Here is a 576,716-nt window from a genome sequence, read left to right on the forward strand (position 1 = left end):
TGCTTGGCTTACCAAATTCATCCAGAATAAATAACTAAAGAATATTCAGTTGGGAAACTCCATCCTCAGGTATGGTTGAATGTACCAGCTGGCAGTGCTGGTTAGTATTTCAGTAAAATTAAGGTAATATTCATCCAAAAGGTGAAGAAGATCTCAAAGACTGCCACAGATAGGAAACAAAATTACCTTTGGTATCAGTGAGTCTCACCCTCTGTTGGTCTGGTGATCCACTCATGATTATTTTATTAGGGTGGACAAAAGAACTTCAGCCCGATTTCCTCATGCTCCCTTGCCCTCCCCTCCCTCAGCAGAGGTTGGACCATGCATGTTGCTGCCCAGTGGTCCTTTATTGTGCAGGGATCTTTCTCCAGCCTTGTGCTGCCTCAAGCATCTAGCTCTGGAGATAAAATGCTGCTTTATGCCATTACAGCAGTAATAGGATCTTCATTCCTCTATGGCAGCTATAGAAACACAGTGAGAACAAGCAGTCTCCTACCTGAAAGGTGTTCCTCAGGTTATATAAAGGAGATGGACACCACCTCTGAAGGTCACAATCTGTAAAGCCCAATCCTAAACTTAAGGGGATGGGAGGAGGAAACAAAAGCCATCAGGTTGTTATCAGCTTGGTAACATTAAGTTTATTTTGGGCAGAGTGTGTGGTCAAACTTAAGTAAGAAAGAGTTAGGATTCCCAGTTTGGTGGTCAGAGCTGCTGATTTTCTGTTAGAATTATTTTAAGTGAGTGTGCAGTGGGAATTAAAGATACAAAAGTAATCAGCATATGAGCTGAGTTGTTAACCCCTGCCCCAAAATTTGATGCAGCCTGGGTTGCCTAGATTGTCAAGAAGCCAAGGAATCCACTTTTCCTCAAGCATTTCAAACTGTAGAAGTGTTCATTCTCAAAATTCAAAAATGAAAAGGGGTTTCAAAGCAAGCAGTAGAGGCAAGAGATAGCTCACAGCCCAGCAAGAAACCAGACTGCATCTTACACTTCCCCTTCCCCCTGACTCCCTCTCCAGAGAGGTGCATGTGTGAACTGGCCAGCTTCCCACGTATGCTTCCCACCTGCTGCACTGATATCACTACTGGAAGAAACTACTTTTTCTCTTCCAGCTGAAGGCAAAACATGCCAATTATGTCTGCCAGCAGGCAAAAGTTAGGAAAGAGTAAGAGAAGAGGGGGAGGAATGGGAAAATAGAAACAAGGAGATCATGGAAGGAGAGGCAGGAGGAGAACATCTGAGTTCACTTTGATAATGAATGATGGGGCTTTGGAAAATGTAGTGGTCTGGAAGCATTTTGGCTGCTGGTATGTGAGCTCACTGCAGGTCAGCTGAGGAATGCAGGTCTTGGTTCAGATTTCGCATTTGGGGAGTTTGGAGCAAGAGACCTATTTGACCCAATTCTCACTCAGTCAAAAAACAAACAGAAGGCAGGAAGCAGCTACAGCTGCCTACAGTAATCATGGGTCACCTGCTGGAGCAGGATTTCCAACCACCATTTTGCATTTTTCAGACTTTTCAGATTAGATTAAAATTTTTTCTTAGGGAATGTACATTAGAAGACTTTTCTAAATTACTAGAAGAGGGGTTTCTAGGATTCTAGGAGAGGGAGACTTTTCTAGACTAATCTAGCCTCCTTGAAACTGCTACTTCTCTATGTTGTGAGAAGAAAACTTCCAAATGGCTTCTCTCATCCCTTTTATAGATTGTTTACAAGTAAGGGATTACCAATGAAATAAGAATACTAACAAGAATTTTTTAAGTACTATTATGAACAAGTGATCTGAATAAAAACATTTTGGAATAAAATGAGACATTGGAAGTTAGACTCTAGGATTAGAATCACATAGGTATAGAGCGCAAACACAAGGACCTCAACTTGTCTGGAGTTTCTTGGGCAGAAGAATCAGATGAGGGCCTTTGCTAGAACTGTACCTGTGAAAAATTGTTCCATTTGCTAATTGTGTATTCACGTTCTTAAAGTGAGATTTTTGTGATGAATTTCTATATGGGAAAGTCTCCTTTTAACCATGTACTACAATAGGCAAAACCCAGGATATGTCCAACAGGATGCTTTCTTGTTCAGTGCACAGAAGCAAAAGTTTTAGCTTAAATGATAAGCTGTAGAGTGGCATTTTCAAGCTAAGTCAAGAGAGTCAAGTTTTAACTGGCTGCATCAGTGCAGTACAACTTTAACTGATATAAGACCATAAACAGAAATAGAAACCCCTTTTAAACATGTAAGATTTTAATCATGATTTCTTCTGTCAGCAAGTAATGACCATTACAAACAATACTACCATTCTATAAGGACAGACTGATATTCCATGCATCTTTTAAGCTTTTATTTCTCTCTCTAATTTACCTTCACCTCACATAGAGCCACAAAATGTATAAACCTAACTGGCAGGCTTGTAAATTGAGTGGACTGAAAAAATGAATGTTTATAATCTTTATGATAGATAGTATGTATATGGAGCCACATTCAGAAAAAGTGTAGCATGATTGCTGTCATTTTTACAGTTTTACATTTTGTCCAATAAGTCTCATCAGTGGATAAATACAGGGAATTCCTTCAAGAACCTTCCTATGCTAATTATTTACAAGCATGATTTTTGTGGATGATCACTGTAACTGAATCCATACTTGCCCCTTTAACATTCTATCACTTTCTAACTTTTGTTTCTAACTTTTGAACCTTTTTATGACAGATAAAGATATATTAAATCACTGAACCAGCTGTTGGTGAATGCCTAGTGATCTGTGACCGTAACCAGATTCTATATGCAGGGAGAACAGCTCCACATACTATTATTTTTGGTATTTTAGTCTGAAAATTTTGAGAGTGAAAGAAAGTGACAGGGAAAATGTAGAGAGAAAACTATTAGTAGAAACTTGGAGTTCTATAAGAGGTGTTGATTAGATAATCAGATGTCCTGATTTTCCAGTTAGGAAGGAGGATAACTTTGGCTAAAAGACCATCATTTTTTAGTGGTAAGGTGAAATCAGTATAGTGACAAACGTCAAATGAAAAAAACGGTGACAGAAATTATGATGGGCAGAGCTAAGAATATTAAGAAGGAATTTGCATCTATTAGACATTAATCCTTGCAACAGGATAGCTCATTAGCAGTAAAACTGTTAATGCAGGCATGCTGATGGAGAAAAGACAGAAGCGTGACATTAATATTGCTATTCTGCATTTGGAAAGCAGTGCCATGAAAAACTCATAAGAGAAAAATAAGTTTTTTTACTACTCTGCCAAACAGTGTTTAATAAGAGAAACAGGGTAAAAATCAGCAGGCCTGAATATCTTGTACACAAAAGTCCTGAAAGTGTTTGCTGAGGGCATCTTTAGTCCAGTGGAATGAATGTCTAAAAAAACTTATAATATTAGAAAGATTCCAGAATGCTAACGTTGTGCTGAAGTCAGGGAGGGCAGGGGGGATAGCCCAGGGCACTAGAACAGGCTCCTGTTAATCCCACACAGAACAAATGGAAAAATTAATATGGTGTTGATCCAACTGCAAGTATTCAAGGACAGAAATATAATTAATACCTGTTTTTTTCTGGGAAGTATGTTCATTTAAACAAATTTGAGATCATTACTTGATGAGAAAACAAGGTAGGTTTATAAAAGTGACTGAGTAGATATAGTCTATATTAGGAATCCTGGAAGGCATTTAGCTCTAAAATCCATTCCATTCCATTTTAATACAAATGGATACTATAAGACATCAACAGAGCACTTGTCAAATGTATTAAGAACTAGATTTCTAATATACCATATTCCCATAGACTAAGATCTCAGGGCAGCAGTGATTGCCACATTAGTGGCAAAGTGAGACACACACATCTACATGTGGCAGCAAAACATTAAAGTAGCAGAGCTATAGGAGTCACTGTCCTACCCACTTTGTATGTGGCAGCTGTTCTGTTCCCTACCACATCAGATAAAGTGCTGTTGTATCCTGCAAGGAGATTGAACCATCTAATCACTGCCCCACATCCCATAACATTTTTCCCGGGCCCTTCAGGTCCGAAGAGACTGATCGCAGTTACTTGATTTTTGGCTTATTATTCAAAGCAAATGCATTATCACATTTTTTGAACTCTTCAAGGCAAGAAATATCTTTGCCTTGCTTACCTGTACAGCATCAAGCCCCATGTGGTCTTGATGCTTGTTTACAAAGATGTTTTTATGCATGCGGATCATCTGCTAGCACATCTTAAAGGTTGAGTAGGTGCAAATAGCAATATTCATTTATGCTAAATGCTAGTTACCTGTTATTTCCCAATATATCAACTTCCGAAGAAACTCAGGAAATATCAGTTAAGTGAAAGTCAATAATCATCATCTCTCTATTGCAAAAGATCAGATCAGCTGCTATGACAACAGAAACATGAAAGGCCTGTTTTGTACTCTCTAGTCTGAGCTAGACTTGTCACATTATGAGGTCACTAGTTAAGTCTTTTCTTCAGACACATATATTGTCTGCTTTCCTAAAGTTATTGTGAGCTACTCACAAACACCCCGCCAGCGAAACTGGGCATCCTGCCTGGCCCTCACCAAAATATGATCTACAGCATGAATAGAGGCACTGCCACTCACTAACTGACAGCTGTATTTCAGCTTCATAAAATCTTGCCTAGCTTGTCTCTCCCAGGTGCCCTGTGGGTAATGCCTAACCAATTTGAGATCTCCTGCTACTTGTGGAAGGTGTGACAGCAGCTTTGCTTTTCAGAAGCCATCAATCAGAAGAGTCTGTTAATCAGGGGTGCAGTATAGATGGCATGATGTCATCCATAAGTCCTGGCAGAGTTTTCAGGACCTTGTCCTAGAATGGGCTTGAATTTTTTTTTTCCATTCATTTTCGCTGTGCTGTGTGATCATCTGGGCAGTCAGTTATTTGCTCAATCAATTAATCATGGTTGTATTGTATTGAAATACAAATGGTATAAAATTGAATATTAAAACACAGAATAAAAAATAATATCAGTTGCCACTACTCCAGCTGGCAGACCAGCAGTAATCAGTCCATTATAATCTAAAAGCCATACATTTTAATTGTCAGGGATATTTTGCAATCTCATACACAAACTTTACAATTTTGGAGGTGATGGATAGAAAATACCACCATCATAAAAAAAAAAGTCTCCAAAGTCTCATGGTCTGCTTCAACTCCAATTACCCTCTGGGCATAACTATATTCATGAGGTTTATCATAGCCAGAAACTTCAGCCAAAAGTTCTTTCCGAAGCTGTGGATAGTTTCATTCCTGCCAAGCACAAGTAAAGACTTTGAAAACATATGCCACAAGGCAGCTATCCTACAACCACAGTCCTCTCAATTAAGGGACCTGAATTGGTTGGTTGCAACATTTGAAATGTTGACAGAGCTGTTCTTAAGGATCATATATTTTTTGAAAGCAATTTGCTTTAATGCTTTACTTTTTTAGCTTTTAACCAATACAAGTCAAAACATCTTCCTCAGGAAAAAATCTGTAGTGGAAAATCCACTTGGGAATGATGTAGACTTTAATGACAGTCAGAAAATTTCTGACATTGGTACACTCAGGTAGCATTCACATTTTGTAACGGGAGCAAGAAAAAGTTGCCTCTTTTCCTAGTTCCTGTAGCAAAGTCCCATTTTACATATTGAGTTATTATACATATTGACTGTATACTGAGTCATATTGAGCACCAGCATCCTTCAGTCTGATTCAGCATCAGGCTCTAGATAAGTAACCATGACTAAATGTTATATAAACATTTCTGTATCTAATGGCAATGTAGTCTACTCCAAAGCACATTTGAAGCTCCCATACACAAATTGGAAGGTGGTCTAATGTGATCCAAAGCAGAAGAAAGGAATTTTCTTCTTCAGTTTCTGCTGCATGGTCAAATTTCAACTTCAACTTCTACTCATAAAAGCATAAGAAAATCTTAGGATATCAGAATAAAGGAGTAGTAACTGAAACTCAGTTTTTATAGTCTACTTACCTGCCACATCAACAGAGCTGAGTAGAAATAATTGCTTCCATCACTTATTCAAAAGTCACACACCCACTTACCTGGTCAAAAAATGTTATGTCAGAGCAATCTGGTTTAAACTCCATTTTTCTGAGAAGGTTCTTGAACTCTTATCATGTGCATGGGTATTAGCAGTGGCACCTTATGTTCATTTTGAAGCACTGGTGTTACCTGTAGTTTTCCATATTGTATCAGTTTAAATGAAGAGATCACTCTTCATTTTCTCCCGTAAAAGTATTTGGCTGTCTTGATTTTGCTGCTGGGTTTCAAGAGCTGTAGCCCAGTGAACACAGGCATGTAAATTTGATTCTTTTTTTCTTCCAAGTGCAATTTTTTTAAGGTCTGAAATTCCCAATGAAGATATGTAAATAAGCAAAATGCCTATAATGAACAATTATTCCTTTACATGAGCAATTCACATTCCACTATGTCCTTACCTCACAATTAGCCTGCTTTTCCAATCTGTCACCTCCATAACTTGACAGAAAATGAAATTTCTGTACCATTAATACCTCTGAGGTATTAGAAGTGTTCCAGGGTCTTACGTAGGACAAAGAAAGTCAAAAACATTAAGAAAACCAATAATCTTGATTTTGATTTTTTTCCAGATTCTGTAAACTTTCTTTTATATTTGTCAGAATTTCAAAACATGCATATGTTTCAACTAAAAAAATGTAAATTTTGTTTGAAAACATAAAAATAGATTTTTAAAAAAATCTAGATTTTTTTCAGGAGAGTCACCAAAACTGACTATCTTTCACAAACAGTTCTGGTTTTGGTTTTCTCATCAAGAAATTCCTTTGCCAAAAAAAATAATGGAAACAAAAACATATGAAAATTAATAACTAGAACCTTTACAGTGACTGAACAAAATATTTCAAACGTTTTAAATACTCATCTTCAGGTAAGCCAACCACTACATACTTGGCATTAGAAACATTTCTCAAAGACTTTTTTTCTCTTCATGCTCTGACTTTGCAGGCAAACCATGCCTGAATACCATAAAGATAACAATGTTGCCAGGAGCAATATACCTTCTGCAGAACATCTTAGAGTTTCCTGTAAATTGTGATCCTTGCATGCAGAAAATATACACATATTCTGCATTGTAGTAAGCTAGCTTTCCCTCCAAAACTATGCCCTTTTCATTGCCAAGGAGAAAATTAAGCAGCTAACAACATGACTATGGAGACTACAGAGCTATTTGACTCTCATATTCCCATTTCTTCTGATCAGTTTTGGCAGTTGAAATGAATTGTGTTAAACTTAGCCTGCATCTGCTAGCCCAGACAGTTTATTAAGAGAGAATAATTTCATCAGGGAGGACAAAGAGTGACTGACAAGTGAGAAAACAATCCCAAGTTTAATCAAAGGTTCTGTGAATGGTATTTGGGAGATGCCTTACTCCAGGTGGTGACCAACAGTACGTGTCATTGAGTATTCAGTACCACAGACATAATCCTACTCTAATTTCTGCTTGCTTAGCAGAGATACACTGCACCTCAGTGGCATGGATTTGCAAAATTCTCCCACTTAAAGATTGACATACTTCCCACTAAGGAACCACAAAGCATCAAAATATTCAACCCCCCCCCCAAGCTGTCCTTGTCCTTGCCCTCATCAATTCCAGCATTGTATTGATCTTTTTAGCCATCCTAAGGATAGAAAATGTTACTTGAAGAGGCCTCAAGACACCACTTATGCTACTGCTTTATGTGAGCAAGAGGGAAGCATAAGCCTTTACCAAGGAGAACAGCAACAACCAGCCATTTCTATGCCCGCTGGTGCTTTCATGTTGAGAACAGGAGAATCAGGAGCCACAAAAATGAGCAACCATCACCCCAGCATTGTCCTGTAGGACAGGATCGGAGTACTGTAGGCTGATCCCAGAGGCTGAGGAATCCAGGCTCCTTCTGCTACAGGTGGAGGTGCAACCCCAGCTGAACCACATCTTAGCTGGTGCCCCCCAATCAGGATTTTACTGTAGTCCAATAAAAGATGACACCCTTACTGCCAAACACTGTGGTAATCTGTGATTACCTGAAGGCAGCGAGGCCCATAAGAGCTGTTGGAATGGCTCCTTTCTGTGACCCCATGCTTCATTTATGTTGCATTTATAATTTTGGTGCTCATGGGGAAGAAAAAGGGGGGAGGGGGAGATTCCCAAATTCTTTTCTTTATAGCCTACTTAAGACAAGTCCACTTAACACTCAGGAAATACATATCTCCTTTCTTATCCTTTGTCTTTGTACACACTGCCCTTCTCTTCTCATAGTTACCCAGTCACCTTTTCTAGTTTTCATATAACTTCTTAATTAATAAACAACTTCCCTAAAACTCAGCCTTTCTACCTTGCACATTCAGCCATATGTCCCCCTCCGATCCTTCAAACTTACTACTGCATCTGTACTTCACTTAATCATTTGAAGTGTTGCTGCTAAAATAATCTTTGACACTCCTTGCCGTGATTACCTTCATCTCTGTTTCTCTTCACTGGGTTCACCTATGTATCAAAAAAAAAGAAATTAAGAAAACTAAGAGCATGTAAGAAACAGGCAACTTAACATGTCAAAGGTTCTTCATCGGCTTCCTATTCTAGTGTACTAGATCTTCTGCCTCATCATTGTCTGGGGAACTTACACTCAGCCAGATGCCAAGAGCAATGAGCATTGCTACTTTCTGACACTGTAACTCTCCTTTACCAATAAATTTGCACAATTTAAGCCAATCACATAACCATCTCTTTATCTTACCAGCTTATAAAAATATGCCCAGAAACCAAAAATACAAAAGTTACTAGATTATAAAATCCACTTGCATATTCAAAAAAATCTACTTGTGACATGCCATAAGCATAAATATGCACACAGATGCACTTCATACAATTTATATAAACAGTTGCTGTGGGAGGTATTTGAAAATATATTTAGCTTTTATCTAGCATAATGCAAAGCCCAATATTACATTATCTATTTCCAAGTAATCAAAACTTTTTCAATGCCCTGATCACTTAGATTTATAACATGTTATTGAATAACAGAATATTAACACACTAATTCTATATATATCAAACAACACATTCCCACCATAGGAAAGAAAAAAAGTAGAGGTGATGTAAGTTAAGGTTGCCTGGAGGATGTAAGTTTGGACAAGGAACTGATACATCATACAAAATTGAATGGCAGGAAACTTCTTAAACCAACGGGTCTTAAGATTAGCAGCTTACTAGTTTCTAGTAATCCACCTACCACTGCTTGCCTATAATGACAAAAAGTAAAGAATTTTGTCACAATGATAGCATTTTCTACTAAAATGTTGATGATAGTATTTTTCTATGAGGAAATTTAAGAGTTGTCGTGTTCCATAATCAAAAAAAAAAAAAAAAAAAAAAAGGAAGTGACTGCTTCAGGGTGCTTTGTGTTCAGACTTTGCAGTGTTTGAGTTTCTAAGAAATTGCAGAATTTCCAGACAATATAATTTTGGATGTTAGCTGTGTTTCTTCCCATATGCTTGTAATCCGAACACATTTGAGATAATTTTTCTGGAGACAAGGATTCACTTTTGGTTTGCAGGCCATACTGTGCTATCCATACTTGACAGAGAATTCCCCAGTGAAATTTGTGAGGTTTAAAAATGATTGAATGGCTTTTTGTCAGAGAAATAATTCCATTTCTCCATCAAGTTTGACATTCTAATTGTTATCTTTGGGGGCTCGATTCAACACCACTGAAGTCAATCAGGCTCTCTCCATTGCTCACAGAGCCAATAGCATCAAATTTTCATTTGGCTTTGGTCACTACTACTCAATATTCATTATACCTTCTTTATCATTTCACTCACAGCTAGCTATGTATAGATCATTCCTGTTGACAATTTTATCATTTTAGATTCTTATTTATTAACCTGAACAGTTATTGTTCCCTATAATTAACACAGCATACTTGTGAGCTGTTCCAGACAAACCTTTGTGAAGGCAGCCTAGCTTATATTCAAATATTGATAGGTATCTTGGCATTTTGCAAGAAGAGATTTCTTTCTTTCTGGACTGTGCTATGAGGTCAATAATTTTCCGTAAGTTTATGTGGGGAAAGTTTGTTGAAACTATATCCAGGGCCTCCTTTTAACAATAATTTTCCTTTGCTATATCTTGCCAAGATTATTTAAGCCTCCCAGTGCATATTTATAGGAAGTTTGGACAAGGATGGAAGGAGGATTCATTTTTTTCTGAGCTCTCCTTCAAGAGTTTGAATATTTCATTGCTTTATTAAAAAGGAGAATTTTCATCCTGCTGTAGCTTTTGGATACCTGCACAAAATGTGTTTTCACAGTTTACTCCAAGGTTTTTAATACAAACATTTAAATCCATATGCAGTCATGACACATGTTGAATAAATTCCTGTGCCCCTGTGGCGACAGATAAACTCCAGAATCTTTTCCATCTATTGGCCCCTCACCTGAACTCTACCCAGCTCTGAATCTCCTTTCAGTGCTTCATACCAGGCAGAGGATTTCAAACCACTGCTGTTAAGTCAAAGAAGCAGAGCTCTTCAAAGACAGGCTTGGCTAGTGCCTTGAGTCAGATCCAGTGCACTAGTTACTGGATGCTGTGAAATGGCTTTGACCTCACCTTTGCATCTGTCTGTCCACTTGCATGTGCCACTGGGCTTCACTGAAATTTTCTTTTTCTTTCTAACTGCTACTTCTCTTGTATTACCTTGTGTGGATCAGATGGAGGAAAACATATAAAAATGAACACTAGTCATTTTGTGTGTTGTCTAGGTAGAGACATCTGAAATCCCACCAAGAGATGGTTATAATTGTATTTCCAAGATTATAGCGATCATTTAAAACATTTCTGGTCATCATTACAGAAATAATGGCATAGATTATTACATGTGACTGGTGCTTCTGAAAGTCCCATTTGGGACACTGGAAGGGTCTCACATTCCAAAGTGCTGGTACACAGCTGCTGTAAAATGAAATGCTCTACTGTGTTTCTCAGATAGATGCAGATAAGCAATAAAGCAAAGGCTTTTGACTCAGCTAAAGCAGTGAACCGAGAGTTTAGTGGAGAGAGAGGGGTGGGTGCTAAGGAGAAGAAAGTCTCCCCTCAACACCAGCACTGGAAAGCACTAGTCAGCAGAACACCTCTTTAGACACACGAGTCCTGCTCAAAAAAAATTCAGGAGAAGCTGGGAGCAGAGGGCCTCACTGGCACGACGCCTCACGTGGCATGTGCTCCGTTCGGGATTTCCCAGCAGAGGTCTGTCTCATAGGAGAGCTGACTAATGCAGCACAGCTGTCATTCTTTGTTTCCTGGGAAGAAATTCACAGGAGGTAAAGATTCAAGAGCAGCCCTTGCCTTTTCCAAACTGCATTCCCAGCAGAAAACTTGGAGGAGTTATAATAGGAAAAAAATGTTTTTTTTCTTCACTCGTATGTTCTCAGAGTCAAACTGTTATGAAGGGTCTATAAACCAGTGCATACAGCTGTGCAATGGATAATCTGGATACTTATTTGTTCCCTGACTACAGCCCAGAGGCTTCTCTGTGACAACATATGAGTTCCGACTGGGCACTGGGTCTGAAAAATGTATGTACGCATTGTCATTGCACATCTGGAATTCAGAATTGCTAATGGACATACTGTGATAGAAAAGTGTCTGGCCAATAAACTTGTTTTATATATTTATTTTAAAAAGCATTACCACATTTCTGGCTAGTAGCCTTTCATCCTCTAGACTTTACACCAGTGCATCTGGAATGCTAAGCAGCTCTTTCAGAGATGCAGATATATCCCAAAAGGCAAATTTTTATTTGAAATAATTTGAAAAACTATTTAGAAAGGAGGAAGGTGGTGTTTTTCCCTATGGAAGCTTACATACCTGGTAATTTATATCAGTTCCTACAGTCTCAGAAACCATAGGTGAAAATTCTCAGGCTCTCAGTTAACTTACCGTATCTTCCAGGATGCTGGTAGAAACCTGTATCTGTCTTTAAATAATGTATCTTGACATTATCATACTAAAGAGCAATTACTTTGGAGGAGCCTGTTGCAGGACTAGCACTGGAAATTTAAACACTTCAAGTTTCTGCCCATCGCTTTGAACCCCCTCCTCATCACATCCACCGAACCTGCAGGCAGAACGGATGGCAGCAGTCACTGTGCTCCTGTTCATGCTTACTGGGGTCAGAGATTTCCTTTTTGTCAACGCCTCTCCAAAGTGTTGAGAAATTGCAAAGGAGGAAGAATCAGACACCAGCAAACGGGGAAAACTGCAAGAACACTGCCTGCCTAGGCACACTCACAGGTGGCCACCAGAAAATTAAATACCATGGTGATGCCTGAAATGTATTTCAGTCAAGTTAAAAGGCATGTCTCCTTTTACTGGCCACTGTTACAGTTATGAAACACTGGCACTCATGGCAAGTATTTCACTGCTTTTTGCAGAGGCCAGCTGAAATGCTCCCCTGTGCACAGGTAGTCATTCATTGTATTTATATTTGCTTTTATAAATCTCATACCTTTAGGCAATGTTTTGTGTGCAGAGAGTATTTTTATGACAGGAACCAACTCCAAGTCATTGGCAGCAAGCAGTAACCCTTTATGTTTAGTGAGGATTTGTAGGGCTGGATTACTAAAATCTTTGAGAACCAGAGATGCATTTTCATTTACCTCACTCAGGATTATCAATTAGGTTTAAACTGTGAAACACGGGATAAAAGATCAGCTTTTTATAACCAGACCACCCAGGTGGTTTAATGGTAGCTGTTTTGTTGTCCACATAGGGGCTTCACAGGTACACAGAGGATATGAAAAAAGCAACCCATTAACCCCCTTCCCACCCATTTCTCACCAAAGCCCCCATGATTGGCTTCATCAACAAAAACAGCACCCAGCACAGTCAGCGCTTTATAAAGCTTTATTGCAAGATGTGTTTACATAATGCTGTAGAGGTGGGCTTTTAACTACTTATATCAAGAAATTCTGGACACAGGTCTGTGGCCAGTTTCCCATGTTGACCCTGCATGGCACAGAAAAAAAAATGTGATTTCATCTTTCCAGACAGTGAAGTGAGGAGAGTGGGGGGAGAAGAGGCAGAGGAGGGGTGCGTTAAAAAGCAAATCCCCCTGGTTTACACTTAACGTGACAAAGCTTCTGAAGGATGGATACAAATTGTAGGTGAGCTTTCTATGTAGTAAAACCTTAAACAGTAATTCAAGTTCTTTATGAAATAAAACTGAGAAACAAAAATGCAGTTTCATGGACAATTAAATTTAACATGAAACAAATTTACCTAAAATGAGAAAACAACAAAAACAAAAACTCAACCAAACAAAAGGACCTGTAGGTAATATCTCTGACCATGCATGGCTTATTTTTTAAATTACAATTCACAGAATAACACTGCTGGAAAGCCTATTTTACACTATGCTACACACAACACAAAAAAACATGAGTAGTGACATTTACACAATTTTACAGTATTTCTCCTTCATCTAAGAAACACGTCCTTTTCTACTTTACATTTTTTTACAATTCCCAGCTCACAAAAAAAGGACACTATTTGCGCAAAGACAGTCTTTAAAAAGGAGAAAGGCACCCAATGCTACAAACAAACTTTTTCTTTCAAAAAAGCCTCTGTGTTAGATAGTGATTAAACAAAATATATCTCTATCTGCCACTCAATGTGAAATGGACTAATTAGAAATAATTATTTTTTTGCATAAACATAAAACTATAAAACATCTCCAAAACTCCTTGAATTACTTGCTATGTAACTATTAAACTGCTTGCCAAAAGCCTCTTGGTATTCCATCTGAAATGCCAATTCAGTCAGTTGCTGCCCCAATCAAAACAAAAAAAAAGAAAAGAAAAGATAGGCCTTACGTGGTGTTCAAGTATCTGCAAATCACTTTCAATAGTGTCCAATAATCAAACATGTTCTCATATGAAAATGCTCCAGTTTATTTTTTTTCAGAGCCTCTAAGTACCTGGCAGTTTTTCCTGCAGAGAAACATCAGCAGACATAGTTGTTAGATGCTGTTTCTGGTATTCAGATGTGGAAAACCAGAGCCATCTGAACACTGCACAGTGTCAAGTGCTATGTGTACATATGCACACACAACTCACCTTGAAGATAACAGGAGGAGCTGTATATGTGTATGAGTGAAAAAGAGAGATAGGAATGGTGCTTGTGGCTCTGTGTGACTCTAAGCTTGTACATCCTTTAATTAAGGTAGGCAAAGTGTACATCTGCATACAAGTCGTAATAGGAGGATGAGGGATGTGAAACTGGTAAGCTACCATCTTTTCCCCAGGTCATCCCATTAAAATCAAAGCATTGTAAAAACAATAAAGCACAAAACACACACACATCTGAATGCAGACGAGCATCACGAGTCAAATTGGTTCTAAAGGATTTTGGATAAAGACACTTGTTTTTGTTACACGACAGGGGATACCAGTGAAAAGTGGGCACCTGACAAAAGAGTCATTTCCTGGAAGGACGCTGGCAGTGTGCCATTTCCATCTGCAGCATTTGCTGCGTTCCTGGCTTGTGACTTGTAGGTGGCTTTTAGAATTCTCCCGGGTATGTTCACAGTACAGCACCCAGGGAATTAAAGGCTCTGTCCTGCCATGCACCAAGTATCTTGAGGGAGAGCTGTCCAGTCGGATCAAGACTCTGACTCCGAATTTCTGTTAAATTAGGGCATAAACTGTTATCCAGATATTCACGTGTCTTTTTATGAAGGGAAAAGCAAAGTCTCGTCCACCTACATACCTGATTGCCTTTTTTTGCTGACAGAGTCAATTAACACAGATTTACAATAAAGGAGGGTCAAAGAGAAAAAGATATGTATTTTGAAAACTGCTTTTGATGATGTTTCAAATACTTATCAGAGAAAAAAGAGCCTCATTAAAACATCTTTTTTGTTGATTTTGGGTTATGGATAGGGGTATATCAAACAGAAGGGTCACATGTAGCAGCCAGTGGGCTATAAAACATCTGGAATCCATAAGTCTGGTGCCTGGACTTACTAGAAGTTGAAGAGTCATGAATTTAATTTTTGTGAGGTGATCTTTCATTCTAGATTGTCGCACACAGCACTCCTTGGGGGTATTTCTTCGCCACAGCCCCATAACTGCTACTGAAAGTTATCCCTCAGTTGAGAATGAGGGAATACAAAGTATTTGTGTGCAGTCTCCTTTTAAAGACCGAGGCAGAGGAAAGGAAATTAGGACAGCTTCCCTTTGGCAGCCATTTCATATGCTAAAGTTTACCTCAACATCCAAATCAGGAAGGTTTTATGGTGGTAGATAGACAGGCAAGTTATTGGCAGCAGATGGGTGCCAAAACAAACACCAGCAGTGACTCTGAGACCTTGCTGGAGAAATTCTGGGGACTAAATTTGCAGCTGACTGATACTGTGAAAAAGATGAGAGGTAGTTATTATGGCTGTATGTGTTTAAAAATAGCCTTAGTAGAACCCTAAGAGAGAAATGGGAACATATGTTATTACATCATGTTTCCAAGACCTTTATCTCTGTCACAAAAACAATCTTTATCACACACATTTTAGAACAACTGTCCCACACTTACAATGAGATCTTTTGATGAAGAAGGGGCAGGCAGCAACTCAGACCCTGAAGCTTACAACATAATTAGACAAACAAATGTTTGCAAATATAATCAACTCCTCCACTTCACCTGGAATCTACTGGTTAGATAAAAGGGAACAAAATTATTTCCACAGTCAGGACATTCTGGCAGACTCAGGAGGACATAATGTGCCTTAAATATTAGCATATTGGATCACTGGCCCTTTTTATTATGAACTGAAATGGAAATCTTTTCTGTAGCTATTGCATTCTTACTGTTTTGGACCATCTTGCTGCAGTAAACATTGAGGACAGTGGAATTAATCTTACTGTATACTAATGCATAAACAAGATGAAGTTATCCTTAAGGAAAATTAGTATCAATTTTACAGGTGTAGAGCAGGAGCTTAGGCAAAATTATAGAAAAGCAAATATAATGGAATTATGGACAAGGAAAAATAAGTTTCAGACATAATACACTTGCATCCAGAGAATCTGAATGGAATCTGCTTTTTTTTCCCTGAATGTATTCTAACCCCCTTCTCCACATTTAATTTTCTACAAAATAAGGTGTATGCTTTATGAGGTTTTATACAATTTTTGCCCAATTTCTGGAAAATACATATGCCCAACTATTAATAATTTACCAAATATGCTACTTACATACAGTAAGCACTGACATTCAGACACAGAGGATGTATTATGTCTAAATGAAACACTCTTGTTTCCTCTTAGCAAGTGGTCACCAAGAGCAAACGACTTTTCACATTCAGCATATTTAAATGAAAATATACAACTTTAAAAACATGTGATTTCTCCCTCCAATCAAACATAGGACCTCTATCAGTGTAAATGCATTTTGTTGCATTTGGGCTTCTTTTATCACTTAACAGGTATAACAGTTCAACATAACCATTACATTCAGGGTGTCTTCCTCTTGTTTCAGACCTCAAAGACCTCCACAAACCCCCATTACCTTCATCTCTTTGTTCTAAGCATCCTTAAGAAAGATTTAAAAAGTCCATAGTGGTGAGCAGCACATAAAGATTCACTTTAAAATTCAGGTGCTAGTAGGTCTTGCTTATTTTACAGTGAGATTAATTATATGCCACTTCTTTCAGTTTCCTGACCAGCTTTCTCTTTTCATAGCTTTCAAATACATGATACTTTTTATTAATTAAACAACTACTGCCTTCTGTCTGCTTATAAAATTGACTTTTTAACAAACTGAGGAGAAAAACACATCAACTCAATGCCATCTTTGCAGAGCCTGTATTCATTATAGTGACTTTTTACCCTACAGACTTGACATGTGAAGATCCAAGGCAATGGTATATAAAGAATGAAATGTTACAATCAAGAGGAGAGAGCACAGATAAAATTTTTCACCACGTATCTCATTGCAGTGTTGTCAGCTACCTGGTTTTCTAATCACTTGGTTGCTGTGTTCAATCCACTGTGATGGATGACTGAGGTTTTCTGTTTGGTGCCACTATCCTGAACAATCTTCAAAGATTATCCTGTCCATAAGGGGAGCAGAGTAACTAGGTAAGTTGTGGACATACCTGACCTAGCTTGGGTGCCAGAAACAACAGAGCTATGGCATTAGGAGCCCAGCATAGACTAATTACCCCTACTTTTCAAGAGTGTTTTGCAGCCAAAATTGAGCCTTATGTTGCCATAACTAAACTGTTGCAGTTTCCTTGTTAACCAGTTGGAAGGAAGCCTCAGCTATAACTGCTATGCAGACATACCTTTAATCTTAGAAGCTAAGGCAATGGAAAGAGTTCATCTTGTGTGTTCTTCAGAATCAATTGGTCACATACAGGCTTTGGTTTAGAAAGATCCCTTTTATGTTACTGTTAATTTGCAGTTCTCTTCAAATGCTTCAGCATTGGCTAGGATGACTGTGTTCAATTCATCTCCATGTATGTGAATGTCTTCCATTTAAAGGCAGTAAAGGGAGTTGAGTAAAGGTTCTTCAAACACATGCTGAGGACAGTTATAAGTTAGTTATAAAACAGTGAGATAAGGGCAAACACATTGGAGTGTTCACTGTGGTACCCTCTCCACTTACATCAAGGATAATCACAAAAAAGAGTAAAGAATAGCAAAACACAGCAGTTTTTTAGCAGGGTCATTTCATATTCTGATCAAATAAAAAAGTTTTTAAAATTAAAATTGAAATAAAATCACCACCACATTATCTTGCAGCAGAGAAAAACAGCATGAAGAGCACAGACAAGTGAACAAAACTTCTTGATCTTAGCATCTGAATGCATTTATCTAGTGTGTAAATTGTTGGCATAGATTTCTTTGAAACTGCACAAATGCACAGTATACCCAGAGCTCAACAAGAGGGAGGTATTCTGTGTCCTGTGCATGTGGTGCTATGTACAGTATGAGTGTGTATTAATACACATGAATTCAGGATCCTAAACTTTCCACTTGTATTGCAGGCCATCTGCTACCCCACAGGGTGAACCCCATTGACTAACATTGAGTTCCTATGAAAAGACAATTTTTCCTCCTGTCCAGGTGGAATGGTAAGGCCCCTGAGTGAAAATCACTGTCCCACTAACTTCAGCACGGTGTGATTTCACCCCATGACTATATGCGTATAAATACACGCACAAATATCCACATATTCATTCTGTACATATACAAAGGTACACATACATTTTTACATTCTTTGGTGGCAAAATAAAAAAAAAGAGAGAGTTGCACAGACTGGGCACTTTTGCTTAATGAATCTGCTTCACAAAGATTGGGGCAGCTGTAACAGGAGTTATTTTGCCTCTTTAAGGACTGTTCCTTGCACTGACAAAATGCCATACTTTTACAATGACTAAAACAGGGCACAATGAAAGCCAACATAATAAACACAGCTCACACAATGAAAGATAACTCAGAGCCCCCTCATAGCCACGTCAACACATCACAAGAGAAGAAGCCATAAGCTTTCACCTATGAGCACTCAAATGCTTTCTTTGTTACTGTCAGATGTAGTGTTGAGCTGTTACACACCCTTCTGCTCTGGTTGTGGGTTTTCTCTTTTTGTTGCTTATTAAAATTGAAATAACAGAGGATGGGATGTTGGGAGCAGCAGACGAGGCTGGCAAGACAACGCCGCACCGAATGGTTGTCAGGCTGCGTGGTACAGATGACGGCTCTTCTCGTCGCCACCTCCGGGACATCAAACCTGCATCTCAGAGGTGCTGATCAGGCCCAGTGCTTTGGCTTCTTCTGGTGTTAGTCCACTCTTTAGTGTCCTTCTTACTGTATGGTCATAAAATCCAAAGGCAGGCAAAAAAAACCCACAACAAAGAAGAACCAAACAATTAGAAGTAATAATTACACAAGGCTTTCAGCTGAAAAATGAACTCTAACATGCAAGCTGAATCAAACCAAAAGTTGCTATGTACTCAGGGTCTCAAATTAAGAAATACTGAGAAATACCCTATACCAAATCAATGGGAACATCAAGCACCTAGCAACTTCAAAGAAATCTGTCATAAAAACATTTGTCATGTGACATTAAGTCAACAAAAACTTTTAAGGAAAAATACCACAGCATTTTAAGAAAATTTTCTCTCTATGACATTGTGTCAGGTGGTTCTCAGTCCATAGAAAGAATCATCTGCCCTATTATTTTGTACAGTTTCAGAAAGAATTTTTAAAAGACCTGTTGGATCTTTATAGGGCTTTATTGGATTTTTCCCTATTAAATCCTATGAGGCCTTTCTACAAGGTGTAAAAAAACCAAAAAAGATTAAAATGTGACAACTTTGTTGTCAATTCAAATCCTTGCAAATAATGCCCTCACATTTGCTCTCCCTTCTTCTGTAATTCCTGTGTCCTAGCTCACATCTGCATTATCTTTGTCATTACTAGTCTGCAGTGTTTTAATTGAATTTAAATGGTAAAATCTAGGTCAAAACATCGTTTCTTATTTTGCTATGAAGTTGTCCAAACCCCAGCTCTGACATAAAACTTTTAAAATTTTTGTTTGCGTTTTGTTTTCAGATACAAGTGACTATGTGACTACACATGCTAAGCATCACTACCTTCCTAGTTTTTCTGTCACCCTGGTTTTCAGGTGAATGCACTTTAGTCCAAGATGCAACTGGAGAAACCCATATAGTGTCTGTTCACTCCACATTTTTGATATTCCTTCAGTACAACATCAGCATTTACAAGTTTATGCTGCATGCAAAGTGTAAACCGTGTCTTTATGTAGAACAAAATATATTCGGAGCCCCAAAACAATGAAGAAATCGAGAGCAAACCCTAGAGAAACTGCTTACAAAAAGTGGTTAAAGACTTCTTGCATTGCTCTCATGTAGTATAATTAAGACCTCTAGCTTATTAAGACATTTACTCTGTGCAACTGAAACTGGATCATGATCACATTAAAGGGTCTAGCAGCAGTGAAAGGAGCAAATGGATCAGTATGGAAAACAAGGAGATAAGAGAAAGGAAGAATATGGGGGAGTTGAACATTCTGCACCATGCAGGTAGGGTGAATGTCATCTATGTTTAACAGTCAAACCACTTTCATGAATTACTGAGGAAAATTAAGTGAGCTGGGAGTGCCACACGTGTAATTGTTCCTCCCCCGTCACACCCTTACTTGAAGGTGTTTTTTCAAGGCTTGCTCCATCCTCCCACAGTATTTACATAACTATTAAACACCACTAGGAGTCTGCTTGGCAGCCTTTTATGATATGCAGCTCTCCCCACTTTTTCATACAATCATGATCAGTAACATCTGCTAAGTTTAACAATGCTTAGCTTAAAGCAGCACAACATAAAATGCAACTGATAAAGCTAAGGTTAAGAAAAACTAAAAAAGTGCTGCTAGAAGAGGGAAATACTTCAAAGTATGCCTTAGTCTCTCCTCCACAACACCCAACACAGTGTTTTGGGCCAGTCCTTATCCTTGGTGCACTTTTAGACTCCTCAAATTTGATGTCCAAATATCCACAGTGATAAACATTCACTTCCAGCCATGACTTATGAAATACCTTAGGGTCTTATGGCCTCAGCGAATCACACACTGTTTACTTCTATATCAAAAGGAACTATATCAGGGATGAAAGAACAAACCAAAGAAAGATGCAGCAGAAACATTCCTGTCTTATCTGAAGCAAAGGTTTTCCTGAACAGATCACCTTCTGAGCTGTCTGGGCTGCCACTCTCCTGAACACGAATTTATTTCTGTACCCTCTGTAACACACAGCCAAGGAAGGTACTGCAGCTAGCTTGGCTTCGCTAGTAGAGTGGTGTTAACATGGACTAATACAAGTTGCTTTTCAGAACTAATTAGAGACCAACCAAAAGTCTCTGCTGCTGAACTCAAAGGGGGATTGGACCTTGCTCCTTAAGAGATTATTCTTCCTCTGTGGACGTGAATTATCCATAACAGCTATATTGCTGAAGCAATGAAACCGTCGTTCATAAGAAAAAATATACGAGTGTAAGACCTAACTTTCACAGGATGACTCTCCAGAGTACAGAACCTGCTCCCACCACAGGTAAAAACGAACTAGAAAACTGAACATATAACAAATTTCTGCAGTTTAGATGGTTCTTCGTTCATGATTGCTCTCATGCATATATACCCACTTCACTCAGACCACAACACCATTGTAAAACAAAACTATTTTTCATGTCAGATGGTAAGTCAGGTGGAATTTGAGAACAAGCAATTGTTATCCCTATTTGTAAATATTTAACAGGAACTGAAGTACTCTGCTAATAGTGATCATGTACTGTATAAAATAGAACACACAAAATTTGGTCTTATTTATCCCAAAGTAAATTACAGAACGGTTGAGGTCGGAAGGGACCTCTGGAGATCATCTAGTCCAAGTCCCCTGCTCAAGCAGGGTCACCTACAGCACGTTGCCCAGGACCATGTCCAGATGGCTTTTGAATATCTCCGAGGATGGAGACTTCGCAACCTCTCTGGGCAACCTGTTCCAGTGCTCAGTCACTGTCACAGTAAAAAAGTTTTTCCTTATGTTCAGATGGAACTGCCTGATCTGTGCCTGTTGCCTCTCGTCCAGTCACTGGACACCACTGAGAAGAGTCTGGCCCCATCCTCTTGACACCCTCCCTTCAGATATTTAATTCCTGGGACACATGCAGTTGTAATTAAACAAAATGGTCTCTTTTGCAACCTCTCACTATGATTGTTCTATTATCTCAGGTCTGTTCTATTATCTCAGGTCTCTCCTAAAATACAAAGAAAGACATTTCAGTGACTTGAGCTTTTAAGGTCAGCAGTTAGGAGGAAACAACTTCAAACAATGTAAGACTTTGGCAGTTGCAACGTGACTGTCAAGAAGATGATTAATAAAAAGCAAAGATGTAAAGAGTCTTTTCAGTGACAGAAAGGTTCCCATAAACACAGTCAGCCACTGACTTGTATAAACTAAGCATGTGGGGCCAAATACTGCAAAGTCCTGTGACTATCTGCAAGATTAAAACTGTCCACCATCAACAGACAACCTGAGGGATCACAGCTGACGGGATTATGGTCCAGACTCAAATGAGTGAATTCTTGCCCCTACACTGCAAAAGGCCAATCTGATACAGATGAATCCGCTTGTACTGTGCACTTTTGTACTTAGGGAAGTTCAAGTGGCCTGATAAAGGATATCTTTATATGAAAATTAGATATAATATGTGCAGATTACTAACATCTGAAGACACAGCTGAAGGATGCAGCTTTTTCAGTAGTACCACAAGAGCAAGTTCCTGCCCTGCTGTATTCTCTGCACTGGCTTTTGGATGATGAGGCCAGGAAAAAGCTGAGTTTCTCTACAGGAGGGGGGACTACTCCGGGAGGTGGGTGAATCTTGTCTTGACATGGTGCTAAACAGATGTCCTCAGACTTTTTCCTATTTCCTCATAATGCATTGGGTAGGCTTCCTTTACTTTAAAAGAGGTTATGAATGATTTCAGTCATCAAAATTGAATGCAAAGAGACATTTTCCTTTCATGTTTTTATAGGCCTTGCAAAATTAAGTTTCTCAAACTTAGATCTTTACTCTCCCCTCTTCACTGAACTCTGTCATGTCTCTAACTGGACTAGACATAATATCTTGGTCTGTAAAACTCTTGGCCTGCTGCAGATCACATTAAACTGAGTTATGGAATGTATTTTGGAGGCAGTGACAATAAAAATAAGGCTTTCAAATGACCTTTTAGGTTCTTTAAGCAATTTTTAAAACATTTGCTAAAGAAACATAACAGAGAGAGAAATAAATTTATTCTTGTCACAAACAAGGCCTGCTGAGATCCCATAACCAAGAAACCACATGTTGTTTTTAGGGGGTCGGAGGGTATGATGTTCTTTGCTAATCAGGAAATCTAGAATTTTATTTGATATCCTGGTAGAATGCAGCGTGCTTATGATGAACTCAATGAATTTGACCATGTCTGTTGCATCAAAAAACTACACAGATGCGTACCCTTCACAGAACTGGGGATGTTTTAAAAAAGAGGAATTCCCCTAAGCATAGCATTGACAAAGAATATAATTAATTTAACTAAGGGCTGGTAGGTTTTTAAAGGGCAAACAGCATCCCTGATTTTCCCTCCCCCTACTTTTTTTTTTCTTTCTTTTTTTTTTTTTAATGTAAGGGTCAGTAAAGAAAAGCCTGGCTGGTGCCATTTATTCTTGCATTTGCAATGGCTTTAGGCATGTATGTCTAAAGCACTTCTATGGACATGTCATTTGAAATGCAGAATATTGTCTGCATAGGTATGACAATTCTGCTGCTTGAGAAGTCACAGAATTTTGTGTCATTCCTATTGTAAAAAGATGTGGCATCCACAAAACTTTCTTTAGGGCCCAGCTGCAAAGGTAACACAGTTACCAGCTGCTGATTTGAAATTAAGAAAACTCTAAGTGGCTGTAAATTACACAGCAAGGACAATAGGAAAATCAGATTATAAGAGGCAACACTGGTCAGCTCCATCATCCCATTTGCTACCCTTCCACACCCAGCTCACGCACTCAGTCTATTTTCCAATATATTTACATTTAATTTATTGTCTTGGATTTTACACAGTGAGTCCTGCAATGGCAATTTGCAATGTAAAAGCTTAATCCAGATACCCTTATTCATTCCTTCTAATCTTCTTCTGCATTTGTGTATTTTTTACAATACTATCTGCTATCTTGCACTAAGCAATACTTACTCTCAAGTAAGCATGTATCGTTTAGTATGAGTAAGCCTAAATTGTCAAAGGGGTATGTGCAGAGTTTTTCTTAAGGGGATTTGTGGGTGAATTTTTGGATTTTATTAAGCACCATTCTGAAGAAGTACAGTCAACTGAAAAGTGTTCTTTGTCTGCGTCAGCCATGTAGAAAACTCTAGAAAACAAGGTATTATTGCCCTGCAGCTTTGTTTCCAGTCCCAACTGCATCTCATGGCCAGCACAGTCTCTCCCAACAAGCAACTGTATTGTTCAACCGTCTGCTGGTGTAACGCGTGACCTTCTGTGACACAAAGAGGAAGCTAGCAGTAGAAAAGGATAAGGTGGCTTTTTGTAAGAAAAGCACGACTTGTTTTTCATCTTCAGGTGGGTTATGTTTTAGGGAACAAGGAATACATTGCTGTAGAGAACCTGGGCTGTACGAAGAAGATACTGTTTTTAAAGTAATATTTAACATGCAGTTGAAACTGTTGAAGTTAAATGTTTCCAGCTACATCTTCATAGCTTTAAGCATTTTATATATCGTCATTTAGAGAGTGTCAACAGTAAAGCAGAGAAGAAGGAAATCTTTCCTTCGCTGAAAACCTTCTATGACAAAATCCCCACATTTTCAGGACTTCTGTGGAAGCCACTGTAAAAAGTTACTAAAAACAATCCTGCTGCTTCACTTCTCCCACTTAACTTCATCAATCAGAAGTGACTCCACTATTAACAGGTAAAGCACTGGGAGTATACAGCTTACCAACAATTGAGTCTAAATGTAAGTGCTACACTTCATAATATTTGCAAGACTAGACTATACTTTGACAATGCACAGAAGGACAAAAAAGGCAGGAAATGGAATACAGAAAGTAAGCCATCTAACATAACTATTGGGCGCAGAACCTTTAAATTCCATCTGAAATTTTAAAGTGACTTAAAGTCTATTTTAAAGTGATGTATTATTAGGTATTAGACTTTCACTAAGGGGATAGCTCAGGCTTATAAACGCAGAACTGTCTGTTCAAGAGGGACTTGGCAGCGAAGCATGACCATCTTTGAACACAAAGGCTCTGTGGAATGTAAATTAATTATCTCCATTAGCAATCCATGTTGGGAAATAAAACATTAAAAGGAATTATGTCTACAAGCCGATCGGATTTAAAACAACTGTGATCAAAACAGAATCTTGTAAGTATGCTAATCAGATGGTGTTCTTCTACCTAGAAAGAGCCATGTATATTTAAGTTTTTGATATCAATTGTTTGAAAAAGTAGGGTTCCCTTTCATGCCATATGCCTGGGCAAAATAAAATTCAGAGAAGCTTTATGTGAACTTGTTTTTCATCTCCTAACAGAGACTTTCCTCCAAATGCATTTGACACTCATTAAAACGTAGTCATACTCCTGCCCTCACAGATCCTTATGTTAAACAATTTCATGGCAGCAGAGGGCTCTCTCTGGCAACTGTGGTTTTGTTGCTCTTCTGGAAAGCTGCGTATGAGGCTGCTTTTGTTACTGCACTTCTTTTGTAAGGCAACTTGTAAAGCAACCTTGTACTTCCTTATCTTTTCTGGTTCTCAAATAAAGCACTTTCCGTAACAACAGTGTGATCTAGTCAGCCAGCAACTCACTGCTTCTGATTTCTTACTCAGATGCTGGAAAAAATCATCTCTGAGGAAGGAAGAATGATGTAAATAAGGAGTATACTGCTGACCCAGGGTAAACTTGAAAGGCATTTTAATATGGAAGGAAACCAAACCAAATACATATTCTACCAAATTAAGGGTAACAGTGTGCAACCCAACCATATGTTATGTTTTAATACTCAAAGTGCTATATATCCCAATTTTGGGAATGAATTCTGGGACAAGAATTCAAAGCCTTGAAATATACCTTTAAAATATGCCAACTAAAAAGAAAACAGAGGGTAATGTGAATGAATTCACAGACAGAGTGAATGGCAAAGTGGCAACAATGAAATCAGTTATTTGTATTTCTTGGAAATTAGCTTTTTCTACAGAACTACAGCTAAAAAAGTAGCAAAAGTATAAATCACAACAAAAGTATTTCTGTAGAAAATGTCAATACCAATCTTCTGTGACTTGAGAACATGAATAGCTTTATTTCCTACATATACTTGTATCTCTTACTTCTTACCATCTGCTCATGTCTTGCCAGTTTGCCTTCAGCTTGTTCTTTCTCGTAATAAGGAAAGTGCCATTTGGCCAAGAAATGGCCAGGGAAATTTGAGCACTTGAAAACCTATGTGGAGAAGCCCACAGGAAGCTGCAGAGCATTCACTCTTTTTGATTCTTCCACTGGAGAAGGATCTCCAGCAGGGAGCAACATCCAGCTGGAGGAGATATGGCACAAGGACATGGCAATGGTCTGGTTATGTTGTGGATCTTGCTGGGATGTATTATGAGGTAACAAAAAAAAATTAAAAGAAGGGCTATAGGCTTTATGTACTGCCAGGATGTACTCTTTGCTAAGAACAAACTCTGAACAGTGGCTACCTCTGCCTCCATGGAGCAGCACGTCTGCGCAGGCATTTAATCATATGCAGTGACAGTCACTCTGAAGTCACTAAGGACAACTCACTATAGCAGTAGTTTTCTCCTTGTCCCTGTATGATGTCTTCTGCATTTATAATATTACATACCAGGGCATGTGAATGTTTGTATAGTGTTCAACATCTCTCTGCTTTCTCTCTGTAAATTGAAATAAAAAATATGTGATTTTATAAAAATTGTTTATTTAATTTTGCCTTCCCCAATCAACGCAATGTCTTCTCACACTCTTTTTTTTAAAAAAGAGCTGCTTAATTTTGAACAAGTACTAGATTCCACAGTATCTCTGAATACTGGTAATGGAATCCAATGCAAAGTTAAGGAATGTACTGCAGACTGTGATGGTACAAAGTGGGTTACTTTTATATCTGATTTTCCTTATATAAAATAAAGCTGTTTCAAACAAAGTCTGAGGATATGAGCCTAAAAACAAATAATTGCATCAAAATAAATTTCATTACAGAAAGGTCGCATAGATTCCTCTGAAACAGTGACTGGAAAATTAATTCAAACCTCTTTAAAGGTAACTTTACTAGGCTTTTAAACCAGGCTTTCAAAAACCCTCTTGTTTTGAAAGATACATAATGCAGAATTGCACAGAATGATGGTTATTTCACTTGCATGGTGCTAAGACCAGGAGAACATTCTTGAACAAAACTTGAGATCCTGCAAGTTAAATGATGCACTTTGAAAAGGGCATACTCATGGAGACTACCAAGCAAATACATAGGAAGTGTATTTTTGATCAGTTAAAAAACAGAATGTCTGCCTACATTTTAATTTGTCAAGATCAGAGTTATTTTAAAAGAAATCTATAAAAATAAATCAACTACACACTGCAAAGCAGAAAGAAACTGAACATTCATACATACATACATATTTAGGAATAGCAATAATATCAGCAATTATAATTATACATAGTCAATTATAACTGATCAAAAAAAAATACAGAAACAGCTATTCAGCTCAAAATAAATACATTGATTTAAAACTAAATTAGAAATCAAGGTGAGACCTATAGGCTGGTTAAATTATTTGACCCCTGTCTAGTGTTCTCTCCCCTACAGCTGTTGATAGTGGCCTCTGGCAGGTATGAGATACAGGATTACATAGGCCTCAACCTGATCAGTTATCTCAATTTCTATTACTTACTCTGATAGCTTCATTTATTATTCATTCATTTATTATTATTAATTGTATTTATTATTTATATATGTACGTATTTATTTATTTATTTATTGTAGACCATGAAGTTATTTCTGTCATTTTCACCATGATCGTACCATCCTGTGTACGAAGCAATGTCTTAAACATCTTAAAAGGCATCCAAAAGACACTAGCTATCTTGGCATCTATTGAACATAACCTCGCAGCTGCCAACTTTTTAACTGCTTTATCTTACGATTGATTTTTCACTCAATAATTAGATTTTAATTAACTTGATATTGACTGTCTGAAGACTTGGTACTTTCTGTGAGGATAAACAGCCTTTGATACTGAATACCATCTGTGATACATTTACTTTTTCTAATTGCCAAAATTTTGTGCAAAATGTGCATCACTAACTAGATTATTCTGCCCCTCCTCTAACTCCTGATAGAATACAGTTACTCAAATCCTAAATGATTGGTTTCAAACTCTAAGTGAAATTGCTTGCCTTTAAAGCATTTTATGCAGACTTTCTTCTTGTGTAAGGTTTTTATTTTTTTAATGCATAATTTCCATTAACTCCTGCTTTTAGTCAGGCTATAAATACCAGGAAAACAGTCTCCCTCCTGGTATTTTGGCACTTCTGTATCTTTTCATAGCCAGAAAAAGTAAGTGGAGAGACATGAAAATGAAAAATAATGAAAAAAGCAAAGAAAAGAAAAACATTAACTGGAGCACCCTATGAATTCCAAACAAAAATCCCACACCTCTGGAGTCAAATATTCACAGATCCAGTGTTTTGTTTACAAATATGTTTCCAAAGTAGCACTGCATGTGTTTCTAAAACTTGTCTCCAGGCCTGGTCTTCTGGCAGAGTTCTTTTCCACATTTTTGCACCTTTTGACAGTGTGCTAACTCCTATTTCACTTCTACCCAAGGTGGAATTTAATATGAAATATCTGACCTGGGATGTTCTGTAGCTAAGTTTAATCCATTAGTCCTGAGCTTACTTGTCTAAGATTCAGATACTCTTAGTTCAATTTCTATCTCCTTCACGGTCCACTTGTAGGAGTCTGACAGATTACTTGATTTGTGTCTCAGATTAATTTCTGCAAGATTAGGACAAGAAGAATTTCTTACTCCCCACAAGACATTACACAAATAGACAAATGAATCCTTATGAGGTGTTTCCATATCTCAGAGAGGTCAGTCACAGGGTATAGTATTAGGCTAGCATCTGCTTCCAAAACCTAATAAAAGAACAGGGCCTTATCATCCTCTCCTGACTCTTTTTTTAAACAGCAAAAATAATTTGGATCAAGTCCTCTCATTCAAATATTGTATTAAATTCCTAGTCAGTTATTATCTGCTCCAAACCCATTTCTCTAACTGAAATCTACAGCAGATTTTAATTTTAAGAGTGCACACACAGATAAATGCTCTGAGATAAAACAAGGAGGAAAACAAGCCTCTTGCTATGCTGCTTCCTCATTCAGTGCCTCCATCAGTATCCAACACAACAACCACTGGAATATGTGCTACTTGCCATTGAGTATTAGAATCACACCTGGGTCCTACGTTGTGTTATACCGTTCAGACACATAAAGGGTCAGCTCAAGGTCCAGGGGGAAACAACGCTGTATAGTCAAATCATCTTTAAAGATCTAGCTCCTTGGCGCAGTTCTCTGAAACAATTTGTTGGCCAGAGCATGTTGGGATTCCCCACTTGTTGACAGCTATCTGGACTTTTAGGGAGCCAAGAAAGACGGTTTCAAGTATGAAGGCTGCTAATACTAACAATTTATAACGAAAGAGGAAGATACCAGAAGGTTCGAGTTTAATCCTCCTTCCCTTAAGCTAACTGCTAGTGAGATGCTCTGATTTTGCTATCCTGTGGCTTTAATCAATATTTGAACAAGGTAATGAATCCTGAGGACTTTCTCTTGGAACTTATTTTCTGAGCTACTCCATGGTCATTCACAGGGGTCAGAAATCAGCCCTGTTTGGCTCAATATTTCCAAGTATTGCTCTGCCTATGCTAGAATTAGTACGAGTGCCTTCTGTACAGTGATTATTAAACAGGAGTTTGATTTTCGTGACCCTCAGTCGTGGCAGTAGTATCATACTCCTGATACAGACCCATTAATTTCAATGGCACCAACACAGAGATGGCAACTGCACAAGAATGTAGTCCTGAGAATGATTTTATGTTAGGAGATGGATGTTTTAAACAAACAGCCACAACAAGAAGGAAAACAGTATTAATTTCCTATTTGTCTATCATTGAGGATTTTTTTAAATTAAAATGTACTTAAGTAAAGTTTTTATCCTATTGATGCTATTGCTAACTTTTTTTTTTCTATTGCCGCAAAGCAACTGTGGCTATAATACCTACTTCTTCTTTTCCTCCCTCAGATAAAAGCAATTGCCACAGGTTGGTTCACTGTGGTGTGAAAGTCTCATTTACTAACAGGATTTTCTAACCAGCCCCCCTCCCCTTTTTTTTTGTAATAATTTCTTCTATTACCTCACTTCTTGTTGCCTTCATAGCAAACTCTGGTTATCTACCTTACATGTACTTTTTTAAATTCAGTCCTCTTTGTGTTAAATATCCTCCTTTCTTCATTCTTGTTTTCTTGAATCTCAGTGGTGTATCATACAGAAATTTCCATTTTCATTCCCCCAAGTCCAGTGGTGCACAGTCTGTAATAATGTTCCATAAGCTGCTAAAATTAACTTTAGCAATTGTATTCATTGGAATGTGGACTATCAAATACAGGGATTCTTAAAACTTCCTTATTCCAATTTTCCTTTGCACTCATTGTTTGTTATGGCATCGTTTGTGAAGGTCATCCTAACCTTATGGGAGAACCAGATAATCCTAATTATATTATTATTTTTTTTCTTTGCTAAGTTGAATAGCTCCCCATAGTGTTATAGCAACCTTTCCGACAAAAAGCTGCCCTCAGTCTTCAAGAATGGAAACAACATATTTTCAACCCCAATTTGTATTTTATGCTTTTAAAATATGCTGAACCAATATCTCTAGAGGCTAGAGTCTGTTGTTTACACACAGAATAAAGACCTCGGAGAAAAAAACAGCACAAGCTTCCCATGGCAACTTTCCTTGAAGCTGTCTCTGAAAGACCACCTCAAGGGGTGACAGAGCATTTCAGTTTCTGTGGCTCATTCAATCTTGTGGCTTTCTGATGAGGCTTCTAATGAAACAGTACAATTGTAATATTGTTTTCTCATATATAACAGCAGCCTAGTGTGTCTGGTAGGCAGGTCACTGAACACCCATGATGAGGCAATGACTTCCAGTTGTTATTGTACTTCTACACATCTAATTTTGTCTTTAGAAATCTTCAGTGTGTAAAGGCCTAGCACAAAATAAAATTCTCTCATTGCAGATCATCACAGGAGCTCAGTCTTCATGTGCTTACTGTGTGCCTTAACCTTCTGTAGTTCCTTTCAGCTTCTGCTGAACAAATTCCTTCCTACTTGTTCTCAGTCACCTCCAGTCGTATCTGGATTTATCAGTTTTCCTTCATATTTTCAATGGCTATACCAACAGATGCAGAAGTTTCCATCTGTCTTTCGCTGGACTCCTCACTGCCGTATTCCTCCTCACAATTTATGGTTCTGCTGATTGCTTTGAGATCTCAGACTCTTCCACATCATTAATATCTACCTAAGCTCTCTGCATACCAGCTACAGTCACGCTGCTCAACAACTGCAAAAGGTAGTGATTCAACTGAACTTGTCAAAATACCTCATTTTCCTATTAAAACTATTTCTTGAATGCAACTGAACCTTTTTCTGTTTCTATTTTCCTCCTAGTTATAGATGACTTGAGTATTGCTTGCTTTTACTTCAACTTTTTCTGTCTTTATCTGTCAAATCCCTCTCCCATGAGAACCTTGCACCTGAACCACAAGAAATATTTACAGTGCAAATGGATATAAATCTTTGGGTTTCTGATTTTGCTAAAAACACAGAACTCAGTGCAGGTTCACTAAAAACTTTGCTAAATATTAAGTGAGCCTCATGATTTTCAGTTCTGTGTTAAAAGCAGTGAGACATACGCAACACAACATGCAGTGAAAGCTTTTTCTTTTAAAAGAGTTTTACTTTGATGTTCATAAATAGTGTGAATACCAAACTCGCAGCAAAAGCCAAAAGATGTGTATGGGAACCTGAAGACTGAACCAGGTGAATCAACCCACCAGATATTAGGGTCTCTTTGCTCAGCAGATAATAAATATCATAGAGTCTGCTAAACCATTCAAGTGTGCTTAAGATCTAATTTCTAATATGTTCATGCAGGACCTGTGTTATATTTCTACCAGGAAGATTTTCTCCTCATTTAACTTACAATCCTACACTTACAGGAGCTGGTCTCTGCTCTTCTCCTGGAATGCATACAGGTGCCATATTATCAGTCCAGCCGAGTGTATTTTAAAGCTAAACTACCTCATTTATTCATCATCCAGGTGTATCAACTATCACAGTGAAACAGTTTAGTTAAGATACTCTCCTTTCACACTTTCTTTCGGCACATGTCAGCTGAAAGGGACACTAAACTACTGAACTTTATGTTTGTTTTGAAACTGCCTTTTAATCCACTTAAGAGTCTCATCCAGATTTTGAAGAACAAACAAGCAAAAGAGCTGGATTCTATCATGATTAATTACAATGGAAATCAGTCCCAGCCTAAACATTTACTGACTCCCTAATCCCTGTTAATGTTTTCACTAAATTTGTATGAAAGGCAGCTTCACAGAAAAATATATAGTATTTTTATTATCATCATCCTCTTTTGCTGCAACAAGTGCTTCCTTGGGAAAAAGGTGTCTGGTAAAGAACAGAAATACAGCTTTTTGGTGTGTGTGCGTGGGGACAGTGTTGCTAACAGAGGAATAGTTCAGCATGGGGTAAACCACAGAAATAGGCAAATGTACAGGAGCTTTGTTCGATATGCACAAGCCAACTAGGGCAGTCAGCACATGTGCAGAGCACCACAACTGTGTGGGGAAGTGGGTAGTAGCAGAGGGTGATGTCGCAAAGACATATGGCATAGTGCATGATGGAAAGTGAGACGGACAATCCAGTGTCAGCTCATTTTCTTTGCTGAAAGTCTGGTTCATCTAAACAGCATGTCCACTTTGCTTTTATTCTTGCCACATGCAGAAGTTTCTTTCTTAGCATGTTTGGGGAAAGTGAATATGCTTTCAGCACATGCTAGTTCATAGCAATCGATTACTGCTTATACCAAATGCTTTTGATCACCAGCTATATTAGAACAATTCCCCCCAAAAAGGTCCGTGTGATTTTTCACTCACTGTTGTTGTCTCCTCTTTGTCCTAACTTCTCAGAAAAGCTAAAAAGATGGATGGAAAGGTAGTCAAAGAGCCACATATAGTGAATGACATTAAACATCATAATCTTACGTTCTTTAGGTACTTATCCGTGTCACAGTAACTGCCATAGTCCCTGCACATTAGGAAAAAAGCTAGAAAGACCATCACCTCTTAAACACTGTACTTACTAAACTGCAAAATCAAATTGCTCATACTCAGGTGCCCGAGTTCAGCCCTGTGGCTGTACTACACCATTGGAAGACTGTCTTATAAATGGGCTATCTTTTCTTCCCAGGGGAAGTTAACCTAGTCTATAACCACTTTGCAGCCAAACAGCACCAGAATAAATAAACATTTTGTTTTCAGGGCTGCAGAAGGAGGGTGTACAGAACAATAGAGAAAGATTTTAAAAGGTGAAAATCTCTCAAGCTACTATTTGCTTTATGAATAAATTCAGCTACAGATACAACTACTACTTTTTATGCGAGTTCATAGTACCTTATGGGATTTAAGCAGTCTCCATTTGAGGTCCTGATCTGACTTCTCTAGTTATCAATAAATACTGTCATCAGAGAAGCTCTAAAGCACCATAACACATTTTTCTTCTCTTACTGCTAAGGACAGTTCAAGTTTTCTAGAACCCAGAGTGACCCGTTGCACACAACAGCATTTAACCTATAATAAAAAGCATATATACCAATCATAAATACACACTCAAGCTACTGTGTATTGGCAATGCACGTCTCCATACTAAGAACCAAGTTCATACACCAACATAGATAAATATATGCACATATTTACTGTGAGAAGTTTAATAGCCATATACTCACATGACTTCCTGTTTGCTCGTGACCGCTTCCTCTCTCTAGGCACTGCTCGCTGGCTTGGCACTTGGGTGGCGGACTTTACAATGCGATCCATGATCTCATCTGCTGCGTCATCCGTTGCGTTAGGTGAATCATCGTTGCCAGCGTTCCATGAACCAATACGGCCTGGAAAAGGCAAGCAAACGAATTTGAGGGAAAACAGAAGTCTCTTGAGTCACTTTGGTTTTGTAATTGGCTTTTTGTAGAATTACAGTGGGCAGTTCAGTCATTGCTACTTCAAACTGGTCAAAGTAGATGACTGCCTAATGCAGAACATTTTAAAATAATACCCTAGATTCTCTGCTGTATCAGCAGAGACTGGAGAGCTCAAATGCAGTTATAACTTTCTACTCTCCTCAGCCTCAGAGTTCTAGGCTTGACCATACAACTGGCATCAGTCTGTTAGAGTCTGTCTAGGAGCTGGGGACAGCTGGAGTGATGCATGACCATGTTTCCCTTTGCTCCTATTACACAGGAACTAGAAGACATGTCAGAGAAATTGATGCAAATCTGCAAGACAGATCCTTCATACCAAAAAGAGAAATGATCCGTCTCCAAGCCTCCGTATCACAGGCTTGCAAAGAGCACAAGACAAGGGGAAAAAAGTGGTTTGACATGTCTCGTTGTCCCTTTCACAATGAAGAATTTACCCTCTCATCACAAAGTTGTATCTGTCCTGGCACAACTGCATGTGCTCTTTATAAGCAGAAAAGCAAGAGTTGTTGGCAAGCTGAAAAGCTATATAAGCAATTTTGGTTAAAACCACTAACAAACAATCAAGCCATGTCTCTGAACCAAAGCTCTGGCACTCCTTACTCCACAGAGCTCTCTGTCAGATGCATCTTTTGATTCCTCCACTGTGGACTACTGGTCGGCATGCTCTTCGTTTCTGAATTATTTGAAGGCATGTATGTAGGGAGAACACTGACAGCAAGTTTTGCAAAAGAGTGGGTGTGGTAAAATTTCAAACAGCTAAAAAAGCCCTGGCGAGACCATTCTGTATCACTTCCCTGACGTCAGTAAACAACAGCTTTGATTAGCAGCCCATTCCCCTGCTTTTTCCTGGCTCTTGTCACGAGCAGTTCTGTTATGATAGCGCTCCGAACAAGCTTCTGTCTGGCACACTCGCTCTCTGCCTCTGCTGTTCTTCAGGGGAACACAGACTGACTCCTGACACTCCAGGATTACTTCAGCTACTCGGCCTGTTGCAGAGCAGCTTGAATTATTTCATCTGTGTACTTTAGCTACTTGGTTTGCTTCTTAAATGGGGGCTGTGAAACCTCTAAACTGGGCAGGATAAGAGTTAAAGCCTTAATAAGCAGCACATGGAAAAATCCCTATGAGTGGTGGATGCTCTGGATGCGATATCAGAAGTGCTAAAACGGAATTAGGAAAGCATAAGATAGCCAGATGTGAGGGAAAAGAAATACCAGAACTGAAATGGTGCATGACCTTTACTCGAAAACCATCTTCCAGATATCATTTGTGAAACCACATACGTGGTACGAGGGAAAGGTGAAAGAAGGAAAATAAACAGGTGAGCCCAATGTCTGTAAAATGATTTAGCAACAAGGAAGTGGTTTACTGGCTGCTCTTGCAAAGAAGTATACCAGTGAATCATGTCTTGGACAAGAAACGGAGATACCTCACTGCCAAGGATGGTTGTACCAGTGAACTCTTTTGTCAGAATATCAGGTGTTGGAAACAGCAGCTTGAGTCAGGTTTTTATTTCCTCTGTGTCAGCTTTCAGAAATGACCAGTGCTGACACTTGGAAACAGCAGAGGCTGCAGGCCTCAGAGGAAGAGGTATCTGTCAGGACAGCAAGGAGATGCACGCTCCTCAGCTGCACTAATCCAGCAGCATTGCAGTTTAGCAGGGCAGTGGTTAAAAGATTCACCATCGTTTTCCTGCTCCTTTTCCACTCCCCAGTCATTCCTAAAAGACTGCAAGGCCCTTTTACTTCAATTCCAATAGCTACTTTGTACTTGTTCCTGTTGAAAATAAGAAGAAAATCAGACTGTGTAGACCCCGTTTTGATTTCACAACAAAATGAGGAATAAAAACTGGGGCATTAGAGGGCAGCCCAGTTGAGAGGTGAGGATTTCTGCAGGCTTTTATTCTTCACGCCCCCTCACACAGCCCTGGCTGCAATCAACATGTCAAACTTCAGGCAAAGGCTTCCACATCCCTATGCCTCAAATCACCGACTCCAGGATGGAAATATCACTGGTTTTTTTCCCCCTTCCCTTCTGACCCTTTGTATCATAGGCACTATGCAAGTGTTTAGCCTGCCGCGTGGCTACTGGGTTGCAACAGACGTGTCTGCAGTAGAAGCCTGGCGCTCACCTCGGCTGGCTCTGCTCCGCGTGCGAACACCCAGCGCGGTGGTGCTCTCCCCGCTGACGGAGGTCTTCAGCACTGCCTTCATGTGCTCGTGCTCGACCGCGTCCTCGGCATACTGCAGCCCCTGGGGCTGGCTCTGGGACAGTGGCGAGCTGCTGGAGAACTTGCCAGTCTGTGGGAGGAAAACCGATTTGCCGTTTAAGTTACATGGCCCAGGGTAGGTTTTAGCTCTACAGAGCACAAACAGCAAAGAGAACAGGCCAGCGTTCAGACCATGAACTGCACGGAGAGAAATGCAAGGTCCTTGTCCTCACAGACTGATTTAGAGCGTGGATACTTTCCAAAGAGTAAAAACAAACACTTGCTCCTCTCTGACACCACCTACCCTCGAGCAGAAATAAACCAGAAACAAGGTGGTTTCAAGGAGCAGATAAAATGAGAGAAAAACAGATGCATTAGCTGAAGCTTTATAATAGTTTTGACCTTCTGTCCAAGAGTATAAAGTATAAAGCAAAGACTTGCTTGGAAACCTTCGACCTGGGCAGGGCTTAGTCTGGGGTCAGATGTTACACTGAGGGGGACAGAATGAAACCTGACACAAATAAGAATTTTTTTTTTCTGTATCATCACCTTTCAGTAACAAGGCAGAGTTGGCAAAGTGGTCTATGAAACCACCTTTTCCTCCCTTATCTTTCCACACTGCTACACAGAAAACTTTCAAACTGCTCTAAAACACAAATACTTACAGTAAATTTTAAATATACTACCAAATACACACTGAAAAACCCCAATCCTACAACAACCAGCCAAATTATTCTATGGCCAAAACACAAAAATTGCAGTCAGCAGTTAGGAGAACAAAACAAAACCTTAAACAGATTTTGGAATCTGCCCTTTGCTTCCCCGGCCTCCCTGTGATTTCTTTGTCACCACGACAACATGCACAACAGTGGCTAAATTAGCTGCAAATACATAACATATCAGTGTAACAGGAGGCACCAGTTACTGAAGAAATCCATCTAAAAATGTAGCCAGGTAAATCACAGCACAAACTGACACTTTCTAAGGAGAGTTTTTGCAAAAGAATAAAAATTTATAAGACATCATTGTATTTTGAAAGTGGGAGGAGTAGGCTGTTTTTTTCCTTTATCAGCCTATACCTACAAAAGGCTATATTGATCTTCACTCCATTCTTCTTATCTACAGAAAGACTAAAACCAATTTAAAATACAGTTCTACCCTGAAAAAAGACAGGCTCTCAACAGCAAACAGACATCAGTAGTTCTATTCCTTTGATATTTTCAGTCATATCAATCCAGCATCAGAAACCGAAATACTTTTCTTTTTAACCTTTGTTATTCCTAGAGATTCAACACAGACAAAGGAAGGTGTGCTGCATTCTATCCTTCTGTTGCATGATAACATTATTTATTAATTTGATGTTATCAAGGCAGTCAGTTAAAGCATGCAAACCTTCAAAGCCTTTCTTTCAGATGATGGTAAATTGGAAGAAAAGAATCAGCCCTACTTTCAGAGCTTAGATTGAGCCCACAGGGCTGTTAGACTGCAAACTGAAAATATTTAATCTGGAAATCAATGAGAGGATGATGCTATTTTAACATAATGACTTTTCAGAATAATAGCAAGTTAACTGAATAGCAAAATAATAATCCCTACAAGGTACTGAGCTAAATATACTATATGGGATTATTTTTGATAGTGAGAGGTTTGTTTGTTTGTTTGTTTTTTATAATGTTAGCTTGCAACCTTTTGATGTGGAAAGTGTGCAAGTGCTAGAGTATCACATGTGAAATTAAAAGACAGAAAAACATTTAACTTCTATTGAAGTTCATGCAGTTTTTGCCTACAATGGGTTGTAAAGCTAACCAATATCCATCTCAGAAAATAAAAAAGGATGATGCCTTTCCATAACTATTAGTTAGAATTCACACAGGTTAGTTAAATGTTGGCATAAGAAAATTAATTTTTTAAATTTTCTTTCTGCAGCCCATACTATACAGCATAAATCATCACAGGGGGAGAAGCTCTATAGCCAGAAGTTTTACTCCACTTCTTTAATTTTCAAATGTTTGTGCAAATTAATGCGCAAATCCTAGCCTCTCAAGCAAATGTCTGCCATTATGAAACACTGAGCATTAAGCCACATTTTTTATGGTCAGACAACTGAACAAAGTGCTAATGCTGAACAAAAAATGCAATGCATAAGAGATACTCCCAAACCAATAGATTGCTTTATTGTGAATATAGATGGTGCATTATAGTTCTTACATTATTTATTCACTCATTTATTCATTTTCAATCTTCAGGAGCACTTTAGAATAAATACATGAACTACTCCATGGCTCACCTCTTTGGAGACTGACAAGTCTTTCTCACAAATCACACAGCAAAGATAGACTCATTACAATTTGCTTTGCATCCCTATAGCCTGATGCTTTTGAACACCTTATAAAATAACAATATTTGGACTTATACGGCTTCACATTGACTGTGAAATTATCATGGAAATCCTTAATGCAGAATAACTGATGATACCCATAACATTCAGATCATTGATCTTTTGGGTATTAGAGATACTTTGCAGTTTAGTAAACAGACACTGAGGAAAAGAAAAGAGGAAACTTAAAATAATTAAGGCTCAAATCAGGATATCCTTATTCGAGAGAACATTTAAGCAAATGGTTAAAGCTGACTGTAAAAATGCATTCTTACAATAGAGCCAAAAAGCTATGAGAAAAATGTCACGGTTCATAGTCCAGTTGAGCAGATGGAGTTGAGCAGTCCATACTAATTGGGTTAGAAATTAGATGTCACAGCACACAGGGCATATGGGAATGACATGCTCTTTCAAAGAAACATACCTCAGCATCCTCCTCTTCATCGGTCTGCCAAAAGAGACAAAGGACAGGGCGGAGAAGGACAAACAGCAAGATTTAGGAAGGACAGTATAGTCAAACCACGACAGAGTAAGAGATAACCATGGTATTGTTTACACAATTATAGGAGGACATATAAATACAAAGTGTATATGGAATTCATGTCTCAGACAATCAATTCGCTAATCCCTTTTAGTCAATGAACAGTAATCCCGTTGCACACAGTACAGACTGTCACTGTCAGTAGGATAAGATTTTAATTTTTTCTGATTTTTCTGAGAGAAATTATGAACCGAAACTATCCCTGACACATTCCATATCTCTCCCTTGAGTCATGCTATTGCCTGCCCATATTTTGCCCTCTGGAAACTGAGAGCACTAGAAAAGACTTTCTCTCCTTTTTCCAACTGTGTTCAGAACAGGGAGGTCCTGCTTGCTCTTTCTCCCAGTGCAGAGGTCAGCTTCTTGGCAATTCCTTTTCTCTACCCTTAGACTGCTTGTTTTCATTCTTTTTTAAGCTGGAGTTTCTCAACTTTAAGCTCCAGTTTAACAGAGCACAGAAGTCAAGTGCTGAGGAGTCTCTGAATACATGCTTGAAGTTCTTCAGTAGTTCCCTGATACCAGACCCTGGAAATTAGAGATGCAATTATCCTTTGTCATTCAGGGCTTTCACCCTCTGTGACACCACACATGTAAAACTACCTCGAGAGTCACAATACATTAAATGTAATGGGCATATCAAAATGTTACAGCATGTGGAGTGTTCTTAAATTTCAGAGTCTTAAAGGGAATTACAAACTGTTTAGAGCTGTGTTCACAAATACCTGGAAAATTCTTCATTGGGCTGTAAGATACTCCACATGAAAGGTTTCCAAAGTGAAACAGTTTCTCAAGTATCTGGGCTCCTTGTTTCCCTAATTTTCTTTATTTTTTGTTTTTAAAGTATAAACATAACCCCAAAATTCTGGTGTATCTTTTTTATTTTGGGGTTTTGTTTTGTTTTTAAAAGAAGCATTCCACTAAATCTACTCCCCTCCCTTGTGTTACTAATACATACTTTCAACCTTATCTCCTTCTCAATTATGATTTTTTTCTGGGATTGATGCATTCTGTTCCAGAAACATTCATCATTAAAAATGAAAGCCTCATTTACTTTGGCTCTCATCTTAGTTTCAGCACAATCTCCATAAGAAGATTAGCTGGGAGAGTGCTGAGCAGCACATTAACATTACTTTTTAAGGGTATGTTTTATTCTAAGAGTGAGATGCTTATTTTTCTTTGGACACAGTGGCACTGACAGAAACACAGGCAGATATTTTGCAGAGGGACTTGGGCAGGTATGTTCCCTTTGCATTATGAAAAGATCCATTCGCTTTTTCCATCCCTCAGGGTGAGGAGGGGGGAATCACACCGCAAAGCAATTCTTCTGAAAAAGGCCACCGTTCACTTTTTGGCACAAATAAGAAACAGAAAGGAGAACAGGAAGCAAGAACATATTTGTATTCTAATCCATATGTAAAACTATCTAATAAATAAAAGGCAGGAGGAGAACAAATTGAGCTAAACAATATGCAAAAGGCACTCAGGGAAAGAGGTAAGAGCAGAGTATGCACATTACATTATAATTTTAACAGGCAACGTCACAGCTGCTAGCCTTCTTCCACATTTAATCTAGGTAAAAGTAATTGGCTGTGGGCTTTTGTTAAAGGCAACGTACTACTCTGTGCTTGGCTTTTCTCATCTCTAGTGTCCAGGGCTTTTGCCCTTCTAGACCCAAAGCTACTCCAGTGCACAGGAGGGGCAGTTCACAGTCCCCTTCACATTTCCATGTCTGGAGAATCATCTACCCCCAACAAGTACTGACAGCAGGAGCCAAAGTAGTAAAATGCATGAATCAAACTTTGTTCTTTCAGGGAGGCAATCTGCTCTCACCCAAGTGTATATATTGGGCCTTTTCTTTGCTTTTTCATTTCATCATTATAAATACACTGAGAAATGTTAACAAGCTAGGAAAACATTAATAGATGTAACATTACCAAACAGCACTGGAAGAATATTCCTACGCTGAACACCTCCTGAAGGCACAAGCTGTTACTTGTAAGACAAAAACACTGCTCAATTCTTCTATCAATATTGAATGTCACAGGACAATTCCTGGAGATCCTCCAGAATGTTTTCTCCTCCCTCACCCTTCCTTTTTTCCTTTAGGCTAGCATTCGTATGTAGTGGATTTTGCCATTTAAAAATATTATTTCTATTACATAGCAATTTTGGAATTGAAACTCTCAAGTATCGTAAAAAGCAGAGCTTCATAAATCTAGGAGACAGATGCTTATATTACCTACTCTTGTTAAAAATCGTTAAAAAAACCTCAGTCTCTATCTCTACAATTGCTTTTTTTCCTCTGTTTCACTTGCTTGTTATTTTTAGTGTGCCTAAAATGAATGACTGCTATCACTGGCTAAAGCCAGATAAAAGTTTCCCCTTGAAACTGTGGCAGCTCACTGTTCCCACCACCTGATCCCGCTTTTTTCCCCCTCTCTCTTATGCAGACAACATTCTTTGAGACTTAAACTGACAGTGCCCAGTCCATTTCAGCTATTAAAAAACATATAAAGATCTCAGTGTTAAAAGAATAAATTAAACTGGAAATATTCCTCATAGTGCCCTATTCCACACGAGCAATTGTTGAAGGTGAGGAAAGTTCTCCGTGCAAAGAGCCAGCACCCTTCTGCCTCCCAAGTCTGCAGGGGGTACTGAGGATTAAGAGATAGGTGCCTTCTCATTAAGAACTGGACTGGTTGGGTTTTCTGGCTTATTCATTTCCCATTTTGTTGCAATCCCCCTTTTTCTGCCTGAAAACAGTGCACTGTAAGGTGATAAAAACGGGATCCCAAGGAGACTCTCTAAAGTAGAGAGTGAGGTAAATATCAAGTAACATCTGTTCTAGTGACCCTTGGTGGAATCTCTGCACAATCCTTTTAGGTTGCTAAAAGCAGACATTAAAATTCCATGTGATTATTTCTTATTAGAATTACTTTCTACAAAGAGTTTCTTTCCAATGACAAGACCTGAAATTTCTTAAATCAGTATTTTCTAACTAGTTCAACACCTTGTCAATGCATTACAGATATATCTTCCCTTTCCAATGCATACAAATATAAAACACTAAGAAAATCAGAAACAGATACAAACCACAGCCAGCATGATACTACAATAAAACTCCCCCTTTTCATCATCCTCCACACATAAATAGCTTCCATCCTGCTGACTTAGAATCTTGTTTTGAGGTAGATATGACTTTCAAGTTCTCAAAGGAAGCTGTGACAAATAAACTGATGCAACTTTAATTCTGTTTTACCAGGTACTGCAATCCAATGAATGGAAAACGAGGCCACATTACTGGGCTACACTTAAATAGTTTTAAGAAGCCATATGGTCTCCTTAAAGAAAATCTCTATCAAGGAAATGTCAAAGAATGTTTTTTTTTTACTCTAATAGGCCTTTTTTAGCTAATAGAACCATCACACAACTATGAATTAGTGATGGGCAAGTGTTCCCTTTCTGGAAACCTGGGACCTGGAAGATAATTTTAGGTGGAATACTAGCTGTCAGGTGGCATTTAATTCTTGTCAAATCTTAACACCATCCTGAGCTGAACAGACATCTCCTTCCTATAATACACCTTTCTGGGAAAGGCCGAACTGCCTCCTCTTATCCTCTCTTACATTTGCAGAAAATGGCCATTGTCTCCGGCTTCGCTCTTTACTGACTAGCCATCAACTCTGATCCTGTCTCTTTTTTTAAAGGGTCACTGCTCTCTATTTCCTGAACCCAGTATCTGATGATCAGATTTCCTTCTTCCTTCACATTTTGTGAAGGCACAGGATTGGAGAAGCTTTCTCAGTCCTGCCACAGTCAGTTCTCCTGGACAGATAATACAGAAACATTAGGTCATGTGCTAGGAAAACAGGAACTCCTACACATCTTAGCTAATAATAAGTATTATTTAAACTAGCAAAAGTATTGAAGCTATTTAAGGAAATGAAAATTTTAATTCACCAATCTCTTTGGTTAATGCTATCTTTTAACCTCTCTGCAATACTGCAAAAAAACTGCGCAGCAGTTGAAGAAAAAAGTCTCCGTTTCTCAGTGGTAGTTTTGAAAATTTTTATGACTATATTATACCCTTCACACAAAATCAGAGCCCCTTCCTTAACATGAGGCTAGACCAAAAGGAAAATCTTTTGAGATAATAATACAGGTTTAACATTCCCTCTAGATGAAACAGATTTCCAAATTTAAAGAGGATACTCCCAGGAAAGATCTACAAATGATTGTGAGTCAATGACTTAAATACAATCTCAATTTGGGTCTGATATATATATATATTTTGACCTAAGTTGCCTGAGCTTTTGGCCATAAAACTGTAATCAGCTTAGGACTTTTCATGCCAAAGGCAGGGGTAGCTTCATATGCGACGAACCACTCACATCTAATCGAGACTCCAGATTTGGATTTTGAGACAGCTGGAAACTTTTATTAAGTACTGGCACATCTTAAAACTTTATTTGGATTGAGTCAAACTACATCAGCTTAAAAAAAGATAAAAAAATCAAGGGTATTTTGAAGTTTACTATGCAGAGAAAACTAATCTTATTTTACCAGTATAGCAAGAATACAGTCAGCAAGGTTTGCAAGGAAACGTCTAATGTGCACATAAATTCATCAGTTTTTTCAGAACCCCAGAGCAGTCTGTTCCCATAAAGTTGGCTACTTTGTGCTTAAAAGTTAAGAAGAAAATTGGTCCGTATGTGTGTGTTGGTATGTGCATGTGTGTATATATAAATATAAAACAGTAAGATTAAAGAATGTATGTTAGAATATTCAAGAACAGAGATTAAAATTCCATTTTACATTCAGTTGTAATCACTTAAATGTATGGTTCATCATTTGAATCATGCCCTCAATTAGGAGCCTAATTTTCTAGTTTTACTTTTTTATATTCTTGACTGATTAGGTACACACAAACCCTGCTGTATTCTAGAGCTTTTGTGCACTGCCTGTGCAATGAGAGACGTTCTTTTTAGATGCTTAATCTCGGCTTGTTCACATTCTATAAATTAGTATGCAGTAAAAACATCCATAATCAATGACTTGCAGCTTTTGACTTCTAAGAGAACAGAGTTCATTACTTATAGCAAAAGAACTCCTTCAGAATAAAAATAAAGAAAAATAACACTTCATATGTGACATTCACTGAAAGAAAGTTTTACAAAGCCACACTGTGGTAGATATATTTTGCCACTTACATCTGTGATCATTTTCCCTCTGGTCTTGTTTCTTTCCCTGTGGTTAGCTCGTTTCTGTTTTTGCTGCAAAACTCGTTCCCTGGTGGTGCGGTATTCCAGAGCAAATTCACTAATAATTTTGCAGAACTTATTGATGTTGACTTCACGTATTGCATAGGGAGGATGGCCCATAAATAACAAAAATGAGTGAAACCTGGAAAACAACGAGTTCATGAAAAAATCTTTCTTAGTTTCTAGGAAAAAAAAACATTTCAGTGAATCCATTTATTATTTTATTAACTCCCATTATTTCTTTTGTGCTACAAAATTTTCGTGGATTCTTTGCATAACATTGGCATGCTTTATAATTAAAAACACGAAAGTCTAGTCTATGATAACTTCATCCCAGCTCATTTTCCCAGGCTGATGCAGGAGATAAGATGTTTATGGAACTCCATCTACTTTATATTACTAATTTGGCATGTGAATGAGCAATTTCAGTTATAGAATAAAATATCTATTAAGTTTAAATTCTATTTATTTGTATTAAGCAACTTCAAAGAGGCTGTTAGGATGTTGGGGAAAGTCTAGACAAGAAGAATGCAGATTTACAGGCTAGCAAACAGGGGAAGAAAAGAATTTCTGCTTCACAAAAATGACCATAAAATTATATTAACTCCCAAGTACTTTAATTTGGGATACTCTCTATTCACATTTTTACTACTTCTGTGGCATTCAGAGATTTTGTACTACTTGCAACTTTTACTGTTGCTTCTATATTGCATGATTTACAATAGCACACAATGTTTAAATGCATGTCAACCCCTTTTAACTACATCTATATCCTTGATGATAAAAAGTTTTTTCCAATCTCAGACAGATGCAATTACATGGATACATTTTTTGGAGAAGTCTACAGTAGTAGTTGCAGTACATAAAAGGAAAAAAGGTTATTTTTCTTATTTGTACAATGCATATGATAAACACAACAGGAATCTGGTGAATTCATCAGAAATACTGAAACTTTCTGAAGTGAGGATCTCTCTTAAATAGGTGTCTATGACAAAGTACTCACCACCTATATCCTGGTGAATATGCTTGTTGGAATATGGATTACACACTCAAAAACATAATATTTATGATGTCATAATTTATAATTTCAACAAGCCATTTATCAAGATATTGCTGTAGCTATCACCAATCTAATGCTGTACCTGTTAATTATTCTTCTATGAACAATCTTCAGGATTATAATTCTTTCTGCACAGTCCTTAAGGAACTCGGACATTTTTTGCTTTAGAGTTGGCCTCATTTCATGTTTTGCTATAGCCTTAAGGTGATCCCATGATGCTTTGCACCGTCTTTCCATCTGACACAAGTTTTCCTGGAGTTGTTCAAAGTCAACCTGGAAAAAAAAAAAAGAAAAAGAAAAAGAAAATTAAACACTTTAATCAAAAACACTGCAGTAGAATGCTTGGATATCTGAACAGCGCAGTTTATGTATAAGAAAGGGCCAATGTAGCTGCAGCAAGACATTAATACACATTATTAATAAGCTGCTAAATAATTAAGAAGTATCTCTCTGTTTGTCATACTTTATCTAGACATGAAATGCTAGTAAGAAAAAATGGAAAGAAAGAAATATATCCATATACATTTATTTATATTTTTGGTCTTGGAGGTCTACCATCTAAAGGAGGGACAATAAAATATTGTAGTTTGTTTTTTCCCTTGCTGAATAACTTCATGGCTACACCAAAAAACTGCATGGCTCAATTATTTCTGCTGGGGTAACACAAAACTTTAGCTTTTTCTTAATCCTTTTCTCTATTACTCATAGCTTTTCATACCATGCTTGCTGCTCGCTGTTGTATCCAGCCAATGCTTCTCCAGTTTAGGAAGCACTTGGATATATTCCTTACTCATACACTGACTTGTTAATAGGTGATCTACTGCTAATTAAAAATTTCACAGGCCAGAACTTTTTAAAGCTCTATTCAAAGTAAGTGTCATTTAGTGATCTCAGCACTAACTTGCATCACTTGATATACAGTATGACTTTGCTAGCTTGCAACAAGATCCTATAATGGCTTTGAAAGTCTGTCAACACAGTTAAAATAAATTATTGCATCCTACAGAAACATTCTTCAGGACAGAAGCCATTTCGTTCCACAGAAGGGGAAAGAGAGGCTCTCCTTTACTCATCGACCAAAAAAGGTGTTCAAATTGCAATGGTCTGGAGAAGTCATTTAGGATGTGTTTCTAACAACTGGACTAAGTGCATTAACTATCTAGTCACAGCACACCATATGAACACAGCAAACATAAAACTGTCCAATATGTTCTTGAATTCCAAAGACAGGAAAATTTTATTTTATAATGCCACTTCACAATACAGATGAACTCAAGCTATAAAATATAGATTTACCTCTCATTCCAAAAATGGCCCTTGTGCTTGAATGGGGTTTAATTTTCCTATGTGTCCTAAAAGCTATGGCTATTCATGGCTGAAAAAGAAATTAGTCTTGGATACAAACTAGTCCAAATTTGGAGAAGTTTGGACCTAGATCAGTTCAGGTTGATCTCTAATAGAGATAGGTCTCAATGTAAGATTTTCTCTTTTTTTTTTAAGCCTCAAATTCCTGATATTGGTTCCAGCATCACTTTGCTATATACAACACAGAATAAAATTTTCAACTGTATACAGCACCCACTGCTGAGAGCTGTACTGACTACAGCCACGAGAAATGCATTATTATTAAAAAGCTCCTGGTACTGATTTGACTCATTTTTGCCCTGATTTAAATTGGATGCCCTGATGAATTTTTCCTCTTACAAGGAAATTAAAACACCTTTTGATCCATTCTGCTATTTAGAAAAGCCCTGCAGGCGGAACAGCTGTGGGGTTTTTATTTTCATTAGAATATCAATGCATACGTTTAAATAAATAAAAAAAAAGAAGCCCTCCCCAGGTCATTGTTTTCATTGTTGATGATAAACACATTGCTGTTGTCCATAGATGGTATATCTAAAACACACATGGGAAAAAATACCAGCATTCCTATTGGGAAAAAAGATGCTGAGAGGAGGCATTTCTAAATCTTACTACAAAGAATTATCCAGCCTGGCTGGGGAACCCTCTCAGTTGCTACAGCTGAGCTTTTTAATTTTTATTTTATGACATGACAACTTTCACTGGAGACAGAATGAGTTTTAATGTATCAAAAAACTCTCAGGTTCAAGTCTCTGTGGATGAAGAGAGAAACAGAATCTACTGCATCTCTGTAAGGTAAATGCTCTAGGTCTACAGTTAAGTGAAAATTTTTCACACGTGATACACCATAAAATATCTGTTTCCTCTAACCATGTTGGTGCATGGTCTAGAAAGTGCTTCCCAACAGAACACTAACACAGCTAAGTCTCCAGATCTTTCTTAAAAATAAAATAAAATAAAATAAACAAAACAAAACAAAAAAACCAAAACCAACCAGTCTGATGACTGTATTTTTCCTACCAAATCTTACAGAAGCGAGATTTAAAAGTTCAGGCTGAATAGGCTCACAAGCAAAAATCTGAAATTAAAGATACCTAGACTCTTCCACCAGTGGTGTCAAATCATTTGGTAGTTTGAAGCACTAGAGTACTTCCCACATGACATTTGAAACCACAGAAAAAAACAGGCTCCCCCCGCCCAACAGCAATAGTACTATGTGATGCTCTCTAATAGGAAACAGTGTAATGCAAGTCACCCTCAGTGCATCTCCTCTGCTTAATTTATACACCTTGTTTTCATCTCTCCTCTGTCATCTCCTTTCTTTTTTCAGTGTTCATTTTCATCTTTCCTGAGGCTGTTACTCATACCATTTCTCTCCCACATGCTGCCCCTTCAGCCTTCCTCTCCCCCGTCCCTCATACACACACACAACCCACTCGTGACACAACAGCAGAGTTCCTCCTACCAGATTTTCACCTCGCAACATGCCAGGACCGTCAGGCAGCAGCTCCCAAGAGGTCACAAGCAGTGAAAGTACCCGTGATGAATGCGCATAGCAGACCTGTTCACCCCACAGTTAGCACCAGCTCAAGCTCGCTGTCGGCAACTTGCTCGCCTACCACAATTACACTTAAAGAAAGCTTGAAAGGCTTCAAATGCCAACAACTTGCAGTGCAAAAGGGGTTCAGATAAGCAACTAGCCATAACCTTTATAGCATGGCACAGTCAAAGATCCTCTAATCATTAATCTACTAACTGGACTTCCCTGCAATTGTATATACTTGCAAACAGGATCCAGGATGGCTGTTTTGAATAGACTAGTAGAATGTAATTATTCAGGCAACATGCTAGCAATTAGCGTATCCTAAGCTTATATATCTACCCTCACCTAGACAGGCTTTCTGTGGCCATTTTAAATAGTTGTATGCCTTTTTAATTGGCATTTAATCCTATTGAAGTAACATGCTCTTATTCTGCAAACTCTTACACTTTTTAGGCCTTGTAACGTGTTGGAATATTAACAACACAGACAGCTACTAACTCCCTTAATTATAAACAGCTGATTTCAGTGAAAAGCATGATCCTAGAGAGTTTGTCACCCTCAGATCCTCTTCTCTGTTCACAGTCTGCAACTGTGTGGCCAACAGCCTCTCCATTTTATGCACATTTGTATCATGAAACAGCAGGTCCTTGCATCAGTGAAAAATGCAAGTACAATGCAAATCCATCAGAAAAACAACAGTTTAGCCTCACTTTAATTGAGGTTACTGACTGTGAAAGATGAGCTCAGTGTTCCAAACCTAGATCAGTATTTGTACACAAAATTTTCAAAGTAATTACTGTGTTCAGCAATATCCTTGTAATCTCCTTTTTGTCATTGTTGCTATTATTGGTGTTTGGTTTTGGATGTCTTATAACACTGAAGGTGTTACAAATGTCTTATAACTCTAAAAGTGATGATAAATGATCATTGGGATGCATGCTGTAGCTCGGGGATAAGGAGAACAAGAATTTGTGTGGAGTAATAATGAGAATTATTTACTCTAATCTACATAAAGCAAACATAAAAAAGCATATGAAATATCATACTACTTTCCTGCCAGCACCACATCATTCTCAAGGGAGCGTAGATTGTACTTTTTATTTATGTGTTCATTTCCAACTTTACTAATTAATGTTGCATAATGGTAGAAAGAGATGAATCATATTTTTTTCTTTCTTTCTCTCTTGAAGGGACATATGCACTAATTCTTCCTTCCAGCTGGAACACCATACCGTGACTAAGATGGAATTTAGATGAGTTTCACATCAAATTGTGCCTCCACGAGACAACAGAAGAGGAGGTTCTCAGAGAAGAACTGCTGTGGCAGTATTTTATAATTATGCTCCACTGAACAAAGAAACAGCAATCTGAAATGGTCATTAAGACTTTCTCGCTGGATAGCAGCATATCGATGTTGTGTCCAGCCCCTGGGATTTTAAGGAAGGTGGAAATATACATTCCTCTTCCTCCTCCTTAACTCAGTACACACGTGTGCAAAGGATATGCAGCTTGCTGGTCCTGCTTACTATTATCTTATGCTACAAGTTTAAAAATAAATCTCTTTTTCTCCTTAGGCAAAAGAAACAGCAGACTTCAGCTCTTGTTATGCAAAATAAAAATGACTTTTCCTTCAGACACTCTGCAATGTTTATTTTGATTTGTAAACCAATTTAGAGAAAGCAACTTTCTAAATGCTCCTGGGATATATTTGATATCTTCCTCCCTTCTCCTGCCAGGTTCCTCTCCATTGACAACCACAGCAGCTGAAAAATATTCAGAACAATTTATTTATCCATGAAATCACTGGCTAAGCACCAGTGTTCAGTCCTCTGAGAAGTACCTATGTAGACATTGTTGTACTCCAGTTGGGTATCCAGAGATGGTTAATCCAAAAAGGATTTAAAGACTATTTAACATAACACAAGCCCTGAGAGGTCAGCCTCATTCAGGAAATCATTGCCTCACCAACGGGCAACTTACAAAAAAAGAAAACTATTTTCCAATTTAATGTACCACCAAATTTTGCACAAATAATACTCGGACCAAGAGTGATATCCTCAAACCACATGCCAGCAACTCCAGCACTCATTTCAACCCCTTTCTTTCTAATCCTCCTTTCTTTTGTCATCTACCCTTTCTTTGGTGTCAAAACCATTGGAGAAAAAGAAAAAAAAAAAGAAAAAGCATCCCATGAGGTCTCTCACTTCATTGGGTTAAGACTACAGTATCACATGATATATCTACTACCAAAATGACCTTCCATTATAACTTGTTTCCACCCAACCCATTTCTCTATAAAAATTGCCACTACCATCAAGTGGCTCAGTATTTACTTCCCTGCCTCTTCAGATTCCATGAATACTGGCCTTTAAAATGCCTGCTTTCTTCAAGATGAACTCTATGCAGTAAATCCAGTATTGCCTGCTGTATATATAAATTCAAAACTTTCTAATTCTAACCTTCTAATGCCAAATCATGTCCCAATCATTCAAGGAGGACATGTATCAGAGAGCAACAATCTTTGCGTGGGGGTATCATTTGTCTACGCACTCAGCTGTTGGCTGCAAATCTCTCATGGAAACTCAGGAGTTGGACTCATTATTTGTTCCATGGAGGAGGGAAGGAGGAGGACTACTTTCAGATGACACTGGTGATTAAATGAGTTAGCTCAAACCTTAAGTATCTTGTGCTATACTCCTTAGGGCAGCATATACAATTCTAGGTGTATGTTGCTATACACAGCAAACCACTGTAGCTGTTGTAAGAGAAAAGGTTATTTTTCTTCTGAATTCCCTCATCTGGAATGTGCTTTACACTCAAGTTTTCTCTTCCAAGTAAATCTGTATTCTCTGGGCCAAGCTCACCGCTACTGTGAGTACAAAACTGTACTCAAATCAAAGATGCTGCATCTGATTACATTAACATTTCCTGTCTCCTGCATTTACATCCAACCCTTAAATAGGGTCAGAAACCTGGCAACCGGATTGAAGAGGGGAAAAAACAAAACAAAACAAATAAATGGAGGGAAAGTGACGAAGCAAGCCCATGTTAAGCTGAGGTTTCTACTTATCAAAATCACTGCAAATTATCCAAATTTTTATTTTGAAGGCCAGTGAATAACTTATGTACCCTCAGTATCCCTTATAGCTTTTCTATTGTTTGTTACTATATTTATTGTCTATTACCAAAGATTGTTTCTTTTTGTGGTGAACATACCAAATCCAAACATTTTCTAAGCAAGACCTGGATTCTCTGTGTTTTTATTCTACCTGCAAAGTGCCATTAAATACAGGATCAATACCTTCACAAGTGATAAGCATAGTCTTAAAATTACAATAAATTCATCACATGTAACAGAAAGCTATACATAATCACAGAAAAAAATCTTTCCCTCTTCAAAGTTCAATATAGTTTCTATAGTGGACCACAGCCTAGTTTGAGCTGTTTATAATTTAGGGTCAGACTGTTCATTCTCACAAGGTATGAGTTCTGGCAGGCAACATGAATCCTCCTCTTTTCCCAAGCTGGCTCAGGGCCAAAGGAAGTTCTGAGATTTGCTCCTTGCAAATACACTGTCATTTAAGTGCAGCAACCTTCTATGGTGGACATTCAACCTCTGCTCCAGCATATCCAGACTGCCTCGCTTCACTGAGTGTCACAAGAATAATCCCAAAACCAAAGTTAGCCCAACTTCCACACTGTTGGTCACATATTAAAAGTGAAGCGGATGTCAGGTCACAAAAGCAAGTAAAAGCATAAAGGAGTTTCTGTCCATACGTTTCTAATTCTAGGGTCAGAGATGGCATCTCACCAAAACAATTTTGGAAATGAGAACACCTGTATCAATCCATTGATTAAAAATTGAAGGACAGAGCCACTTACTGGGTTACAACCAGATGAGTCCATGCAATTATTTACACATCTCCACTGCATGTTAGTTCCTCAAACAATCTAAAATAAAAATACTAATATGGGATCTCTTCACAAAGGCTTTATGAAGCTCTCATGATCTGGGATGGAAGAGGAATAATACCAGTAAGTAGCGATGTAGGTCACTTCAGTTGGTGTTATGGCATGTACAAAACTACCTGCAGTCACTTCACTTGGACTGTTACTGAAACACCATTATACTGTCAGGTATATACAGAATCACAGAACGATTGAGGTTGGAAGGGACCTCTGGAGATCAGCTACTCCAACCTCCCTGCTCAAGTAGGGTCACTTACAGCAGGTTGCCCAGGACCCTGTCCAGACAGCTTTTGAACATCTCCAAGGATGGTGACTCCACAACCTCTCGGGGCAACCTGTTCCACACATCAATTCCTGTTCCATATGCTAAATTAAATTTGTTTTCTTGCAGATAAAATACTGAAGTTTCACTTGCCACATGTCTCCCTGAAGCTCTTTTTCCCTTGTTCCAGTTTGCCACGCAATCAGCGCGCACTCTCTCTCTTATACTGTGGCTCTTTCTTCAGCTTTGCTCTTACTAACCCATGCCAGTAACTGGAACAGCTTCAGCAACTCTTGCAGCTGGCACTGTAAGGAGTGATACAACCATAACAACAATCCTTGCACCCTCCTTTCCACCGCCCACCAAGTCAACTTATTCATGGAAAATAATACTATTTTTTGCATTTGTTTTTGTGTTAAATAATGTAGGGAAAGCATGCCTGAATGACAATGATGATTGCACACAAATGCTTCCTGTCCACCAAGACAAGAGAAGGCCTGCTGAAGCAGAGTAGGGGCAGCATGATTTTCCCTGTCTTTTTCCCCCCCCCCCTCCTTCCTCTTCTTTCAGCATATGAAGCAGAAGCCACAGCATGCCAGAACAACACTTCTGCTGCAACCACCTCCTTTTTCCCCACGGATACATGCTGAGCCCTTTGGATTACCTGGGAGGCAGCTGCAGACTTCTTGCTCCCCTGTGCATGTGTTAGTGCAATCACAAGTTCCTTCCTGCCAGCAGTCCTTGCCCCCTTCCCTATGTTAACGTTTCCTCTTGCTTACTTTAAAAGCTGCCTACTTCTCCACTGCCTAGCATGTGCAGCACAAAGGTCTTGCTGCAGGGGTTAGAAAAGGTGACAAAAAAAGTAGTGGGAGAAAAGGACAGTTACCAGTTCACTCTATGGAGCTGGCCAGCTTTCTGGCATGGGGAAAATTACTTCTGGGGATTAGAGAGAAGGTGAAGATTTTTAATAAGAATACATTCTTTATTAAGTTACAGAGAAGATATTACTGCTGACACAGCCTCTCTTATGTTGTACTGGTAAGCAAACTACCAGAAACAATGCTGGGTTTTAACTGCAGAAAGCTGGGTGCCTGAAACTCTGTTTCCATGCTAGGTGCATTAGTTCTGGTACAATGTCAGTGCAAAAACAACTTAAAAATATGTACAAGAACAAAAAGCAAGTGCTTATAATCATGGAAGTCTAAACTATCGGTGGCCTTGCGTGATCTTAGCCATTTTTATACAACTATGAATATTTTTATTCATCTAGAATTCTATTTTTTGGTTCTTTTTTACATGTGTTTGCTTTTTTGGCATTTACGACTTCAGTCCTTCAACAAAAAGCTACAGGTTTTGCAATAACTTTACCATTTTGTTTCTGGTCTTTCTAACTCCTTTCTGGTGAGCCAGTAAACCCCCCCCCCCCTTCTATTTTTTTAAATGAACTGCGGCTTAGGAAATGCTTATATGATGTGCATCTCAAGGGAAGGGGCATCTCTGTTTATCTACAGGATGGAAATTGTTTAGCCTTTGTGGTTTCTGAAAGATGTTTATAGACGAAATGGAGCTCAAAACGCTGCCTAATCCACAGTGAAATATTAGTTCTCCTTTCCTGTCAGCTTTCCTAAACCAAGATTTCGCCTACTCTGTGAACATTTCCTTGAAGAGGGCAGCTTGGATGCCTTCCATGTCCTAACTCCTTGATTTGTGGCAGCTAAGATCAAGTGGGAATAGAGCTTGTTACAGTAATCCATCAGTGGTATAATATGTGTAGGAACATCCCAAGGAGGAAGACCTTGGGCGTCATGGGGAAGGTTAAGGCTATAATTTCTCCTAACGTGATTTTGTCTGGCCTTTCAGAATTCCATCCTCTTTGGGCAGGGCCACTAGAACAGCAAACCACAGACTGAAAGACCAGTGCTCAGTTTTGTATCAACTCTGACCTAAAAATTTTCTTAAAAAAACCAACAGCATTGGGTTAAGCTTTCTTCTATTTTCTAAGGCTGAAAAATAGAAGTTTCACTTGAGTGTATACAGTAAATAATGTTGTGGATTTTGAAAGATAAAGACTTTTTTTCTTTTACAGAAATTTTCATTTTAGTGATTAATTTGGTCACAGTCTAAAAAAATGAAATAACTTCTTAACAAAGAGAGGAAGCAGGAAATTAGAAACCAGTATACCTAAATGTTAAGAAATGAGGAGTCACTCAAAGCAAAAAAAAAAAAAAAAACAACAAACCCACCCCAACCCCCCCCCCCCCAAAAACAAAAAATGATCCTTCTTGAGGAATCAGTCTTAGTGAAGGGAATAAAATAGAGCCTAAACATAGGCCATACAAGAAGAAAAATAGAAGGGCAGACATGGAATCCAAAGAGCAAATATCTAAGAATATAAAACAAAACCCACAAATTCCTTTATGGTATCCGAAATAAGAAAAATATGTAGGAAGTCCTGGATCACTGGGGATGAAATAGAGAAACTGAGGAAGACAAAAGTTACAGAAGGGAAACAAAATGGCTTCTTTTCATCCAGCTTCACCACCAAGGGTGTTGGGGATAAACCTATTCTGGTACCTGCTTTTATTTTATGTTTATTTTTTTTAAAGATGTGAGCTAATAGCAAATACTCAATTGCAGAAGCAAATGTGTTGGAGGAGGAGGATAGATTACAAAGTGGTAAACAAATAGAAGCCAAGAATTCTGAAAGTAATTAAAATAAAGTAATTGAGCTGCTAGCTAAAATGAGTATGTTTTCACTACACTTAGTTACTTGGAGAACCAGATAATAGCAAAAATTTCAACTATCTTTTACAAAGACAACAAGGTTAATCAGGGAACTGTACAGCCCTAAGCTTTATTACTGTATCTGGTAACCTGGTTTAAAGGATAAATAAAAATATAATAACAAACTATCTAGAAAATCACTAGATTCTGAATATATTCATAAAATAGTAGCTAGATGAGAGCTAATAAACAAAATTAGACTTTCAAAATCTTGACAGGAAACCTCGGGGAGGATACTAATGAAGTGTGAGGTTAAGAGAGAAAAAGCAAAGAAGGAATAAATATTGATTCTCATCTGGTCACAGGGTTAACAGGAGGTGTCTCATGGTTTGTACTATGTATTTAAAAAACTATCTGGAAACAAGGAAGCACACCAGGAGGGTAAAATCTACAGAGGGCAAAAAATTATTCAGATTAGTCCTGACTGGAGAAGATTATTAGGGATTTAAGAGATAAGCAGTTGATCTATTTGAATGGGAAATACTTCAGAAGATCATGGCCATTACTTTAGATTGCAAAGAAATGCACTTTGCAGGCAGTAATTTGAACTTCTCCATATATCTTGCTGAGTTCTAAATTGTCATCACCAGCTCAGAAGAGCGCCTGGATATCCTTGTGAACAGTTCAGCAAAGACTGGTGAGAAAAGGATAGCAACAGTTTAAAAAAAAAAAAAAAAAAAAAAAAAAGCAGCCCCCCCCAAATCTTTGGATATCTAACAAAAGATATTGCAAACAGAATGGAAAAACATAGTAAGCATATAACATTTATAAGGAAAGGTTGAAATACTCTGCTTGCTATTGTTTAACCCATCTCAACTGAGAAGGAGGAGGAAAAGTGGGGAAAAGTTTTTAAAAAAAGACATGGAAGGCGGATTTGAGACACAGACATTTGAGACATGGCTATAAGCATCCCAGTTTAAGCTGGGCCTGTACTGAACAGGGTGATGGACCAGATGACCTCCAGCAGTCCCTTTCCAACCTAAATTATTCTGTGATTCCATGAAATAGAGAGATAAAAGAAGCTGAGCCAGTTCAATATATTCAGCCAATAAATTCTGAAAAGAAAGAGGAAATCAGCAAATTCAACACCAGGCAAAGTTAGACTATGGAACTCATTGTCACAAGAACTGTATTGTGAGCCAAGATAAGATTTGACTTTTACAGAGTTTTAAGAAAATATTATCTATAAAGGATTTTTATCATGATTTTCTTTCATTCATTTCTCCATTTTGATGGATATAATGAGCTTTGAGTATTAGGACTCAGGAAAAAAAAAGATTTTCTAGGAGAGATCTTCTGCCTCCTTCAAACTTCTTGTGCTTTCCTCTCCAGAAGCTGGCGTTGGCTGCTGTCAGAGTGAAGACACTGGATTAGATGGATTCTCTCTGGTAATTATTTCTATTTTCATGTGAGAAGTGACTGCCAAAAACAGTTTTCATGTTTGTTATCTGCTGATGATACTCAGTCAAGTTTACTCCATTAATGAGCAATATATTGTTTTCAAGTGTCATCCATGAAAACTCACACTGTGAGAGCTTGAAGAGTGAAGTTGCAGCATTTATATCATGCATGCTAGCAGTAGAAATAAACATTTTGCATGCCAAATGCACAACCAGGTCTGTGCATGAGCCATTGACTTATCGCTTTTTAAAAGAGGCACTGCCACAAGTTTCCTTCATTTACATTTAACTTCCCCAGTTCCTAAACATCAAAATTATTGTCATAAGGAGGACAAAAAAGAGTTACATAAAATATTCCAAGAACACTTTTCTTCTGGAGACAATTTTAGTACTAAGAAAAGTGCCTTCCTTATATTGCCTTTGAAATATAAAAAGAGAAGTATTTGCATTAAGAAAATAGATTTCCCCAAATGACAAAATAAAGCTGAAGATATTAGTCGAATAAAGTATTAACCTGAAAATTGTTCCTAATAGTTATATACATTAATGATAATAACTACCATTATAGTTGGCTATTTCCATAACTTTTATAGGTGAGGTAAGCTCCAGAAAGCAAGTACTATTGTTTGAAATTCATGGCAGATGTCATAAGATGGCTTCCTATTACTGCCTTGATGAGGAAACCACCTGACAGACAGAGATAAAGCTCAAAAGAGAGTGTACCGGTATCTTTAAAATTCCTTGAGAATGACATGACATATCTATATTCATAAAAAGTGCTGTGACCAGGGAGGAACAACATTAAAGAATAATAAAAAAGAAAAAAAACCCACAACTATTGCACTTTAAAGAGTTTATATAAAAAATACATATATATTTTCCTGCCAGACGTACCTTGGCTGACCTAGTGATGGCCCCAATCTCAGAATAAAGATCGGTGCTGTCCGGGAACTTCTCCACCACCATAGTGCAGACGTGGTGCAGAAGGGACTGCTTGTGCACCGTGTCCTTGACTTCTGGAACCTTCTCGAGGTAGCTCAACTCAAAAGCTTTGGCCTGCAGGAAGGGGAGGGGAAACAGGCAAGAAATTTAAAATAAAAATATTTACTCCTTCCCCTGCAGATTAGTAGAAGAAAATGTTTACCAAGAAGGGGCAGTGGGGGAAGAAGAAGAATCCTACAGCAAACACACTTTTATTATTATTATTATTATTTTTTTAACTTGCTGAAGAGTAGGCCTAAAATCAGTCCACCTGCAGTGAAATGATTCATGACACAGTTCTCGGTTTGAAGAGGTAGCAACAACACTGAACTCAAGGTACTTACACCAGAAAAGTGCCTGGCCCTAAATTTCTTCCAGATTATGCTGAAAGAGGCAAAGTAAACTTATGAAACAAAATTAAAAGAAATAGTAGGTTCTGTTTTCTAAACTACTTTTCTGGTAAGAAACAAATACTAGGTTGTAACTGTGCAATAACAGTTTTGACTTGTTTTCTGAAGGAGAAGCTCTTGAGGAGACACAGGGGCATGAGGCTTACATTGGTTCCATTCAGAAAGTTCCCAACGGCTAGGAGAGTAGAAAGGATAAATTCCAACGTTTTGTTATGCTCCAGCTGGTCCATTCCTTCCTTCAGGTCTAAAAGTGGCTCCGCAACTTCCTGCCATGAGAAGAGAAAGAAGAAAACAAAGGCTGTAGTTTGCTATAGTTGCTTCTAGTTTTTAGCTCTATGGTTTAGATTAATGACTGCAAAAAGTTCCTGAACTGGTGTCTTGAAGAGTGCAAACTGGCCATGTGTGCTGGCTTTCCTCCATGTTCCAGCTAATAAATCACATGCAAGGACAGCAAAGAAATACATAAAATACTTTCCTAATGTTGCTTGTTTATGTATTCAATTGCCTTACTTGTCCTGGGGATATTCTATGATTCCAAATAGAAGAGGTAGTATCAGTGAAGGGGCTCTTGGATTTGAATTAGAGGCATTAAAAACCACACACACACTGATAATGAAACTTCTTGCAACTACTCTTTTTAATCCTTGAAAAAACAACAAAAAAGTTAAAGTCCTGTCTTATTTGATGACTGCAGCCTGACCCTAACGCTCTCTCCAAGTGGTGGCCACCTCTGAGTTATTAGTCCTTGAGTGACTTTAAAACTGAAAAAAGACCGCAAATATCAAGCTTTACCAAAGTGGTCTCATTTTAATCTTTTACCTTAATGCATCTTCCATCCATACATGTTATCTAAGAATAGGTCTGTAAACTGATAGACTGGAAAATATAAATTCTGTTCCATTACCTCAGGAAGTGAACTACCCCAGAGAGTTCAAAGGAAGACAGTGAGGCAAACTGAGACAAGTGAGCTTATTTCTATGTCTCTGTGTGAGGCCCAGGGTTATTTATTTTGTATGCGCAATAAAGTACATATAGTTCACATTGTTTCTATCTCCAAATGTCATCCTAGCCATCCATGAGCAGCATTCTTTTCCCAAATTATTACACTGTTTATGATCTAAGAAGCCAAAATTAAGCTGTTATTCTAGACCAAGAAGCAAAATATTTGAGAACTTTACTGTCTAAGGGAAATACGATGGCTCATTCAACAACTGTAATGATATCTTACAATAAATAAGAGCAAGGAGATGAAGGAAATGTGCATTTCCAGTCAATACAGAACAATTCCTCTCTTGAAAAGAAAAGAGCATGGTAAATTTGGGACAAATTAAGAGATGGCATGGAGAGCAAAGTAATTTATACATCAAAAGAAAGGTGCTAAACAATCCAAGATGTTATCAAGTTAAACTAAAATCAATAAACTGCTGCACAGAATTTTTTGAACTGGTTTACAAGTCAGGGTTGCTTTCCTGCATTATGAAGATGAATCAAACTTCTATAAGTTTGCTGTAAACATAGGCTTTTGAACCCTTTCACTGGCATCAATTTGCATCATTCCTGAAAAGTTGCATTCTGAAGATGGATAAAAAGGTAGAATAAAATGCTTACCAGCAGGCCGTACGATAGCCCTTCATTCAGCTATTCACATGCAAGCTGTTCAAGCTTAGCCTTTCTTACATATAGTACATATTTATAATTATGCTTTATTTTCGGTTTTATTGCATCATTGAAAAAGAATCAAACCCAGCATACTAGACATTGTATAAATATATATGAGTGAAACTTCAGGACTTTTCCAGAATTTCTGGCTGTGAAACATCTGATAAACCCAGAGAAATGCTTAACACACACGCACAAATGGAATCAGCTATACATGTGCAGTGAATCCAATGGGCCTGGGACAGGGAGGACTTAGCGCACACATTCTGTACAGATGCTCTGGCATATACAATCTGCTGCACTGGTAACGAGTTGAGCTTACTGCACCTATACAAGTTCACCTGTGTGCTTTTCTGTGAGGGGTAAAACCTGTGATTGGGATGGGAATGTGGAGATGACCAAAATGTAATTTGCCATATTTGCATACAGTCAAGACTCACCTGCTGTAAATATCATGCAATTTTAAAAGAACAGAAAGTATCAGGACAATACTGTACAAGTTCAGAAAATTCTGATGCCATTTTTAAATTTTCAGACAGTTTAAGCATCATTCAAAAGTATAATCTTTTGAAGATTTATTTCCCTACCATACTGTCTCCAGGGAGACAAGACTCAGGATTGCAAAAAATCTTTTTGCGCAGAGAAACCAAACCAAACCCTTTTCTCTTCCAACTTAATCATTCTCATTTCTACACCAGTTTATGTCCATTTATGATCCTTTAAAGTTGTCAGCAATAAAGATTTATTTACCCAGAGTGATCATAAGAAAAAAAAAACTGATTTAGGACAACTAAACATTCTATTCCTCTTTCTAAAACTTTTAAACTCCCTTTGAAATAATGAAATTTGATGGTGTTTGCATCATAAATAATTCAGTACAAAGAACTAGCAGTAATGCAATACCATTTTGCAGGAACAGAGCAATCAAAAGTCTGAAAATGAAGATTTAAAGCTGAAACTCTGCCTCCTCTGTTTATACCTTTAAAATAAGACACCAAAAGATAGTGAGAAAAGTTATTATTCCATTGATGATCTTACAGTAGGCATACAGTACCTTTTGTCCTGTTGACATTTTAAAACATTATACACACGCAATTTTTTAAAACAGATGATTTGGAAAGAGTTTTCCTTTATTTATTTTAGATGCATAAGTTTGAATATCCAAAATAATGCATAAATTTGATCAAACTTCATACAAAATATAATACCTTCTGCTGCTCAAATGGTTTACAGTGAAAGCTGCAATTGTACCTTAACTGCCACTGGTACACAGTCTGTAAATAGCCAAGAATGAGCATTCACTCATTTAGTTCAGCTTCTCACAGACCAAAACTGCTCCCTGCAAATGTACCCTGAATTATTTTAGCTAATTAAATTGAATTCAAGAAAGAAGATTTCCTTCATTATCTCTGAAAAACTTTTCAACAAACATAAAAAATATCTCACTCTTGATAAATAACTTAATCTTTTTCTTGAAATATTTAATCTCATTTTTCCTTCAGGTCATCAGAGGTGGAGCTAAGTTCTGTTTAGATAAAATCTCGGTCTCAGTTGATCTGCAAATAAGTCTAAGAAATGGCCTGATAATCCCAGAGCCTGGCCTTATGTCAACAATTCAGGTCTCTACTTTCATGCTATTGATATCATGGACCCACTAAAACTTGCAGCCTAATGGATATAATAGCCGGGATCATTGATTTCCTACATAAAATACCAGTATTACTTGATAAATAATATAAGTGCATTTTGAATTTTTATGAATTTTCCTAATTTAAAAAAATCATGTAAATATTGGACAAAAATGGACAAAAACTGTGGAGGTGATGTGGCACCTAAGTTTCAGGAAGGGTTTGTCCATTTGCAGATGGATCTTCTGCTAGAACATAGAACAGAAGGATGTTGCCAGGTTGTGGAACTCTTCTATTATCTTAAACAGTAATATAAACTACTTTAAACTATATATAATTGGATACGCTTATGGTATCTTATTGCAGTCTAAATAAGGCTTATGTTTATTGGTTACCTGGAACTTAAGCTTAACCTTTTGTTCACAGAGAGCCCCAGCTGATCTTTTTCTTCCACCTCTGATGTCTCATCCTATATATTCCATTTCGCCCAACTAAGACCCAAGTTGGCTGTCAGAGATATTTTTGTCCGTTAAACTACTTATCATATGCTTCTCCTATTTTATCACAGTTATTGTATGTTATTTCCTGCATTATTTTATAGTAAGTATTATACTTAGGCCTGTTCCCCTATAATATGGATAAAAGTCTTGGTTCTGTCTTATGCTATTACTTCAGTGAGTAATTTAGATACTTGAGACATTTGATACCAACATTCAACTTCTCTGGATTTTAGCTGACAATTTGTTAGCCTTGTGACATAAACACTATAGGATCAACAATATGAAAATTATTAGAATTTGTTCAGCTTCTTTGGTAGTGCTTTAAATGTTAATTTTTTTCATAGAGAGGAAGATAGAAATTCTAGGTATAGACACAGACCAACAGCTACAGCTAACTTAGCTCACATAAAATGTAGGATTTAGCCTTGTGGTAACTTCCAAGAAGGCTAAGAAGCTACACCAGAGAAAAATCTGGCAAAAAATATTCACACCAGATATAGACTTTATGTTTTACAAGTCAGAAATTCACATTTTGAAATGTAATAAAATTTCATAATTAGGAAAATATATATTGAACATTAGTGTGAGAGCATTTCCTAAAATCTATGAAAATTAAGCAAAGGTTGAATAAACTTAACAGTATCATCTTCAAATCAATCTGCTGTTGTATAAATTGTTCAATATTCATGGCTAGATAAACTTAAGACACTCGCAGAGAAGCATGTGCTACTTCTCAGAATCCATAACACACAAAGTTGTACCAATTCTTAAATATGCACACAAGCACAAAGATACATGTATAAAACTAACATATACAGGAGAGAGCTGCCTGAACGACCCAGAGCAATGCATGGGGAATCACAGAATCACAGAATCGCTGAGGTCGGAAGGGACCTCTGGAGATCATCTAGTCCAACTCCCCTGCTCAAGCAGGGTCACCTAGAGCACACTGCACAGGATTGCATCCAGGCGCGTTTTGAATATCTCCAGAGAAGGAGACTCCACAACCTCTCTGGGCAACCTCTTCCAGTGCTCTGTCACCCTCACAGTGAAAAAGTTTTTCCTCATGTTCAGATGGAAGTGTCTGTGTTTCAGTTTGTGCCCGTGGCCTCGCGTCCTGTCGCTCGGCACCACTGAAAAGAGTCTGGTCCCATCCTCTCGACACCCTCCCTTCAGATACTTGTACACGTTGATAAGATCCCCTCTCAGCCTCCTCTTCTCCAAGCTAAACAGGCCCAGCTCTCTCAGCCTTTCCTCATAAGAGAGATGCTCCAGTCCCCTAACCATCTTTGTGGCCCTTCGCTGGACTTGCTCCAGTAGTGCCACATCCCTCTTGTACTGGGGAGCCCAGAACTGGACGCAGTACTCCAGATGGGGCCTCAGCAGGGCTGAGTAGAGGGGGAGAATCACCTCCCTCGACCTGCTGGCAACACTCTTCCTGATGCAGCCCAGGATACCATTGGCCTTCTTGGCCACAAGGCCACATTGCTGCCTCATGCTTAACTTGGTGTCCGCCAGCACTCCCAGGTCCTTCTCCGCAGAGCTGCTCTCCAGCAGGTCAACCCCCAACCTGTACTGGTGCAGGGGGTTATTCCTCCCCAGGTGCAGGACCCTGCACTTCCCTTTGTTGAACTTCAGGAAGTTCCTCTCTGCCCACCTCTCCAGCCTGTCCAAGTCTCTCTGAATGGCAGCACAGCCCTCTGGCGTATCAGCCACTCCTCCCAGTTTTGTATCATCAGCAAACTTGCTGAGGGTGCACTCTGTCCCTTCATCCAGGTCACTGATGAAGAAGTTGAACAAGACTGGAGCCAGTACTGACCCCTGGTGGGGCGACGCTAGCTACAGGCCTCCAACTAGACTCTGTGCCACTGATCACAACTCTCTGAGCTCTGCCATTCAGCCACTTCTCAATCCACCTCACTGTCCACTCATCTAGCCCACACTTCCTGAGCTTGTCTATGAGGATGTTCTGGGAGACAGTGTCAAAAGCCTTGCTGAAGTCAAGGGACACAACATCCACTGCTCTCCCCTCATCTACCCAGCCAGTCATTCCATCATAGAAGGCTATCAGATTGGTTAAGCATGATTTCCCCTTGGTGAAGCCATGCTGACTACTCCTGATCACCTTCTTGTCCTCCACATGCTTGGAGATGGCTTCCAGGATGAGCTGCTCCATCACCTTTCCAGGGATGGAGGTGAGGCTGACTGGCCTGTAGTTGCCTGGGTCCTCCTTCTTGCCCTTTTTGAAGACTGGGGTGACATTGGCTTTCTTCCAGTCCTCAGGCACCTCTCCTGATCACCATGATCTTTCAAAGATGTTTGCGTGGCCTTGCCATGACATCAGCCAGCTCCCTCAGCACTCGTGGGTGCATCCCATCAGGGCCCATGGATTTGTGGGTGTCAAGTTTGCTTAAATGGTCTCTAACCCACTCCTCCTCCACCAAGGGAGAGTCTTCCTCTCTCCAGACTTTCTCTCTTGCCTCCAGGATCTGGGGCTCCTGAGGGCTGGCCTGAGCAGTAAAGACTGAAGCAAAGAAGGCATTCAGTAGCTCTGCCTTCTCTGTATCCTTCGTCAACAGGGCACCCACCCCATTCAGCAAAGGGCCCACATTTTCCCTAGTCTTCCTCTTGCTGCTGATGTATTTGAAGAAGCCCTTCTTGTTGTCCTTGACATCTCTCGCCAGATTTAATTCCAAACGGGCCTTAGCCTTCCTTGTCACATCCCTGCATACTCTGACAACGTTCCTATATTCCTCCCAAGTGGCCTGTCCCCTTTTCCACTTTCTGTATACTTCCTCCTTCTGGCTGAGTTCTGCCAGGAGCTCCTTGCTCATCCACGCAGGTCTCCTGCCTCCTTTGCTTGACTTCCTACTCATAGGGATGCACCGCTCTTGAGCCTGGAGGAGGTGATGTTTGAATATTAACCAGCTCTCTTGAACACCCCTTCCTTCTAGGGCCCTAACCCATGGGATTCCTCTAAGTAGGTCCCTGAAGAGACCAAAGTTTGCTCTCCTGAAGTCCAGGGTTGCGATCCTACTTGGTGCCCTGCTGCCTCCTCGCAGGATCCTGAACTCCACCATCTCATGGTCACTGCAGCCAAGGCTGCCCCCAACCTTCACATCTTCCACCAGTCCTTCTTTGTTTGTTAGTACGAGGTCCAGCAGCACACCTCTCCTTGTTGGCTCCTCCACCACCTGTGTCAAGAAGTTGTCACCAATGCTCTGCAGGAACTTCCAGGACTGTTTGTGCCTAGCTGTGTTGTCTTTCCAGCAGATATCGGGGTGGTTGAAGTCCCCCATGAGAACCAGGGCCTGGGATCGTGAGGCTACTTCCAGCTGTCTGTAGAAGGCCTCATCGACTTCCTCTTCCTGATCAGGTGGCCTGTAGTAAACACCCACAACAGTGTCACCCATGCTAGCCTGCCCTTTCATCCTTACCCATAAGCTCTCGACTCGCTCTTCATCCACCCCTAGGCACAGCTCCATACATTCCAGTTGCTCTCTCACATAAAGAGCAACTCCACCACCTCGCTTTCCTGGCCTGTCTTTCCTAAAAAGCACGTAGCCATCCATGACAGCACTCCAGTCATGTGAGCTATCCCACCATGTCTCTGTAATGACAATAAGATCATGGCCCTGCGACCGCACACATATCTCTAGTTCTTCCTGTTTGTTCCCCATGCTGCGTGCATTGGTGTACAGGCATTTCAGGGAGGTGATCGAGCATGCAGGTTTCCCAGGAGGGGTAAAAGAGGGTCCTCCATAGCCACATCCCATGCGCACTTCCCTGGCTGCATTCACCTGTTGGAGGCAACCTGACTTGAGCAGTCTTTTGCCAACTACCCTGGCACTATAACTCTCCCCTTCCCCCATCTTTCCTAGTTTAAAGCCCTCCTTACCAGGTTGGCCAACCTGTTGGCAAAGACCCACGTGCCCCGCCTCGTGAGGTGGATCCCATCTCTTGCCATCAGTTGTCGATCTTCAAACAGGGTCCCATGGTCATAGAAACCAAAACCCTGTTGCCAACACCAGCAGCGCAGCCAGTCGTTAACCTGGAAAGTCCGTCTCCTCCTCCTCTCATCCATCCCCCTCACTGGCAGGATTGAGGAGAAGATGACCTGGGCTCCCAGACCCTTGACCACCATCCCCAGAGCTCTGAAATCCTGCTTGATGGTCTCCAGTTTGCCCTTGGTGTCATTGGCGCCCACATGGAAGAGCAGCAGTGGGTAATAGTCCGAAGAATGGACGAGCCTAGGCAGTCTTTGCATGACATCTCTCACACGAGCCCCCGGCAGGCCACAAACCTCTCTAGACAAGAGGTCAGGTCGACAGATAGGTGCCTCCGTCCCCTGTAGCAGAGAGTCCCCCACAACAATCACCCGCCGCTTTTTCCGGGCGTTCCGGCAGGGCACAGGGTCTGTTGTCCCAGGTACTTCCCTGGCAGCCATGCCCATCTCCTCCTCATCCTGGAGGGCACTAAACCTGTTCTTCAGCTTCAGGTCTTCGGGAGGAGTAGGAGCCTTTCTCCTCCCACGAGCAGTGACCAGTTTCCAGCCTTCTTCTACGATGTTATGATGTACCGTTTCACACGGCACAGAGCCCTCCAGCAACTCCACTGCTGTGGGGGGTTGGGACTCCCGAAGCTGCACAGTCTCCGAGAATACCCTGTCTATCTCTTGCTCTGCTTCTCGGATGCTGCGCAGCCTACTGACCTCCTCCCGTAACTCCCTTACCTGACCACACAGCTCGTCAACAGCAGCACACCTCCTGCAGGAGAGCTGACTGCCAGCCCAGGCCTCCCGGAGAGGCCCCAAGCACTCCCTGCAGCCTGAGACCTGTAGAGCCGCATCTACTGTCAGAGGGTCGGTCTGCATCGCAGCCTCTGACACAGCAACTCCAACAGCCACTGGGGAACGCGCTGTGCAGCGTGTCACGACCATATTTGAGGAAGCGTACACCAAGGGATCAGAAACGAAGGTACCTTCGCGCATCCCTTCGCGCGCCCTTCTGCGCAAACTGCTGCCTCTGTTAGCTGCGCTCTGGGAGCTGCGCTCTAGGCCTGGCTCTTATATAGGCCTCTCCCTAGCACTGGCTAAGAGGGTGCTTGACCACCCTAATCAAGGGCCACTGGGATCAAAGGCCCCAACTCCCTCTGGTCAGGGGCAACCCAGAGAGCTCGTTAGCAGCAGCCACTCCTAGCTAGAGCTTTTCCCACGAGAAGTCAAGGCCTCCTGCAGTTGTCCTTGCCTAGCTTCCCCTTTCCTGTTCACAGCAATCACCTTCTAGGTCCTCGGGGGTCCTCAGGAAGCCCACAACTTCCAACAAGATCCTCAAGTTCTAGTCAGAGCCCAACCACTGCTGCGCAAACTGCTGCGTCTGTTTGCTGCCTCTGTTAGCTGCGCTCTAGGCCTGGCTCTTATATAGGCCTCTCCCTAGCACTGACTCACAGGGTGCTTGACCGCCCTAATCAAGGGCCACTGGGATCAAAGGCCCCAACTCCCTCTGGTCAGGGGCAACCCAGAGAGCTCGTTAGCAGCAGCCACTCCTAGCTAGAGCTTTTCCCACGAGCTTTTCCCAGGAGAAGTCAAGGCCTCCTGCAGTTGTCCTTGCCTAGCTTCCCCTTTCCTGTTCACAGCAATCACCTTCTAGGTCCTCGGGGGTCCTCAGGAAGCCCACAACTTCCAACAAGATCCTCAAGTTCTAGTCAGAGCCCAACCACTGCTGCGCAAACTGCTGCGTCTGTTTGCTGCCTCTGTTAGCTGCGCTCTGAATGCAACAGAAGTCCAGCCAGAGGAAGATACCTTGCACTGAGATTCCTGAAAGAGCCTGCAAAAGTCAGTAAGCAACTGAAATCACCCAGACAGTTTAATTCTGCTTCACCTATCCACCAAAATTATATGCTATCGTTCTGAAATTTTTGTATGTGATTCATCATATACGACACAACTTGATTACAGTGTTCTTTGAATAAATGCCATCTATAAAAAAGGTGGTGACAATTGTCTAACTGAACTGAACACTCCTGAAGGATGCTCTTTTAACTTTCAAAGAGGTTATAAACAAAAGTAACATTCATGGATGCTGTTTTCCTTAGTCCAGATAGACTTAAGATCACTCCTCTCTTTTCATGATGTAAGGCCGAAACCTGTAGTCCTCCCTCAATCTATCCAGGGATAAATTCTTACCAATTTTAAATAATACATTTCCTGAATAACAACATCTGGAGATGTGGTAAGGATTTGGCCTTCTTCTTTGTCCAACATCATTACTGCATAATTAAAGGAAGGAAGATGTAACCTCTAATTTTCTTTTTCAGAAGGAATAGATTATGAAGGAACATTCTCGCTGTTTCCTGTTGGTCACCACAAAACATATGCTCATATAATAACAAAGACTGAGAAAGCTTTAGTAAAGACTTGAAATCGTCTCTACCTCTCCATGCCTGTCTTACCTTTTCCACTATCTCGTAGTCCATTTTGAAAGCCCAGAGCTGGAGCCTGGCGGAGAGCTCACTGATAGAGGAGAGGGTAAGGAGGAACTGCTCCGCGCTGCCCAGGGGGACGTCTGGGTTGGCCATCTGGGCCTCCTGGATTTTCTGTTTCTCCTCCTCAGTTGGGATCATGGTCAGAATTTTCTAGAAAGGAGGACAAAAGGTGTTAACGGAGAGGGACATACCTGATGGTGAGACACGTGGGACTGGAAGACCCAGAAGGGCAGGAGATGATGGTACAGAGACATTTAGGGGGTAAGTCTTCTAGCAGTGCACTTCTCCACTGAAGGCTTTGCCTTGACTTCATCTGAGCTCGTTTTACACCCTGGTGACTTCTTAGGAAAGGTAAAAGCCCTCAGTCATGGACAGGAAAGTTAGGATAGCACCTTAACCAAGCACATTCAGCACAAAGGCACTGCACAAAAAAACAAAGCAAGTCCGATTATCTTGAACATCTGCAGTTTGTTAAAATGTATATCATCTATATGTATAAAAATACATTTTTATTTATGCATACGCAGCACATATGATTAATCACAGCGTCAAACACTGAAGGAAGATAGGGAGAATGGTTAGGACTGGTTTCCTCAGCTTTCATGCCCTTAAATCAAAACTGGCCACCCTTCTGCAAATTACAGATGGACTGAGGGTGGGAGAAGGAGTGAAATTTTGTAGCCTGTGATTTACAGCAGGTCAGAATAGATATTAAGATCCCTTTCGGCCTTAACATCTATGAATCCTTCAGTGCACTCGTGGGTATACAGAAGTAACTTGAGGCCCATTTGCAGCTGGAGGGATGTTTTTTGCAGCATAACTTGACATCGTCAGTAAGCGAAGTGGCACACTGCTTTTTGGAGGGAAGCCTGGAGGAGGAGGAAACACTGGTCCCCAGAGAGGGTGGAGGGCAATAGTTATACCTACCATGTGATGCAGCAATTGCTCCTGGCCCTTGCTGTTCTCACCATTTATTGCTTTCTGTTCAGTTTGTTTTGCTTTTTTAATTAAACATGGTAACTATTTCAGCATATTTGGTCACTTCTAAATATTTCACCTGAATTGAAGACAATTTCCCAAGGAACACTCACTGAATTTAAAGCTAAGTTATGCATTGTGTAGCATATGGACTTCTTCCTCTTTTTGTTTGACAGGTTTAAAATATTGACGAAAAAGGATCTCAATATTTTCATTTTTTGCTGTCAGTATTGCTCAAAACATTTATATTTTACTTTTAATTCTTGGATTTTACATGCTTGTTTGCATGTGGCAGCTTTTCTTCTAGTTCCTCTCAAAGGAACTGCTTCTTAATGAGTTTTTAACATACTAAATTCATTTTAAAATGAAAAAGAAAACCAAAACAACATAAGTGCATCAGATAAGTTGAGATCTTTACCCTGCTGATCAATACCTCATTAAAACAAAGCATTAGATTTACAACAAAACCTATGTTTATTCATCTGAAAAACAATATGTTTTTTTTTTTTTTTGCAGCCTTTTATAATGATAGAGGCTGTTTTGGAGAGAAGGAGAGAAGAATTAAAACCCAGCCAAAGAGCTATCAGCCCTGCCAATCCAAACTAGAGTCTGTTCCAGCACTGGACACAGCCAATTCATCAAAGTAGCACAACTGCCCCCTTCCGGTACTGATAATTCATCCGGCTGGTTGTACAGTGTTGCAGCTAAGTGTGGAGAATAAGGAATTCTTCCCTGGCCACTTGGGTGGAGAACAAGGGTTAAGCAAGCAAATAATGTTTGCTTTGTTGAACTGGGACTCATCTGATTTCAGCAACAGCATTTGTCTTGCTGTCCTTTTTCATATGCAGAGTTCCATAAACATAAAGAAAGAAGCATTTCTTTCTGTTAATGCTGGTTAGGCACTACGCCTTTCAGTTTAACAGAAAAATCTCCTTGCTTGGACTGTGCATAACAATAAGATATCTTCATTTTCACCTATGACCAAAGGAAACAGTGTGGAAGTCTGTGAGCTTCTACTTTAATGAGGAACATAAGCTTACAATCTATTCATATCCTAAGAAAAAAAAGAAGAGAAGGAAAATCCCTCAATACACTTCAGTACTTTTCCTTCCCATGTTAATGGCTGTTTGGAAAATGTGGAGGGTCATGACAGGGTTAAGTTGGAGAAAAGTTGCATGCCATGGGAAAAGGGGAACTGGGGAAACTGTTGCTAGCTCAAACAAAGAAGAGTCTCAACAGGAGCAAGCATACCCAAGGACACCGGTGCAGCTGGGAATGATACATCCTGAGAAAGTACAGATAAACCAGCAAAAGCCAGTGGGAACCAAGGTTAAGAACAAGACAGCTAGGAAGCAAGTAGCAAAGTACAAGGCATGATCGCTGCGTGCGTGATCGGTGTAATGATTGGCTACCTGTGACATAATCTGCATGATGACTGGCTTAGCAAAGTGTATCTGTAAAACTGCTGAAGCGGCTAACTTCTTAGTATAAATATGCTCGGATACAAACAATAAAGGTCTCAGGACGCAAACCCTCCTGAGTCCGTGCTTTAATCCGCCACAGGAAAATATTCTGATGTACATCTACTCAGACTGGTGGCATATGTTGACTGATTTTGAGATGTGCTATCCATCCACCCACAGATGCTGAAATCTGTAACTTGGGTCATACCTAGCATCAAATTAGAGATTTTAAGTAGCTGCTTCAAAGCACTTCTCAGTGTTTAACCAAAACTCTTATTAAAAAGTTCAGCAACAAAAGAGAGGCTGAGTCATAAATCCATACGAAGAGGTATTTGGAAGAGAAACCTTAGAAGCTAGGCCTTCCAGTGCCTATTCCTCTCCTAAACAGTAACAAGAAGCCAGCACTCCTTCAAGTGAGCCAGGGCAGCTTGAAAACAGGATCATATGAACATCCATACATGGAGAGTTCAGCAGTAGCCATGTGATGGATGTGAAAATGTTTCTGATGCATTTTTGAAGGCTAACACTTTAGCAGTATTCTCAGATGCCTCCTACAAATAACTAGGGCTTTTGGCAGCTACCCAGGGATCCCACAAGTATTTTTGTGGTGGTGCAGGGCCTTTACTCTGGAGATTTTGCACTGCTTTTGTGCATTTTAAAGAGGGCAATGAAACAGTAAGCTTTACTTCCAAAGGGACTCTCCTCCTCCTTGAGCTTTATGTAAACAACACAAGCCAGATGGAGCTGACAAAAAGTATCTGAGTCCAAGTACCGCAAATCTGCTGTGCTGCTGAGCTGGGTACTATAGGATGTGAAAAGGGGAATGACAAGCCAAAGAGCCTTTACTTGCAGTGCCAGCTCTCAAAGATCACCCCTGCTGCTGAAGTGCTGCTGCCTTGATAGGATCAAGGCTGTTGCTGACATGCTGGCAGATCTCATGCCATCCAGAGTGCAACTGCCTCCCTAACAACAGCTTATTCACCAGTGCTTTTATCTGCTCGAGCAAGTCATTGTTATCCTGCTGATCATCAGGCTCTTCGTGTGCTCCTGAGCAAGTAATAAAATGCTCCTATTTTTGATTTTCACTCTATGATTAATTTGAACCATTTGTTCAGTGCTGAAAATTGATGAGTCTACCATCTGCCAGTATATTTATTATTTTATTATTTTTTTTACACATTGCTAACAGCAAAATCAGATAAAAATGCAGCAGGGCAGAAGGTAACTGGCACTTGACATGACCATTAAATCATAAATAGCTTTGAACCTAATCATTAGCTCATAATGCTGTCCACATTATGGCATTCTTCAGGTAAAGCAGAGAAGAACGGGTTATTAACAACCCCTATGCTGATATCCTCCTTGCTAATAGAGTGACACAACACCATGTGATATACATATTTCATTTCCATGTATTCTCACACAATCATTTAGGCGAGAGAATAAAATTGAAGGAAAAACAGTGCAGAAGTCTTCATGGAGAAAAATCAATTATTTTGGGTCATCTCATTTACATGTGATCATAGATCCTAAATGTTTTGCTCCTGCACTTTAAAAAATACCCCTAAATTTCTGCCTTTCCTTTGTTCCCTCTCCCTCCTTTTCTTTTTGGACACTTTGGCCACTTGCTTGAACTTTCAGTCAAGAGATACAACATCAACCTGTCACTTCCCTGGACTCAGCTATCCTGACATCTAGTTTCCAAAAATTTCTAAGAGGAATGCTTTAACAAGGTTCACAGAGCAAAATTCATAGGAAACTTGGGCTTAATTTTAGGCACACAAGCTGTCCCTGAAAGACTCAGGAAGAGGCTAGGTACCTCAGAGAGGGATTGACAGCAGCCAGCACAGGGAGAAGCAGGTACCTGCACTAACCAGCAAGGCAGATGGGTGAGCAATCACTCTCCATCTGCCAGAGGGGTCACAGGCCTAAATGTGGGATGCAAGGAAAAAACTTAACCAGAGACTATTAATAGCCTGGAACCTCTCCATAAATCAGGTACTCACACTACCTCTTTTGGGAGATAATGGGACATCTCAGTGATGATGAGCTTGCTGGGGTGGCTTTTATATTTTATTTCTGTTGGTTTTGTTGGGAGAACAGAACTTAAAGAAAAATTGGGAAACTAAATACCTGGCTGTATTGGGTCCTAAGTTTTCTGTGGCTCAAGGCCTACAAATTCATAAGCTATATATTCAAATACACATTAGTGGATACTTCATCTGATGTTTGATAGGCCTCAGCAGAAGATTCAGATCCAAAAATGGCTTTCACACTTTGGCTTCTCAGATACCCATTAATGAGACACATTGACGGTTTGTATTACCTGCAAAAACTCTAACAAAACAAAAGAATAGGAAGCTCAGGACTTCACAGTACATGAGGTCACCTGCACTAATTTTCTTTGAACTCTTCCAAAATGATCCAGTTCTGAAAAGGGACTATATTTCAAATACCTTATAATGAGCTCTGTAAATCAGAAACTGACAGCTATTGCTTCATTCAGATTGCTCCACTTCTTCAACTCTCTACCAAAATGCAAGAACATGCAACTGCTGTTCAGAGAAACCATGGATGATGTCTTGGTTTTCTGCAGGGAGTAAAAGGGTAGCTTTTTTCTTTAAATAAAGTCTGAAACTTGCTAGGACTGATACACTGACAGAAAATGTAGAGCCAACACAGCATTCATTGTTTGAGTCAATTATCTCTTCTGTCTACATTGTGAAAAAGCTGTTCTTTTCAGGCCAAGCTAGCTAGCATAATTTGAAACATCCCATCACACTTCTGCAATGTATTAGATAATCAGTTTGGAAACTACAGTTAACAGTGTACCATGGCAACCATCAGAACATAAGCTTAAATACCTTCATCATATCTGAAAATTGAATTAGGGGGTTTTGTTTATAAGTGTCACCATTGGCCTTTCTAACACCAGGCTCTCATTCCTTGTCCCTTTTTACAGCTCAGGGGTACCTAACCACTTCAAACACATAGGCTTTAAAGTACTTACCATGCTTGGCTAGCATACCTGGAGAGTTTTTTCATCTCAGATAGTCTTCCTAAAAGCTACACCCACCGATGCAATGCAATATTGTGTACCATCACAAAGCAACATCATAAAGCAAAAAGCAGCCCATCTTAATCTCCTTACAGTATTACCCCAATTTTACTCAACTAAATTAATAATACTCTTGGGTATAATTCAATTTCAATCTGCATTCCCTTACTGAGTAGCATTCTACGGAGGGATCCACTCATTTCCTTTACTGAAGACAAGCAGCAAAGACTGTTCTAGTGGACTCTATTCTGTCCATTGCCCATGATACACTTCATTAAAATTACATGCCAGGATTTTAAGCTTGGCTTTTTTGCTTAACTCACAGAAAGCCCTCATCCATGCTAAGTAAGCAGTTCTTTGTTCTACAATGAGTTCCCAGTTGTTTGAACACAGTGAATGCCAAGCTTTCAAAGAAAGGAAAATACAACCACTTTGGCAAACGCAAGGTGGCAAAAACTTCTTAGCTGGATTGATGCATGCTTGCAAACACAGATTGTGCTCTTCTTTGAAAGCATGGTTCTAACAGTGCATGTTCTGTAATCTAAACTGGCTACATCTGCCATTCTAACACCAAGCCCCCATTCATTGCCCCTTTTCACAGCTCAGGGCTACCTAACCACTCCAAACTCAAGGGCTAAAAATACTTAACATCCTTAGCTCTAGAGGACTCTAAAATACCTGGAGAGTTTTTCTCCTATCTCAGTTACATATTTTAAGTTAAAAAGCAAAGAATGAATTAGTAAGAGCCCTTCAAAGTCAAAAGCAAAGCAGCATTCAGCAGAATTTAGGACAGTAGTGTAGGGCTTACTGGGTCAACATGAACTTCATGATGAGTTGGGCTATTGCAGATGCGTAGACTACATCCCACCACATCAATGTCTTGTTATCAGTGCTACTGTCAATGCTACTTTAGTCCGCTGTCCTTAAAAGGCTCCATTTTAAGATACTGTTTGACCTGAACTTGTCCACCAAGAAGAAGAACTGAAGTCACACACATGCACTAATGTGACAGTGAAGATGTTCTTTAGCAAAGGACTCACGGACAGGGCAAAGGAAGGCTCAGGTAACTTTACACACACCCCCGTTGGTGAGCTGCTCCCTATTGGTTTCCCTAAAAGCTGAAGATGATCCAACCAGTCTTGCCTAAGTTATAACTTCTCTGAAATTTTAGCACTGAATGTAAGGTTCTCACTGCAGCATATTGCCTCTCTTCCACTGCGCTTCTCACACCTCTCTTTTCTGCTTAGTAGCCATGATATCTCTTCTAGATGATATCTCTGCAGATAGGTTTTTGAGTATGCAGTCATGCAGGTTTTTAATTAAACAAACTGTATAATTTTTTCCACACCAGTTCTGTTTCATTCAACCCACAGATTAGCTATAAAGTGTACACTATAGCAAATATTTTGCTTTATTCTCTGCAGTTTTTATATAAATGAAGCTGATGCATACACTCTTACTGCTTCTTTAATCATCACTACAATTATTTCCTATTATTTAGGAAATATAGTTACAGACCAGGAAACTTTCTAAAAATTCCAGAACAAAAAGACAGCCCCAGTCCCCTTCAACATAACCCTAAGGCTAAAGCCAACGAATACATGGATACAGTGGGGAAGAGCAAAAGCAAACAGTAAGTCTATCTATACCATAGATGAAAAGGGCAGCACAAAAAATTGCCTGAGGCAGGGCCCTGCTGAAAACAGCGGGACCCATGATGACACGATGCGGCGCCTCTTTGTGCAACTCTTGGCCAAGTCTGCATAGCCCAATCCAGCCCTCCATTAGGTGCAAAAGTCTGTCTGGCTCTGTAACAATGTGCTCTGAGAAAAATCTGTAAATTGGCACTTGGGGAAGGGAATCAGAATGCAATGCAAGGTTTAACCTGATGAGCAGTAAATAAACATGAAACTATATATTGAGAAAAAATTTGCTTTTTCTCAGTGAAAACAATCCTTCCCAACCAATGAAGGCTTCATTCCACAAGGTGCGAAGTACTTGGGCTCTGATCCATCTACCTTTTTCTCTCGTTTTTAAATACCCGAATGATCACATCAGGATTACTCACATCCTGAGCTTCAAGATGTGAACACAGAATTCAGAAATCCTATTATTGTGACCACTGGACAAGTATATCAGCAGTGTATTATTTCCTGGCTTCTGAACTCTTCAGTGTGAAAGCTTCCTGCATTTATCATATGTATACTTTAAATGAAATTATGGGGTTCTGGCAGCTAATGGAAAGGCCACCCAAAGGAGGGTTGTGGTGGTACAAGGCTCTCACAACTGTGGACACCACAGGTGGTTGGCACATGGACAGTGCAGCTACAAATGTTGGTGGCACTGGAAAGGGTAGGCTGTCCAGAGCAGCTGAACTTCTCTTCAGTGCACCAGGGAAGGCAACAATTCAAAGGAGATGATACATGCAAGATAATGAAGATGTTTCCTTCTCTATCAGTCACTGTACATTGGGCTCTCCATGGAGAGGCTGTCTACTGCACTGTGGTCTAACTGGCAGTCTGCAAGAGTTGGACTTGACGCAGGGGGTGTGCCTTTGCAACCTTTGAAAGCTTACTACGGCAACCTGCAATGGTGGCCACATAAATGCCAGCAGGAAACTCAAGGTTACCATAGTTGCCTCAAATACGGAAATCTGACCTACTGGATAGAAAAAGAGCAGCATGTGTTGATCTACAAAGTTACTTTTTCAGTCTGATGCAGAATATGTTATGTATGTATATAGCAAATAAGTAATACATCTTTGGGAAAAAAATATAATCTAGTAGGGATAAATCAGGCCTTGCCTTCTAGCTAAAACAATCTTTTGCCTTTAAGTATTTCTTTTGCATGTAACTGTTGGCAGCTCAACTGCCATACTAGCCAGCTTTTCTCATTTTCTTCTGTAGTCAGCGTAGGAAAGGTGGAGAGGGGGAAATCACGAAACACTGCGCCAAACCACTGAATCACTGAAAGGTGACTGTGAATCAATACTGGACCTATGCAGTTAAACACTGGTAGAGATTTGTAACTGTGCAGATTACACTTACTAGATGATACAGGCTTATTCAAAACTCATTTGAAATCAATACAACCACAATGAAAAAGAACAGAGGAGCAGCAGGCTTCTTTTACACTTCATAGAAGAAAAAGTTTTGATAAAAAATAGTAACAAACAGAGCTCATCTTGGATCTTGGTAAGAATATCTGCAAAGTGAAACATGTAATGGTAAAAATTACATCATCTGTAATCTTTATACTAACTGCTTTACTTCAAACAACAGTAACACCGAACTACCATTCTGAGGAGAACTAGTCACTGTATTTGTTTTCCATTAGATATACCATCAAGTTCAACAGCTAGCTGGACATAAACTTTATTAAACCCTGTACCAGTTGCGTCAGCTCTAGAAACTCCCTGCCTGTGCTTTGGTGCTGTGTGAGTATGTGGGCACAGGCAGAACTTGACCTACAGTTAGAATTTTAATAACTCTAATAAAAGTAAAAGGAAACTGCACTTTGGAGGAATACACAGTACGCTGAAAACCTCAATAGGAATTGACACCACTGCTATTCAAACTTGTATACTAACAAATTAGCACAGAAATCCACGTTTACTGAGCATTTCCAACCTCAGGTGAATGCTGCACACTGAGTGCACTGCACCGATTTGACAAGTTTCATACCTCAGCAATGATGAATACATCACCTCTTCCCTCTTCCACGAAAAGTCTGGCCCATATCATATGCAAAATTTGAAAAAAAATGAAATGCTGAAAATTCAGAGTTGAAGGCATTGACTACTCCTTCTTACCTCTATTCCTTCCTTGTTTAAGGCATATTCGTCAAAGTTCAAAATAGCAGTCTTGATAGTCCGTGGAGGGGGCAACACTGTCAAGCCAATATTAATAGCATTGCTTCGTTTTGAGTCCAATACAATGATCTCCTGCCGTTTCCCATCTGCAGCAGTTTTCTTGATAAACAAGAGAAGAACAAGAAAATTACTTCTCCAGTCTGTTTTATAAAGTTATTCCTTTCATTAAGGCCTTTCCCTACACAAGGGTGCTAACACTGAATATAAATCTAGTTCATTTACAGTTATCAAAGAAAGCAGAATTCTTCACCACAGACCCCAAACATCCTTGCTGGCGTCAACATGAGCTGCCAGGATTTAAGCAGAGAGCTGAAATTAGTCTCTGGTCATGTGCAAGGGTAAAGGATAAAGCCTGAGGATAAAGCATATCACGCATGTGTTACTGCGAGTCCTGGGAATATCGAAGTTTGGGTCAAGAGTCAGTCTGAAAAAAGCCTGGTGCTGTCACCATAGGGGCAAGAGGAGGTGTTGCATTGCCAGGCACTGCTGGAGCTAGCCACAGTGGTGTGCAGAGCACAGTCTGGCAGGGAGAACAGCAGGATGGCAGAACAGCTCCAGATCTCGGTTCCCAGTAGGCTGCACGACCCCACACAGGCCAGTTCACCTCTTTCCCTCATCACCTAGTTGGGAAATGGGCAGAGTAATTTTGACCTACCTACGAGGGCTCTCCCGTGCTGGCCACCTACCTGGGGTCGCTGGCACAGGAGCTCTGCAGACCCTCCTGGAGAGGCTGCTCTCTGGCTGCTGAAGGAAGGGTGTTCTCCTACCACTTTTTGCTCATGGTATTTTAGTCAAGCCCGTCACAGGTGCAGAATAACTTTAACCCACCTACTTTTTTTGCATTCTTTGAGACTGGACATAATCTTTAGGTCCTTCCTCCAGTAAAAACAACAGCATAAATAATAACAAAAGTGCAAAGAACTAACAACATATGCTTTAAATTTTATTCTAGAAAAGCAACAAGAAATGTCTTCCTCTCCTTCCACATTCTTAGGTGCTAAAATGCATACCAGTTAGGCAAGGTGATTTACAAAGCATTTATATGGCATATATACAGTGCTGAATGTATTTTTTACTTTTACTTTAGAGCATGCCTTTTATTCTCTCAATGCACTGTGCTAGAAGGTGTCTCTTTGGGAACTAAACATGTTATAACCCATGCAGCTGAAAGAGGACTCTGCTCTGCATATACTGGAGGGCAGAAGGAGAAGGAGAGAGAAGATGAGAGTGTACGATGGAATCCAGCTGCAAATGTGACTTTTTTCCCCCTCTCTTTCCATATATATGAACTTTAGAAACATGTTGTTTTCTTTTTTTCTCTTCTTCGTCCAACCACAGAAACAGGCGAAGGGGTGCTGACAAACATAGGGAAAAGGCCAACACACTTATACAGGCAAGCGTGTACATGGTTTGTTATCCTCAAACCTATGTTTCAGTACAGCACAGGCAGCAGGGATGTGACCGTGGCCTCCCCGCAGAGCCTGTTGCTGGGATCGGGGTTAGTGGCTCTTGCAGCAGCAGCCTCAGCACAGATGCACCTCACAGAGGTGGAGAGGGACTGAAGTGTCCCAGTTCCCACACTGCTGTGTGGCAGCCCATACAGCTGTGCAGCACACAGAATTATCCCCACTAAGGGCAGCAGCAGTGTATCTTGCATCTCTTGTGGATTTGGGGGAAGCTCAGGAGCAGACTCTCACTGCTGGAGTCTCAAACAGTGTGCGGGACTACTTCTCAGACCATGAAGCTTTGCTCTGCCACTTCCTTTGGGTCCCTGCCACAGCTACCGTTGAATCAAAAACAACCCTACTGCCAGGTCTACATACTGCTTCTATGTTGGAAGACCTATCTCGATTAATAGATATGATGGTTTTTATCAAAGTACCTCTAGCTGCGAGTCAGCCCAGAATACAAATGCAGTTATACCACTATAGAGATGCCTTCTCCTGGCATAATTCAGTTCTCTGCCTGACCAGGAATTGGCATACTGACCAGTATTAACAGGGCTGCACAGCATGTGTGGCATTGTAACACTTTCATCGCATGGATATGATTAATATCAAATGATACAACTTCTGTATGTAGATGAGACTGAAATCAAATGCAGGAGCTGGGCACTTCCACACACGCATAATCTTTGAAAGTAACAAGAAGTTTCGGGTTTTTTTTTTAATTAATTTAAAAAGAAACAACTCTTGTCTTGCAGTAAACAGGATAAATTTTAGGAGACCAAAAATGACATTCATTCTCAATTTTTATACCTCTGCTCTGTCAAAATAGCTTTCTTCTTGGCACCTTCAAAAGCATCCCTGAACCCTTCTTGAACTTTCCCTTCTCTGAGTAACAGATTCTTCTTTTTATCTGGGAGCTAACTGAAGGATCTGAGATACAGCCTTTCCTTTAAAGCAGTCATTTTTACTTCCAGGGCCATTAATCATTTTTTCAGGACCACAGTTAGTGGCCAAGACCACATAAAAACAAGCGGGGTTCACCAGAGACCACTTCCTCTTGAGTCTCTATCACACTAAGCCTTTTTTAAACCACCACTTTTTACCTTGTACTTCACAGCACAGATTTACACAGCTCCAAAGAATTTATGCAGAAGGGAAAAGGCTCAGGGAAAGGAGTTAAATTTAGGCTTCCCATATACGGTATGGCTAAGTAAGCCTCAGCTCCGTAGCTCTGTTTTTAGGTTCCTAAGTTTGACAAAAGAGACATATTCATTTGAGGGACGTACGATGCTAACCACTGGGTTGACTGCGACTACAACAGTGCTCTCTCTCCTTTGCAAGGGGTTATGAAAGACAGATGAGTTGTAGATGGGATGTAAGCACATATGTATTTTCTAGAGCTATATCTGCACATTGGGTAAAAACATTTGGGGTAACTAACTCTTTTGAAAAATGGGGTCAGAAGAGATTTTAAATCTGGGGAAGAAGGCTGAGACACAAAGAAATCCTTTCCAAATGAACAAAATGATGACGAAAAGAGAAAGATTTTACTACTTTGAACTTTATTACCCTACCATTAGGAAAATAATTCATTTTTTTCCTGCAATGAAATTGCACATGTGTAAGTGTCTGGCTATTAAAAGAAAGTACAACTATTAACTTCTATTATAATCCTAGGTGACCTCAAGCTGTTTTTTATTAGCTCATTAACAGAAAATGACTTCAGATGGTTGAAGGAAGAGTGCACTCAATTCCATATATTGATGTGTCAATATATAGCATACACTCTTATGTGCTGAATATTATATGATTAAATATGAATATAAAATTAAAATAAATTCAAAATACAAATATGTCAGGTGATATAATTTGTGGGAAACTATCATTCCTACAATGTATTAAGAATTGTGGTGTATTTAGAGCTGTATAGGACCTAACTGGCCAGATTCTGTTGCCTTTATGAAGGCTGTGTAGTCCAAATACGTTATTCAAAAACAGCATTGCAAAGAGTAAACGGTCCCACAGAAGGTGATCTCTGGTGTGATGAGCAGATAGTCTAAAACACAGCTCTTTCCTTTAATTAATTCTGGGAGCAACAAAATTTAAGTCGTTTTCCCAAAGATCATGTAAACAAATATGTTCCTTAATTTTTTACTCCTAATAGTTTTTTACACCTGTGGGCACATAATGGATCCCTATATCCACTACAGGGTAAGGATGAATCAGCAAAAAATTATTTTTAAATGACACACAGAACCTAACAGAGGGCAGAAGGGTTGAACAGTAATATTTGATACCAAAGAACATGCTTGTTTTCATTTTCCTTCACAGAAACATAAACACTTGGAAGTACTTTGCCAAAATACCTGCACTGTTTGGCAGAGGGAGAAGGAAAGAAATTCTGGACTGGCTTGGAGGGGATACTTGATCACTTTTTCTGTTCACTAATGAGTTGTCGTAGCCCTCTAATCCAGAAAATAGACTTTCTGCAATAGAAAGTGCTTGGCTAACTATAACCAATGAGTGACTTGTCCAGATTGGTGCATATTTTCCTAAAATCAAGAACCCCTTCCCCAAGACTCCCATATTGCATCCCACAATTTAAAATCCATGGCATTTTATTGCAGTCTATTGTGTTTAATGAAAAATTTCTCATGAGCCAGGAAATAGCCATTTATAGCTGTGTGTTGTGGAAATCACAGTGAAGGATTAGAAACTGGAGTAAAATTGGTTACAGCTGTATGAAAGAGCAAATGCAAAGACAGAGCCAAAAACCCCACACCCTGACTTCTCTTTTCCTCTCATCATTCTGGACTACTCCTTTTCCATGCACCTGCTTGCATCTACTGCTATGAAATCTGGAGAACTGACTTTTGATTTGTTGCTCTGTGCTCTTTATTCAGCTGAACCAACTGAGCTGTGAGTCAGACTTTACGATATTATAGAATAAACCTGTTTTGGATTGCAGCCATTGGACACAAGAAACTAGACACAACGGGGAATGTTCTCCCTGGAAAGAAACCAAGAAGTCTGGAAAAAGCAAGAGCTGTCCTAATTTGAGTGCAATCTTCATACCAAACCTCAAGTCTTTTACAGATTCAGTGGTCTGCTTAATTATTCCCATTCTTACTTGATGTAAAGACTATCTCCTGCCCTGGAAGATTTGCTGGTATTCACCAAAAACGTGCAGGAGTCTCAGAAGCCTGAGTAGACTTCCACTACAATAATTCTCAAGTCATCACTGTCTTCTGTACAGAGACAATGATATTTCTACGTCTGTGTTATGAAGAGGGTGGAAAGAAAGCCAAAAGTATAATGCCTCATGCAGAGAGCGGTATTAGTCTCCAAGAGGAAAGCAGTCACCTAAATCATTCCTCAGACTTGCACCAATTTCAGGGAAATCTGCTCACTCATCTTTCAGCCAGAAGCCAAAAGCTGTGCCAAAGCATCAGGCAGCACATGCAGGTTTAGGAAGCAAGTGTGAGGGGAAAAAAGTGGCCAAAGGTAGTTTGGGAATGTGCATGGTAAAAGATTGGAAAAATAAGTCAAAATGTAAACAATCTATCATTTTATCAAAATTTCTGGCAAGAAAAAAAGATTAGGCCAGATTGATCCATTACAATATTGGCATTTAGCACGCAGTTGAAGTTTGGAAATGGCAAATATGTCATAAACCCACATTCAATTCAAGGAATTAAGTGTTTTATGGATCTAAGAAAACTTTCTCATTCCTTCCATCTATGAACCATCTGTGGCAGATTTGTATTTATGGGGAGAGAGACGAGGAGGAGTAACATGCCACAGTGTCACCAACATTCTTTCCTCAGCAGAGAAGGAATTAGAGAGAAAGAAATTAATTTCAACATCTGCCAAACGAACTATCAGCTGAATGTGTTTTTAAAGCTGCTATGCCATACGTTTCAGATCTATATACAACCCATGTCTGAAAGCTGTTTCTGCATCTCAGAAAATCCAGCTAAGAACAGAGAGCAGTGGGAGCTACGTGGTTCATGTATTTATAGATCTATTGTTTGCTTAATGGGTGGTTAAATTGTTCAAATTGTGATGCTTCTCCTTGGTTGAGAAGATCAAGAATGACCATCAGAAAGTTTTGAGTTAATAGCCTGGACAAGTGAATAGCCTGGACAAGTGAAATGAAGAGATACCATCATGAGACATCTGAACTTCCCAGATTATGAGCAACCAACAATATATAAAATACATCATAATTTATGCCAGCAGAAGAGAAGTAGAATGCTCAAGCTACTGACTGTTTTTTATGTCACCATAAAACATATAGGCCTACATATAAAACAAACAAGAGATTTATTTATTTATTTTAAAGAAGAGTGATGTTACAGAGCATCTTTTACTAGCATTTTAATTGAAAAAGAACAGTTTCCTTGATACCAATTGTTCTGCTTACATTAGAAGAAAGATTGGCTTATGCAGCGATGAAAAACAAATGTTCTAGCTAACAACTTTTAAGCCAACTTCAAAATCCCGCTAATGTTAAGTATAAGAGAACTGACTGTTGCTGAGTCTAATGTTAAATAGTCATGTCCCCAGCGTCTGAGGATTTATTGCATAACACTGCTCCTAAGGAGTAAGGAATTCCTAGCAATAAAGATATTTCCTGTGCCAGCTTCTATCCTAAATTTTGGATAGTTCAATTGTCCAAATTAAGGATTTAAAAAATGTACGTTCACCAGTTAAAAAGAAAAAAGAAAAAAAAATCTCCTGTGGAGTGTTTAAATGTAAACTTGATCCAGCTGATAAATTGATCCTTTAGATTCAAGTACACATGTAGACTTTTTTTCAGTAGAACTAGTCTGATATTCTAACCTTTTACATAATTCCTAGAGCAATTAGGAAAATATTACCAAGTGAAGAACTGTCAAATATACAGATATGAATCATCATGCTGTAACCTTTACAGAGCAGAAAATATTTCAGATTTCAACACCTAGTTTGGCACTCAAGTTTGAGCATCCTAATGTAAAATGTTGGTATTCCCCAGTCGAAATGATATCCAAAATTGGCAGACATGAGACAAGAGGGCAGCATGGCATGTACTTAAGGCAGGTATACGCTGCTGGGCTCATCTCCTAATTTCAGGTCATGGAATATCTGCTGTCATAGACCAAGCTAGAAACACATCCAGTAATTTCCACTGTTGTCATATAAACAATATAAATCATCTAAATCTAAGTCAAAATTAATACCAATGTAACAGCAAAATAATAGGAAGCTGAATATGAGTTGTACCTTTGTGACAGGCAGTTCCTTGGATTTAGACTCAAAGAGATGCTCCAGTTTGGAAGTGTCCACCTTAATGGGTTCCAGTTTCGACCACAGGAATTCTCTGCAGCGTTTGTTGCTTTTACACTGCCACTCAAATGGCCGTACCTCATTCCAAAACAGACGGATGGTTTTCTTCTTCTTTATGAATGCTGGCTGACCCCTAGAAACCTGGGGTGACCCTAAACCCTGAGGAGTGCTGAACAGTGGAGGAGGAGCCAATAAATTAGCAGAGGGTGGAGGTGGAGGTGGACATCCAAACAGTGGGGGAGGTGGTGGAGGCAGCAAACCCAGAAAAGAAGGTGGAGGAGGAGGAGGGGGAACAAGGGAGTCCCCAGGACCCATATCCATGTCCAACACATCTACATCATCCTCCTCCCCCAAGTCTGTAAAATCCATGTCTTTGATTTTAAGTTCTCTAGGATTAGCCATCAGCTGATCCCAGATGTAGTCAGATTCCTTCTTTGGCTGTGCTGGTGTTTTCTCAGGGACCTGTTCACCAATTTCATCTTCAGATAAGGCTGTCCCCTTGGCCAGCTCACCACTGTTGAATTTTTCCGCAAAGGCTTTCACGCTGCCTTGGTTGTCCAGGTTTCCAATCTCCATCTTTTTGACACTTTCATCTTTGGCCTGCTTAGTGGCCTGAAGGATAGAGATCCTACTGGCTAGACTAGTGAGTGACTCCTCGCTTTCCTCCGTTTCCTTCTTTTCCTCCTTTGCCTCCAGCTCCTTCTCCTCTTCATCCTTGGGCTTTTTGTTATGCGCATACAACATGTCCAGCATAAACCGCTTGTTGTTAAGAATGTTGCTGCACTGCTCATTCACACCAGCATCCTGAATGGGCTGTGACCATGGACCTGTAATCACACACACACAGATGGGAACAGTCAAGGGGAGAGAGCCAGAGCATCAAGAATACTTCCCATCTCATGGGAAAAATTTCTGGGAAAACATGTGCTATTAGCCTGACACTGGGCAAGCCACAGTTTTGAGTGCTGAAATAAGTGACCGTGCTGATATCCAGCCCAATCTTGATGGGCTGGGAGTATTTCTCAAAAGTATGGGAGCAAAAAGTAATCAGTGTAGGTCAGGAGGCACTAATTAACTGTCAGGATTTGAAGGCTGAGGTTTCTTCTGAAATCTGTCAGATTTCACTTTGTATTTACAATCTCAGGTCATTTTATAGGGTGCTTAAATGCTTAGAACCTTTAATGATCCAAAATAGGGATTGTAGATCATAACAATGGCCACAAAATAGGCTACAGTGATACTCCTAACACGGCTGGAAACTGCAACTACCCCAGGAAAACTTCCTTAGGAAAAAGATTTTCCCTGCCTGATTTCAAGGTCCATACAGAACTGCTTCCTCCTTCTTCACCCACCCTGCTGGCAGCAGGAGCAGCTTTCCCCTCTGGCTGTTCTTCAAACCTCCCAGCTGAGTACTAGGGCCATCTTCACAACACTGGCCACTTGAATCACAGAGTAGACTGCATACCCAGGGCAAAACTCTCAGGACAACTCTCAGTGATTACAAGTATAAGTCAGCTTTTTAAAGTTACTTCTAGGAATACAAGCACCTAACTAAAAGAAACCTACTGATTTTTGAAAATGCTGCTCATCAACCACTGTCATCTTCCCTGGAATATATGGTGGAACTGAAAACTAATGGCCTTCTTCCCATATCATGTTCATTTAACATGTCACTATAATGAAGCCACGTTTTTCTGACTACTACTCTTTCCAATGATAATCTATAAAGAATACTGCTTTGTGAGACAGCACCATAAATAACAAACTATTGCAGCCTAACTGTAAAAATAAGTTATGCAACATTTTTAGACTACATTTCCCTGCATATTATACTACTAAAGAATGCAGGGAACATGCCAAAAAAAATCGTGCTTCTTTTTCCAATGGGCATCAAATGAAGTGATTAAACATAGAGTCTTCATCCACAGGATTGCTTTCTCACCAGGATTTGTCACCTAGCTGTCTCTGATGTAGTTTCACTAGGTAATACAAACTCCTTCCCCATGCTATGGCTTTCAACAGCTGAATTGCCCCAGAGGATTGCCTCCTCCTTGCAGCCGCTCCTTCAGAGATGTCCAAGATTGCTCCCAGAATCCCTTCCATAAATCCCACAGGACTTGCCCTCTCTGTTTTCACCAACTGGGATCCTCCAGGATTTAATCCCTTTCCCCAACTTCTCATCAAAATTCCCCCAGACATCATCTTTAATTTGGGCTCCCAAGTCTGCCTCCATCTGCCTCATAGCCAATCCAAGATGATTGCTATGAAGCCTCTCGCTACCTCAGTGCCCTCTTCCCACCCTCTCTCCACAGATAAAGCTGTGAAATGCCATCAAAGAAGAAAGAATTGCAGGAAGCAGAGTTCAGCAGGCTAAGGAAGGATGGGCATGGATCAAAGGTTTTACTCCTTTGTCCTTAATGTAGCTAGGCAGAAACACTGCGCCACCTCAGAAATGGCAAACTGCTTGTTGAGAATCTGGGAGGTGCTGGAGAAAGCACTCCTTTGCTTTCTGCATCTCCTTATCTACTAGATTGCAAACTATTCACTACATGAGACCTCCCTACATAGCAAAACTTAATAAGTCTTTGGTCTACTGGTAACGTGTGTCAATTTTAAGAAGCTGATTTTTCAATAGCTGGAGTACATTTCTAAACTATTAACAAAAAGTACATACGCAATTATTTGAATGAAAGGATAGGTTGGTGACAGACAAGATTATAGGGAAATTTTTGTACCCTTATTTGCACTTGACTACACCACTGTGTAATGACATCCTTCATCTGTCATACCCACAATGTCTTTCCTACCTATACATCCATCTACTTTACTTAACAGTACAACAATAGTGCCACATTTTAGCTCAGCTTTGGCACTGATTGAAAAGAGATAGCTCTTAACTTTAGAACAAAATTAACGCTTCCTAGAAAATAATGATAGGGTTTAAACATGAACACGACAATCTAACAATTTATTGCTAAGAGGCAATGTGATTCAGAGTCACCCCTCTTCTTTCTGGGAAGAGCAAGACTGTATGTCACATCATGAAAAGTTTTTGTTTTCTTATTTAGAATTTAGCAAACTTAAGACAATGCACTCCACTGTTTAGCCCTATGCAGACTTGGAAATCAATTGCCCTAATCACATTACAGTCCTTTACCTCTGTAAAGAAAGTGGAAAAGAGCAATTAATCAACAAAGGTCAAAATCTGCCTTTCAGTCCCTGCCTGGGCTGCGTGACAAACTCTGGTTGTCATTCTCTCTCCTTGCAGCAAACTGGTTCATAGGGTATTTATCAGGATGGGCTATACTTCACATGTTCCTGGTTGCACATCTAACCAGAACCACTGATCACTACAGGACTGTTCTTTTCCAGACCATGTATAAGTTTATTTGTTCCTTGTGCCTCCCCCACACAAGCTAAGGATGGTCACAGCCCAGATCCACATTCAGCAGCTCCTTTGTATCCCTCTGTTTTCTGAAGCCTGACCAAGACAGGAAAAATCCTGGGAAAGAAAAAACATCCCACCCTTCCTTTCTCTTCCTGTTGCTTTAATAGTAAGTTAGGAGTAAATGCATGGAAAAATATTTTTGGAATCTCATGACAATTTGTATTAGGGCCTCTCATCTTGTTGTCTGATGTGTAGAAAAGCTAAATAAATTCTCTGGGAGATGCAATTTGCTGCAATACCATGATTAAGTAGTTAACATGCTAATATTGAGTGAAGAAAATGGTCTCAATCTAAAGGAAATCTCATTTCATCAAGGCCTTACTGTCCTTCCAAACACAAAACCCTGTCAAAGACTGTGGATTTCCAAGCATGGAAGAGACAAGGATTTGGTCATGGCGAAGGAATTATTAGTGATAGGCACAAAGGATCTATTTGCTAATTAACACAACAATATAGCTGCTAATTTAATATTTTTTTTTCCATGGGAAAGCCTTCATTATTGAAAAAACTTCACTTTACCAGTTTCATTGTCACTGGTTAACTTGTCCTCTCTCTCTTCCCTCTCTAAAGTGCTGCTTGCTGAGGATATGCTGGATGCAGAGCAGTTGTCTTTTTCATTCACTTCCTCATTCTGCCTTTCTTTTTCACTGAGTATTGCACTTTCTTCTGGCTCTCTCTCTGGTCCTTGCTCCACCTCACTCTCTGGTCCCACCTGGGTAGCCTCTACTTGCTTGGGTGTCTCCGCTCCCTGCTCGGCCTCTGCCTCAGCCTCCTTTTCTGGTTCTGGTTCTTTCTCTGTCTCTGTTTCAGGCTCAGGTTCACTGGCACTCACTGGCGGAGAGAACAACGGGAGAAAGAGATTCACTTAACAACGGCGTCTTGCGAGGCTCGCCCACCTAAACGAGAATGATAGAAAATCGTACAAGTGCCTTGCGAAAAGAAAAGAGAAAGAGAGTCCATGGCATGTGTAACTTCCTGAACAAGAGGCTGGTGAACATTGGGTGACGACAGCATTACATGTAAGAGTGGCCTGGCAAACCCCCTGGCTCACGGAGGCGGCTTAGCCTCCTGGCTGGAGCCAGGCGGCTGTTTTTATATATACTTCCACAGTTGGAGTATTAGACTCGTATACGAATTTGAACCACTAGAAAATGGGCATCCAACTTGAGTATGAATTGAAAACTCAGTGCCCAGACAGAGCCAGGAAGGAAGAGATCTTTTTAAAAGCAAATAGGAGGGAGATTTTGGCTCTTAGCTGAATACTCTCTGGTTTCTGAAGGAATTTTTAGGGAGCCTTCTTTTTTCACCTGATGAGGAACACTTCAACAAAAAAATACAAATATTAGTTTTAGTAACACAGTTAAATGGCACAGTCTGGAAATGGCACTGTCACACATTTGGCTGACAAAAAACATATGTATTTTCATGCATATTTACTTCAGAACAGCCACATCAAAACTGAACAAAGTTTCCAACTGCTTGGCATATGGCACAAATTTAGTTTCCAATTGGTTGGCATATGGCATACATTTAGGGTTTTTTTAAATCAGTTGGCACACAGCAAACGCTGTTGATGGTAAACTTGTTTTTTTCTTCCCTGCTCCATCACTGATAGTGAAATTCAGTCATTCACCTTTAGAGTTTTTAGCCAAACCAGCAGATTTTCACATGCAAATATTCTCTGCATGCTGCAAGGAAACTGGAGAGCATCCACACATATTCACATCAAGCAGCTTGCAATGCTCTGAAAATTGAAATGGCCATGCAAGAGTGATGAAAATGGACATGCATATTAGTTCTGCATACTCCTGAAATCCCTTTGTATTAAATCTTGTGCAAGAAAGCTGAACTAGAATGACCAAGCCATATTAGTTTCTTTCCTTTGTTAACTGCTTTTTATTACAATATTGCAAAATATGCTTCTGGACTTGTCACGGTCATTGGATCCCATGATATATGATGAGACTTTCTTTGAGAACTAAATGAATCTTTGAAGGAAAATGCATCATGCAGGAATGCAATCTAAGCATTTTGGTCCTCTGGGAGAAGGAAAATAGATTTATCCCAAGAAAGTATAAGCCTAAACAATAAAGGTCACAATATTTTCCTAAGACTGTTTCACATTGAGTGCCTATTCCATTTCCCGAGACACACAAAGGGCAATGATTTCTAACAACGCCTGTGCTAATCTTTACAATAACATACTTAAGGTTTAAACTAGCTCTTATTAATGCACCTTCAATACTGTATCATTCCCTGCTTCATTTTATGTCATTTAAGTGCACAAAACTACAGATAATTTTTTTGCCATTGATTTCATTGGAACTAAGTACTGCACTTTCACAAAGTGATTTTAAATGTCTAGTTAAATAACTATATATGCATATATATAAATTTTCATACATGTGTATACATATATGCTTGTATATATTTATATCTATCTATATAAAATGTACATGTAATATGTATAATATATAGTCCATGCACACTCAAACCTCTTTAAGAGGTTTTAAACACTCCCAATTTAGGAACTTACCTTTCTCCCTCTTCTACACAGAGAGTATTTAAAAGTCTATGATTAGATAGGTGAGCAGTTCTGTGGCTCTTATCACCCTAAATGTATCTTACTTCTGACTGTACCCTATTTGGGTACTGCCTATGAGAGAATCAGAATTATAAAAAGCTGACAAGAAGGTGGCAGACACTCTGAATCACCGTGCTGTGTTTCTGACCACAGCTGTCAGCGTGTAGGTATAGTATGACAGCATGTTAAAGTCAAGCCAAGACTGGACCATAACTGCCACAAGCTTAGGCATCCTTCAGGAGATCCTGGAACTAATGTGGTACCGCAGCATTGGAGAGACTCTGAGCTTGCAGCACTGCAATGGTCTGCAATTACTGTACACTTAAAAACAAATGTTATCGGTTTACCCTTGAAAAATCATCATTTATTGTGAATTTCTTTTTTTTTCTCCTAAAAGCAAATGTTGCTATCCAATGATCAAAAAGATCAACAGCTCACATAGAGAAAGGAGATGACTAAAATTTGGCCAGGATTGCTAATGCTTATGACACTGTGGTCGTCATGAAGCTACACTAAAGATTCAAAAAGGATGAAGTCAGGGGAGACATAAAAAATGCTTGAGAAAATGAGAATGTAAACCTAGAAAGCAACATTCAAAAGAATTCTGAATCTGTGCACCTGAAATAGTCCATAGATACCAGAAAGATGCAGTATCTTAGCAGAATCTAAAGTATACCAGAGAGTAAATAGCAATATATATTTATACCAAAGCCTAAGCACCTCCAGAACTAACCAGGGATATGCTTACATTCACTTTGACAGTCTCTCTCACTTTTGGGATCATGTCAAACAATCCAACTATAAGCCAGATAACTACAGCGAGCTAAGCCCAGTAGCTCTTCTCTCAAAAAGTAGTTCAAAAATCAAATCTGTCAACAAACTCTACCTAGAGAATAAACCCAGCAAGCTAGCCATACGTGTATCACTTGCAGTTCCATGCTGTAATAAATTGGGCTGATATTGGTAAGAACTTCTAAAGATGTTAAAAAATAAAATTCACATTGGATGGTTGCTGATGACCTCTTTTGAAAGGTCATCAGTATTTCAGTCCAGTATTTACTGGACTGATTTTCACACCAGACAAGTGCAACCTTGCAGGTGGCAACAGAATTAGGTAACGGACCAGTCTCTGTTCCCTTTGTTCAGTCTTCCTGATGATGAAGAGTGGGAAAACTCAGGGAAGCAAGTATGGTCATATCAAAAAGCAATGGCAAAATACTGTTTGATACCTTCTGAGAAGTAATGGTGATGCCATTATGAGCAATATATACTTTTAAAAACATAATGCAATTCTCACACATATATAGTTCTCATTAAAACCTGAGCTGAGCTTGCCAGATTCAGTAATAGAGGTAATTTCTTTTTGCTTTCGTACGCTATTTTTCACACTTCTCTCAAGGCTCAATTTGATTTTTTTTCTTTTTTTGGTTAATTAAAACAGATGAGAGATACTTTCTTTAAATGAACAGAAGTTTTATTTGCAATTGGATTCATCAGGAGGAGGAAAACTGAATGTGGCTTAAAGGACTAATTTTTGAATCATACACCCACTTCTTTTTCTGCCAGAGCTTAATCTCTAAAGATGTATTATCAGAAAAAAAAAAAAAAGTGAAGACTTATTGGGAGAATGAAGTCTCTCAAAGAAGCTATGTAACCTCATCAAAGAGATGGCAACCTCTCATTGATCACCTCTCTGAAATGCCTGTATACCAATGCACGCAGCATGGGGAACAAACAGGAAGAACTAGAGATATGTGTGCGGTCGCAGGGCCATGATCTTATTGTCATTACAGAGACATGGTGGGATAGCTCACATGACTGGAGTGCTGTCATGGATGGCTACGTGCTTTTTAGGAAAGACAGGCCAGGAAAGCGAGGTGGTGGAGTTGCTCTTTATGTGAGAGAGCAACTGGAATGTATGGAGCTGTGCCTAGGGGTGGATGAAGAGCGAGTCGAGAGCTTATGGGTAAGGATGAAAGGGCAGGCTAGCATGGGTGACACTGTGGTGGGTGTTTACTGCAGGCCACCTGATCAGGATGAGGAAGTCGATGAGGCCTTCTACAGACAGCTGGAAGTAGCCTCACGATCCCAGGCCCTGGTTCTCATGGGGGACTTCAACCACCCCGATATCTGCTGGAAAGACAACACAGCTAGGCACAAACAGTCCTGGAGGTTCCTGCAGAGCATTGGTGATAACTTCTTGACACAGGTGGTGGAGGAGCCAACAAGGAGAGGTGTGCTGCTGGACCTCACACTAACAAGCAAAGAAGGACTGGTGGAAGATGTGAAGGTTGGGGGCTGCCTTGGCTGCAGTGACCACGAGATGGTGGAGTTCAGGATCCTGCGAGGAGGCAGCAGGGCACCAAGTAGGATCGCAACCCTAGACTTCAGGAGAGCAAACTTTGGCCTCTTCAGGGACCTACTTGGAGGAATCCCATGGGTTAGGGCCCTAGAAGGAAGGGGTGTTCAAGAGAGCTGGTTAATATTCAAACATCACCTCCTCCAGGCTCAAGAGCGGTGCATCCCTATGAGTAGGAAGTCAAGCAAAGGAGGTAGGAGACCTGCGTGGATGAGCAAGGAGCTCCTGGCAGAACTCAACCAGAAGGAGGAAGTATACAGAATGTGGAAAGGGGACAGGCCACTTGGGAGGAATATAGGAACATTGTCAGAGTATGCAGGGATGCGACGAGGAAGGCTAAGGCCCGTTTGGAATTAAATCTGGCTAGAGATGTCAAGGACAGCAAGAAGGGCTTCTTCAAATACATCAGCAGCAAGAGGAAGACTAGGGAAAATGTGGGCCCTTTGCTGAACGGGGTGGGTGGCCTGGTGACAAAGGATGCAGAGAAGGCAGAGTTCCTGAATGCCTTCTTTGCTTCAGTCTTCACTGCTCAGGCCAGCACTCAGGAGCCCCAGATCCTGGAGGCAAGAGAGGAAGTCTGGAGAGAGGAAGACTTTCCCTTGGTGGAGGAGGAGTGGGTTAGAGACCATTTAAGCAAACTTGACACCCACAAATCCATGGGCCCTGATGGGATGCACCCACGAGTGCTGAGGGAGCTGGCTGATGTCATGGCAAGGCCACGCAAACATCTTTGAAAGATCATGGTGATCAGGAGAGGTGCCTGAGGACTGGAAGAAAGCCAGTGTCACCCCAGTCTTCAAAAAGGGCAAGGAGGAGGACCCAGGCAACTACAGGCCAGTCAGCCTCACCTCCATCCCTGGAAAGGTGATGGAGCAGCTCATCCTGGAGGCCATCTCCAAGCACGTGGAGGACAAGAAGGTGATCAGGAGTAGTCAGCATGGCTTCACCAAGGGGAAATCATGCTTAACCAATCTGATAGCCTTCTCTGATGGAATGACTGCCTAGGTAGATGAGGGGAGAGCAGTGGATGTTGTGTCCCTTGACTTCAGCAAGGCTTTTGACACTGTCTCCCAGAACATCCTCATAGACAAGCTCAGGAAGTGTGGGTTAGATGAGTGCACAGTGAGGTGGATTGAGAAGTGGCTGAATGGCAGAGCTCAGAGAGTTGTGATCAGTGGCACAGAGTCTAGTTGGAGGCCTGTAGCTAGCGGTGTCCCCCAGGGGTCAGTACTGGCTCCAGTCTTGTTCAACTTCTTCATCAGTGACCTGGATGAAGGCACAGAGTGCACCCTCAGCAAGTTTGCTGATGATACAAAACCGGGAGGAGTGGCTGATACACCGGAGGGCTGTGCTGCCATTCAGAGGGACCTGGCCAGGCTGGAGAGGTGGGCGGAGAGGAACCTCCTGAAGTTCAACAAAGGGAAGTGCAGGGTCCTGCACCTGGGGAGGAATAACCCCATGCACCAGTACAGGTTGGGGGCTGACCTGCTGGAAAGCAGCTCTGCTGAGAAGGACCTGGGAGTGCTGGTGGACACCAAGTTAAGCATGAGGCAGCAATGTGCCCTTGTGGCCAAGAAGGCCAATGGTATCCTGGGCTGCATCAGGAAGAGTGTTGCCAGCAGGTCGAGGGAGGTGATTCTCCCCCTCTACTCAGCCCTGCTGAGGCCACATCTGGAGTACTGCGTCCAGTTCTGGGCTCCCCAGTACAAGAGGGATGTGGCACTACTGGAGCAAGTCCAGCGAAGGGCCACAAAGATGGTTAGGGGACTGGAGCATCTCTCTTATGAGGAAAGGCTGAGAGAGCTGGGCCTGTTTAGCTTGGAGAAGAGAAGGCTGAGAGGAGATCTTATCAATGTGTACAAGTATCTGAAGGGAGGGTGTCGAGAGGATGGGACCAGACTCTTTTCAGTGGTGCCCAGCGACAGGACGTGAGGCAATAGGCACAAACTGAAACACAGACACTTCCATCTGAACATGAGGAAAAACTTTTTCACTATGAGGGTGACAGAGCACTGGAAGAGGCTGCCCAGAGAGGCTGTGGAGTCTCCTTCTCTGGAGATATTCAAAACCCGCCTGGATGCAATCCTGTGCAGTGTGCTCTAGGTGACCCTGCTTGAGCAGGGGGGTTGGACTAGATGATCTCCAGAGGTCCCTTCCAACCTCAGCGATTCTGTGATCCTGTGATTCTGTGATTCTGTGTACAGATACTTTTGTTTAGAAGGTATAAAAGGACAACTAGTCTTATCTGTTTCCAAAATTTTTCCAGAAACCAGATTTCTTAACCTTAAAGTTGCTAATGAGGTTCAGGACCCTAAATTCATGGTACCTCTTCTGCACAGTTTTGAAGCATTTTTCCTCCTGATGACCACCTGATGGAGAACATTCACCACCAACCACCTCACTATAATACCCACATCTAGTGGTTCCTCAACATGATGTCCCCTCTTTTTAACACTCACTCAGTGTCATCTGTCATCTCTCCCTAACCTGCCTCCTGGGATCCTGCCACATTGCAACAGTGGCTGGTGAGAAGCTGCAGACCAGGTTCTGCTTCTATCTATGGCACAGACAGGGAGATGGGCTAACTGCACTCTGCTTAATACTGTGATGCTTATACATGCCTGGAGTTTGAAAGAGAAGACATCAATGTGTGTATGAATGGACAAGTAGGAACTTCCTTCATGGCTCTTCTAAGAGGCAAAAGATAAAACAAGTAGCAGGCTCTATTTTTATTTTCCAATAAAGTCCTAATCCTGCTATATTGCCACTGCCTGATAAATTCTGTTTTTTTCAGAATAGGCAAAGCTGACTCATTACAGTTGCCCACAGTCTACGTTTGATGAACTCTCTAATTCTGGTTTAATATTACTGGGTCTTTCTGTTGTTTATCATCTACAAAAAGTCATGGTGAGTGGGGAAAGTTGCTCCTGACTGGAGAAAGACGAACCCATCTTTAAGAAAGGAGGAGGATCTGGGGAATGACAGACTGGTCAGCCTCACCTCAGTGCCTGGAAAACTCATGAAGCACATACATCTGGAATCCATTTCCAGAATGTGAAGAACAAGAATATAGTCAGAAACAGTCAACGCAGATTTACCAAGAGCCAGTCATGCCTGACTGACCTTTTGATGTCAACTTCCATGCAATTGAAGAAGAACGTATGGGCTCGATGATCCAACTGTTAGATGGTTAAAAATTATTTGTGCCACTAGGCTCAATAATCAATGACTCAGTGTCCATGTGGTGGTTGGTAACAAGCAGAGTACCCAAGAGTTGACACTGAGGCTGATACTGTTCAATCTCTTCATTAACAATATGGATGATGAGACAAAATACACCATCAGCAAACTTGTGGTCCATTCTAAATTGGGTATGGCAGCAGACATGTTAAATGGTAGAGTTTCAATCCAGAAATGGGAAATTTGAGGATTGGGCCAAAGAAAACCTCACCAAGCTCAGCAAGGTGAAGTGCAAAGTTCTGCACCTGGGGCGGACCTGGAGGATAGGGTGGACACCAGACTAAATGACAGCCAACAGTATACTATCATTGCAGAAAAGGCAAATCACATACTGGGCTACATTAGAAGTACAACTAGCAATTCAAAAGAAGTTTACTCAGTGATAATGAGGCCACACCTGGAATACTGTGTCCTTTTTTGGTCCCTGCCTTCTTCATGAATGAGCCTGAGAAACTGGAGAGGCTCCAGCAGATGGCTACTAAGATGGTCAGGGGTCTAGAGCACATGTCCTGCAATGAGATGCTGTGGGAGCTGGCTTTGTTCAGTGTGGCTAACAGAAGGCTAAGGATCTAATAGCAGCCTAGACATGCTTAAGGGAAGTGTACAAAGACAATAGAACTCTTCTCAAGAGTGGCACGTGATATAACAGGAGCAATGGCCACAACTTTCTGTTTGGGAGGTTAAGACTGGACGTTAGGGAAAACTTACTGACTGGGAGGGTAGAGCAGCATTGGAACAGGCTGTCCACAGAGACAGTGAAATCTCAGGTTCTGAGATTTCCAAGACTTGGTCAGCTAAAGTCATATATGACCTGACCTTATGCTGGTGATAGTCCTCTTCTGAGCACGAGGTTTGACTGACAAACAAGCTAGTCCCTTCCAAACAACGTGGCTCTGATCTTTTGATGCTATATGGGGAGGTGAAGGAAATGGCCCTCAGCCCTATAAGCCCTCAGAGAGGACAAACATCCTTCCAGGTCTACACTCTAATCCTTTGTCAGGATAATAAACTAGGCAACCTCATGTTCATCTACCTTCTCTGCTCTCTGTTTGGAGCTGGGAGATGCATATTAAGCATCTCTGAGGATACATAAGATAAGTCTGAAGAAGTCCATTTCTACCCAAGCCCTCCTGGTGCAACTGTTCAGACATAGCTTGAAATGTTGTTTGGAATCTCCCTTCAGCTGTTCCAGCAGAGCACATTCCTTTTGCTGTGAAGTCAGCAAGGCTCAATCTCTGTCTCTCTCTTTCTCCCTCAACAAAGCCTTTTCTCCCCACCTGCTACAATGGTAAAGACTGGCACAGAACATAGATTACCACTAGGGAACCATCTCTTTCTTCCTCAGGTCAGAAATGATCTTACTTTGTCCTCCCTAGCTCCTCTATCTTTCTGCACAGTTCCCTTTGTCTGTATAACTGTGGCTGCAACGGTCTCATGGTTCTCCCCATTCTCTGGCGCTTCTCCATCTTGCTGAGACACTTTCAACTAGTCATACTTCAGGCAGTCTTTGAGTCTTGCTCAGCTACTGATATGTGGAGAAGGTTTCCTACTGTCTGTGATGCACACCTAAGTTGACCTGGTTACTTCCTCAAGTACTACCTAAAGCTGTTCCTCTCAGAGAAAAGTTCATCTCCAATTCCTTTGCGGATTGACTTCACAGACATCTCAGCTTATTGTTGCTCTCCTTTGCTGCACATGTGTAGTTCATAAAATATTCTCCAATGAAATTACAAAAGAGGAAGGAGGTGCTCTGAAAAAAATATTAAGTTCCATTTTGCAGTTATGGGACTACCTTCATTTCCTCTAAATGCCATATCATGAGTTTTACAAGAGTAAGTCTTACAAGACTTGATCACTTCAGTGGAACCAATTGTTTTATATGAGAAAACACTTCAGCACAGTAAGTCCAGATTTTTGTATTTTGTAGAGATACTGGGAAGTTTCACAGCATGGGACAAAGTTCCCCAGACAGAACCCATTTCTTTCTTAAGCCCAGTATATACTGGGAGCCCAAAGGATATTGGGGACAAAATATATCTGACTTCTAAAACCAGTTATTGTTTTGCTAATAAAGGAATACTCTTCCCACTTGACTTCAGGTTCAGAATACTGCAGAGAAATATATCAGTTAATGCAGTTCTTTTGGAAGATTTGGAGGGTCTTAACGAGCACAGAACCGAGCAAGTATTTTCCTTCTGCAGCTTTATCCTTGCTTGGGAAGATGATGACTCTCACATTTAAAGAAACTGTTTTGGGTTTGAGCAATCTGGGCTTTGTCTATGGTTCTATTTCTGCCTTCCTACAAATGGCTTAAGCAAGTTAGTGCCTCAGTTTCTCTATTTATTAAGCGGGAGTAAGAACATTTCCTGAGAACAGAAATTTGTTCAAAGGAGATATTAAAGGAGATATTAACTCATTATGGAGCATAAGAAACTCAGACACTAGGCTAGAGGCCATGGCACAAAATCTGCAAGTAAGTCTGCCAGCTGTTGGGTGAGATCCAACAAACTGACCACCTCCAGAGGAGGGAGCCTGCCCTGCCCACATGCCAATTATTTCTGATTTGCTTTTAGGCCTGAAGGAGCAGTCCTTACTCACGCAGAACTCCCACTGAAGCAAGATCCTCTAGTGCAGTCCTGGCCATCTGCCTGCATTTGCCCATGGCTGGACTTGCGCCTTACCCTGCCCTGTCCATATGTTCCTGCCTGCAGTTCATTTGCTGAGCTTCCAGGTGCTGCCCTCTGATTTTGCCAGTAGAAATGTCCTGCCTACCCACGTGTTGATTGCTTCACCATATTCAGACTCCCTGAAATTGCCCTGTACACCTGCTCTAAATTTATCCTCCAAATGGATTATGCTACTGCATTTCATGCAGCAATTTTTTTGAATGCTTCCAGGAGAAATATGTTAAAATAATCATCATAAAAGAGATACTTGCTCCCTACCCAGGTCTGAAACCCTAATGAAACCCAGTTTATTTGCTCTAAAAGCAATATTGCACTTGAAAAACTGGACATCTTGGTGTTTATGAAAATCAGTGTTACCGGAAAATATCCATGTTTTTTAAGTTCAAATGATTCCACTGAGACTGGCAGGGTGTCAGACAAGAAAACTGGGAATTTAATTGAGAAAACATATAAACCTAAATTAAATAAACTTCACCTATTTAATACGGTGAGGATAAACATATACAACATTCAGAATCTGTAACTTTTTCCTTAAATTGCCTTGCTTTATAGCATGCTACCAGCCATAACACTCAATAAAACCAAGCAGCGCAAGTCACAAAAGCATTAATCAGCAACAGCATGTAGCAGGAAATCAAATCAAATAAAAATGAATGATGGCAATAATTCACCCTCAACATGCACTAAAGCTCCCAATGTTAATGCAACATCATGTGGCACAAATATAAATCTGTATGGTGGTTTTTTTTTTTGGAGGACTGAAGAAGGGGTACATGATGCAAGTGGCAGAATGACGTGCACACACACAAAATATTGCTCTGTACACCAATAAATTATATGACAGCAAACCAACCGTGCAAACGCTAATTATACTTTCCTTTTTACTAATTGTCTGTGGTCTCTTTTAAGTCTTTTACTACTTGTGCTACAATTTTAAGAGTTTTTGTTGGTGTTAAAAATAACCAAAACACTCTCCCTGCCTTCAATTCAAGACCTTTTCTGTTTGTACCACTCAGCCTGTGCTATGCTGGAAGGTTATTATAATCTTGGCATTCATCTGTTGCATTTCTTTCAGAGAGTCCACATAAGCAAAATCTGCTGGCAGGAATATTGTTGGTTTAGTACTCAGTAACTCCTAATATATGAGGAACATGATGCTAAAATAAGACCCTCTGTATGCTGTATTTTCCAATTATTCTATTCTAATAGCAACAGACGATGATATAAATCAGCAATGTATTCTTTACTTGAATAGACTAGAAGACAGCCAAATCTATGTGGAAATAAAGGAAGGAAATTCAGGCAGACAGCATGGAGCAATATGACAAGACCCTTTACTTTGGCACCTCAGAGGTTATATGCATTCATTAAAAAGCACTGCTAACCTGAGAGAAACAGTCATAAAACTGTCATGCTGTTCACCCGCCTTGCTTTCACTTACCTTCTGAGGCCTGAGGAGTCCCACAGGGGGTGGAAGGGGTCTTCAGATCTTCCTGGGACTCAGTGGATGCTGGGCTGATGCACTTGGGTACAGGCGAGGATGGGGCTGAAGGAGATCTCAGGTTCAAGGACAGCTCACTTCTGCCTCGGCTTACACTCCGACTTTTCAGCTCCTTCTCATACTCCTCAGCTGCCAACCTCTCCAAGTATTTGTATCTGAAAGTTAAATTCCAAAGGGTTTCCGTAAAGAAAGAGAAGCCTGTGGTTGATGCTTGTTTATGGATGAAACACCTGCAGAGAATAAGCTGACTTCCTGACACAAGGGGTATGGTGCTAAACTGCCTGCTTGGTCAAACTGCCAAAAAACGCGCACCAAAGCAAAGACTATTCCCCTGAAAAAAGTGAAATTGCTCATGACAAAACAAAACCAAAAAATGGTAGAATTAAACAGTCCTTAGATATAGCTTTGTGTCTGCATAGTCCTTTTCCTTTTGGAAGCATTTGCCTGTCCTCCTTTACACCCTCCTCCTCTACCTCCTCCTCCTCCCAGCCCTCCCTCTCCCCAAACTAAAACTGGAGGAGGGGGGGGGCTCCAAAGCCAGAGTCCCTTAATACTGATGCAAATAGCCAAAGTCTGAGACTTGCTGCAAAGAGAGAAAAATGGTTCAGTGCAGCAGACAAAAACAGATCTCCCTGAAAATAATACCAATAATAAATGTTTGGATTGACTATCTACAGTCTCTGAACCTGCTTCTATTTGCTCTGAGAGCAATGCACTGGAATTCACTTTGTTCTCTCCAGAGTCTACAGTGGAAAGTTTTCTTTTTTTTATTCTAAAAAATCTCTCTGCCGGACTCAGACATCCAATAGCTTGGACCTGACGTCACATGTAGTTTATTCATCAAAGTCACTTTAAAAGAACAAAGATACATCTGTTTTGCATTTTAGGCAGGCAGAACTCACTAACTGTTTATTAAGACCAGCTACCAATCATATTCTTCATAGTGTGCTTTATACATTTCAACCAAAATAACTTTGAAATATGTGCCTCTTCCAGATGTCTGCTAATTTTATCCACCATCATTTGCTAAGGAATAAATTCATGAATGCAGCTGTATCAGGCTTTAGACTGTTCATCTCACCCACAAGTGAACTGTTAAACAGGTTAATTGAGACTACCGCTTATGTCCCTGAAACGCTGTGGTCATCCTACAACCTGCTGTTGTAAACACTTCATAACAGGGAACACCACTCCTCCCCCATTCTGCCTCACTGACAGCCCAAATTAGTGTACAAGTGTGCATTAAAAGCAGGAAGGGGAAAGAAGTCAGCCACATGTGGCAACAAACATGCTTAGTACATATGGTAACCACACACACATGCACATTTGCAAACATCTATACAGAGCATAGAAACATGTCTTTGAAGAGCAATTCTTGTGTTTTCAGAGGCAATTTGCTTTATTGCAAACAGCAATAATGAAGAACAAACTCATTTTCTTTTATTCCTCCAGAGGTATGCACACGCTTTGAACAAATTCTGCAAGAAAAAAGAACCCCTACAGACTCTGGATGAAAATATAAGAAGCCACATACTTGTATGGTTATAAAATAGGAACCGTTTACAGTTCTAACATGCAGCCAATTCTAAAGAATGATTTTTGCCTTTTCAATAGAAAAGAAAGCCTTTTGCCTACATTATCGTAGTGTTTTGTTACAGTTAATGAAACCAGTCCTCCTTTTAACTGTGGTCAGTTATGTATTGTGGCTTCCCTCTCCTCAAAAATAGAGCAGATGGGACTTAAGACTCATAAAGAGCCATTCAAATTGATGGCTTTGCTAAAACAGGTACAGACCAGCTGGCTGCAATGAGGATTTTTGCAGTTTGCCAACACGCTACAACAAAGATCTGGATGGATCCTTCTGTAACAGGGGGAGCTACAATGTTTTACTGTCCTCAGCTCTTTTGCAGCTGCTTTAACGTTTGAGCTTCTGTAGCTCTGTGCTGCACAGTTAACCAGCAAGCAGAGGACTAACAAGATGTGCCTTCTCAAAACATATCTTTTCATTACACTGAAAGAAAAAAAGATATCCAGAACAGCAACTTTCATGGCTGCACATGGGCATAACTTGTTATCAAATGGGCAAGCTAATAACCAGATATAGCAATTTAAAACCAGGTAAGCAAAAATGATTCTAGACTGTCATTATCCCTTCATACTTGCCAAACAACATATATTTAGGGGGTTCTCTTTTCTTTTCTTTTTTTTTCTTTTTCGGTTCAACCCAGTGTCTCAACAGTGAATGTAAAAATCATCAAAATCACGAGATCTCATGAAGACCAAAATCTGAAGGAGTGAAAAGGATGAGTAATCACTCCTCCTCTGGATTTAGTTCCTCCACTACAGGGCTGATACAGTGCCTCTGTATATATTGCAATATTCCTTTAAATCAGGGAAACCTGCTGCCATCATCATGCCTATGCTGACTCTTCCCTATAGATAAAGACCTGCAAATCTGTGGCTATCCATTTGGTATACCTTCCAAACATTACATTCCATTTATCATGGAATAAAAATACCATTACAAGTTCTCTAGGTCTCTGAGTAAGGCCCTGAAGGCTACTTAAAATATTCCTGTACCAGCAAAGCCACCAGGTATGATCCCATTTGACCTGTAAACAGCACTGAAGATTGCTTGGGAACACATCTTTGTCAGGATATTTTTAAAGTACCACTGAAAAATACTCAAGCAAAAAAAATCCAAGACCAATCAGAAAGAACAATGTGAAATGAATGTTGCTGAGTTACTCTCAAACCCATAGAAATTGCAGGGACCTCTCTCCCTCACAGAGGGCCCAACCCAAAAGCCATTGGAAAGTCGGTGCTTCTATTCTGGAGCTCAGGGGTGACAGGATAGTACGCAGCAGGCTCCAAAGATTTGACAGAATTTAGACAAAACAGTCCTTTTAATGGAGACTTTTGTGTGTATTCAATATTCTTTCCTTTTACTTTTCCTAGCTGATATAGAAGGAAAGTCTATGTTTAAAGTAGCACAAACTTAGCGTTTTGCTTGACATAAATATTTGTAGTCCATATTTTAACTAGGATTTTCACACCTTGAATATAGCATTTGCTTATGGTCCTTGCATTCTTTTAAAACAAGACAACACTCAGCTTGCTATATGAAAGTTCATTTGTGCAAAAGTGTTTGTGGGAAAAGAGAGAATTATGTAAGGTCAATGTAATAGACTACTGATGTCTGTCTTCAGTTACAGGAGTTTTCTCCAATATTTACATACAGTCAAAGCAAAGACGTATCTTTCCTCCTTATGAGAAGGAACTTAAAGTTTAATGTTCCAGTTCAAAAGAGCCTCAAGGATAAAGACACATTGCTAATGACCGGTGAAATTGGCTCAGATTGCACAGCAATGATGTCCTGCTGGCGAACATTTCCAAAAAAATACTCCAGTTTACTTAGCGTGTTCCATTACAGCTTGAAAGTACTGGAGAGCTCACTTCTAATTTGTCTCAAATTTAACTTACGAGCATGTTTGCTATGAAAGGTCTTACTCAAGTTAGATCAGTGTATGATGTTTACGTGCTCAGATGTATTTCATTTTAGAAAATGCTTTAAACTATTTGTAATTGTTTTGACTGGAAGGACAAAGGAAAGCCCATCAACCTCTGTTTACCCTTACAAATATCAAAATCATTTTTATTTCAGCCACAACAGGCATGCTGGTAGATCAGATTAAGTTTGTGGAAAATAACTGCCTTCTATACGATGGTTTTGAGAGAAAACCCAGCAACGTGACAATTTCTGAGATGGCTGCTCTCACACTTTGACATTAAAATTCTGATTCTTGACAATTCCACAAGTATTTCTGGATAACAATCTCTAGAGAACCATAAAAATAGAACTGAAGCAATCTGAATGATTTCTCATCTACTACTTATTTAGTAGCATGCACGTTTTCCAGGTGAAAACAGGAGTTCCCTCCAGAGTTTGAGTAACTAGTAGTGGAAGCAGAGATGAAGCTATTGGAAGGCAAAGGTCTCTAGTTTAGCGTTCATTGAAAAATGTGCTTTCATAAGCACTGGAAGTCCCCAGCCTAGCCCAGGGTTTCTAAACTTTTTTTTTTTCTTTTTTAATTCAATTGAAAAGTGCAGTCCACTTAAATATACTATTTAAATAAGATTAAAACAATGTTTCAATGATAAACACTGCTAACCTTATAAAATTTATTCCTTGGTGTTTAGAGAGACTGGCAAAGAATATTTGGCCCTAAAGGATAAAAAATGTGCTGGGAGTAGGTCAGGTTCCATTGGCCTGTAACTACAGTTTTCCAGTGTTTGTGACCTATATCCTCAGTTGCCTTTTTTGATCCACAGGAAAGCTTGGGACACACTGGGTGAGAAACACAGGCTTATTCTATTTATAACAATACTAAATCTGGGCAAATTTCTGAGGCAAACAGAATAGGCTTATTTCCCACACAAAGAGATAAAAGATAGATCAATCATTCTTACGCATTCCAGGCCCACTACTCTTTATTTATTGCTGTGCTTACAGCTGAACTTGATTCTCATTTTAATGAAACAACAGCTTTCTTATAGAGTTCTTTTTAAATAAAGTGTTCTGTGCATGCATAGTTAAAAATTTAAACAGCCAACAGCTACACAATAAATAATACAGAAAGTGGAAACAACCAAAGGAAAGGATGGATGCATTATATACAAACCTCTCTTCTCTTGCTTGTCTTAGTTCTTCTCTTTTGTCTAAATAATCACGGCTAAAAGGAGAGTTGCAATAAGTTGCAAAGGAAACCAGAAGAAGGTCAGTAACAGAAGTATATGTACAGTAGGAGAAACCAACAGTACAAAGAGACTAATCAGAGACAATAAAGACTGTTTTCAAAAAAAAAGTAAACTTTGTTCTCTGAAAAAAATGATGAAGAGTATGCATGTACACTTATGCCTGCCAACACCACATGTATGTACACACCGAATGTGTAGCTTGGAAGGTCATTAGAAGTAATAATAGATAAGTAAATAAAAGAGTTTGAAGCACATATTGAAACCTGATAACTGGGATTAGAGAAAATGAATTACGGATGTTGATGAAGAGCAGGCCCATTAGAGGCTATTCAAAATTATTCATTTGCCCCATCTCAAATGCTCTGAAACAGTGACTGCTGGAATCTGATAGGCTAAACCAAGGCGCAGAGCATGCTGTATCTGCCCTGGTTCTAAGGCACCTTTCCTAAATGTAATTGCCACAGTTGGAAACTGAATTGGCTGGGCCTTTAGCATTATCTAGTAGTAAAATTCTTTGTTCTTAAAATGCACATTGAGAATATACGACAGATAACATCCTTATTTATTTTTCTCCCTGAGTTTTAGATACAAACCTTCTTCTACCTCAGCTGCCCCTCCCACAGCTCCTCAAGCAACTCATATATTTAACTTCTGCCAAGTCAACTTTGCTGATTGCCTGGGCACTGTAATTTCAGGTGGGAGTGTCAAATCCACAAATGTTTTTAGTGCAAAATTACTCAGAAAGCACATTTAACTCAGAGAACAGCAAAACCCAGTGAACATCCAGTCTACCTCAAAACCACAGAAAGATAGTTCCCTGCAGAACATTTTTAGTTTTTTGCTGAATCTCATGGACAAAATCAATGAGACTTTCACCATATCTTTTAGGTTCTTCTGCAGTCTAACCAGAAGGATTTTCAGAACTCTTCCATTTATGGGTGAAGCACCACTGTTTCTCTTTATATTGTGTTTTCGAATGAATTACTTATCTATAATACCAACAGCTATCAAACATCTGCTGGTAACTGCTCTTTAAAGTTATCATTAACATGTAATACACATTATTGTTTTAGGCTATCTCCACGTACTTCAGAATCTGGTTACAGTTTCATCACATTTTAGAATATACTTTACAATTATAATAGCGATGGGAATAACCCCAGGGAAAAAAAAAATTCAGCAGGAAAATGGTAACATTATTCTTTCCCCTCTGACTACTTTCACCCTTCCCTGCAGCTGAAGAATAATGATTGTACTTTAGGACATAGTGTTCTATACATGCCATGGAGACAATAGTCCATTTACTGAGAAAAATATTCATTATAAAAAGCATTGCTTTGCTAGCAATTGCCAATAAAGCATTTTAACACCTTTCCTAAAAAACAGCTCTTTCATAACTGTTGGTGCTCTCTTTTAAATTATCTCCAATTTGTCAATAATAATGCCAGAACCTAGAGCAACATTCTTGAAGGAGAGTTGGAAAGAATGAGATAACAGATGAGTCATGATGGTAAATCCAGTATTGCTCACGAGTTTAAAGGTTGTGAATTGGAAGTGTTATTTTTAATCAAAAATACACCTTCAGAGTCTCCGGCCAAACTGATGGTTTGATAACGTAATCCCAAAAGAACTCTTATGAAACTGTCTGTGATTATTTGCTGTGGCTTTGTCCTCCTCCTGCCAGACTGTTTAATCAACTGTGGGATGCTGCCTGCCTGCAAAGATTGGCAGCTTTGGAGACTCTCTACTCAAATACAAATTATAACTTTTGGGTGAGCCAGAAACTCAGATCTTGAAGATGAAAACACTGGGCATTCAAAATTTATGGTCTCAAGTATGTATGATCACTTTTACTAGTTTCTGATTATGGAGTTATGGGATGAAGATGTATATTTTAAAAAATTTGTTTTTCTGACTTTAAGGAAGCTCTTTCAGTGACAGCACAAGTACTGTAGCCAGCTTTTAGTGAAATGTGCAGATCTGCTATTCAAACAGATCAAGCTGCCAAATGTCCTGGTGGTTTTTTGGTCTGGGAGTTTCCTTTTTGAAAGACGATGTTTGTTGTCCATGACAGCCTGCAGCAGCCTGATGATACCATTCAGAGGGAGAGTTTTTGGAAGAGGCTTGAAGACTGAGGGCTGATTGTTTCTGTTTCAGGAGAACTTGGGCAGCTGTTGGCTGCCAAAGATCCTATTATGGTGCTCTTCCACCTTCCCTCCGCCTCTCATTTTCTTCTAAACTAGCTATCTTCTGGAGCCAGGAGAATACCTCCTCCAACCAACCAACCACTAGCAAGTTACCCTCTTTCCAAATTCACTGTGACACAGATCATTTCCTCTTCTTAATAAAGAGATGATTACACTGAAAACAATCCTGCATACTAATAAACAAACTCACAGGAAACCCTGTGCCATCTTTTCCATAAATATCAACTCTCAGGCTACAAAACATTTATCTTGCTATTCTTTAGATTAGTACAGTCTTTCTTCTAACTCTTGATAATATTATTTAATTTTCACTCTCAATTATGAAAAAAGCAAAATCATTTCTTAGTGCACACTCTTCGGATCAACTAAGACAACAGACAAGCCACTTCAGCTATAGGTACCCTGTGTATCCTAAGCCCACTGCAGTCTTTGCTAATGCCTGTACTGGGATTTCCAGATCTCCAGCCATGGACTTAACAAAAAGAGAGGACTTGTCTCTTACTATCCTAGAGGCAGCACATGCTGGGGTTCCACAGCATACGACATGGCCTCAGATGAGAAAAGGAAAGTCCTATATTCACCTTCAGCCTTTGCCCCTGAGATTTGATCACTGTTTGAGCAATAATTTTGAGAATTATTTTCTATCAGTTGCTGTTTCCAGGAGGAAGAGATGCATGCTCAAAAAAGCAGAGAAAAAGTGTAGCAATTCAAACACCACCATACATTCAGAGAAGGCAAAATGCTTTGACTTGCAAAACACAAAAGCAAAAAGATGTCTCAGTGCTGTCCCTTTTTCCACTTCTTTATACCTTCCTTCTGTTGTTTCATCCTCAATACTTTATTGAGATTATACTTTGAGAGGGAGCATATTAGATGATTAATCCGGGCCTGTGCAGATATTCGGTCAGTGAAATTAGCCTGGCAAATACATAGTTGGCTAAAAAAAAATTCACTGGTTTATTAAATGCCAAAATTCAGGATTACAGGTTTAATATGCCCATCCCTAAGATACTTATATCAAGAAAGGTATCTAAAGAACTAGATAAGTAGATACACATAAACTGTTCAGCAATTGAATTATTTTGCAATTATATGTCTAAGTGATTTACAAACTTATCCCACATTAAGGCAACAGATCAATAGCAAATACAGTTCCTACTTGAATTTGTTTCTTTCTTCACGTTCTATCCTTTGCAATCTTTCTTCTCTCTCCTGACGTCGTCTTTCTCTTTCTGCTGCCAAGGACTCTTGGTGCTGCCGAAAAGATGATGTAAGGAGACCACCCAAAGCTGACCTGCAGAAACGGAAGATATTTCTCAGGGTCACTTTTATTGATCATACTGGCAAAAATTAGTAGCAATCATTTAGCAAGTAACATAATCCCAACCAATAGAATGACATGGCAAAAATCACATATGGATATGACAAAGCTCTAACTAAATATCTTCTTGCCGAATTGATTTTTGATGCTATGACGAGCTTAAGAGCTACAGATAGAGGTAGGTTTCTTTTATTGCTAAATTTCTGAAGCACAAGTAAAATACCCTTAAGAACTTGTCAGCATATTTCAACTGCAATATTGTCTAAATCATGTTTTTACTTTATAATGCTGCTAACTGAAAAGCTGAATCTTGTAATGGGATTTTGAAATTTGAAAGGAAAAAAAAAAGCTGGAATAATTTTCTAGCACTTTCCAAACATGTTATGCAACAATGTTAAAAACAGATGTGTCATAAACACCTGAGAATCCTGTAATCAGAAAAGCAAAAACTAAAAGGAGATCTCAGAACTGCACTTGGGAATTTGAATGCTCTCTTAAAGAGGGGCTTGTTTTTCCTTCATACATTACTAAATCCCATTATCGCCATTTCCTTGCTGCATGTGCTGCAAGGGCAAAATGAATCACATACAGAAACATATCCACATCATACACAGGGACAGCAGAGTTAGTTACCCTAGTCAGGCATTAAATGGGTTACCCATTTTCTTCTCCTTGCCCAAGGCAGGATTTGGTCTACTCAAACCATTCTCAAAAGCTGTTCATCTGACCAGCCTTAAAAATCCCTAATGATGGAGCTACCAAGGGCCATGTATTTCAGTGCTTAACTACCCTTACCAGCACGAAAGGCTTCTCTGATGTCTAACCTAAACCCCTTTCTGGCTCTTTAGGCCCAGTTGTTCTGGTTCTTTTAGGTGCAACAGTTTTAATCAGCAAATACACTTTAAAAAGCCACATTTATTTACACTTGCAGCTTGGCTGGGACACATTTTTTCTTTACTATAACAAATGCTTTGTCTAGGAGGACGATTCCTCTTACACATCTTTTCCCAAAAAGGGCAGCATTGGTATCACTACCTCTCATGTGACAACAGACTTACCTCAGCATAAATATGCCTTTTTTCCTGTCTGTTAGACAGAAGAAATCTATATTGTTTCAGGGCAGCTTTATACAGATGTAAAAGCATCCATATTGACTGAATTAGACTGATAAAATCAAAAAAACATAGTCCATGTAGAGTGGTTTCTTTGCATTAGTGTAACATGAGTTTTGCAAGGAAAGAAATAGATGTTCCCTTTTTAGAAAAGAAACCAGAACTTGTCTAAAGTAAGGCTCCCAAACCAGCAATACAAGCCCTGAGTAAATTTTCATTATTGTTAAGCAGCTAGATCATTTCCCATATCTTTTTACTTGCCTATGGTTGCACAATGTAGGCATTTAGTGCAATGGCACCAATTCACCAGTGAAAATAGATGAAGGAGAAGACAAAAACATTCAGGCAAAACTCTCTTCCCTGAATGTCTATGTTTATGCAAGCAGGAATCCCACAAACATAGCCATTTCAGCCCCACTGGCAGTAGGACAGGGTGAACAGAATTTCAATAATTTCAATAAATTGAATTTCAATATGTCATATCCCACCCGCATAAACATTACATAAGATGGTATAAAACTTGATATTCTGTAAGCCTCCTTTCTGGCACTCCTCCAGAGCTCCAGTATCCATGTTGGATCACACTCAAACCCATAAAAATCTCCAATATACCTCATCACTATGAAAAGAAAAAAAAAATCCCCAAAGCCTGACAGTGAAGTTTGTGTGGTGACTTTTCCCTTGAATGTATTTTAAATTCATTTTAACCTTCACCCTTTTAGTGCACCCTGCAAGAAAAAGTGGTCAGCAGAAACAGTGGCATCACTGTATTAAGATTTAAAAGATAGAGCTCCATCCTGGTAGTACTATGAAAAAACATGGCAATAAGGTCAGGTGTATCATTAGGAATTGCTCTAGAAAGTGGAAAACTGGACAGCGTCTCCACATGAAAACCTCTGGAAATGAACTGAAAGAGATGGCAAAAGGCAGGTTCCTAAAAAATCTGTACTCATCTCTGTTCTATGTATTTACTTGCATATACATAATGCATATATGCTTGCACATACTACATCCCATCCAGTGGCCCTGAAGGCTGACATCTCCATTTAGAGTCAAAGGAAGTTATGACTTAATAAAACTTGAAGGAAAATTAAAGGGGTGATACTGAGAGACTCAAAAAGGGTGAGGGCCCAGCCCATTTTTTGACTCTAATTTTGCAGGTTGGAGATCTTGAGCTCTGACTAAGCTCTTTGGGGCTCTAGGTGTAAATACAAACTCTTATCCATGGGATTACAGGGAAATCATATGGAGATATGGGATTCTAACCTGGCCCTAGTACTAAAATGTCTCCAGATGCCAAAACACCTTGTTTGGAGGTTTGCTAGATCAGCACAGTTTGGCTAGCATTTTCACTTGTTTAAAATTTGCAGCTGTATGAACGGCAGCTTCACAATTTATACAGATTTACAGCCATATAGACAGAAAAACTACTAAAACTACTACAGAAAAATACAGAAAAACTACTAAAAATTAATGCGTCCTATTAGCTTGCCACCTCTTGAAAACTGCTCAAATCAATAATAACTAACCAACTGCCACTGTATCTGAGCAGCCTTTATCAGTTAGTAAGTTCTAGCCTTAATTTTCTACATGTGCATAAACTAAAACTGAAAGAAAGAGGTGTTACTTTCAGATTGCACAAGCCTGTAAAACAGCCAGAAGGAAAAGCAAGCGGTAAGATCTATTCCTCAAATATTCTCAAGGATGATTTTTGAAAAGGAATTTGTCTACATCTGGTTTGTCTGCAATATTGGTTTTTCTCCTTACATCTTGGTCACAATAATGCTCAAAGTAAATGCTCTGTCTCAAAGAACTCACAGTTTAATTGCAAATGGGATTTGCAATTGCCAAACTAGCTGGTGGGAATGCTTGAGCTAAGCCTTTAGAAAATGTTGGTGCTTTGCCACTGTTCAAAGGGTGACAGTACCTTCAGGCCTCAAGAATGTTTGGGTCTCACTGTTGTAGGCTGCATTTTAAAAATGGACAAGTAAGGAAAAAGTTAAAAAACAAAAAAAACAAATCTGGCATGGAATCAAAGGTGCTAAGATATTTTAAAGAAAAAGAATATGGGAATACTCAATGAAAGCATAATAGAGTGATCACTCGTGAAACAGGGTTATAGCTAATATATGCCAGCATTTTAATGTTGGTATCATGCGTTACCAAATAGTAATATCAAACATTTGTTCAATTCTACAAATATAATCCAGAAGGATCCGCATTCTGACAACTATTTTTAGTCCTGTAGCAAACACAAAGTTATTAAGAATGGACTGTTAATATGAAAATATTAAGAAAATCTTTGTTCAGTCTGCTGTTAAAATCGGCAAAAGCTAAATAAGGTATGTTATTACATTCTCATTCCAGAAAGAAAACACACAACAAGAATACATTTGCAAGTCTAAGGGTTTGTGAATATAGCTCCATACCACAGCATTATGACCTGGGAACAGAGAGGCCAGTAGTTACTTATCATCTGGTTGGGAGAAGACAGGAAAGAGCAAAGAAAAAAAAAAAGAAACAAAAGGTGAAAAAAAAGGCATAGACATAGGGCTGGGGGAACAAACCAAAAACACTGTAGGCCAAAACTCTTTTGAAGGAAAACTCAGTTAAACTGACCTACTGCCTTTAACACACAAGTGAATTAGTAACCATTATTAAAAAACACAAGTTAGTGAGATACAAGATATATCACACTTTTTTGCAAGTACTTGCACTTTTCTGACAATACTCCATCACAGACTAGATAAAAGATACACTGTACGTTGTTAAAGTGAATAAGAGACTTGAGCTATGACATTCTCATTGAAAACTGAAGAAAGTATTTCTGTCTTATTCTAAGCCTTTTTATTACAGCAAAATTGCAATTATCAACCTCAAATGTTCTTCATTTATGTCAACTTTGAAATATTCTTCTTTTGGGGCTACATTTCCCCCTGCTAGCTGAACTTTTTAAACTCACTAAATGGAGCTGTGTATCTATAGCAAGAATACAAAATACAAATATATATATTAGGAGCTAAAAAAAAATGAACACATGACTTAAGAGAGGAAATCCCTTTAGGTCATAAGGTTAATATTCAGGATCTTCTTTAATATAACAAGGACCAGAGTCATTAATAATCTTAATAAGGATGCACTAATTAGCCAGTTTTCTGAAGTGCTCCTGCTCCAGCAGTCATGGGAACCTTAGAAGGAGGGAACACCAGAAGGCAGCTCTGAGTCTAAAACAGACCCTAAGCAATTCTAAATGTCTCTTGGCTTTAACAAAAGAAATCCACCATTCAGCTCAGAAAGAGACAAAAGAGGAAGCAAAGCTGCCACGAGCCATATTGCTTTTCACAGCTAAAGCCACTCTGCTTGTGTTATGTCTCTCTACATGACATGGCAAATTCAAAAGTGTGTTGATATAAGAATTTGCAAACAGACTAAACATTACTGGAGGAATCTTTACAAAACTTCTCTCAAAAATAAACAAAAAATTGAGAGATAAAACTACCGACTAATAGTTCCTTTGAGAAAGAAACTTGAGAATCGCCAAGTGGAGGAGAAGTGATTAACGTCAGACTTTTAACAGGCCCGCAAGGCTGCAGAAAAACAAAGCGATAACAAGAAGCTATCGCTGTGCAGAGCCAGGGCAGTGTGCAAGGACTTTATATGTGAACGTTATTCTTTTGCAGCCTGATGGTCACAGTTTTTACACGGTGTTTGTGTCTTGGACCAGAACGGAGGCTAAGGGGCAGCTTTGGACCTAATGTGAGTCCCAGAGCAGTTGGAGGTGGCTTGCAAAGTCCCGCTAGACACGGCAGGCACCTGCAGTGCCGTGCGTCCTCCCCACGCACAGGGTGTTCAGCCAGCAATGCGCACACCTTCGTCGCAAGGCTGCTTGCACAGCAACTGAGCCAGCGTAAGCGACCACTGCTTCCCAAATTGTAAATCACCATATAATTCCTAAGGCGGCATTTCCTAAAACAACCTCAGCAATAAAGTGGTCTGGGGCAAACTCGACCTACAACCAACAACCATCCTACTTCCCCATTATATTATTCAGAGTGAAAAACTGGCTTGGGATTCAGCACAAGAAAAAGCAGCCACTGTCTCTGTTTCCAAAGTTCCAGAGTATATAATAAAAAAGACAGAAGATGGTACAAGCAGAAAGAATATAAAGCCAAGGAAAGGGAAACTGTTCCTGGGCGAAGAGACTGTGCAATGGGTTTTGTTTCATAGGCTGCTTGCTTTTCCCTAGCATTCAACATTTGGAGTAAGATAACTCCAGGGTGCAGATTAGTGATAGATGGCTAATTTAAAAAAAGAAGAGAAAAAGTAAAGAAAAGAAAAAGGAGTTATGAGAACCTGCCAAGAAACTTTGTCCAGCAGCACGTCCCTGGTGGCGTAGACAATTACAGTTATATTGAGTTTTAGTAGAAGGTCTAAATCAAAAAGCTGTTTAACATTCTCAAGGATTTTCTTTTTTTTAAGAGACACAAGTCTGAAGAAGAACCAGACTGCCAAAAATCACTGTTTCAAGCACCCAGAAAGGGGACAAAACTCAAAGGAAAACTATTTACAGACTTTTGCTGCATTTTTTCTGTTTAGGTTTCTGGTATGATTTTTAAAGTATCTTTAAACTCAGTGAAGAAAAAATTGTGTATGATCTAGTCCTGCTAAGCTTAGTGTCTATGTGCACATTGTAGAAATACACATGAAGTTTATCCTGAAGGATAAACTGTGTGGTACATTTACCCTTAAAAGACATACAAGAAGATGGAGTTGACCACTCTGTTCAAGGCTGTGCTTCATGGGAGCTCAAGGTAATGTAGTGCCACAGGCCATAAAACAAGAAAGTCAGAAGACAGGCAGTGAGATGTGACATGTTTCTTCTTTCTTAGTCTATTTCCTAATAGTCTGAGAAAGTTGGAGGGTGCATCAAACAGGAATAATTTGAAAGTGTCATACAGGCCCTTCCCAAGCTTGGAGATTTGGAGGAACTGCAGAGGGACCAAGCAGAGGTGGAGCCTAAGCTCATACTGGTAGGGCAGGAGGACTGAGAAGTGGCGGCTTGCATGTTGAACTTTCTGGCACATGGTTTAGCAGACAGAGGCAGGGGAACTATGAATTCCTGCTATCAAGCCCAGTGGGAACTGTCTCCTGGCAAATGAATCAGAAGAAACCTACCTTGGCAAACACACCAGTGGGAAACAAAAGATATTTTTCTGGCAATGGAATGAATTAAAGCTGGTGGAGAACGAAGGAGCTCTGGCCTCAGCATTTAGACCTCCTTCAGCATCTCCTCTAACTATGGCTGTGAAAAAGACACATATACTTCAACACTAAAACACAGTGAGGGGTTGTGAAGCTTTGCAAGTAATGAGGTTGATACCCCAACTTTTCAGTGATGCACAGTTAACTGTAGATTCCAGTCTGCAGCTTTCAATTTCAGTGACCATACTAGATTGTGAATTTGAGAAGGTGATCTTTGGCTAAACAGAAATAGCCTAGATATGAGCTCAAGACAAGGAAATCTGGAGGAGTCTTGAAAAAAAAAATCTTCCCCCAAACAAGAAGGCAATTCAGAGCTCCAAAAAAAGTACTTTTCTCCCTGGTATGCTCCAGCAATGTCTTGCTATTCCCCTTTGCTAGCAAAATGTATGAGATTATGAAACTGAGATCGATAAAACTTTTTCATTTGGGAAGGCAGGGGGAGAGTTAATTGGTGATTACTCATGAAGACATGAAGAGTGGGAGCAGTATAGTTATGGAGCAAAATAGCCTTTGGCAGTCTAAAACTGGAGGGCTGGGATACCTCTCCTGTGCATTGGGAGGAAGCTTCCTGAGCACAGTGCTATGAAAGAACCAGTATCCTTTTTTCTTTCTCAATAAGGTACTGAACAGAAAGTGCCCTGTAATCTGCCCTCCTTCGGCAGGATTCCCATTGCAGCAAAATGCATTTTAGAAACATGGCTCTCCACAGGGGACCCAGAGAAATGAGAGGGAAAGAACAGTATTGCAAGAAGTTGGCAAAAGGCTGCAGCTGAATTTAGAAACCAAGAAACAGTAAAGTAAGCCTTTTCTTCTGATGTACAATCACAAATATATAACATTATGTGTATTTCAAAGAACAAAATCTAGTTACTTTTGCACTGAATTATACCACTCTTCTTGATCCCTCCTGATTTTAGCCAAAGAGGGTTTTAAAAGTATGAATGTCAACATGTCAACCGCACTGCTGCTTTCCACCTAAGTTGTAGCTCTTGTTTACCCAAGCAAAATGCAGCCAAAGTTTTGAGAGGCCTGTTGCTTCAACCCAATGGACCATGAATCACTCTGTCGGGCACTGCTCTAAATGCTCCTCCTTCCTTCCTTTTCATTTGCTAAGGTCAGAAAAACAGTACCAGGAACTGCATGTGAAGCTCTTCCCTACATGATAAAAGACAGGGATCTTTCTATGAAGTCCTTGGATAACTGTAATCATAAGCTGAAAGCAGAAAACTCACCTTGGAGCTAACCACAGATATGCATCTGCTTCTTATCAAGTGTCTTCCTCTCCCTCCTTGCCCTCCTCAGCTTTTAGCTTTTTTTTTGTCTGAATCTGTGTAGATTTTTACCATCAGGAGATAGGAAATAGTGTTTACATAATCTAAGGCAAACACCATGGAAAGAAGACTGAAAAGTTTCACAATATTTTCCACTTACTAGTTAGTGATGAATGTAACATGCATTATACAATCTACTCTATAATGAGCAAAATGCTATCCATAGATCCCTGCACGTGCATCTCTGCACTTCATATATTTCAGGACAACAAAGTAAAAGCATGCTTCTGCCCTTCTTCAAAACAGGCATGTCCTTAGAGCCGGCTGACCAATACATCTGGAACTGCAGTGCACCCAGAAATAACACGGCATGATGCAAAACAGCAGTATGAACCCTGAACCTGCAAATTTCATTATCTTTTAAGAAACAACCATGTCTATTCTGCAGGCAACACATGCATTTTTCACACCTCTTGGAGACTCAAAAACAAAACGTGTTAGTCCATAGAACCCCTCAAAGATAAGAATGTGCAAATACTAGGGAGCTCAACTGCCATGAATAGCAAGCTACAAATTTAAATAAGAGGAAAGAGATTTTACCATGTGAGGTTGAAAGCAGTAAACGCAGCCTGAAGGAAAGGCAGAGATGCAACTCCAAGCACTGCGTTCAGGCACTTAAACATGTAAAAGAGCACTGCCTGTTGAAGGCAGAGTGTTCTCCGATTTTGCAGAGAAAAGCAGAACAAAATGTAATGGCTAGAAGATGCAGCTAGACAAAAATGCCTCCAAAAAATGAATTATTTTCCTAGCAGTGATGGTGAATACTGGAATGCTTTCCAGGAGAAGTCATGCACTGTCACGTTAAAACAAGGGAAGGTACAGCGTGCTTTCATTTAGCTTCTGAGAGACACATTATGGGTCAGAATAGACGATTACAGAGCTCCCCTCTGGCCTTATTATCTATGAATCTGCAAATTTTACAGCTTCATCCTGTGGGGCCAAGGCACTTTGGCTCCCAACCAGCAACGCACTTACGCACATGCTGAAATGAAAGCTTACTTCCCTTACAGACTCCAGGCCAGTGTGATCAGCCTCCTGCAAGATAGCCCCAACTATCTTTAGCTATCTCAATATTTGACCACTTTGGGGATTCTTTTCTGCAGGAGCAATCAGAGGCTTACAAGAGCTGAGCCTTAATAAGCTATAATTTCAAAAGCAAGGGGATGGCTGTAATTCTGGCTTATCTTGCACCTATTTTTATAATGCAAAAGCAGGTGAAAATGCTCATTTTGATTTTTTTTATTCCAGTTTAGGTTGGCAATAATTTAAATCAGATCAGGAAAGACAAACCAAGCAAGGTTGCTCTAGGAAGATGAGCAATGAAAAATGATGCCTTTCGCCAAAGATAAACTTAATATAATTATTCACCTGAGAAAAAGGATGAAATCAATATTCACGGCTGGAAATACTTAGCCTAACTTGACCCACTCTGAATAGTGGACTGGAAAAGATGTGACGCAATAGGTAGTTTTAAACATATATACGTACACAAACACATATACATGTATTTCTATACCTATGTATAGATACCTAAACATCATTAATAAAAATTAATTGGAATATAGTCAAAAGAGCCTGGGAAAACAGTCCTCAGCTCAGAAGAACTGAGTGGAGATGGAATTTTTATGAATTAGAGGCCAATTTGGCAACATACAACATTGAACCCATCTGGCCAAACTAGAAATTCTTTAAAATTAAATTATCTTGATAGTAGTGTAATTTAAAACTTCTATGTTTTCTCCTTAAACTCAGCACAACATCCTTTGAAGCTGTCATTTACTTTCAAGTAGTAATGATCAGTTACCTTTTGGTGGTCCCAATCTCTTGCTAAGAAGAATTTCTTTCATGTAACCATAACATTCTTTCTATCTTCCCCTCTTCCCCCGCCATAAGCACCTTACATAATTCACCGTAGTATTTTGATTGGTCAAAGATTGCTGGCGTTTTGCTGTAGTGGTTTTTACTTTTTTTTTTTTTTTAAGTGAGATGATAGCCGATAGGTTAGTGAGAATTTCCTCTACTCGTAGCAAGAAAATTTTTGCCCTTGATTAACTATGAGGTATAAGATGTATTTTCAAGGAAGAACAAAATTATGGACTAGGAAATTCTGAGCTAAACACAGATTTCCAAGATCTTATTCTTGATTTAAGATGATATAAGCGGAAGTAAATCAGTCTAAACTGATTAAAAAAAAAAAAGAAATAAAATGTGCTTAAATTCACCTTCTAATACTTAGAACAGCATTAGTATAAGACAAGTCTGTTTTATCCATTTTAAGTGGACGCAGAGGTGGAGTGGAAATAGATCCAGCCTTTAACACTAACTCTGCAAACAGCGACTCGAGAATGAGCAGGGAAAAGAACATTTCTAGCTTTTTGTACATTCTCTTCCCAATATTAGGATTGATCTGGCTAGAAGATATTTCCAATACTCATTCAGAGCAACTTAAACGTTTCTCCTTTACCCTCTGTCCAAAGCAACTGTGTCAAAATGCTGATTAAAATACAAACCTGTCCGATTTGGTCTCCTGAGGTGGTGACAGAGTGGTCCCATAACGAGAAGTGGGTGTTGTAGGGGCACTCAATCCAGAGTAAGGTCGCGGAGAAGAGTAAGAGCTGCTGCCACAGCTATTGTACCTGAAGTGGTGAGAAGAAAAACAGCAGAAAGGGAGAGACAGAAAGAGAGACAAGGAATAGTCAGCAAGCAGACATGCGACAGCAAACCTTGTTTAAGGGGTGGGAATGCTGCCATACCCCAGAACTTTCCAGACATCCAGCTTCTGAAAATATTCCTCTAACCCCAACTTCAATGTATGTAGCCTGTCATCTCCTTTTAATATAAACCATACCATGGAAATACTTGATTTGAATACTGAGCTATTGGTATGGAGATTAATGAGAGATCAGAATGGTCCTCTTAAGTGACTGTTTGAAGTTGGAATACTTAAATCACTGTTCAATTACTCAGATTTATTCGCTGGTTTTGGAGCTGATACCTGGCCATTAAAAAAGGGACTGAAATGATACATGTCAGCAGTATTCGTTCCTAGTGAAATTAAGGGCAGCATTCCCCAGGCATCATCTGAACACGGACGCATATGACTGGCGAACGTTTGTGTTACAAATGAAAAGCATCCACATTCTTTTCAGTTAAAGCAGGCAGTATATATTTGCTTTCCCCTCCTCCAACATAAGTCATAGCTTATGTGCCATATCTTACAATGTCTGTAAAAAATCATCACCATGGTTAAAAAGACATGTCTCCGGAAGCATGGCTTTAGGAATTTCTACCAGCCATTTGCTCTATTTAAAAAAAAAACAAAACCCAAAAAACTTGACTTCAATGAGAGTTTGCTGATCAAAGAGAAATTGCTTCCAGGACTCTTGGAATGGGTCACTTCCCCAGAGTCCCTTGTAGCAATGTTTTCATCCTGGCTCTTGTAGTGAACAGAAAAGGCAATGGTATTGCTTTGCTGGGCCTTTTAACCATTGTATTTAAATGGCTTGTCAAGGAGACAGAGAGATTCCTGATCCGGAAAAATGTTAACATTTCTTTTCACAGAAAATATCATTTTCCCGCTTGGAAAGCATATGATGCTCCGCGGGTAAAGTAGTCTACATGGCCAACTCATCCAAATGACAAAAGTCAGTTCAGGAAAAAGGAAAACTTCATTTTCTTTATTATAATTCACAATGCATGATACACCCTCTTTTATCTTATCCTTTCTCTGCCTCTTCTTCTCTGACATGCGTCAGCACTAAGTAATTTCTCTTCACTCAGCAATTCTATTTGAAAATGCTTGTTGTTTTTCCTTGAGCTCCATTTAACTCACTCATTTAGTCATGCAAAATTTCATCCAGAGTTTCAGGCTTCATTCCTTAGGGTACAACAGCATTGCTGACTGCCACGGCCAGTGTTAAAATCAGAATAAATTTCAGTTAGGATTTATATATATATAATGGAAGGAATCATGCTTTATACAGAAACCTTCTTATTGATTATGTTTACTTTTCTCTTCTTCTGGCCCTTGAAAAAGCTGACACAGTGCAGAATCTTGTTTCAGAGTAGGGAATTTCAATGAGGCCAAAGTTAAGATACCCCCAATTAAAAATGGGGACAACACACCTTCTATAGGCTTAGAGCAACGAGTATTAGCAAAATCAAATTTAGAGGGACTAACATGGATGTGGCATCCCTCAAAATGAAGTTTAGACAGCAAAAGAGAAGCTGGGACAGTAGCAAGTCAAAACCTGTGCATCAGCTTAAGTCTGCATCCTATATACCATGTTTCTCTCTCTGACCTTCTTCTGGTGGTTGCTATTACTTCCATTTTCCCGTCATGTCTGATATACCAATGCAAACTGCACTGGCCTCGTCCCAGAAGCCTTCCCTCTGCAGAAACCCCAGATATTCAGGCATTTACTTCTTTTATGAACACATCCCTGCCCAACTCACACAAGCTTTTCCCTCTTTTTTCTCCAAATAAACCCAACACAATCCTCCCTTACATCACACCCTCCACCTTATATGATAAAGAGAAGCACAAGGAGAGTCAGAGGAAAAAAATTCGCTGCAGAAATACTAAATATTGCAGGAACAGGGGGTATTTAAAAATGTACTTACATATTCTCTCTAAAAAGTATAACTGTAACAGCAGCAATAATGAGAGCACAATAAAGGAGTGGGAAAGGCCTAAGGGAAAATGGCAAATATGCAGGAAAATGTAAATTTGGAGGAATCCCAGAGTTCAAGGAAAGACATCTGAACTAAGTCCTTTATCAACAGTTACTTGGATTTACAGGCTTCTCAGAGAAATGAAAAACCAGCAGAAAAACCCACCCACCTATTAGAAGAGAAAGATTGAAAATTAAAAGATCAAAGGAATCAAAATATTTGTTCATATGCAGAAATTCAGAAGGACTACTGCAGAAAGGAAGAAATAAATATGCTCATAATATATGTGTACATTTATAACATCAAACACTGATCATCGGGAAAGGAAGCTAAAAAATGTCAACTTTTAAAGGCGATTCTCTAGCATTGCTTTCTGTTTTATCTATTGTCATCTGTTTTATTGCTAAATAGATTGAGACAAAACAAAAAGCTTTACATGTTTTCAAATGGGTAGGATAGGGAGATTAAAAATTAGAATTAAAAATTAAAAGAAAGGTATGAGCCGCTGAATATGACCATACGTTATGGAGGGAAAACTGTCTATTCCAAGCACTATATGTTCTTTATAAGGTTCAATATATATCTTTGTTACAAGCACAAGCTGAAATTGCATGTGACAGAGATATGCAGCATAATCTAACAGCAAATTCAAGATTTGGCAGTTCAGCCTTTGAAGCCAGGATTTCAACCTTGAATTCCATGTGCCGATCTGATCTCTTGCAGTTCTGTATCAGAAGAGCTCCATTAATTTTCAAGAAATCATGCCTGCAAATTACACTGTTGTAAATGACAGCAAAATAATGTTCCTACACATGATCTCCCAAATCACACATTATTTATCTACTGCTGTACAGAGGAGGCCAGGTTACTTATTAACCGTAGACCTTGAAGAGGAATAAGATGAAATGAAGGCAACAAAGGCAAGGGGAGAATATCAATCAAATCAAAATATAGGCTTACATGACTAAAACTAATACAGTATGTTCTGGAAATAATACAACACAGAGAGCACGTTATTACCACTATAAAACTCTCAAAAGGTGTTATTCATTTAACTAAAAATTAATGTCAGCTGCATAAAATCTACCTGTTTTCCCTTATCACCTCTGCTTCCTTTTCTTTCACAGATGCTGGAGACTCTTCAAAGTCATAAGAGAAGAGGTGAAAAGGGGTATGTGGTACATAAGGTAATTTCTCTACCGTTGGAGATGCCTTTGGAGTAATGGATGCTGATGAATTTTGGGAAGAGTTTAGCAAAACTGTCGCAGGTGAGGATGGTGATGAATGAACAGAATTATGATGGGAGACAGATGAATCAGGCAAAGAAGAGGAGCTGCTGGAAGAGCTCTTTGCTCTAGAGCAGGGAAGAGGCCTCTCGGCTGGAGAAATTGCACTTGAGACGGTTGAAGCATCAGAGCACTGTGAAAGGTTCTCATTCGTAACCTCGTGGGCAGCTGGGACCCCACTGCAGGAGGAAAATGTTGCGAGGAAGGGAAGAGAAAGGCAGAGAGAAACAGGGAAAAGAGAGATCAATAGATCATAGTGTTTTGGGAAAAAATAAAGGCTAGGAGAGTCAAACAAACAAAAACTTCCCTAAATGTAGACAATCTCTCTCTTTCCCTCTTTTTTTTTTTTTTTTTTAAGTTAAAGATATTCAAATCTTTGTATCCTAGTAGGATTCTTCTTGGGGTCAGAAAAACTGAGAACAGGGAGGAATTCAGCTTAAAGGAATGGAAGGGATTTAATCCACAGACTTTCAGAACTCGGAGTCTGAATTTTGATTGGAATTGTATTTTCATGAACCTTTTCACAACTGTTTTCTGCACTATTTTCACATGGCCTGTTAGATTGGAAGCATCATCAGAGCGGCACAAAGCAGTCTCAACACGCTGGATGATCTGACACGTAGAGCAAAGATACATTAAGACACTGTCTGCATGAGGACTCCTGAAGCCCAGGTATCTGATTACCATCCTCCCCAGCAAATTGATATTTTTATTAAAAACCCAGAAACACTCATCCAAAGGTGAAAATGAAAAGTGCCCAATAAGCATTCCTCTGTCAAAATTAAGGTTTAAAGCTATTTTAAAAGCAACATCTTACCAAATGGTTTGCCTAGGTGTGAAGCCACTAATTTATGAGTGTCAGCATCCCATTCGATCTCTGTGCTGGTGTTAGATAAACACCATTAGAGCTACTTAGTGCAACGGAAAACACACCCACCTTGCTCTAACGTAGGTAGGTGCTGTTGAACTACAGAAGGAAAAATGGCAAGACAGGTGAAAAGCCATGGGATATGCACTCCTGGATACCTGCTACCACCACCATCTCCAGCATAAGCACTGCACAAGGGCTCTGGGCTGTGTTGCTTGGCAGGCAGTGGGTTCGATTTACCCTAGACCACCTCTGCCCTCCACCTACACAGTGTACAAACAACCGGACCTTTGCTGGAGAGTGTGTGTTTGCCACAGAGTAAGTAACAAAAATATAAGTCACATAGGATATTATGAAGTTAATCGTTCACCCGGTAATCATTCTCACAACAGAAACGCACAGGGCAGCCTGGAAACCTTCACCTATTTCACCAGCTGTGCATGAGAGCAATCACTGAAGCCAGACTACTCCTACCCTTCCTGACAGGATTTAAAATAAATGGCCAGAATATCAACCATTTCTGTTATACTTCAGTGACAGTGAAAGGAGGTATTTAGGAAAGTCATCTGAGTATCACCCCACCATCTCAAAGTGACTATTCTTTTAAAAGAATGATGTCCTATAAGCACATTATGCCCTTTATATGGCTCCTAAACTCTATGTTTTTTCACAATATTTAGTATATTCATCTGATTTACTGTCTTAGCTTTGACTATTAAGCTTTTGGATTTGAGGAAATTATCACTTAATTTTGAAATTTCAGGCAACCTTTGGCTAGATTTGCAGACTGGAAGATATTAATAACAACAGTACAGTATTTTCTTTGGAATTTGCACATTAAACAGTTTCCTTTCTTCCTTCCATGCTGTACAGTGTCTGCATGAATGTGGTTGATTAAAAAAAAAATAAAAAAAATCCAATCTCATTTGCCGAGTTGCAAAGCCAAACAATTTAACTTAAATCAAATGGCTGTCTGGAAGAGAGACCGTATTTCCTTTTTTTCCAATTTATTACAATAAAGTTGCCAGATGCCAAATCCATATATACCTCTGAAATAAGTGGAAAATTTTACATGAGAATATTGTTTTGATAGCTGGTTTGTTTATATCCATATATACACACAGATGTGCATATATGTACAAAATGATATATGTCTATCAGCTTTACCTCTGGGTAGTTCTCTCCTATTAAAAAATGAACAAAATTGAAATAAATCAAAAGCAGTATTCAAAAAATGGCAATCTTCTCCATATTGACAGATATTGCTAATGAGGTTATAGCACAAAAATAGGGATAACAATAAAAACCTAAGAAACCAAGCAGTAGCCTAACTCAATAAAGCATTGTAATATTTCAGCATTGCTCTAACAAAAAGGATAGGCCTAAGCCATGCTTCAAAAAAAGTTATGCTCTCTGCTAAATGTTTTTATGATGTGTGACTGTTACTCATTTTGTACCAAAGTAATCAAGAGTGAGTGAGTGCAAACGGTTCTTCCAGCATTGAGCAGATATAATTAAATGTGTTGCCATTAGCACGCACAACAGCAAAGCTTTTAGACTCAAAAAAATTTCCTGGAGGGTGGCTTTAAAAGGAAATCTGGGAATGTGAGTTAAAAGGGGTGGTGAGTTAATGCCAGGATCTGCAGAGCCGAGGAAAGGTGCAGGGACGACACTGAGTCCTGGTACCTGGCTTCGACCTGCCTACTGGCCTCTTTCTCCCCCTCATCCTCAGTATTGGGCTCTGTAACTGGCTGTTCTTCTTCCTCTTCTTCAGACTCTTCCTCCTCTCTGAGGTCAAATCAAGGAAAGAGGCACACAGTGGGACAAAAAGAGAGAAGGTGAAAGCGAAAATGATGTAAGTCACTGGAAAAAGAAACTCAGTGAAGCTAGAAATGGAGGGCAACAAGGAGGGGGGAGCTGTGGCAGTAGGCAAACAGCCCTCTACATCTTCCCAGTAGGTATGTGTTGGCACAAGGGTGGCTAGCAATACATGAATTTTACCATCTCCCTATTTACTTTTTTTTATTAGTAATTCTTAAGACACCAAGATTTGTTACACCATTTTTTTCTGGAGCTCAGCTCTACTTCTGCTGCTCCACTACCTGCACAGACATTAATGGAAAGCATTCATGACAATATCAACGTTCAATTTATAAGGTATTAAGCTGTATCAGTTTGGCTTAAAGCACAGTACAAGCTGAATCAAACTGGCACTGGACATCACACTTTCAAATTAACACAAATAAAACATTTCTGTTAAGCAGCTGAACCAGAAAATAGAATGGGATGAAACATTAAGATAGAATGAAACATTAAGTTAGAAATAACAGAAAGTTAACAGAAAGTCCAGTTCAGGACTATTTGCAAATAGCATTATTTTAGTTATCGGATGCCAGTACGTGAATTATTTAAGTAAAGAATCATTAGCTGCTTGTCAAAGCAGGCTTTGGTTCAGCGGTCAGTCCAGCAGAAAAAAATTATAACGCATAAAGCCTCCATAACCTACAAACCACATAAGTAAAAAGAAAACTATATTAAACAAAAAAAGAAGGCTACATTGTCTGCCTCCACTCCCTCCCATTTATGCCTCTTCCTCCCCAAATCAACGGACTCATGGAGAATTTAGAAAATTTTTTTTTTTTTGGACTTCTTTTTCAGTTGCATTTGATCCAGTTCTCAACTTGATTTAATGATGAATAAGAGTAGGTATGTTCCATGCAAAAAAATAAAATAAAGCATACAAACAGTAACAAAGTTTTATAGCACACTCATATTCCATCCATTTTCCTGAAAACTGGTTTTCTTTTCTGTAATTCTAATGGGATGTTCTGTGCATTTTTTTCCATTTAAAATTAGCATGCTTCCACGTCATAAGAAAAGAGAATATTGATAATGTGAGATCATGACATCATTGAGCATTATGCAAAGGGTCGATCCAAAGTTTCTTGCATTTGCATGAAGTTATGTAAGTTTAAACTATTAATAATCAGGAAGATGGCAGCACCTGGAACTTTTTCCAACAGCCTAACAAATATCTAAAAAGTGTTAACCATTCCTAAGGTAACATTGTGACGGAGCCATGTTAGTTGTAGCAGATCATCTCTCCATCCCCCTTCCTTTCCCCACAAACATAACCTTTCCCTACAGACACATCTCCTGACTTCCACACATGTATACACAAGCATAAAAAAAACAAAAACAAACAAACAAAAAAACCCCTGCCATTCCTATAACAATCACATTTGGGCAATAAAACAGGAAGCTCTGGGAGATGCTGTTTCTCTGATAAGAGCACAGTGCATCCTATAATGCTGATAGCACGGCTACTGCTAATATGAATTGCCCAGTGGCCACCCTGTTTTCAGCTGTCACCAGGAGGCTTCCAGATCCATATCATCAAATTCCTTGCCCCCCTCAAATGTCTCCAAATGCCCAGAATTGTAAGTGAAATACTCATTGGATATGATGGATATTACAAATCTGAAAGGATTCTCTAAGTATGTATTTTCGTTCACCTAAGCGAACAGCAGTAAGGACGGGAGTTTAAAGTGAATGCATTGCAACTTTATATGGTAGGAGTTGAGCTGGGAACTATCAGCATTATATTTGTACTGAATGGCAAGGGAAGCTGGGGAGAGAGAAAAAGCATTCAAAACCAGAGAGGATGAGCTCACGACAAGGATCACCACAGAACACAGCACCATCAGCTCCCTAAGCTAGCGCTGAGGGACGTATTGAGGGATGTTTGCCTTGAGATCTTGTCATCCGCTTTTAAATCTTGCAATTATAACCCTGAATCTACAGTCTTTAGGTCTTGATGCTGAGGCTTTCATTTACCAGAAAGGAAAGCTGTTCTCTTCCCCAAGTTTCAAAGCTTTTGTATTCATTATTTATTAGACTAGGTTATTTAATTGGTACCTAAAGCCCTGAATCTACTCTTACCCAACAGTCAATTTGCCTAGAAAAAAATCTAAAACGTTTGGAACTCAATATATACTTAGTAGTCTAACTTTAGACATTCATTCAGAAAATGCTGACCTTCTGTGTAAAAAGCATATAACGAGTGAAGAATACATTACCGGTGAGCTATAATCAACTAAAATACAGTACTCTGATTTTTACTGCTTTGCAAAGCATTGCTCTAATCCATTATTGGGAAAATCTGATTCCCATACAACTAGCTTAATTAGAAATAAGAAAACTTCCTAAATTAAGCCTATATATGATCAGCTTTATAAAATTAGGATATATGAACAGTCCCGCACCAAAAAACCCCCAAACTACATCTCACTTACTCTGGAAGGCCTAGTTTTCTTCAAAGACAAATGGAAAACCAAGCAGCCTTTAGAACTGTAATAAAAATGCTCAGATTAAGGCCAGTTCCTTGGATTATCAGTTCAAAAACAAACCAGAAAACTGAGCTGTGATATCTCAGTTTCCAGGGCCATCAATAAAACATTTTGTATAGGCACTAGCATTTCCTTAAAAACATGATTAAAGCAGAGATCACTCTACAGAATGTACTGTCATACAAGACGGCTAGGCTTCTCCTATGCTTAAAGCAATTTAGCTTTTTTAATACATCCTTCTTTCAGGTAAACTGTACAAAACATCTGTGTGTTGAAGGCTTAGCAATAAGACAGGGACTTAATTTCACCTTGGAGTCAATCACCGGAACCGAAAACCATTTCCATGTAAGGACTACTTGGGGACCTGTAAGCTTTGGTTCCAGTCCTGTGGGTAGAGATATGCTCCATGAGAAATGCTCCAAACCTACCCCGAGAAACAGGGCTAAGACTGGGAGACGATGTGACCTACATGGAGCTGAAGGAAATGTTTAGCCCCATCCTCCTTCCTGATGGGTCAGGACTATTCAGTGTCACGTGAAGGGAGTACTTCTGCATGCCATGATGTTTATCTGCAATTTCATCTTGGGAAGCAAAACAGTCAAGAGCCCGGCTTCTCAGGGGTTATGACTTGCTGGACTCTGAAGGAGCAGATCATTTAAAAATCCAACGACTGGCTGAGGCCATAAAATACCACTCCCTGTATTGAAAGAGGCTGTGGTTCTAGCAACAAATCCAATCATAGCACAGATTCTGACTGGAATATGAGCGATAACCCCTGCCTTTGTATATTATTTGAGTATATCATATTTCAAATGAACTAGGCATGTAGAGCAATCCTATGCGGCACAGTTGTACGGTGTATAATCAGACATTAACATATTCATAATGGGTACTGTTTCAGAGTTGAATATTTCGGAGGAAGACCATTTATTCTTGATTATCGCACATATTTTTGAACTGCAAAAATAAAAGAAAACTGAATCAACTGGGTGGACATTAAGAAGCGAGCATAGGTACTCATGCATACATCCACAGAGCTCGTAAGTACAAAATGGAGGTGCTGCATGGGTATTAGAGCATCGGGTGCTGCATGGGTATTAGAGCATCTGACTTGGCAGACAGGCAGCTCCAAGGCTGCTGATAGGTGACAGCTGTGCCTGTTGCGCCAGAGACAGATGCTGAGATTCGAGATGGACAGTCACGAAAACGAGTTTTTTTTAACTCTCACCAGAAAAGCTAATCTATATAGTCACATGACTGACCTACTGCTGTGACAGAGGGTGGAAGCTAACTGAAGTCTTCACTTCCCTACAGATATCTAGTAGCAGCACACTGGCTCTACAGACCACCTTCAAACTCTAACTGGAAGCTTAAATTTAGAGATTCCAGATAATTCTCATATTAGGCCAAGGACTCTTTCCTCAAATCTCCTTGATTTCCAAATCACAAGGCTAGAAGAAGCTTTTCTTTGATTGCAAAGCTCTCTTCCTCTGTTAATCTTAACCCTAGGAAGACAGTACGCACCCAGCACGGAGTTGGGAAGGGCCAGAGGAAGGAGCTGGTTCTTTGTGGGTTCGTTGTGGAGATGCCTGTGCGGCGCAGAGGCCAGCATGCTCCCCAGCCTGTGGGAGCCATCCTTGGTCATGGGCAACTCGCATAGTGGAAACAAATGACATGCTTCGGAGAGATCCTTGAGGTTTGGAAAAGGTCTTTTCAGCAACTAAACTCGCAGTTTCAGACTTCCGGACTATCCACTGAAAGCAGATCAGATTCAGATCAGAGAAGATAGGTAAGCTCAAGGTCAGGAGAGCTGTTGAACTCAGTGGGCTACTTTTTCAACAAAAGCAGTAACGGTGGCTGTCTGTCCGTACTGTTAGAAAATAGATATTCTACTCATGGAAAAAAAAAATTGCTAGATAAATCTTTCTCAAATGTAGAAAAAGAAAATTTTTACTTAAAGATTTACTAAAACAAGAAAACACCAACTAAAACAGATGCCATTATAATAAATTTAAGACTGTCAGTCAGATGCTCAAACAGAACAGCAGACACATTTGGGAATTCATCTGGATCCTTCAGTAGTATGTTTATTTTTGTGTGAAATGAAGAAGGGATGACATGGCAAAACTCATTTTCTCTCCCACATATACATAGACATTTGGTGCCAAAGCAATAGTAGCATTAGATTAAGAAAAATGATTCACAGAGAGCTTTTCAATTAAACTAGGTTGCAGAAGTCAGCATGTTTTTCAGTAGCACTGAGAAACTTATCTTGTTTAATAAAAGGCAAATATTTATCCTGGGGTGGGGAGGGAGGGCTTCAGCTAATGCTGAAGGACCTGCTATATTCAACTAACACTAAAGCCACCACTGGGTTACATCAGTTCTATGATGAAAGCAGCAGATTAGAAAGATTTAAACAAAAGCTTTAAAACAGTGAAAACAGATTTTAGAACAACCATTGTGTTTATTTTCATCTTTAAAATGGATTTCCACTACCTACATAAAAAACAAAACCAAAACCAAACACCCAAACCTTTAAAAAGTGCATCATCAGTAATGGGAGCTGAACAAACATATAAGGTACAGTTGCTGCTCATTTGTTTCAATGGGAAGAAACCAAAGCTTGACACGGAAGCATTTATAGCCCTTTAAAATATGTGCATGTTTAAAAGGACTATAAAAGTGCAGTTTATGGATAGAGAATCGTCAGGGCATCAAAATGAAATCTAGGCTAAGGTTTTATAACTGAAGGATTATCTTTTCTCCTTTTGTAATTAAAAAATACCAAGAACACCTGTCAAACCTGCTCTGTTGATACTAAATAACTGCTCTAGATCACAGAGACATAAACAACAGATTTCCAGATTAACGAAAGCAAATAATCATCAAGGGATGCATCTACAAGTTTATTTGAACGCAGGAGCAAGGTTCATAAGATGCTAAGGCTCATACCTAACACACATAGACATATAGCCATCCTAACATTTACTACTTTTTCACAAAAGTAAAAATCAGTATCTTCCCTTTGTGAAAAACAATTTATACAGTCAGTGAGCCCTCTCCAACCAATCTCTGAGAATTAGAAGCCACATCTGCTAAAAACACCCAGCACGGGTAAATGCAGTCACAGCTAGAAGAGATGATTTTAAAAACAGGGCATTACACCGCTTGGAGGACAGTGACTCTCGACTACGCAAGAAACCAGAGCACCACAAAGTGCGACCCATCTTGGCAGTCCCTAGAGCTGAACAGCGCATACAGGGTTATTGAGTTACTGTTAACTGTTTACTCCCCCCAAATTATTCCCTGGACAGTGTTTCACTGAATGTGGTTTGAAAAAACTCAAACTCTCTTTGTACTAATTTGCAGCCAGAAACACAAGGATTTCTCTCTTCCCTCACTCCCTCACCCCCAAAACAAAGATACATCTAATAGAAAAATCAAAGGCTGTACTGAAGGAAAAGAAACAAAGTCAGAAAATAAGCATGAGTACAGAACCAGATTTTACTCTACTTGGTATCAGTGGAACTTTTTAAAGTGCAAGATATGCTTTAAATCATTTTAATTCAGAATAGCTACTAACGTCTAATACTAATAGCTCCTAACAGCTATTCAGAAGAGTACTAATGTCTGAATATAAAGCAGCTGAAAAGGGACGGTCTTGCCACAACTTCACTACAAACATTTTGGTTTGCACATGCAGTGCACATACAACTTAATGAGACAAGAGCGAATTAAATGATCTCCCTTTGATATCTGATTCTGTAGGGCTCATCTAACCTTTATTAAAGTCTTACTAAATATTTCTTTTTTAATTTTGCAGGTTATTAGACAAGGCCCAAAGTTTACTTCTGAGTCTTTCTAGATCACCCACCGAGTGAAATATATTGCAATTGCCAAGAAAAGGGAACACTGGACTCCCTTGACAAAAGGGACTTTAAAGCTATGAAGCGACCTCGAAAACAAATAACCAGGAAACTGCAAAGCTATAGAGCATTATTCCCTCTCCCTCTGAAAACCAACATATGTGCAGTTAATTACTGATGAGGAAAATTTTTTTCTCGCTCTCTTTCTAATTAAGACAAGTGCTTTTCAATATAGTTTCTTTAAATTATTTCTTTAAATTACTTTCATTTAAACTTTGACTGCCTTCCAGAGGAGCAGCTACTGACTAGGACTTCAGGCCACATTCAGTGAAGTAAGATGACCATTAGCTATTCCTACAATATTATTTTGACTGAAATAGTACAGTTGATTTCAAGACATTTACATTACTTTCAAAGCTTTTTTTTTTTTTTTTCCATTCAAACATCTGATCTGTTTTCCCTCTTGCACAGCACTTGGAAAGCTGCTTCTCTGAACTCCTTACAGGTGAACAAATAGAAAATGAAAAATGTTCCATCAAGGAGAGGTCTTTATAAGTCATGGTGGACATAATTTTACTTTCTTTTGCAATGGCTTGCCATAGTCCTCAATTTATGAGTGAAATTCCACTTTCATAGGTTGGATAGCACAATTCATAGCTGAATTCTTAAGCCCCTGTAAAACAAACAAATGCCTCTTCTGCTGCTTTTTCCTTTCCCTTCTGCTGCTGCTTCCCTTCTTCTATCCTACACTGGCAGAACACGTTCAACTAGTCTTTCAGGCAGGAGTAAACACCAAAAACCACAAGTTGAAAGAAGATGAAAACACAAGAAATGATATGGATAGTAACTGATTTACAAAGCCTCAACACGTGGCCTTCTGCATAGAAAGGAGACTAAGATACCTAATCAAGAAATAAAATATCCTGCTAATTGGCCTACATAAAGAAAACTTTGTTCAGAAAAAAGTTGAGAAAATTACAAATAAGGGAAAGCATGTTTTCTGTGCTTGCATATTATGTTGCTTGTTATCTTCAGGTTACTATTATTTTCTTATCCATAAAACATGATCAGTAAAAACTCTTCATACCTAAATAATACCTAGGTAATACTGCCACACTTTTTCATTGCTGCAGCTGTTTTACACAGGACACACCAGGGCAGAGGAGAGAAGGCAGAGGCTTGCTTAAGATACTGGCAGGGCCGCGCAAGGACTTCAGGAGTCCCAGCTCTCTGATCACTCAACAGCATTGCTGCCTTTACATCTGTATGAGCAGAGGAGGTAAAGAAACAGAATCATGATGTGCAGAGACTTTAGGAGTAATAAATACTGGAAACAAATACAGAAAGAGAGAACAAATGGTGATTTTAGAGCTTGGAACTGCATATTGGTTGACACTTTAAGGTCACTCTTATTGCCCCCTACTTCAAAGGGAGGGTTCTGCTAATGGCAACCTGCCAAAATGTTGTCTTTTTTCCTCCCGTCACATCATACGTGTGAAAATCTTTCTGGGCTTTGGAGGAACATGTTTACAAATGCTGGAAACACATCGTGGAGGTAAAGTCTCTAAGACCCATAGTCCAGTGGATAAGATACTAGCCTGGGCCTCAGGAGATAAGGATTCGAATCCTGCTTCAGTGTTACATTTTCTCAGGTAGTTCAGCAAAGCTAAATATACAGTGAAAAAATAATTAAGCTAAATCACACTGTGTTTTCATTTGCCATGCAGCTATAACCTTGGTTTAAAATCATCATTCAAGCAGGGAAAATCTACACATAGCTTTCACAGCAAAGTCCAGCGCTGACGACTGGACTCTGCACATTTTCTGAGTATAAAACATTTCCTTTCAGCAAGTCCACAGTGAACAGTACTCCTACTACAAAAACAGAGGTTTCTAGTGAAGTATTATAATTCACATAAAAACTACTGGTATAAAACTCAAACAGTAATAGGACCAGTACATGAGACAATCATCAAATTGTAACTTTTTTTTTTTAATAATTACCAAGGTATTAATGGTCAGTACCTATCTATGCATGAATGCAATCTTCTGTTTATGGTATGGAGACGTGAAAGAAAACATCTCTTAACCTGTTTCACATCATCTTCTCCACTGTATTCCTTCCACGTCATCCCAAGATTTTCTTACAAGCTGTTAAGATCACATAATATTTTATTTTTATTCACCCTCCTTCTAAATCTGTTTGACTTCATGCTTCAGATCAACCCTACCTTCAATACGGCAAATGAGAGAAACAAATGCATCTACTCTGCCCAAACCTAAAACAGCAGAACCTGAACAGGTCAGGTCTCCCTACTTTGCTGTTTCATACCTATCTGCATTCATATTACAGACGATAACTCTAAGAGATGCAAAACGTACCCGTCCTAAACTTTAAAAAAAAAAAAATCTACCACTGTAACTAGCTTTTCAATTTATAGCTGTAAATTTTTACAGAATCAAAACATTTCCCACACTGCAGTGGAAAGCCATCAGAACTTCAGACATCATGACAAGAACTAGAATTTTGCCTTGCTAAATGCTGGAGAAAATCAAAGATTAGTTATGGTTCAGGATGTCTGAAAACATGGAAATCATAAAAAAAAAAAAACAAATTTAGAAGTCTCAGCTGTATTTTGGACAAACTACCTGGCTCTACATGAAGCAAATTCAATTATCAGTTGATGGGGCACAATAGCCAAACCAAGGTCTGTGCAGTTGGACAGAAATGCAACAAGAATCCCAAGCTAAGCAGAAAAAAATTCTTAGCATCAGAGGCTCAGCTATGTTCATTGCTTTCTGGTAAAACCAAAATATATTTGGTCATGATATCTTCCTGAATCTTAGCAGTCCTCAAGCATCAGAAGCATGTCTTTTCTAACAAACAGTTCCTTATGACTTCTCAGCACAGCTTAGCCTTTATTTAGACAACAATTTTCCAAAATTTTTTAGAACTTTAAAGGATGCTAAAGCCCTCGGCCTCAGTGCACTTAGCCCAACTGTGCTCTGTCCAATTAGCCAGAGACTTGCAGGAAACTTGGGAATTCCTGCTGCTACTCTTCACTCAGAGGAAAAGTCATAAGAGCCTTCCAGATAGGACCCTAAAAAAAGTGCAATTCAGTACTTCTAGTGAGTTTTTAACTCCACAATTCCTTTGTAATAATTTAGCATTCCGCTGAAGACTTTATGGGGCAAAAGGCACTTTGTTTCCTAGGCCTGCCCTTAGGACCTAGTATAAAAACAATGTATACTTCATCGTAGGTACATAATTCCCTGCTTGGTCTTCAGCATCTCCTGTTCCATCTTAAAAGATACTTCTCCTGAAGGCCGAGTTCTTCAGAACAAAAAATCTGGAAGCCTCAGGTGAACCTCAGCAGTCACTCTTCCTTATGCTTTTTTATCCTTACAGTCTAAAGATACTTTGTTAAATCCACCTTCTGTCGCTAAATGAAGATGCAGACTTCACTCTGAGAGGCCTCTTCAATGTCTGTTAGCTTTTCTGCATGCTAGGCTTCAAATATATCAATACCAACAAGAATGTCCTAATGAAGGCTTGCTTATCTCCAGGTGAACATGTATAGTGACTAACCCTAGCAATTATTTTGTGTGTTTTTTGATGACGTAAAGCAAATTAGAGCTAGGAAAAATAGTAAAAATGAAGACTAAAAAAGGGAGTCTGGTAAAGTGCGGTAAATATCTATTCCTGGTCATACACAACTCTATAAATCTCAGATTATGTGAATACAATTAATATGCAAATCCCTCTACAAAACTTGGACAGACCTCTTCACTCAAAATGGTGATAAAAGCTGTCAAGGTAAATCTATTAGATGCTTCCCTGGGTTCATTTGCTAAGTCCAGCTGGTGCAATTCAGGTGGGACACTATGGTAGAGAAAAGGGGAATGTTCTTGGTGCAATATTGATCAAAGGATAACGCACAGCCAAATGGGAAACAGATTCACTTGAAAAGCTGGGAGAAGTAGATATTTCTGGTTCACTGCTGTGTATGCGCAGGGCCCTTGCAGAGCACCTGTTCCATTAAGACAGAACCAGGAGTTTCCCAACTCCTTGCCTTCTGCTCACTCCAACTAGACATAATGAGGACCAAAAGAATGACAACAATTTATTTGTACAACCAGAAATCACTGCATACAATGAAAACATCAATGTAGTGTTAGTTCCACTCTTCACATTTTTCCCTGATTCTATCCATTGTGTGACTGGAAAAAAGCTAGCTTTAAAAAAAAAAGAAAAAAAAAGTTTAAAAGTCTACCATTTAAGAAACAGAATGCTGAACCACAGATTGAGAGCACCGAATTTAGACCAGCACAGAAAATCTTATGAGGTGTCCACAGCAAAGCATTTAAAATGCCATAGGTTAACAGAACTGAAGTGCCCCCAGGTTTTATGGTACTTAACGTCATTATGGTAAAGAAAGAAATTTTCAGCAAAGCAAACCTGGTGGTGGTCAGGAATGGCAAGGCATATCATTTAGAAGTATGCTGCAGCAGCTACATATCCTTAAACCAACCTTCAGCCGTCCTTATTTAGTAGTCATTATTTATTTATTTATTTATTTATTCTGTAACAGACACATTAGCCTGGGCTTCAATCTCCATGAAAACTATTTTAACACCAAGCAGATTTTGGTCTTTATTTGTTTTGAGCCACATGCAAAAAAGCAATACATTTACTTTGGAGGAAAGTTGCCAAACAGATGAAAAAGGCCTGCAAGTTTTCCTTTTGGTTGCCCTTAGCATTTACGGTCAGCTTTTCCCAGCTCAAAAGCCAAAATCTGCTCTGAATTAGCCTGGCGTAAATCAGAGCAACTCCATTGACTTCAGACAGCTTTTCTGGATATAGGGCATTGTGAGACAGAACAGAATTTGGCCAATATTGTCTTTTTTTGCTTTACCGGCATCAAGGATTTTTTCTTTTTGGAAGACTTATCAGTTGACACAAAGCAGATGACTGTGGACAACCTGTTTGATGCGGTAAACAAAAGCAAAGTAACTGCCAAACCAGCTGACGGAGTTAGAAAGAAAAGAAACATGAACACTGTGGGAAGGAGAATGCTGAGGAAGAACTTGAACCTTCCACTGATTTTGGTAGCAAAGTTCAAAAATAACCAAGAATATTGCCTAAAAGAAAATTCAGCACAGTGTAAGAATGTGATTTTAATCTCTAATCACGTCCATCTGAAGTAATTCCACTGACCTTGATGGCATTAATCCACTGTAAAACAAGACAGAAATTTGCAACCACACACAAAGTGAAGAGATACCAGCAGGAGCAACACAGTAAAATTAGCATGAATACTGTTACATGTTTCCCATTGGTAAAGAATATGTAGTGAAGGAGTCTCCAATTAAAGAAACTGGTGCTCCTTTGTTCAGAATATTTTCCAACTCAGTACAGCACAGCAAAAACTTACTGCAGACTTGCAGACTTCATCCCTTCCTTGGAAAGGACCAGAGTTACAACTCAAAAGAAAGTCAATAGCGAAAGACATCTGTCTTTCTTGGAAGAACAAAAGATACTTTCAGTTTATGGACACAATAATTAGCTTTGATCCATTTTTACGGATTCTGCACTACAACAGTAGTGAGGGAAGCAGAGGTGATGTAACAAGCATATAATTTGACAAAAGCAGATGATATCTGCATCATATTTTAACATAGGGTTTTAAAATGGAATTTTAGAATTTCATTCTAAACTGCAGTAAGGCCTAAACTTACAATGCTGTATTAAAATCCTTTAAATCAAAAAATACTGCGTCAGTGATCATGTACTCAAATTTGTAAACTTAACAAGTAGATCCAGTAGATACAATGCATATAAAACATTTTTCTGCTTAATTCAAACTTTATAAATGTGCAACAACATCACATGAATCACTCGACATTGCTATTGTCCTGTGTTTAAATTTGAATGAATAGAAGCCATGAAGCTTTCCCTTTAATTGCTTTTGCTCCCAGTTTAATTATCAAGTGTAGAGCTATGGCAATATTGAAAATTTCATTCAGCATATGACATGCATCTTTGGGCACCAAAACATATTTTGTGGTCCCTAATGACTGGTGGGAAAAAAAATCACTGATTCGCTAGCTACAAGTAATACTTCCCATCCTCAGTTGGTGGGGGTGGGGGAGAGGGGAGAAGGATTTTTATTTACCTAACACTCTCCTTAAACGCCAGTCTTTTATACATTCAAAATCAGTGCCTCTTTCCTTAAAGAGGCAGGTGAATAAAATAGAGGTTCCAAATGTAGTTTTAAAACAATACATATGAACATGAATAAAAGAGAATTTAATTACTTTCCTAGAAGAGATTCCAAGCACAACTGCAATATGAAATTAAAATTATTAAATTTCTTTCTTAACTTAAATTCTGCTTCACATTAAGTCAACTGCAAGGGAGATGTAGAGTAAGACTGCCTATTTTTTTCAGAAAAGGAGGATACTTACTGAAATTATGATATGCTGGTGAAAAAATATTTCAAAGAACTTACAAAGCTCTTCTGCCACATTTCTATGATCCCATTACTAAAAATCAGCTGAAACAAATTCATTAAAAATTACTGAAGAATTTCTGCAAAATAAATCTAATAAGCAAACATTAATAATGAGAAAATGCACTGGTAAAAACTGGTGTCCCACATGACTTTTATTTGTTTGCAACAATAGAATCAACAATGTTTGTGGAGTTGAAGCATTCCCCCATTTCTAATTCAAACTCATCACTTCAACACACCAATGGTGTTTGCTACATATCCACCGATACAGACTCCCAGTCCCATTAGTAAGTCAGGAAAAGGAGGCCAAAATCATGCAAGAGGCACTCCATGCAGAGCAGCTGAAGCCCCAGTTGTACTCACACCAAAGCCGCCTCAAACTCAGCCTCAAATGCACTGTCATCCTCGTCACCAGCCTGCAAGACCATGGGGCGCTCTGCCGCCAGCTCACTACAGACCCGGCCAACAGAAGGTGATGGAAAACAAGCATGAATGTGTTGCCAAATGCAAAAATAAGCCTTTATGTCATTTATATACAACACTCACCTACTGTTTAAATTATTCAGAGTCTTATATTTTCATATTGCCTGAAGCCATTCAACTTTAGTCAATTTGGTTTGCTTTGCAAGATGGGCTGCTTTACACTAAAATGTGGGATTTTAAGGCTCTTAGCTTACACCCAGTGCTACCCAACAGAAATCCTCAAAAAACTTCCCTAATACTATGATCAATACAGGAAGTGTTTTTCACAGAGCATGCTTTGGTTTTGCAAATTGCACATCTGTCATCCAGTGGCTCAGAGATCTGGTCAGCTTTAGGTACCTGGAGCATACATATCTACATCTGAGCTAATCAGCCAGACTCCCTTTATGGTCACTAGAGAGAAAGAGCCAGTTTCAGAGCATGATTCATCTTAGATGAAATTTCAGGCATGTAGAATATGTTAGATAACTGAAGGTCTAGAAGTGCTTTCTACTCTGCACTGACTTCAAAGGGAGGCAAGATGATCAGACGTTTAATTTGGGCAAAATTAATTCCAGCCCTCTTGTGTGGTATTCAGACATGCTAAGGATCTGCAGCTCCCATTTTTTTCTAATCACGCACAGTCCAAGCCAGCTGTAATGGTATTGGCAATGCAGTGTTGCAGACTCCTCCTCAACTAGTCATTACTGTCTTTCTTCCATTAATTATAAAACACCAGATACATTCACTACTACAGTGTAGCCTCAAAGGAAAATATTCATTCTGGAATGATAATTCCAGAGAAAAAAGAAAAAAAGAAAAGAATTAACTGTAACATATACAGGACAAATAAATCTGCATTAATGTGACTATAGTCTTGTTACAATCTTATATTAGGCTGATATTTTGAATATAAAATCTGTCAATAGATGAAATTAACCTTGGTTAGTTCCCACACTGAATGCTCTACCTCATGTGGTTTGGGTCCATTTACTCGGGATAGATGGTGCCAAAGAACCTAGATATATAGATAAATCAAGTCACCTACAAAGTTTTCTTTTAACCTTTAAATATTTTTTTTTCATTTTTAATGCAATGGAAAGAGGAAGAAAAGGAAACAAACAGCTGGCAGATTAGTAAAGTGCAGTGAACATAATGGAAAGAAATAGAGGAAAAGGAAGGAGTATTCCTTAGCTCATGAACTTACTTCTCAGTAAGGTCTTCAATGCGCTGTCCGTGGCCTAGCATGAAGGTAGGGTTTGACTGACTGCACGGACTCGCAGGGGCTGATAAAGTGCTTTTGACATTCTGTACCGAGTGTCTGCGGCTCCGTCTGCGCTCCAGTCCCCTTCGCTCACTAGCACCGAGACTGGCCCTTCTTCTGTCTTTACGCCCGCTGGGAGGAGGGTCAGCAGTCTCATCTCCATCCTCATGTCTCAGTGTCATCTGAGAAGGAAAGAGAGGCAAGACTTCTTATGCAGTTCCTTTAGACATCACAGGTCTTCACACGTACACTTTAAAAGTTAACTGGTCACAACACAACTCCTATGAGAGTCACCACTTCTATAGCCATCCAAGTTGCTAGCTATCCATTAGTGCAATGTAGCAGCTCTAATAATGGAATTATATACTAACATCCTTTATAGAAAACTACAGGACCTGTAATAACAGATTTCCTAGATCTCCTATATTTTTTCTTTTTATTTAGGACTTAATTTTCAAAGCAGCTGAATAGTGTTAGACACCTAGCTGCCTTTACTTCCTTTCAAAATACTTAGGTGAAGTCTTAGCTCTACTGAAATCAACAGAAGAAACTCCCACACGTTGGCTGACTAAAGATTCAACATGTAGTCAATAACAGATTTGGGAACACAAGTGGAAATTAATGTCTATTACTTCAGAACTTATGTTAGAACAGTGCCATAATTTCTTCTCAGCCAAGAAAGAATCAACAGTTTTATACATAACTGAATCCCACTTAATATCTCTGTTTTCACAGGTCTCTCTGCAAAGTAAACAAAGAAAAAAAAAACAAAAAATCCCAAAACAAGCCTATTTCTGTGAACTGGTACCACAATGGATTAAAAAAACCCAGACCACACATCTCCTCCAAGCCACCTAGTTTTTAGGTTAGCATAACTGTTTTCACATGTGCCATTCAGCGGAAAATTCAGTATTTCCTGCCAGTTCAGAAGCACTATCAATACTGAGAAGCATATGTACAATACAAGACAAGAACGATGTTGAGAATAGGATGACTACTATGGCATTTGACAGAAACTTCTGACATAGATTGGGAGCTCATCAGTTGGAAACAGCACAGGAGTAGAATGTGGAGGTAGAACCTAGCATCTTGATTACGGCATGCCTACGGCTGTCAGTGTGACACAGGTCTAACAAAAAGCCCACAAGTGCAATCTTAGGGTACATGACAAAAGATGTTTCCAGAAGAAACAATGAAGTTATTGTGTAAAAAGTACTGTTGGATCTCATATGAAACACAGCATAAAATTTAAGTCATCATTATTTGAGAAAGACCCATTCAAATAGGAACAGTTATAGAAAAGGGCTATGTGGGTGAACAGAAGAGTGGATATTTTCCTCCTGTTTCTATTAGTCTTATTATTCTGATGATTCTTACCCGAAAAGACTTTGGCACAACGAAGGCAGGGGGATGTGTGATATTTCTGCTTAAGGGGTAAAATCTATTTAAGTGGAGAGAAAAAGGGTTATTTAGATAAAGAACAACATTAGCAGAAAAAGAAGGAATTTACACTGGTATGTCTAAATTTAGTCTGGTTGTCAAGGGAAAGCTGGTAGCCATTAAGCAATCTGATAATTTTGCCATTAGCCCTTTCAAGAGGCACAGCGGGAGCAAAAAAACAACTTTTAAGTTTGATGATCATTTTTGGAAAAGGATGTTATGAGCTGATGCCTCTGACAATAAAAATAAAAAGGAATATGGAGCCCTCTGTCATTCTCAGGTTCCTATTTTGGCTTGACTCTTCCTGCAAATTGTTGCACACATGGAATAAGTCTACTGAAGTTAATGAAGTGACATGGGTGTAGAGCTGATGAAGAAAATGGAGAATCAAATCGACCAAATTCTTTGCTGGACTTAGATGGAGAGAAAGTCATTTCACTTCATCACACCAGAACATGAATTCACATTTACGTTATATTAACTTCAGCCTAAACTTCCCCCCTCCAACACTTCCTGAAGTCTGAGAAATGGTTTAATTATTAAGAAACTGGATATCCTATCTTTGCATATAAATATTCCAGAAGTGGTTATTTTATACCTATGTGGTGTACGTGGAGTCATTCACTACTCCATTGATGCAAACTGTATAGGAACTGGTCCAGTGTAAACTCGTAAACAAGGACTTGCTGGGTATTCAACTGTGAAGTGAGCAGTATTTGTGAAGCTGTGCTCAGCTGAACCTTTTTCATGAGCTGAATACTTTTGCATGTGGTAAGAACTTGTACTTAATTCAGGATGTGTAACTAGCAGTCTGAGAAAGTTTTAATTGCAGGTAGAACTGCCTCTAAAGATGCTAGTAAATGTTCTATTTTGCCTTGAAGTATGCCCCAGGTCTAGTATGAAATGCATTTGTATTAAACATAGTCAGGTACTGTAGCAGGTCACATATATGAATGTGTATAATATGTCTAGCAACCAGATGTTTTTCTTTTAAAATAAAATAGATAACCAAATTTCACCAAGGTTACATTCCCCCCTCCTCCCAGCTTTGAAGTTTGCACAAGCTGTAAGATGCATAAAACAGGGCATGTTATGTTACCTCATAAATGTTAAATTGCTCAGCTAAGTCCAAGTCTGTTCCTTTCTTGTTCAAGTGTCTCTGTGAAATAGCTTCAATGCCTAGCTCTTCCAGACAGTCCACCACGTCATAGAAAGAGTCTTGATCTGGCAACCCCAACAGCGTCTAAGAATCAAAGGAAAAACATTTAAATCTGTTTTGAAAAGAATTAAACAAAGGTTTTTAAAAGCGGGTGGCAAGTGGTGCTATGTATGATTTCAATAAAGCACAAACCATGATGTGGGATTAGAGACACCACTAGAAAATAGAAAACAAGTGGCACAGCTTTTAACAAACAACTCTGTACACTGTGTAAAAACCCAAATAATTGGCAAAACAAATCAATGTTATTATTTCATACAAAAAAGTATGGAAAATGTGGGTCTTTAAAACACACAGTTGGATTCTTCTTGGCTTCACTGAACTACAGATTTAAAGAACAGAGAATGTTAAAGCATCAAACACAGTGATAAAAGCAAAGAGAGAGAAAAAATGGTTTAGCTAAGAACAGTGAAGCTGATTTCCTACTGATTCCTGTAACTTTGGCCTGAAGAAGAAAAAGTGCAATGCACAGCTGTGTGATGTGAGGACAGCAGGAAATATCCTGCACCATGTGCCTGCTGTCCTCCACACCTGCAGCAGAGCTGATTCTCCTAACGCACAAGCTGTGCTATGATATGGAGATATTGACTCCTTTCCTCCTTTTCAGCTTCAAAAGTCTTACAAAAGGTATGCTGACTCCTTAACTCCAGTAAAATATTAAAAGAGTTACAAATTCCTAATTATGGGGTAAGTTCTCACCAACAACATTAAAGAGGAGTTTTTGCACACTGGAAAATAACTGATGCCAATAAGTAAAAGTTATTGAACATGAACTTCTTGAATCTAGAGCTTTATACGGCACCTGATCTATGTTTGAGAGAAAACACTTTTCTCACCATAGTCTAGTTTCCCATTTTTTTGATGGATTCAGAAAACCCAGAAGAAACTGAAAGTGGTCTTCTGCAGTATACCATGTACTTCAAATATTCCATGGCAGGGTAGGAAGCAGGGGTGGAATCAACCCACTACCACAACTGTACTGCAGAGGTATGTATGGGAAGAGGACATGGGCATCAGACAGCTTTGTACATTTACAAAGTGAACAGAGACCACTACTGTCTTGATTTGCTATTGTTTTCTACTCAACTTGTGCTGAATTTATACTGTTCTTTATGGATGATTCAGGAATTTGAGTCTAATTCTGCTCTGCATTGATGTTAAGCCAAAATTACTGAATGTATAGGGCAAACTACTTGCGGAGTAGCATGTGTGTCACTGCAAGAGTCAGTCGGTACAGAGCCACTTCTGTAAAATAAGGGAGAGTGCATACTTGAAGCTCAGCAGTTATTCTGGGTTAGCTCACCAAGGAGACACCCATTCTGTGGCAGGCTCCTCTCTCCTAACTTTAACTATTCAGTCATCTAGCATAGGCTACTTATCTGTATTTCCAACTGAGGAGAGAAAGAGCAAGACAAAGAGAGAGCGCATGCAAGAGCCAAGCACTCTCCAGAAAGATTTCATCCCCTTCGCGAATGAGATTGAATGAATTATGCTCCCAGAGTGCTGCTTTTTGAGGCATGGCATTTCCAAAGTTACTCAGAGCAACACAATGCAGAACACAAGAGCTATTCTGGGCTACTTCCATACACATAGAAGCTTTACTTTCAGAAGGATTGGTCTGACTTATGTGAGTAGCAAGTGATAGGACCAGATAAATGAAATGCCCTGTACTGTTTAAGCACCTCTTTCCAGTGAAATGAGGCACTGGAAAAACATGCATCAGCAAGGGTTTTGTTTTGTTTTGTTTTGTGTTTTTAAATAAAACACGACACAGCAATATCTTCTTCAGTCATTGCGGGACTACAATCAGATCTGGTGAGGTTCAGTCAGGGAGCACTGTAGCATGAATGCTCAGCAACAACACAAATGAAGTGTTAGGGTTATAAGTTCAGGCTCTAATTAAGAAGTCACCTCTGTCCAGAACACTATTTAAGCATATGGTTAAAAACTACTGAACACAAGGCAACTAAATCTTACCTTAACAGTGCTAAAAATAGGTATGAGGTATGCTTTGTTCTTTCCTGAATTGGCACCTAGCACTGAGCAGAAACTTGAGGATTCAGCAAATTAAGCTGTTACACTGTAAATTCAATGTGGAATGCAAATTCAATGAAATGTAAATTCAAATTCTCATGTAAGAAGTAGACAGCAACTATGCTGACCTGAGTGTCTTCAAGCAAAATAAAATGTGATGTTTCATGTGCCAAAGGGTAGACAAACAACCATGTCTCTGTTTCTGTGCATGTACTTGCTAAAAATTCAGGAAATGGCCTTGAGGTTTATGTTATGGTACCACTAGCTTAGACCAAAAGTGGGATTTTGAATCTGAAACCCTTCAGAATTCAGGTGTATGAAGGAAACACGATTCTGAATGTCAAGATTTATTCCTACGCCTCTGTCCAATTGCAGTTCCAGAAAACATCCTTGAATTAAGGAGAGCTTGTTATAGGATTTTTGTTTGTTTGTTTTGCGATTTTACAAGTTGCTCTCAAATCCTTACAGGAATGTCTGCTCAGCTGTGAGCTCTGTCGTTAGCATCTGCTTTTGCAATGGTGAGCTAAATTAGAACCAAAACCCCAGCCTGAGAGTTATGAGCTTGATGTATCTTCTTAACCACATTTTGACCAAAACCAACAACAGATTTTACCTACCACCAACAGTAACAGTCTCAAAGAAAAGAAAGGCAAAAAACCTGTGGTGAGGTAGTAGGGGCAGGGGGGGAGCGGGGAGTTCAATAGGAATATAACCATCAAATGTTTTCCTAGATGATCAAGCCTATTAGCATACACAACCAGTAATAGCATAGTATTCTTCTGAATATTCAATATTCAGAAACCAGACTTAAATTAGCTCTAGACTATGCCTAGCTGCAAACTGAAGGGCTCTCTCTATTTGCCATTTTTAAAATGTGTAGTCCTGGATGGCACTCGGCAATAAAATTAATAAGTATGGTGTCTTTTGTCATTACAAAGCAGTAATAGTATAAAGCAATGATGCAGACCACAGAGTCTGGATAAGTATGTTAACTGCATGTGAAGAGGTCCAAGTCATAGAAGAAAATTGCTCTGGTTACTAAACATCCAAAAGATTGAGCTCCACTGGAGGGCTCACACACTAAATAGAGATATTATCTAAATTTTACATGATATGATGAAATGCATTACATAGTAAACAAGCGTGCTTAAGGATATTAGTCAAATTTTCAATTGCTTTCGGATAGGAAGAAGCATCTCTCATGTGCATGTTTTCCCGGGAACTACAACTTCTTCTGAAACATCTGGTGCTGGTCCCTGCCAGACACAGGACACTGACCTAAAAAGATCCTTGTTCCAGTGTGGCAGTTCTGATGCACTTAAGACAGGCCACAGAAAAATGAGGTGCCAGGTGCTGTATTAACACCACACTGGCCTGAAACAGGACTTTTTCAGCTACAGCTAAGGGACCACTGGTAGTACCCTACATTCCTCCTAGTAACCATTGGCCTGGAAGCTGGTACTAAACTTCCAGTCTTACATTGGATCTGATAAAATACATTAAGTGCTATCTGAATATACATGTATTAAAAAAGTATTGATTTTGACACATCTAGTAATAATTTTATCTACCTATTCATTTACTTTTCAAACAACTTCACCATAGTAATTTGTATTGCATGATACCAGTGAACAAATGCAATACAACATACAGGTGAAAAGAACAACAGTAAGCTTACAGCTACAAAGCTATCAGTGTAATTTCAATTATAAAGAGTTTTTATAGCAAATTTGAAAAAAAAACAGTAATCAAAGTATAGAAGCAAATGGTCAAATGAATTAAATACAACATGGAATTTTCTTTCTATATTTGAAGACTGGTTTCGTTTATATAAAGGAAACACAAAAGGTTTAATCTATCTGGACCACAGTAAAACTTCTGTGGAAGTGCCACATAGGAAACTAGTTGTTAAAAGGAAGAAAGTAGGGATTAGTATAACAGCTAACAGACCGCAGGAACCAAAGGGAGATAACAAGGGTTATACTGGAACTATAAATAACCTGAAGTATCTGTACTGGGACCAGTCTCATTTAAGAGATTCATTAATGCCTAAATCCCCCGAAATTAAGAGTAGATTAATGACATCAGTTAGCATGAATAACTTGGTTAAGCATCAGCAGAAGAGAGGGAGATGATAAAAGGACTGGAGCAATGGCTGTTCAGGTGGGTTTTGTACTCATGAGCAGTCTGTAAATCTGTACTTGGAGAAAGAGAAAGGAGTAGGATTATGTTTCCTTAAAACAAATTCCTCATGAAGATTTTGTCTGCAGTGAAAAGTCTGACAATTCCTTGCCTAAAGAAGCTGAAACCATCTGAGCCTTCTTTGTATTCTCCGTGGGGGAAAAAAATTGCAACTGTGACATGCTGCTTGCTGTTTTCTCTATAATCATGAAAAAAAATCCCATTAAAAACATCATGAAGCTGTCCATAAGCCAGATCATAATTACAAGCACGGCATTGTGGGATTCCTCTCTTCCTTGATCTTTGTAACTGCTTTGCTCCTTTGCCTGTGAGATGCTTTTTCTTTTGTTTGCTTTTAAAGAACTACCTCCTCCTAAAAAGAGCTTTAAATGTAGTGAAAAAAATCAAACTAAAGGAATCAACTGTCGGATGACAGAGTCAGTATAGAACAAAATATTTTAAAAAGTCAGCCACCAGGCAAATGACAGTGGTAAGAAAAATTAAGAGAATTCTCGTAGAAAAAGGATCCAGCATATAAAACAATGAGGCAAAAATGGAAATGTTAAAAAACTAGTAAGTTTACAGCTGCTTCAACTTTAACAGCAGTTACAGTCAAAAGCATGAAAAGGAGATGGTGCCTTTCAGAAAGAGTGCAGCAACAGGTAATAAGGTCTTTTAAAGTCAAGAGGAACTTTACTAGCATGTTAGCAGGAGGAAAGGCAGCTCTAAACAAAAGTACCATGACATCAGTGATGCTACTGGAGGAGGATAGGTCCTCTCAGACAGCTTTATTGGACAATACTAACCATTAAGAAAGTATTTTATCAAAAAGAAAAGAAAACAAAAGACCCCTCAAAACCATGTAGCCATGGGTAGAGTAAGCTGGCATCCCGATTTGTGAACTACACTGCCAAACTCAGGATCTTTAAAAGAGCATAATGAATAATAATAATGTTCTGTAATACTCTGATCTATTAACTACAATCATAAAACAAAAAGTTATTATGATTTCCTAGGATTATCCTGTTTTTGTGTGTTCTTTAAAAGATCCATTTTCAAATTGCATCCATCTGAAGATTTGTTTAGAATTTGAAGACTAGACACTAATTTTTAAGGACTTCAGGCTAATTAATCTCAGCTTTTACAGGCCTTTCACTTTCTCCCTCCCCTTAGCACATGCCAGTACTTTAAACAATGTTTGATTTTACTGTGAAACAACTACTTTTAAAGGCCTCCAAAAACTACAGAGAAAGAAGCAAAAAAATAAAAACACGTTTTCCCTCTTTATTTTTAAGCAGAAACACTCTTACTAGCACTCAGAGCTGTTAAATTCATCATATTTGGTTCACAGTGAAAAGAAATTTAAATGAGCTGAAACTGTAAGATTGTGCACAATGCAAACCTTTGTGAACATGTGATCTCTTCACCAGTACCTGCTTTCTTTCCCTCCTTGGATAATTTGTTGGGCTAGCCTGCTGAGTTTTGTTTTATGCTCTATTGCCAGCTTTGGGAGGGGAACCGTGTCATGATAAGCTTGTGTGCAACATCTAGCAAAACAGCAGTTCTGCTCCCAGCTACAGCCTCTGAGTGACAGGTCTTTTTTGTCATATATTCTCAATAGGGCAGAGCATCATGCAATTGAAAATACCAGTATTACCACTACCAGTCATACTAAAAAAAGAACACAAACCTTATTAACCAAGGTCATTGCATAAACCAGAAGCTCAGTATCAATGCCATCCTTCTCCTCCAGGATCTCCATGATATTGGACCATGGCTTGGCTCCTAGAGGTAAAGCAGAAACGATTGCTGAAGGTGTTCAAAATGGAAAGGTGTTGCTTCAACATTTATCGAAGAGGTAGTTCAAGTTAGATTCACACAGTCAAGTGCAAGACCAAGGGGAAAAGCTAGTTATCTCTACCTTCCTCTACAGTTAATGGAGAGTTAAGTCAATACGGTCAGTGACAGCTATGAGGCATCCTAAAAGAGAGATCTAAAATATGTCAGGTGGACTTTCCCCAAAAGAACCAATTTCTCTGCCTTGATGATGAAGGAAGCTCTGTTAACTCATTTGGATGGACTTCTAAAATCAGGTGAGATTAATTTTACTCCTTGTATCATAGGTTCACAAGAAAAAACAGATAAATCCAAAACAAAAATCCACATACTATTTTTTCCAGTGCATTTGTTGCTTACATTCCTAGCAGTATTACCAAGTTATAGGGCATCAAGATAAGCTACTCTAACAAAAAAGAATCACAGAGAAAAACAATTTCCCAGAACTACAGGTTGGTTGTGCGTCTCAGATAAAAAATATCAATGAAGGAAAAAAAAAATTGCTGTGATTCTTACTCAAATTTAATAAAAATCCCCTCTGCAGATCTTTCAAATACATTTGCCTCACTTTTGCACTAAGTAAAGTCAAAATCTGTGCTTCTAATATTGACACGGTTACCTTAGATTACCCGATGCCAACACCGAAGTGGCTTGGTTGGCTTATTGTGCCAAAAAAGTCAGGCAGGAAAATGCCAGTCAGATTCAGGATAATGTCTTGTGTGCAAGGTACCTTGTAAAAACATCCACTTTTATTTGGCTAAAAGGCAAAGGGACACATTTGCTAAAGAAAAACCCATAAATATTTTATTGAGGAAATTAAAGTAAATTGTGAAAGTCTGTAATTCAGTGTTTTGTTTGGAGTAAAGCTAATGGTCAGGAGGACAAATCAGAAAGCTAACCCTAACTTAAAGCTACTCAATGCAATTGCAGAAATACTTTGTGTTTCAGAGAGAAAAATGAAGATTATTCTAACAGAGGTCATGACCTCAAGATGACAAATCTTTGAGAATAATCAGGCAGTAAAACGCACATGTGTCATCACAACAACCTGTTTTTGGCTGATCAGTGACCCTGAGGTTAAAATCTTGCTTTACGGTCATTATAATGATAGCCATTGCTTATTCATGCTGATACAGTGCAAGTGTGCATGCATGCATATACATCCTGCTGTATAGGCATCAAATCTCTGCTAACTGAAGACCTCTGTTTTCAAAGTGCTGGCTGTGTGTTGTGTTAAAAGCTTCCTATTAACGAAAACACAGCAATATTTCTCCTTTTTTATTTTCCTCCCTTTTTATGGAGACATTTTCTGATCTTTGCTATTGAAAAATATTAATACTGAATTTTTATTATTATTATTAACACTGAAAAAGCTTCCTTATCTCAAGCAAAATCAAAGCAGGGGGGATTCATTCTCACGTCTCAAAATATATTCATGTGCATTACTGATCAAACACTAATTCAAGCACATTGTTGTAATGAGAATACACTTGGCACCTCTTCACCAGACTCTATATTACCAGACATTTTGTGCAGCACATGTTCAAAAGACATGTGGAACAAATTCACTCAGCTCACAAATGATATATGATCAACGGGAATGATATCCTCGCTACAAAAATGTCTTCCTGTGGTTTCTAGTGAAAAATAAAAATGGAAGAAAATAAGAAAGAGAAACAAAATGGGGAAACTATGTGAGTCTGACCTACAAGAATGTCATTCGAAAAAAAGGGAGTTGCCAATAACATGAAAAATTAATTACTAAGTCCAAACTGCATTATTCAGTGAAAGTCCTTCTAGGGAAGTATGCCTTTATTTTGCAGACAGTTTTTATTCTTATTGGCATCCTGTTTTGTTTTTTAAAGACGGTATCCTGGTGTTTTGGTTCTTTTTCCTGGATGTCTCTATACTTCCCCATTATCTTAACAGACAATTTTCAGGATCTCCTTGCTCTTTCCATGCAAAGATGACATATATTTTGCTCTACCCATGACACTTCTCTGTTTCAGAACACATTGTTAAATAATTGCTTATCAGGCAGACCTACTAGTGACACAGCCCCATAATAGCTCATCCACCTTTCAAAGGCTTTAATTAGGATGCTGCTACTTACCTTAGCCATTTCCAAAATCCAGCCTTAAATCTGAAATTCTTCATCCATTCCTCAACTGGTGTCAATAGGAAGTAATACAATGACTTTGATGGAGCTACTCCAGTTTGTACTGGATGAAGTCCTTCTTTGGAAATGCTATTTTCCTTATCGTGATTTCAAGCTGAATAGCCAGGGAATGAGCATGAAATTAGACATAAGGCTGTCTACTCATCCCAGGGATGAGGCAGTTCTGGTCTGGAAGTGGCCCCATGAAGTTATCACACTACTATGCTTGGGTTAATATTCCTTGCTTCTCACACTAAAGAAAATCTGTAGTTTCCAACCTGTGGTCTGGACAGCATGGAGTATGGGCAGATCAAGATTGAGTGCCTACCCTCATCCACTCTCATGCCCTGAGGCTTGGTTTTCCAAATATGTCTGTTCCTGGAGAATTGCAACTTCAAGGTGGGACCACAGGCTGGAGTCTACCTGAGAAAGCTAATTTCCAATGCCGCACTTCTTGTGTAAGAGGATGGCACAGTTAAAAAGCTCCTTTCAGGCTGCACAGGAAAGCTTTGTGAAAGATACCTTGGGAAATCATACACTAAAAAGTTAATGACTTTTCTAAACTCATAGGTTGCTGTAGTAAAACAAGGATGCTCACATAAGGGATATGAAAAACATGATGCGTTTTTTCCCCTTTTCCCTTAAAAGGATATTTGTATTGTGGAAAATATTAAAAGCTCTCCAATTATAGATAGGTTTCAAACCTCTGAGGAAACTGTTTTCCAGAGCTAAAAGCTCCAGCTCATCATTATCTTTGTAATAGTCAGAATATTACAAATTTTGAAAAACCTGAACTTAAATCTAATTTTTGAAATGCACATGTATTTCTAGTAAAAACACAAATCCATTTAATGTTCCTATATGATAGAGTTTGTTTCTAAAAATAAGTCTAATAACTTATGCATGCCAGTTCTCAAAAACTTCACCCTCCAGCCTGTCGCCTCCTCCTGACCACATCGCAAAAACCTGCTGGTGTGGAACGCCAGCTCTTTTTCCGAGAGCAGACTGTGATTTTCACATAAGGTTATGATTGGAGGTAAAATCAACAAGAGTGATGAAATAGGCTCACTGTAGGAAAGCACTAAAGGCTGTTTTTTGTGCGTGTTCTCCTGCCTTCTACTGGATAAAAGGAGAATTGCTCAACTGTGTTTCACAGGCTTCTTACTGGTGACAGCTATTATTCTGAGTACTTTGATAGGAAGGCTGGAGCCTTGTCCATGATGCTACTACAACACCCTTTGTAGCTACAGATGGCGTGTAAGCACATGGAGAACTATCAGGTTGCAATGTATATTAAATATAGTCTATTTAATGCTGCAGCTCATTGCTTTGAGACTCATTCTTTTCTCAGTCTCCCCTTAAAATGGTTTTACATATGAATCTCAAAAAAACCCCACCCCACAATTGACATTAGTTTAATGCTGTCATTCATGTCTTACGCAAAATCTTGACATCGCAACTACACAGGATGCACACAAAATATATAAACCATGGAAAAGCTAGGACCAGACTACAACCACACAGGAGGACTGACAGGACTGACAGACAGAGAAATTGGCTCTGTTTGTACTCACTAACTTATAGAGCGCCTGTCTCTAGTTGTCATAGGATGCTAAGATATTAATACTCACTTTTGGAAAGACCTGTGCATCTTGTATTCCTGGCTATTTAAACATGTGTGAACATAAAGCCTTCTACCACGCCTACAGGATCAGCCTGGCTATCTAACCATGTGTGAAAAGGAAGAAAAAGTGGACAACTGATAACGCAGGCCCTTTACAAATAGTACAACCACCACCGAGGCAGCAGAAATGTAATTCATAAACTGAATGTTACAGTGTTCAATTCAGTCACAGGGCTTTAATCTGGATACTCAAAAATGCTTGTGATAAAATAGGCCCGGAGGGCCCAGTGGAAAGCTAACCCCGCTGCCCAGACCCCCAAGCTCAGTCCCAGAGCACTTCCACCGAAAATACATCAAATTCCTCTGTGGCTGTGCAACAAGAAAAGCTAGGGAGTGGGGGGGAAAGAAAACCCTACATGGAAATATAACTAGAAGCTACTTCCTATTTGATGAGAACCATACAGTTATTCACTTATGAGCCGCCTGTATCAGAGAGCAGAGCAGGTGCTTCTACGGATCTTTGTACTTCAGTTTACATATGGATGTGCTCTTGCATGGAAACCACAGATGAGATCACTTTGAAACTGGGCTGAGTTATTAGGGGGATCTTTATGTTAATCATGTGTGGTACACATGTTGAGGAATTATGTCATATCTCATCACCTTGTATGTACATGAAATATTGGACTTTTTTCAAAGCAGCACTAAACTTAATTATATACCTGGGAGATTTATGACAACATTTCAAGAAAAGGCACATCACTCGTCTTCCTCTTTATTTCTAGTACATTAAATCAGTCATTAAGGGCAGGTACTCCTCAATTATAAGCCACTAATTTCTAAATGTAATTCAAAAAAATAGCTCTTCCACAGCTAAAAGGGCTGTTCTGCTGATGACCTACAAAAAGAACTGAAGATAGAACAAGAAAAAAATCTCATTTGTAGCTAAGCATAATTGCTTATAAAAAAAAAATTGGGTATTTGGGGACAACTTCTTTGGGAGAGTTCATGAGACACTCTGCCAACTCCTAGTATGAGAAGTCCCATAAACCTTCCCTTCCTACTCTTAGGAATCATCCATCCAGCTAAAAGCATCATTTTTTTTCCATTTTTTTTGTTGATACTGAAATTGTTTTATTACTTTAGGGCACTGTAATGTTTGCTTGAGGCTGTTCTACAGCTACAGGAAGGAGCACACAGCACATGGTCATGTGTTCAGGGTCCTACTTTCTCTTTTTTTCCTTAATGAGGTTTAGTAGCATGCAAACAGATGGTAACTTGAACAAGTTGAGAATACAAGCGAGTTCAGAGGGCTGTGGAAATACTAAGACTGGCTGTAAAAATAAATTATAGAACTCAATTATGTGAAAATTGTAACTACATTTCTGCTTATGGCATTGCAAAGCTTAGGGGTTTTAATTCAAAACAGAAAGCCAACCCAAGGAGTCCACCATTTTGAAGTGTTATACTGTTTTTGAATTCCCCGTCTGTTACCCTCCATAGGAGATACATATATTTTTTCCCCTTTAGTCTTTTCAGTACACCCATTCTGATAGTTGAAATCAAAAGCTGGCCACTTTCTCCTATTCCTGGCACCACCTTTCGTCCCATTCCCCCAATTTTTATTTTTTTCTTCACTTTTCCCATATCAAGTCGCCCAAACAAGTTTAGCATGGAGGCCATTGCTCTGCAGGGGAGGGGATCTTGCTTTTAACCCGCATGTGCTGGAGACCACAACAACGGCTCTCACAACCTCAAAACCTCTTCTCGAGGCAAAGGAATGGTTCACATCAAGAGAGAGTGCCCCGGGAGCTTAGCAAGAGCTTTGTGGGAAGAACAAGAAAGGGCCACTTTTGTTTCATTTATTTGTAAAAAAACACAGTATACATATTCAAGTATTTTGCACGAGCCTGAAGGGTAACAGATTTCACAGTATAATATCTGCTCAAGGGCTTTATTTTAATGTAACAACAGATGGTTTTGTTTTTACTATAAAGCCTGTACTATTACTGACCTCATCTTTCTCTTCAAAGGGATTACACTGATTAGATATCATTTTCTCTTCTAAGTCAGACTGCTGCTTTTCAGAAGGCAGGGGAAAGATGGCCTGGCCCATGGGAGCCTCCAAGGTGGGAATACGTTGCTTGGGGGTGCAGGGAAAGAGAGACAGTCGCTACAGTGTAGAGGGAGGCAGCAGGGTCCTTCAAGTTTTCACTCTGCACTATTCCACTACAGTTAATTCTCAAAACTATCTTAACTTACATGAATACTCAAAACAAGCTTTTAATTAAGAAATCTAGGGTATGACACACAAAACAGGCATCATGACAGCAACCCTAGGATCACTGAAATCAATGACTAAACTCCTCCCTGACCTCAGAGGTGCTGGGATTTTCACCCCCCCCTCCCCCCCAAATAAGGCTACTCACCACTCTTTTCATCCACCGTAGAAACTGCCTGGATTAAAAGGGGTGCGTTGGATTCAGTGTACTCCACAAACACGAGCAGCAGCTTCAGCGCCGTCTTTACCACCAGGCGGAACTGGAAGAGAAGAGAGCACCTGGTTAATCAGCACACCACAGTGCTGCCAGATGTGCGACATGGCACAGCGTGAGATGCGAGGGCATCAGATTAAGAGCTTGTAGTAGCACACAGACAGAACAGATGAAGCTGTGGAAGGGCCAAAAAAACCAAAAGGTAGCCAGCTGGCTGAAAAATTCATTCACTGGGCGGTACTCTCCTAGGTAAGCATCAGAAGTCAAGGAATACAAAAGAAAGCTTGACATTGTCGCACGTAATAAGATGTCCAACGTGCCACCTATGCATACCTCCAACATCTTTGGACAAAGCCTGAGGTACACCAAATCTGTTGAACAAAGAACACACATAGTCCTCTGTTCCTCAACACAACATTCATTTCCCATTTTCACTGTGAGCATTTAATACCCTCACATTCCTGTAGGACAGGATGATTTTTTCCTCATGCTTTCTTCTTTTCTTACAATGTCTTACTGCTTAATGGTTAAATGACTAAGTAGAATCGATATTCACTAGGTATGGAACTTTGGAGAAAGTGTATTTAATCTCTGGCTGTCCCACCTTGTCACAAAATGTGCGACTTAATGGAACTGAGCATTCAGCCTCTAAGTTCTCAAACTCATTTTTTCATTCATTTCAAACTCATTCCTGGGAGCATGAGTTCAGTAAAGACTCAATATTGGTATAACTGACCTACTGAAAATCAATAGCCAAATTCTGCCAGTTTTACTACATATCTCCCATTTCCAGAGAGGACCATTTTACTATTAGATAGTTTTTGAAGTGCTGACTAAGAATTTTCAGGTCATGCTCAGCATGATTAGATGTGTGAAAAAAACCTCTTAATGGGATTTTTGGAGTTTTAAATAAAAGGAAGTGTGAAAGAGGATGACTTTTTAATAGATAGGGATCTTCGTGCCCAGTTAAGAAGAATTTTATGGGAGAACTGATTCTTGGTTAAACCTGTTATATTCTCAATCTAAATCAAGGATTTAAAGCCAAATAAAAGGCGATACATCACTGGTCTCAGAAACACAATTTCCAATCTCCTGGCACTGAATCAGGCTCTAGAAAAAACAGATATTTGTAAGTTTATCAGATGTTTCTGCTATCTTGTTCTACAACAAAGCTATCCAACAGCTTTTTGGATTTTTAATGAGACAGTTATAATAATGTGGTCATTACTCTTCCCTTTGCCAGTAACAGATTTTTAAATCTAATTTAGGACACATTCAGGCAGAGATGAGCCACCCTCCAGAAAATCCCTGCCTTTGTCTCATCACATTAAGTTGGTAGGTAGCTTGAAGCAGAACCACCTGCTCATTAAAATGTCTCACTCAGAGGAAGGGGGGAAAAATACATTATCCTGTATTGCTATATTGCTTCAGGGATCTATATAGTGTCTGTCAGTATTAGCTCATTCCCATTCCCTCAGTTTCTCAGTTCCTCGACACAACTCTCCTATGAGACAAGGAAACACTACCATTTTATAGATGCACTCAAAGACAGCAACTACATCTGTATTTTAATAAAGAATGCAAACGCAGCAAGCATAGGCTCGAGCTAGTGTGTTCACATTGCAGCTCACAGAGATACACCTGAACTCACTTTAACGAACTAAAATGCAGCTTGCACCTTATTGCTAAACACGGAGTTTACTGTGAACAAATGAGCCAGGTATTTCCCTAGCTTCTTAGGTTGCACCCACTTGTGCTGAATAGAGCTTAATGCACTGCGATGATACTACTAGCAATATGAGATCTTCCATTGTTAAATTTAGATTGTTTCAGACCAGATGCATCATCGAATCAGCTGCTTTGGGGGCTGACAGCCGGGAAATGCCAGTGACATACCTGACCAGGTCCCCAAAGACACTTAGCCTATTCTGCAGTTGTACTGCTGCAGTAATACTGCATTGATATACAAACTAGTCACATTAAAGGAAATTTCAGTATGATGAAACAAGGCATATGCAGCGCTGATACGTCAACAAATCACTTTCCCATGATTGCACAGGATGCATTTGCCTGGCCTCCCAATACGACACGATTTCTGCTCTATAGCAACACTTCCCTTAACAGTCAAGGTCAGCTGCTTAATACAAGATATTCTAAGAATGTCCAGCAAGTCTCCACTTGTTTTGTAAAGTCACAAAGTTATCAGATTACCCTAAACAATTCTAATATTAAAATCCTGCCCAGATAACCATCTGTGTTATGTACCACCTACAAATCTAACCAGGATACTTCCCCTAGAAAGGAAATCTTACTACTGCATATCACTTTTGATGGTCCTTAAAACCTCAAGGCATGGCCACATGGTGACAACGAGATGTATTTACATATAAGCAGTCAATAGCAAAGTTCCATATTTTTCCATTTGAAAGCAATCAGTGAGAGGTACTGGGCTCATATATGTTTTTGCTAGTCTTTTTTTGTTTTGTTTTGTTTTCCCCCCAAGAAAGGAAGAAGGACTTTCTCTAACACCGGTGCTCTAATGGTTGTTTGTGGCCATTCCAGCTGCCCTAGGAATCAGCTAGTCCCCTGTTCAGCTTGCAACTGTTACACTGCAAAGCTTGTAAAGCCTCAGGATGGCCCACTGCAGTTGCATTCGACCAAGGCTCAAGCTGGCTGATGAATATTTGAGATAGCTTTCTGAAGCATTTTCAAGGGAGACTCACAGTTTTAAAATCCACAGGGCAACTACACCTCTAGTTTAAACAGAACTTGATGTTGTAAGGGATAGAAATATACTACGCTATCTCAAAAAAACCTAGTATCATCACTTTGCAAACCTTTGTTGTTGTGATTAATTCCAAATTTCCATCATAAATATTAGTACTTGGTTAAAAAAAAAAAAAGGAAAAGGCTTACTGATGCAATATATACATCCACTGGCTCAGGAAAGTGATGTTTTAACAGTTCTAAGATTAAATCAGGATTCTTAAATTTCTTAATGCTAAGTACAAAAGCTTTTGTTAAGAAAGTTAGGAGGGTCATTATATTATGTTTTTGTATCACTTGTAGGTCAATTTAGAGAGAGGAAATGATGTTAGCATCTTCTGGCTAAAGATGAAACATAGACATCAATGTAAAAGGAAGGAGAAAAATTATAAATATTTTCCCTCTGATTTGTTTTACTTGTAACACAGTGGAGTTTGGCAGCCCCTTCCCATTTTATCTCTTTATATTTAGACAATCAGAAATGTGTTACAGACTCAGCCAAACAGACTACACAACGGACGGCAAAATTAATGTCCCAAGGAAGGGTTTGTCCCAACTGTTAATCATTTGCTAGGAAAAGCTTAAGCCTTTATAAGGAATATTGTCAAAAGGTTCATTAGCTTAGAGTCCACAGCAACATTTTTTAAGTTCAGATTTTAAAACTTAGGAATATTAAAAAAAAAGAAAACAAATAAAGAAAAATTATGTAAAACTCAATTTTTCACTCAGGGTGATGTAGTTGCTTTGGATTTGCGGTATTCAAATTTAAAGGGGAAAAGGGCACTGAATTTTTAGCTAAAGACTTACTAGGACCAAATCATCTGAGGTCTAATCCAAATGTGGATTCTGTCTACTAGGCCAGGTACTCAGCATGCTGATCTGATACACCTAGGCAGAACTGAAGATAAAGAAATGTGACCAGTTTGTGACAGGTGACCAGAAAAGCTGAAAACCCATCTTGCTTGTGGGACATGAAGATTCACATGACTTTAAATCTAGTACTGTCTAAATTGCATCTGAGTGTCCTGAGAGAATCTGCAATTTTGCTTGGTTTCATGTTTTATGATGGGATAAAACCACTGCTTATTCATAAAAGGAGAAAAGATCTTTTTGGAATGAAAGAAAATTGCTGGTTGTGAAGTCAAACTCTAAAGGATCTTGTCCTTACCAAAATGGGCTAGTACTTGGCTAAACTCTACCATCTTTATTCAGGTAAATCCCCTACTCATACACAGAGAAGATTTAAGACAGCCCTTCAGAACCAGGCTCCAGGATGACTGGGGATAACCTCCCCTCAACCTTTGCATGAAGGGGAAGCAAAAGACAACTAGTTTTAAGCTGACAAAGCCTCACATGGAAATATTCTGGAAAAAGTAAACAGTTAATCAAGAAAGGTTAAGACAGTATGAAATTTATATTCCCAATCTTTTACATCTGCCTGCAAAATACTCCTTATAACATTTAAAATAACACCATTATTCTTAAGTGCCACAGTCTTTTCTAATACAGGTGTGCAAACATACCCACACATATACTACAAAACGCAGTATTGAAGAGAATGTCAGTAGTAAACAGGTCTACTAATCTTACTCTGTATTACAACTCAAGGTTACTATCACTAGACACGAATGCAAATTTTCCACTTTTACATATATGACATAAAGAGATAGAAAAAAAAGCTTATTTTAGGCCCGGAATTTTCCATGATAAATAGCAACCTAGAATAGACCATTACCATACAACTAGAAATTACCACACAAAATTAGAGTTGTATTCCTTACATGATCTATTTTCCTGCCAGTGAAAACAACACAACTGCAAATTCTAGTTACTCTAGTAACAAGAGGACCTATAAATTAATTTCATTTTAAAATAAGCCTAAAGCTATAACAGAAAGCATATTATTTATTAAAATGGACAGATAGAGCAATTCTGGATTGCACTGCACTCAGAGACCAAACTATTCAAAATACTTTTTCTGATGCAATTTATACTGAAGTCTAATAAGTGCATGAAATTAAAGTTTTTGGGGTTTGGTTTTTTTTTCATTTTTTTTTAAAACTACTATAGCTTCTAGGGAGCTCCCTTCCCATGCACATGCATAACAAAGAGGTGGCTCCTGCCACCTTGACAAGCTCAGTGCCTGAATAGAAGTCAAAGCACAACTGGTAGATAAAACAAGGGGGATATCAACAAGCACAAGGCATCAAAGAAATAGTACTGATCGGCCTAAATTCTGTCATTCTCACTTATGTGTCTTTGAGTACAAATCTATTTTGCCTGGTCTCTGACATGCAAAGTTTTTGTGGTTACATATTCATTCTATCAGCAGTTACTATTAATTGTACTTCTTAAAATGCACTAAGAGCATCTGCCCTGAGCTTAGAATATAAACTCCATGACCAGAAGGGAGATCCTCCTTTAAAAAGTTGTATACGGAAGAAAACAGCTGTCCCTCCGACCACAACTTTTCCCAGCAATGCTGCAGCCACGCTATCTTCTGAGTCTTGGACATGTGGCAAAATACCATGCCTGGAGTTCCAAATCCACTTTTTGAAAATCCCACTGTAATTCCCAAAACACTTCTTAGTCCTTACACTGAATCAATTGTCCAGCTTGAAGTTTTGAGATACAAATGTATCACATCTTTTGATCAAAACTCTTCAAACAAACACATTACAGACCAGAGGCCTTTTAAATTTCATGCGATAGGAAACTCGAGTTTGAAAGAAACCAACCAGCCCCCAAAACCCCAAAGTAAAACTAGACTAACAGAGAAACCTGGACACGTGTCCAGATCCAAAGTTGGAGGAAGAGGGTATTCTTTTCCAATTTTCTTCTCCTATAAGCAAGGAAAAGGAAAGAAAAATATTGAGCTTGAGAAAATCATAGAATAATTTAAGTTGGAAGGAACCGAACCTAACACACTCACACACCCAAGCCATCTCTTCCTAGGGGTGAACAAACCCAGGTCCCTCTCCTCATATATTGCGTGCTCCAGCTCCCTAACCATCTTGGTGGGCTTCCACTAGGCTCGCTCCAGTATGTGAATGTCCCTCTTGTTCTGAGGGGCCCAAAACAGGACTCTCAAAGTCCAGATGAGATTTTTCGCTACGCTCTCACTAGTCCAGCCCTGGATGCAGTTGGCCTTCTTTGACACAAGGGCACACTGCTGACTCATGTTAACTTAACATGCTCTTATTCAGAATGAATAGACAGAATTAAATGGAACTTGCATAATTTTCACTGAGTTTTAAAGAGAGTTACTGGGACTCAAAACCCTTGAAGGATATACTTCAAGGAAGAATCCCAGGCAAATGAAGACAAGAGACAGAACAGGAAGAAGTGCAAAAAGCATCAGTTAAAACCTGTCATGAGAATATGTAGCCCTAACAATATTCATCTTGGGCTTGCAGTATTACTGCCAAGGCCCTCAAAAATAAGTATGAGGACATGTTTAGGTTATCTATCAAAAAGTTAGATATGCCTAAACAAAAAAGCACTGAGATTCTCCTAGAATTTCTTACAATGTGATATGTTCCATGTATTTCTGAATTTGCTGTTCTCAATCCATCTTGCTGCTCAGATAGGGGAGTCAGATCAAACCACAGTTTTTGGTTACATGCCTCTGGATAAAACACATCAGATCATCAAAATAAAAGTTGAAAAAAATTTAAAAGCTCTACAGTGGAGCAGTGATGAAAAGCATCTTTGAACATTTCCAAATTCTATGTTGGGATCCAATCAGTGTTTGTATCCAGCTCTTTGGTTTCCTGTCATATTTATTGTTGCTCAAAAAGCTCCTTGAGCAGCTGGTAAAACTACATATATGCATACATGTCTTCCCATGTCTACAAAAAGACCAGTGCATACACCAGAGAAGTTTACCTGGTCACCCTGTTTTACTCGGCTGTTTTCAGTCAAATGTGTATTTTATGGGGTTTTTTTGCCTCTTCCCTCTCTGGGAGCACATATTATTTTTCTTGGAATGAGGGTAGAGCAAGCTTGTTATCTGCCTGCAAAATATCATGCAGATGCACGCTTTGTGTCTCTCTGGCTCTGTTGTTTCTCAAGAACTAGCATTTCTGTTTACCCATCTGGAGATTTTTGCATTCTTTGAGCTTTGGCAGAGAAGATGGAGAAAATTCATTTACCCTTAGATGTGAGCCTTTTCTTTATATGAAAACGTGCCCTGAAAATGCAAGAGAAACATCTCAAAGAGTGATTATGAATAATATTTTGGGGCAGGGAGAAGTTGTAACATGGGATCACATTCTGATAAAATTGTTTTAGTAAACGTGGAACACTTCAGCTCTACAAAAGCGCAAAAGGTACAGAGAACAATATTTGTTTCCCTTTGGCATGATTCATCTCAAACTCTTTTTGCAGACAAGCAGATCCGTAAGTTCTACCAAATGTGCACTTAACTGGCCATCGGTAACATTTGCAACACTACAGTTTGAATTGGGAAACTTCCAGGATCAAAACCTACTCACGTTGGATGAGTGGCAATAATTCTCACTGCTGTCACAGGAAGGGTTACCATTTCTGAGGATCACGCAGTGGCAGGGCTGCCTTGCAGGAGCCTCTCAGAGTTTGCAAGAATTTGAACATTGACATTACTTTCCAAGTATATTTTGACTTTGTAGTTGTAAAAGCAACAGACTTTAAAACAAATGTTATTTAACATTATATAAAATGCTTGCATTTCTCAAGAATTCTTCTAGCACTTTCCCCATTCCTGATATTACAAGAGAAGATCTGAAGAAGTGGCACTTAAACATTGTTTTCATGATCTGCCTGTTTGCTATCAGCTTACTATTTGCTATTGGTTTACATAGTACTAGAGGCCTTAGGGTTGTGCTTCAACTTCAGCATTACTGGATATGGGAAATAAGAGCTGTCTGTTATGTATTAAAGAAGGTTTGCCTCTAATGACCTACAATGCAATCTTATCTTACTAATAGTCTGGCATCAGGTGCCTATATTTTGTGGCAGTTCTCAGAGCTGTGCCAATTTCTTTGTTTGCCTTTTTACCCTGGAAGATAAAAATGTACCTGGAACACTTCTGTCTTTGTTCTCAAATATCTAATCTTGAAATCCTCTGTACAGAGGAGGGGGAGAAAGAGCAACTGGGTAATATTATGTTGGCATCCCTTTGCATAGCATAGCTTAGTTAGAAATTATGGTATTTATTGCCCACAAACCAGGACGTGTACAGAGCAGAAGAAGACTCATTTTGCAATCAGGTGGTCAGTGCCAGGTGCATGTAGGCAAGTCACATGAATGCCCTTTGCCAAGGATGCCAATCTGTAGCCAAAGCGTTTTAGAAACATAATTTAACATAACATTCTACTATTTTCTGATAAATATAATTTTTCTGACTCTCTGTAACTATTTAATTTCATTATTTCACAAGTGGCTCACCCATATTTAAGCAGCAAGCGCGTGTCTCCATTGCAGCTAACATCTTACCGGTGCTTTTTCACGTCCATCTGACAGAGAGGCAACTTGTCCGATTCTGGCTAGCCAGGAACTCCAGAACTGTGTGTGCAAGTAGGAAGTGCCATCTCTGGGATGAGGACTAGAGCTCATCTATTTCAGAAAGTGTGTAGGCTTGGCTATACATGGTAAAGAACTGTAACTTCTATAGCAAGAGCAAATAGTTTTGTAAATACTTCGTATAGTGCTTATATAACCCAGAGAAAAATACACCAGAATATGGGAGGAAAAAAAATTCAAACTGGAGAAAGCCATCAGGAAGACAAACAAAAACACACTATTACTCGGGTTTGCAAATGGCTTAAAGAACAAACAAACAAACCATGCCCTTTCTCTTTTCTCACTCTCTTCTCCAAAACAGACATTTCGGGTCAATTACTTCACTCAAAAAAAAGGGTGACAACTCTATTTAGTAAACCCATTCTTTTCTATTCATAGCACATAAATGCAAGAGTGATCAGAAGAATGAGGTCCTTGTGGGTCACCTGAACCAAGTGCTTCTACTCAGCTTAATTTTCCCTCTAAACTTTAAAGAAGTCTTTTTTAAGGAGAACGATGAAAAATGTAGACGTCTAAGCAACCTAGAGAATGCCACAAAACTTCTCAAATTCACGTTAAAGACCCTTCCGTGGAAGGGACAGAAGGGTTCATATGTGCTGGCCATAAAAGCCGATTTCTGTGCTGCTATGAAGATGTGCCAACCCTTCCATTTTGTCATCTGAAAGGCACCACCTGCACAATTCACCAGGTGCGCAGGGCACATCAGGTATTATAGACAGAGCTGAGATGCATGGGAAGCAACAGTTAAATATATGCATAAAGTATGTGAACAACCCCATTCTAGATACTGAATACTGTGTACGTTTAAGCTTTTTTTTTTCATTAGGACTCTAATCATTAAATGATCCACGTGACATATCAGTAATACTTCAGTAAGAATGTGTGGGAAGCCATGTCTGTATTTTAAGCATTGGGATTTTTATTAGTTGAAATATGTTAAAAATGACACTAGACCCTATTTTAATATTCAGCTATTTTCTCTCAAATCTTCAAAGAGTGATGCTTAAAAAAAGCAAAGTAACTGTTCAGTGCTTTGCAGGTACAGAAATGGTAAAAAGGGCATGTCGATTCTAAGTGCTGGCAGTGATTTGCTATTTGACCATTTGGTCAAGACACTTTCTCTAACTGTGCCACATCTCTCCCAGGATATATAACATTACTTGTCTTGCTGCTATTGTACTCAATTCCACTGAGATTGAAAACCCTATGACGCAAGATGCTCCAAAATCGTCAGTTAAGCCACAGCCTTTTTAATTCGGGATGTTCCTTTAAGCTTTACTCTGAATATACCATATAATGGTAGGGATGACAGAGAAATGCATGCATTTACTATTCTTAAAATGAAATTTCTCTGAACTTTGCAAATGGTCTGGATAATGATTATAAGGTCTGCACACTGTTATATATGTGGTGTGTATCTGCCATTTATCTGTGGTGAAATTTCTGACATCCAGAGAAAGAAGGGCATTAAATTCATCTGGCTTACTAACAAAACACAGAATGAGCAAGCAGTGATTAGCGACTGGTCAACAAGGGGGGTGGGGGGAGGAAGCTCATGCCTGGAAATGATTATTTACATCATCAATCATGGTCCAGGGGCAGAGGGGAAAAAAATGAAAAAAAATCTGTACACAGAAGCAGGCAATTTATACAACAAATTCAAACAGATTATAGGCCAATTTGGCCCTCAGATGAATACATGCAATTCTAATGGGAGATTTAAAAGAATATTTTGGGGCAGAAATTGGCCCTGTATTAGGCCATTTTTACTGAACTAACAGGGTAGCTATATTTCTCATGCAGCAATCATCATGTCATACAGACACAACTTGACAAACTAAAGGCTGCAGAGCCTTCAAGGAGATGGCAAATGCTATAGGGATTTTCAGGTGTTTCCTTCTCCTCTCCTTTGAAATACCAATGATGATCTTGGGAAGTGATTTTCTTGTCCCATTAAATTGTCTAAAATATGACTTTTTTCTTATTTTACAGCAGGATGGATCTAAGATCTGTCACAGCTTTACAGGACAAAGCACAAAGCGAGAGAATTCTTTCTCTCTCCCTACCTTCCAAACAAAAAAATTATCAGTTTGTCCTGTGAGAACTGTTCTTTTTATGGAAAATTGCATACAATTATTCAGCCAGAAAAAGAGGACCTGAAGGTTACTGGAAATTAAAAGATCAAAGTCCCCTTCAGTCTTGGGTGACTCAAGGAAAAAAGAGTCTTGAGATGGTGCCATCACATCCTTGTCATGGGCCCTAACCATAGAGCTAGTAAGTATTCCCCAGTTTTGAATGTCTTTTTCTTTTGTTCTTTCGGAAGTTGCTGAAACAGAAGAGTTTGGTTTCAATTAAGATTTTAGTTTTTTTCCATTGCAAAATACAAAATAAAAATACTTCATCGGAAATTTGCCACCAGTCTGTTTCCAGACCAGGCATTATACTTCAGTTGTAAAGATTTACACTAGGATTTTTCACTTTTTTCCTCTCCTCAAATTGTACAACTTCAATGTATGCAATCTATTTATGTTTTTATTAACCCTTCCAAAATGCAGCTTTTTTCTAGGGCTCCAGGCATATGAACATCCTCAGTACATGCAGACCTGTCTTCTGTATCTGAGTAAGGACAGTGACTATATTATCTTAGATAAAGTATAAAACACTTGGCTTGAGGGGAATTGCAGCAACATGAGAAGCAATTTCTGCTAAGACTCATGCTAGCATGTAACGTGCTATCAAACAGCTTTTGATAAGGAACAGACTTTTCTCTTCTCTTTTTTCTTGTAAAAACATGCACCTCTATTTATATACAGCAAGGGTTTTTTTAGCATTTTCACATTATGGATCACAGAGTAAGATTGTCTAGTGAAGTCTGCTCCTTTCACTTGATAACATAACCTTCCTTTGGCTCATATGAGCCTTTTGCAAAGAGAGTGCCATGAAATATTTAAAGTCATTCTAATGCAACTCAGCATCTGGAAGCGTACCATCTGACTAGTTGATTTTTCGATAGTTACTACAAGTGCATGGCATAGCCCTATTGACCACAGCTACAATAGCTGAAGAGTATGTCCCACTATTAAACAAGTGTCATACTTGCATATGCATTTCTGATGAGCAGAATGAATGAAAACTAGTCTTGCCTCTCTTGAACTCTATCCTGATGACACCTTCTGCAACAGACACCTGACAACAGTGACATTTCTTGTTTTGATATTAAGTAGATAATTAGATAATAAGAAACAAGATATGAAACCATTGGTAACTACAATTCCATATAATGGATGAAGTTGCAAACTAAAATTTAACCATTAAGTACCGTTATACTGATTACAAGGAAGAACTGGGTGTGTGCCAAAATATGAGAAATATGATTAATTTTGCCTTTTTTTTTTTTTTAAGAAGCGTTTCAGGCAGAGCTTTCCCACCATCCCTTTACATTGATGTATGAGGTTAGCCTTGAACTATGCTGTCCCAAGCAGGTGTTCACTGGGCTGAACCTTTGGCAACAGGAAAGGTTGGGAGAATGGCAGTTTCAGCAACTTCTTTTCCTTGGGCAGGGCCAAGTTGATATTTCCTTAGCTGCATTCCAAAAAACTGGGAGAGAAAAAGAGGTTTTATGAGCTTAATCTGCAGACAGGCTTTCTCTTGACTCCCCTCTCTGAAATGCTCTTCACTGCACATTACTCTAGCTTTTATTATGCTACTGTCAGTTTGGGTTGTGAAGGCGTCCAGTGTAATACAATGTCACTTAATACATTCAAGACAAAAGATTATCAATTTTAAAGAGATTATATAACCTGTTAAAAGTTCAAAATATTAAGATTATTACTGATGTGTTACTTATCTCACACTTTTGATTTAAGGATCTGAAAATCATTTTCAGTTAATGAAGTCATGCAGTAGTTCTATGAGACAGGCAGTGATTCACCGCATTTTACATATGGGAAAGCTGAAGTTCTGTGAGCTTAAAAGGGCAAATGTAAGATGAGAATTAAAATGAAAGATCTTAAAGCTGCATCTTGATCCCTTTGTTTTAAGCCTCCAAGTAAATATTTGTCTAGTGTGCTTTCAGAAATATTTCAAATTCCAAGTGCAGGCTTTAGATTTAAGATTAAACCACTATTGGTTCATTTTTATAAGTGACTACAATCTGTTCAGAACAAACTCCACTTGCTCCACATCAATTTTCTATACCAAACCACTTTCCTCTGTGATGCATCTCCTATCATAGCTGGACCTCTAATTTGTATAGACTGACCTGTAAGTGATGCAAAAGCAGTTTCATCATGACACTGGCAGGTGGTGCTCCAGAAGCTTAGGACCTGCGGTATTTTTGACACGGAAACTACGTACAAAGAAGTACCTCTTGTGGACCCGAAGTCTTCCTTCTGGCCAATGCACAGAATGGTTCAGGTGGGCCTCAGCTGTGACCATGTCCCTGTCTGTGAAAGCTGTCACTGTTATGGTGTGAGGCTTCACTGAATTATGAGCGAAGCAAGAGGAAAACAGAAATAAGAAAACTATCACAGTACCTTCCTTCGCAGCCTCCTTACAAAATTTAACCCACTCAAACATGTGACAGCCATGAAGAACACTTCATTCTCACCCTTGTTCCCTCAGATGGCTGTGTTGTCCCACTGCCCATTTGCTGAAATAACTGAGACCTGCTCTCTGATTTCAGACGCATTTGACAACAACGGTAACCTAAATTCCTACTCAAATTGAAAACTGCACACAAAAAAAAAAAGAGACCCAAGCTGGTGCTCCTCTCAGTGAAAAGGACTTTTCTAGCCATTACAAAGGGGAGCCAGCTAGAAAATTAATCCACCTATAGCTTTGAACCAATCACACCATATTCTGCTATTTGTATGCAGCCGGACAGGCATGGGACACAGTATAGTACTGACGATACCAAGAACATGGAGGATAGGAGGGAGAAACCAAGAAAGGAGGAGAAATAGGATAGCAAAGTCCTTCATTACTTCTGTTACAGCTCGTTAGAGCTAGCAGCCTTGACTATGTCCTGTTTAAATAATATAAAGGTTGAGTTCAAGGGCTCTAGGGGAAAAAACTATTTGAGCCTGTAAGTATAGTGGAAAACTACTGTTATTATTCTGTGGTTTTATGCATGTGAAATTTGTTCTTTCAACAGTTCTCTTAAAAAGTACTCCTATTAAATACCAAAATTATGGCTGGGTTTAAATAACTTCACCTGAAAACTCCTGTAAAATTAATGCTATGGTTGGCAGTCCTTTCCTGACACTGTAGAATCTCACAGACAACATATTTCAAAAATAAAAAGCAAAAACACAAAACCAGAACAACCTATGTATAAAGTGTATAGAAGAGGTTAAAGAAAAGGTATTAACAAAGATTCCAAACTATAACACATTCACTATTGCCAACTCTTTTTACAATAAATAATTATTAATATGTTATCCTTTTTATGTACCCTAAAAAGCAAAATACTAGTGGTTTGAACTACTGAAATAATAAAATTGTTGAAAGAACAGATATCATACATGTAAAACCACGGAAGAAAAACACCACAAACCCTTCTTCAAAGAATAACTAATAAAGTGAAACTAGAGAAAGGATATATATTCCACTTACTACTGGAGCCATAAGACCACTTGTACTTCACTGTACGTATGGACTGAAGATTTCCTCCACTCTTAAACTTCTGAATATTATCAGGCACCAAAAAGGAACCTTGAAGCAATGGTTTGACTGCAAAACCAGACCCGCTTATTTACCCTTGGACTACTTGCCAAACAAAGTTAATGAATAAAGCTGCTTTGTGAGGACCATATATACACACTGAAAGTGGTCACATTTTTCCAGCAATCAACCATGTGTCACAGCTTTCCCAGCCTTAATGCTAAGGTTCATAACGTCTTTTCTTTAGGCCATATCCAAGCGTTCTATTTTTCATACCCTCATAAAAAGACTTTACAGTCAGGAGAGTGCTCACTTTCTAGTATGACAAAACTACACATCAAAAAGAAAAAAATATATATATATAGGTATATGTGTGTGTATATATATATATGTTTGCAAACTGATTAAGGAAAAGTATCTCATTATAACTTTTTAGCTGTGTTTCAGTACAGTTTGTATTTATCCAGAGTGACTGACCTGAGAAATACTTTGTTCATATTGCATACATACTAGGAGGCTTTTAAACCACTCATAGATAATTCACTAAGCAAATCTTATATCACTTTTGAAAAAAATAAAAATATCATTAGGATCAGTTAACAAAAAGACAAAGAGGTAAGGAGGTTTCCACACAAGCCAATAATAAACTGCAAAACCGAATACAAGAGCTCTGAATGCAGTAGCTAAAACTTTTTCACTTAAAATCCTTGAACTTGATTCTTAGCAGGCAAACATATGAGAGAGAGAGAGGCATTGGCTCATATTGCATGTACAAAGAATTTAAAAAATCTATAGGCTGACTTAAGAGTGGAATTAAATTTACATTCATCCTGCTAGAAAATTCTCATGCTCACCGAATATATATTTACTTACATAATAACTCTGTTTACTGAAAAAGTAATTTAGACAGGTTTCTAAGCATCTTATGCTACATACAAAATCTCTAGCAAGGAAAGATATTATTCCATTCCTCTAACCATCACTATATGTAAGATTCAAGATGAAAAGCACTTAGCACCTAAAGAAAAAGGTAGAATGATCACTTTTAAAAACTTTGTTGGGAGTGTTATCTTTTCTGAATTAATTCATATGCACACAAGACATTTATTGAAGTAAAATAACCAGAAAGAAAATGTGTGCTGAATCAGCACATGAACATTCAAACAGTTAACTTGTGCTGAACATCTAAAAGCAAAACTGAAGTTTTGAGATACAATCTTGAGATCATTAATGCAATGGTAAAGAATTACACTAATTTCTGAGAGCTGTATTGATAATATGGTCATATAACCATCACCATATGTAGTTTTTAGGTTCACTAATTTGCCATAAAACATGTAAACGTGAGCAGACAGTAGCTAGTGCAACATTAAGTACCAAAAATGTTTAAGCAAAGAGAAAAATTTCTACTAGCCATCGCACAGAGAAGATGAATGGACAGGCAGATCATGATTTTATTTAGCCCATCACCTATATCCATCGCCGTAATATCAGGGAGTTTTCCAGCAATATTGATTACTCTGACATGCCTGTAATGTGGACTTCAGTTTAGGTCTTGTGCCCTTTCTGAACGCTATGTTTCTTTCCTTGTTCTTCAAGGTTGATGCCTAGTTAACTGTGCAATCCAGAAGAACATTAAGGCATCACAGGATAATTTAGGTTGAAAAGGACCTCCAGAGGTCTGTAGCCCAACCACTGGCTCAAAGCAGGGTCAGCTCTGAGGTCAGAGCAGGCTTCTCGGGGCTTTGTCCAGTCCAGTCTTGAAAACCTTCAAGGACAAAGCCTGCACAACCTCTCTGGGCAACTTGGTCCCCTGCTCGACAGTCCTAATTGTGAAAAAGTTCCTCCTTCTATCCAGTCAGACCCTCTCTCCTTTCAGTTGTGTTCATTGTTACTTGTCCTCCTGCCATGCGCCACTGTGAAGAGCCTGGCTCCGTCTCGTTGATGCCCTCCCAATAGGAACGGGGGGCTGCTGCTGGGTCCCCCCAAAGCTGTGTCTCTGCCATGCTGACAAGCTCCAGTGCCTCTGCCTCTCCTCACAGGACAAGTGCTCCAGCCCTGAATGTCCTGGTGGCTTTTCGCTGAACTTGCTCAAGTTTATCAACATCTTCCAGGTATTGGGGTCCAAAACTAGATGCAATACTCTAGAGGTGTTCTAACACATAATCACTTCCCTCAGTCTATGGGCTGTGCTCCTGTTAATACAGGCCAGGATGCTGTTGGCCATCTTTGCTGCCAGGGCACGCTGCTGGCTCATGTTCAGCTTGCTGTCTACCAACACCCCCAGGGTCTTTACAGCAGAGCTGCTCTCCAGCCTGGGGCCATTCCTTCCCAGGTGCAGGTCTTTAAGGAATTACCATATTAATGATATTTAGGAAAGATCTGCCTCTGAACTCTGTGAACTCCTTAGTTCACGGTCTTCCCATACTGAGCGGAAACCAGATGAATGGTAATCCTTCCAATGACCCTGTCTTTTTATTTCCAATTTCCCTCTTTCTCCTCCCCAGCTTTTTTCTTTGAAAAGAAAAAATGGTATCAACAAGAAAATCACAGACTAAGGAGCCAGGCAAAAGATGCAAAAAGAACCTGTGGACTGACACAGAGTCAACCATGGGACATTCTGAGGAGGGGAGAGCTATGGGAGGAGATAACACAGGAAGGTCCAAGGAGTAGAAGTGAAAAACATTTTGGTTGGTGCTTACTGCACAGTGTTGGCCTCATTAAGCTTTCCTTCCCCCACAGAAGTAGCAACATTAAACCTTTTCCAACTAAAGGAGGCAACATAGGAAATCCTTGACATTCCCATGAAAATAAAAATACAATGGCTTGCAGGGTTGCTATCCGCAAATCTAATTCACATCAGTATAGTCTAGACATTTGTGTCTACATCCCAAGGTCTCCATGATGAAAACAAAATGTACCAGAGCCCAAACATGTTTCCATTTGGTGGGTTTCTGAGCTAAGTGGTGACATCTTTCACATCACTAGTGTTTAGAAACTTCATTTAAGGAGGTGCAAGCACATCTCAGCTAAGGTACTGCTGAAATATGTAGCACCAGCAATTCCAAATTATTCTAATTCTTCTCCTTTTAATCTCTGCAGGACTGTAGTGTCCTTTACTGAGCATCTATGGGGATTTATGTCTCCTCCATTTAAACAGGACAGAGATGAAGATATTTTAATTTCTGGTTTTCATAAATGCTAGCAGGTATGCAACTTCTGGATACAGCTGGAAAATAGCAAAATTATATTATGTTATTACAGTGGGCAACAGTACTCTCTTAGCATACTGAAAATTAAGTATTCTGGAAAACTTTCAGTAATTCAGCTTAAAATGAAAGAAGAAGTTCTGTGTTCAAAGAGAAAATGTAATTCCTCTATCCCAAGCTACCTCCTTCCTCTAACGTGCATCACCCAAAACTGCAACATCCACTCTCACTCTGCAACATCACTCTACAGCAAACCAAACAAGCATACAAACAGAAAAGATGGGTGTTTGGTTTAGAATCACAGGAAGGAGAAAGAAGTGTAAAGCGCACTCATGACCTCCTGTTTGGATGATAAAAACGAAAATTTTTCTGTAAGGCAAACGCTTCCCAAACCTGAATTGGGAGTTAATTCACACTAAGGTTCACTTGTGTTGCAAAGGCTTGCAGATTAGATGATATCAACTTCAGCTTCATCAGCTTCCTTAAGAGGACTCTAATACCCAGTTTCATTACTGTGTTTAGCTCCCAAATCTAGTTTGATTAAAGCATATTTGTAGTACTTTGTTACAACTCATACAGAAGATTTGTCTTTTAACAGCTTTCTTCTGAACTATGAGGTGCATATATATGTGTATCACTACAGCAGAAAAAGGACAAAGAGCCTGTGGGTGAATAAACGTGGTTAAATGATAATAGCTACATAAAGAGCATAAGGAAAAAACAAGAAGACCCCCCCCCGCCCTGATTTTTTTTTAAACACACTTCCTTTTACAAAGTCTGGCATCTGCAACTTATTTTCTCTCCCTCTCTCCTGCCCTTTCTCTACCTCCCTCCCCCCCACACCCCACATGTATATATCGAAAGATCAGGGTGCAAAAAGGTTCACAATGCTTTTTATTTTCACCACATAACAATGATCACCTAACTTTGGTATAACAGAGCAATACTACATGCATTAAGATTCAGATGCCCATACAGATGCCCCAAATGTACTTTTCAGTTCACAAATCACATGAAGATAAGACCCTTCACGCAATACAATTTTAGTAGTTCTCTACACATCAGCTCTAGTCTGGGATAATGGTACACACCTGTGATACTGTTGTTTAAGTGACTTAATTATCCCAAGCATTTAAAAAATAGCGAGGGGTTTGCAGAATTACTGGTGACATCAGAAGTCAGACAGTAAGGGCAACATTGTATGTGAGGTTTCAGGCTGAGCTGGATTCAATATCTAACCGCACACTGCTTCCGATTTGGACATTCAACACCATGCTTTCTGAGCAGCTGCCTATCTGCAACTCCTATTAACAGGAATGTCAGATATCTTTGGAAAATCAGGCCGCTAACCTTTTTAACCTTTTAGTCTGATCAAAAAGGGCTCATTCACAACAGATTAGATTCTTACCTTACCCCAGGTTTTACTCCTAACGCTCATTTGAAGCGCTGCATACACAAGTCACTGTGTGACTATATAACCTTCTTACCTGTAAGCCTTACATTTACAATCTCACTGCATTCCCTGCATGTAAATGTAAGCCAGTATAGCTCACATTCACTGAGATACAAGCTACTGCTCATTTGCTGTATATGGAAATGCTCATATAGATTAGCTACGGCAGAATAAAGCACTGTGATCCAGCCCCCCATCTTTCTTACTTGGTGGTAATGTGTTCACGCAGCCGCCTTGCTGGTTATAGAAACCCGATGGAAAGCAAAAGGAGAGGAAAGGGGTAGGCAATCTTCAAGCTCGACCACAGAAAAGCACTTTAATCCCCAACACCGCTAATGAACCTCCGACGACGCCAACTCACAAAATCTGGGTTTCAGGTTCTCTGGGTTTCAGTACAACAGTGACAGCAATCCTAAATTTTGGTCTAGTTTGGCAACGGACTGGAAGGGTTAGAAACATGTTTTCTATATAGTAGACCTGGAACATGCCTATGCTAAATACTCAAGGCTCAGAAACTCATTTTCTGAGCTGATGGACCCAGCAAGACTTCTGAGCTTACACATTTGTGCATGTGCAAGGCTCTCTACAGCCTGCTTTCCTGGAAATCTGGATGCGCAGCTCCAGAATGAGCCCAGCCAGTCCCTCACCTACACACCGAGATAACACAGCACAGGGAGGACCACAGAGCATCCTCTCAGCTCACTTGAAATGTGGCCATTTTTGCCAAATACGCACGTCTTTAAAAGTACCCGGCAGCAACACAACAAGATAACTGAAATCAAACTGGCACATTCTCTCATGACAAAAACACTCGCCTATTCCTGGAAGTACAAGCAAAGCTACAGCAGGGTTTCCAAAGAACTGTGGAAGTTCACCGCCTAGCAGCTGTGCCGAGGGCAGGGGGCAGCCAGCAGCGTGGCGCAGGGGAGCCCAGATCTCTCCTCATTTGCTCCTTCTCAGTGGCCTTCTCCGACCCTGAGAACAAAACACATCTGACCAGGCCACTGAATAGTCAAACATGCCTTTATTGGGGCATTAATGTGCATTTCAGTTTCGTTATCGTCAGAATTATTCTGCATCTGGGACTTGCATAATTTTTAGCCAAGTAATCGCCACGGTCATTCAAAAAGCTGAAGCCGTGGAAGCATGAGATCCTAATCAGCAGTGATTTGACTTGCATCATAGCTCACTCTAGGGCTGTTTTTTCAGTTTGCTGGGACTGACACAGAAGGAAAGTGGGAGAGAGAAGAAAAAGAAGAAAAAAGACAACCCTAAAACCCTTTCCTGTTCCTGAAGTAACCACAACAGATTACCACCTATGCTTCCACTTTCTTCTCAAGTCCAGAGTTAACTGCAGGAAAAATCAATAAATACAATGATGCCCTAATGAGGGGCAGCAGTTCATGAAAGCAGTAAAATAAACTGCTGCATAAAATGATCCTTTGTATCACAGAAAGCCAAACTGAAATATGCTGTGGTAGCTGTGTAATGTAGATGGGAATGGTTCCTATACATTTAGCCAAAAAGCAAACGTATTTGAGATTTGACCCTTTCAACTCAGTATAGTATCATTTTTGAAGAGGTAAGTTTATTAGAGTATTAAAATCACAGAGAACTCTTGGTGTTACTTTCTTTTTCCTGCTTTTACAAAACATTTCATGGTAGGCTCTCACAGCACTTGACAAAGAACTTTTACTTAAACATCATTACAATTCCATAAGAGAGATCGGAAGTACAGTGTAGAAACTGTGGATTGAAAGATACTGCCACAGTGATTGTGGAAATATCAGACAAAAGTGGTTCTCTACTTTCCAAGGTACTGCATATGCACATTTCCAAAAAAAAAAAAAAAAAAAGTCTCATGACAGACATAACAACATACCTGAAAATCAGAATATTTCAGGTGCCCACATATGGGTTTAGTTGTATAGTTCTTTGCTATGAAGAATAATTTAAAAAATAATAATAAAGGTTTTTCCCAATGCTACAGAGCAAATTGAGAGTCTTGATAGACAGTCCTCTGCTTTAACCAGGAAAATAAGATCTCAGAACCTGGAAGGGAACAGATTTCAGTTCTGCTGCCAGAGATTTCTCTGTACTACCTCTGAGCAGAAAAGCAGATCTGCCCACATGCAGAATGCCAAACTAAAAATCTTTGTAAGCAGAGAAAGTCCTAAAACTCCTTCCCATTACAGTCACGTTTTTTCTAACCTGTTCCCACAATACAATTCACAGGAAAACCAGTGCTGCTGTAGTTCAGCATAACTAATTACAAGTCACACTCCAAAAATGCCTCTTTAATTGTATCCCTGAATATATCCTTCCAGAATCTAGACAGCTTCCCACAAGACTGCATATTTCTAGAGCTTTTTATATCCACCTGCTTAGGATAGCAAGCTAAAGGTCGAAAGGCAGTATAAAATCTGGAGAGGAACAAGAGTAATGCCCCTAGGAAAGCAGGTGGGTACAAAAGCTACTTTTGAAATCAGAAGCAGCCAGCAGCTGCAGCGAGACTCTCTTCTGGCACTTCTTCTCCCAGCTGTGCCCTCAGGGCTCTGGCAATCCTCTTCAGCAGGCACGGGCATTTTGGGCCCTAGCAGCTTGGGCTAATACAAGTAAGAGCGTAAATAAATTGCAACGCAATTGAAAATGCACTTGCTCTGATTAGGCAGGTGCATTAAAAGCTGTAACATGGAGCCAAAGACCACAATTCCACAATACAAAAACACAAAAACTGAAGATCAGTTTCATCACATATGCAGAGATCAATTAGCTGCATCAGGCTACAAGTATGACATGAAAGGGCAAGCGCTGTACAAGGAATGGACAGCACACCCCAGCTTGTATCAATGATCCATGCTATAGACATTAACTGGAACAGCTGGCAAACGGCACACAGTCCTGCTCAGCATTATATTCAGCCCAGTAACATTTTGGTCTAGTCTGTCATTAGGCTTAGTTTATTCATATCCATCTGAGCCTAATAATGTCTGCTAGGTGGTGCTGTGGGATGGCTTTTCTAGAGGTAGAGAAAGCATTTTTTCCCCTTCTCCTCACTGCTCACTGATTTTTCTTCCTCATGAGAACAGCTACAGCATTTTCTGCGTCTTGGTAGCACAAGACATGTGCTGTGCCTGGTCGCTGTTTGCTGTAAAGTGTATGCTGGCTCCCCAGAAGAGTCAGAGAAAATGTTTGTGCCTGAAGTGTTCATCTGCACATGTCCATATCCATGCAGGGATGGAAACAACCTCGGATGAAGGCAGGAGGTATTAATATCTATTCTGAAGATTTTCAAATTTGCATTCTCCTTTGGTTCTGGAGGTACAGGATATTCAAGCAAACTAATTTTTATTGACCAAACAGGATTTAAAATGAAAACAGACACACACTCGCAAATTAGCAGCATGGCTTCAAAGGAGAGGGAAAATCTAAAATCTTCTGAAATTCCAACAATAAGCGAAATATTGACCTTTTTCCCCATCCAGCTGTAACTCATTTCCTTAGGGAAAGGCAAAAGCTTTAGAGGACAACCCCCTGAAAGGGAAGAAAGTCAGAAGGATGCCTTTTTAGGCTTTTTTTTTTTCCTGGTACTAAGAAATAACTGGCATAGCAGGATGCTATCAGGGCCGTAATATCCACAGTATCATAACCGCTACAGACCAGGGTTGTACTACTCAGACCTGTCAAAACATGCTGAGCTAACGACCTGGAGGTAAACGCAAGGCCATGACCCTTATTTGTCTGTCTAGGGATGTCCATCTGTTCCACATAACATTGTGTCAGTTTAGCCAAAAGATGATGAATAACCCTAACCCACCCTTCTGAGCAGAAGGGATTAAAAAAAAAAAAAAGCTAAACACAACCACCCCCAAAATGAATAAATGCAGTATTACTACATCAGGTGATGATGTCAGGTACATCTTGCATTCAGTTTGCAGATCTTGTCTGGTGGCCCACAAACATCAAATCTGAGGAGAGTGTGCCTGTGGGCAAGCTAGACCATAATGGGGGGGACAGAAAGGAGAAGTAATATGTGCACAGAGCACTGCAAACCACTGAGGGCTCCACCAAAGTTACACTACTGGAGACACAGAGGGGAAAAAATATGACGAAGCAGAACTCTGTTCACTCTTTCGAAAGGAAAATAGGGTGAGCAGAAACTCAACCCACATGGGAGTAATCATTTTGGAGCAATCTCATACATTAATACTTGCTGGGGTCTCTTGTCTCAGCTGACTCTTTCCCTCTAGATTTTGCAAGTAAGCCTGTAATTTGGAAAGCTCTGCCAGGGAAGTGTTCGAACTGTGAGCTGGGGAGCAGTTGCCATTGCCCCACAAAATCTGAACAACGATGTATTTTGACAACCTCACATTGAAATCTAAAGTGCAGTGGACCAAAAATAGCTTCTGAAGGGGATGCTTTAGTATGCTATTACTAAACTAAAGAAGCAAGTAACTACTTGATGCTGAAAATAAAACAAACAAACAATTGCCACAGTCTTTTAATGAGAAGAGGAAATTCAAAAAATTTAAGGAACCAATCTATAAAAATTCCACATTGGCTGAGGTATTGGACAGTACTTTTGTATTGAACAATATTTTTTGTATTGAACTATTTTTTTTAATGGGGTCTTCAAGAAGAAAAATAATAAATAGCGAGGGGCAATACCTGAACCCCTTGTTCAGTAGCTATGATCAGAGAAGCCTGGAAGATGGAAGGACAGTACACAATGGGTCCAGATGAGATGCATTTCAGTGTATCATGGAACCAGTTAATGAACCTGCTGGTATGCTGGAAATCATTTTGAAGCAGCTTTATGATCTAAACTATCTAAACTAGAGGACTGGGGGGGGGGGGGGAAGAAAACATAGTAGAGAGCTTTTCTTTTGATCTTGATACTGATCTCATGAAAAATAATCACAGTCCACACGTTTTACTAGACAGCTTCCTTCCTAAGGACTAAATCAGGTAGCCAAAGAGACCAGTGTAAAACCTAAGAGGTAACCTTGATGAGTCCCTAGGACAACAACCTCGTGAAGTAAGTTTAGGGACCCATGCTGGTAGCGATTCAGAGGTTTCTTGGCATGTGCTACATGCTTAATGTAAAGCCATCACATGGTTTCCATTTTTGACACAGCATATTTTTAAGTCTTGTCCAAATATCTTCAGCTAGTAACTGTTGCTTTAAAGAATGACTATATCTAAATAAAGGAATGACAAGCATTTGTGAGAGATGCCAGAAAGAAAGACATGGTAACAATTAGTATTAGGCTCAACTTTCACCTATGCATCTGCCTTTAACACATATAATCTGTCCCTCCACTCCTTCACGTTCTTCCCCTAGGGCTGTAAAATCCAAATACCAGTTTTCCAGACGATGCACCGAGGTGCAAGGGGATTCAGAGACTGGTTCAAGAATGTGCTTGGAGTCCGGATTCAACCTGGGTCTCCCAATGTAGGGGACTCCCTCCCTAGTTGGGTCATTCTTCCAGCCTAAGCTAAAAGCAAAACACTGACATATTAATGGCTGTGCAGGCTGAACTGTCCCAAGTCTGGTTTACACGATGCTGGAAAAATGGTGGATACCAGCTTCTTTCCTGTAGGCAGGATTCTACTACTGCACATATATTGGCAATCAGAATAGCAATTAATTTAAGAGGAAAAAAAAAAGACAGTGCTGTATTGACTAACACTGTTGCTGTCTGAAGGAATTTCCTAGCTCCAGAAAGCTAGGATGTTTAGAAAAAAAGTAAGAGAAGATTAAGCAGCAGAGCTCTACAGAAAAAGGAGGATCCTATAAGCTTCACATCCGCAGACACAGAGTACACAGTGGGTTCATTTCATACTTTTAAAGGAGTCTGAGATCTTTGTACATCCAAAAATTTGAACCAAGTTTGTGTGAAATTTCTGCTGCTGTTTCCTCACAAACTGTAATTGCATTTCTGCAAAACACATGCTCTCTTAGAAAAAGGATCAACCCCAACAGTGAGGTTCTTCTCAGAAATCTTTAATAACAATTCAATAATCATCAAAATAGTGTGGAGAGGAAGAAGCAACTTGGTAACAAAGGTCTAGGTCTCCAGAAGGTTATTATAAACAGTGAGAAAAATGAAGCGATTAACAAGAGCACTTTACCCATATCTTATAAATTAATTACACCACACGTCACAGAATGAATTCTCTTGGGGTATTATGATAAATACATAAGGTAAATCCAAAGCTCTGTTAATATAAGGAGAGACTACCTACATTCTTCAAACCTGAGGGAATACATCAAAATTGACTGTAATGCCCTCTAACAGCCATAAAAAGCCAGAACATTAATACATACAAAAGAATGCAAAAGGATGACCCCCTCCTTTCTTCCTGCAAATTGCAGGAGTCATCTCAGCACACACACCTGCACAGAACTACCAAAAACGCTGTCTAAAACTCAGGGCACTTAACTAAGCTTCAGGAGTCTGTTTCTTATATTAGACTCACTATGTGCAGGGGAGAACGAAAGGTGACATCTCCATAACAATTTGGCAATAAATACCAATGAGGTACTTGTACTTAGCACTTTCTGGAAACATACTCATTCAACATGGTCCATTTTCTCATCTTTTATGTTGATTTATCTTGTACACTTCTCTCCTGCCACACTTGATGCAGACATAAACCCCAATCCCCCCACGCACCATGATTAAAGGCCTCCTTCTATGAAAGTGCATCTACTAATCGCACCTATGATGGTTAGAGCAATCAGCGCTTACCCACTGGCTCGCTGAAATGAGCTATATGAGATTGTGGGGATACAGGGATAGGGTACAAAGGACACTTGCTACTGACGTGCCTAAAACTTTGATTTTCAATGATGAGTATAATTACATAAACCAGAATCAGTCATCCTGCAGTCTTGCAGAAGAGCTGCTCTAAAGTACAGCCATATTTGATAATGCCCTAGGTCATTTTAGACTGAAAATGCCTGATGATCTGCTCGCACACTTCTTTAATGCTCTTCTTCCAGTATCAGTAGCTGTCAGGTTTGCCAGTACAAAGTATTAGTCTTGGAGAAAAGGACTCAGGGGAATGAGGAAGGATTGCTAAGTGACTTCCTACCAGGACATCTACATTTCTACTCAGGCCACATGCAAGCATGTGCACAAAGAGGCACTTACCTGTGCAGTTCACATCCTTGTTCTGCAACACTAGTGAAACTGTACAATGTCATATAGCTGGACAGTGACATTACTGGGTGGACCAGACAAAAGGAAAATGATTATGACAACAAAAGATGGGAAGAAAATAGATCAAGTACTGCACTGGGAAGCATGAGCTGGACTTTTTGCATATACTTATTTCAACTACTAAATGAGCTAAAAGGAACTATATCACTTCACCTTAGCTGAAGGTCCAAGCTAACAAATTTGCATTTGGTGGCATTTCAAAAACTGACTATGCACTGAAAGAGCTGTTTCCCCCTGACTTTTCATCAAGGCTTTCCAACAGTCCACCTGCCCTCTGACAAGCATCATAGCTGCTACCAAAAAAGATATATCCCTGCATCACCTAAGAATGACAGAGACCAGAAAACAGATAACCTTGCACACTGAAGCATTGTGCACCTGAGTTCATGAAACAGCAGTTCAAGCAGAGATTCAGTCACAGCTGCATATTTTAATTTTAAAACATGTTCTTAAAATGCAGCTTATTAAACTCCTTACTTAGGACTAACACTATTTCTACCATACAAAATGATAATTTAGTTATCTCAAAAGGTCTGGCATAATGTCAGCAATGTGTTTTATATCGGTCAAGTTGATTTCTGTGTTTAGATATGTGTAAATATCTCAGGGAAGCACAATTTTTGCATTTCATGGTCTGCATTATAAATTTGGATTATAACCATCTGCTTTTTATCCTCAGAGCAACTTTCTTGTAGTTCTTCACTCTTTCCTATCTGACCACGAATGCTTGCAAGTTTGCTATTCTTCTCATTCAAGCAATTGGTTTTATAGCAAAAGACTCTCCAAACTGGTGGCTTAGGCATGCTGGAAAGACAAGTAGGCTCCATTTGCTTTACTCACATGCTGCCATGATACAGACAAACTTCCATCTCCACCTTCCCCTTTTACAGGAAGCCTGGACTGAACACCTGTTAGAAAATCCTAATAGCTAGGACAGGTTGCAGAGCAACTTGCTCACAAATGTGAATGATAACATATCCATGACTCTGAATTTCTTTAGTCAGAGACCAACACAATTCTAAAAGCTAGCACTGATTTCATATTGTTTTTCCTTTTGTTTCACTAATACTCATACTAACTCTAGTGTAACACTTACTTGATTTTTCTTTCTTCATGCCTTTCTTGTACAACACATCTGTATATCTGTAAAAATGTGTGGCATTTTCTGGATATACTTGGACATATTTCACTCATTATTACCAGGACATTGTCTCATACACATTTGAATAGGTGAGTCTGAGTGAAAACTTGAGCCTGAACACTTGCCACACTGTTGGTGGTTAAACATTACATTTTCTCATTCTCCACTTCAAATGAGTTGAAATTAGATCTCTGTCATGATGTGGGGGAGCTGTGTGTTTTCTAGCATGGTCTTAACCTACAAGTGTTCACTTTGAACACTACTAGAAAAATGGGTATAAATGCCTTCAAAATACTCAGCGAATGCAACAGATTGATCTACAGAGATACGTATTGCTGCAGGACTGGACTACTGCAAATGGTTACGTTTGATGGAATGACTTTGAACCTCACCTGTAAATATGGTAAAAAAAAGAGCAGCAAACTGCTTATCTGCTATGTAAGACAGACCAAAGTGAGTATGTAATGTAGCCTGCACTGGTTGGCTTATCCTATTCCAAGTTTATTGCAACATCCTGTTCCTTATCTTCAAAGCACTAATTAAACACAATTCAAAATAAATTATGTTCATGCAACAGTGCAGCTACAGATTCTGACTGAGACACCTAGGGAAGCTTTCCATTGGCTTCAGTAAGCGTTGGCTCAAGCTCTTAAAAGGCAGGAAGTAAGAAAGTTAAGTTCCTATAAACCCTGGGTTTTGTTTCTCCCTCACACAACCATTTTTATAATAATGGCTAAATGCATCTCAGACTGAATTTAAGAGCCAGTTCCTAAGCTGATATGACGTTCACAATTTTGCTGAACTCAAAACAGTTGCACCTATTCCCCACAGCTCAAGATCCTGAGCACAGTACGGGCAACGGCTGAGACCACGTTGCTTTGGGGGTTCTAGGTAAGATTCTCTGCTCTTCTCCAAACCCTCCCGGCAAGCAAAGGAGCCTGAGAACCTGAAAGACTGGCACCTCACTGATATTTCTGCCTATGGCAGACCTGGAAACAAAATGAAAATACTGATTTATCCAAGTTTCAGCTGGATACAAGAGCATCAGTGTCATGTATGTAGCTTGTGCATTAGCTGTATATGGAGTCTCATTTGTCAGGGGCTGCAAAGGAGTTCATTAACCACCGAGGCAGCACATCAGGAAGGAGACAGCACGTGAAAATAATTAAAGTAGGTCTCCGAGGTGCGTGATCTGTCCTGAATGCCTAACACTTTTAGCAGGCAAGCTTCTCTAGATCACCTTCCACGTGCATTAAGAATAAAGCACAAGAGAATGCTGCAGTATAATTGCTATGTATGTGCCATTTCACCAAACAGGCAATGTTAACCCAGGATAGGCCATCCATACACACAATGATTTACAAAATATTTATCAGAAAAATTAATGAGATGCAAATACATCACATTTCCAAGAATCTCATCAAGAGGTTTTCCTGTCCAATCTCTGGTGGTGATTTAACATGTTTCGGGCTTCAGTGCTACTCAAGATCCTATTTTTAGGCCTATTCATATCTTTTAATTCCCTTTCATCCATACCTTTCTCCATGACTATAAATCACTTGCTGCTATATATTTGCAGATCCACTTTAACATCCATTTGCATAAGTTTTGATGAGAAATGTCTTGAGAAAAAGAAAAGCCCAAGTTCAAGTCATAAGCAGAGCAGAGAATACCGTATGACTTCAGTTGAGCACGTGTGTAAGTGATCTGTGGAACAGAAACCAATTTAATCAAGTGCTTAAATTGAGTATTTATCTCTCCATACCTTAACTGGTTCACCTGTAAAAATAAGTTTAGTGCTGTGTGTGACTAAGAATATTGTTTTTCTCAAAATTCTTCTGAAATGAACTAAAAGCAGTGCTAATGTAGTAACACATCACTAAAACTGTATAGAAAAAAGTTCTACTGAATTGTTTTCTTTTGGAAACATAATTTTTGTTTTGGAACAAACAAATTCTCACACTACAGCTATGTCCTATTTGAACTTTTTTTAAAAAAAGTGGTTTGTTGTTTCTTTTGCTTTGAGATTGTTGTTTTTCTTCTTTTGGCTTGGATTATATTTAAAATATTGAAAAAGTCCTCACTTAATGGCAAAGGAAGCAAAAGATTCACACGGGGCACAGGGACAGCTTGCTAGTTAAAATTCATATTTAACCTTGCAATATAGGACCCAGACAGAAGCAAAGTAGAAAAAAAATTAAAACAATATGTGAGATAGGAATCTTTAATCAACCTTGTTGTATCAGCCAAGGCCTAGCATTCCACCCAGTCTTCTGGGGTTACCCAGCACCACTTTGAAAATGGATTACTTTCCATCGAAAACAGTGCCAAAAAGGGGCTTTAGTTCTCCTGAGGGAAATTAGAACAGCCTGGATCATCAAATGGGAAAAAATAATCATTATCAGTAGCACTCAGAAAGGGAGGATGGGGGGGAAGGTGAAACCAGGCTGCAGTTTTGGAACAGTTCATGCCTTACACATGCATTTGAAGATCAGTGCGAAGCGGCAAAAGCTTGCGGGTTTGCGATGCCGAAGAGCTTTTGCTTCCCCTAGTGGACAACGTAAACACCTGGTTTTGCTCAAGAGGTTTTGCTCAGAAATGTACCTTGTTGTAAACACTCAGTAACTAGTCCTGGGGAGGGTAAGGCACTGCAATCAGGTAGGGCGTTGTGTACTTTCTATTAACAATTTGGAGTGAATACAGATGCATGTGGAAGTTCACATATATTAACCTGTACACACTAACAGATGAAAAAATACATTAAAAGGACTCAGTATCACTGCGTACATATCTGTCTTTAACCTTGGGTCCCTTGTTTTAGGTAAGAGAAATTTTCCAACGCTCCCTGCCGTCACCATCACCCAGGGACTCTACTGGGGAGTGACCCACCACGGAGCTCTGTGGTGCCAGTTGCTGGCACGAACGCAAGCCTCAGGCCCCTTTACAACCAGGCTAAATATAACTTGCAATTTGACGCAAAAACTTAATTCTAACCTCAGCAGCAGCAATGTACAGCTGGCAGGAGCCCTGAGAAAGTTGTAGAGTATCATTTCCCAGATGCTATGAAGTTGAACCAAGATTTACATTACGGCAGCTACAGCAAGATGCTTGATAAGTTAGTTTCTCCACTTTTCTTTCTTTCTTTTTTTTTTTTAAGTAGCATTTTTGGGGAGGTAAGAAATTCTGAAAGCAGTGTTAGCTAGAATTCATTGACTCAGGTTTTTTTTGTTGGGGGGGGGAGGGGTTAGAGCAAAATATCTTGAATCAATGTTCCAAGCTACCAAGGAATGCCAAAGGAAAATTTGGTTGACATAGATATTTCCTATATACATAACTTCCAGCCTATATAATATGATCAGATCCTTGGCCCTGCTATAGCCCTCTTCTGTACTATTTCAGCAGTACACTGCTGACTTCAGTTATCTATTAAAGATCCCTTGAAGCCAACAGAACATAATCATACACCTACAATTAAGTACATACTTGAATGCTTTGTTCAACAGGGAGAGACTGCTGAATTGCTACCTCTATAATTAATGATGAAATAGTAGTAATACGCATTTAAATTGGGATTATGCACGAAGTGTTTTATGCCAGGGATCTATGAGCTGATGATGATTGGAAAGGGATCTACAGCCTGTCTGTGGAAAGGAAATCACATTGCCATGGTCACATGGTAGCTGGACATGTCTTGCAAAGGTCTGGCAGTGGCCCTGTGAGTTTGAGATTTGCTGCTAGATGCTCTTCCCTTTAGAAAGGATGGCAGAGGAAGGGCGCTGTTAACTTCTTATTTCCAATTTAACACCTATATAATACCACGTTGAAACAGGAGGCTTTTTCCCCCACTAGCAAATGTGAGTCATCTAAGATTAACCTTCTCCCCTCTTTTCAGTTCCTCACCCTGACACTACAGGTACATCTTACCTAGTAAAAGGGCAGTAGTATTAGTGTAGACACGCCGCTGGAATTTTAACCATCTCCCCAATAACTGAGTTCAGAGCAAGTTTTGACAACGCATTGTTAAAATTACCAGCAACTTCTGGCAATCCATCTATATCAGCATCTATTGATGCTTTAAGGGCTAAAACCACAGTAGAATTAGCAAGAATGAAGAATATAATGGCAACAATCGAGACAGGCTTTCCATAAATCATTTATGCTCCTTCTTTCTGGCTAATTTCCACTTTTAATGATCTCCCCTGTTCCCGTCTCCATGTAGAAGTATCACTAGGTCCCTAGAGTGAACCTGGAGGCAGATGCCAAAAGAATAGCTGTTGCATGGCTGAGTGTGACAAACCCTAAGGTCCTCTGCTGAATGTGTGTCCTGATGTGGAAAAGTACATGCAGTAATATACTATTCTAAGTGAGCAATGGAGAAAGAGCCAGCAGCCCTATACAAATTGAGCAGAGCAAGTAACAGTAAAGGGTCAGAATCATTATAAAATTTGACAGAAAGAATCTGCAGCGGAACAGATTCAACCATCTCTATCGCTGAGTTTATTAAACCTCTTCAGAGTTTTTGAGAAGACGAGAAACAACATGTCCAGCCACAGCTGCGGCAGCTGAATGACTGTATTCCTTCTGTTTCCTCTTAAAGGGATTTGTCCTGATACTTAATTGGCAATTTTACTATTCCTTTTCGTTCAGCAGTGTTAACAGATTTTTCCCCTTCATGGCTGCAGAGAAAGAACCAGCATAGCAGGGCTGCAAATTAGACTGTAGGTATGTTGCAAATTCCACGGATTCAATTTTCACAGAAAGTCAAATTCACCTTTAAGTGCATAAAGCAGCTGTCACACCACGCATTCTGATAGTAAGCTTGTCATACTTTCGATTAAGTTTTGGCACGCAGATGGGGACTTAGCTCTCTTCCAACACAGTCAAATAATAACGAAAAAGTGACTTTGATGCTACCTGAAGCCCAACTATTCAAAGCACATTGCCTGCATTCCTTAGCTGCAAACACGGAGCCAGGATATGGAGATAATCATTTGGGCTGACTATGGGGGAGGGAGACGGGAACTTAAGGAGCATTAAAGTACTTTGGTCAAGAAAACCTAGACAGAATTTAATGTGCAAGGTAGCAATACAGCCATGTTTCTCTCACTCCCATTAGGTGCATTAGAGAAGTAAAATAATCATGGACATTGTGGTAAATTTTTCCTTTTTTTGCTTGCCTCTCATCTATTCCATAGAAAATGAGGGTCCATACCAAGCAAACCACTTCTCTCTCTTTAGGCATGTTTTTTCCAATTGTGGCTAACTTTCCGTGTTTCAAGAGGGCAAAGTGCCCAGTGTAACACCCGGCCAACAGTGGAACACTTTACGTGGGGGACAATTTTCTCCTAATCTTCTCTCAAACATGCATTGTTCATTTAACCATGCCCTGTATGCCTGAGATTTGATAACCATAATTATCACTTTATTTTTACATATCTACCAATATCGCTAGCCAACCCAGAATAAATCAGTTCTTGTAAGACTGTGGCATCTGTTTTTTGGCTTGATTTTCTTGATCTTCTGCAGTGGTGAAATTTGCACATTGTAGCAAAAATTCTGTAGTGGCTAAAAAAGGCCCCCGGGACACTGAGCTCTTTTTCTGTTATGAAAGGTATTTTAAATAGGAAAGGAAAAGAAAAGAAAAAGCAGCAGTATCTCTATGATTTTATGTCACTACAATATCCAGCAACAACTATCGTGGCTCAGCCACTTCAGAAAAAGTCTCCGGAAATCTCCTGGTATTTCTAACTATGGATTCAGCTCCACCAATTATGGAAGAGCTTTCAAAGTTGTTAATAGTAGCCAACGTACACTCTTCAAACTACTCTATCATTCAGGTCTGTCCCAAGCAGGTCTAAATGACAAGAGCAGGAGCACTCCCCACAGACCTTAATGAAAGTCCCCAGATTTGAGAGCAAACACATGCTAGAATAGCATAATTGTGGCTCTACCTACCTATAACCCTTTGGGGTTTTAGCCCTACCTATAACCCTTTGGGGTAGAGCATTAGCAAAATTTATGTTCTGCTTCCTTCTCAACCTCCAGGATAGATGTCCTTAAAAAGTGGGTTGTGCACTATATAACTTACTGCTCCCCTGGGTCAGACAACCGAGTAGCATATATTTTGATACAGGTCTTCAGTTGTTGCCTCCTTGAATGCAGGGTTCAGTGAAGTACCCCCTGCAGACAGTCTTTTAAGGCCCTTTAGGCACAAGCAGAAAGTCACTATAAACTCTTCTCCCCCTATCCCGAGCACAGTCGAGTAGTATGGAAAAGACAAACTGTAGAAACTTTGCGTTCATAGAACTGAAAGGGGGAGAAAAAAGCAAGACAAAATACACAACAAATCCCACTGCCAAATAGCATCCTGGGAACTACAAGTGCAAGAAAAAGTAATATTCTCCATCATCAATAACATACAATAGACAATAACATGGGCTACTCTTTGCTTTTGAAAATGAAGTATGTGCCAACAGCATAAAATACTATAAAAGAAATAACAGTACAGTGTGCCTAGGTTTCTGCGCAGAGCTGTGTAATCATTTAGAGCCTAAGACACAGTGCGTTTAAACCCTAAATGTATACATAATACAAATAAAATGCATTTAAAAAACACTGCAAACATATAAAACAAGAATACGGGAGCATGTCTTACCTTCGACCCAATAAGAGTGTACAGCCATTGGATAGTTTCATTATGATTTATTACTCCGTTCATACCATCGACATACAGCATGATTTGGCCCAAAGCTATTGTAAAGAAAAGAGAGAAAGAAAATATAATCAGACCTGGTGAATATTTCTTACAATGCTAATCAGTGGTGGCAATTTACTGTAAGCAGCATTTTCCAGAGACATGGGGAGCTGAACCAACACAAGATTTTGGGCAAGATTCTGCTGGGTGACATCCCTGGGTAACTGCAGTAACCTTTCCGATTTCTTCAGGATGAAATAAGTGTGGATTTCATCCAATAGCAAGCAAAGGTACTTGTTCTTTTCTAAAAGATGTTACATTGTATTTTCCCCAAACTCTGCAAATAGCCTGCTGCACAGAGCTCACTATTATTACTATCAAAATGGTTCCAACATCTACAACTCATACATTCTGTGAGCCAATACTTTTACCTTTTGTTTCAGCACTATGTAATGTTTGGAATCAGTATATTTGGATTAAGTTGACTGTTTCACTGCATTTCAGTAATTTGAAATTAAAATAAAGCAATTAACACAAACAAGTATAGCAAATATTCACCAGTGCACAGTGGTCTCTTGCAAATGACTAACTTTTGCACTTTAGTGAGAAAATACAACAAAACATGAATAATAAAACATCTTCCTTTATTCTAAAGCACTTACAACAACATTTCAAAACATGCTAGTAAAATATTTCATAACAATTCTATAGTTTGCAATCCTGCTAATATGAGACTTTCAAAAGACAACAGCTATCAAATCTTTTTTGACTGATACGGAAAGACATTTTTCATATGGATTATGAAAAGTGGATTAGCAAAATTCATCTCTTGTCTTCAGAACTTTCCCCTGTTAGAACTTCCACTTTATAGCAGGAGATTAAAGCATAGTAGGGTGAAAAAGACATCACTGATGTAACACTTTTCTGTACAGCCTGTTGGTGTAACAACTCAATTATATAACACACAACCTGACAAGTCACAAGTACACCGCTCTATGGGGGGGGACACACACACCCACAGGGTGAGGAAAATTATGATGCTATTAATCTTCCAAACACATCCCAAACATTTGCTAACTTTTAGATAGGTTGTGCAAAGTGCAGTTGTGCTTTTTTCTCAAGGGGATTTTTTCAAAGAAATGAATGCTAGGCAAGCACTTATGTACAGCCCTATAGCCAGACAGCTAACTTCCACTTTTAACTTCAGTTAAGTCTCCTTCTTTTCTCTTTGCTCTAGGTGGTCTCCTTACAGTTAAAAAAAATACCTAATATTAGTTATTTATATTCCCCTCATCTACTCTACTGCACCAAGCTAGAAGCAAAGTCACCCTATATTGTCAATGAAGACAGAGAAAAAGAGAGCAAGTGCTATATCAAGGAGATAACTAGTATCTTAGGAAGGCTGCGCTGCCTTTCAGATATGCCCACGGCTCTCCCCTACTACACAGGAAGCAATCATTCACCACGCTCCTAAAGGTACATGGCTCAGCTGAATCAAATTAGGCAGGAGGGACACAGGCCCAAGTGTTAAGGTAAAATTAGAGACACAGACAGTCAGTAAGAAGAGATAAGAATTACCCTGACTGCATAAATGGCTTCTTTGTAGCGTTTCCTTACAAGTACAAGAAAGAGGAGAACACTGCTCTCCATCAGTAATCAGAGAAAGTTTTTAATTCTTGGTTTTACTTCCTTTCAATACCAAAAAGATTTGGCCTTTGATCAGGATGAGATCAAGCCATGATAAAGTCACCAAGCCTTTTTTTTTTTTCCTGCAAACTCTTTGGTTGGGGGTGAAGGGATTTAATTTGAATTTGAAACAAATGTGAAACAAATTTTACTCTTGGCACATGCTTTCCAAATTAATATAGAAATCAAAGACAGCAAGAAGTCTGCTTTTAAAGGAAAAACATGCACACAATAGAAAATTACTCCTTCTGCTGAAGACCAGCTAGCCTGGATGCTTATGTGAGATCTGGGCTGCATTACTTTTCAGCTTCTTAAATGTGACTCTTCAGAACAACAATAGGTAAAGGCAAAATAGTAGACCTTAGAAAGAAACCACAACAAAATTTAGGAGGTTCCTGACAATTTTTGTCGGATATCACTAATCTCGTCCCCCTCTCCCGATCCTTCCCACTTTTTCTGTCATTATCAGATGCTATCCCAAGTATCTGATATTATCTACATCTTTACAGCAACATGATCATTCTTTTGGAACTAGGTGGAGAATTACTAACGCGTGAAAGAAACTACTGCTGCCATTTAAACTAGCAGCCAATAACAACAAGTTTCACAGGACCAAGAATTAAAAAGAACGACATGAAACAGCTTAGACAAAAGACACATTTGCCACGGAGCCACGCTGTCCACATACAAGTCACAACTTCAGTAATTTTCTGCCACACATGGAGTTACCAGCTGCTGCCAGACCTTGGAACAGAGCTTCATATTGTTATTTCCTGTCTTCATGGTCAGAAAAATGAAAGCAAGACATGATGGGGTTGAGGGGAAATCAGCTTTCATTAGAAGGAAGAATAAGCTATGGAGAATCTGTATGTACTTAACAGGTGCCCTTTGCAGAAAGCTGTTGCCTTATAAACTCTTAGCAAAGGAAAAGAATCAAATTCCATGAGAAGAGTTCAAGGAAAGCATTATTTTTTCATATCATGTCCAATGTCTGGGCTGAAGAAGAAGAGGTACCATCTAGCAACCACACAACATAGAAGTGGAGTGAAAGAGACCACAAAAACGCTAGCGTAGGGGCCAGGCCAATGGAGCTGATGGGCTCTCAGGTCCTCCTGGGGCATGAGTCTGACTGAGTGGGGCACACCACTGTTGTACTAGATGGAGATGGATGGCAGACTGGCCACAGGGCACTCCACACCGTTTTATATTCTCTGCAGCTTTTCTATGTAACTATAGCCTATGTCTTGGCCCATGACCGTAGTCTGCTAAAAAGGCTATAGTTACAGTGCAAACTTTGTGTACACACCAACATGTGCATGTCTACATGAACATGTGCACACAAACACCATGCAGATCCTCGTTAAGAAAGAGCAGGCTAATTTGCGACACAATCTGAGGTTGTTCAGAAGGCCAATCTCTTTCAAAATCATTTAAGTACCCATTTGTACGTGCCTTCAACCAAACTCCTTTTCTCACTGAAAAATGAGGAGGCTATTTAATCCATTTAATCCCATCTCTTGGCTAACTGGAATTCTTGTTGGAAGTATATCAACAGCCTACTTGCATTAGGAAAGTTTGCTATTGTGCAACAGAGGGGTGGGAGAGGGGGGTTAAATATGGAGCAGACTTAATTTGGAATTCCTTTGTTCCCAGTACCCTTGTCAAACCCTTAATCTTATGTGAAAGTAGTTTGCGACTTTACCCATAGCTGTTTTCAAGTGGAATATTGCTGGATTTCTTAGGAAAGGCTTAGGTTAGAAAAAGGCAGATCTGCCAAAAACTTCATAGATTGCTGTGGTTTTAAGAAAACCTCTAAAAATTTGCCAGTCTTGGCACTGGCATGCTCTTGGGCTCTTTTTTTATGTAGAATTAACAGGACCAAAAGAGGAAAAACACTAGCATAAAACATCATCATCCTGAACATAATTTTAAGCAAAAGTCTTCTATTTTTCCCACCCAGAGCTTCAAACTTTTCCAAGCTATTTCCTGTCCACACACCTGCTTCTCTCATCTTCTCTATCTGCTTCATATTTGTACCACAAGACTTAGACAAAACAGCAGCACTAAATCAGCAGAAACACTATTTTCTTTCAGTTTCCTAAGAATCAAACCCCATTCATCACGAGTTACGGCAGTGATGCATCTTGTGATTACATTTGTTTAAATAAGAATAAACAAACATGCACAATAAAGTGGGCCCAAGTCAGCCCCTGTCGCAGCAGATTTCAGCTCCCAGGGAAGCTTCTGGCCCAAATTCAGCAGGCACTTCATAAGTAGCAGTGGGGGTGCATACTACAGGTTGTATAACAATAGGTGAGCCTACGTGCTATACGGAGATGCAACAACAGTAATTTGGAAGCCACTGGTGCTGCCTCCCAGACATGCTCTTACCTACCCTTCTTCCAGCTGGTGGCAAGTTCCATCTTCTCTGCTGCCTACGCAGTGACTTACATTTGGTTAAAACATGATGCTAAAGTGTAATGAGAATCCTTCATATCACAGCTTTCTCCTAGGACGTCCTCTCCCTTTTCCCCTAATACCTCACCTATAAGCTATAAACAATTTGCACATTTCATGAGTGTCAAATAAATGGAAGCAACAGTATTTTGTACTTTACCGCGTGAACAGTTGGCCAGATTTTCACCTTATTGTCACCAGTGTAAAAATCTAGTCTCCTTGAGGCATGGCAAACACTTCTAGGAGAAAACACCTTTCTACCTCGTTTAATGAGACATGAAGGGTCTGTGTGATTGCCTTCACTCCATTTGGAACAGTCCATACAAATTACTGGCTTATTTACACTATATGGGACACTGAAAAGGCATACTCCAACAAAGACATCCTGATCAAGGATAAAATTTCAGCATCTGTCTAATGAAGGATAACATGCGGGAGATAATACTGTTATGTACTGTTATATTAGGAAGGTGATTATTTTGAAGGAAAAACTACCTCAGAATTTCTTTCTCCACGTTTCTGCACTAGAGAGAGGCAAGAGCGCAGCTCTGAAGTGGGACAAACTTGAACATACACGAAATCTACAGCTCAGCCCTGGCAGGTTCTAGTTTTGCTTGTAACACATTTCACAGCCAGTGCTTGCATACTACACCATCAAGCAAGAGGTTATTGTCTCCATAGCATTCCAGGATATTAAACTACAGAGTACACTAAAAAGTACACTGAAGCACGAATTACAAGCTCGACATGGATTTCAAGTTAATCAGTCACTTCTGCCTGATTGGCACACAATTTATCATCATTAATGGTTACTGAAGCCAACCAGTAACATTCAGACAGTATTATGAAATACCATTAAAAAAAAAAGTCCAAAAAAATTTGCAAAGGCCCAGGCCTGAAAGAATTATCACCACCAATTTACATCTTTTGCTATAAAAGACCTTTTTTCCCTGATGGTGATGAGAAATCACTACTAATAAAACTTTTGTACCATCCAGCTACTTGAAAATTAACAGAAATGCACTAAGAGTCCCTGCTTCTAAGACGTATGTCAGATAAAATAGATGACCTGGTCTCTTCACTCCTTCTGAAAACAATCTTATTAAGCAGCACAGTGCCAATCCCAAGGAGTAACACTCATTCCACAAGGCTAGAACCGACTACAATTTTTAGGATTTTTCTTTTCTTTTTTCTTTTTTTTATTAGTGATATGCTTAGTTTTAGTTTCAGTGCAAAATCTGCTATTTATACACCTAACTCCCATCTCTTTACTCCTGCCAAAGATAGCAGTAATGTCATCCAGGAAGTTAGAAAACAGTTTTATTTTTGGCCACCAGTGCATGGATATTTTGCTTCTTATCAAAGTTTCTTTAAACCCCAACTCTTTGCTTAATCCTTCCTTTTAGCTCCTGTTCATTTATTCTTTCCTTTATCACAGACATCACGGTTGAAAGATTCTAAGAAACTCATTTTCAGAACTCCAATAATCAATTATTTGACTAAGACCTGAACTTCTTCACAAAAAAGACAACAAGACTAAAGTTGTAAACTGAAACTGCAAAGACAGTTTTGTACAGATGTAAATATCTTGCACAGTTAATGTAGAGCAGAAAGTTTTACACCAGCTGACACTGCTTAAAGTGCAGTTTTTAGTCTTACACAGTAAGGCTCAAAAGGATGTGGAAACTGCAGCCCACTAGTTTCAGACCCAATATATTATTCAAAGTTCAGATGTTTTCACAGCTTTGTGGTTTCCAGGTATCGTTTATAGGCTTTTAAGCATAATCTTCATTTTTTCTTCCATTTTGATGGCAAAATGTACAAAGATAAAATTTCTTTATTTTTGGGCTGCAAATGAGTGACAAAAGCGACAACCAGAACTTCCCCCTGGATTAGAGGCTCAAGTGATGCTGCTTGCCAGAGGCCACCTCTGCACAAAGCTGGACCAAAGGGGAGGCCTGACCACGTGCTTCTCTGGCGCAATCGGTGCACCTCTGTGCAACACGTGCCAGCCCGGCAGCTTACACTGCTCGCTGGGCACACCAACGGCATGCTGCAACCTGCCATTAAAAGCACATTTTATTTAAAAATCAGGGTCAAGCTCACAAAGAAACAAAAATCTTTTTTTTTTTTTTAACTCGGTGGCTCAAAATGTGCCTTCATCATTATTTTAACTCCAAAGTGACAGCACATTTATATTCGGAGACTTAAAATTTCAATCAGCCTGTTAAAGCTCCCTGCTTTAAAGCTCCTATGTGCTTAAATAGCACAGGCTAGCAATAGTTTCCATTGTCCACCATAACCCACAGGAAATACTGAGGGAGATTTATAATGTTGCCATTCCCAGTGCAACAGCAAGACCTCTAGCGTCATGTTGTTATTATTCCCTTCCACCTAACTGTCCGTCTTTATCAATGCCCTTAGCAGCGGTGATCACCAGGGACCCCCAGCAAAGAGCTGCCCCTTCACTGCCGATTGCTGCATGAAACCTGAGGGCTGCAGGCTGCCAGTGGCAGGCTCCGAGCGGGGCTTCCAGCCACGCAGAGGCTGGGGAAACCTGTCTGAGGCTCCAAGCCTCGAGGACATTTCCAATTGTCTGTCACACAAGGACACAAGAGTCAGCCACAAAGAACACAGGCGAGCATTTTTCGGTCCCAAGAAACTGATTGTTGGTAAAAACCTTGGCAATAAATCAGGCCCAGGGAGCACAGCTCATTTCCAAGCCTAATTATTCACTTTGGAAGCAGGTGGCAACTGTGGTTTGGCAGCGGGGGGAGAAGTGGCTCCCCTCCCCTCTCCTCTTTTTGGGAAAGATACCTGAGTAGCCAGCTGCCTTTATAACTCATTTCTAAGGTCCCTTAATTAGAAGGGCTCTAATTACCATTTCAACCTTACACAAAAAAAAACAAAAAAGCAAAAAAACCCCTACACTCCTCTCCCCAAAGCCTCCTTTCCCATGGCTCTCAGTGCCCTTAACTTCCAAATCAGCACAGAGTGTGCCCTTCCCCAAGACACAGCCAGCCCGCCGCAGCTCCAGGAAAGCTCCTACAGAGTAATCTTCTCTGCTTCATGTTCCTCCCACCACCCTTTTCCCCTAGTATTTCACCCTTTAAAAAAGGGCGTGCAGCAAGTTCAAAGAACACGAGGCAGCTAATTTAAGAAACCCAAGTATTTCAGCACAAGCTGGTCCTTTATGCAGAACAGGCAACACGTGGGGCAGCGCGCAGGCCCCGCCCGTGCCCCAGGAGCACAGCAGACCCGCACCCAGCCCAGCGTTCCCTTGGGAGGAACGCTGCTCGCCATCTACCTGATGCCAGTGGAAACAATAGGGAAGAGATTCGCAGCTGGCTTGGGCAACAGTTAACTTTTACATGAGCGGAATAAGACTTCTGTATATGCATTATAAAAACTTTGCATGATTAATCATATTGTATATATATATCATATTGTATATATAGTGTTTGGGCTCTGACTAGAACTTGAGGATCTTGTTGGAAGTTGTGGGCTTCCTGAGGACCCCCGAGGACCTAGAAGGTGATTGCTGTGAACAGGAAAGGGGAAGCTAGGCAAGGACAACTGCAGGAGGCCTTGACTTCTCCTGGGAAAAGCTTGTGGGAAAAGCTCTAGCTAGGAGTGGCTGCTGCTAATGAGCTCTCTTGGTTGCCCCTGACCAGAGGGAGTTGGGGCCTTTGATCCCAGTGGCCCTTGATTAGGGCGGGTCAAGCACCCTCTTAGCCAGTGCTAGGGAGAGGCCTATATAAGAGCCAGGCCTAGAGCGCAGCTAACAGAGGCAGTGTACAGATGCAGCAGTTCGTGCAGAAGGATGTGCGAAGGGCCCTTCGTTTCTGTTCCCTGTGGTGTAGGTTTCCTCAAGTATGGTCGTGACACACCGCAGAGCACGTTTCCCAGTGGCTGTTGGAGTTGCTGTGTCAGAGGCTGCGATGCAGACCGACCCTCTGACAGCAGATGCGGCTCTCCAGGTCTCAGGCTGCAGGGAGTGCTTGGGGCCTCTCCGGGAGGCCTGGGCTGGCAGTCAGCTCTCCTGCAGGAGGTGTGCTGCTGTTGACGAGCTGTGTGGTCAGGTAAGGGAGTTACAGGAGAAGGTCAGAAGGCTGCGCAGCATCCGAGAAGCAGAGCAAGAGATAGACAGGGTATTCTTGGAGACTGTGCAGCTTCGGGAGTCCCAACCCCCCACAGCAGTGGAGTTGCTGGAGGGCTCTGTGCCGTGTGAAACGGTACATCATAACATCGTAGAAGAAGGCTGGAAACTGGTCACTGCTCGTGGGAGGAGAAAGGCTCCTACTCCTCCCGAAGACCTGAAGCTGAAGAACAGGTTTAGTGCCCTCCAGGATGAGGAGGAGATGGGCATGGCTGCCAGGGAAGTACCTGGGACAACAGACCCTGTGCCCTGCCGGAACGCCTGGAAAAAGCGGCGGGTGATTGTTGTGGGGGACTCCCTGCTGCAGGGGATGGAGGCATCTATCTGCTGACCTGACCTCATGTCTAGAGAGGTTTGTGGCCTGCCGGGGGCTCGTGTGAGAGATGTCATGCAAAGACTGCCTAGGCTCGTCCATTCTTCGGACTATTACCCACTGCTGCTCTTCCATGTGGGCGCCAATGACACCAAGGGCAAACTGGAGACCATCAAGCAGGATTTCAGAGCTCTGGGGATGGTGGTCAAGGGTCTGGGAGCCCAGGTCATCTTCTCCTCAATCCTGCCAGTGAGGGGGATGGATGAGAGGAGGAGGAGACGGACTTTCCAGGTTAACGACTGGCTGCGCTGCTGGTGTTGGCAACAGGGTTTTGGTTTCTATGACCATGGGACCCTGTTTGAAGATCGACAACTGATGGCAAGAGATGGGATCCACCTCACGAGGCGGGGCACGTGGGTCTTTGCCAACAGGTTGGCCAACCTGGTAAGGAGGGCTTTAAACTAGGAAAGATGGGGGAAGGGGAGAGTTATAGTGCCAGGGTAGTTGGCAAAAGACTGCTCAAGTCAGGTTGCCTCCAACAGGTGAATGCAGCCAGGGAAGTGCGCATGGGATGTGGCTATGGAGGACCCTCTTTTACCCCTCCTGGGAAACCTGCATGCTCGATCACCTCTGAAATGCCTGTACACCAATGCACGCAGCTTGGGGAACAAACAGGAAGAACTAGAGATCTGTGTGCGGTCGCAGGGCCATGATCTCATTGCCATTACAGAGACATGGTGGGATAGCTCGCATGGCTGGAGTGCTGTCATGGATGGCTACGTGCTTTTTAGGAAAGACAGGCCAGGAAAGCGAGGTGGTGGAGTTGCTCTTTATGTGAGAGAGCAACTGGAATGTATGGAGCTGTGCCTAGGGGTGGATGAAGAGCGAGTCGAGAGCTTATGGGTAAGGATGAAAGGACAGGCTAGCATGGGTGACACTGTGGTGGGTGTTTACTGCAGGCCACCTGATCAGGATGAGGAAGTCGATGAGGCCTTCTACAGACAGCTGGAAGTAGCCTCACGATCCCAGGCCCTGGTTCTCATGGGGGACTTCAACCACCCCGATATCTGCTGGAAAGACAACACAGCTAGGCACAAACAGTCCTGGAAGTTCCTGCAGAGCATTGGTGACAACTTCTTGACACAGGTGGTGGAGGAGCCAACAAGGAGAGGTATGCTGCTGGACCTCGTACTAACAAACAAAGAAGGACTGGTGGAAGATGTGAAGGTTGGGGGCAGCCTTGGCTGCAGTGACCACGAGATGGTGGAGTTCAGGATCCTGCGAGGAGGCAGCAGGGCACCAAGTAGGATTGCAACCCTAGACTTCAGGAGAGCAAACTTTGGCCTCTTCAGGGACCTACTTGGAGGAATCCCATGGGTTAGGGCCCTAGAAGGAAGGGGTGTTCAAGAGAGCTGGTTAATATTCAAACATCACCTCCTCCAGGCTCAAGAGCAGTGCATCCCTATGAGTAGGAAGTCAAGCAAAGGAGGCAGGAGACCTGCATGGATGAGCAAGGAGCTCCTGGCAGAACTCAACCAGAAGAAGGAAGTATACAGAAAGTGGAAAGGGGGACAGGTCACTTGGGAGGAATATAGGAATGTTGTCAGAGTATGCAGGGATGTGACAAGGAAGGCTAAGGCCCGTTTGGAATTAAATCTGGCGAGAGATGTCAAGGACAGCAAGAAGGGCTTCTTCAAATACATCAGCAGCAAGAGGAAGACTAGGGAAAATGTGGGGCCTTTGCTGAATGGGGTGGGTGCCCTGGTGACAAAGGATGCAGAGAAGGCAGAGCTACTGAATGCCTTCTTTGCTTCAGTCTTCACTGCTCAGGCCAGCACTCAGGAACCCCAGACCCTGGAGGCAAGAGAGAAAGTCTGGAGAAAGGAAGACTTTCCCTTGGTGGAGAAGGAGTGGGTTAGAGATCATTTAAGCAAAATTGACACCCACAAATCCATGGGCCCCGATGGGATGCACCCACGAGTGCTGAGGGAGCTGGCAGACGTTGTTGCTAAGCCACTCTCCATCATCTTTGAAAGGTCATGGAGAACAGGAGAGGTGCCTGAGGACTGGAAGAAAGCCAATGTCACCCCAGTCTTCAAAAAGGGCAAGGAGGAGGACCCAGGCAACTACAGGCCAGTCAGCCTCACCTCCATCCCTGGAAAGGTGATGGAGCAGCTCATCCTGGAGGCCATCTCCAAGCATGTGGAGGACAAGAAGGTGATCAGGAGTAGTCAGCATGGCTTCACCAAGGGGAAATCATGCCTAACCAATCTGATAGCCTTCTATGATGGAATGACTGGCTGGGTAGATGAGGGGAGAGCAGTGGATGTTGTCTACCTAGACTTCAGCAAGGCTTTTGACACTGTCTCCCAGAACATCCTCATAGACAAGCTCAGGAAGTGTGGGCTAGATGAGTGCACAGTGAGGTGGATTGAGAAGTGGCTGAATGGCAGAGCTCAGAGAGTTGTGATCAGTGGCACAGAGTCTAGGTGGAGGCCTGTAGCTAGCGGTGTCCCCCAGGGGTCAGTACTGGCTCCAGTCTTGTTCAGCTTCTTCATCAGTGACCTGGATGAAGGGACAGAGTGCACCCTCAGCAAGTTTGCTGATGATACAAAACTGGGAGGAGTGGCCAATACCCCAGAGGGGAGGGCTGCCATTCAGAGGGACCTGGCCAGGCTGGAGAGGTGGGCAGAGAGGAACCTCATGAAGTTCAACAAAGGGAAGTGCAGGGTCCTGCACCTGGGGAGGAATAACCCCCTGCACCAGTACAGGTTGGGGGCTGACCTGCTGGAAAGCAGCTCTGCGGAGAAGGACCTGGGAGTGCTGGTGGACACCAAGTTAAGCATGAGCCAGCAGCAATGTGCCCTTGTGGCCAAGAAGGCCAATGGTATCCTGGGGTGCATCAGGAAGAGTGTTGCCAGCAGGTCGAGGGAGGTGATTCTCCCCCTCTACTCAGCCCTGCTGAGGACACATCTGGAGTACTGCGTCCAGTTCTGGGCTCCCCAGTACAAGAGGGATGTGGCACTGCTGGAGCAAGTCCAGCGAAGGGCTACAAAGATGATTAGGGGACTGGAGCATCTCTCCTATGAGGAAAGACTGAGAGAGCTGGGCCTGTTTAGCCTCGAGAAGAGAAGGCTGAGAGGAGATCTTATCAACGTGTACAAGTATCTGAAGGGAGGGTGTCGAGAGGATGGGACCAGACTCTTTTCAGTGGTGCCCAGCGACAGGACACGAGGCAACGGGCACAAACTGAAACACAGACACTTCCATCTGAACATGAGGAAAAACTTTTTCACTGTGAGGGTGACAGAGCACTGGAACAGGTTGCCCCGAGAGGTGGTGGAGTCTCCTTCTCTGGAGATATTCAAAACCCGCCTGGATGCAATCCTGTGCAGTGAGCTCTAGGTGACCCTGTTTGAGCAGGGGGGTTGGACTAGATGATCTCCAGAGGTCCCTTCCAACCTCAGCGATTCTGTGATTCTGTAATTGTTTTAATCTTTATTTTATGGTATATTAAATGTACAATATTCCAACAGGCTTTACAAGATTAATAATACTTAACAAAGTACTCTAATCTGGTTAAATATAGCAGAAGGTAAAAACATTGCCCCATTAAAAAGAAATCAATAATTAAAACCCTTATTAATAAATGAACAAGCCCATTCCAGCATTAGACCACTGTTCTACAGGATGACTACAATCACTGAAGTAGTAAATTCTCACATAGCTTTTCTAACAAAATCTCAAGCAAAGGTATAAAATCCTCAGGTCTGGGAACGCAGGTAATTTCAACCAGAGACAAGTTTACATGCACAGCAAACCAAAATGTTCACATTTTTCACTGATTGATACAGACACAGATGAAAAACAAAAGCTTACACCAGTCATTATCTTTTTTTTTTTTTCTTCCAAAGATCTAGGAATGCCAACTCATATTGACAAGTTTTTCAGAAAAGATATAAGCAAAGTTTGATGGAACTTTATTTATAAATACAGACTCCTGCTGATAAATCCAAAAGAATACATTTTAATTGATTTTTTTAAATCTTTATTTCTCCAGATGCAGGTGTGTTATTAAAGTAAGTGTAGCATCATTAATTAATAATGAATGCCACAGAAAGGCCATGAGAAAAAGTCATTTTGCCTTCAGGATAGAGTTTGAGTAGTGTGTAATAAATGAGGTCTTGGGCTATGTATGAAAAAAAGAAAAAGAAAAAAAAAGAGGTTGACTAGATGTACATTAAAATATGACTATTCATCCTGGTTCCTTCATAAAGCAAAAGTCCCGTGGAGAAAGAGAATGTGTTGTAACTCCGAAAAAAGATGATACTGTAACATATGAGGGTTATACAGAGGGCTGAATTAAGTCCTAACTGAATCAACATAGCCTGTGACATTAAATAAAGGTTCTTCCAGCAAGTGTATAAAGTTATGTATTTTTCTTACGGACTTAATTTTCTGGTGGGTTTAAAATACTGTCTGTGGAGACACTGGTCCACAGAACCTCGTTTCTCAAGAAGCAATAAGTGATGGTGCGTTTCCAAGAGCGAGTTTCTTGCGAGGTGAGGTATTCTGCAAAAGCATCAGGCAAGTGCAGGACACTATCCATATAAACACTTCAGGATTTACTCCAGCTAGCTGACACCCGAGAGGCTAAGCTGTGGCTTCTTGCACTAAGTATTCTTTCTGATGCTGAAGCATAAGAGGAAGTGGTTTGGTGTAGGGCTAAAATTAAGCTCTGTTTTAAGCTCTGCTAAAACAGTTCACACATCAGTAGAATTCTACAAGTAGCAGACTCATCTTTAATTTCATGTTTAAATGTTTTATAAAGGACTTACGCTGAGGCATCCAAGTGCTTTACAATACCACTAAAATTGAACCACAGATACGCTGTGACTGGAAGGGACCTCTGGAGGTTGTCCAGCTCAACAACTCTACTCAAAGCGCAGTCAGACAGAGCACATTGCTCCGGATCATGTCCCGTTGGGTATTGAATACCTCCAAGAATGGCAGCTCCACAACCTCGCTGGGCAACCTGCTCCTGTACAGTAAATTTTCTTTTTCTTCTGTTTAAACAGTATTTCCTGTATTTCTGTTTGTGCCCATTGCCTCTTGTCTTTTCACTGGTCACCATTCAGTTTGGTTTCATCTTCTTTACTCCCTCCAGTCATGTATTTAGTCCCTTCCATTAGATTTAAATCAAATTAAATCAAACTGAATTTAAATTTAAGAGTAATCCATAGCCCAGAGATAAGTAAACTGAGCTAGAAGCCAGAAAAGAATGTTTTTTCTTAAGTTTAGGGTTAAGCTAGGGAAATTCAGCTAGACTCCCAAGCAAGCATGTCATAGTTAAACAAGCAGTGACCCTAAGTAACATAGTTCAGTAGGTAGGATGCAAAGAAAATGACCTTAGCAATTCTATTTGGCAGCCAATTGAGTAATCTAGTCTGGCAATGCGCTAGATGTGATGGATTTCAAGGCCTTCCCCTCCCCATTAATCATCATGAATGTAAGCCTTCTGTCTGTGTAAACAATACTAATCCTGACTTTGAAGGTACAAAGAGAGAAACACAAATCAACCTTTGCAGAATGAAAAAAATAATTTCTGCAGCTCCCTTTCTTGAACTCCTCAGGAGCCTATTTGCCCTGCACAAAGAGAGGCCCTGCAGGTGCTAGCTGTCTTTTATCAATCATTATCAATTACATACAGCACAGCGGTCTGGAATTCCAGTATCCCCTCCAAATGCCAAAAAGCTGTGCCTGGAGAATGGATGCAGCATTCAGACCAAAAAAACATAGGAGAGTCAGGTATGGGTTTGGAAAACAAAATGCAATAAAGATACAGTTACAGCAACAACTGCTTATTTTGACCATCAGACTCTGTGAGCCTTTGCACCTGGGGCACAGAAAATCCCAAGGGAACACATGAAACTTTTTTTTTCTCTATTATATGCAAGTAGCAACTTAAATGACTGCAGTCAGGTATTTTTGCAATGATTACTGAAAAAAGCACACTGTCATGGGCTTCCTGCCCTATGTGAAACAAAAAAAATGAAGGGGTAACACAGCTGGACTGTTTAACAAATGGACTAGCACGTATAGAAGTATAAAACCATTCACATACTGAACATTTTTAGTTCTCAACAGCACTTCTTGTTAGGACAACAGTAAACCTTCCAGAACACAACCTGTCACTTCTGAAGTGAACAAATGATGAATTCTCCTTGATTGCTTTTCTATTTTTCCACATTTTCTAATATTTACATTTTCCACATTTCCAAGTATTTACATTTTCCTAAACAAAAAGGAAGATTCGCTGGAAGCTGAAAGAGGCCCAGCACTATTGGCTAATAACAGAAATAAGACAAAAAGAGACGTTCCTGGGCAAGTTGAAATCTTGAGCATTGCTCTACCCAAATAGTAGATAGTATAGCATAAATCATGATCAATGATGTCATGTTGTCATATAGCAACATGCTGTTGCCATCACAAGCACTAATATTTCCAAAAATGGCAGTATTTTTTGGTTTGGGTTTTTTTTGTTGTTTTTTTAAAGCTCAACTTCTTTCTCAAAGGTGCTATTCTGGGCAGTTAAAAATGGGCCAGTTTAGCACCCTGAAATAAGAGTATTGCAATTGGATAAGAAAGCTAAATACATTTCAAATAACTAGAACTTTGGCAGGGAGGCTTACATAGAGTCAAAATGATTTCAACGGGTGTGTAAACTTATTACCGTAAAGATCAAAAGCTGGTCTCCAGAAATCAAACACTATGGCATTGTCTCAACAACCATGGGCCTTAAAAACAATACATGCTATATTCTTGAAGAACAGAGACGCACCAAAGGAAAGATGAGTGAAGAAAACAGAATCACTGAAAACAGTAATCCTACTGCTGGTATTTCACAGCACTTCCCACAGGGGGTTTTGCAGGAAGCAAAGTTAGCAAGCGTGCTGCCAAAAGTTACACCTAGGTAGCTTTCCAGTTTTCAGTCAAATTCAAACACTGTTTATTCTAACTGGTCATGTAAAGTGTGCTTGGGGAATACCATGGAAGAGCTATGCAGAGAACAAAAAACACATTTTTCCAGCTATATTCTTTCTGTATTTAAGCTGTTTTAATCCTCCCATTGTTTCTTTATACGACAATGCATTTCCCAAAATGCATTGTCACATAAAGAAAATAAGGGATTGCGTGTGAAAGAAAGTTTCACAATAGAAGAAAGGTTATTTCAAGAAACACTACGTAACACCTCAAGTAGGTTTAATTTTTAGACTTTCTCAAATAGTTGTTGCTAAAGTGATACGAGCTACAACATACTGAGTCAGAAAGTTCCTATGAACAGATGCACCTGCCTTCTTCATCTCCATAGAGAGAAATGCAGTAAGTAAACAAACAGCACAAAAATATTAAGGTCGTTTTGGGGACATTTGAGTAGTGTTTGAAACATTAGTGATAAAAAGGTAGAGAAAGTTTGCTTTATATAATTATCATTTTCAACATACATTAAAGATTTCCTTGATGCTTTTGTCACTTTGAAGCCAACTGAACCAAATTAAAATAATTCTTAAGCAAAGCGGGGCAAAGCGGCATGTCTGTTTAGATGCTCCAGTCACTGCTATTAAGCCATAGTAAATTCATACTCTGGGATTTCAAAGCAAACAAAAGGCCAGAAGTAAGGCTTTCTTACACTGTTCTAAGGACCTCATCACAATATGTGGGCTACAAAAGATTCAAACGAAATGGCATGAAAATAAAGCCTGGTTGAATCAAGGTCTCTACATCTTTGTCTACTGAGGGACGTAAAATAATTTTAGGAAAAAGTGCATCTCTCACTTTTTATTCATTGAGCTGCCTTAAAAAAACAGTAATGAGTATATTCTAATTTGGCTACACCACTTCTTTTCAGCTTAATCGTACTATGACAGATAGCAAAACTGAATTCCTGATATATGTATACTTTTCAGGTATTTATCATTCTTACACTCAGCTTGTATCTAACATTTTGTACAGACTCCACCCTGCAGTAATGTGCATGCCATTAAAGAATTCACTTTCATCTCCCGGATTCATGCTTGTTAGGGCAAATCAATGAAAGGCTCTATTATTTAAGTACTGGTTAAACAAAGCCAAAGTCAGCACTAGAAAGCAAACTGATATAACACTTCATTAAATGTGCTTTTTATTCTTTTTGCTTCAATCATGTCTGCTATGTGAAATTTAGGGTTGAGGCTCATTTCCAATCTCACAGCAAAGAATGTGCTCAAGTCACAAGTTTCTATCGCCCATTTGAAGTGGACTTCTTGTGAGAAAAAGGTGCAGGGAAGAGACATCATTACAAATCCCTTTTAAGTACAGAGACTGCACTCTTCCAAAATATTGATTGAAAATGTTGTTTTGTGTCTCTACTCATTCATCTCAGATAATGAGCAAAAATTCCTCCCAAATTAACTGTAATTCTCTTCTAATCCCTCTATTCTTGTTTCCTTCACCACCCTGACACCGAGAACTCCTTTCAATACTGAATCCCACCTTCTTATAGGGACTCTTAAAGCTATTGTTCTAAAGGAGAAATGCAGCCAAATCATTTTCAGCAGTGTCATGTTCAGACTTCTTTTCTCCTCTCTAACCAAATTTAGATAGGTTAATATCCAAGCGGAACGCATACCAATTACATATTTTGTTGGAGTTTTTTGCCTTCTCAAAATTCACAAAGATCCACTTACAAAGATGTAATAAATCCTAAATTTCAAGTGATTATCAAAAAAGTAGTTTACAAAATCTCCGCTTTTTATTTTATTTTCTTACTAGCTAAAAAGTTAATAAAATATATTCAGAATGAAAGAAAAATATTTGGGGCCACAAGCTTCATTGGACCTAAAAATGTGAGTTGTGTCATTGGTGACTAGTTTTCATCCATTTGGAGGCAGATGGGAGACAACAGTGTACTAGCTAAGCATGAAGACGAAGCTGGTGCATTTATCAAAGTTTGAAAGTCTAAATTTTGTATTTGCCACAAGCTACATAAATGAGAAATGCAGTTGAACAATCAATTTTACCTCCAAAAACATTCTTTGGTGATTTTATTCCATGATGCTGACAATATTATGCTTCAGTGGCCACAACAGTATTGACAGTCATCTGCATGAACAAAAGCATGTTTCTATGACTATACTATGGTCAACGCTTCATTATCTGGAATAATATAGGACTGGGATCCCTGGATAACACTAACCCTGAAGAAGATGGTGAATAGGCAGTTTGGAGAGAGCAGAGTTTAATATCTTTTGCTATTAAACATGTCACAACACTGTAATTCAGTAAGTAAAGTGGACTGAACCCAAAACACCTGTGCATAACCAGTGTAGAATACTGCATCTGTAGCATAGTTAATCCACAATCAATACAAATCCATCATGGGTAATTAACAGTTTCTGAAGGTATTTACTTAAAAAGTTAAAAGAACACCAGACGTACAAAAATCAAGCACTCAAAATTTCAGAAATGACAGAACTAAAATCACTGTGCAAACCTTCATTCAGCCTACCTTGTGCACAAACTTAACTGTGCCAAAATCAATTTCAAGAAACATCTTTTTTTTTTTTTTGTAGCTTTGAGCACTACCTCATTCAAAGTAAGGGCTGGAAAATATTGTCTAAAAAGCACATTCCCAATGGGTGGTCCTAGGAATTTCTTAGTGCAAACCTCCTCTGAAGACAGAATATTTCCATTTCCTGCAGGGTTTTCTATGATGCACACAATCTACTGAGTGCTTCAGAGATCTGAATACATTTTCCACATAGCACACCTATGACATAAAGAAATTATTCTAGTCTATAAAAATGAACTTTCACTGGCTTCGGATGCTACATTTGAGACACCTGATCTGATTTTTCGAGGATGTGTTTTGTTATTGCAGTACCTTGATACCTCAGTTGATAAGAATACTATGGCAGAGCTTCAGACACAATCTGTCTCTCCATGCCTCTCTCAAAATTAATCATAAGGCCATCATTTTACTTCCTGCACTTCAAGGACTCATTTGCCTTCTCACTGCTGCAGCAAAAGAGACGGGTCACTACAGGCATGAGTTTCCTTCCCAGGATGGCCGCGATTCCTCCTCGACACAAGTCCACCTATGTGGTGGAAAAAAGATTGTTTTGTAAATCAAAGTGAAGCAGCTGAACTAAGAGTGACTGCCAACCTTATTTCCAGTGCCTGGAACATCTGGGTTTACAAACCTTATCCTCCCTAATTTCATACTTTTTTTTTGGTCCTGTCTTTCACTGAAAGAATCCATGCTCTTCACAGAAGGATCACTAGGTCTAGGGCTGTTAATTTTGGCTCACAGTTGTAACTGGGAATTATTTTTCATTAATCTTATCCCTTTTGATTTCTCAAGACAAAAAAGCATCCTCTTTCACAGTTCATAAAGCATAAATGATGAAAAACTAAAGAATTAAATACCTGAGTTGCTTTGTTTTATCAGTGAAGAAAATAGAGTGGAACTGAAACATACTCATTGTGTTCCACAGCTGGATCCAAAGAAATTTATGTTAACATAAAGTACAAATGAAACAGAAGAGCCTGAAAGCCAGTAATTCACATTTTGCGGTCAAATAGCAGAAAAAATAAATGTAAACAGTAGTTATCAGTTAAATAAGGACAGCTGCTTGCTACTGCGCAAGAAAAATCTTGAAGAGCTTTACAAAACCAACACTGCTGTAATAGAGCTGATTTAAATTTGTAAAAAAAGTTATTTCACAATCCACTGCATGATAAATGTTACTAAATGGTTTTACATCTTCCCGGAGTGTGTTGAGATGCCAAAATATTGCTCTCTGTGAACCTCTGAGAGCTCAATTTTTGCATATTCACTTGTGAGAGAGCTTCTAAGTTAGTTACATAAATTAAGTGCCTAAAATCCATTCAATCCAAATGACTTTACAAAAAGAAATAAAGCATGAAGTGCTGAAGAAAAGAATGAGCATTACTGGTACAAGCATTAAAAAATAAAATCTGTTCTTTCCCATCTTCCGTAATCTCATTTTGAGTCTAACATAGAGAAAGGCTCACAGCCAGGACTGTTATCCAAACCACATAAATCTCTAGAGAAACTCTCCAGGCTGTATAACCCTGTCCCTACAAAACCTTCCCATTTTTTCCTAATGTTGCTTTTCAGCTGGAAAAGACTAGTAGATAGCTATCTTTTCCTATCAAACATTCCTACAGAGGAATGACTGTTCTTCCTTGCAACGTGTTTATGGAATGAAGCTCAGAAAAGGAAATTAGTTCCCAATCTGAAACGAGCCCCAGTGATCACAGCAACACAGTACTCCATATGGCTGCTGCTGCCTTGGAAAGAGAGGCAATTCCCTTATACCCATCTCAAATTCCTGAGCCAGGTCAGAGGCAGGGAACTGCGTTTACCACCGTGCAACCTATTTCAGGCAGCTGGGGTAGCTTATAAAGTAAACATGTTAACACTTTGGGAAGGTCACTTTGAGGAATGGGAGCATTAGTAAGGCAATCAATTTGAAGATTTTTTCTCCCCTGGGTTGACCACATGCGTAACGCTCTTTTGCCTTAGTTTCCTCCCTTCCTTTCTCCACCTTACAGAACACAACACAAAGAAGAGTTTTTGCTGATGTTCTGAACTGAAGTTTTCAGAAGGTGAGAGATGGATTTTATGGAGCTCTGAGAATGTCGTCTTTTTTTCAGGATTACTTCCAGCATGATATTTTATTTATACATTGCCAAAAGAAATACTTTAGAGTTTTCTCATTAGTCAAAGGGATTTAAGAACATGCTTAAAGGAAATGAACCAACTAGCAAAACAAGCAAAACCTTTCCATGCACTTCACATGCTCCATGAAAAGTGGCCGGTTGGTGGAAATGGCACCTGTAAAGCTAACTGTTCAACCCGAGGTGTGTTTGCCTTCTCCTTAAAAATCCTTATTCAAAAATTCCACATGGAAAAGTGGCAGATCCTCTATGTCTTTCCTTCCTCTGAACACTAAAAAATGAAATTCAAAGGAAAAGGGAAAAAATGTGTAAACCTGTGAGATTCAACAATCACCTTTCATTTCTTTGAGAGTTTAATTACACAATGTTTCATAGAGGAGAAAGTAAAATTTAAAACAGAGACACAGTGAGGTACTAGAGTCCCACGGGGATGTCCAAGGGTCACATTCTCCATATGCTACAATTGCTCCCACCAGAACTTTTGATGACTACAAAGCTGAAATCAGATACAACTGCACTTACCTCCTCTGTCTTCCTGCATTATGTTTTTTCTTAAACCTAGACTGCCAACTTTTAAGAAGCCTTCTGTGTACAGCATACACAGCACACATTCCTCATCTAAGTTGCATTAAGAATATTAAGTTTGTATAAGTAAGAACTCAAAAGCTACCTATGTTTTAGTCTTGGCATTAAGGGATATCATAGTGCTTTACTCTTGCACTTTTTTTTTTTTTTAACCGCATCTTTCCCTGCACGACCAGTCACAAGCACTCTAGAGTTAGAGATGCCAGTCAAGATCTATGTGGAGAATTTTGCCTTCCAGTTATGAAAATATTTTCCTTTCGTTTTCCAAACCCATCTTCCTTAGCATGTGCAATTTTGCTTAAGCAAATTAAATTCAGATAGTTAGAAGAACAGGAAAATCCCAAATGGAGATTAAATCCATTACCGTGGTGCAACTCGCTGCTTCTAGGTCATTTCTACAGTCCAGCAACTGTTTCTTCTCCCGACATCTTGCAGTAATGCATATTTGCATGTGTCTGTACATGCATTTGTTTAAAGAGACAAACAGTATATATGGATACACATGTGTGCGCATGAACATATCTATACCTACTTATACATATATATCTCCCCCTCTCAAATTTTGAAGTCTTACAACATCATAATAAAACCATGGCCATTTCACGATAAATGCTTTCATGCAAGCATAAATGGTTTAAAGGAGGACTGCAGCTTTTTTTGTATAAGACCTTTCAAATCATGTTTTCAAAGCCCCCATCTTCACAGTGGTTTCATAAAGCTATTTTTACAACAAAATGCATGCTACAAACAACAGATGACATAGCCTTGTTTAGGGACCAAGGCAACATGATATGTTTGGACAGAAAAGTTTAGGTTTCACAACACCTTCACCACTCATTCTTACTAGAACATCATTCCAGTTCTGCTGAGGGAGATCCCAGAAAGGTCAACATACTATTATTTCTCAACCTAGCATTTCACCATCAACTTATAAATATTTCCCGCCCCCCCCCCCCCGAGTTAAACTTTAAATCACTGGTTTTATGGCAACTTTACACAGTGTTCAGTGAAAGAACAATGGTTCTGCTGCTTCCATTTTCAGACTTTCAATATAAGGCATTTTTAACCTGTATTTTTAAGAGTAAAAAGTCAATCCAAAGTCATGATGGATGTTTTCACTTAGAAAATAAACAATAGAGAAACTGCCACAAGTTTCTGAAACAAAGTGAAGGAATCTGAAAACACGCAAGCCCCACCTGTGATTTTTCTACATTAGATAAGCCTACATGATGCAATTCACAATAAAAGTCGTCTCCTAAACAAGAAGCATACACTGTTTGCAATGATTTGACAAGAAGCCGAAGGAATGACATGAGTACTTTAAGAGCAGCAACAACAAACAACAACAACAGAGATGCTGGAAACCTGGGTATTGCCACTGATAATAGCTACACACATCCAGAAAGAGGAAGGAGTTTAAACAAAAGGAAACCACTTTAGGAGCATGTTTGAGGTCACTGGTTAATGCAAACATCTGATTAATGGATTAATCATTACAGGAACACCAATGAGCAGAAACCTGCAGCAATGCACATCATGTCCCCATTCCTGACCTTGACTTACAGAATCGCTATAAAAAGCCATAAAGGCGTAAACAGTATGAGTCTACTGCTTCCTAGTAAGTTAAAATACCTTCTCTTTATGTTTTATTTTCAAGAGAGAGAATTATAGTAGCAGTTTTATGCAGACAGCCCACTTACTTAAATTATGCCAGTCTCTCTAATACATCAGAAAATAGATTTCCTCCTGAAGAGGGACAGGCCTTTCCTTTGGACAATTTCCAGTAATTATTAGCTTATGAACACTTCTCCTTCTGACTTTCACACGTTTCAAGGAAGCAAGTTCTTCCACAGAAAATCACTGCACTGCACTGACTTTCCCCTCCCACGAGACAGGAGCTGTTATTCAAGGCCACAGTCTGATGAGCACAACAGAAGAGGCAGTGGTTACAAAGCCCAAGACACCTTGCCAGAGTGCATGCAAATAATTTTCACTGAAAGCACTGACAAAAAGGACACCGTCGCACAATCAGAGACCTCGTAAGGATGCCCCAGGGTTTGGTGATCAAGGCTATAATGAAAATCCTGACTTAGCGATCTTAATTTCAGAAAACAGCTTTGCAAAGACCAGATCCCTTCTACTTGTCGGTTTAGCTAATGGAAGGGACAACACTCTCGCTAATTAACGCTGATTTTTCCCTTAAGTATTCTTGATGTTGTCATACCACCCAAATCAGTTATTAATCCCACAATATGAGATATCAAATGATGATTGCTTATTGAAGCCTTATTGAAACAGGATTTATTAATGCTTGACTTACAAATGCTTGAAAGCAAGATTTCATATATATGACATCTTACTAGAAGTAGGACACCTAGCAAAATTGTGCATGACATGAATAAGGTACTAATGGATGCAGTTTTCATTTTGAGGTGCTCTGGGGCTTTTGTTTTTAAGTGCAATAAAAAACCAAAAAAGTATGGAGCACAGAGTCAGTTGTCATTTTTACAAGTCATCTTTTGCTTGAGAAAAAAAGATTGCTAAATAAGAACTTTAGTGCGACTCTGAAGAGATTTAAAATACAGTCATTCTGACATAGGGAACATTTTCCTGCATGTCTATTACCCACATGGCCTTGGAGAAATATTCCACTCCTCTCCAGGCAGCACTGTGCCAGCTGCATCATGCTCTGAAAAAACTGCACTGAAAAAAGGACTGATGGACAGCCTCTCTGCCCCCTTAATAATTCACATGAGAGAACACAAATTCTCATTCTTATGAGGCAAACTGAACACGGGTGGAACCTGCCTGAAAGGACAGGATAGGCTAAGCATGATAATCAAAACGGCAGGAAGAGAATTACAACTAGAAATCCCAAAGTAAAAATGGATTCAAAGAAAGGGTGTTAATTTTCCCTTCTCTTTGGCACTAAGATTCAAACATCATTACTCCTGAATAAATTACACAGAAAAGAGTTAAATGGCAAATAAAATGAAACCTCATTCTAATCTGTGTCTCATAATACATACTAATAACTTCTAGACTGTTACATTTTAATTTTATACATAAAAGCAATCCTATAATATAACAACCTTAATTTTGTTTCATATCTAAGTACTTAAAAAAGTATATGAATTCCTGTGAGTATCCACCCAATTCTAACTATATCTCTGACACACTCCAATAAAAATATTATGCTTATTATGCATTGTACCACTATTTCAAAAACATTAATGGGTTCTTTTGACATGCTTTAGCAGAATGCCACACTTAGTTCCCAGCACTTGTCTCTTCAGGTATTATCTGGCTTTAGGTACCTGAGTGATTATCAAGCTAGTCTGCTAAAATAAATGTATAAAAACTGGGGTTTGCTTGAGAAGTCTGTCTTTATCAGCTACCCAGAGATCCTGAGAAGTCTAGCTTCTCCATTTAGCCAGGTTAGGTGCCTAATGTTGAATAGCACAAATACCTCATATTTCCTCCTTTCCCCACAGAAGAGAAGAAAAACATAACTTGGGATAGATTTTCTCCCACCTTGCCTTTCTCCACTCAGTCTTTAATAGAACCAGTGGCATCTTCTGATAAATAATTTGAGCAACATCATGATGATGCATACACCTGCGTGCATGAGCACTTGCCAAAGGCAGCAAACAGCCAGCGCTTGCTTCCCTATGCTAAAAAAGCCAGGTGGGTTCACTTAAGGTTGAAGGGGTGGCAGTTCCTGTTGGAGATTTATTCAAGCAGTAGCATCCAGCTGCCAACCCCTTCCATCTCTCTTGGAGCAATAAGCGTGACTTTAATTAATAAGCAAACACAGCTCTCCAGGTCACTTCCCAGGTCTCTCCAACTCGGCCCTCCCGTTCTACCCATGGCTGCCTCCTCCTCCTCTACTGACAGCAGCAAGGACTCGGGTGCTTCTGCCATCAACTACCATAATTCAGCACTGGTCATAACTCTGATCATTCTCCAGCAAGAAGCCTTAAGTCATTTCCATGGGCTTTCATGAAAATGTCGTATGTAATTTTATCCACAAACTTCAAAAGATCATATTCATAAGACAGTAAATATCATAGCACAAGATTTTACAGATGGTGAAATTGAAACAGTTGGAGTAGAAACTGCCTTGCATAAGATCGTCCCATGGGTCTGTAACAGCAAGAATAGGGTTAAAAAAAAAAAAAAAAAAAAAGGTGTTTCAGTCCAGTCACCAAAGCAAGAATTTCACACACACTTTGCAACAGAGTAAGTCAATATCAGCGCTGAAAGAAGCAGTTCAGCCCTCTCCTACTCAGGGGAGCTCCTTACCTTATGCTGTTACAATAATTTATACATGCCCATTATAGACTGGGTCAAGAATTGAAAAGGCTCAAACTGATCCACCGAAAATAAGTATCACAGAATCACAGAATGGTTGAGGTTGGAAGGGACCTCTGGAGATCATCTAGTCCAACCCCACTGCTCAAGCAGGGTCACCTAGAGCACATTGCTCAGCACTGTGTCCAGACAGCTTTTGAACATTTCCAAGGAAGGAGACTCCACCACCTCTCTGGGCAACCTGTTCCAGTGTTCTGTCACCCTCACAGTGAAGAAGTGTTTTCTCATGCTCAGATGGAACTGCCTGTGTTTCAGTTTGTGCCCGTTGCCTCATGTCTTGTCGCTGGGCACCAGTTAACTTCAACCCAGAACAATTCCACATTCTGGACGAATGGAAGAGATGGTGCAGATATGGGAACAAACAGCCATAGTGCAGGAGAACTATCGATTTACTGCACTTTTTTGGGACAGAGAAATGATGTTTTCCCTAAATTCTTCCAACTAGAACAGAGGCAGCAGAAGCCATCTCCTTCACTGGCACACATACATAATCGTGTACTGGTGCAAAGTGAAACCAACCGAAAGCCTAAAGCCAGTTAGTGAGACCAGTGTTTTGTAAAAATAAAGCTGCTTCACAATTTTGATTTGCTGGATGCTTTTCTGCTGGTAGTAATGACAGTGTAAAGAAAATCTGAAACACCAAGGGGAAGAAATTTAAAAAACGAAATTTTCTTTGACTGAAAGCTCTCTGAATTTCATTTGATTCAAAAAAAAAAAAAAAAGAAAAGACAAAAAAGAATCCACTTTCAAAAATGTAGTATGCAACATTCTTCACTAGCTACAAGAAGAATATAGATTCAAAATACTTTCGAGCTATTAGAACATATGCAATGTGGTTCAGATGCAATGTGGTTCTTGTTGGAAACACAACAGTTGGGGGGAAGAGCAGAAACGCCAAAAATAATCACTGTATTTAGAGAAACCACAGTCCTATGTATTCTACATGAAGTATATATTAAGGTATGTACTGGCATTTCATGATGTGCAGTAACATGTTTGTGGTTCTCACAGCACAGCCCAGTAAGCAGGGCTTTTAAAAGATTTTTTTCCTCTTTAAAATTATAAACAAACACAAAGGAACATTACTGAAAAATGAGTCAGCTAAAGCAACACTGCATTACCCTGATTATTTTTAACAAAAGTTTCCAAATTTTTCAGAGCATATACAAAAAAGTTCTTGTGTTTTGAGGGAATGATCATGATGCCTTTGAAATGAAAAACAGCCAATGAATGTCAATACAAGCAAGACAAATCTTTCAGTGCTGTAGGAAAGGCAACAAAGATTACTTTTCCAATTATTAACATAGTATTTCTGTATTACTGTGTTTTTGTTTGCTGGACTATTGCAACATGACAGGCAAATAACTATGTAAAAGACTCCTATTTTTTTTGTTGTTTAAGGGTTCTTGACCCAATTTGCGTGCATCTCTCACACATGTCAAGAGTAACTACTATTCATGTCAGCAGTGTAACAAACAAAAAAAACCAAAACCAAACAACCCCCCACACACACACACACACAATCAAGCCTATCAGGTCTTAACGATGCATGAAGTAAAAGCTTCATGAATTCCTGCTTGCAAGAAACATTCCAATTTGCAACACTCAAAAACAGAACTGCGCACACCATGTCACGACGTATATACATTGTGCACGTATGCAGCAGCAGTTTCAAGGTACATCCAGTCCAAAAGGAACAGTATTTCTACCACCACCATCTGTTAAGGAGCAGTTTCTCTAACTCCACAGCAATCTATCTTTTATCTACAACCTCAGGTCTGGAGTGGTGTCATTAGCTGACCATCTTTTCTTTTCTAAGCTTCTTGCTCTTCTGACTACAGAGTAAAACTTGAAAATATTATACCCATTACAGGCAGAAATCACTATGGAAATACAAAGAATCCAGTTTGTTTTGTTTTTAACATCTCATTATTTTTAAAGCTAGTTTCACAACTTCAAAGCATTGGGGGTTCACCATGCCCTCCTTAGGTCTTGTGGGCCAGAAACTGCTGAAGAGAAGACGCTGAATCAATGTATTCCTGAACATCTGGGCAATACACTGATATCCAAGCAAATAGAGTTTAAAAGTCAACTTTTTTTTTTCTTAAAGGATTCATTTTGTAGAAGGGGGGGGGGGGGAATAACATGACAATTAGAATGAGGGGAAAAGCAAAATCCTTAATTATTAATACGAGTTTCCCAAGAACTAACTTTCTCCCCAGTTCATCCATACATTTAATTCAAAGGCCATCACTGCTGTTGTCATGGCTCTCATAGGCTTGGGGAGAAATCACACGCCCTGCCAGAGACGATGCAACAATTGCCAGCAGGTCGAGGGAGGTGATTCTCCCCCTCTACTCAGCCCTGCTGAGGCCACATCTGGAGTACTGCGTCCAGTTCTGGGCTCCCCAGTACAAGAGGGATGTGGCACTACTGGAGCAAGTCCAGCAGAGAGCTACAAAGATGATTAGGGGACTGGGGCATCTCTCATATGAGGAAAGGCTGAGATTGCTGGGACTGTTCAGCCTGGAGAAGAGAAGGCTCAGGGGGATGTTATCAATGTGTACAAGTATCTGAAGGGAGGGTGTAAGGAGCATGGGGCCAGACTCTTCAGTGGTGCCCAGGGATAGGACACGAGGCAACGGGCACAAACGGAAACACAGGCAGTTCTGTCTGAACATAAGGAAAAACTTTTTTACTCTGGGAGGTGACAGAGCACTGGAAGAGGTTGCCCAGAGAGGTTGTGGAGTCTCCTTCCTTGGAGATGTTCAAAAGCCATCTGGACACAATGCTGAGCAACGTGTTCTAGGTGACCCTGCCTGAAAAGGGGGGGTGGACTAGATCTCCAGAGGTCCCTTCCAACCTCAACCATTCTGTGATTCTGTGATTAAGGCTCTGAAGCTGTGCCCAAATATGAATCGTTCCTCCTGGATTCACTATGACTTTTTGCATGGCTCTCCTTTACTCCAAGCACAAAGGACAGAGCAGCTGGACCACTCCTTCAATTCCCTGACAATTATTAGTCCAGTATGGGGGAAGAGTATGTAAATCAAGAATAGAATATGTGTCATCTTATTCACACTGACATGTAAAGAAAATACAATTTCTTTAGGATAAGCAACTGTTAGTTCTTCAAGTAGCTTCCGCATGGATAGCGCTGTGTGTTTCAGATGAGCAGTATCCTCACAGGATAACAGGAATAAAATGTTTCAGTTTATCAAGTTAATTTGTTCTCTTGACCACAGTATATCATCTTTTTCTTTTCTTAGAAAAGAAATACAGATGGTCTTGTCTGAAGCAAGTATGTGATGCTGATAGCCATTCCTGAAATGAACCTTTACATTTCCGGATAGAAGAAACCTATCTTACTGTCACAACCTTTGCAAGGGTTCTTCTCCTGAAAATACCCATCTATTGACAACCGCAGCCAAACAGCAGTCCAAACGCTGTAGTTATAACAAAGTAATGCATTCTGATATACCTCTGGAACAAGGGTGTCAACGCTCCATCTACAAGTTGGTTCATGTGAAATTCTGAAAATAGATTAGGATAAGGCTGCTTAAGATTACTGCATCACTATGTTCAAATGAACTATCGTATAGGGTGCAGGCCATGACTACTTGAGATTTGCTCTAAACAAAAAAGACATTGGAAAGGGTTTTCCTCAGTGCGATGTGAAAAGTTCTCTGAGAGAGGATTCTGTGAACATCTGACGGGCGAGTGAAGAGTTAACAGGACTGAAGTTTGTCAATTGATATGCAGAAGAACTGATAGCACAAGAGCTGACGTGCACAAAGCTGCTGAACAGAGGACTTAACAGGACTAAAGTCGTCTACCAACCGATATGCGCAAGGATTGATATGCGCAAGGCTGCGGAATGGCAGCATTAACAAGACTGAAGAGGTCTGCCACCTGGAATCTGCACGGACCCCCAGGGAGGGAAGAAGCAATACGGAGGTGTTGTGGTCTTGCCTCGCTAGCAGGGTCCTCCCAAGCAGACAAACAGACAGTCCTGTGATTGCGAAACTTGCTAAAAGTCAGCAAAAGCAGTGTTTGCCCAGAGCCCCAGCCGTATAAAAAGAGACTTGGGAGCTAGGAGAGTTTGAGCAGGGACGGGAACGTGACCTGATCATCCTCTCCGGCTGGACCGTGAGTATTCCCCCCCCTCCCCTTTTCCTGGGACGCTGGGTTAAGGTAACTCCTCGAGGTTGAGAGTCCTCTCACTAGAGAGTGAACAAGAAAGCTTTCAAGTAGGGATAAGCAGTCCTTCCAATTAATAACGCAGTAATCGATGGTTTCAGGTTATCCTTTCTAAATTAGTAACTGATGGTTTTGTGTTATCCTTCCTAAATTAGTAATCGCATTATTTTAATGGATGTTACTAATCCACGAACTTGTGTGAGGAAATAAACATCTTTTTTATTATTATTATATTACTGTCTCAGTCGTTGCTATCGAACCTTCATAGCATGACAGCGTGACAACATCTGTAGCGCTGCCTTGAAGTTTCCAGCAGGAGTAGTACTCTTTATCTATCAAACCACACTTTAAGGGACTTGAATAGCTTTGGACCAAACACAATTGCACAGGAGGACTGAAACTGAAACGCCGGTGAGAAAAAACTTAGAAGCGCTCATCTATTTCACATGGCACTAAAAATTGCTGCTTTGGCCCCAAACGTGTTGGCCTACATGATCTTTCCTAAGAATATTTTCATGCTTTAAGTCTTGTACAGATGCCCACTGAGCAGTCCCTGTCCATGGTACTCAGTTAACCAAGATCCTGGCCAGCACGTGCACTGCCTTTGGCCCTAGGAGGCACATCTCACCATTAGCCATTTGATCAGGGTTGGGAAGACACGTGCAATCATTCCATCAGTCAAGAATGGCTCTACTAGCATGGATTAATGAATAGGATTCTGGCTTTCTCTTGATTTTGGATGTCTCTCTACTCACGTCTTTGTTCATCTGAGGCAATGAGGCTAAAACCCCTTGAAATGACAATTCTGCCATCCATGACTGCTAGTCACGGAAATCAATCAAGTCCAGCCTTTGAAAACACAGGGCTCCTAGGTGTCATTCAGTTCCAGTGGAACCAGGCACAGAATTGCAGTCTTCCTACTGAGAACTGTAGGACAGGCAGACTCCCATCCAGACCAGCTTGGTAGTTCCAAGCATTTCAGGATGTTTATTCATAGTCATAGGAGAGCCAGCTCTCCGAGTTCACAGATAGTGCAAATATTCTTCCCGACTTGTTCTTTTAGAGTCAGCATGGCTAGAGCAGTGTGTATTATTATCATACAGTATGAGTCATATGGGTATAAAACATTACAAAGAACTTTCTTCATGTATTCCATTTCCTGCTTGGCTACAGAGGTCTAGGTAAAGGTGACATTCACAGTACCTAATTTTAGGCAATAAATATAGGAGCCCAGACTTCCTAAGATGACCCTAATGCCAAAAGAGAAGGTCTTGCTCTTTTACTAGATGATTTGGGGAACTATCACACACACTAAACACAATGGTTGGCTCTTTCTGATATATAACAAGCATTGGCTATTTTATCAACAAGACCAATAAGTATGTAACAAATCAGTAGGATTCCCAAAGCCTGAAAATGTGAAGTTTAGTTGTGCAAGTATCCTGTCCAACTCTTCTTCCTCATCTCATCCCCCCCTCCCTCTCAATACAATGAAAGGCACTGAAGGACTAATACTTTTCATGAAGCTGACTATAAGAAAAGTTATTCAACCTCTTCAAAGAAAAATAGACTAGTCTGTACTGAACAGACCCAAGAGGAAACTTCTGAATCTTTGAAGCTCAAATGATCTCAGCTGCTGCACACAAAGGAAGGATATGGCACTCAAAATGGTAGCAGGAAGTTTGTGACTTTTTTTTTTTTTAATGAACAGCATTTTTACTCAGCTGGTGGGGAGGAGGATTCTGACCTGAACACAGAAGGAAACAAAAGTTTGAATCCAAAGAGGTTCAATGAAATGAATGACTGAAGGGAGGAACTCTGACAGCCTGATGAGGGTCTGAGAGTCATGAAGAAAGATTAAGTGATTGGGATACATGAGGGAAATAATGGGAAAGACTAAAAGCTATTTGGCTGGAGGGAATATAGGGATTAGGACTGATGTGAGAGATGTTGAAGGAAAAAAATGGACAAGAGATAAGAGACTAAAATTGTGACTATATATTTGATAGCAGTATTGCAGCACTCTCCCTTCTTTTGCTGTCTCAGGTCAAGCTCAGGGTTTTTGCTGGCACAGGGGTTTGTGAACCCACCACAGAGAACTGGACTGGGTAATTCAACAGTACTAAAAAACAAAAACACTCCCCCCCAAAAGCCCACCTTTTTCCCTGCTGAGCAATTTTTCAGATGAACACATTCCTCTGTCAAGTTCATTACAGCATCATGCAAACACAGCTGCAGTGCCAGAATCCCAGAGACAGTGCAGAGGTGGGAACAAGCAACGGGAAGGAAAGATGTTTAAGTCAGCTTGAACTTCTGGAGAAATTAATGTAAATGAATTGATGATATAAAAGTATTGATAAACTGATGAAGGGGAACGGAAGTTGATATGGGGAGGGAATAACGGTTCATGTATAGATAGGTCAGAGAGCTAAAACTAGGGCAGGCTGGGCAAGAGTTTAAATGGGAAAAGAAACCTTAAGAGTGAAGAAAAGGCAGAAATGGAAAGTGCCATATCAAGTCTGAAAATACAGACCAAGGAATCCCCAAAACAGCACCTAGGCCTACTGAATTTTTCTGAATTCAGAATATGTCCACTCTCTGTGCCTCATTTCCTTATCTCCAATGCAAAGATAATGCTGCCCTTTCAGCTCTTGGGAACAGCGTGGCATTTGTGAAGCTCTTGGATAACATTTAGTGACAAACCACTGAAAAATCCATGAGGAAAACAAACTTTTTATAATAGAGTTTACATAGCATGAAGTAAATGCCAAAGCCTTGGGAAACACTGATGATAAGACAGTCTATTTAAAAGGCATTCATTAAGTGCACAGGTGTGATGGTGTTCACCGACTGAAGCAGGGCAGCTGTGGAGAAAGCCATACCCCTGTGTGATCACAGGCTGTATCAGCTTGCACACAAAGGGGGCACACGTGCATGCAAAGTAAGGCTGTACAAGCATTTCTTAATTTTCAAGAGTATATTCATCAACCTTAATAATGTTCTTAGTGTATTTGTTCCTAAGCACCTTAAGGACCATAGTTGTTAAAAACCTTTATCAAAAGCATATATATAAGAATATTCTTAGTGATCAATATATCTGGTTAAGAAATGCTACAATCCATGCTTCCATTACAGATATTAACCTAAATCCTAGAAGCAAGCTTACGGTGATCCAATACTGAATTTTGAGAAGCTGAAAAAAAGCAAAACTGTTTGGCTCATCACAGTGCACAGGTGAAAAACAAGCGCCTGTTCCCCGACACTGCTCTCTGCACACAGCGGCAGGCTGCTGCAATACAGAGCCCCAGAGTAAAAGTCTGCCAACAGCGACCCTTGTCACTTCAGTACTTGAAATTCATCAGGGGTTAAGTGCTGTGCAACGCCACTGTACCCAAAGCCAAATTGGGGCCTAGCTTTCAAAACAACGAAGCTCCTTCTGAAGCAGGGGTGTGGGGTATGCACTTAGGAAGTTGGGGCCGGGGAGGGGACAGAAGGCAGGAGATGCAGGGACAGAGGAAGCCAAGATCCTTGTCTGGAGAGGTGATAATGTGTAGTAGGAGGTTAAGTAGGAGGAAGCAGGATATTGCCCAATATTGGTAGAAGTCTTTAACACCTCACCTGCCATTTAAATAAAACCACTTAAAACATGCCATAGATGTACTTATTCCTGCTGAGTAGCACTTTAGCGATTCAAGTCAATGTGTTGTAGCAGCAGAGTCATCTGACAGCACTCCTCCGAGCAAACAGTACAAGTTTCTCTGTTTCAGGGAACGGTGAAAAGTCAAAAGAAAAATAGCAAACTCCAGAGGAAAGTCTGCCCACCTCAAGCTTTCATTTGAACTAGCCCTTAGGATCTGCCCTTATACAGCAATCTTTCCTGAGTTAGCAAGCTAACACTGCTCGCCTTCCTGGCCCCAGGGAGCCCTTTCTCTATGGAGTCTCTCTCACTAAGCCATGTACCATTTTCCTTCCTTTGATGCGTCCTTTCAAGCAACCTGAGCGCTAACCTTAAACTCTTCTTCTCTACGTTTGCTCTGTACATTTCATCCAGAGATTTTCTGGTTTACTGTGCAAGTTTATCATCAAAACATTACCCTCCTCCTCTTACTTGTCACTTTTTGGAAACATTGATCTGTGGGACTGAAACATTCCAGCCTTGGTCTTACGTTCAGAGGCTGACAGTCCTTCCTGCTCCCACGCACCCTGAATATTCCCTGCCCCCTTTTTAAAATCATTTTGGTCATCTCCAGCACTGTTTAAAAAACAAACAAACAAACAAACAAACTACTCTTAAGTTGGTGGAGGGAAGAATACTTGTTTTCTTGCTGTTAACAAATTAAAAGAGGTAAGTGAAAAAATGATTCATTTTGCATGACACCTACCTGCAGTAATTCTCTTCACTAAAATCTCTGGGAAGAAATTTCAAACAAAAATTATTGAAAACCCTCCTAAACAGCAGACATACTACATTTTTAGCATCTATTGAAACTCGACTGGCTCTACTGTATCACTAGGGGGCAGGAGATCTGTACGTTCTTCTTTCCCAGCTTGACAGCAGATGGTTTAGCAAGAAAATTTAAATGGAGAAAGTTGTAAATGCCTCACAAACCCAAAACCTGAAAAATTCTTTCTTGCCTGCAAATATGATGACAAAGAAACCACGTTAAAATTACAAACTTCATAGTTTAAGGTGGTCTTTAACTCCTATTTTGTGTAAACCTCTGAGGAAGACTCTAAACCTGTATTTTGCCTGAGGGTACAACTGCGGCAGCAGGCAGGGACTGACAACACCACAATACTTTTCCCTGTCTTGCTTCAAAAGGAAAAGCTGTAGTCCTTCTCTTCGTTTCCGTGGCAGCTTGGCTTTGCTGAGTGACAAGGGTTTGCTGCTGTCCCTGCCCACGCATGCACTGACAACCTTCGTTTGTATGTGGGCAGTGCGAGGATGCTCCCATGCTCTGCTCTCCCACGCTCTGCTCTCTTCACTCCAACGACACCATCAGTACCCCGATCCATGCGTATGAAAGTAAGTAGCAATAAGACAGTAAACTGGTCCTCATCCTTCATAAAGAAGCAGCAAAAGTTTCCATCTTTTCTCATTCAACCCTTGCAAACACTTAGGTGTCTTAGCTAATTCTGCCTTCACAAATTGCAGCAGGCACAGTATGTCTTCTGCTCTACTCTAACTATAGCCCTCGGATCCACGGAGAATTGAATTCTCTATGGTTTAATATTTTGATACAGTTGCAAACAGAGGCTCCAAGAAGGCCACTGCCTCATGGTAATTTAAAGGAGGATTTGAAGAGTTTACAATCCACTGCTCCAGTTTTCTGATTGCACCTAGGAGAACATGACCTACAGAAACGCATATACATTTGCAATAAATGCAGACAGACAGTGCTAAGATGCAACTTAAGGTAATTCAAACATATCTGAATATGGAAATTAACTCCAAAGACATTCAAAGAATCTCATTTTTGACCTGTCATTATGCCATACAATACCCATTTTCATAGAATAACAGTCAGCAGTTACTAATTATCCTACATTTTAAATACACATTTCACTTTTTCCCCCTTTGAAGGCCTTAATTTCCTTGGCTTCTGCATCAGGAGAGAATATTTTGTGCGGCACCCTAGCAATCACCATTACAAATACCCATGGGAGCATCTAATCTTGAAATGAGGATAAACAAATGTTACTTTCCCCACTGTATTATACAGTATACTGTATGCATATATTCAGTCTAAATAGTTCATAATGAAATCACTCACTGCAGGGCACTGTGTGCAAGCCTGCAGATATGCGCCAGCTTATGAATATCTTTATTTCATGAACATTTTCTCCTTTTCTCATAAATCAGTCTTTGCATACTTCAGGTTAAAAGACTACTACAAAAAGGAAGAAATACTCTGTAATATGCTCCTACCCGTTGCAATCAGTACATTGTTTTCCTTCATAAATTTTGAGTAGTTAAATCATATAACATCCAAAACAGTTTTAAAGGCCCCTGAGACTACTTTCCAAGTACTTACTCTTTGCTCAGTAGTTAAGGATGTGCATTTTTCATGGTTCAGTTCCTCATTTTACACAGGGTCTGCATAGCCTGAAGTGTCACATTTCATGGGAATTTCACAAAGCATAAAAAATTACACAAAAACTGAAGATTCATTTTCATGTAGACAGAAAGCAACCCAAAGCCTTCCAGCCTCTGTAAGCTTTAAAAACAAGGGAAATCCATAATTTTATGGTGGTGTTATTCCTGAATTCCATGTAGACTATGAGAACCCTATATCCTCCTCATGAGCAGTCACAACATGAAAGGCCATTTCATATAGCACACGAAGCAAGGACCAGCTCAGTTTATTTGTAGATGTGTAAATTACTATATGGTGGTTAAACTTTTCAACTCAGACTTGATTCAGTGCCAATTCCCATCGCAGACTGGGAGGACTTGTACTGTACACAGTGTGTTAGGACCATCTGGCTCCATTTCCAGATGGATCACAGATCAGAATCGCATCCAGGGAGAGGGAGAGGAGGAGGGAGGAAGGAGAGGAGAAGGATTGTTCCACCAGCTAAATGAACACTTAAGACTGTGTTTGATAGGAAGTTCTCAGTGCAACGCATGCATAAATCGAATCTAATGAACATCATTTAAAAATATTCAGATGTGAAATTACGAAAAGAATATTTGCTAAAAGTATAGACAGGAAAGGAAGGAGGATGTTTCCTTCTTTTTAAACTGTATGGTTTCCAAGGTCAAGCTCTCCAACTACCCTTGAACAAGTAAACAAATGCGTTTAGTCTTGAAGAGAGATTTGCAGAGATGAAAGAGAATTCAGCTACTGAGCTAAGAAGACCCACCGTTTATATTGTTAACCACGGAGGTGGTAAAACATGCCCTCTTTCCTGGCAAAACGAAGAGCATTGTAATCACACTGTCATTGCTAATCTAAAGAGTTCACAAACCAGGATGCAAACTCCACACGTTTTTATTCCATAGCTTCACAAGACACAAAAAGAGGAACATCTTGAGGTTTCTGTTAGCACGTAGCAGGCACAGGTCTTATTCTTCTGGGTCTGTTCCCTTTGATACGAACTACAATAACCGGCACCTGCAAAGCGTGCCAGTGGAAAGCGTGCTGCTTTCACAGATGGCCACAGCCCAGTGATGCTGCACCTCTGCTCAGTGGTGCTGCTGATTAACAGATCTCATTAGCACAGGTACGCTACTGCGTTACACTCCCTTTTAGGGACCTAAGCCTATCTCTCCACCCGGAGCTGCTCTGGACACACCAGCTTCCAGGGAATGTGCCAGCTATTAAAATGGTTTCATGCAACTGCAGCCTGATGTCCAATATAAAATGAACGAGTGACACACTGGTCAAATACCCACAGGACAAAGGGTGCAACTCTGGTATCTTTTTTAACGGATTCAGCAGAAAGATCAAAGAATTGAATTTACAGAAATTGAACCATCAAGTCCCTCTTGAAAGCAATATTCTTAAGCGATCAAGCTCTAGGCACTTGCTTTAGGGCATAGAGCCTTACAATGGCTATTTTGAGATCAGCTGATAAGTCTATAATTTTTAAAGGATTGCTCATGACAGGTCAGATTGAGTGCTCAGAGATATATACAAGCTCTCCACAGGTGCATACATATACCTGCACATTGAAGGCCAACGAAAGAGCATTAGAAAACTTGATATTTGACTCCAGGAAAAGAAATAAATATAAAGGTATGCCTAATCACATGCTATCTGTTCCTATTTACTTGTGGCTCTCGGCATAGGGTCTAAAGTTGCTGGAATACCTTCCTGCAGCTGGAATACTTTATGCAGTCCTCCAATATACACTGAAACAGCAATAATGCAAAGGTATGCATGCTACATAGTACTGACTCCATTTTCGCTAATAAATTACATTACTACCATCTGTTTCTCTGCTGCAATACCAATTTAGCAAGATGTGTCCATTTTGGATAGACAGAGGCTCTTGCTGCTTTTGTTTCTCTTCTTTTGATATTTATACAAACCATGCCCATGATACAATGCATCATATACATTTACTGCAGAAGCACCCGCTTCCCCATCCTAAACTCTATGTAATACTTAACCTTCAACACAAAAGGCCAAAGCCACATAATCTATCTGGGTGAGGGAGGAAAATTCAAGAGCACTGGAAGTCTCCAGGTCCTGGCAATAATGAGGGATCTGTTAGGTAAAAACAGCCAGCTGATTCTTGGAAATGCATCAACCCCCATGTTACAGAGAACACAACTATAAACCCCAAGCATTTCAAGTAGTAGTTGGCTTGATGCAGAAATGCCACCAATTTCCTGATAACTTCATGGTTGGCTTTTAGAACAAGAGGGTTATAATCAGCAGCTTCTACTGTCTGCTTGCAAAACTTCCCTCACACTTTCTGCTTCCTCTAACTTCTGGACATCTTTGAGCACTCAGTGTCCCAGCGACAGATAGGAACCAGACGGTCTTTGTACCATACAGGACTGAGTTGTTTCAGGAATTTAATCAGCTTTCCTAGAATGTGCAGCACTGCCGTTTGCTCCAAAGTTGGTGCACAGGTGAAATCACATGCTGCTAGTTTTATAAATAGGCCTAATTGCCGGTGGCCCTAGTGACATGCCTGTGATTGAGCCCCTTGCCTGTTCACCTTAGCTACCTGACCCACTATCTGGACATCTGCGTCAGAGCGTTCTGTATATTTAAACACCACAAATAACAAACAGACCACTAACTTCAAATTCAAATAGCAAAATCATTCTGCTTTACAACCAGTATCTTTTACCACAGAGCAATTTCTCTTCACCTTTTCCTTTTGACTTTGTTAGCTACACTTGTATTGAATAGTTAAAAAACACCACAGGCATGGATTTAGATTTACTTTGCTGCAGGAGTAACTCACTAAATCTGAACACTGTATCTGAAGGCAGAATTCCCTTAAAGATGCTCTAGGATAAGCACTGCCTGATGGCCCAATTTTTTCCTCAGCCTTAGTTCTTTGACATTTTTTGCTGTAGCATGGTCAAGGCCTCTCCCTGTTTGGATACCTAGCTTGTGTTTTCAGACCACAGGAATGAACTTTCCAGCTTTCATCTAATTCTGGACAACACTGAACACTGATCTGAATCCACAAACAGGCAAGTAGGGATCCAGGCACTCAAATAAGCTTTGCAAAAAGGCCAGATGAACTTTTGGCAGCCTTCTCTCTGTGGACCAAGGGCCCGAACCCCAGTGGGCAGAGCTGCTCACAGCACGGTGCCAGTGGGCTCACCCCTAAGCACCCCCTGCCTTACTTATCTAGTGTATTTTCATAACACTTAATCCTGGGCCTACACAAACTGTTTTCCTTTCTCACCTTCCCAACAGCACTGTGAAGACTACCACAATTTTATCAATTCTTTAGTCTACGCTCAGCCATTACATTTCAGATGTTGCTCTTTCATTCTGTGGCAGAAACAGAAGAGAGATGTGTTTAAAATGATATCCAAAGTACCTTCAAAATATCATCTATATCATCAATTGTGGACATTCTCCTCTATCTTTGACCCATTTCCACATGTTTTTGAATGTTCAGGCAACACCCATCATACTGCAATCTTTTCATTGGTACAGAAACATTTAACCACAGTTACTAGTGCACTACACAGCATTATGAGTGAATTTATCATCCTTACAGAAATTCTCAAGGGGGGACGGGGGGAAAGAAAGAAGAAAAGCATTCCTGTTTCTATGGAATCCATCCACCCATATGCACAAAACTCATCATTTCTTTATATTTCCACAAAAATTTGAAGGAACGTCTCAGAGTAAATTTAAGCCAAAGAACTAGTAAGTAAGGAGGAACAAAAGCTGTGTTCTAAACAATATTTCAACAGAACAACTTGAGTGAGAAGCTCTGACTACTGCTGTTTCGGGGCCTATAGACTATACACTGAGAAAAGAGAACATTTTGGGAAAAGTCCTGTCAAACAATCCTACTTCATGGGATCCTAGCAGAAATAAATGGTCACTCTTCAGCACTTGACAATAAACTGTCTTGGTTGCTCTGTATCGCACCTAAAAAGCACACTGTTATCTTCTATTCACTTACCCATTAAAGTAACTAAAACTTTTGTGACTCATACTTAGTCTTTTTTTTGGCAGCTCATTCTGCCTTGAACCAAGTCAAAACCATTAAGTAGCAATTTGCAGTCAGGAAGCGTTTGAGTGAAACACCACAGACCTTCAGAAAAAAAGGAAAGCAATGCTCTCAAGAAATAACTTTAGCACCTGAGAATGCACAATGACCTTGAACTACCTGTAACGTTTACATATACATATAATTCCACCCTATTTGCACTTCTAGGTACAAAATATTTCTTGACAGAGTGCAGGCAAACAATTTCACAGAAAATACTCAGAACCCATGTAGTCAAGAACACGGGTAGCACTGCATTGGTGAGCCCTGGAAGAGCAGGCAACGTTGAGGCCAAGGTTGCTGTTTACCGTCAGCACCGCAAGCTGTGTTAGGATCACAAGAGGCAAACAGTGAATTAAAAGAAAGTTAAGGAAGGAATTTAGCTGGAATATGGAATGAAGGAGAAATTGCATCCCTTTTTTGTTCAGGTTAAGTCTGGTGCAAATAAGGAGGATATATCCCATCCCAAAAGGGACTGTAGACAAGGACACCACAGCTGGAAGGCTGAAAAACTGCAGGACAATGGCTCCTTTTGTTGTTTTACCTCTGCAACTTAACACCGAGTTCAGAGCTTACGGGACCATCTTAGTGTTAACTGTGATGCATTTTTGGTAATATTTACATACGTATACACACTCAGCACTTTCTGCTTAGCAAAATGAAGCACCGCAATAACACACAAAACTGGCACAAAAAATTCAGCCATTTACTATGACCTTCTAAAAACAACATACCAGAAAAATCATCTTACATGATGTATTTAATGTTTCTTTTCGGTAGCCTCCTCAATACATTTGGATAAGACTGGCTATGCTATACTTCCAAACCTCTCTTTATCTCACTGCACATGCAGACCTATTTGGAAAGCACACACTGGTTCCTGGAACCAAAAACCAGCTGACAAAAACTTGGAGTTGAAACAAGCTTTGAACTTCCTGAAAGACAATCAAAACATAGATTTCATTTCTAAAATAAAACCCAAGTTACACAGAAAAATACTGAATATTGTATTGCTGTAATAGATACTAGGATATACTAACTATGCAGAGGGAAACCTCAGCTTCATGAACCAGCAAAATAGGAAAAAAAACAGAAAAGAAACCTCTCTTTAGATGGTACGAAGTCCTAAAAGTCTTCCTGTAACAAGATTCTTAGCTATACGGCATACTTATGCATGGGAAGTTTTAGTTTTAGTTTTTTAAAGGAACAGTGACTACTTGCTAATACCAATGCAACAGCCAAAGTCGCAGTTTCCTTGGTGCAATGCCATGGACATTAGCACTAAGGCTCTGCTATATCAGTCGCTGAATTCAGTGGAAGCTCAATAACTTCAGCAGACATGGATTCAAGCTCTTAAGCACAGCACAGCTACAGACACCACACACCAGGAAAGGAACCATAGTGATCCTCCCTGAATTCTGGCTGCACTGGGGTCGTCTCTGGTAACATACATACAGCGTTTCATTCCTGTTGAAAAGCAATCTATGGGAAGGGAAGTTTCAATTCTTCTTAATCCACTCCTGAATGTCAAACGAGCTCTCAGTAAGCTGAAGATACACATAATACTGTGCTAAGATCACTCAGATGCGACCGACTTCTCTGATATTAGTAGATCATTCTGTCAACTCTGAGGCTCCATGCCCTGGATCTGATCTGATCCTGGCAAAGACAGATTGCAGGGCTATCCTGCGTTTGTATTATGAAGCCACCTGGACACTCAGGTACTGTAAATGCCTATTAGGTTTCCCTGTTTTGAATTTGCAATATTTGGCTGCACAACCAGCTGAAGGGGGAAGACATCATCCAGCTGAGGGAGATCAATGCTGAGCTGACATGGGAGTGAAACACTGGACTGAAGGCCAGGCTGGCCAATACAGCACCTTTAATTTGATTCCAGTCCATATTTTCTGAGAACACCTATGGCTAATTGCCTCCTAGAAACATTTTTTTTTTTCATCTTTAAAGAGGGAATCTTTTTCTTTCACGTTTTTTGTGTGCTTGTCTAGTTTTATTGTGGTTCATAGTCTTTTACTTCTGAGTATATGCAGGCTATCATCCAAGTAAGTTTATATCACTGCTCAGCTACTGGCACTGAAAATAATTTTTGTGGCAGTGGTTTGGTTTCTTACACATCCTAACATGCTGGTATTTGTACAGATCTAATCTTCAAGTTCTTTACATGAAGTTCCACTTACTACTCAAATCCTCAAAAACTTAGAATTAGGTTATCTAAACAATCCTTCTCCTTATTTTTGTATATATTTTTTTACTCCTCAATTTGTAGATTGAGCTTTGGCAGCTAAATATATCAAATTGACATTTTTAAAGATAGTTATATATGTCAGTCTGAGAAAATTCAGATGAGCAATCCACCACAATTATATACTTGTTACTGTCTCTGTTTACTGTGAGATCATGCAGCAGTAAAGATCCCTTGGTATGAGTGTTCTCCCCTTACTCATAGTTCTTCAAAATACTAAAGCAGCTCTCCCAGTTTCCAGCTTGAGTTTCCTTGTTAGATGAAAATTGCACACACTCATCCTGCTCCGTGATGAGTGCTAGCCCCCACCACCATCCCTTAAATTTCCCACATAACATGCAAGAATCTGGAGCGATCTGAGAAACGTGTTACAGATGCTGGATGTGGCAGTCATAGCAGACCTGAGAAAGATTCAGAGCAATAAAAACAGCTTTTGGAGCATTTTTACCTCTCAAGATGTAGTTCTGATAGTTCTGGTCTGCCTCTGCTCCCACCTTGATCAAGCAAGTCAGACCTTCAGCCACCACAAACTCATGAACCAAGTCCTTGTCATCCTGCCGCAAAAGAGAGAGAAAGCTGCATTACAATTTCAAAAGACAAGGCAACAGGGTATATCATAATGTAAAACCAAACACAGGCCTGTAACATTGTCTTTATGTTTTCAGATGATTTAAGCAAGTCTTTCTGAAAGATGTCATAGAAGACATTTCAAAATCAGAATGAAATGCATCTATGCAAGGCAAGAAACACATTCACCTTTACCTTTTACCTCTAAGTCAACTATGGAAGATTAGTATTAGTAAAACATCTGACTTCAATTGTCATTTACTTTTCTTTATAAAAGTCTGCAGACTTCCCACCCGATACTATAATTTCATCAAAAGCTTACTTCCTTTCCTAAACTATTTCTTATGTTTAAGTGAGCCTTTTCTCTGTTTTTTAAATAATACAAATTCAATCACTAGCATTTTCCCTTAATGTAAAAATACCAGCCAATTACAGCAGGCGTTTAAGTCGTCAACGTGCATTAAATGTCACCTTAGAGCAGCCCTGTCTAGCTCCACTTAGCATAAAATTTACAGCACTTAAAATTGAGTTGCCCTTGCACACAAGTGACCTACTGCTCATTTATAATATGGATGCAACTTTAAATTACACGAGCTGTGTACAATTGGTATTGCTAGTTCCATATTTATCTTTAACAAGCTACATAAAGCAGAGGCTTAAGAATCTATTCTAAAATATAAGCACAAACACAACAGAACCTGGAAGAAGTACCACTGATAATATTGATAATTAATAACAGCACTAACAGCTCAGAGCTCTTGCTGCTATTCTCATTAATGAAATAGCATGAAGGACCAAGACTAATAATTTGATGGTAGTTCAACTCTTAAAGCAACTCACTTTTTGACCACCAGTCCTTTACTCAGGGCAACCAAGTGACATTGTATCATATACCAAGGAGCACAGGGCATTGCTTGGAGCTACGTGCAGACTGCCATGCCCAGGGAACAGAGGGCACAGTGTCTGAAGCCTCCCTTCTCACCTTACACAAGGCTCATGTAGACAAACAGAAAGCTACTAAAAACTTGATTAAACAGCACTTAATGAATTAGCTATATAAATTAAGCATGCAACCAATCTAAAATATTAATAGAACAGAACTGCTCTGCGGACAAAATCATCATACTTGCTGAATCCCTTCATTTGATCATTTTTAAATGACTGCTCATATATATTTTCATGCACAGAAGCATATTAGAGATAGAAATTTCAGCTTTCCAGTATTGCAATTCTGAGTAGCCAAGATCTAGACAGTAGATAAATAGCTTTGTTTAGAATGATTTCTGAATTTGCCACATACAATAACTTATAAAACTGCCAAATCAACTAAAATAAGTTTCTTTAACCTGACAATTCACTGATTGCGAATTTCTTTCAGCCTGACAATTTATTTCTTAGAAATTTATTTCTTTCATTAGAGTTGTGTCATATTAAAGGCTGGTGAAATAGGATACTTGAAAATTGCAAGGTGATCTGGCAATTCATGAGACATTTAGAAATTACAGAAAAAATATTTTTAATATTGTAGGAGAAAGTGAAGCAAAAGTAAAATTTGTTAAACTAATTTAAATATATTTTATACATTCATATATATGTATACAAATTTATCACACGATACAATTATTTATCCTTTATATAAAAAGAAAGCATACAAACATTCCCCACAACTTTCCAAAAATATGTGATAAAAACTCAAAATATGCAAGATAAAATCCACTGCTATACAGGTTCACACTCAAAATTTTATTTATTTCCTACTCTTGCTGTTTTATTTTTTGCAGGTGGTGCATTTTTCTTTATATAGAGAGAAGGTCTGTTGTACCTTTGACCAAGGCACCAGCCTAAAGAGCCACCACCTATGGAGCCTGTCCTGACACGCAGGAGGCGCATGGGGCAGGGGCACGCGCACCTCCGGCAGCTCTGTCCCTAGCAATGGCCTCTGCAGAGCCCTTCCCAGCCGCCATCATTGAGTTGGCTGAGCTCTAAATCTCCAGCTATTTACCTCAAGTTAATTTGTGCAGCAAACATTGCCCAAATTCTTAAGGCAAACTTCCAGCACAATTTTACAATGACTGGAGCCCCGCAGAAATAAGCTTCAACAAGAAAAGGACCCCCGATAAAACGCCTTCTGCTGATCAAAGCCATATCTCAGGTTTGCCCCCCCCCCCACACCGAACTTGAGGTACTTGACTTTAAACCAAGCATCTACAAGTAAACACATAACTAAATGTGTGTGCATGTAAGCCAGCTCACACTGAACGACAAGCTACGTTCAGCTCCCCCAGTACGATGGAGATTCACCTGCAGCAGCTCTGGGAGGCAGGAGCAGACCCAGGGGACCCCAGAGGAGATTCCTCCTTGCCCACCCCCGAGAGCCACACAACTGCTGCCTCCCATGTAGCCCTTCACATAAGCTGTTTTTACTCAAAGGAACTCGAGTGAGCTCTCATTCTTCGAGACTTTTGAAGCTTGCTTCTCCTAAAATTCTAAAAAGAGGAACAAATCCCTGGAATTTGTCAGCTAAGCTTAAAGTAAAGTTTATTCACAGTTAGGATAAACTAAGTCTACACACTAGAGGAGTTTACCTGCCATTCCCAGTGCCTAGGAAGTGAGCTAATTTGTATGCCAAGGTCAACGGATCCAAGTTTTGGGCTACTAAACAGAAAAGGTGCCAGGTTTCCTCTACCTGGAGTGGGCAGTGCAGAAGCAGGGGCAAGGGAGAGAAAGCACGGAAGGATGCAGAAGTGAGAGAATTTAGCAACAAGTAGTAACACAGTACAGAGCCAAAAGCTGTGGGAAAAACACCCTAGTTTTTCCAGAAATATGATGACAGACAACTATTTTATTGGACCATAGGTCCAATTAAAGAGAAACAAGAAATATAACAATATGAACCACTGAGTGAGATTATAACTGTAATGACTGTTTCAGTTGGTAACGGCTCCCTAGCTCAGAGCGTATTTATTGATACACTGGCAGAAATCTTGATCTTGCAACAACTTCTGAAAAGTACGCTCGCAATATCCTTGATTTGAGAAAGAAATCTATTCTGTTTTGACTCATGATCAAATAACAAGATTGGAAAAACAGACAAAAAGAATAACAACTGTGGTTTACAGGTTCCAAGATTTGTTGGCAGACCTAACATGGCCATTTTGGAAAAATAAAGGACATTTAAATGATATTAAAAAAATTATCCCTATGCTAGAGAAGTTAACAGTAGTCTAACCTCAGTGAACTTCAGCTCAGACCCAAGAAAGAGCAAAAATTTTCAATAGCACATAGTGATTAAGGGGCTGTTGACATTCAGTGAAAGATAAAAACAAAAATACCCTTTATAACTCTAAGATATTCTAAATATTTAATGGTGAATGAACATTAGAATATCACCTGGGGAAAATTTAGCAATGTAAAATAGATCTTCAGCATGACATATTTTGTGAATTAAATGCTTAAAATTTAAAAAAAAAAAAAAAAAAAACAAGCTCCTTTAAAATGAAAATTGTGAAATCTGCCTTCTGGAACTTTCTCAAAGCAGCTGAAGGAGTAAACTGCTACAGCATAGAGTCATCCTTGACTGAAATGAGATATATTGCAGCAGAACTGCAGAGGAAATGAAGCGGCTGAGGGACTTTAACCAGACTACTTTTGAAAAGCACTGAATAAACAAATCAAACCTGATTTTAAAAAGGCTTTTAAGGTACTTCTCCCGTCCCAAATAAAAGGGAGAACGAAGGTGTAATGAAGCAGAGTACAAACACATCATGCACTAGACATAAATTTGAGCTCAGTGCATTATCTATTCCATTGTGTATACGCGGGGCGAGGGGAGAAGCCAATATCTGGAATGTGCAAAGGAAGATGAAAGGACTCCAGGCCCACATACGCCAAATCGAGAGGAGACTGTTTACATCCATTTTGTTCCAGGGAAATCTTTTCAGACCCGTTAACTCACTGACTTGCCAAGTGAGGCGACCTCAAGAGTCAAGGCTATTCTCCGGCAGCGGCGCGGGGTTCGGATTTCCAGGAGGAGCACATTCATTGTGCGGGATAGACAGCGAGCGCAGCAACGCTGTGCACAAGTAGCTGCCCTGCATGGGTGATAACGGTTAGAGGGAGGGAGGGAAAGGTTGCCATTGGGTATGGAAATGGACTCCTCCGCTAATATCGCAAAGATTTATGACCCCATAATCAGATGTTTGAAAACTTCTCCCCAAAGCACGATTATTTTTCGGTCACCTGAAACCTTTTCTCTTTCTAAGAAGAATCAAGGTTGTGGAACACAGTTTCTCAAGAGGAGAAGCTTTTTCTTTTTTCTAATAAATTTCTAATAAATTTTTTTTCATAGCTGTAACTAGCACTGGTGAAAGCTATATTCCAAGTATTTAAGTATTTGGGGAAACTGGATTAGTAACTCCATAGTCACATTTGGACATCCACATACATATCTCTCTTTTACGTGGCTAACAGCTGTGCAATGTACTCTCTTTTCAAGGAATCATAACAAGAGGCTTGTCTATGATATATCCAAAGCAAACCTCATTTTTATGTTTTTCTCCTTTTGTCCTAAAAGCTCTCCCATTGTTTTTGGTTGCTTGAGCATTGTCATATTTAATCTTATTCTATACATCTCTCACCTGTTTCTGTTACAAAGTTACATGTTGCACACTTTATAAGGTTCATGTGTTTAATTCAGGAACCATGGGGTTTCCCAGACTATACTCTCCACATGACACATTAAATAATAAGCAAGCAATCGCATTTCTTACTGACCAAGCTTTCCAAATGCAAAAGTTGCAATCATCTAGCCTAAAAGTGACAACAGTATGGGCAGCAAGAGTACTAGTCATAGCCACATGGATCTTCTTGCTAAGCACAAATAGCAGGGAGGAAAAAAAAATTTTTTTGACTACCAGGCTACAGGAGGGGGCTCCATTCACGCTCTGAACCATAACGACTGATGCACTTCAGATCAGAATAAGAGCTTCACTCTCTGTCCTGTCACTCCATAAGAGCCCTATTAAGAGACAAACTCCAATTTGATTCTTGGTCTAGCTGTGATTTTGTCTTTAGACCAAAAATCATAACTTCACAAAAATATACTGCATTCATGTCTTAATGTCATGATAATTCATGTGACCATTTGGCAAAGGACAAGATTAATCCTGCCATTTCACCATACAGGGTAGCGTGAGAGGAGAAATTTCATCCCTACCTGACTGAAAGCTGAAGAGCAGCCTCCTCTGCAGTTTGAAATCTTTTGGGGCAAGAGGGTGGCAATGTACCAATAGGGCAAGAAGGGCTCATTCAGATGTTGAGTGGCTCCAGAAGTCAAAATTTGCTACTTTTTAAGAGGAAAGCTAGGAATCTTCATTCACAACTATCAATATTATGTCGTAAAAGTGTGCTGTCTGGTCTCTGCATTAATACATAAGAAGCAATCTCTCCTTGAAAACTCCTCTTCCTCAGATTCCCCCTACCAGGAGTATATGCTGAAACAGAAATCCTGGGTGATTCTGCTCATGTGAAAAAAATAAAATAGCAAGCAAAAAAAATATATACGGATCACTAAAATGCCAGCCCACTCACAGAAACTCCCCCCTCAAAATGTAATTGATAGGCACCCTTTTCAAAAGTGAAAAGACATTCCCTCCCCACCTTTTATTTCTCCTGCAAAGTCAAGATAGGATCACAAAGTTCAGCTGGGCTTAGGAGGATTAAGGGTTGGGGATTAGGCTTTATTCATTTGGGGATGTAAATTAGCTGCAGAGGGACAGCAGCTGACTGGGGAGGAAAGGGAGGAAGGAGGCAGGTCAAAGAGCAAAGCACGTGCAACTCCAGGCTTTTGCGGGTATAAATCTCAAATGACAATGCATCTTGCTCTCTATGACAAGAGTGTAAAATGCGGCACCATTGCCCAATATACTTTAAAAGGCCCCTCCGCTAGCAAGCAAATACAGGAAGAATGATAGAATCCAGGTTTCCAGTCGTTAATAACACTATCGATGATGGTCCAGGTCCTCTGGTCTGCCTTATGTGCCCCCTTGTATTTCTAGTAGTGCAAAGGGAATAGAACACAACTGACCTTTCTTTAGTATTTCTCCGGTTCCGGCTACAATATGCATAATCACCATAGCTGGCTCCTAATCCGACTGCCTTAGCAGTACGTGGAAGCGCACAGCTGTGACCACACCGTACTTCCATTGTCTGAGAGCCTTGATGCCCACAGGTGCCTATAATTTAAAATGTTTATACAGTGTTCTGCCCCAGTAGCAATGGAAAAACAACAGCAAGTTCCTCTTGGCCCTCTTTCAGCCACCTAGCTACCAATAGGACCCCAGAGTCTATGTTTGATATATACCACAATAATGTCTCCACAAGAATTAATATTTATAACTGTTACTACCTGCCTTCAGTGTGCATCACATCTGCTAAAGTTACCAGCAAAATAATTACTCCCATCAACGAGACTACAATGATGTAGTAATAGAAGAGTTACGTTGTGCTGTATTAGAAACAAATCCCAGACCATTTCTGGAGTCCAGCTTTTTTATTGGTTAAGCAACAGGTTGCATTTTATAGATCAAGATTGGCTAGCAATGTTTGCAGTTAGAAAAATCTCATTTTGGCTTGAAAACTGAACAAACATGGTCAGGAAGTGATTGAAGCAGCATGGACCGCCAAGATATAATTTATAGTTACTTTCCCACACTTCAAACTATAGTTCTTTTCTTTAGACTCCAAAATTAAAATACTGTATCGCAAATCCAGAAGTGTCTGATACTACCTAGTTCAATTGTCACTGCTTATTTCAGCACATTTTAAGAACCATGTCATCTACAGCAAACAAATTGTGAAGAAAATCATCCTAACCACACACACACGCATGTATTTATATATACACAAGTATCTGTATTCCTGAGTCCCTCTAGATTCTACTGCCGTTTCAGCCTAAATTTATTTAAGCAGCTACCAAACTGAGTTCTGTGCATGGAGCAGATAGCCAGTGATTAAAGCAGTCAAATCTTATATTAATCCATTAAACCTCTGCTCTGCTTTGAGTCAGAGTACTAGTTGTAGAACATGAACCAAACGCAGTGCTCAGGCAGTGAGGAGGAGAGTTTCTATAGTCACAAAGCATTGGTCTCTCGAAGATAAAGTATTTTCACTTTCTGATGCTGGGCAACTGTTCTCAGAAAATATTCTAAGATAAGGACACTAGGGAGCTTCAGTTGTCTTCCTCCCCCCACGCCCCCACCACCACCACCCCAGCTAGAAGAAGGGTCCCTAGAGAAAGGAGGTGCCCTGGACCGGGAGACATCCCAAAATCACAATCAGCTGCTGGAGGTAACTGAGGCAGTGGCAGAAGCTTTTTGGTGGTGACGAGCTTGACAGACGTGAAGTAGCCAGTTTATCCCTCAGCAGAAGCTCCTTCTATTTGCCATCTCTGCTGGTTGCCAATGTATTTCAGCCACCCTACTGCCCCTCACACACTGTCCCGCAGCTTTTGCTCCTGTGCCCTTCAAGCTCTTCACTACACTTCCCACACTGACACCACACTCTCCCTATTTGCTTCTCTCCTCTAGCCTTCTCACCTTCCCAGCTTACATGTACACAGTCTGTGTAGAAGTGTGGCCATAATTTGACATATAGAAATCACTAATTTTATACTGTTCCCTTTTTTTCCTATTCTTACATCTATTTACATGGAACATTTTACAACAGCACGCACCAAGATGACCACTTTCCCCCTTTCCTTTCTATGGGGGTAATTTTAGAGGTTAAGTAACCTGTAATGCAAAGTTTGGATTCTAGTGATGATCACAAGAAAATTCACCCTCAAGTGGCAATTCTCTTGCAGATCATTGCAATGAGCTGGTTGCCTAAGTATCAAACATCAAATGTCAACAATTTTTTTCCAGTCTTTTAAGCACCTACAGAGCACATCTGATGCCAGCTAATGATATACTATGCCATTCAAGTATTAAAAGATCAATTTTATTTCTTTCCAATTTTAAAATATTTTAAATACAGACCAAACTACTGCTAACTCTGCATTTTCATCTTGGCTTAAACAAGAGGGTCCTGAAATCTCCCCATAAATAAAATGTTTGATATACAGCCATTAATCCCCTATAATCTCCCTTCTCAAACACTCTCACTCTAGAAAATAAATATTCTGCTGTTTGACAAGAACAGAAATGTTCACAGTTTGTATTGCACTACGAAAATATCATCAAAACAAATACAGCATTTGTTGGTGTTGCCTGTTAGCAAAGCAGAGAAGTTACAATAGCACTTGCTATTTTGCACCTCCCCTACATTGGGGCACATCTCAAACAGTATGCGCTTTTACAGTTTCTTTCAGATAAGCTGGTAACTTGAATAGTTGAAAGAGAACATGGGCAAAATTAGTCTTAACATTTAACGTAACTTTCCGAAATAAAACACATGAAATCTAAATCAAAAACTCAATACCTTAAAACAACTATGCAGTTGTTTTATTACAGATAGGTTTACTTCAAACTTCAGGATATTGGGAAGTACTCTAATCTGAAAGAGGTTGAGAGATCTTTGGATTTGTTCATCTGTCTGAATTTTAAAAAGTATATAAAACTTGAAACAAGAGATTTGTATGAATACCTTTTCAGTAACGCCAAGACTTCTCAAAGAATGATACCTTAGGAATGACAGATATTCAGACACCTAAGACATCTAGTGTCACCCATGTAGCTATTCCAATATCATATTAAAAAAAAAGCCTCGAGTCAGTCATGGATAAGAATCAAAAACTGCTTTATTAGATTTGTTGAGATTTCTCAGGGTCAAATCAGTATTTAACTGATGTTTCAGGTATATTTAGATGATCAAGTTCCAGCCAACAACAACAGAAAGAAAGGTACAGTAAGCAGGAATACAACAACTATTTCATACATTTATGAAAAAGATTTAAAACTTTAAATCTTTCTTAGTAATCTCTTAAATTTATCCTTTCATCATGGAGGCCTAATAGAAAAGAGCCATTATTCTAAGAAGTTATACTTCACTAGAAAAGGTTTCTTTTTAAAAAAGGAAAAAAAATAAGACCTGAAACTTACTTTCAGCTCATACTTGTATTGCTTTCTGAAGGTCCAGTATGTCATTTATTACCACCTGGTTCCCATTAATTCATTTCTTTTTCTTTCTTAGTGAGGTGTGGCTCATTTGTATATGAATCAAGAATTGGCCCACTAAGATTTTGGGTTTCTCTTCATCAAGAGTTTTCTTCTTTTTAGATACATAAAAAAAAAATCCCCCAAAGCAAGGGGAAAAAGAAAATCAGCCTACAGTCTTTCAAGTTCAAACTCAAATTAAAGGAGTCCCTGCAGAAGACACATATTGGCGCTTATACATACAGAAGAAAATAGAAGATTACACCACAACCTTAAAAGATGAATACAGGGATGTCTTCAGTGGTTGTATAACTGAGATTCCCCAAAGAATTACTCATCATAAATTGATTAAAAAAAAAAATTTCTTTAAGGGATGAGGGCTTAGTCTGAACAGCAAAGTCCCTCCCATATCTCCTTTGTTTTTAGCAGTTATTTTAAGACCAAGTTCTTCAGTTACCAGAACCAAATTATTGTGAGCTTGATCTCTAGCACATTCTCCAAGAAAATCCTTTTTCCTCTTTATTCTGAATGTGATGTTTTCCCTCTTCAGTTCCTGACTTCGGTTATTAACTTCTCCACTTTCACATGACCCGCACATTTCTGGTATCAGATGGGGGAACTTGCAGGTAGGAAATCATCTTACTGCGACACTAAAACTCTTGCTTTTTGGTGCTTTCACTGCACTTAGCCTTGAAGTCGCAAAATACCACATTGAGCTGAGAAAGATCCTAGAGTTACTGTCTAGCTTCTACCACTGAAAAAGTTGGACTACCCATTTGGTTATCTAACCCAAACTAAACAGACACATTCCTTCTTTCAGGACTGGGAATTCAACTCTACTACAATTCTTAAAACAGGTTCAAAGAAAGAAAACTGAGAAGAAACTCTATTACCATTTCAGTAAGTTGAGCCATTCAGAAATAAAAATAAATCACACTTCAATAACAGATTAACCTATACAATTACTAGTTAGAAAAGCTTTGGTGGCCTCCCCCCAAAAAGATGAAGTACTGGGTTTTTAATCTGTAAGTAGCTCGCTTTAGTGCAAAATGAACACAAGAATACTGTGGTGGCTGTCTCCATTTGTTCGCCACAGACCATTTACACATATACACACCACCACCAGGTAAAAATCATGACAACATTGAAACTAATGAGCTTTGGGCCATTGACTTGACGGGGGGGGTGGAAATTGCATCCTTTGCACCTTGAGCAGCTAGAAGATACACCAATTCATTGCGGGGGGTGGGGGTGCGGGGTCCCTTCTTCACAGTGGAATTAAAAACTACTAAACTACTAGAAAATGCCTCATTCAAGAAGTTGCCTACAGCAGACCCTATTCAGGGACATTCGTTCATGGCAGCTAAACACAAATTAAACATATTTGCCTTGTATTACATACCTGAGGAACCTGGAGTAGATACAAACTAAGGTTTCCTGTTTCAATTCAGAGAGTCACACAAATTAAAGAATGACACCTGCTGCCTTCCCAGGCTTGTAGGCTATCCTTGCCATGGAAAAACTTCATGTTTTACAATAGTACTAAGAATAGTTTAAATTCTAGCCCCTAACATTGTCTAGGCATAAAGACAACACTGTATTTGTCCGTGATCGTGGGAAAGTGACTTTGCTAATATTTAATGTGACATATATTTTATTGGTAATCTCTAAATAGGAATGAAACTTATCCTCTGTAAAATAAGATGAAGACAGATATGTAAACTCTTATGTGAAACTAAGATAAATTAGCTTTGGGAAGGAAACCAAAGTTTGTCTCTTCTTCGTGGCTTAATCAAGAAACCTTCCAAAAGGGCTCTGATGAGGGCGAGCTGGCAGCCTGAGTGACAAGCGGTGACAGCAGCCCCTACATCAAGTCTCGCACAGCTTCCAGCCCCAAGGAACCATCCGTCATCCACGCCAGAGCAGAAGGAGCAGCCACCTCCCTTGACACCAGGAGGCAAACCCAGAACGTGCCTCCTGCCCTCCCCAGAACAACTGGCAACACCTGAGCGGCTCCAGTGGGTGACATTTGATTTCACTTCCTGATAAGATTGTGTCTATCCAAACACCTTCTAGTTAATGTTTTTAGGGCCCCTAGATAGCTGGTCTTTGTAGTATTTTACACAAAGCTCAACTATTAAATGATTAATGAATTTTTTTTAACAATAGAAGAAAATTCTGTAAGAGAATTTTGGAACTATGTTGCCTGTTATTCTGATCACAGGACAACTTGTGGACCAAGGCTCCTCAAGGAAGACAGCAGACCTCCCGCATTTGTTGAATGACATTTAGTAGGGAAAAAAGAAATCCTAAAAGAAAACTGCCTTTTTACCTCAAAAAAATAGCCTTTATCTCTGCTTTCCAGAAAACCTAACTCATTGACAGATTAAAAATATTTTCCACAACTTTAAAAAGCTGTGAAGACTTACACATGGTTATAGATTTCAGAGTGGTTGAAACATGATTTATAACTTTCTTCTTCTTCTTACAGGGACATATACTCACCTACTTCATTCATATTTTAAAATGATGCAATTTTAAACTATGCTTTGTGACTACAAGACACATTTTTGTTTATAGGTTCTATAACATGTCTGCTTTATGTTATGTCTAGTCACATCAGAGGTTTTGTAAAATAAACCTCTTTAAAGTCATGTAAAATACATAGCATACATCTGCATATACTATAGTACTTTCACCCATTTTTTCCTGCTTTTAAGATTGATAAAGATTGAATAAAGTAATTTAAGAAGTTGTATTTTTTTCCTCTTTTACAATATCATGATAATGTAAAAGACAAAGGTTTTAGATCATAATTTGATAAGCACCACGTTAGGCTGGATTCTGTTCCTGTATGCCTTTGGGAGTTTTAGCACATTGTACCTAAAAATTCACAAATCTCTGATAAGCTCAAGAATACAATAACTATGGCAACAGGGAATTAATTGAAGGGGAGCTAAACTACAGTCCAATGTATTGTCAATTATACCCACTTTTTTTTTTTTTTAGTTACTTTAGGGTCAAGTTTTTAATATACTTCCATAATCTGAATATTACTTTCCTTACTCTATAAATGCATTCATGGAAAAGCGCACTGGTAAACCAGAAGAAGGTTACTGCACTACAATCCAGTAAAACATCGTGACTATGGATATATTAACCTTTCAGAAGAAATTACAACAGCAGGAATGACATTACTATCAAAGAAAAACGCTCTGCATAACCCTTATCATTTTGCCAAAAACAGCCCACCATAAGAAACCAAAGAGAAATTCCAAGTTTGTACTTGCCAAATGAATCTTTCATTAAAAATCTGAAACAAAGGCACTGCATTTGCCAAACCTTGCTAAGCTTCACTGAGACCTTGCGTGAAAAAAAAAAAAAGATCTGACTATTCGGAATTCCGTTTTGATGTAAAACTTGGGCTTGTTCCCACTTAATACAAATAAGAGACTGTACATTACCTTGAAGTTCTTCAAATTAAAAATGATACAGACACAGAGCTGTGCCAAATTAACTCTGCTATGATGAAATGATTATAAAAACATGGTGTTATGAAATGTTTTGGCACTTTAAGACATGATGAATTCTCTGTAACTTTCTGAAAATTGTTAAAATGAACATTACATGAAAATAAAGACTGGTCTTGAAGTCAATATTTATTTTCCAAAACATCATACTCTTGAACAATTTAAAATACTAAATACAATAAGATACAAAATTAAACAGATATTCACGTGGAAGTACACTCTTTTCAAAAAAAAATTAACACAATGGTAGATAAATCGATTTCTAATAGATTTTTAATGCTAACATACTCTAATGTTATAGACTATAAAAAATAAATTAGGTAGGACCACTTGGACAACAGTGCTTGGCCTATAATATTACCTCAACTTGTACTTTTCTTCACTAATTTTTAAAGCTCATCTTTACAAAAAATGAAAAATTCCACTTATGTTCTCTCTCTCACGGTTCCTTTCAAACCAAACTAAAACCATTTTTGGTGGATGCCTTTAACAACGTGGTAACTAGTGTTAATGACAACAAAGCTGGACAGTAAAAAAGGAACTTGTATCATAGTCTTATTTTCCAGTTTGATAGTGTACTGCATCAAATATCTGAGCATATGACCTGGATACTCTCCAGCTTGAGGAATATTCCCTCTCAATTCTTCCACTAATGTATTACCAGTCCTTGCATTCTCATAGCGTATGAATTTTTTTCCTAAGGGCACATTCATTCAACAAATGGCCATAATTCTACTAGAAGTTACTACTTAAAGTGGTAATAGATAATTCCCAAATTTTTCCCCAGATCAGGTATATTAGAAAGTAGAGAACTCAAATTCTTCAAGGAAAATTATATTCTGAAACTATCAGACTAGCTTAACTTAAAAGCTAAATTCGTTCCTGGTGCGTTTCCAACAAGCTAGATTTGAACTGAATTTTTACTTTACAGTTAGGCAGGTAATGCCTCTCTTCAAACAGAAAGTCTCATCATCTCTTTGTAACAAGTAAAACGTTAAGAGAATAATATTGACTTGCCAAAGAGTGAAATTAAAGCTGGAAATAACCAGGATAAAATGTTATCTGTATGACTTCTAGTTCCATTATCCTGTTTTCCTGTGTAATCAAGGTTCATGCACCAATACTTGTTTTTGTGCTTCTCTTCTCCCTTCCCTCTCATTACTTTTCAACTCATCCCATTACATTTATTAGACAGATAAATATCTAAATGATATTTATTCTCATGAAAATAGCTGATCAGGTAGAAGAGAGAGACCTTAACAGTGCATCCACTGAAAGCACTGAGTACTAGCTGCTCAGAAACACTTATTAGGTTCAAAAAACCTACCTGGGAGAGAACACTTATGAATACTTGAACTGGGAAAAGGCTTTGATGAGAGTGGTGGGATGGGTGGGAAGAGAGGCTTAGCACTCACTGTTACATATGCATGAGGGCCCAAATTAAGCTATGGAATATGTAAATTCACAGAAATACAAACAAATACTTCCCAAAAAGAGTTGTGGTTAACAAAAAGAGAAGAAATCAGAGACATCTCTTGGAAACCTGCCTAATTTCCTCTGAGCACACAGTCCACCTACTTGGCAAGCTCACAGGAAAATCCAGCTTGCATCTTCATGACTCTAAAAAGCCTTTCCCGGGAATGCCTTGAAGACGCAATGGTTTTCCCAATCTGTGACCATGAAACAACCAGACTGTTTTGGAGTTGGAACTCCTTTCCTATCCAAAAATTTCAAAACTCAGGGAGCTTTGTTCTGACCCCAAAAGATATTTTCATTTACCAAAATTCTCTCTGAAATGGGATCCCTTCCCCAACTATTCCTATTGCTCAGAAAATCATTCTGTCATTTACTAATGAATGCTTAACTTCGAAGCCTGCAAAAAGTACTGTATATTTTGGAAATTTGCAATTCTGCAAGCTTACAGAACTATTGAAATATTCTTGTTCTTCTTAGAACAAATGTTTATTTCAAAACAAAACAAAAAATGCTTAACTAAGAGTCTGATATCCTTGCATCTACTACAAACACTAACACCTGCCAGTGTAGCTGAATAAAGTTATAGGTTTTCATCCTCCACACGCACCCATTAGTAAAGGTGAAGATGTGGGGGTTTTTTATTGATTTCACTGATATTTAAGTGACAGAATTGGAATTTGACACCCAGAATTCTGTTTAGGATCAGACCTGCAATATGCTTGGTTCTCACCCACTTTTTCTTTTCCTTTTCTCTGGCCTATTCTCTTCAACCTGATTCATTCCAGTCCTGCATCTTTACCAAGTCCTTCCCCTTTTTCAGGCAAACAGATCTGAAATCCAAGCATCTCAATCCATTCACTCTCATATTGCCCACATCACTTCTCTATCACATCTTCTCCTTCTTCAAAGGACCCAAAGTCCTGCTGATTCCAGGTCTCCTCCATAACAAACACATATCTGAATCCATGTCTTTCCTTAAACTGATCAGTCACAGCTCTGTGAAGTATCTTTCTGGGCTAATCAATAAATTGGGGCCTCTCACATCTAACCTAAATCTAAATTCCAACATCTTTGGAGTTCTCCCACTACATCTCAGTTCCTCATTAGATCTGTCCCACGTCTTCTCACATTCTTTTTTAGGCTTTGGTGTGGCTTAAACCTAACCTATTTGTCAGCAATATTTCTGTGGACAGGATTAGCCCAACGTCAGGCCATCACCCCACACGATGGCTTTCTAGCTCCACTTAATGCATCCTCCTTCCAGTCTTCCCAATACAGAACTATGTGTCTCGTTGTCCAACGAGCAGCACAAGCTTCCAGGTAAGACTCCCAGTTTTCTTCCCTCCCTTCCCAGCAGGTTCCAGCCATTAAGTCTGCCATTCCTCCTTAATCAGTCCTGCCCTCTTAAGACTGAAGGAACGGGGGAAGACTTGCAGACCACAAAGAGAAGAGAGCCGAAGAAGCAACTGGCTGAATGCCCTTCAAAAATGGGGTCCTAAAATTTTCTCTTTTGCCAAAACCTGTAAGTTATTCCCTACATAGATAAAAAATTCAAGTCATGTTCAAATCTCACAATGGAGAGCCACTGATAACACATTCACTTACCTGAAATATTTGTTTCAAGGAGAAAAGTGCCCGTCTCAGCTCCCGTCCATTGGAATTGTAGAGTTTTTCTGGAAAAAAGATAACAGCAAAAAGGTCATGGCTAACAAAACTGACAACATTGCTAAAAAGGGGCGCAGGTTTCAAAAGGGTTAGCGGGAAGAGTCATAGTGACAATTTTCCATTAGATAGACTGCTGTCAAAGTAAGCAAGTTTCTTGTTCATATATACAGTACTTGTTCATTAAACAACACAAGTAAAATCAGGGTTTAACTGTGCATAATTACAGATAACATCTCCCAGGTAAGTTCACTATAGTTTCAAAAAAGATCAGCAAGAAACAACACTCTGAGGACATTTCAAAAACAGCTAAAAATACTCTTCTTTCTGCATTAAGGTAAATTTAGGGTTTATTAAGAGTGCCAGATTAGTATCAAAAGACTCAGCTGAGAGCACTCTCTGCTTTTGTTATCACAGCTAGAGCCACTGAATCCCATCTTTGCCCGCCTTCCCTCTCGACATTCTTTTCTGGTGCTCTCATCTTTCTATTGTTAATTCCTTTCTACAACTGCAATGAACATTAATACCAAAAATAGCTGGACAGTCTGTTCTAAGCATAATTCAAAACAGTGTTTTATCCTCATGAAAACTTATCTTGATCTTTTTTCTAATAGAAGCTGAAGCATTCTTTTCATCATCCAGTATGGAAATATATTACCTTGATTATACTCCTATTATACATGCTCATAGAAAACTATTAGAAGTAGACAAGAGTAACTCCTCTGCTATCTTTCTGTATCCTGCCATAATGTTTGTGTCTTTTGGAAGATTTTTGCACTGTATGTTTTAAGTTAATTATTGTGTATTAGAAAGTGTTTTGTGACTGTGTGGGTAGAGCAGAATGTAACTAAAGGTCTACTACATAGACGTATATGGCTGAGAGAGACTATATTCAACAGTGGCCATATACACCCCTAAATTTCTCCGTGTTGAATTTTACTACTTTAACATAATATGAAGGCAATTATCAAGAAAAAATGAAATCTTTGTGATCAACTGCCATGACACACTGCCTCACCCCAGAACATCAAAGGACCTATCCTGCAACAGGCAGAAGCAGTAGCCTGCAGTAGCTCAGGAGATCAAAGTTAGAATGCCTACAGAGCAGGAATATAAGAAAATGAAACACCAACCCCTACGTTTTCTTTCTTACTTTCCCTTGTCTATTTCTATTCTAATCACTAATTACACTACAAAATGACATTAAGTTTTATTTCCCTTTTTCTCAGTAAGTTACAAAAAGGCATATCATTTGAGGATTTGATGCATTTCATTTTTCACTTCAAACAAAGAAGGCAGGTTTTAATTTAAGACAAATGTTTCTTATTCCCAACAGTTGCCTTCAAGCAAAGAAAAAAAAAGTGAAGCAAAGCTTCAGCAAAACTTACACTTTTTTGTAAACCTCGTAAGTAATTTTGTTCATCCCTAATTGTCTTTGGTTTCAAAGGCAGAATGCGTAGAACTGGCAAAACTATTATTGTTATAAGTTGTCTCCTTCCTTGCACTGTTTACAGAGTCCTGACAAAACACTGGCGGAAAGGATTTCATTTCAAGCCATAAACTTAGAGGCATGCTTTAACTACTCTAGCTTAAAAACACACTGGCATGTGAAACTACATTTCTTGGCAGGATAAAGAGTAATTTTGTCAGGAAAGCTTAAACAATAATAGAGGTCTTTTAAAACCTGGTATGTCAACTTTACATGCCATATTACACAAAATATTCTTCTTTGAAAGATACCTCCATCTGGCATTTGCTATTACTAATTTCCCTCTATTCATAATTCACCAGCATCCTTATGAGCAGAGTTTCTCCAAACAAGGCAGTACATTATAATCTTAATTAAGAGAGGCACCATTTCTTAAAGTGCTGGCAACTTTGTGCATAAATATCAACATTTTAACAAACGCCATCTGTCAGGCTTTTGTGCAACAGGAACACTTATCAGCCCAGCCTGGGGGAAGCGCTAACAAAGCACTGTTATGATACTATAATGCCAGTTGCTGTCATTGGGGCATGCAGATTTTTGGTACATCTCAAAAGAACAAGGTTGAACTTTTTTTTTCCTTGTTCTTTTTAGAGTACAACGTCATCCTCAGCCACTAGTACAAGCAGTGCTATGGTGTTCAGATGTAGCAAAAAAGACAGAAGTTCCTAACTGCAGTTCAAAAAAGGATCCATCACTGAAGAACCTACAGCTACTAGATGTATCAAGTTTTGTAATAGCAGCAACCAGACAGAAGCATTTATTGCAAACACTTGAACTGGTTTGACACCACTTTTGAGGAGCAATCATTAAGATACGTCATCTCATTCCTGATATTTCTTGCCAAGGCACAGCAATCTACATAAAGGCAAGTAAAGTTCACAGCTCCCTCCTCACGTTGAGTTAATAATCTTGTTGAATAAACTCAGGAATACAAGTTTCTAACCATTTCAACTTATATTTTTGTGTGCAGGCAACATACTGTCTACTTAAGTCTTGGCGCCCTTTTCTTATAGTGTTGGCAACCATCAGAAACGTTCACAGACCACCATCCAAGGAGATAAGTGAAACAGTCGCACTTCAGAGTTATGATACGTTAGAAAATGTTTTGGTTTAGTTTTCTTCAAATCAGGGTGAAATTCCCCCAGAATGGGAAAGCCTACATAAGTCAAAGTACCCCAGAGATCATTTTATAAAAGTTTGTATCATTATTGAATTTCTGTGGGGCATTTTGCAGAAAACTGTAAATGTACTACCAGATCCTTGCCAAGGGACACTTGGGAAACAGCTCTGGGGCCTTACAGCATTCCCACTTGCCAACAGTGACTTGAACGCCGTGGGGGCCTCAGTGCTCGCTCCAAAAGGCCCAGATGGAAACTAAGACCATGAAAACAAATCAACAGAAGCTGAAAGACAACAACAACGAGTAAGATCTTTTTCTATGGTAGAAAAGTACAGAGGTTATCGTAATTCTCGCAGGCGCATCCCTGACAGAGGCTCCTTTAACTGAAACGAACTACGTTCAGGGTTTTGAAGCACGAGTCCAAACTACCCCAACTGCTACTGTCACTAGAACCAACCCCCCCCCCCCCCCAAGGTGCTCCTGGGACAGGCCAAAAAACCTACCCAGCTGACTCATTATAAAATGTACTGCACCATGCAGGAACCCAAACACCAGCAGAAAGAGAGGGGACAGCTGCTTTGCTTTTTTAAAAAACCATAGCTCCTGATCGTGTTGGTCAGGTTAGAAATGTTCCTTAAAAGGATACAAGGTAGCCAGAGACACAATATTTGATTGGCAGAATTAAGGAGCTTGGACATAAGATTGAGTATTTATGTCAGTATTAAATTATGCCAGAAATTGAACTTTTGAACTTCAAGCAAAACACTAGCTGCTACACTTTTCACTGAAGCTTCACAATTGTCTCATCATTTTGTTAAAAAAACAAACAAACAAACAACAAAACCCAAAAAAGCACTCATGTCCTTCCACAGATCAAGTACAGTTTGGAGACACATTACATAACTTCCATAATGTATCAAGATTAAAGAAGATAAATTCAGTCAGAGTTTGAGATATCTGTGTCTACCTAACTAACTTTCCTTAACAAAAGGAAAGGGGCATGTCTGCAGCTGTGATAAAGGTTTAATTGCAGACTTACAGATGATAGAAAATTCTCCTGGTGGTTTCCTCAGATGTTAACACTAGAGGTCACTGCTTATTTCTTTATTTTAAGAAGGAAAAGGCACTCTGTCCCTCCATGGCAGCTTCCTACTGATTGAGCAATAGTGCTTGGGATGCTAAACTGGTACTTCAATGACCTTGAAATTCAGCTTTTTACCTGTAGCCTCTATGAAATCCTGAGAAATTAAAAAGCATCATCATTGCTAACTTCAAACATTCAAAACCAGAGTCAACTCATCTGAAACAAAGCAGATTCAAAACCAGGTACTAGTATGAGCTTAATTTTTGTTTTCCATTTTTGTAGCAACCAAGAGCCACATTTAATTGTTAAATTATCCTTTGCATCATAGGGCCTAGATATATTTCCTTAAAAGCTCATGAGATTCTTAGCTCACCACTTGTCTGCGCATCGTGGTGCTCTAGGCAGAGTATCAAATACCACTAGACTTGTGATATAAACATACACATGTGAGAGGCAGCAACCTCAATGGATTTACTTTCTTCCGTTAACAGCACTTTGGGACTGCAAATGCTTACACTAAAAGAAAACCATTATTTATTACTCTGCTTCTGTAAAAATAACTCTCCTAGAGAGAAAAGAAAACCAGCCCACACCAGATGAAGAGTGATTTCTCTAGATGAATCTAAAGAGCCTAAGTAATCACTAAGGAGGCAAGGCATTTTGGTTTGCTATTGGCATATTTTCAGAAATGAAGAGAGAGAGAAGCCTTTTAAAGATTTTCATTTCATCAGACTGCTGATAGCTTTCAAAGGGCACTACGTATTTCCAAAGATGACCTTCAGGGGATTGAGTTTCATTGGGTATTCATCTCTCAACTATACAGGAATTGGGAGTTTTTGAAGGAAATAATAATTTGCCTCTTTATTCTTAATAAAATCATTGACATTTCTCCTACTTTCTATGGGAAAATGAAATGTTTTCAATCCACAAAAAAACCCCTACGAACTGGCTGAATATTGCTTGGTGCAGTCCCATGTGTAACACCTGACCTCTGACTGACAGGGTACCATTCTCCTCCCTTCCTCTTCCATCACACCCATTGAATTAGTCCCTGGGATATAATAATGTATGTGGCATCAGCCTTTTGAGCTATTGGCAAAAGCTAGTGAACATCTGGCTGAGCACAAATGGGAGTTGCTCTGCTTCACTTGCTGCTGCCTGAATGACCTCCACATTTCCCATCCATGCCTCTTTTTTTCAAACTATAATGTCAAGATGAAGCTCCTTTCCTTATGAAAACATAAAAGGGAGATTAACTCTACATTTGATTACATTAGCAGGGTAGCTGGTGCAGATCTAATTAAAAGACCTTTTAAATATTTCCTGCCATTCATTTCTAAAGTCGCTGCGTGGGACAGAAGTAACCACGTTCTCTGGCTTCCACCAACCACTAGAAATCAGGCTAGTGCTTGGAAACTAAAATCTTATTTCTTGCCTTTGCAAAAATGAAAAAAAAATTAACTACTCCTTACAAAGAAGTAATCATTAAACTGTCCTTCAGAATTTAAATCAACTGTTTGCAAGTTTCCACCAGCAGTGAAGGAAAAACCAAAAAGTAAAAAATAAATAAAAAAGTTTTTAATAATTGAAAACCTCGGTCTTCTTGTGAATGATGAATAACAGACTTCCAAGTTCATTATTATGCTACTTTAATTTTAAGTGGGTATTACTCTACCTGAATCAATGGATTTACACAACTGTAAAACTGGGCAAGAACTGGAGTAGCAGAGCAGTAAGTCAGACTCCAGCCCTGAAGATGTGCTTCAGGGAATAATCTGAGACACCTCACTGGTCTCTAAAGTGGGCCCATGAGTACATATAGGGCTGCAGATCTATAAAATTACTGTATATAAAACTAATTAGTGCAGCGTGCCATTCCTTCACTGTATGTCAAACAAATTAAAGCAGTGCTCTAAGAAAAGACCTGGACCTATGCCAAAAAGAGGCGCTCTCTAGTTTTGTTTTTGTCCACAAAAGCTAGTAATAAATCTGTTGGCAAGACAATACGCTTTCCTTTTACTCCCAGACCCCCTAGAAAATACACAGAGAGGGGATTCATTCATAGGCACACTGCCCACTATTACATTAACATAATGGCTTCTTCTGCTGAGATTACTTAGTTTTGCACATTACAAATCTTCAGGTTTTTTTTTTCCAAATGTGATTTTATTTTCTCTGTATAAATAGATTTTCATGTATTCATTAGTGCAACACGTGTCACTTGTAAACTCAAACTATATATTCCCCCACCAATCCGGGGATAAATGATTAGCATTGAGTGAGGAAAAGTAGTTTTTAACAATCAAGTACGATCTGATGAAAAGCAACAGGCTAAGTGCAAACTACACTGAGGCTGGCAGCTGAAGTCCAAACCCCAATCAGCGTCAGCGCTGCGCGGCTCCCCCAGATTTCCAGCCTGCCTCGCAAGGAACGCGCTGCAAGCTCCCAGGGAGAAGAAAACCTATTGCAGCTCATTTGCATTCAGACACAAACCAGCCGCCAAGTTAATTATCCAGGACAGTGCGTCCCCTCCGCTCGCAGAGGGGACGGGGATCCTTTGTGGGCAGAGGATCTCCTGACGCCTGCATATGAGAAGGGCTTGCTGCGAGCCTGCCTCCTTATTCCCTTTCTCTCTAAAGGATCTCCAGGTGGGGAGCGGGAGGAGAGAAAGGCACAAAACAGCCTCAGACACCCCTTCCTCCCCACACCCTAGAGTCGCACGGCCAGGCGCTTGGGGAAGAGGGTGCAAAGAGAGTCACCTGCAGAGAGGAGGCATCTGCGAACTCCTGGGAGCCTGCAGGTTTGGACTCGAAAGCAGGGACAGCTCCACAGCGGGAACTGCCCTGGGAGTGAAAATTGCCTGATATTGCTGTACACTCATCCTAAAAGAGTTTCCGCCTCTCAGAGGGGAGAAATTTGCTTTCCTTCTGCCGCAAGAAGCAAATGGCCAAAAGAAAAGTGTGCCGGATTTCCGCAAGGAGAAAATACAGGAAGGAAACCCTGTTTTTGGGAGAAGGATTTGAGCTAACCTTCTTTGGATGCTCTTCCGAAGCACCAAAAATGCCATGTTATACCTCAAGTGATCTAATATCAAACTGTCAGCATGAGAACAATGATATATTTTAAATTCAACAGCAAATGTATCCCCTCCTCCAGAAGCCAGCGTCCTCCAGACTAACTGTACCTTGATTCCTGCTCCTATATAGCCACAGGATATTGGGGAAAAAGAAGCAAAAATAAGAAAATTCCAGAGGACTGAGGAGAAAAATGATAGTCTTGAGGATGAGGAAAAAGAGACATGGAGTGATAAGCAGGAGAAACAACATGAATAGCACAGAAGACCAGAGAAGAGAGTCAATAAAAGGGAGAACAGCCAGGAAGGCTGACCTGATGAACGTGTGCAATTTTTCACTATAAAAACAATAATGCTTGAAGAAAACTGTAATGCTTAAATGTTCATCTAAAGAAAAGTAAAATTTAGGAATTAGGAAGTATGGGAAAACTGAATGAGAAATTGAATCATTCATGTAAAACACAAGAGAGAAATCTTCCATTCAGGATAGGTCCCTCCCCCTGCAGTTGCATCATTCCTGAATGTCCTGGAGTCTCCCCCCACCCTTTCCTCCAAGTTTTACTCAATACTCCAGATTTATTACCAATATACAGAAAAACTACAGCAAAAGTAGTAGTCCAGTGAGATTTAAAAGCAGCAGCTACCACATATAGTTGGTAGAAGGGACTTTTCAGCTGTCTTCATCTTCCCTTACAGAAGCCTAACAGTATTAAATTGATGATCTCTCCCCTCAACCGTTTCTACCAAAATTCTGCTTATTCTACTTTGCTTCAGGCAAACTGTAAATGTGTCATCAATAAACCATTAGCAAGAATTTCTTCCTCACAAAGCTCTAAAATACTGTTCCTTGCCTCTTGTACACCAATCCACATGCATGTGGAACTAAGAAGAAGAACATTTATCATATTATTCCTACACACTAAGGCAAATAAATGCCAGTGATTTATGCTAAAGAGAGATGCTAAAACATAGCAAGTGTTTATATAGTTAAGTGCAACAGGAAACCTTAGTTCTCATCTGCTGGATCCTATGGGTTAAGGATATGGACCTTCCACTACTGCTATGGGAAAAAGGACATAAACAGCAAGTGAGCCCAACACAAGATGAGCATAACAGCAGGTTTTACATGTAAATTGTGCAGTAAGAACTAGAACGGGACAGAAAAACTCAGAATCAACATGGAATCACACTAACTGCACAGAAGACAGCAGCAACAGCCCTCAGACACCTGAACGGCTCAAGCATTTCACCAATTAAAAAAAAAAAAACAGGCTTATTAAGACTGGTTATCTTTGGAGAGATGAAGAAAATGCAGGGGCGGTTCACTACAGAAAATCTGTTGTGAGAGTGGCTTTTGTGGTCAGGCTGGTGCTGGGGAGCTCTCAGAAATGCTTGCCCAGTCAATGCCACCAAGAGCATGTGCCCTTCTTTGCAAGCTGAAAGCTATGGACAAACAGGGATAGCAAGCCATTTCTGAATCCACTTTTTGCTTCAGTCCACTGCAGCTTTTCTTTCCATTTCCAAATTACTTCTCACACTCATCTATTCCTTCTTGTCTTGCAAGCTAGAATACAGAGTTCCCCTTTAGAGGCATATTTCTTATTAGTAGGTATCAGGCTGGATAAGTTAGAACACATGTGGGGAAAACTTTTTGCTCAAAATAAGGGCAATGAAGTACACTGTGTAGGTCCATGAACAAAGTGCAGATCTAGAACATATTGCTCAAGTCAGCCTTCCTTCCTTGCCTCCTTGAAAGAAAAAGCAGTATTAGAAAGGCATACTCGAAAGTTGCAGCCTTGCCAACATATTAACAAAATAAAGATCCCCTGCTTCTTCAGCATATTCATTCCAGCCATGGAACAGACACTGTGATGTATCTCCCCGCAATGATTTATTTATATAGTCCCTCCTCCCTTGAATGCAAAAGGCACTAACCTGCTCTTCAGTTCTGAAGTGCAGGAAACAGCATTTCAGCTTGATAACTTCAAAGGAGCACATTTTTACATGTCAAAAAATGCTGTGACTGTTCTTTTGAAAAAAGTCAAAGGGCTATTGGAAGGGAAAAGGCTATGTAACAAGGTCAAATATTACAGCACCATACTATGGAAAGTGGTGATGAAAGAGACTTACGAGGTCATCTTGTTCATCCCCCTACTAATGCAAAATTGTTCCCTAGAGAGTAATACAGTAGGAAAGTAGTAGTTATACTAAAACATAGGTTACATAATTCAAGAGAATGGAGCCAAGGAAAATTGCTAGGAAAGAAAATAATACAGAAGAACTTATTGTTTTCTTTAGAGATTACTGTAACCAATCTGAGGCTAAAAAATAATTATCTAAAACTATGTAAGTCAATGCAAATCTTTAATGCTTGTTTCAGTTTTACAACTAGCACTCTGAATTGCTGGACTGTATAGCTGTGCTTGAACAACAATATATATCAGTGTCTCTTGGATTACAAGCACTTGGTAATATTGTGCTAGCCATTATTTGAGTTTTCTGCTTTTATTCCCCTTTAAACACTGTGCCAACATGCGGCCCTGCATATTCTGTAAGTTTTACTAAGCCAATAGCAATAAGCAAACTATAGCAACCTATATATATATAAGGCACACACCTGCTATCCCTGGAATTACGAATGTCTTATCTGTGCTGACAGCTTGGCAAGAAGCAAAACGTCTGAGTGCAAAGAGACCATCGATTTGTGCCAAGAACATGAACGAGCTCCTGAACTTCAAGTCCAGACCAAATCTGATGGTTGCATAAGACATGCCAACATATGTCAGAGGATGCCTCTGGGACCAGGGCATTCCAGCGGCCCCAGTCCCTCCTCAGGCAGCATGTCCAGTTTTATAGCAGGCTACAGACCCGCTAAGCAACTGCATGTGTTCAACTCCCTCAGAGGCTCTGCAAAGATTTAGATGCCAAGTATGGCCTACTCACCTGATAATAAGGCAGCAGGCAAAAGAGACAGCACCAGCAGCAACTCCTATGATAAGGGTGCCACTTCTCAGCAGAGTGCTGCTGCTGATTGCAATGGCATTGCATGTCCTTAAATGCCTGAGTCTGCATTACACACATAGGTGCAACGCTTCCCTGTCTCACAGCCATTCTGCTGGGGGAACGCGCTCCAACTCAACTTTTTTGAACATTCAGAGCTGCCAAGACCAAGCATTCACCGCAAAGCCCTCACATACAAGTCACACTATGTGCACTGAGAGCTACAGCAAATATTAAGGATTAATATTTATTTGTACTCCAGTATCGCCCAGAAGCCTGTCATAAAATCATAAAAATCCACTGTGGAAAGGTTCTAGAGAGGTCATCCACCTCCCAGTGGGGCTTCATCTATACAATTTTTTCCCCCAACTAATTTAAAAATAGAACATGCAAAAAATTTCATTGGAAAATTGACAGCATCTGCAAGATATTTATTCCAGCCTTTCACTCCATTTACTATTGATAATATTGATTTCTAAAAACTAATTTGTTTGCTTTTATTTTACCCATTTTCCTATATACAACCCCAGGGTTTTTTTTACACACTTAATTATAGTAATGTCTCCATATAACAATTTGTTCTTTAAGTTAAAGAACTTTATCCATAGCTCAGCTTTCCTAAACCTCTGACAGTGGTTCTTGTGGAAATCTTCTCTCCAACCAATCCACACCTTTAAATACCCAAACCCAGACGCAGAAATTCAACTTAGACTTTACTGATTTGGAGTAGGTGGGGGAAAAGCATTCCAACAGACCAGGACTTTATTTTGCTAAGTGTCATACAATCACATAGCAAAGGACAAGTCCTTCTATAATAGTTCCTTAGTCCCCTAGCAGGCATAGACTAGGGGAGGTGAGTGGGGAGAAGGGGGGAAAAAAAGAAAAGGAAAAAAAAAGATTAGTTAACCAGCTTGCTTCAAATAACTTGACCTGTCTTTCTCATGTGTCCTGATGTGTTTTAGGGTTCTTGTCAATAGAAGGGCAGTTTTAACACAGATATCTCAGGCCTGTTTGCCTTCAATAGCCGCTTCATTACTTAAAGTCACGGGACATCCTTAAGATATACAAATCAAATAGAGAAAGAGAAAAATACTGGGGTTATGAGAAAGGTTGTGTGAAAATCCAAATCCTAGAAGAGGATGTATACTTGAAGGATATACTTAACTTAATGGAAATTAATTTAACAGAACCTGATTTGCAACATAAAAGGAATAAAGAAATATCAGATATGCAAACGGACAGAGAGTTTAATACAATATATTAAGCAGACGTCAAAATATTCCAGGGTCAGCAAGTTTCCCTTCACTCTGCAGTTGCTGGAACACATGAAAAACACACCACCTTGACAACTGGGGGGGGGGGGGAGACAAAACCAAACTACTGAAGCCCAGTGCTGGGGCATGATTTTGGGACTTATATCTCCCACCTTCTGCCCTGCCTACAGGCTGCTCTTCTGTGACTGCAGCCAAAAAATGATGCAACACACACAGGGTTTGAACCTCGCCAGCAGCAGGAACCACAAGAGGGCCAGTAAGGGGCCAAGCATGGCCCAACGCACAGCCCGGTCTGCTTGGGACCTGCTCTGACAGTCTGTCTAACCCTCCGTCTGAATCACTGTCCAATCCCTGCAACCTGAGCAACGCTAACAGCAATTGCTTCTTTGGGTCATACACCTTATGAGGGTCTAACTTCTTTTTTTACACCAGCAGTAACATAATGTTGAGCTCATCTGCAGACTTTTTTTTTTTTTTTTTTGGTAAGGATGGGGGAAGAAATCAATGAAGCAGGGGAAAGTAATTTGAACACTACTGTGGAGACTCAGTTCATAAATAGACCTCTTATTAAATTTTCTTAAGTTCAGGATGCCTGACTGGAGTAATTAATCCAAGAACACTGGACCGCTTAAAGCTTCTGGATGTCATTCTAAAAAAAACCCCAAAAAACAATAATACAAACTTTCATAGTACTAAAGAAGCAGCATTACAATCCTGAAAAGAAAAAAAGATCTGATTGTCATACAGAAAGCCTCTTATAAAATGGCACACAGACATTTTCAGGTGTTCTCTGGATTTAATATTGTACAACTATATTTGCTCAAGTTGAAAGTTGGTGCATAAAGCTTCAACCTAGAAAAAAACGGAGGAAGTGAATGTCCCCCAATTTCTCCAAAAAATTGCAAATACATACTTCTCAGAATTTCTAATACTCACTCGTACATTTTCAACATTACACTGATGATTAATTTGTACCATAATGACAAAACTAGAAAATATTCAAATATTTCTGCATCTTGCCAAGCTATTGTAATACATAAACAAGGAAGAGCTAGCCACTGACACTGCCTCCTCTTACCAGGCCAACAAGAGTTCTGGAAATCATTGTATCAATTACATCAATTATGCTAACCTCAGTGCTAGCACTGAGTGATATTTTTGAATATTAGCTTTAGCTTATAGAGCTATTCTAAATTAATCATGTCTTTCTGCAATGAGTCTAAGAAAAATATTGTAAAGTGCATTTATGTTATCTTTTTAAATTCAAAACGTATCCTTAATATGAACCTGCGTCTCCTTTTAAACACAAATTCTAAGTTGCTCCCACTGGTAGCAGAGGCAGTGCTTGCTATTCACCGAGAACAAAGGCTTCTGGAATGACATCTAAATAGAAAAACTCCACTCGTTTTGAGACCGAGTCTGACCAGAAATGTGTGGGAATGCTTGAGATAGAAGGATAATGTGACATAACATATGCGCCTATAACTGGGGCACTGAATGACTCCCAGCACCTGGTTTCACTGATCACAAGAGAAGAATCACATGGTTCCTACAGTTCCTACAAACCACCAGTCACCCAGGGGCAGCAAAACTTTGCTTAAATTCTGCAGGACTGAAGCAAGCTGAAGCTAAGCAACATCTCTGCAAACTAGAATCACCAAGGCAGTTTAGAAAAAGATTTCTAAAACACCCAATTCTGGCAGCAGATTTGCCTTTCCAAGACAAAAGCTGCTCAGTACCTCGGCAAGAAGCAGTGCACTGCCCGCTACAGGAACCAACTCTCTCCAGCTATCTCACATTATGCAGAAATTGAAGCAGGACAGACAGATGCTGGAGCACTCCTAGCTTCACTTGGACTAATTTCCTGCTTAAGGGGTCCCCCTCCCCCCCAACAATTTTTCTAACAAATGCAAAATAAGTGAGAAGTCATTCAAGCTATTGGCTTCCTTTCTGTACAATTCAGTTCTCTGTTGGTTCAGGATAGTTTCTAGGCAAAGTTTGAAATAGACATGAAATATGATGTTTGCCACTTAATAGCTAAACAAAGCAAACAATCCTGTTTAGTACTGGGAAACCTATAGGTTTGCATTTGTTAAAAATAGTAATAACAATGAAAAGCTATTTCTGAAGCATCTCCAAAGAATTTTTCTTTTAACCTCTACAGAGAAAATGCTGTCCTAGCAGTGCTCTCCAAATACCATATATCATTAATTTATACTTTCAAACACTCCTAAAGTGCATTTTCTATTTACTGCACTTGGCCTGAACTTGTTTAACATATGTTAGTGTTATTTATCTGAAGTCATTTATCACAGTGGTAAAACATCTGACACAAGATGGAGGTTTTCCAATATATCATGCCTCACACTTAATTCCATCACTGATTAATTTCTGCTTCCATGTAATTTGACCAAAGCCACAGGAAAGAGATCATCTATATCAACTTTTCTCTGTTCATTGTTATGAATTTTCATCACTGTATATGAATGGTACTAATTAAGTCACTGGTACTAATTAAGTCACTGTAAAAAAGTTCTACTAATCTAATTAATCAGGAGAACATCAAATATATATATATAGACACTTTTTTTTTAAAGAAGGATCCATGGTATAATAAAACTGCAACTTAATTGCTATGTGGATCAGAAATTATAATTCATGCTATAAATACAGTCAACTGCTATGCAAAAGTTTGTTTTGATTTTTTTTTTAATGAAAAATATAAGGTCCTCTAAAACAGCTTGCTTCCCTCCTTTCCCCCTCTCCATGAAGGGCACAGTAGGACTCCTGACAGCAAAGCCCCCAGCCTGGCCCTCAGCAGTTTGGTGCAACGTGTTGGTCTCACACAACCTCCAAAACAACTTCAGAGCCCTATAGCACAATCCAGCACAAGAGGTCTAAATTTTGCATTGCATCCCCAGGAAAGCAGTCAAGATTGCTCACCAGAAGAATGAAAACACCCTTCTGTTAATGCTATTAAAAGCAAAGACATTCATCTCTTTCATTCCAACATGCATTTGGTCCATGCTTTCCTGGTTCCCTCTCCCTTTGAAACCATTTGCTCCAGGACTGGCTTCAGCATTGCCCAAGCTCAGTCTCTTCAGCTGCTGAACAGACCTAACAAGCAGCACCTGACTTCTGCAGATGTTTCCAGTTTCAAGGCCATTAGAAACTTTACAGGGCTTCTCTCAAGCCCTTCCTCTAGCAATGGAATTTCTAATGGAAATTTAAAATTAATTTAATAGTTCAAATAAAACTTTTTCCTCTTTTTAAACTTCCCATTTGTCATCGATATTACTTGCTGATCTCTATTTCAGAGCCTCCAAAATGCCAAACAAAACCATAACCAAATGTAGGGCTGACCGATTAGACATTTGACTCCAAGGGCTTTCCAACTTCTCTCCCACTTTTTTCTTTAAACATATATATTTTTAATATATATATATATATACACACACACATCTATACACACACGCTCACTCATTTGTCCAGATTACCAGTTCTATTCTATACTGCACTTAGGTTATAAGTACAAAAGTTTTTGTTTTCAAAATAACCCAATCCAGAGTTATATTAGTTTCACAAAAATCTTAAACAGGTTATAAGCGAGACCTGTAATTAACTCCCCAGAAATGCCAGATTTTTTGTTCCTGCTTCTTCACTTTCATTCTCAGCTACAGCCATTCCCATTGTCCAAAATGTGTGGTAGTTCAAAGACTGCAAATGTGATCATTAGGGCTGGCTTTGAGGTTCATCAAGAACAAGATACACAGCCACCAATACATATGCAAAAATTATGCATACATCAGAGTATTCCTCAATCTTTCTTCAAAAATTGCTGACAATACATAATTAGTCTTATTGTAAGGAGTTCATAGATCCACAGAATAATTGAGGTTGGAAGGGGCTCTGGAGATCAGCTAGTCCAACTCCCTGTTCAAAGCAAGTCCAAACAGACCAAGTTGCTCAGTCTTGTTGAGCTCTGATTACCTCCAAGGATGGAAACTCCACCACCTCTTTGGGCACGTCTACCAGTGTTTGACTAACTCACGGTGAAAAGCTTTCTCCTAGTATCTCACCAGAACTTCCCATGTTCCAACTTGCTCCCAGTGCCTTGCGTCCCTCCACTGAGCAAAGTGTCCCTCCACTCCAAGAAGAGTCTGTCTCTCTCCTCTCTATGCCCTCCCAGCAAGTAGCCATAGTCAGCTGTTCAATCCCCCCAAGCCTTCTCCTCTTAACACTGAACAAACCCAGTTCCCTCAGTCACCCCTCGTGTGCCATGTGCTCCAGCCCCTAGCAGTCTTGGTGGCTGTGCACTGGGCTCCCTCCAGTACATTTATGTACTTTTTGTGCCATGGAGAGCCCAGAACTGGGGACGGGACGCCAGGCACAGTCTCACAAGTGCCAGGGAGAAGGGAAGGATCACTTCCCTGGACCCTCTCGGTAATCTCCTGCTAATACAGCTCGGTACAGGGTTGGTCCTCTTTGCTGCAAGAATGCACTGCTGACTGAAGTTCAACTTGTCCCCCAGAATGCCCAGGTCTTTTTCTGCAGAGCTGCTTTTTAGCTAGTCGGCCCCAAGCCCATATTGTTGTATGGCGTTATTCTCTTCCCACACAGGACTTCTGTTGAACTTCCTGAGGTTTCTGCCACCCACTTCTCCAGCCCATATGGATAGCAAGTCTGCCCCTCCATTACATCGACACACCCACCTCACCCCAATATGGGGTCACCAGCAAATCTGTTAAGAGTACATCCCATCTTATCATCTGCATCATTAATAAAGATTTTAAATAGTAGTAGCTGCATTATTAGACCCTGGCAGTCTAACTAGTTACCAGTTGTGGTATACCAAGTGATGCAACTGATCTTGAATTATTCACCTCCAATTATATACTCTTCTACCTATCTGCTAATACTGTTGCACAGTTTCTCCTGGAAAGCAATTGTATAAATAGAGCAACTTACTGCAAAGTAAAAGCCAGTCACCCAGTGCAAAACACTCGTAGTTCTGTTGCTCAGACATTCCCAATTTCCTGCTGCAGGGTAAAAACTTACAGCTATGGGCAAGCAATCTATTTAGTGACCAAACTAAACGATTCACTGCTAGTCATTAAGGTCATGAAATTACAGCTCCTACATCAGCTGCAACTCTACACAACCTTAGTTACTTATTGCAATCACATAGGAATACAACCATTCTTGAACCATAGAACTATCTTAAAAAAACATGCAATGAATAGTTGGCCCAATGAACACAGGACAATCATTCAGGGTTCACCTTGCAAGAGCACTCATGGAGTTGTGTACATCCTTCATGACTTCACTGAAGAAAATCAGTGATAGACTTTTAAGTAGACAGATTTATTTATGACAGTAGTGTGCATGAAGGCACAACTTCTTTTCCTCAGCTAACACGTAATTTGCTGTTTGTCTGGAATGAGGTTTACATGGTTCTGCTGTAACTGGTTGTTTGTATTCCAGCATTCCCCAAAGTCTGCTTGGTTCATTTGAAGCACATCAGAAGATGATACTCTTTGTTTCATAGAGAAGCACAAGCAGAAAGGGAGGAAAGCAAAGTGGACTAGCACATACTTCATGAGTTCTTTTTTTTTTTAATGTTATTGTGTCTCATAATTTATTTTAGCTGACATCTGCCTTACCTTCTACTCCAAACCACATCCTTTGGGGGCATTTCAGTGATGATTCACGTTATGTACATCAATGGTGTCCAAGAAAGCACAGTGGTACTTCTACATGAGAGGCAGGTCTTTACCCAACTGTACAGAAGTGCTAAAGCCCACAGTCTGAAAATTGGGCATTCAAACAGTTGTGCTAAGTAGAGCCCTGGAAAGGATTTCCCCAGTGACAACTGTAGCTTCTGGTACTTTTTTGGCTTTTCCTTACAGTCTGGGTTGTGATCAGTGGCATGAAATCCAGCTGGAGGCCAGTCACTTATGGTATACCCCACAGGTTCATACTCAGACCAATACTGCTTAACATCTTCTTAAATGACCTGGATAATAGGATAGAGCACACCCTCAGAAAGTTTGCAAATGATACAGAACTAAGAGGAGTGGTTGATACACCAGAGGGTTGTACTGCCATTCAGTGGGACCTCAATGAGCTGAAGAAATGGGTTGACAAGGATTTCATGAAGTTCATTAAAGGGAAATGCAAAGTCATGCACCCGGGGACAAATAAACCTGTTCACCAGTACAGGCTGGGGGCCAACCACCTGGAAAGCAGCTTGACAGAAAAGGATCTAGGAGTCATGGTGGACACATTGAACATGGGCCAGCAGTATGCTGCTGCAGCAAAGAAGGTCCACAGCACCCCAGGCTGCATTAGGAAGAGCATTGCCAGGAGGCTGAGGGAAGAGATTCTTCCCCTCTACTCACTACTGGTGAGGCCACATCTGAACTGCTGGGTCCAGTTCTGGGCTCCCCGTACAAGAGAGACACAGACATACTGGAGAGAGTCGAGTAAAAGGCCACAAAGATGGTTAAGGGACTGAAGCATCTCTCATACGAGCGGCTGACCAAGCTGGGACTGTTTAGCCTGGGGAAGGGAAGGCTCAGGGTGATCTTATCAATGTGTATAGATATGTGACGGGAGGGTGCGAAGAAGACAGAGCCAGGCTCTTCAGTGGTGCCCAGTGACAGGACAAGAGGCCAGGGACAAACTGCAATACAGGAAATTCCATTTAAGCATAAGAAAAAATATTTTTACTGTGGGGGTGGTCAAACTCTAGAACAGACTGTCCAGAGCAGGTGTGGACTCTCCATCCTTGGAGATATTCAAAATCTGACTGGACAAGATCATGAGCAACCTGCTCTAGCTGCTCCTGCTTTAAACAAAGGAGTTGGGCTAGATGATCTTCAGAGGTCCCTTCCAACCTCAACTATTCTGTGATTCTATGAATACGCTTCAAACAATGCTGCGTAGTTTCTCATCCACTCGACAGAGATGAAGCATACACATTCTACTTTGCATATACCTAATCATGTACTTAATGTAAAATTTTAAGTCCTAGTCATAGTTTGAAATGTACAATTCATAAATTTACTTAGTATATGCACTGCATGCACTGTATGAACACACTTTGGAATCGGATCCTGCAACTGAAAAGCAAAAACTCTTCTGCTTTCCGTGATTACTGAGTACACAGTAAGTACTGTATTGCTTTTTCTTTTTCTGATCTCCTGCAGATGGAAGGGTTTTTTTGTTGTTTGTTGTTTTTTTTTTTTGGGGGGGGGGGGTTTGCATACTTTGCATTGCTTATTAATCCTCCTGACACAGGTATATTACCATGCAGTAAAAAGCAAGTGAACAGCTAGGATCTGTAAGAATATTAAAAGGACCAGATCATTCCTATGGAATACCTTATAGGGCTTGCAGATTCAAAAAAAATGCACTTCAGAAAATATCATATGTACTACAAGAATTCAAGATCCATTCCCTATTCCCAAAAATCTGCACTTGTTTCCTGCATGGTTTTGCAGTCTCATATATTACAGATTTCTTTTCTTGAAGAACTGTGAAGCAGCATTATGAACTATACAATCACATTTTAAGTTGACAGCACAAACTGGTTGGTGGAGACCTCAGAGTAAATAAATCCCTGTCCAGTCCCATTTCAGGAATCCTATATGAAAGTATTTGTTGTCAGACTGAATCCATGTGCAGACAGTATCAAAAAGGAATACTGCATGCACAGCTCAGCTTTAGTTTTCAGATACTCAGGGGAAGGTTATAGGAGACATTGTATTTTCTGTCAGGGTTTTTTCCCTTATCCTAACAAATGCACTACAGAGAGAAGGGCATGGGGGGTTGTAGCTAGACTCTTCCTAACAACATTAGTCACAGTTTTCTCAATAAAGAAGAGAAAAACATGCAAAATCACTCCTCTAGTCTGTTTTATAATAAAAAAGTTATTCCTTCTAGTAAGGACTTCCCCTATGCAAGGGTACTGACACTGAATATAAATCTAGTTCATTTACATGGTCATCAAAATGAGCAGAATTCTTCTGCTACAGCCCCCAAACATCGTTGCTGGTGTCAGTCAGCGTGAGCTGCCAGGATTTAAGCAGAGAGATAAAATTAGTCTCTGATCATGTTCAAGGGAGGATAAAGCAGATGATGCATGTGTTACTGTGAGTCCTGGGAATATCAAAGTTTGGGGCAGGAGTCAGACTGAAAAAAGCCTGATGCTATCACCACAGGGCGAGAGGAGCTGTCGCACTGCCAGGCACTGCTGGAGCCAGCCACAGCAGTTCGCAGAGCATGACCTACCTACGAGGGCTCTCCCGGGCTGGCCACCTACCTGGGTCACTGGCACAGGAGCTCTGGAGACCCTCCTGGAGAGGCTGCTCTCTGGCTGCTGAAGGAAGGGTGTTCTCCTACCGCTTTTTGCTCATGGTATTTTAGTCAAGCCCATCGCAGGTGCAGAACAACTTTGCCTTCCTCCTTCTTTTGCAGTCTTATTTCAGAGCAGAAATTTAGGTTCCTTCTTATTGCTCCTCTTTAGCCTCAGCAAATGATCGAAAACCATACATCAGCAACTTTTGACCTCTGTGAGATTCCCAAATCGCAGCGATTACGTAACCCTGGGTCTGCACACAAAATACAGTGTTCTTTCAGTAATTATTATTATTCCTTCAACGTGGCTGTGAGTGTCTATGAAGACTAAAAAGATCACTTCTCTTTTTTCAACTAAAAGATTTCATTTTCTACAGTACTAAATTTATGTCATGTTGAGCTACAGGTACTTGAAGGTCTGGGAAACACACAGAGTAAATATATGAAATTTTAAAAAACCTTCACAAGGAAAAAAGTGTCGAGGGAGAATGACATCCAGGCAGAAGCTAGAGCAGGAAAGGAAGAATGAAAATCTCAGATCCTCTTAAGTCAACTGAATGTTTGCCACTGAATTTGAAAGAAGTTTTTACCTGCTAAGAGCTAATATGGATGTGTTCCCTTTGCCTTGTCCACCAACACACACACACAGTAATTATTTTTAAAGTCTGTGCAAAGCCACTAGAAAATAAGAATGATAACTGGAGATGGGTAACAGCAGAAGGCTCCAGCAAGAAAACAAAGCCAGTTGTACATTTGATTATATTCTATTACATTCAGAAAACACTAAAACGTGGTTTCTTAGATGAAACACTAGAAATGTTATTACTTCCTTCTACAGAAGGAAAACCATGAAAAAATAACCAGCCACTCAAGGTTGCCTCAGTGGCATTCCCAGTCTGCAATCAGTCCTAACCCATGATACAGAAAGCAGACATTGAGGTTGAAGAGACAGACAAAATATTGTAAGAAAAAAAAAAATCCTTCTCTATGGACTGAAGAACTATTTCTTACTGTGTACCTCTTTTTTATTGCTTTTGGCTAGGTTTTTTTGTGCCTACAGACTACTGCCATATGCTGTATATGAGACTACCTCTCAAATGTGTACAGAAATCTTCAATGGATGCACAATTTGGCAACTTGCTTGTTAAGTGGCGTTATAATTCATGAGCATATTAAACCTGTGATCTACAATCTGCTTGGGCAGCCTGTTAGTTTTAAGATGTTAGTCTAGACCTATAAAGCCCTAAATGGCTTGGGACCTATTTATCCAAGAGTGGGGCTGTTTGGAGGTTTTCCGATGAAATAAAAGTTATAATCAGAAAATGCTGGTTCATTAAGTTGGAAACATTTCATTCAAAGTCTCTTGCAGCCAGCAAACTTTCTCTAAATTCAAGATAGGACTTAAGGATATTTGCCTAGATTCATGATAGCTGGCGACCAGGAAGCATATGGTCTTCAGCCCAAAGAGGGTCCTGTGGAAAAACCACAGGGGTCTGCTTTTGGTAGGCAAATCACAAGAGAAAATACACCTGCATGAAAACTGCAGATCCTAAAAGGCTGAAAGCCCCTAGAGCCCAAACTCCATTGCAGCAACCCCAGAGAATCCAGTCTGCAAAGTGCCCAGAAAATGAAAAAACGTGTATTTCAGCCGCAAATTTAAGAAAGGAAAAATTAAATTGTACTTGCAGTACATTTCCTTCAATATCATTTTTCTGCAGAAGTATCAGGATGGCATTTCCTGAGCAGTTTCAGAGCTGTGCCACAGAATATTGGGTGTGTTTGTGAAAACTCTGTCTCTCCTCGCTCCCTGAAACTTCAGGGGTTTGCATGTCTGGAACAATCTTATTTTTTTCCGGTATTTTATTAGCAGTGCCTTTCTGAGAAATGCCAGGTGGCACAGTGCCCAGATTCATTTGCCAACTAATCTCAGAGGATTGGGCATTATGCCATTTGAATTAAAAAAGTTCAACTCAAACTCACTGATAACATTTAGGAATTAAACCAATAAAATGGAGAAACAACACTAATAGAAATAACTTCTAAAAGCACACAGATGATGACTTTTACTGAAAATGTGCATTTACTGAGGGGAAAAAAAATTACTGGTCTTTCCTCCAAAAGATAGACAGGGTTCAAATCAGAATAATCTGTATGATTTCATTAGTTTCTGAGAATGTCAAGAAAAAAAGAATAAGGAATTTGCTCACTTAACTAAAAAGTTTACAATAGGTCTCTTCCCCCTAATATCCCAGGCCTCCCTACAACAGCGATTTCAGGCTTACAGCAAGCTGTGCTACACCCACCACCCCTCAGTGCAAGAGAAAGGGAGAAAAGCATTTCCATCTGAAGGGAACAATGGATTTTTCTTCTCAATACCTTTGCTCTTGCATTTTGGCGTGCCCTTCCTAAAATAAAGAGGCTATTTAATTTATGAAGACCAATAATATCATAAAGAGCCAATTAAAGTGTCTTAAGGGTAAAAGAAACAATAATCCTCTCAAAATCTTGCCCAGATCTACAATAAAATCTGGGCTATTTCACTGTGTGCATCTAGATGATTGTGTAAACGCACACATTACAAATCACTGACAATTCTATAAAATATAAACTGTCCTTCTGTAACAAGTTTCTAGGTTTTATAGCCTAGAAATCCCTAAATACAATACAGCCCACAGTGGGGGCACAGGAAGGAAAAGCATGAAGCTAATAAGCACATGACTATTAAGAAATAAAACAATTCAAAGCCATTTCCTATAACACAATTAAAGAAAAATATGGGAGGCAACCTTGGCTTACTCTGACTGCTGTCTTTAGAAAGTCTGTCTATTATTTACAGCTCCTCCTCTATTCTGTCAGAAAACAGGATTTAGTAGAAGACAGTTATTTTTCCTTCAGCTTCCTCCTGTTCGCCTTGGAAGGTCCATCTACCCCACAAATAATGCACAGTTTCCCTCTTGAAATACTTCATAGTTTGTTTTAATTAATGCAGATAATGGCTAATCAGATAACAGAAATCATTATGAGAAAACTGTCCCTCTCCGTCATACACAACCATCCAGATTTCTTTTTTAGAAACATCTGGTGAGATATAACAACCGAGAGAGAGGAGTTCACAAGTCTCCTTCCACCTTATAAACAAGGAGCACTCTGCAGGATAGAGCAGTTTTACCTTTGGTCACAACTAACTTTACTCAATCCAGATAGTTTGAGGCCCAGATGAATTGCTTGCTTTTTCAGCACCAAAGTAGCACATTGGAGATTAGCAATACCATTAGCAAAATTATTAGCATCCCTTAGACAGATGTAGCCATTTCAGAGAAAGCAGAATCTTGCGCAGGGCATTTGACCTCTCCATGTCTTCACAGCCTCCCTTTACTGGGTGCGAGCCGTGCCCGCTCACACCCCCAGGGCAACCGCCCAGCGGAAAAGTAGGGAAACCTACACTGTTTCCAGTGCGAGCCCTTCCCAGCTCCCATAGGGGGCAATTCTGTCCCTGCAGAGTTAACACTGCACTGCAAACACTTCAGTATTTGTTTAACAAACCCTACCTACTGCTTAGTCCAGGGTATATACTAACAACATTTCTGATTGTGTGCAACACACAACCGCAGGCCAGCGTTTCACTGTTTTTTCTTACACCTGATAGGTGTTTTCCTTCCATCCTCCCTCCCTAATCTCCCTGTATGTCACAAGGTTTTGCCAGCTGGAGGGAAGGAAAAGGTGTCTGAGATCTTGTTCTAGAGGAGTCAGTCCTAAAAGGAGAATTTTCAAAATATTTTAGATGCTAAGAAAACAAAGAAATAATGCAAACGGAAAATCTTAATTTTTCCCCTATCCCAGGATCCATGCTTTTAAAGGGATAAAGCAAACACTTCAAAGCCATGAAAAAAAAAAATTGCTATCAGAAAGGAACCAGTATGCAAAGAATAATCTCAAAAGATAACTTTTTCCAAAGTTAACACTAGAATTCCTTCAATATACCTGCACTCTTATATTTTCAGATTACAGAAAAGACAAAGATTTATCCTGGTGAATCTCATATTGTACAGTGAAGCAGTAATTAAAACAGCATTTAATGTTACAGGTTTTCCACAAGAATTTTAAAGAGTAAATTCCTCCTGATCTTCATTTTCATGTCGCTGTTCCTCCCTCTACCACATATCTATAGATTTGTACACTGTTCATCTAGATATCTTATGGAAATTATAAAAAGCTAGCAAGTAAATTTTCCATCCTCAAGGCCCTTTCAAAGTCTTTGTTATCAAAGAAGAATGACTCGTTCCCCTCACAGCAATGCTCTGACGAGAGTAATTAATGGATTTAAAATTTTGCCCTACATCTGTTTGGATCTGTGATTGCTCTTAATTCTTATAGAATTAAATTCTTCAACATCCACCAAGTAAATGCAATGCTTCCACTCCGAAAATGTTGTCTTCGCCATTGATAGGCCTGCCATTCCTGAAGGACAAAGTTGTGCTCAAATGGACCAAACCATCCATTTCCTCATCATTCAAGCTCTATTTCTGCTTCTCTTCCTTGAAAGTTTGTCAGGACCAGATTAGTTACAGTGCTTACACTGTCAAAAAGTCACTGATCTTTTTCTTCCCCCTGTCCCAAAAGTTTCCATACATCTCATTTTTCCAATGAGAAATTTTTTTCATTTTTTCAAGGGCCTAACCTACCTTACAGAACTGCTCAGGACATCACGCGCTATGGATAGGCAAGAACCACCTAGATTTGAGTTTGTTACATCAAGCCCATTGTCAACACTAAACAACCATATAAGGTAATTTTACTCCAAAGTGAAGATGTTTATCAGGAGCGTTTACCACATGCGCACACACACACACAAAATCAATGTATACTGTGTCATTCACATCCTATGAGCATCTTTAAGTAATATTTTAAATCAAAATATGCTATTGCTCTCCACCACCAATGATATGGTTGGGAATTCGTCACCAAAACAATACCTAACTATTGAAATAAGACACTTCACTGGAAAATTACACCCTCAGAAACATGCAAAGCAATATTCAGTGCAGCTCCTTTCGCTTTGGTATGCTGATCTTGTTCCCACCATGAAGGGATGTAACAACAGACAGATTACTGATGCTGTAAGTAAAACACACTGGATAAGCAAGCTGGCTAAAGCCTAGCAGCTAGTTATATATGATCAAAAAATCTGATAACTTCAAAATCTCTGAAGCTTGAAAACAGTAATCAAAACAAAACAAAACAAAAAAAAGAGGTCCTGATAGAAGTGACCCAGGACCAGAACTTCGGGTTCAATTACTCCCTGAGCCCCAGATTTGCAAAAGATGAATCTGAACATGGTAACATGCTCTTTCTACAAAGTATCAAAATAAGTGAAACTTTACTATGCAATTAAAATCAAGCACCATTTTTCTGTCATTACACCAGAATTTGCCTAGAGAAATCAACATTCCTGAAGCTAAAGTACTCTAGTCATGCCACATGTGCTGTCTGAGGCACATTAAATCATTCAGGAATCCTAATTGCCTGGTATCTGGCTTCAATTCCCCCTGGCAGTTACTTCCTTAATGTTAAACTACAGTAAACCAGTACACTGTAAGGAATATTTCCTTCCTTTTGAGAGTCTGTCCTATGAAAATCCTAAGCAGAGAAATCTTTTGCAGGTAGATGGAAATCATTTCCTAGGCTACAGCCTGAAAAGTGTCACAGCACGTTGCACCACCTACCCACCAGAAGCTTTGTCCAATGTCAATCCGCATGTTGGTGTGTCTCCTGGTAACATTTTCACATTCTCTCACATTGCTCTCTGAGGCACAAGTTCACAAAGAAAAGCAAAGCTAAGTAACACTTGACTTTAAGGCTGTGAATAGACCTGCGTAAGTGCTTGAGCATAGAAATGATTTCACGAGACTAACTCTGCCGTGTTACAGGATGGTAACACAGCACTGTCCCAGCACTGCAAAGTGAAATCACACCAGCTCATACTATCTGAAGGTGAACCACTACTCCCCCACCTCCAATACTCATCGTGTAGAAGCCATAGACAATGCTCTACATGTCCTAAGAGATGAAGGAAGGGTAAAAATTCCTACGATCAAGTACAAAAGACATGATAAGAACTATTGGAAATTTAATTAAGATATGGAAATATGGCATACCCAAACACTGTTTGTGCTTGGTCGCCTTTATCTATAACTTCTGAGCCAAAGTGGCTTTAAAGACAATCCAAGGTTGAAGTCCTCAAATTTTCTACTCATTTGGTTTATTTAGACGAAAGACCAGAACACAAAAAGTTTTGTTTTCATGCCATCCTCAGCAAGCAGAGCTGAAGCAAAGACACTTGATGGCTATTTTATGTCTGAAACTCCGGCTTCAAAGCAATGGGGAGAGCACAGTGTGGGTGGGCCTGACACTACAGCTGTCTTAAAACAAAGAACCTATATATCAAAAAAAAGTTCACAGGATTTACCCTGGAAAAAGTTACATCCAGCAATAATGAAGATGAGGGAGAGGACATGTGTGCATGTGTGTTCGTGGTGGGAGGGAGGGAGGGAAGAGCAGTGGTGCAGTAAAAAACGATACTTAAGAAGGTTGTATTCAATTACAGTTGTTGCCAATTACACAAATAGTATCCTCTAAGAGCTTTCTGACTGCATGACAGTAATTGAGCAATACTATATAAAATGGGAACAGGCATCTGAGCTAATAACAGGGCAAAACATATCAAAAAGCTGGGAAGTTACTTAATTACATGTCTCTCCAAGTAAGATGCCCCATGCTTCTACAAACCGACTTAGGATAACGAGGACCACCTCAGCAATGAATAAAAACGTTGATGACATGGCTAAACTTCACACCATGCTTTCCATCTGTATATTCCATCGCAATGGGTTCAGGGTGATTCCACTGTTCAAGCAAAGAGAAGCAGCAAACACACTAAAATATCACACATCCGTATAATTCTTGTCAGTGTTTATTGTAATGATCAAAATAATCAGAAGTGGAACAGATGAAGATTTTGGGGACAAATCATAGCCACCTTTCTCAGTGTCTGTGGCTGACTTTGCTAACATAGTTTATTATAAATGAATGTTTCAACTGCAGCATCTAGTTTAAAACATTTATCATTAACATCCTACAATCTACCGTCTCTCCTCTTATTGCTTCACCTCCCTAAAACAGCAAGCACATCCACACACAGCAGCAACAGCAATATTTTGCTATGCCAAAAGTGCACTATCATCAGCATGAGATGCCCCATGATGCCATGTGAGATGTTCCTTTTCCTCACAGATACCATGTTAGGAAACTACCAAAATCACATTTCACTGCCTGTTGTGGAAGAAGTAATATCACCATTTCTTTCCAAACCTTAGACTCCCCCAAGAATACCCATGTACTTAGAAAATATCTGTGAACACAAGAAACCCAAGTGACACATCTAATGCGCTTGAAAAATCCATCTGTACACGCATGGTCTGATGACTACTCACTTTTGCACACCTGAGGAACTCTGAAAACCTCCCTCACATCGTTTCAGCATCAGGTAAAACAGTACCTTACTAACTTGACTCCTACACCATCACTCAACCAGCTCCCAGCCAGAGACTGTCCTTCCCTCTTGGTGGTTATACCCACAAAGTAGGAATTAAATGGCAAAGGAAGCAGGGCCTGTAACTAAAGAAAGAGGGGTTTTTCTACTTTGGAGGAAACAGGTACTCTGGACATGGAAGTCCCATCCTTTTTCAGCAGGGTTACTTTAACAGCCTTGCCCCAGCAAAAAGACTATGAGATTGCACATGACAACACAATGCAGCTGGACCAAGCCACCTGACCTCTGAAGGGTCCGCTTGGTAAGTGGGAAGAAGATGAGAATTGCACTCACTCTTTGGAAAGGCTGCCGAGAAGCAATAGTGTCCACATGGCTCTTGAGAATGGCATGCTGCCAGAATCTCAGAGGCGACTTGCTTCACCTTCTGGACATGGGCATTGCAGATTTGAGCCTAGAAATGAGGTAGATGGTACCTGAAGTTGCGCTACTACATGCCAGACAAAGCAATAAACCTCTCCCTTGGAACCAGAAGGGTTATGAGCCCTTACCAGAAATATCCACTCTTCTAAACAGAGCAATCAATCCGTGTTTTTGATTCAGAGGACCCATGTGGCCAGCAACAAATAATATCAGTGCTGATGGGAACATCAATTTAGAGCAAATTAAGATATCCTGATATTGTAAATCTCTTCCCTCTCTCACATACTCATGAATAAAAACTTACTATTCCCCACCTTCTCCTCCAAATGATGTGAGCGTAGAAGCTGGCATGCTTATACTAAGAATAATCATTTGGTGGGGGAAGAGGGAAGTGGCAGGAGGGAGTTATTTGATACCTATACAGAAAGGACACACATGGCTCCATTTGCTCCCAACAGGGTATTTCACTTCAGGGGCCTCCACGCAGATTAAAGCTTGAAGTCTCCTTTGCTAACCTTCTTTTGTTTTGTTTTTCCCCTTTGCCAACTATTATGACCCTAGAGTCGCTGATAATAAAAGCAGATGTTTGTGGCCACATGGGATGCTTCTCTGTATACAGTGGCTACTGCATTACATCACATCAGTCACTCCCTGACATGTACCAAATGTATCACATTGATTAGTAGGCATTTTAAATAACATTGACAGTGGTGGGATTAGATATGCACAAATACTAAAATATAGACTCCTTCCCCATATGGTGAACATAAAAACACTGGCTTCCTTTACTCACTCCCCATAACTGTGTGTGGGGCGTGCATGTGCTTGGCTGCATATTCTGTTGAGAAACAAAAATGCTGTTTTCCTAGAGGTTAAGCTAATTGCAGGATCTATAATGGAACCACCACAGTGTCTGTGACATATTTTAGAAAGCAGAATTTGTCTCTTATTTTGCATATTTCTGGCAACAGGAAAATATACATAATAGCGTGCAAAAAGCCCTGTCATTCTCAACACAACTGAGTCTAGGAAGTTTTCTCTGTGCCATAAAATGCGGGAAAGGGCTTGTGGCAGAAGCAGCAAATCTCCAAGTCCTCCCTTAAATGCCTCTTTAGATTATCTTGCTGATGTATTCAGATCTGCTACCTGACCCTGGCCAGGCAAATTTAACCTGGGAATTACTTCCTGCTTTTTTTTTTTTTTTTTTTTTTTCTTTCTCTCTCCTCCAGGGCAACACTCACTAACTTATTGGTCTGATTCACCTAAGGGTCTTCCATGTGATACCAAACCCTAATTTTCATCATCATCTTTGCTTTCATCTGTACAGAGCCCAGTGCTGGGGGCACATGACCTTCTGTCAGGTTTGTAATCATTATTACAACTAAGGAGTTGCACTGTAAGGAGTATTACGACTAACAACTAGTGCTAATACAATTGCTAGGCCACCCTGAAAATGTTCAAATACTATTTACAGACTACACATTTTCCTGAAACTGCAAATGTATTAGTAACTTACACAAATAGCTGTGCACTAAATAGAATTACTCTTCAGCTGAGACTTAGACATCCACAATAAGTTTATGTTAGATGTCCATTCACAGCAGAACCTTAATTTTCTATGCTGACGGAGACATAGATTTTACCTGTCAAATGAGGATGGGTATAACACAGGAAGCATTTTTCTGGCCAAGTAATTTGCAAAGAAGAGTTGTTACATGATGCTGTCCAGGATTTTGGATTCTCATAATAAAATCCTGAGGAAAGAGCTTAAAAGAAAATATGTTTTAAAAACATTATCTATTAATTCAATGCAGATGAGAGGGACTCATAGGTGGAAAGGAAGGTGTAGTTGGGGGGGGGGGAATCAAATACACTTTCTGGTCCTGCCTTCCCATCACACACCCATTTGATTAATCCATACTATTTCCTAAACTAAACAGAAAGGCAAAATTTCTTAAAATAAATAAGCACTATTACACAAGTGTAGTTTTGGGGGGTGCTGGGATTCAGCTATTGTGACTAAAGAAGACCATTTTTAATGTTTATCTAATGTCATGAGAGGAATAAGCCATTTCTTTAAAAGTTTGATTTCACGCTCAGCCTTTTCACCCCCCATGATGTACATCAAAGAATGATAAAAACAGACAAAATTATTATATAAAATCTTTGGACTTTCCCATAAATTAGAACTGAGGTGTTACAAAAATGGTAACCTTTTTCGTAAGACACTAGGTAACAGACTGCACAGTCCACTTGTCCCACTCCAGTGCAACATTTGTCACACTCAGTCTGCTGGGTGTCCTCCCAGTTTACATCAGCATCTGAATTGTAGGATACAAGAGAAGCAGGACATGTCCTGTTCAATCACCACCAAGGCTTATGGCTTCAAGGGACTGCGTGCTGGCAGGGCTCCAGGAGGCTCTGCAGCACACTGAGAACCTGGTGGGACTCCTGGTTCAGCCTTGAAATCCCACTGGCAAGGGCATCCCACATCTTTTTATCTCTGCAGGGGTAACATGCAGGTTGTTCTGTCCTCCTTCTTTCACCACCCTTCCCAGCCCAAACAGGAAAAATACAAAAAACCCAACCCAAACCAAACCAAAACACTATTTCGCCAATAAATGTGCATGATGATAACTTTCTCTTAGCAGACTTCCCCAGGAGACCTGAGCTTTTCTTAAGGGTATTCATGAATGCTCTAAGGGTCAACTCAAGCTTTTAGGTGGGCTGAATTCATTGTCGTTGACATTCACTGACAGCACCTAACCTCAAAAGTAGCCTCAAAAATTTAACTCCTCCAGTCCCCCTTCCCTTAACTTCATGCGAAAGCAAATGCTGGGATTATGAACTCCATGTTGTGCTGCAGTTGCTAATCCCACTTGCTTGCCTGTGGCATACAAAGTAGCAAGTATCATGTTCCTGGTATTAAATTTAACCAGAATTCTCTGGAGGGCATTCTTTGTGCAGGAAAGATGGGAAAATGGAAGGCTTGCAATCAGGGCTGTTTCCTTCATTCTTGTGCATGCTCAGTATGATAAAATAATGCTCCGCAGAAGACCGCAGCCGCAGTGGAGAAGACTCTCAAAGATGCTGACACACTCTGGATAAATTGTGACTTCACACAAAAGCATACGTTAAGTATCATTCACTATTCCAAGTGATAGGTCCTGCCAGGCACAGGCTAATCCTGTCAAAGTAAACACCTGTGAGTTTTCAGGTGAGAGAATCAGGAGATATATCTGGCTGCATGCACACACCTGTCATTTTGCTTGCTCGTTTCCTTAAACATCAACTATTTCCTCCTCAGATTTATCCTTTATGCCATAGGTATCTTCACAATCCCTTGTTCCAGACCAGAAATAACAAAGAAAGTCACCTTGTAGCTGAAGAACTGATTTGCACTTAGACAATCCCAATACAATCACAGTCCTGCAAGCAGAATAAGCCTTGATCCAGTAAATTCCTAAGCACTTGTTCAATCTGAAAGAAATCCTAAAGTCAAAAAAGTCATTTTAGTGTAAAGACTAAGATTCAGTCCAGCAGAATCCTTGCTTAGCTATTCCATGTCTTGAGTCTCCATATTTAAAAATGGGCATAATAGTATTTTCATATTTCATATAAATTCAGATATGAATTTGGAGGAGGCTGTTTATGTACTTTTATGATAGATTAATAAGCACAAGTCAAATATATATACATTTCTTAAGGGATGCAAGACCAGAACCACACATTTCTGTTAATATGTTAATGTTCCAAATGGATCATTTAAATTTAAAGGGAGTGGACCCAAATCTGATGCATCCTACACAATTATGCAGAGTGCCAATCTCTAGCTGTAGAGGCATGTGGTTGCTGCTATGCACCATTCACACCTGGCTTCTCGAGCAGCTGGTTAGCAGGGCCAAACCACTCCCCAAATTTGGCTCCCTTTGGTATTTGAGTTAGCTGCACAGCTAGCCATTTTCTTGCTATCCAGCCACAGATGAGAGACCTGAACCACATCGTGCTTTATTACTCAGATTTTAGACCCGAAAACAATTTTAGAGTACAAAGGGGGCTGGGGGACACCCAAGATGCTTTAGCATCAGTGGTCTATGAGCTAGGATTGCAATCTACTTTGGAAACAGCATGGTTCCCACACAAGTCTAGTGTGAGCAGTTAAGCTCTGCTGCTCAGTGGCACGACTCCTGTCCTGGCAGCAGACACTTGGAAACTACAGAAGCTGCAAAACCAAACTGAAGCTAAGTTCTCCTAAACATTAGAAAAGCATGAATCTGAAGTTCACAGCTGCACTTTATCACATTTATCCATATAAACAGACCAAACCCAAAGCGAATCCAGGCTTGAACTTTTCACCTTGTGTCCCTCTGTGTTGAAAATGTAGCTCATTTTTTCAGTCAGACCAGAAATTCTTTAAAAGACTTGTATTATTTTTCTAGCTAAGGAATAACACTCTCACCAAAACCCTACTGTGCTATGGTGCCTAAAACAGTTAGCTCACTAATATTGTCCAGGTTTGGAGGTTACATTTTGAACAATATGTTTTGACTGAACAGTTTTAATAATCTTTTCAGCTTTTCCCCATCATTTATCTTCTTGGAGTGTAAGCCACTCTGAGACTGGACAGGTTTCAACTATCAGCGAATACAACATTCTTCTCCTGTGGGCACTACCAAAATACCATTAAGAAAGAAGAGATATTCAGGAGGATATCCCAATTCTGTGGCAAGATCCTCAGCATATTATATATACCTCGGAATGTCTCCTATTAATTCCTGAGTACGTCACACACAACGCTTAATAAAATTACTGACAGCTGATCAGCTACCATACATTATCAAGCCCTGTGTTTGATCAGAAATAGATACTTTCACAGCCCCCGCACCCTGCAAAACACCTCCCACATATAAATCACACGCACTAAACACAAACCTTTTTTTTTTTTTTTTAAAACCTATTATCCCAGTTTCTAGAGTCTAAGTAGTATATTTTGCTGGAGTCAGCTCTCTACTAGTTGTCCTACTGGGGAATGAGAGACAGTTTTTCTGGATAAAGAACAAACACAGATAACATTACTGCTTTCCGAGTTTTATCCCAGGGAGTCAATCTTAGACAACCTAGTACCACACTTTCCTCTGCATTGTTTCACGGTAACAAAAATGGGCAGAGAAAGCTGGTAGCTGAGTCACTGTGGCCCACTTGACCGCAGCCAGCCTGCACAGAGCCAGTCTAGGAATATCTCAGCTAATAACACAGCTTTCATGCAATCCAGTCAATTCACTTACTAAAAAACTCCAAGGTGATTTTATCTTGTTTTCTCAACAAATATTTATAGGCAGACGTCAGCTTTTCAAGTATTCAGGTACCTAATGAGCACAAAGCATTTCCAGCCAATTTCAAAATACTGAGGTACCTAACTCCTAGAGAAATCAAGTAAAATTTCACCATCACATTAAAAAAAAAAATTTTTGCTTACTGCACCAGAGCTAGCTCTAGCCATTAATTGCTATATTGCTGCATTTAAATTATGTATGAGCCTTGTTGTTCAGTAACTCCATATGGGACAGTTTTCTTGCAAATAAAGGGAAGTTGTGTGTGGATGACAGGATTTGCAGCTATTTTTCTCATCATATCTTTTTGAAAATTCATACAATTCAAAGCTTAATTTTCATTGCCTAGGTCTGTGGAAACAGATGACCAAGCTTCCCACACAACATCAGTCTTGAATCTTAAGAAATCTTTGATGCAGACTGCTTTTTAAATGAAATGGCAGCTTTCTAAACCAGGTCACCCTCTCCTTGATGAATTTATTTTCAATATGAATTCATTAATAGTTTCTTTTTCCTTTTTTTTGGTGGTGGGGGTCAATCCCATGAAAAACTAGTTTGTCTAAATTATCATTACCACCATATGTTTCTGAGAAATTTGATAGTCTGTGAGTGAAAAACACAACTACAAATAATCAGTGTTCTGGTCTATAGCCATTTAAAAATAGAGCAAGCCTAAAACATAAAGAGCAGCAACAAAATGTGCAAGTGAGCAGCACTGTGTTACAGGGTGCAGTCACTGGAAAGGAGAGATTATAAAGGAATTATTTTTTGATCAGTGAACCAGAAGAATTCAGATTTCCTGAGTTCTTAAGTTATTCAAGATATCAGGGCTTCCCTCCCCAAGCTCTCTCCACACCCATGCTGTGTGGAGCACACCCCTTGCTTAAATGCTGCAGAAAGCCTTCCCTTATGCTGTGCACAAAGACATGGACTCTTTTTCTCATAGCAGCAGATGAGCTGTGCCAACTCCTCTAACCATCATCATTGCACTGCCCAGCTCTGACACAAATCTCGAACTACCTTAGTTACAACGTGCCATGGATTTATTATGTACAAACACAGGTCAACTGGCCATCCTATTCAGAATAAAATTTATAAAGTTATAGAACCAAAGAATAATTCAGGCGGGAAGCGATCTCTGCAGGACTTCTGATCCAAACCCCAACTGAACATGGTGCACTGAAAAGCTACATATGAGCTAGCTGCCACAATGTATACAGTAAAAAACAGCAAACACCAAGATATCCAACCAGAGCACTCCCTTTAATGGGAAGACAGTTAGCTACATCTAGTTGTGAAGTCTCTATTGCCCTAATAAAAAAGTATCAAACCCCCTTTCTTCCATTGAATGGCTCTCCAACGGAAGAGACATATTATTCAAAGGCTGCCTTTTCTATCTGAAGACATCTATTACACCAAAGAATCTGCAGCTGTTAAAATGGCTTGGGCTCATACACTGAAATAGCTCTTGCTAATTACTCAAAAATATGTGGCTTAGAGGCTAAGGGTGAGACATCATAGATATTGGTCAAAAGGGAGTTTGAATTTACACAGGGGAAAAAAAATACATAAACTAGACATCACCTTGCTTGAGCTAAAAAAGGAGAGCTGACCAGAAAGTGATTTGAAGTTAGTTTTTGGAATTGAGAGAATAAATGTATGAAGTGATCAAATTGTGGGGAAAGAAAAAAAAAAAAGAGAAGAGATGATTAGAGGCTCAGCTTTTCTTGTTTCCAGCTTTTAAGAGCTATTGACTAAGGAATACTAAAAAATAAGGTACTTTGGTGATAAATGGTTCCCGTTTCATTCCCTCGTCTTTCTCATGCATGATTTTCAGTTTTAAAATAGCAGTGCTTCTCAACGCTGCAAAAGGTAGGAATGTTAGGGATTTGCCACCTCAAGCGAATACCTCCAACAGCTTCCAAAGTTTATTAAACTCATATTTGAAGTGCTCCACACTGTCTTTCTGTATGCATGCAAAGTCTGAACAAACTTAAGGCATTGAAGCAAACCACAGGATGAGGTGTAATCCTGCTGTTACTGAAAAGCAATGGCAAGTTTTGCATTTGTTCCAACAGAACCAGGTTTTATACTGCCACAAATGCTGCCTGATTTGTTTTGTACCCTTTCTTCATGAAAGCATCCCTCTTTGTCAAATGAGAATATTTGAGTTCTGCAGGAAGCCTGAGAGTTATTTCCTTACCGTATTGCCAATTACTCCGTTAACTCTTAATCCTCTTTGGATCTCAGAATGGTTTTATGAAAATAAAGTGATCTGTACTCCTTGCTTATTAGGCAAGGAGACTCTGTGATTTCCCTCTATCAACCCTTTCCTAAGGTAACCCTCAGACAAACCCCGTCTTGCAGTAAGCCCACAGTGCCTCTAGCACAGCCTCACCTCGTTCCCTGCTGCTGCCTCTCCCACTGTGGCGGCGTTTGCTCTGCAGGCAGCACGAGGCCTTCAGCCCAGGGCTGCTTTGCCACAGAGATGCCGCAGAGCGCCAAACGGCCAGCGTGATCCTACCATGTCCTGCTCCAAGTACCGCAAGATGAAGTGAAACTAGAAACGCAGCCATAACACCTTTGGTGAAAGGGCACATTCAGCCATGATTAAGCTCTGCAGCAGAACACTGCTATTTAGCTATTGTTTAAAATGTCACGTATTTAGAACACCCGCTTTTTAAAGGTCTCCTTGGGGCACAATCAGAGGGGATCAAATGTCTGTCAAGGAGGTTGCCGTTTGGAGGAACAAAAGAATCCACACGTGGCCATCCGCACTCAGATATTTATAATGCAACCACCATTCCCACTGCGCGATCAATGCCTCCTCTTTGCCAGAAGTAAGGATGTCACTTAATTGAGAGCAGCCTAAGGAGAACAGTTTTTTCTTAGCTGAGAAACTATCTGCTTAGCCAAATGATGTTAAGAGTAATAAAATACTCGCAAATCACACAGCAGTAAAATATTTGATTTTGGAACCTTTATACCTTCATAAACTAAGCAGTTAGATTTAATTTCGTAAAATAACTAGCTCACATCACTACTTATCCCTAACCAAGCTCTTACAAAGCAAATCTGCTACATACTCCATGGAGTTTTCCTATTACTTAACAATTTCAGATCAAACCATTTTTCAAGCTCCGTTAATGCAAGTTCATTTATGAAATTCTCATGTTTCATGAGAATCTGAAATCCTTTAAAAGAAATTTCTTTCATTCTGAAGAAATACCTAAATATTCCCGTAAGTGGGTAACTGAGATTAACTTGCAGAGGCTAATTACAGTTTTTCCTAAGCTTTAAAATCATAGATAACAATTTGGTTCCAAATCTTACAATAAAGGCAATACGAGTTTGGATTACAGCTTTCCCAACCCTAAAATAGCATGTATGCACTTAACAGGCTGTGGCAGTTGCTTCATTTTTTAATCCTGTAGAAAATCATTACTACAGATGTCTCTAGGTTTGCTCTCAGAATAAACTCTCCATCCTCTAAATTTGAACCATTTCAGCGGGTTTTTTTTGAAACCCTTCATATTTCTATAAAAATGAAAATTAGTGAATACAGATCATACAAAGAGTTCAGAAACTATTTTGGAAGATATTTTCAAATACCGCATCCCTTGGAGGAATAACGTTAACATTGAAAGGCGAAGTTCTTCCAAACCAAAAGCAAGTTTTCACAAATGTTTTACTTCCCTTCTTCCACAATATTTACTCAAAATTAACAGAGCTCACTCTGCAACACTGGCATCACACAGCCATACAGGCAACCTGTGCCCCTTTAGGGAGGTACACAAATCACTTGATACAGCACTAGAAACTGCAGTTGATTCAGCTCTTGACCATGGTGGTGAGACATATATTGTACCTGCCCTTTCTTTTCTGCTAATCTCTGAGCAACTGTATCTGTAGTCTCCATATCTGACTTCTGCTAAGGCTGATCAGGATTCAGCACGCATCTCCATAATGATGTATTTTTATGGCTACTGAGAGCCTCATTGTAAGCATCAAATCTCAAAGAGGCAACGCAGCTCTCTCCTGCCAGCCATAATACAGGAACACAAATACCAACAGACAACTGACAGGACTTTCTATACTTCATAGAAAGCTACTTTAAATCACAAAAAAGGCTCTTCTGTACATAGCATTCTGTCTGTACACACAAGGGATAGCTATTTTGGATGTAACACTATCTTTCTGGGCAAATTTTCTAGGCATAATTTAACTAGACTTTTTTATATTTTATATATACATATAATCTGATCAAGAATTGCAGCCTCAAGAATGAATAGACAACTGCACCAAACATTTTGGTCTTGTTCCATTAATCTTGGCTTCTTCAATATTCGTTAGGCAAATTCCACAGCATGGCTAAGCATATGATTTGTTCTCATCGCCTTCAGGCTCTAAGTTACTTTCAGTTTTAGATCCAACTTTCAGTCAGAGCCTTCTCTAAAAATCCCTGCATATCTGTAATTGGCCTTAAGACTGAAATATGGTCCGAGACCCCCCTCAGATGCAAAAGACTGACAGAAAAATACTTGGAAACTACCCAGGCACAAAACGTTATTGGAAAGTAATCAATCTTCTCCTTGTTCCTGACCTGTTTCTTTTAGGCCTCAGTTACACACAACCTTTTGTCTTTCCCCAGCCCGCCGAACAAAGAGCATGCACAAGTCACCAGCATTCCCTAAAAGAGGGCCTGGGGAAACCTTTGGGCACAATTGCTTTGCTGTTCTAAGAAACCTGTTGTGTAACCAGCATTAAAAAGGCCCCAAAAGCATCAGACTGCAAAATTCATTCAGATATATCTACTAATAAAATAGCAAGGATAAGATACATAAGATATATTGCATCCTATTTCCATGTTCTTCAGGTAAAAGACAGATGTGTCTTTTATTTAGTGAGAAAACTTTTTCCTCTAGGCTATAAATTATAAAAAGAGATTTTGCAGCCTCTGAGAAAACTTCATACTGGCAGTACTTTCTCCAGTGCCATCACAATGTGAAATGAGAGGACAGCCAACTGGCGGTGGGGGAGATGGGACGGGACATGACCCTGCTGTGAATTACAAACATTCATGACTGCTTTCCCAGGTCTTTTCCAGCTCTAAGTTTTGCAACGTATTGTGCCAAACTTGAATAAAAGTCAACAGTGAGCTGTGTAGTCTTGAGGGCGACAGGGTAAACAGCTCCTAGGTATCACGCCACCTCTCGCACAGCCAGAGGAGACCGAGGCCTACAAGCAGCTAATGCAGCTGTTATGGAGAAGGAGACACCGTTGGTCTTCTCCTCCACTTTCATTAGGGAAAGGACAATCTCACAGCCAAACCAAACCAACTCCATACCAACAAAATGACTGCCACAACCTGGTTAGCACTCTTGGCAAATGGGCCAAAGAAGAAGTATCTACGGCAAATAAAATACCTATCAAAGGCCAGCAGTCACCTCTTGGGCTCAAACTGGCAGTTGAATCATGTTGCCAGGACAACCTGAGGAATCCTGACTCCGTCTTATCCACTACAATATACTGGAGGCAAACATGGCCCTTTTCCTTTCTCCAGGAATATTACAAGCTACTACAATTTTCCAACAGCTGTGTATTTACAAATCTTTTTTTGTACTCACTTTCACTGACCAAATTTTTCCAACAAATGGATAAAAAACCCAAACTAGTATGTTCATCTTAACCATATACTTATCAAACTGCTATTTGTTTCTATTGCCTATCGAAAGCAAAACTGACAGTCAACCTGCAATTGCCAGGATTTGCCAAAGCCCAGTGTTACAATAAGAACTGACTGCAGGCTTCAGGACAAATTTCAAAAGCACTGAAGTGAATTGAGAAGCAGGGTCCAATTTTGAAAAAGCGATCTAAGATATGGGTCATAAATGCTTAAAGGGCAGTACAAAAGGCACAGTTTTTCTCTTCCAAGCTAGCAATAGAGCGTGCCGATAGAAACGCAAAGGGAGCCAAGTCCGGTCCTGTGGTGGATGCTCCCCCCCGGCACTGAGCGCCCGGGCTCTGAGAGCAGGACTGCTGTGCATTTCTGCAGTGACACTAGGCAGTTGAAACAAACAATGACAACTTTTTTAAAGAAGTTTCTGAAAAAGCATTTGCTTTATATACCACAAGAGATTGCACAGATGGAGATACCACAACCAACAGGCAATGTTCCTTACTGCAGGTTGACCAGGATGGTACATGGACAAGCCATCCTTTCAAGATCAAGAAATTAATAACAATTCTAAAGAATAGTTTGTGCATCTGCCTTTATCTTGATGTCATCTTCTCTGCCACCACTTTTTCCCCTCTGCTGTCAGACAAGCAGTTCCTCAGTTAACAGGCAGGAGTTCTGAGCTCTGAGCTCAGTGGAGAGAAACAACCTATTCCATTGCCCAAAAACTTGATTAGGTGAAATGCGTGGTTAATTACTGTTCTCCCCCTCCCCTTTTTCTGTAAAACTAACACTCAAACAGAGCTCTCATTCTGAAAGTCAGACAGAGCTGAAATAACTTTGAATAAAAGAACTTGAATACTTTGAGACTGAGAATAACAAAAGAAACTAAACTGCCTGAAAACAGGCAGAGAATTACTCCTTTGAAAGCTGCAACCCCCTGAATAGCAGCTAATATCAAAAAAAAAAAAAAATTACTTCCATGTCAACCAAGTTAAGCACAGATGTTCTGCAAAAAGACCATAAAAGGAAGAAAAGGCAAGGAGAACATTATGTCTGTATATTTTCTAATTGCATTTCAGCTATTGTTTAATAATTTTCTGGCACTTGAATCTTCAAGGAAAAACAATACTTAAAGAACAGCATGAAGAATTGAGCTCATTCAAGCAATCCTATTCAGCTAACAAATCAGATTTTATTTGTACTGCTGGAAGACGTACTGACTTGTGAACTGGAATAGAAAAGACCACAGTCTATTGACCCCAACTCAGCAAACTCACCTCAGCTCTAAGTTACAGATGGGGAAATTCTTATTTGCAAAGAAAATTAAACCCACACAGCCTTATTTGGAGCTCGCTTTTTTATTTTTTGACAGAATCCAATAAAATCTTCTAATGAAAGAAGATTTAGGAGTTTATTTCCTAACGTCCTTTCCTATGCTTTGTGTTAATAGAAAGATTTTCATTTAACAGTACTTCTCATTAGTGATGGACAAAAAATGGCAAAATTCTTTTTTCTCTTTTGTGTAACATTGCCATATTTGCCCTAAGACAAATCACAGAACGCAAGACAAAAGCCTAATATCCAAATTTCTTTTATATTTAAATGAGGGATTAAATGCCAAGCATGAAAGTTTGGGGAAATTTTAATCAAGACTAAATGGACTGAGATCAGTATGGGCCCACACTGGTAATCTGGCAGGAACTTGAGAATTATAAACCTAGTTTGGCTACCATATCCTCTACAGACTGGAAGCAATGTCACACACTATAAGGAGAGCCAGGGCATGACACTGCCACGATGCCACCCTCTAGTACATACTTGTGGCATGCTTGCTCGAATTAAGAGGGAGCGTGGCATTTCGACATCAGCATTTTGCAGAGATCTCTCTATGCTGAGGGGCTATCCTGAAAATATTTAAGGATTCCTTCAGTACTGATATAACACAGGGAATGAATAAAATATGCCATGGCCCAGGACTGTAAAAATCAATACCAGCCCATTTTGAGCTATAATACCTTGTGCAGTTATTAGAGCACTGATAAATACATGAGAATCACGGAATATATGCAGATTTGTATTTGCTGTGTAAATGCTATGTGCATCTTTATGGACATGCTATTCCTGCAAAAATTAAGACAATGAAGATTACATACCAGAAATAGAGTTCCTGGGTCTCATGCAAACTAGCTATATTAAGATCCAAGAAGCCTGATTAGCAGCTACAAAGATACAGAAATGGCAGGAGCAAGCACTAACACCTGGATATGAGACTTCATTTTTAACCTTGCATGGGGACAGAGGCCAAGCAGGCAACAATACCAAATAGCAATAGTTAATGTAATTCACTTTTAATATAAAAAAAGAACGTAGCAGACTTTTTTAGTCCGTTCTTTTTGTCATGTAAAAGAGGATATAGGCAGGCTTTGCGAACTAGAGAAAAGACTTAAAAGGATATAAAAATCACCAATTGTGACCTAGAATAAAGAAACTAAGAACTGACTGATGTGAGACTGACTGACAACACAACACATGGGGTAAAACATGGGCAGAGCCACAAGAAACTTGGATAGTTGAAATCTCCAAGGCTTACCAAAAAACACCCCATGAAACCCTTACAAGTGCACGCTTGCTACCAAAACCTAGTGCTCTGCCCAAATCCTTCCCTTCGCATTGCGAAAGCTGGTGAGTCATTGACTAATTACAGCCACCAAGAAACACAGGACAGCAAACGCCGAGGCAAAGCTCGGCTGGTGGGAGCGCTTACGCAGAACCGTGGGGCTCTGTGGCGCAAGGGCCACAGGCCACCAATCAAGAGGTGAAGGATTCATCCGTTCATTAGGGGATTAAAATCCTAAGACATAAAAGCAGTACCCTAAGAAACCATGCCAGCGGTTATCTTAGGAACTGGGTATGAGCATGTAAGCACTAATCTCAAACATTTACAAAAATAAGGCCACAGTCTAGCAATAAAAAAGAAATACTTAGTATTATTCTTAGATAAATAAATGAATAATGTAAAAATAGCCCATAAAGTATGAAAATATAATCAACATGACCACTTCTTGTACCTTTAGCCATAACCTAATTCTACAATTAGCCAACAACAAAATTCTTTTCTTCTCTTATTTCCAGGCAATATTTTGCTGTGGTCAACAAATAGTACAGGACGAAGGATTAGAAAGCCATCCTGCAGAAAGCAGCATGAGTGCTTATTAACCTCAAAAGACTGACTCAGAGGAGACTAAATTCCAAAACTTGACACATCCTACTTCTCCTATCCCAACCAGCTCTGTGGTTTCCACCATGATTTCTCCGTTCTCTAGCAAAAAGATCAAACTATTTGGCACCAGAAGCAGTTCAGACAGTAATGAAGATCCCCAAACAGAGCTTTTGTAAGCCCTGGTCAGACATCGCTGTCCAAGATTGGGCTTACGCAAAGAGGCATGCTTAAACACAGATGTTATTCTACCGGAGATGCGATGGCTTTGAAGTTTTCCAACTCATCCTAAGATGGCTGCTCACAAAACATCCATAACCCCTTCTTAAGCTTTTTTGCTTGCACTTCAGGCAGCAGGATTCAAGGAGGGGATTAAACATTTCCCTCATTATATCGTCCAAGTAGTTGAATAATCAGAGCTAATTTGTTTTTTAAGGCACTACAATCCAAATTCTTAAGCTGCTAGTACATTTTTGAGGCTTCCTGCATCTAAAGCATTAAAGACAATATATTTTCTCTTAAAAATACAGGTAAGTCAGCACAAGACTTACCAGAAACCAATTAGTGAATCATTTTTTAAACAAACAGCAGCATGAGAAAAGTTGTTAAACCAAAAGCCACTAACAAAATCCTTTAAAACAAAACAAAATCCTTCATAAACTGTTGAACAGAGCCCATAGAATATATCAGTACATTGAGGCATACTGTTTAATAGTCTACCACCTGTTCAGCAGCTGTTTATGAAAGTGTCTGAAACCCTCGCACAATTAAAATAATTTGAAATTTTCACTGAGAAGCTAGAGAACCTACCATAAAATAGACAGACCTATCTTCTATTATCTCTATAGTTGAAGGAGGATATATTCAAGAATGAAGGTACATAGGGTTTTCCATGATAATATACACACATAACAAACGCACAGATTTCTAAAACACACATTTGTCTTTTGCTTAAAAAATATGGACTACGAGGCAAAAAGCTAACAAAGGCCAGCAATGTTTTGGAGGTAAACTCATGAAAAACACAAAGAATTTCATGAGAAGGCACATCATGTTACAAGACTTTCAGCTACCTCAGAAGTGGAAAATCATTCTTTTCCATTTTAGGCATGATTTAATAACAAATATATCCAAGCGTTCTCAGGATTGGAAGTTCAGCATTGAGAAAGTTTCTGATACGGTCAGGCATTTTCTACCCAGACTAGCAGCGATTGCCTTCTTTACAGTAAACACATACCACAACCTCCCAGGGCATTGAAGCCGTGCTGTTAACCACAGACATATGATGCATATTAATATTTGCGGTAACAATCTGTTTGCATTCAGAGTCTCTTGCTCTGGTTTATTACTAAAACTCAGTCACACAATGTGGATTACCATCAGTGGTTTGGTTTTATTTATTTATTTTAGTCTTGGCTTTCTTAACTTGTGTGCTCCAATCTTCTAGGGCTTGCAATCAAAAAACCCCTCAAACATTCAAAGTTATAAAATGATTATTTCAATGTGTAGAAATGAAACTAAGCTGTTGTGAAATTTCAAATAATAATAATAATCTAACACTCCTGGTCTCTTTTTGTGCTCTCAGGTCAGTGGATATTCCAGAAAGTATTTCAAAACAGATCTTGCATTTGTATTTACCTGCAGTACTACTACCGCTTTTTATAATATCATTCTAGATAATAATCAAAAAGAAAAGGGAATTGGGAAAGAGAGAGAGGACTTATTCTGCATCAATTAAAAACAAGCCATGAGTCCATGAATGCAATCCATCCATTTTCACCCTTCTGATGAATTGTCAGTTCACTGCGGCAAACAGTGCTCACTGTCCTCTTTTCTGCTTTTCAATTAGGTTTGGCAGTAACAAACTTCTTGTTGCCTTGCCACAGTCAGTAAGACTTTTTTTTTTTTTTTTTTTTTTTTTTTTTTACTTTTTTTTGTGTGTGTCTGACAGCAAAATTCATGTTGGCTGAAGTAAGGATTTCTGAATGAAAGTTAGCCAAGTGATTAAAGCTGCTCACTTTAAAACAAAGAGAAATCCTTAATTGCCTTAACTGAAAATCATTACCCACACACCAGTCATGGATTTGGTCATCATTTTACATGAAGAGATGAAATGTAGTGCAATCTATTTAAATGCATCCAAGCAGTTTTCCAAGGGGGGAGACATAAAGCTGTTCTGGGCAATGCCAGGAAATACCTGATGCACAGGTTAACCACAGCAAGTCATCAGAAATCCATGACTGCCTTTAAAGGTACACTAATGAATGGGGGCAGATTTGAAAAAAGGAAACGTGGAACAGGCATCCGCCCTCAATTCCAGGACTAGGTTCTCCTCTAGCTGCTTTAAGCCAAATGGATCAAAGGAAATCAGAAATGAGACATTCTGTCTAACAGTAACCAGCTATCTTGCTGCTGCTTTGAGAACAAATGATGAGCATTTTTACCATTGCAAGTGCTAAAAATAAAACAAGTAACTTTTGCATTACATTTCTGTTTGGAGATTAATCACATTTTGTACATTCACAATGTCCTTTTCCATCTGACAGAGACTGCTTCCTCCAGCTTTTCTAAAGGCATTGCTTTGGCAGCACACGATAACCTGGATTCAGCACTGTTTGGCCTGCTGTGCTCTTGCAGCACTTTTGATAAAACCATTGAGTCAGCGAAATTCCAGAACTTGGGTTCTTTTGCAAATCACTGCTAGCAAATAATTTTGCGAGTTTGCAAAGTATTAGTAGAGCATGCATCACAGCGAGGGTTCTCATTTTTCCATCCCCAAGCAGCAGTTACGTAGTTACATAAAAAGTCCTGAGGACAGCGATGGCCGCATTTCCAAGGGCACCATTTCCAACCCCACCACCAACAGTGCAGAGCGAGCAGAAGGCTGGCCATTGCTTTCTAAGTGAGTGCCAACACGCTCACACTCACATCTGTATGTAAGCAGATGCTTTAAATCTCACTAATGTCACCAATACTTAAGCTACATGTTCAAGTACTATTGCAGACAGGGATGGAGTTAAGTCTCTAACTAATAGCTTGTCCATGATGGGTAGCCAAAGTGGGAACAAAGGAGAAGCAATGGCAAATAACCTTCAGACCAGCAGCAAGCCACAACAGCGTACAAATACTTAGCTGGTATTAGAGGATCAGCAGATCAGTGGGGTTGGGTTTTTTCCATCCTGTCACTTACAGTTTTATGGAGCTGGCAAACAAACATTTTAAATTGATGTTTTTGGTTGCTTCCATCCTTCAGATAACCTCTGTCAGCCTATTACCCTAGGCTATATACTGCAAACTTGGTGCCACTGCAGAGCTCCCCATTGAAACGCTTCCTGTTTCTTTGGCAAGCTAAACAGAGGACCTCCGTCTGTATTTTAGGCAATATAGCAGCAATTCATATGAAGTAGTTTGGTCAACAATCTTTCACAACACACTTTCTTCACCCTCAAAAACTGTTCCTTAAATCTGAAATACTATACCTCTCCTTTAAATCCTGGAAAGCATTCAGCTTCCCTTTTCTATCACAGTTCATTTATCTTGCAAAAATTTTCTAACTCAGATTGCTACCAAAAAAGAAAAAAAGCATAGCAAGAGAAAGAGAGAGAAAATGTCATTGTGGCTGATATTAGGCTCTGGACCCAAGTGTGCACACATAATGCAACATGGAGAAGTTTGCACCCAGACCCTTACTAGAATCATAACTCCAGGGCAGAACACTTTAGACACTATTCCAATAAAGTTTCATACTTAAAATTATGCCGGTATATACAAGGGCACCACAAAATTATACTCCCATTTTGCTCAGGATTTAACAAGTCTTCCTCTAAGAGTCGGTAAACACTGCTCTTTCCTCCGAGGCAGAATGGGCAGAGTCTGGCTCAGGCTTTCTGTGGGCTTTCCACTAAAATGTAAAGCCAAAGTACTAACTGTCTGTGGCCACTGAAAAAAGACAGGTTTTGCAAAAGCAAAGAAGTCTGCACCATCAGTGAAGCTGATAAAACTTTGTTTGAGATTTTATGTTAGTCTTCAGGATCCTTTCAAACTCTGGCAACAAAAGAGTACAAAACTAGGTAATAAAAGAGCCCAAGTAAAGAAAATCCATGCAACTCTTCAGGCTCGTATAACACTAATATGGTTTAAACATAACAGGTTACCACTGAAATTTAAAAGGACTAGAGAGCAAGATAACAGATTTAACAGATTTGGGGTATGTTTTTATTCAGCAGAGCACCGCAGTCGCACACATTTGGGTGTGATACCCATCAAGAAGGCCATGGTAACCGTTTCTGAGAGGACAACTGTTAATATTACAGGGTGATGGAAAAGAAAAGCTATCAGCAGGAAGCCGACTAAATGCTGTGCACCTACAATTTGGAGTGCAGCCCTCAGTCTGATGCACTGGGGGGAGGCAGGGGGAGAGACATGCCTTGTCTCTTGAGGACCTCTTGAAAATTAGGTATTTTCAAAGAGACACGAAATATACACATATTATTCTTGATCAATGTTAACCAAACTTTCCCCTTAATTGAATTTGAAACTTTGAAAATGGAGTTTAAATTTGAAATCATTATCATTTACTTATATGGCCAGAACAGAGGCAGTGCCTGCAACACGTCATTTGCCATAGCAGTAACTGTATTTAATAGATGTATTACACTGTAATGTTTCTACAGTAACTACCATTTACTCTATTACAAGGGAGGGGGAAAAAATGGGGAAGTGAACATATCTACAAATCATTTCTCCTCCCCAGAACGCCCTCTTAACATAGCTGCAGCCTACAAGCTCCAGCAGACCAAACTACACAACTGTTTCCAGCGAACCCACATGTATTTTTTCCTCATTTTCTGTTCTGTTAGGCGAGTTCTTCTCTAAGCTGTTACTGTCCAAATACAGGGATTTACACACATCTTGTTTTGCAGCATAACAGAAAGCCTTTACAGACCAAAGCTATTTGGTCCTTGACTAGTAACAAGATTTTTTTTAAGCTTTTTTTCCCCCCCCTTCTTTTTTTCTAAGTAGCAACTTTTTTGCATCAGCAAGACAGTCTCACCACTCTGTGAATCATAATTCACTCATCACCAAGTGCAGGAAACCTAACCCTTATCTCATTAGTCAGTACTGGTTCCTCAGTCTAATTTATTACTTGTTCTGTCTGAAATACTTAGACGCTGGTTAGGATGAGGAATTAGGATGAGGAATTTTCACAGATGCACAACTGTTTAATAAGGCCAAGTGACGCGAAGACCATGGACTGGATCCAGTTAATTAGGGCCAACAGGCCAAGCTCTGCACCTCTGTGCAAACTCCCAGCATGACTATTTAATGGATGAAGAGGGTCTGGGATGCCTACAAAAAACACTAGTTTTCAGAAAACTTCAAACTTCTAAGGCTAAAGACTTTTTGCAGTCAGATATGTGAGGAGAGCCAATTAGTTTTTATCCATCTTAGTTCAAACTAGTCTCTCTTGTAAGCAACCCCTTTCCTCCTGAGACAAAACCAAAGCAAAATCAAAACAGCAGCATATGGATGCAGCAACACATCTTATAGGATCACAGCCATAAATCCAGGCAGAGTCACTGAAAACTAGCATGTCCACTAATTCAGTTCCTGACCCAGGCTTTTTCTGTTCCTATGACACTGGTATCCATCTGATACATCAGTTTGCTGCAAGGCAGACTGAAAATAAACCTGAGCCACAGAGCCTGGCTTCGTTATCACTCTTTTCCTATTTTCCTCCTCATGACAGGCATTGTACAGAACCTTGCACAGATCCTCAACCAGCTTGCAACATGAATAAGTATAATTGGAAAGGGCAAAATAAGAGCTACAGCACCAGTGCCAGTTTGTGAAAATATAAAAGAAATTGAGAGGTAGTTTTAAGGTCCTGATCCACTGCTGGACCCACGTTTTTGCTCATCCTTTGCATGTTGGTTAAAAAGCGTGGCCACATCCCCAAGGCTCGAACAGGAGACTGAGGCAGCATTTCACATTCATTCCCAGACATGGTTACAGATGGAAAAATTGCTCCTTTGCTGTACAGGTAGAAGTGAAGACAACGGAAAACGGAACACTACAGGGTACATCATGATTATTTGCATCTTTCTAATCATTGATCAAAGGGGTTTTTTTATTTACTTTTTTTTCCCCCCAATACAGGGGACAAAGCTGGCCAGATTAGAGCATGCTACAACAAGAGCTTGAAAGCAGATGAATAGATGTGAAAAAGGGTTTTAGAAGGCCTAAAACTTTGGATGTAGATTTTTGTCAGAAGGTTTTGGCAGGTCAAAAGCCACCTTGAATGAAATGACTTCAAAATTATTGTGGCAACAACCCTCAGGAGGGACTCCTTTTTCTAGGAGGTGGGGTGGGGACGGAGATAGTTTTATGCAGTTCAATAAGGGAACAAAAACAATTTTCTTTAGGAGAGATGAACCGTATGTAGCAATAACAACCTTTTTTCTGGATTTGGACCCAGCGTGGGGTGGAAGTGTCTTCTCTCCAATTCAGATAAGCTAAAATTGCATGAGATTTTTATCTCACAATGACAGAAAACTAATCTCTTCAGATTTTACCTTTCAGTAGACAAATCTAATGATAACAGCAACTTGAAAAAAGCTTTATAAAAACCTATCATAAGATGTAGTTGCCTTAGCTGCACCTTAAATGTGATCTCTGATTAGACTATACATTTAAATCAGGGAAAGATGACCAAAACAATTCACACAATTATTTTAAAACTATAATTTCATCAAATGTCACACTTGACGATGAAAACTGGCCATTCCAGTGTGCAATGTTGCAAAATTGGCTGATTACTTCAGCATGTTCTCTCCTGTTTCTAACTATTATGGAGGTTACTCTGGCATTGATATATTAGCACTAGGTTTTGGCAACTGCAGGAGTTAAGAAATGGAGCACAGTATAGTATAGACTAGTATAACACACTACAGTATATTACTACAGTATACAAAATACTATACTACAGCATAGCTTTGAAACTCCTACCATATAAAAAGACCTTTCTTACCATTGTCCTTAAAGTTTTGGTTCAGGTCAGAACAGTCAATACATTTATTAAAATATATAAAAATAATTATGATGATAAAAGATTGAAGTTCTACACAAAGAAGGCAGTTAAACAAGCAAACAAAAAAACACATTCCCACAAAGAAACAAACTGCAGGTATGGTCCAGCACCCTGTTCAGGCCCGCACAATTCCCACCAAAGGCATCAGGGACTGAGTTTTAGCAGCTGAACATGAAACTGGGTCCAGGAAAAGCCACTGTGCAAGTGTGGAAAAAAGGGGGAAAAAAAAGCATAAGAAGATTTATAGCTTCTCCAAAAAATATGAATAAAGCTACAGAACAGAATGTCAGTTCCAGAAAAGATAAGAAGCCATTCCTTTTTGGTTACAACCAGAGTATAGTATAAGATTTCAATCTAGCATATAGTTGCAAAAGAGCTATATAAGGCAACACAGCAGAGCATGAACAGAAAAGCTGCACTAAATACATTTCTAAACATTTAATAAAGGAAGGGCTATTTAAGAAAAATGGAGTACTTCACATTTCAAAACACTTTCATCAAGACACAATACATAAATGAGATAAGATTAGATTTTGAAAACTTAATTTTGCAATCCTGATATGGGAACTCTATACAAATACATGGTATCCTTACAGAGAACACATGCAGACTGAATTCCCATGGTATTTTCCCACCTTAGTGTCTACAGATAATTAAGCACCCATTTGTTAATTCAGCTGTTATTGCCTTGATTGATTACGTTTTCTTAAGATGCATAAATTTTGACTTGTTCACAATAACAGTTACCTAGAAAGGAAAGAAGTGCGTATTAAAGCCCTTCTCTGGGAAGGAAAATTTCCCTGTAGACCCTGGGATGACACCCAGCGAAGGAAGGATTTCTCGAAGGCTAAACTGCGAATGGAATCTGGGTCTACTGAGTCCCAGTCTAGCACTCACAGGTTTGAATAGATTGCTTCCACTAAATTACATTTCCAGGCCCATCATCTTATATGATAACAATGGTTATCTCTTCACCAGTATGCTGCTCTGGTGAAAGATATATTCATTTCTGCAGATTTATTTTATATCCAAATTCTGTTCACCATTTGTCAAATAAAATGCAAACCAAGTTTCTACAGGACACAGTTATTCTACTCAGAACAACTGCAACACCAAGCTTGAGTAAAAAGACCAACAGGCCTGAAAACACTAAGATCAGAGACAGCAATGGGAAACTTTCATTTTCACTCCCCTGTAAAGGTGAGCTAAAATTATTTTTCTTATAAACAAAAACCTGAGAACACAGGACTTTAACTCAACTTTCACATGCTCTTCAAAACACTGTTTGCAAATGCACTTACAAATGAGATTTCAATGACTTTTCATTTTTTAATACCTGCTGTGACTTGAATCAGGAGTATGCATTTATCCCAAAGCAGTTCGTGGGAGAGCATTAATGCCTGGTGCAATGTGAGGAATGCTGCTGTCTGCATAGTTTACGTGTGAATGGGGACGGCAGCTCCTACCTGGAAAACGCAGATTACAGATCTCACACCTTGGCTCATAAATAAGGGTTTGACCCCAAGACATGCTGAAACCTCAGCAAGTACAAGCGCAGTCAGTGATGACCAGCTTTCCAAGTGGTCAGCACCCCGTCAGCCACAGTTTGTCAAAGTTGCTCAGCATCCAGCCTGCTCCACTCCTCTGAGACCTGCTCCACTGAGTTCAGGGGTCTGAGCAGTTTGGGAAAAACTGCCTCTGAGATCCAGCGCAGCAAGCAGCCACTTGTCATCAATGACAACCGAGCTATCAACCCGAACTACTCTTCCTCCAGATGTTTTATTACTTCAGTGCTTGTCTCCTACTTCCAAAATACTCTCCATACCTATCCAGACACAGCACTTAATAAAGTGACCTAGCGTACACAATTATTTTTGTGAATTTCTCAAAAACAAACAAGCCTGTCACATAATTTCTCGTCAGCTCTATGAGAATGCCCCAAACTTCAGATCCCCACCTTGCTCCTGATGCCATTTACCAACATTTTACTTCTGAAAAACAGGTTAAGTCCTCAAGCATCAATGCAAATTTCTAACTTTAGACAATTCCAGGCCACAGTCCTCTAGTTCAGCCTGTATATTTCCCTCTTACATACACTGAGGGTCATTGGGTAAATGTGGAAATAAAAATATTCTCTCTTCTTATTAAAATGTTTCATTACCTTCCAGGTAGTAAGAAATCTCCAAAAGATTATACTATATCCATAAAGCATACTGTATCCGGGTTATTACTGTGTGTTTTGAATCTAAGAGGATTTTGTGTACACGCTTTCATAACTACTGTTGCCTATTTAGGTTTCCTCAGACATTTACGCGATTTTTTCAAGGTCAAAAAAAGCATCAAAACATTTTTTGAAGTAAGAATGTATTAAACTTAACAGTAGCAAGGTGGACATGGGAAGACTTAGAACCTGAATATTCTACCCTAAAATTTGAGGTTTCTTATCATTTTAAATTCCCAATGCTTTCTTGAAATTCACTGATTCTGTTTACTTGAGACAGACTTGAAGAACACCCATAATACAGCATTAGGAACATCGCAAGATCAAACTGTAAGAAAAATAGCAGCAGAACAAAGTGCTAACAGCTTTACACAGTCCAGACAGAAAGGACAGGAAGCCCTGCAACTGCTGCCTCCATACCAGCAAAAAGCCTAAGCTACAAATCATCAGACAACACTTAGGCCCCATAAATATATCTTCTCATGTGTCATATGATTGCCCCTTCCTTCCAACTCTATCAGCAGTCAGTCACTTCTCCCGACATCCAAGTTCAGCTCTGTCGCAAACCTTCCTAGGGCTTAAGGAGTGTCTCAGGAGCCCCTGGTTAATCATAACTGCACCAGTTGCACCTGCCCTGAGATTTCTGCTAAAAATCAGAAGATACAGACCATAGCTGGTGCCAGAAATTACTGTTAACCTTTCCCTTGTGCTCATTCGCATAAATTTCAAAATGGCACAGTCCTTTTAACACTTGTGTGTGAAGGAAAGCTGTAGCAGGCTGACAAATGAAGAAGTCGGGTCTCAAGTATGAGGTCACCATGTGGAGATATCTTCACAGGAAGCACAGGGGATCACTCGTACCCAGAAGATTGAAGGAAACTACCTTAATGCTACATAAAGCTCCAAAGCCTGTAATGACCTATACACACACTGAACACTGCACTTGTGTAATCCCCTTTTATGCTTAAACAGCTGTACAAATCTGTGACAGATTTGGACCCAAAACATACGGTATGCCAAAGGGAGAAAAAATAGGTCAAACAAAGTTTTTTTGTGTTCTGAAGTTTGCAGCAGCCACAATAGCACCACAAGAAGATTAATAGGCTTTTTCTTAATCACATCTTCTCACCCAGACATTTTAGTCACAGCTTACCAATTTTCCTCTTCTTTTGTTATATTGTTCCCTCTCTCATGAAAAGCCAAAATATCTATTTATATTCTGTTCAGTTTGTAAAAAGGTGAGACAGTTGCCCTCCTTTCTTGCCAAAAGAAAAAAATATTTCTGGCAGCTGATGTGGCCCCCTAATAAAATGTATATATGAAAAAAAAGGAACCATTGCAGGACACCAACATTATACCAAAAAAATATTTGGCATACCACTCGAGAAGAAATTACTCAATCGCTACACCCCAGGCAAAAAAAATAGTCATGAAGTTCAAAGAGCAATTCTGATTGTCCTTGCTCCACATATGCTCCACCTTTTGTATTATTTCCAATGACATTTGTTGTATTACTTAGACATCTCATAATTTGTGCTTTGGTTTAAAAAAAAACACATTTTTTTAACTCAAAGTTTTGAAGAGTCAGCTATCTACTATCCCCTGCTACATTGTAGACACACTGAAAGAAATGATTAATAATATTGGCTTCAGCGTATCAAAATCCTTCCGGTCATCAAAAATCTTCTCCAGAACTTCATTAAATAAAAGAATACCACATACGCCAGAAAAATTCAGATCAAACGATGAAAATATGGCAGATAAATGTATGAATAAACCTGTAGTTTTAAGACGTGGGCTGCACGCGGCAGTGAGGGGCAAGATTCGCCCCTTGGCAGCCTCCAACACTGGGGACTAGACTCCTAAAGAGGAAATTTGGCTTCTGTCTTTGGGAAAGCCACTGATTCAGTGAGGGACCTTCAAATAATGTTTAATCTCTCCGCCCTGTCCCTTTAACACACAAAACTGCATTTTCACTTGCACGGTGCTACAGCTTTATTGATGAAAACCACGTCTTGCTCTTATTCAACATACATACATCGAGGAATTACTTTATCAAGCCCAAACAGTTTCTTTCTGAGGAAGCAAGAAATTAAAAAAAAAACATTTTGCAGAGTTGTGTTGATTCAGTAATTGGAGCAGTAATTTTGTTCCAGAAAGGCCTAATGGACTGTACTTTTTTCCGCTTCATATCCTTTTAACCACTTGATTCATTTTATTTGAATAATACATTGCAATATCAAGTAAAAAAAAAATCAAAAGAAAAATAAAATTACAGAGCAAGTATCCACGGGACACAGCCTGGTAAAAAGCAGATTAAATTTCAATTTATAATTGAGACTTTCTGGTTTCAATTTTAATGTTAACTCTTGGTTACAGATCATCCTTTCATATCATAATTCCCTGCGTTATCACAGTGTTTTGTTGTTTGCTTTTTGAATGGGGAATGTAAGAGGAAAAGTTGCATTCTCAAGCATCTTCGCTTCTGCCACTACTTCGAGAACTCTCCCACTGCCACTCATTCTCGCCATCCTGAAAGATCAATGGCACGTATGAGTCAGAGAAGGACAATGTTTCCTCCAAAGGAAAAAATACAGACTTCTTGGGAGAAACCTTACATAGCAACAAGACTATAATCCAAAGCATCCCTTGAAAGAAGCAACTGAAATACAACAAAATATATTTTGAGAAAAGATATTTAGTCTGTTATATTTTGAGATGTTCTTTTATGAAAAAAAAATCTTTTAAATAGCAAAGTAGCTGGTAGTTTCTGCTCCTCAAGGTATCATATCATCTTGCTCTTAGAGACCACCCCCCTCACCACCTCATGTTAAATATGGGAGTAATTTGAGGACCAGAGTTAGATCTCAGTTCCACAAATGCAGTCACACAGCAGACAGATGTGAGTCATATTGACTTAGCCTCTGAGCATCAAGCTTCTCCCCTAAATGCAAGGGAGGGAAGGGGGAAAAAACTGTATAGACAAAGAGATGAAAAAACATTCACCCCAGTTTTCATAAGTGCTTGTCCTAGTTTCATAAAACATATAAAACAGTAACCAGTGAAACTCTAATAAGCATTGAGAAACTTTCCAACTTTTTTGATTGCATACGATATTCAGTAGGAAAAAAAATCTGCTATTACATGTTTTGCATATTTCAAATTTGCAAGAGAATTTGTACAGAAATATTATATACCAGCACTATTTTCTTTCCAGCTTACATCAGCTTGCCTCATGCACAGGAAAATCCCTCAGATGATCAACCATGTTTGCTCATCAGAGACGTCTGACAAATCTGCCCCTGAGGAAGTACTGGGGACAAACTCCTAGGTTACATTTACTTGCACAGGGTAGCCCAGCCTGAGAGCTTAGCAAAGGCTTTATTCAAGTCACCAAGCATAGTTAGAGACAAGCATTCAAAAATGAAAAAAGGAGATATTTTCATAGCATGTGACAGTTTTTAAAAAAATTTCTTCAGCTGTTAACACAGCTGAAGAGATGACAAGCCAGGGTGGGGAAGGAGAGGAGTGCCCACCAAGGGAACGCCATGGACTGCCTCGGGAGCTCCTCTGAGCGAAACCAGCCTGAAATGATAAACCTCCAGCACGGCAAGTGGGATCGCTATTTAGATCGCTTCTAAAGTGCACAGCCAAGGGGCCAAATTAATTCCTTGTGTAACCCCAGTGACTTCAAAAAAGTTAGGCCAGAGATGAATTTGGCTTAAGGAATTTTAAAATGGACCGTGACCAATTCCATCTAAGCAGGATTCAGGTCTGTGGCTTCTTGTGTTACAAAACTGCCTTGGCTTTGTTATGTTATTATGTCCTTTATCAGAGTTTTTTATTCATACAGAACAGCTAAAGAACTCCAAACCAGTAGCACCACCTGAATAATATCAGCCACTCTTCAAAGCATTTGTCTTAACACCAGGGGTGGCTGTTTTTTCAAGCTGGTGGGTCTCAGCGCTGATGACTTCATTGTGTGGTCTGTCTGGTCAAATTTGCTGCTTAAATCCAGCCTTTAGCAGCTGAATGGTAATATTTTAAGTTAGTCATGAGCAGGATTTGAATGCTAAACTTGACCTCTCCACCTTTTCCAGTGTGCGTTTCCATGCTTCCTCTGCAGCCTCTGTATGCCCATGGGCAGTTTTCTTGTACTAGCTGCCAGAGGAGAGACAAGATTAACATTGCCTTGTCGCATATCAATAGCCAACAGTGAAACATAAACAGTCGAAAAGCTGTAATGAGTCCCACTTATTATCTTTATATAAAATGGGATTTATGGTGATTGATCACATTTCCAGCAGCCAAAAGATGTAAAGTGATTGCACAGTCTGACTATTCCTCTCTACTTCAGCTGTAATTACAGTTTTGGGGGGCTTGGACTGAGCACACAATTTTTACACGTTTCTCCCCTAAATTTTAGAAAGCAGTGTTTTAGCCAGAAACTACCTCTGCAGCCAAAAGTCTGCCTTTAATACCCATAAATGCACTGAATAGTACTAAACTCTTTAAGCAGCCCCAGCAATTTTTGTGGGGAGGAAGGTCCTACTGAACATGCAAGGGCATCACTGCTGGGCCCTGGAGTATCTACCCAGCCTTTGTAATACAACCTCTAGGGATGTTTTTCAAGGTCTGAACAAACTGTAGCAGTTCTGAAATCCTTGTCTTCACTCCCTGAAGCTTCTGCTGCAATAGTGTGGGTGGCTGAAGGAATTGTTTGAATCTGCTTTTTATTCTGTGTTGCTTCTTTCATTCAAATTCTGTCTCTCTTACAGGTTATTCTGTTTTTCGTCAAATACAGACAGACTTTCAGACTGTGTTGCTAAAGCCTGACCCGGCCACATTTCAGAAGAAAACAATGGAAAAAAAAATTGTGTTATAAAGGTAAAACCCCTTAAGAACACCCATTCCTGGCTCTCACCACCTTTCCCCCCCCCCCCCAAAAAATCATACAAATATATAAACTGACAGCAAAATTGAACAACTATCAGCAAAGAAATCATTTAACAGGGAGTGAAATGCATACAATACTTGGTTTTCTTACTCCAAGTGTAGGAAAGTAGGTAGTTTGTACAGCAAAGGATCGACTTTCTATCTCATTAATAAATTCATTACCTCTGGCTTGTTGCTTTCATTAAATGGGTACATCTGGCTGCACTAAGAAAAGCATGATGAATATTTCACACATGATTTTGCTCATCATTTCAGAATTAAATGACAATCAGTTCATAATGGAAGGCAAAATTGGAACTGAGGAAGACAGAAACTGCCATATTGAATCAGACTCAAGGCATGGTCTCTTGACAGCTGCAAAATCCAGCTGCTCGCTCCAGAGCTGGCTGTAAGACCTCCACCACAGCCAAATGTGGGATAATCAGCCAGCAGGCTAAGGCTCATCTTGATCTCTAACAGATAAGAGATTGTATGAAGACAGATAATGGTTTACCATCTTTTCATGAACAGTAACCAGGCACAGATTTACTGGGAAAGGAGAAGGGCTGCTGGGGGCTTTAATCCTTTTTCCATGGATATTTCCATGGGTGCAAAAGCTTGTCAGAAGCAGCCTCAGAGGCCTTTGTCTATTAAGCAGGAAGAAAGGACAGAAATCTTCTTTTTGTGTTCCCCCCACTTCCCATTTGGAAGTGGCTTAAGAGCATCATATGAATAAAGGGATGTCTGGAAACTCACTACAGACTGAGGAGGTGGCATACATACTCCTATCTCACTTGATGGAGGTCCCTGTAAGAGCTATACAGCTTTTCTGGCCACATGCTGAGATGCTGAAGGAAAATGAAGGGTATCTCTAGCAGGGAACTGAAGAAATTATTCTTCTCTTACTGTCTCACTATATCCATCATTTGAAATTATTGTCTAAATTACAGGTCTGCATTAAATAAAAATTAACTGTAATTCTCACATACCTAACCAGTAAAAAACACATGTACTACATGTCATGACTTAAGCCATTCATTTATCAGTTGCTGTAGTGCTCTTATCTACTATCTAAATGACATAGAGAATTACCACTATCAGTGTCCTAGTACTGATATATTATCCCTATCAGGAGTAATTATTTGGTTTCACATGTAGAGTTTCAATCAGTATCTGGGGTCTATGCCAATATGCACTCAACATCAAATAAAAGGGCAGCCACGATATAAGCAGACCTTTATCATTCTTGTGATAACTACCAGTAAATCTCTAAGAGATTTGTGGCTTTTCTTTAGGACATATAGCAACAGAGTCTTCAGAAAATAAGGAGAAAAAACTCCTTCCAATGCTTACAAATTCCTGAAGGCAGCTGAGGCTACTCTTTTCAAGTAAATATCTAATCACTTGTAGTCTTAGTAAACAAATTTGGTAATCATTCATTTCAAAATATTGAAGTGCCTTAGAGTTTTTCCTGATGTCTCAAATTAATAGTTATACTAACAAAGTTAATCATGATAATATAAAATAAATAGTAATTTCTTCTGTGATATTATGTAACCTGAAATGCATCTGAATTCTTCAATTCAATTAGCTTGAATTTCTGAGATTCCTAAATGGGAGCTATCAATAAAATCTGCTTTCCTCAAATTTGGTTTTTCACTATCATCTATTTTAAGAAGTCAGAGGGGAAAAAGTCAAATTTGATTTAACTAAAGCAAATATAATTTTTGACTAACCCTCTTCTCACAGATAAGACAGGTAACTATAAGGCCTCTCTCAGATCAGCTAAGGGAATAGGATTGTTATTGGATAAAGAACTCTGAATAAAATAGGTATGTGAAACATGTGGGAAAGCTGCATCTCCAGTGACTGAGAGCTTTACCAGTCCGAAATTTAACTTGTGCGGCCAATTTATTTTACAGAGGTCATAAGGCACAGACAAGTCAAAAGCTGCTCCCTGGCTCCCCCAGTCTGCGATCAAGCAACGGGGCAAAAATTCATTCTCCTGTACAAAGTTACGTTACTCATGGAGGGAACAACTGAATTCATCGCAAATGTCTGCATTCAGGTTCAGTTCAATACCTACTAATAAAATCACATGGCTGAATTTGACGCTGCTGCAAAGCTGCACACTTGCACTAAGAGAAACAAGCTACACTGGCCTAGCCTTCAGCTTCTTCTTTAGAGGAGTTTTATTAGTGGCACTGAATTAATCACCTATATAAATTGCAATCGTGGCACTTCAATTCCTTTACCTTGAGCATCCAACCTCAAATACAGCTGAGCGAGGAAAACATCAGTTCCATTTTTAAGGCAAGGGGAAAAGAGGCAGTGTCAGGAAAAAAAAGAAGAAATTAAGTGAACTCTGGTACTCAAGCAGACAAAACCAAGCCTACTACAAAATGAAGTTTCTTTTTCTCTGCTCAAAGAGATTTGCAGAAAATTCAGTTTTAACATCCTCAGCCTTAATGAATGCAAAAATAAAGTGCAGCAACTTAATGTTGGCCCTGTTACCTGACTTCAGTAAGGTGATCCAGCTGATGGACAAAATGCAAGTCTCGCATGCATGCTACTTGCAAATACATATGTATTTGGTCCTTCAAGAGTCAAGCACCATTCACGATAGTATAAAATAAATATTATGAGACAAAAATAAATCCCTTGATGTGATGTAACACCATTCTAGACCTTTTTCATACATTTAGAGTAGACATAAGGTTTTTAGAGCATATATCATATTGTTTAATCCTTGCCAATTCTCCTCCTTTGCCTTTTATACTATTATAAGACAATGAAAGTGCTTAACTGTTGTTTACATTAGTAATTAAGTACCGCATTCATACCAAGGTCTTCAGCATAATGCTACTTAAGTCAGTGCCTCAGTCCTGCATCTATATTCTAGGGTGCTGCAAGCTAATGTTTCACATTACTACTTCTGCTAGAAAGTTTTTAGCTTCTCATAAGGTGCAGACAAAAATTAAACCCGTTTATGAAGCACAGTTCTACTCATTCATTGTACATAAGATTTAAATAAATATTTTTGACAGGCAAGTTTCATTAGTTAATTCCACTGAATCCTCATCAGCACTCATGAGAACACTGTATCCAGAAAATAGGAATTTACTATTTTAGTGAAACAGATATTGGGGGTGGCAGGTGCGCAGTAAGAGAGCTTGTGCTGGGGGAAGACAGAAGAATGAAACATAGCTTGTATCCCATAATGATTTAGACATACATTTTACTTCCAACAAAAAGGTCTTCATTTAATATTTAATAATATCAGCTTTCCAGAGGAGCAGACGGTGTTTACAATACAAAATATGCTATTGTGTTCTAAAAGAGGCAAAAACTCCTTTTCAAGTTCCTAGTCATTAGTAAGAAATGATGAATTCAGTGTTACACTAACTCTGAGAACTCCATAACATTAAGATTTAGAGAGACACTTAAAACAGTGTTAAGGAAATACTCTTACTGAAGAAAATCTTCTCCAGGAGTTAAACCTTTCAAGTGATATATGTTAAGAGATCACAAAGGTAGGGGTGTATACTTATCTTATAAATAATAGTGGTATTGCTTACCAAGTGATGCATTTTCCCATCATGCCTAACCAGTCCCACAAACTTCATGAAAACAGAACGGCTACTATTGAAAAATAATTACATAAGACACAAAGGCCATACCCAAGTGCAATTATTTCATGATCTATTAACGTATGTGTCTCTGTGCGTACATATATAGAATTATGTAGTGTGCACACTACATAGTTATATTTATGCATGCACACACATTTTGTTAGGAAAATAAATGAATCATACATATTTTAGAGTAAAACTAAATTAAGTGTTCGGGGGTTTTGGGTGGGAGGGGGAGAGGGAGGTGTTTCTGGTTTTTAAAAGAGATGGCAGCATATTGGGCCTAGTCATGACCCAAATATCCAGGAATAGACAGAAAAGTCTTATAATACACTATTCCAGTTAACCCTTTCCTAATACAAAAAGTAGTCTCCAAAAACTCTGAATAATACACATTGAACAAAACTATGCAAACGAAATGAGCTTCCCTAATGCGATGCAAGTGGAATGCTCTCTCCTTTCTTAGCTGAAGTATTTTAATGCAGATGTTATGCTTTTTATTGAAATTTGCCAACTACTCATTATTTTACCACTTCTTTTCCTTAATTTCACACAAGATCTGAGATTGTTTATGCAGCAGTATACTGATTCTCTGGTACTTTTAACAGCTATATAAGTCTGGGAAGAGGAGGAATGGAGATCACATTATTGCTTATAACAAAAGAAGAAATAAATCTGGAATTTCTAGGAATTTTATCACCTGGTCAAACATGGAATGAAAGCTGAAAATACACTGCAGTATTTCAAATACTGTTTAATATTAATACACTAATGCATGACATGTTCTGATCTTTTTATGCCTAGAGTATTAAGTATAATTTAGATTAATACAGAGATTCAGCATGTGACTACACTTGCTCCCAACAGTTACATATCAACAGGTAATTCTCCAGACTGTAACTACCTTTTTGTCCTTTAGGGGATTTCCATAGGCATTAAAACTCAGTGCCTCTCTTCAATGTGGAGATGGCTGAGCAAGGAAGGGGAGACTGTTTCAATTTTAATCATTGCTACTATTACTGTCAATAACTTAATGTACTGAAATATACTAAAATGCAGACATTAACTTCACAATATGCAATTTGCAACTGTTATTACTATTTCTTTAAATAGTCTCCCCCATTGTGGCTTTTCTCTGTCTGGGTCCCCTTCGCTCTCACCATTGAGGAGGGAAAGGGAGAAGAAATGTCAAACATGGGAAAATTCTGTAATAACAAAAATGAAACTACATGAATCCCCAGCAATAAATCTAAAATTCCCCTCCCAAAATTTAAAATAGATAACTGGGACAAAAATAGCTAAGTGCACCAACAAGACCAGGGTGCAAGTAACTGATTGTTCTAATTAGACACTAAATTTTCTGATCTGTTGTGTAACATACCTTAAAGGATGGTGTTTGCATGCATTTCTATAGGGTAGACAACAGATTACAAATCAGAAAGTAATCTTTATCCAGCAAACAAAGCAGGCATGCCTACTTCGGAAAGGCCTAGTCCAATGTTGTCTACTGAACCTTAAAAACAGTTGAGTGCCCCCCTTTGGGACTCTCACAAATACACGAATGCAGAGAATTCTGAGATTTTTTTTCATTGCTGAACAATTCCTAAATACGATTTTGAGTTGTAATGTAATTAGATACAGAATAATACCAAAACTAAATCCATCTGTTAACCAAATGAAAGTCAAATAAACTTGTAAAAGATCTCATATCATACCAGAACGTTTACTCTGACTATTCCTAAAAAGTTTATTCATCTGCTGCCGGAGACTTATGTCGCCCTACATTAGAAATAAATGACAAGTAAGAACAATCTGGTGCCATTCAGGAACCGAGCAGGATGGCAGCTGAGTTCACTCAGAAGGAGTTGACATGGAAAGCAGTAATGATTAACAAAAAGAATAAATCCTGCATTTGTTTCCGTCAACACACCGATGATGTAAAACAGATATTGATATAAAGTACCAAAAAAAACCAAAACCCCACTCTTTGTTCATTATGTTCTGTTTCACACTTGCTAATTGGCAACACTGACATTACTCCTTAAGGAATAAGAGCCAATTACACCCCAGACCCACTGCAATTCCAATAGTAAGGATTTGTCTTCTCTACTTCTAACAGACCTTATGTATATCCTTAAATAAAATTTGCTTTTTTTCATTGCTTGTATTTCAAAGTCCTCACAACACATGAAGTCTTGCAGTATCAGAACGTGCTGGTTTGCTGAACAAAAAGCTAGCAAACAGTTTTATAGTTTAGTTATAGTTCCTTGTTTTGACAATGCTTTCTCCTTCTTTTCATTTCTTAATGATAGATCTATGAATTAAAAGTATTATCATCTTCAGACACTACTCTCTACCTAAGCATACTTCTCAGGAGGTTCTTAAGCAGACTAACAGTCATTAAAAAAATAAAATAAAATAATCTGATCTGCGTAAAGTCCATGTCCAAATGAAATTTGTTGCCTAGAGAATCTTTGCAATGAATAAAATAATTAAGGTCTAAAGATAAAATCAGTGAAAAATAACAATAAAAAATTGGCCAAAAAAACTACCCAATCCAGGTGTGCTACTGTAATCAGTGTGTGTTATTGTAGAGTTGGTACGTGGTTGGTTGCGGTCAGGTGAAAACTGAGGAATGCGGATTAAAGCAATTACAGAGCAGAATTCCACTTTGCATTAAGTAAACTCTTGTTAACACTGGACAAACATCTATTATCTCTGTTCACATGATCAAGAATAAAATTCCTCCAGCTTTGGTGTTTGCAATTGCAGCCATAAAGGCTGGAGAAAATCAAGTTCAATAACTTCATAATAATTAAAAAACCCTCCCCTGGTGAAAGAGTGACAAGTCTGTAGAAAATTCCAACCTAGTGTGAAAGAACTTATTTAATATGAAGAAACAAACCTTCCTGAGACATTCCAGCTATTCCAGCAGCTTTAGTGCTGAGTTTTGCACTATTCTTCAATACTGCAACATCAGTTTTGTTTCTTATAAACAAGCTTCCTCCGCAGAGTACAGCATGAGGGGAGAAAAGAATAAAAGCAAAAGAAAGAAAAAGATAAAAAGAGCAAAAAGTGCCAAACGTGTGTTGGCTGCTTCTGACAAAAGTATTATTTTTCATGTGTTATGCGAAATGCTGCTCAGCATATTTCTGAGCTGCTAAGAACCAAAGGAATTGTCTGCAGCATAAAGTACTTTCTATCTGGGTTACACAGGCCATTATATTCTGCCACTTGCATTCAAAGGAATGAATGGCAATGCCTACTCGGCTCAGAGGTGGGGCACAAACAGCCACAGCTCCCCATTTGCCCAGAGCAAAAAACTCCTGGCACCTGTCCTCAAAGCACCCCAGCTGACCGGGGCAATCCCAACCACAGGCCAATGTCACCGGGCCCCTGGCAAAGATTGTACCCTGCCTCACTACACATCTGTCACGCTTCAGTCCAGGAACAGTCCTCCCCCCACCTCCAACCAAAAAAAAAAAAAAAAAAAAAAAAAAAAAAATCAGTCAGGTCTTCGTGACATCAGTTTGCAGAGTTTAAAAAGCAATAGACACTATGAAGTTACTTGGCCTGTTTACTGCAGTTTCCGGAAAAGAGTTAGAAATTAGAAAAAGATAGTAAGATTCAAATTTCACTCACACCCTTGTAAATCCCATGTGATTAAAGTGAGCGCAATTGCTGCTATTTATGCCAGCAGAAATGACAGCAAATCTTGCTTTACTATCTTGACTGCTTAGCCCAACACACAAGATTTTTAAATGCAACACACAGGCCTAAAGTACAGTACTAAAATACGCATGTTTAGCAACTGGTGGATGGTTAAGAGGAAAAGGATCACCCACTACCTGAATAGTGAAGGTGAAAAAACAGATACCACCCAACTAAAAGAAAAGTTTCACCCTATGAAAGAAAACCCAGTATGTGTTTAGCATACAACCAGACCAGATCCAGAAAACATAAACCCTCAAAACTGTTACTGAAATCACGCTATATTGATGCACAGCAGTTTTAAAATTCCTCTAAATGAGAAAAATCTTTCAAAGTGTATAACTAGTATAATCACAACTGCCACCAGATTACTGCTCAGCTACTGCTGAGACATGGTAGTTAAGTTCTCCTTTAAACATCTTACTCTATAATAAGTAAATAAGCATAACCACGTATATGCTGAAATAAAACAGGAGCACAATCATCAGGCTATCAGACAGCAGCCGTGAAAGTTAAATGGCGGGGCACTATTTACAACAGAGGAGAAAAATACTGAATTAACACTGAGGTGTATTACATTTGACAGCTGACAACACAAGAAAAATTGCTTGCAAGCAAATATTCAGGAAAACACAAGCAAGCAAGTCCTATGAAGAATTTTAAAAACAGAACAAAATACCATGAATGCTACAAGCTTTGCAATTGTTTTCAAGAAAAAAAATATCCAAATTTACAGAGAATTTGAGTGTAAAAGAAAAATTTTCCAGGCTTCTGCACACTACACATTTTTTTCTTTTTGTTCCTATCCTTTCTTCTGAACATAAATTACTTACTGGGCAGCTAACGCTAATACTGAACACTGAGATATCGGCCTTGGCTATGTCAATATAGTCCACTAAAACTCATAATCTGGCACAAACAATTAATTCTCCATAATCTATACTACTTTGATCCATTTTGGCCCTACAAAAATAAAACAAAATATCCACTGCATTTACCTAAGGAACAAAACCCCAGAAGAGACAACATAGGGGGAAAAAAAATGAAAGGCAAAGACGTGCAGTGGGCCCAGCAGCCTCTGGCACACACGGGACCCCACCACGCTGCCCCAGGCTCCACGAGGTGCATTAAATAGGTCTCAATTCTTAAATGGGCAGATACAATGTTATTCTTACTCTTTTAAAAATAAAACAAAAAAAAAACAAATAGATTCTGTTCTCCTTTTTTGCTAGCTTCATCTCTTCTTCCTAGCTCTGTTTACCATCAGAGCATACCTTCTGCCTGGACTTTCTTCTCTGGCCCCCGCTCCAGCCAGTGCCACAGAGAGGACATGCCAGGTAGCAGCAGCCGGGACCACCCATCTCCCAGCAAGGCCACATGCCAGGGGAGGTTCACTGTGCCTTTGGGGCCCACTCCAGCACCGTCAAGGCTCCTCCAGCCTCATTGCTGCTTACTACGCTGGGTTACATCTTCAAATCCAGGCTGCAAATCGATACAGTCAGGAACAGGACATGAAATATATATACGTGGGTAACCTTTAAAATCCCCTAGGGATTCCAAAATACCCTGAGGCAAAAGAAGGGGCATATCATTTTTAAGAACTGCCTCAGGACATTTCAATTTTTTCACCATTTTGGACCAAATACAGTAATTGAAGATAAACCATACAGCCCCTGGTCACCCCCACCACTGTAAGTCAACAAGTGCCAACAAAAGCCAAAGATGTTTTGCCACTCTACATACAAGAACTTATAGTGTCGTTCTGTTCAATTTTCTGTTTCAAATTCAAGCTATACTCTTGCAAATATTACCTGCCAAATGAAAAAGAAACAAATATATAGCAAATTCAGAATTATACAAGTTAAAATTCCTAATAATCTGACACTTTGGCTTGTATTGGTTGACAACCTAATTCGGTACACAAAGCTCCAACTTCACTTTCCCTTTTGATTTACATATAGTGAAAAGATTGCCTTACAGATGTGCCAGCCTGCTGTGGCATGCTTTTTTTTTTTTTTTTTAAATAGCCTACAGATGGTTCTCATTGTCCTTTCCCTACAGACAGACCCAGTAACACAACTGTAGAGGCACAGCCTGCTGCTGCATCATATCTTGTTCTAGCAAAAGACATTGGAGACAACAGCAACAGAGAAAGGATATATGCAGGCAGGATGACATGGAAGCAGGTTAAAGCAACCTTTCTGCCCAAGAGAGAAAACAAGGAGGAGTGGGAAAGCCTCAGAGTTTTCCAGAAAACAGTAGGAACACATACACAGACAAAAATGGAGAATAAACTTGAACAGCATTCTATAATGGTTAGTTTATAATGACAAACTTCAGTTTTGAGTGAACCAAGGAATAAAATATTTATTTATATTTATGACTGCACGATACAAAACAATAGTCTATAATACACAATACTCATTTAGAATAACTTAGTCCAAATATCTATTTTATTTTTTGGTAAATGTCGCTGGATACCTCTATCCTTCCTTTAGAAGCAGACCAAGGAAATTCTGAACCACTTGTATTTTGCAAGTTGGCACTAAATCCCAGAGTGTTCATTTTTCTCAAAGCAACTTAGACTTCCCCCACCCTATATAAAAAACTTATGGATGATACAGCTTCATAAAAATTATGCTGTTGCTACATTTCAATAAGCAATTCAGAAAGCTTGTCATTGTTTGCAGGCCCAAACCAGGTCTCCATTAATGAATTTTATTTTCAGGCTTAATCTTGCAATTTAGTTGCCACAGGTTATATAGGGCTTGAACTCATCACATATTTCTTGTTCCCCTATTATTGGGTTGTATGTGTTTTTTTTTTCTTTTTTTAAACACAAGCACATTATTTGAATAATGTTGCACTGAAAAGAAAAAAATCAAGTAAAAGAGTCTTTGGGTGAAATGATACTAAGGCTTCTTAGTTCAAACGAGGGGAGAGATGATGCTTTATACAAGCGTAAGCGGAAACTTGACTAAAATCTCATTTGCTCCTGCCTCGAGCTTCACCTGCAATGACCACTTCAATACATCTGAGTGAATCCATTTTTCGACTTCAACCACCTTTACAAACCCTAGCAGATCCATCTAACAAAAACAGTGAAAAAAGCAAGCATGCATAAACATACAACAACTCAGCAACAGAAGTGCAATACCTTGCTTTAAGATTTATAAAGGTATTTTCTATCCTTATTCCTGATCTTCTCACCCTCCTTTTCTCTGTTCCCAGCCCTCTCTCAGCCATGCGGTTTCCGCTGGCTGCCGTGGTACAGGCAGCAAGGCCAGGGAGGTGCCGGGAGCCAGGGCAAGGGCCACATATTCACCTGACTTATGAGTTTTATAAATGACTAAAAGCATTAGGTATTGACTTACATTGCATCTTTCATTGCCCTTTATAAATCTACTTTTCTCTGTCCTAGCTTACAGAGTAACAGGAGTAGACCACACTCAACCACAGTGCTCTGTGCTGTGATCAGAAAACGGACAAATACCTGCAAAACCTCTACTCATAATGGGACTAGCTCTAGAGAGTGATCAAAAGGTAGAAAATAAGTGCAAAGGATACACAGCAGATTCACAAAGGAAGATGCAAGAGAAAGTCAAGCAATGTGGAGGAGCAAGAGAAAAGCAGATAACTGGACAAAGTACGCAACTGCACGCAAAACAGGATTATCTTTGAGAAATTTTTCTAGCAGACTAGAGCTCTGCAAAATTCACCTACAGCTATATAGAATTTACACTGAAAAGGGATTCATTTTATATATATACACACACACACACACAATATTTTATAGATAGATAAGTAAAATAATAAAACAGGGATTCTGTTCTCACAGAGAAAAACTAAAGATGATTTTGGCCAAGACACCCCAAAACAACAGAGCTTTACTGAATCAGAAGACAGTGCCTTCCAAGTTAAGATTTCTAACAACAGAGAGGAAAAAAAATTAAAAAGGCAGCAATATGTTTTAAAAGATGAATCCAGCTGGCCCAGTATCTGACAGACTGAAAATTACAGATCAGAGTAAACATCACTGGCAACAATGAAGAGCTATTGCAGCCCCCCCCAAAAAGGGGGCGGGGGGGAGGGATTCAAACCAAACAGGCTATCTCTAAAAATTCTAATCAATTTCCATGCCAGCTGTAATAACGATATTACAAAAAACATATTTCCCTTAAAGATTTGCAGCTATTACATGAAGTCTGCCAAATTACTATGAGAAAGCAGAAATGGCAAAAAGGGATCATTGGAGCAAATAAGTTAAAAAGTATCATTACAAAAAGTAATATTATGTGGAATTTGAACTATATTCCATACCAATCTTAATGTTACCACAAATAATTTTACAGGATTGTACAGTATTTTTCAATGCTGAAAACAATTTAAAAATATCCAAAGTAAAATTTCAAGCTTAAATCAAAAACTAAAGACAATATTCATAACTGAACGTGTTCTGTCAATTTTTATCATGAACAGGTCTCTAAAAAACACCACATGCAAACAGTCACTGGGGGATGGAGAATAGATCTTGTAAGATGCAGATAAACTCAGCAGGTGCCTCTCCTGCTAATTTCAATAAGATATTAGCTTTAAATTATATGCATTTTAAACAGAATAATTTCAATCAATATAAACATGAAAAAGTTTACTTTCATTTTAGAAGAAATACATAGTTCAGAACCAAAGTAAAAGGACAAATACTGCATTGTGTATTTTAGCTTCGTTGCATCAGAATCTTAGAGCACTGAGTTAAATGTTCTGAACCAAATTAAGCCAGAATATAAATTAAACTGGCAGGAGTGAGCAGCCAGCTCTTCATGGGGTGTATACGACCTGCAGCTTTATTTCATATGGCCAATGGCTGATTTTCTCCAGGCTATTATCAGATAGCATGAATATATGCCTTGACATATAACCTGCAAAAGGTGTTCAGAAAGGTTTCCCTGGCCCTCAGCAAGGCACCAGCTTCTGCTCCTGGCCTAGGGCATGCAGATTAGCTGGCAGGAGCCCATCCAACTATCAACGATTACCTGTCAGTAAAGCTGACATGCTCCAAGTAATGTATTTATTTCACACAGTTTCTAGAACACAGATTATGTGGAAAAAAAAAAAAAAAAAAAGCAAAGCACATAAACAGATATACCCCATTAGGTTCTAGTTAGATTTGATATGCTTTACGTTATCTAAATATTTGTTCAACGGTTAATCCTCTTTCCCTTGCCCCTAATCTGCCCCTTTCTTCTCTGCCCTGACCTTCACATAGTATCAAGTTTACAAACCTACTTTAGTACACTCTTCTGAGTCCATCCTCCTTTTGGGAAAGGATATGTAAACTAACTCAGGTTTGACTAGAAGGTGGCCTTTCTCAAAATAGCTTTTCCAGACTTTTCCCACTGCCAAGATTTTATTCATCCCTCCAAACTGTTCATGGCTTCTCCTTTAGGAAAGGAGGAGGATGGAATGGGGTAGAAATAAAAGGGGGGCAGAAATAAAAGGGGGTAAAAGGGAAGAATGGTGCTAGGGAAAAACTTCCCAATATGACCTTGCATTCAGCTCTGGAACGAGCAGCACAGGTATCAGTCACTTGTTCTGCATCTACTTGGTGTATCAAACTTCCAGTGGAGTATCATTTCCTTTTTGCAAAAACAGCAGCAAACAACTTACTATTGAGTGTTATAATGGCTTATTCATGCTTATGCAGATTAGATACATCCACACATAAGACTGAGCCTCAAGATTAAGATCTCCCATCTCTCCTGCCTCGGGTGGTCAAACTCCGGGTCTGTAAAAGCCTATTGAAGGAAAATAGCTTCAGATCTCAGAACTGGGTTCAAGTTATATGGTGGTGGGTTGTGTTCAGCATTTTAGCTTGGACCTGTCCCCAACTGCAAATGAAACAGCTGGAATTAATCAGTATTTCTTCATATACAAGCCTTCATCCCCATGGAGAAGAAGAAAAAAAGCAATGCAGGAAATCCAGCTTTTGTGTTTGTTCATGAGGCAGACAAAATGAGCTGTCATCCCTTCTCACAGCAGGAAAAGTAAGGACAGACCAGATGAAAACTTTGATAGGCCTGGGTGCGGGTGCTGTACAATGAGACTCAAAGTGCAGTGTGTTCACAGAGGAACAATAGTTACTGAAATAAAACATTGTTTAACACGAGGTACATTTACAATGATTAAATACAACCAGTTTACTCTGCCTGGCTCAGCTCAATAGAATTCATTCATTCCTTTGTTTTAAACACTATCATAAAATAATAGCTAGGAAAACAAGAAAATAATAAGCTTGGTGTTATACTGAAGGAGTTTCTCTATATTTGTTTGTTACCTCCGGTTTTCGTGACTAGGAATCTCTGTTAAACACTCAACCGCCTCTCTGAGCCATCATCAAAAAGCATTGCGCATGTCATAGTACTTGTATACATATAGCAGTCTATCATTACAGTGCCAACACAGTATAAAACATAACCAAAAATGGATTCAAATCAAGTAAACATCCAAGAGCATTAGCTCACAACTCAACATTTTCTGAGATAGCCAGACTTCACGTGGACTTTTAGTCAATAGTATGAAGAAGTTTAGTTTCTGTTGCTAGAAAGCTTGAAGAAGGGCATTCATTACTGACTGGTAAATGGTTTGGGCCGAGGCAGCACAGAGAAGCTTGCAAGATGAAGTGTCCTTTTGCCAGATGAGATGAGAAAGGAGCAACTGGAATTCCAGCAAGTGTTAAAGGGTATTTCATAACGAGGGAAAAAAACATAGGTCAGTACCTAAGCTTGGATACAATGGCTACCAAAAACAAACTTGCATTAAAACTCAACCTGAAGTTGTTCAGAAGTTTAAAAATTACTAATATAATTTGCATTCTACATAAGCTGTTCACTGTGGATTATTTTAGTTTCTTTTTGAGTTTTTTTTCCTCAGCTTTTGCAGATCAAAACTCAAAATTGCTCATTTAGAAAAACAAACAAAAGACAATATACAAACTCACACTCCCACCCAAAGCTGAAAACTCTGGTAGAAACCCTTGAATCCATGAGCTAGAGTTTTAAGAACTTCTGTTCCTCAACATTGCTGACAGAATGACATGAGAAAGGAGGAGGGAAGATTTTAAGCAACAACAAAAGCCAGAACAAAATGAAAAACAAAACAAAAAACAAAAACAACAACAGGAAGGGAAATTGCAACCAAAATTGCCACGAAGAATTGAGAGCACTGAACTTTCGAAGCACAAGGATCTCTGACTGACCCGGATAAAGACATGTTCTTAAATTGCTGCCACTAAATATTCTCTCCTCTCCAAATTAAACAATGTCTTCACAAAGAAGAGATAGCCCATAATTTCAACTGGCTTGACAGGGAAGTTAAACCACAATGAGTAGGGGTTTTTTATGCAAAGAGAAAGAAAACCAACAATTTGAACTGAAATACACTATGTTTGGGCTCCTTTACAGTCCAGGTTTGCATTCACTTTTACTGTAAGAAACAAGCACCCTTTGCAAAGGTGGATACATAGTGACAATAAGAAATCCACACTTACATAAACTCCTCCTGTTGGCTTTAATGTACAAAGAAGAGGTACAGTGCTGAGCTGCCCATTATAAAGTTCACACCCTCCAGCATGCAAACAAATCGGAGATAACTGCCAACCTGCTCCTATCCTGCAACATTCAGGAACGATGGTCACAACAATTCCAAGCACGGCAGGTATTAGCTGTTAAGCCTATATCACAGCCTACTTTGTAAACACGGATCTGATTAGTGAGGTGCTACCAAGAGGAGCAGTATTGCTCAATTACAAGCTCTGCATTTTGTCTCTTTCTCAAAGCTAAAACTTGTCAAGTGGAAGATACCTGGTAAAGATCTAGCATGCTATTTTGATAGCCAATACGAACAAGTATAAATGAGTTTTGACCCAAAATGTGGACTACCTCAATTGTATCAAAATCTGTAAGACCACAAGTAACCAGTCACTATACCAGAAAGGGGGCAGGGGGAAGAGACTGGGTTATTTTTAACTAAAATACCCAGCATTGCAAATGTTTCATTGTATTGCAAATCACAGGTCTAAGACATTTCTTCTCAGAGGAGCTTTTCCAATGATACTCAATCATACCTTTGCTTGACAGAGCCTGCAAAGCTGACTGCACAAGGACCGCTTTCCAAAGGAAGGGAAAAAAGTGATCACTCCGAGGTCTAGTCTGGGTCTCTGCAGAAAGCCAACACTGCAGTCTCGAGCTTCATCCACATGTAAGTATTTAGCATATAAACACATCCTCAGTAGACGGTTCACTGTAGCTGACTTGCTTAGTGGCTCTGTATCTGTCTCACTACATTTGCAGTGACATATGGCTAGTTTAGCAACATGACAGAGTCAAACGCCTTCCTGAAGACAGCAGCAGTTAAAAAGCAAAAGAAAAGTTTCAAAAACTATTTCAAAGACATGCCCTTTCCTCCGCACACCAGGGAACACTGGGCACAGTGAAACGCCATAGGGCCAAGCTATGGGCCACCGCTAGACAAGCCGCCCAACGCCTGCCACAGCAATGCAGCTCCACTCCTCGCTGCTCTCCCTCCACCCAAGGAAAAGCAATACCAGAAGGAATACGTAGGCTCCATGCTCCGTTTCTATACTACCAACGCTCAGTTTCTCTAGATCCCACAGGGAGGAATTCACAGCAAATAAGAGCAAATCTAGTTTTCAGAGCAGAGATCAGACACATAGGCTGCTACTTCATTTTTGTACTGGCTCTCAGCATTTTGTCCTGACAGTGTGAATACTGATTAAATCAGTAAGTTGAAAGGATGTGGTAAAGCTCTGAAAGCCAACAATTTGACCTTTAAGTTGGATGGTGAGAACTTAAAACTTTCACCTAATTCTTTAAATCTTCTCAGTAAGATGAATAATATTTGCTTATAAAATTTCTAGTGTATATTAGCTTTCATCCATACTTCTGAGATCAGGATTCTTGATTATTTCACAATAAACATTCCTTCTTCTCTTCCCCTCCCCTTACAAAAAACTTCTGCCTTCTAGTTCTAATCAAAGTAATAAATCATCATTAATTTAATCAGCAGCTGGCTTTTGAGAGGATCATAAAACTTTCTGCAAGTTGCACGTACAAGAATCGCATCCTACTCCCAGCTCTTGAGCCAACCAAGGAGAGGACTGTTCACATACATACAGCTGTGGCAAATAAGAAACTTGTACGTTTCAGGTGGTTACTGCAAACCTATCTGTAGTTATTTATTCACTTATTTGATCCCTGTTTCTCTCATTTTTCCATAAAGGAATCAACGCTTTCATGTGAAGGGTCGACATTTGTCACCTTCAGAACTAGCAGATTGCACAAGTCTGCCTTGCTTTCCTCTTTCACCGTAGTTTATACATGACTTCCAAACTGATTTGGGGACAGAGGGGAGTGAATTCATCTACCAAAAATATTTCCAAATACTTATTCAGTTTTAATGTTTGCATTTGTGGTTTCTATGGCTGGCTGACTTGCAACTTGCTTCCCTCTGGAGCTTGTGTCGTGGTGCCAGCCCTTCCATTTTAGCAGGTTCACATCTAGTGGTGAGAGTGGAGGAGGAGAAACTGCAAGCTCCCTGCTGTATTTGGTTAGCAACCTCCTCCTCCCTCCAGCAGATGTTCCCGCTGTCTTACCACAACTGCATCTTTTTATACCCTCCCCATTCCTACAACAAACATCAACCAAAATCTGAGAATCCATCTCCAGAAAGCCACAACAAAAGCACTGACCTAAACAACCACAATATAACTGGAATAAAAACCTCAGCCCTTGGGAGCAGAAGAGGTTGCATCCAACATCACAGGGCTAGTGACTAATCCTTGGCAGCTCACATGAGAAAGTCTTGAAGTAGCTTTAGTGACAGAGAGCAGCATGAAAACAAATGCATGATTCAGACATGAAAAATATTCTTTAGAAGAGATATTATCAGAAGCTCATATAAAACATTCTCCAACCTCTTTACCATTCAGAAAAATCAACAGCATTTACAGCAGTCTTCCAGATGTTGTATACTTTCAAATACATGTGTCTGCCTGTGTGTGTATAAAGTTAGTGGCTTAAAAGTAGGTGGGATTTCTAGTGTCTCTATTTTTAAACAAATTCCTCGATATTGCTGAATTTATATCCCACAGGATAGGTCAAATCGAGTTTCACACAGTTTTCTTTGTGCATGGCTGTTTCAGCTGATGCCGAGTCTACACTAGCAACGCTCCACAGCAGCTGGACCAGATTACAGGCCTGAAGCAGTCACTGCCAAGCTCCTTATGTCTCTGTGGTTGGCAAGGGAGTAAAGTTCATCCAGATTTATATATGCTAACACACATCAACCAGTTAAGATAGATTACCTTTAAATTGCTGATATAGACATACACCAGCTCTGAAGCAAGGTACTCTGAGGCATACCTGAGTAACATTCCTCCATTCCCTGTCCTCCCTCCCAAAAATCATCTTAGTTAAGCCTTTCTTCCAAGTAATAGGTAAAACTTAATCCTCTTTCTACATGTAGAAACAGACATTGCATTGCTCTTTTTAATTTGCTGAATGCAAGCAACCATCTGTCACACTTTTGGGTACTTGCTAACATGGAGTAAATCCTCCTACATGTTGTATTTTTGCCAGTTATTTACTATCAGAAGGACTCAGCATGATCCAATTAAGACAATAAGCAAAGCTACTGTTGGGAGTGAGCTGAGATCTGGGCTGGCATTATACTGCTACAGCTGCCTGCTTTGAAGAAGCCACACGTGCAATGCTACAAGGTGATCTGAACATTTCCCAGACCCTCCCTCTGCTCTCAAATGCTTCTACAGGGCGAGTGTGTGCACACAGGTGTTCACATGCAGATGCCTAAGGAAACTGCACAACTTGGGACACAGTCCTGCTTTGCAGCTTATTCTGCTGCTGTTACCTCTGCTTCCTACCTGCCTGGCAACAATGCTATGCCCAGGAGCTTCAACTGAAATAGTACCCTTTTGCTCCCTCCAAACTGAAAACCCTCTTACTTTTAGCTAAATGCCCAATTTTTTTTGCTACTTATCCACACATGACTGCTTACATATCCACCATTTCCTTCTTCTTCCTTAAGTACCTGCTTCACTTTGATGACCAAGCTTTCATCTATCACAAGAGCGAGAAACGTCCATTTGGGAAGAAAAGCATAGCTCAGGATGCTCTTAGAAAAGAGCCTTTGGATGTCAACACTTCTACAGTGGAGAAGGACTGCAGATCAAAAGCACTATTTTTATTCTGCTCTCTAGTTTGTAGATGGTTTAAGTGAAGAGAGCTAATGATCTTGTTCTAGTGATGTTCTGGAAATTCTGTATAAGTGAAATTTCCTTTGACAAATTGTCAGTGAGCCTGAAAGTTGAAATACTAGTGGTCACGCTATTAACTGTACAGTGGCACTGGACACTTTGTAGCTGCTGTTGAATTGTGACATTTATACCACTAGAACTCTTCTTCCAAAGCTGGCATTTTATCTCATGAATTAAAAATATCTGAAAAGTTTCTTAAATGAGCTGTTGCTTACAAGATGATTAAATCTAGACTCAACAATTTATTAAGCAGCAAGCTTTAAAAATAGTAAATGAAACTGTGTAGGTTTAACTATAAAATAAAGTAATGGGTGACTAAAGGCTCTTTCCTAACACTCAGACAGGTTCACGAAAAATGATTTTGCATCAGCTGCGCTGGGGTAGAGATGTTAACAAAGATCTTGAGATTTTCTGAAAAAGTGATACATGCCGAGTATTATCTTGAGAACTTTTGCAGAAGAGAATTTTAAAAGCAAACACAAATATTTACACTATAAATGCACTCTAATCTTATGGCTTTCAGGTCAGGGAACAGATCAGAGTACCACCTAATCCTTAGGCTTAATTAGAGGTCAACAACACAGTTCAGGATTTGAAATACTGCCAATTGCAATGAATTTCTTGCAGACACTCTGGAGAACAAACACTACCTGCAGAAATTATGCAAATCCTACTTGCAGTAAATAATCAAAGATAAATATAATTAAGAAAACTGCAGAATACTTGCAGTGTGAACAGTCTTTTATTACATATATTATTTCCAGAAAATTTATTAGTGAATTAACAGAACAGCAAGAGCAGAAAATCATGTCCACCAATATAAGATAAAAAGTAATTAGAAAACAAAAAAATGATTTGAGGACTCAATACCTTGGAAGAACAAAAAGTGAGCTGGTAGATGATGAAGACAATAATTGGCATTCAAGCTATGAGCTATCAAGCAGGAAGTCTACAGATATTTTTGGAAAATCTGGTCACTCAAGAGATCAAACCACAACTTTTGCATTTGTTTTGAGGATTACTGGAAGAATGGACACTTTTTGTCCAAAATTCCAGTTCTTAAGCCTGGTGTATCCCTTAAGATTGTATTTTTGAATCGGTGGTGTCTGATTAGCGAGTTGTTCTGATTTTATTTCAAATAAGTTAAAGGCTCTTCCCATATAGTCCTCACCACAGGTGCAGTGACATTAGCATCAAGACAGCTTAGGCTTTTATAGTTCTTTTTTTTTTTTCAGTGCAGAAATAACTCTATTGATACAGAATGTCATTAAATCAATAAAACCGCATCTACGTTAGGCAAGGTTTTATCAGACTTGGCTGAAGTCCCTGTACATTATGCGGGGATGCCATGGGGATCTTTACATTCCCGACAGAAAAGACAGGATCAGTGTTAAAAAAGGACTCAAGTGGTCTTTATACAACCTATACAGGAGCAAAGTAGGTACCTCCAGAAGGTAACTGAGTGCATTCACCTGCCACTAGTCCAGAAATGACAGAGCTGGAAAATGAATAGGTATTTTAGGAACCTCAGTTTTGGCAACAATCCTCACAGGAATAGGTCTTTCAGAAGTAAAATGCTTAGAACTTCATGACAATTAGATGTTTATGATTTCTCAAGCAATTTTTGAAGCACCCCGTCTTAAGACTTTTTATTATTATTATTATTATTCCTTTAAATACAGTATATTGTTCAAAGCAGGGTTTGCAGGGAAAGATAGCATATCAATGGACACAGTTAGAAGAAACAAGGAAACATACAGGAAATTCAAACTCTTCTTTAAGCCTAAAATAGAAGGAGCAAACTCCAAACACAGCTTGAGAATAACTGCTTCAAGTTTAATTTAATAATCAATACTACTGCTACAATATCATAATTCAATGTTCGGTGGCATTGGAGGTATCTGACGAAACAGGGAAAATCTGAGCCTCTCATGAGAAACGTATCTGTTGTTTAAAGCTATTAATTATGTAATTAATATTATACCTTACATTCATTCTTAGCTGCTCCTCCCAACCTCCAGTGCAGCAGCAATTTGTAAACCATGGTCAGTAGAATATTTGTCAATGATTTTACAGACTTGCAGAATTGCACTAAGTGTACTGTATGCCTCATATTTGCATTTTTTGTAAACAGGGAATCTTTGAGACTCAAGCCGTGCACATTTGGTGCCACACACTCATGAACTCAGCCTTCTCTTTTTCCCTATTAAGTTATTGCAGTATACAATCACTGTTTCATCTCTGGCATAATGGTATTAAAGCAACTTAACCACTTGGTGTTTTCTACAGATATCAAAGCTCTTAAAGACACATGTTCTGTTTCCTCTAGTTATAGCCCTAAATTATTTAAAATCATTGTTCTACAGTACATTTTTCTTGATATATTAAAATTGAATTAGCCACAGGTCAGTACTGTAGATTATGTCATCTGCAATTAAAGAATCTGTATTTCTTCCAACATTGGAGTTAGCCAAATATTTAGCACATGCACAGCAACCTATCTGCACAATGATGAACCATCATGAAGAGACTTGTGAAAGCCATTTGCTTGTACTAGTTCTGCTACGAGGCACCATTAACAGCACCAAATCAGAGAGAGGGCATTTCCACTGGAATTTCTGTATTCCTCGAACACCAGCCATCTCTGTTCTAGGTTTCCATTTGAAATCCATTTCCAGTACATTAACCGCAAGAGATAGTAACCAATGGCCCTGCAGCAACCTCAGGCAAAACCAGACCTCAAATGCAAGGTAGAGGAGCGCTCAAGGTTTTTGTTATACATGGACAAGTTCATTGTTGGTTATGGACACAGCTACAACCCAGCCTACGCAGGCCAGTACAAAGCTACAGCAGGGCTCTGGTACTGCCCAGCATGCAGTTGTGTGGGTGCCCTTACCAGAACATCTGCCCTGCTCCTGAGCATTGCCACCCGTCCTTGTACTGACTGGCTCTTCTTGCGAGAACGGGACAAGAACATCTCCCTCCAGAGGGAAACACGCAGGCACAGACATGCCTCTGCAATTTACAGCATCATTTTGTGCCACATCATGGAACAGAACAAAAGGGGATGCTGTTTGTTCATACCAAGATCTTTTTTGTTGCTGTTGTTTAATTACCATATATTTGAATAAGAAAGCGTCTCAGATTAATAGGCTGTTGCAAAATGTTTTTTCATTTTAAATGTACATGTACTGCACATTTGGTTTTAAGTAGAACAATATTCTTTCTTTAATCCCAAAAGCTTAACACCTTTGTTTAATCTTATGAATACAATGAAATAGATCCATCTTCCTCGTACTTAATTTTCCAGCTAGTGCTCATATTCAGTAAACTTGCTTGTACATATTTCTATCTATCACACAAAGAAACATTTTAATATATGTTTATAGGAGCTGTTTGCATGAAAAAAGTTCATAGGAAGACTAATAAAGGATACATGACACATTCACCATCATCTAGTTTGTTTTAGACCACATTCCTGGAAGCAGAGAGATCCGTTCAAAAAAAAATTGTTTTAATTAAAAAAGTTAAAATTTTGTTTAAGTAATTATAAATAATGGTATTTACTGAAATATTGTTTTTAAAAAAAACAGATAGCAGCTTGCCATCTCTGGCTACATACCTATTATTGAGTACTCAAAATTTAATTACACCACATTTTCCACAATAAGAAACAAAGAACATCATCAACTAGACCATACAAAAAAAATTCAAGACATTTTAAAGAAAGGGCAAGGAAGGGATCTGAATGACCAAATTCATAAATTATGGGTTAACCATCACTTTTTTGTTCCGTGCATCTCAGAAGAGCCACAGGAACAAGTGAAAGTACACAGAACAAATGAAAGTACAAAAATACACTGTCACAAAGAATTAAGGCACACCCAATGCTCTATTCTGCATGACGACTGATGCAAGTAATGTGTGAAATGCACCAGTAGAAAATGAAAATTGACAACAGAAAGCTAAAGTTTTCTGAGCCATTCAGCTACTTAAGACATTAACCAATTTCTTTAGGGCTTTTCCAGTGTTCCTTATTTTAGCTTATTCTTTTCTATCCCTATCTACTATTCAGTGAGCAGAAAACAAATACAATAGCACACAGGAAGTAGCAAACAAAAGTCCTTTTCACACTCTTTCAGACTATTTATAGCACATGCCTGGGCTGCCCAGAGTGACTAGCTTACACCCCAAAATTAACGTTCTTAAAAATATAGCAGAAAGGTGTCTCAGTTCAAAGATCAAGAAATCGCATACTTTAAACATTCATGACCCCAAAAATGAAGTACTGCCATAACTGGCTTCCCCCCACCCTCTTTTTTTAAATTATTTTATTTAAACATTCTAAGGATTCAGTTCAGTTTTCACAAACAGCTTCACAAATGGTTTATCATAATAAACACTTATCATAAACATTATAAATTTTTCTATGCTGAGCTCAAGTAAAACTTACAAACCATTCACACAAAATACTCCACTTTCTTCATATACAAAATAAACGGACTGATAGGTGTATTTAGCTAATGTCACAGGGATGTCTATAAATCCATTTTGCAACTACTTCTCCAAAATTTGGTTTAATTACTGAAATAGGAAAAATCCCTTCTGAAAATACTCTTAAAGCTTAATTGTGTTGAAAAGATCCAGTCTTTTTTTTTTTTTTTTTTGGGGGGGGGGGGGAATTTCTCTCAAAATAGCGGTATGGTCCCATCAATATTGCACACTCTCCGACTGAAAACTGTCAGAAGACGTCATGAAAACATTTCATAAAAAGACAAATTTCAGTTAGTACGATTTGAGAGAATTTGTTTCTAAACTAAACTATCACCAAAAAAAAAAGAAAAAACCTCACTGCCTGTACACCAGAAAGCAACAATACTGAGGCTTGTTACTACAGCTGAGACCTAATTTAGGTTGCAGTTCAGTGCCAAAATACTGTAGCCCTGCCAGGGTCCAGCCACGCATGCTGTCCTGCCTCTCTCATAGAAAACTGTCAAAATCCGGGGCAAATATCGTCCTGGTTTTGCTCAGTGAAGTTGCACAAAAGAAGAGGCATTTGGGTACTATTTTCACTGCATTTTAAGGATTTGCTTTAATATCTTTTTGAAACCCTAAAAATGAGGGCAGGGGACAAGAGGAGAAAAATCATTTCTTTTATTGTTTTTCTGTGTGCTTGTGTTACAGATTAACATGCTTTTCTTTTAGTTTTGGGGCTTTTTTGTCTTTAATACCATCAACACAATGACAGAACAGATATCTGAGGCCTGGAATTTCTCTAAAAATCTTTGTTCCCTCTGTTCTGTGTGCAACAGCAAAGCACCAATAATGCAGCTCTCAGTCTTTTTATATTGGCGGGGGGGAAGGTGTCAAATTCCTCAGTAAAAAAAAATAATAAAATCACATTATTTTTTGACAAAGAGGAAGCTGAAGGAAACTAAGTGGCTTTAGAACACAGTCCCTGACAAGACAAAAATAAATAAATAAATAAAGGAAAAATTCAGCCTATAGCACAGGACATCTGTTACAAGCAAGATCCTGGCAAGAAAGTTGGTAGCTTAACAGGTAGTCCCTCTACCTTCCCATTTGTGGTGCGAGATGCTATTCATCCAAATGGCAGGCATATTCTGCAATACATCATCAATAGGACAAGAAAATCAGAAAGTTTTCTTTGTTGCTCGATGGTACTCTTCTAACTTTTAACTTAGTTTTGTTGTTCTAAGGAAGGAAAACCAGGAAAACCCAAAACACTAATCAAGTGTTAACTAATAAAACTATAACATAAAAACCAAAGAGGGCATTTCACATGAAAGGTCAAATAAAACATTAACACTAATTATATTACTGTATTCTTTTAGGAGGAGTGCTGCCTCACATTTTAGTCATAAAGCCTTGGCACTTGAGCAAGGGGGCAAGCAGGCAGAAGGAATGCATGTGCCATGGAAAAAAAAGAGGCTTTCTAACCAGACCAAAAAAGGTATGTCGAAACAACAGTAAAACCACTAAATAGCTTACCAAAACAAACTCGGGATCAATAAGTCTATGTTCATTAAAACGAGCATAAGGGGAGAGGAGGAAACGATTAGGAGAAAAGAAAAAAAATAGAAATAAAAAAAAAATCATGTTTGCCTGATCCTAAGAACACAAACAGCTTTGCAGCAAGGCATCTAACCCACTTTCAGGTTAAATAAATACATCTCTATTCAGACCAGGCACGGTGCCAAGAAAAACCCAGTTACTTTTCAAGGTTATCTCAATGAGGTAGGCAAAAATCTATTCCACCTGCTGTCTTCATGCCAAATTTCCTTCCCTTCAATCCTGTCCCACATCTGCCCCCTCCCTTTCCTGGTTTTCTGTAGATCAAAAAGTCATGTTCCAAACCCAGGCGTTCATGTTAGAGTAAGAGGCATGGCAGGTGCTACCACAAAGCATTTAACTGAATTACAAGCATGCGTTTCAAATAACAAAGAACAAGAGCAAAATAAATGGTTAGGCCCTGAGCCTCTTTCCATAAACACAGGCAAAGGGGGGAGGATGGCAGGTATTTCTCTACGCATAGCTCTTAGATACAATGTAAAGGAAAGTCGTTCAGCCAGAAAGCAGGAACTTGGTAACCTTCCAGGTGCGCCGGGGGGCTCCAGCGCAGCTCAGCCCGCTGCGCAGCCCGTGCACACCTTCTCCTGCAGCGACCGCTTGGAAACTCTCCTGCCAAGGCTGTCGCTGCACTGCCCCCACAACGAGGGCTGGCCTGAGGGCTCTGTCGTCAGCCACCCACGAACTTGCTAAAATTGGCACCAACAGTAGTCTTCCCAACCAAAGCCGAGTATATAGAAAAATAGGGGAATTTGTAGTAGGTGGAAAGGACGTTTCTCCAGACCACTGGAAAGCCAACTGTGCGGAGAACATGGCGAATCCACACAAAGTCCATGTGAACTTGGCTGGCCTGTGATGATGCGGCCATTTGCAAGGCAATACCAAAAAGCAATTGGAAAAGAAATTCCGTAGAGAATGAGCTTCCCAAAATTCACATGCATCTCTATAAAGAGTTGCTTCAAATGTATACACAAGAAAGGTGAGACTGTCCAAAGGCAAAACCAAAAGTTTTCAAAGCGTTATTGCTCATTCAGTAAATTATTCTCTCTACTTTGAACTACTGTTGAGTCAATGCCAACCCGTGACTCTAGAAAACACTTTTCATAGCAACAATTCTGTCTGCACACACACACAAAAAAAAAGCTGATGTTTATTCATTTAAATGATTTCACATAGCACATAAGTAATGGGAGAAGGAATATTATGCATAAAGCAACTCTTTTCATTATAATGTAGGTATATGGAATTAGGTAAATAAAGTAGTATGAAAAAAGTTACTTGATTTTGTAAGCACACTGTAATGGATGCCAGGGTAAAGAGCTCATTCTCTTTTTCTCTCATACTACGCTAAAACCCCATGGATTGATTAGTGCTTGCGTTTTGTCCCCTCTTTTCTAGGGTCGTGTTGGAGCTCTGGGGTTCAGCAGGGCTGCAGCGGTTTGGAACTGTAATTTCAACAGTGGTTTGTCCATCATATATTGAAAATCCCAACCACATGCCAAGTTTTTCAGGGGACAACTTTTTGTAATTAATTCCCTTAAACAAGGTAGATGCAATACAGGATTTCTCAATGCACCATTCTTTCTAGCAAAAGAGAGGTTCAGACACCCACCCAGTCCCCTTGCCGCACTGTCACTCCAAGAGAAAAGGACATTCCAGGATGTTTCCCCCTTCTGAAACTCCCTCTCTTCTCCTTTGGGCCTCCACAATAACCCGTAGCAGCTACATGGCAGGTTCATCATTTTCCCCTCACTTTGTTCCTTTCCTTATCCAAGTAAACAAATAAGCAGTATGGAAAGGAGAGAGAAGAGAGCACACATGCAAGAGGGAGAGGAGAGAGAGTGCACAAGAGGAGAGAACAACTATGAGAGAATTAAAATGTGCCAAATCCTCAAGACCTGGCACATATTTCATTTTCAAGAACTGTTTCAGAGAGTAAAACTCAGCTATTGTTCCTTTTGTTGTATCTTATTTAGGATTTGCATCTTTCACATGAAAGGCAGAGACTGCAGCTTTTGAAAGTCCAGTCTGATGAACACACTCAGAACTGTTCCCACTCCCCCATCGGGTTATTGTGGACCGGAAGATGCCATGACCAGCTAACAAAGTGGGTATTCTTAGCTTCTGGCAACACAGAACTAAATGGAAGACAGACTTCCAAGCTATTTTAGCTAAGTCACTGTTACTTTATGAAAAAAATGACTTTTTTTTTAATTATTCTTGAAAAATAAAATCAGTCCTCTTTCCATCAAAAATGCATTTATTAAATGTGCTAAGCAAAGTGGGAAAGTATGCACTTGAGGCCAAACAGAGGCTCATGACAGGCAGTGCAAGATTATTATGGATAATACTTGGCTCTCAACACCCAGGAGGTCTTGTTTGCCCTAGAGACCTCCTGATAAATGGAAGTAGTAAAATGAGGATACCGAAAGAATAAAGAGAATGAAGCTGAGCAACTGAGAATAGAAAAGATTTGACCCCACACATTTAAGTTTCAGTATTTTCCATATTAATTCTAGCAGCTAACAGATACTTTCAAAATAAAGTATGAATCGGTCAAGATTATTTCTCTTTCAACTGAAGTAGGAGAACTTAAGACACATGCTGTGAAGCAGCAACTCCTAATTACCTTCCCCACAGGTCTTCTTACAAACCGAAGAATAAATTTGGTATTAGTAATAATTCAAGAACAAAAAGATAGAAGAAAGATAACCTAACTCTGAAAACAATGAAGCAAAAGATTACCAAAATGCTTATGCTGTAGAAGGGCACAAGTGAGTCTAAGCATCACATTTCAGAAGTCCTTTAAGCAGTCTTTTGCTATCTGTAAATCGACCAAAAAAAGAAAAGCCCACTTAAATGTTCCACAGGCTTTCGAAGTAGGAGGTTACACAATTCATTCAAAGGCTTGACAATCGCTTCTCAAACTTTTTGAGTATCTTGCAGATGGTGTAATTACACACACACACACACACACACACATATCCTGCCAGCTCGCAGGACATTTTAAAGTGTCTTTTGGAAAAAAGGCTTTAAAGTGTTACAGGTAGAGCCTTACCTTAATTGCAATTAACATAAATAAGAGAGGTCATATATAGCTAATACATCTTACCTAGTCTATAGGCAATGGCTGAATTTTAGCAAGTTCTAAGGAGTCCCTCATTGCAGCTAGCACTTGTGAGAAGAGTCATGTTAGTAGTGTCAGTAGTTCTTTCACTTCTCTTATTTTCAAAAGAGATGAAAGCCAATATTCAGAATGCCAGGTCCTCCCCTAGGAGACTTAAAATAGTGCAACTCCTTCTACCCAACTGCCTCAGAAATTAATAGTTTGCTTTCATATTTCCCACTTCCATAAAGGAACATCATACGCTGCAAGGCTAGTAGGCAGGAAGCCACACATGATCTTATGAAAAGCCCTGCTCTTGTGAAGTGCATAGAAAAGGAATAAAATGGCAGCTATTTAGACATTTTGCATTAAATTCATATTCTTAATGTTTTATGATCACCAATAGAGGAAGAAGCACAATCGAAACCAATACAAAAGTATTAGCATTTTATGATAGCATTATAAACAAGATAAAAAGTCCAACTTGCAGAAAGCAAACAGGTGGATAGTGTTCACAGTTTTAACACCCCATCACACTCAGAGATGCTTTCTCATTCAAAAATCAAGTTCTGTCACCAGTCCTCAAGGTGACCCACCAAAGTCAGGCACTGGCACGAAAAGAAAACCTACAGCAGATGGTCTCAGAAGCAACACTATGATCCTCTAACTATAAAAGTGGGTTAGAGTTTTGAATGCAACAAGTGCCTTTTGAGTAAAAAAAAAAAAAACATGACAAAGAAAAGTTATTTTAATCAGGGAGTGCAAAATCTGACAAACCATTTTCACTTGAAAAACAAAGCGTGACAGAGCAAGACAATACAGCGCAGCTGCCTGCTTGCCTCTCGCAAGTGAGGACCAGATGCCTGGTAGCTCTGAACATCTTGCCAGAGGAGCTGAAGGAGCACTGCAGAGGCCTACCCACGGCATTAAACCTAACATCTCCGACACACGGTGCAGGGATCCAGCAACGCAAAAATGCATGGTGAAAGGAACCCAGAAGCTTTAACCCAGTCGCATAAACATTAGCACTCCCAAAGATAATGCTGACAATCTCATTTGCTTTGGGGCTATTTCATCCATCAGCAGGAAAATGCTAAGCCAACAGCTAACGAGAGCCCACTGGGATTCAAAAAATGAGAGGAACAATACTTTCCACAGTGTGTGTGCAAAAAATTGAGAGATTTTCCTTTCCTCTGACTGAAAGGCTGCAGCACCCATACTTTCCAGGGCCTTAAACAGAAGCTGTATGTGAGAGTGTAAAACAACAGTCCACCACATCAAGCATTACTCAGAAAGGCAAAGGCAGTGCCCAAATCTGCTTTTCCACCCTCCTCAAATGTTCCTCCTATGCATTGTAACTGCTCTGACACCACAGAGAGGACTTAAAATATGCATTTTATAAAATCACAGATGGTGTGTGGTTCCAATTCTGATTTTTCTCTATTTCCCGAGTTTTAAAATCACGAACATCCTACTGATTAGGCTGGTCGGACAATGAAGGTCTGTAAACATCTCTGAAAGTCTGTTCAAGATCAGTATAATCTATTTCATTAAAATATTTAACACCTACTTAAAATTCAGCTTTAAAAATGTTAAAGGCATGGTTCCATATTAGATTATCATAGATATGTCTTTTTTTAAAGCTAAGAAAAATACAGACAAGCCACATGGTTATTGGAACATAATAAATATACTGTCACAGGCCCCTTTGAGGGTCTGACTTTATCCAACGCTGTGTACAATGGGCATTTAGATTTTTCTCAGTTTGTTTTAAAACACTTCCCCTGCACCAGACTGAGATTTCAAATACTGAGTTTCAGCCTGGCAAGAACCATATGTCGCAGAGTTATAAAATTCTGCAAAACAGGACATTACAGTAGAAGTGCCTTAGAAGTGCAGTCCCCCTGAGGACTGTTAAACTCTGAGAAAGATTGTCTGGAATCACTTCAGGCATCATCTTGCAAGCACACGCATATGTGAATCTGACCCAAGAGCCAAACGCACTTCATAATAGGCACCAGTCTGTGCAAGGCAAGACTAAAAGAAATCAGATATCCAACTTAAATACAAACACGAAACTCAAGCCTATGGCTGTCACAATAGTGGACTCATGGCAAAGACAAGAGGGCAAAGACACTTTCTTTATTGTTAACACAAGCACCACTGCATGGATTAGCAAAGGATGCCAACAGCAACAAAACTCTGTCTTTGTGCATCTGGGCATTATTTATACACCCTCTCCCCCTAAGCTTCCACCAGTGCTTCCTCTAACACTCGATGCTCACCATCATATCAGCATTTCCCAGACTATGTTTTTAACAATAACAGGTAAAAATGAGAAGAGAAGGATGAAACAACCCATGTAAAAATACTATGAAGGCTATGCATACAAAACAGAGGAGGGAGTGATACTCAAGTTACATGAAAAACTACTCTGCAACATGCAGTCTGATTTATCTGCTAAAAGGTATGCCTTTTTATAAAGCATACATATGATTTCAGAATCTCTTTGCATAAAACCACTAGCAATACCAAAAACCTCCAAAGACTTGTGCTAGACCCCTTATTTATACAAGGCAGAACATAAAACTCAAACTGAAACACAAAAAAACTCTAAAACTCTTACTTCATTATCTCCCTCTTCCCTAAGAATGCAAACTACATCCTGCACTTCATCTTTGACCTTGTGTTTTCACCATAAACTTTGTCTCCCAAGCTCCTGCAAAAATAAAACCATACAAAAGCATCCAGCACTCTCTAAGAAGAATTTGCTACATGGAAACCTTGGTTAGTTACGTACCAAAGATCTTTATTTAAAGTCAGAGCAATCTCCTCAGAAGCGTGACCATTCCCACAGGAATGAGAAGAAATCCTTCCTATTGAAATCAGAGCAGGAAAATAAAATGGAATTCATTCTTGTTTCTGGCAAGAAAGGCATTTTCAAATCCCACTTGGTGTTGTATTGCTAACAATAGCTTCTTCTTTCAACACTACACTGAAGTGCATTTTTAATCTTTCCAAGACGCTGGCTTCCTTGTTTTAACACATTTATACATGTATTTAACATAAGTACACACATCCATACATGTAAGCACTCCCACTTCTTTTATGTACTTTCTACTCAAGTTTAACAAATAAAGAAAACTAAATGGAACTAAATCTCAAAATAAGCTAGGAATTAAAAGAGCCCTTAAACTGTGAAATAAAATCTGTTGCTACTTGATTAAATAGCACTTCTGACCGAACATTTTGGGCCGCACCCTTATCTGACTGATGCTAATTTTACACCGGCATCACTCGTTTCCAAAAGGTCAGGATGATTTCAGTTAGTAATCATTTAAGGAGCTATATTTTTTTCTAGGAATTGAAAACACTAACCCCTTTCTGATTAACATAAATTCCTTAAAATTGTCTTACCTTTAGCATCACTATGATTTCAGCTCCACAGTCAACTTAATTGACTATTACTCACTGCCACTCAACACAAAGCACTTCAGTGTAAATCCCAAGGTTTTTCATCCTTATGAAACTTTGCAAAGACTCACCCATTTGCCCTCAAGGGAGGCTCAAGAGAGCATTAGAAATTAAAAGCAACAAGTAACATTTTGGGACACAATCCAACTGCAAATAGTTGTTGTTTTTTGGAGGTTTTTTTAAATTACAGATTAATATTATGATAGATGGCAATAAAAATAAAATGAGGAAAAGAAACAATAAAATCACACATTACATTTTGCTCTCCGAGTCTACTATAATTTCAGAACACTTATCAATGAAACAACTACTCAGAGAACAGATAGGACATTTTATCTAAGGCTGACTTCAACTGCTTACAACATTAGTTATAGAACAATTTCCAGCCCATATGCTTTTGTCACATCAACGGTTTCTAAAGATAATAAATGCTCTTCAGTATCATGCCTGGCATAACTGCACATGTGAGCAGGCTGCTAAAATTACATGGAGAATGTACAAGCAAGCTCTTAAAGTAATTCTCTAATGACTTCAACCAAGACCCAGTACTGCAGTGAAACGGAGGGATTTGGAGAGGAATGCAAACTATACAATAGCCAGCTGTAAATAGAAACCAAACATTGTCACACCAGACATCCAAGGCAAGACTCCACGTTGAATTGCACAATGCCCGCCATACCTCACACAGCTCTAGACAGTCCATGCAAGCTTATGCCCAGCTATGCTACACTCAATTATATTTACATCCTACTGCAGAGTTCCCTAGTATAGGCTTTCTCACAGATTGAAATACGTTATACTGCCAATTTTTGAGCTTTAGTAAATGGACCATTTCAAAAGGGTAGGGAAACAATAGGTAAGAAAAGCAAGCCTACTGTCAAGCTTAAATTCACCATACACATTACCACGCTAGACTCGAGCATCTTTAGAGGGTGATCATGGCATAGGGTCATGACTGATTCCTCTTTAGTGACGAGGTAACAGGCTTTGCAGATGAGCCTGCTAAGCTTAACTGCAGTATACATTAAAGCTGATTATGAAAGTAAATGAAAAAAAAGCCAATTAATTCAGCATAAAATCATCTATAGACGTAAAGCAAATATGCAGCTTTCATTTTTTTATTAGAAATGTTTTAGCTTACAGTAGCAGAAAAAGTTGGTCTAAAAGATACCAAACCCAAAAGGTATGCAATTAAAGAGCTGAGGCTGACGGGAACCCCTGAACCACTGAACCTCTGAGACTGCAGGCATTTTAGCTACTTCTGAGAATGCATAAATACAAAACACTTAGCTCCTGTGGAAAATGCCTGAGCAGGCTTAGATACATTTTACACACAGCTTATTCCAAAGCCTTAAATTGGACTTTTAAGGGGCACTCCAGTCCCACAAGAGCTCCCTTCTCAGGGCTGAATTTCAGCCACTGGTGACAGAGGATTCAGGCTTTCTCTTCTGGCAGCATGGCCTGCTTGGCAATTTCTTCACAGGACCCTAAAATGCAACTTACTGCATTTCAAAGCTTTCTCAGGTTTAGCTTTTCTGAAAGCTGATTACGTAGGGTCTGATCCAATGCTCGGTGAAGCTAGTGGAAAGACTCCAGTTCACTTCAGTAGTCTTTGGACTGGGTCCTGTAGTTGCCAGAGCTATTCTTCATCAAGTGTTATATTAAGTGTAACACATGTCATAAGAAAGCAAGCATATATTACCTTACTAGACACAATGAGACAATCTAAAAACCTTAAGATGAAACTATTAGTCAGGTCTCTCCCTCCTCTGACATTTAAAGTACACAAAAATACCAGATATATTCCTTTCCCTTTACTCCTTTCCTTCTCTTCACTTGCAAGCATCTCCTCTCCTCTTACTCTTCCAAAACCACAAAGTATCAATTTAAATGATATTAAGACTTACGAAGAAGCCATTACTGCACTTTCCAAAGTAAAATTAATTGGAGGCAGAGTAAGGTTTTAATGAATAAAGAGGGCAATATTTGAAACCATTGACACAGTTAATTTTCTTCCACATTTTCCTGAGAATTACCATTACTATGCTCCTAGGCAGCAAGCAGTCAAATATAACTCTTCTGAAACATATTATTACAAGACAGCAGCAGTGCCAATGACTCATTAAGTTGCTACAGCCTACTGAAAGATTCCTTTAAAGGACTTTTTCACCTGCAGACCAAGAAAAACACTCTTGGAAAACACATGGGCTGATCTTGACCTCCATCCCCATCCAAAGAAATCAAGAGAGGTAACGTTTAGACCTTACCCCATCACATACAACTGTAAACATGAAACCACTGACGTGCTTCTTTCACATGAAAATTTTGTGCAAAAATAATCAAACAGAACACCACCAGGAACCATAGTCACAAATAACATCATGGCAACTTCCTTACTCCTCTTTATTCAATATTCTTCAGTCAAAACCCAAAAGCACAGAACCAGGAAATCTTACTAGACGATAATTATAGAAACAGTGGTGATGCATGCTTGACCCCAAGCACAGGCAGTATTGTATTGCTTGCTTAACATAATCAAATGATCTAAGGACATGGACTAGAAAACAAAATCTGTAAAAGTAGAGAGTGAAGTGGCTAGAAAATGCAGTTAAAACATTTGAACTTTACATATAGTAACACAGACAAGCCGAGCTCAAGAATTAAAAAATGTCTTTTAAGTTCTATTTTAGGTAAAAAAGTTTTTCAAAGCCTTAACTACTCAAATTCAATAGAGATTCATGAGCAAGTCAAATGGCCAAAAGCAAAGTTCATAAGATCTACTTTGAATCCAGTGATAAGTTGACTAAAATTAGTCTTATTCAGTAACAACTTTGAGTGGAAAATAATACTTGTTTTTCTCCTTACAGGATGACACTTCATGAAAAATCTGAAATATGGCATTAATCTCACCCCAGAAAGAAACTAAAAAAGGTAGAAAGTGGCATTCTTCAAACTTCCACAGCCAAAAAAAACCTGCTAGTGAAAGAATAGTCTGCATGCAGAACATCCCTAAAACCCTTCTATTGCTCTTAAACTTGAGGATACCTTTAAAAAGTTTATTGATCATGAGTATGTTGAAACAAAGTTTACTAATGCACAAGGTGGAATGTCGTCTTTAATTCTAAATTAAAAGCATGATACAGAAAGCTTACACTTCAGAAGCATGAAATGCATTTTGCACAGAAACAGCTCCTGCTGTAAACTACAGTTGAGCCATGTTTTTCAGCCTAAACAATAACACCAGATAAATAGAGGAGCAAAGATGGAAACCATTTTCTAATGGAATAAGCAGCTGTCCAGTCAAAAATAAAACTTACCTATACCACACTTCTGCTATGATATTTATTTAATACAATAAATTATGGAAAGAGACTAGGCTTTTGAAATGTTTCAGTATCTTAAAAAAAATTAGAAAAAAATTTACATTTAAGACTTATGAAATGAATGCTGCAACTACCCAGGGCTTTGCAGTGTCAATTTCAAAATGATATAAGTATAAATGGGCTAATCGCTGCAATATCTACAGAGAGGACTATTAAAGAGCATCTGTTGCAATAGCACATTTGCAGACAGAAAAATATTTGAAAATTCATCTTTAATAAGGTGTATGAATTTCAGGAGAACATTTATACCTCTTCTTTCAACTTATTTTTTATCACTTTATTTTTAATGACAGTTTAGTAAGTAGAAAACCAGCCTGGATGCTTATCTAAACGTAATCGTTTGCAGGTTGCTACCTTTTTGTTCCTGGTACAGTCAGGTCACTGCTGATGCGACTCTTGCTTTTCCAAAGACAGCAGCACAAAGTCACAACTGCTCTTGCTCTTTTCCCATAACCCCCCATGCCAGCAGAGGCAAAGGCCGTTCACAGGGTGCTGGCAGACCCCGGCATTTGTTTTACATGTAAATGACATCAAAGATCTTTCAATCACACCTCAAGGAGGGAAGAGAAAGGCCATGGCTCGCTGGCTCCCAGCGGAGTCTTGCTCACACAACAACATCCCTTAATCTCTTTGGGAAGCTGAGATGGCTCAGCACGAAAAAGATCATCCTGGAGATTATTTAAAAGGCTTAAAGAAAATAAGTGAGGAGAATGAGAGAAAGGGCTTCCAAGATGCAACAGTCCTTCTTCTCATACGTAACAACAGATGATCTTAGTAACTCATTTCTGTCCTCTTCCCAAATGCTTGAATATAAAACCACTTCAACTATATATACATACATACCTATATGCGTGTGCATGTGTGTATATATTTATATATATACACACACACACGCGCGCTACAACCCCAGCATTTCCATCTTATTTGGGGACCATATGCAAACACTAAAAGCTACTTACTAATTATATGCTTTAATTCCTTCTCATATCACTCCAGCTTCACATGCTGGTATTTTCCAACCAATTTCAGTGGCATTTCTGCACTGCAGAGCTACAGAGCCTCACAGGTACGTCAGACCTATGAGGTACCCTATAAAGGGCTTACAATCATTTTAGAGTTCCACTGAACAAAACACACCTCCCAACTATTAAAGATGCATCCAGAAATCAAACTGGGCTTTTTCCTTCCAGTTTAGTATGGCAATCTGAAGTCAACATTTTCAGACTGGAGGCTCAAAATTTAACTGTTACCTTCTATCACATAGGGTGATTTTCAGAGACCCTATAAAACACACACATATTCCAAAGACGTCAACTGGAAGAGCATACACTGATCCCAGTTTGTAAATTAAAGCTCTTCTGTTTAGGCCGGTAGATTAATGATAATAGCCTAACTTTAGGAGCACAGTAATACATAGGAGAGAAACAAGGTGTAGTAAACTTGAACTCTGCAGGTTGGAAAAATATGTGCAAAACAACTGCAAGAACACAAGCAAGAGCAGGTGTGAGAGCAATGCAGAAACAGAGTGCATGAATAGATGCTACCCATTATAGAGCCTAATGGAAAAAGATTTTTCAACTATTCTCAGTTTCCATGCTTTAAAGTGAAGGAATGGATCTACAAAAAAATGTTATTTCTAAAACACTAGGAAAATTCTTTTATTATTTTCACCTCCTATTCATTGTTTTTCAGACACTTGACTGAAATATGATACGCTACTCAACAACACTGATGACAAATATGACAAAATAAAACATTACCAATTTCTTCAGATCACTGCACGCTACATATAGCTTTCAAAGAACATCTTTCTTTCTTGCTATGAGACATATAAAGAAGATATATATGCAAGTGAGATACATACATAAATGTTTATACCTAACAAAAATCCTCATTTATCTTGAAACTGCACAGGTGACCTGCACAATACTGTATATATAACACCATTAGTCACCTTACGCTTTCCATCACAGACTGATTTTTCTTTTAATTAAGCCCCATTCTGATTAATTTTTGCATTATAATTTGTTCCCAGATGGTCAAAGATGAAAGCTGGTAGTGATGTCTCCATTTGTCCGGTGGTTAAAACTTGGCGCTAACTCAACACGTTAAAGGAACGAAGTGTGAAATCACATGGACAGCTGTATGTTACACTCTTCTCTGAAGAAGCATTAAACTGTCGAGCTTGTCATTAGAGCCTGTGCTCATACAAGGACAAGATGCACAGGAAGCAAACTAAAGGTCAGCTTATTCAGACACTATGCGAGCCAGAATGAAATCAAGGAGAGAGAGAGAGAGAGAGAGAGAGAGAGAAAGAGGAAGGGGGGAGGGGGGAGGGAGGGAAAAAAAAAAAAAGAAAAAACACCACCACCAAAAAAAAACACCTTGGCCTGACACACCACCTTCTGCTATGCACCCTTCTCTGCTTGCAACATTCTTCCACATGGTGGAAGCTAAAGGCAGAATATAAAAAGCAATGACTGGCAAATTAAAGACATAGAAAAAATAATAATAGTAAATGGTCCCTTCCATGGACTCTGCACAAAGCATCACGTAATTATGCCAAAGTCAAATATACTTCAGGGATTTTGATAGACTAGATGAATCTTTCCAAGGACCTTAAAAAGCACAGCTTGAAAAGAAAGCCCTAAAACTAACTTCTGAATTAATACGCACTATCTTTCTAATTATTTATGTGCTTACATGCAAACATCCCCTTTCTTGACAAAAATATTTGATGTTTTGCAGACAGTTTCGAAGGTCTACCATTTAAAGACAAAAGGGAAAGTTTTATATTAAACCATGGCAGGGGACTATCAATGTCTGCTGTGCTTGCTGTGAAAAGAGCAAGCACCACCAAAAACTAAAGATGAAAATTTCAAATATCTCCTTGTTCAATAAATGCTCACATCAGACTTCCTCCTTTTTTTTTTTCCCCTTGAAGCGACTGCTCAAAGCTTAAACAGACTACTATTATTTTTCCCCATCTGCCACAAGGAACTTGCCTACAGATAACCAAAATCCCTCTAGCAGAAAGGCTGATTCTGAAGTTGATTATAGTTTTCTCAATGGTTTGACTGGGATGAGGATTTCACTCGAAGGAGTCTCCCCAACTTAGTGGTGTATATAGTCACCACCTATCAAATGCTTGTCAAAAGTCAGTCAAAAGACTGCTTTTCCTCCAAAAGGCACAGGGCTGAGAGCACAAATGCCTATAGTTCAGAAGCTAAGAATGCAACAGAATTGTATTAATTTTTTTTTAATTTTAAAAGTACACAGTATTTTTCATGCCCACATCATCTTCCAAGAGCACTGAACCAGTTTGGAATACAATATTGCCTAGCGACTCAACATTCAAAAAACCCCAGGCAAGCAGTGTCTCATCATGGGCTCAGTGTGCCATTTTTCAGTTGGAATTCTGGAATTGTGTTAGGGTTCACTCCAGTCAGTACCCAAGCTTCTTTTCCCTTTAAGGGGCAGTATCCACATATTTGCCAACAAAATAAACTCTGCTGACCAAGCTCATTTAGAAGAAGCTTTTCCCCTTTCTTTTCCCTCCTAAACGCAAACCGTTTGCCATCCCATTCTCTGAAAGAATCTGACAGCTCAAGGCAATCGATACATTCTCACCAAAAATACTACGTATACTGAAACTCTCTGCAACTATAGGAGGCCTCTAAATTTTCTTCTGGCTTCTGTGTCGATGAGTGCAGGTACCTGTGCGAGGCACTGCACCGCCGCTGGAGGCCAGGGCTCCGGCAGGACTCCCCTCCACATGACGCCTGTCAGAGCATTCGGGCTGAGCAAGAGGATCCCAGAGGCTATGAGTGCAGGCAAAGGCAAGACCATGGCACTTCATTAAAAGTGTATCATACCCAGGTGCAGAGGAGGGAGTCAAATGCAGAACAGTTGACAAATTCTCTAGGGACTCAATTCTAAAGTGGTTTTAACCCACACAGCTTCACTGGCTTCAGAGCAACTGTCCTGGTGGATGCTTGCTAAGGGCACGGCCTGGCCTCAGGAAGTCTTTCTATAAATAAATGGAAAGTGCTCACTACAATCTTCCTCAGAAGAGAAGGCCCTTGCAAAGCATTTTTCACTTGCTTATCTCCTTTACTTTCAAAAGTAGAAGTTACAAAACATGTTTCTCCAAGACTTGATGGAAGCTTCCTGGTTTCTGCTGAACAGCTTTGTTGTGAGGCACATAACTCGATACCTACATATGATTAGAGCTATCAGGCATAATACAATATAACGCAATGTACACGTGCTAGCAAAAACCATTTTCATAATTTACTACAAAATATAAGGTTCCTACTTGCCAGATGCTCACTCAGTTGCAATTTACACATGCTAAACACATCCTAAGCAGTTTTATTATGAGCAGAATTTTAGCATCACATTTGAAATGTTGACTATAAGGACCGATTTTTTCTAAACTTGAAAGCACTACAGAAGCAATAGTCTTAAGAAGTGTTCTCCCCATTTACACTGAGCAAACCAACAAGACAATTCAAAATGAGTACAGCTATGCCAAATTACACACACAGGGAGCATCCAGCCCCTCTCTCCAAGTCACACATGTACACCTCGTATTAGCTGATCCACGCAGGACTGACAGGGTGTCTTTAGGACTAAAAGCAAGAGGTTTTTTTTTTTTTTTTAAACCTAAAATACAAAGCTTTCTGGTGTTATCTGTGACAGTCTGCAAATAGGAAATGGAGCACATGAGCGGCTGTACGCATCAATGTGTTATGTGAACGTGACTATTACAATGGCTGGCTTGTTTAGCTCTCCTCTTTAATCACGAATGATTTATCAATGGTAAACAGGACAGCTGGTAATTTAAAGTAATTTATTTCATTAACAAGAAATAGGAGGCCTCACTAGAATATGATGAAATTATACATCTTAGATTAGCAGCATTAACATAATTACAGTATGAAATTCTGGAACAAGTGAAACAATACCCCTGATTTAAGATGTCAACAGAATCCCTTCTCGCACAGCTGAGTTACAATAAGGTTCATTTAGAGGGGTTATGCAGCTATGTATTCAATTGGTGAAAAAACAAGTTTTGCCTATAATGTCTAACACATTTGAAAAATAAAAATGATTGTTGAAGCACTGCAAGTATGCTGGGGAGAGGGAAAATAAATAAATAATGGTACAAGTGAAATTTCTTTCTACCTCCATTCTTGAAATCATGAGCTTAGTTATAGAATTGGTGTTCAACACAATGAATTTGAAATTAAAGGGTTCAAAAAAATAGTCACTCCAGATCAGCTCTGAATTACCAAGAAACATGAAAGTAACTAATTACCTAAGCAATAGCTAAGTGGTAAAAGTTCCATGTTTCTGAAGATGATGAAAAAAATCAAGGAAAAAAATTCAAGTTATATAATGAAGTTAAATAGTGTAGTAAAAATAACATAAGAGGGCATAAAATAGAAAATAATACAAAGAAATTAAGGAGAAAACATAGTAAGATGTGGATCACTATCATAAGGAAAGTGGTAGAAGATCTATGTCCTTGGAGATTTAAAACAAACCTGGAAACTTAACAAAATGGAAAACATTAAAACTGGCATACAGTGGAAGAGTGAAGGACCAGATAATCTAACATGTCTCTTCTATTTGATTTATGACAGCCTACACTGCATGATTAAACAAAACAGAAAAAATGAAAAAAATAAGGACAATGAATAAAAATAACATTTTAGAGCTATGAGTAAACTTATGAAAAATTAGAAATTAAAAGACCTTGACATTCTGCTTAGGCATCACAGTTTGTACTGAGGTATATCCCTGAAAAAGAACAAATTATGCAAGTCTCTAGATTTATGGTCATGCCTTACAAAAAACAACAAAAACTGAAGTGTGTGAAAATGAAGCAAGTTCAAAATCTCAAGGTTTAGTTTTTTCAGTTGGGATTTCTACATTATTTTAATACAATTTACAATTGCATGTTTATATACTGTTCAAATAGTACTGCCTAAAAATTAAGACACTGACAGAGATGCAATAATAGTGCTATTATTCAGAATAAGAGACACAGCAGTTGGGAAATATCTGGTACGTGCTTTTCCCCTAGGACAGCCCTCCTCTCTAAAGTATATGCATATATTTAAAACTACAGGAGTGCTTAATATAATACAGCCCAAAATATCTGTTAACAGTGTTGCACACCATGTGAAGTGGAATTCTGGACAGTCTAGTAAAAACTTTACATTGTCATCTTTCTGAAGACAAACAGTCACACTGTATATAAGAAAGTTGAGTGATATGTAAGGCTTGGTTTGGCGAGCTTTTTAATCCACATATTGGAAAAACAATTCAATAAATACACACAAATAAGTAACAAGGAAAAATCTGAGAAACAAGACAACTGTTAGGAAATATGCTACACACCATTCTGATTTAGGCATTCATAAACATTGCAAAGCAATATATCTCTTGAGAGGTGCAAAATTATTGCAGTTTGCTAGCACATTAACTCCCACTAGATCCTGATCCAGAGGACAACAATCGTAGCATATGAGTGCCATGAGGAGACCTATTGAAGTCTGCTCATATGCTTACAATTAGTTATGTGCATCAGTGTTCTGCTGCATTAGAACCATAACAAAGATCACTTGCAGTATCACTGATTAATTAGATAGCAAAATGATGACAACCAGTCACTTGGAACATTGATATTTTCAGGCATGTTCTTGATAATTAACCAACATTAACTTCTGTCTTCTGGCATAGAACTGAAAACAAGCATCTCATCTCATTCCAATTTTTTAATCCTTTAATAATGAAGTTGATGTGAAAATGGAAACATATCAAATAAATTTAGTATGTTATATTGAGTGATTTCTATTGCAATTGAAACTCCCACATTAATACAACAAAATGTATAGAAGATGTATACACTTATTTATAGATCTGCTCTATTAGATACATCTAGATTTAACAAATACACAAGAGAAACCAAACATAGCACTGAATATAACACTGCTTTCAAGCATCTCTTACAGCATAGCCAAAATTAACCAGAATATAAACTAATCAAATTCATTGAAGATGACTTATTAAGAATAGTCAATATAGTATTATGAAAATAAACTAGTTCAAATTATTGTTTTTAATCGCTACTTGAAATTAAAGGCAAAAGTATCACACTTCTTAATGCTGTCATACGCTGGATCACAAATTAGACCATTGTTTTCATTTATGACTCACTAGACAGTGAGGTTTTGTTTGATTCTCTAATGCTTGCTGGCTTATGTTAATGTGCTTGTAGTGGATGGGTGCTAAATACAGACCTAGGTTGCTTCTTCATAGCACACTAAGCATGAAGGAAACACCAGTCCTGAAATAACACTCCATCTCATGCATTCACGTTTCCGGTTGTGTTGCCTAATCAGAACACAAAACCCACTGCCACAAATCACTAGAAATAACAATCTGACATTGAAAGGTACAACCTTGACCCAGAGCTTGAAGCACAGATGTAGATGAGCATTCCCCCGCCCCAACCCACTGGTACCATCTTTGAGACAGCAACAGAAGTTTGTCTGGCGAACAGCACATTACTGCACTCCCAGAATGGAAGACAATGGGAGCACTTTACTGAACCGTATTTATTTTTAATCTGCTGCATAAGCAGGGCTGCCGAACACAGGGGGCTAGATAGAAGACGAGTACACAGGAGTATTCCCATCATTTAAACTCTTGGAATCCATCCTGAAAGCTACATTAGCTTTCGAGAGCAGCTGCAGTTGTTTTGAAGCAAATCCCCTGATCACTCCTACTTACCACCTTACTTTGGGTCACAGAGCAGATTTGGTACACACTAACAAAATCTCCTTTTGGAGAAAACTGAACCAGAAGCTCTGCTCCAGGCAAATACCGAACGTACTCCATCTCCTGTGGGGAAAATAAAAGCCCAAACCAATGACTGGCCTTTTAAACAGATCTGAACTACACGCATGCTAGGGACATACAGCTCAGGGGACCGACTAAATATGATTTGAAGACTACAACCTACATTTAGTATATAATTAGAGGCCTCAGCACCAACATCAATGTCCAGGTTTGATTTTATTGCACTGAATTATTTGTTAATTTGCACATAGCTGGAATCTGGATTCTAGAGATTTATATATGATCAACTAGGAAGAGTTTGGAGAAAAAAATTCCAGCCTTTGAAATATGATATCTTCACACATGACGTGCATACCATAATGAAGCCTCATGCTCAGATACTCTCCAATATGTATCAATAGATCTCAAAATACAATATGCCAAGTTTTGCTTAAGTTTGCCCCAAAGCTTACTGGATCATGACCTTACTCTGAGTTATCCTAATTTTGCAGTTTATTCAAATAATCAAGCTAGTCACACAATTAGAATCAGTTAAGGAGTTGGACCTGATACAAGTAAGTGGCAAGTCAAAATTAACTCCGCTGCAGTAGGCTGAGAAAATGATCTAATATCCAAGCTTTGCTAGAATTCTATGAATGCATGAAAGTTTGCTATCATAAAATTAAAAAATGTTAAAAGTACTGCAACATTAATGATTAGGAATGGTATATTGTACATATTATTAAAATTTTTTGCATTTAAACACTAACCTCTAAATAGCCAACTACAATGTTGCACTGGAGAAAACCCTTTAAATGTTGTTTTCCAAAATTTAGTTAGCACTGAAAAACAAGGTGATATGGTCAACACGTTTCCACATACTTTTCAGATATTAAACTTAGAGTGCTAGGGTTATACTCTAATAGCACTGCTGAAAATGAGAACAACCAAGCTAAGTGAGATCAGACCAGATCTCAGCAAGACCAGTTTAGTCTCACATACTTCTGAGACTAGTAAAGTGACTACCACCACCTCTGACAAAACGCTTGTGATAGGGTTAGGTAATGGCTTAAAATTTAAGATCCTGTTCACTCACAATCTTGCAGTGCTGTTCACAGGAACATTCATTCTCTAATGAGGTCATGCTCCAAAATTTCCTCTTCCCACACTGTTGTGCAAAAAATCTTCCTTATGTAGCAACTTCATAGAATTGATAATGTTTCATGGAATTTGTCCACATTCAGAAGCAATTTACTCCAAAATCTTTTGAGAACCGCAGCATAACTCAGCTATCAATGCATATAGCTTCACCTCATTTCAAATACTAAAGGGATTTTAAGGCAACCAAGCTGTTTTCAGTTATACTTAAACTGTTTGTTGCAGCAAGCAAGATACTGATCTGCTTTCATTGTTTTCTCTTTCATAATCTAGAAATTAATGAAATACTTGGCAGTGTCTGCTTCAGCCCTTAACTAGGCCACTTTGAGTTGCCAGTTGAGGAATAGACAAGGTAAATGACATTCCTGAAAATCCCTATGTGGGAGGCATCTTTAGGTAGACAGCCGCACAGGAAGGTTATAGGTAGCCTGAACTTGGGTGAAGGGGTTGCTGCTTATGTACATCAAGTAGAGTTCAACCAAAATAAAATCTGGATGATCCTTCACTAGATGGGCAGTGTCACATAGGATTTATGCCACTAATTCTGCTGCAGAGGGAATGAATTGTCCAGAAAATATTTCCAGGATGAGGCTGATCTTGGTCCCACACCTGTTTTCTGAGCAAGAAGAGGAAGGAAACACTAGAAGCATGCAACCACTGCTCCTTTCCACAACTCCTCTACACCTGGAATCGCACTACCAAAAGTCATCACAGTTTGCTACAATGTGAAATTTCCCAGCAGTAAATGAGGGCCCACCACTCCCACCTGTAACACGTGCCATGACAGACTGTCACTACCCTCTCATCCCCATGCCATACCAGTAATTGTAGCTGACTCAGAACAGAAACAATATACACTTAAAAAGAATAAATGTGAAAACCTTTTAAATTACGGCTGATTTTTGGCTTGTTTTTTTGGTTGGGGAGAAAAAGAAGGTCAGGAGACTAAATACTACACAACCACAGGTTGCTTTCTTCATACAAGCCACTACCTACACTCTCAGAGATGGATTTTGTTTTTTGCTCAAAGGTATATTTTGTTTGGGTTAAAAGAATAAGGCAATAACTTTACCTGAGGCTTCTGAAAGCACTAACATCACCTCTTACAGTTGCCTTTCTGCAACGGGCTGTGCCAGCTGAGCAGCACCCATTCTCAAAGCAGCAAAAATGCAACAAGAATCAATTTGAGAACAAATGCAAGGAAGCTCTTGTACCATGAGCAACTTTCATTTCACAAGGCATTTAGATCTTCCTGATCTGTGCCACTGGCAAAACAAATATTTATTAGCTAGCAGTGGTCAGACAAGACAAGCAAGAAAAGCTGAAAAGATCTCTTGCCAGCCTCCCGTCAACAAAGATAGCTCTGGCAAAGCTATCACTCTGCTTTCTCTTAAAATATTTCCAGAAAGCGTGACACACTTGGTAAATGACCTGCAGGGTACTACCTAATGCTTCATAATATTATTGCTCTCTTCGTTCTTTTGTTCAAAAAAAAAAAAAAAAAAAAATCCACACAACACTGTTTTGCCCTCTAAACCCCCTTTTAGGCAAGAGGTCAGGGCTGCAGCGTGTCAAGGGAGCTATTTCCTAAACCAAGTGATATGGCACATCTAAGCACAGTAATAACCTGGGATTTATATGTTCCCCTTCCTTTTAGAGGAGGACTGGCGTCTCAGGAGATAGAAGCAGACACAAACTGTGATTCATGTACAATTAAGTTAAAACAAACCAGGAGGCTACATTCTCTATATAAAGGCATATATATATATATATATATATATATATCAGTCATAGGGAATAAGTAATGTAGCTGAACATGCAAATTCTTGCACTCTCTCAGAAAAAGATATTCTTAAAATTTCAATAAGGAAATTAAAAACAAAGACAGAGACCAAAATACTGTCTTAATAAAGAGACAACATACAAAATTGCTGTTGTTGAGGGCTGCCCCTTTACTCCTCCCGCGGCCAGTCACTGGGCACCAGTAGGCAAACTTCTGCCAGCAGACTCCAGCATCATGAGCACAGCTTTCCTCTGCCCCTACCCACAGCACACCAGAAGAGAAGAATCATCCACGCTTCATATTGGGGGAAAAGAAGTTCCTGCCTGCATGGCCTGTGCACACAGGGCACCTCAGCCACAGAAAGGGCTGAGATTTAGGGTCCAGCCTGCCCACACAACATCCGACAGGCAAGTTTGTAGGCAGTTGTGGCACACATGTCTGTTTTAGACTGTCATTTTGCGAAACCTACCTAGCTTCCCCATGGGAAGATTAAACATTTGAGACTAGAGTTTGACGGGACTCTGCTCCTAAAAGCAAAGCACTAACACTGCAGCAGCAACAGGCCATCCTGACTGTTGCTCAGGGAGGTGAGGAAGAGATATTCTTGCTGGTTTTCAAAGTTGCCTCCTACCTTTTATCCCATTCATTTAGATACAGTTGCTAAGTAGAAGTTCTTAGCTTTACTGCATCCTTTCAGGCTTTGACAGCAGTTGGACCTGGCAGCTTTCAATGGCTTTTAATACCAGAGAAAATAACTCCCTTCTGTACACTGACCATCTGTACAACTTGTTAATCCTTGAGCCAGCTCTTCCATGTACAAGCATACAAACATTCATAAGGAACACCCATTCTAAAAGATGACAAAAGAGAGATTTCATTTCCTTTGGACAGACATAGATCAGCACTGTGCTACCCAGCTAAATGCTTTACACTAAGGAACCAAATATGATTACCTACATTTGCTATCCAAATCCTAGGAACACAGAAGGGTTCAAAGGATCTCAAAGGAGAAAGTGTTGCATTAATTTGACTATTTTGTTCCGTTCATTCTAATCCAGGATATATTTCCCTAGTCTTCTGAGAGGCTAGTAAGGGAGGAAGCAATTTAGCTGTCTTCTCTGAACTTCTGAACTCTTCTGAACTTCACAAATATAATTAGCAGGTAATTTGGATGCCTGATGGATATCATCAACAAAAGTATTTCTACAATGCTTTAGAAAATTTACATGTTGAACAGAACTATTGCATTGCTGTGCTACATGACTAGACAGCAGCTCCAAGTAGAGAAGCGCATTGATTCTCAAGGATAAACAAGCTCTTTGGTCTATTTAGGAAAGAAAGAGCTATTTAAGAAAATGAAGACAAATCTTCGCCTGGCATAAAGCTCTACTGATCTCTGATAAAGTGTGTCAAAATTATGAGACATAAATGAACAAACAGATGAACAGGTACAAAATAACCAGAATTTAGATGTAGCACTGTAAGTTTGAACTTACTCCGTTTATATTAGCCACCTCCTTAAACTAGCAGGTTCTCTTACAGCAGAAAATACTTCCGCAATGTATGTTTCAGGATTTTTAACAGTGAAAATAAATAGTAGTACCACTGCCTTGCTATTTCTTCTTGAAGAACCTCCCAAAAAGCTGAATTTGGTGTTGGTTTCTCAGATCAACAGAAATACTCAAGTGCCTCTAGCTTCTAGAGAACAAAGAAGAAAAAGGAGGCAGGGACTGTTCCTCTGTTGTACACTGAAATTTAAATTGATGCCCTCACCTGCTATTCTTCTTTCCATAGTTTCCCCCTCCTCCTAACAGAGCCAGCAGAATATTTTTCGTATGCAGAGCAGCCTCTCATTGCTGAATGAGGATGTACATATTATGTGCACACATAGGCTCATATTAACAGTTTATCATCTTTTAAATGTCACAAACCTTGATTTAGGTGGACAAATAAAAATGCTACTTCTATGAATTGATAACTTCTATCAGTGTCCCAGAATGTGATCCACAAAACCTCTGCATCCTACACTCAGAGGAACTTTTAGGCGTAATACTGCATTTAATTGAAGCATGCATAGCAGAACAGTTGTTCTATACAGCTCCACCAATGTGATGTCAAACCTAGTAAGCAGCCCTTATAAATAGGACTTTGGGATCCCCTGTTCTAGGGATATTTTGCTTGTTTTTTGTAAAGGTGTTAAGAAAGAACTAACACGGGCAGGTAAAGAAAGCTACCTGCAGACAACAGTGGAAAGCTGAGTGTCAGCCAGACTGACAGTACATGTCGCTGTGCTGTCAAGGTGGTCCAAAAAAAACCTTGATAACCATCATATTCTAAATGTCTTTGACTAACCGAGAATATATGTTTTAATCAGACAAGAAAAAAAGCAAAAGAAACCGCTCCAAATTTCCTTTTTCCTCAATTACAAGCCTCGTTAAAATGATCCACACTTTGTTTTCTCAAGCTGCAGCTTTCCGCAATACATTCTACCTCTAAGCTATATAACGCATCCAAAGGCAACAAGCAGTTCAGCATCGAGCAGCTCACATGCTACGTGCCATTCACTTACTAAAATTACTTGGCCCGTTCAGGTTGCCGATCTAATCACAGCAATATTTCAAAGTCCTGGCCCACCTCTTCAAAATCCTTACTCAGCATCTAGAAACTGAGCATCTGGAAGAAGTTTGCTGTTTCAGAGAGTTTTTTCACAGAAATGTGGAAGGAGATAGAACTGGGGAGCAAACCCAAAAAGGACTACAGAATGAGTACGACAGACAAACCACAACAGTGAATTTTGTTTTACCGGAATTCAGGCTTAACAATGATAAACTAGAATTTAGAGACTTCATACTGCCTGCAGCCATCCGATTGCTACATAGTGTTTAACACTTCTCTCAGCCTTCTATTTAAGACTTTTACAAGGACCAGCTCTTTGAAATGTGCTTGGCATAAGGTATCTGAATTGAAGTAGAAGGCAGTCTTCATCCTAAAAAAGGGGAAAAGTTAAAGAACAGGGTCTTTTTTTCAGAAGAGTTATAAACTACTGTCCTAGAAATATTTGAAATGTTAAAATATGAAAAAATATATATTTTTTAAATGCAAGAAGTTCAAATTTAGACTGCAAAATCCTCAGCAGTGTCATTTATTTAACTTGAGGCTAACACACAATTTCATTCATTTTATTTAAAGTAAGTCTCTTGCATTCCAATTCTTTTTTTTTTTTTTTTTGAAAGCTTTAAAGGACATGAAGAAACAAGCAGATGATGTTTCACATACACCATATCTCCACTCCTAGCTGGTTTGCTATGCAACAGGAAACTGGAATATTTGTAGAATATTTTGGATTGGCATATTTGTGTATCATGCAGAGAAGAAACAGACTTGTACAATTATCTAGATTTTGACTGGAACACTGAAGGGGTGATGGGGAAAGGGAGGAAGAAAAGTAGTAAGTGAGGTTTATTTGAACTAAATAGATCTCTGAGGTAGCACACAACATATAAAATGGCTCTATGGAGCTGTGAATAAGAACAATATAGTTCAAAATCCAATGTTTTGCAATGGAGGTATTTCTGCTTTCATATAGCATTTTTCCTGCAATAAATTGTCTGTTAGAGGTACTGGCAATCACGCATAGTTTACCTGCATGAGAAGTACTTGTCAATACCCTCATTTTAGAAAGATACTTGAGTACCTGAATATGGTCTTGAAAGAAGATTCAGAAAAACAGCTCAAATTTGTATGTTGATAAAGATTTCCTTGCAGAGGCTTTCTACTAAAACATGTGAATTATCCTACTATTCTAAAAATAAAAGGAAAAAAAAATTTGGTGGTGCACTGCACCCAAAGTACTTAGTTTTGATAACAGAATGAAAGAAATGTAATTGCATCTTTCTCAAATTGTGAGTTAATGAAGACCTTATCTCTTGACCAACATGCTGATTGAAGCAGTAGATGTCTTACCAGTCATCCTTAGCAACCTCCAAGTAACATTGATGATCTACAAAAACACCAGCAGGTTAGCAGCAAGTCAGGCTGGTAGCTTTGCCTCTTGTTAATGTCACCTAACACTTGTTATTGTAAGACACTACTTTACACTGTTTATTTTTTTAACCCAACTTTAGCCATATGGTCTGCTGTCTCTCCCCTCTTCTCTCCCTCCTGGGAGGCACAGAGGTAGTCAGAGAAAGATAAGAAGGGAAAACATGGCTAACTGGAGAACAGAGAAACACAGTGCTTTGTCCTTTTTTGTTTGTTTGTCAACAAAAACAAACAAATCAATCTAGCTACGGGTGCAGAAAAACTTGCAGTTTCTAAAGCAAACTCCCCTCTAGCACCTGAAGTTAAATCAGAGCTTTTCAATGTCAACATTCCTTTGATGTCAGCAAATACCTGTATTTTGCCAGCAACTTTAACAAGTTCCTCTGGAGGATCTCAACCTTTCCCTGCCATCCGTTATCACACTACTGTAAGTGTCAAGAAGTCCCTGACTTGGATCTAAAGAGTCACCGCAAGCACGGCATCCAGCTTGGTGTTCCACACAACACGGTTTTTCAGAGGCCTTCACTTTCCATAGAAATCTGCAAGTTCACACAGAGCCCCATTTAAAATTTGCATGTGATATTTAACCATGGACTATATAACAATGCATCTGGGAACCGTGCAGCCTACCGTCTCTCCTGTCTTTTATGCTACAATTTTGCCTTTTGTTACTTTACTACTGCCCTTGGGTCGCCTAAGTGGGACGGTGGAAAGCATTTTGTGCCCCATGGCACACGCTGTGCCCTGCAGATGCTTCTGAGCTGCCACCTAAGTGCAGCGGGGCCTGAAACAGCCAGAGTGAAACCCTGAGAGCCACAGGCCCAGGCAGTCTTTCCTTCTTCTGTACTGTGTATGGCCAAGAAGAGAGATGCACACAAAAAAAGCTTTGAAGTCTACCTTAATTCCAGCATTTCCTAACTTTTGAGGGTTTAACTCTTAACCTTGACTGTTTCAAATATTTTCTGAATGTGTAATTATGTATTTAAATTGCACATACTTTCCTTATTTAGTTCCCCTACCCCTAATCTCTGTCCACCTTTCTACAGTCAAAAAATGAGTGCTTTGAAGCAGGGATTATCCATTTCAAGTATTTGGAAAGTACCCTGCATGTAAATGTATCAAAGAAATCATAACAGAAGTACTGTTTTGTCTCCACTTTTCACTACTTCTTTTTGGTGTTACAGTCAAAAACCTTCAGGAAGATAACTACTGATTCTAGCCCTATTCACATATGTAGTATCATGTATCATGCAATACAGTTGTCTCTTGCCCTAATTACCGTACTGTATTTCATCTCTCTTTCCCAAGCAGTTATCTGTCTGTTACAGCAATATTTCTACTCCTGCACAACTGACCCTGTACTGAATTAACTCAGCTTCATTTAAACCTAGGTATCCATTTACAGTAGCACTCAATACTTCTAAACTAGCGCTGTCATATGTCCCTAGTGATATTAATTCTTGCTTAATGCAACAAGGAAATCAGAGTGCTCATTTTGGATATGACCATGACCAAAATCATCTTAATTTATATATACACCCACTTACATATTCCTCCCTCATGCTCAGATGTAGGGAATTTCCTTAGGGGTTTGGAGAAAAGTTATATAAAGTATCTTTGAAAAGTTTTTTTTTTTTTTTTTTGTTAGCTCAGTAACCTCAAGTGTATTTCTATATCCTCATATTTCAACTGTCAGTGCCAAATACCCTACTGTAATACCAGTGAAAGCCTTTGCTGCATTTAACTGCCTTTCCAGCCGCTTCTCTGGAAAGCTGCAGGGTATGTAACGCAGCAAAACTCTATCAGTTTCCTCAAGACAAATTGTCCGGATTCAGGAACTCAAGACTCAGCTACCACGTCATAGTCTCCTCCTTTCCACCACTCTAGAATTGTTTCTAAATTGTCAGTATTCAATGACCATATGCTGGTGCTTCTCTGTTTAAAATCAATGCAATGAAAAGATACTCAGCGTAAAGTAAGCTCTACGGAATACCTTAGGGAGTAATGGAGACCTGTTGCTGAACAGAAAGAAATGCCCAGTCTGAAATTTAACCGTGAGAGTTTAAATACCCTTCAACTCTTGATCCCTGTATTATAAGCATGTTTATATTGATTTCATTCCATCCAGAGATAACACTATGGAAATTCCTTCCTGCTTTCAACCCAGGATCTATAGAAAAACAAAGCTCAACATATGCCTTTCATGCCTGTATGTGACAGAAGTGACATGCAGAGTGCACCAGCTTCTCAGCTGATGCACAGAAGTAGCTTGCCCAGGCTGAAGATCTAGGTCAGCACTCAAATGTTCCCAGCCACTCCATGCCAAGCGAGGTCAGCAGCAACTGAAACTCCGGTGGCCTGGCCAGCAGAAACCCAATTTTTTATCCAATATCTAAATGGTCAACTTAGCTGTTTGTAAATGTGGCCAAAAAGCAAAAAAAAATGGTTACCACTGCCTCTTTCATGTGCTCCTGTACACTAGGCAGTAACTTTACAGAGGGAATTATATAATGCAGGCTAGCAGAGAGCTAATCTCAGGGGAGGTCTTTTCCGGGCTTACAGCCCTGCATAGAGACCATCAGGAAAAAAATATTTTTCTAAAGCAATTTTTTACTAGACATGAGGTAGTAAACTAACTTCAGCCCAGAGGAGTACAACATACTACTGATTCCAAAGCACATTCTTTATAGCACACTGTTTCACAGTTTCAAAAACACACACAGGTTTGCAAATTAACATCCATAAACACTCCTGTGCATAAAAACTAAAGCTGCAGAGAATTTTTTTTTTCTTGCAGAAAGTGAAGCTTATACAACCCCGTAGCTTTATATTTCTGATCTACATAGCAGATTTGCTGAGACTTTTTGTGGGTTTCCACAGCAAGCTGATCTTCCCTGCATAAAGGACGAGTGCATGGGCTGCCCTCCCCCCCACCATTAACTGCCCTCAGCTTGCTCACGCTTTCTCCTGTTTTTGTGGGGACAGATTTACACATGAAAACCGACTTCAATAACTCCCCAGAAACTCCAGAGCTGAAATTATATCCAATTTGTACTTATGAAATTTGAATTTAGCTAACTAAATCTGTACTTGGGCCTGTGCTAGTCCAGATCATGACAAATGTGAACAGAAAGAGTAAATTAAAAGGGAGCAAAGTTTGTCGATTCTCAGCTACTCAAAGCAGGTAAGAGGAGTTCCAACTGTAGAGAGCTGCCAAAGGAACATACAATACTGACTGATTGGATGATAAAAATGGCAGATGAAATTCAGTGTGTAGATAAATGCAATACACATTTAAAACAACCACCACCACCACCCCCCAAACCTTCCATATATAATTATAGCTCGGAATTGACTGTTATCACTTAGGAGGCATTAGTGTAATAACAGTTCTGTGGCAACGCTGCTTTTTAACTGAGCTAAATGATCCTGGGAATTATTTTAAAAGGAGTTTAAAAAATAAAACTGAAGCAGAAAAATATCAATATACCACTATTTAAGGAAGCTGTGTGCCCACATTTCCAGTAGTAGATACATTTGAAGCCCCCAGTCTCAAAAGCCATACAAGAGAACTGGAAAAGACACATAGAACAGTAAAAAGGTTATCAATAGGAGATAACTGCTTACTAGTCTTAAGAAAACACTGTGCAACAAAGGCAGTCCAGCTTCCATTGGAGGAATAAGCATTTAGGTTAGGGATTTCCAGCCTGAAAGTGAGATGATTTGGGGAGCACATAGGAAGGGAGTAGTGAGAGAAAGCTATTGAGCCTTACCTGGAAGGCTGAAGGTGAACCAGGAATTGCTTTTCCAATACAACTACAGGGTATTATATGAAGATTTCAAGGCCAAAACAACCAAGAGCTGTTCCTTTGCCCGCAGTGTAGTTAACTGTTGGAACTCACAGCTGTAACATTTTCTGTATGTTAAAAGTTTAAATGCTGTCTGAAAAGTAACTGGGCAGGTTCATGGAAGAAAAATCCATTGAGGGTTACTAATGTGAAGACACCACCTCAAAGTCCCTGAACAACAAACCTGCCAAAGGCTGGAAAATATTCCGGTGCCACATTTGCACTACTCTTACACTGTTCACTTAGGCAGCTGTTATCAGCTGTTGAAGAAAGAAGGTGGGGGTTGGGATCTGGTCTAGGTGGACCTTTGATGTGATCCAGCAAGGCTATTCTGTTCTACAGCCCATTTATGACTCACCTCATGCTTGCCTACTCTTTGTAAACAGGAAGATGAAAACCTTTCAGAAGTTATCAATTGGGAACAACCTAAGTATTTCTATAAAACGATCCTCTCCAAAATAAGGCAAACACCTTGATAATTTCTTTTGATCATGCAAGATAACACAGATTAGCTCTGTACTTACTTTCACTATACCTGCTGGCCATATGTGTTTGCAAGTCTGTATTTCATTAAAGCACAATAGCAAGACAATGTATACATGCCTTCCTTACAAAATACTGCTTCCTTAAGGCAGAGGTATTTCCCATTAAATTATTACTTGCTTATTTTTTCAAACCTGCAAACCCATGCTACAAGAGTTGGGTAGGTTATTATTCTTTCTGCCTGGTTGTTAGGGATTAGGAAGTGGTTTCACTTACTTTCTTTTTAAAAGACTGAATAAGTTGTTATGCTTTTATCATGCTTGTTACTGAGGAATGTTCATACAGATCCTGCCCTTAGACTTCCTGCTTTCCACCTAAACACTAGTCATCAGGCAAAAGAGGCTAACACGCTTAACACCGTCCACGTGATTCAGCTGCTAAAAGGATCATTATAGTAGGTTTCAAAAGATAATCAGAGAGAAAGTACACTTAAGAAAGGTGGTCATAAAAAAGAAAAGTCGGAAGTTGCTAGAGCTGGAATGCAGAGAATGAGCATCTAACCAACACTTGTTTGCAGGTGCACAGAAGTGGTCATTCATTCTCTGCAAAAGCAGAGTAAACTACACCACCGTCTTTCCATCTCCAGAGAAGTTCGGAGTAGCTGAAGTACCAGGTGGTTTTGTAACTCTAGACAGCATGGGAAAATAGGTTAAAGATTGAGAAAAATGAACTAATAACTATCAGGTCCTTAACAGTAGAGTTCCTAATGAAAATGAAAGAGAACTATCTGTCCTCAGAGGAGCCAACCACATAGAATCTTCTCCCATTTTTTCCAAAAAAATTGACTTTCTTGTATTTGATCAAGACAGTGAAGGAAGAGAACCCTAGAACCACAATCCTAATTACATCAAAAATGACAAAGTAAACCAATAACTTGCGGCACATTAGAGGAACCAATGAAAGAATATGAACACCACTTCATCTCCTGATATGCATTCTGTTCAGTCTGAATACTTGTTAAACTCCAGACTGCCACAAGGAAGCTGCCCATTTTATCAGGAAACAGGCAGGGGCCCTCAGAAGACTCAAGGTGAGGAATTAAGTTAAGTGTTCACGAGGCCAGTAGAAAGACACAGACACCACTGCACGGGCCACCGCTGACCAGACCCCCAGACTGGTGAAAATCAGCATAGAACACCCAAGCGGGAAATCTGAACCAGCTTAAATCAGCTGGCAATCTTGTGTTTAACATGAAAATACTTAAGAGACGGAATCAGCTACTGTGCTCTAAAAATGTGAGCAAATACTCCATCTGTATCAGCTACTTCTATTCAGAAATTAGAAGTTCACAAACTTGTAAGAGTTTCCCTGTGTAACTTTGATGTTACTTGACCTTGAGTAGGAAGTCAAGCAAAGGAGGTAGGAGACCTGCATGGATGAGCAAGGAGCTCCTGGCAAAAATCAACCAGAAGGAGGAAGTATACAGAATGTGGAAAGGGGGACAGGCCACTTGGGAGGAATATAGGAACATTGTCAGAGTATGCAGGGATGCGACGAGGAAGGCTAAGGCCCGTTTGGAATTAAATTTGGCAAGAGATGTCAAGGACAACAAAAAGGGCTTCTTCAAATACATCAGCAGCAAGAGGAAGACTAGGGAAAATGTGGGGCCTTTGCTGAACGGGGTGGGTGCCCTGGTGACGAAGGATGCAGAGAAGGCAGAGTTCCTGAATGCCTTCTTTGCTTCAGTCTTTACTGCTCAGGCCAGCCCTCAGGAACCCCAGACCCTGGAGGCAAGAGAGAAAGTCTGGAGAAAGGAAGACTTTCCCTTGGTGGAGGAGGATCGGGTTAGAGATCATTTAAGCAAACTTGACACCCACAAATCCATGGGCCCTGATGGGATGCACCCACGAGTGCTGAGGGAGCTGGCAGGCATTATTGCTAAGCCACTCTCCATCATCTTTGAAAGGTCATGGAGAACAGGAGAGGTGCCTGAGGACTGGAAGAAAGCCAATGTCACCCCAGTCTTCAAAAAGGGCAAGGAGGAGGACCCAGGCAACTACAGGCCAGTCAGCCTCACCTCCATCCCTGGAAAGGTGATGGAGCAGCTCATCCTGGAAGCCATCTCCAAGCATGTGGAGGACAAGAAGGTGATCAGGAGTAGTCAGCATGGCTTCACCAAGGGGAAATCATGCCTAACCAATCTGATAGCCTTCTCTGATGGAATGACTGCCTAGGTAGATGAGGGGAGAGCAGTGGATGTTGTGTCCCTTGACTTCAGCAAGGCTTTTGACACTGTCTCCCAGAACATCCTCATAGACAAGCTCAGGAAGTGTGGGCTAGATGAGTGGACAGTGAGGTGGATTGAGAAGTGGCTGAATGGCAGAGCTCAGAGAGTTGTGATCAGTGGCACAGAGTCTAGTTGGAGGCCTGTAGCTAGCGGTGTCCCCCAGGGGTCAGTACTGGCTCCAGTCTTGTTCAACTTCTTCATCAGTGACCTGGATGAAGGCACAGAGTGCACCCTCAGCAAGTTTGCTGATGATACAAAACTGGGAGGAGTGGCCAATACCCCAGAGGGGAGGGCTGTGCTGCCATTCAGGGGGGACCTGGCCAGGCTGGAGAGGTGGGTGGAGAGGAACCTCCTGAAGTTCAACAAAGGGAAGTGCAGGGTCCTGCACCTGGGGAGGAATAACCCCCTGCACCAGTACAGGTTGGGGGTTGACCTGCTGGAAAGCAGCTCTGCGGAGAAGGACCTGGGAGTGCTGGTGGACATCAAGTTAAGCATGAGCCAGCAGCAATGTGGCCTTGTGGCCAAGAAGGCCAATGGTATCCTGGGGTGCATCAGGAAGAGTGTTGCCAGCAGGTCGAGGGAGGTGATTCTCCCCCTCTACTCAGCCCTGCTGAGGCCACATCTGGAGTACTGCATCCAGTGCTGGGCTCCCCAGTACAAGAGGGATGTGGCACTACTGGAGCAAGTCCAGCAAAGGGCTACAAAGGTGATTAGGGGACTGGAGCATCTCTCTTATGAGGAAAGGCTGAGAGAGCTTGGCCTGTTTAGCCTGGAGAAGAGAAGGCTGAGAGGAGATCTTATCAATGTGTACAAGTATCTGAAGGGAGGGTGTCAAGAGGAAGGGGCCAGATTCTTCTCAATGGTGCCCAGTGACAGGACATGAGGCAACGGGCACAAACTGAAACACAGACAATTCCATCTTAACATGAGGAAAAACTTTTTCACTGTGAGGGTGACAGAGCACTGGCACAGGTTGCCCCGAGAGGTTGTGGAGTCTCCTTCTCTGGAGATATTCAAAACCCGCCTGGATGCAATCCTGTGCAGTGAGCTCTAGGTGACCCTGTTTGAGCAGGGGGGTTGGACTAGATGATCTCCAGAGGTCCCTCCAGAGGCCATTCTGTGACCTCAAGAAATCCATGAGAAGAAAGAGGTAGGAGGTATTCAGGCTCTTCATCCAAACCATGAGACAGTTTTTTCTCCTAGAGAAAACAAGCTGTCCTTGATAAGAGGTACTAAGGCTGTAATAGTATCAAACAGGTAAGAGAGAAGATGGAAAAGCAATGTTGTTGTCATACACACACAAACATGCAAAGAACAGCTGTACAAAACTTCAAGAGATACAATTAGGACATTGTTCCATCACTGTAATACTCTCTACGATATCACATAATGAAGGCAGAATTGATACGTGAAAGTCACGATTTCCTTATCTACCAGCAAGGCAGTATGAATGGGGTGAAGGCTGATGCGTGCCACAGCAGCTTCTGATAAGGTATCGTATTTAAATGCTCAGGACATGTAACTGCACCAAAAATAGACCCTTTGTTTCCTTGGAGGGGAGAGGAACAGGTACGGCTGCAGCCTGTGAAATGCCTCTCCTCCTTTTACTTGTTATTCATAGGAAACAAGGAAAAGATCTTTCCAGCTGGGAGCTTAATGCCAAAGTACAGCTGACCTGATCCTCAAAGGGAGGGATGCGTGAGAGCGTGCATGTGCTGCGCCCCAGCTGACTGACTGTTTGCCATCGATCCATCTGTCAATAGGCAGCACAGGCGCTGACAGTCAGCGGCTGGGTCTGAAAACTCCCAGCTATGTGGCATCAGCATATAAAGTTGCAGAAAAAGAAGAATGAGGAAATTCAAAAAAGTAACAAAAGCAACAAGATATGAAGGGGGGGAGGGAAAAAAAAACTTCTGTATAAATAACTCAGAAGTCCATTTTCACAGCTCTGTATGGAAAATGGCAGGCTCTCTAATATCCAAAGTAACTTGCTGGCTCTGAGGGAGCTCTTGTCAGAAATACCACACTGGGAACTAGAGCAAAGCTGTAACTTTCTTCTTTTTCTAGAAACAGATACACTTGCACAGTAATATCTGATCTCCACAAAACAGGTTGGTACAAATTACCATAAAAAAAACAAACCACCATCTCTTTCAAGCATCAAACACATATTCCATTAAGGCAGAATCAACCTCCTCTTGCCCTAAACCATTTTAACAGGACACTAGGACTTGCCCAGAAAGACTCATGTATTCCAACATCCAGAATTCCTGCCTTAGTCCTAGCAGAGCACTGGGCACAACAGCAGAGCAGACATCACCTGCACTAGTTTCCAGTTACATGTTGGACCTCAGAGTCAATGCAGGTGACTCATAGCATTGATCCTTGAATCTAATTTGCTCCTACCAAACATTCTTTTTAGTCTTTTGTGCCAACAGAAAGAGAAAATAAAACACTCATTTGGAGTTGGTATTATAACACATTAGGCTGATGGTGAATGACTTCACTGGCTTCCTTATCCCAACCAACAGCATGACCAGCATAAGAGCATGAATGTCCATCAGACATTTGATTCTCTCCATGAGGCAACCATGAGCACAAGAGACTAATCATGCTAGAGGCAGCATTACTTTCCAAAGATATCCAAGGTATTTGCTAGACCAGTAAGAGAGGAGAACATGTTACCCAAAGCAGCTGTTCTTCAAATTCATATCTATCCTGCTCGGACACAAATCCTTTCACCAACTCCTCCATTTTGGATGGTAAAACAACCTACATGCATCCTAACGTTCACATTTCGGACTTCAGTGAAAACAGCAGACAGACAACACCATGGCACATTGTCAAATATTCACCTTTTTCCAAAGATTTTCTTTTCTGTTTTATATAAGAGAAAAACTAGTGGACATAAGGAAGAGAAATGCAGGACTCCAATAGACACTCCATAAGTAACAGAATATTTGGTGGGGAGCGGGTGAAGAGGTGAGTCAAGTCCAGGTTGAAGACATTCCCTGTAGCCATCCTCAAACTTTAGAAATGCTCAACTTTTTTCCACCAGACTGGAATGCATAGTTTCATTTAAGCAAGTATTTGAATGCTGATCGCCTTGCTCTTCCACTGTGAGAAGCACCTTCACCATGTGATGAGCATAGTGGCACAGAGTGGCTGTTTATACCAGCACGTAACACAACACATGGACAATACACACACTGTACATACAAACATGATCGTGTGATCCAATCACACATGCAGCCTCCTATCATATAACAAGATACACCCTCCTCACAGAGGTGGGAGCTGCCTGCATTTAAACCCTGTTAAAGGAAATTTCTAGTCAGTTACAAGGAAGATAAGTCTTTCAGAAAAGCATCAAAAAATTACTAGTAGTGACAGCAACTGCTGAATAGCACAGCTGAAATAACTAACTCTTCCAAAATAGCTGGGCATGCCACCACAGCACCGGTGTGGGAGCTTCCTGTTCAGTCACTCCTTCACCTACAAATTCTGTCAGAAGATGACAGAGGTTGAATAACATCATAGTAACAGAGATTACTTTACCTCAGACAGCCTACAAATTTCACCTAACTGAAGAAATACTCAACAGAGGAAAAATTTTGAACACGTTTCTCGCCAGCGCCACCAGTATCATTTAACCATTTGCATCGAGTGTCACCAACATGACATGGACAGTATGACACATACAAACAATACTCTAGAAAGAAGAGAGAGAAACAGGGAAGGGTACAGCAAAAGAAAGTAATCCAGATGTCCCTTTCATGCTGTATTTTTAAATAAATAAAATTAGTAACTAAATGTACACGTCAGAAATTAAAGAAACTAATTATGTTAGAGTTACTAGAAAATTGTTCCCAGACACTATTCACAGCCTAATTCATTCCAGCATAACTTTACAGGAATTATACCAATGAGTAAGTTCACATATGCAAATTACATATTAGTTCCTGGTAGAAACTAGGAAAAAGAAGTCAGTGTAACTATTTTCAGAGCTTGACAAAGCACCAGATTTCACTCAAAACTGTCACTCACTGGAGCTGTCACTCCAGAATGACTATCAGGACTACAAAGACACAAAACAGAAAGGGGCAACAGAGAGTACATGTACCTCCAAATTAGGCAGTTCCTCTCCCTATCTATTCCCTGTATGGTCAATGGAACAAGAGCAATTCAGAGCAGGAAGGTAACCAAGATGTTCCAAAACGCCCTCTAGGCAAACCGCATTCCCCAGTGACAGAGGGAGCGCAGTGGCTGATGCAGTTGCCAAGTGGCATGTCTGAATTGATCGGGGGCTGATAAGAAGAGGACAGGTGGGCACACAGTGGCTGTTCATACCAGCATGTAACAACACATGCACAATACACACTGTACATATGAACATGATCATGTGGTCCAATCACACATGCAACCTCATATAGCAATATCACTTCATTTAGAAACAAAGTTATTTCTAGACATACACCATGGCAACTCAAATGAATAATACGGGAAAGAAAAATTAGGCCCAGTGCCTCTAAGCTCTTTGTCAGCTGAATCAGGTTTGTAAGGCCTCTAACCCTTTCCTGCAACAAGGAGAGGGGGGACAGGGAAAAGAACAAAGAAAGCCTTCATTTTTATAAACATTAGGAAGAGGGTTTCTCAGTCCCCATAAAACAATTTTAATTATAAAAATGCTTGTTCTGTGTAGCCTGTGCTTTTGGGGATTGTTCCTTATGCCTACAGAAAAGTTTGAGACATTCCTATAGAAATTGTTTGTGCATTTCTCCGATTGGATTGCTTATACTTCCTGATGGGCACCCCCTAGAGGCGGGGTGCAGGGTCCCATGTCCAGCCAAAGGCAACCAAAAGCTCTTCAAAAAGGACCTGCCAGCTCACAGATGTTCTTCTAGACCCTGGTAGTTTGCATGGATTTATATGTATTTTACTGGCTTTAAAACAAATGATTCAACCTTGTAGCTCTTCAATTCAGAAAATGTCCCCTAAAGACTAGCAAGGCTACTTGAATGACCGAATGGTGACTAAGGAGCCTGAAACATACACCATAAAGAACAGAGAAGAAACCAGTTACCACAATAGACACAATGGCCAAAGTAGAGATGCATGAAACGCGAAGATCGCAGTGACAGCAATGCACAGACCGCTAGCCTTTGACAAAAACTCCAGGAGGAGGTGAAAAAGTGTAGCGTGTGCTCCCACCCAGGGCTTGCCTCCTCCAGTGAACTGTTCCGAGCACCCCTGACGCTCCCTTCTTTCAGGGTACATGACACCTACAACAACTACAGTAGTACCTGGCTATTCAAATAGCCATAGAAATAGAGAGAATTTTATTTCCTCACCAATTCTTTTGGGATCTAAACCACTTAATATATTGGAAGTTAATAAATGGTTCAGTGAACAACAAATGACAACTTTTTTGCAAGGGTTTTAAGCAACTGGATGCTGTTTCACAATACTGTTACCTACGATGCTGGCCCTTTCATGCAAACATACACACATTTTCTATAGTAACATTTTTCCCCATCCCCCCAAGTGTAACATCAAGCATTTCAGCACAACAATAAAAGAAAAAAGCTGGAAAACCTCCTGACGCATCTGATGAAGTTAGCACACCACCACAGTGCATGTTCTTTGGCAAGACATCAAAAAGCAATGACAGTTGGTTGTTGTCTTACTGGGATCATCATCATCCTCAGCTGCTTAGACGAGCTCATCTGGCCCTCGCACTCTGCCAAATAAACTATGCTACCACAAAAGGATCAGGGTAAACCTAGGCCCTCAGGCACTGGTGAGGCAGACTTCAGGCCTCCTCCCATGCCCAACACTCCAAGAAGCTTTCCACACTCTCAAACATCAGCGTTTCACATAAAGCCACGCAGAAAGCAAATCTCACCAGCAGCACTTGATGTTGAGCAGGCTCTTAAATGGCCAGTGAACCTAAATTTAGGATTATGGAAGAAGTGAGGAACAGATCCAACATGTATGTTTGCCCTTCCAGCATATCATCAAGTTAATTTGATATGCTCATTTTAGACATGGTGAAATTATAATGGGCTCTTACAGATGAAGTATAAACTTTGTCAACAGCCATGGCTAGAAATAAGCCAGCAGAAACAGGGTTTTGTTTTGTTTAAAAAAAAAGAAATAAATAAATCACAATTTACACTCATCTTCATGTTTCAATAGTAAGACCAGAGCAAAATATTTAATGTCTGAAATGTCGAAAGAAAACTGATGTGGATTTCACTCATACCAGATTCATCTCAAACTACTAAATATATGAATTGACAAGGCTTATGGCATCCTACCACTCACAGTAACATTATGATGCTCATCCACAGTAACTTCTGCTTAGGTTTTAAATTAAAAGGCTGTAATTTTCTCTTTAGCAACTACATTGTTATGTGCCTCACTGGATCTTAAAAGCAGGGGGGAAGAGATCTAAAGGAAGTGTTACCATTGTTAAAACACAGATACTACACATTAAAAAAAAATAACCCACAGAAAAGGGCATCTAGTGATTAGATTAACACTTGAAGATAAGACGTGAAAAACTGAAATAAAGGAATTCTCCTGCATTACTTGATAGTTCATAATGCTTACAACATTGCCAAAGAAATACATCCAAAGCCCCATAAATCTCTCCCTTCCCCCAGCCAGATACTACGATGTTCTCAACTTGATCAACCTCATACCAGTACAAAACTGTATTAACAATCTTAAGCATTCTTCTGTCTACTGATCACCACATCTGACTGCTGCATATTCTGAGCCTGAAATGAATATTCTGCCTAAATGCTTCTGAAGTTATCATAACAATATTTTGCATTCTAATACAAGCGTTTTTCTAGGCAATGGGTGGATTTGGTGGATTTCTCACTTAATCGTCTTAGAGAAGACGATGTATGTTACATACATAACTCCATGTACGTAATCATGGAGATTATATCACCTATTCTAAATAAAGCCATTTAGCCTTTGGAATACCTCTTTCAAGAAAGAAAGAAATTGAGATGCACTTAATTCAGAAAATCATCCTAATTTACACAGAAATAAAAGCAGCTGCACATGAAAAAGAGATGAAAAGGATATAAATGAGAGAGAAACAGGGTAGCTGAAGGCAAGGAAAGAAATAACAGCACACTATTTGACTCCCATGATAAAAATTTGAGCAATGAACAATCTAGCAGTAATATAGATACTAGACTGGAAAACAGAAACTGTTCCTTAACCACTAAATTATGAACTAGTGCATTTAATAGTATTATATATCTATATATCATAGTGATAGAAGTTAAACTGGAGGAAAAAATTAGTCCAGCATTATAATACCACATGTCTGTTGTGCCACCTACCACTGTAAGACCTTGAGATGGTAACCAAACTTGACCATTCATTCACTACACACAAAGGCTGAAATAATATAGCCCTTGTCTGAAAAGAAGATATCCACGTACTTGCCTTTCCAATAGGATTAAAAAAAGTTAGTAACTGGCATCAATTTTTGAAGCATCGGTGATCATGAGTTTGCATATTTTACTTACCAGTTTTACAGCTGAGCAGACTGAAGCAGATATAACTGCTCAAACACATATCTCCTGACCCCATGTTTCAATGATGCATATTGTCATTGTGTTTCAATGACACACATACATACTCTTATTTAAGTCAATCATAACAGATAGATCATCATAAAACATACTGATGTATGTATTCATCTGTGACATGCAATAGTCAGGCTACAGAACAATATCAGCTGCTGAAGATCAAAAATCAGACACACACAAAAAAAAGAGCAATCAAAAAAAAACCAAACCCCACACATACATACGTAACAGAACAGCGAGAAAGTGTTTCCCTGTGTATTGCATGGCATCTCTCTCAGTAATTTCCTTACAGAAATCAGCCCAGACATTATCTAGACACAAAAAGGTTTTTTGTTTAGTACTTTGTTAGTATTAAACAGGATATACAAAGTTTCCATTACGCTAAAATCCTACCCTTCTAAGCAGGACTTCCACCAAAAAGCATTGCATATAATGGATTCATTCTGAACTGGAAAAGTCTCCTTTCCATATTACCATATAATTCCTGCTTTACAAATTAACACTTCTGCTCTTTGATTGCACTAGAATCACAGAACAGTTGAGGTTGGAAAGGACCTCTGGAGATCATCTGGTCCAAGCCCCCTGCTCAAGCAGGGTCACCTAGACCACACTGCCCAAGATTGCGTCCAGACAGCTTTTGAACATCTCCAAGGAAGGAGACTCCACAACCTCTCTGGGCAACCTCTTCCAGTGCTCTGTCACCCTCACAGTGAAGAGGTTTTTCTCATGTTCAGACGGACCTTCCTGTGTTTCCGTTTGTGCCTGCTGCCTCACGTCCTGTCGCTGGGCACCACTGAGAAGAATCTGGCCCCTTCCTCTTGACACCCTCCCTTCAGATACTTGTACACATTGATAAGATCTCCTCTCAGCCTTCTCTTCGCCAGGCTAAACAGGCCCAGCTCTCTCAGCCTTTCCTCATAAGAGATGCTCCAGTCCCCTAATCACCTTTGTAGCCCTTTGCTGGACTTGCTCCGGTAGTGCTATGTCTCTCTTATACTGGGGAGCCCAGAACTGGATGCAGTACTCCAGGTATGGCCTCAGCAGGGCTGAGTAGAGGGGGAGAATCACCTCCCTCGACCTGCTGGCAACACTCTTCCTGATGCACCCCAAGACACCATTGGCCTTCTTGGCCACAGGGGCACATTGCTGCTGGCTCATGCTTAACTTCGTGTCCACCAGCACTCCCAGGTCCTTCTCCGCAGAGCTGCTTTCCAGCAGGTCAGCCCCCAACCTGTACTGGTGCAGGGGGTTATTCCTCCTCAGGTGCAGGACCCTGCACTTGCCTTGTTGAACTTCAGGAGGTTCCTCTCCACCCACCTCTCCAGCCTGGCCAGGTCCCCCCTGAATGGCAGCACAGCCCTCCCCTCTGGGGTATTGGCCACTCCTCCCAGTTTTGTATCGTCAGCAAACTTGCCGAGGGTGCACTCTGTGCCTTCATCCAGGTCACTGATGAAGAAGCTGAACAAGACTGGAGCCAGTACTGACCCCTGGGGGACACCGCTAGCTACAGGCCTCCAACTAGACTCTGTGCCACTGATCACAACCCTCTGAGCTCTGCCATTCAGCCACTTCTCAATCCACCTCACTGTCCACTCATCTAGCCCACACTTCCTGAGCTTGTCTATGAGGATGTTCTGGGAGACAGTGTCAAAAGCCTTGCTGAAGTCAAGGGACACAACATCCACTGCTCTCCCCTCATCTACCTAGGCAGTCATTCCATCAGAGAAGGCTATCAGATTGGTTAGGCATGATTTCCCCTTGGTGAAGCCATGCTGACTACTCCTGATCACCTTCTTGTCCTCCACATGCTTGGAGATGGCTTCCAGGATGAGCTGCTCCATCACCTTTCCAGGGATGGAGGTGAGGCTGACTGGCCTGTAGTTGCCTGGGTCCTCCTCCTTGCCCTTTTTGAAGACTGGGGTGACATTGGCTTTCTTCCAGTCCTCAGGCACCTCTCCTGTTCTCCATGACCTTTCAAAGATGATGGAGAGTGGCTTAGCAATAATGCCTGCCAGCTCCCTCAGCACTCGTGGGTGCATCCCATCAGGGCCCATGGATTTGTGGGTGTCAAGTTTGCTTAAATGATCTCTAACCCACTCCTCCTCCACCAAGGGAAAGTCTTCCTTTCTCCAGACTTTCTCTCTTGCCTCCAGGGTCTGGGGTTCCTGAGGGCTGGCCTGAGCAGTAAAGACTGAAGCAAAGAAGGCATTCAGGAACTCTGCCTTCTCTGCATCCTTCATCACCAGGGCACCTGCCCCATTCAGCAAAGGGCCCACATTTTCTCTAGTGCCCTGCTTCCTCCTCGCAGGATTCTGCACTCCACCATCTCATGGTCACTGCGGCCATGCAGGGGGAAGGGCGGGAGAAGGGGGGGGAGAAGGAAAAAGAAAAAAAAAATCACTATTCCACTTTTTTCTTTCCCCCCAGAATTGGGGAAGTGAGAGCCATAACTCGCATACAGCCACTTTCAGGATCACTGTGCAGTTCCTTGAATAAATACCAAACCCAGAGTTCAAATTTACAGCAAAACAAGACAAAGAACATCGCATTTCTAAACACAAAAGCTAGTAGACAAAAAGTGTATATTTAATACAAATACAGTCCTTAATATATATGTTTAGAGACCATTGGTAAATCAAAGTCAATTTCGCCTGTGCATCTTAGAACATTTCAGTGAGGTAGGAACTACATTCACCATAACTCCACCTGAGCAAAACAAGTGTGTCTCAGTCTTCCTTATATAACAAAGCTAAATTAGGGGCAAGGCTGAGAATGCCATCCCAAAGAAATGCCAGCATTTTCTATTTCAAAATCCATAGCTTTGAAGCAGTGGTTCCTAATTTCTCTCCCATAGTTTAAGGGCTTAACTTTGTTTTATTTATGAATCTCTAACGAGTAAACGCAGAGTAAAGTTTAAAATAGGCCTGGGTGGTGTATGGTTTCAAGAAAACTAATCGGAACCAAATTTACTTATTTGGTTTATATCTTCCAGGTGAAACAGGTTTAGACAGAGGCAGGAAACCAATCACCCAGTTCTCTTCTGAGCATAACATTAATTTCTTTGGAACTATTTAGTATGAGCTCAACCTCTTCTCTCGGATGTGCTGTGCTTCAGTCTACAGCAAGGTGAGTTCAACTGTCTTAACACAAACCCAAAAACTAAGAACCACTTTGTCTTTCAATACAAAGATCTATAAAGCGGAAAGAATATGAAAAATGACTATAGCTATTGATGTAAGTTAAAGGTTGCAAGAAACTTATTTCTGTTATTTCTTTTCCTTTTATGAAAGCAGCATGAACTCCTGCATTTAATGAAATATAGGATGCCCTTCTTTAAAATTTGGACACTTAAGATGAAGCAAAAGCAAGTTTGTCACACCTAGCTATACAGCAATAATGATCTCTATTGATTCTCACCCTAAAAGGGTGGCTGCAACCACCTATCTCTTCCCACACCACTCAGAGGAGCTGAGCACTACACTGATCCCAACCAGGTGACCTGAGCACCATGAGCTGTGATTTGGGAGACCAGGACCATCTCCAAGGTGAAAGAAAGGCTGCATCAAGTATAAGAGATGCTGAAGCAAAGCTTCCAGTGGTGCACAGCAGCACAGAGCTGCAAAATCAGAGTTACGCAGCATTAGGGTAGCTGAATGCCCAAAGCAACAAGGTTGCTTCGCTCACAGAACCTTGCAGATCTAAAGCTGACATGGTTCATCTCTAAACTGCCCCACTTCTCAAAAGATTTAACCGTAAAGGAACTCCCATGGCTCGCCAAGGACTGGTACTAGCTACCAGGTGCTTTAGTAGTATAATAGGAACATTTAGGGACAATTCTTATGCTGGTTTTATTTATTTATTGGCCAAGTATTTCTCAAAAATCTGAGTAACACAGCATTCATTCAAAAAATACCTGAACTATTAAAATAATCAATTGTTTGCTTGTCTGTCTTTAAAAAACAAAACACAAAGTACTCACCATAGCAAATACTACTGTTACCAAATAGTTCCAAAATTAATCCATTTTTGATGTTCATTATGAGTAAACAGTTGTAAGCAGTTTAAAATGTTACACATTTCTTCCTACCTACTCATCTCAGAGGTTGAATTTACTATGATTATTCCTCTTTGGATTATATTAATATGGGGAAACTTGTCCTAATAATAGCAACACCACTCTTTTAGGTAGGAAACCTTAGAAAATACAGTTACTGTATAACAAAGAAATTTCAAATTAATCTACTTAGTGCTCCCTTTCTGTGAAATTTAATTCATTAGCAGCTGTACAGTACTTTGAAAGCACTGAGAGAATGCTTATATACAAAGAATAAAAGCATTATTCTGTTACTTTTTTAATCTTAAAAAACAAATGTGTGATTAAACTGCATAAAAAAATTATCCAGTAACTTAAAAAAATCCCTGTATCAGTAATATGGTCTTTTATATTTCATTTAAAATGTCCAAAACAAGTCTAAGTGGGTGGGTGTTGGGGGGCAGAGGTAGGGGAAAAAAGCATCTTACTAATTTTCCTAGCTTCATGGTAAGGGGGTTTCATTAAAGGTAATTAAAAATTACAACTGAAGAAGCCTGAGGTTTTTTGCGCTCTCCCCTCCAAAAAAATTTAAAACAATCTTTGTTTTAAAAACTGCTCTATTTTTAAGAGTCAAAAGTAGTTTCCTTCTTCTCCCTTGTAAATTTTTGTATCTATTGTAAGAAGAGATAATTACTCTGTAAATCCAAATCTTCCTTTAAAAGTGTCAGAAAAAAGGATAACCTGACTAAAGGATGTTTTCCTCAACTTTTGCTGTACTTTCAGATGCAAGCCAAGTCAGGCAAGCTTTCACATTTTAAGAAAAAGCTTCCCAAGATGAGGAAAGCATCCCACTAGCATACTCCTCAGTAGTCCTTTCAAAAACTGGAACAGGCCCTTTTAAAAAAGGAATCCACCACTTAAAGCAGCAACCCACTGCTAATAGATGCTTTTATCTGCTCTACAACTTTTTTGGTACTTTCCTGCAAAACCTATATGCATTTTAAAGATTACAATCCTAATGCAATATGCAGAGACAACTCTGGGAAGTTTCTCTGCTTTGTTTCAAACACCATCTGAAATCATACAGAACTGGTCCAGAGCTGCTTTGGTGAGATCAAGGCAAGCAAATAACAGGTTATGAGGAAGTGCTGTGGTTAATCCAGCAAAGGAGGATGACTGAAAGCATGCACTGAGGCTACAACAGAAGTCTAACATTTCAGCTTAAAGAAGTCTACATTTTTAGAGCAAAACCATTAGTTATTTATATGGATAGGTTTTTGCAAAGCAATCTGATCTGGGAACCACTGGATTTTACTTAGAGCATCTGTGTTCCACATTCTCAGTAAAGCAAATTTAAGTAATCCTAAAAGCTCAAGAAAGTTTTTTTTTTTTTTAATTGTAGCCTTTGCAGTTATTTCATGTTTCTCTCAAATTGAAAAAGAGCTGAACCAGTTATTTCCAATCACATCTGGAAGCAGGCCCAAGATACTGCGTGCACTGTCCTAACTATAACTCAAATTATTCTATATGTAAAAAACAAACAGCTCCCCCCCAAACAAAAATCCCCCCCAGGCTCTGACATTCCTTTTTTCATTTTTCCATTTGTGTGATGTCAGTGTACATCTAACAAACATGTTGTTTATTATATTCATTTAAACCATGACTTTTACTAAGTTACAGCAGAAATCACAGGAAGTATATCACGACAACAAATCAATAATACATGCAGCATCCCTATGCAGCAGCATTTAAACCATTATCATGTTTTCTATCCTAATTATGCTAAGATGATATTTAATAAAGCATTTTCAACTCACCTCTTTCACTATCCTGCTTCTATCAGTGCAATGAACTCAAAACCACAGCGCTTCCGACAAAATCTCAAGGCACCTCTTTTGTTCCCTTTAAAATAAATCTGAATCAACTGTATATTTTGCTGAATTGCTAATGCTCTCCACATGTTCTTTTCTCTCAAACTGAAAATGTTTTCTATTAGAAATGCTTAACACCATACAGAAAACTGTAAAATGCCCCTCAGACAATCCAAAGTACCTCTTTCTCGAGAGTTTCATTTGAGCACATAAATCACAACTTGCCCAAATGAAGAACTCCAAGGAAAAACCTATTGCCACAATTAAGCCTATTTGAGAAAAGGTTTTTAATTAGACTCTTCTTATTGCGTTTTGGAGATTCCCTTACCAAAAAAGTTGTTTATTTTAAATTCAATAAGCTATTTCCTTTATATATACACATACATATAAAAATATATATACACACACATATATAAATATATATATACACACACACACATCTCACCTAGAGGAGCTTCACAGTTTCCATCCCTATGAAAACTCTGTCCCCCACACTGCAAACATACATATACCAAATACAATGTGAAGATGATAATGCAGGGAGAAGCATCGCAAATGAGAAAGTAACAGTAACATGGGTTTTAGGCAAAAGCTTAACTATGCCCTCAGAGAATGCAATACATGTTTTCTTAACCAGAATCAGAGTTTTCTATGCTTCTATACTATACCACACTATTCTCTGCAACAAAAATACTAGATACAGTTACTGACTTGAAACTTGATTTTGTCTTCAGGAAAGTGTTGCGCTTCCGCAGGGAAGGAACTTGTGCCTCAAGCACTTGGTGGGACAGGTCATACAAGAAGGTTCAATATATGAATAAATGGTTGCAGGACCTAATCTTATCTGCAGTAATACGTGCAACAAGTCAACATAATGGATAACAGAAGGGAAAACCGTACATGGAAAACAGGACTAGCTGCATATTTCCCCCATTAAAGGACAAATAAAAACAGCTGGCTTCCACTAGCTTTGTAGAAACAACCATCTAACCATTTCCCTCAGGTATCACAGAACAAATAAAGCTCAAGAAGATACTTATGGACATTTCAGAAAATATATCAAGAGCAAGAAGATGCCAAAAAAGACAATCCAAAGAGTTGTGTAGAAAGGATGAGTCATTGGTGCTAACACGGCTAGTTACAGCACATGCCCTAATAACAGGGGTTAGGAACAGATGGCTGCAGCACTGCATGGCAGCTATTATAGTGCATATTCAGGAGTAATCCACTGCTGAGCACTCACAGAAGAACAGGGAAGCAAGGGTATGCTGTAGATCATTTAGGCACTGTGCTTCAGCAAATCCACAACTAGTAATATACTCATACGCTGTTTAGGGACCAAGCTGGTTCAAATGACAAAACTTGATACACACAAATATCTGTGCAAAGCATTATTTTTAAATCTCCAGACAGAGAAAAGCAATGCTTTGCATAAATACAGGTAGGAGCTATAACTATACCAAAAAACCCTCTAATTTTATAATGCAAAAATATTTTAAATAACCTATCGAGTCCTTTGTTTTGATAATCAACTGACAGAAAGAAGTAAAATTTAAAATACACCTTGCAACATTTGGTGTCCTTCAAAGCTACACTACTCTGACCAACCACAGACCAACACATGTATCCAGAATTACATAAACCTACTGTGTTATTCGCATTCTTCTTGTATTATGTGGTATTAACACCTAAAGCTTATGTCAATTTTTTTTGGCAGCAGCACTGTAAGTTATTGTCATGGGTCCCAGTCCAAGCCTCATTCTCAATATTGAGAACAACACTCCTGGTTCACCATCACTGACATAAATGTTTTAAGATAGGAAGCAAGACTCATTATGGTAGCGTATGCAGATGCATAAGAACAGCAGCGCCTTTTCCCTCAGAGACTATTGCCGATTGAGAGAAAAAAAAATAAGCAGCAGCAATGCACAGACACATGAAGCACAAATAATAAGATAGCAGCAGTTGCAATAAACAGAGCTGCCCAAACAGTGGCATAGAGAAAGAAATACGTCACTGTCCAGAAACGCTGGATCTTTAAAACTTCATCAACAAAGAGTTGCTCTGACTCAAGTCTTCCAGCTAGTTCCAGGGGCAAAAGTTTCTGGCACTGGTAGTGTTCTGCCTTTAAAGCTACAGCCTTGTTACACTGGACTTTATCAAGGCTTTGAATGAGCCCTGTAAATGTTAAATACGTACCAATTAAAATTATATTAAGATACAACTAAACAAAACCAAGAAAAGTCACAGGGCTGCCAAAAATATCAGAAAGACTTTTCCCACAGGGTATTAACTCGCAATAAATCTAATTGGAATAAAAGCCCAAATTTGGCAGATCCTGGAAAAAAGCAATTGACACTATGCAATCTCAGGACAATTCTCCTCCACTAAAAACCCTTGGACTTTTCACTTCAATGGGTGCAAGACTACATCTATAATTTTCAGTTAGTTACATTCTATGAACAAAACTGGCATAAGTAGCAGTCTTTTTGTGTAAAAGAACCTTGTAAATATTTCAGCTTGTATAAAAACACTCAAGTTTTATCTTTGAAGTTTTATTTAAATTAGTCTCAACAGCTTAATCTGAATCAAACTAAAATGGGAAAAGTAGAGCTATACTTAAACCAAAATTTGTTCCTTGATGCAGAAAGCCCTTAGTCTGAACATATGACAAGAACTCAAAATGAGAGATGAAAAAATATATTAATGCATTAAATTGATTGAGAGATGCTTAGGAGCGTTTGGTATCCAATAGGATAGAAAATACTTAATACTCGCTAACAATTTCCACCTTCAAAATATTAAACATTATTCCTTCCCTGTCCCCCCTTGAGAAAAAAAGTGGGGGGAAAAAAGAGCACACATATTTGACATGGGACTAGCTACATCTTCCTAAGGCTCAAAATATTGGCCTGAAGTCAATACATCCTCTGACACTAAAGCCCAATGAATTCCCAGGAGATTAGAAGCCACTAATGCTGGAAAACTTTATTTAGACATTTGAACATAAATACTTTATTTCCCACAAATAAAAATCACAAGATACAAGGAAAAAGAGAAAAACATTAGTAGTCTCCAAACGGGAGTTTTCATAACAGGAAAGCTATTTCTTTACATCTCCTCTCAGTGTTTTAAAGCAAAGTAAAACCTACGATACAACAATCACAGCAGGCTCTGTGGCAAAGGCACTAAAGAACAAACTGCATCTTCTCCTAAAACTGTCCTCTACGCAGTCGGTAATGTTTCTAACCGCAGGGTTTTCCAAGGATATGGTGAAGACAATTGTAATCCTCATACAGGTGGGTGGGACCGAACAAAAATAGACAAAGCAAGATGTTTTTATTCCATGTAACGCCAGCTCAGATTGCTCTTGCTCCTGGCTTCTACCCCAAATACATAATACATCTTTTAACCTCAAAACTTAACACTTATATTCAGAAAAAGACTTAACAGGCAGCTGATGTGAAAGTAGACACAAGATCAAGTGAAGTACCCACTGCAAGTGAAACACCCTTCCAATTCCATGACAAGTTTAACGGACATGCACAGTTCATCAAACGAGGCCAGTACTAAGAACTGCAGAGAGGGCCTGACAGTTTCAAACTAACACAGACCAAAAAATAAGACACTTTAATGTGGAGAGAAGAGAAGAGGAGGGGGGAGGGGGGAGGGAAGAAACTATGTTAAAACCAGCTGTGGGCTGAAACAAAAACTCATCCCAAAAATCTAAACTTCAGCAGGGGGGTTGGAAATTAGAACCAGATCTTGCACTTGGCTTTTATGCCTATAATGAAGCAAGCCAAAAGCCCATATCCAAACACACCTCAACTCTGAGGAGTTTAAAAGCTGGACCCAAGTTTTGCATCCTGGCTTCCTCTGTACTCAGCATCAAATGCATCACTGCTGTCAGAGCACAACAGCAGCATCTGGCATAAAAGAAACGCATTTTCATACAGGAACAATTGAACGCATGCACAGTAACATGCCTAATTACCTCCAGTATGCATGAATTCAAACAGATAAAAATGTAGCAACTGTACCTGGAAACTCAAAACTTGGTGCTTTGATTCCTAGACTGCTGCACTCCAGCCATATTAACATTTTTACATGAAGAGTGTTTTTAAAAAACCTCAGTCCAGGAAACACATGAAATTTTCTCTTGCTGCAGTGGTCTGTTTTGCTGAAGATATTCCCACATCTAACATGAACAAGCCTCTCCAAACTGTTTTTAATTTCATTCATATTTATAAAATCATTCTGGACTTCCCTTTATCTCCTCTAATGCATAAGATCTTAGACTTGCTCCACTGTAGTCCCTCAAATCAACACTAGTAGAGGAGAAGCTGTTTCTCATGATGCAGCCTAGAGATTGCTCTCAATGGGAGGTATTTGAGGAATTCTGTAGGTTGCTTATGCTCAGTTCGAATTCCCATAAAGGCCATTTCATAATGTGTCCTGGAGGCAGGGGAAAGAAGTTTAGTTGTATTTGAAGCCTGAACCCTCCAGCAACAGTAACATCATGGAAATAATACAAACCTTTGACCTTCTTTCAAGAAAAAAGTTTTTATATATTTTATTTATATATACACATATGTTTCAGGGCATGTGTGTTTATATACATATATATAAAAGATTAAGTAATATATATATGTATACACATATATAACATTAAGAAATATATAATATACAATTTATAGTAAACAGCGTGTGCGCATATGCGTGTCTATATTTCAATGTTTCAGCTATGATCTCTTGAAATAAGACCAGCCATGAGCTAAATGTTAGGCTGCTGAAATAAACTACTACAGGAAAGTTGAAAACAAAAGGAAACTATGATACATATATGTATGTTTTTGTTTTTGTTTTTTTTAAAAAACACCAGCCACCTGTAACACCTCTTACGATATCACCAGGATACATGCATTAGCTTTACCACTAAAACTCAATGAAACATGCTGTTCTACAACCCTGGCGTTGAGTGAGGAGAATCTCTTAATTCTGCCATGACACATCAGCCTGTGTTTATGCAATCTTGAAGCTCTTCAGACACGCACATTCTTAACTTCTTTAAGTTTTCCTTGTGACAGTGTTGTTTTAACCATGATACTTCCAAGACACTGACACAGTGATAACGATAATACGTGGCCAAGACCAGCAAGACTTGAAGCAGTAAATACTACACTCTATTAACATGCAGTAGTTAACTGTCAGCCAACAACTCTTCAGATCCCTTCCCAATTCAGAGCACAATCTTCTTCAGGCACATACAAAGGCACTGCCAAGACAGATAATTCAAGTAACTCTAAAACATCCCAAACATCACACACTGCTGTCAAATGTTATATTTCCCAAGGCCATTTAATATATTCTGAGAGTAACATAACCAATATAACTTAACATTATCAAACAGCAAACATGGAAAGAAATTTATTGGCCCATTATCCTTAACTTAGAACATCACAAGCCTGATTCATATTCCCAAAACTTGTTTCTCAGAGATCTATTTTGTTTATTCATACTCTTCTCTAGGCGTATGGAACTCTACTTACCAATGCAGGCATGGACTCTCACCGAGAGTTGGGTCCTCAGAATTATACTGTGCTTCTTGCCTCTCCTAAAAAAAGAAAGGGCAGGGGGGAGGAGAAAAATACATAAAGATGAATCCCCTGAAGTTCAGGCACATTTCACAATTCTCTAGAAATCCACATTAGAGAAGTACCAAGTGATAATGGCATAATTTAATTTTCATAGGAATATTTTAAGGCTAGGCATAGTCAAGTATGAAAAGAAAATGCAGGGTCAAAGTAAAGGCTGCATACACATCCAGAAATCTGCTCATGCACACTAACTGATCTTTAAAACACAAGGAAAAACCATGTTCTTCACAGAATGAGGGAAACTTTAGGAGTCCTTCACTCTGGCACTGTCTTAGTTTCATTCTGGTCTTAAGCAGAACAACTTCATCTCAATTCCCTGCTACATTCCTTATTTGTTTTGCAGGCAAATTAGTATTAGATGCATCCTTTCATCTGGAAAAAGAGTACTGTACTTGATTTCTAGGTGCTCCACCTGCAAACTGGGACCAGGATACAAGCAGCACCTCACCTCTGCCCCCAAACCCACTCACTTGATGGAAAGTGGGAAATTACAAAGGTCGAAGACCTTTTCCAGATGTATAGCAGTGTACTCTCCCACTTTGTCTGAAACCAAACATGCAATTTACCTTCATAGAACAAACAAAAAGCAAACTGTTTCTAGAACTTGCTCAGATACAGCTTAGTTCATACCATGCTAACCCTAGACCTAGTTCTGTATACCAATTATAAGGCAAACTGAAAAACAGCACAACCTTCCTCAGTTATATGATTTCCAATTGTGCTGAGAGATGCCAGGGTCAAACCCTTTTGCACAGACACCCAGCAGAATTCCCCACTTCATCAGAGCAAAACCACTATTTACCAGGGAATAACAAAGGTTCTTCCCCACCTTCACATATTTAACTTCCTACCACAGTTGCTTCAGGAAACAAAAATAATTTTCATTACTTGCAACAAGGAAAAAACATGTCTTACACTATCTCCCAGAATGATTTGCATAGGAAGGCAGGAGAGAGAACTAGTTACAGATACTTTCAGGGAAATACCATTCCTGGAAGAACTTTGGAAAAAAAATACATTAAGCAACTGAGAAGAGTAGTTAACATAAAATTATGTACCTGCTAGTAAAGGATCTGCTTCCAGTCTCAGAATAGCATGCTTTCTTTACAGTTAAAAAAAAATAATCAGACTTTAAATCAAATTGCTCTGTAAAAGTTCTGCTTGGACACCGGTAGGAAAAAGCTTGAAAAATATGAAAGTTCTCTTAAGGATGTTCTTGGTTTGCAGGTTTTTTTGAAACGCCAAGGAGCAGCATGCTATTCCCCCACAAGAGCTGCAGTCTGGATTTTAAACACTTTCCTGGAAAAATTCCAGCTTCAGACCTGACTCTCTGCCTACCTAAACTCCTCCTGCAGTTTCAGTTGGACACAGCATTTTTCTGTGCTTCATGTCCAGCCAATTGCTAACAGCTGCCCCATCCCACAGGGATACCAGGACTCCCAGAGAATATTTGATTCATAAAGTACTTGAGGCACCCTTGTCAAAGCGGCAAAGTTAAAATGCTAACACTAGCATCACTTGTTGATATATCACTTCACTTGCCTAAGATTTGTTATATTCTTACTATGATAACTATATTTTTTAGAAAGCTAACTAAAATAAAACGTATTCTTTTTCCATCTCATCATTAGTACTCAAGAAAAATGGATGAGATTTCTCTTATGGAAACAGAAGGAAATAGTTCAGTGATTAGGGTGTTCATTTGGGACACAGGAGGACTCATTTTCAATTTCCCTGTTTTACCACAGGTTCCCTGCACAACTGCAAGTAACTTAAGGCCAGACCACAAAGGTGTCTATATGCCATATTAAAAGTCAGGCCCCAAATACTCTGAAGATACAAATTTAGTTTCTCTATGTCTCAGATCCCCATGTGTGAAACAGGGACAAAAGAAATTGCTTTTTGCATGCTTCTATCAGGACTTAGGTATTATCTAGTTCTCAAAAAACATTACTATAACTTAAGCACTCTACAGTCTTTGCAGGAGGTCTATGCAAGTAATTTTAAGGGATATATATCTATAAAGAAAGAACAGTAAAGAACAGTAGACCAGAGGGCACAAACAAACAGCAGGTTATTATTATGCCATTAATTTTCAAAAGTTAATTTTAAGTAAAATATTTTAACTAGTTATAAATGTTATCTTTCTCTGTGCATCAAACACTAGATCAGAAAATCATGTCTTCAAAAATAAGGAGATGAAACGTGGCAACAAAAAGCTTCTAGCCACATCGGTGACTGAGAGCAAATTTGCTTTTTTCACCTAACAATCAGTGGCTCGCTTGTGGCGAGGGGTTTTCAGTAGGAGAAAGCAAAGTTTACTCGTTCCTGAAAGGAAACCACAACAGCTCTGTCTACCAAAGCAGGGTCCACTGCAGCACCAGGGCAGTGAGAGGAACCAGCCCTCTATCACTTGCCACCAGCCACGCCAGCACAGGAGAAACTTGGAGATACCTCTGCTCGCTTTTCACTGAACTGCCAAGGGACACCTACAGATTCCCATTTGGTTCTGCTAGGCCTCCATAACCTGCACCACACACCTTCCAACCCTATGTTCGTAACATTATTTCTCTTCCGTGACCATTACATGCCCAGATTTCTGCTCTTCTCAGACCACAGCACCTGGGGGCTGCGGGGGGTAAACCAAAACTTTTTGATAAGGATTATCTAGAAATCCCCTATCGCATTGCAACATCAGGGAAAACAACAGAATAATGGAATAGAAAAGTCATCGCATATCTGACTTAAAACAAGCACAAGATCCTTGGGCTCCATAGCCAGCCTGGCTATGGAAGAATAAACCAGACTGAAGTCTAAGCTTTGCAAAGCTGCCTGCTAAGACCTTTATCAACCGTTGTAGTACAGAAAGCAGGAGGAAAAGGACATCCACTCTCAAACCTTGCTGTAAGGTTGTCATTTTAAAAAAAGCATTATATAATCCCTGCATATAAGAGACTTCCTGAGAGAGCATTTGGAACCTCCCTAGTTTGAGGTCACTAAGTTAATTCAAAGAAAGGAGAAGAAAAAATGAAATGAGGACCACAGTACCATGGGAGCAGAGGTCCCAGGGAGGTGGGATTAGGGACAAAAAGGGAAGACTAGAAATAAAAACAAAGACGACCAGAGTACTCTGAATTATGGGCACCTCAAAAAGATCCCTAGTCAAAAATCCAGCAAGCTCCCAGGCTGCAGCTGCTCAGGTAAAGAAGCCTACTTTATGGGCCTTTGTTTTCTTCAGCCTTGTTTCTCTTTTTCTCTTTTTTTTCTTTTGGGGTGTGGTGGAGGGGAGCTTTTGCCAAAACAGCAATCTTGCACTGCCCAAACACGGAAGCAGGGACAGGCCACTTGGGAGGAATACAGGGATGTCATCCAAGAATGCAGGGATGGGGCTAGGAAGGCCAAGGCCCATCTGGAGTTTAATCTGGCAAGTAATGTTGAGGACAGCAAGAAGAGCTTCTTTGAATACATCAGTAATAAAAGGAAGACTAGGGGAAATGTGGACCCACTGCTGAATGGGGCAGGTGCCCTGGTAACAAAGGATGCAGAGAAGGATGAGGTACTGAATGCTTTCTTTGCCTCAGCCTTTACTGATAAGATCAGCCCTCAGAAATCCCACGCCCTGGAGACAAGAGAGAAAGTCTGGAGAAAGGAAGACTTTCCCTTGGTGGAGGAGGATCAGGTCAGGGATCACTTAAGCAAACTGGACATGCACAAGCCCATGGACCCTGATGGGATGCACCCACGAGTGCTGAGGGAGCTGGCAGATGTCATGGCAAGGCCACGCAAACATCTTTGAAAGGTCATGGAGAACAGGAGAGGTGCCTGAGGACTGGAAGAAAGCCAGTGTCACCCCAGTCTTCAAAAAGGGCAAGAAGGAGGACCCAGGCAACTACAGGCCAGTCAGCCTCACCTCCATCCCTGGAAAGGTGATGGAGCAGCTCATCCTGGAAGCCATCTCCAAGCATGTGGAGGACAAGAAGGTGATCAGGAGTAGTCAGCATGGCTTCACCAAGGGGGAATCATGCTTAACCAATCTGATAGCCTTCTCTGATGGAATGACTGCCTAGGTAGATGAGGGGAGAGCAGTGGATGTTGTGTCCCTTGACTTCAGCAAGGCTTTTGACACTGTCTCCCAGAACATCCTCATAGACAAGCTCAGGAAGTGTGGGCTAGATGAGTGGACAGTGAGGTGGATTGAGAAGTGGCTGAATGGCAGAGCTCAGAGGGTTGTGATCAGTGGCACAGAGTCTAGTTGGAGGCCTGTAGCTAGCGGTGTCCCCCAGGGGTCAGTACTGGCTCCAGTCTTGTTCAGCTTCTTCATCAGTGACCTGGATGAAGGCACAGAGTGCACCCTCGGCAAGTTTGCTGACGATACAAAACTGGGAGGAGTGGCCAATACCCCAGAGGGGAGGGCTGTGCTGCCATTCAGGGGGGACCTGGCCAGGCTGGAGAGGTGGGTGGAGAGGAACCTCCTGAAGTTCAACAAGGCAAGTGCAGGGTCCTGCACCTGGGGAGGAATAACCCCCTGCACCAGTACAGGTTGGGGGCTGACCTGCTGGAAAGCAGCTCTGCGGAGAAGGACCTGGGAGTGCTGGTGGACACGAAGTTAAGCATGAGCCAGCAGCAATGTGCCCCTGTGGCCAAGAAGGCCAATGGTGTCTTGGGGTGCATCAGGAAGAGTGTTGCCAGCAGGTCGAGGGAGGTGATTCTCCCCCTCTACTCAGCCCTGCTGAGGCCATACCTGGAGTACTGCATCCAGTTCTGGGCTCCCCAGTACAAGAGAGACATAGCACTACCGGAGCAAGTCCAGCAAAGGGCTACAAAGGTGATTAGGGGACTGGAGCATCTCTTATGAGGAAAGGCTGAGAGAGCTGGGCCTGTTTAGCCTGGCGAAGAGAAGGCTGAGAGGAGATCTTATCAATGTGTACAAGTATCTGAAGGGAGGGTGTCAAGAGGAAGGGGCCAGATTCTTCTCAGTGGTGCCCAGCGACAGGACGTGAGGCAGCAGGCACAAACGGAAACACAGGAAGGTCCGTCTGAACATGAGAAAAACCTCTTCACTGTGAGGGTGACAGAGCACTGGAAGAGGTTGCCCAGAGAGGTTGTGGAGTCTCCTTCCTTGGAGATGTTCAAAAGCTGTCTGGACGCAATCTTGGGCAGTGTGGTCTAGGTGACCCTGCTTGAGCAGGGGGCTTGGACCAGATGATCTCCAGAGGTCCCTTGCAACCTCAACCGTTCTGTGTTTCTGTGATACTTCGCTCCCTTCCATTCCCAGCACCAGATTCCATAGGAAAAACTGTTTTATTAAAAAAAACAAAAAAACAAAAAAAAACACTGTCCTGCCTTGATGGATTTGCTTGCCATGCCTCACCCAGGCCAGTCTCATCTGGGGAGAACACAGGGGATAGGGGAACACAGAGGACAGAAATAACTCTGGGGTACTATTGCCATTCACTTATCCTCTCCATTCCTCATGTCACTGAAACCTCTGGAAATAGGAAGTCATCTTGCTAAACTTTTTGGGTTAGATTTTGTCTTCCACAAAGATGTCCCTAACTGCAAAACAGGGGTAATATCCTTCCAGTTATAAGAGAAGGAAAGAGAAAAATTAATGCAGGGTACAATCAATAGAACAGCCAACCTTTCTTACTGATCTCTAGGATTCAAAGCTGTTGGAAATCTAGAGCATCCATCCTTACAGGCAACATGTCACATTAAGGTCTAAAGACAGCTGTGCAACTAAACTACTTCTTACATATACAGCCTTAAATGCACGAGTAAGCCCATCGACCCTGATGGAAGTACTCATAGGGTATTCATAAGCTGCAAGGCATGTTTCTTTGTGCAAGCAGAAATGATCTATTTCAAACACAGGTAAGCATGTAGCACCTTCATTTCCTGTCCATAATTCATTTTATTATTGATGCCTAAAAATTTAATAAACTTTAAAAGAAAGTGGGGGACCAATTTCCCCAAGACATATATTTCAACAATAAATAAAAAACACAACTACCGGGGGAAAAAAAAAAAAACAACATTTCAGATAAATTTCTTCACAATGCCAACTGAAGTCCCTTCTCTAGAAACACTGCTAAAGTCACTTAAAACTACAAATAGAAATTCAATGAGGAAAACATTGATGACACCAGAATAAGTAACACAGGCCATGAGAGGAACACTGAGACAGTAAAGTAGGAAGTAGATCCTAGGAATCAAGCTGAGTCAGAAACAAAATAGTATGAGAGAAACTAAGAAAAAGCCCTTTCTGGCTTTAACCTCTTTTCTGGGCAAGAGGCGCTATCTGTAGTTAGTTTGGGGTGAATTTTCCAGTTCAGGCACTAAATTTAGTCCCATTAAGGGATGAGAAAAGTTAGATGCAATAAAAGTTATAATTTTTTTAAACTTACTCTCACTGCAGTTGAGTAATTTTTTTTCTCTTATGATCCTTTCCTGATTATACCAAAACTCCATGCACTGATTTGAAACAAATGTGCAAGTCAATTTTTTGAGCTATTCCTGCTGCTGTCTACAAGTCTTTATATCAATGTCTAACATGTCCTATCAAAATCAAAGACTCATTGAAACTTATCAGATAAAAAAAAGAAATTTGATTCCTTTTTTCCAGAAAGTGTCACTAACTAAAAATAAATAGTAAAGACAAGGGACAGAAGATTGAAATAGCCTAGTTTCTGAATCCTTGTATCAACTATTACATACATAAATTAGCATCAGGTTTTTGTGAGTACAGTACATTAAAGGTAACATTACATATGAGACTTCAGTCCATGCAAAGGAAAGGTTTAGTCAAAAATATTTACCTTCCAAGTCAGTGGAATTGTGAGACATTAGGACAGTGACCTCAATTTCTCCAGTGTAAAGTTGTATTTTAATGTTGTGCATGAGATTTTACATAGCTGATGTATTTCCAGTGTAAAACAAGACAACTTACTTATGGAGATGTTCTTTACATACTTCATTTAATAAAAGAGAGAATGCTTACACCAGCCAACACAAAGACATGAGCTTTCAAGATCTTTAAATTAGAAGTAAAACTGTTTGCATTCTTTTCTTCCCTACATAGGAAAGAGGTATGAAGCAGAAGTGGTTGATGCTTTGTTTTTCCTATCAAAGATTTAGTTTAGAAAAACAGGTAAGCTAGTAATATACAGCTCATTTTTTTTCAGTTTCACAGATTATTGACTAGGAGCAGGTAGGCTAATTTCCAATGCCCAATATCACAAAAATAGCATTATAAAATTAGAATTAGTTTCTAGAAATGACCACACGCCCCAGCAATAATTCAGGAAGGCACTTAAACATATGGAATATGCAAAAAAGTGAGAAAAGGCAGTAAAACGTCCCTGTAGAGAGATTGCAAAATTGAGGGGGGGAGGGGGAACAGGGGTCAGAGAAGAGTTTTGCAACCTATACATCCATGTACAAACAGAAAAACTGACACTGTAGCCACAATTTGACTTCCCAGGGACTAATATGGGATATCATAGTAGGAAGAGGCCTATTTCAGCCTTCAACACACGTGCAACAGTATGCTTTAAAGCCTGAGATGGGGCCATTATGCTGAAATTTAGCAATATAAGCCATTGTAATCACTACCCTGCATCGTTCATAATTCCCACTTGCAACCTACCACATAATCCACTTTTTTCCGAAGAATTCAGTCACTCAACTTTAATTTTTCAGTGACATAAATCCCAAAGATTATAAATACCTCAAAATAGAAAGGAATATACAACAGTATATTGGTTCTCATTTAATTTCAGATTGCAAAGATCTATAAACAATGAGAAGTATAGAGTATTTCACTATCATAATGAACAGAAGCTAAAAATAACATTGACAACGTTTTGGTAGATATGCCCAATTAATGAGGTTTTGCCTCTCTTTCATTGGTGTCAAAAATAATTTGGAAGTGCTAAAATCCACCCTGTCAAGTCCCCTCTTTCTACTTCTGCAAAGCAGCCACATGGTGAGCAGTTATAAAGACTGAAACTGCAAGACAGTACAAGGCACCCTGAATCTAGTTTCCTTATAAATGCTGCAGGGCTGTTCTTCATACTTTCATATATAATTCACTAAAAATCTCCATTTTAAATATAAAAAGGAGACAGCTGCACATCTTCTGGTTAACATTAAAAGGGTCTTGAAGAATGAAGGAGCAGAACTGGAACCCAACTTGCCATGAAAAGCATAAGGTCTCACTCAGCATCAGCAGACATGCTGCTACTGAGGGTTGCTTTTGGTTATGTTTTCAACCGGATTCAACCCCTTCAAATGACTTTGTATTTTCACTGAAACGATTGTTTATAGAGTATAAGCTAATAGTGCTATGCAAAAAGCCTACAATGATGTTTCTACACCCATTCCCCAAAACCCTTCCCATACTGCTCTAGAACTCATTTTTTCTAACTCCCATTACTTGGATGAAAGATCATTTTTTAACTCCTCCAGGATCCAAAACTGAGGTCCTCTAATATCAGGGGGTCCAGTGTTCAGCCTATCAACCTATTCCAACCTTCTCGTTTCCTTTGTTTTACCTTAACATAAGTTTCAGGACCATAACTGACCAGAAGTTTGAACTCTGATATCTCCAGCATCCAAGATATCAGAATACAAGATGACAGAATCAAAAAAGGGGAAAAAATTGAAAGAGTTTGCATCTCAGAACAGTAATTTTTAAGGGCTAATCCAGATCACTTCTTCTTATGCTCGCAGAGAAAAAGAAATTCAACACAATCAGCTATATTATTCCCCCCATCCTGGAAATCAATCAACCAGAAGAAGCAACTAATGTCTTAAAGTAACAAAGAGCAGGTATTACATATGTTATGCATTAGTTCTTCAGCAGTCTATAGGGTACAATGTACCCTAGCTTCTCCAAGTCCCTGCTGAGATCTGCAGTGATCTCCTGGAAGGACTGGATAGCAGGGAGTGCTCAGCCATCAGGAAGAGAGCAAAAGAACACATGGATCCAAGAAATAACCATGGTAGAAATGAAACAATCAGAACATTTCCTTTCTAAGAACAATGTAAGAGAAAACGGTTGCACACAAATATGCACTAACAGTCTTAACTGCACCATATTTTGTTCCTTCTGAAGAAAATAGAGGAATGAGAATGAAGAGAAGATAGATATCAGGATGCAACCCAACAGCCGTAACCATTAACTATCTACATCCGAGAACGTCATGTTTGCTGATCTCACTTCCTTATGCATCAGAACAGCTTTTTGGCTTGCCGAGATTTTGGCCCATTACAGTTTAATATAGTTTTCTTCTCTCTTTTCCAAAAATCTGTGCGAGATGTTCATTAATATACACAATATCTTTTTTGGGGGTAGTTCACCAAGTTTCAATATGGTGCAACTTCCCTGTCTACCTCACCTCCCCACGAACAGCCCTGAAAAATTAAAATCCAAGCACTGTTCTACAAGCTCTCGTCCACTATATCCTCCCAACTGCATACCACATAACAGAAAATCCTCTCACACACAAAATTCATTTTGATCAATTCTCTCTCTCATTGGTCATCACGCTTTCAACTTTTCCAGTCTATCGAAATCAAAGCGATTTAAACCCCGAAAATTAAAGATGAAAATTCAGTACAGAAACATTTAACAAGGTTTTGATATACTAGGTTTACCACGTAAAAGGCTAAACAGTGTAAGATCAGAAACATATAGACTATCAAAAATCATGGAGTTCTTTACTGAATTCTCTTGACTATCAAGCAGTACTAATAACCTCCCTTGCAAAGGAAGGCCATTTATTTTCAAACAGGCTTGATTTATTTAAAAACCCTATGTAGATAACAAAGACTGTATTCTACTCTTAGCTAAAGCCTATGGTGGAGGTTGAAGTTAATTTTTCCTCTAATTTATTATAGCAAGTATGACTGGCTACTATTTATATAAAATGCCAAAAAGCATTTAATAGTGTTACTTTATTAATTTACAGATATTAACTTAATAGCCTTTTATTACTCAGCACAATTAGAGCAGGTAAATTTCACATATATTGATATCAGATTCTGTTTAAGTAAAGGACTGTTGCAAGGAGATGAAGTCTTTAGAGCCACAAAAATACAGCATGATTTCTAGATTAGACTTATTAAAGAAGTAAACAAATGCATGCCATCAGCTCACAGATTACCTGACATCCTGAATGCAAATGCTTTATTTTATAATTTTTTATGCACTATACTACAAATAGTTGGAATCTTAGCATCTATTTCCAAAACCTAATTTTGAAAATAGCACTTACATTTACATTTAGAAAATAGGACTTGCACTGTTTGTCTCAAGCAGTTATCCACTCCAAGGTAAAGCCTAGGTGAAAGCCTAGCAATTCCTTGACCAGAAGGGACAGACTTTACAAAGGGAATGTTGCATTAGGGAGAGGAAAAAAAGGGGGGATTCAGGGGGAAATACTTTGCCCCATACCACTTCAAGAAAACTTAGAAAGGGATTTTTAAGGGTGCCTACTTTTTTAGGACACAGGCATCCCACCTCCTCAGGTCTATAATAAAGGGTTTGCGTTTTCAAATTTGACTTTTCTGTGTAAATATATAGTTATAATTCATTGTTATTATTAGCAAGCAACACCACAGTCACTACCCTGCCAAAGTTTCTTTGTGTGATAGGAGAATGCATCAATTCTATCTCAATGTTTTCTTTCCTTCCTGATGAACCTTTCTTTCAGAATATGAAACCATTCAGACCTCCTAATATTTTGCTAAAGATCTAGACATTTCAATTCAATGAATTGTTATCTTTAAAACTCACTGATGCTTCTGAAAACACATTATGTTTTCAAGCTTCCTAAATGATTACTTAATATCTCAATAAAAGGAGAACATTAGAAGCTGTTTATTCTTTAAAAAAAAAGTCATACTATACTCTTCTGGATTCCTTGCATTTTGCTTTCTAGTGAAAGGTAATTTTTGCAAGGGAAGAGGCACACAATATTTGACAATGATGAAATGAGTCACAGGTCTATCTAACACAATGACAGAACAAATGTGTTTTAGTAACTGTCTCTAGAAATGCAGCCTACAGCCAAGCAGGCTTATTATTCTTCATTATACTCTCAAAAAAATCTCTAGCTCAGACAGATGAATCATAAATAGATTTACACAAGTGGAAGCAAAGTCTGATGCTATTAGGAGCCATGACTGTACATTTTAACTCAAGACCCTTTGTTACCTTTCAATCGTATACGTAACGTAAAGACTGCCTGTGCACTCTTCACTAAGATCACTAAGATCTATACATTCATCCATTTTTGAAATATTTAAACATAAGAATGCTTAAACCCATGATGCAACCTTGGATCTAAATCTTCTGTTAAGCGCTACATGAACTCATAAGGCTTATAGCAAATTGGTGAAACGCCGTATCTGTATAAGCTATACTTTGGATTACACCATTAAACAACCAGTGATGTCTGTGATGCACCTTGTTGGAGATTTAAAATAAATAAGTAACATGCAAACCATACCCTACTTACACAGTAGTCTTAACCCAGAATATTCCAGCAAGCCCCATTTCACTCTCTCCTTCGCAAGGACCTCTGCCTTTAAGGCTAGTGTTGCTAGTTGCTTCTGGACAGAGAGCAAGAATCATGGGCTCTGTAGAAAACCCTACTGTTCTAGAAAGGGCAATTATGCAAAATCTCTAAAAACTAGAGGGCTGTTTTTGTTTTTAAACTAGGAGGCAGCAGAGCTTATTGCAAGACAGACTAGACAAAGAAATAAATTTCTAAAGTTTCATTTGAAGCTGACAGCAACAGCAGCAAAGTGATTCTAAGTCAGGAGGTGCAGAGCAGAACCTTATCTTTACCACAACTCTACTACACAGGGCTAATAACAGTTTATGTCCTTCCCCTTCACTCCTCTCACACACACATATATACACATACACACACTTTCTCATCCTGCTTCAGAGAAGTGCTGTAAAGAGCAACTGGCTCGTATTTGCAGACTGCATGTAACCTGTGAAATGCGAGATAAAAATTTAAGTGTTAGGATCAAGGCTTACCCTCTTCAATTTCAGTAACTGAATTCAGTGAAATTAGTTCCTGGCAAACAGATATCAGCACCTTTCACTTATTAGCTTCACTTTTTATTACACAGTAAGAGTCCCCCCACACACACACACCCCACCATCCCATCATACTGTTAGTGTTCTGATTAGGTTCAGCGTTTGTAAGTCACTCACAGCCTGGCCAGCTCTGACCCAACCACGGATCAATTAAGCTTGCCCCCAGCCTCTCTTGAAATAATCAGCTGGTATTTTCATCCTCCTTCATGACCACTGCCAAAGCAAACACAATGGGTTCCTGAATCCATCTCAACTTCTAACTTTATGACTCTTGTCAGTTTATCCTAAAGAGGGCACAGGCTGGATGAAAACTAACCTCAATTTGGTAATTTAGTAGATCTACCAATTCATACTATACACACAGAAAATGCTTTCAAATTTGGCCAGCATATAAAGCCAGCTTAACTTGACAACTTATCATATAACAAATCTGCATCTACTATTGTCTGATAGAACAATCTAAATGTTATGAAAGCCTAACACAGATGCTGCTCTTAGTGAAAAGTTTTCAAAGCACACATGCACAACACATGCTTCACATTTTGCTATAAGAGACTCCGAGAGCATTCAGGTTTCTTGGTGGACCAGCCTTCTCCAGTAACCACATCCATGTTTCCAGCAGGGACAGTTTAATGAGAACAGCATCCAACAACAAACCCTTAGCTCAGAAATGACCCAATTCCTCAGAGAGAAGCATGAACAGCATGCCACCAAAAGCATATGTGACAACAGACCTGCTCTAAAGCACATTATTTTTGCAGTCAACTTTCACATTTTCCTTTCAGCACCCATTCACTTCTGTCTTAACTTACAATCAACTTTCAGACAGTGAAAAACGCTTCAATGGGGCACTGCCTTACAGCCAGTTTGCCTTGTAGTTTAGGGTACTCCACATCAGCAGTGGAAAATGAACTACTCCTTGTTGAGAGCATAAAAGATGGGAATTTTTGCTAGAGTTCAAGTACTTCAGCCTATCATGTTTTCCATGAAAAAGAGCAGCAAGCCAGCACACACACCCACAAAGGAAAGCATTTCTTAACCTACCATTAATCAGGCAGCATAAACCCTAGGCTTTGATTTCAAAGCTGCTAAGATATGGTCTGGCTGCAGTCTCAAGCTGATACATTTCTCCATTCAGTTGTAGAGTCAAGAGATGCAAAAAAAAAAAAAAAAACCAAAACAAACAAAAAAAAACTTACATTCAAGAAAAAGTTGTATACAAGCCAAGCCTTTTCAGGGAGAAAGAGTGTGCACGCGCATGGACAGAGGAATTAAGAATCCCTCTGAAAACTGTCAGAAAATCTTATCCAAACAAATAACCTTTTAAATTCTTCACAGATTATCATCCAGCAATCCAACTGTCATGTTCAAGTTCATGTTATTCTCATCAAATAATGAAAATTAAGGAGTTCAGGAGAAAAGAAATAGTCTTTTAAATGCTAAGATTTACCTCCAAGCACACAACAGATGGATGACAGTCAACACTAGTAACCCTTTCTGGTACATGACAGGCAGCTGGAGACAAACACATACACTTATCTTTAAATGATTTTAATGGACTTCCCTTTCTTATCAGTTTTTCCATTGAAAAGCTGAGAGTGAATTCCTAATGTGTCTGCATCCTGTTCCCTTTAAAAGGCATGCAAATCATTTAAACATTTAACATAGTATTTTAACTCAGCATTCCTGGAACACAACACATTTATTAAATCAACAATCATTTGACAAGAATGGACAAAGAAATGAATAGATAGAGACCATGTAGGTGCCTGTTTGCTCTTCATATTAAAAAAAAAAATCTAAAACTTTACTAATCTGTGAAGAAATAATCCCAACAGGAAGTTTCCTCAATTGAAAACTGAAGAGGCAAAAATTTTGCAGATTATTAGTGTAAGCAATAGTACAGAAAAGAATAAAGCATGCTCATTAAAACTTACACAAAGTTTTTCCCTGCAGATTGTTCCAATATTATTATTTTCTGTATTTGGCAACACGAATTTTACATCTGCCTGACTCACTCCCTACCAGCAACATACAGATCACACAAACAATACATATGAATGCCAGAGAAGGGAAAAGCACCTTGGGTTACACAGGCTTGCGCTTGCCTGGGTAATCAGTGTTGGATTTGTACATCCATCTACTCTTCCTAAAGCCTAACGCTAACTAGGCAGAGTTTTCTTTTCATCCTTCTTTTTCTTTCCTTTTCTAAATGGAAATGAAATGGGAGGGAAGGGGGTGAAGGGTGTGGGGGAGAAAATGAGAATCTCAAAAGCGTAAAGCATTCAAGGGATTCACCAAGTAAGTCTCAAGACCCACATTAGTAGCGCATAATTTTGCGGAATACTAATGTATTCTGAGTAAATGTTAGTAAAGTTCCAGGTGGAGTCCTCCATGCATTTCACCACAAAGCAGTGATTTTTGCCAAAAGAAAATGAATCATTTTTTCACACTACGAAAAACACAGCAAGTTAGAAGTGGGGAAACATTTGTTGCATTTATCCCTTACACAATAATTTCTGTGTAAACAAATCTCAAAGTGGAATATGAGAATCCATCGCCACCCCTTTCCCCCCACTTTCTGAATCATCATGCTGGCTATTTCCCTGTTTTTAATGGCTCGACTTCCACACATTAAAATGATGACCTTCTAAAGGCCCCTAAAACATGTGAAAGCTTCATAGTCAGTATGTGACCATTCTTCAAGAGTTGTTCTTATTCATGAACAAAGCTGTCTCCCTTCCTTTCCTCCCAAAAGCTAACCAAAAACTCAAACCACATACACTTGTTTTTAGCAGAAATTTTATCCTGTCATTTTGTGAAACACTGATGGCATTTTCATTTAAATCTCCATCTTATATTTTTGCATTAGAAAAAGCACAAACTTTACAAGTTGGCAAATAGAAAAAGAGATTGCCATTAGAGATTCTATTTTAACAATAATATTGCTGTGGGTAAAAAAAAAAACAGGAGTGAAAGGCTTGTTTCCTCACTTCTTGTCAACCTAGCATCACATTCTCCTGCTGCAAAGATAACATGTCAGTTGACCAGTGCTTTTCAACTCTTAGGTTATACATCTTCCACTGCTATCAGAAGTTATTACAAACTTTGGTGTTCCTCCCAGGTATCTTCGGACTAGATAACTTCTGGTCATGTGGTTTCACTATCACCTGCACCTTGAAGGATCAGGTTACATTTAGATTTTCACTTTAAACCTCTTTTCACTTGAAGCAGTAGATGCGTTGAAACACTAGGATTTTAGAAAAATCAGAAGGCTCAACTGAGAACCTCAGGACAGAAATGCACAGAGCAAAGTAAAATAAATGAATCTTCCCCCCTCAGCTGACCAGCAGTTGGTCCCTTGTTTCCATCTCTTCTGGCAGGGAGCTCCTCCAGCACCCCCAACCACAGAGCGGGACCCACAATTTTGGCTCCATGAGAACAAAATGCCAGGTACAGTTCATTTAAAAATAAAAATAATAAAAAAAAATCTGTAGTCACAGAAGTAAATGTTATTTACACAATAATTTTCATTCTCACAAAGATCCCTGCTACCTTACCTAGAACTCTGGCTTACAGTACCAAGAGCAGCTCTGATTTTTCTTAAGTAAAATAATCAAAAAACTGACTTGACTAGTTGGGAAAAAGCAGCTTTAATAGTTTTTCATAAACTTTTTTCTGCTAAAAATCATTCTCTAATACCCTGAGGGAAAAATTCCAGCTTTTATGATTTGCCAATTTAACCGATAATACTAAAAGATAATAACATGAAGAAGAGATTCCCCAAAGTTGCAGAAAATACATTTCAAAGAGAAGTCCTGCTGCCTTAATTATCCAATTACATTCTTTCACAGAATGTCATCAGTTTAACCAGCCTCAACAAGAACTATTTTAGAACTGTCCTACTTTACAGTAGGACATCATATATATATTCCTGTGTATATATAAATATGCACACATAAAACCAAAAATTCTACTCTGCATTGGCCAATATGCTGCTTTGGGTCTCCTCTCCTTTTGGAAGTTTTCTATCAGCATATTTGGCAAGGGGTGCTTTATAATGTGACACAGCTCTTAAAAAACACTTTGGTCTCTTGTCAAATCTCATTTCTCTGCATTAATCCCATTTAGGAAGTGGACTTCATATTTATTGCTGGACCATCAACGCTTTTGCTAGTGAGCACAATTTACTGAGCAATAAACACCAAGTAGAAAATTAATATTTTGTACTGCTGTGGTCTTCACCCTGGCAGAGGTCACTAGTTTCCGTGGCTTCACTACTAGAGGGTCTGGGCTAGTCAGAGATTTGCAGCGGTTTAAGCTGTTAGTCCACTGCTGGAGGTTGAACTGGAGACACTTATTTTTAGCAGAAGAAGATTACCACCTTAGTTTAGTTAGTGGGAAAAACACAAACAAACAAGAACCACACACCAAGTGCACAGATAGACGAGTTAATTCCCATGGGATAAACAGTGCAAAATTGCTTACATAAACCTACTTTGTATTACCACAGGGTAAGAGCATGCACATGAATAGTTGCTAAGGAATAGGAAATGTAGCAAGTTCACAGCTTTTATTAATTACCCAGCATAAACACGCTTACCTGCCCATACACTCCAGGCAATTACACTCCAAGCAGTCCCACGCTATCCTGAACGCTAAAACAGCAGACCACAGGCATGCACATTTCCCTGACGTCTGTTGTTCAAGGCCTGAATCCTCAAACTGATTTTTTTTTTCTTTTTTTTTTAAACTCACAGTAGGAGTCAGATTTGAGTATTTCAGCAGCTCTTTCTAGCAGCCCTACCTGAAGCCCAGCAGATGATCTCTTTATAGAGAAAGGAAGGTATCGCCTTCTCAAGAACTGAGGAGAAACATTTCCAGTCCTCAAGAGCTGCTCACTTTGCTTATAACCTCTTCATCAATGAAGACAGCAGAGTGCAAACATAGCTATTATGAAGCCTCAATATTAATAAAATTAAACGTTTGAAAATAAAACATCTGGCAGCAGTTGTTTCTTTGAACTGTTTTTATTTGTCCTGAATTTCCACTCTAAAATTTTGGGCTCTTCAGCTATTTTCACCTGTAAATCTGAATGGCAAATTAGGCTTTACTTAGAAAAGGTTGTCCGAGGAAAAAACTGTAAGAATTAGTGATTTTTTTTTTTCGTTTGGCATGGTATTTAGTATATTTAACAGGCTGGGAGAGAGACAACTACAGTAGCATTTTTGCAATACATTTTGCAATGGAAAGGATTTTGAGGAAAAGCACTCTTACCTATGCTTTACATTAGTTTGCCAGTGGTAATCAGTAAAATTAAAAAATATCAGATCTTAAGTAGATACTCGAGTACAGATGTGGATTTTTTTTTCCCCCCTCTACAAGAGAGGGATGCAAGTAAACTCCAGGGAAAACCAGGGGAGGAGGTCAAGCTGTTACACTACTGACAATGACAAGTCACAAAAATCATGAGTTAAGCCCTCAAGGAGGGGGAAGGGCGGGGGAGGGAAGAGACCTACCACCAACACATACACATACAAAAAAACACAAAGAGTGCAGTGCAATTTTAGTATTTGGGGTCTGAAACATTGTCCCACATCCCAAAACCACACGTGTTCTTTTAACATTACTCCTGGATGAATTGGTCCCTTGGCAGTTCTTGAGCACTAACTTCCAAAGCTGCCAGTACCCTGCCAATGCCAGGATCCCATTCTTCCAGGACCCTGCGGCAGGGGAAGAGCTTGTGAAGCAATGACCCTCCCCAGCCAGGGACAGTGCCCCCATGGACGTTAGCATCTTCTCAGCTAAAAGAAACACGGCCCAGCTTTCAAGACAGAGAAGAGGAAAACCAACAGCTTGTTTCCTTTTGAAGGACACACCAATATGCTCATGAAAGCAAGCTCACGCAGTCTCGCATAATTTATTTGTAAGGTACTTGACTGCAGGTTCACTATCTAGAATGGTATTAAATTGTAAGATCCTTTGACCCCCACGCCCATTTGACAGCCCTAAGCTTCAATTACTGTCTACAGATATTTGTGATCACCTTAATTTTGGCACTTAGCACCATCAGCTTTCAAGCTGAGAGTACATAAGGAAACAAACCTCAGTCTATAATAAAATTTATCCAGATTGGCTATTTTTTGTTCTGATACTTGTTTCTAAATAGATTAAACATTCACAACAACATCATTCATTTTTTAATCAACTACTACCAAAGTAATAGTATTTCACTACTAGTAAGCAGCTTAATTTGACAACTGTCTTCTTGACAGGACATCTTGTCAAGAAAATCCCCTGACGAGAAATCCTTCTCTCATAAGAGGTCGACAATTTGTGGGCAGACCACTCAAGTGTTAATTGCCTCCATGTTATGTCCGGGCACAGCCTTCAAAGCCACATGCCACATTTGTCAGGCACTATGAAACGCATGCACAATATTTGCTTAATTATTCTTAAGTACATGCTTTGGAAACACAGATGCTCAGAGGTGGTTTGCCTGTTGTTCTGAATCACGGTAAGTGCAGGTACACGATTATTTTATTTAGCAGTTGAGGAATATTGCAAGCTAATTATAAAAATGAATTTCCACAGTTTCACCTAATGATCACTTTCACAGTTCTGTCTGATGAATACAGACCTTTTACACACAGAGGAATTTTGATCAGAATTAGAAAAGCAGATGCTAGAAGTTAAAAAGTCACTTAAAGTTTTGAAAAACAGGCAGTAAACAGCTATTGTCCTCAAACTTTGGGAAGGAGGGAAGAAAAAACACACACCAACTTATCCATCCAGAAAAACAGTAATTTTTTTTCATTAGAAACCCAAAAACTTAATCTTAATGGCCATTTATTTTCCAGCAGCAAAGTCTGGCTAGTCATTCACTTCAAACCTTGTTTCAACACCTTAATCGAACTGGTACATTACAGACTGGAGTCCTGCTGTCCTACAGAAAGCCTTATCCTTTCCAAAACATACCATAGCCTCTCAGCTATGCAACAGCCTGAATAGATCCAGACTCTAACCAAAGAGCATGAGAAACAAGAGGAGGGTCACACTTAGGGAAATCCTTAAACACACCAGGCTATTCAAGGTCTAAGAGAGCTGACATCAAAAGCAGAGTCATTTGACTCACTTTGTGGCTCAGCCCCATGCAGTTTCATGTTCCTCCAAAATTATTAGGTTTTGTATTCCTATCCTTATATCAGGTGCCCCGATACAAGAAGTTGACAAGTGATAAATAAATGAATACCTTACACAAAACATGGGAAGGACTCTCACACTTCACCTGCTCTGGATATACACTGGCTTCAACCTAATTCACTTTTCTTGATTAAAAAAAAAGAAAAGAAAAAAAAGTCCCTCTTGATTGTATTTTAAACTGAAAAGTCCTTTTACTTTGTTGCGCATTTTTTATTGCGATCATCCATGACGTTTTTCAGATTCTGCATTTGGTACGAGTAACAACAAGTATCACAGAAATCAAGAAAATCATATGAACAAATGCATTTTCCAAAATATGGATAAACTGTTGCAAAGACTAGACAATGCAACAGCTTTTTATACCACCACCATGACAATCTTTCACAGGCACTTCCCTTATGTTTCTTAGTTGAAACAGCAAGAAAAATTAAGGAAATGACATGAAGACAAAATTGGAAAGAAATTTGTCAAAGTTGAGAGTTTTCCAACAGTGAATTAATACACTGTCCAAAATACAAAAGAGCACAAAAATCAGTGTACAATCTGCTAGTTTACAATACTGCTTCAAGAGATGAGCCCCATCATTTTTAACCAAACAATAACTAAAGTAACCTTTGAATGTATCCTTAACTTCCTCAGGTATCATGGCAAAGAAATGACATAAAACAGGAGTTTTCATTCCCACAATTTTGCTAATCACAAAGTCTAAGCAGGCAAAAAATACCATACAAAAATATCAAAGAACATTAAAAATTCCTGCAAGACTCCATTGTCCTCAAAAGATTCTGAATCAAGTCCAGAATGAATAAAATGGAGATGGAAAATGTGCGGAATACCATTTAAATGGGTTCAACCAGCATAACTCCTTTGAACCAAAGAGTCTAGAAGGATGCAAAAACATCAACACTGAAATGATTTCTCAGAAGTACTTTAAAATAATCTGTTAAATAAAAGCCTTGAAAATGTATTCCCTGAGGAAGTCTCCATTGCTTGCAGTGCGCTATTTGAAGATGCTTTTGTGTTCTGCAGTTTAGAGCTGTGTACCTTGCATGCTCTCATTAGGCTCTGTTAAGACATGCCCATAAAAAGAACTTGAATCATTACATGGCAATTTAAACACAGAAATTTCTTGAGTATTCTTGCTCACTATAGAAAAACCGCAAGCAAACAAAGGAAAAGATTATTATCCATCACAGATACCTTAAAGAAACAGCCAACCTAGTCTACCTCCACATTACAAGCAGCATACAAACAAGGACTCGCAAAATTCCTTGTGCTAGGAACAAGGAAAAAAAAAAACACATAAGACTTGAAAAGAAACAGAGTTATAATGTGCTTTTATTGACCAGTCTTCTGACCTTGACAACTTTTGCAGGCACTGTTTCAGTGGAGAGCCTCAGCGTTCGGCCCTGCTGCTTATCCCAACTGTCTCAATGCAAAGGTGACCCAGTTCTCCTCAGTCTCACAGTTATCTCCAAAGGTGCAAATGGTAACAGCCAAAGCTGGGGATACAGGAGAACAGTCCTATCTAGTTCACATTCTGCTCAAAGCAAGCCCTACAGGGTAAAAAGTACAAGTGTGTTGGGCTTTTTCCCCTCCCCAAAATAGAAGTTTAGATTCTGCAACAGTGTATAGTGACTGCCAAAACATATTTTCATTATAGATAGTAAGGGAAGAGGATTCCTTTGAAACTCAATGTATGCATGCATTTGCAGCCCTGTTATTGACAGATATACATCATAAATCACTAGTAAACTAAATGCAACTGCCACTGTCCTTTTCTCTCTTCTTGAAGGAAAAAAAAGAAAAAAAAATCTTTCAGTTTTTCAGTGTGCTCACCCAATCCTTCCAAGAGGAAATACAGATACCTACAGCCTCTCACAGCAATTAAAAGGAGATCATAAAATAGTGTTTCCCACATTTTTTAAAGGTCTTTCATCAGTGTTAAGAAAAAAAAATTTACAACTTTCTTAGGGCAAACAGGAACATTTGGGCAGAAGATGCTGAAAACAGATTACAGTGCGTTCTAGTCACTTTTAATAGGGAATTCCACAGGTTAGGATCTAAAACTAAAAAACACCACGAATATCCAGCTACTAAATCCTTCATTCAGTGTTCAGCAAGCTTCAGTGATCCTGATGAGCACAAGAGCCTTGGCATGGCACAGAGGTAGATCCTGAGGTAGCCTAATCTCAGAAAATTAAAAGCTTTGAAGATTAAGCGCAGGACCTTGAAATGACCCAGAGAGAAAGAAGGAGCTGCTGTGGTTTCTGCGGCTAGTCCCTCCCAGAGAGCCGGCTGCTAGGCCCCGAACGCCCTCGGCCAACAGCTCCAGCAAAGGAGCATTCCAGTGCTGAGCCTTGCTCACCGCAGGGGCGAGAGATCAAAACTGCAAGTCCCAGAAGCGGACTTTAGCTTGCCAGAAACCTGATAAGGAAGGAGATATTCCTAATTACATCTGCTACCCTATTATCCATGGGGGGAGGGGAGGGGGCAGTGGAGGGGGGGTGGTTCTAGACATAACACAAGATCTGCATTTATTCCAAAGTGATGTTATCGTGAGTTGTGTAGGGAAGCTAGCACACAGACTGACAAATTTCTGCTTCTTCTTGTTCACCTTCCTTCTATTCTCTCTTGAAACATGAACAAAAACGGGATGCAGAAGTTCAGATGAAATCTGACCAGTACCCAAAATAGCAAGTTCATTGCATTTCACAGGCTAAATTCCTGTAATACACCTCAGGATGACTTTTGCCTTTTTCACAGTGCCATAATCACTAATGTGCTTGTTAACCCTTAAAATGTCAAATCCTTTTCTGCAAAGCTGTTGACAAGTCAGGTGCTCCCCTTCAGTTTCTGCCTGACCAGTACCTCCTTGTCCTCTACCCCGTTTTTCCTAAATGCAAAGTTTTGTACTCCTCTGAGCTGCATCCCATTGCAGCCTAGCAAAACTTCATGTGTTCAGGACTCAGTCTGCAAACTGGGGAGGGGAGGGGAACAAAAACAAAAGAAAACCCCTCACAACAGTTACATCCAAATGTAACCACCCTGCCATTGGGCAGCACTGCAGGATACGTGGGTGCCAAGATAACAGAAGGGAAGCGTACTGCCTGTACCCAGCAGGTTACCGCCTCTCATCCCTCCACAGCAGTGCACACAGGCCCCTTGGGCTCAGCAGTGCTTCACACAGCGTTGCCTGTTGACCCACTATCACCAGAGGGCAGCTCAAAGACAAACGAAGGTGAGGGTTATAAGACGGACATGCAGACGTGACAGACAAGCAAGACAACACAGAAATTGTTCTCATTTCACATAATCTATTTACAAAAATAATTTGTACCCTAAGCCTTTGCGATGCACCTTAGTCAACTCACTTTCAGTACCCCCCTATCTTTGCAGAGGGACTCACAGTACATTTTACACTAACTGGCAGTATAAGCAATGGGGGGGGAAAAAATCACTTGCTTAATTGACAACAGGTTTCACTATTAAGAGGAGACCTGTACAAACAAAAAAATTCAAAAAATTAGGTTATGTTTTTGTGCATCAGAACACAGTAGACCTAACTCCAAAAAATATTTTCAAATGTTTTTTCTAGGATAGCTACCATAGAGAAACTGAAAATACATTTTGGGAAGAATTCACATCATTGATTTTATATGCCTAAAAGAAGCAGAAAGCAAAACAAGCTGAAAGGTCGCTTTCAGTTCCAAGTGAGAAGTCTGACAGGAAAGCCATCAACCAGTCTCTGCCTTGCTAAATTGCAGAGTGATGCTATCATGGGGTATCAAAGGCAATGAAGTTAGAATTACCAGAAGTACCACGCAGGTATCAATGGAAAGGAAAAAGTGTGACCTGACGACTCGCTCACACATAAAAAGCTATTCCAAAACTGTAAATAATTCTGTGTTTTCATCAAAAGAGAAAAGTTTTCACTGTTTTTGCTTGACTTTAGCTAAAGTTGGCTGCAAATAAGTACTTATTGTTCATTTATACACGATAGAGATGATAGAATAGCTGCAAACTGATGACTAGACCACCTTATATACTGCATACTTCTATTGCTAGGAATTAAATACAGTAGAATATGAGAATAGCCAGTCCAGCTGTATCTGTTGCAGAATTCTCTCCATAGCTTATTTCATTTCTAACAGAACGGTTTCTTTATCTTCCAATAGTTAGAAAAATACACCAAAACTGGTACATACAAAACAGACATGCACAAATGCACACATGTGAATATCTATAATACATTAAAGTTCTTGGCCATATTTACCAGATGGACCACCGAAACACAAAGCTGACTCTAAGGTTCCTGCAAATAGTCCCTAGAAGGTTGTTTCACAATGACGTATTCTTCAGAGGCACAGCTTAAATTTGTAAGCATTAGTCAGAGACATGACAGCTATCACCTCCAGAACATCAGAGATTTGACATGAAAAGTAGAGGAACCATTAAGCAAAGAAGGGCTACATCTCAGTGTTAACAAGCCCTAACCAATTTAGGCTGCAGTTAGTTTTCTTCTGGCATAACTAGCTTACTCACATGCATAGAGTCTATGCCAAAACATGCCCATACAACTGGTTACAACCATGCAGTCCAATACAGCAACCAGAAAGGCACAAATAGCTCTAAATTGTTTGCTCACTTGCATCTTGAATGAAACAATAACATAGAAGGCCCAGAAAAGATCATTCTAATAGCAAATATTTGTACACATACAGGTGCTCACTTTTTTGTTTTCACTTTTAATTCTCAGAGATAGTTCTGAAAGCTGTGTCACATTAGAATAGTCAAGACATTAATCCTGACAGGTTTATCATTCACCATCTTCTTTTAGAGAAACTGTAAGAGCGAACAGGGACGTAGAACCAACAAAACTCTTAATACTAGAAAGGGGGAGACATGCTTACACAAGTAAAACATTTTATCTTTTCTGTTTGTCAGCCTGAATGCACCAAGTTAACCAAACAAACTCCCCAAACCTCAAAGCTTCTGGATCATATGCTTATTTATCTAAATTTAGTAAACATTTACTTACCCAGCATCCTCTTGGAAACCTTCCAGTTCATCTCTTTGTTCTGCTAAGGTGGATTCTAAATCCAGATAGGTACCGTTGTGAGACAACTGCAGCGTGCAGTCGTCAAGCTGTAGAACAAAATTCAGAAGTTTAGATTATAGCAGTAATTCTCTCCAAAACACAGTAGTCTTCCCATTTTCAAGGTCCCTAGACGCAGTTTCTCTAGAACAAACCATATGTAGAGAGGGGAGAAGAAAAAGGGTGCTTTTATGCAATTTAATGTTCTCCAAGCTCAATTCCACATTCACTAGACCATGCTTGGTCACAACAATATCAACGCAACTAACACAGAGAAAATCATTAATCTGAAGGTATAATAATTTAAAGTTTTATCACTGTACCTTTAGATGCCTGTAAGGAGAAAGTAGTGAAGTGAAATTTATAGCCAGGATATGGAAGACTCTTTGTTCTCAGCTCTTACAGTATGTTTAAGCAGAGTTTCTGGGTCTCTGGACAGAGGTGAAAGGAAGAGGCAGCTGTTTTGTGAGCTACTAAAAAGCCTCTGAGAGGAAAAATATGGCCAAGAGAAAGTGCAAGCCATGGTAGCCAGGATGGTGACAGCCAGAAGTTGGGATCCTGCAGCAAGGAAGAAAGTTATCTACCAAGCCTCAGATTTTCTGGCATTCTCATTTCAGGGCAAGGTGTTAGCCTGCCTCAGGGCACAGGTACCAACTTGCTATAAAGGCACTGAGGTCAACCAACAGCCACACCCGAAATGAAGAACCTGCCTGCAATCACATGGAAGAGGGAGAGAAAGATTAATAAACCCTCTTTATTTCCATCCTGTCTTCCCTAGTCATCAAGTTTTCTCTCTTAATTGTTCTAGCTATTAGTAAAAAAGCCAAATTTGATTGAAGTTTAAAAAAACAAAAACACCCCACTTTTTGCAGGGAGCTCCCTACAGGTACCCAAAACTCCGGCCAACTCATCACATGAAGATGCAAAATAATTACTAGACTGAGTGGGGTAACTGAAGAAGCTCAAGGGAAGAGCTAGGAAGTAACATGAGCTCCTCTCTCACCATGAGATAAGCCAGCATTAAATTGAAAGGAACAAGGAAAAAAGCCTTTGCAGGGCAGGGAAACAAGAAGATATTTACCAAAGGATAGGTGAAGGTACAAGGTGTCCTACCCTACTGCCAGGAAAGGAGTGACCATCCAGCTCCAGAGAACCCAGCCCAGAGGCAGAGAAACTACTATCACTGCATCCAGTTTGACAAGCTACTACGGTCCGTTGTTAAGTCTAAGTTCTCCGATGTATCTGGGTTCCTTTCATAATGGGTTCCAAGTTCAAAAATATTGTAGTCCCAAATGTATTGTGTTATTAGACGTAAAACCTAGTCTGATAACAAAACAGTCTCACAACAACCTGTCAAACAGAAGATATTTAGTTCCTCTGGATTTGGCAAAACAAGCTGACAGGTTTTTGCATACCTCTGTCCACCAAAAGGCAACCATGGTGTAATTCACAGCCATGTTGCAAAGGCCACTTTGAGAAGAGAAAATTTATTACCTCACTTGATATAAATCTTCTGCCACAGGTGGCAATCAACAACTCTTTGAGGCAGTAATAAGGGTCTGAAAGTCTACGACTCAAGGAAATTATATCCCTTTATCTTTTTTTAAAAAATAAAATAAAAAATAAAAAGAATTTCAGCAAGATCCCCTGGTTTTGATGAACTACCCATTTTAACTTCCCAGGAAGGTTATGGGCTCCCAGTAATCCTTCAAGAAGCCACGATAAGAACTCACACACATCTGAAGTCAGTACTAAGACATAGCTTCCCAGTTCCCTGTCACTGACCTATATATGCCAGGAAAGACTATCAGTAATCTTACTACAGTTATTCTGGATCACCCGATTTGAAAATACTGCAGAAGAACCCATTCATATTAAGCAAGTGATGGAAAGTGACTTCTGAGTTATTCCACATCATTGTGCTTTCTTTCCACTGTTCATGGTTTGAAAGAAAAGTTCATCTTTTGGAGAAAGTGGAAAAGGTGGAGGGAGGAGGTAAAGCTGGATTTCAAACTTGCTCAGGTTTTCTTTCTCTTTCTTCCTGGGGAAAGAGCATTTAAATGCAAAGAACGCAACATAAATTTTTATTCCGACTCCAGGGATTAAAGAAAGAAAAGAACCTTCAAGCACAGCCCTCTGATATTACAACAGTATTACTATTTTGTATCTTTCTGATTACAAAGGATATTATTAACCTATGTTAAACTAAAACTATATTCTTTAGAGACGACAGACTAAATACTACTCTGGGAAACTTTTTCCCAGTAGCCTGGGATATCAAATGAAATGCTAATTAATTCAAAGTAATGCCAAAAGGCAAACTACTAATTAGATAAATGTTCTGCTGTCACTATGAAGATTGGGAGATTTGCCCACAATTTCCAATTATACTGCATAATTAGGGAAAAGGAACTGTGTTTTACTAATATCTTATGACTTTAGTCTATAAAAAGCATGATGAGAACAGAAAGTACCTAACGTACAAGATAAAGGAAAACAGTATATTCTACCTATTTTCATCTCATCTCCATAGTTTGAGCTGAACACAGTACTCATTCATGCTTTAAAGCATTGGTACAACGTGTCCATTAACAGGAGTTATGGTAAGGGAAGAAACCTGAAACATCTTTATTTCAGTTACTTAACACTGAGTTTTGCCAAAGGATTTTTTTCTTGTGGGTGCGCATGTATAGAGATGGGAGGGAGCAAAGCAATGCCTTTAAAAGGAACAGAAGACAATAAACACTAAAGTCACCTTTATCTATATAGGCTCACCCTGCTACTTTACATCTTCCCCCTCCAAGCTTCACTTGCACTTGTATTTCACAAGCAGAATACAAAAAGAGAAGGTACCTTATGAATTACTTTTAATCAGCAAATTGCCCACCTTTTTAACACAAATGATAGCTAATATTCACTCATTAGTACTCACTATTAGCAATTCAGAACTTTGTTCTTTCTCCTTTGTTCAATGTTGTCGTCACATTTTATTTACTACTCATCGCTTCTCCTGGTCTCTGGAGACTCACAAATGCCCCCCGTTTAGTTCATCCAAGACATGCTCTTCCAATTGAATATAATTCATATTAAAAGCCTTATTATCACCCCATCTTCTTACAGAAGAATCATGTCAGAACCCAAAAAGACAGCCTTTCAAAAAAACAAACAAACCAAAAAAAGATACCAACTGAGCTGTTTTCCATAATCATGAACAAGATGGCTATTCAACTCTTTAAAAATTCATTGCATTTACTCCACTTCATTCTTTACAATTCTTTTTTACTCTTCAGTATCTCCTGTTAGGTCCAAAATTCAGCTTAGTATTTTGTTGTTACTAAACTGCTTAATCCATTATTACTATTACAACAAAGTCAGATTCTAAGGTATTTTCATAAACTTACAAACACATTTTTTTTTTTAAATCTCTCTTGCCAGTCCCTTCAACCAGTAATCATCTTCTGTATCACACTTTGCTGTGCTGTCCAGAAGAGCCAAAAAGTTGATATAGGCCATTTAAATGCAACTCATCCTGCAGGCTTTACAAGAATTGGCTATTTTTCTATAGTCACGTTAAAATACCACCACAGGTATTGTGAGATTATGAACAGTGAGATACACTGTCAAATGGGACAACTGTAATGATGCTTTTTGAGGCAAACAGAATTTCTCCATTTTCAAAGCTTTCTGCAACACTTCAAGTTTTTTCATTGCAGCTCAAGCATCAAATCATATGCTTTTGTAAAGCTATGAAAAGTGTGCATGCATTTGGATTACATTCTCATCTTTTAAAATTAACAGCTCCTTGAGAAAATATCCAGAGCATTTTTTTCGAGTCCCTATGGATATTCCCCAACTCTATGAAGAAGGTCTATCTAGGAGTAGTGCCTTTCACAGGAGTCAGAGGCTGCTTGCAAGCCACACTGCAATAGGTGTAGTTCTTAGATTTGGAGACGTGCTGGTCTCCAAGTCTTGTGCATGAGAAGGCAAACAGAAGTCATCAAGATATGCTAATGTCTACAACAGAAAAGGAGCAGAAGCTAAGCCATGGGCAACAGTCATCAGAACAAGTGTTTTAGGTAGAATCATCAGCAGTGGATGGCCAGCACTAGCAGCAACCATTCTCCCACTGGATTTACATGAAGGAAGTAAGGAAAATAAGACAGTCTTTATGCAAGTATTCCTCACTCAAACTCTAACCGGTATGCTAATTATCATTTTTGGTTTTACACTGAAACTTCACTGAAACATGAAGATCTGCATTCTGTCATGACAGGATAGCTATCAAGAAGCAGCAGCAGCTGCTGCTTCCCTGGTGTGTAGCTGTCTGGTTTAGACAAGAGCAGCTCAGAAAACAAGGTGGCTCTTGACTGGCCTGGATGAGCAGAGGAACCCAGTAGCTCCCCAGGGCACTAGGCAGAGCTGCTCACCTCCCTAAGCAGGAAAGGCTGGAAAAGACACCTGAGGCAGCACTGAGCTCACTAGCTCCTCAACAATTTTCCATAGCTGACTACAAACATAAAGTCAATAAGAGAACCAGATGTTTGCATAAGACAGTCTGAAATGCAAGAAAGAGCTACTAAATTAAACGAGTCCAAGATTTACCTTGTTCTGGATCAAACATCCCAAAACAGAAACAGAGATGTTTGAATTTCCACAGATCAAAGTTGGCATCCATGCAATGGTGACTGACTTTCACTGTCCAGCCATTATTAGCACCTATGCTGCAACTATAACAGGCACAAAAGGAAAACCAAAAAATACCATACACACACAAACGTAAACACCACTATCCAAACAGGTTTTTTAAATTTTTATATATATATATATATATATATATATAAAAAAACACATTTATTCTACATATTTTTCCTACAGTTTTCAAACAAGTGCAGTGTAACAAATTGACTGAATTTGAGCGTCAGATTCGTGTATCCAAAGTGGAGCACTCAGAACACAAGAAATGGCATCGTTAGAGAAGCAAGAGTCAAGTAGCCAACACAAATAAATGCTAGACTCCAAAACTTCAGGACAGCATCCACTGCTTGGAACCGTGACATGCTTTTCCCTCCTGCAGGGTCCTGCTTCATTCACTTCCCAAATGTCTTCAGGAAATGAGACGCAGTACGCTTCACTGCACAGGGTGCAGTTGTTCTTCAAGCAGAACCACGCTGTGCTTTCAATAAGGCAAAGAATTATGCAATCATATCACTAATGACTGAATCATAATGTATATGCCCAAAAGGACAAGAAGTTACACTTGCAATTTTAGCACATGTTTCCCTGAAGTCTTTTAATCATCATCTGCACATAAGGATTTAGGAAAAAAGGTTTGGGGTTTTTTTTGTTTTGTTTTGTTTTTAAGTGGAATAGAATGGTAATTTCAGCATAAGAAACTGTATTGATACCCTCATGAGTCATCACCACAATTAGAAAGTCTTTATTTAAATAACTAAAATAGACTTTTCCCACAGATAATTATATCAGGGGAGAAATACAGGGGGGAAAAAAATTTACAGGAAGTACTTTAAAAGTCTGTCAGATTAATGACTAATAGTTACACTATTACAAGTTTTACACTGAGATGAATACAACTAGTCATGCAAAAGCAAACAAACAAACCTGATCCTTTGCCATTCAACCCATGACAGAGGGGAACTCAGCCATACAAGAGAAGGGGGTCCTAGCTTCAGTACTAAGCAGAAAAAGGCCCGGAAAGATGAAGCCAACAGAGCTCTGCCTTTGCCACCTCGCCTCCTGAGACATCCCCACATCACTGGCGCTCCAGGCCCCAGGCAGCTTTCAGTGACATGGCTGCCGTTTACCCCATAAAAATACATTCAGCAACAAACTCTTAAGTGTTATTTATAGACTACCAGGAAAAAAAGAAAATAGGACAGACTCTCAGTATATTATCATCTTTTACAGGTCACCAAATTGAATTAGTTTTAGCTAGTCTCGACCTGTGGTGCCAAAATAATTTGTACTGCAAGGCTATCAAGCTTACCAGGTCTCAAAATAGTTTAATGGTAGTACATGTGCTATTACTTTAAAAAAAAAAAAAAAAAAAAACCCACTGTCCAAAGAAGTCCTTGTTGCTATGCAACAGAAAAGCTTGTCATTTCTCTAAATTCCACAGTTCCTCCTAAGCACATCTCCAGAAGGAACAAGGAATAGCAGGGCAAAGAAAGGACAACAGAAAGAAAAGAAGATTATCAGCCGGTCACCTGATGCCATAAATGCCCACTTTCAGAAGTTACAATGGAAACTTTCTGAACGAAAAGAGAAAAAAATTTGAGTTCAGTCACTGTTTTCATTTACTGCCTTTAGCTTCTTACAGTCCAAGAGCAACATCCAAAATAGAAATATGGGAGGTGAAGGGAAGGAGAATGAAGCACTTGCTCCTGAACACATGCAAACCACATGCACACCCACAGGCTGAATACCGAAGTCAGCTCCTCTTGCTCCCCTCCCCGCCCCACACATGCTTATGTGCACACCACATACACTCCCGTCTTACTCAAAAAGCCGAATGAGCATATAACACAAAGACACATTGCCATGCCAATAAAAACTTCTGAGAAGCTGTTTTCTTTTCCTCCAGAATGCTGCTCTAGATTATATAGCACCAATCTAAAGTGGACTTTCCTTTGGCTTGTTTTTAACTTCTCTGTCCCAGGGTAACAACAGGCTAGCAAAAGTTAAGGGGGTGGATGCCAGAAACACCCTCCCTCCTTTTCAAAAAGCATAACAGAACCACAGGCCATTATAAAAAGCTTCTCCTCTTCGCTATTTTTTCAGTGACCACAAAACTGTATTTTACAACAACAACAACAAAAAAAGCCGGCGAGCTTCCCTTTCCTCACCTGAACCCCCTCAAGAATCCATTCAGATTTTGGACAAGTGGCTTTTTGCATCTCTCCTAAATGCCAAGAAGGTGTTAAAAAGTCAACAGCCAGTGGGTACAAAAGACAGCGCCAAACATCCTCCTGATCTTATCTTCCATTTAAATAAAGATGGGCATTTTTCAAAAATTCAGTTCAGATAGTGATCAAGGATTGTATTCATACTGTGAAGAGGCCTACATAATGAGTTCAAAAGATAAATTTGTTTACTGGTGTTCCTACCAATTACCTGAACTGACTTTGCAACCATTGGCTGGAGGTACAACACACTCTCATCAGATTTCTAGTTAGAATAACTGGACCTACAGGACAGATTTTGCTCATTTTATTGTTTCCAAAATTACAAAGAAAGGAGAAAGAGAGAGAAGTTAAAGTAATTCAGTATAATCAAACTGCAGAAATAAAATCCCTCTTCTATTTTACCTTCTGGCACAGACTCAGAAAATCCTTATCTTACTGAAATGTCTTAGCTCATCTTTCATTTAAAGATTATTTGCAGTAATTGTTCTTATTAGTGCTGGCATACTCCTTATTCACCTACAGAGTGCTTTTCAGTGTAGGGGGGAAGGCTGATAAAAGTTCCTTCATGCTCAGTTTTTCTTTCTAAATCCAAAGCCTTGTTTTGCTTTACATATCACAAGCTTGACACATTTGTATACTCCTGGTACACAGCTTTTAAACATGCTCCTTTCTGGTTCAGCTGTTTTTCTAGTGGATTGGCAATCCTGTTACCAAGGCCTACAAACGCCAGTCCTCCCCTCACTTGGCTATCTCCTCCCCTTCTTTTCTAAGGCCCTTTTCTAGCCAGGAAAAGGGAGAAGAATCTTAAAAACTCCATCTATTTACCAGCCCAACTGTATTTCATATCTTTAAGCAAATTGCATAAACTGAAATGGTGCAACTCAATCATTTTCTGTCTGAAGCCAAGATCCAAATTGACAATGATTATGCTACACTCAGAAGGCACTGTATTTTAAGGCTTTTGAAATATTATTACAAATGATCCAACATCAGTTTTCTGCATTTGCACGTGGCTGCACCCTTAAAGCATAACAGGGCTGCTGTCATCAGTTTTCACAAAATAATAAAAAGTAGGGATAGCCCAGTGACAGCTCACTGAACAAAGCCAAGCCACCAGAACAATTTTTTGGGCTTCAGAGTCACTACCAACAGACCTCTCACCAAGGGTCTCTCCCTTCTCATGCGACTAGGTGCTACCCAGTCCACACCATGGACACGCACATCCCAGTCATGATCATTTTAGGTTACATGATGGGGAAAGACAAAAGCATCTAGCTCAGAAGCGATGCAAGATGATCCATCTCAGGTAAAAAGCTGTCCATTAACAGAATAAAATGAAAGCAAATAATCATCATGCAATCCAAAGGTTAGTGCCCAAAATTCATAACGTACACTAAAAATTGCTATCATCTCCAAGTCTGACAGCAACCCAATACACCATACAGTCACTGTATCCTAACTGAAAAGTTCTTACATTTCAAGTGGCTCCTTTGCAATTGTTTAAAACAAAACTATACACTCCTTTTTCTCCCATCATGCTTTTTTAATCTAGTTTTGTAATTCGAAATATTTTCTTGATACTTCTTTAAAAATTACATAAAAGCCAATGTTTTTATAAGATCAGAATTTTAAAAGTAAGGTCAGCAACAGGTCCTATATAGAAGGCCGTTTATGGAGAAGGCAGCTGTGCCATCTTCTGTTATCTGTACTCAAAGGTCAGTGAGGTTTCAGAACTCCTAACTCTTCCAATCTTATTTCAAGGTCGGAGAAAAACTCTTTCGCCAGATCTGTGACTTTACACTATTACAAGTAATTTAGCATGCACAAATTTTCCCTAGTTTTGCATCACTTTAGGAGCAATTAGCATAGTTTGTGAGAGTAATTAATAATGCTAACACACCTTTAGTTTACTTTTAGCAGAGCAATACCCATTCTCAAGCTACTTCAAACTTTGCACGCTTATGCAGAGTTCAAGTCCAGTTGCATCAATAAAACAGTGACTATACACAAAGTATAGTCTGAAGGCTTGTGAAGTTGGGCATAGGGCAGTCAGAGAACCGGTATTTTAAAAGGATCTGCTACTCTAATAATGAAAATACTGGTATTTTGAACCCAGCCTGCACTCCTCACCTTAAACAGCAGCTTTCATCTCAAGCCTGGTAGACGCCACAAAGTACTACTGGGGTCAGGTAGTACAGTGTATGAAATGAAACACTAATGCCACATTAGATCCTGAAGAGCCACTGGAACAACACACTGCCAATAAAAATATTCTGCTGAAATAACAAAGAAGCTAAAAACAAACACAGAAAACTTATATTATGTGTTTGACTTAAGAATAACAAAAGGAAGTTCGAAGTTCAGAATTCTGAAACGACGCTATTTCAGGGGTCTCCGAAAGAGAGGCAACACATCATCCTGATAACATCGTGCTCTGAAGCATACCTGCTGCTCCCTCTTAGGCAACAAATTACGTCACTGACTGGCCAGACCTTTTGCTTTGTGATTCCCTGTAACACAGTGCTCCACAGGGAGCAGTTTAGAGTTTACTAGAGCATGTGTTTCCAAATACAAGACTTAGGCTTCCAACTGCAGCCACACGAGCAGTTATAAACAGCGTAAGAAGAGAGCTCAAAACGCCAACAACTGCAAAATGAGAAAGCAGATGAAATTCACTTAGAGATAGGGATTACTGCAATGTTCAATATAAACTGAAAGAGCTAACTGAAATATTAAAAATAATTGAATTTCTGCATAAAAACTATACAAAATTTCATGCTTCTTAGGGAACTAACACACATTCTCTCTCCCCCCCCCATTCAATCATTTTAAGTTAGTTAAATTTGAGATGACATGCAAATCAAACAGCCAACTTAGCAGGCTAAAATTGTTTAGATCAAAACTTCTTCAGCTCCTTAACCCAAACCTACTGCATTTTCTGGTTCTCTCACAGGAAACATAATGGACCTACAGGGTGAAAATAACCTAACCTCTTGTCATTAACTTTTTGGCATCTGTATTCTTCCATTTGCTTTCCCCATCCCTGCTCAGCTTTTCTCAACTAAGCATACTAACAGCTACTCTTCTAGACTTTATGGCTAAGTATATGCCTTCAGCTGAACAGAAAAGAGAGTGGCCATAAGAACAGAGTCCTTTATTTGGCAATACACATGGCTTTTTAGCTGATGCACATGGGATGCTTACAGCTGCCATGCTCTCATTACCATTTGGTAGGAATTACTGTGAAGGTATCCAAGGAAATGGAAATAATTGTGTTCTCTAAGAGAGAGATAGGTCAAAAAAGGGAGAGGAGGGGGAAAAGGATTAGCTTCAATGGAGTTTATCATCTGAGGAATCTTTTGTTCAAGAGTGCGGGTGTGTCTAAGTGTAAATCACTGGGTTAAACCCCCATAAATCACTCTTTCAAAGATAAGAGGAAATCCAGGAAAACCAAAATCATACTTAATTTGAGACAGTTTCATCTGGCTTTTTTTTGTTGTTATTTAAGCTTAAAATTGAAATACTTCAATCCTACAAATATTTTTGAAATCACATAGCAGAATGAATCTGTGATTTGCAGCTTTTTATTTTTAATGCATGTCCCTAAGAACAGGTTTTCCATCAGTAGTCTCCAATTTTTTTGAGCAGTTCAAAGACGCAGCTCTTGTGCTCTAAGGATTCCACCATTACTATTCCCTTTGGATTTGGGATATTACAGATTTCTCACTGCTTATCACAAAACTAAAATACTAGACTATACTGGACTGCATAGCTAGCCACATAGTTTACAGAAGTGCAGCAAACATGCAGTAAGCAACAAATCCAATCCAACTTTTGGCTTCCTAGAAGGCCAAAGCAGAGGAGATTTGGAGTTAATGGAGAGACAGAGTCACTAATGGAAATAAGGAAGCCCAGGGTAAACTGTCTCTTGTGATAATCAAAACTGGACTCAGAGGCTCTTGGTTAGTTATTTGAAAGCTAAATATATACCTATGTATACACACACACACACAAAAATATATACAGAAAAATTTGTTGCATTGAACACATTAACACCAAGGGTTTGTGTGAAATACAAGCCAAAATAAAACATGGCAGGGTTACTGAAGAGAACATCAAGCACCTGTCAACAGAATCATCCTTCAGACACAGTTTGAATTTTGGAGGTTTAAGTGAAACATTTTGTCTATTAATATTATTTTAAATGATTACTGTCATCAACTCTTTCTGATATTTAGACTACCTCTTAAAGGCTCTGTGGTTTCAAAAGCTAACATAGTTTGGGAAGTCATTAAAAGAGCATGATTTAAAAATGGAACTCAATATGAAAGCCCTGAACAATTGGTGAACCTTGAAGACTCCGTTTTTAACTCCTACTTCCAGACTTTGTAAAAGCACATGAGGGATCCCCAAGTCAGATTTTCTACTCTCCAGTAGAAGTTATTCAGTACTTCTGCTTAGTCGTTGTTTTTTTTAAATCATCCATTTTTTCCTTCTGTTTGATTACCTGCCAAGCATTTTCAACCCTCAGCTTTAAAATAGGTGTCTGGACTAGAATAGAGAAACAGAAAGAGAATCTCTGCACTCATTGGGATCACATCTTACTAACACTAATCAGAAAACCACACTGCAATATGACTTTTCTAACTCAGAAGCAAAATATAAGGTTGTAAGGAAAGGATGAATGTCACATTATCAGTCATATCTCAACAGTATTCATTCCTTATTTACACTCTGATCACCTTATTTCAAAAAGCATACAAAGAAAATCACTAGGAACAAACAGCTTCAGGAATAATGCCTGTTCTATCTCCCTTGGACGTGGAGAGGCTCTAAATGATATCAGTGAGGACTAGGTCATACCGTAAGAGAACAAAAAGACTGAGATATTTAGAAAAGAACAGAGTGGGAGAATCATGGTACTGAAGAGGATAAAAGACAGTTATGCTACCTTCTTTTAATTAAGTGCAAATAAAACATATGCTTCAAGACATCAGACATTCGATATATATTTTTTAAATTTGCCCATTATGGTGGTGCTTAAATATCCCTCTAAACCATCTAGTACTAGCCGCTGTAAAAGATAACTGCCATAGTTATCACTTTTTTCCACATAGGCAAGAACCAGAACATACCTGTACTTTGCTGTAAGTATGAAAGATCCAATAAACCAATTCACCTGGGACCACTGTTTCCAGTGCTTGCTCTCCCAAATTTTTTTTAAATCCTTAATGCTAAAAAAAAAATAAAATTAAATTAAAAAAAAAAAAATGCATGAACAGTGGTTATGATAGGTAACAGGGGTCAAACCCACTAAGAGAGAGCACGGCTTTCTGTAGTCCTCCAGAAACTAAGCTCACAGATGGCTAGCTTGTGAATTACAACTGGATTTACCTGCAGAAAGGAGGCTGAGAATTTCCACACACCAAGATGAAAGGTACATGGTAGCTTTATGTACCTAAATGCTGTCATCACCCAAGACCTTGGCATTTGCCAGCTTTAAAGTCAATAGTCCCATGTACATTCTCTAGTCTGCTGTTCCTCAGGTAGACAACTTTCTTTGGGTTACTTTTGACAATTCAATTTCTGGCATATGGTTGCACTTCCTTGCAATCCAACTGGGCAGCAAGCTATCAGAACAGCACAGGAACAGCTGGTTGGAAACATCTGAGGTTGACTTGTCACTGAAGCCAAAGTACCTTGGAAGAAGAAATCCTTAGATATTTGAGAATAAGCAGGGAGGTAGAAAGCACTGTGGACATCATTTGACAACTAAATTATTTCAGTAGCATTCTAAATGCCTAAATGGATGGGGGGGCAGAAATCAGACCCAGAGCATGCCCTGAGGAGGTGGCCTAGTCTGCACATTGTTCTCTCTTCTCAAATTATTTGGCATAACATTCTGTACTATAGATATATGCCTTGATAACCATTTGGTTGAGTTCAAGCGTTCCTCCTAACTGTCTGTAGCAAGACAATTTAGAATGTCCTATTGTGCATGTGTATATCCTGAGGCTGTATGAAACAGCTAGTTAAACATTTCCCAGAGGGGCAGATATACTATACTTAACACCACACAAAATAGTCATCTCCCAACATTTTTGGTACAGAACTGCTCTTTGAAGAAGAAAAAAAAAGAAAAAAGCAATAAACAGCCTGACTTATGATAAGGTAAGCATGGTTTAAGAAACATACATGACTGCTTTCAGAAAAAATTTTTAATATTAAAAGCTGAAAGAAACTTGAAGATTTTCACACTGAGAACTAAGGCACAGAGCCATTAATGCTGCACCCATGCAGCTACATATGCCCAGCTCTTAGTTTGAAACAACACTAGAAGTAAATTTAAACAGGGGGAAGAGTCACACCTACAGCAGAATCAACCCTGAAGAGGTTAACCTGTAATCTCACAGCAAGTTTTTGGTGCATCTAGAAGGAGAAAATGCTCTCTCAAACCTTAGCCCAAGGCCTTCGTCACAAGATCATCCTCCCTGTCTAACTGGGGTCTTTTGGTACTTGTTGCAGTCTCAAAAGTCTGGGAACAACACTGTATGCTTTCTTCTGACATGAGAAGAGAATTACTTATATTTTACTTCATGCTAAGAAAACCAGTGTGTTAGTTAATGAAAATGAATAAAACGGATTTCCCTTCTACAAAGTAATTTTAACCTTCATTTAAAAGTATGTGACTCAAATAGAATATAATTCTCCCATCTATCTCTGATAAAGACAGAAGGCATTTCTGAGTGAAGAGGAAGGGAAAGACAAGTATGTCTCTTATTTTTCATATTGCCTCTAAAACCATGATTCTCTTCCCTCCACTTACTTAAAAGGAATAGTGCAGCCCTAAAAACAAGCAAATAGCACATTCAAGTCAAAAAGAGCAGTCATTACTTTCTCTACAGTATTGAATTTACTATGAATTATATCAAGGACTTTTTTTTTTTCTCATTATGAGTTTAACTACTATCACAATATAAAATATATAACTGAACTTTCTCAGAGCTGTAGCTATTCATCCAGTTTCATTCATTAAGGGTAAAAGTCTCAGTTCACACACTCAAGCGAGAGCTAGCTACAATCAAAAATTCTGAAATATGAAGCACAAGGCTCTGCTTTATTCATGATACTTCAGTTTGCCAATTAATTTAAAAGCAATTTTTAAAGTGGTGCAAATAGACTGGCTTGGTTAAGCTGCTGTCTTACACTACACTACTCTTAGTAAAAGGACTGATGCAAAACAAACACTTATGTAAAAAAAACAAACATAAAAACAATTGCAGTCTGCAAAGTACCAAGGTCTTTGGTAACAATTCTAATCTCACAGTTTATATGCTGGTGTAACTTTATCAGCTCCAAGGGGATGATGTCATCTTCTCCAAGACTGTCAGTGAAATAAGAAACAGGTCCTTTCACCTTACAAGAAGGTCCAAACCTTTTGTTTGGCTTTCAGTGCTCGAACTCTCCCCTGTTGATAAACTAGCCCTGCTTTATTTAAAAGGGGGGGGGGGGGGAATAAAGGAAGGAATATTGGGGATGCATTCAAAAGGCAGTCAGTGAAACAGGAAAAGTTTTGAAATTCTCTGCAGGCTCCTTGCTGTTGTACTTGATGCATGGCGATAGCAACCGTGCGCACCCAGGAGCACTCCTGTGACCATGGAGACACACACTTCTGATGCCTTTGGTTGCTTTGGCTGAGCTTTCATCTCCAGGAACAAAAATAAAAAAAACACAAGAGGCAACATTCAAGCCCATGCTGGCAGCAGTCCAAAGGAAAAATCCACAAACAACACAAAAACCAACAACAAAAAGAATCACAAATTCTCAGCAATTTTCCAACACAAGTAAAAGAAAGTTTCTGGTGACCCAAAAGCCATTCTAAAGTCCAGTTAAAAAGAAAACAGCTATGGTTGTTCAGCTTGACCAGGCAAGGAGTAGCTGACTCAATCATCCTAAAACAGAATAGAAACGCACCCTTTTGTCAAGCACAAAGGTTCAAAATAAAAGATTAAAAATAGATTTTTTTTTGCACAATAAAATCAGAAAACTTTTTCTCAAAGTATTATTTCAGTGTAGAGAGCAACTAGGCACATAAAACATTCCTATCCTTTCTTCAGCATATCATTTAACACTATGACAGCAGTTTTCTAGTTTTGTTTTTTCCTGAAGCATTTCATTGCTCATGCCTGCACCCTCCCCCTAAGAATCTAGTACACTAGCAGAGCAAACACCCAACTATCTTTTCAATACATACTTCAAACAATTTGGGGGTTATTTGCTTTCAAACTAGAAGCAGCCCCTGCTGTCTCACTGAGAAGGTCTTCCAGGAAGGAACTCACAGACCTTCTGTAAGAGTCCAGTATCTCATAGTCCAAACTTACTTTTCCCTACACAACAGCCAAGAATATTCTCTCTCTCCAGCAAGTTGCTTATGGGGTTATAAGGGCATCCATGGTTATGTGTACAGCACTGGACGGTTTCAGGATCACTTAACAGAGTGAGCAGCAATTATGTCCTCCTAGTATCTTTCATCTTCTCTAGTCTTGCTTGGCACACTAAAGCAAGCAAAATTTGACAGAAGGAATATAATTAAAAACTACATACTCTGTCTGCCATGGTGTGAAACAGGTGAAAATGAGGGCTTGTTTTCATTTCTATAAACTTTATAAATGACTATTTTGAGTGGACAGTCTTGCTGTAGTTGTAATGATGTAATGCCCTATAAAATACCTTCTAGGGTGTTACGATTCGCCTCTTAAGTATCTCTGCTCAGTTCATGATTTTTCAGTAGCCAGTACTTTGTCTCTTTCTGATTTTCCCCATGAATAGGCAACTTTGCAATGTCTCATAGGCAGTAATTACTGTCTCTCCTTCTCCCTACCATCTACCACCAATTGGCCCCACCACAGAGACTAATCACCTTTGCTAACATTGCCCCTGTACCACAGTTACCAGTCATCATCTCTCTCAAATTATTCAGTGTGCTAACAAGATCTAGTTAAGCTAATAGCAACTATTTTCAGCATTTGGGTCTGAGAGCTCCTAATTCTATTTCTGATCTGAGGAAGGGCTCATATGCCAATCTAAGAAAAGAATATTACTTCTCTTCACAGCTTTGTCTCGCTTGTTTTAGAAAAGATTTTTTTTTTTTCCCCCCCCTCCAGACACTGGCTCAAGAAACCTAACCAAGCAATGCTGGAAAGAAAGACTAATAGTACATTCTTTTTCTTAAATAGAAAGTATGACAAGCTGCCATCTTGGGCAACGCTATACAAGACCGAGTCCACAGGTTTATTTAACATACTCTTGTCTGATTATTCTGGCAGCAGCATCTCCCACCCCTTGCAGATGTAGAGGCACAATTTCTAGAGAAGATACTGGGACTCCACATGACCACTTGTAGGGATAGCCAGATTCTGTGCCTGCAGATCTGTCAGATTGCCAAAAAGCCTACTAGGAAATACCAAGCAGGAAGACATGAAGATCCTGGCTTATGGAGAGCAAACAAAAAAGTAACTGTTCTCACCCACTGGAGTGAGACACAGATCTTAACAATCATGGTTATACAGCTAATTCTCATTTGCACCATAAGCCCAAATCTGCCTCAAACCTGCACACATAATTCATCTTGTCTTCATTACCTCTGGTGTCTCAGAGGGAAGTCAGAGGCTCTAGCAGTCTAGTTTATAATGACTTGCTTACAGTATGTTATTTTGGTTAGCTTTGAAAGAAGTTTGTTCTTGTCTCCATTAGCCTTCGTTTTCCCCAACCATATCCAAGGAGGAGCATCTATAACAGGTGATACCACACAATTTGTCTATTTTTTTTTTTATTATTTAAAATAAGCCATAGCTTGAGTTGCAGCAATAAAAAGTTTAAACTTCTTATTTATTGGTACACTAAACATTTTTAGTATGAGAATGAAATCTGATTTTTTTCCTCTCCCCTTCTTTTTTACCCTGTTAAACACAAAGTTTATAAATCCAGTTGCTCATCAGTGCAGTTATTTGTGCCAAGCCCTGTGCACCAACAGAAAAGTCAATATGCATAGTTCATTTGCCCTCACTGCTATTCCAGAATCCTATGAAAATATGGTTTAGCAGTGAAAAAAACATGGTCCTTCTTTAGGAAAAAGTTATTAGATAGTGGGGGGGGGGGGGAGTCCAAAGGATAGATTTGCAATCAATATCTACTATAGTTTTCAACTGTTATATAACTGTTAACCTTGTCCTTACATTGGAGGGGAACCACAAAATGAATTCAGTGCTGCATACAAAAGCCAGCTGTGCTGCCACTAGGTGACAGACAGAAAGCAGAAACTGATCCCAAGAGTAAAACTTAAATAGAGTTTACACAGAATCTCTTAACTCTCCAGTTAAGCTCCCCCACCCCATTAGCTTTAGCAGTCCTGACTTTTGTAGATCAGGGAAGCAAAAATTTCCTACGTACAGCAGTTGCAACCCCAGCCACTGCACTCCCCTTTCAGGCCCTTGACCCATCACCAACTCCCTCCCTCCTTTGCTATGCTAAACCCAGAAGGCCCTTCTGCGGCCACAGCCCCCTGAAGTGCCAGAAAAATGGGAGTTAATCTCCTGGAACAGGCATTCTTTGCCCCAGAAGCAACCGCCATAGCTCCAGCCTCACCCAGTGCTCTCTGGGCAGAAACCGGAGCAGCAACCACTTCAATCTCTGTTGGGCTACCATCAAAAGGCAAGTAACTGCGCTAAAGACGCAGCTTGCCATCGTCCTCCAGGGAACAGGTAGCAAGCAGAAGGAAATCTCCCACAGGCCTACTGGGTAAGGCCACGTCAAGCTAAAAATCACACCTGCTTTTCTGTGTAATAAGGGGGGGGGGGGGAGTGAAAGCTAAGATTGCTGTGTCACAGATGACTTCAGAAGTAGGATAGATAGGACCTGAGACACCAGTAATGTTTTGAGAGTAGCAAAAAACAGTGACACCACCATGTGATTGATTATCCTTAGGATACATCCAAGGGATATATACCATCAAATAGTAGTGACTTCCATATACTAGAACAGCTGCTGCACACTAACCAACAAAGAAGGAAAATGAGTGAGACCGTGTCTCATCACAAGGCTCCCAAGCTATTTAATCTTTTAAATTTTGCTTTTGATACAGCAAGCTGTATCCTTCACTTGGTTGACCAGTTTAACTACGCTTTCTTCTGAAAAACAGTCTAAATAGTATTCTCTCCCTCTTCATCATCTTCACACAGACAAATGCTAGGAGATGCCTGCTTTCAAAACATACCCCTAATGAAAGGAAAAGACTATGAGGAATATGTAAAACTGTTCTGAAGACTTTCAGATTCAACAGACATAAATCAAGGCACATCTAATTAGCAAAAAAAAAAAAAAAAAAACCTGCATCTTGCAATAATTACATTCATTAAAGCAAGCTTCCAGATTTCAAGTTTACTTCTGCATGTTGTTTCGTGAAGGGCACTTTTTTGAGTATTGATCACTTCTCTTCAGCAAACTAAAATAAAAGGGTCAGGAAAACTGAACCCCGAGAATCTGAGTAGAAAAAGGTCAGAAAAGCAAAAATATTGACATACCCTACGCTTAGCATGAATTCACATTCATCAACTGTGGGGGCTTCTTTCCTCCTCTACATTTCAAAACCAGGCAAAAGTTCGCCAAGAAGATCAGAAATCTAAAAGCATAATTCAGTAGCATTTGAACAGAGAAACACAGCCTCTCAGAAACTCTACTCCCTTATCTTCTGAAACATCAGGATTTTTTTTTCTGCACAACATTCACCTTCACCAGAAAAATGGCTTATTTTCCTTCTTAAACCAAAATTCAGTCTAGAAGAAACTTCTCAACTAACTATATAAACACACACATATAACACAGAATAACATCCAGACGAAGAGTATAACCACCACACCATAGCTGAAACGGTACAGCAGACAAGTTAAATAGTTAACTAGCTTGGGGAAAAAAAAATAAAATAAATTTGAACTCAGCACCTAAACACTAACAAGTTACCATCTACAGGGCAAATATAACAAAGTTAAGTGCATTTATTTTCATGGCATTTTAATAATTTAAGCCAACTCTTCTCCTACAAAATGTGGAGAGGGAACATAAGCAAAAATACTGTGGAATACTACAGTATAAAATGAAGTAGGTGCATAGGACAGCAAGGGAATGCTTGGGTCACAAGCAAACAAGCATGGATACTAAATCCAGAAGAATTCACACTTCTTTCTTCCTCATACAGTCACAAGACACAAAATGTCTCATGTATTCTAATCAAACCAACACAAAAAAAGACAGCAAAATAAATCTTTCAACTATGAACATCAGTAATCATTACCATATATGAATCATTTAGACTACTAACACAGGTTAAATCAATCATATCTGCCTGAAATAAAATACCAAGGTTTACCCACAGCCTGCTTCTACAATTATGAATAGAGCCTGCATACCTTATTTGTGGCCGCTGGAGAGTTATGGGCCTTTTCCTTTTATAAAAAAAGCTTGACTCTAGTTTCTCAATTGGTAGCATAATACAGAGTAGTTGAAAGACAGAATGATGAAAACAAGGAATAAACAGATATGCAGTGACTTAAAAGTACACACAGTGTAATTTGTCCCCTCTGTAACTTCTCTCCCTCAGATAGCTGTTTGCAAAAAACATCCATTTTACAGTCACATTACAGTTTCCTACAAAGAAGCCTACAGGAAGGTGAGAGAAGCAATCTGTCTTATCAGGGAAACTTTAGAAACTCCAAAGGCAGTAGCAAAGGTGGCGATCTTCAGACTAGCACACTTTCACCACTAGACACAGGCGACTCTGCAGCCCACCTCCTTTCCTTAGCACTCAGCACTATCAGGCTTCTTAGTCCTTTCACCTTTTGAAAGTGCCAGATCCAAAACAAACAAACAAGAACTCACTTACTCTTGCAAGGCAATGCCCAGCCACGCAGATTCTTACTGCCTGTAAGCCAGGGCAGCATGACTGCATCTCACAGTTGTAGGACTCCCCTTTTCTCCAAGGGCTACAGGAAGCAGCATGCTATCCTTCCTCCCCTTTGTTGCTCACTCCCTCTTTACCAGCAGCTCGTTACCTTTAATTACTCGGGCCCTGCAGGATTGCTGCCCCTCACAGGTGCAAAGAATAAAGCCCAATGGGCATCCCTAATTCCCTGCCTGGCAAGCCTGGGAGGCTCTCCCACACTAGAGGCACCAACACCTCCCATAAAGAAGGCAGAGGATTGCTGATTGCTGCAAGTCAACTCCTGCACAATGCTAGATGAAGGGGGGAAAAAACCCTTTATATGTGGAGCCAAAGGTCACACTCCAGGGGCAGCTGCTGCAATATGGTAATAAACTGAGGGTGGATATGTAGTTCACTTCCCATAAAACGCCAAGTGTTTCTCAGTACTAGCAATCTATTTACATCGGCCCCACAGCTAGAAAGGGGGCCATCATCGGTGCTGGGGGGGAAATTCAGAATGACTGGTCTACTCTCACAGAAAGCAGGCACTACTCCCTCTTCAGCCTTTCATTAGCACAGACAAATTCCAGCTGGTGCCCTGACTGCATCCTCTGCTATTATGCTCTTGCCTACAAACCTTGGTGTAAAATAGCCTCTCAATAATGAAGGAGGAAAGCAGACAGGACATGCTTTTTCAGCTACCCTTGCCTTGCCTATGACCTTTGGAGGAGCAAGCTAGCTGGCATGATTATGAGAGCTACAGCTTCCTCCTTTGCCAGCCCCCAAATGTTCCAGGTGCCTCCCAAAGAGTACACTGAGCCACCTGGCAGAGAGGGCCCCGTAACTCCCCGATGTTCTCTTTGCTGATAATGGAGCTACCAGAAGAAGTTAGATACAGAAACCCCAGTCAGCTCACTAGCTAAAAGAGCTACTTTACCACTAAAACTGTTACTTGTGGCTGCCATAGCACAATTACAAGTCTAAGAAAATACTTATTTTCTTCTTAATCACACTTAGAGGAATTGTAGGACTCGGTAGTAAACCTGAGGCAACTGGCTTCAAAGAACAGTACTGAAATTTGAATGCCTTCTATTTTCATTCCTGAATCAGTATAAACATTACTTACCATTATTTTTTGAACTGGCATAGTCTGTAGTTTCTAAAAAGCAGAAGATACTGCAGAAGACAAGACAAAGGTATAACTTAGCTCCTTCCCTAATCAAGGAAATAAAAGTTATCTGTAACTACCTTTTATTCCAACATTATCATGCTTGTTACGCACAAGAGGAAAATTGTATTGCTGTATGCGTACCAATAGAGATAAAGCAATACAACTTGTTTAGCTAGACAAAGCATAACATATAGCTTGTTATTTTTGTGGCTTAAGGCCATAAAGCCTCCATCTATGGCCTCCTCCAGCAATGTATATAATTATGTGTACATGACTTGATTTTGTATTACAACTTGTTTCTTTATGCAGATTTTTCCTCATCTTCAAGATATATCAAGAGTTTAACTGCTAGTGATCACAAGACAACATGGTCTGAGTCCAGTCTGTCCAAATTCAAAACACAATTCTGTCTTAAAAATACTCTAGAACTACAACTAAAAGGAGATGAAGCTACTTGTTCAGTCCCCCACTCTTTGCTATTCAGCCTACTGAGCACTAACATGCAAAATGATGATGGATGTGAGCAAGAAATTAATAAAAAATACTGTGCCCTTGTTTATTAATAGTGACCAGGCAGCTAGGTTCAAAATCAGCAGTTGGTCAGGACTAATTCAAATAAATACCCTATTGACAAAATGGACTGAAGGTCAGTGGGTAGTAAAGTCAGGCAGTCATACTGAAATTAAAGAAAAGAAAAAAAAAAAAAAAAGCTTTTTTTAAGCATTCTTAAAATGCTGGTAATGATAGAATTACTTCTTTTTAAGTGTTTGGAATTGGGAACTGCAATGCATTTTTTAATATATATGTGTTAAAGTGATGACATGTGGAACATGAACTTTAAAGTCTCACTCACCTTTACCTCAATAATTTCATATGCCAGATGGTTGCAGATGTTTCTAGGTAGCTGAGCCTACTAGAGAACTCATGGCTACTTTTGTCCCAACTTGTTCCTCTGCTAAAAATATGCAACAACATTCCTTGCTGTCTTATTAATAACTGTAATACAATATTAAGTTAATATTAATATAATGCAATCCAGGTGGTGTAAAGTGATGACAGAGGTGTAGTAGCTGGCACTTTTTTCTCTGGGCCAGTAATGAAGTAATATCCTAGCACATGAGTAGAGCCTACTGAAGCACTGTTTATCAAAGAAGGTGTATAGCCCCAGTCCTGACCACTTTGGGTCACTGAAAAATTCATGACACTTTTTGAAACAGTAGATGTGCCAGCCCTCCCTGGCTATATTCCAGCCAGCGTAATTGCATTCTTTTGAAGTTTCAAATAGGTTCAATCGCCTTCACTTCCAATCCTGATATATCTGTGGACCGTTTAAACAGATGTTGCAGAGAGGTGTGAACATTTCAACAGCCAAGAAAGCAGACAGGAAAACTCGCTAGCATTGTCACAGGTGATACATGATGGACAGGTGACAAGGCACAACTGTCCTCCTATACCCAATGACAGCACACACAGTGGCACAGGGATTCTAACGCTCCTCCTCACAACCCAGTGAACAAGATCAGATGGAAAGAAAAGGGACTCTGATTTAGACCCTTATTACTTACAGTGTAGGATGCATGCAGAAGCACAGAAAAAAAGAGAAAACTATTCCAGAGTTTTGAAAAGGCATGTTTGTATTTGGGACAATATGGGAAGAAGTGAGATGACACCATGCCAAGTTCCACTTGACACACTGACCATTCCTCAGTTAAAACTGATATTGACCAAAGTCTACCTAAGGGTGGACTGCAATACTGCAATCTTCATAAAGCCCTTTTTCAAGAGTTTGGAAGAAAGGAGATATCCACAACTAGTTTTGAAAGAAAACTTAAAAATTCGTAACTGCAGGTACAAGACTTGGGGAATTACAACAGCAAGGACTAACTTCTTGTTCACCTCCTCCTTTGTTTGACTGCAAGCAGTCAGTAAATGTATGGTACTATGAGTTTCCAGATGCTGCATGTGACTAATCTGTGATTTGAAAATTTGACAGTACTCTAAAAACTAACTAGCTGACATCATGTTTTCTTCCATCTTCCTTAAAATCAAGTTCTACAAAGACTCTTGAGCTATTAGCAGCTAAACTAATAGAAACCTACAGGACAGAAGTGTCAAATTCAGTAACTAGAGCTTTCATATATGTCCACTGCTTTTACAATTCATTTTTAAAGCCTAAAGCAAACACCTAAATTGAACTATAACTTGTCAAAAGTCATACCTTGCAAAGAACTTAAAAGACCTCTTACATTAAACAGTCCAAGTATAAATGATGAAAGCCCAGTATTTGATATTTACTGAGATCTGCTGTACTGGGATCTTTCCTTCTTTGAATGTCCATGCTGCAAAGGATAATAAGCTGCAGAAAATGAACAGCTTTCCACAGCTGTGCTTCTGAAGATGTGTTCATATTGCCTCAGAACAGCATTTTTCATACTGATCTCTGATGCGGCTCATGCTTTCAAATCAAAATACAGAGCTGGATTCTACCCTGTTTACACTGGTAAGCACTTCCGTAGAAAATGCAAACATACACAATCACTACAGAGTCAACCTCTTGAGGCATGGGGCTTTGTAAACTCCAGAAATACTTGGCTAAATCTAGAGAACTTTGAAAACCTGCTGGAAATAACCATTCCATTTATCTCCTCTTCTCTTGAAGAATAAGGCCTTACATTTACCTGCCTCACCTTGACAGCACTTGACTAAAATATTCCTCACCCGCCCCAACCCATTCCTTAGCCATGATACTGACAGGAGATACCAGCCAGTTTCTCATCTCTGTGGGACCTTCTTCCCAGGTAAGACAATATTCCAATTTTCATCTTCTATAGTTAAGCTGCCTGTGAAGAGCATAACAACCAACCCAAAAATGCTTTCTTCAGAGAATAGCTTTTCTACTTATCCCTACATCCAGCAGGATCAGGATCCAAACAATCCTCTCCTCCTCTCCTTCTGCATAGCCTCTGTAAGCCAAGGCATTTCATAATACAACTGTGCTTCAAGGAAACCAAGGGAAAGGAAGCCAGTTGGTAGGTTTTGTGCTCTCAGAAAAGCTTAAGTCTATGCCAGGATATATCCTGGCATTGAGTTCAATGCCAGGGCTGAGCTCAATGCCAGGACACGATCCAGTGAACAGTCCCTACTATCAGTTTACATCCCATCACACCCCAGAATCAGCCATGGCCTTTAATCTAGGGTTAAATCACTACGGTTGAAAATGGAAATCTGGACAGTTTGTTTATGAATGAAACTCTAGAATCCCTCTAGCGCTCATTGGATTTATTTGCTTATGCTACTTTTTTTCTGCATGACACTGTTCTACTTATAAATTCTTGGAAGAGATCTGAACACAGAAGTTGCCTCCAGTTTTCTCAGAGGGAACAAGAGGTCAGAACAACTATCCTTATACCATTACCTCTCTTCTCTTCCCACCAGAACCATCACTACACCATATGCAATATGTGATTTTTTTGTTTTTCCATTATTATTCAAAGTATTCCCATTACATTTCCTTCCTAAATTAAAAGGCATAATTTCCTATTATTGACATATATTTCTTACAGAGCTGCCCTAACACTGAACAGTACAGTGGGATGTGAAAACAGAATATGGTAACATACTCAGCATGCTGAAATTACATGAATAAGTTTGGAAGATCTCTAAAAAAAGCATGCCACTTGACACTGGCCATGTATATATATCCACTCTCCTGAATGACCCTGTGTCAGCAAGTCAGAAGTATCAAGTAACTCAAAGCAATTCAAAACCAACAAATCCAAAGTACCAAATTAGATTCAACTAACATTACTGGCACTGGGCCTGAACCACAAACTTAGATCCTGTTCTTAATTTTCCCAAGGTTCACAAGAATGGGCAAAAGGGACATGTGAATTCAGACTCCAGATTAGATCCATTTCTTGTTAGTACAATGGATACTGAGAGAGAGACCTTATAATACGGAGAAACAAGCCAGTAAAAGCCAGACCCACAATGGCACTGTGGCCAATTAAATCTATATGAGCAACCCACAAAGGCTGTAACATGGCTTAGTTACTCAACAAGAATTTTTAGATGGCACTAAAAATACTATAGTAGAACTTGTGGCACTTAATTGTATCTACATGTGTCACCATCTTGGTGAAACTAGTACCAAGGCATCCTAAACTACATGTGATACACAAGGTGAGCATTCCTGACAGCAGTGCCCTGTGGAATTCAATTTGGCACATGTGCTCCAGGCACACCTTTACACACACAAGGCAGAACAGTGTGCAACACAACGTACAGTAAGCATCTTCATCCAAAAATATGGCTGTAGGAAAAGGTGTGTGTATGGAGAGAAGCAGGAAAACAGGAAGGGGGAGAGGTTACAATTAGGCACCTAATTCCAAGGGAAAGGAGGATTGCAGATATCTTTCTCTTCAGTTTACTCTATCAGTTGGTTTAGCTGCTTCACATCATCCAAATACTTAATGCATTCAGGATAGTAAATCCCATTCCTAGTCAGTGTTCATGGATCTCAGTCATCTAACTCTTCTGCATTCCTCCACAAGATGTTCAAAATATTGCCAATCAGAAGCTACTTTACAGATGAAGACTTGCTTCCAAATCCAATTATATTTCTAACTTTAAAAAGAAGAAGAAATAAAACCAACTTATGAAATCAAGAGTTGTATTTCCAAACAACTAGACTGAAAAAAATGCTGTCCTTTGGGGTCAAGCTGTAACATTGGTTACAGGTTACAGAAAAGCTAATAATTCTAAGAAAGCTCAAAGTATTTTTTATTTACATTCTAAAGGATTTACTTAATAACTTAATAATATATTAATAACTTACAATAAACAAGTCATTTTCTTAATGACCACAAAAAATACTGTCATCATTAGAAATTTCAGCTCAGTAATAATGGAATCTTATACCCACTGAAGTCAACTGGATTCCCTCTACTGACTTCAGTCTATTAAGCATATGTCACAGCAATACATCATTTACACAGAGAGATACAAATCAGTGAGTGACCTGAAGGCAGCAAACTGGCACATCACTTTTAGAGGATAAGCAAATATCCATTCAAGGCAAAAGATAACAAATCAAAAACTGATGAAGGAAAACAATCATAGATCATTGTTCTGCAGAACTCACTGACAAAAGGGCCAACAGTTCAGAAGATTTCAGGAATGATTTAGACATGGGTGTTGCTACTTCTCTGAGCTATAAACTCCTAAGTCTATTTCAAAATATTTGGCATGAGTCACCATCAATATATTAAATGGACCATTAATCCATTAGCTCACTAATTTTCAAAGTAATTAATTAATCACTCAAACCCCCTCTATGTCAAATTGAACTGACACCTGAATTTCACTCTACGCTTTGCTTTGACAGCTGCATGCCTTGGAGATTACAGGGTACAGGACAAACTTTGGGAGAAGTGGGGGAAAAAAAAGCGATCTTGGTCAAGTAATGGGGTGATCTTCTAGAGAAGATCAGGTGAATACTCTTGAGGAAAAGCCACCAAAAAAAAAAAATCTTCCCTTGCCCCCACCTCCAAAAAAGAAAGTGGAAAGCCTTTCCTGAAGAAGGGACACATATCAGTCGGTTCTACAAAACAACAACAATTATCTAATGATAATCACAGAAAAGTTGCACTAACAGCAAACACACAGAAAAAACTACACTTTAGACATATCCAGTAAAGGTAGGTAAGTCTAATCAACTTTCTCTTGCCATTTTTTTCTCAAGTAAAATGTAAGAGAACACCAAGAGACATAATTAAGGCACTCTAGAAATAGGCCCTGATTCTGCAAACACAAAGGTAACTTTAACCATGTAAACACATTTCAGTGAAACTACCCACACAATTAAAATAGCAGAAACAAATGCTTGTGAGAGTCAGAACCTTAGATTAACAAGTCATGGGGACAGGAACTGCCTTTAGCAGAGTAGCTGTCTTTTAGTAACTGATTTTATAGCACCACTAGAGATTTATATTATCTTTCATCCAAAGTCCTCAAGCCCAGTTTAAAAACTTCAGCTAAACTTCAAAAACACATTGTGCACTGGAACAGAGGGCAAGAGTTAAAAGTACAGAAGTGACCAATGGATTTTGGGTGGCTCCTAAGACACTAAACTCTGGTAAAGGCTAGCAAACAGTTATAAAAAACGTCAAGACAGTATTCAAAGGAACATAAAACACTACACAGTGGAATACGCTTGAAAATGAGGCTGAATTAACTGTAAATCCAGATGTTAAACTATCTTTTTATTCTAATTTATTAGGTATCAGAATCTATCCTGTCCTTCTCCTAATTAGTGTTGACTCCAAAAAAGCAAGCCTTCTTTGGAAACAATGGGACCAGGCTCTGAATTAGGGACTACTGAGCATATGAAAACAGAATTGACCCAGTGCACCAAGGACTTCCAAAGTTTTTGTGCATTAGGCAGAGCTCTGTTCTCTGGATGCTGTATCCTTGGCAACTATTATGCAAGAAACTGTTCTACAAATATAAAACTTCTGTCTGCTCCAAGAGCTTTTCTCTGAAATACTTTTATTGGGTTTTGAATATTCTTAAAGCTAAAAGCACACACAGCCCTTTGTCATCCTCCCACAAGCTCCCAAGAGCAAGATATAATGCAACAAGTGATGTTAAGAGAATATTTTCCTCCCACTTCATCAGAGAGAGAAAAAGAGTTTTACAACTTTTACTCTGCTTTCTTCTGTAAAAAAAGAACAGGACACTTTTCCTATTTTCTTCAGTGCACTCTGCAGAACTAATATGCAGATATAAGATAAAATAATAAGGAAGAAAATAACGAAAGGACATTATTATTATGTCAATCAACGACATTGTTTTGAAAATCTAAAATTCAAATATCATGCCTGGGTGCCTGACTTCAAGGGCGGAATTAGAGATGCCAGCATACGTATTAGAAGTATGTAAGAAGAGAGGTAAGATTTTACAACGGTTGTGGCAGCAACATGCAGCAGCTCTTCACAAGGGTGACTAGCAGTATCAATTGTTTCAAGGACAGCAGACACGCTATTTTTACCAAAGCCCTTGCTGTAACTGTCTACCTCCTAAAACCTTACTACAGCAGAGCTCAAATCCTGCCTGCATGAATGTGCTCCTCACAGCTCGGCTGTCCGTCCTACATAATACATTATTTCACAAAATCCCACGATATTCAGAAGGGATGTCTAACAAGGGACAGGCATGTCATATTTGACACCCAACTAGGCGTCTGCGTTCCCCCCCAACCCCGATTGCTTTGAAGAGTGTACTGCAGTTGCAGCTAATGCACAAGGGGTAAGTGTCCTTCAAGGTGCTCTGGGGGAGGAAAACTTCGGCGCTGCGGGGCCTCGCACCTCGCGGCGCTGCCTCAGGCGCGGCCCCGCGCAGGTGACCCGGCCCCGCGGCCCCGCCAGGGTGAACCGCCCACGGAGTCACATGAGAGCAACAACCGAAGCCCGCGGGCACCTCCCCGCGCACCCCGGCAGCCCTTAAGCCAACGTATTCCCGGAGCGAGGGATTACAGCGGCTGGAAACAGTTCCCAGCCCCGGGCGGGCACCGCTCCGCCGCCCCCCGGGCGCCCCCACACGGGGGACCCCCCGGCCGCGCTCTGCGGCAGCGCGCCGCGCTTCCTCCCGGTTTACTGTTCCTGGGCTTTATTGTTATTTTATTGTTACTAGGAGCTGCGGGGAAGGGCAGCCTTTCTCTCGGTGAACTCCGCCAGCGGGCGGGATGGCGGCGCCGGCAGCGGCTCTTCCCCCTGCAAACTCTCTCCCGGCCCCGGCGCCCCCGGCCCCATACCGCCCCCTAACCTCACCCCCCTCCCCCAAAGCCACCGGCCCCGCACAGCGTAGCCCCCTGCCGCTTCCCCCCCCCCCGCGCCCACGCGGGGAAGTTTCCACCAACTCGACCCAGTACGACACGAAAATAAAATAAAGCGAGACGCAGCATCGAGGCGGCGGAGGCAGCGCCTGCCGCACCCCCCACCTCACCTTCTGCGGGGCGCGGAGGAGGCGGTGCACGGCGGGAAGCTGGGTGGCGAGCGGGATGTCCTCCCGGAAGGTGTACAGCGGCGGCCGGGTGGGCTCGGGGAAGTTGGTGCTGTTGAAGGGGTCGGTGTCATCCAGGAACTGCACCCGGCAGACCAGCGTGGTGGCCATGGTGCTGCCATGCAGCGGCGCGGCCGAGTGGCGGCGAGCGCCGGCAGAAGCGCAGCCCCTCGGCGCGGGCAACCCGGCGCCGCACGCCGGCCGCGGGGCTGGGAGGCGGCCCTCCCCCGGCGGCCGCAGCTCCCCCCGCCCGGCGCCGCTTGGCAGCCGCCCGACTCCCCGCCTTGCGGCACGCAGCGCGCCCAGCAGAGCGAGCGAGCGAGCCGAGCGCCGGCCGCCTCAGCGCCGCCGCGCCGCGGGGCAGCGCCCCATAGCCCCCTACCCGCCGGGATCCGCGCGCTGTGGGCGCCCTTCAGGCCGAGCGGCAAGCGAGTGGCGGGGAACCGGAGAGCGGCGGCGGCGGCAGCAGCAGCAGCAGCAGCAGCTCCCCCATGCCCGGCCGCAGCACGCCGAGCGGGCAGCGGGACTGCCGCGACCGGCGGAGGCAGCCCGGCGCCGCCGGGCGGTAGAGGGCGGCGAGCGCCCCCCCGCGGCCGCCGCCCGCCCGCGCGGCGAGGCATCCCCGCGGCGGAAGGAAGAGCCCGCCCGGGATCCCCCGCCTCCGCCGCGCCCGGGGGAGGTGGCAGCCCGGTAACCTCTGCCCCGGCGGCGGCGGGGAGGCAGCGACCCTCGCGCTATCCCTCCCTCGGTGGCGGTTGCGGAGGCGCCCCTCCCCCCCACCGGGCTGAGCGACCGTTGCCTCAGGAGGGGAATAACAGTCGCTCGGCGGGGAATAACGGTCGCTCGGCTCCGCGGCCGGCAGGCACCGCCGGCTGACGGGCACCCCCCGCCGCGGCTTTTCTCGGGGGATCAGTGCAGAAGAGGTGCAGGAGACACCTCTTCCGTGAGTAAATAAACCGCGGGGCCAGGCTGCACGGTCAGCTTCAGCCCCTGGCGCTGCAGGCAAGGAAGCAAGGCAAATGGGCAGCCCCAGGCGCCCGGCGCAAGGCCTCTGGCCAGGTAAGAAGGGATGTAAATGGGTACATTCATATATAACTCCATCCTGTCACTGCAAACGTCCAAAGTTTCCTACACCTTTTGTGTAACACTTACTCAGTTCAAAAGGAAGCTTTAAATGTCATCTTCAAAAAATCAGAAACTAACCTGAAATCTGGGTATTTGACCAAGAGTTGTTTTTATTTTTCTCTATTTATACAAAAGCCCTCTTAATTCTCTAGGCAATGGTTGTATGCATCTGGGCTTTACTTGGCTTATCAGGACATACATCTAAGGCTATTTTCCCAAAATCCAAAAGGCTATCTTGCATACCACCTGATTTCTTCATGACTTAGGCCCATTCTTCCCTCTTGCAGGGTTAAAACATGGGAAAAGTACCTCGTGTTCAGGTAGGTTCGGAGGTTCAGAGCCCAGAATCACAAACTTCTGATTGAATCTGCATTTTGTAATCAAATCTGCAACCTGGGATTATAGGGATCAGGGATAAATGTGCCCTGGTCTTCATTCTTAGGGGCATAGAAAGCAGCAGAGGAAACATAATATAACGTATGGGCTAAATAAAGAGTATGAAGTATCTCACTGAAGTGGGGAATTGACAGCCTTTCCTCACACTGAATATCTACCCTGCCTCTGTCAGCCCTCCAGGATGCACCATACTTCATGGCTGTGGTCATGACTGCCTCGTCCTTTGTGGATAGGGCTATAGGACAAGAACTGTAATACTGTGAGAAATGCAGGGACTTACCCCAGAAGTGATATCTTAAGCAAGAAAGCATGATCTCTAGATCATTGTGTTCACAAGAAGCAACTGTTTCCTGCCCAAAATGGTTACTGGGCTGGGAGCATTTGTCAGCTCTGGGGCAAAAGGAGCTTTTTGTTCACACACAGTCTGTCCCACTGTTCCTGTTATGTGCAGGACTAGTTTGTCATGATTTGGTTTTGCTCACAGTTGTGCATATGTTCAGAAAAGAGCAGCCAACATAAAGATTACCAAAATCAGGAAGGACTTTAAAACTCAGAAGCTATTTTACCATTTTAGGTATTTCACAGATGATATTTTATCGACTTTTCCCTTTTCCTCAGCTGGGACAATGAAAAGACCTTACATCATTTTACCACCCCACAGAAGTAATTCTCATGCACCATCACAGGCTACACCTATTGAGTTCCTGATTTTGAGTTTTGTATATATGCAGAAAACCGTTCACTTTAACATATTGAACGTATATTGAAAATCATGAAGTATTTTTGTGCATAAGATTTTGTAATTAAACATAACCAATTTTATGACACCTCATTTAAAAATACTTCCAAATTAAAATTCATATTTCACAAATAAATATATTTTGTATCTGCTTTACTGGTGACAAATTAATTTCTAGATCAAACAGTATTACTGTATTCTTCATATCTGTCTGCTTATGCATATTGTACATTTCTGTCACCATGTAAAGTCAAGCTCAAATAGGACATTTTTGGCTCTATCATAATTTACATAATTACCATTTAACGGACTTTTTACATTGCAGAATATTTATGTTGAACTTTCATTTTCAGAAAACACACTTGTACCTTTGCTGTTAATCTGTAATGAATATTAGGTGGTGTAAGATCGCTATTCATTGGATTAATCCTGACTTTGACTAAATTAATCCACGGTACATGTCTCATTACAGAGACATTGATATTTTGATGGCAGTTTCGAACAAATCGTGGAAGCCAAGATTTTATGTGGTGCCTATGTGACGATATCAGCTACCTTTCCTCCAGTACTGGAAAATGAAAACAAAGGATGAGTGCAATCCACGTGGCCAACAGAGATCGGATGACTCTAGGACCCAACGTCAACACATCTGGCTGCTGATTGTAAATCCCATAAGAAGGAATTATAGTTGTATATAATGATCTTCAATTGAATTTACAAATATGAGGTGGACAATGTAGATAATTGTTATGACCAGGTTACTGGAGAGAAAATATACCAGTATGTAAGTGAAAGAATCCTTGAATCAGCCAGAGCTTTAAGTTGCATCTACCTATACATTTTCCCTATTGTAAACATCCCCAAAAGACTACGGACCTTTGAATTTCAGAAGCTGGATTTTATTAGAGCTTGAATTAAAACAATGCAGTTTTATAGAGAAAATACAGATCTTCTGGATAAGACAAAATAATGTTAAAAGGTCAGCATATACGTGTGTATACAGAGAGAGAGAGAGAGAGAGAGATGTATACACATATAAATTCAACTTTTGAATGATTTCCTGCTTTTCTACATATTCTACACAGGCTTTCTGGATCCATAGTCTGTCTCTCTCCATCACCTTGAGCCATGGCTGTGTGCTTGCTCCCTCCTCTTCCTAGCAGTCACCAATTTCTGCTTCTGCTGCAGAGTCATACTTTTCCTTTAAAAAGTCCTTCCCCCACCCCTAGTGTGCTTTGCAGGAGAACACGTTCTCCTATCCTTCCACAAGGTTGTATTTATCCAGTACAGCAGCTAAAACAAGGCAAGTAGGCAACTTTCCTTCTTGCCGTCCTTTTAAGTGAACATAGATGACTTCTAGAAGAACTTAACACACAGTAAACTACTAACAAACAAACAGATACTGTCTGTCAGAGGTACGCGGCATGAGGCAACACAGGCATTACATCTGGAAAGACAATTAGAGACATGACAACAACAGTATATGTGGTTGCCTCACCCCATTTCTCATCGCAGAAGATAAGATCTTAAAGGACTCCTCAAAGAGAGAGATTGTTTTTCTCAGTCATACTGAACAAAATCATCAGGGGCAGTCAGAAGCTCTAGGGAATCCTCAGCAAAGCTCAGGCTGTTGTCCTTGTGCATTTGGAGGTGTCATGGCATAATGAGTCAGGGCCCTCTCCTTTTCCAGGATAGGCAAGCAGGACAAACTGTATTACTTGCTGGCCTTGGGGTCCCCGAGTCCATCGCACAAACAGTTTCCAAAAAAGCAAAGCTTGCACATGATCAGGTAAGGTTCACAGTTTTTAGCTCCCAAGTTTTTATTACAAAAACACAAGGGAGAAATCCTTCTTGCACACACATTCTTTTGGAATGAAACATAACATAGCAGTTTTCATTTAAGGCTGATTTATTCTTCTTAACTCATCCCATTGTTGGCATTTTTTAAAAATACACTGTTGAATGACTTAAGATGGTGTGTCGAGCTTAAATTTGAATTTCATTATTGTTGAAACCTGAATGTTAAAATAACATAGTTTTTTGACTTTAATTTCCTCTTTTTTATTAAAAATAAAAAATATATGTTTGATGGAAAGTTATTAAAAGCATATTCTTTAACCCAGGGACCACCCGGACACAACATAAATATGTATTTAAGCAATTTAAAAAAAAAAGATACTAAGTATCTGAGCAATTGGAATAGCTCCACAGGAATATTAGTTTTTCCAGTATGTCATCATGTCAATACTTATCTAGAATGCACAATCGTGAAATTACAGTGTAAGCATGTGAAGTGGCCAGTTCATCTCTATATTTTTGACAAATTGAACTGCTCTCCAAATTTCATTTTTCAACTTCAAGCCAGTTTTAGTTATAGGAGGACAAAAGCAACTTTAACTTCCATGATTTATTCACTTAGCATTAATAACGCTGAAAAATAGCTTTCCTTTGGTAATGGTAATCAAAATGGGCTTGTAAACCACTGGAATTAAAGTATGATAATGGAAGTGCTGACAGATCATTTACTGTAGTGATGGGAACAGTATTTCTGCCTTATCCACACTATAATCTGTAAATAAAAGTTAGTTCTTTTAGTGAAGTGAGGAAAGTGATTTATTGGCATTGTTAATGTGGACAGGCAAATAACATAACAGACTTTTCAAAATATGAAGTGTAAGTGAAATCCAGTCTGTCACGAGACCAAGAATAATACTGTAGATTTATTCAGCTTCCTTCATCCAAGGATCCCAAAGCACTTTCTTATCATTAGTTAATTTTGCCAGCTCATTCCCACCCTACAGATGGGGATACTGAGGAGCAGGTAGCTGGAAGACACTATTCTAATATGATATTTTTTAGATAAGGCAGTTTTCTACTGATTGCGATGGGATCTGAATTGGGTGTTATATGACTGGGTCACCAAACATGTCTGCCTCAGGGCCTAATAAAGTCCACCTTAAAAGACAGCTTTATTTTCTGGAGAACTTGTAATGGCACAGAGATTTGTCAGTGGTCTGCATCAAGCTTTATTTGCTGCATCCCACATTCGAATTCAGTTGATTGTTACTGAAAATTGTTCTTATGTGGTGGCTGGTTAATGCTGTATGTAAAGTAGTTGGTGGTTAAGATGGGTTCAGGCTATACAATGCCAAAATCACCATATGCCCAAAGATCCTGCACAAATCTGGAAAAACAATGATCTTCATTCGCTCATGAATCATACTGTCTCAGGAAATAATGTTAGACTTCTGAGGGTGATCCCACAGAGTTCCCTTTCTTCTGTGCAAGCTCTTCCTCTTAAGTAGCCAACTCTCAAAGATACTATCATTGTTGAAAAGGCAGAAAAGTGAGGTTTCTCATGTGTGCGTGTATGATGTGAACATTGCACAGTGCCTTTTGATACAGTCTTTGGTTACACAAGCATGCTCGCAGTCTTTTACAGGACTCCTACCTCATTCAGCACATAGGCAAGGGGGCTTAATTCACATGCACTGATATTTTATTCCAGCTTCACTGTTGAATGCTCAAGGCCCCCTCCTGCCTTATCCATTGCATGCTACTTAAACCCTGTTCTGATGACAGAACTAATTTCCTCAAGAGATTTCCTCCAGTGCTCAGTAGTATAGCAGATGAATGCTTCACAACTATTCATGAATTTATTTTCACAGCACTCCTCTGCAGGGAGGAAGTAATTTTACCCCCATTTTATGGATGGAGTGTTATCGGACAAAATGGATACTAAGTCAGAAGTAACCGCCACTGTTGGCTGCCCACGTCTGGGGTGCCTACGACTGGATTCCCAGAACTATTAGAATGCTAGGTGTTAAAAGTGCAGCTGTCAGTGACCTCGGCTTAGGCTGGATGTGCTGGCTGTTCTGCAAATAACACCAGGCTTCCCAGAAAAGAAGGAAACACATCCAGTGAGACTCTGAAAAGTTCATTGTGACTTTATCAGTGGATTGAAATTTTACTGTAGCAGCACTTGCAGGTCTTAATCATGAGATCCCCTTGCCCGATTCTGGAATTCACCAGATTCATTCACTTTTAAGTTCCTCAAAAAATGAGGGGGCGATCATACAGAAATGAACCTTCTCTGCTACTCAGTCCTGATTCTTTCTCAGAAAGAAAAGATATGTTTTAACATAGGAAGTTGTAAAGTGAAATTTATTCTGAAAAATTGTTCTGTCAATAGGCAATGCATCTGTGTAAGCGTATATATATTTGTTCAGAGCCATTTTCTCTGATTTTAATGGGAATGCTTCCTGGTGTTTGCTCATCAGCCTTGTGCATCAAACCTCAAACCAGCCACGGGAAAGTGAGCAGGACCATCTATTCTTTATCAAATTCTAATTATATCTGCTAAACTCTTTGAATGCCAGTGAGGCCACAGAGGTGGCTAAGGACATAGGTGGGAGACAACGGGAACAAGTGAGCATCACTTAAGTCAAATTTAACTTGCAGAATCTTTTACCATTGATAATGTTATGGGGCCATAACCATGTATGATTCTTGGAAAAACAACTGATTCTCCAGAATTGGCTATTAAAATCAGATAAACAAATTAAAGATCAAAATCCTCCTCTTTCATTAGTATGACAGAAAGGTGTCTTTTATGTATTTCCTGTCCATTGTTCATTATGTTCCCTTACAAAATAAGTAGTCAGGTGGATTCCTCTGGAGTAGGTGAACGTTGCTGCTTTCCTGGAAGCATCTGAGTAGGATGAGGGGGAGGGGACTGCACAGTCTGAGGAGTATGGCAGGGGAGAGAGTAAGAGGAGAGGCCTAAGAGCCTGCAGGTCATGCACAGATAGAGATGGCTGAGTTAGGCCTTGGAAGTGCTGCAGAGAAAACCTGCCAGGGGGCAGAGGGGAATCCGCACTTTGCTGCAACTCAAAGTCGCTGAATTCACTGTAAATAAAACTGAAAGCAAGGTCTGGAAGACGTAGCTATGAACATTTTCTATTTCTATTCCGAATTCCTCACTTCAAATTCACTGAAAATGTTAGCTATACTAGCCTGTATTCTGACAGAGTCTGGCTTTTTTGGATTGAAAAGACATTTGGTCTATTCTGAGAACCTCATGTCAGGGAAAAAGTGTGGCCAGATCTATGCTTTCTTCATTTTCCTTCTTTTTCAGTGATGCACACTGTACGTAAACGGAGAACAGCAGAATTGTTACAGGGCTTTGTGAAACTTTGTCTTCAGAGAGGACGTAAGGCAAAGGCTATTTCCAGAAGTAGCATGACACTATGATGGACCAGTTGCTGTCTTGATATGGCAAATCCTATAAGGACTCAAAAAATTTCACTCATTCTCTGCATAATAGTCATCTGAAAGCATTGTTAGAATTGATTTTTGGCCCAACAGTGGAGTTCAATAATTAAATTTCAGTGGAATCAAGAATAATACAACCCCTATTCTCCATTATAAAAGAACGAATAAACTAGCAAACTGTAAAAAACTCAAGAAGCAGTGAGAATAATTGGTAGGACGCTTATTCTTTATGTTGACATTTGAATTTTAATATAGATTGATATTGTATATCATATAGCCATGGCCATGCATACTGAAGTTGATTTTATCAAATGTAGTGATGTCTTGCTAATATGAGAGCTTACCATAAAACTCAACTAATCAGTCTTTCTTGGAAAATGAAGACACTACCATTGATTATGTCAACTGGGGTATGCAGATTAGTGATATAAAGACTAAAGAGGCTTGCTTTACTTTGTAAACAACTGATATTTTCAGGTGGAATTTACGTTACTGCTCTTTTGACTTTCTTTAAAGTAATCTTGTTCCAAGCCAAAAAGCTTGTTTCACAGACATTTATACAGTTTCTGCCTTTAAAGGACTAATGACAAGAAGAAAATGGAAATAAAGTAACAAGCTTACAAAAATGCTGTAACCGTGGTTAACTTTTTTGATTTTTTCAGCTCACACGGTAACAGAACAGGACATAAGCAATAAGGATGTTTAAAAGACAACAGCAGAGAACATGCCGTACATGACCTTAATTGAGAACTTCTGAAAAACTATCAATAACCAATTTTACTTTTAAAACATATTTTGGTAGAAGCAAGAATAGCCTTTCCTTGAGGGAAACAGCACACTTTGGTTTGAAATTATCTGAAATTTGCTTTAACTCTCAACTTACCATCAAAACTAACCTACTGAATTAATAAGTAATTGTTACCACAGCGCTCTATACCTCATAGCCAATGTAGTGCTCAGTTTTGTTTGGTGACATGTGTAAACTAAACTTTGGAGGAGAAAAAATACTTTGTAATTTGATAATAGGTATTGACTTTGCATTGTGTATGCTTCTTTGATGCAAATTGATCTAGAAACTATGCTGGTTAAAATAAATATGTTTCAAGGGGTAAACTATTTGGGGGTAAAGAAGGCAAATGTTTGAACACGTGCTAGATAGTTTACCAATCTTTTTGTCAACAGAATGAGCTTCCATGCATATTTTAGACTTGTCTTCATGGTTAGGTTTTTGTACCTCAGGCTAGTTAGCTGCTAATTAACAAACTATTTAAAATGTATTTTCCCCAGTTAGTGTGTACACTTCCTATAAGTGTATTTCAAGCTTGGATCAAGAATAAATATTTGTAATTTGAAGAAAACATGGGGGAATGTTCATATTAACTTACATAAACATGTGAAGTGACTATAGATAATCCAGCATTATTTAACTTGACATAAAAAGTCCTATGCTGATATAAACATCCTCAGTGCAAAATTACTTGTTATTAGTTTTGTAAACACAAGATCACAAACAATTTTTCAGGGCAGTTAAATCAGTAGAATGTTAGTCTTAAATAGTGAACAACATCACTTATTTTGGAGTAAAGAGCAAGAGGCCTCATCATAAGAAATTGCAAGATAATTTGTATTTTTTATGATAATCATTTAGTAGATGGTTTTGTATATTCTAGGACAGTTTTAGTTTTTAATATTCTTCTTTAATATCTGGACTTTTCTAAATCCAGATGTTCATATCGGTGTAAACACTCAGGCCTTTCTTGTATGCTGTTATATGCTTGACCACAGTCACTGTCTCATAGCAATGAGTTCTACAGGCTAAGTATGTATGTTTTTTTTAAAGCATTCCCCTTCATCCGTTTTGAATTCCCCTATTTTCAGTTGTCTTGAAAGTTTGCATTACAGTAAAACTACACAAATATTAATATTTAATATTTTTCTATGGCATTTATTATTTTAAATACTTTTATCATTTTCATTCTTATTCAATTCCTTTCTGTGTCTAATGTTTTCTTCCTCTCTTTACATGGAAGTTTTACATTCCTCTGCTATGTTTTAAATCCACCTCTGAACACGCTCTGTTTTTGCTTATATTTTGGGGAGCGGGATGATCAAAATTGGACAGAGAATTGTAAGAGTAAGAAGAAACTGCCTCTATAAAGCCATTGCAATATTTTCTGTATTACTTTTCATCACATTCCTTATGCATCCAAATATTTTTATTTATTCATTTTTCACCTTTCAGGCCCCTGGTGTACACAGAGCAGGAGTCTCATCTAACTCCACACAGTAAAACCATGATATTTTCCTGCAATGGGCATGATTTGTATAGAATCTAATAAGAAACTACCAGATGCAAATGGATTCTTCCAATATATAGCAGATATACATTGCATATTTTAAGTTTTCTGGATAATTTGTCAGAGAGACTGGTCTTACCTCATCTCTCTTGTGTTAATTTTTGTGCATGTAAACTCAGTCATAAATGCTTGTCTGCATAGGCAAATGGAGAACTCCTGCATACCATATACTTATGGGAGCAATTATCTGTTTCTCTCCTGGATTGCAGAACTCTATTTTGAACACTGGCTTTTTGATGACTTGCTAAATATTCCTTATTAGGATTTTTAGTTAAAATCTACTTCTTGAGAACTGAATGGGCCAAGAATCTTGTTGTCTTTGGACCAGTGAGCTGTTTTCTGTTTTGTTAACTTTTAATGTCATATACCTGGGTTATAGTCTGAGTTTGGTGCTTGAAACTCTAAGCAAATGTCTGTTTTTCTTTATTTAAGGAAAAACTAAGGCATCAGTAAGTACTCCAAATGGACAGAAGAAACCTGTTTTACTGGTTCAAGCTTATAGACCCAATCCTTGGACCTGTGCCAGTTGACGCCAATCACCTAAGAAGTTTGCCTTCTTATTTTAGGTTTCAACTTAGTCCTTTGGACTTAGCTAAGCAGCTAAAAAAAAAAAAACCAAAAAAACAAAAACAACAACAAAACAAGACAAAAACAGTAGAAACCCTGCAGAAAGGTTGCTCGTGTGTCCCCTTGAACCGCCTTAGGTAAAGGGGGAAAATAATCACACTTCTACAACTGTTTCTTTAAAAGTGTTTGCAGTGCCAGATGGTCAGAACAAATAGGCTCTTGTGAAAGAGCTCACTTTCAAGCTCTTATCTGGAGCAGAAGGTGGCACAAGGTGAAACATCTTCCTCCTCAACTCTCAGCTTAGACAGAGACTCAACATTAGGAAGCTTTTGATATGCTCTCAGAGAAATGATGTGAGCCCAAAACTTGGAAACATTGTATTCACATGAGAAGTCTTTGACTAGTGAAGTACTCAGGCTTTGAACTAAACACAGGGACAATGTTTGTAGGCTCAGTGATGCCAAAATTCATCTCCTAACAAGAAAGAGCGATAGCAAAATCTAACTAATTTGAGCTCTTCATATATCCTGAAGATCTTACTTTTGATCCTAACATCTGTTGGTTATACTATAGTCATAAAATTTTTAATCAAGAAAAACAAACCCCTTCAAGGAACTGTATAGTTTGTGATTCCTAAAATTCTTCTGGATACTAGTGTATCCAGCTTACCACTGGAACTGTTAAGTCAGGAGGCACTACCATGTATTCTTTAATGTGAGACTGTTTCTTCCTTCCCAGCTTACAAAAGCACCTCTTAAACAAACCTACAATGTGGTCCAAATCCTCTGTCTATGATTCTGTTGGGCTATTTCTCACTGCATGAATGCAATCTGTTGTGTTGGCTGAGGCAAGCTGCAGAAATGGACATCACTGATTTAGGAAGGCAGTGGGCATTTTTTTCTCATGAAGTGTTAGTTGAATCAAATACTTTATGAAATGATACTTGTATTAATATTGAAAATATCCTCTGATTGGAAACTCATTTGCATCAGAATGCTGCTGTCTGCTTGTTAGTCCTGTATTGTACAAAGGTACAATACATATGTGAAAAGCTTTTAGGTTTGATTTTTTTCCCCTTAACTGCTGAACACTGCTGGAACAGTGCAAATAACCTGTAGATCTCTGCTGAGATAAGGGGTAGTGAAGGGAATTTTTCCTCAAGGCCACTGTGTTCAAACAGACCTGGTAACTCCTATTAATCCATTTAATCAAGATTGCTTTACCTCTCCTTTCAAGACCCCAAGTAAATGCATGTTAGAGTGTGAGTATTGGAAGCTAATGAGACTGAGGCTAGAATGAGTCACATGTAATATGGACAAAGCACAGATGGCTGAGGAAGATAGCAGACAGTTTTCCAGTTAGACAGAAAGATAGGGAAACTCCAACAAAATTCAGCTAGGATCTAGATAAAGAGGGAGATTCCTGATTCCCAGTGGAATACACAAATTACTGCATCAAGGAATGAGCTATAAGCATGAAACCGCTCATTCTCAGACTGCATCAACAGCAAAGACTACACCAACATTTACACTCACAGCATCTTATGTTGCTGCAGTCTGGCCATTCCTGGACTTGCCCAGAAAATGAAATATGTCACTTGCACAATGTTCAGATTTAATATGAATTAGTACGTTGCCCTGGGGGAAGGAACTAGATAAGCCAGATGACTGATAATCAACTATCTGGTATTCAGCAGTTTGAACTGCAGAACAGTGTCTCTTAGCTTTTTGAAGTAGACTGAATACAAGCATTTGCTTAATACTGATTTTCTTTCTTAAAAACATTTCTCAAGATATCACAGACATCCTGTAACTTTCCTTCTTTCTCTCCTCATCTTAAATTGAACTGGCTATGAACCAAAAATCAAAGCAACAGTCAAAATCCAAGAATGAATAGGATTGCAAAAATCTGTGGGGAAAAACTGACAAACCCCTAATAATACTCATTTTGCTTTCTTCTCAATGGTGAGACTGCTGTTCATACCTGGAACATAAACCGTTGTTTTGTAGTATTCAGGTTAATAGACAGTCCATCTTTTGAGTTTTAATGCATTAGAACCATCTTGGAACAGTTTCTGTGATGTGGTCATATTTCTTCCAAACCCAAGCATGACTGGAAAAAAATGGAGTATGATTTTGTAGTGTTAAAAAAAAATAGATTTGCTTCCTTTTCTTTGGGCACAATCTTAACACCATGTTCAGAGGAGATTTGAAATCAGATTCCGTGACAGCAGAATTTGGCTCCAAAAGAAAATATGAGTTTGTGAACACTTATCTTGCTGAAAGTCCAAGCAAAGCAAAAAACACACATACACACATGCACGCACACAAACACACACACACACGTTATATATACATTATATATATAATACACACATATATGTTTTTATATATATAATTATTTTTCTGAAACAGGCAACTGTGTGATTTATGACTGATATATTTTTATGCCCTATCTGCTGTTTCTAAAAGGAAAAGCAGGTTAAAGAAAAAAGGTTAAATGCAGCTGATAATTCTGAAGACAAAGAGACAATATGTTAACAAAATTTAAAAGTATGGCAAAGCAGATGCATCATATTCAAACAATCTGAAAATTTATTATACTTAGTTATAAAGAATGTCCTTGTATGAGTTCATAGTCAGTAATATTGTAATATCTGTGCAATTACATAGCAAGCAATATATTCTAATGGGCTTTACAGTTAGTAAAGAACAACACAAAATGTAAATCTCTTATTAATCTGGATTAATTAGAGAAAACAAACTTGTTTTAAACCTAGTGTTATAAACAGAAGGTCTAATCCTGAGCCTGCTTATATAGGGGTGTTAAACTAAATACAGCGGAAAAACTGTGTTTGTTCGGTGATAGAGAACAGAGCAGGAGACAGCCCATTCCTGGGGAGCCAGTCCTACACACCGCTGGGGAGGGGGGGTGTCCTTAGTAGTGAAACGCAGAACATGAAATGTGGGTCATGAGATCACACACTCAATTAAAAAGCCAAAATCAACACAGGCGAGGAGCATTAGGCTCATTTGCTAATTATTCACTTCAGGCAAAGTCTGTTGTTCATATGATTTCAGAATCTGGGCAGCAATGTTTTTCATTGGATAAGTCCACATTCAGATTTGCCTCTAGACCAAACAAGGGAATTTCTGATCCAAGCAGTGGCCACATCTAAGAATTTTGGATAAAATAGTATTTAGCTTTTGTCTAGGAGTTATGAACTGTCTGCAAGGTTTAATGGCTTAAATTGACACATACCAAAAGATTACTGAAATTTCAACGGCTGTGTTATGTATCAAAAAGCAATTTTATAGACAACATTCAGGAGGATAACAGTAACAGACTGTAAAATCAGATTCATTCAAATACTCAGGAATCCTGAGAGAAGATCTGGCTGGTATTTTTTCTGAAGAACATTTATGTCATAAAAATACACTATTTCATTGACACTGAAACAATTCGGGCAGATGTGTCAGTTTTTATAGTTTAAGTGGAGTATTTTATCACATTTGGTCTGAACATTTTTGAGAGATAATGATGATGACCTTTCTGATCAGACTGCGGGTGGCTAGAGAATTACGTTTTGTGAAAATCATCTGACAGCTTGTGTTCAGTCCAGTATGAACAAAAATAAATGCTCAAACTTCAAAACATGTCAGGAAACTGAGTTGTCATCCTTAAGCTATCCTATATGGCAGTAATATTTTGCACAAACTGAAACTACTGTATAGTTTATCTTTTGCCTGTGAAAAACTGAGTGATAAGAAATCAGCCCTAAAGTTTACCATTCATGCATTTTACAAGGGTAAAGCTGAAATCAGCTAATATTCCTCACGTATTAGAAGTGGAATCTAGCTAGAGTACTGAATTGACACTTCTGTGAAGAGAGAAATGATCAAGGTTATCAGGCATTGGGTTTTCTGCAACAATAGTAATTATCATGATGAAACTGTTTCTAACTGGCAGCAGTATCTCAAAATATACAGGAGGCAGAAGTAAAAGGAAGGGCTTAATAGTATGTTCCTATGAACATATTTAGATATTTAGGCACTTAGCACATGTCTGGATGTTTAGAAGTCCTGACCTCTCAGCTGGTCCATGGATTTCAGTACTTAAGTAGCTGAGTGGGAGCTTGCAGGCTCAGCACTTTTCTACATCAGGCCACCTGTTGAAGTGCCTAAATATAGGCCTAGGAGCTTAACCTCAGGCTTTGGCAACCCTGACTGTTACAAACTGCTATTACACCTGCACCAGTTATTTGAAAAGCAGTTCTAGGATCCCACAGGGCAGGACACTAGCAGCAAGACAACCCTAGTTCTCTCTGCGTAGAGAGAAAGGTAAAGCTGAGTGCATTAACAAAATAATAAAATGAGATCTGAAAAATAGCTGAAGCTTGAGGAACCACCGTGGTGTAATTTAGCATTAAAGCTGATGCCCAGCTGAAGTTTGCCACTAAAGAGCTAATGTGAACTGAACTGAGCTGTACCCAGTTCTTTTAAGGGCTAAATCATGTTTAGGTTATCAAAGGATAAAAAGGTAACTGTGGTACATAGCTCAATATGAAAACTTGTAAAGGTTCTCCAATACTGGATACATCCTTCTGCCTCTCCTTGCAAACATTTTGTTTGAGGAACCTGCCCAAATGATTGGAAAATAGATTTTAGAGATTAAAATGAATTTAGGTCATAGCTTTGCTGGAAACTTTTAAAGATGTAATTATTATACACAGGGATGTATGCATGTGACCATTTGTTTTCTAAACAAGACCACTGCAGCAGCAAAAGTAGGTCTGTGTGTGCTGCTGTAATACTATTGAGGAGACTCACATGAGTCAGTGATACCACTTTTTGTGTTGAAATGACCACTTTGATCTTAAAAAAAAACCTTTGTGCTGTTAGGTCTGCAGGCACATTACACGTGTGTGCATTTGTGTGCATATCATGTAAACTGCACTACTACAGTTTATGTGAACACAGCCCTCGGTGTTCATTTCTACAAGATTATCAGATATCATCTTGCCAAGAGCATTAGCTTTGCTCATTTTTAGAGTAAGAAATAAAGATTTGTTATCGCAGCACACTTTGTAAGTATAAAACATAACATAAACAAAAATATCACTTAAGTACAATCACTTCTAGACTGAAAAATTAATACTGTAATTTTTTGTCATGAACACTACAGGACCCTTGAAGGAACACCTGACAGAACTCCAGGGTGGAATGAAATACTATAAAACGAAAAGCAAATGCAGTTGATGCAATAAATACACTGTTCTGCTGAGAATGTCAGCAGGAGAACTTGGTCAGAAACTACAAGCTGTGAAGAACACTTTCAGCCAGTCTTGCTTGAATGAACACTGACAGGACAACACAAGTTTTGAGAGTTATTTCCAGTGCTCTCTCTGAACTTTGCTTATGGCTAGTTAGCCCACCACGGTAACAATCTGAGAGCCTGTGATGTCCTCACGAGCACTGACTTGTGCTCTGGCCGTGACATCTCACAAAGCGGGGGAAGCGCAGCCTGCAGCTAGGACTCCGAATATTATTGCTAGTGTAAAGCATTAGCAACCACGCAATGCATTCGTATACAGCTATGTGTTTCTCATACATCTGCATAATGTTGCTTTTTCAGATCTTTTGTAGATCAGATATACAATAGCTTTGTTTTCATATCCTAGAGACTGTCATAACTGGAGAAAGTTCCTTCTCAGACACACATAGTCCTTACAGATGCAGGACTACTATATAAATAATTTCTTTTCTACCAACTTTCAGATGCGAATGTTTTCCAACGAACTTTACATTTAAATAGAAAAGATGAGGATCACGTAGAGTCAGCCTGCAGCACTTTTTCTGTTGTCTGATGAATGTGAATATGCCTAGAATAGTGGTTTTGGTCCCTTTTTACCTCCAGTTAATTGATTACCAATTAACTCAAGTTAACTGAACTCAGCTCTAAGTGCTGGTCTAGACATGCCACAAATGTTTATTCCAGGACATTCTGAAGAAAAACCACAAGTATTTGAGTCCTGGGAGAAAAAAAATCTGTGGAATATCCAGACTAGCATTTTCAATTGTGTTATTAGGTCAAGTTAGCATGGCAATTAATTATTGTGGAGCAAAGGGTACTAAAAATGTTAGCACTGACATTACCTAATAAATTTGGAGTTCCAGATTGCCACTGCCAGAAAATTAATCCTTCCATGTCACTCAGGGTTTAATCAGTAGATATATGAGAATTCACTGATCTCAAGGTATAAGATTATAGTAAATATATAAATGTTTTTGATAAAATAAACTTAGCTACACAAATGTTAGCAGCTTTCTTAGCTTTCTTATTTTGTAGTTTCTACACATTACTTAAAGTACTAACAATGTATTTACATTATATCTTTGCTTAGGTATGTTAATTAACTGAAGCTTAACAGTCATAAACCACCAGGAATGTAATGAAGAAAACTAGTATTTGCTTTACTACTTTTTTCCATACTTTTAAATATTGATATAAGCTCAATTTTTACATTCTTCTGCTTCTTCTGTCTTTTAAGTCTCCCCCTTTGTCCACATCTCAACCCTTTCCAATTAAAGTAATATGAAAAAAACATTGTAATATTTTCTTTGACTGACATCTTTCAGAAATAAGAGTTATGATCAAATGATAAGCTAACTCCTGCCCCATGCATAGCACATTTACCCTCTTAGCTGCAGTCTCACACAGGTCCATTGCTAGCTCAATGGAATATTTCATAGCATTTGCAGTTTGCACCTAACTCTTATCCTCTGGCAGTCAATAGGAAGTCCTCACTTTAGCCAAACACCAGTTCATGAAACTATGCCTTGTGTTATGTGACAAAGCAGTGGCAGATGTCTGGCATTTGGCTATGTCATGTATGCGTAAATCAGAGTCATGTGAAGGAGGAGGGTACTAGCATTATGTCACTGTCTAGGGAATGCACCTTTCAGAGCTTCCCCTTTGGGTACAGGGCACTAAGATTCACTACAGCTTAGTATCATGGTACTGCTCCTCTTTGATCCCACTCAACCCTTGTAGTGTGAGAGCCAACCATATGACTCTCAGGTTCAGAGCATGTGAACTGACTGGTTTGAGAAGGGAGGCTATTGGAAAACTTGCCTCACATCTAAACTAATCTATGACACAGTAATTTATGTGTGGTGGCAGTGCTTTAGCTCAGTATTCTCCAAGAACAAGGTGTCTCAGTATTTCTGTGGTATAGTAGAGAACATCTGCACTACTAACTTTCAGAGCTTGGCCTCTATTTCCCTCCTAGACACAGGAGAAATTTTCACTTAGAAGATTTTTAGAACTCACCATCCCACATGTAAACCAGAATCACATAAGGAGAGGATTGATGACTTATAAACAGATGATGAGATTTGTCATGTAGCAGCCAGAGCAAAACTACTCTGTAATAGAGGACAAGTTGGGGACAGAGTGCTCCTGGCAAAACTCAACCAGAAGAAGGAAGTATACAGAAAGTGGAAAGGGGGACAGGCCACTTGGGAGGAATATAGGAACGTTGTCAGAGTATGCAGGGATGCGACGAGGAAGGCTAAGGCCCGTTTGGAATTAAATCTGGCAAGGGATGTCAAGGACAGCAAGAAGGGCTTCTTCAAATACATCAGCAGCAAGAGGAAGACTAGGGAAAAAGACTAGGGGCCTTTGCTGAATGGGGTGGGTGGCCTGGTGACGAAGGATGCAGAGAAGGCAGAGTTCCTGAATGCCTTCTTTGCTTCAGTCTTTACTGCTCAGGCCAGCCCTCAGGAACCCCAGACCCTGGAGGCAAGACAGAAAGTCTGGAGAGAGGAAGACTTTCCCTTGGTGGAGGAGGAGTGGGTTAGAGATCATTTAAGCAAACTTGACACCCACAAATCCATGGGCCCTGATGGGATGCACCCACGAGTGCTGAGGGAGCTGGCGGGCATTATTGCTAAGCCACTCTCCATCATCTTTGAAAGGTCATGGAGAAAAGGAGAGGTGCCTGAGGACTGGAAGAAAGCCAGTGTCACCCCAGTCTTCAAAAAGGGCAAGAAGGAGGACCCAGGCAACTACAGGCCAGTCAGCCTCACCTCCATCCCTGGAAAGGTGATGGAGCAGCTCATCCTGGAAGCCATCTCCAAGCATATGGAGGACAAGAAGGTGATCAGGAGTAGTCAGCATGGCTTCACCAAGGGGAAATCATGCCTAACCAATCTGATAGCCTTCTGTGATGGAATGACTGGCTGGGTAGATGAGGGGAGAGCAGTGGATGTTGTCTACCTAGACTTCAGCAAGGCTTTTGACACTGTCTCCCAGAACATCCTCATAGACAAGCTCAGGAAGTGTGGGCTAGATGAGTGGACAGTGAGGTGGATTGAGAACTGGCTGAATGGCAGAGCTCAGAGAGTTGTGATCAGTGGCACAGAGTCTAGTTGGAGGCCTGTAGCTAGCGGTGTCCCCCAGGGGTCAGTACTGGCTCCAGTCTTGTTCAACTTCTTCATCAGTGACCTGGATGAAGGCACAGAGTGCACCCTCAGCAAGTTTGCTGACGATACAAAACTGGGAGGAGTGGCTGATACGCCAGAGGGCTGTGCTGCCATTCAAAGAGACTTGGACAGGCTGGAGAGGTGGGTGGAGAGGAACCTCATGAAGTTCAACAAAGGGAAGTGCAGGGTCTTGCACCTGGGGAGGAATAACCCCAGTCACCAGTACAGGCTGGGGGTTGACCTGCTAGAAAGCAGCTCTGCGGAGAAGGACCTGGGAGTGCTGGTGGACACCAAGTTAGGCATGAGGCAGCAATGCGCCCTTGTGGCCAAGAAGGCCAATGGTCTCCTGGGCTGCATCAGGAAGAGTGTTGCCAGCAGGTCGAGGGAGGTGATTCTCCCCCTCTACTCAGCCCTGCTGAGGCCACATCTGGAGTACTGCGTCCGGTGCTGGGCTCCCCAGTACAAGAGGGATGTGGCACTACTGGAGCAAGTCCAGCGAAGGGCCACAAAGATGATTAGGGGACTGGAGCATCTCTCCTATGAGGAAAGACTGAGAGAGCTGGGCCTGTTTAGCCTGGAGAAGAGAAGGCTGAGAGGAGATCTTATCAACGTGTACAAGTATCTGAAGGGAGGGTGTCGAGAGGATGGGACCAGACTCTTTTCAGTGGTGCCGAGCGACAGGACGCGAGGCAATGGGCACAAACTGAAACACAGACACTTCCATCTTAACATGAGGAAAAACTTTTTCACTATGAGGGTGACAGAGCACTGGCACAGGTTGCCCCGAGAGATGGTGGAGTCTCCTTCTCTGGAGATATTCAAAACCCGCCTGGATGCAATCCTGTGCAGTGAGCTCTAGGTGATCCTGTTTGAGCAGGGGGGTTGGACTAGATGATCTCCAGAGGTCCCTTCCAACCTTAGCGATTCTGTGATTCTGTGATTCTGTGATCACAACACAGACAAGGGTCTCACGGACAGAGCACAGTCCCTCAGGACCTGAGCAGGGCAGGCAGGGGCTGTGGTAGCTACAGGCTTCATCAACACTCCAGTGAGCATCAAAAGATGGAATAAGTCAGGTCCATGATCAGTCCAGGAAAACCAAACAGTCATTCAAAACAGCAGAAGACTGTACCAGAAGCAAGTATATCTATAAGACAGCTCAGAAAAAGACAACTTGCTTGGGCCTGAGCTTTAAATAGAGCCCCTGGGCCCATGGGGACTGTGTTGGTGTGGGCGTGTCCCAGGCGAAGTTGATCAGGGCCGTTGAGGTCTGCTAATTAATGCATTCAGGACCCTGACAGCAGCCTCCTCTTCCATTAGATGTGTCCTCACACTTTATAAAGGCTGGGATTTAGAGGAATACTTGCTCTGAGAAGCTCTAGCTGAAGCACAGTTGCTGTTTATGTGGTCCCTGAGGGCATTTTGGGTCTGCAGCCCTGCTAGTTGATGAGGTAATGAAGCTTTAACTGAGCTATTTTAAAATTTTTTAAAGTTTGCTTCATCTTGTGCTTCTGCCCAACAGCTATGGTTTGGGGAATAAGCAGGGCTAGTGATAGAAGGCCTCTGGAAGTTGAGGCTTCATCAGAGAACTGTGAAAAACTGGGTAAATTTGCAGGGATTGTTGGTGTTCTAGGTAGCTGAGCTGACCTGATCAACAATGGTAAGAGGCCACAGGAAATGATGGTCCAGTCTGGCAGATGGTTGGTTAGTCTGAATGTGTTTTCTGGAAAGCCAAACCTGGCTGCTGATACAGAAAACAATAATTGACAATGCTGTCTGCTTGCCTTTTGCAGATGCTTGTGACTTTACTCAGCAGGGTTATGAGAAGAGTATGAAGCTGCTGGAGTTTGGCAGGCAGTGGGCTGATATGTGTGATGTGGCTGGATGACTTTAGGATGGGAACTGAAGTTAGTGAAGAATGGAGTCTGCTGTATAGATACATGGATGTTACTACTGTAGGCAAGCTCTGCCTGTGGAGGAAGGTGACCCACTCATTTTGAAGAAAGCTATTGTAATGCTGGAGGGCTTGTTTCAGGACTTTATTTACTCTGACTGCCTGTTGGTCTGGGCATGGTGCAAAGAGAGGTGGGTTTGCACCTGGAAGAGATTCATGAGCTCCTCCCAAAATCAGGTTGTGACCTGGGCCCCTCTGATCCTTACTGATGCTGCAGTTAGGGCCTGTTAGTGCACTCAAGGCTCTGACAAGATTCTGGACTTCCCCAAAGTAAAATAACTGCTATGAAGCAAAGATAAGTGACTTTGCTGATGCATCCTTCCATTCTGAAAGTCAATTAGAAAGTGTTATTTGATATGATTCTTCAGAGCTGTGGTGCTTGAATATATCTGTAATCTGACAGATTTTCTCTTCTTTGAAGCTCATTGCAATATTTCTGTAAGTCTGTGGTGATTAGCTCCCTTGTATTTTCTTAGTACTGGTTTCTGACTAGAATGTGAGATTTTGGCATGTTATTGACTTTGTCCTAATGTTATGCTTTCCATGTGGTTCACATTATAAGGATGGAATAAAGATGACTCTTCAAAAATTCATTGTAGGCTGTATTCACCAGCTGCAAAAGCACAGCTAAGATGTTAAATCTTTCACAACCATAACATTATAGACAAACTTGTTGCTTTGTTCCTAGAACTTAATTTAAGCTTCAGGGCTGAGGATCACAAATGCTTCATTTAAAGTAGGGAGAGTGAGTTTCCTTTATCTTCATGCCATTTAGTGTCTCCATTTCAGGTTACCCATTCTGTAACTTACTCCTCAAATCAGAGAAGGATCTACAGACACCTTCACATCCTATCCCTAAAATTCTTGCTGCAAAATATTTTTAATGAAAAACAGCTCTGTCACATTGATGTGAACTTCTCTCTCAAAAAGAGAAAAGGAACTTCATACCTTCAGGGGTAGTTTAGAGCCTTCTTCATTCATCTCAGATTTCTTAATCAGTGTCTGAGTGTCTGTGCTTCTTTGAGAATGTTGCTTCTACATAAAGATACATCTACTGCTTACTTTTTAATGAGTTCTTTAGATTGTGTAGTGCTCTGAATAAGAGGATGACAGTGCAGCTTCTTATTCTTTTCTCTGGGTTTTAGTTTCCTGAACCTTCATTTTACCTAGAGTGGTAAACTTGTGCCTCAGACAGACCCAGCCAACTACGAATCAGCTACTTTTTTTGTAGAATGGTGAAAACAGCAGCACTGTGAAACCTCTTATTTTCTGTTCATGGCTATTGATAGTCTTTTCATGCTTATTTTCATAACACTGCCTACGGATCAGTGGAGAACAAGGCCCCACTGGGTGAGACTCTTTACAAATACATACTAAAAAGCCCCTACACCACAGCTATTACAATGTAATAGCTAAAGCAGACAAAATAGAAAATATAAGGAAGCAGATGCTCTTCTGGAGCACAGTGAAAATGGAAATATGAGCATGCAAAGAGGGTACTAGTAAGCTGTTATGTTCTCTCTATCTCATTTTAAATAACTACAGTACAATGCAGTGCTTGCTCTCTAGCTACACATAAGAGTTGCCATGTAGCCTCCTTATCCAAACTGCAGGTGCCTCTGCCCTGCAGGAGACATTAAAATTTTGAATATTTATCTGAATATTTAGGTGCTCCAAAATTTTCAACTCCAAATACGGAAGTTAGCTTCCTTAATTGGTCCTTTAGTGAAAACAGGTGTATAACCCCAAAGTAGTATTTCATTCATGTTACTTCAGATTAATGAACCACACTGAGTCATTGCGTGCAAGAAGGTTGTAATTATTTTTTCAGGGGGGATAAACATCATGATTTTCTAGTCCATACGTTAGTATTAGTAATTTTTAAATACTGGCTTTACACAGTGACTGCAATGGGAAGAAAGGAAGCTGGCAGGGCCTTATTGTGGTGGAGGTGACTGATTTCTTTACTAAGCATAGGGAGCCACCTACAGTACTGAATCTGCAGGTGAAAATGAGGTATAATAACAAAATCAGAGGCATAAATATGAAGTTTAATTTGTAGATAACTTAAATATTTAAGTGGCATAATGGACAAGTCCACAAAACTTACATTTAAGAGCCTTAAAACTTAAGGTACCTCTTGTACTCCTTAAGACTTGGAAACTTAAATTTATACTACTTAATAATAAAAACTGTATTTACAGACATATCTTGATTATTGACCACTTAAAAGGCTGAAAGACCCTTAATTTCTAATGAGTTAGATGGCATCTGAGCTCTTCAACAGTTCCCATGGATGTTAATCTCCATGTGGACAAACCAGCGTCCCATATCTGGATACACTTAATCTGAGGAAATTGCAGCCTATTAGAGATCCAGACTTTTAAGTTTTGTAATAATTACATGTTGATCTTAGAAGCATCCCAATAAATATACTTGAAATTTTAAGAATTGTGAATAATTTAATAAACTGCATGCAACTATGAAAATTATCTGCAGATGTAACTCATCTTCCCCCCCCCCCCAAGAACATGAGATGGCAAACAACTTGGGAGGAGGGAGGGGAAGGCAGCTAGTAGTACTTCCGGTAACTTTTGTAGAGCAATGTCTTATAACCACTGCATCTGTGGCTTTTGTTGTAAAGCTAGGAAGTACCTTAGAAAAGCAAGCAAGAATACTAATGTAAGTGTACCTTGCTCACTAGCCTCTTTGTGATACTGGCTGATCACTTAGATTCAAGTTTATAGGAAATAAAGCTTGGCTATTCTTGCATCTCAACTGTTTTTTTAATTCTTTCAATGGAAAAATAACCCTGTAGTAAGTAGAATTTCTCTTTTAAGAGCAAAACTGAGGCTTTACTAAACGAACAGCTTTTCTTTGTTTTTCTGTGTAGACCCATGCATCCACTTCCAGGCCACAGTTTTAAATCCAGCCTGGAGTATCTGTGAAGTAGTATCATCTTTTCCAGTAGCTCCTGAAATGTGGATGTGGGCTGGAGAAGGGGGAAGGTTGGGCTCCAGCTCAAGGCAGCAAGGCTCCTTGGTAGAGCTGCTGGGACCCTCCTTGGGAGGAGCAGGTTTCTGTGCCAGGTGACAGGAGCAAAAGGACATGGGCTTCTTCCTGCATGGGCAAGCAGCCTGGCCACAGACATGGCAAAGTGTTCCACATCTGTCTTGCAGCCTGGAGGAAATGAATTTTTTGGCCCTATGCTATCCCTGAAAGGGAACCAAGGACATGGCCATTGCTGCAGCTTGCCATTGCTAACAGAGCCCAAGGGCTGCCAGTGTCTTGCTAAGGATTTAACCAAGGTGGTGTAAGGAAACTCTGCCTAGCAGGGTAATCACGGAAAACTGTAGTTGTCTTATAGCTGACGCCAGACAGTGTTTCTAAGACTTGGCAAGTTCAGCGTTGCTGTGTGCTCCCCTGTGGGGAGAAATGAGCAGCAATACACATAAACCATGATGAGTTTTTTCAAACTTGGTTAGTGGCTGTAATGTGGCCTTGGGAATTGCTCTAAGCAATTTCTTTTTATTTATTACCAACCTGAGTTGGAGGTAACATTGTTAAAAGGTGTGAGGTATATTATCAATGTTCAAGGACGAAGTAGTCTGTATTTTAAGACTAAATGAGATTATGCTTTAATTTTTTTAAGCAAAACCACTCCTTTATTGGAGTTGATGGGGGAAAAAAAATTACCAGAGCAGAGTATAATACAGAAATACTCAAAGGCATCTCATTTTGGAGACAAATTGCAACTTCTAGGTTCAAGGACATCCCTTTGTGATCCACGTAAAATATCTGTTGCTATCCATTAGGCTGAGTGACATTGTGCACCCATTTTTCTGAAATATCTTCTGCAAAATACCTTTTGCAGGACTTTTAAAGAGAAAATTAAACAATTTAAAATGACCCAGTTGCTGCTGGGACAAAAATCTTATCTTGAGAAAGTAACTTTGTATCACCAGGGGGATAATGGCAGTAAGATTGCCCTCAGGAGCTAGGTAGAAAGAATAAGCAGAGAAGATGGTGGTGAAATGAGGGTTCTTTCAGTTGGAAACTTGCTTTTTTCCAGAGTGAGTGAAAAGTTGAAGACTATAACAGAAAATAAAAACTGAAATATAAATACCTGTTTTGCCATGTTTTGCCATTTATTTGGCACAGCTCACAGTCAATTTACTCAAAATAATCCAGTTGTGGTTAACATGGTTATCAAGACTAGGAACATACTTTTGAGTTCAATTAGCTAAAAGGACAAAATCAAGTTTCTTAGGTTCTAGTCTGAGGGACTAAAAGGTTAATGTCTGATTCATCAAAGTGATATGAAAAGAAGTTTCTACCACTTTTCTTCCAATGGTGGCTTTGAAATCAAGACTGGATCTTTAGCTTGTATAAAGCAGTGTGTACCTAGTTGCCTTGAATTTCCAACCTCTTATCAATGGGTTTCAACTGTAGGAATTTCCTATTAAGATGGATTTACACTGAAGACCTGCAACACTTGCTAGTTTTCTCTTCCTATATTTTCAATTTTAGCTTTTTTGTATGTACATATATGCTTAGATCAGGTAATACTTAACCTAAAACTCTGCAAAGTCTGAAAGTCTAAGATATGAGCTACTTGAAGTTGAAAATTAAGTCTTACAGCTCAGCCTCTCTTGCCCTGTTGATAGAAAAGGAGGTGTGGGGGGGGGGGGGGGAAGAAGGGGAATTGGCAGAGTATCTTTGTCACTGGAGATAATGGTAGGAAAATACATGAGCAGACTGTAAAACAAAGTTTTTAACACAAGTGAGGGTGTTTCTCTTGGGATAAAAATAGCTGGGAGGTATTTACTATCAAACTATCAGTTGTGGGGAGCAGAACTTAACCCTGAATGTTGGTAACTTATCCAGTTGCTGTAACAATTGCTTACACGGTCCAAACTCTTCCTTACTGTTTGCTTAATGCCAGTTTCAAGTCTCTTGTATGGGTTAACTTCTCTAGTGGAGACTGAGGTGTAAATGCTCAAATTGCCCCCTGCTAATCCTAACGCCTGGAAAGTGAGGTGCCAGTACCTGCAGAGATGCCTCCCCTAAGGTTTGCCAGCAGGAGAAGCAGCTGCTGCTGGCATCTGAGGAAGTCCCATCCCCAATGTGGCTGCTGGGGCTCACCTTGACCAGGCCAAGGGATAGGTAAGCCAGTAGGAACTGCCACATCTGTCCCTTTGCTGGGCCAGTGGCCTTGTGCTGTGGCACATGGCACTATCTCTCTGGTGAGCTGGGCATGCAGGAGGTGCTCCTTCTTCCTCCATCCTGAAGGCTGGGTGGAGTTGGCCTGGGGACTGGGTATGGCCTGCAGGCTTTGTCATCCCAGTCCAAAGCAGGCTTCATGAAATGCTTTCTTAAGCTTCTGTGGGATGTTTATGAAGGGGATTATGTAAAACAATGTGTTCTGAGAGACAGGAAATCCCTTCCACTCCTACAGGCCCTTACAGGAAAAAAATCTGAGTTTGTGAAAATGGAATCTGTCAGGCATGTCTGATCGTGATAAGTTGTATACACTTGATTTTAATTTCAGTATACTCCACAGAAAGGCAGCAAGCCTGAGGTAGGCTTGCAAGCCAGCAGACTTTATATTCCCCTTTCATACATTTTAAGGGCTATGACAGTGCAGGCTTGGGTAGCTTAAACCACTTATTCCCAAACTGTGGTGTACAGACTGAAGTGGCCTTTATGCTACACAGCCTTGCCAAATACACAACCCTGTAGCTGCAGTGTCATAGTCTCTTCCCTTTTGCATTACCTGAGGTACAAGATGTTCCCCAGTGCATGTGAGACAGAGCCAGGCATTGCTGCTGCATGGCAGTTTGACCAGGTCTTGGGGAATGGGGAGAAATCGGCATCCCGTTAGGAACAGCTGATTTGAGGCTAATTCCAAAAACAGGAAAATGTAACATTAGAATTTCCACAAGGGGGCACTTAAATATTAAAATAGCCTTACTTTCCCAGTGTGTTTGTTGGAGATGGTGATAATATAATCTGTCAGGTGTAATATATTTTCCTCAGTTTTGTGTAGGGCTACTTAAGACCTGAAATAAAAGACAGTAGTCTGAGATAAAGTCAGTGGTGGGCAGCAAATATCAGTTTAGTCTTGTATCTGTAGCACAGAGTATATGCTTATACCACTTCCACACTCTGCTATGGTTCTGATAGAATGGAAAAGAATATTATGAAATGAGATGCTGGAGGTCAGTACTCTATAAAAATTAGACCCTGTGCAGGAAATGACACAAGACTGCTTAATATTAACTAGCCTGATAGAAATTAATGGCTTTACTCAGTACCTTAAGTATTTATTTAAATGACTTACTGAACTGTCACAGTAGATAAGAGAACAACACAGTTGTGGCAGCAGTGAATTTTGGCCTGGTATGGAAGGAGAAGTTAGAAAGACAACTGGAAGGAATCATTAAGAAAAGTAGGTTGAGGTATGTGTGCAGGGTGAGGAGGGGGGAAGGGAATTGTAACACAAATCCTGAGAAGACAAGAAAAAAGAGAATTCAAAAATCACTGAAGAGAAGTTAAGAAAAATGCAACAAAACAGGTCTTTTCCTGATATTCTAGTTATTGTCAGCTGCAAAAGTGATGATGTTCTGAATTGTGCCTGTTCCAAATAACACAGTGATTGGTGTGAGCCCTGGTGCAGGCAATAAGGCAGAGTCCTGGGTCCAGTCAGCTTCCTGATATCTTCTTAGCCTTGCACCCCTCTATCCTGCAGGCTCCTGTTCATTTGCAGTGGCTGTACATCTGATGTTTAATACAGTAAAACCACTAGCAGGCTCACAAAACTTGAAGGGAATACTCCTCCCCAACTTCTGTATCACTACATCAGTACATTCATCATTACATCCAGTTGTAGGAACAGCTTCCTATGAGATTTTGTTATTAGGTCTTTCTCAAAATACTTCTACACTTATTGCCTGTTCCTTTCCCCTTCCCCCCCTCCATTTGCTGCTTCGTTATTTTGTTAACTAGGAGGATTTAACAGCTTCTGGTGAACATATAGGAGTAACTTGACTCAAAGTAATTATTTTTCAAATGAGTTTTCATGCTTGAGTGATTCCTCTTGTCAAGAAGTTCCTTTGGCTTTGAACTTTATTACTTAAAACACATTAGAACAAGAATAGTTCTCAAGAAATGATCACAACCTTCAAAACTGCTATTGCATTAACTGCTTCTAGCAAATTCTCTATGGAGTGAAATTGTTTGTATATCTCAGAAAGAATTAGACAAGTGTATAAATCAGACTCAATCTTTTTAATGGTAGGGGAAGGATAATACTACGAAGATCCTTGTCTCCCCCTAAGAGGCTCTTTAAATTGCATCCTATAGCTGTGGTTTGTGTTCAAAGTGTCAGTGGGTGGGTGTGGGTGGGTATGTAAATAGGGGGTCTGAAGGCAGGTGGGGGGGTAGTTTCAGTAGCTTCTCTGAGGCAAAGGGTGGGAGGGATGGGGGAGGGGGCAGATACAGCCAGAGGAGTAAATGTCACCTTGGCTGTAAACCACCAAGAACGGCTGAAGAGAAAATAACTTAAAATAATGTTAATTCTTCTCCATCTATTACCCTTCTAGCACATAGGCCATTCCAATCTAAATGAAATTCCAGACTTCAGGGAGCCATGACCACAGAGGGATGCCAAGAACCCACCGGGATGCCCTAATGAGGGGATTATAGCCCTGCCTCTTCACCAAGTGGTACATGGAAATCATATCAATGTGATAAACTATAGAGCCTCTTGAAAAGTAGATGCATTCTGTCCTTCAGCTCCTTACCTTAACTTTGGCTGTTCTTGTATTATTTCTGCGGCTTAACATAATCTCTTGATCCTCAGAGCACCTTAAAGTATCTGCAGTTAAAAAAAAAAAAAAAAAAAAAAAACTAGTAAATTTTCCTATTTTTCCTTCAAAATATGCATATTCTCTCAGTTTACCCTCTTTAATATCTTAGACTGAAATTATTCACTCTTCTATTAGAAAGATTTTTTTCTACATATAAAATGTTTCAGAAAAATGATTATTCAAGGTTTCTTGTGCTAGAAACAAGGACTTTCTACCCTGAGAGAAGAAAATTGTAGCTTAGTAATGAGATGTACTGCTTGATTCTAGCCATGGCAGAAATCATGTTAAACTGACTTTTATTATAAATGTTTGCCTTTGTAGCTAAACTCATTTTATGACTTTGATCTCTGTAAGCAGCATTCTTTGTACACTAACTCAGACAACAAAAGTAACTGGAGGAAGGGTGCAAGAAATAGTTCCAGAAGTTTCTCAGCACATGATCCTTCAATGTTTTTCATATATTCAGTGCTTACACATGTCAATATTAATATAATCACTTAAATTTATACATGAGTTGTTCCAAAGCAAAGTTATGTGACTCATTTACTTGTGACCATACTAGTAGCCTGTAATCTCACTCCTTTAGTGACATACTTTTTATTTCCCATTATATCCCAGTAAAATGTTCAAAGGTCCTACCTTCTGTTTCAAACATAATACAGGTATGTGAACACACGCACTCATGCTTGATTTCAACACCATGAGTAACCTTCACTAGTGAAAACATTTCCCAGAATGGAAAAGTATGAAGAGTCGCTGAAGTTCAAAGGTATCCATGTATTCAGAGCATGGTCTGCCCTACTTGAAAGGGTCTGGGAAGGTGGTGCTGGCAGGCTCCCTCACCAGCAGCACAGCCCTTTTAAGGAAACAGATGTTTCAAGGGTCATCAGACAGTCTGGAGATTAGGTCTTCAGATGTGAATCTGAAAAATGACTCTTGATTTCACTTATCTCACCTATCTGCTAGATGGTTGTAAATTTGTTGCTTCTCTTCAGGTATTTTTCAGAAGGCTTCAATAGAGGCAGAGCTGAAGGTGTGTCCCAGGAGGAGTTGGCTGCATGAGCCTTTTTGTCAACTTTGTTAATAAAGTCAATCTACAAAAAGAGAAATGATGCACACTTTTACTGGAAGAAGCTATACATGGACCTAGGCTGTTCCATTAGGTGTTTTCTGGGAATATCTTACCATTTATACATGTTTTATGCTCAGGATCATGTGCACAAGGAAATGAGCAAAAACTTTCTCACAGTTAAAGAGGAATTAGTTACTTCTACACCACAAACTAAAAGCTGGAAAGGACAAGGGTAACTTTAGATTCCCTTTCTCTTTGATTAACTTGCAAAACATTGAGAGGAAGCTCATTTCCTGGTCTGTTAAATCTATTTTGTCCATTGTAGCCACAAAGGCTAGTAATAAAGTTCTGAAGCTGGAGGATGTACCTTTTGCTGAAGATGAGCTAGGATTAACTCAGTTTTCAGTTTGAGGGTAAGGAGAAGGTTCTGCTTTTGAACAGTCATTTGATGGGCAGCAAAATGAGATTTAAATTGTGACAAAACCATAGTGGTGACAATAGGTGGCAGTGTCAGCTCAGAAAAATCAGTTTCTTATTTTTCAGCTCTTGTCTGGGAGTTCCTCTCTTTTAAGGGGGTGGGAGGGAATAATAACTCTCTTCCACTTTGTGGAGAGCATCAGGAGTCAGAAGTCAAGACTATTACCTGCTTTCATCTGAGGCTAATTTTCCTCCCAGCTCTTTCTTACCATCATCTTGAGGATTTGTGTGAAGATTTTACACTTGGAACTGACCTCAAATCACATAGTTACAAATGCAGACCAAAGAATTTTTTTAAAAACTTTCTCTGTGTACTAGGATTTAAAAGGCTAAGGGGTCCAATCAACCTGAAATAAATTCAATTGGTTAAGGAATAAGTTAGTGGTTTAGGATGCTATACCTGCCTGTCAGCTCTTCTGATCATTGTCTGTGATATTCTGTTTCCCGGCTTTTTAAAAAACAGTCCTCTCTCCCCTGTTGCAGTGCGAGGCCCTTACAAACAGTAGGAAAGCTCACTAGACAGATAAACAAAACTATTCAAAGTTAATAAAATCTGAAAAACAAACTGCCTTCTAGTCTCTCTCCAAGCTAAAGCTTTTTCTGCTGCACAGTGAGTTCTCAGGCTAAAGAAAAATGATGGCTCTGTGGCTCTGAATGGGATTCAAGGTATCTGGGTTTTTAAGCTATCACAGATTTGTTTTAATGTGACCTTTGGCAACTTGCCTAATCTCTTCCTCTGCTTCTTAGTCTGTACAATGGAGATAGCAGTTTAATTTTCCTGTCTTCAGGGTACAGCTTGTCTCATTCTGCTGTTTTGCACCTGTAGAGAAGTGGTGGTATTGAATAGGACTTGCTAGTTGTATAATACAAATAAAATTAGCGATATTTGTTTAAGAGTTTCCTGATTTGAGGGGCATATCAAAAGCAAAGTAAAAGTACCACATGGGCAAAATCACCTATACAAAGTGCTTCAGTGGACCAGGACCACAAATGGCTTAATCCTTAACTGGGATAGTTAGTACACTGACCTAGAATATGGAAAGATCTATATTAAATTTTCTCTTCTGCTAGAGGGCATTTGAAGTCCCCAACTGATAGGGAGGTGTGCTAATTTCCAGGAAACAAGATATTTGGAGGAAAACAGGACTTGGCATTTACTTAATATTTGTTTTGTGCACAAGAGAGTGAAAATGATTCTTTATCTCCATGGTTACGCATTCATCTGAATAACTGCAACAAAAGTCTTCCCTGCTCATGCTGATGTAGTGAGTGTCATCCATGGTGAAGTAGCAAAAGCACCTAGATAGGGTCGAAACTCTTCATTTTTGTCTGAGGTGAATGACCTGGCCTTGACTGCCTTTCCCTACTAGTTCATTACCCAAGGCTGTATCAAATAAGTACATTTTTTCAAAGGAATTTGGGCACTCAAATTCTGCATGGTAGCTTTTGCTTTGAGTTTTTATCTAGATTCCTACTGGAGCAGGTCATCTAATCCCTGGACTGGGGCTAGGGTAAAGGTATGATCTCCAGCATTTCCTATCAGGTAGATAAAAGCCTCCATTTTCAGTAGGCTATCTGTTCTATCACACATTCTTGGGATCTAATTCTACCCACAACACTGTATGGAAAGCACAAGTATTGATTCTGTTATGACAGCCAATGCTTAACAGCTAACTGTTTTATTTAATGTGCAGATTCTGAGTCCTACAGTGAATTTAGGCTAAAGAGTCATGCTTCACTGACTGACCTGAAAGCTGTAGAAAACTACTTTCCTGTTGTGCAGAACTAGCGATTTGCATGGCTAAAAATCCTCCCCCTTCCAACTCCCTTGTTGAACATAGTTCAAGGTCACTGTTAAACCTAGAGCTTATTGGAACATGTAGTTTCTTGCTTTCCCTACCTTTTTCCTTTCTGAAAAATCTGAATTAAATTGACCAGCTTTCATTTCTGTTATTAGCTTACATGACTCTTAGATTACTTTCATTGCCCCCCCCCTTTTTCTTTGCTGACTACGTTCTCCATTATATACCTTGTTTTGCTGAGTAGATACAGTGGATTATGAGAATTCCTGACCGTAGTGCATCATGTCAGATGTAACCTGCCTTTTGAGGCAGATGGGCATTAAAATTTGTTTGGGATACTAATCTGAGTAGAGTTATAGTGACACATTAAGCTAAACATTGAATTTATTTTATTTTGGGAGGTACTTGATATTTAAGTGAGGGACTGCAAATTGCTTGGGAAGATGCAAATTCTCTTTGTATTAAGAACTGCTATTTTATATTGAACAACTTTGACTAAAAGATTTTAGTGTTAATTGCTTTACTATTAAGTGCCATGCTTTGCAAAATCATGAAGTTTTACACTGCTGAGCATTAGTATTTGGAGGGGGCCAGTCTGCAGTAGTTTGCTATGCAACCACTCTTCTATTTTGAGCTTCAGCCTGTTGTCAGTTGTTGGGGCCACATGACTAGCTATTGTAATCATTGTGGATGAGGCTGACAGGGTTGTTGCCCTTCACAGTGGCAGGATGCTACAGACCAATGTCTTGCCTCTGAGGAACATCAGCTTATGACTCCCTGCTCCAATTAAGTTCCCAACACAGTCAAAGTTGAGTCCCTGTCTCTCTGAATGGGCTTTCAGCTTCTGCTGGCTGTGGAATTTAGCAAGAGCTATCGAACAGTATCTGTCTCCGAAGACAGCTATGGATCACCTAGTATCTTGCCTATGTGAACAAAAGGACTTCTAGCTTTAGATTATGGCATGTAAACCTAGTCTTCACTTTTTTCCTTTCATTTCCCACTCCCTTCCTTCCTTCAGCTACAAAGTCTTAGCAAACAATGTGTTCCAGGTCTTGGATTAATATCAATTAGAGTTCACAGAAATACTAGGCCGCTTGCATAAGCAGTTTTTAGTGAGGAATACATGTGAATAGTCACTCTTCTCTATTGGGGATATTGAGTAAGTGATGCTTTGCCTTAAATTGTGCTCAGAGACAGTAGAGCTAATACAACAAAGGCTTTTAAGATAACTAGTCATACAATTTGGGATTCTCTGCTTGTGCCTGTAGCCTGGATGAGAGCGAGTGATTTGATGATCCAAGGGGAATCTGACAGTTCATTAGACTTCTCATATGTTCCTCTCTTGGTCTTCAAGCTGCTCAGTGCATAAAGGGAATTAAGTCTGACTGTTAACATGATTGTTTTGAAACACCACCCTGTGGAAATTTATTTTCAATGGTTAGATAAATTCTGGGAAATAATTGAGCTTTTCTCTGTCTGCAAGTGTGTGTGCTTGTTCTTGTGCATACAACTGATCTTGGAAACACAAGTGGTGAACTTGTATATCTTGGTGAGCAGGCTGGTGCTCTTGTGTTGCCCACAGTTCCACCCTTCGGATCCAACATCGTCAGTCAACACTGCTCTGTGGGGAAAAAATAAAGTTTGTATGAATGTAAATGCTGTTATAAACGCCACAGGAGTAGCTCAGCTGTATGTCATATTGAGGCAGGTGAAGGAGAAGATTTCTGTGTGCCAGATACCTTGTGGATTATCTAGGACAACAAACCCATAATAAACATGGAGAACAGTTATCTAGCAACTTTGAAAAGCAGTGAAATGTTGGATGCTGTTAGAGAGTCAGTTCTTAGCTAACAAAAGTCCTGTGGATTTGATGCCTAACAGAGCAATGTTTTAGACATAGTATGATCCTTTACTAGACAAATACATCTTTCTCCATGCTTGATGCTTATGGAAACTACCTCCTACGGAAAGCTCTTGAGTATTTCCTTCCTTTATATTTACACTCTCCGAAGTCTGCAGAGATTCACTGGATTGTGACTGTTACCAAGATTCTCTGAAATACAAGAAAGCCTAAATCCCACTAAAATCAATAGGAATTAAGTATCTTAACACATTTGGAGATCTGGACTCTTAGAACAATCTTTTTTAATTAAAAATCCCAGGTATAAGGTATAATACTGAAGCTCTAGGCACAGTGAATATGAAATCTATGGTTAAACTTTCACCAAGTTCCATTAAGTTGGGTAGCTGTAAAAGGATGTTTTTGCCCTGTTCCAAGTAGAAAGGAAGTAGCAAAAGGTAGTGTGATAGAGAAACCATGAAGGCAGGTAAATTCTGTGAATCTTATTTCCTCATCCCCTCCTGCCCAGTTTGTGCTACTGCATTTTCCATTATTGAGCGGCTACTTGCAAAGGATAAACTAGTCTCCTGAGCTGTGTTCCAGTGAAACACTACACAAAGTACCTGGAGACGGGGAATATTCTCCCATACGGCTCCTGTTACATAAATGCCTTCAGCTATTGAGATGACTTAGCTATTCAAGTCAGCTGCAGCAACCTGGATATTAACTTTATAGTGCTGCTGCTTACTGCTTAAGGACAACTGTATTTTTTTATTAGACTAGAAAAACAGGAGTAAGACAGCACAAAGATGAGGTTGCTAAAAATCCATGGCTTTTAAAATCTGACAACAAATACTTGCAGAACCAACTGATGGTCTGGCACTCAACAAAAATGAATATTCCGTCACTGCTCCGTTCAATGTTCAGTTCCTCATGTCCCTATCCTTTAGCATTTTTTAAAACATTCTGCTGTTTCTTTTCATATTAAGTCTGAAATTGTATTCACTATGTCTGCCATAATTGTCCTAGAGCACTTCTAGCACAATCTAAAAGCTTTATATATAAAAGAGAACTTTATTGTACTTTCCTCACTGAGATCCAAACCTTTAATATCTGAAGTTTACACTGGGATGTGTGTTAAAGCAAAATCATGTGTGCATTGATGTCTGTTCTGTTACTAAATTTATACCAGTTCTTCAAGAGCTAAATAAAAGTATCCATAACTCTTTCTTGGCCTAATACTTGCAAATGTTGGTAAATGATGGAAATGGTCCCTCATGTAGTTCATGCAACTTGGAAATCTAAACCTTTATCCACATTAAAGGAAAGTAATACACTTAAGGCAGCAAATCTTAACTAAAGTCTTCCCTCATTTATCCTTCTGTGTGGCCACAGTTGTACTGTGTACCACAGCTGTGATAACTTACTGTATTTGGATAATAGAAATAAATAGGACCAGCATATTCATGTCCTGCATGTCATCTGCACCTACTCTATTGATACAGTTGTCAGTCAAGAAATAGATGGCAAACCTCTTACTGACCTACTTGTGAGTAAAACTTGTGAGTGGCAGATTAAGCAGAATATGTATCTACATAGGTGTCTGTATTTCAAGAAATTAAGACATGAATGAGAAGAGAAAATTCAGAAATAATATAATAAGCCACGAGTTTTTCACACTTGACACATAGAACGCTATACAAGGTCCAAGCAAAAGCACAACTAAATATGGTCCAAACTAGCCTGTCTCTCAAACCCAAATACTGAATCTTTCAAACTCCACAGGGCTCCTTGTTCTTCATCCACTCTATATGCGCTTTTCCTGTCAAACTGCTTTCTGCCTAGCATTTACTTAGCAACAGTTCTTTCTATATCAAGTTTATTTGCCAACCTCTTGTATCAGTTGGCTAAATTCTCTAGAAATTGCCTAAAAGTCCCTGCAGCAAGAATTAAAAAACAAAGCAACACACCTGAATGGCCATTTTCGTTCATTAATATTCCAATTACCTTTTTAGAAAAGTTCATAACTATATGAAGTAAATAGCTAAATCTGTAGGTGAAAACACAAGCCTGAAATATGTTCAAATACAGTTCCATAAGAAACCCTCAAACCTACAGTGAATGTACAAACCAGGTTATGTTGTCTTTCCTCTGCAAAGACAAGCTGTTCCCTTTCCACATGTTTCTAGTCCCTATTTCTCATTTGCTTATAAAGTGATGTGGGGTGTAATTTCAGTCCAGGAAATTTTTCATATAAAGGATGAAAAGCTTTGTAGGAACAAAGTGGTGGCACTGGATTTGAACTAGGCTGCCTTCAGAACATAAAAAGTCAAATAAGACAGCAACACTGTGTTCAAATGCTTGCCAGCTCAATCCAAAACTACCAGAAGATTGTTGCAATTGTTAATTGCAACATTTTCATGTACAGATGGGCGAGTTTTCTGTTGTTTTGAACAGCCTTAATAGGGTAGCTATTTTCCTGCCCCGGCCCCCATTCTTATGAATGCTTTTGAAGAAGTGTAAGACTGCTGCTTTTCTGTTTCTTCTCCCCACCTGCTTTGAGGAGAAAAATGAATTTTTGAAGGGGTTAGAATAAGGAGAAAAGAGAGGGGAGTCTGACTGAGGAACTAATCTTACTGTCTGTCAAGCTTAGCAAAATCATTCTAAGCGGCCTTATGTATGAATGCATGCAGATAGTAAATTATTGTTTTGCTCAGATTGCTTTTTGGTCCACCATGTTTTTGAGCACTGTAGGGGAGACTTTATCCTTGAATTGCTTCTCTAAGCTATGTGCAGAAGTTCTGTGTAGTAAGTGTAGTGGAGTTGTTAATTATGTTGTAGCATATGTATAGTTATTTAAATTCAACATGTACCTAATTGGTAAGGTAATGCTTACCAATTGCACTGAAAATGAGCACTTTATTTTGTAGAATTATTTTAATTTCTGTTGTAAATACAGCTCTTGATCCACTAAGAAAGACTCTCACAGTAGGATTCGTCCATGTTTTCAAAGGCATCTCTCTCCTGCTGTTTCTTAAACAGCTAATCTTTGAGCTCTTTCTTCAGCACCTGTGCAAGAAATAAGGGAAGCTTATTTGAAATTTAGTTCCCTGATCAGTAGGGAATTGGAAGGGTGTGGGGGGAGAGCGAGGAAAGGAGGGATTAGTCTCTGTCACTATTCCACTAATGAAAATATGCTTCTCTAAGAAAGAAATCTACTCTGCTTTGTAGCCAGTAGAAGGGCTAATGACATGGGGGAGTGACTTGTGACATGTAACACTATGCAAATCTGTGTATTTTCAGCTCTAAACCGAAAGTAATTAGTGTCTTGTGTCACTTCCAAGGAAGTATTTTTCTGCCACCTGCTGCGGATATTGTTCCCAATGCATCTCAGATACACACGGTACTTGATGCTAACAAAACCTTTCGGCTTCTATGTGTGGTCCCTGCAGGCCTAAATTCTAATATATGCTACTTTTTTTTTTTTTTTTTTTTTTTAGGAAAAGCGTTTGAATGAGCCTAACAATGTGCTGATGGTGACATATTTTCAAAGGAGCATGTTTTCAGTCTTGGGTATTTATCTTCTATTTTGTGGAGATAGCTGACACCAGCCAGAAGGTTTAAAAACTGGGGGGACCAGCAGAGGAGAAAGTCCTCTTTTCCATAACAGTCTTGAGGAAAATCATCTAAAGTGAAAGTCAAAAAAGATATTACAAAGCAAAGCCTACTAGCTATATTTTGGCCCAGTGTGATGCTTTGGAGAGAAATAGATGGATACCCACAGGTTGCCACTTGTTTAGTGAGTATTCCCCCTGTTCCCACCACTTCTTCCCTCCTCACTTGAGTTAAATACTCTTGTTTCATTTTTACCTTTGGATACAGCTAGCGGTGTCCCCCAGGGGTCAGTACTGGGTCCAGTCTTGTTCAACTTCTTCATCAATGACCTGGATGAAGGGACAGAGTGCACCCTCAGCAAGTTTGCTGACGATACAAAACTGGGAGGAGCGGCTGATACCCCAGAGGGGAGGGCTGTGCTGCCATTCAGAGAGACCTGGCCAGGCTGGAGAGGTGGGTGGAGAGGAACCTCCTGAAGTTCAACAAAGGGAAGTGCAGGGTCCTGCACCTGGGGAGGAATAACCCCCTGCACCAGTACAGGTTGGGGGTTGACCTGCTGGAGAGCAGCTCTGCGGAGAAGGACCTGGGAGTGCTGGTGGACACCAAGTTAAGCATGAGGCAGCAATGTGCCCTTGTGGCCAAGAAGGCCAATGGTATCCTGGGGTGCATCAGGAAGAGTGTTGCCAGCAGGTCGAGGGAGGTGATCCTCCCCCTCTACTCAGCCCTGCTGAGGCCCCATCTGGAGTACTGTGTCCAGTTCTGGGCTCCCCAGCACAAGAGGGATGTGGCACTACTGGAGCAAGTCCAGCAAAGGGCCACAAAGATGATTAGGGGACTGGAGCATCTCTCTTATGAGGAAAGGCTGAGAGAGCTGGGCCTGTTTAGCTTGGAGAAGAGAAGGCTGAGAGGAGATCTTATCAATGTGTACAAGTATCTGAAGGGAGGGTGTCGAGAGGATGGGACCAGACTCTTTTCAGTGGTGCCCAGCGACAGGACGTGAGGCAATGGGCACAAACTGAAACACAGACAATTCCATCTGAACATGAGGAAAAACTTTTTCACTATGAGGGTGACAGAGCACTGGAACAGGTTGCCCAGAGAGGTTGTGGAGTCTCCTTCTCTGGAGATATTCAAAACATGCCTGGATGCGATCCTGTGCAGTGTGCTCTAGGTGACCCTGCTTGAGCAGTGGGGTTGGACTAGATGATCTCCAGAGGTCCCTGCCAACTTCAACCATTCTGTGATTCTGTGCAAAACAAACACTTCATTCTGAACCTCTTGTAAGCAATTCCACTATGTCTCTGTGTTTACTTCCCCTTTTGTTTAGGGATCAATTTCTTGCTCCTGGTTAAGAGACTGATTTTGCCTATGTACTGATCTGCTACTTCTGGTTTCCTTAAAGTGTAACCTTCTGAACTTATTTTTTCCTGAAGCCTGGCTTCCTTTCCTCTTTAATACAAACTCCAAATAATTCTTTATGGAATTTAAACTCTCAGCTATGCCAAGGTTCAAATAGGCTTATATGACTACCTTGCTTATACAAAAGGCTTTATCGAGACTTTAGGGAGTTTAAACTTCCCCTATGATGGAGAAAGAGAATGAATTCAGAAAGTCTGATTGTTCTAGGTAAAATTGGGCATCCAAAGAGTATTCTGCAGGGTAAAGTAAACAAGAGGCTGATCTTTGTCTTCAAGAACCACAGGCCTTATGCCTTTTCTTTCTTTCTTTCTTTCTTTCTCTCTCTTTCTTTCTTTCTTTCTTTCTTTCTTGTTCCCTCCCCTCTAATGGACCTCAGCCATCTTTCTTTCCTCTGCCTGCTTTCTCTGCTGTGGGAAAATAGTTCAACTTTGGGGGGGGGGGGGAGTGGGGGGATGGATTTTTTTGTAAATGCTACTTTCTCATGTGTGTGTTAAACATTTTAAATGAGCACATCTATAGAAACTGTTTAATGACAGTTTGTGCCCCCCCCCAAAAGGCTTGCTCCCCCCAATCTCCAAAGTATTGCTTCTAAAGTGTAAATGTTTCCACTTGATATTTTACCAGAAGTAGTTAGCCAGTCTCTAGATATTATCCTGTGTTCACATCTGTCTCTTCTAGCAAAATTTGTATCAGAGGAATCAGTAATTTGTAGAAGTCTACTAATTACTAAAAGTTTCCAGCAGCATAAAAGGAATGGGAAGCAGATTGTGTGCCTAAACAAGGTCAGGAAGGAACAAAGCCTGACTATAGTTTAGTCTCCGATTGCTGCTGACTTGAACGTAGCATGGTGCTGGAGAAAGGTAGGATAGTTACAGAAGAGGAGTCTTACAGATGCTGCAATCAGTCTGTTCCCTATTGTCCCATGTACTTTTCAGCTCATCATTCCTGCCTGTGGTGCTCAACTCAGTGGAGTATAGAAAGTGTGCAGTGCAACAGAGAAGCCTACGCGAATTATTCCTGTGTGTGGCACCTGGGGTGTTGCACTTGAGGAGGACAGTCAAGTTTGCACCTAGCAGCTGGTCTCTGTCTGGGGAGCATGTGTTCTAAGTGCCAGCTTACACGGTGGGTATTTCATCTGCATCTGGCAAAGAATAGCAAGTGATGGACCACAGCGATCCTTTGGCCCAGACACTGAAAGAATGGGCTGCCAATGCATGTCTGCAGCCACAACGCCACATATGCAGTTAGGGTCTCTCCAGCACCTGTGAGAAAATGACTTCTGTCACCAGCTGCCAAATGCAACATTGACAGGTCATTGCTGTAGTTTCTCCTTATTGAATCTGGCTTGCTGGTGATGGTGAAAGCTACTTTCCTTCTGCAGAAAGGGTGGTAAGTGCTGTTGCATGCAGTTTGTGCTACGCCACGTTACGTTTCATTTCATGTTCTGTACCAGTCTTCCACTGAAACTTTACTCCAGGTTCTTGATTATGGCTGGGAGGGCTCCTGACTGTCCCAGCAGGCCTGTGGTAAGGGCTCTGAGATGATCCAGTTGACCATTTTTTGGAAGCTTGTCCAGACTCTGAGCCAGGTTTGCTGGATCTGCAGTGAGGGACCGCACTGTGTGCTCCAGCAGCCCCTGCTAACTGCGGAGGAACAGCACATTCCTGCCCAGTACACCCACACCCTGGGGCATGGGGCTCTGGGGGTTCTTGGATTAGTAGAAGTGATGAGGAGATAATGATATGGTAAAACCCTTTTGTCCTATTGTAATTAAGTACCTGCATAAAGTACCTAACTACTCTCAGGGGTGTAAACGAGTGTCCTATGTCTGAGTGGAAGGTTACTAAAATGAGACCATATATCTAAATTCTGGTTATCTCACTGACCATTGCAGCTCTGAGGGAAATGGAATTATTAAATCCATTGATAAGAGTTTCATACCGCTCCTTTGGTGGAGGTGACTGTCTCTCACCTGTTCCACAAATGAGACAGATGAGAGATTGCACTGGTGCCTTACAGAAATAAAAGTTCAAGCTACTGTGAGAGGTGTAGCAAAACATCCTGTCATGTGTGGGCATTCCCTTTCCAGCATACCTCCCTTATTTTCCCACCATTAACTCCTAGCTGAACTGGCAGAACTTAAGTATGTTTCCCATAGTTGGCACCCCTGTGCTCACAATGGCCTCTGAGGCAGAATTCCTGTTTTGTGTAATTCTGACTCTTTCCAAATGTAGCTGGCCCAACTAACTTGCTTTGCTATTAAATCTTAGCATGGGTTACAAATGCATGTGATGTCTGGAGCATACCATAGCCAGATTATATGCAGGAATGTAAATTCCTGCTGTTGTCTTGCTTCCTCAGACTTGATCTTCAGCAGGCCCATGAAAACATATATTTGTGCAGCCTGCAAATTCAAGATTACAATCTATGCTCATTGGTAGAGAAAGAAACTGAAGTTTTAATGCACAGTTCACCCAAGTCCTTTAAATGTCAAATATCCGAAGATGTTTTTGTAGCTGTCTAACAAAATTGTGAACCCACAGAACATTTCATTCTTTACTCTGCCTTCTTGGATTCTTGTGAATCCAAGATTCAGATCCTTAATTGAAAATAAGGGTGATAAAATAGGAGATTCTACAGTTGCATTGAGAATGGTGGATGCTGTTAAGAGCAGAAAGTGACAAATATGAACATTTTGAGAAAACAAGCCTTTTTATCCAAATCTTTTATACAGGTATTTGAGACTAAGTTAGCAGCACTAAAGTAACCTTGAAGAGAGCCTTCCACCCAAAGGCTTTTCCATTTGCATCCTCTCCAAGATTTTTCTGTGGGAAAGATTTAATGTGTGGGTGGAGAAGGTGTGGAGGACCTTCATGCAGCATTCATCTTCCTGGTCACTCAGTATGAGAGCAGTCTTGTATCTCACTTGGCCCCTTCCCACAGTCCAGGTGCAGCTGGATAAGGGCACTATTGTAGCCTGTATGCGCTGTAAAGTGCCAAACAGGAAGCAGAATTCAAAGTTACAAGGTTTATTCTCTAAGTCACCACAATGAAATGATGATAGGTCTGAAAATGTGATTTCCTAACTTGTTTTAATTAAATCAGTATGGCAAAAAACATGCGAATATAATTCCTCATTTGAGCTTAATGAGTCCTGATTCAGGAAAACCACAATGTATTTTTGCTTCAATAGTATTTTAGGCATACAATTTACATGCTTTGCTCAACAGAGGTATATTTAGCCCCACATTTAAATTGTTTCCTGAACTAGTTCTAGCTGGATGGAAGCCAGTGAAGCTAAGATTATGCAAACAAAACAATGTATTTGAGCTGAAAGATACAGAAAAACATGGAAACAGATTGAAGGAACTGTAGAGCTCTTGCCTGAAATAAAGGAGGTTTTCATTTGTTTCTCGACACTGATCACCCTTGTCTTTCCCTGTTTAACCTCGTGTGGTGGCAGCAGTTGGTAGTTTTTTATTTTTAGAAGATGATATAAGATCTCAAAGCTAGACTTTTTTTCCACAATAAAGTCAGATATCCTTCAGATGTTGTAGACTTACCAGTGAGTAGCCACTGGGCTTCTCCTTTTGGCATCAATTGGGACAGTGTATATTTTTGCATCATGTACAATTGCTGTGCAGGTTTGCTTTCCACTTAAATCAGAGCAGTGTCTACTTTGGTTCTGGATTGCTGCTCTTAGTTGAGAGATGATTCCCTAATGTCAGGACACATGCGGTATATTTAAATAAGGAACTTAGACTTTGTTCTGCATGAACACACACGTGGATCAGTATTTGATGCTTCCCAGATCAGGGAGAAGCTAGGGGAATAGGACTAAACTCAAATCTGTAGCAAACTGTCAAATCTGGTTCCTAAACAATAACAAACCTCTACTGAATCCCCCACTTATTTCTTGTTTACACTGGGAAGTGGCAGACTGTCATTGGTGAATACCCCTTTATTTCAGCACATGCCCTGGAGTAACAATAGCCTCTTAGTGATGCTGGCTGTTGTGAAGGAGTGGTGCACTTCACTCGTAAGAGGGAAGCAGGCTATGTTTATTGTAGTAAGATAGCGACTTAACATTAAGTTCAATCATAAATAAGAATGATTCAATGAGGTTCAACTGGCAAGGTTCACTCAGTTATTTACTGCATGAAGGACAGGGTCAGATGCATGCACAATGGAGACCCTCCTGTTGAGTCACGAGGTTCAGAAAGGACCCCCTCGCTTTCTAAACTCCTTCTGAGAGGAAACTAGGTGCGGCTGGATCCAATCTTAGTCCCAGACTTGGTCAACAATTTATGTCTAAGGGATTATGTGTACAATTAATCAGAGATATAACTCAGCGAAGTTTGCAAAAGTTCAGCATGCTATTAATCACTTACCGAGGATCTGTCGCAGGTAAGGAATCTCTCAACCTCGAAGAGTAACCTTGAGAGGCGTCCCTGCTCAAGAGGAGGTTCTGCAGTGCAGCCTGCTGCCATGCAGGAGAGCTCAAGGGGCTCTGGGCTGCCCCCTATTTATGGGGGGGAGATGACTGACTCATAATCATATTTGCATGCTAGACGGGTCTTAGCTGGCACATGCTCAATTAGCCCCTGCATATGTGTTATTTACAGGGAAGTCAGGTTGAGGGGGAGAGAGCACATCAGTGGGGGGAAAGGAGCACACTGTCACCCTGGCCAAAGTCAGGACTTGCAGGATGACAGACTCTTCATGTGGCTTTCAGTCAATGCCTCCATTTTCTTTCTACATAAATTGTCCTGTTTTCTCTCTTCAGCCTCTTTTAGTGCATTTGAAAATACCAAAAATACCAGTCCAAGTTGCCTTCTCCAAGACCTATGTGAATTAAGAGCAATGCAGCGTGGATGAAGGCACCAAGTTCCACTTCTCTGTGGCCTTTATGCCTGCTCTAGAGTCACTTTGCAGAGGTATCATCAGTCTATACCCAATGAGGCAACAGGCCCAATGTGCTTACAGTGCTAGTAATGGGCCTGTGTGGTCTAACCCTGTGGAAGTGCTGAGCAATCTGTAGGTGCTCCATTTCTGATAATCCTGCATAGCTGGCTTCTTGGCTGGGGTACCAATCTGATTGCATTCTTTCCCTCTAGGGGGAAAGTTTATAGCCTGCTACCTGTTTGTAACATAACAGTTTAGAAATGCCAGAGACTGAAAATTGGACCAAATGTGCCATTCATAGAGTTACAAATGGGAATCATTTAAAGCTCAAAACATCACCTGCTTTTTTCGCCCCTCACTCCCTTTCTAAAGGTCAAGCTATTTGTGTAGAAACATTAAGCCAGCTGTAGAGAGGTTGCAAGACCATTCTGACTACACCGTGATGTGATTTTTATCTCCCACCCTAACAGGCAATGTCAGTCATAATTAGTGTTATACATAAATTCCTAGCTGGGATGCAGGCTTCACATGATCAGGGACTAAACTATGTTGAGTGCTGCTCTTGTGACTCTGTAGTTTCAATTAACAGATTCAGGGATGAAAAACCACAGTGAGAGACGATGGCTGAGGTCAGAGAGGTTATCCTGTTATAGCAGCTGTCATCCTAAGGGAGAAAACACAAATGAAAGGGGTTTGATTAACCTGACTGGGGATGTGGCTGCCACAGATAACAGGTCAGCAGGAAAAGTATGGTCAGGCCAAAATTGTGTCCTGTTCATGACCTTGATCACTGCTATATGCCTCCTAATCCCCAGTGTGCACAGTAACGACGTACAGCCAGAGCCTGCTAGAGCCTAGCTCTGTTCCACTGGTGAAGCATGTAAGCAGGTTATTACTGGGCTGATCAGTGCTCTTGCCAACCAAGAAACTCGTTATTTTGGAGAAAAGTGCAAGGAAGCTCAGACATGAAATAAGCATCTCACAGTGCTGGGCACGGGCGGAAAGCCACCATTGTGGACCAAGGGAAAAAAGAAAACTCTGGATTTCTTTTTTCTATTCAGGTGCTTTCAAGCTCTGGAATCCCATACTGAGAAACTTTCAAGAGACTTATTATTCAAAGGAAAAAAAAAAGCAAGATAGATTTATAGGAATGGCACTAGCACATGCAAAATAGGCCTGCCTGGAGTAGGAGACTGCCAGCAGTGGCAAACCATGGATATCCTTCATACTCTGCCTGAGGCCTGGAGTGCTGGGTGAAGTGACTGCTGCTGAGATGTGCTATTATGGAGCTGGATCCCTCTCAGAAATAGCAGGTGCTGGTCTTGCTCTTCAGGCCCTCAGGAATGCTAGGACTCCTCCCTGTTCCTCTGGCCCTGCTGTGTTCCAGTTAGCTCCTGTTCCTGGCCTGCTTGCCAGGATGCAGTCCCCCTGTCTAAGGGAAAGACCTTAGATGGTAAACATGTGGGACAACTAATTTGCCCCCATTTCTATGCAGACTTTAGCCAACTCTGAACTCACGTATTTTTCTTCACAAACATGTCTACCTTTAAAATATTAACACAAATCATAACTTCTTCCGAAAGGAAATGGAGGACTGACTGGAACTGCCTCATCTCAAAATGCACAAGATGGTATTCATTATTGTAAATACAACTTGCTAGCCAAGTGCTTGACACCAGTCAGAGTCCCGAACCTGCTTATGACCCCTCTGAAAACACTGGGGTTCATGCAGGGAGAGGAGCCTGTTTCAGGAAACAGCTTGCAAAGTTAGATTTGTATCTTCTGCTTACTCTGGAAAAAAACAAATTCTGTGTGCTGATTTGACTGCCTTGATGTGCTTACATGGCCCACAGTAGTATGAATTTTAGCACCAGGAAAAAAGCTTGAGATTTTAAGGTTAACTTCAAGCTGGGGCCCCAAACAGGTTCCAAGAGATGACTTGGTTGCCCCTGTGCAACACTTTAAAAAAGTTCTCCATAGAAAGACACAGTGCTCTTCAGAATTAGTGAAATTACCCCTTCCGGCCTATATTCTCCTAGCTTGTTGCTTATGAGACAGCATGGAAGAAAATGCAGTTAAGGATTTGAAAATACCTTCTTGTGTTCAAAAACTCTCTGCATGGATTTCTGTGTATTTTCTCTTCCTGGCGGACTAGAGATTAAAATCAGAGAGAGATGGCATTCATTACCTACTTTTGCAAGCATGAACATAAGCGTAACTTTACTTAGATGAGAAATACTAACAAAAATGAAAAGTGGATGGTCTGCCTAGTCAGTAAAATTGCTTTCATAAATATTTGCAGAATTGGAGATTAAAAGTGCAGCTGCTACTGTGGCCATGAGAGCCAGGTAAATAATTCCCCAAATTTGAATTCTGCTTGGGGAATATTTGTAAAAATGTTGTGAAATGAAGTGCATCCAGTTGGGTGTTGACAGCCTTCAAAGACAGAGACTGCATGACCTTGCTGGGCAACTTGGGCCACTGCTTGACTGTGCTTGTGGTGAGAAAGGATTTCCTTATCTGGTTGGACCCTCTCCTGTTCCAGCCTCTTGTCCTCTCACTATGCACCACTGAAGAGCCTGACTCTGTCTCGATGCCCTCCTTGTAGGTGCTGGGGGGAGGTGGGAGGGGCTGCTGTCATGTCCCCCTGAAGCCATCTTTTCCCCAGGCTGAGCAAGCCCCAGTTCCTCAGCCTCTTCTCACAGGCAAGTACTCCAGCCTCAACTGTCCTGGTTGCCCTCTCCTGGACTTCCTGCAGTTTGATACCTTTATTGTACTAGGGGACCCAAAACTGGACAGTGTCTAGATGTGGTCTAATAAGTGCTGAGTAGGAGGCGGTAATCACTTCCATCGATCTATGGGCTGTATTTCTGTTAATACAGCCCAGGAAGCTGTTGGCTGCCAGAGCACGCTGCTGGCTTGTGTTCCACTTGCTGCCTACCAACACCCCAGGGCCTTTACAGCAGAGCAGCTCCCAGCCTGCACAGGGGCTTGCAAGGGGTTCTTCCTTCCTGGGGGCTGGACTTTGCCTTTGCACTTGTTGAATTTCAGTAGCCGCCTGTTGGCACATTCCTCCAGCATGTCTAGGTGCCTCTGAATGGCAGCCCTGTCCTTGGGCATACCAGCTGGTCCCTCCAGTTTGGGAGACAGAATACTGGACTAGCAACTGGTCTGACACATAGGACATTCTTTGTTCTTTTATTCTGACTTATTTGGGTTAATTTAACTTTTTTGCTGCTGTTTTTGACCATTGTTTCTTTTCCAGAATGAAATAAATGCCAGTCAGTTTCCTCAGCATTAGTCATATTATTAGGGCACTCCCATGTTGTGGAAAAGGAATACAGAACTGCAATGAATATTCCTATTTAGACCTACTGCAGGCTGTTGAACTCATCAAGTCTGCTACCAGGATTGCTTTTTTCTTTCTTCTCTCAGCTAGAAAGAAGTCTTCCAAACAATAGAAAACTTCCAAGGGAAGATCAGTTAGTTTGCAACCTGTGCATCAAGATGCTGACTTGACTTGATCTTGACTTGAGTGAAGATCTGTCAGGAAGAGCCTGATCTTAGAGTAGCACATGCTTTTCCCTGGATTATACTTTTATATGGCTAACCCTTGGCTAGCTCAGAGCTGTTCTATAGCTTAGGATCTTTTTCCTGCCATTTCTGCTTCCCTCTCTTCTTTCAGCAGATGGGAATGTGCTGGCTGGAGGGAAGAGATGTTCATATCCTTCCAGGAGTCATTTGATTTAGGTATGTGACTTAGGAGGCTTTGGCAAATAAGTGATGTGAATGGGTGTTGCTTGTGTGTTATTTAGGAGGGTCTTAGATCAGAGGGGAAGAGCAGATGGTAGTTTCTTGTTCAGTAGACTCCTTGCTATACACACAATAAAATTTTGGATATCTATCTTTAGAAATTGATTGTAGGTTGAGTGTTAAAATGGAAGAGAAAGAGAGTAAACAATCCCATCTCCCAGTAAAATATTATTTACTGATAAATGTATAACTAATGTACCCCAGTGCTGGCACAGAGTGACCTCAATATGTGCAGTTAGCTCAAAACTTGAGCTATTCACCTCTTTCAGTATTAGAGCTCAGCTGCATCTATAAATGTTCACCTTGATGATTGCTCTCTGTCACACACTTGTAGTGGTCTGCATTTCTCAGTCTGCATCTGCTGGCTCTTCTGGGTCATCTTCAGGGTCATCCCAAAGAAGAATGTGTATGAAATAGGGTGGTAAAAAGAAAGTTCCCTCTGCTTTTCACCATGGAGGTTCAACTGTTATGCCCAAAACGGATGAGTTTTGATTTCATTTTTGATTTTTTTTTAATTGTAACTAATTGAATAAGAAAAAAATTTTTTTTTAATTATAATTGCTTGTGGAGAACAGAACTGAACTGAGGCTGTAAGTAAAGAGGTGCTTTAATTTGAAAGTAGTGTCATTAGAAGAAATTTAAACATCTCAAATACTTTTTTTTCAGAAAGCTAGAAACAAATGTGACTTTCCTAGTACATTCGCAAGGAATTATATCAAACAAATGCTTTCAAGCAGATAACATAATGGCCTATTAGAGAAACACAATGTCACTTGTAGGTGGCTAGAAGTAAGTAGGAAGATGATAGTGTCACTAAATGCTTTTTGTAAACTGCAAGGACGGGAGTTCACTCAGATGTCTTCTGGCTGACTAAGGATACAAGTACAGATAGATAGGGCCAGGGAGAAGGCAAGAGGGTTGTTTTTCTGTTGTTTCCTTAATCTTTATTCTGACTTAGGCATCCAAAATTTGTGAGTTTATTACTGATGCTTTAACATCATTCCACTTTGAATAGATAGTGAGTGAGCATAGAGACCAGTGTCCATGTCTCTATCTCTCTCTGTAAACACTGTTCGTAACACTATATTCTTGCTATCCTTTTGGAGGAGAAAAAAGCAGATTCTGCATTTTGGGTGGGGAGGAGCTTTTTAGTGGCTATGTTCTGATGGCACTATAGAAAATCAAGCCTACCTAAGCTGTGCTACAAAATGCAGTGTAGGTTAGACATGTCTCTACTAATTTTAAAGGACTTTGCTTGAAAATCAGAAGTGATCTAGCTGTCATTGCATATGCTCTGTACTGACTCATATTGCCTTGCTATTAGGCAAACTACTAGACAAGGGCTAACTTAGTAAGTCCACCACCTTAGCAACCAGAACACCCACACTCCATGACAGCAAAGTATAGCTAGTGTATACTCTGGTTTCAGACATAGGAGTTTAGGGTGGTAATATGTGTACTACAATGCTGTGCAGGATCAGGGTAGAAAGTAATGGCAAAGCTAAAAAAGGTCCAAATGTAACATTTATTGTCAGGCTGTGTATTTAACACCTGGGCAGTTGTAGTGACTTGAGTGATTGATTTAAAAGTGGAAAAAATAAAAATAATATATGACCCAGAATAAATGTCCAGATCACTCCACATTCTCCTTCCACTTCTTGGCCTAACCTTCTTTAATTTTACATTTTATTCCTTCTTGAGTAGCACTTAACATAGACTTTTTAGAACCTCTATTTTTTCCTATCATTCATGTTTCATCTGGTATGCAAAAACATCGCATAAGTAGAAAATATTTTAAAAGCAGCAAACATATGGAAAGTGGCAGATACCAGGCAGAGCATAGTCTAAGAGAATAAATAGAGCACTTAACCTGACTGTCAGACAAATTCCAGTTTAGTTTTCAGGTTGCCCAGTATTTTTTTTTTTTTTTTACATATAAATCTTAAATAGTGAGAAAATCACCATCAGATGCAACATTGCTATCCAAGACAGCACTGACTAACACTGTTTTATTGCTTGCTGCAGCTGTACCCAACGTAGGTGGACTCTTCATTAGTCCCTGAGTTCCAGTGTGCCCAGAAAAGTGTTTTAAATGAGACACTGTCTGAATTTAAGGCATATAAATATATTCCAGTACTGGGCAGACTTACTGTCAGTGCATGTGACCTGCTGTTAGTCTCTACCTTTGGCCCAGAGATGTGAATGTGATTGAGCTCTTTTTGTGTAGGATGCAGAAAACTACTTCTCCGCGAAACTGCTACCTCGTTTTGAATCTGGTCACAAATCAAAATGAGTGTGAGCATACTCTAGAGCACCCAAATGGCTGCTCTAAAGCCATATGGACTAGCCCCACAGAGCTCCTCTGCTGATCAGTCATGAGACAGCTTTATGTTTCAGTTCTGTTTTGCTCAGATCTTTTAGGGCACTGAGTGAAGAATTTGGTCAGGCATTATCACCAAAGAAGTCTTCATTGGCTTCTTATGGGGCAGCTCTTTGTTTATATGACACTTACACTTCTGGAGCCTGGAATTACACCTATAAACTCTTTTTTTTTTTTTTTTAAGGAAAGAAAAATGTGATTTTGCTTTTGGCATTGCTTGTTCACTCTGATCTTAGATGAAGAAGGCACTTCTTGCATTCAGACTTCAATTCTGTTGTTTGAAGCATGTCTTGGCATACGCAATAGGCACTTAAAGAAGCTGCTTAAAAATATCTTGTGAATTATGTTCATGACATTTAATGCTCTTTTGACAGCCTCTTTATCTTGTGTTATGGTGATATCCACAAAATTGCAGGCAATTTGACAAACCTGTATAAGATAATCAACAAGGTGCAGATTTTCACACACAGCAGCAGATGGCAAACCAACCAGCAGTTCAGGGAGACAGGCATTAAGAAATAACAGCACTGATAGAAATGAAACACAAAGTGCCAGTGGCCCAGTTTCTTAAGTGATGCAAACTTTTGCATGTGATGGTTGCTGTGTTATGAGAAAAAGGGGGGAAACAAGGATTAGATATTGTGTGTTACTGTTGTGCTTTTAAAACAACATGGTCACTACACACTAAATATGCTACAGCAAGGTGTCTCAGAGTGGCTAAGATGCTGACAAACCTCCCAAATGTAGATTTTGCTATTTTTTTCTTCGTAAGGAATATTAGAGAGTACCAAAAATTAACTTCACTAATATGACCTTCACAAGAAGGGATTGATTTTTCCACTTTGTTTTTGTGAAAGCATTTCATATGAGACCAGAACAGCTGTCTGGGAGGCAGGAGTTATAATGGGCAAGTCCTCATGGTGTGTTAGGGCAACTCTTTGATGGAGAAAGAAATGAATGCCCCTAACAACTTAAAATATCAGGAGATGAAAGCAGCTGGGTGATAAACAAGGAGTAAAGAAAAGTCTGATGTGGGTTTTGCAGCTCACCTTATAGTACATCTTAAATAAGACTTCTGTTACAACAAACATTTCATTCTGAAAGTAACACTGGCTGATCTTGAAGGAAGCAGTTGACTTTATTGTTTTACTTCTTGGAGAGAGGAAGGAAAAAAAACCCAAAACACAGGATGGGGAGGAGAGAGAACAGCCCTTTGAAGGTAGGAAGACATACTCTTCTGCCCGTTTTATTTAAACAGGCCCTCAGCCCTAGGCCCTCTTTTATTTCCTTTTACCAACTTGTTTTTCCTTGCCTCCTTCTTGCACTCTCAGCAAGAATAGAAGGTCCCAGTAGGTTTTAATCCCTGCAGATGCACTGTTTCCATGTAGAGCAAGGTAATATTTGGCAAGCTCCTGATGTGCAGCATCTGTGCTTGTGAAGCAGTCGCTCTGCTGACTTGTAGGACTCCCTGACAGCAAATGTAAGGTCAGGTACACTCTGGGGGCAATTTTCCTGGAGGAAAGCCCTCTCATTGCTATTAAAGTAGTTATATAAAATCAAGGGCTAGGGAGGAGAGATTGTGGGGGATGGCAAGAAGTGCATTATGTTTACCTGCTTGTCAGGATAGGGTAGGGAACTGAAGTTTGAAGGACTGGTGCTTGTGGATTTGAGCTTGGCCTTTTTTTTTTAAATTCCAGAACCAGTAGCAGTCTTAATCTAGCTTGAATACACCCTCAAAGGACAGTCAGACTACCGATCTTATGTACATTCTCTGCCTTACCTCTAACCCTGTGAGGGTCTGGCCAAAACTAATTTGAACCTTTTATTTTGGGGTTCAGCTGAAGGAGAATTCCTAGACATCACCTTGATTTGAACTTTGCAGAAACTTGAATAACACTGCATTGCTGAATACATAGGATAGTTCCTTCAAGCATGATAGTGTTAAATTTTTTTAGAACTTAATTTCATAAATGTAAAATTTTTCTCTTTTCTTACCCAGTGTTTGTTCCAGAGAAGACGACGACCAGAAGAACCCTTCCATCAGTTTAGGAAAATAAAGCTATTTGAATTCTGAGATTCTAAATATCTCTTCTGTCCAAAGCCTGAAAAACTTTGATCCTAGTACAGATCAGCATAGTTAAGGCTTTATTGATTTCAGCTTTACGGAATCATTAAAATAGAATGCTTTGTCATGGACCCTTAGACCATATACTTAATAAAAGTGATAGATTTGCTGAAATTACTGCAGGTTTCTTTTCCACTTAGAGTCCCTTATTCTGATCTATGATCTTGCAATGCCATCTCCCAAACCTATGAATATTTGGCTTGTGATGAACACTGAAGATTTGGATTCTATGTATTAACCCATATGCTAAAAATATAGCTGTGCTGGAATATCTCATAAGCCAAGGTCATGGCTGATGGGTGATAAAGAACTATTCATATACCTCTGAGTGTCACTTGAAAGTGACACTTTGGTCACTTCACCCTTGTGACAAAGACAGATAATAGTTGTCAAACTCTTTAGAAGAATAGCATCAGTTTGGACAACAGTGTTGCTGGTTATTTGAAACAGTTTCATCATTTGGAAGCCAGGGTATTTTTACTCCTATATCCCTCATCTACCTTTTTTTTTTTTGGGGGGGGGAGTGGGGGGATTGGTTTGCTTTCCAAAGAAATTGGATGAAGTAGCATTAAAGACAGAGTATGCTTTAAATTTGTGTAGCTTGTTAAACTTTATACTGACTTGTCTTGGTTGAAGAGTGAAAGAAATGATGAATCTATATCAACTTAACTATAAATACCAAGAGATTCTCAGGGGAAAGGAAGATGACAAAGTGCAGAAAAAAAATCTTCATTTTATGGATGATTTCAGTGTTTTCTTCCCCCAGCAAGAAGTAAGGAACATAGTTCCTGTAGAATTAGGTGCTTCTTAATCAAAAACAAAACCTAGGAAGTGCCTACAGTTGAATAAAACCAGTAGACTAGGTAAGTTGTGTGGAAAATTGATTATAAGTTAATCAGAATTAACAGGACAGTTTGACCGTGTCCTTGTGTTTGGTCAGGAATAGACTTGCACTGTAACTGTGTGTGTATGTGTGATTTAAAAAAAAGCTTAAAAAAAGTATAGCCCACTGAAATTCAGAGCTCTGAGCTGAATCATGGATTTCTGATTACTGCTGGCATGGATTTACAAATTCATTATCTGCATTTAATCCTAAACAAGAAAGCTTTGATCTGTATGATTCACAGCTTTAGCTTTTCATCATAAATTAAGACTGATATCAAGGGTACAAAGCTAAAATTCTTGTAAAAATAATCTTTTGAGTCTTTGCTAATGACAATAGTTTCCACTCAGATTATCAGCTTTGCCAAACATGCAAATGTGTTAGGTTAATATTTAGTAAATACAAAATGCTGCTTTGTATGTCACTTCATAATAAAATGTGTTGTTCTGAAACATGATTTTGGATACCTGTTCTCTTTTTTTTGCAATGTTTTCCCCAACTTTATTTAAAAAATTAAAGATGTGATATCTAATGGGACCACTATTTCTAGCATTCCTTTTGGGAATAGTTCTGTTTCCACACTTACTTCTCTTCTGTTCTAAAGTTGCTCATGCATACTAGATAGAAGGTGTCTATTTTCTTATAGAGATAAGTCCAAATAGGATAAATGTGGGGCCTGATCACCTTCAGAAAGTCCCTAGAAAAGATTAAATGACTGACTTACATTTTGTTTTTTACCATTACTCTTTTTCACTCTCTTTTCCTCTCTACAGTGTAAGGTAGATGTCTATTGTTCCTCACTGTGTGGAACAGAGGCATTTAAGTCAATCTTTTCTACAGTCCAACTGTGGTGGTAGATGCTTGTCCAGGCTGCAGGCCTCTGCTGTTGTACAGAGTAGCAGAGGGCCAAACCAGGCTAGAGCAAAATCTGTCTGGTCCACAAACCTGTCTCTGACAGTGGCAAAATGTCAGAGAATAAGAGCAGAACAAGTTCAAATATACTCCTGGGCTTCAAACATTTACAGTTTAGGGGCTTTATGCATTTATAAAGCCTCAATGGATTTATCCATGAATTTTGTTTTACATTTCCATGTAAAATTTTAATATCCACCATGTATCATGGTAAATTCCATAGCTTAACTACATGCTCGGTGAGGAACCAGCCCTTTTGTTTATTCTGAATTGGCCAACTGGTAGCTTTATTGGAGGCCAATATTGAAAGGGGCAGTGAGCAACTGATCCCTATTCATCTATATCTGTCACTACACCCAGAGACTTTTAATGTCATCTCCCTCCATAATTCTCTCTTCCAACTGAAAAGTCATAGTCTGTTCAGTTATTCTTTTGAAAGCCATTGCATGTCTTAAATCGTTCTTGTTGTCTTTCTCTGAACCCTTTCCAGAAAGAAAGGGAAGGCCAGTGCTACATTAGTGTGCAACCATGGTCACACAGTTTCAGAATGACGCTATCCATTTTGCTGTCTAATTCTTTCCTAATAATTCATTACACTCAGTTTGGTTCTCTGAGCGCTAGTGAGCATCAAGCTGATAATTTCCTGGAATCCTCTGTAGTAACCCTAAGAGCAAATTCTGTCAGCTTGGAGCCCATCATTTTATATGTGAATATAGGATTGTTTTTCCAATGTTGCTTTCCTCATAATAAAGCTACTTTATTTCTCAGCAACTTCATGAGAAAGCTCAGACATGCTTACTTTTGTTTCAAGGGCTGAAAGTCAACTGTAGAGAAACTCAGAGGAGTCCTTATGGGCACAAGAACTGAGTTTAAGCTGTTTTTATTTTCTATAATCTCCATGGTGCAGAAAGTTTGTTTTTTCTTTTTTTGTCTTTTTCCCCATCTTGGAACTCTGAACTTTTGTTATGGATCCATGACATTAAATAGTGCCTATGGGCAGCAGTTAGTTCCTTCCCCCCCCCCATGTTCATGCATTAAATATTATGTATTTTTTAGAGGTGAAATGGTGTCATTAAAAGTCAGCAGTTTTCCTTTCCAGGAAGTCAACACTGAACACAAACTGAAAAACAAGAAAGGAAAATAAGCACTTGAAAAACATACAGGATTTGGATTGTGCTAGGAAAACCTCAGCTGAAGGTTCAGCCTTCCCCACCTCCATCTCTACTCTTTTATAATGGTTAGGCCTTCAGATGCAAACTCCGTTATGCATGGTGAACCTTGCTTTGTAGGACAGCCCTTCTGTAAATGACAGACTTTGTGTCTGTGATGTCTGTAAATCTGGAAAAGAAACTATCATTTTGAGGAAGGCAGGCAGGCAAAGTTGCCAGGTGGTTTACTGGGATTATTTCTACACTGCTAAAAGCTGTTATGCTTTATGAAAGCCCCATCCATATTACAGATGTGTACTTTTTAAAGTGTGGGGGGAAAAAATGGGAAACAATGAGGGAGGACAAAGTGGTTCATTGGCTTCTGGAAGCAAACAGACTTCTATAAAAATCTCATAAATTGCTCTGTTCCCACCATACAGACTTACAGAAGGTTTTTTCTATTCCTGGTTACAAACATCTACTCACATTTCCTGGTGGGAATTCTGGGGTTTAAACAGCCATCTGCTTCCTACTGTAGCAGCTCAACAACAAAGGGAATATTCTCAACTATAACAAATAGTCTTTGACTAATAAAAAGGTATCATTAGGAACATATGCTATTTTTTTTCCTTTTAATCTTAGTCAATATATTTTTGAGTCCATTTAGATATAACAATTTACCAAAATAAACTGACTAAAAGGCAAGGTGTTCAGCCCCTCATGCAGGGAGTTTTTCTAGTGAAAACTCAAACTAAATAAAGCTTCAGGTGTGTTGCTTGAAGAACTGTGTTGTGTAGAAATTCAGCAGAGTTGTGCTACAAGCTTATTTGTTCGAATAAGATGGGGTGTGGGGAGGGGAAGTATGTGGTTTTTTGCAATACAATGCAACACTGGGCCCAACCTGACTAATAAGTAGATGATGTTTAGCATCAGGAAGCTGTATAGCTGTTTACATGCACTACTCTATCTGATCCTAACTAGTCTGCATGGAGTACTAGACTAAAAGCTTCTGACAGGTGAGCTTGTGTCTTTGCAGTCAGAGCAGACGTATCCTTTATGATAATCTGTGGGCATTGTTTTGTGTATTAACTTCATATAGCTGATATACAACATACTGAATTTAATGTTAAAGGGGTCAGAGTCTCTTCCCCCCACCCCCACCCCCAAGGACATCCAGAGTACTATTGATAATGCTTTGTATTATGTGAATAATCATATTAAACTTCTGAGATATAATCTTCCCCTGAGCACTACAGAAGATCTTCAAGGATTAATTCTGGGACTGATCTCCATTTAAAGTATGTAGCATATGCATTATATATATATATAAATGAACTTTAATGAAGTTGGAAGTTACTATCAATACAGAGGAGATTAAAATAGAGGAGAACTAAGATTACCTAGAAGAATTTAAGGTGATAAAAAGGGGGATGTGATAAAAGGTCACGAACAAGAATTGCTGCACAGTGGGGATTTATTAGATTGAAACTGTGCAAAAAGAGAGAAAGATTTAAGTATACTAATTGAATATGATTCTGACTTGTGGATGCAATTTTAAGTTGTGCCCAGAATAGTATTTCCACTGGCAACATACAGGACGTCTATGAGCCTTGTACACTATGTGGATTTGGTCATCTGCATTCAGGAAAGATATATCCTAAACAAACCTATAACACTAGAGAAAGGCTAGGGGCTGGTCAGAAGAATCTGACTTACAGGTGAGACTAGAATAAAATTGAAGTTGGCAAAATGGAAGCTAAGAAGATATGGGTGTGCTGTCTGTAAATTCAGCAGGAAATAAGCAGCAGGGAGAAGAAAGTGTGAAGTAGTCTGGAAGGCGATGTTGGCACAAGAGCAATGGATATAAACTAGCCATGAAAATAATGATGGATATTAGAAGACTCTGGGCTAGTCTTCCAGTGCAAGTGGTATGAACAAAGAAAAACAGTCTTCATACAGAGCTTAATCTGTTCATGAATAGGATTAAATGATGTGTTTTATGAAAATGACCTGCAGTGGTTTCCCATAAGAGTTCTTGTGAGCTGTCACTCCTGTTCTTCCTTGCTCTGCAGAAAGATCAGGAAATTCTTTGGGAAGGACTTGCCTTTAGGCCATGAAGATGCATAAGCTGTCTGTTGCAAGTTCCCCTTTTCGCAAGCTCCATTTGCACCTTATTGCTCCATTGGCAGCTACATCTCTATCTCTAGAAAAGATACTGAAGCTTGTTTGACATGTCTCCTCTCCTCCCTGTTACCTGCTCTTCTTATCCAACTTAGAAAACTAATGTAACTGGTATTAGTTTGCCCATCATGAGATTTGTCCAGCTCTGGATGTGCAGTTCAGTTTTGAAGCCATCCTCTGTTCCACAGGGCTCTGCAAATGTCTTTTGCTTAGCTGATTACCTGGAGGACATCCACGATCTTCTGGGCATGGGGGTCTTTGTCTTTGGAGAGATTGTGGTGTCTGTATCTCTCTCTTCCATTTTTGAACTGCATACTTTTAAAGCTATCTTATTAAGTATTTGGGAGCTAGTTTAATATTAAGATTATCCAGATAAATTTTGGGCTTAAAAAAGGATAATAATTATAATAGAAGAAAAAAAAAGTGATGTGCTCTCACTCTTTATCATTTTGTTATGGATTTTGTATGATCTGTGGGTTGTCTGTGTCCAGAATTCTTACTGAGGGATGTTAACTGATACCCTGAATTATTGGTGCCCTGTTATCAAGGCAGACCAAGTCTCCTGGTGCTTTTTATTGCATGTCCATAATGGATTTTTCTCTGGGTGATTCTAGGCAGAGGGTCTGGGGGATTAAGGTTGCTACCACATTAAGTCTTAAACTCATGTTTTTGTGGATCAGTTCCTGTGATAAATATCCATGCTTAACTTTACTCATACTTGCTGTTGATCCAAACAATGAAATGAAGCCCATCTCAGTGTGCTACATTTTAAAAACTGTAGCTTCATGTAATTATTGGGGATAAAAATCTCAATAAATCACCCATTTTCTAGGCTTTTCCTTGGCAGATATTATCCAATAGAGAACCTAAAAACCTATTGAATGTTATCTAAATATAGTATTTTTCACAACTAATTCTGGTAATGCCTGTCACCATGGATGACTTAAGGCATCTGGGGCACAGACTGAAGTGTCATGGCAAGTCTTATGTAAAAGGTCAATGGAAAAAAAGTAGTTTTATTTGCTATCAGATTCTATTATAGCAGGTCATACTATGAGCTTCATGCTGCTGGTCCAGCTGTATGCCCAGATGAGACTGGGGTCAGACCTGTGACATTTCCAAGTGTCCTACCGCTAGAAATTCCCACCTATGGTCCTCTTTCCAGATTTATTTTTGTTATGAGCCATACTAGCTCTACCAAGATCAGAGCACCACCTTAGAGAAAGGAGAGATGCCTATGCTAGTTGGGGATGGGCCTATAACCAAGAGTTTTGAAAGCAACCAAATTCTGAGAAGTTAGCCAGGATTCTTTTAAAGCACCAACTTTTTCAAAGATCTGCTGTTGTTCTTTTACCAACAAGACCATCCAGAAATCATTACTCATTTATGTTATCTGTAAGTTGTCTTCTCTTTCCTCACAAAACCTTATTAGTCTAAAGTACTGCATTATGGTAATGGATACAGCTCTTGTCAGTCGGAAGATGGTTCACTCTGGAGTCTCTTAACATCAGTAGATGATAGTCAGAGTCTAGAGAATAATGTGTGGGAGCCTCTTCCACTGGTATTGGAGTTAGAGGCTTAGGTATCTCTCTTGTTTAAATTCCTTGGTGTTGGGGCAGGGGAGAGCGGGGGAATAAAAGTGACCTCTTTACTGCACATACAAAACCCACAAATATTTAGGAGGGCAACAGTATACATCTGTTTCAATAAGCAAAACAAGACAATTAAAAAGAGAGGAGGGAAAAAAAAAAAAAGGAAGACCCGAAAGAATTAGAAGTACCATTAGATGAGACAAGTCTAAGATGCTTCTGGGATCCATGTACATGAACACAAACCCTGACATTGAATTCTGAATGGTTATTAGAATATAACTGTCATTTCAAAAACACTAAAGTTGTCCATGCAAATCCACATTTAATATCCTACTGAGATAAATTTAAAAGCCATTAGCAAGATAATATTCATATGCCTCATAGAAAGGACATGAAAAGAGTAGATTTTTTAAAGAGATGAATCCTCACTGATTTTGCTGGGAGCTTGCTTAAGGAAGGACAGAGAAAAGATTTCAGCATCTCTGCCACAACTGGCAAACTGGGTCAAAGGGCTGATCTTTGAGGCAACTGAGACTATGATCAAAAGAGTTCTTGCATTCCTTCCTCTCAGAGGGTCTCGGAGTTGCTGCCTGTAGACAACTACCAGCTTCTTTTTTTTTTAGTGGAAGCTCATTTACTTAGCTCTGCAATACTAGAACAGTCTATTCAAGACCTGTCTCAACAACAGGGAAGAAAAGGTTGTATATCCTAATCTAGTTGTGCCTCAGTTCTTTCCAATCTGATGAAATGTCTAGGGCCTGATCCAGAGACCCCTGCAGGTGATGGGAATCTTGCCAGTGGTCTAAGCAGATGAGATTTTACAGATCCTTGACTGTCTCTTACTGGCTTGTTCCTGACGCACCATCCCAAGAGAGGAAGGAGGGTCTTTTTCACTTTAACCACCTTATTTGCTGTCAAAGTCTCCCTAAATCCAAAGACAACCTCTGCTGCATGTGTGTTCTTAGTACAACACTTGTTATTCTCCATTCTTCACTACAGCAGCTGATTTCTATGGGAAATGTATAGCTCTGTAACAGAGTTCCCTATTGTGGTCTTGCATCCTTCAGGACTCTAGGACTGATGCTATCTCAATCTTGTGGTCTCGTTTATTTATAATTAGCCTTCTTGCTCCAACACTGTTCTAGCATCTCTTTCTCTGACAGTGACTTACTTATTATTCTCTTTAAAAGAATCACAGAATAGTTGAGGTTGGCAGAGACCACTGGAGATCGTCTGGTCCAAACCCCCTGCGCAAGCAGGGTCAGCTAGAGCAGGTTGCTCGGGACAGTGTCCATTTGGGTTTTGAATATCTTTACAGATGGAGACTCCACAACCTCTCTGGGCAACCTGATCCAGTTCAACCACGCTCACAGACATAAAGCATCTTAGGTTCAGATTGAACTTCCTGTGTTTCTTTGTCCTGTCACTTTGCACCACTGAGAAGAGTCTGGGTCTGTCTTCTTTACACCCTCCCATCACATATCTATAAACATTGATAAGATTACCCCTGAGCCTTTTCTTCTCCAGGCTAAACAGTCCCAGCTCTCTCAGCCTCTCCTTCTGTGACAGATGCTCTGGTCCCTTAATCGTCTTTGTGGTCTCACTCCAGTATGTCTGGACATCTCCAGTATGTCCATGTCCTTCACTGGGCTTGCTCCAGTATGTCCATGCCCAGCACCAGGTGCAGCACTCCAGGTGTGGCCTCACCAGTGCTGAGCAGAGAAGGATCACCTCCCTCAACCTGCTGGCCATGCTCTTCCTAATGCAGCCCAGGGTGCAGTTGGCCTTCTCTGCTGCAAGGGTGCATTGCTGGCTCATTTTCAAAAATCTTTCCAGTTACTCTTGCCTAAATGAGTTTCCTGCATTAAAAACAAACAAAAAAACAGACTAAAAGAACTTCAAGAGCAATCTGGACTTTAATTTTACAAAAGTGCAAAAAGGAAATTTAGTGTTATAACTATTAGACTGCAAAATACTTGAGTTGTTACAAAAGCATAAAATATGCCCTTGATACCAGAGCTGCATAAAAACTCATTATGCAGCTGTTTTCTGTTTGACCATTCAACTAATAACAGAATCTCACAAAACAAAAACTGAAAATTTTCCTTTTGTTTAGAAGAAAATGTAACATTTCAATCCGTAGACCTGTAGGGAAAAAAAGAGGAAAAGGGCTTGCTTCTTAGAAGCAGAGAAGGTGGGGTTCTCTCTCCTCCACTTTTTCCTGCAGTCCAGACTGCATGAGTTGTGCAGGATTTGGGATACATGCCATTGTCACGAGCAAAACAGTCTCAACTCAGATAGTTTTAGCTTAATTTAATGTAACTTATTTTTGCTTATAGCTCTCCCTGCTTCCTAGGCTCAGCTTCCCTTGTTTGTGCTGCATATTAAACTCAGTCCTGCTTCCTTTGGTGAGGTGATGGGTGATACAGGAGATTGGGGTCAACATGTAGTGGTTTCTTTGTCCTTGCTTCTTGCCCTTTTTCTCTCTGCTGCTCTTTGTTTCTTACTAGCAAGACATTAAACCGAGAAGGTTGCATCAGTTTGAATATATATCCATTACAAATTCCACCTCTTGTCTCTACAGACTAGTTTACTGGGCTTATCATCATATTCTGAACTCTGATTACAAACTTCAGGCCTTGTCCCTGCAAAACACACAGCCAGCAACATCACAGCAGTTTGATTATACATCCATTACAAAACCTGCACTTTGCCCTTCTGTGGGGGTATCTCATTTGCGGGATTGGCAGGATGGGCCATTACTCCACAAATCCCTCCATCAGCTGCTCTCAATGCTGCCCTCCTGTGTGCAGAGCAGTGTTTACAAGTGATATAAGCCCCAAATTTCCCCAAAGCAATGCTCTCTTAAGCCATCAGCTGTATTTCAGCAGCTCCAGCATCCCAGCACTGCCACAGCCTCTGCAGGGGCATCTCCCTGGGGTGACTGCTGTAGGTATACCCCATTTCTTTAAGTTCACTGAGTAAAGGACTATTGAGTTGCTCACACTCCGGGGAGCAGCACTCCTGTTTATGCAGGGCTGCTTATCTACTGTAACTGTGGTGGCTTGAAGGGCTCACTTTTTTAATTCATAACCTGAGTCCTCCCTTTCCCCACCCTGGGAGGTGCGTCCCCCTCCTCTGGGGTGGCCCTCAGCCTTCCGGCTGCTCCCACAATAGCCTGTGTGGCTCAGTGCCCCCTGCAACGGGGCTGGCTCAGCTCTGCTCCCTGCCTGGCTGTGGTTAAGCCCCCGTTAGCAGCCCATTACTCTAACAAGGGCCATGAGCCTGACCCTCTAGCTCTGCTGAGCAGTCCTGTGATAGGTGATAGTTTGTTACATCAACTCGGGAAGTGATTTTATGATGAAACTAGGCGCTAAGTACGGGCTATCACCACAATGATTGTACTGAGCCAGCAGAGCGATATTGTATTGTGAAATGTATGCGCGCGACCTGAAGGGCACCACGCACAACGCAGAGGAAGACCCCAGCTTTCATCCCGACCCCCCCCCCCCCCAGCAACAGCCGGCGCAACCACAGAAGTTACAGGCATATAAGGGGACTGTGAGGGGGGGATTGCGCGCGCCGTTGGTGGAGCAGGAGACTCCCCGGCCGCCCAGCGCTGTTTTGCTTACTTGTGACTTGCTCAATTATTTTATTAAATTGGAATTTATGCAACCCGGCCCGAGCGGTTGTCAATTATTTGTCGCGTTTACCTATAACAGTCCTGCTCCACCCCCGAGTCCTGGGGTAAGCCAGGGCACTCCACGTTGCGGCAGCACACTTTTCTCTGGGTCTGTCACAGCCCCTCAGCAGCCCCCGGCTGCTGCTTGTGCATCCACATTGGGAGACAGCCCAGCTCCGGGAGCAGGACCGATTCCAATTCCTCTCCATCATCTTCCCCTCTGGCAAGAGCTCTTTGGTCCCCTCCAGACTCTCTGTCCCACCCCCCCCGCCATTAACATATTTACACCCTGTTCACACCTTCGCCTCCCTGCCCCCACACAACACCACAAATCCCCAGCACCAGAACAAAGGCTCCCACCTGAGTCCCAAAGTCACCGCAGTGATGCCAATCCCTGGCCATGCCCAGGCTGGGCATTGTCCATGTCCCTCACCAGTTACTGCCGCAGGCAAAAGTGTCTGGTGGAATTTCACTTAATTTATTGTTGACTAACATAAACTATTAATTACCGATTTGGATATTGAGCAAAAAACATGACAAACAATTAAATAAACACTTATAGAAAATGCCTTTCCTCTTTTCTCAGGCTCAGCTCTCATTGTTTTCACTGCATGTTATGCTCAGGCCCTCCCCATCCCTTTGGTGGGTGATGGGTGGCAGTAGGAGAAGTCTCTTCCTCAGTGATCTGGAGAATATTCATGTTACCTGTGTGAAACAGGGAATCAACAAAAGAGCCTGTGGAAGCCCTCGGTCGTTAGCAGTGCAGGGTAAGGTAAAGAAGACCATCACTGAGGCAGGAAGGAAAAGCACAAAATAACTAACTGTACAGGCAGTGATTTAACTGCAAAGGCCCAGTGGAGCAAAATGGGAACAGTGAGCCAGCAGAAGAAGTAGTAGGGAAAAATTATATTAACTTTTCCTCACATTAAAAACAACAACAAAAAAGCTTTAGGAATTATCTGTACTTACATTTTCCCTTTGCAGTTTTGTAAAATTAATTTTAGTTCTTAGATGGCATGATAACATTCTCACTACACCTGGGGTGTTGTTTGTAGGTCTAAGCGATTCTTAAACCACCTGTGCTCCTTTCAGGCTACAACACAGGCTTGCAGACTTGCTCTCTGCAATTTTGCTCTCTGTCTTGACTCTCTGAGAGGCAATGACAAACTCTTTTTGACATGGCTTGGAACAGAATTGGACCCTTACTCATCAAGAGTAATGTAGTCTATTAGGTTGTACTTTTATTGATCCTATTAACTTCCTCAGCAATTCATAAATATTTATGCCACCATACAAGCTACACACTTAGTTGACTCAGTTCATTTTGAGAGGAAGTTGCATTAAATTGGACATAGTTCAGTGATTCACAGGCATCAAATATAGCAAATTTTTAAACTCATGTATTTATGCTGAATAAGTCTCCAAATAAATATACAAATGATATAATTTAGCATCCCCCCCATTCTCTTTTCAGTTGAGTAGGTTGAAGTGGACTCATTGCGGCCTGAACCTCAGTCAAATTTTACTTTGCTTAATGAAAAATCTATGCTGCCCCATAGGGACCCTCCAAGGATTGGAAATGGAAATGAATTTTAGTTCTGCAGCAAGTTTTTGCTACTGTTGGAATAGATTACTTCTTTAATCCTTGTATCTTTCTATTGAGGATTTCGCTTGTTTGAAGTCTCATTGCAATATCCAAACTGGGGGTTAGATCCTTAAGCACATGAGGAAATGTCACGTATAGCTGACTGAGGGCAGGGATTGGAAATGTGACTCTAAATCATTCTTGTACTTTCCTCATTCTAGTGCATTTTGGAGTTTCAACTCTAAATTGAAGGACTCCACATACATGCAGCACTTGGATTAATATCTTTCTCCCTATGGATAGCTTGCTGAATTTGTATGCAGCTTTAGAAAATAGTATAACTTCTTATGCATGTGAATTGCAGATTGCAGCCTGTAAAGTGTGTGACACAGGCTTTAAGGTGTGTCATGGTGTGTGGGTCCAGTACCAAGGATACCATGCCACAGACACATTGCAAAAATAGTGGCAGCGCTTCCCTGTGCCTGCACTGCAGTGGCCTTTCTGCTGTTAGACCTGCCATTCTGCCTTCCCGAACACCTCTCCAGTCAGGCATTTTTGCTGTGATGGGCAGCTTTCTGCCACAGATGGGACTGAGTCATTGCCTTACAACTTGTACTTTGGAGGTTTTTCATCTGATGTAGGAGTCTTCTACTTAACTGCTGGGGATGAGCTGAAGGGATTAAAACTTCACAATTAAAAAGAAGGAATACTGGGAAGGCAACCCACAGAAAGTAGCCTGCTACTGCAGCAGTTTCACAGCTGACTGCATAAGTGGATATCTGACACAACAAATGTTCCTTTGAGCTCTGTTTTCTGCTGAACCGCAGCAGTGATTCCATGGGGGCTTGCTTTCAGGTCTTTGTTAGTAAAGACTTCTGACTAGAAAAATGGAAACAGCTATGTTCTCCTGCTATTTCAGTTCTTGCTCATTACAACCACATTTTTAAAAAGCTAATGTTTCTCTAAGAAAAAAAAAACAACTGTGATTACTCAGAATGTGCCTGAATGACCTTTTGGTACTGCAAAAATAAAGGAAATAACAATGAGGGGAAGACTAATGTCTTAGGGAGGGATAAGGTACTGGGGACTGCTGCGGTGATTGTTTCTCAGCAAGCTCATTAAACTGTCATTCTTCTGCTCTGGAAGAGGGTTAAATCCTAAAATGCAGAGAATCTTAAGAGTGTTTCTCAGTCTGTGGTTCACAGATTAAAGGTGATCTTCAGGAGATGAACTGCAAGATGATAATCCAAAAGGGGGTGTGGGGGGGAATGTACACTCACCTATTTCCACAAATCAAGACTTGCAAACTTTAAGATGGCTGGTAAACATGCCAATGTCTGTCCATTAAAATCAAATCCTGCAAAATCTCTATATAATTATGCAGAACATTTAGGACATCAGAGACCAGGTTAACAGAAAGGAATTCAGGGCTGAACCTGGAGGAAGTGATAGGTGGGGAAGAGGAAGGAGCAAGAGATGTGTGTTAGTGCTCTGAAAGAGGAGTGAGGAAGCAGGCACTACAGATCAATTCAAGAGAGAACAGAAGAACATGCAAATTCAATTTATTTTACTTACCTCATCATCAACAGAAATAAATTTTAGTTTCAGCCTTTCCACAGGAAGTTGTCAAGACAATGCATCATTAGTTTTGACAAGAATCCAGGTCCAGACATTGAAATGTTTTCTGTTTGCCCTGTGACAGATCTTATGGAATAACTTTCCCATAGAAGACTCTGTTGCTGAGAGCATAGCAGTGCCAGTTAAAATCATCTCCTATGTCACAACAGATGAGAAAACCCAGATTTTCTGACACCAGTAGATAGTTACTTACATGTACTGTTGTCTAAAATACAGCAGCACTGTTTGCTGTTGAGACAGGAAATAATGGGATTATCAACCTGAGATGCAGAAAAAAGACTTCTTGTCAGCCTAGAGTAGAAAAAAGGCTATAGACAGGACAACAGAAACTGCAATTTTACAGGGAAGAATTACTAGATACAGTCCAACACTGTTATTTCACATGTAGTAGAGCAGATAATAGTAATCAATCCAACCCTTTTTAAATCGTTACTGCCTCGCACCTATTCTTAATTATGTATTTGAAATCTGTGAATCTACCTGATGAACACTGAAACTGTCACTTCCATTAGTGGCAGCTGGAACTTATGCCACTTTCACAGTAAGCCTATTTCAACATTCATTCAAAAAAGATTTTGCGCTTTGAGTAGGGGCAATATGGAGAAATACATCTGAAGGCAGAATTTTAATAGCTCAGTACTGCTGGGCTGTCAGATGGTAGCTTGCTCCTAACCATCAGTAGGGTTAGGACCCTAAGTGTAATGTAGCAGTTTCTCCCCTCGCACACACGTATTCACAAAGGGACATATGGGGCAAATGGTGTGAGGAAAAGCAGTAGAGAGTTATTTTAAAGTCAAACCATAGACAGTCCATCAGTTGCTAGAGTTATTTGAGAAAGTGATGATATAAACTCTGTATTTGATATCTGATCTCTTAAAGCAAGCTTGTTTAAACAAACCTTAACCTTCCTCCTTTCTCTCTAGTGTGTGTGGGTTTTGTTCTTCTGTGCTGATTTAGAGAGTTTATTCTCCCTGGAATGGCAGTCACTACTTCATTCCAAAAAAACAAAAGCAAAATCCATTGTCATGAGATTTTGGGCCCAGATACATGATGGGAGAAAAATCAGGTTGTAGGAAGGGAGAGAAGGGCTTAGAACTAATTGGCTTTCTTGAAAAAGAGTCTTCCAGGGATTCTTAAATGAGATGTACAAAATGATCCAGTTTATGAGAAATGAGGCTTCTGGGCATCCTTGTGGCTAGCTGAACCATCCAGGAGAGCTCTCTGAGCAGTGTTGGTCACACTCCTTGATCCTACAGATGGAGCAGCTGGGAGGCCTTGCCAGCTAGAATGCGGCAGGTGAGGTCCTCCTTTTCCCTGCACTGGGAAATGGATGGAGGCAGCAGAGAACACTTGGCCTAACCAAGAAGAGTCTTGGCACCACACTTAAAATACTGAGCAGCAAAATAATAAATTCTGACAGTTTGGGGGCAAAGTTCACAACTATAGCTTCAGCTTCCTGTCTTATGGCAGGATAACTTAACAGATGACTTCCAGCAGTGTAATAGTGGAAAAGTAAAAGCAGTTACGTGATGTGCTAATAACATACCATTATATAACTTAAGTTTTCAGAACTGTTGTAGCTCTTTTGGGTAGATGGAGATTTTGCCTGAAAGTATTGCCTTCTTGTCTGTAGACGCCATGACATATAGCTGAATAAAGTGCTCCAACTACTCTGGTTTGTTTATTATGTGTTTCTTTCCCCAAACATTGCTGTTTCTGATGCAATCTAGAGAATCATTGGTTTGTCTCTGTACTGTGCTCCCTAGCTCACCTACTTCAAGTAACCTGCTTGTATTCATGATCTTGTAACCTAGATGTTCTTCGGTGTAGATGTTTGAACATAAATTTCCTTGGGGGGGAAGGGGAGGAGAAAAAGCAATGGAAGGGAGGAGAGCTCAGAGGAATTACATCATGGGAACAATGCTGACTCCCACAAGGTCATCACTAAGCTCAGGATCCCTTGGTCGACAGCAGACCTTGGTCAGGTCACCCAGTGTAGAGAGGGAAGGACGATGTATTTCTTTACAGTGTTACAAGCCTGTCCTACACAATTCCACTTTTTGGAAAACACTGGGGAATCTCAGATAGTGTTCTCCATTTGGAAGCATAGTTATGAATATAGGTGTCTGACATTGCCTCTTCCAGGTCTTCTATGCTTTCCAGTCTTCTACTATTTTCAAGCTATTTCAGTTCTGTGGTCTGGATAGGTTTTTCTCTGACTGAAGCAAGCCAGAGATTTCAGTCTGGATAAAATTCTTGAAAATGGCCAGCAATTCCGTGGGGCTCTGAGAGGGATTCTAGGCCCTTTTGCTTCTATTGGGAGGATTTAGCATTTCCTGTCACATGAACTGGAAGCCCTGGGCCACCCCAGCAAGGGGTGTCCTTGCCAGTAGCTAGTCAGTTGCTTTCCTTGTTCCTCCAGCTCTTTCTTAGGGCTCTCCTTTTGTGTGAAGACAGTCTGCTGGAGAGCAGTGAGTCAAGGTAGGTGTAATTCCTAATAACATGCTATGTCTGGACAGAACCTTCATCTAGGGGGATTTTAGTTTTGCTCTTGTGCAGATGTAAACCATTCTTTCGTAAGGAAGCTTATACTTTCACCCAAACTATTACCAGGGATAATTAAGGTAATGATGGATTGCACCTTAATGGCAACCATATATCTGTCATGAAGCACTCCCTTCAGACATCTTAGATATCTAGTGTCCTTTGTAATCCCTTCATTTTCATCTCCTTTTTTAACAATTTGTTACACCCTTCAAAGCACAATTATCTCATTACAGAATCTAATCATTATTGTGTAATTTGGGCTATAAATAGGATAATACAATTAATGCATAATTTTTGACTGACTATTTTGTTAATATCAGCTCTGGAAAATGTAGGTTTTCTTTTAAGGCTAGCAGCTTGTTCTCCCCTCTCCCCTACATAAATTTTATAATGTACCCAAAATAAGTTTTAAAATGTATTGTTTCAGATTTCATAGATGATATTAGCAACAAGGCTTGGTAGGTAGGTGGTGAAAAAATACTCTTCTCCTTATAATACCCCTTCCCTTCCTCCCTTCACTGCAGCCTTTACTATATGTAGTTTGTGTTAATCTTTATGTCTGTCTTCTGTGTCTGTCTAGGGAAGTAGTTTTTGAATAAATATGAGCTGTTGTAGCAATATTTTTTAGAGAGCAATTATTAGCTAATGGATAGAGCACTAGACTGGGACTCAGGAAATCTGCAGAGCCTTAAACTGTGTAGAGTGTTTTACAAAGAAGTTTTACTATGAAAGCAGTAAAGATGAATCAGCATTCAGTATTTATTGTGTTTGATTTTAGACCAGGTGTGCTCAGCTTTAAAGTGGGAAAAAAAAGAAATATGTAAATCAGTATCATCACCAAAACTCCCTTTGGGACCCAGAAAGGAGCTCCCAAAAGGAGCACTGATTTATGTATCATTGCCAACACCAGAAATCTCCACTGGCCAACTTATGCAGTTATCCCATGTCTTCCACCTATGCAGTCATGATGTGTACAAATGAAAGGCTCAGCTATGTGGTGTACGTAGGTTTATTCATGATATTTTTTACTCTTTGTACTGTGCCCTCATGTTTCTAGGAATTAGCTGCCTATAGCCCTAGGCAGTGAAAGACAGAAATCAGAGGAAAATATTAGAGGCACACTATATTCTTGAGCTGGGACTACTGATACCTTAAATAGCTCCTCTGGGTATTTATCATGTTTAAAATCCCGCTGAAAGGCTAACTTGAATGCTGTTGGGGTGTCATTAAAATGTACTAATGATTTGTGGGTTTAGATGTGTGACACCAAGCTGGATGACTGCAGCTCCTATGACCTGTGTTATATCTTGTGCCAGCACGGAAGAAACATGAGAACTTTCTCTTTTAGCATAATTTGTCTGGGCTAGAGCCTAAGGCATCACCCTAAAAAGTATCTAAATGGCTTATATCTGTAAAAGAAATCTCAAGGACTGCAGCTGCTGAGTGTTAACACATGGCAAAACTTGACAGGGTGGAATAACCTGCTTTGAAATTGGGCCTCTTTATACCTGTGACTATGAGGCTGCACAGATGTGCTTAATTCTCTTCAGTGGGACTGAATTTTGTGGAGGGACTAATTTGGCTCAGCAGTTGAAAAAGGGGCAATGCAGTGATGTGTCAGAATACTTTCTTCACCTGTAGCTATACTGTTTTTTCAGCACATACAGGAATAGAAAGCACTTCAGTAAGTCAGATCAGTGAAGGTGATGCTGAATGTTCTTGGAAAGCAGGTATGCATGGTGAGAAGGTGCTATTTTTACATAGTGTAATTGCTTCCTAGGATAGAATAGTACTTTAATGTGAAAGAATATGCAATGTGTTCCCTTGTAGTAAAGGGGCAGGTGAGCTTGTGCATTTATGCTCTTTGGAATAGCTACTCTGGCTCACCAGGTAGTGAGTTAGCTTTTGGACTGGTTTGTAAGTGTGAAAAGAGCTACAAGTGTGCAGCAGCCAATAAGCTTGCACAGAGACTGAAGGGCAAATTTACTGAAGGAGAAGGTGTAGTTAAATGTTTGGACTGCTGTAGTGTTTGTACCTACACTGTGTGCTTGCAGCTACAAGCATAGGGATGTGCTGTCTGCTGGTGCTTGAATAGTGCAGTGGTCCCATCCATTTAACACCACTCTGAGTCTTATGGTGATGTTTGTGCACATGTGGGGTAGGGTTAGTTAAGAGCAAAAGCATGCAGCTCCTTCTGACTGCAGAAGGACTAGTGACCTATTTGTGTTTAGCTTGTTAAAATTGAAGGTTTCTGTGGGTGGAGCTGTGGGATGAATTTATAATGAGGCTGACAGAGGGACTGTTTGGGAGCCTTCCTTGGAGAAGGCAGGAGGCTGATGGCTTTAATGTGTCTTCATGAGGAAGATGTAATAAATGAAGGTGAAAGTGGTGCCTCACAGGAAGCAAATAATCTTCTGCTGTTATTTCAAACTGCTGTATCTGAAAATATAAGTATATTCCAGTACTTGGTGATATTTTCATATTTGCTGAGAAAATTTTACTCAAGACTTTTTTTTTAATTCTTTTTTTTTTGAAAGTCCTATCAGCTTGCTAGGTGCAGAAACAGTTTCATTGATGATCTCCTTGTTTGTGTTTCTTTAAAGCCATCACAGCAGGAGAGACTCTTGCTGTTCTTTACTGGAGATAGTAGAATAACTCTCAGCTTCTACAGAAGAAAAGCTGTGGTCTGCTGACTGATTTCTGTAGTATAAACAGAGTGCCATGTTGGGGGGGGGGGAGGAAATAGAGTAGTGACAGACAGGTCTTTGACTTTCTTTTTCCATAACATTATTTCACTAATACTGTTTGCTCTAAAACACCCTGAAAACACTGTGAGTGAAATAAGGATTCCTTCTTTTCCCTCCTCAGTTAAGTAGTAAATCCTAGACTGAGAAGCTATGTGGGAGCACAGCCACAGAGCTTATGTGGTAGGTCTGGCACTAGCAGTAGCAATTGCTTTGTTACTGGTCTCACTAAATGACAGGTGCGACGGTAGGAGAAGTCCTGCTCTGTCCAGGTCCCTGCAGGCCTGGAGTGGAAGGTATTCTTCCCACTCTGTGGGCTGGGCTGGCTGGCTAGTGGAAATGGAAAAGAAGGAGCATGTTGGCTTGGGAGGCATAGCCCTTCTAGACATGGATGGTGAGACTGACTTGGTAGCCTAAGAGTTGGAGCATTCACTTGGAAGAAAAAAACTGAGTGCCTAATGTTTGAGAGCTTGAGACCCCCCTCATTTGAGTGGCCTAGGTCAGAGTCTGTAGGACTGATGGGTTCTTTCTCAGCTGATAATGAATCATACTAAAATTTTCCTATATTAAAGGAGAAGAGATACTGCTTTTCAAATCAATGGAATTTGCAGAGGAAAACAGGCTTGCTGTGGTTAAGTTTCTGACTTGCTCTTATTAAGTCAGACATCCGTAAACTAGCTTCACATTTGTTTTAGAATATTGTTGGTGACTTCTGTATATTTTGAATGAATCGCTCTATATAACAGCCTCCTCAGTTTCTGTTCAGAAACTCACTTGTTTCCTCCTGCACTGAAGCAGCAGAGGAGTGCTCAGGCAGGCAAGCAGAGGTCTCATATGAGAGACAGCAATTCACTCACTCTGTTGCCAGAATATCTGCATGACTCACAACTCCTGCTGCAAAAAGGAGGAGCTCAGTCTTCCCTGGAAACCTGACTCACCCTTGATACTCTATTTCAAGAAGGTTTCCAGGTATTTCAGGAAGAGACCAGAGACTCTGGAAAGGCTGGGAGGAATGGTCTGAAAACCATGGCTCAGGTTCTGACTTAGCTGGAAGTTTAACTTGTGGAGTAAATGTGCCTGATGTTATTTTAGAGAGTCCTACTGCATGTATATACTCCTGCACTGTTGAGTTCAGTGTAGATGAATGATAAATGGGTGTAAGCATCTTGAATTTAGAAGTAAATTTAAATGGCATTATATAAACTCATTCTGCCCATAATTAAGGGCAGAAAAAATGCATGTAAGTTTATACTCTGTGAGACCGAGTTTGCAGTAGAGTTATTTTACATGAACCCTCAACACTGGTGTTTAACTTACATTGTGCTCTTGTATACTCCCTCTGATTTTATTGTAGTGAGCCCGAGTTAAAAGAAATTTGAAGTTTTTAATCTCTGATGCAATCCAAATGTGTGATGGCAGATGAAGATCCCACACCTGAGCTAGTTTTAAATTAACTAGCATGCATATGGCTAACACTGAAACTGTGGGGTTCTAGACTTACTTTGGGTCCCTGAATAAATGCATTGGTGCATAGCTTTTGTGAAACTGTAGGATTGTTGTTACCCTCTGCTCTGCATCTAAACTCTTGTCAAATTGCATATTGAAGAATTTGACTAAATGTCTGTGATTAAAGAACTCTAGCATGCTGCTTAAACTTAGTGAAGGGAGATCTTATGGCTGTAGCTTTTCTTTCTGGCATCTGGCTGTCATAATGAGAACTAGGGCTCTTTGGTGCTTCTTGAACTAAGCAAGACTGAAGTAGGAAGCTTTTTTTTAGGAGCGTATCCTTCACTAGGTCTTCATCCTGAATCATTCAGGGCCATTGGTAGAATGGCTACTTTGTAGAAAACAGAAATATTCTGGGGAAAAACCCTTATGTGAACGGACCTTTATGTGCAAAGAGATGTTATCAAAGTTTAAACTGTGCAGCTGCTGCCTGCTGTAAAAGCAAACTGCTGAGAGTAGCTCATATGCAAATGTAAGCTGAAGAGGAGTGTGTTGTAACTGGGCCTGTGGCAATCGTGCATGAATACTTCTCTCTCAGTGGGGTTTGGGCTGTAGAGAGTGATTGATACTGTTGCTTCTCAAAGAGTATAGATTATGAAGATTGATAGAAATAAACATCAGGAGAGGGACTGTCTCTCATGTTGGAAATCGCCTTTACTGTGCTATTGTAACTGTGCAAATGTTCCTAGAGTTTTTTGATTGTGGCACTAAAGTACTACTGTCCTGTCAGTCCAGACTCATTAAGTGGATGGGATTTGTGAAGTGGTTGCAAATTACTTTTTAAAAAGTTGCCTCTTTTTCCCCTACCTCTGCCTCCTGCTTTTCTTTAATAAGAGAAGCTGAGACAACTGAGAATCTTGATTCTTTCTATGTGGCACACATCTTTATGCTAATGAGCTGAACCTGACCCCCAAATGTACCTTATGCATTTTACCTCAATTACTGTTGAAAGAGTGATGATATGTAAGTTGTGCAGATGACACCAAACAAATTGGATTTTTATTCTTTTCTCATATTCAGGAACTATGGAGCTGTATTCAATTATTTTGTTAATATTAGGACTGATATATATTTGTGCCTGAAATAGTCCTATGAAAGAAAAAGTTTATTTATCCAAGAGATAAATTAAACTTCTCTAGCAAATTGGCATTTCATAGTGTGTGTTTGGGGCAGGAGGGGAGGGTTGGAAGGAAGGAACAATTATCAATGTTGGCTTATATAAAAATCTCAGATCATCACCAATTTTATGTTATTGCACTGCACAGTTAAGACTGTGAATGCCTGTGATAATTTAAAACATTTAAAGAAAAAATTCCCACTAATTCATGCACTGCAGCAGCATAGTTTGCTTGGAGATTGTCTATATAGAGCAAGGTTTAAGAGCTCATGCTGCATAAGGGCAATCTTCTGTAATGTTGCTGAACAGAACTTCTAACAAGGCCTCAAGAGATACTAATGAGCAAAATGCTGAGTACAGGAGGCTACTAAAAAGTGATCTTGATGACACAGCCTCTGTGGAACATGAATGGAAGATCTGAAATGCTGCTATCAAAAGCTTCTGTATATGTTTATTTTTTTTGTTCTCTAAATGTTATTCAAGGGTATGATTATCAAGTTTCTGAAGTCATTGCTTGTAATTTGAGAAGGCTTTTGATTCCATCCAAATGATACATTTTATTTAGTGAGTGAGTGAACAAGGTTCTCACTTCTGGGACTTGGTGGTTGTATGAAGGATTTTTCAGCTGCTAGTATGTATTTTGGTTGATGATGTTTTGAAGATGACATGGGTAATCACAGCTCTGAGTCCTTATTTTCATTATTTTGTGCAGCAGGTGACCTCTGGAGTGTAGCAGTTTAGGTAAACAGATCACTTCTGAAGATTTTGAATCTCCAAAATTGTCTGGGGTTGCAATCTTGTCTTCTGGGCTCAAGTTAAAGGTAGATTTTTTTCAGAGTTGGACAATCTTATCTGATTAATAATTCAGGCTTCTCTCTTCCCAAATAGTGACATGGCAAGGAACACTCTCTTTTTTCCCCCCAAACAAAATATTAATGAATTCTTTTTCATTTCTCCTTCTTGAGAAAGAACTGAAAGGGGCTATGTGTAATATTTCCCAGCTTTTCCTTGCAATGAGAAACTTTACACTGAAAGGTGGGTCATTTACTTAATAGCTGGGCTCTGAAATCTGGGACTATCAAAAATTATACAAGCACTACCAGACATAGGAAGTCTTACGATAAAATCACTGTAGCATCCAACATTATTTAATCACTTTCTTTGTGGCTTTTATGTGCTCAACCTCCTTCCTTTGAAGTTTATAGAGAAACTTTCAGAGGTTCAGAAGGAGCCCTGAGAGGAGGGTGTTGTTCTGAGCAGGACTGAGGCTTTACTTATTTGCAAAAAAACCTAGTCCCCCCTGACAATTCTGTATGCTTTTGTCTGACTTCAGCTGAAGTCAGACAAGTATTTATTTTTTTAATCATCACTCTTCTATGCATCTAGTGAGATTTCCTGTGTATGAATTTGTTATCATGGAGACTTAAGTGTTACGTGTTTGATTAGGCCTCTAATGGTGGTATTACTATCTCCGATTGTTTGAGATGAGGTGGTCTTCTCCCCTTGTGCTTTTACGAATAGTCTGGAGTTGACAAAGCTGTGGCTAAAAATTCTGCATTCTTCCCACGTCTTTCGTAGTCAGAGTAGTTAGACATATTGGTGACTAGATGCTAATCAGTTTAGCAAATGTTTTTTTATTCTGAGATGTCAGTGAAATCATCCATCTTTTAAGAATAAATCAACAACAAAAAAACCTTTTCCTCCTCCTTTCCCTCCCCTCTGATTTCCCAGTGTTTACACCTGCTTCCACTGACTGTGCCTTGTTCAGTGCTAGTGTATACTGTGAGAGACACATTGCCAGATTTCTCAACAGTAGAGGGAAAATGAAGGGAATCTAAGTGGATGAACTTTACAAAGAGGAGGTGTGGAAGTTTCACTTAGTTTTGACTCATTAAGTTTAGCCTTAAGACTGCAAGACATCAAAACTTTCTAGGATGTTTGTAGAAAGGTCCTGGTGTATAGTTGGGCAAGAAGGTCATGTTTGTTACAAGTCTAGCTAAGAGCCGAGACCATCAAAGACCTCAGTATTGCAGTGAGCTTGCTGTGGCTGAATGCTGAGTTTATATAAAACTGTTTTGACATCTACTAATGGCTAATTTTGCTCTGCATGGGCAGAGAGGGTTTCCTGCTTATACCTTACTCTAAGGTGGGGATCAAAAAATTAAGTGTATATTTCTGACTTTAGTCAGAAAGTACTACAACTTTATCATTTTTCTTAAACTGACTTAATCTTATATATTCTGACAAAGCATTTTTGGGTGAGACATTTCATTTTCTCATCTCTTAAGCAAAGTTGATATTGACTCCTCCAGATACTTCTTTACTTAAAATAGTGTTGGCTTGATTGTGGCAATAGCCAGGAAGATAGCTGTTCCCTTTACTGCTTAATGACACATTGCAGTGAGGCCACCCTGAATGAAGATGCCTGTTCTAGATTTACAGAAGTTGCAGAATAAAAGGAGGTGATGGGCCAATCCCTAAATAAGAGTTCAGCAGGAGAAGGAGAAATGGGCAGAATAAGACAGGTAGTAGGATGTGATGGATGAGTAGAAAGCAGTCAGGAATATTTAGTGCTGTGGAAAGGTTTGAACTGATTTAGAGATGATTCAAGTAGAGGGAACAAACTCTTTTTAAGAAATTAAGGGAGAAAGACGTGAGTAATTTCAACACCCAGTTTTAAAGCAATACAGGCTCCTCCAATATAAAAGTTGTGGTCAGCTCTTGTTGATGGATTTGTTTATTTTGGTAAAGTGACTGTAGGGTGCTTCAGTGTATTCCTAAGCAGCTGTGAGACTTTCCTTCCTTCTTAGGAGATCTGTAGGTTTGGGTATTTCTGTACCTGTGTGGATGAGGGCTGGAAGGAGATAGTGGTTAGTGAGGGCCTGTACCCAGAGATGGAGAAGTCCCTGTATTGCACACCTTGTCTGCCTCCTGGGCCTGACCCACTGCCCTAGCAGTGATCTGTGTTACAGTTGTGTTTGGGAAAACCCTACGAGGACAGTCTTGCTAGCAGGAACAGACTGGCTTGGGAAATATCAGAGAAATCAGGGAAGATGGAGAAGGGGGGGAATAAGGATTATGGAGAGTATGAAGTCCCATTCTTTCTTCTGCCAGTCTCTCCCTGATGTTTTTTTTACTTTGTGATAATTTCATTCAGTATAGTTTAATTTGGGGGGGAGGGGGGAAGAGTTGGATCTGGTTCAATATGGAAATTCTTGCCAAGCTACATGTTAGCTCACAAGTCATTTTGGCTTAGGCATTTTTCATGTCTGACTGCACTCTGGAGCTCACGTATGTATGCAGTGTGAGTGTTTGGAAACTTTTTGACCCCTTTTGCTATCCTTTACTTTGTGGAATAAAGGTTTTGGTGAGGTGCTAGTTTCAAAAGCGTGGTAGCTTCCCCTTTTGCCTTCACTCTGCCACCCCCCTCCCCCCAAAAAACTTATTTATAGCTTGTGGATAAATCTCATCTTTCCATATTGAGGCAGTTCAGAGGTTGCAATGTAGTAATTATCACTGTTTGCTCCCTCAGTCTGCAATTTGCATTTGGCAAAACTTACATGATCTGTTGTTGGGGCCCTTGTGGTACTTCAGAACAACAATCTATATGAAATATAGATTATGGAACTACACTGTTTGGGATTAGTTGCTTAGCACAACTTGCTTAGCATGAGTAGCTAAATTTGCTGAAGCCTTAGGCCTCAGGCTGTAGCCGCTGCTATGTGCTTTAAAGTAGTCCACCAAGGACACTGGTGCAGCTGGGAATGATACATCCTGAGAAAGTACAGATAAACTAGCAGAAGCCAGTGGGAACCAAGGTTAAGGGCTAGACAGCTTTGCTAAACAAGCAGCAAGGTACAAGGCATGACCGCTGCGTGCGTGATCGGTGCAATGATTGGCTACCTGTGACATAATCTGCATGAACCACAAATCAAGGGCCAGAGCGCCGAATACCTGTACTTATAAAATGGGCAAATTGCTGAATAAAGATGGAATTGAACCTGCATTCTGTGAATGCGTATGATTCTTTCCCGTCAATCCCGCGGACCGCAACAATCTGTTTTCTCTTAAATCAGTGGCTTCCACAGAATTTGCAAAGTTCAAGTAGAGGGTGGGAAGTCATGTTAGGGTGCTGTGAACCAGCCCTTGTGGTAATGTGGCAATTGCTTTGCGGCCATTAACACTGAATTGATCTCTTCAGAGGAGCCTGCTGAAGGTTGTCTGGGGGACTTGATATTGCCCTAACTCTGGGCTAGGGAGGCTCCTAGTATAATTTAGTCTGACCTTGTTAAGACAAGCTGCTACTCCACAAAGTTTCACGAAGCGGCCATGTGGGGACTGCCCAGATATTTTGTTGTTGTTGTTGCAAACTGGATTTGCCTCAGGATTAACCTTCCTTGGCTTTTCAGATGAGAAAGGTGGAATATAGTCTGCTGGGTGTCCCCAGCCGTGCCCAACCCAGAGGCAGAGGCTGCTTGGTTATGGTGCCTTTGCACTAGCCTTTTTGAGAAGCTGGGAGGAGAGAGCACTAGACTGACTCACACCAAGCTGCTGTTCGTGAGCTGTCAATGGCATACATGGTAACCTAGTTAAATTCATTTTACCTTCTTGGCTCTTAATTTGCTGTCTTGGAAATAAGAATGAATGATGCTGCCTCCTTTGCAAGGTGCTTTGAGGCCTGCTGATGACAGGTGTTAAAGAGCTACATGTAGCTATTAGCCCTGCTAAGCATGAACAGGGTTTATTAGGTAATATGCTATCATTCCTGAGTTAATAAATAAAATATGGCATTTAGTTTGGTGAAATATAGAGAATACACACTCTTAAACAATAAATAACAAATTGGGTTTTTTGTCTTTGCTCATTTGGTGTCCTATAGTACTCTAGGTTATTAGTTTTGTGGGGGAATTGAAATTTCCCTGTGGTCAACAACTCGAACATCCTACATGAAACAAACTTGTATCAGTTTTGTAGTGTAGAGAGAATGTCCAGTAAGGCTGCTTATTCTAAGAGGCCCATGTTGAACAGTGTCTCAGTAATGAATTCGGCTGTAGAGCCTCCTTATCAGCTCCTGGTATTTTGTTGAGTTCAATAGTGCACTACTTTAGGTCTTAGCTTTTCAAAGTTAATAGCTTTGGACAGGAGTGATTAACACCAACCTTAATGCCTGTGGCAAGGTTAAAATGATATAAAATGTTTTGGAACACAAACTTTGTCATGGTCCTCATTACATGAAATACCACTGTATAAGTCAGCCAAGGACACCTTGATTAGTCTGTAATGTCCTTCTATTAACAAGTTTTCTTTTTTTTTCCAGTGATAGCTCCCTAGAAAGAATAAATCTTCATTATATACCTGGTATTAATAAATATCTATTTATGTACTCTTGAATTTTTGATTATATAGCAATTTTTGAACCAATGGTAAAAGACTAATGACCTGAGAGAAGGCTTGTAGAGATCCAAAACATTGCCATGCATATGCATAACATGCATGCTTTATATGTTGATTCTACACGAATGAATGTAAATTGCATTTTTAAATGTGAATATCAAACCTTGCTCTGTTATGAGTTATCACGTTATGTTTTGAAATAGTGTTGCACAGAGAAATGCAATCACTGACATTTCGTGTTCATTTCGGTTAACCTCTTTGTTTCGATAGTGCTGTTTCTCTCCTTTTTCTTTGTAAAAGCTTAATATGATTTAATTTTGTGTGTGACGTAAACCTAAAACCACATTTATTAACAGCACAACTTTGTATGCACTTGGACAAGTTTTAAAATTTAAACTCCAGGGGTACAAGTTAGGTCTGAGATATTAAATTTCCATTATGCAATTATAAATTCTAGGCAATAAAAGTCTTTACCATGAATAGTAACAATAGAGTAGGAAAAACTTTATTTTGTAATTTTTGTTCTTAAATGCTTTTTTAATATTTTCCTTTGAATAGAGCATATAAAGTATGATGGAACTGTGAACATGGGCACAACTCATTTATATCGACAGGAAGTCAGTACTTCAAAAGGAGCTTACTCTAATTAGCATGAACTGAAGCCAGGGTAACAGACTGATGCATCTCTCTGAGACAGTTGTGCAAAAACTATTCTGTACATCAGATTTTCTACTCTGTTTCTCTATGGGTGAAAGGCTTTGTGTACCTTCTGGAGTTACTTTTCACACACTTTCTTGTGATCTTTCTATGAACTTTTCCTCAGGCTTGGGGTGAAGTAAAGACAGCTCCTACCCCCTGAGGAGTGACCTCTTGGGTAGTTAAATACCTATAATACCCTTCCTTATATCATCTTAATCTATATCTGTTCACCATTTTTCCTCTGCTTGAGGCAACTACTTTGCCATGCAAAACAACTGTAAGGATCATATGGACCAAACCTTCACTGCAACCACTCTTTGCTGATCTGTCCCCCATCTCTGCCCTCTGATCAAAAACATGCCAGGGCTAAGCATAAAACAGAGCTTCCAGGACAGGCCATATTCATTCCTTCAGCACAGGTAACCTGTCTAATGCTAACTTCCAGTGATGAGGGGGAAAAAAAGAAAATATTGCATTCCTTGACTCAGCTTGTCCTAAAAAGAAGTTAGGTCTCTTCCTTAAAGTGGAAGGATACCAGAGGTAAAAGTACTTCTTTTAGCTTATTCGAATACCTTCAAAGTGATGTGCCACTGCTGACTGTCATTTCTAGAAACTGCACTGCCAAAAAATTTGTAAAGATCTGGGGAGGAGGAGAAGAGTGGGATCAAGTCTTGGAAGATGTAGTCTGACTGTAACCTGGAAGGTAATGTACTCTCCAGTCTAAAAGATATGTCTTCCCTTCCAACCTCAACTATTCTGTGATTCTGTGACATAATTACAGGGGACCTCTGGAGATCATCTAGTCCAACCCCCCTGCTCAAGCAGGGTCACCTAGAGCACATTGCACAGGATTGCATCCAGGCGCGTTTTGAATATCTCCAGAGAAGGAGACTCCACAACCTCTCTGGACAACCTGTTCCAGTGCTCTGTCACTCTCACAGTGAAAAAGTTTTTCCTCATGTTCAGATGGAAGTGTCTGTGTTTCAGTTTGTGCCCGTTGCCTCGCGTCCTGTCGCTCGGCACCACTGAAAAGAGTCTGGTCCCATCCTCTCGACACCCTCCCTTCAGATACTTGTACACGTTGATAAGATCTCCTCTCAGCCTTCTCTTCTCCAAGCTAAACAGGCCCAGCTCTCTCAGCCTTTCCTCATAAGAGAGATGCTCCAGTCCCCTAATCATCTTTGTAGCCCTTCGCTGGACTTGCTCCAGTAGTGCCACATCCCTCTTGTACTGGGGAGCCCAGAACTGGATGCAGTACTCCAGATGTGTCCTCAGCAGGGCTGAGTAGAGGGGGAGAATCACCTCCCTCGACCTGCTGGCAACACTCTTCCTGATGCAGCCCAGGAGACCACTGGCCTTCTTGGCCACAAGGCCACATTGCTGCTGCCTCATGCTTAACTTGGTGTCCACCAGCACTCCCAGGTCCTTCTCCGCAGAGCTGCTTTCCAGCAGGTCAACCCCCAACCTGTACTGGTGCATGGGGTTAATCCTCCCCAGCTGCAGGACCCTGCACTTGCCTTGTTGAACTTCAGGAGGTTCCTCTCTGCCCACCTCTCCAGCCTGGCCAGGTCTCTCTGAATGGCAGCACAGCCCTCCCCTCTGGCGTATCGGCCACTCCTCCCAGTTTTGTATCATCAGCAAACTGGCTGAGGGTGTACTCTGTCCTGTCATCCAGGTCACTGATGAAGAAGTTGAACAGGATTGGACCCAGTACTGACCCCTGGGGGACACTGCTAGCTACAGGCCTCCAACTAGACTGTGCCGCTGATCACAACCCTCTGAGCTCTGCCATTCAGCCACTTCTCAATCCACCTCACTGTCCACTCATCTAGCCCACACTTCCTGAGCTTCTCTATGAGGATGTTCTGGGAGACAGTGTCAAAAGCCTTGCTGAAGTCAAGGGACACAACATCCACTGCTCTCCCCTCATCTACCCAGCCAGTCATTCCATCAGAGAAGGCTGTCAGGTTGGTTAAGCATGATTCCCCCTTGGTGAAGCCATGCTGACTACTCCTGATCACCTTCTTGTCCTCCACATGCTTGGAGATGGCCTCCAGGATGAGCTGCTCCATCACCTTTCCAGGGATGGAGGTGAGGCTGACTGGCCTGTAGTTCCCTGGGTCCTCCTCCTTGCCCTTTTTGAAGACTGGGGTGACATTGGCTTTCTTCCAGTCTTCAGGCACCTCTCCTGTTCTCCATGACCTTTCAAAGATGATGGAGAGTGGCTTAGCAATAATGTCCGCCAGCTCCCTCAGCACTCGTGGGTGCATCCCGTCAGGGCCCATGGATTTGTGGGTGTCAAGTTTGCTTAAATGATCTCTAACCCACTCCTCCTCCACCAAGGGAAAGTCTTCCTCTCTCCAGACTTTCTGTCTTGCCTCCAGGGTCTGGGGTTCCTGAGGGCTGGCCTGAGCAGTAAAGACTGAAGCAAAGAAGGCATTCAGGAACTCTGCCTTCTCTGCATCCTTCGTCACCAGGCCACCCACCCCGTTCAGCAAAGGCCCCTAGTCTTTTTCCCTAGTCTTCCTCTTGCTGCTGATGTATTTGAAGAAGCCCTTCTTGCTGTCCTTGACATCTCTTGCCAGATTTAATTCCAAATGGGCCTTAGCCTTCCTCATCGCATGCCTGTACACTTGAACAACATCACTATATTCCTCCCAAGTGGCCTGTCCCCCTTTCCACTTTCTGTATACTTCCTCCTTCTGGTTGAGTTTTGCCAGGAGCTCCTTGCTCATCCATGCAGCTCTCCTGCCCCCTTTGCTTGACTTCCTACTCATAGGGATGCACCACTCTTGAGCCTGGAGGAAGTGATGTTTGAATATTAACCAGCTCTCTTGAACACTCCTTCCTTCTAGGGCCCTAACCCATGGGATTCCTCCAAGCAGGTCCCTGAAGAGGCCAAAGTTTGCTCTCCTGAAGTCCAGGGTTGCGATCCTACTTCTTGCCCTGCCTCCTCCTCGCAGGATTCTGCACTCCACCATCTCATGGTCACTGCAGCCAAGGCTGCTCCCGACCTTCACATCTTCCACCAGTCCTTCTTTGTTTGTTAGTACGAGGTCCAGCAGCTCACCTCTCCTTGTTGGCTCCTCCACCACCCGTGTCAAAAAGGTATCATCAATGCCCTGCAGGAATCTCCGGCACTGTTTGTGTCTAGCTGTGTTGTCTTTCCAGCAGATATCAAACTATGTCAAACTTTTTGAAAGTCTTTCTATTTTGTTACAAAAGGCACCGACTGGTTTTAAATATTTTTAGATAGTTGTATTTTTGTATTTGAAGGCTCTAGAGTAGTTTAATCCTTTTTGTTGTATGGAAGAAAATGTATCCATTATTTACTTGAAGGCTCACTCTTGCCTCATTATGGCTTAGTTTTACTGAGGAAGTTTGTTTCATCTGTCTTGTGTGGTAACTATTTCCAACAAATTTCTTCATGCCCTCTGCCGGTTTTGCTTCAGTTCTTGAAACTACTAAAAGTAATGTTAGGTGAGAACATCATCTACTTCAAATTTAACTGCAGTTCTGAGAAGAGTTTTTTCTAGTTTTGTTGCATTAAATATTTATATCTAATAAAGGAAAATAGTGGAAGAAACAGAAAGTTGGGTCAGTTACTATTACTTAGTGGTACCCTGGAGATGCAAGGAGTGAGTCAGATGTCTAATAGGAAAGAATGGTGGCTTGATCTCTTCATTTCTGCATCCTTAGTGGTGACAACGTATCCGTTTTAAACAGAGGTTTTGGTTTATATGTAAATGCTAAAATATTGAATGTTGAGGAAAGAAATTAACCCACTTTGTCCATCTGTTTCTTCTGTGAATTCTCTCAGCTATAGTGAGAGCAGAGAGGCATGAACGTAACTTGTGGGTAAATGTGTTTATAATTTAAGTGACAAGTAGTGCTTGGCTTTTAGGAGAGAGGAGAGTGTCCAGTTCTGCTTTTCAACTTAAAATTTAGGCTTTAAATGCATGGAAGTTTAACTTTGGGTTTAAAAACAAACCAAATCTAGGGCCCTTGCTGTATTTCATCCTAAGGTTGTGAGCCCTAATTCTCATTCAGAATAAAGTATCACCTGAACTATAATCCTGAGTCCTTCACCATTACTGTTTGTACCAGCCTCATTTTCTCCTATTCCTTCTCCTATTCTACAGTAACTAAGGCTGTCTTTTTAAAGTGTTTGAGCTGAAGTAGCAAAATAATTGCAGATACTCTTTCTCTTTTTAGGCTCCAGTCTACTGTTGTGATTCTCAGACTGGAATAATATCAAAACCAGAGCAAAAGTGGTATTTTATGGAAAAAAATTTAAGCCTGCGTTTTTATAGTTTCTCTCTTAGCTAAACAAAGCTTCCCCAGTAACGGCAAAACAAGATACGAACTGGGAGGAAAACTTTCTTGATACAGATTTTGGGGGATCTATTTTTAGTAAGTCCCACATTCTTTTCTGTTTCTGTCTTACCTAGTCAACCAGGATGGTGGAACAGCTGTTCTGCCTTGATGATTAATGTTTCAAAGTTTGCCTTGATTTCCATTGACTGAAACTATCTTCATCAGTCAAGCCCTCTGGCTCCTTCTTGAGCAGTCTCTTGATTATGCTTTCACTGAAGAGCTAGTTAAGTATTAAGTATAAATCACAAATTCTTGGTTTGAGTCCTTGACTTTGTGGGTGGCTGTGGAGAATTTCATGTATCCAACTTTTTCAGTTGACCGTGATTAGCTACGAAGGAAAAAAATCTTCTGCCACTTAGATATCAGATTTCTGCCTATAGTACCTTCTCCCTGCACTGATAACACAGTTTGAGTGTTGTTGTAGCCATCTGAGTGGCTGTAAGCAATATCACTGCCACAGTTCTTTACTTTATCCATAGTTTATGGAAAAGCACAATATGAATTGTACCATGATAAGAAAAAAAATTAGTGTATCTTTTAACAAATGTAGGTTTAAAACACCAATAGCCTAGACCAACTTCTGTGAAAATAATTTTGGAGAATGTGGGAGGGAATAATTTTTGGCTGTGATGGTCCGTAAATGTTGTGTGGCTGATGAATTCCACAGCGTATAAATGCCCCCGTACTTGATATTTCAGCCACTGTGACTGGAGAAAATTCCTGAGAGCCCTGAAGTACAGAGGCAGATAACTTATTAGCTCTTCTCAGTTCTGACTTTCCTAGACTACAGCAAAGGAATGACACACCAAAATACTCCTTGGAGTATAACCACAAATCCAGACTTTTGCCTAATTTTGGGCTGTTCAGGCTTCCAGGAAATACTGCCTGCTCTAGTGGAGAGAAAAAAGGGGAAAAAATAGTTTTTAGTTTCATTTCAATTTGGGAGACTTGAAAAACAAATACATTTTCATATGTAAGTGGAATTAGAAGAAGCATCTCTCCTATAACACAAACTAGCTTCTAACACCAAGTCGGACTAAGTGCTGTGGCTTGCATGTAGCTTTGTCCTTTGTCTTCCAAGGGATCGCACCCTAAACTGAATGATGTGATACTTTCACTTTGGTAACAACGCAATTCTGACCCCCAAAAATGTACACAGTTCTTCTTGTGTCTGTACCAGAACAGACTCATTTTAAATCTCTACCTGTTTAAGAATGCTGCCAAGATAAACGCAGTGGGAACAGCAGTGGTGACTACATTTAAAAGCTGAATAATGGCTTGCTTACAAACCATTTGTTCTGTTTCCCATCCTTCAAAAACCTTCTAAGCTTTTTCTTTACTGAAGGTAAAACACTTTGAAAGTAGGATTGTACCTGAGAATATGGGGAAAGGTTAGAAGTGTGCAATACAGACAATATCTACATTTAATGGCAAAAGCTTCTTTTGTGGGTCTTTTTAAACAGATGAGATCATCTAAAGTGCCTTACTCACTGAAGATAGTTAGATGCTTTTAAAATAAGGTTATGCTCCTAAATTGTTTAACACTTCAGATAAATGAATTTAATTAGATGCAGATTCTGCATAGTTCCAGATCTTCATCATGAAAGAAGGAGGAGTATGGAGAGCATCTCTGCTATGCAAAATCTTGCATAAGAGATGGCAGAGCTAGTCCAGAACAACTACGTGTGTGCATAAAATAACTGCACTTAATCACATGTGTAATGGCACTGCCTCCAGGAGAGACATTTAACAAATGATGGGCTTGGATGAGCAGAAGTGTGGTCTTCCTGAAAATATAGACTTTTATCACCTTCTGAAGAATTGCTGAGTGCCTAATGACTGTCTCCTGAAGCTTTTTTCTTCCCTTCTCTTTCCAGTGTTCTATCATTTAGCATGCATTTTGCAGACATAGTGCATGGAAGCATTTTTACTGCCTGTTAACAAACTTTAAACAAGCAGTTTTTATGATGTATAATAGGCAGAAAATAACACTTTCTCTCACCTAACTAGTTTGTATAGGAAGTTTCTTTTTGTATTTTGAAAGCAAAAGAGGCAAGGCTAATACATTACACAAGGTTACAGCTAATACTCCATTAACTTTTTTCTTTTAAGACTAAAATGATGGTCATGTCACTTTTTTTACTATGAACAGACTCTAGTCTTTGTTCTCTGATTACATTGTCCAGATGTTTCATGTTGGCTTCTATGTTATTACATCTTGAAAGACTGCAGCAGAAGTAAAATGACTGTCGTCTTGCAGTAACTCTCAGCAAACCTATGGGCAAGTAATATTAGTTAAAAACATATACTTATGCTCTGCCGTTAAAGAGAAAAATATAGAGTGCTACTGAATATTTTATGAAAATGAAAGAGGCTTTTTCTCTTCCATGAAGAATAAAGCTATTATGTGTGTACATATGTTTTAAAAATACATTTAACTTGGGGGGAAAATAGCTGCAGTAAATGCAAAAATGCCAGTCTCTAGGGGGGTGGAAAGACCAAGAGTGCCAACCCTTTGTACAAATTTGGGAGGAGGAGGAAGAGGAGGGAGTGCCTTTTTCTTGCTAAGGGCAGTGAGTTAGCCCTTCATAACTTTTAATTTTAAGTGCCTCTGTGAAAGTACTTTTTCAGCATGATTTTCTATTTTTCCATATAAAATCTATTTACCTCCCTTGCCTCCACTCTTGGTGGCTGTGCTCTGGTTGCTGTATTGTTAGTGTAGTGCCAAGAGGGAAGAAAATCTGCTCAAATAGCTCCTTATCAGTTAGATTCTCTGTTTCTGAAAGCAGAGGAAAAGTGTATGTATGGAAGCTTGCAAAGAAAGTTATGACAGCCTTGTCCCATGAACCAACAAAACTGAAGGACCTCATTTATTTTAAACCTTTTTTTTATTGACAAATTCACAAATATTGTTTAAGAACTATGTTTTGTTCCATGGGATTTTATGCATGTGACTGTTTAGTGTTTAGGTCATTTTATTTCAGCAGAAAAGACCCAAGTCCTTGAAAATATTTGATGGCTCACCTCACACTTAGACTTAAATGGATGTGGAACACTGATCTGGATAGGATCTAATACAAGGGTCCTATTCTGTCCAGCGTGGCCAACTTTCATCTATAGTACCTAGTTGGGAATATAACACCTATCGTTCAGCAGGCCCGTGGAAGAAACGGGTACAAAATTTGAGAGGTGTGGCCAATGAGAAGTCTGCAATCTCAGGAGGGGATGTCAGCTTATGTATACCAAAAATGGAAGTTGTACTCTCTAATTGAAGCTTTTGGAAGATCAGAGGGGATAAATGTGGTTGAAGTGAGGAATATGAAGAGCCACAGACCAAGCCTAAAATCAGAGAAATTCAAGTTCCTGGCAGGATTCCAGAAATAACTATCTGCTGTGATCTCTAAGACTTGCTCTTTTCTACATGCAGCTGGAAGTTCTCCTTCCTCCTTGTTGTCTAGTGCAGGAACTAAGCATGAAATCGGCCATTGTAAACTTGCTCTTCTCAGTTATTAACTTTGTCCTTCCCATGATTAAAAGTAGTAGACATAATGGGTTTCATAAGATGATTTAAAAAAAAAAAAAAGACTGGGCAGTTTTATGCATTAAATAAGAGATCCACAAATTTTGTGGACTAGTGGAAAATCTTGTGTGACTTTATTTTGTTGGTTTTTTTTCCCCCTTTTTTAAAGTAATCTTGGCTCTTTACTATAAACTATCTGGATGTTCAGAAAATTGAGTTGGAAGCCAACAGTGAGGCATTCTCTTCATTTGGTAACATCACTCTCATTGCAGGAAGGATATAAGAGTTTTATATTTTGGAAATCATAAGTCATTTGAATTCTTTTTTTGCAATATTCTGAATGGTTGAAGCCCTTAAAAGTTGCATTATATAAAATAATTGCTGTCAGCCAGACACTGACACTTCAGGATTATATTGCAAGCAAACGAGCTCTTTGGCTATGCATAAATGGCTAAGTCTCCACTACCCCCTGGAGAGCCATCTAATCTGTAATGACAAAGAGAGATTTTTGAGATAAAGACTTCCAATGTCAAACTCCCGATTTATTGGATGTATTATATGTAGCAGGGACAAAGCAATTATTTTATGCTTTCAGCTGAAATTATTTATACCAGCCGCTCTCAGATGGTAGTCTATGGACAACTGGTGTTCTGTGGATCACTGCCAGCTGTTCTGCAAGGCTGCTCCTCTCTGAGGAAAGCATCTGTCAAACTACAAATAACACCGCTTTCTGCCAGTAAAAACTGTGTGCTGGAAACGTGCCTGTCTGCACATGCACTTCTCTGTCCCTTACTCCTTTTTTTTTTTTTTTATGACCATAAAAACTGAGAGAGCACAGGCTGACAAACTCGCAGATGACAGGGAATATATACATGAGAAGAATGTAAGAGTAGACTTTGTGGGAATGTTTCTTTACTTCTGTTTTATGTATTGCTTCAAGAGCAGTTAATCCAAGGACAGTTTCAGACCTCATTGTAATCACAAGAATGATGAACCACAGAGCGATATTTTCAGGCTCAGCAGAAACATGCAAGAGAGCCGGAAACAGTCGGTATCGCCAGCAGCTATGCTTCACTGCATGGCTAGGCTTGATAGGAAGAGCTACTGCAGGAAAGTTGGTAAGGGTCTCCCTGGTTCAAACATGGGTGCTAATATGTCAGTTAAAGGCTGTGTGGTTCAGAGGCATAGAAGCCAAAGAAAGAAGGCTGTGATCCCAAAAGGAATTGGAGAACCACAGTGTCATAGGCACAGAGTGATTGCCTTCAGGAAACAAGCTAAGGGTGTGTCTTATGAATCTGGTCAGCTGTGGTGCATGTGTTCTCCCCAGTATTGTTTTCTTGTGTCTAAGGTATGGGTTTCAATAATCGCTTGGGCCAAAGGAATGACGGGAAGTGGCAGGTACGTGTTTGGAGAGGTGACATCTCAGTTCCATGCCATTGGTTTGAGAGGAAGTGGGCAGGAACTTTTTGAATGCTTTCTTTGAGGCAAACCTTTCTCAGACATTTGCTAATTGTATTAATTGAGAAAATGTACTCTTAAAGTGATGTTTCAGACCAGATAACACTTTTTTTTTTTTGACTTGCAGTGCCACCAATGTGTGTTTTGTTTTCTGAAATTCCAAATTCTATTGGTTAGTATCCTCACTAACCAAAAGTTGATGCTGAATGTCTAGAAATCTAATTCTTAGACACTTTAACAATACTGGTTGTCTGACCTGGTCATTTGTAAGGAAGTTAATTTTTTTCCATGCCAAGAGCCAGTTACTTTGGCAAATCTAGACCACAACAGGAGCATATCTGTTGGGTGAAGCCAAATCATCATTTACTCTATGCTGTCTCTGATAGTGGCTAAAATGGGTACCTACAAAGAGTAAAAGAGCAGGGCAATAGTCTGCAGTACTTCTTCTTAATACCCTTCCAATCTTTGACTGTTTGTTTCTCAGGGACTTCCTAAGCCACCTGTGGTTTCCCCATACTTGGGTAACCCTTAGTGGGTATTCTTTTTTGAACGTGTCTAGTCTCTCCTTGAACTTGTGTGTAGTTTTATTATGTATGACACATCCTTGGCAAGAAGTTCCACAACTTGTCTCTACTTTAAGAAGCAGCTGACTGGGGCTGTGAAGACAGATGCCTGCTATCTATAGAGGTGCTCATTTTACTGAAAGCTTGAAAAAGTCACTAATTCAGAGGAAGAGCATTCACTTCGCATTCTGTGTGGTGTTAGCATACACTTCACGCCCAGTGTTATGCCTGCTTAACACACTGAAGCCTGAGCAGCGATAGCTCATGATATCATGATAGCAATGATAGCTTGGTTAATGTGGAAGAGGAAGCAAGATAGTAGAGCAAGTACAGTACATGGTATATCAATTAACCTTGCTGAAATTTGGTCCATGTCAGCCTGTGCAGATCATTGTAATAGCTGTGATCACCAGAAATCAGTTTCTGGTAGTTCAGATATAGCAACTGCTCTTTGCTGTGCAGGAATACCCTATCTTGTTGTCCAGTCTTTTCCTTAATGGAGGTGATCCATGACACTGGGTCAAGGCAGAATTGCACTGATTGATGAGAACGAATGGCAGGTCTGAATGGGTATGCCTTAAAAGCTTGCATTTCTCCTTATACTTTCAGAGTTCAGCAGGTGTGTGAAGGACAAACAAGAAATCACTATTTTATATTTGTGCAGAAGTAAATTCAAGTAACTTGCTGTTTTAGACTTTCTCCCCCCATTCTCCCTTATTTAATTTATTTATTTATTTTTGCTGAAGGAAAAGATGCTGCCAAGCAAAAGATGGTGATGATTCCTCTGCTCTGGATTTCCTTGCTGGCTGCAGAGCTGGTAGCATGTTGAAATCATAGCTGAGGCTATTCTTAGTATGGGGTGGGGCATGCAGTAGTAAGTGTTTGAGGGACTGAGCCCAAATCTAAAACTCATTAGAAAAGCATGCTTTTTACTCTGTCCTGTTACTGTGGGACTGTTCACATTGATGCTTTAGTAGTCTCTAGTTTGATGAGACAGATGGTATTTTATTGTAGCTGTAAAATCAGAATTTAAACTTTAAATGTCCTGGGATGATTTTGTTTTCTCATAAATAATGGGTTGTGATTATATCTGAAAATGTACAAAGATATAAATGTGTCGTTGAAGCTTTTCTGTATGACAAAAGCAGACTTATTTCAAATGGAGGTGAAGTGCTAAATTCTATGTCTGTAATAATGTAAAACTCTTTAAACAGTTCCGTGTCATTCAACAAGAGTGCTGCATAAAGGGATTATTTTAGGAAAAAAGACTTTAAAACATGATGAAATGTGTAATGGAACTGTATATTTAGGATTGCTGTAGGAATTCATGTTCGGTTCTGCATCTAATTTTACTGTAGACTGGAAGAAGCATTATGACTGCATCTCCCTTCCAGTGCATCTGTTGTGTATGCATGTCTTTTTTTTATTCGTTAGGAATTCTGATATCATGAAGCTCCTTCATTTTCATGAAGAGCCAAGGAAATGCAATCATTTTAATGTGAAAGCCTGCAGTTCAGCCAACAGTGTAATGTGTGATGGTAAAATATACCCCCCGAAACCTCAAAGCCATTTTTTGTGCCCATACTAATGTAGCAAATAATATGAACTTAGTAAAGCTCCTTTTGTATTTCAGAGTGTCTCTTGCCTGGGCATCTCAAAATACAGCACAAGGCCTGTGATGCATTGTGACATTGTGACAGGAAGTTGTCACTGTTACTTGCCTGAATAGGTATTATTTCCTGGCTTGCTTAATTTATCCCTCATTTTGAATTTACTCTTCTGATAAGGAAATACTTGAGAGGCTGTTCAGATAGCCTCCCCTTTCTGAAGAGAGGACAGACAATTCAACATTTCTTAACAGCGTTTAGTCTTTGGCTTGGCTCTTTTGAGGTACAGAGCATAATGGAGTTGGACTTGCATTATTAGAATCCATTCTGAAATGTGTGTTTTAGGACCTTGTTTCTAATAGTTTGTTCTACATGGAAAGTCCTGTAAGTTTCCTCAAGCTATTCTAGGAAAGACAACAGAGAAAGGGATGTGTTTATGGTAGATCTTGTCATAGTCAGCCACTGCTGGAGTTCATCTAAGTCCTGAGATACAGGAGGAAAGCTGGCTTCTCAATCTGAACAGTTCTCAATATCATATTAAATGAGATTTCTTCAGTGGCTAATGAAGATGTTTGAATAGTGCTTACAGAGAAATTGGCTTTTGGAAAAACTGTTAATGCTCAAGTAAGTAATTGCAGAAATACATTTATATACAATATAGCAACACTAAAGCTGACACAGAGAAGGATTATGAGAGAATTTTGTCAGTATTTCCAGTTTATGAATATCTAACTTTAACTATTTTTAGGTCCTTGAGCTGCTTTCTCACCAGGAGCTTCTATTCAAGACAGAATTCATGTCCGAGATCCATAGGAATTTGGATCCTTAGGCTGCAAGGTTTGCCTGCTCTTGGGTTGCCTTTGTCAGCCATCTCTGCTGGAATAAAGCTGTGTCTATCTTTACAAGTAGTGCAGCCTAATAGGAACAGATTTGTAGCGCTAAAAGTTGCTACTGATGCCCACTATCCATACTGCATGCTCTTTAGGGGTTTTTACTTTAGACTAGCTCTGGTCAGGTTTAGGTGCATGCCTGTTAGTTTAACTGCACCTTCTGGTATAGTTTCATCCAAAAGAAAGCTAGCTTGTGTGCTCTATGAGGGTGCAGTAAGTGGAGATGACCAGATAATAACTTTTTTTTTTTAATCAAGATATATTTTTTGAAGTATGGGATCACTCTCAGAAGACCTGATAGTCTGAATTGCTTTGTGTTATACTGCTTACTCCAGCATCTGTGGGAGTAGCATCACAGATGCACTTCTTGAACAAGCTGAAGAATTTACTTACTAATGTATCTACTGTCCTAAGTTACTCAAATACAAACTCAGTGGCATTTGATCCCCCCCTCCTGGTGTTTTTTGCAAGCTTGTTGTCATTGGTGTTGGAGCATGGCAAAATTAACATCAACTCGTTAATATTGGCAGGTTCTTACAAGTTTTCATAATTTTCTAAAACTTCCTTTTTTACAGCTGCATGAGAGCAGCTTGTCGTGCATGAGCTGTATAAATTATCATCACTTAGCTGAAAAGTACATACGAATCCAGCATGTGATGATGATAACATTCTAAAATCACTGTAATATTATTTATATCTTACAAGAAAATGCTGACAGCTACTGCTCTATTGGAGTTTTCTTTTGCCTCCGTGGATGGAGGACTGATCTCTGGTTAACTCATGAAGATTCTGTGTCCAGTAAGGAGTCAGAATACATCATGAAATCCCAATATAGCACACAGGTCCAGGTCTGACAATCTTACATTTCACCACCATATAGAATTTTAAAATAGGGTTTAAAATGAAGAACTTGTTTTTCTGTGGTAATTGAACAAAAACAATCAAAATAAAAATAGAAGACTTCAATGCCTTATTGTCACTAAGTGTGCGGTGTTCCACTTCCACCAGGCTACTTGTCTTTACCTTCTAGTCACAGAATGGTTAAGGTTGGAAGGGACCTCTGGTGATCATCCAGTCCAATCCCTTGCTCCGGGAAGAGTGAGCTACAGCAGGTTGCCTATAACTTTGTTTGTGTGGGTGTTGGATATTTCTGAGGATGGAGACTCCACAACATCTCTGGGCAACCTGTTCCAGTATGATCATCCTCATAAAAGACTTATTCCCCCCCTCTCTTCCCCCCCACCCACCCTTTTTTTTCTGTCCAAGCACAGGTTTCCCTTCAAATAAGGAATAATGCAGCTGTAACAGCTCACACAGTGCCTATTTCTGAGAAGAGGAAAGTATTAACCTAATCTTAGCTTTGGTCATCATAGGTACTTAGTCCAAGTTTCTAAGACAAAAAGTGCTATTAGCATTCAAATGCTGTCATTTGATACTACTCAGTAAACTCAGCAAACTGATTGACTGATGGCTTGTCTATAAATTGTTCTTGCTTATAAAAAGCACAAAATACTGCTTCATGTTTGCATAATAAACTGCACTGTGGGTCTCCGAGTTCAGTATTGCAGGCACGCTAGATAGTTGAAGCTGCTGAACTGAGTGTGTGTTGTGCTCTCAAACTGTGAAAAGCACTTATTGTATTGTGAGTATTGACTCAGAAAATCAATGCTGTTTCCTGTCAGGTCTTTGCTACTATTTTTCTAATGTGAGGGTGCCTCTATCTTGTTTTGGAGATACTTCAGAGGGACTGCAAAAGCACCAACTTCTGGGATTCTAGGAGAAACAAAGATCCCTGGTCTCTTGCTTTGTTTTGAGGCAGTAGCTGGTAAAATAAACAGCTATTGTGCTTTCAAATACAGCCTTTTAAAATGCTGCATTTGCAATTAACATATAAGGTGAGTGGGAATTTATTGGAAAGACTTCAGAACTCAGCAGACCTGGAGAACCAGTGCTTTGAACAACATTAATGTAGCTGCTCAACAGGAAGTTCCTTTAATGGTGAAGGCAATATGGGCCTCGTTAAGGGTGGTATATAAATGGCTGCAGCAAGCCCTCCATTCTAGTGGATTTCTCTGGGATTTGAGGTTGCTCTGTTTCCTCAGAGGCTTTCTAAACCTTGGAGAAAACTGTCACCCCAGGCCTTAATTTTACCGGAAAGAAAACATAAGGAAGAAACTGAACAGTAACCTGATGTTCAAGGAACAAAGCTGACATGTCTGACTGCCCTTATGGATGGGGCAATGCAACAGTAATAAGGGCAAGATGTTGGCCATTAACGCACCTCTTTGACAAGAATGTCCTTAAACAACTTGAGAACTTTTCTTAATCCTAAAGTAGATATAGGGGACTTGTCTAGAACACTTGTTGCTTATTTTAGATGCATGAAGTAATAGCATGGGCAATAAGTATATGACACTTCTTAGTGCTGATTGAATTACAACTCGAGTAATGCATGATGACTGTGAAAGTCTACAGAGAAGTGGTAAAGGCGGTAGGATGCCTGAAGCTGGTGGTGGGGAGACAAGATTAGGATGCTTAAACTGGAGAAATCTCAAAATTTAAATGAGGTAAAAGTACAATAAAATTAATGATTTCATTTTTATATACCACTACATGTGGAATATCACAAACAAGAATATGGTCCTACTAATCTGAAGTTTAATTTAGAACAAATAAAAATTAAAACATTCCAAATAGTATCAGCAATCCTTGTAGAAACATCCATCTATCTAAATGATTTTACATTCTTTAATGCTTTAAAGTGGACTAAATTCCCACAGTAGGAAGTTCTGTCAAATTTATTTTCCTCCTAATTCAAAATTGAAGTTATGAAATATTGCCCAGCTTCAAGATTTTGACAAAGGTAAACACTCTTGTGATCTGTTTACATAAAAAAAGTTAATTTTTTTTGTCTGTATGCATGCAGTTGCATTGCCCACAGCACCTTGTTATCTACTCTCATTGCTTTAAAAAGGAGGAGGTCAAAATCTCTCTGAAAGTAGTTACACAGGGAAGAAAGCCTTAGTAACTGAAGGCTTTTCAGTAAGCTGTTGGAAGTATAATGAGAGCCAGTGTCTCAGAACTGAAACTGGATAGATTCAGGCAAAAAGCAAATAACAAAACAAAAACTATTTATAGTTTTTATATAGGATAAAATAGGAAGGGTTATGACAGTTTTCTGTTGTCATGATTTAGTATTTTTCTAAACAATCAAACAAAACGATACCAATTCAAATACAAATTAATGCAGGAAAGTCTTTCACCCGGTTGTGCAAAAAACTGGACTGAATAGGATATAAAAACTGGTGGTTCCTTTTAATCTTCTTGGTTTGAATAGGAGGAAATCTGTCCTAGTGTTGGCATTTGAAATTTAGAAGACTGGTTATATTAGTAGTTCTAAAATGTACAAAGCAGGAGGAGGATGAGGAGAAGAAAAATGGAGTGACTCTTTGTCCTGGATGACATAAGATTCTACTTTTTAACCTTTAGCTTACAGATGAAGGATGATAACTGAAGAGAGCTGAGGCCACCCATTTGGATACTGTTTTATGCTGCTGTATTTCTTCAGTGATGTTTGCTGTTATCACTAGGTTAAGAGTGATCACCTCTGTCCATAGGATGTTACTAAATCTTGTGGCTGCAGTAAAATCTCAGCGGTTTCCCACCCCCTTGAGGCACTCTAAACAGCATTTGTCTGTAGTTCTGTTGACCAATGCTCCAGCGAAAGGTAGAGATACAAAGAAAACAGTTTTGTAGTTTTATCATTTTTTAATCCATAATAAATAGATAAACTTGGTTATAAGTAACATGAATATAATAATGCCTCTCTATTGTCATTATCTGAGTCTGAACAACACAAATTTAAATGTAATAGCTATGTCTAGATTGCAGAAATGTTTTCTGCTTCATGAAATACTGAGATCTTTAAGACATTTGATTCAACTTCACCTCCCCTCCCAACTTCTATTTCTTTCTTTAGTCTGTTAGCAGGACATACTAACCTTAAATCAAGCTCAAGGTTGTAACACAATGGTAAACGATAAGCACCTTCATCTTATATCTGTAGGCAAGGGTGCATCTTTGAGCCTGTACACTTATAGCTGTGCAAAGCTAGTATGTATATTTATCCAAGTGTAAAGGAATATTTATGTGAAAAAATATCATCCTAGCCGCAGCACTAACTAATACTCAAGTAGTTCAAGGCTATGGCCTAGGATGTTCAGTATTCTAAGAAAACAATGGCTCTTTAGTCTTGAAAGTTCTGCAGCTGATATACATTCCTACTGTTTGGGAGACTCTTAGTCCTGTCAAGTAAAAAATATATCAGATCAAATCCTGTTGTGAATTTCTGGTGATGTCATTAGTTCTGGTATTACTTTTTTAAAACCTTCATGAATGGCACGTTTTCACTTAAATTTGGATTACCCAAGTGTATAGTTGTAGTGATTCATCTGGTCATATTATCTATAATAAACTAAGCTTAGTGTCTGTCTTTAAACATAATTTTAATGTTTAATTTACAAGTTTGATTTCATTGACTTCTTTCAACTTTGTTTTTGGCATAATAAGGTTTTGCATTTAGGCCTCAAAATATAGAAGAATTTACAATAGCCTTGTCATTTGCCAGTCACTTCTTTTCATATAGAATCTCTCTCCTCCTCTGTTACATCTAATAGATAAGCGTACTTACTTTCTCTGTCATGATAGCTTTCCTTATTCTGCCTCCCATCAGATGCTCTTGGGAAGTATCAATTACATTAATAGCACTTCCCAGCTGACCTCGCTTACTTATGCTAACTCTTCTTCCCCAGAATGTGAAATGTGCAATAATAATTCACGTAGTGTGGCTGCTCTCTAACATGAAATATAGATGGGCCCCTAAACTGGAATCAAAATCATTGGCTGATCCCTACCAAGAGGCTATTCACAATTCAATCTCTTTCTCTCTGAATGCTCAACTCACCAATTCAAGACTCTAAGAGGCAGGGTCATGGGCCTGTTTCTTTTCTTCCTCTGTTGCATACCCACCTTTACCCTGTTCCTTCCCCCCTCCTTAGGTCTCAGATATCTCCCTGTAAAACTAAACTTCAGCTCAGCAGCTTTGCAGCATGCTGTGGGACATGCCCTGAAACAGGAACAGCAATGCCCTCCTCAGAAGAGGGACTACACTAATCTCATAAACATGCCAGCAGTCAGCAAACTTCATAGCACATTGATAGGGCACCTATTTCCAAAGCTACTCTTAACATTAGAGCTTTTGGGGAATCAGGGTATGCATCTGTCATGGGCTGAACAGTTAAACAAACAAACAAAAAAAACCCCAAAGCCCCAAGAGGGGCATGGATAGTTTCTAGAGAGCACCAGCATGTGTATATGTGCTGTGTGAAGGAGTTGGATAGGCCAAGATATTTTGAAATGCAGATAACTTGTGATGTATTAGTTATTACATAGCAGTTGTAGCTCACTTTTTTTTTTTTTTTTACTGTTTAGTTCCAGATTCCCTTCCTTAAAATATTGCTTCTTTCTGGCTAATTCATTGTTTGAGTTGTCAACACAGAATATATAGGGTTTTGGCACCTTTCACTCACTTGTTGAAATGCATTTCACATTTGGAGTGCCTGATTGGCAGGGTTACTATTTTTGGCACTTTTTTTTACTGGACTGCCTTCCTCAACTTGCCCTGCACTAAGAAGACGTTGACTCATTTCTATACTCTCATGGATCACTTCATTTACATCAAAATTGTAACGGAACCTGAGGCTTTGGTCACTGCCTCTGGTTTTAGGGAGTCTAATGCTTACTAGTTTTTCCTTTTCTCTTAGCAAGTTAACAGCAGCCCTGAATTTTGGGTTTATTTTTCTTTAAGGAGAATGGTTGTACTTAATGAACTTGTAACTAGCAATCTTGGCAAGAGCCTAAGTAGGATTAAATCAGCTGAACTGGTTTACGTGCTCTACCATTAGTAAAAGAGTTTGACTCGATAGTTTAGTTAACTGAAATAAGCTCAACATGATTCCTTATGAAGACCAAAGTGTTAGACTCACTTTTGGTTTTGGCTTAGACTGCCTGTGGCTGCATTACCAAGTGATAGCAAACAGGGCTTTCCTTAAATAGGAGGATGATGGATCTTGTGGTGGTGGTGATGTTTCCTTTTCTTAGTTTTCTTCTTGTTGACTCTCTTGAAGATGGCAGTAATATCTACTCCTTTCTATTGGGATTTTGTTGAGATACTGGAGGAAGCAAAAGTTCCTTCCAGCATCACTGTGCAAGTTGTTTCTTTAATTGGCCATTAGCTTGTATTCCAGTGAGCCTTTTCTTCTCACCTCTTTATGCAGTAGGGCATTCAGTCTTTGCAGACTACTCTGTAGATTTGTTTTGTGCTTGTGATTTTGAGTAAATTGAAATGAATATCTTTTCCTTACTAATCACACTGACACAGGCTGTTCTGAGCTCTACTTCCTCTGCCACATTTAAAGGGGAAAGATGTTGGGAAGTGGTGTAACACTTTTTTTAATCTTTTCTTTTTTTAACTTAGAAGGGCAATCCCAGTATCTGAGGTCCTGTTTAAAAAACAGAAAAAGGTAAACATCCAAACCAACCCATCCACTGTGATGTATGCATTTGCCTTGGTTCTAGCTGCTGTAACCCAAAGTTTATTTATAAGCCTTCCCACAAGCAACCATAACATATTGTGAAGACTCTCTTACTCTTCTACTTACCCTCTCATCCCTGTTTTCCTCCCAAAATCACTGAAGTCCATGTGTTTTATCCAACAGTTCTGGTGGCTCATGGAGTTATGCAAACTTTTAAAAACGGATTTCCAAATCAAAGACTCTTGCTATGTTAACCTCTCCAAGAGTTTTCTCTATTAAAATGTCACAATTGTCACTAAGTCCTACCTCACATCATCACTGTGGGAATCTCAAAGAGATTGGTGGTGTGGTAGGTGATGCAAGCCTCGCATTGTCTGTAGACTAGAGGAGGGACCAAGACCATGGCAGGAAGGTGGGGGCAAACAGCTGTTTAGATAGGGAGCCTTTAATACCTCTGTGCCGGGATCCATGTTACTTGTGTTATGCCAGCATCTCTTAAAATGGCAGAACATCTAGGATTTTATAGGTCAAAAATCAGCACTGTAAAGTCCGTCTGGACTCTAATGCAAAACCACTCTAACCTTGTGGCTTGGTTGGGGAGATTCATCAGGAAACTATTATAAACTGTTGAAATGGCTGTAAATTTCCATTACACCTTTAGATCTGCCTCATAGGGTTCTCCTTGTCTTGGCAACTACACTTGTAGTAGAGAGTTGCAAATAACGCCACAGAAGAAATGCTCTTTCGATTAAGTGCATAATGGAGAAGTGCAGCCTTAGTTCCAGCAGTTTGCTGACCATTTTGGGTAGTTGAAGACTTAACCAGATCCTTGATTTCAGTAGCCACAGATGAGATTGATTTCTCAGTGAACCCTGTGAGAGTGATTAAAAAACTGTGGTAATTGTGGAAACCTTTTCCTTTTGTATATTAAAGCCCTGGCTAAAGAGCTTTTGAATGTCCTTTTAACTAACTGCACTTAATTTGTGTGCTTAAGAGTGTGCTAACAAATGTGTATGTAGTGAGAAATGAGGTTGTGGTGGGTAAAAATTCAGGCCATACCAAAATGAAGTGGCAAACACAATGTTTTCAAAACAGCTAACTCTGTTTCAGACATGCTTTTCTCAAAAGCAGTAGGCTCGTAGGTGTTCCCTGCACCTCTGAAAGAACTGGTGGCACGTTCCTGCTGAACTGAGTGGGAGCTTTGTGATGGGTTTGGAGGTTTTGACAGAAAGACCTGTGTTTTGACTAAGCTTTGTACTGTTGTGCAAAATTTACTTTTCTTATCTGAGTGATAGTTGTCTCAGAGTATTTGATAAGAAATGTGGTGAATTCTTAAAATGGTTCTGATTGACTTACATCAGCAGTGGTTTAAACACTGTTTTGCATGGACTTTTAGGAATGCAGACCACGGCCCCGACATGAGCTATACAGCATACCTGCATTCCAGAGGGCTCTGCCCTTCCTCTTGCATGTGAATTTCTGTCAAGTGTGCAGGTGGTGGGGTCTGGCACAAGTAATATTCTCTTTTTAAATTCAGCCTTTATTCTAATAAACAGTGGGTCTAGTGCACCTATCCAGGCAATGTGGCTACCATGAAAATTGAGCAAGACTTTTGGATGTGGACTTAACTGAATATTATCTATAGTGGAACACGTCTGCGGTAATATTCTTCTTTATTACTGCCCCACATATCAGTTTCATGGGCAGACCACTTTGCTGTATGTTGTCCGCTGACGTTTTTATGGGGAGCTACATTGGATGACTGTGGGAACTATATTATGACATTGTATTACTGTCTGCAGCTAGTACCATTACTTATGTCAGGGTAACTTCATTTGTAATCTGGACACATTCCTTAATGGGTAGAGAGCTAGTCATTTAAAGATCATTTTAGGTTTTAAAAAATGGACTTGTGTGTGCCATCAGAAGTGGTTGTCATCTTCTCTTTCTTTTTTGTTATCTGGTCTTGTCTTTGATAACCCTTCAATGAAGACCTGAGACATTAAATCACATTTATGTCAAAGGAACTGTGTGTCTAACCTTACTGTCTTGAGGTCTTGCATGAACATGTTTTATTTGAAATAATTTGGAAAAGGAGTCAAGTGAATCTGCAGGTAAAAGATGCTGGCCCAGGCTACCTGAGCGCTAGTTGTCTTCAAAGAAAGAACTAGCCAGCCTAAATAACAGCCTTAAATGCAAAATGTTCCAGCTACTGTTGTTGCTAGAGTTGTAAGATGTTCAATAGTCAGTCTGGAGTTTATTACTTTATCACTTAATCCTTGATTTGCTTATCTTTGTGTCTTCAGAATAACTGCAGCAAAATCTCTACTTACCACTTGCTGTCATTCTTTAGGAAGCTCAGAGTATCCTAACTGCGGTAAAAACTAAGCTATAATCACATAGCGTTTTAAAGAAGTTCTGCAAATACCTGTTGGTTGTATTCACTCCAAGGCACAGAAATTGCTTTTGAGGTGTTTAGTAGTACTTGGAAGGAGAAGAAGATGGTACGTTCCACCTTCTCTTAGTATGAACAAGTAGGAAGATGTATGAAAATGGCATACACATACCTGCATGTTCTTGAAATTTATCACTGCCACAGAGATAATTGAAAATGTGATCATGGCTTTTGCTTGAGAGGTGGATCTTAGGTCTGTAGGAAGATCGTGTTTGAATTTGTTTTTTTTTTTGCTAGTTCCATGGGCGTGAGGAAGAGACAGAACTTGGGTCTGCTTAGGATCACAAGTGCTGTGCTCCATCTCCCAAAGGGCATACGGATGGCTGATTGAGATGGTGACACTGATACTCTCTGTACAAGTAGCAGCCATCTGCCATCCTCTTGGGAGTCCAGTTAGCTGTTGTTATGGACAGAACGCAGGGAAGTTCTTTTAATAATATTTTTGCCTAATATTTGTCTTCTCTAGTCGTCTTCTTTCACCTATGCTATAAGTTTTCCCCTAGACACTTCAAAGGCTGAAATCCTGCTTCTGTGACTTTCTAACTTGTGGAATAAAACTTTTGAGGACTTAGTCTGGAAATGTCGCTTTTCTGCTTGAGAAACCTTGATTTTGGAAAATCCAACTCTGGTGTGTAGCAGAAGGATTTATGCTTGGTGACAGAGGTGATTACTGAGGCATGGCAAAGCACCTTTACTTAAAAATTCGGCAGTTTTTCTAGGTAAAGAAAAGAAATATTGGAAATGTGAAAAAATGTGAAAAAGTGAAGAGTATTTATGAATTAGGTGTGATATAAGAATTGAATTTCTGATTCAGCAGCCTGAATTGCTGCAAATGTTTTTATATTAGAGCTGAATGTCATAGATGCCCTTGTCAATATTAAATCCTAGCTATAAATATTATTTTTTAAACTATATGTTTGGGGTGTGGTGCATTCCTCAAGAGAACTTTCCTAATCTGCAAGAAAACACGATCTTTTAAAGACTGCATGCGCTAGTGTAGGTTATTTTCCTTCTCAAAGGGAGAAAGGAAATACCATGTGGCTGCTTACAGAATTTTAAGAGTAAACTAATTATTTATTGTTCATTTGCTTCCTGCTTTATGAACATATATGTTCTTTGTCTTTGCTCTGTCATTTGTCTCTGCTGATGTAAACCCTTTGGTTTTACTGGTCCAGTCACAAGGCAAAAGCACTTTAGAAAAGTGCAGTCTTGGCCAACCCTCCCAGAGGGCAAAGCACTGGGAAGGTCCTGAACTATGTTTGGCTCTTACTCTATTGCCCAGTTCTAGCTATGTTTTTTCGGAGAGAGCATTATTGATTCTTCAGGGCTTGTATAAACTCTGGATACGCTGCATCATAGCAGCAATTTCATTTAGTAGTTTTCAGGAGATCTTAATACCATAACTGGAATCAATAATAGCAATTATTCTACTGTATTCTTGGAAGAGATTTGGACAAACTGGTTCACAATAGATAAACTAATGGTGTAATTTAGCCACTCATGGTTGTAAGTGAGGGAAGAGGTAAACTTTCCCTGGGAGTTTAAAAATGATCTTAACTTTTTTGTTATATGAAGTAAAAAACCCTCTTAATTCTTCACTCTATTTTTTTCAAATAATTTTGTGCGTAAATGTAAGAAAATGGGTACTTGATCAGTTCTGCTCTTTCCAAATAGAATGTTGGGCAATGAAAATATAATACCACTTAACTGGACATTATTTTTTCCCTCACCTTGTCTCAGTCAGCGCAGCCTCAATTTTTGAGTTACTCTTCTCCTCACTCCTCAAATTCAGTGTTACTGCTCAAATCATTGGCACTGTTGGGTGGAATCAATAAATCATTACTCTTCTGTTTTTAGTGCACCTACATCTTGCTGAGAGATACATTTTTTTAAATTACAAAAAATGAAATCAGAGTGGAAATAATGATTGCTGAGTGTTCCATGTGTCAGGCTGGTGGGGAAGATTTTGATAAGAAAACGTCACTTCCAAATCACAGAATGGTTGAGGTCGGAAGGGACCTCTGGAGATCATCTAGTCCAACCCAACTGCTCAAACAGGGTCACCTACAGCACATTGCACAGGATCGCGTCCAGGCGGGTTTTGAATATCTCCAGAGAAGGAGACTCCACCACCTCTCGGGGCAACCTGTTCCAGTGCTCTGTCACCCTCACAGTGAAAAAGTGTTTCCTCATGTTCAGATGGAACTGCCTGTGTTTCAGTTTGTGCCCATTGCCTCACGTCCTGTCGCTGGGCACCACTGAAAAGAGTCTGGTCCCATCCTCTCAACACCCTCCCTTCAGATACTTGTACACATTGATAAGATCTCCTCTCAGCCTTCTCTTCTCCAGGCTAAACAGGCCCAGGTCTCTCAGTCTTTCCTCATAAGAGAGATGCTCCAGTCCCCTAATCATCTTTGTAGCCCTTCGCTGGACTTGCTCCAGTAGTGCCACATCCCTCTTGTACTGGGGAGCCCAGAACTGGATGCAGTACTCCAGATGTGGCCTCACCAGGGCTGAGTAGAGGGGGAGAATCACCTCCCTCGACCTGCTGGCAACACTCTTCCTGATGCACCCCAGGATACCATTGGCCTTCTTGGCCACAAGGCCACATTGCTGCTGGCTCATGCTTAACTTGATGTCCACCAGCACTCCCAGGTCCTTCTCCGCAGAGCTGCTTTCCAGCAGGTCAGCCCCCAACCTGTACTGGTGCATGGGGTTATTCCTCCCCAGGTACAGGACCCTGCACTTGCCTTTGTTGAACTTCATGAGGTTCCTCTCCACCCACCTCTCCAGCCTGTCCAAGTCTCTCTGAATGGCAGCACAGCCCTCTGGCATATCAGCCACTCCTCCCAGTTTTGTATCGTCAGCAAACTTGCTGAGGGTGCACTCTGTCCCTTCATCCAGGCCACTGATGAAGAAGTTGAACAAGACTGGACCCAGTACTGACCCCTGGGGGACACCGCTAGCTACAGGCCTCCAACTAGACTCTGTGCCACTGATCACAACTCTCTGAGCTCTGCCATTCAGCCACTTCTCAATCCACCTCACTGTCCACTCATCTAGCCCACACTTCCTGAGCTTGTCTATGAGGATGTTCTGGGAGACAGTGTCAAAAGCCTTGCTGAAGTCAAGGGACACAACATCCATCCACTGCTCTCCCCTCATCTACCCAGCCAGTCATTCCATCAGAGAAGGCTATCAGATTGGTTAGGCATGATTTCCCCTTGGTGAAGCCATGCTGACTACTCCTGATCACCTTCTTGTCCTCCACATGCTTGGAGATGGCTTCCAGGATGAGCTGCTCCATCACCTTTCCAGGGATGGAGGTGAGGCTGACTGGCCTGTAGTTCCCTGGGTCCTCCTTCTTGCCCTTTTTGAAGACTGGGGTGACACTGGCTTTCTTCCAGTCCTCAGGCACCTCTCCTGTTCTCCATGACCTTTCAAAGATGATGGAGAGTGGCTTAGCAATAATGTCCGCCAGCTCCCTCAGCACTCGTGGGTGCATCCCATCAGGGCCCATGGATTTGTGGGTGTCAAGTTTGCTTAAATGATCTCTAACCCACTCCTCCTCCACCAAGGGAAAGTCTTCCTCTCTCCAGACTTTCTGTCTTGCCTCCAGGGTCTGGGGTTCCTGAGGGCTGGCCTGAGCAGTAAAGACTGAAGCAAAGAAGGCATTCAGGAACTCTGCCTTCTCTGCATCCTTCGTCACCAGGCCACCCACCCCATCCAGCAGCAGGCCTACATTTTCCCTAGTCTTCCTCTTGCTACTGATGTATTTGAAGAAGCCCTTCTTGTTGTCCTTGACATCTCTAGCCAGATTTAATTCCAAATGGGCCTTAGCCTTCCTCATCGCATGCCTGTACACTTGAACAACATCCCTATATTCCTCCCAAGTGGCCTGTCCCCCTTTCCACATTCTGTATACTTCCTTCTTCTGAATGTGAGGAGACGCCTGGGTAGAGCCCTCCCCAAATAAGGCAAGTAAAATGTATATGCTATGATCTGTCATATTAGGGCTGAGCATGAGAAAACTTTTTTTTGTTTTAAATTGGATTGTGTCATATGTTAATTATGTAAAGAAAAGCCTAAGTTTCTCTTCAGGATTTATGAAAACTTCATCTCAACTTTCTTTACTTATTGTACAATCAGTTTTCTTTCATTTTGGTAATTTGTCGGCAAGATGATACCTGAATATTTACGAGACCAAACTTATGAAAATGTTTGTTGAAAGAACAACTTGGTTCTTATAAATTATAAACCATTCTAAGAACTATAAGAATAATAAACCACTCTAAGGGAATTTATTTTTAACTGCCAGCTCTTTAATGAGGGCTTTATAGTATCTGACACAGTGGGTTTCAGCATCTCTTAATTTGTGGACCCTTGTGTGCTTTTTCAGGGGCTTGCTGTTCTTGTTTAGTGTGCTTAAGCCTGCTCAACCTAACCTTGTTTGTCTTGGTTTTCTTTCACAGGTTCTTTAGAAATGTACTATAGTCCCATAAAGTTTGCAGGTTGGTCTGCACAAGTAGCTTAGACAGCCAGACACTGAAAAATCTTGTTGCTCTTCCCTTTGTTCGTTAGAGGGAAAAGTATATTTCTAAGTGTTTTTATTTATTTATTTATTTATTTATTTATTTATTTTCAGGTTGATGAGTCTGAAAGCGGTGTTTATGCCAAGTGTTTTTCTCCTTGAGTTCATCCAGAATGACTGAAAACTAGGAACTGGTGAGCGTATGATTTAAGGAGGAATGAATGTTGTAAAAAAATATTTGTACCATGCTTTTAGTTGTGGTTTATAGTTCTCTGTAAGTACGTAGTCCAATATTCTTATAAAAATAGAAAGTTGTGTATGGCTGAGCAGTTCTTAAGAAAAAAGCAAAGGAACATGAAAAGTAAAAATCAGGATGTTATTAAGTGAGGTCTTAAAAAGAATTAAATCTAAGTGTGTTCCAAATTTGAGGTAAGGAGGAGCAATACTGTCTTTACCTGTGTTTCCAGCAGTGATCTTACTACCCTTCTGGGAAGGAGCAAGGCTTAGCAATAAGGGCTTGAGGGTAAATAGGAGATAGATGCAAATAATTTCTAAAGGATAACTTGGCAAATTTTACCTCTTCTCAGACTTGGTTGTATTCATAAGTCTAAATGCTGGGGTTGTTTTAGTCAAATCTCAAAATTAATTAAAGCAAAACCTTCCTTTGCTTTTCTTTTGCTTTCCCATTATTTTGATGTGCAATCACTTCTTTGATTTTTATAGGAGGAAAATGTAGGTTATAAGTAAGGTGACTCTGTGAAAAGCTTGGACAGGTTTCTTACCTTCTGAATGTGGTGTGAAACAGGTGAATTAGCATCTTCAGCGCCTTAATTCTCTGCTCTGCTCTCTCCAAAGAAGAGCAAAAACTGGTTTGCTTTCTTACCATAACGAGGAATTCTGTGTCTTAGGACCTTTTCCCAGTGGAATATTTATCTTACATTGTACAGAATCCAAAGGTTAGTAACTAGTTAGAATTATTGTCTTAAGTCACTCGTCCCTTCAGCCACAGTTTAGTCCTCATTAAATATGCAACAATTGAATTTAAAGTTTATTCCTTTTTTTATTACTTCCTAGGTTCTTCCCAGTTAAGTCAGTTAAATAGTATCTTTTTTGTATATTTTGAAAAATTGTTGTTAGGATGTGATTTTCATCTTCTGTATAATTCAACTGAGAAGACATTGTTCTTAGGTAAAGAACTAGATTGTGTTACGTCTTGCAGCTAGTTGTAGAACTTATCCCTTGTTTCTGTGTCTTATGAAGACAAATCAGGATGAATTAATTCATTTCACACAGTGAATAATCCTATATTATGATTCATATAATCTTTCTAACAACTTGCTCTTGATTTCAGTGTATGCAGTTATTAGTAGCTATCTCCAAAATAACCTAGTGTTGTGGGTTTTTTGTTTTTTTCTCCTAATTTACTGTGCTATTCTTGTTGTTGTTGTGTTGTCATTTTGTCTCTTCTTTTACAGATTAGAGAAATAATAGGCTATCCTCCTAATGACAGTGAATATGCATTCATTCTAAAAATTCATAAAACTTCAGGGATTTGCAAGCCTTGTTTATGAACATCTTGTCATTACATTATTCCTGAATAACAGCAAATAAATAGCTCCACGAATCACAGAATAAAAGTGCTGGGTAAGGTCTGTGTGACTTAGAACTCTGTTTCTAGGTCCATACCTTAGTCAGATGGCTCAGTTTGCCTCTTTCAAATAGTTGTGACTTGGCTGTCTTCTGGAAGGACAAGATATCAAAACACCTGAAGGGAAAGTATCTGTTTACTTCCAAGACTTGTCTTATATCTGGCACTCTATCCAGGCCATGCTTTTCCTTTCAGCAGTGCTTCTCCTTCTCCATTCCTTCACACCTGTTTGCGTGTGTGGTGGGGTTTTTTATTTTTTAATTTTTTTAGAACAGCAGCTGCTTGTGTTGTGCCAGTGTTGCCAAAAGTCTGTCAAACACTCCTGTGTGATATAGTAATTTCCACAAAGCTTACTGAGAAGCACCTTAGCATATTTTAACCTACAACTTGAACGTCCTTGGATCTTCCTGCTAGTCCATCACTGCATAGCTGTGAAGTATGTACGCTGTGCAGGTGTTAGATCCTGCAGACTTTCAGACACTCTCCACCCTCTTACTCATCTCCCCCCCACCCTAATTCTGTTCACTTACTTTATATATTTGAACCCATGAAAATGATTCCAAATCCTATTTTAATACCATACAGCTGACCATCTTGGGAGTATTCTTCCCAAAATATCTGAAATCACTCTGATTCCCCAAGTAGGGTGGTATAGAGAAGTTCCTCAGAACTACTTTTGTTTGTATTTGAGAGCTGGGGGGCGTAGGGAGTAGTGAGTTCATGTTAAGGGGAATAATAGTTGCCTTGGCTGTGTGCCATAGTTGAGAGAAAGAAGGGATTTCTTGTTTTCCTTTGGGAGAACTTGTAGGCTTGTCTGCAGGAAACACTGTTTTCTGCTGCCCCCTGCAATCCTAGTTTCAGCACAGCTTTGGACCAAAGCTCTCCTCAAGGTAATGACTACCTCCTGCAGGTTCAGCATGGCTCTGGCCATCTCTGCCTCAGGTACAGCAGATGAGCTGCTGTCCTCTGTAGGTGGCAATAAGTGAACTGTTACCATAGTGAGAGAGGCTGGGAAAAGAAAGCTTTCCTCTTTTGTCTATATGGCTTAACTGTTCCAAACATATATAAGCATTACCCTCAGGTATGCAGCAGACCAGGGCCCAGATCAGGGTTTTAGGGTGGAGTGGGGAACCAAGGAGACAACTCAGGTCAGGCAGAGCAATCATAGGTGTTTCATTTGCTGTTTCAGCCCATCTGAAGTCCTGGCACTGTCTCTCTGCTCTGCACAGGGCGTGCAGCACAACCTGCTGCTGCTTGCTTTGCCACTGCCCGCAGTAAGCACAATGGTAAGCTCAGCACAGAGAGGACAGCTTACACGGGGCTAATGCACAGACCTCCAGGAGAGAAGCAGTGTCTCCTGCAGCAAGCACTTCTGGGAGAAATTTTCAGTCTATACAGTCAAAGAATGGGATTTGTTCTTTCATATGTGTCCTACAATGAAAATATTTTAATTGCAGCCATTGAAGTAGAGTGCTTATTAACGGTGTATTTTAAGTAACATAAACTCTAGAATATGTGCAACAGGTGCCTAGCAAACACAGGCTCTGCAGGTTTTTCTGAAGTTTTCCTTCAAACGTTGAGGTTTGTAGTAATGTGTATTCATTCCCTAAAATTCCAAGACAATACTGCATCCAGTTCCAGTTTTGGTTTCTTGAAAACTAAAAATGTTTTGATGGTGGTAATTGATTGCGAAGTAGACTGTTCCCTGGGTAAACTTAGTTTATGTATTCCTGGTTTAAAAAGTGGTCATAACATCAATGACTGCTCTCTGACCACTTGTGCAAAATTTAATTTGCTTTAAAAAGTACTCTTGACATTGCCACAGCTGCCTCTGCAACCACTGTGCACAGCATTTAAGGCAGCCTCATAAACAAATGTGACTGACTATTTTTGACCGTTTTTTACTAAGAAGTCATTCTGCAGGATGTAGCTCTAGAGGGCCAGTCCTCTATCAGTCTGTTTTAGGCGGCTGCTGTTTGGGCGATGGTTTTCTGTATTCCAGATATGCTGCATATAGACCAACAGAACATACAGGCTTCAGTGTTTAAGGAGTGCATTTCTATAATTTCTCCTCTAAAATATTTAAACAAATCTAGTGGCGCTTTTCTATCTTAAAGAGAATGGATTAAGTTTTCTCTGCTTGGCATGGGACAGGTCAACATTTAAGAGAGTTCCCCCCCCCCTTTTTTTGTGATAGAGAACAGTAACAGAGCTGTTCCCCACAGTGTATCTATTTAAATGTGCTCTATGTTTTAATTGATTAGTTTTGGAAACTAGGTGGAGGCATGGGGAGGGAGAGCACAGAAGTAAGAACAGATAATTAATGTGCAAATTCAGCAACACCCACTATTTCTTAAGGACCACAAGAACACTGTGGCTGACTTTATCGGAGGCCCCTTGCTCTGTGGCCCATAACAACTGCCCTGCCAGTAGCTGATCAGATCTTTTCATGTACTGATATATGTTAACTGTGAAATAATGGATGGTATGCAGCCTTCCTGATCTTTAAGGCAAACTTTCTTTTGTGCTTGCAGAATTATGAAGTGTTGTTTGTGACAGTTGTTCTCACTGGCTATACCTTCTTTGGCTAGAAAAGAAGACAGTGCAAGTCTTTGGTGACTAAGGCACACTGGAAGGCTCAGCTTTGCAGTCCCTGTCTTTAAGGTGGCAGTGATAAAAGGTCCTACAGTTGTAGTGCCTTCATATTATAGCATCTGTGTTAAACAGATCCAAATCTTTATTGAAAGAGCTGAATTAAATGAAGGCTTTTTTTCTCTTCCACACCTCTCAAGCCAACCCTCAGCTTTATTAGTGTGGGTCTATTTACAGCATTAGCTGATTCTGAAAGATTGGATGAAAAACGGATCAAAATACATTCAAATTCCTTTAAAAAAAAATCAAATGAGAAGGTTTTGGAATAATTTGACTCTGTCAGGGGAATTCCAGTTCCCCAAGGCAGCCTGCTGTTTAATTTAGGTTTAGACTTCATCAGCTCAGACAAATGCAATTTTCAAAACAAAATCAGAATTCAGTGAAGTAAATTCTGCTGCTCTGGGTTTTTCTTTTGTGTGCTTTGGGCTGTCTGGGAACCTGCTACTACCATGAACGATTCTGCCATGAGTATGGGACCTGTTCCTTGCATGTGCTCCAAAGCCTTCTAAAAGTGAGGCTAGTGGTAGCTGCAGCACCATGACAGTGTTGTAACCAACATGGTAATGTCATTATATTGTTCAGTGTGGGAAAGCTATTGCCCTAGTGTAAAGAATGAAAGTTTCAATGACGGAGCTTGTTTCTTCATCTTTGCTAGTACCAGGAGTAGCTGTAGCCCCTGTGTGGTGCTATAGGTAGGGTAATAACTGGTTCACTTGCCAATGAACAGACAGACTATGCTAAGGGGATATTCTTGTGGTGCAAACTTCAGGGACAACTTTTAAAGTAGAAGGACAATTCCGGCACAAGGACAAACCTGACAATGAGTGAGCTTACAAGAAGGCATCCCTTGGAAGAAGAACCACTAGTCTGGGTTGCAAAAAATGGCTTGTTCTAAATTCTAACATCACTAAATTTGTAAAAGCAATGATGTGAAATGGCTGCCAAAGGTAACAGTAAACCTGCCTGACACAGCAGGTCCCTTCAGTCTTATGTTTCTAGTGAAACTATTAGTTTAAATGTTCATGCTATCTTGGTGAGGAAAGAGGTGTTTTTAGCAATAGAAGAAAGTAAGGATGTTGGACAGAACATACTGTATCTACCCATTTCCTGGCTAGGTCTTTGCATTATGTATTTGGAGAAGACGGTTAAAAATGTAATACGAGAGGCTAGTTACTCTGGAACTTGAAAAAACATCTACTTCTTTTAAAAAGTAAAGGAAAGAAAACTTTTAAGTGAACATGGTTGTCTGTAGCATGTTTCCTAGAAATTAGCTGCTTATGGCCATAAAAAAGTAGGGACACAGTTTTGGTACAGGACCCTTGCATCTGTTATTCCAAAGCCTGTGGATATTCCCAGCTGGCCAATCATTTGTGGCTATGCAACTCGTCTGCATGGTTCTTGTGGAAATTACTGTCCTCTAACTCATACAGACTCAGTAAAATGGAAAACGGAAAGCTCAGAGCATGTCACAGTGGACAGGCAAGTTATCTGATAAGCCTGCAGACACAAGGACTTATTTCAGTCTTCACTTTCACATCATACAAATCCTGCTCTAAATCCTGTTCTTCATAAATTTTAGCTTTTAGCTAAAAAAAATTAACTTTCAGCTTTTTTAATAACTCTGCTCCCTGCTATTTAATACCTGTTAGCAGATTTCAGAGCTTTATCATGGAAGTCTAGTTTAGTGAAGACTCAAAAGTGTAAGAACTTGGCTTACATTTTGCTGTGTTGACTCCAGACACAGCAAAGTTACAAAGTAGGTTGACACTTCCCTTCCTTGCCGTTCTCTGCTATTTCCCTAATCCCTGCTAAAGACTGTTCAATTTGGGCTTATTCAGATACTTCTGAGGACAAGTGTTTTGGTTTTGGAAAAGATGTCATTTCCCCAAATCTTAAGTATTTAAGAAATGAATATCTCTGGAAATGAAAAGCCTTCTTCCTCATTTTAAATTACACAAGCTGGATATCAAGGAGTTTTAGCAACATGCCACATTTACTTTTAGAGAACAAAATATTTGTTTCCAGCAATGTGCAGTTATGGGCTGAGTACAAGTAACCCATTCTTACTATATGTGAAATAACCTATTTGGTTCAATGACAAATGGATTTCATCAGACCCTTGTCTTTTCCTTTTGTCAGTACAATCTGTGCTGTCCAAGAAGGCATTGTGGAGGCAGTTGCCAAAACATTGTCAGCAAATACTTCTGCAACCTGTGTCTTTCTGAAGTGATGCGACAGGATGAATCTGCTCACAAAAATACAAAGTTAAAAAAGCAAACCTTTAATCAAGTATGTGTGCCAATAAGCATGTACTATAAAAGATGATAACTTTGGTTTTATATTGCTAAAATTCACTCATCGGTGAGCAATATCTCTTACTAACAGTGGCCCTATAACAGTACGCAATAAACGGTTGGAAGGACCATTTGATTAAACAAAGGCATCCATTTATTATAGACATTCTTCTTTCCTCTCCTCAAAGAGAAAATCATTTTCTTCTTCTTTCTGTCAGTTTTATATCTCCATATATGTTGCTTAGAGTAGCCAAATACCTTGTCTTTAAGATCCAAGGGGATTTCTCCCCTCCTGGTCTGCTAGACATCCCCTGATGCTGGCAGTAGTGAGGTTGAGCACGTACCCCCAGTCAGCGCACCTACACAACCCAAACACCAGTGGCCACACAGAGATCAACACGGACAGGAGAATAACACCTTTACAGGCATATACAGAAACAAAACCAGCATCCACAGAAAACAAGAACACCACTACTGGCCTGATCCTCCTCTCTAGCTAGTCAGGTTTAAAGCACACTAATGAAATACAGGCATTCCTTCACTCACTTAACTCCCAAGCACGGTATTACTGTTGTGATTAGCCCATGCTGCTGGTCTTGCAAGATTTGCCTCCCATAAGATCCCTTACACTCTCCTCCAACTACTGGGGAATTTTAGCTGTTTCTCACGTAACTTCCCCCTTAACCATCTGTGAGATCTGGCTATCCCTCATGGTGCTCTCTGTAACTTTTGTTAGCTGCTCAGAGTTGTCTGTTTATGTTCAGCAGTTTCTTGTGTCACCTCCAATAGTTTCTCATGTGCTGGTCAGTTAGCCAAAATTCAGGACAGGGCCTAGTCATCTGCCTGCAACCTTAACGGGTATTTTTTTCCCCCTTTGTTTGTGTTCACTTTTAGGATGATACTGAAGTTTTTGACTTAATTTCAGGCAACTGTATTGCTGAAGTATCTGATGTGCACTATTGTCACATATTGAGTAAATACTACCTGCTTTACTGACAGATTTTTGGTATATTTACTTATTTCATGTCCATCTATGAGGTTTACTATGTTAGGCTAGCTGTCACTCTAAGTGAAACATTTAACTGGCCATGAAAGAATGTCATGATTACAAAAGTAATGCAGGCCAGCTGTAAGTCAGTGGCCAGATGGTCATAACCACTTGTAATATCTATTTTATTGACAAACTACTGGTCTTTATACTTCAGAACTCTTCCATTACCCCTCCCCTTCATCTGTCAGCTCAGCTTTAATAACAGAGTTGAAACAGATTCTCTGAATTACGTTTCTTAATATGGTGTTCAATATTGACATTTTAGCTTTAATTTATGGGGTTTGGATTTCAGAGAGATAATTATTTAATAAACTGAAAAATCGAGGTCATTTCTCAACCAAGTACTGCGTAGGCCTTGCAACTGTTCAGTTTCCTATATTGCATAATTATGCTGGGCAGAATGCAATTTAAGAAAGTGGAAATCAGAACATAGCAAGGAATTTTTTATATATTTTTCTCTTTTTGGTTGTGAAGGGAAGGTTTAGGAGAGAAGGACCGAGCAGTTGGAGTGGGTAATCAAAATCAGTATTTTGTATAAAAATAGTACATACTTGCATATTTAGTGCAAAAATATGAAAAAAATACATGACATTTGGTAAGTAAGCAAGTTTCAAGATACGAGGATGCTCTTCATCTAAATTGTTTAGCATTGTGTGATAGTGCTTGGCATTTTATACCTTCCTGTAATTATTATTGAGAGCTGTACTTTGCTGTTTAAAGAAATCTTGTAGCTTATTTGTAAAACCTGTTACCATATTCTGGTTTTCTTTCAGTTACTTTATCTTCATGCAAGCTTTATGTATTAGATGACAGAGAAACTCTTTCTGAAAATCCAGTTTTACTTTTTTTTTTTTTTTTTTTTTAAGCTGGATCTTGGCTATAGAAAATTCTCACTGATGTACTACTGGATATATGTACATGGCGCAATAAAGCATGATGTAGAAATGGCCAGCTTAACGGAGAATATGCTGGTTCCTCATATTTTGAAAAATATTAATTTTTCAGTATGGCTCTGCATTTAACCTTATATACCTACTCAGGAGCAGGTATGTGATTGTATGGCTCGCTTCTGCAGTGTGTATACATATGTATGTATATATATATTTATATATGTGTATATATAAAACATTGCTATAATGTGACTATACAGCCCCTAGAATGTAGCTAGTATTGCAGTGCAGAGCTCTAATGGATCATCTATTGGACATCTATTGGAGCTTGGGTGGCACTGCCTGTGATACCTCAGTGCTGGTTCCTTAGTGGGTCGAGGCCAGCTGTGGCCAAGACTGTGGCTGTGTTAACAGCTGCAACAAGTTCATCACAGTGCTGCACTGTGGGAATGCTGTAGGCTGACTGTACACCGAAACTTCTTGCTCTCATTCAAGAAGCAATGACACATCAAATACAGTGTTTGAGAGCGACTGCCTGTACACATAGCGTTGCTTATATTTTCATTAGAGATCATAGGTTATTCCTCAGACCTTTTCCATCCACTTACTTAAATTCAAGTAATTATTTATTTCTGTCTTGCACTACTTAAACTAGAAACTGAGTAGGTATTGCATAAGCTAATGTTTTTGGTTAATCACAAATAATAGTAAAGGAAACTAATTCTTATTGTTTCCAGTGAGACTTACCAAGCTATTCAACTGGGTTTGGTTTTCAGTGTATGAATCCTGTTTATATTCTGTCTACTGGATTTGCATTCTCATGTAAAATAAGGCATAGCTAGAAGACCGGGATCCTAGTGAAGGCTGCACCAATATTTGTGTATGCATTTTTGTACAACCAAATAAAGCATCCTTGTTAGATGCAGCAGACTTCAATGACTTGAGCTTGAGGATTAGATTTGGCAGTGTCTGAAACTCTGTCAGAAAGAAAAAAGAAGATGATACTGTTTAAAAACAGCTTTGCAGTGGCAAAATAGGATGAGTCAAAAACTGCTTTGAGTTTGGTCTAATCTAGAGTTGCTTAACTAGCCAAAGCTAACTTCAGCTAAGGTTGGCAAAAGAACAAGTAACTGACCTTAGGTTAGACTCAAGTCGATTTCTTGCAGAGAGAGCTGCTTCATAGGACAGTTCCCTTCAAATTATTCCCTTGCAGCAAATCAGCATTCAGCATTTCTTTCCCCCCCTCTAAATAATGTAACAAAAATTAAATGCACACACTTTCTCATTGACTAATTTTAGGTTTCTAACACTTAAATTTTCAACACTTTAGTTACTTCAGTTCAAATATGTCTGTTCTCATAAGGCTTCACTACCACTTTGATTGTTTTTGAATATTGTAAAATTGGGAATGTTAGGTACCTGGTGTAATAATGATAAAATCTTTAAATAATATTAAAACTTAGCTATAATTTCATGTAGCTTTAATTGCCCTGTTCTTCTAAGCTGTAAAATGCAATCTGATGCTGCAGATGCCAAAATAATGGGATTCTCTTTTTTTTTTTCCTAAATACAGGTTAAGTACTACATTGGTTAAACAGATTATCTGGCAGCTGTAAACTTATTATTATTACTATTAAATAGCACCATAACTGTTGGCTTATGCTATGTGAGAGGAGGAAAGATCCAGCAAAAGATATTGTTTCAATTAGAGAAGAGAACCTGTGTTTTAGAGGTTTTTTTTTTTTTTTGAGATAACATAAATGTGGCTTAGTTTGAATAGGTTTGTGAAAATTGCTGCTAGGGGAGAGGTAAATAACTCATTTAAATGATTACTAAGAATGTTTGGATGCAAGAATGCAATATGCACCTCCTGTTCTCCATCAGGTCAATGCAAGCTGACCACTAAAGAGGCCAAGATCCTTGTGGGGCATGGATGAAATATTGCAATATGAACCTCATATTTTGTTCAGTAAAAATATTTCAATCTTTCTCATCCCTGAGGGAGCACTCTGTTTTTGAATGGTCAGGAATGTATAATACATGGGGATACTCATTATTCAGGAAAAGTGTGTTCATTGCATTATGGGGAAGTTTGGGTTACGTCACTGCATGGTTCAAGATAGATATGTTCTTGATGATTTTTTTCAGGATATATGCTTTTGAGAGAATTACCTATCACAAGTACTTCTGCAATGAAAGTAAGTGTATTTGTGGAGACAGACTATATTAAATAAACTAAGATTTCCATTTGCAGTTTTAAGTCAGTAAGTGTAATTCTGGAAAGTCTTATGAGCAAAAGAAATATGAGAAGTGTCTTTAGATGACAGAGACTTTGTACAGGGTTTCTTTCATGTGATACCTGTCAGATTTCATCCTTCCTGGAGAGGAAGAGCTAGAAGATCAGTTTATTCTGTCCCAGCATCTGAATGTCAAAACCTCTTGCTGTCCTCTAGCTCTCCAAGGAGTAGTTGCTGATGATTTGGTGCAGTGCACCTTGAAAGGAGCAGTTCAGTGGACCAATTCCTTCTTACAGCATGAAAAGTTTACCAATTAGTGATTCAGTTTGGGGCTTCTTGGGCTCCTTTGTGACCTATGGCTCTAGGTTTGCACCTTCCATCCTTTTCTTCTCCTATTGCTCCACTATTCTGAGTTTCTGTCATTGTCATGTAAGTTTTTGTGCAAGACTAGCCTTTCCTCACTGCAGACAGCCTGTTTATAGGACAGGTGCAGCTTCAGGCTTTTTTCCCACTCTGTGATTACCTGATCTCGCTACTCATACAGGATCAGAGGCACCCTTGATGCTTTCTACCTGGCAAGAACAGCTTCTGTTCTGATGTGCACAGCACTCGCAAAAACTTGATGCAGTGTGGATTATTGGTGTCTTCTGCTTTCTTTCTGGAGTGGTTTTCTTGACCCCTAGAATATCCATAATAAGATGTATTGATTATGTTGTGTAAGAGAGGATTTTTTTGGTCAGAGCAGACACTTTTTACATGGGTAGGTTCAAGCAAATAGAAGGGCATTCTTGCAAAGATCTTCAGAAACAACTCATCCCTGATCACAGCCATCACAGTTGTTGCTATCATTCTTTTTTATCTAGTACATCTCAAACTATAGTTTGGTTAATCAATGCACTTAGAGGCAACGATGATTTTTGTACTTGGTGAGAAAATGTCCTTACTGAGTGGCAGATGTTACCTGGGACCTGCAGACAAACTCCCAAGAGAAATGCGTGTTCTTTTGTAGCAGCTACACAAACTGTTCTGAGAATGTAACTAACTGATCACAAAGTTTTTGCAACCTTTTCTTTCTAGTATTTAAGCCAAAACATGCTCCTCTACTACAGTAAGATAGTTAGAAAAAACTAAGGAGCTTGGTATCTCTGAATTTGTTACATTATTTACATGACATAATATAAACTGAGTACCTACACCCAAAATAACTTTTTCAGGAAGCACTGTCTCGTACATTTTTTCTGGTCTTAATGTTGTCTTGCAAGAAAAATAAGAGGAAAAAAATTTCAGATGGTGTAACTGCACGTTCCTTCTTAAGAACTCATTAAGTAAAATTATAATTGCAAAAAAGCCTGTTCTGTGAAGATGGGGAATAATTTTTCTCCTCTAATTTTATTTTGGAGTCAAAGGATTATTTTATTGACATATAGGGTAGGCTAAAATAGTGCATTTGAGCCAGAAGTTGGAAAGTTTGCTTAAGGGTAGCTGTATTATTCTTTATATATTTAGCATTTTAGTAGAGTTTAGAGCCCCTATCTTATTCATTGTGCAGACTTGTGTCAAAGAGATGATGCCTCTCTGTTCTCCTGAAATGTTAAGTAAAACACTGAGATGAGAAAAAGAGAGCTAGTGCTGTCTATGGCAGGCTCACTAGTGACATGTAAACACTTCCTTTATGCATGTTTGTAGAGCAAATCTCAAATCAGCCTGTGAACTTCATATAATAGAAAACGTATTGGATTTTGATTCTAGCCTTTTCTGCCAGACAGCCTGAGCCCTTCTTTACTTGGAGATGTGAGTATAACTCCTTTTAACATCTTTGAAATATAACAAGATCATCAAGGTTGGAGTCCAAGGATGGACTTCCAATCCTTCTCCTATGCATTTTTTTCATGGCCTGGTATTTTTCTTAATAATGACTCTGAAATAGTGAAAGCTACTTTATTCTTGGCACAACACTAATTTGTTCCAGCTTACTAATATGAGTGCAACTAGGAAGGCTGCAGTAGACTTTGTGATGCCTTACTTTCCATGCTCATTATAAGCAGAGAGAAGGATATTGAATTAGTGTAGAGCCAAAAAAAGCCTTTTTCTTTTAGTGACTTTTAGTGATGTACAGGAAGCCTCATATATCTGGATTGAAACTGTGAAACCAGTGATACATATGAACAGTCTTTCAAGAATGTTTATTGATAATATAGGGCCAAAGAATATGCTTTGTGAAAAGAGAGATAATACCAGTGTAGTGACTACATGCACCGTGGTAGCAGTTGACTACATGAGCAAACAAGCAAAATGTCTAAAGCAATTAGGTATGTGACCAAGAACTAACTGTTTTAATCTTAGACAAACAGAAGGTGAATATATCGAGACCAAAATATAGATTTGGTGAAGGACAAATGCATCTACAAAAAAAGACAGTGAGCAGCAGGGGTGACAGGCTGTAATGTGATCTACAGGAAATGAAACCAATTCAACTGTTGGCAGCTGAATGTACACAAGCATGTTTGCTGCAAAAATTCATATCTAACCAAAAGTGAGGCAATGGGCATATTTTATGAGGTGCTAAATAATACAGAAGTCTGAGAACTAAGATGAGCACCAAAAGTAATGAATGAATTCATAGACTTGTTTTAGGACTGACTGACCTACTCTCATAAATAAATATACAGTAAAAACGTGAACAAACGATGAAGACTGTAAACTTTCCAAAGTTTCTAGGCTTGTGAATTAAATGGCTCTGAATGTTATAAAGGTTCTAGGCAGGGTTTAATAAGGAAAAATCTGACACACTTTCTAATAGTGATTATGAATAATATTAAATTATGAAATATTTTCCAAGGAGATGTAGATGCTAGAAACTGCTTGATTCTTCTAAAAATGAAAATCCAGATTTGTTAAAATTGTTAAGATATTCTTATGGGAATGACTGTTTGCAGTCAAGGGAACAGATTAAGGGTGAAATTTTCTTCCCTTCAGTAGCCAATACAAAGTTTAAATATCACTTAAATCACTAGGGTCAGTGATCTTTCAGAGTAATGTGCTAATTTTCTCTTTGCTCTATCCCATGATAGAGACTAAACGGTGCCAGTAAGATACCAGCAGTAGTCTCCCGAAGGCAAGATGTTACCCATTGCCTGTTTGATTCCTTATGATGTTTTGGTCACCTGCTACATATGGCAATCAAAGTTGACAGATACGGCCACTTTGGAATAGGTATGTGAGGGGTTGACAGCCTAGGAAAATTATAACTTAGGCTTTAAGGAGAAGGTCAGTAATTCACAGGCACTGGATCTGCCACCTATGCAGAGATGTAAATTTAACTTCTCTTTTTTTTAAAGTACTGAGTCTCTTACATTTTCATCTTATTTTTAGCAGTCCTTCTTGAATCTGTGCAGCTGATGATTGTGGGGCAGCAAGAAATTATCTTTCGCTGTGGATTACTCAAAGCCAGGTGTTAGTTTGCAAGGCTGCAGATGTTTCTAATGGTGAATTGAGAGCAAGTGTATTTAAAGGAGAAACATAAATCATAGAAATAGCGTATACTTTTAAAAGGACAAGAAGAAACTGGAATATTTCCTAAGAAATCTGACATATTGTTCAAAACATCTATCTTATTTTCTACAATTTAGCTTTGGAAATTAAAAAGGGCATACCACAATTAAAGCTTTCCCATTATGCTTCAGTACTAGATCACTATATTTCTAGGTATGTTAATTGTAAAAAGCATTAATTAGACCCAATTACCAAATAACCTGGCAATAAAAGTGCCTGAATAGAGGAGGAGGGTCTCTGAGGGGACAGGAGTCTTTTCTGAAAAAATAAATATACAGCAAATGAACATGAATAGTGTGATGCCTCATTGCTGGTGTTGCAGCTCATGCTGATGTCTGAATTGGTTGTATTAATAGCTAAAAGGTATAGCACTTATTCCAGGGTCTGGTTTAACTTGCAGTTACAATGAAGAGGAGAGTTCTTGGAAGTAGTTTTAGGCTTTAATCTAAACATCTCTATATCATGTGAGGTGATAAACAGGACAATCAGTGAGTTAAGTTTACCATTAAGGCCTTCTCCCCAGCTCTATAAACTTCATGGTTATGCAGCTGTGTTTGGCTATTTTCTCTAGAAGGAAAGAAGACACTTGGCATTTGCCCTGTTTAAGCAAAATGACAAAAATAAGTCTTGCATACAACTCATACCTTTCCAGAGGTGTTTAAAAAAAAAAGGGGGGGGGGAGCAGGGGTCAAGTGGAGAGAAAAGCAAGACCTCAGGTAAGGTAATGGCAACACTAGCAAATAATCTGGCCCAAACTTCCACTAAAGTTTCCAAGTTATTAGCAGCAAGTTAAGAGGGTAATTTTTTCTCACTGTACAGCATATATGCAGTACACTAAAATTTTTTAGTATTAATAGTTGTATGACATAGTATTTTGATAAAAGTGTAAAATAGCTGCCTTATTCTTGATGGGCCAATACAAGATTATATAGGTCTTGCCTAATAAATGAATCTAAAGCCAGTTTAGCATGATCATTCTATGTATTTCATCTTTCAGAGGGGTGTTTGTATAGTTCTTAGAAGTTTTCCTGAGTCCGCATTTTTTTTGCTTTGTTTTTTGCAAAGTATCCAGGATGTCTATATGCATATAGTGTGTGTGTATTTAAAAATAAATATTTGTATGGTAAACATGTTATCCAACATTAGATGTCCAGAATTTGGACTTCTATATTTGAACAGCCAAAGTCTTTTCAAAAATCATAGAAATGCTCACAAACCTCACAAGTTTCCTGAAATAAGGTAGATCTTTGATCCAAACAATAACTGGTTCCAAAGCTGTTCTCAGGAGAAGCTTAGGGATCTGTGAAGCCATGGCATCAGAGCTCCAGGGACTGGTAATGCTCCTGCTCTCTCCTCTGATGTGATGCTGTCATTATTAATAAATATAAGCTGGCTTTCTTTCTGACTGTCTTAAGGACAATAAACACCTCATCATTTAAAACTTTTGTGAGGATGTGTGTATGGAATTTCTATATATGTGATGAAATTTGCAGTTTAACATCTTTGGCTTGATTGAACTTAACTTTTTGAAGTTTGTATTTATTACTGAAACTGCATATAATCAAGAAAAGCTGAGATAAATTCTGTCTTCAAACTTAGCCCTCCTAAAATAAACTTGGAGATCTTAGTACTTGGCTTTGCATTTTATTCTTATCCTGCAACACCTGAGAAAACGTAAAGTTTACTTTGATACCCAGATCTTGATTTTAAGACTCAGATTTTTTTTTATTTTTATTTTTTAATCAGAGAAACTGAATTAATTATTAGGGTGTTGCTTATGTCATTACACCCCGTGTACTACTGTTCTTGCTGTGTTTTTGATCTTTCGGCATGAAAAAAAAACTATGTTTGTGGAGGTGAACCCAAAAATTAAAATTCAAATCAAAGTTTTCTATTTTTTAGGCTTATAAAGAAGAAGGTTCAGCCAGAACAATCAAGTTAAAGTCAGTGGGGCAGTATGGTTTTAAATTTACGCAGTGTAAAGTTGCCAGCTGGAGCCTAAAATGCACCAGAACTGCAGTTTGCCCTCTGTTTTCCCCTCCAGCATTTCTGTGGATGGAAGTAGGGTTGCTGCAGAATTTACTTTGCAGTGCTTATTTCTCAGAGTAATGATAGGTAACTGTTATATGCTAGCTGGGCAGCACAGATAGTTTAGTGTCTTAGTTTAAGCCATAATATAGCAGTTCCTCTTTAAACCCTATCAAGGGAGTTGGTAATGCACAAATGGATCCAGGGAGAACATATTCCTATATTAAGCCAGGCTTTATGAATGTTGAGACTGCATAGGCAGTTCAGCCTTTAGAAATTAGTATTGTTGAGATGGTTTGGTGTTTGAGAGTATACCAAAATATTAAGTTTAAGGTTTAATAAAATCATTAGATTCAAACACCTGTGACTTTGTACTGCAGTCTCCAAGGGGAGCAACACAAATCTAAGTAAAACAGTGAGAAGCCAACAGTATTATAAACTAATTCAGCAGGCACGGAGAATGCTGTTCTTGCCATGTGACTTGAAATATATCATATTGTTTGCCTTTGGGAGATCAGCCAAAAGATCAATGGAGTATCAATCTTCCCCTTGCAATACATGTTATTTGCGGGCATTGGTTTCTGAATTTGCAAAACCTACCATTGCCAAAGCATATACTTTGCCTCACTGGAATGCTCAACATTAATTTCCCTGTCCTGCTTCTGTGTCTGAGAAACATTCCAGCCAGCAGCAGTTCTACCAACAGCTGAGTATCTCTTTTATTCGTGAACCTGAATTTGCACAATATTTGAATTGTGAGTTAGTTGGTGGGATGGAAAACTTGCTGCTTTATTTCTGGTCATTGCTCTCTAATAGAGCTCATCCAGACATTTGTATTCATGTTGACTGTTTCTCATGACCACCTTTCAAGAGTATACAATTTATTTTACTAATTGAGACAGGTGAAAGTCAGATTTGACAAGACAGTTTTCAAGGCAGGCTTTTTGTTCTTATGGCTTGGTTTGAAAAGAGATGGACAAACAAGGCCAGGAGGGCAGATGACATGATATATAATGGGGAAAGGGAAGAAGCATGATTTGATATACCTGTAGAGAGAATACTAGGCTAAAGATAAAGAACAGAATCTTGAAGTTTAAAATTGTGACAAGAGTCAAGATTGTCACTACAAACAAATGTCAGTGTTACATCTGGAAATGACATCTAGGAGGTTTTCCTAGTTCTTTTCAGAAACCTAGTGAATAGAAATAGGATGAAGTATCATGGCTTGGTCTGAAACACTCTCTCAGGACTGATGTAGCTTTGTAGAAATGCACCAAAATGCAAATCCACATAGCAGCGATTTCCGTGAGTGTTCTCGGCAGGATGGAGGACAATGTGGAAAGAGTGTAGTGCACTCAATGTTTAATGTCAAGTTATGCAAGAATGAAGGACAAAAGATAGTTTTAGGTCACTGAGTATTTTAACAGTGACTGAGCAGGCACATGACCTTGAGTTAACAAGGTAGTGCAACAGAAGCCAGTCAGCCATTTCACTGTTCCACAGGAACATAGCTGTCCTCTATGCCGCTCCCCCAGGGCAGCAATATGAGTAAGGCTAATGCCTTAAAAAGTCTGGCATGGGAGTAATATCATTAACATTAGGAAAAATAATTTAGTCAGGTTAAATTGTTGCTTTTTGTTTTAATTTCTTGTAATGTGAAAACAAAACAGACCAAGTAAAACCAAAAGAAATAAAGGAATTTACATATCTGAGCCCAGGATTTAAATTGCTTTTTAAGGAAAAGAGAGGATTTAGGATTTACAACAGACAGTGTTATTAAAAAGGAATAGAGAGAGAGAGGTAAGGACAAAGATAAGGTACTGCCAGTGGGAATTGCTTTATAAAGACGTCTGAAATTCAGTTTCTCTCCGAGAGAGAACTCGGTGCAAACGGGCAAGGAGATTGCCTATGTTGAGGCATTTACAGTCCCAAACCATTTTTTGTGAGCACCTCAGTTGCCCCTTTGGGGTTAGGCAGACAGGTCACTCCTGCCTTCTGCAGCCCAGCTGGGGGGAGTGGAGGTGATGGTGCTGGCCATCTTGCTCTCTAGTCTGGGGAGCACGGGTTCAAGTGGGGGGAGATCAGGTTTTGCTCGTCTTCTCGCTGTGCCCACATACAAAATGAATTGGTGGCATGCGCACTCCAGCCTTTGATTTCAGGGTTTTTTTTTCAGCCATGAAACCAAGGTTTACAGGACCAGAGGTAATGTAGCCTGTTGATGAGAGTATTCAAGGGCAAGAAGGCAACTGTGGGTGCCAGGATGGCTTCTGCTTATCTGTGGAGAATATACAGACTTTCTGAAATACAGCTCCCTTTCCTCTCCTCTCCCTCCCTCTGTCACTGCCTCACCCTGTGCCTCAGCAACATAAAAGACCCCAAATTTTGCCAGCCACTGGGAAGAAAGAGGGAATAGAAAACCTTTGAGAAGGTATTGCTAAATACTGGTATGTTTTCTGAAACATTCCACCAGCTGCATGATATTAGCAACCTGAAAGTTCATATTCCTCTCCTGTGTTTAATGAGAAAGGCTTATTTCAGCCTTAGGCCCTAATCTGGGAAACCACTTAAACAGGGGATTAAATCCATCTCTCATTAAGACAGTACCTTGTACATGCCTAACTATAAACTTAAACAAACAAAAAAAACTTAAACATAAAATTAAAAACAATCTTGCATGCTATCCTAGGGAAAGGGTTGCTTTCCTGAACTGATGCCTGTGTGCTGTTCTGATGTAGAAGTATCCTTCACTAATTGTGAATGAAAATTTATTTTTTGATTTTTGATTTATTGTTATGTCCTTTCTTACCATGCTTCTAAATAGCTCTAAGTAATGATTCTAAAAAGCTGAAACTACAGTCATTCAGAAAATCTTTAAAGGCTTAGGTCTGTATGGTGTTGTGGTAGACGATTTGGACTTAAAGCTAAGTGCCTGCTTAAATCTCCAGTTTAGAATAAATTCTACTAATGAATAACTCTGCCAAGTGTCATTTTGCCCCTGTGTAAGTTAATAACTCTTCTGCTGAGTTCAGAGTGGCTTCTGCACTCGGAGTTCTCATTCATAATTTTTAAATAACCTTGTGGATACTGTAAAAATATAAGAACTGAAAGTTTCCCAGAGACTCTTAAATGTATAGTACTTTTCTAGGGTTTGTGTCAATATATTTTAATGTTGCCATGGGAGTTAGGGAATAGTACCAGTATTGATTCCGTAATTAATTGAATTTGAAAAGAGCTTTCATTTTGACTGCATTCATCATTAGCTCTAAGTAGGGAAAACAGTTATTAGGCTGTGTGTTGGTTTTTTTTTTTTTTTCTTTTTTAATAAGTGTATGAAGTTGTTTGTGTCCCATAGGTTGACCTTGTGGGCTTATCTACATTCTTTTAACTTTAAATGGTAAATGATACCTACCTCGAAATTTTTCAAATAGCTTATAATAGTAAACTGAAAAGTCCCAAACCATGAGGTCCTTCTTTCCTCTCTCTTCTCCTCGATGCTTCCTTTCCTTCCTCCTTTGGTCTCCATCCTCCCTGCCCAGCTTTAAGTTACGAGTTGTTCAAGACTGAAATTAGAATTTTGTGGTTTTGTGCTTCTCTTTTTATTAGCACAACAGAGTTCAAGACCTGCCTGTTTCTTCAAGAGTTGACATCTTGCACACTGTGGCAATTTGGAGGCATAGGACTCTTTAAGGTTGTTAAGGTTAAAGATAACGTCTTGACTGTGTCTTACTGTGACTGCTACAGAAGACTATATACAGCATTTCATATTGCATTACTGGGGATGGTGAAATACTAGTCCATGTTTGAGCATGTCCATGCTGGTCTATTCTTTCAAAGCCTAGGGCTACAAAGATGATTAGGGGACTGGAGCATCTCTCTTATGAGGAAAGACTGAGAGAGCTGGGCCTGTTCAGCCTGGAGAAGAGAAGGCTGAGAGGAGATCTTATCAACGTGTACAAGTATCTGAAGGGAGGGTGTCGAGAGGATGGGACCAGACTCTTTTCAGTGGTGCCGAGCGACAGGACGCGAGGCAATGGGCACAAACTGAAACACAGACACTTCCATCTGAACATGAGGAAAAACTTTTTCACTGTGAGGGTGACAGAGCACTGGAACAGGTTGCCCAGAGAGGTTGTGGAGTCTCCTTCTCTGGAGATATTCAAAACGTGCCTGGATGCGATCCTGTGCAGTGTGCTCTAGGTGACCCTGCTTGAGCAGGGGGGTTGGACTAGATGATCTCCAGAGGTCCCTTCCAACCTCAGCGATTCTGTGATTCTGTGATTCTAGGATAAGTGCAGGCTTTAACTGAAGCAGATTTGTTTGTCTTTGAATTGCAAATATTTTTAATGGGGATGTTGGGTGCTATCTATCTGTGTTCTTGTTGTTTTTTCTGTACTGATGCATTGCAGATTTGCTCTGTGCACTACCATATCTCACACAAGTCAACTGTTTTTAGATTTGTGAGAGAGATGTATGAGTGAAACAAAACATACACGCAATAAGCATTTAATGGTTAAGATTGATTGGAGCAAGCCATTTTAACGGAGTTGAATCATAAAGTTCAGTTCTTTAAGAACAATCAGCTTCTTAAAAGCATGATTCTGAAAATATTGCTGTAGATCAACACCATTCCAAAAATGCAAGCAGTAATTGAGACATCTAAATCCTGATCATTTTTACTGCATGCACTGAACAGATTGGTGATGATCATTGCTGCTGGGTGAATGAATGCCTGGTTCTGGGAATTAATGAGCACTTTGCCTCTGACACCAAAAGATCTTGAGATTTTACTCTTTTGCAGGTAGAGAAAGTAAACTTATGACTTGGCCAGGGAACAGGGGATAAGACTCTGGGATCAGACTCTGGTCTACTGTCTGTCCTGGTGTCTGTCATAACATCATCCTTTCTGACTGTTTACAGGCTGCTTTCCTCCCTCTGCTGTTTTTTGTCAAGAAGATATTGCAGTCAGAGTGCACTGCACTAAGGACTAGTTTATAGTTCCCTGTTGGTGGGGGCACTGGGAAGGGACATGTGTTTGGGGAGAGGAAAGGAGGAGGAGGAGGATTTGTAGACAGTTCTGCTGGGGTTCTGCCAAAGAAAGGAGGCAAGGAGGCCCAGAGAAATTCAGAAATAATTGCTATAGCAGCTTCCTTTGGCCGTTGAGAGTTTTTACTACTGTCCATTCAGCATGGTGCAGCAGCGGTGTGTCCGAGAAACGTCTCTGGACAATTTTCTCTGAGGCCTAAAACAGCTTTAGGTGGCCTCGATCATTGACATTGGAGTCTGCAAATAGAAACAAGATGGTGTTGCTTTTTGTTCCCTTTAAAAAAAAAAAAAAAAAAAAAAAGGAGCGTTTGGTAAGGCTCCCTGCTCTGTGGACACCTGCATGATCACAGAATCACAGAATCGCTGAGGTTGGAAGGGACCTCTGGAGATCATCTAGTCCAACCCCCCTGCTCAAGCAGGGTCACCTAGAGCACATTGCACAGGATTGCATCCAGGCACGTTTTGAATATCTCCAGAGAAGGAGACTCCACCACCTCTCGGGGCAACCTGTTCCAGTGCTCTGTCACCCTCACAGTGAAAAAGTTTTTCCTCATGTTCAGATGGAAGTGTCTGTGTTTCAGTTTGTGCCCATTGCCTCGCGTCCTGTCGCTCGGCACCACTGAAAAGAGTCTGGTCCCATCCTCTCGACACCCTCCCTTCAGATACTTGTACACGTTGATAAGATCTCCTCTCAGCCTTCTCTTCTCCAAGCTAAACAGGCCAAGCTCTCTCAGCCTTTCCTCATAAGAGATGCTCCAGTCCCCTAATCATCTTTGTAGCCCTTCGCTGGACTTGCTCCAGTAGTGCCACATCCCTCTTGTACTGGGGAGCCCAGAACTGGACGCAGTACTCCAGATGTGGCCTCAGCAGGGCTGAGTAGAGGGGGAGAATCACCTCCCTCGACCTGCTGGCAACACTCTTCCTGATGCACCCCAGGATACCATTGGCCTTCTTGGCCACAAGGCCACATTGCTGCCTCATGCTTAACTTGGTGTCCGCCAGCACTCCCAGGTCCTTCTCCGCAGAGCTGCTCTCCAGCAGGTCAACCCCCAACCTGTACTGATGACTGGGGTTATTCCTCCCCAGGTGCAGGACCCTGCACTTGCCTTTGTTGAACTTCATGAGGTTCCTCTCTGCCCACCTCTCCAGCCTGTCCAAGTCTCTTTGAATGGCAGCACAGCCCTCTGGCGTATCAGCCACTCCTCCCAGTTTTGTATCATCAGCAAACTTGCTGAGGGTGCACTCTGTGCCTTCATCCAGGTCATTGATGAAGAAGTTGAACAAGACTGGACCCAGGATGTCCTACTAAATTTTGAACAGAGGCTGGAAGAGGTATTAACCATCTGCACAGGATATTTGAATGTTTAGCAGTTGATGCTGAAGATCTTTTTTTTAAATTATGGCAAGGATGTGGTTTTTTAGTTTTTCCATCACAAAACAAGTACTAAATAATTTTGTTACACATGAGGTTGTTATTTTACAGCTGTCCCAGTGGAATTTATTTACTTTTAAAAGGTGGCACCTTTTTTGTGAATGTAATTATGAGCGATTTGTTTGGAATGAATGAGATTTAGCTTCAACCATGCCTCAGAAGTAAAATATTCAGAAGAGGATAACCTCTAATTTAAAGCTTGTTATATAAAAATTCATACCTTCTTCAGTCTACTATGCTTCTGTTGAATTCAATTAGGATAATACAGCAATACAATGTAAGCTATAAGCCATTATCTAGTTCTCTATACACATCAGTATGGATAGATTACATTAAATGAGCTCAATTTACCAAAGGGAAGAAATAACGGAATAATCCTCCCTAATGTATCGGAACTCAGACTTCACTCCCAGTGGAGTAAATTCATAGAAATATAGTACTAAGGTTGTTAACGATATTTTAGAACTAGATCACAGGCTGGTCTATTAAAATAATATATTGTGGTAAAACCAGTAAATGCTAAATGTCTAGTAAGGTAATCAAACATTAATATGTCTCAGTGCTGGTCAAGGGGAAGGACAAAAACAAATGTAGAAGCATATCAAGAATGAGGGAAAAATTGACAGGCTAGGAATACCATAGCGTGTGTTGCTTTATTTATTGTAAATATTGTCCAACAAAGATATAGAAAACCACACCAAGACAGTTATCTATGAGATCATTTAAACTATTTATGGAATCGTCTCAACAAATGGCTGTTCAACCGTAGTGAAAATGAAACTTTTTTTGCAGATATGAGCATAGACAATTCTGTTAAGATTACCATCAGAAAACTGATGCTTTTATACTTCCCTCAGCCACTGTAATTTGCAGCATGTATTCACAGAACAGAAACTACAGATGCAGAAGACCTTTCAAGGTCATTTAGTCCAGGCAAGCGCTGTTTCAGGTTTGTTCCTCACACAGTGAGGAAATGTAAATGCTTTGGTGTTCCAGATGTCCCAATATGGGCTGCTTCACGGCAGGTACTGAACATGAAAATGTCATTCTCTAGTAATGCCTACTTCCAGTGAGTTAGCCTCTCAGGTATCAATGGGTGCTCATCAGCCCTGAGTGCAGAATCTGACAGTAGGTAATTGGTACTTTCCTTCATTTACATTAGTCAATGTAATTGGGAGTTACAGCAACTCACAAACAGTTCTTTCTGCTATTTTAGTTTTGTGTTCTCATAACCTGCAACTGATTGATTATTGCCCATAGATATGGTATAACTTTCCATTTTCATCTGAAACGATTGTAAGGTCATAACCTACTTCAGGAAGTTTGCTAAGCACAGTCATGTTTTCCAATGAATAAGGAAGCAATGCAGAATACATCCTTAGTCATTAACATTTGCTATACTGAAAGCAGATTTGTATCACTTTGAAATTCTCTTATGGCAGCAAGGGTCTTGTGCTGACAAGATGAGCAAAGACCCTAGTTTAGCTCAGTGGTGGATGCTTCAGTTCCTGGAGCAGGCTTGACTCAGTCTTCCAGCCTTCCTCACTAGTAGGTTGAGAGATACCTTTTTGCAGAAGAATTCCTGCAAAAGTACAGCAACAGCTAGATCTGGCTTTGAAAAAGCAAATTATCCATCCTGAGCTAAGTTTGGTGTTTTGGTAAATAAATTTTTAATTATTTGCTTGCATTTCCCTTTGGGAAAAGTAAGAAAACTTCTCATTACATTTTCACTTAAAGTATTGTACTTCCTTTGGTTGTGTGCGTGTATATGTTTGTATACCAGTTCTAATTAAGGCACTTGGCAGGAATCACAGGGAAACTTAGAATACTGCTTTTGGAATGAAATATAGCTTGCCTTAGAAACACTGGCTAACACTGATCACAAAAACATTTGCAGCAGTCCTTTCTTAACCAAATTCATGAATTGTAAGGAGATCTCAAGCACAAGTGGCAGATATGAAAGTGGAGCTGAGATCTGTACATCGAGAATATCTTAGCGTGGATGTGCTGGGTGTTTGGGAGGGTAGAGGACAAGGGTGAATGCATCAACTTGCCAAGAGATGTTGAATTAAATCTATTTGAGCAGTTACCAGGAACTTGATAAATCAGCTTTGCTCCTCTCTTGTGCTGTTGGGTTCCTTTGAAGATCAGACAAAACCATGTATAGATTATGAATGAAGCCAATTAGAGGTTTTTTTAATGCTTCCTTTCCTATCAAAGAGTTTGCTAAGTTATCACTGACCATGCAAAAATTGGTGCATTAGAAATATGGGCTGGTAAACGGATTTTGAAGTTTCACGGTTTTTGTTTTCTTTTTTTTCACGATACTGCTTTATTTTAAATTCAAATTCATCTCTAAGCCCAAATACCACTAACAAGGCAACTTTATAGCCAGCTGTGGAATCAACATCTAGGCTAATTTTGATTTTGTTATCCCCGTTTTTGCTGCCTATGTCTTATTTAAGTCCAGCTCCTAGAATTAGGCATATGGCTGGACCTCTTCACTAGTATATGCAGTGCCTTCCTTAGCAGTGAATTGAAGAACTTAGCCCAAAGACTTTGAACTTGCAAGGAGACTCTACCATGTGTAAAGAAAAAGGTATAAGAACTTGCTTCAGCACTGAGGATTAAGAGTTTAAGCTCTTCTGGGACAAGGACTGTGCTTGAATGAGAAATTTGATTGTTGCCCTCTCCTCCGTGGGTACCTGTGTTTTTTTCTTTAATATCTCCTAGCATTCTGTCTTGCCCCCATAGAAAGTCCATGGACATCTGAGCAGAATCCCAGCTGATTGATCCTCAGGCAGGAATGGTGCCTGCTGATCTACTTCTTAAACTTCTTTTTTTTTTTTTTTTTTTTCTCTTGCATTTGCCCAGTTCAGGGCAAAAGGGCCTGGGGTAGAAGGCTAGAAATCATTGCTGATGGTTTCTGAAATTCTTTTAGACCCTGGCATGAACGGTGCTATGCAGGGTACAAAATATTGTGATTAAATATCTTACAGATAAAGCTGTTCTCTTCTGTGTTACAGAAATGATGTATATTATATATAAATGACATAATAGCTATCATTTATAAAGAGAAAGTGATAAGCAGTGGAAAATAGAAGAGACAAATCAACAAGGTGAATAAGGAGGTGAGCATTTGATTGGGAATATCAGTTCAGTGGAATAGTTTCTTGGTGATGTATAACTCTAAAGTATAATTAATTGAAATTACAGTCCTATTGTGTGTGTTTAGGGGTATACTATTTTTTTTAGCCTTTCAGAATGAGACAATATGGCAGTGTTGACAGATATAAGGAACTGAATTGCACCAAATAATGATACTGAGAGCTTGATCCAGAACAATAACTGAAGAGCAGACCTGTGGGAGTATGCTGCATGCTGCTAAAATGTGAATTTATACAATATGTTGCTGCTGGGCTTGCCTGGCATTCAGAGAACTTTGCAGATTTCAATTTACCTGCGTAATCATAGGATAATTTAGTACAATTAGTGCATGAAGTACTTCAACATCTCTATATAGCTAGCTCATAATTATAAAGTAAATTTGTACTTACCAAGATGTTTCCTTGCCCTGAGTGGTCATGTAATGACTCCTTCCACCCTGTCATTATGTCTATGTGGAATGATGTCAAAGTAGAGGTGCTGCAGAAGTTTTAGCTCAAAATATTTATAAATATAAAATAATACATTGTGGAAGGAAAGAAAAAAGAACGAATGATCCATATGCTTTCTGTAGTAAATGGAAAATGTCAACTCATGGAAAGACCTGAACATCAAATGAGAAGTTTGCAAAGGACTTTGGCTTGGTGCTCACATTCAGTCAAAAGAGCAAACAAAATCCCAACATGTCTGAGGAATGAGATAGAATACAGTGAAGGCAATAACCACAGTGCATAAGCCAAAAAGGAAAATATTCCTTTCTAAAAATATAAATGTTTTTTCATCTTGAATACTGTTTATACTAGCAGCTACCTCCCCTGACACTGCTGATTGAGTGGGTTTTGGAGAAAGCGATGCAAATCATTTAACAAGGAAAATAAATGCATGTCTTAAAGGAGGTGAATCAGAGTGGGCTCACCTATCTTAGGAAGGATATGAAGAAAGGGGATGCATTAAAGATGATACAGGGCAGTGAAGAAGGTAAACCCCATGCTGGGATAATTTTTTGTTTGGCTGTTGATCAGAAAAGCCACTGCTCCAGCTGTAGATAGAAGACCACCATATGCAAAGGCCAGGAAAAACAGGGGGTGTCTCAGACTTTTCAGAGATAGTCTGGCAAGAAAACACCTGGAGATTCAAATGAGGTTTGATTTCCACCCCTTAAAAGTAGAAAGAGGACCTGTGTTGTCAATTGAAAATGATAAAAAGTATACTGCATAGGCAAGAGAACAGAGTTAATCACTATTAAAGCTCCTTCAGACCTCCTGAGAACAAAATGAGAAACTGAACCCAATAATAGGCAGGAGAAAGCTTTGGTGGGTGCTTTTTTAGTGAAACATCAAAGGATGATGATGTTTTAAAATGTTAAAAGGAAATATTTGCTATAAGGCTACAGGTAACTTTGCAGAATAGAATTCATTACCATGGGCTGCTGCTAAAGCCAAGGACTTAGCAAGATTCAGAGAAGGTCTTGAAAAATGTTTCTATAGATAAGAGAACAACAACAAAAAAAAAACAGCCTGAAGAATGGAAGAATGTAGGAAGATAGGATGTGAAACAGAGCAGTATTTGGAAACATGGTTCAATACCACTTTTAAATTTTGTACAGCTGTTTGTAGCAGTCTTTAAGACAAATGGCTGTATTCTGAACAGCGTAACCTGGCAGTGGTGAGGACAGCTATCCCAGGGAGTGATGCTTGGCCCCCAGGTCAAGTGCTAGGGAAGGACTGGAGTTCAGAAGCAGAATGCCAAACCTGTAATGGTGTCATCCATCTTGCCTGAAGGGAGCAGTTCCCAGTGTGACCTGTCCTTGGAACCGCACCTGGGGAGAAAACTGCTTAGAAAAAGCTTAGCTCACCACAGAACATTGCCCAGGAGTGACGTTAGGTACATGTCATGTGAGCATCATGGGGATGAAAGCCTGGCCTGAAATGTGAAATGGTTCCTTTGCCAGTAAAAGCAAACCCTGCGGGAGCTTGAGGGCTGCTGCTTTGCCCAGAAGCCAGAGGAACTGGCCAGTGCAGGTGGGCAGGGTGCCCCACGGGGTCAGCAGCAGCTTGCCATCTCCTGGTGGCTGGTGCCATGCCCTTGCTTCCTTGGGAGTGTCAGAAGGTATCGACAGCCTGAAATAAGAAGTCTTAAATCAGTAACTTCTGGAAAGAGATTTTTGGGAATGTGTGGGGAGAGAGGCTTTTCCCACACCTATCTAATGTAGGATTTCTTATGCTGATAATAGAATATTCAGCAGAAAACCCTGGAAGAAATTAGACCATGGACTTGAAGTTTGGAGCCCACTTCTGGCCTTTCTTTGCTGTTTGCCTATGTCTACATAATGTTTTTCTTTTGGAGTCCACCTACTGACAGGAGTTCTCACTGCTGCTAGTTCTATAGGTCTATAGGGTTTTGTGCTGCTTCATAAGGGTATGTGTATCAACAATTTATGGAAGGTGAGCATGGCTGATGTTAAGGGCCTTCACCAAGAATTTTGTATCTAAATAGGCTATATGACTGAGATGTACCGTTCAAACGTGGACCTATTGCGTCTGAAATGAATGGACTGTAAACTGTCTCCCCATGTGTTTTTCATTCGCTGTTGCTTTAAGCGTGTATGTGTTTTCTTTGATTGTCTAGACAATATCCTTTCTCATTCTTATAGCAGGCTGGCTAGAAGGCGCTTCCAACCACCAGCTCTCAGAGATGACTGGCAGAAAGGCACTTTTCCCTTTCTAGGAGAAAGGGTATGTGCTGGGGCTTCAGTGTAACATGTTCAGTAACTACATATGCAAAAGAATGGTGAGAAATAAAGCTTTGTTAGAATGAATGAAGTCTTAAATTTCTGACAATTCTGTAAAGAAGGGCCCTGTCAAATGGCATCAAGTCTGATGCTCCCTATTCTTCCTTCTTCCTTGTTCCTTGTTGGTGGTTCCCCTCTGTGCGAAACAGTAACTTGATGATTGACAACTTGATGCCGCCAGTCCTTACTTAGGATAAATTCGCACTGTGTACCTGCCAATGTGGGAGAATGTTTTGCCTATAAAGAGTAGCTGCTTTGAATGGGAGGGTCTCAGCTGATTTCAGTGTTTGTATTAGAAATGGAGAGGGGGGAGACAGACGGGGAGGCACTGGCTTTGACCAGTGTGTGGATGGTGGCATTGCTTCCAGTGAATCCAGCAGAGAGCATTTGGTAGCCCCAGCTGGGCCGAAGTGCTGTGCCCAGATGGACTAGTTTACACTTTGGCAAGGTCTGCTGTGTTTATTCACTATGGTCTATAATGATTTGCTACTGTTCCATTGCTTATATTGGTATGCTGTAGGATTTTCATGCCTTATAGAGGTTATACACTCCTTTAGTATCATGCGGATGATTCAGGATCAGTCTGTGGACTGATCAGAAATTTGTAAAGGGGAGAAAGAGGGGGAGAGTACAATCTCCCCTACAAAATCTTTGCAGTTCTTGATGAAAGCTTCTCCACAGGCGAAAAAGCGACTTGCTTTTTAGTTTGTTTTAATGATAACCTTGGATTCTGTAATGAAGCCCAGCAAATAGGAAGATTTTGCAAAGATTTCAAAAGCAAATGTTCATCTGTGTAATAAAGCATATTTTTAAATAATGGTATTTTGTATAAAGTGATTAGCTTCACAAATTGTTGTATGACCATTTTGGAAGTCATTCAACTTTGGGACAAGTATAACTAGATACAAGTGTCAATTAAAAAAAATCTCAGAAGACCACACATAACAAAAAGTAATTCCTGACAAACTCTAAATAATAATAAAGAAACTTGTAAGGTGAAATGCAACAATAGAGAACACAATGTATCAGTATCCCAATTTTGCTCCAGAATTTGTATAGTCTATTTGTTGACTCTTCCAGCTATCTGGATGATGTTTCATAGTTGCAGTAGGAAAGCTGTCTGTTGCTTGTGATTTTAGACATTTGCTGACAGGGGGATTGAATATTGTCCACAATTCTAGTTTAACCTTGCCTAAGTCTTCCAACCTGTTTGGAAGACTTCCTAAATCTGTTGTTGTGGTCAGCACTAAATTGGAAAGAGTTTGAGAGGGAAATATGTATTTTAGCTCATGAAGAAAGAACCTGTGATTCCAAGATGTAAAAGTCTTTCTGAGCCAGTTAAATATCCTAATAGTTACCTGGTATCTGTCAGCAAGGTCTACATGCAGTAATTTAGAAAGCAATTTGTAATTAACTAGGAGTATATTGAATATGTATAAAATGTGAAAAAGAAGCAAAAATCAGAAAGGAGGAGTTATCTTAATGTACAACTTTCTGCTTCCAGTTCTACAGTTTATCTACATCATTTGATAAAAGTTTAAAAGAAAAAAAAAAAAGCTTCTTCAGAGGCTTTATTTTTGTAATTGACCGAAGTTTTGCCTCCAAATTATTATTTTTAATGCAAAATTTAGAAATTAAAGATAATTACAGGTCTATTTTCTACTTATGTAATGACCTATTTCCGCTGCCTTCTTGCTTCTGGTTGCAATTTTGCCACCCTATCCCAGCTGTCTGTGCTTTTCCTGCTCCCATATTGAATGCCTGCTGCACTCCCAGCTGGTTGTTGATAGCCTCTCTTTCCTTTCCCTTTGTCCTTGCCGTAATGTCACTACTGCCCATTTACAAAAAAATGAAATCTTTGGGTGTAATTTCCTTTTATGTTCATTAGGTTGTGTCAGTATCAGACTTCTTATTGATCCTTTTGTCACTTCAATCTGATTCCCTCCTGTTTTTTTGTCAGCCCTCTAATGAACGCAGTTTTGCATTTCCTCTGAATTTTTCCAGTTTCTGTGTGTGTGTGTGTGTGTGTTTTTCTTTTCTTCTCACAGTAGGCTATTCTTCCATTCAGTATGTTGGTTGCTTTTCTGACTTGATGTTTGGAGCACTCTTCTGACTAATTTTGTTCTTCCTGCATAGATTCCATCAGTTTTCGTCATGACTCCTGTCATGATGTTCAGCCAGCAACAATGCTCAGGACCGTCCCTAGGACACTGCAGCTCAATAACATCCTTTTGAATACCTCATTAATTAATTAGCTTATGTAGATTAAAGCAATCCTGTAAAGATAAGATGAGTTAGCTGAGAACAAACTTCTTGTTTCACTCTCGCATTGTTAATTCAGAAATATTTTTCCTTTGGGAAAGGGGAGGAGTGCACAAATTTTCCTTCTTGCTTTGCCAGTTGAGTAGCAGTATAAAGAATTGAAAGCATTGCTTCTGGGTGTCATGATTTTCAGCACAGTGAAGAGGAGTCTGTCCTCTTCCCTCATCTCTTGCAGAGATGAGGCTGCACCTTCCACTACAATTTGAGATTCCAGTTTCTGGCAATTCAGCTGTCTGGTCTCAGTAACTCAGTTGGTTTATACTTGTAACCTCCTATTGGTCTGTTGCTGTTTTGTTGGATGTTTAACCACATCCTCCCTTTTGTCTTCTCTGTATCAGTTCACTTTTTTGTCTTTTTAAAGTCTAAGTTTAGAAACTCTCACTATTCCAAAGCATCAGATGTTGTCAGAAAAAAGAACATGAAATCATAGGAAGAACTGGATGATTCTTCTAAGTTTAGCATCTGCAAATTGTATACAAAATGCATTTAATGAAAGAGAAAGTAACAAGGTACATTACTTGTCACATGGGTATTTTTTGTGTACGTGTGGACTTCCTTTCTAAAACTGTGCAAGAGAGTAGTACAAACCTTAGAAGGTGAAGAGGTTCTTCATGCAGACTCTTGCACCCTCATGCAGAATCTTGCACAGATTGTGCTAAGGCCTATCTGATCTTGGCCAAAGGCCTAGCTTCGTTTGTCTGCTCTACAGGTAGCATAAGAAAAGGGTAAATAATAAAATGTCATGCCATTTTTATTAAATGTCATAAAGCAGCATCTAGCCACCCCGTGGCCTTTCTTGCCAGTTACAGTTTATTAGTGAACCCACTGGCAGAGTTAAGAGCTTTGCCAATAGCTATTTCACTTATGACAAACGCAGTCACAGACCTTTAAAGTTGCACCAGCTGTTCAAGTCTACTTAGTAGTCAGCTACACTAGTGAACTGTGTCTTGCACCTGGAAGATTGTCCTGCCATGAGCACACCCATCAGACAGTACAGAAAATGCATACCAGGAGATGCTAGACCTGTTTTTAGACAGCACGATTGTGAAACCTGCATCAACACTGTCTAATGGTAGAAAATTCCGGTTTAGTTTGTGTGTTGCTTTTTTTTTTCAACAGAACTAGTGCTATACATCCAATAATTTCATAGCTCTTTGTTTAATCATCTTTAATAACAAAATAACTAATGCAGATTTGCTGTGTGATTAGTAAGAACATAAATTGAGTGAGTACAAATATGTGAAATAGATATAATTTAATTCAAGGCATTATGTAGCAAGTATTTAAACAAATTGGAAAAACTGTAATGGTGAGTTTTGTGGCATGTGAGCTGAGCAGATGTATTGACCTGTTCCAGTCTCCCCTGGAAAGGTCTAGGCTCAGCGACCCCCATAAAACTACCATTGTAATATGGCCCTTTGGGCTTACTGGGTTCTAAAACTCAAAAGGCAACTATGCTGTAGAGGCAAAATTAGGTCTCACTTGTGCTCCTGCTTTTTGGAAACATCAGAGATGGTTGTTAGGCTGCAGTGGATTTTAGTATACAGTTATCAAAGGTAGGTAAATCTGATCGAGTGTATTAATAACACACCAAGCCATGCCAAGTGGCTGTAGCATTGTAGCACTGTTAGTGAAGCACTGAACCCAAGATGATAAACCTGGGGGTGTAATTAAGTCAAGCACAGTGGGATGGAGGCAGAGCTATACTGCTTCTGGATCTGGAGTAAGCGTACTCCTCTCCATTCGCTTTATCTGCAGTGCAATCGGTAAACTTGCCCCCATTGCATTTTGCTTAAAGGGGAACTGGTTATTTGGCCTCAGTCACGTTTCTGAAGGAGAGCTTTATATTTATACCTGTAGGTGGAGCTCCAAATTCATCTTCTACTCCAGTGAAACAGATGGACTAATGTTAAAAAACAAGCACGCCAAAAAAAAAAGAAAAAAGAAAAAGAAAAGAAAGAGGAGGAAAACCCAACCCAAAAAGCCCTCTTAAAGGACCACTTCTAAATACAATATCCAAATTGTAAAATTTTACAGAAAATGATACTTAAAATCTTATAACAGACTGCTTTCAGTTTGATAAATAATGAGAACTGATACCAGTTTTATGGTTGGAAAATCATGTTATTTATTTCCTTTAGTTGCTCAGTTATCTCAGTGGAAGCGATTTCTTCCTGTTCAGACACCTTTTTTAGCCTTATAAATTTTTAAATCAGATTTAAAAAAAAATTAAAAAATTTTTTCTTTCTTCTTTTTAATGGTTGATCTATTATGAATGTTTAATGTATTAAATACAAAGCTATTGCTTGCTTCCTAATAAAAGGATGTGTCTGGGATCTGCTTTTGCCTGTGAAACTGGTCTGGTTTTGTGCTGTGAATTGTTAAAGATGTAGCTGATGTCAAAGCCTGGATCAGCCCTTTACGTTATAGTCCATCACGCAGGAAGCAGTAATTGCAGGGTCAGTGCTGTCTCAGGCAGCAGTGTGAACTACCTCAAGTTTAACAGAGCTAAACCTGAATTCTGTTGTGAGAAGAACTAACGTGACTGCACTATAGGATGGTTATTGCCAGCTATTCTCATTGTTTCACTTAATTATTTCTTTTCTGTGAGGACTGGGAGAGCTGGAATGTTATTAAGCTAAGAGAACTGAATTTGGTTCAAAAAATGAGTTCTCAGATGATTTCTCAGTTGTGTGTGCTGTAGGTGTTCAGTGAATGCTTCTATGGCCTTTTTTGTTTCTTTATGATTAACCAGAGGAAATAAAAATAAGTCTCTCTTCCTAATAAAAGTTACTAGAAAAGCTGTAATTTAGCCTTGTGTGTTTTTCAAAGACACCATTTTTTCACTTCAAATATAAAGACACAAGTGCTATAGCTGAATCCCCTCTCCATACTGACCTCATCCATTCCTCTCCAGAAGAATAATGGTGAAAAGTAGCTACTGGTGTGCTTGGAAGAATGCAGATGATTAATTCACTGTTATTCATAAAGACTGACCAACAGAATATCCCCAATATGAGAATCAACAGCCTAGGTACTATGCAGGAAGATGCATTACTGGCTCCCTTTAGTGCACTGTCAATCTATTCTCATGTTGTAATACGAAAACTAATTTCTTCTGGGACAAGTGGATTTTTAAAGACAGACATAGAATGTATTTTGAGGCACTCAGGTTTCATTTTGCAGTGCCTAATATACAGTATGTAGGTACTGTCCACTGACTGAATCATGCTGACAAAAAATGCATTCTTCCAGGGATCTGTTTTGTTTAACTCTTTACAGAAATGCCCTTGTAGTATATGGTAGTACATTTTGGAGGTTGGAGGACTACTTGTGTGCCTAGAATAAAGATTTAGTGGAAGAAAAGGAAGCTGTCCACTGGGCTTAGCTATGTGCAGGTAAGGGCTAGCTTGAAAATAATTAACTGAAAGTAGAAAAAGTGTAGTAAAAGCAGCAATTGAGAGAGATATGATAAAGGGTAGAATAGCTGCAAATGAAAGGGGAAGTGGAAAGAGACTTAAAGCTCTATAAGATCTGTGAGGAGGTTTGGGAAGGAGAGTTTGTGATATTTTTTGCAGTGCAAAATTAGATTAGCAAGTAAAGGAGTTTTTTTTTTTTTTTTTTCCATGATGTGTCTGTAATATGGCCATTAGGCACTTGGGCAATAAACAATAACAACACTATTGTGTTAGCTATTAGTATTGGTAATCTTGGTAGAATTGTTTCTGTTTAAAGTATTAAGCATAGGGATGATAAACATTAACTGCTCCATAGGAGCAATTTTTATTTATTGAGACAATGAGATTGTTTCAAGTCAGTGAAACTGTTGTTTATCAAGCAGGAAAGAGTAAAATGTCTGGAATAAAAAAGCCATTCTTGTTCTGTCATGTGTCTTGCTGTTACATCTGAACTAAAGTCTTCTGAAGGTTTAATCAGTACCTTCTGTGATGAGGTTAGATCCCTACACTGTGGATTAAGGCTCTGCAATAAACTTTCCCTAAGTCTCTCCCTCTGTCCTGAAGTCTTTCTGACTTCAGATTGCAACAGCTGTGAAAAGAATTCAGGGGAACAGCTTCAGATGGCTTGCAGAAATCTTAGGAGTGCCTGGGGATTGCAGAGATGACTAACAAAATATATGTGGGAAGTCTGTGAAGGAGAACTTGAAGTGGAACTTGGGAGAGCGGAAGGACAACCAAAGACTTCTGAAGCAGAGGAAAGGTGGGTAAAATGTCATGAGACGTTTTACCAAAAAACGCTACCCTTCCTAGCATCATAGTTTTATTTACTGTGGTTTTTCCAGCCTTCAAACATCTGAAATAGAGCCTAATAACTTTGGTGCTAGAAAGGCCATGAAGACTTACTGTTTAAAGCTTTGAATGACACTAAGATTTCCTGTATGTCAGTATGACATAAACGGACAGCATAGTCAACAAAACTGTAGACTCTTGGAATATAAAAAATAACTTCTTGCAAAATTAGTGACTGCATTGGCTTTGAGAAAAGGAAGGAAAACTTCAGATACTTTTAGTTCTTCTAAAGGCATATTACTCTGTAATATGGTAAAAGTAGGAGGAAATGGCTTTTTTCTGACTAACAGTGACAACTCAATCACACAGTTGAAATACTGGGCAGTATTTATAGTGTTTGCTACACAACACTAGAGAGTGAAGATGATCAGCTTGGTCCCAAGTAAGAGGCCCTTACATAAGAGGAATAGGAGCCAGTTGACTATCCATACAATACCCTTGATTTTTCTAAGAGGATGATCAATCCAAGGACTTGGAGTGATGGGGGGAGTTGATGTGCTGTGAGAAGACAGGCTGTCTGCTGAAAATCTCTGAAAAAAGAACAAACATCAAATATTGTAAAAACATTGGCTCAGAAGGCTTAGATTATCTGATGAAACCTTTTGCTTTAAGCTAAGCATCAGGAGTCTTGGCAGAGGTACTGGGACAACAAATTTTTATATGGAAATAGTGGAAATAAGGCAGTATGGCATGAACTTATATTTTTGAATGAACAAGTTATTTAAAAAGCAACAGAAGTACGTTTAAGTAGTATCAAAGACCAATAGTAGAAATGCACGTAATGGTTGTGGCATGTGGCCATGGCTTGCAAAAGAAAAAAGGAGGGATGAGTAGTACTGACCCCATTTTATAGATGAGGAAACTGAGGTCTAGAAAATCTAAGTGATGGCCTAGAACTGTTTTTCCTGGTTCCCCAATATCACCCTTCCCATTAGATCTTCCCACTTTGTTTTCACAAGTATACAAAATTGTTATTGGCATGGTTTTGACATTAAAAAATCCACCTTGCCTAAACTACTGTTTTTCAATGTTTAATATGTATAAAATACACAAAAATGTATATTTCACATGTAATTCATTTGGACAAAAGCTTTCCAGGATGTATATCTGCCTGAGGCTATTATTTTAGAGAAGATTTTAGTCAAAACAATTCTGGTTCTAGCATGGAGGCTAGGAATAACACTTGCCATCTCAACTCTGGTTTATTTTCTTTTCCTCTTTTCCCTTTTCCTATCTTTGTCTTTAAGAAGTTCTCTTGTACCAGACTCCACAGCAGGGATGTGTAATTTATGTGATAGACTGTGGTGTTTTCTTTTTCTGGGGAAAATTTGCCCAGTTTTGACCAAATTCAGGGCATTTAAAATTTCAATTTTACTTGCTATGTAGGAACTTCTTAAAGCTTTTTCCTCATTGTCCAATCTCAATATGCCTCAGTCCCTCTTCCCACCTGTTTTAGACTGTGCTTGTGCTATCACTGTGAAGCATCACCAGAGGTAGGAAGATAACTTTTTTGCTGTGTGGGTGACTGAGCACTGGAACAGGTTGCCAAAAGATGTTGTGGAGTCTCCATCCTTGGAGATATTCAAAAGCCGTCTGGACACAGTCCTCGGCAATGATGCTCTAGGTGGCCCTGCTTGAGCAGGGGGTTTGGACTAGATGATCTCCAGAGGTACCTCCTGATCTCAACCATTCTGTGATTCTTTGATAAAGGAAGAAGTGCACAGCCAGTTCCCCTGTGGCTGCTCTGGGATATATTAAGGCTGGGTGCTGAAAATTCCCCTGTGCTGTGTCCCAGCTGGCATTCAGACAGAATGGAGATGAAAAGACTGTCACTTGAATGCATAATTAACTACTGTGTTGAATTAAAAAAAAAAAAAAAATCTGGCCTCTGGGCAGAGAATCTTTAACATCTGTGGACATGTTAACTGGTTCTGTCATCCAGACCATGCTCTGGTCTAAAGTTCAGTCTGTGAACCTCATGCTTGTTGTCAAAAAGGCTCTGTCCTCTAGATGCAAGGTGCATGATGCACCTGGTATTTCTGCTCTACTATACTCTCATTTTCTGGTTATATCTTATATGGTTGGATATTAAGGATTTGTGCCTGCTGTTGAACATCTAGATCCAGACTGATTGGGTCTGTTCTCCTCATCTGTTCATATTTGTTTGTAGCTTGGCAAAAGGGCTGGGACATGCAACTATGGGTCATGCCAGTGTGTTTCACACTGATAATGCCTGGGTGGAAATGAATGGTCTGGGTGCAAAGCCATGCCTTACGGGATGGGTGCTTATGGGTGGGTTCCAATGCCAGTTTTGCTCTTCCCCTACAGAATGCATGTTTCTGAGGCATGCTGTGGAATGGATGTGTTGATATATGAATCATGTGAATAACTTGGAATAGAACAGGAGTTCCAGAACTCTCATGAAAGTAAAAGAAAAAAAGAATGGTCCGGGAAATGAAACGTGCAACTCAGATGGAGAAATAATCTTTTAAGGAGACATATCAAAAGCATATTGCAGATTTCCTTGCTCTCCAGTGAGATGTTCCCTCTGAGAGTTTTAAGAAACCTTTGATTTCAGAGTATGTGATAGAGTAGTTACGGGAGTTTTCATTCTGAATTTTTTTTCCCCCAAAGCAGTTACAAAACCCAAGGTTACTCAGTGTAGCCAGGCTGCCTCTTTCAATTGCCTGTTTCCACCAAATTCAACTATGTGACATGCTGATGATATTCTGCAGTTCCACTGTAAGAATAAGCTTACAGGTTTGTGATTTTGACTGTATAGTATTGATCATTTTTTAGCAACAGGAGTTGAAGGATTTTTTTCCTCTCAGTCTCTAATTACTAAGGGATAGTAGTTTGTCAATACAGATTTCGGAAAAGGCGAAACTCCATTATTGACCTGACATGTTTTGAATAGAGCAGTTAACTGTGGTTATTGTTCATATCCATTTGCATTATGGTATATTTCTATGTATGCATTCTTAATATGCTTGTCAGGTAGCAATGCTGTGTTGATTAAAAGTCACAAGTGATAACAGCAAAACAATTAAGTATCTATTCCAAAGTCCATAGAAGCTGCTGAAAACACTCCCATTCAGCACAGCTGTCACTGCACTACACACTAGCAAAATAAATAAATAAATACATGTTAAAATAATTTGCCTTTAGAAGTCCTTTTTCTATGACAAGAAGTGATCATTATGAGCAAAATCCTATAAAACTTAGTATATATTTGGCTCTTTTAGGTAAGTTTGTGAACTAGTCTTTAAAATTCTGTAGCAAGGAAGTAGGTTATTCTCTATTCAGCTCTACAGCCTGTTAAAAAAAATACTACTGTGTCTCATAAGTCTGAGCACTATGAAATTCCAGGATATTTTTCCATATGTGGTATGCTTAACACAGGCTGATAGTCATTTTTTCTGATATCTTCCTGTTAAACCTTGTGGCCATAGACCATTGTTTTCTAATGACAAAGGTAATTAGCACTAAGATGTGTTAACGACTGTGTGTTATCAGGCAATAATGTCTTCATTAATGCATGGCTCTAAGCTCTGAAATAAATTTGTCACTAGCTGACAGTGGAAGAAATGCTTAGGGAGGAGGGGGTGCTTGCTCTGAGCTACCAACTGCCCACATTCATTAACCACTTAAAACTCAATCCTGACTGCTTGATGGTGATGCTACATCACCGGTCTTCAAGGCCAGTCTTGAATTCCTCATACACAGAAAACTTTCAGGGATATCTGTTTCACTTTGTATGTGTATGCGCTCGCTGAATTCAAAGGCCATATGACTGATCAGTGAAGGTTTATTCAAATATCTAAACATTATTGGGACTGAGGTGCTTGAGGAAGAAATCTTTGCTTGGATTCAGACTGGCTTTTTGTGTTAGCACCTTGCCTCTGCGGTGGGCTGAACCAGACTCTGATACCC

General features: G+C 39.7%; 2 protein-coding genes across 2 annotated transcripts; both read right to left on the reverse strand.

The window, feature by feature from the left end:
* Window positions 1-18,832: 18,832 nt before the first annotated feature.
* On the reverse strand, window positions 18,833-138,390 carry FHOD3 (formin homology 2 domain containing 3). Its single transcript, XM_067292172.1, has 16 exons — window positions 138,326-138,390; window positions 124,916-125,017; window positions 118,912-119,037; window positions 108,535-108,669; window positions 100,351-100,565; window positions 84,529-85,418; window positions 77,753-77,911; window positions 68,410-68,592; window positions 58,319-58,438; window positions 57,676-57,837; window positions 45,544-45,734; window positions 44,351-44,543; window positions 36,145-36,313; window positions 33,762-33,923; window positions 32,914-32,951; window positions 18,833-18,915 (listed from the first exon to the last, which is right to left on the reverse strand). The coding sequence occupies exons 1-15, from the start codon at window positions 138,388-138,390 to the stop codon at window positions 32,935-32,937; spliced, it is 2,889 nt and encodes a 962-aa protein (XP_067148273.1). The 3' UTR covers window positions 18,833-18,915; window positions 32,914-32,934.
* A 974-nt stretch (window positions 138,391-139,364) lies between these two features.
* LOC106492840 (FH1/FH2 domain-containing protein 3-like) lies at window positions 139,365-431,667 on the reverse strand. Its single transcript, XM_067291169.1, has 10 exons — window positions 431,476-431,667; window positions 402,348-402,454; window positions 246,706-246,773; window positions 230,824-230,929; window positions 188,355-188,449; window positions 154,610-154,721; window positions 148,253-148,347; window positions 142,228-142,371; window positions 139,632-139,870; window positions 139,365-139,442 (listed from the first exon to the last, which is right to left on the reverse strand). The coding sequence occupies exons 2-10, from the start codon at window positions 402,376-402,378 to the stop codon at window positions 139,415-139,417; spliced, it is 918 nt and encodes a 305-aa protein (XP_067147270.1). The 5' UTR covers window positions 402,379-402,454; window positions 431,476-431,667; the 3' UTR covers window positions 139,365-139,414.
* Between the last annotated feature and the right edge of the window lie 145,049 nt (window positions 431,668-576,716).

Source organism: Apteryx mantelli, chromosome 2 (assembly GCF_036417845.1).
Source record: "Apteryx mantelli isolate bAptMan1 chromosome 2, bAptMan1.hap1, whole genome shotgun sequence".
NCBI classification, from domain to species: domain Eukaryota; kingdom Metazoa; phylum Chordata; class Aves; order Apterygiformes; family Apterygidae; genus Apteryx; species Apteryx mantelli.

What these genes read in the sequence shown, in the direction of transcription:
- LOC106492840 (XM_067291169.1), bottom strand. Translation starts at nt 402,378, where the DNA reads ATGAACTGGAAGGTTTCCAAGAGGATGCTGG. An exon ending in CCTTGAAACAAATATTTCAG is followed by an intron (nt 230,930 to 246,705) that starts GTAAGTGAATGT and finishes CTTTTGCGGCAG; the next exon opens with GATGACAAGGACTTGGTTCA. An exon ending in AGCAATTTAACATTTATGAG is followed by an intron (nt 139,871 to 142,227) that starts GTAACATAACAT and finishes TTTCCTTCTCAG; the next exon opens with ATGACACTGAGACATGAGGA.
- FHOD3 (XM_067292172.1), bottom strand. Translation starts at nt 138,390, where the DNA reads ATGGTCTTGCAGGCTGGTGACGAGGATGACAGTGCATTTGAGGCTGAG. An exon ending in GAAGAAAGAAACAAATTCAA is followed by an intron (nt 100,566 to 108,534) that starts GTAGGAACTGTA and finishes TTTAACTTTCAG; the next exon opens with ATACAAATACTTGGAGAGGT. An exon ending in GACTCCTCAGGCCTCAGAAG is followed by an intron (nt 85,419 to 100,350) that starts GTAAGTGAAAGC and finishes GTGTGATTACAG; the next exon opens with GTCCATGGTCACAGCCCATT.